The 433,741-nt window shown below is 47.4% G+C and overlaps 2 protein-coding genes across 2 annotated transcripts; both read left to right on the top strand.

Moving 5' to 3' along the window:
- Positions 1-27,968: 27,968 nt before the first annotated feature.
- Positions 27,969-234,674, top strand: LOC137356024 (rap guanine nucleotide exchange factor 2-like). Its single transcript, XM_068021775.1, has 18 exons — positions 27,969-28,128; positions 32,355-32,491; positions 37,571-37,753; positions 40,623-40,775; positions 40,926-41,087; positions 42,059-42,166; positions 42,294-42,497; positions 47,099-47,207; positions 57,569-57,830; positions 66,772-66,920; positions 70,526-70,766; positions 71,153-71,536; positions 75,898-76,109; positions 77,589-77,712; positions 83,352-83,559; positions 105,934-105,949; positions 168,150-168,332; positions 234,626-234,674. Exons 1-18 carry the CDS (start codon positions 27,978-27,980, stop codon positions 234,637-234,639), a joined length of 3,000 nt encoding a protein of 999 aa, XP_067877876.1. The 5' UTR covers positions 27,969-27,977; the 3' UTR covers positions 234,640-234,674.
- A 1,878-nt stretch (positions 234,675-236,552) lies between these two features.
- On the top strand, positions 236,553-387,149 carry LOC137371350 (rap guanine nucleotide exchange factor 2-like). The gene is made up of 19 exons (XM_068033846.1): positions 236,553-236,712; positions 241,042-241,178; positions 246,265-246,423; positions 249,318-249,470; positions 249,621-249,782; positions 250,753-250,860; positions 250,988-251,191; positions 255,793-255,901; positions 266,264-266,525; positions 275,466-275,614; positions 279,220-279,460; positions 279,847-280,230; positions 284,588-284,799; positions 286,279-286,402; positions 292,044-292,251; positions 313,332-313,347; positions 384,149-384,331; positions 385,094-385,156; positions 387,115-387,149. Exons 1-19 carry the CDS (start codon positions 236,562-236,564, stop codon positions 387,147-387,149), a joined length of 3,060 nt encoding a protein of 1,019 aa, XP_067889947.1. The 5' UTR covers positions 236,553-236,561.
- Positions 387,150-433,741: the final 46,592 nt, after the last annotated feature.

Below are 433,741 nucleotides of genomic sequence, written 5' to 3'. Positions count from 1 at the left end.
CTTCCCAATGTTGTGGGCGGCCCTCAGGTGAAACTCCTCTAAGGTTTTCCACAGAGTGTTCTGGAACCTATCCCTGGTCACATCCTCAACCTGCTTGTCCATCAATGTGGGGACCTGTTGATGTGTGGGGATTCACATGGGTCTCCCAGTCACCAACTCATGTGGGGAGTGACCCGTTCCTTTGGACTCTTTACTGCAGATCCCCATAAAGATTTGGGAAGCACCTCATCCCACCTGGTGAGGTTTTCATTCATTCTTTACACTGATCCAGTTTCAAGGTACAGTACATTCTCGCTCCAGTTCCCGATGACTGCAGGTTGTGAGCCATGTGCTATTTTCCCTCAATTTCAGTCAATTTCAGTGTGGCCTGAATTATCTGACTCATGAAGTGACTCCTTGGTCTTCCCCTTGTGGGAGCCCCATCTGGAAACTACTTCCCCAGCTAGGGTCTTGGTCGCCCACAATACTCTGCCAACTCACAAGGGAAACCTTCCACTAATTTGGTGAAATTGTCCACCAGGACTCGACAATACTTATTGACCTTCTTGGTGTATAGTAATGATTTGGACTTAAATGTGGGAGGCATGATCGGGAAATTTGCTGATGACACAAAAATTGGGCGTGTAGTTGATAGCTATCCTCTGCACTGTAGACTCCAGAAAGATATCAATGGTTTGGTTGAGTGACTCAGTGCAAGAGTTACATGTAATCACAGAGTCGGAGAAGATTGTATAATGTGGGTGAATCTCAGTTGGGTGTGTTACCGCATCAGTTATGGCTGCCAATTCTGCCTGTTGAGCACGAAGGATGGTGGGCAGCGAGATCTCCAATGCCACCCCTTTCTGTTGGTCATAGATCCCGAATTCTATTTTACTTTCCCCTTTCTTCACAAAACTGGACCCATCCACATAGATGTCTCGCCCCTCTGGGTGGATCTCAGATTTAAATCTACCTCCCACTTCCCACAGCCCTTCACCAGTACAAGTGTGGGTTCTCCCTGATAATGGAGGTTTGCCACAAACGTTAGGTTCCCTAATGCTCCCACTTTCAATTCCATTCCATCCAGTTGGAGCATCCATCTAGCAATCTGTGTCCTGGAAACCGATCCCTCATGTACTCCATCTTCTAACAGGATTCGGGTCGGTGTGTGATGGGTCAGGAGAGTGATGGACTGTGTTTTATTGAATACCACACAATACTTCACCACCCAGCAAGCAACTCCTGCTCACAGGTAGAATAGCCTTTCTCTACCTCAGATAATATCTTAGAAATGTAAGCCACTATTCTCAGCTGCCCATAGGTTTCCTGCATAAGGACGGCACCAAACTGGTGTCTGACCCCGCCACTTCTAGACTGAAATCCGTGTTAGGGTCCACAGCTCCTAGCACGGGGCTGTCTGTAAATCCCTTTTTAGCTGCACAGACGCCTCTTTACACTTCTTGTCCCATTCCCATTCCACTCCTTTTCTGAACAGTCTCAATAACGAAGCTACTGTGATAACATAATTCTATATGAATTCCATACAGTTGCCTGTCAGAGCCAGAAATGACCTAAGGGCGATTACTGACACTGGATGGTGTAATTCCTGTATCACTCGGCTCTTCACTTTGTCTATCACTTGCTCTCCTAGTCAAAGAGTTTGTCCCAGAAAATTGGACCTCCTTCTGTCTATCTGAGCCTTCTTGGGGTTTACCTTGAAGCCCACCATTCCAACACTTCCTTCAGTAACCCCTCATGCTCTCCCTCACTTTTCGAGAACAGCAAAATGTCGTCCATATACTGAACAAGTATTTGACTGAATTCTGTCAGACACTTGGCTGTGCACTGATATAAAATCGATGGGATATTATGGAAACCCCTGTGGCAGGCAAGCTCATGTATATGGCTCCCTTTGAAAGTAAAAGCAATTAATACTGATTCTCTGGGTGTATGGGATTCAACCAGAATCCATTGGATATGTCTAGTACCACCTCAGTAGCCATTGTTCCACCAAGGACTTTTCAGCCTTTTGCAAATGCCTCTCAGCCAGCTTGGGGGAAAGTGTACTATTTTTGTGGCCTGGACATTGGTTCTCCCCCACATGCACCTCTACCCCTGTCACCAGGCCACAGTCATGTTTGTGGGCGTTGCAAGCTTCCTTTCCATTCTCTAAGTGACACTGAACTTGGCCTTAGTGTCCTCATTGGCCATCTGTGCCCGTTCTGCTCAAGATTTCTGCTTTCTTCTCCTCTGACCAGACATCACACTTATCCTGGTTATTTATATACTGGCTCACAAGGTGCTGTTCCTATTACACAATGGTGGGGGAAATCTTATGCTCTCCCCCACAGTGTATTTGGAAGCGGGGAGAGCATAGAATCGGGTGGGATGGTGGCAGGAGGGTTTCCCGCCACCATCCTGCCTCCGCCAAAATGTAGTCCGGGATGGGAAGGCCTCTGAATGGCCTACCCATCCCGCTGCCAATTGAGACCCTGAATTGGGCAATTAACCCTCAATTAAGGACCTCTTCCTGCCACATTCGCAATTAGTCATGTGGTGGATGGCCCTGTCACCGCCCTATAAGCACTGCATGGAAAACCGTGCGGGCTGCTTCCCGGCTCTGGGTTTGGGTGGGGAGGTGGGGGTGTGTCCTTCATTAAAAGGCACTTAGTGCCTGAATGAGGGACCCAGCAACGGGAGGGTTCCAGGAATTTTTCCTTTTTTGTGTTGTAACCCGAGCAATGACTAAACAAGTTCCATTGTCGGAGGTAAAGTTAGCACCAAAGATAGATAGCCGAATATCTGAAACTTTCTTTGGGGATTTGGATAATACAAAGGAAATGTATAAGTATTAGAGTCATAGAGAGATACAGCACTGAAACAGGCCCTTCAGCCCACGAGTCTGTGCTGACCAACAACCACCCATTTATATTAATCCCATATTCCCTACCACATCCTCACTATTCTCCTACCACCTACCTACAGTAGGGTCAATTTACAATGACCAATTTACCTATCAACCTGCAAGTCTTTGGCTGTGGGAGAAAACCAGGGCACCCGGCAGAAACCCACACGGTCACAGGGAGAACTTGCAAACTCCGCACAGGCAGTACCCAGAACCGAACCCGGGTCGCTGGAGCTGTGAGGCTTTTTCTCTGATCATGGCTCAGCAAGCTGATCCAGAGTTAAATAAAGTGGTACAATCAAATCAAACAAAAGCTGAGGGAAAAGGAGTTCCAGAAGGCTCTTATATTAAAAATGGGATTCTGATGAGGATGTGGAGACCTCCTCACAGACCTGCGAACGAAGACCAGATGGTAGTTCATCAGATCGGTGTACCAGCTAAGTCTTGCCGGGAACTATGAAGGATGGCGCATGAAATTCCTATAGTGGGACGTCGGGGGATCTGGAAGACCAAATAATGTATAAGTTGAAACTTTTCCTGGCCAGGTCTTTCCAAGGACGTGGTGCAGTTGTTGTGTTTTGTTCTGGGAAAAATAGAGTAGACGATTGACCGAATCGGTAAGTGGGAAAATTTAACTATATGTTGTGACCTGTGGAGAAGTGAAACTAGAATAAACAGTGCACTCCTCCCACCTCGGTCATAATGATAGTCTCTGGAATTCAACAAGTCTGACAGAATCTGAAGGTAGACTCTACTTTATTCTCTTATTTTCTTTAAGGGAGCAAGGAAGATGCTCTCGAGATAATACCAAACAGCAGTGCAATGGGAGGGATGCTTTGCAGCCTTAGGACAGTCGACACCCACATTCACATGTACTTGTTATCCTTTATTTTAACAGATAACCACAAGGAATCCGCATTTGAATCTAATATCACAATGCTGAAAAAAATATAAACCATTCCTAGTTCGGAATTGAATGGCTGGGACTACTCCACTAACAAATACTTTGCATTTACATTTCGTACATAACCCGGTATATTAAGCAAAGAAAGAACTTGCATTGACATAGCACTTTATCATTTTCTGAAGACGTCCCAATTTCTTTGCAACCAGTGGATTATTTTTGAATCGCCATTATATAAGCAATTGTGACAGCCAATTTGCGCACAAGATTCTAAAAACAGCCAGTGAATGATCAGATAACTTTTATCCATATTGTTGGCTGAGGGAATCATATTGGTGACAGCACTGCAGGAACTGGCTGGCCTGGATTGTTTGGTACGAATGTTGGTGAAACTGAAAACGTTCACTTCATTACTCCTCTGAAACTGACAGCAACACCTGGAGTCTGCACACGTGCAGATCAGTGCGGAAATCCAGAAGTTGCAGTCAGTGATTCTCGGCTTCCCCAGATGGTGCATTGAGGAAGTTGCCCGCCCTCTACCACTGCGATCAATTAGAAATCACTGAACTGTCAAGAACTTGATCTTTCACACTATTAGTCTCATTGTAAAAACCCTTGAAATGTTACACCTTGTTCAATGAGATGTAACTGGGTGTTGAACAGTGCGTAAGTTCATAATTACAGGAACGGAAGCACGGTGGTTGTGTTACTGGACAACTCATTTAGAGACCTGGATTAATGCTGCAGAGACATGGGGCTAGATTTTACCAGACCCCCCCTCCCCCCAGCATCGGTGGTCACGGCGGGGGAGGGGGTGCTGGAAAATGCCTCCGGGAGAGGCCTGTCAGGCTCCCCAATGCTGGGAAGGCCCCGCCCCATAATACCAACAGCGGCGAGGCCTCGGGGCGGTACCCCCGCCACTCGGCAGCGGAAGCCCAATTTAAATATTCAAAGCAATTCTTACCTTGCCTCATTATGCATCCCGCTGCCTCTTACTGAACAATTCCGCATATTCTGGTGAACGGGTGTCTATAACGTGCTGTCCCGTTCCCTTGACATTCAATGGCATTACCATCGCTGAATCCCCCACTGTCAACATCCGAGGGGCTACCATTGACCAGAAACTGAACTGGAGTAGCCATATAAATACCGTGGCTACAAGAGCAGGACAGAGGCTAGGAATCCTGAGGCATGTAACTCACCTCCTGACTCCCCAAAGCCTGTCCACCATCCACAAGGCACAAGTCAGGAGTGTGATGGAATACTCTCCACTTGCCTGGATGGGTGCAGCTCCAACAACACTCAAGAAGCTCGACACCATCCAGGACAAAGCAGCCCGCTTGATTGGCACCCCATCTACAAACATTCACTCCCTCCACCACCGACGCACAGTGGCAGCAGTGTGTACCATCTACAAGATGCAATGCAGCAATGCACCAAGGCTCCTTAGACAGCACCTTCCAAACCCGCGACCTCTACCAACTAGAAGGACAAGGGCAGCAAATACATGGGAACACCACCACCTGCAAGTTCCCATCCAAGTTACACTTATCGCATTCCTTCACTGTCGCTGGGTCAAAATCCTGGAACTCCCTTCCTAACTGCACTGTGGGTATACCTACCTCAAATGGACTGCAGCGGTTCAAGAAGGCAGCTCACCACCACCTTCTCAAGGGCAATTAGGGATGGGCAATAAATGCTGGCCTGGCCAGCGTCGCCCACATCCCATGAATGAATTTTTTTTAAAAAATCCGGCAGGACAGAAATTGCAGTCATCAGAGCCTGTGAAGATAAATCTTGTGAGACGAGTCTCAGGGAGGGGGGATGGTACTACTGGGGGACAACTCTGCAGGCATCAAGGGAGGTGGGGGTGGGGGATGGTATTACTGGGGGCACAACTCTGCTTACGTGTAGGGAGGTGGGAGGGGCATGGTATTACTGGAGGCACAACTCTGCAGACATTAATGGAGACGGGAGGGCATATGGTATTACTTGGGGCACAACTCTGCATACGTTAATTACCCAGTTAAGGGCCTACATTGGTGGTGGGGTGGGAAGGCCATTCACAGACGTTCCTACCCCAGACTAAATTTTGGCAGAGAATGAAGTATAATGTGGGAAAATGTGAGATTGTCCACTTTGGTGGGAAGAATAGAAAAGCAGAATATTATTTACATGACTGTAGAATGCTGCCCGACAGAGGGATCTGGGTGTCCTTGGACATGAATCATAAAAGTTTAGCCTGGAAGTACAGAAATTAATTAGGAAGGCCAATGGAATGTTGGCACTAATTGCCAAGGGGATGGAGTATGAAAGTAGAGCAGTCTTGCTACATGGGTGGCACAGTGGCGCAGTGGTTAGCACCGCAGCCTCACAGCTCCAGGGACCCGGGTTCAATTCTGGGTACTGCCTGTGCGGAGTTTGCAAGTTCTCCCTGTGACTGTTTGGGTTTTTGCCGGGTGCTCCGGTTTCCTCCCACAGCCAAAGACTTGCAGGTGATAGGTAAATTGGCCATTGTAAATTGCCCCTAGTGTAGCTAGGTGGTAGGGAATATGGGATTACTGCAGGGTTAACATAAATGGGTGGCTGTTGGTCGGCACAGACTCGGTGGGCCGAAGGGCCTGTTTCAGTGCTGTATCTCTAAAACTGTACAGGGAACTGGTGGGACTGCACCTAGAGGTACTGTGTACAGTTTTGGTCTCCTTACTTAAGGAGTGTGTCAAGAAAACCTGCCTAACCAAATGAGGAATTTTAATTCATCGGATGGAAACTTACATTCAACCTTTAATGAAAAGAAATAATGAAAATTAAAAAATAAAAGCTGGTCGCCAATATGGCCACCACATTTTACATCTGAAACACCTTTCACATTCCAAGGCATCAAAGAGGAGACACATATCTGATGATCCTGTACCCAACACAATAGCTCGCTCTATTGATTGAACAACCTGAGATTGCTTTCATTAACAGGACATTCAGAGCCATCCTGGAAGATTAAATTTGAAAGGGCAAACCCCTCCACATGTAAATATTGGCATTCTGAGGCCTGAGAAATTGAAATTCCTAAACTTGAATCTCATTAGGAGGTACCCAAGAATACACTGAGGCAGTCATGTGACCATCTGTCCATCTCTGTGAAAGCTGAGAGTTTCCCTTGGACAAGGCAGTCAAGACAGCAACTCAAACTATGCAGAAGCCAGAAGGCTGTGTCCCTCTCTCTCCCTCTCCAGAAGGCCTGGTGGGGTATGCAAAGCCTTGCTACCAGTTGCTCGATCTAAGACAAAGACACTGCGAAGAAAGCCACCTACAATTCTGCCTCCAAGAAAACCCTGAAACAGGTGGACCAGCTGCAAAGTGCACTTCTACCAACCGAAGACTTCAAGAACACACCTTCAGCCAGAAGACAACTGAATCACCCAACCCCAGAGACTGTGTATTAATTTTTATTTGTTCTGGACTCTAATCCAACCACAAATCTACTCCTCCTCACTCCGTAATCTATTTGTATATGTGATTCTCATGTGAGTGTGTGTGAATGTGTAACATTTTTTATGATTATATTTCAATCAGGTTTCGATTGTTAAGTATAATAAACTCACCTCTTTCTTGTTTAAACACAAGAAAACCTGCCCGATTGGAACTTTTAAGATCACAACAAAGGAAAAAGGTAAAATATTTACTGAAGTGGTATTCACATCCACTTTTTAAAAGGAATAAACCCTATTGCAGACAAATAAGAGGCAGGACAACGGGGCAGCCTGTGACCCCTCCTCACCTGGCCGTAACAGAAATTTGCATGTTTTAGTCCATGATCGTAACCCAACTACAAATGAGAAATTGGAAGTGGGAAACCAAATTGGTCCTGAGTAAAAAAAAATTAAAAACTTCAAGACTGGTTTTCTTGTGGTTTTCACTGCTAGAATATTAACATGTCCACATTCGAGGTCAGTACCTTCCGAAACCAGAATTAAGTAACTTGGAACAGGTTAAATGCCCTATCTATTGAAGAGTTGAGGAACGTATCTGGGCAATTAGGGTTACTATCTATTCAAAAGCGAGGAAATCTGAAATCCTAAGACTTGTGGCCAACCATTTGCACTTGAACCTGAAGACTCAGAGACAGGGTTAGAGTCATAAACGAGCAGAGTAATGTTAGCTAAGATACAATTAGAACAGAGGAGCCACGAATTATAATTCCAGAGAAAGGGAAAAAGAAAGAGCTTTCCAAAGGGAGTGAAGGAAGCTCAAACAAACCAGGGGAAGACCCAGTGAAGGCACGCCTCATGAGGGAGCTACCCCTAGCTCAGGACCGTATGCTGAGCTCTTAAAGTTCACCCAGTTAATTCCAAAGTTCAATGAGGGGGATGTGGAAGCATTTCTCATCTCTTTTAAAAAGCTTGCAAGACAGCTGAAATGACTGGCAGATGCTGGACTCTGTAATTGCAAAGCAAACCAATGGAAAAGCCCATGAGGTTTTTTCACTGTTGTCAGATGAGAGTTCATCAGATTATGAGATGACTAAAATTGCTACTCTGGTTGCATATGAGCTAGTACCGGAAGTGTACCGCCAAAAATTCCAAACCCTCTGAAACCAGCCTGAACAAACTTACCTCGAGTTTGAAAGAGTTAAGCAGGTTGCTTTTGACCAGTGGATATGGCCACTTAAGATACAGCCCACATATGAAAACCTTAGAGAGATGATCCTTCTCGAGGAGTTCAAAAACTCACTCTCCCTTCCCATCCAAAGCCACATCGAGGAATAAAAGGTTCCAAGAGCCAGGCAGGCCACAATCTTGGGTGATGAATTTCTGCTTGTACACAAGCCCTTACCCCAAGGGAAACCCTTACCTCGTCACCTCCACAAACCTGAAAATGATAAAAGGTGGGAGGGTGATAGGAGCCTGACTAGCCATGGGTGAGAAGGGAAAGCTGGACACACAGGGGGCCCTCCTCAGGACAAAAAGGATGGTGCTGAGAGCAGGAGTAACACTCGAAGACCTGTCTGTTTCCATTGTAACAAGGCAGGTCACCGTCAAGCTGACTGCTGGAAGTTACGGGGTAAAGCTGTCGGATTAATCAGGGCACACCAGACTAGGGCAGGAGAAGGGGCTCTGATGGAAAGCACAGCAGAACATGCTGTGACTGTAACTGCAGCAGTAAGACGCAGTAACCCTACCACTGAGAGTGTGGGAAAATTTAACAAAATCCCTGAACGTTACCCAGATTTTGTATCCCAAGGAAAAGTGACCCCACACCCTCAAGTGAGGCAAGCAAGCCCATATTCATACTGAGGAATTCAAGGACCACCCAATCCTTTCTGCTGGGAAAAGGCATGAACTTTCACCCAGAGAGTGCAGTGAATGTTAGTGTTAGTGAATGGTATTGGAGGGCGGTGTAGGCCCAAACCTTTATATTGGGTACACCTAGAGTGCGAGCTAGTTTCAGGACCGGTAACATAGGAATTGTCCCTAGTCTACCAGTAGATAGGGTCTACCTGCTCCTGGGTAATGGTCTGGCGGGGACAAAGGTGGTAGCTTCCCCAGTAGTTTAAGAGAGACCAAAAGAGGTCAGGGTGACAGAACAGTTGCAGGAGAAGGTTCCTGGGATTTTCCCTGACTGTGTGGTGACTCAGTCCATGGGCAGACAAGCTCCATCAGAGGAGGCTGAACTGGCACTGCAGACAGATGACCCTACTGTCTGGTTATCTGAAATCTTTGGGAAGTTAGAGGACCCAAAGGATGGGTTAAACAGATCTTCCCTAGTTGAGACTCAGCAAGCTGACCCAGTATTAAAGAATGGACAGTTGTTCAACAAATAGTGGTGCAGCTGAGGTACTGTAAGGAAATGTTACAAATAGCCCACAAAGTTCCAATGGTTGGATATGTCGGTGTACAAAAAACCCAAACTGGCATAAGACAACATTTTGACTGGTCGAAACTCCGCAAAGATGTGGTGGAGTTCTGTAAAACTTGCCAGACGTGCCAAGTTGTGGGGAAGCATCAACCTGCAATGAAACTTGCATCCCTAATTCCTTTTGGGGAACCTTTCACCTGGTGGATTGTGTTGGACCCTGTCGAAAACAAAAGGGGGCTTCAGTATCTTCTCACCATAATGATGTGGCTGCCTGGTTCCCAGAGGCCATTCTCATGAAAACTATCTCTGTCAAGGTAGTTGTGGAGGGGCTAACTCAATTCTTTACCCAATATGGGCTGCCTCCCAAGTTTCAGACAGATCAGGACATGAATTTCATGTCTGGGATCTTTCAAAAAGTCATGGGTAAGCTGGGCATAACCCAGCTAAAGTCCTCAGCCGACTGCCAACAGTCACAAGGAATTTTAGAATGGTACCACCAGACCCTAAAGACAATGATCATGGCATACTGCTACGAGTACCCCCATGACTAGGACAAAGGGCTGTGATTTCTCCTGGTTGCCACCAGGGACTCATCCAACGAGTCCACTCACTTTAGTTCCTTTGAATTAGTTTATGGACACGAGATGAAAGGTCCTCTTAAACTAATCAAGGAGAGGTTTTTGGGACACAGGGATGAGTCATTCATGTTAGACTACATTTCCATGTTCCGGGAACGGCTCATGAGAGCCTGTGCAGTGGATCAGGAATACCTAAAAGCCTCCCCAACAGCTATGAAAAGGCAGGCAGATAAACATGCCAAGGCCAGAAAATTTCAGCCTGGAGACCATGGGCCGCAATTTAAGAATCCAAAGTAAAAAACTGCGGCCTGTGCACACGGGCGTCACATCATGGTGACACTGCGATTTCAAACACGGCAGTTCATTTGCATGGCTGTGGCACCCGACCCCTGCGATGACCTGGTGAGGCGGGCGAGCCATCGTAGGCAACGGCATTCGGCGCCAATGCGCAGGTGCGATGCCATTTTAAAGGGCTGACAGCCCTCAAAGCACATTTAAAATTTAAAGGGTCAGGTAAGTTTAAGTTTACTAAAACTAAATGAAATAAACTTAACATGCACTCTCCCACCCTCCCTCCCCCAAGCCCCTCCCCATAGCAAATCTCAACATTCCTACCCTTTTCCTTCTCGGAATACAGATATTTAAAATTTGACCTTTCCCCCCCCCTCCCCCTCGCCAAAGTTCGGCACCTTTGCCCTTTACCTCTTCCCAACACCACCGCCACCCCCCACCCAATCCACAGTGTTTTAACCCCAGTACGCCCCTCCCGCAAAGAGAAACAATTCTCCTCCCCCATTCCCAAATGTGTCGCACCACGTGTCCCCGAATGGTGATTTGAAGTTGCAGCATTGTCGGCTGCCCGAATGAAGATCTGTGCGGCGATTTAGGAGGTGACCGGTGCCTCATTAAATCAGATATGTAAATTAGTTTACATACTAAAGTGGGGGTCCTGTCGCTGAGTGGCGGGGCAACTGCCACGAGGCCTTGCCACTGCCGCCAACATCGGCATGGGGTCTGTCTCCATTGGGGTTGGTGACGGGCCTCCGCCGCACTGATCTTCGTTGCCGTCACCCACCCCCCCCCCCCCCCCCTCCCCACCGCCACCATTCCCAACGGCGTAGGGACTTTAAAATCCAGCCCCATGTATTAGTACTACTCCCAATTCAGGGTGAACCCCCGAAAACCCAGTTCAGGGGCCCATACTTAGTGGCAAAAAGGAATAGCCAGGTAAATTATTTCATTGATAACCCAGAAGGAAGGCAAAAACAAAGGCTCTGCCACATTAACATTTTGAAACAGTGTCACAAACGGGAAGAGGACAGGCAAGCACAGGTCTGTCAGACAGGCAGGAAGGAAGGGGGACGAAAAGGGCAGTGAGGACATGTTAGAGGAGGACGTGGAGGATTCCCAAACTGAATCTCCTACTGTCCGGGTAACCAACACTGAAATGTTAAAAATTTGGACACCCCACTCTCCTCTTTAACTGCAGCATTTACAGAAGTCTGCAGTGACAAGGAAAGTTCCCGAAAAGGAAGACAAAAGTGAGTGAGACGCCTCACCTGGTTGACGTGCCACAGGGGAGTGCAGTGAAAGCTGGGTAGACATCCGCGATCAGTAATGTTCCAAAGGACATGGGGCAGATTAGCGAAGAGACCCTCCCCACAGTAAAGGGAAAAGGGAAGGAAAAATGCCCGAAAGTAAACAACACTTGTATAACTCACCATAAAACTAAAAGTGCGGTCAGTGTGGATCTACCCATTGAAGATCCCAATGATCGTGTCCCAAACCCAAAGCTAATCTAACCCAACGATTTAAATTCAGAACTCAACAAACCCAGAGGAAATCTCAGTCAACTCACAGGGGCTAAAAAACAATTTATTGCCCAATGACACTGGAGTGAGAAAAATTATCAAGTTGCTGTAACCATGTATTGCAGAAACAGCAATTGAAGGGTTAAAGCTTGTACATACAGGAAAACTTGCCTTTAGCAGTAATGGATATTTGCATACCCCAAGCTTCACCAACAACCACATGTTTATTGAGATGAACATTCCCAGAGTACCACAATTCAATGCTAGACAAACATTAACCCCATTTAGAGTCACAGAGACGTACAGTATAGAAACAGGCCCTTCGGCCCACCGCGTCCATATCGACCATAATGCCTATCTATACTAATCCCATCTGCCTGCATTAATTCCATACCTCTTTATGCCTTGCTCATTCAAGTACCTGTCCAGATGCCTCTTAAATGTCGCTACTGTTCCTGCTTCCACCACCTCCTCAGGCAGCTCATTCCAGATACCCACTATTCTTTGTGTGAAAAGGTTACCCCTTTGATTCCCCTTTAAACCTCCTCCCTCTCACCTTAATTCTATGCCCTCTAGTTTTAGTCACCCCTACCATGGGAAACAGACTCTGGCTATCTACCCTATCTATACCTCTCATAATTTTATATACCTCTATCATGTCCCCTCTCAGCCTCCTTCGCTCCAGGGAACACAGACCCAGCCTATCCAATCTTTATTTATAACTCAAGCCCTCCAAACCAGGCAACATCCTTGTGAATCTTTTCTGCACCCTCTCTAGCTTAATCACATCTTTCCTGTAGTGCGGTGACCAGAACTGCACACAGTACTCCAAATGTGGCCTAACCAACGTCATGTACAACTGTAACACGACGTCCCAACTCTTGTACTCAATGCCTCGGCCAATGAAGGCAAGCATGCCATACGCCTTCTTCACCACCCTGTCGACCTGTGTTGCCACTTTCAGGGAACTATGTACTTGCACCCCAAGGTCTCTCTGCTCAACAACACTCCCCAGGGCCCTGCCATTCACTGTATATGCCCTGCCCTGATTTAACTTCCCAAAATGCATCACTTCACACTTGTCTGCATTAAATTCCATTTGCCAATCCCTTGCCCACTTTCCCGGTTGATCTATATCCTGTTGTAACCTTCGACAACCTTCTTCACTGTCCACTATACCACCAATTTTGGTGTCATCTGCAAACTTACTAATCATGCCCCTTACATTCACATCCAAGTCATTAATATATATATGACAAACAACAGAGGGCCCAGCACTGATCCCTGCAGCACACCACTGGTCACCGGCCTCCAATCTGAAAAACAACCCTCCACTACCACCCTCTGCCTCCTATCACCAAGCCAATTTTGTATCCAATTTGCTAGCTCACCCTGGATCCCATGTGTTCGAACCTTCTGGACCAGCCTACCATGCGGGACCTTGTCAAAGGCCTTGCTAAAGTCCATGTCGACAATGTCCATCGCCCTGCCCTCGTCGGTCCTCTTGGTTACCTCCTCGAAAAACTCAATCAAATTCGTGAGACATGATTTCCCACGCACAAAGCCATGCTGACTATCCCTAATCAGACCATGCCTTTCCAGATGCATATAAATCCTGTCTCTCAGAATCCCTTCCAGTAACTTTCGCACCACTGATGTAAGGCACATTAGGTATCCTCCAGTCTTCCGGTACCTCACCCGTGGCTAACGTTGATAACAAAAATCTCTGCCAGGGCCAGCAATCTCCTCCCTTGCTTCCCATAGCATCCTAGGATACACCTGGTCAGGACCTGGGGATTTATCCACCTTAATGCACTTCAAAACCTCCAACACCTCCTCCTTTGTAATGTTGATATGCTCCAGGATATCGGTGTTCCCTCCCTTGAACTCACTAGCTTCCATGACCTTCTCCATGGTAAATACGGAGAAATATTCATTTAAGACCTCGCCCATTTCCTGTGGCTCCACACATAGATTGCCACACTGATCCTTAAGGGGACCTACTCTCTCCCTAGCTACCCTTTTACTCTTAATATACTTATAGAATCTTTTAGGATTCTCCTTTATCTTAACTGCCAGGGAAATCTCATGGCCCCTTTTTGCCCTCCTAATTTCCTTCTTAAGTGTAGCCCTACATCCCCTATACTCCTCGAGGGACTCGCTCGATCCCAGCTGCCTATACCTGACATATGCCTCCTTCTTTGTCCTGACCAGACCCTCAATATCCCTCGTCAAACATGGTTCCCTAACCTTGCCAGCCTTGCCCTTCCATCTAACAGGAACATTCTGGTCCTGAACTCTTCCTATCTCACTTTTAAAAGCCACCCACTTGCCAGACATCCCTTTACCTGTAAACAGCCTCTCGCATTCAACTTTTGAGAGTTCCTGTCTGATGCCATCGAAATTAGCCTTCCCCCAATTTAGGACTTCAACCTGAGGACCAGTCCTATCCTTTTCCATAACTATCTTGAAGCTAATAGAGTTATGATCACTGGTCCCAAAGTGCTCCCCCACTGACACATCAACCACCTGCCCATCCTCATTTCCTAAGAGGAGGTCGAGTGTAGCCCCTTCTGTAGTCGGGCTATCCACATACTGCTTCAGAAAACTATCCTGGACACACTTAACAAATTCTTCCCCATCTGATCCCTTAACACTAAGGCATTTGATAACACACAACACAAATTTCTTCATGGTACCTCATCCAAACGAAGGGTGACAACAAAGCTCAAAAAATTAAACCAGAATAATGTTATGCTTCTATTTTGTAATTTTGTTTTTGAGGATTCTTGTGTTAGAATTGTGGAGATGTATTCATTGCAGGACTGAAGTAATTCCATAGACGTTGGACTTTGTTTTTAGAAGAGGTCCCCAGAAGGAAACTTGAGGTCTTGTTTGAAAACAACCTTTACCGGAAGTCACATGCCTTAAGCTCCATAAACAGAAACCTTGGTGACTTGGGGGAAATGCTTCCGGAGAAGTGACATGTCACACTTTATGAGGGTCAGGAGGTTCTGCTTTCTGTTTGGTTATGCTTCTGAGATATTGTTTTGATTCACTTGGGGTGTGGAATGTGTTTGAAAGCAGTTGGAGATCAACCAGCCAAGAAACAGTCAGCTTGCCTCCTTACTTTTGTCTCTGTGCAATGCTGCGTTTTGCCTGAGGAGCTCTTGGAAAGGTTACCAGCTTAATTCTTGCGCTGCCTGAAAAGAACTGCTCCAGAAAAGATCCCTGTGACCCATCTATGTGTTGTCGTGTGCCGGACTATATGTCATTTTGGGACTGGACATATCCATTTTCATCAGGAATTAACAAGTATTTGGCCAAAGTATTCTCTTTTTGTGTTTTTCTTTTGTAAAAGAGCTCTACAGAGAAAATGTATTTTTCGGTTAGAGTGTGTGTGTGTGTGTGTGTGTGTGTGTGGTGTGAGGCTCAGGTAAAAAGGGAACTTTCATATTTCAATCTGTGTCTACATACTTTTCTTCATTACTGAATAAGTGTTGTTTACAATAAACTGATAATTTTGTTGTTTATTAAAGAAAACTGTTGATGTATTTTTTTCGGAGATAAAGAGTACAGTATGTGATTGATTGTGTTGATAACTGGGTGAACATTTAAATATATATTGTGACCCGTGGAGAAATGGAACTCGAAAAGTCAGTGCACTCCTCTGTCCTCAGTCGTAACAGGTAATAGGGAGCTCTGTGCGGGATAACCCAAAGCTGATGACATGCAATTGTAAGTATGGAAATAATAATTGAAAAGGGAAAAGGAAGAAAAACAGTTTCTTGTGCATTGGAGTAAAGTTTACACTACCAAATATCTTTGTCAGTTGCTACGACCTTTCTGGAGACGGAGGACTTATCCCTGAGTGATTTGAGAAACTTAACCATGGTTAAGCTAATAGCATTGGCAGCAAAACTGGAGTTGGAGTTAAAACCAGGAGCGATGAAAGCAGACATAATTGAAGTAATAGCACAGCATTTGAAATTGGAAGAAGAAAAAGGCAATCCAGATGGCAGTTCAGTTGAATTAGCCAGGATTCAGTAGCAATTGGAAATAAAAAAAAAACTAGAGCTTGAAAGAGAATTGACAATGAAGAAACTTGAACTTGAGGAAAAGGGAAGAGAAAGAGAAGGGAGGGAAATTGAATTAAAAATGCTGGAACTAAGAAAAATAGTGATCTTGACTCCAAGGAAAATTCTGGTGAGGAAAGAGCTGACTCCAGCCCAGCACCCAGTGGAGAGCTCTATAAATTTGTGCAAGCCCTCCCGAAGTTTGAGGAAAGGGATGCAGAGGTATTTTTCATTTATTTTGAAAAGGTAGTCAGACAGATGAACTGACTGAAGGAAAGCTGGACACTGCTTAAGCAAAGCAGGTTGGACAGAGCTCATGAAGTTTATGCCATGCTTTCTGAAGAGGCTTCTGCAGATTATGAGAATCCAAAAAGTATATTCTCGCTGCTGATGAGTTAGTCCCTGAAGCTTACCTGCAGAAATTTCGGAACCTCCGGAGACAGCCTGGGCAGACTTATACAGAATTTGAGAGGGTAAAGCAAATTAACTTTGATCGTTGGATGCAGGCTCTAAAGCTAGAGGCAACATAGGGAATGTTAGAAAAATAATTCTCCTGGAAGAATTTAAAAATTCACTTCCTCCATTGGTAAGAACCCATGTAGAGAACCAGAAGGTTTCAACAACCAGACAGGCAGCTGAGGTCACTGATGATTATGAGCTTGTTTACAAACCAAACCCTTTGTCCATCACCCCCACAAACCTGAGAAGGATAGAAGGTGGGAGGGTGAAAGGAAGGCAAGTAGCCGAGGACAAGAAGGGACAGCTGGGAACACCCAGGGTTCTCCTCTTCAGGCCAGAAAGGAAGATGCTGAGCATAGAAGTGAGGTCCGAAAGCCTAAGATTTACCATTACCACAAGGTGGGACATCTTTGTCCAGAAAGCTGAAAGTTGTGGGTTAAATCCATGGGATTCATTGGGGTGCACAAGGCCAATGCAGAGAAAGGGGCCCTGAACGAGAGTACGACAGATCAGGCTGTAGCTCTGACTGCAGCTGTAATGCTAAATACAAAAGCCGCTGTGAGTTCGGGGGACGTGAACAAGGTTCCAATTTTATGTCTAAAATTTTCCAGGAATTTATGAATAATTTGGATATAATGCAGTTAAATTCTTCAGCATACCACCTACAGACACAAGGGGCTTTAGAATGGTAACATCATACCCTGAAAACGATGATAAGGGCAGACTGTCATGAATATCCCCATGTTTGGGACAAAGGGCTAGAATTTCTTTTGTTTGCCACTAGGGATTCACCTAATGAGTCTACCGGTTTTAGTCCTTTTGATTTCGTTTATGGACATGAGGTAAGAGGTCCTCCAAAACTAATTAAAGAAAAATTTTCAGAACAGAGGGAAGAATCTTCTGGGTTAGCTTATGTATCCGTGTTCTGGGAGCAGCTCACGAGAACCTGCAAAGTGCCTCAGGATCACCTGAAAGCTTCTCAAACAACCATGAAGAAATGGGCAGACAAGCATGCCAAGACCCGAACATTTCAACCAGGGGATGAGGTGTTAGTATTACTACCTTTTTCAGGGTGAACTACTGAAACCACAGTGCAGTGGTCCACATAAAGTGGCCAAAAGAATTGGTAAGGTAAATTATTTGATTGACACCCCAGATCGTTTGGGGCGGCACAGTGGCGCAGTGGTTAGCACCGCAGCCTCACAGCTCCAGCGACCCGGGTTCAATTCTGGGTACTGCCTGTGTGGAGTTTGCGTGGGTTTCCTCCGGGTGCTCCGGTTTCCTCCCACAGCCAAAAGACTTGCAGGTTGATAGGTGAATTGGCCATTATAAATTGCCATTAGTGTAGGTAGTAGGGGAATATAGGGACAGGTGAGGATGGGGTAGGAATATGGGATTAGTGTAGGATTAGTATAAATGGGTGGTTAATGGTCGGCACAGACTCGGTGGGGCGAAGGGCCTGTTTCAGTGCTGTATCTCTAAATCTAAAAAATCTAAAATCTAAATCGTGGGTAAAAGAATCAGCTCTGTCATATCAATATGCTGAAATAATATGATCACCGGAAGGAGAATAAGCAAGCACAGGTATACCAGGTAGTTGGGGCAGTGAAGGATGAAAGTGAAAGTGAGGATGAGGCAGAAGGAGGCTTAGACAATTCTCAAATTGAACCTCCTACTGTCCATTTAGCTCATACTGAATTGTTAGGAAGATTGGACACTCTGCTTTCAAATGTAGTTGCAGAACAATGAGAAAACCTAACAAGGCTACTCACAGCATTTAAAGGGTTCTGTAGGGGCAAACCAGGATGTACAACCTTAGCCATACATGATGTGGATGTAGGGGAATCCTTTCCGATTAAACAGCATCCTTATTGCTTAAGTCCAGAGAAACAGGCCCACGTAAAAGCAGAAATCCAATACATGTTGGAAAACCACCTGATTGAACCCATTCAAAGCAGCTGGAGTTCACCAGTAGTATTGTTACTTAAACTTGATGGTTCAACTCGACTCTGCAGAGACTACAGAAAAGTTAATGCAGTAACAAAGAGAGACTCCTACCCAATTCCTCACTTGGAAGACTGTATTGACAGAGTGAGCAGTGCCACATTTCTTACAAAAATAGATCTGTTAAAGGGATACTGGCAGGATCCTTTAACACTCTAAGCTAAAGAAATAGTGACCTTTGTCACATCAGACAGTCTTTCCCAGTGCCGAGTGATGCCATTCAGGATATAAAATGCCCCAGCCACTTTTCCGCAACTAATGAACCATGTGGTAGCCACTGCTCCTAACTGTCTGGTTTACCTTGGTGATATGCTGGTGTACAGTGACACTTGGAAGAACCACTTGGAACAATTAGAAGCTCTATTTAGAAAGTTACAATTGGATGATTTAGAGATAAACCTTGCCAAAAGTGAATTTACAAAAGTGTGGGTAAGCTACCTTGGGTATATAGTAGGGCAAGGACAAGTGTTGCCAAGAACGGCAAAAGTACGAGCATTGGTGGAGTTCCCTACCCCGAAGACTAAGCAAGAAATCATGCGGTTTGGGGGGTTGTGAGGTTTATACTGCATGTTTGTCCCAAATTTTACTGCTATAGCTGCTCCACTGATAGAATTGCTACAATAAAAGAAAACCAAGGTAGTGTGATCAATGAAGTGCCAAATATCTTTTGAGAGGCTGAAAGCCATTTTGATTAATGAAACAGTGTCGGCTGCTCCATATTTCATTAAACCTTTAGGGTAGCAATCGTGACCTGGGGGTCAGTGCAGTCGTGTTACAAGACAATGAATCGGGCATAGAAAGGCCAGTGGGATATTTTTCCAAAATTCTAAATCAACACTGAAAGAAAATATTCAACAGTGGAAAACAAAACTTTGGTCTTATTACTAGCTCTTAAACATTTTGAAATATATGTCCACCATGACTACAGAGGCATTGGTATGTACTAATCATAACCCACTAGCCTTTGTGGAAAAATTCAAAAACCAGAATGCCAGACTATTCCAATGGAGTTTACTATTGCAGCTTTATCACTTAAAGATTATCCATATTGCAGGGAAACATAATGTAATTGCAGATGCTTTGTCTAGGATTTAAAACTTCTTTTGAGTTATCTGAGTGCAAAGATGGTACAAAGCAGAATGGTATTAGCTACAGATAAAGAGTAAACGAGAATGAGTGTGTAAATGTGCTTTTTCATCTTCAATGGCATTTCATTCTTCGAAGGATGCAGTTATGAAGCTGCTTCAATTTTTGTTTAAGGATTCATGTGTTAGAATTATGGAGATGGATTCATATGAGAACTGAAGTAATTCCATAGACGTTGGACTTTGTTTTTTTAAAGAGATGAACAAGGGACACTTGAGGTCTTGTTTAAAAACAACCTTTACTGGAAGTCATTTGCCTTAGCTCAATAAACAACTTGGGTGAGATGTTTACCGAGAAGTGACATGTCATGATTTATGAGGGTGAGGAGGTTCTGACTTGCTGTTCGGTTTCGCTATATGTTATGACCTGTGGAGAAGTGGAACTAGGAAAGACAGTGCACTTCTCCCGCCACGGTCAAAACAATAGCTGTTGCAGACAATGCCATCTCCAGCAATTCTAAGATTAATGTGTGAATTTGAGAAGTAAGACTTTGAGAGTGAATGTGTGTTCTCTTTTATTCCCACAACTTTGTAATGAAATGTTCCTATCATCGCATTTCATTCCATGTGGTGCAGAGGTGTCAAGAAAAGCTGCTATGCCAAATGAGGAATTTTATTTCATTGGTTGGAAACTTACATTAAACTTGAAATAAATAAAAAAATCTGGAAACCTACAGTTAATGATTAAAATAACTGGCAGCCAAGATGGCCACCCCAATTTGCATCAAAGAGGAGACACATTATAATGGCTTGCTCTATTGATTGATCTACCTGAGATTTCTTTCATTCGCAGGACCTTTAAAGCCTTCCTGGAACATTAACATTAAAGGGGAAAACCTCTCCATGGGTAAATATTGGCATCCTGAGGCCTAAGAGATTGAAATTCCTAAACTTGAATCTTGGTAGAAGGTACCCGAGAATGCACTGAGGCAATCATGTGACTGTCTGTCCATTTCTGTGAAAGTTGAGAGTTTCCCGTAAATAAGGCAGACAAGCCAGTGACTCAAACTGTGCAGAAGTCAGAAGGGCGTTCTCTCTCCAGAAGGCCTGGTGGTGTGTGCAAAGCCTAGCTTCCGGTTGCTAGATCCAATTCAAAGACACCAAGAAGAGAACCACCTACAAGTCCGCCTCCAAGAAAACCCTGAGCCAGGTGGGCCAGCCACAAAATGCACATCTACCAGCCGAAGACTTCAAGAACACAACTCCAGCCAGAAAATAATGGAATCACCCAAACCAAAGACTGTGTACTAATTTTTATTTGTTCTGGACTCTAATCCAACCACAAATCTATTCCTCCTCACTCTGTAACCTATTTGTGGGTGTGTGTGTGATTCTCATGTGAGTGCTTGTGTGAATGTGTAGCGTCTTTTTTTTATCATTTTATTTAGATTGTAAAGTATAATAAACTCACCTCTTTCTTGTTTAAACTCAAGAAAACCTGTCCTATCGATTCTTTTGCAATCACAACAAAGGGAAAAGGTAAAACACTCACTGAACTGGTAAGCACAACCATTTTTAATAATGGAATAAACCCTGCTGTGGCAAATAAGAGAAAGGACAAGAGAGGAGCTTGTGACCCATCCTCACCTGGTCATAACAAGTGATATACTTGCATTGGACGCAGTTCAGAGAAGGTTCACTAGGCCGAGTCCTGAGATGAGGGGTTTGTCGTATGAGGAAAGGTTGAGCAGGTTGGTCCAATACTCATTGGAGTTGAGAAGAATGAGAGGTGATCTTATTGAAACTTATAAGATTTTGATGGAGCTTGACAGGGTAGATGCGGAGAGGATGGCTCCCCCTCACCTCGCCCCCCCCCGCCCACCGTGGGGGAATCTAGATCAAGGGGACACAGTTTCAAAGCAAGGGGTCTCCCTATTAAGATGGAGATGAGAAGGAATTTTTTTCGATCAGCAGGTTGTTAATCTTCGGAATTCTCTTCCCCAAAGAGCAGTGGAGGCTGGGAGTTAGCCAGATTTTTGATCTACAAGGGAGTCAAGTATTATAGGGGGTAGGCAGGAAAGTGGAGTAAAGACCACATCACATCAGCCATGATTTTACTGAATGGTGAAGCAGGCTCGAGGGCCCGAATGGCCTACTCCTGCTCCTATTTCTCATGGTCTTATGACCTTATGCTCCAGACATCAGGGCCCAGCAATTCGGAGCACGGAGAGGTACATCAGAACTGGGCTAACAGGGAGAACATTGAGGCTATCAACAGTGGCATCAAAAGGAAATATATTTCCTTCATTCATTCGGTAAGGAACAGCAGCCAATGTATAATAAATAACCAACAGTAACAAGAGAGATCTTTACACCTACTCACTTCAGTGGGTACCTGTAATGCTGGGGTTTAGTGCGTGGTTCAGGTCATATCCTGTGATAATTTGTCTCTGACTTGATGGTGGTAGAAAAAACACAATTGCATCTAATTTCCAGGTATTGAGGAAACGAGGTCGGGCTAAAACATGCTTGAGTTTTGAATCATCTCTGTCATAAATTGATTTAACTACTGCATGTATATCAGAATTAGTTTCTCCCATTCATAGTTGCATCACAAGCATTTTGGGATTTTTTTCACATTCATGACAAAACTTGTTGAATGCCTCAACACTGATGCATTATCTCAAGATTATTTTCTGAATTTCCTATTACCTTACATTGATCAAACCCGAAACAGCAGTACAGTGAAATTCACCAAACTGATTATCTGTAAAGAAGGTCATCTCTTAATTCTGTGACACAAATGTGTCCAATAGTGCATTTTAAGGAGACTTTTTTTAAGCCCGCCTTCACCCTGTTATAGAGTCAAAGAGTTACACAACACAGAAACAGGCCCTTTGGCCCATCGTGTCCGTGCTGGCCATCAAGCACCTATCTATTCTAATCCAATTTTCCAGCACTTTGCCGGTAGCCTTGAATGCTATGGCGTTTCAAGTGCTCATCTAAATACTTCTTAAATGTTGTGAGGGTTCCTGCCTCTACCACCCTTTCAGGCAGTGCGTTCCAGATTTCAACCACCCTCTGGGGGAAAAACTTTTTCCTCAAATCCCCTCTAAACATCCTGCCCCTTACCTTAATTCTATGCCCCCTGGTTATTGACACCTCCACTAAGGGAAAAGATTTCTTCCTATCTACCCTATCTATGCCCCTGATAATTTGTAAACCTCAATCAGGTCCCCTCTCAGCCTTCTCTAGTCTAAGGAAAACAATCCTAGCCTGTCCAGTCTCTCTTCATAGCTGAAATGTTTCAGCCCAGGCAACATTCTGGTGAATCTCCTCTGTTGGCAGGACACTAAAGCTTTCCAACCATTCTCAATGCAGCATTCCTTCAGTAATGCACTGGAGATTATGCAATCAATCTTCCAGTTACATGAAGTTAAAATAAATGTTTAATTGTATAACGAATTTTTATGCTGAAAAAGTACTTGTGTTGTGTTGCAGGGGCTTCGTAGAATTTTTATAACATGGGCAGGGTGACCTCAGAAGCAAAAAGCAATGGAGTTGCTCATTATTGGTTGGCCTTGCTTTCTTCTAATTTGGAGCAGTTATTCAGATTAGTCAAACTGACCACGATGACAGTTCTCCTCTTCATAAAATGCTGCTGGTGTTTCCATGGTGCATGTTACCCTGGTTACATAATATTTTAGCAGATAAACAATAAGTGGTAACTAAGGAAGTCAGTGAGGTCAGAAGATTATCTTTGTGAGGTCAGAAGATTATCTTTGTGATGTCATCAAACTGTTACTTTGATGTCATCAGACTGTCTTTGTGAGGTCAGCAGACTGTCATTGGCGCTGACAGAGTTTTGATGAGACTGCTGCCATTGACGGCCGTACCAGTTGTCTCTCCTCTTCTTGTTTGCTACTATTGAGCTGAGAAAAATGAGTCTGGTGAAAGTGGATGACGTGTACGTGACAACATCCCACACGACCGATAACCAAAAGCCTCGGGAACCAAGTGTCGTTTTCCGGTTCCTCACATGCTGTGCGAGGCCAGAACCGGGGGTTAAACTGAAACCGTGCTGGTGTCAATCGGGAACCTGGGGCTGGAAGGTAATACTCTGTGCCTTGGATACAGTAACCTTTGGGGGTCGGGATTAAATTTACTTTTAATTGTCTGGGCAGTGGAGACAGGGAGCCCTTGAAATCTTTACGCAGGACTGGATTTTACCAGCCCCCGACATCTTGGAAGATACCTTCGGGAGAGGCCGCCACAGGCCTTGACGGCAGGAAGGTCCCGCCCCATATTACCAGTAGAGGCGAGGCCTCGTGACGGCCCCCCCGACACATGGTGACTGGAACCTCATTTCAAAATGGAAATAAATGTTAATGAATGAATTAATACCTCGTCGCGACGGCTGTCCCACTCTGATATTCCGTCCGATTGCCGGAAAACTGCTGGGGAGGGGGGAGGAGTTACGTTTTCAGGACAAGAGCGGGAGCGGGGAAAACTCTTGCGATTGGTGGATGGGATGTTGGGAAGGGGTTGAAGGTGAAAGTGAATAAGGTTCGGGGGGGAAGGTCACGTTCAGAAGTTCAGTTTTTTTGGGGGAGAGGGCAATCAATAAAGTCTTTAATCATTGGTAGGTGGGAGAGGGGCTTGAATCATTTATTACATTTTCTAAATTAATTTTTTAGTGACTGTTACCTTAAACATGTAAATTAACTGTAAGGACTGGAAGCTCTTTAAACATGGCGCCAGTGCCTGTGCAGTGGCACCAGACCCCGTTGCCAGGGACGGAGTGCCCGCCCCCTCCACGTCATTGGGGCGGGCGTTCTGCCCCCTCCATGTAAATGAGAAGCCGCACTAAATATTACGGCGACTCCCTGGAGTGAATCCTGGGCGTGGGCCCCGCCACATTTGAAACTCGCCAGAGACACTTTGGGGACCGTAAACCCCATTTGAAAACTCCTGAATTATTGGAGTTACTCATTATTGGTTGGGCTCGCTTTCTTCTAACTTGGAGCTGTTATTCTGATTGGTCAAACTGATCATGATGACACCTTTCCTCTTCATAAAATGCTGCTGGTGTTTCCATGGTGCGTGTTACCCTGGTTACACAATATTTTAGCAGATGACCAATAAGTGGTAACTAAGGAAATAAGTGAGGTCAGTAGATTGTCTTTGTGAGGTCATCAGACTGTCACTAGTGCTGATAGAGTTCTGATGAGACCAATGCCATTGATGGACGTAACAGCTGTCTCTTCTCTTCTCTTCTTGTCCATTTTTATCAAACTGAGCGCACTGCGCATGCGAGACTGGGCACAGTCTCCTTGATACAATAACACTGGATCCGATGGCTAAGAACCTCTGGAACCAAGTGGCGTTATCCGGTTCCTTACATGCTCTGTGAAGCCAGGACCAGGGGCTAAAGTGATATCATGCTGGTGTCAAGTGGTGACTTGGGGGCTGAACGTAAAGCTCTGTGCCCTGGATACAGTCACCTTCAGGGATCTGCATTAAATTTATTTTAAATTATCTGGGCAGTGGAGATTGGAAGCCATGCAGACTCCTGGGAGGGCGCAGACTCCCGTTTGAGAACGCCTGAACTATATTACCATGGCAATACCGTCTATAATACACCATGTAATAATCCTCATTGAATATCCCTTCCCACTTCCCATGAGCAATGCTGTGACAGATCAACGATAACGCAAACAACTTGATCCTAGTAAAACATCCCAAGTTCAAAGATCCACAAAATATAAAGAAAAATTATATGTTTACATTTTATCCTATTTATACTGTCTACTCCAGCTGTTTTTGCTTGAATGAATGTATCCAGTAATTTGAGTTAAGCATTGCAAATGAAACTGCACAGGACATTTTGTGCCTGGAAAATTTGTATGAAGTAACTTTGAGTTAAGGATAGATGTATTTAATTTTGTGTAATTTCACAGCAGAAGAGTCAGACCAATTTATTCATTTTTCTTCCTTATCAAAGCCTAGTATTAAAAAAAAACACTTATTTTGTCAGAACTGTTCTGTGTTCTGAGGAGAGGCCATCCGCCTGAAATGTTAACTCTGTTTCTCTCACTACAGATGCTGCCTGAGCTGCTGAGTATTTCCAGAATTTTCTGTTTATATTCCAGAAAAATCTCCCCTGAGATGAATTGTCATGATTTTTGGATAATAAATCTTTTGAATCTAATTCTAATCAGATACTTATAAAATGTTGAGTTTTTATGAATTAGGAATTTAACCCAGTGTATGACAATACCTACATGAAGGGAGTACTTATAATGAGAGTCGAAGTATTTCCTGGTGTTGAGCACATTAAAAGTGAGAGACGGCCTCCGAAAAGATCCTATAAATCGAACAGATGAGTACATTAAAAGATCTTGTTTAAAATAATGAAGAGAATCGATAGTTGGATCGGAAATGATTTCCCTTTAGTCGGAGAATCCAGAACAAAGAAAAGGACCTTAAATTTGAGCAAAGATGATATAAGTGAACCGGGGAAAAACATTAACCAGCTGGTCATGAGATTGTGGAAAACATTGCACCATAGATGTAAAATCAATTGAGGAGTTTAAAAGAAGAATAGCTATTTGGAAAGTAATAGCATTAAGGGATATGAAGAAAGGACAAGGAATTGGATTTAAAAAGATAGGCTGCCATACCAATAAAATGATGCAGCAGATTTCTGTCCCTGTGTATCTTATTATTGCTAATCATGGTCATCTTGTGTGTTTGTCTTATTTCGAAGGTCGTCCCGAGTGAAGCTGGGGACATGGGCCCAAGTGGACTGTCAGAGTATGTAGTGGACGCAAAAAACAGTGATGTGGAGGACATTAAGGAACCCTCGGAACCACTAATAATCAGGGACATTGTTAAAGACGGCCTCCGAAAAGATCCTAGAAATAGAACAGATGAGGACATTGGTGAGTTTGTGTGAAATAGAGAATAGGCAACCAGATCTAAATTTGAATGAACAGATAAATTATTTAAAGCATTTTGAGAGTCTCTGTATTGTTATATTGTGGAGGCAATGATCTGTACATAGAATTATAACATCTGGTTCACTAATGTCCTTTAGGGAAGGAGATCTGCTGTCCTTATCTGGTCTGGCCGACATGTGACTCCTCGAAGGTCGCCCCGAGTGAAGCTGGGGACATGGGCCCGAGTGGACTGTCAGAGACTGTAGTGGACACAAAAAATAATGAGGTGGAAGTCATTAAGGGACCCTCGGAACCACTAAGAATCAGGGACATTGTCAGAGATGGCCACCAAAAAGATCCTATAAATCAAACAGATAAGGATATTGGTGAGTTTGTGTGAAATTGAGATTGGAAACCAGATATAAATTTGAAAGAACAGATAAATTATTGAAGGTGTTTTGAGACTGTTTCTATTGTTATATTGTGGAGGCAATGATCTGTACATAGTATTATAACATCTGGTTCACTAATATCCTTTAGGGAAGGAGATCTGCTGTCCTTATCTGGTCTGGCCAACATGTGACTCCTCGAAGGTCGCCCCGAGTGAAGCTGGGGACATGGGCCCGAGTGGACTGTCAGAGACTGTAGTGGACACAAAAAATAATGAGGTGGAAGACATTAAGGGACCCTCGGAACCACTAAGAATCAGGGACATTGTTAGAGATGGCCACCGAAAAGATCCTATAAATCAAACTGATAAGGATATTGGTGAGTTTGTGTGAAATAGAGAATAGGCAACCAGATCTAAATTTGAATGAACAGATAAATTATTTAAAGCATTTTGAGAGTCTCTGTATTGTTATATTGTGGAGGCAATGATCTGTACATTGAATTATAACACCTGGTTCACTAATGTCCTTTAGGGAAGGAGATCTGCTGTCCTTATCTGGTCTGGCCAACATGTGACTCCTCGAAGGTCGCCCCGAGTGAAGCTGGGGACATGGGCCTGAGTGGACTATCAGAGACTGTAGTGGACACAACAAATAATGAGGTGGAAGACATTAAGGGACCCTCGGAACCACTAATAATCAGGGACATTGTCAGAGATGGCCACCAAAAAGATCCTATAAATCAAACAGATAAGGATATTGGTGAGTTTGTGTGAAATGGATATTGACAACCTGGTCTAAATTTGAAAGAATGGATCAATTATTGAAGGTATTTTGAGAGTCTCGCTATTGTTATATTGTGGAGGCAATGATCTGTATATAGAATTGTAACATCTGGTTCACTATTGTCCTTTAGGGATGGAGATCTGCTGTCCTTATCTGGTCTGGCCGACATGTGACTTCTGGAAGGTTGTCTCGAGTGAAGCTGGGGACATGGACCCGAGTGGACTGTCAGAGACTGTAGAGGACACGACAAATAATGATGTGGAGGATATTAAGGGACCTTCGGAACCACTAATAATCAGGGACATTGTCAGAGACTGCCTTCGAAAAGATCCTCGAAATCGAACAGATGAAGATATTGGTGAGTTTGTGTGATACTGCGATAGACAACCAGATCTAAATTTGAAAAAAAGGATACATTCATGAAGGTACTTTGATACTCTGATATTGTGGAGGCAATGATGTGTACATAGAATTATCACATCTGCTTCACTAAAGTCCTTAGGGAAGGAAATCCACAGTCCATACCTGGTCCTGGCCTACATGTGACCCACGGCAATGTGGTTGACTGTTAACTGCCCTCTGAAAGGCCCAGCACACCACTCAATTGTCCAAGGCAATTAGGGATGGGCAACAAATGCTGGCCTTGCCAACAATGCCCACATCTCGTGAAAGAGTGAAAAAACACATGTCCAGTCCCAATACATACTTTGTGAAATGTGTATCTCACATGAGCAATACACAGAAAACAAATGTAAAATGAATTTCCTTAAAATAGTTTTGTGGGTAAATCGATGCCACAGTAAACACAATCTGGTTTTATGTATGGTTTGGGAAGAAAGTTATGAAATTGTGTGTGGTGTGATGTCATGCATTCAGTATATATCAATGTAATGAGTTTCCTGCTATGTAATTTTCTAGTATATTTTTATTTTATCCTGTGTCTGTGTAGTGCATTAATGTCCAGAAAGATTTAATAACTGATGAACATATCAGAAGTATATTCCAGTATTTCTTGACTCTCTTGATTTAATCTAAGAGGAATTATTTACTGCAGGAGAGACAACATTATTTATTATACTGCATTACGACCAAGGTGGGAGGAGTGCATTGTTAATTCAGTCCCACTTCTCCACAGGTCACAACATATATTTAAATTTTCCCACTTACCAAAACAATCAGATACTTTATTTCCCCCCAGAATAAAGCACACCAACCAGGTTTCTTTAATAAGCAACAAAATTATCAGTTTATTATAAACCAAGTTTCAACCAGTAATGAAGCAGAACACAGTGCTTTTATATTTTATTCATGGGATGTGGATGTTGCTGGCAAGGCCAGTATTTATTGCCCATCCCTAATTGCCCTTGAAAAGGTGGTGGCGAGCCACCTTTTTGAACTGCTTAAATCCGTGTGGTACTCCCACAGTGCTGTTAGGGAGGGAGTTCCAGGATTTTGATGTTGAATAAATAGTGAAATATTTTCAAGTCAGGATGGTGTGTGATTTGGAGGGGAATTTGGAGATGATAGTGTTCCCATGCATTTGCTGTCCTTGTATTTCTACATGAAAGAAGTTGCAGATTTGGGAGGTGCCGTCGAAGAAGCCAAGGTGGGTTGCTGCAGTGCATCTTGTAGATGGTACCCACTGCAGGCAGTGTTGGAGGGAGTGGATGTTTACAATGGTGGATGGGGTACCAATCAAGTAGGCTGCTTTGTCCTGGATGGTGTTGAGCTTCTTGAGTGTTGCTGGAACTGCAGTCATCCAGGCCAGTGGAATGTACTGTATCACACTCCTGATTTGTGCCTTGTAGATGGGAGACAGGCACTGGGGAGTCAGGAAGTTAGTCACTCATCACAGAATACCCAGCCTCTGACCTGCCTCTCGTAGCCCAGTATTTATATGGCTGTTAAAGTTCAGTATCTGGTCAGTGATGACCCCATGTTGTTACTGGTGAGGAATTCAATAATGGTAATGTTGTTAAAAGGAGGGTGCAAGAGCAGAGGGTCCTGGGTATATATGTGCATAAGTCACTGAAGGTGGCAGGACAGGTTGAGAGCATACAGTATCCTGGGCTTTATTAATAGGGGCAAAGAGTACAAGAGCAAGGCAGTTATGTTGAACTTGTATAAGACACTAGTTCGGCGTCAGCTGGAGTATTGCAGATGTGGGCACTGCACTTTAGGAAAGATGTGAGGGCAGTGGAGAGCTTACAGAAAAAATTCAGGAGAATGGTTCCAGGGATGAGGAACGTCAGTTCTGAAGATAGATTGGAGAAGTTGGGATTGTTTTCTTTGGAGATGAGAAGGCTGAGAAGAAATTTGATTCAAAATTATGAGGGGTCTAAACAGAGTAGATAGGGAAAAACTGTTCCCACTCATGAAAGGTTTGAGAATGAGAGAACACAGATTTAAAGTGATTGACAAAATAAGCAAAAGTGACATGAGGAAAAACTTCTTCATGCAGCGAGTGGTTAGGATCTGGAATCCACTGTGTGAGTGTATGGTTGAGGCAGGTTCAACTGAGGCATTCAAAAGGGAATTAGACTGTTATCTGAAAAGGACGAATGTGCAGAGTTATGGGGAAAAAGCAGGGGAATGGCATTAGGTGATGTGCTCATTTGGAGAGCTGGTGCAGACACAATGGGCCGAATGGTCTCCTTCTGCGGTGTAACAATTCTGTGATTCTGTGAAAAGCATGGGAATTCTCCCTGGTTTCCTAGCCAATATTTATCTCTCAATCAACATCACTGAAAGAAAATTACCCGGTCATCATCACATTGATGTTTGTGGGAATGTGCAAATTGGCTGTGGTATTTCCTACATAACAATAATGACTAAACTTCAGAAGTACTTCATTGGCTGTAAAGCAGGGGTACTCAATATTGTTGCTTGTGAGCCCCCCTTCCATGTTATAAAATTTCCACGGATGCAGTGCAATGCAAAACAAGTACTTTTATTGTATAAAAATAGTTATATGATTATATATTACTTTGTTTTAATAATGTGAAACTTGTTCCTGGTGCTGAGTCAACAATTCTGTCAAGATTTGGAGGTATCTTAAACAAGCAGACATGCTTCTCATGCTCAATGTTCATCCTGGCTCGATTATGCTTAAGTGAGTGGACTGTCACTCTGAGGTGGGTAGACTGTCACTCGAAGGTCTGTAGACTACCACTTGAGCTAATAGAATGCTGCTGAAACCAGCTTTTTCTTCTCGTCTTGCATGTCACGAACGAGACAAGAGGAACGTGCCTGCTGAGACTAGGTGCTTAGATTAGATTAGAGATACAGCACTGAAACAGGCCCTTCGGCCCACCGAGTCTGTGCCGACCATCAACCACCCATTTATACTAATCCTACACTAATCCCATATTCCTACCAAACATCCCCACCTGTCCCTATATTTCCCTACCACCTACCTATACTAGTGACAATTTATAATGGCCAATTTACCTACCAACCTGCAAGTCTTTTGGCTTGTGGGAGGAAACCGGAGCACCCGGAGAAAACTCACGCAGACACAGGGAGAACTTGCTGTCTCCTTGACCAATGACATACGTGTGGGCTGCATGTTTTTACACCCTATACCCACCCTGACCTCTCTGTCCTCAGCCTCCTACACTGTTCCAATGAAGCTCAGTGAAAGCTTGAGGCACAGCATCTCATCTTTTGATTGGACACTTTACAGCCTGACCTGCTGAGTTATTTCCAGCTTTTTTCAGTTCTTATTTCAGATTTACAGCATCTGCAGTATTTTGTGAAATAAAAAAATATATGATTTGTTAATATGAACATATTAACATCTGTAAGTTCACAATATCTTAGTCCGGGGTGGCACAGTGGCGCAGTGATTAGCACCACAGCCTCACACCTCCAGCAACCCAGGTTCAGTTCGGGGTACTGCCTAAGCAGAGTTTGCAAATTCTCTCTGTAACCACCTGGGTTTCCACTGGGTGCTCTGGCTTCCTCCTATAGCCAAAGACTTGCAGGTTGATAGGTAAATTGGTCATGGTAAATTGCTCCTAGTGTAGGTAGGTGGTAGGAGAATTGTGGGGATGTGGTATGGGATTAATGTAGGATTAGTATAAATGGGTGGTTGATGGTTGGCACAGACTCGGTGGGCCAAAGGGCCTGTTTCAGTGCTCTCTCTCTCTATGACTCCTCTGCACCAGACAATTGGTTTCGTCCTGTGTGGACCTGCATACAGGAACAATGGGCTGAATTTTGCACAGGAGGTGGGGCTCCCTGCTGGTAAGATCCCAGCAGCAGTGGGAGGAGGCCCTTAATTGGCTGTTAATAGGCCACTTAACGACCTCAATTGGCCTCTGGATGGGGAGCCTGTCATTGGCCTATCCCACCCCCGGGAAGGTTGCTTGGCGACGGGGAGGCAGTGGACCCTCCACTCTCCACCACCCATTGCGATTCTCCATGCCATCCCCCGCCTCAGGGGCGCCCATAAAATCCCGGCCAATGTGTGCGCTGATTCCAAAAGGGATTGTGTGAGATGAATGAGATGAGCTGCCCAAATAGTTGCTCAGTCTTTCTGTTTCCACAAGTCTAATTTAATTTTTTTGTTTTTACATGCAGAACAATTGTTGGAATTCATGCAACAGCTCCCAGCTTTTTCCAACCTGCCGATATCAATTAAAAGAGAGCTTTGTACTATGATGGTTTTTCAAGTGGTGAATCGGGCAGGCAATCTAATACTCAATATTGGTGAAGAGGTGCGTATCTTCAAATCAGTTAGCTGAATTTTGATCTCTGTTTTAATGTGCACAGATTTCCTTACACAATATAAATTTGAAACTCCATTTGCTCTGGTTAAACATATCCCACTTGCTTCATCAACTGTAGGAGAAGTGTTATTTGTCACCTCAACAAGATACATGTTGATGATTTTGCTGAATTTGATGTGCAACTTCAGATAACATTCTGAGTTAATTTTGAACATGAGCATTATAGCAAATTAACTGAAGTTTCAAATGATTAGTTGATCCATGTGAATCTATTTCCTTTCTAGTTGCAAAACAAGGCATACATTTTCTTTACACAACTAATAATGAATAAAAAATACTGTAACAAAATGTAGAACTATAGAACATATTCCAGATAAAATAGAAAATGCTAAACTATTTTTGGTACAAAACAACTACTGCAGGCCTCAAATGAACAGTTACTAAATGCATTAACCAGGAACAGGAGCCTTTTAGTGACTATTTTATCTTGTGGTTGCAGTAACCTATGATTTGAAAGCTGTTTTTCTATTCTATGGAAGCAGTAAAATAGTTTTTTTTTTCTGATGTGGTCTACCAGTTATTGTCGTTGAGAAAATAGGTGAAATTCTGAATTGATTGATACTGTGTATTACAAGTATTTTGTAAGCATTGCTGTTATGACAGTATGGGTTCAAAAAATCAAACACAAACTTGAAGTTAAATTGAACGTTATAATAGATTTCATCTTATAAATCTACATGTGTGCCATCTGAGATGTTGGATATCACATTACCCAAAACAGTGTATCAACAAGCAACTCACCAAGGCTCTTTCGACAGCACATTCCAAACCCTCGAACTCTTATCACACAGAATGACAAGGGCAGCAGATGCATGGGAACCCCACCACCTGCAAGCTCACCTCCAAGTCACACACCATCCTGACTTGGAGCTATATCGCCATTCCTTCACTGTTGTGGGGTCAAAATCCTGGAACTCCCTTCCTTCCAGTACTCTGGATGTACCTATACCCCAGGGACTGCAGCAGTTCAGGAAGGCAGCTCACCACCACCTTCTCAAGGGCAATTAGGGATGGGCAATAAATTATTGCTTCCTAACTTTCTGATTTCAATGCTCTGTAATATTGTACGAACAAAGAGGTTCATTATTCAAAAGTCTTTAAAGAGTAAAATGCAGTATTGGAACATGTTTTATGCTAGCCTGTTTAAAGTTGACATTTTTAGTTGTAGGATTGCTAATGCCACTAATAATGGCCAAGTAAGAACATATATATACCTTTTTAAAGTGACTTTTATTTCAAGTGGAGTGGAACTTGTACAATCCACTAGGACTGATATTTTGCTGCAAGATGGTTTGAACAAATTACAACTGTGCAAAGTTCTGCCCTCTTTGCATTTCTTGGACAATTCATGGTAAAGGACACGCATGCTAGATTCAGTTAATGTAGACGTCGGTCTAGCTGGTCAAAGTAAGATGCTGTCTCTGTTAATTATTACATATAATGGAAGAACAAGTGGCCTTTGCAGAGTGATGGTAACCTGCTGCCAAACCTTTGTCACTGTTGCGTGGAACTTGACTGTTTTGATGTTTGCAACAACAGTTTGGAGGCCACAGCTGCGGCCTCTAACTGTCACCGGGAAGGGTTGCCCTACCAGGTTCATGATCAGGCATCTGTGGCTTTTTAAAAAATAAAAATAACTTCCCTCCAATTGTCCCTCACTGTCTCCATGTTCACATTTGCAGCTCCCACCTCGGCCAGTGGGGCTGCCAATCTCTGAGTGCTAGAGGGCCTCCCATTGGCTCTCCAGCAACGGGTGTTTGCCTGCCATCTCTGATTAGATGGCGAGCCTGCTCCCTGCCCTTTAGTTGCCTGGATCATTGAAGATTGCAGTGGGTGTATCTAAAGCACGTTGTGTGGGCCCTGGACTCAGAACGAGTCCCATTTTCCAGTTCGAGAACCCTGTTGAAAATCTAGCCTTAGGGGTGTTCCTCTGTTCTGGTTTATGGTGTGGATGAGTTACAGATATCTCTGTGATCAGGGTCATTTCTCCAGTACTTTACTCACCTGATTTATATCTCTGTCAACATTGGGTGCAATACTGAAAAAGAACTTTTCTACATATTCCACATGTATTCTGATGATACCCAGCTCTAGCTCACTACCACCTCTCTCGAGCTCTCCACTGTCTCTGACTTGTCACACTACTACTGACATCCAGTATTAAATGAGCAGAAATTTCTTCCAACTAGATATTCGAAGACCAAAGCCATTGTCTTCAGTGCCTGCCACAAACTCCGTTCCCTTACCACCTATTCCATCTCCATCTGTTCAAACTGTTCACAACATACGTGTCCTATTAAACTCAGAGCTGAACATCTGACTATGTATCCTGTGCTGTAATTTTCTTTGTTCTTTGTTCATGCTGCAGCTGTACAGGCCTTTAGTTTGGCCACACTTAGAATATTGCATGCAATTCTGATCGCCACACCACCAGAAGGACGTGGAGGCTTTGGAGAGGGTACAGAAGAGGTTTACCAGGATGTTGCCTGGTCTGGAGGGCATTAGCTATGAGGAGAGGTTGGATAAACTGGGATTGTTTTCACTGGAACGACGGAGGTGGAGGGGCGACATGATAGAGGTTTACAAAGTTATGAGTGGCATGGACAGAGTGGATAGTCAGAAGCTTTTTCCCAGGGTGGAAGAGTCAGTGACGAGGGGGATTGGTTTAAGGTGAGAGGGGCAAAGTTTAGAGGGGATTTGCGAGGCAAGTTCTTTACACAGAGGGTGGTGAGTGCCTGGAACTTGCTGCCGGGGGAGGTGGTGGAAGCAGGTACGATGGCGACGTTTAAGAGGCATCTTGACATATACATGAATAGGATGGGAATAGAGGGATACGGTCCCCGGAAGTGCAGAAGGTTTTAGTTTAGGCAGGCATCAAGATCGGCGCAGGCTTGGAGAGCCGAATGGCCTGTTCCTGTGCTGTACTGTTCTTTGTTCTTTGTATCTGCTCCAACACCAAGACTACCTATTTGCACCTTGGTAACAGCACCAGACTACACCCCTGCCTCAGCTCATCTGCTGCTCAAGCCCTCATCCATGCCTTTGTAACCTTCAGACTTGACTATTCCAGTGGTCTCTGGCCCAGCCTCCCATCTTCAACAAAACAAAAACAAATACTGTGGATGTTGGAAATCTGAGAAAAAAATAGTACATTTTGGAAATATTCAGCAGGTCAGGCAGCAACTGTGGAGATAGAAACAGAGTTAACATTTCAGGTCGATGACCTTTCATCTTCAACCTTGTATAAAACTCTGCTGTTCATATCCTAACTTGCACCAAGTCCAGTTCACCAATCCCCGACCTACTTTGGCCCCAGTCCAGCAACACCTCAATTTTAAAATGCTGATCCTTATCTTCAAATCTTTCCATGAACTCATCCTTGCTCTGAAAACTCCTCCAGCCCTCCAACCCTTTGAGGTCTCTGCACTTCTCCAATTCTGCCCTCTTGCACACCCTGCTTTTAATGACTTGCCCTTTGTGGCCGTCTCTTCGGCTGCCTTGATCCAAAGGTCTAGAATTCCTTCCCTAAACATCTCAGCCTCTCTCCCACTCTCTTCTCCTTTAAGATGCTCCTTAAAATCTACCTCTTTTCTGTGCCAGTATCTCCTTATGTGGCTTGGTGGCAAGTTTTGCTTGATAATGCTCCTGTGAAGCCCATTGGGATATTTCACTATATTAAAACAGCTTCATCAGTTCTGATGAAGGGGTCACTGACCTGAAACGTTAACTCTGCTTCTCTCTCCACAGATACTGCCAGACCTGCTGAGTATTTCCCGCATTTCTTGTTTTTATTTCAGATTTCCAGCATCTGCAGTATTTTGCTTTTACATGGTTGCTTCTTGTTATTGAAATGTGTTTCATACCAGCTGCTATTGAGGGTGAACGACTTAAAATATGATAGTGTAACTGTTTATATTTGACTTTACTTCTAATTTCCCCCGACTCACATCATTTTCCAGTGATAAAGGTCAGCATGCAGCCTGCAGCCCACTGTCCGCTTGCTCCAACAATGCTCTTGATCTGACTGTCACGCATTTCTTTGTGTTATCTCAAGCAACACAATGAGGTTCATGGATTCCAGTTTCTTGAAGATCTCTGGAAAGTTTATTAACAGCTAAAACTAACAGACACAATACAGAGCAAACTACAGAATCTTTGTCCAGGGTGCAGCAGTGCATAGTGACTATGGCTTCTAGTCACATGACAACATCCTGGTACTTAGCTCATTAGCTTACTGAGTTCTTAAAGTGGCATCACTCTTAAAAAGATCATGCAACACTGACGACATGAGTAGCCTTTAAATTTTTTACTCCTTTGCTTTTCACTCTCATCTGGGCCTTCTGCCTGTTTCGCTTTGTCTCATTAATGCAGTATCATGAGCTTGAATTCCCCAGCATCCATTTGTATTATGACACAGTACATGCCACATCGTTCAATCAGCATTAGTTTTTTTAGGTGTTATTTTTAATGGGGTCAAAATAAAACATCTCAGAATTAAATAGAAGAAAGTGTTCTCACGTGTTAAAAGGATTTCAAAGCAGTTCACATTCAATAGATAATTTTAAAAGGCATTAACTGTTACATAGGCAAATGAAGCCATCATAAAAAATGATCAGACATTGTTTGAGGGAGATATGTTTGATCGGATCCTGGAAGAGCTGCTGCCGTTCTTGGAATAGTACCATGGAATGTTTAGCAAGCACTGGAACAGGGTAAGCTGATGGCACCTCAGTTTAATGTCTTTTCTGTTGGATGACATCTGTGACAATGCAGAACTCTCTCTGCACACTGGAACATTGGTCTGAGTTAGGAGCACTACCTCCTTTTATAAGGTTTCAAAACACAATCACTGACCAAGGGATGTGATTATGTCCATGTAAGTCAAACTGACACACAACTTCTATATACCACATTTAAATTTTAAAAGAAAAACAAATATTGTGTTTTTTTGAGTAGAATCCATTAGTAATGAAAGTGTTTTTGCTGCTTTAATTTCTTGCGTTGTAGTTTGATTCTTGGGCTGTCATTTTAAATAGTTCTGTAGAAGTCACATATTTTGATGGAAGGCTGGAAATGTTGTGCATGGGCAATAGCTTTGGTGTCTCTCCTACTTTGGAGAGAGGTTACACGAGGAGGGTGATGAAAACTAAGATTGATGACTGTCAGGGAATTACATTTATTTTACAGCAAGTATTATCTGAGCTTTGCATGTGAAAAACAAATGAGAGTTTTATGTTTATCATCTGATATTAAAGGAAAATTTTGAATTAATGATATTTAACGGCAAGGTGTGTTCACAACTGAATAGAAAGTTTTATTCCACTGTTGTCTACAGTAATTTCTATTAACTGTAAGTCCAACAACTTTCTGTCATGACATTTCACCAAGTGTGGTTTCAATAGATTTTGTATTTAGCCACTGAATATGTAATTTATCCTATTTTGGTGGAACAATTAATTCAGTCACTTCAACTGTCTGAATTGTATAAGATATATTTTTTGTGAAACAAATTCAATTTTCAGTAGCTAAGAATGAGTGTTCATAACAGAATTGAAATATTAAAATATATTTTTAAAAATTCATTCATGGGATGTGGGCATCACTGGCTAGGCCAGCATTTATTGCCCATCCCTAATTGCCCTTGTGAAGGTGGTGGTGAGCTGTCTTCTTGAACTGCTGCAGTCCATGTCAGGTAGGTACACCTATAGTGCTGTTAGGGAGGGAGTTCCAGGATTTTGCCCCAGCAACGGTGCAGGAACGGTGATATAGTTCCAAGTCAGGATGATGTGTGGCTTGGAGGGGAACTTGCAGGTGGTGGTGTTCCCATGCATTTACCGCCCTTGTCCTTCTATGTGGTTGCGGTCACAGGTTTGGATGGTGCTGTCGAAAGAGCCTCAGTGCATTGCTGCAGTGCATCTTGTTGATGATATACACTGCTACCACTGTGTGCGGTGGTGGAGGGAGTGAATGTTTGTGAATTAGGGTGCCAGTCAAGCGGGCTGCTTTGTCCTGGATAGTGTTGAGCTTCTTGAGTGTTATTGGAGCTGCACCAATTCAGGAAATTGAAGAGTATTCCAACACACTCCTAACTTGTGCCTTATAGATGGTGGACAAGATTTGGGGAGTCAGGAGGTGAGCTACTCGCCACAGGATTCCTAGCCTCTGACCTGCTCTTGTAGCCATGGTTTTATATGGCTACTCCAGTTAAGTTTCTTGTCAATGATAACCCCCAGCATGTTGATAGTGGGGGATTCAGCGATGGTAATGCCATTGAATGTCAAGGGGAGGTGGTTAGATTTTCTCTTGTTGGAGATGGTCATTGCCTGGTACTTGTGCGGCATGAATGTTACTTGCCACTTGTCAGCCCAAGCCTGGATATTGTCCAGGTCTTGCTGCATTTCTACACAGACTGCTTCAGTATCTGAGGAATGGCGAATGGTGCTGAACATTGTGCAATCATCAGCAAACATCCCCAATTCTGACCTTCTGATTGAAGGAAGGTCATTGATGAAGCAGCTGAAGATGGTTGGGCCCAGGACATATGTAATGAATTATATGAAATGTATTTTGCTTGATTTTAATGAGATTAATAATTATAAGCATGAAGGATCTTCCAATTTATTATCTATTTAATCAAGCCATTTTCTCCTTATAGAAGTGCTGTTACCCATACGAATGCGAAGAACAGGTAGTTAAACTTTTTTTTTTGTCTCTGAACAAATGTCTCTGTTTTTCTAACCACCTCTCCGTAAATAAATTTGTGATTGAATTTTTCCCTCCCTTAAACCCTGATAATAAATGACTGCAACAACAATATGGTTGTTAGAGTTAAATCAAAAAATAGAGTTTGTTTACATACTCTTAAACTTGGGAAGGGATTTAACTTCACCATGAACACCTGCAAATGTACAAGGAAACATTAAAAGGCATAAAAAGGCAAGGACATTTACTAAATATAACTATAACCTGACATGAATTTCAGTTAAAACTAGTGTCCATTTAAGTTATCAAAAAGTCCAAAAATTGGAGGTCACCGACTAGAAATGCTGAATTGGGGGAGAAGCTGTTGGAGATATCTCTTCTCTTACAAATTTCTTCTTCTTTGCACTCTCGAAAGTAAATGGAGGTAGCTTAATTTTGCTGAGGTCGCCTTTTGCTTCGATGGAGAGCGACCAGCAGAAGGCAGGTTTTCTTGCTATTTTTGCAGACTGTGTCTTTAGTCTTCTTCACTGTTTGCAGTCTGGGTCTTCTTTAATTTTCTGTCTTGTTCAGACTTTGTCTTAGAGAGATGTGTGCAGCTGCAGACAGCTGTGCGAATCTCAGCAAAAGGCAGCTGTGGATTGAAAACAGGCTTTACCCTCAAACTGTGACATTTTCAAGTCCAGGCAGGTTGGATATGGGTTTCCTGGGTCCTAAAACTAGATCCTTTCAAGTTGCTGTCCCATGCTCTCCTCCATTTTAACAAGTGGAACCCAGCTAAAACTTAACATGCTGTATAAAATGGTGGTTAAGATCAATATTCAAATGCACAAAACCCAATTTACAGTGGGTTCTCACCTATTTGTGACACTAGTAATTCTATGCCAAATTTAAGGAAACCATATTATTAAAAAAAATGCCTTATTAGTACTTAGTGGGATGAAATGCCTTTACTTGGCTCAGCTATGTACTCAAAAATAAGGAGAACTTGTAACTTTGATTTTTTTTATCTTCACAAATGCTCACTTGAATGATTTAATAATGCTGTATTATCAGTGCCCCCATTTCCCATGAAAATCCCAAAGGATCTCGTGCCATTTTGGGGAAGTCAATCCATGCCTGGTTATAGAGTTGGCAAATTGAAACAAGTTCCTAACATTTACTATAATTGAATATTTTATGACTTGAGCACTGAGTTCGATAGTTGCAAAGCGGGAACAGCAGGAAGTCACGGTTCTCCTAACTGAATAACTTATTGACTAAACTACCTCTCAGTGTGTGTACCTATATACATATAAATAGCATTACTACATGTCGTACATATGCCTAATGCTGTAACATTTTCTGTGCTCCTTGCCAGTCTGTGTGCACAGCCCAACAGGACCCTTGTCCAATCCTGAACCAGGTGGAAAATGATGTGCAGAAGGTGGAGGAGGCGGGAGAGCTTTCAATGACAAGGGAACACCAAGAGTTGGATGGCGATGTAACCAGCAAAGGACACATCATCATAAAAGTAAGTAGGAATGTTTAAACACATCACAAACAAACATTGATCTAAAAAAAACCACTCACGATGTCCATTGTATTTTTTGCATGAAAGTTTATTTTGCCGATCTAGTTAGATGTAACTTTACTAAGGAAATGTTCTATTATACTATGTTAGGGAACAGCCGAGGAGTTGGAAAAACACCTGGTGGAGGAGCATTGTGGGGATCCCACGTACATCGAAGATTTTATTTTAACCTGCAGGACGTTCTTAGCAAGCCCTTTGGAAGTTGGAAAGAAATTGCTGGAGTGGTTTAATGACCCAAATCTCAGGGAGAAGGTTAGCCGAAAGAAAAAAAAATGCATGGCTTGACTTTTAACATTGTAATAATTCAGCACTTAAGTAATTAGTTTCAACTGATAAAGTTTGTGCTGATCTTTTCTCTCACAAACCTTTAATATGTCGAAAATCCAATAGTTACTTTTGAATAACTAAATATAGATATACATAAATTGGAAAAAGAAGGTTCATTTGTAATTATGTTCTTTGATAGTATGCCTTGGATATTGTTCAGTCGGGAAGCAACCTACAATGCTGCATATTTGACTTGAGCCTATTTTCATTTTTTATGACATAGAGTCTGTATATATGTAGCTTTATCACTCCTGTGCAGTATTGGTGTTGATCAGTTAGTTTTATCAGTCACTGGCAGCCATTTTCAGGAATTATGCAAACCTGTTCTTAACTAATTTACATGTTTCTTGTTATTGTTGTAAAAGTTGTAGAGCTATTATTTACTCTGCACAATGATTTTAAAAATCATCAAAAGTAATTGTATCCTTTCTTAAGGCAATGTTGAATTATATCCCATTCACTTGACACAGAGTTGGGAATTTCTAAAAAAAACTGTGTATACACATCATAGGATATTGAAGTACACAGTCTTTTCACAAGTAAACTGAAGTGGATTGAGAATTTTTTGGACCATCTGTAGTTTTAATTCCTGTAATTTGAAGTTAATACAATACTCATTATCCAGGAAAGAATGCACTGTTTTGAATAATCTCATTGTTCTGCCATCTACCTTCTGTTCTAAATTGAACTGCAACTTCCTTCATAAGACCCTAACCTCAAACTAAAAGATTTCAGTAAACTTCAAAAGATAAATTAACGGGGTAAATGCTTCTGTAATTGAAGCTATCAAGCTTCATCTGCACATTCTTAATTGAAGTTAAATCAGCACATTTTGCAAACATCAAACATACAATGTCTTTAACGGTGCAAACTAAATTTCTCTGAATACTTTCCAGGTTACACAGGTAGTATTACGGTGGGTATACAATGATTTCAACGACTTTGAAGGAAATTGTGCCATGGCCACATTCCTGGAAGAATTTAAAAGCAATTTGGAACAAGAGGTGAGTTATCTCACTTTAGGTAATTATCACACTTGATTATTTTTGAAATCTGCTTTCTTCAAAAACTTTTTATCAAAAATCAAGTTGAATTTCAGTTTGTAAATTGTACATTTTTTGTGTTGTGTAGAAAATGGATTGTCACCTTCAACAGTTGAACTTAGCTTGTGCAGCTAAGGCCAAGCGACGGGTAGTAACAGTACTGAAGACATCACAAGAAGCCCCTTTGCCGTTTACCATTTTGGGAGGAACTGAAAAAGGTTTCGGTATTTTCATTAACAACGTAGAGTCTGATAGTAAAGCCACAGAAACTGGATTGAAATGTGGTGATCAGGTTTGTCTTGTTTTAAATAATTTTTATGGAAAAAAATAGTGAAATGCCAACAAATGTATCAAAAGTATATACATATGTTTGCACAGAATGTAAGTAACAAAGCTTCATCCCTCATTTCTGCTGACCATTGAATAGTTCCTCAGACCTTGTTGTCTGGAACGCTCTCTTTTGCAAATGCAGCATGAAATATTTCATTGATGAAGCAGAATTATTGGAATATGAATCAGACTATAATGAATCAGACTATAATAAATCTGTAATAAAAACAGAAAGTGCTGGAAATATTCAGCAGGTCTGGCAGCATCTGTGTAGAGAGAAAGAGAGTTAATGGGCTGGATTTTACCTTAGGTGGACGGGAACCCACTTCTGCCTTGCCCGGGGATCCATCCCATATTTTACGTGTCCTCAGGTTTTAATTGTCCCGAGGCAGGACTTCCACCCACTTGAGGGAGGAGGTCCCGCCTCAGTGAGCTGCCGGCCAATCAGCGGGCTCTTAGTCCCGCTCCCGGTGGCCACTGCTGGGACTGCAGCCCAGCCGACGCCTTTGACCCAGGAGACGAGGTAAGTTGGGCTTGCCTCACCAGGGGGATTGGTCCTTTCCTGGTGAGGCTGGCGTGTCGTTTGGGGGGAGGGGGGCTTCTTGTTCCCGGGGGTGGGTTGGGAGGCGGAGATGGGCCTCAATCGGGCACCCTGTGCCTGACTGTCATGGCCCCACCACCCCCAGGGCGCGGAACGGCCGGCAGCTATCTCTTTTTTTTTAGAGATACAGCACTGAAACAGGCCCTTCGGCCCACCGAGTCTGTGCCGACCATCAACCACCCATTTATACTAATCCTACACTAATCCCATATTCCTACCACAGCCCCACCTGTTCCTATATTTCCCTACCACCTACATATACTAGGGGCAATTTATAATGGCCAATTTACCTACCAACCTGCAAGTCTTTTGGCTTGTGGGAGGAAACCGGAGCACCCGGAGAAAACCCACGCAGACACAGGGAGAACTTGCAAACTCCACACAGGCAGTACCCAGAATCGAACCCGGGTCACTGGAGCTGTGAGGCTGCGGTGCTAACCACTGCGCCACTGTGCCGCCCACTGCCACCACTGTGCCGCTCTGGGCAGCCTTTCACGTCCCTAGCATGCCTGCTTGCCATGGGTAAAATACCTGTGGAGGTGGGCGAGGGCCTTTGTGTGGCCGTTAAGTGGCCACTTAAGGACCTTGATTGGCCTCGGGCAGGCGAGCCATTTCCCACTCTCCGCCCGACGCCATAAACTTGGCCGGAGGCGGAAGCGGGGCGGGTAGGCCTTCCGGAGCCTCCCGCTCAATTTTACTCCACCCCCACGCCACCATCCGACATGCTGGGACGGCGTATAATTCAGCCCAAAGTTTCTGGTCTATGACCTTACACCAGAACTGGCAAAGGTTAGAAATGTAATTGGTTTTGAGCAAGTGAAAAGGGAGATGGGGGAAGAGGAACAAAAGGGGAGGTGTGTGATAGGACAGAAGGCAGGTGAGATTAAATGACAATGATGTTGCAGAATAAAGGCGAAGAGAGTGCTAATAGTTGTATGAAAGTCAAAGCACTTGTCCAGAGACAGAGTGTTATTGGCAGAATAGTGAACGGCTCTGTCCTAAAGCAGAAACCTGAAAATCAAAGACATGTCCATGGTTCGAAGATAAAATAAAATAAAATAAAATAAAATAAAACAAATAAGGCAGTCAAGATCTGAAATTGTTGAACTCACTGTTGAGTCCAGAAGGCTATAGAGTGCCTAATCGGAAGATGAGGTGCTGTTACTCGAGCTTGCGTTGAGGTTCACTCAGACCAAGGACAGAAATGTTGGCATGGGATCAGGGCAGTGAATTCAAATGGCAAACAACTGGAAGCTCGGGGGGTCATGCTTGTGGACTGAGCAGAGGTGTTCCGCAAAGCGGTTACACATCTGTGACAGTCCATTAGTACTCAAACATAATTTTCCTACAACTCTGTGCTCCTACGAAGGATGAGATTTGAAAGATGTTGTTACTTATTATCATTTTCTCCAGTTGCCTTCTGTTGTGCCATCTAAAGTTTCCCAAACTCGGCATTCAGTACCAAGGTGAAGGTGCGGTGTGCTGATCATTTATTTATCAAAATATGTTTCCTTATCAGAAAGGAGTCAACCTCTGACAGTAGGGTCCTGAGCACCATGTCAAGTCTTCATTTTATAGTTCACTTACAAAAGAGGATACAAATGGTTGAAGATCTGGAAAATTTTGGGATTGCTATTTGGTTGCTGGCGTTGAGAAAGATTGGGATACCACTGCTTTGAAAAACAAAATCCTTGCTTCATTTATGAAGAGACTTACTATTTCGTGTGTATCAATTTTCATCTCGTCAACTTCCTCTGTGCAATAGTTCACAGTGTTGTCGCACAGACAAATGATCAGAGATCTGTTTGCTGGGTTTAGTTTAGAGATACAGCACTGAAACAGGTCCTTCGGCCCACCGAGTCTGTGCCGACCATCAACCACCCATTTATACTAATCCTACACTAATCCCATATTCCTACCACATCCCCACCTGTCCCTATATTTCCCTACCACCTACCTATACTAGGGGCAATTTATAATGGCCAATTCACCTATCAACCTGCAAGTCTTTTGGCTGTGGGAGGAAACCGGAGCACCCGGAGGAAACCCACGCAGACACAGGGAGAACTTGCAAACTCCACACAGGCAGTACCCAGAATTGAACCCGGGTCGCTGGAGCTGTGAGGCTGTGGTGCTAACCACTGCGCCACTGTTGCCGCCACTGTCCCTTTTTCACATGGCATAAATTTCCAGGGAGTGGGTGATATGATGGCTGACATATATTCTTATGGGCTTCACACCAGTATAAATAATTATCTCCAGTTCTTAGGAACTGAATTGCAAATGAAAATAAGCGTAAAGAGCAAGTAAATGAATTCATTCAGCAGTTTTTAGATCATTTCTGGCCTATTATGTTTTCCTTTCTGACACTTAGCTTGTCGACAGTCTTTGTACCATACTTATTTTTTTAAACACCCTTCCCCACCCCCATCCCCAGGACCAGGGAGGCGTAGTGATAATGTCACTGAATTAGTAATGCAGAGGCCCAGGCTAATGCCCTGGGCATGTGAGTTCAAATCCCATCATGGTGGCTGGTGGAATTTAAATTCAATGAATTAATTTAAAAAATCAGTTTATTAAGAAAAATCTGGAATTGAAAGTCCAGTGATATCCTCCAAGATGCAGCAAAAGATTGGCACAGCCATTAGTGTCAGTCAGGTACAGGTTCAAACTTACCTGTGCTGTCTTTAAGGCATGCTGCAATATGGATGATAAGGGCTGGTGTTGTGGAGTAGCACAATGGGCAATCCTTCCTTTCAACCATCTTATGAAGTGCCATCTCCAATTAGCAGTAATTAAACAGAGTTGGGTAGTGGCTGCTCTGTCACTTGCCTGCAGATTCCTGTCTGCATATGAGGCTTCCTGTCCCTTCAAATTTCCCTGTCATTTCCCTTGCCAGTTAAGTATTGGCAAAGGCTGTTAATGGGTTGAGATTTTTTGAGCCTTTCTAAAGCCTTTCAGAATTTTGCCACACTATTATGACATTTACCTTTAATTGTCCTGTTCCTTTGAAATTCATTTCCATGCAATTTTCTGCTTTCTATTCCACTCCATACACCGGCCAAAAATCTGTGAATAATTATGCAAATATGGACCTATGAAAGTTGAGTATTATTAGCACAATGCCAATCTGGCAGGATGAAGACCAGCTCTTAAACATTTAGGTGATTTAGACCAGTGGACAAAAGTTGGCCCTATGTCTCTTCATTCATGAAATGAAAGCTTGTAATTGATGATTGATTTTATCTTCCATTTCCAGTGGTAGTAATGTTCAGAGTTATATTCTTGTAAGGACAAACATCGCAATCACAAAGTAACATCATAAATCCAATTTTCTTGGGTGACAAAGGGTGACAAAACTGAAAAGGCATTAATTGAAGCATAGTATTTTTGGAAACATACTATTGTATTATGTAGAGAATATGTCACGTAGCCAGCTATCTGATATAATTATCTCACCACCTTCAAACTGACTTTTTCAATAATCAACTAGGAGAATTTTGTTCCCATGAAGTAACAGTCACAACAAGCTTCACTTATGACATTCTTTATTGTATTGAATGGTTAGCTATGACTGGTCCTCTATGATCAATTTTAAATTAGAGTCAGGCTTTATTACCTTTTTGAGGAGCTGGGTTTGGGGTTTGGGGTTTTTGGGTTCTTTGGCAAGTTCTGATGAAGGGTCACTGACCTGAAACGTTAACTCTGCTTCTCTCTCCACAGTTACTGCCAGACCTGCTGAGTATTTCCAGCACTTCTTGTTTTTATTTCAGATTTCCAGCATCTGTAGTAATTTGCTTTTATTATTATTTATTGGCTTTTGGGGTTTTCTTGCTGATAAATAACAGTTCCAAAAGAGAAAATGGAAGGCAGTAATGGTAACGTTCACTTGTGTGACATTTTTTTGACAATTAATTACACATTTGATGTGAATCAAGAGTAAAGGCTATCTTGTTTTTCAGATAATGGAAGTAAACGGACAAAACTTTCAGAATATTCAGCTCCTTAAAGCCTTGGAAATTCTTCGGGCGAACACGCATTTGTCTATCACCGTGAAAACAAACTTGTTTGGTAGGTTTTTATGTACAGCTATAATTCCATAGATACAATTTACATGATCTGTTTATTTTACATAGTTTTTTTTCCCACAGTAACTGCATTACTTAAGACCGGCAAAGATATCTGGTTAACTGAAATAATTATGCTGTGGTGTGAAGTAACATTCTGGGCCATTGCAGATACAACAAATAAACAATAATGTTTATTTTCTGCCTCTTTTCCTGGTCTCTCTGAGCTGTCCATCATCTGTGGCTGAGTGGATAACCTGTTCCCTTGCTTTCTTTAGCTGTTGCTCCAGAATGTGGCCCATTTGAAATTTTTTGTCCAATATTTCTTCTATTTAGCAACAGTTTATACATCAGTTGTGCCCCGATATCAAAGCTGTTCATAGTAATGTCTTTGGTGCATCGTAAAAGCTTCCACACAGTTGCACTTAATTGCTGTATTTGCAGTGCATTGATAAGGAATGGCTTCAGGATATTTCAGCAACTTTGTGTGGCCCCATGAGACGGGATCGAAGGCAGGGGGAGGGGGCACGGAATGCAGTGATGGGTGGTGGTGGGTGGGGTGGGTGGTGGTGGGGGGTGCGGAGCGGAGGGCTCATCGCTTCCCCGTCACCAAGCAATCTTCCTGGAGGTAGGACAGGCCAACGATGGCCTTCCCACCCAGAGGCCAATCGAGGCCTTTAAGTGGCCTATTAAGGGCCAATTAACGGCCTCTTCCCGCCACCACTGAGATGTTACCAGTGGCGGGGGGTGCCTCCACCACACGGGGAGTTCACCATGTGACAGGAGGCGACCATCCTGTGGGCTTGAGGTGGTGGGAGGGGATGTGGGTGTCCCATTGATGACCACCAATGGGAACCAATTCAATCCCCTGGACCCCCCTGTTTTGGACTGGAAGACCACCCCAGCCCTCCTCACCGGGGTCTTCCGGACTGGCCCCAGTGACTCTGCCTCACCTATCTCTTGTACAGGATTCCAGCACTAGGTCTGGGTCCAAGGCGTCTGCAGTATTGGCAGTGGCCTGCGTTCCCGGTGGCGCTGTCGATACTGCTGAGCTGACAGCCCTCTGATTGGCTGGCAGCTCATGGAGGCATAGTCCCCATCATTAAAGGGATCGGGATCCCGCCTCCTGAAACTTTGATCTAAAAAGACTGGAGGATCGCTCCAGAGGGCATGAAAAAGCAGAGGTGGGGCTCCCCCCGCCTTCTCGGTCCAGTGCCAGGAGCCCTGCCTCCAGCACAAAATCCAGCCCAGGGTCAGGGTCTTTCCCATCATTTTCTATTAATATCTGGACTGGATGCTGCATTAATGTCAAATATAATTCTTTAATTGAGTCATTACGGCACAGAAGGAAGCCATTCGTTCCATCAAGTCCATGCTGTCTCTCTGTAGTGTAATCTAGTGAGTCCCATTCCCCCGATTTATCGCCATAACCCTGTAAGTTTCTTTACTTCAAGTGCCTATCCAATTTCCTTTTGAAATCATTGATTCAGTTCCAGGTCATTACCCACTCGCTACATAAAAAGTTTCCTCCCCGCTTCCCCCTTGTATCTCGTGCCCAAAACCTTATATCTGTATCCCTTTGTCCTTGTATCATCAGCTGATGGGAACAGATTTTCTTTATCTACCGTATCTAAACCTGTCATAATCTTGTACACTTCTATCAGATCTCCCCTCAACCTCCTTTGCTCCAAGGAGAACAACCCCAGCTTCTCCAACATTACCTTGTAGCTAAATTCCTTCATCACTGGAACCAATCTGATGAATCTCCTCTACACTGTCTCATGGACCTTTACATCCTTCCTAAAGTGTGATGACCTGAACTGGATGCAATACGCTAGTTTTGGCCTAACTAGAGCTTTTTGTAAGTTCATCATATCTTTCCTGCTTTTGGACTCAATACCTTTATTTGTGAAGCCCAAGATCCCATATGCTTTGTGAGCTACACTCTCAATATGACCTGTCACCTTCAAAGATCTATGCACATATCCCTATCCCTTCTGCCAAAATGCATCACCTCACACTTCTCTGTATTAAATTCCATCTGCGACTTCTCTACCCATTCTGCTAGCCTATTGTTACAGCCAGTTGAGGAGGGGGTCTCAGGCTCCCCTCACACCCTTCCTCTTATTTGACCGCAAAAGGGTTTATTCCTTTTAAACAGCAGTTGTGCTCACCACCTCTGTGGCTGTTTTCACAGAATCACAGAATAATACAGTGCAGAAGAGGCCCTTGGGCCCATCGAGTCTGCACCGATGCATTAAAACAGCTGACCTGTCTACCTAATCCCATTTGCCAGCACTTGGCCCATAGCCTTGAATGTTATGACGTGCCAAGTGCTCATCCAGGTACTTTTTAAAGGATGTGAGGCAACCTGCATCTACCAACCTCCCAGGCAGGGCATTCCAGACCGTCACCACCCTCTGGGTAAAAAATTTCTTGCTCAAGTCCCCCTTAAACCTCCCACACCTCACCTTAAACTTGTGACCCCTCGTAACTGACCCTTCAACTAAGGGGAACAGCTGCTCCCTATCCACCCTGTCCATGCCCCTCATCATCTTGTACACCTCGATCAGGTCACCCCTCAGTCTTCTCTGCTCCAGCGAAAACAACCCAAGCCTATCCAGCCCCTCTTCATAGCTTAAATGTTCCATCCCAGGCAACATCCTGGTGAATCGCCTCTGCACCCCCTCCAATGCAATCACATCCTTCCTATAATGTGGCGACCAGAATTGCACACTGTACTCCAGCTGTGACCTTATCAAAGTTCTATACAACTCCAACATGACCTCCCTGCTTTTGTAATCTATGCCTCGATTGATAAAGGCAAGTGTCCCATATGCCTTTTTCACCACCCTATTAACCTGCCCTTCTGCCTTCAGAGATCTATGGACAAACACGCCAAGGTCCCTTTGTTCCTCAGAACTTCCCAGTGTCAGGCCATTCATTGAATACTTCCGTGTCACATTACTCCTTCCAAAGTGTATCACCTCACACTTTTCAGCATTAAATTCCATCTGCCACTTTTCTGCCCATTTGACCATCCCGTCCATATCTTCCTGTAACCTAAGACACTCCACCTCACTGTTAACCACTCGGCCAATCTTTGTGTCATCCGCGAACTTACTGATCCTACCCCCACATAGTCATCTATGTCGTTTATATAAATGACAAACAATAGGGGACCCAGCACAGATCCCTGTGGTACGCCACTGGACATTGGCTTCCAGTCACTAAAACAGCTGTCTGTCATCACTCTCTGTCTCCTACAGCTAAGCCAATTTTGAATCCACCTTATCAATTTACCTTGTATCCCATGTGCATTTGCTTTCTTGATAAGTCTCCCATGTGGGAACTTGTCAAAGGCTTTGCCGAAATCCATGTAAACTACATCAACTGCACTACCCTCATCTACTCACCTGGTCACATGCTCAAAAAATTCAATCAAATTTGTTAGGCATGACCTCCCTCTGACAAAGCCATGCTGACTATTCCTAATCAAATTTTGCCTCTCCAAGTGGAGATAGATTCTCTCCTTCAGAATTTTCTCCAATAGTTTCCCTACCACTGACATGAGACTCACTGGTCTGTAGTTCCCTGACTTAATTCTACAAACTTTCTTAAATAGTGGGACCACATTAGCTGTTCTCCAGTCCTCTGGCACCTCCCCCGTGGCCAGAGAGGAATTAAAAATTAGGGTCAGAGCCCCTTCAATGTCCACCCTCACCTCCCACAGCAATCCTGGAACACAAATCGTCCAGACCTGCAGATTAGTCCACTTTTAAGCCTTCCAAAACCTCCAATGCCTTGTCACTCCCTATGACAATTTGCTCAAGAACCTCAGAGTCTCTTTCTCTAAGTTCCATATCTACATCCTCATTCTCTTGGGTGAAGACAGATGTGAGGTATGCACTCAACACCCTACAAATGTCCTCTGGTTGTAACAGTCTGTAGGCTTGGAGGCTCTTCCATTGGCAGACGGTTTTTAGATTTGATGTTTTCTGGGGAGAGAGAAAGAAAGAGAGAAAGGGCAGCACCATAGCTTTCTGCTGCTGCACATTCTGTTACAGCTTGTCTTCTGTCTGTGTATCAACTCCCAGTTTCTTCAGAGATGAATAGTTCTGAATAGTCACATGGTTCTCTCAATTCCCTTTGTTTCTAAGGAGGCTTTCTGGAACTTTCTAATGAAATTCAAGGTTCTACATACCCCAGGATGCCTGTTCACACTTGAAGGGGATTGGTTCTTTCAAAATCCATGGGCTGAATTTTACCGGCCCCTCAACGCTGCGGGTCATGGCGCAGGAGCCGGTAAAAAGCTGCGGGGAGAGGCCCACATGACCTGCAACATCGAGAAGGGCCCATCGCCTATTACCAGTGGCGGCGGGACCTCGGTGTGGCCACTTCGCCGCACGGCGGTGGCACCACAATTAACATATTGTGCTAATTCACCTTTGCTGAATATGCAGCCCGCTGCCTCTCCACTGACACTTCCAGATTTTTCGCTGAACGGGCAGCCGTCACGTGCCGTCCCGTTCACGCTTTGAAAGCCGATGGGTCCTCAGAGACAGAAGTTGTCGCTAGCGAAGGTAAGTTCTGTTATTCAGGGGTCTCACTCTGCATTACGGAAGGGAGGAGGGAGGGAGGATATTCAGAGGTCTCACTCTGCATCCCTGAAGGGAAGAAGGAGGGGGGTTATTCAGGGGTCTCACACTGCATTCTGAAAGGGATGGGTCTGGGATTACTGGAGGGAAAGTTGTGCTCGCATGAAGGGTGGTACCGTGTACCATCCCTCCATGAACAGTGTACCCTCTGTGTTTGTGAGGGGGCTATGGCAAACTAGGCACCCTGTGTGTGGGGAGGGTGCCAGAAAGGGCAGGAGCATTAAGGCTATGTCGATGGTGGGTGCAATCGATTCAGCTGGTAGGATCTTGATGTGGTCATGCTGTGCCACTGAGTGTTGGCGAAGATGAGCAATGCCATAGCACGCCACATAGTTGATCCTGGAAAGCAGCTGATGTACCTGTCAACACCAATCCATGCCATGTTAGGAACCTTCGAATACATGCCGGGTTCAATTTTATTTATTACATGGAAATAGGTATGGCTCATCCTGCATTGTGTGATCCTCTGCACGTGAGGATCAGTATGCGACAGAGGCAAGACCAACAGGCAGGTGCGATCCACGTAGAGGTCATGAGCTGCAACCCCCAAGAGGAGATCGCCATTGCGTTTGCCGTGCATCTGCAGGCCCCACATGACATGCCATCGGATGTCAGAGCACCAGTGTCAGAGACAATTGCACATGTGGAGAGGGTGGTGACACGTCTCTGTGCCCTGCTCATGGATGACCTGCAGCCCATGGGCTCTGGTGGACATCCCATGCCTTTGTTCCTCATAGTGGCAGCGGTTCTCAAGCCTGACGCCTCTGCACCTTTTTAGAGGCCCACCAGAGACCTTCCTGGGGTCACATAGTCAGCAGTGCACCGCTGCATCTGGGAGGTCACCAATGCCCTGCACCGGAGGGCCAGTGAGTATGTCCGCTTCAGAACGGACTCTCACAGCCAGGCTCAGAAGGCTATTGGTTCTGGCACCATTGCCGGAGAACCATAGGTTGTAATGTTCATAGACTGCACTCATGTGGCCATCAGGCCTCCCGCTGGCTACCACCTGCAGACATTACCATTAAAGGAGCCTTCTCAATCTAGGTGAAGCTGGTATGTGAACACCGCAGATGCTTGCTTCCAATGTATGTCAGCTTCTCAGGCAGCTGCCATGACACCTGTGTCTTGCGCCAGTCCAGGCTGCCACAGTTGTTCACTGAACTGGCTCAGATGGAGGGGCGGCTACTTGGAGATAAGGGCTATCCTTTTCAGACATGGCTCCCGACACCAGTGAAAGAACCCACCATTGCTGCAGAGGAGAGATACAACGCCAACCACTGAGCTACATGAGCTACCATTGAGCATGAGATCAGCATGCTGTAAGAGTGCCTCCAATGCCTGGATGGATAGGGTGATGCCCTGTACTACGGGCTGTAAAGGCCAGCTCCTTTCTTTGCTGCTCTGCACAACTACGCACCCAATAGGGGCCAGGCCTGGCATGATGAGGAGAGACGTCAACTGGATTCCCCCTCAGACTATGAGGACGCTGAGGACCTACAATATGAAAGACACATGGGACGGCAGATGGTACCCAGACTCTGCACGCAGAGCAAGCAGTGAGCTAGGGATGTACGGAAGTGGTTTATCAGACAAAGGCTGTCTGCTCCATAGGAACCGACATGAGCTTTGCAAGCCACACATCACCCTCACTCACTTGCTGTGCACCAGTCCACATCTACAGCATCCCTGTGCAAACCATTGGAGGCAGCAGCTGACTGAGCCAATGTCCATGTCACTGAATCCGTGGAGAGGCTCATGAGTAATGGTGGCATGGCAATGATGTTATTGCATACGTTGGCTCTCCTGAAAGGCCAACGGTGCAAAGGTATGTGACATTGGCTCTACATGCTGGCAGACATCATTCACACAGAGAGAAGGACACACATGTTGGTGAGGAACATTTAGTGAAAGATGTATTTACATTTCTGTGACACCCATGCATTGTCATTTGTGACAGTGTGTTCTCTGTAAACCTCTGTAATACCTTTTATGATCTATTTAAGTCTCACATCCTGGAATGTGCAAAATGAAGATTATTCACCCAGGTGCGGCACGCCTACAAAAAAGCATGTTACACTTGATTGGGAGAAGGGGATCGCAACTTCACAGGACACTGGAACACAGCGGGATAAGTATGTGGCAGCAAAATGAAAAGTGATGGGTAACTCAGCAGGTCATGCAGCATTTGTGGAGAGAAGCAGAGTCACCTTTCAGGTCTGTGATCTTGGACAAGTTAACTCTGCTTCTTCTCTTCACAGATACTGCCTAACCTGTTGGATTTCTGCAGCACTTTCTGCGTTGCTGCCAGATTGACAGCAGCCCCACTCTTCAGTAGTCAGGTAAGTATTCTTTGACAGCTGTCAGGAAACAGGTGCTGGGATGCTAAAAATAGGGCCCCAGCACCTGCTGCACAACTGTCAAAAACTCTCTCACTGTGCCGAATGTCCCACCTCTTCCCACGTAATATGGGGGGGACAGCTTGGCGCCATGATTCTAATTAGCCCCCGCGCATGATATTGTGAGGGCTCTGCAGTGGCCACTAAATGCGGGTGGCACGCTGAGTTGAAAGGGCGCCGCCATGCAGCGCCCAAATAAAATGCAGCTCATGTGAGAGGATAGCTTTGACTGTCATGCTAATGAAGCCATTTTAGGTAATTCAATCACTTAAAGCAAGCCATTCTCCTGACTGGGCCTCTTGTTTACTTTATGTCACCAGTTCAATCTCCTGATATTCCAGATGTGAATTGCAGTGGCCATCTTGGTTGTTAGTTTTTTAAAAGTTAACTTGTAGGGTTTTTCCCATTAAAAGTCGAAGGTAAGTTTCCAACTGATGTAATTAATATTTCTCATTTGGCATACTGGGTTTTCTTGACACTATCAATGTCCTGTTACAGTTGATTTATATCATCCTCACTTTGTTCCACCTCCAAGTTTGCTATCATCAGCAAACTTTGAAATGTTACTCTCTATTCCAATTTCCAAGTCATTTATGTAAATCAAAAGCAGCAGTGGTCCTAGCACAACCCTTGGAGGATACCATTGTCTGCCATCCCCCAATCTGAAAAACAAACATTTACCATGACTTTCTCTCCTTAAGCCAAATTTTTATCCAAACTGACACTGACCCTCCTATTCCATGAGCCACAATTTTGTTAATTTTAGTTTAGAGATACAGCACTTTAACAGGCCCTTCGGCCCACCGAGTCTGTGCCGACCATCAACCACCCATTTATACTAATCCTACACTAATCCCGTATTCCTATCACATCCCCACCTGTCCCTATATATTTCCCTACCACCTACCTATATTAGGAGCAATTTATGATGGCCAATTAACCTATCAACCTGCAAGTCTTTGGCATGTGGGAGGAAACCGGAGCACCCGGAGGAAACCCACGCAGACACAGGGAGAACTTGCAAACTCCGCACAGGCAGTACCCAGAATCGAACCCGGCTCCCTGGTGCTGTGAGGCTGCAGTGCTAACCACTGGCCTTTTATTTGGTACTTTTTCAAACACTTTCTAAAAATCCATATCGACAACATCCACCGTATTCCACAATGTGGTTGACTCTTACATGCCCTCGAAATGGCCTAGCAAGCCACTCAGTTCAAGGGCAATTAGGCATGGGCAATAAATGCTGGCCTGGCCTGGGACGCCCACATCCCATGAAAGAATAAAAAAGAATTCCCTTTATCAACCTTCTCTGTTACTTCATCAAAAATTCAATTAGATTAGTCAAACACGATCTGCCTTTTACAAATCTGTTCTTCCTAATTAACTCAAACCTCTCCAAGTGCCTGTTGAGCTTATTCCCACATTATTTCTAAAACCTTACCCATCACTGATGTTAAACTGACCAGCCTGTAGTTGCCAGGACTGAGAGGAGAATGATTCATGGTTGGGCTTGCCCTTGCTCATCTCTTCGGCATGACATACACGTGAACTTATGTGCCCCTAAGTGATACCACTTGTGAATAGTACCCCATATCTGATGGTGGCTGCTGTCTTAGTAATGCGACTATATACTTGATCTGACAATGTTAGGGAGAACTATGGTCATTCTGTCAGATCACCTCACTTGCATTCATGTGCTCAGCGAGTTGGTGTCCAATGAACCAGTGGCGTGGCCACTCACCTTACCAGACCACAATAGGCCATTGAACTTTTCTCTACGCTGGGCCCAGGTCCTTCTTATGAGTCCCTGGCTGCTGGCCTCCATGGCCACCTCCATCCAAGCCCTCTTGGTCTCACTGGGCATATTTCTCATTCCTGAGGCCAGTAAAAACCGCTCTGTCCTCTGCTAGACTGCATCAGTCAGTGCTTCCAGGGAGGCATTGGAGAAATGTGGTGCTGCCCGGGGATGCCTACCCATACCGACACAGGCCTTCTGAACTCCCTGGTGCTGCATTACTGAAGGAAATGGCAAGCCCAGTCATGGCTGCCACTTGCCTTTTAAAATGACCCTCAATGACCTGTTCCCATCTCCAGGACACTTCTGGCATCTCTAATTGGGCGCCGGATTCAGCCCCGGGCCAATTAACTACTTTGAGTTTGCAAACAGCATCGTGTCACTGATGCTGACGCAGTGCAGGGTCAGAACCCAGAAATGTTTCGGGCGTTGGATTCCTAACCCCATAAGAAAAAATTCCAGTCTTTGTATCTGTGAATATTAATTGCCCAGTCCTTACTATTTTTAAGCCATGTTTCTGTTTTTGCTACTACATCATATTCCCAGATGTCTCTTTGTGCTTGTAGCTCACCAATCTTATTCACCACACTTTGGTGATGAATATTGAATCCCCCACCCAGAGTACATTCTGTAAATGCTGAGTACAACATTTTGCAGAATTTGTTTCCCCTGAAGTCTCTGTTGTAGCGGAAGCCTCTGGTCATAGATTCAAAGGCCAGAATTTTTTGATGGGCAGGGGACCCAGTCCACTGGCCGAATGCGGTGGCGAGCCCACCTCCGCCGGGCCCGGGGAGCTCGACCAGGATTTTGCACTCCTCAGGCCCTTAGTTGGTCTTGGGCAGGACTTCCACCTCCTTGAGGCAAGAAGTCCTGCCTAATGGACCTGCCGGCCAATCAGTGAGCCGGCAGCTCTTAGTCCCAAGAGCGCCACCGGGAGCAGTGGCCAGGGCTGGGACTACACCCAACCATCAGAAAGAAGTTGAATAATGGCCCCGGAACAAAGGTAAGTTTTTAGGGCCTCACGGGGAAATTCTATCAGGCCCTGGCAAGGCAAAGAGGGTTGGTTAAGGGGGCAGGAGGAGTGTTGTGCATTGGGGATGTTTTGTGGTTCCGGGGCAACCATCCATTGGGCACCGGGTGCCCGATCGGGATGGCCCCCCACCAGCCCGCAAGAAGGCCGCCTGGTAAAACCAGGCAGGATTTTTGAGGCTTCTGCCACCCGCCAGCCAAGGGTAAAATACCCGCAACGATGGAGGGAAGCCCTTAAGTGCCAGTTAATTGACCACTTAAGGGTCTTGATTGGCCTGGGGCGGGTAGGCCGTTTCTCGCTGCCGCTGCCCCACGTAAATTTGCAACAGGTGCAGCAGGGGATTGGGAACTGCCTCCCACTCAATTTGACCCTCCCCCCTCCCCGCCACCAGCCCATTCGTTTGGGGTGTCGTAAAATTCCAGCCATAGAAAAGATTAGTGATCAAAAAGCTTCCTTGGCTAATTCAATTTTATACCTCTCCCACAGTATTTAAAGAACTTCTATCAAGACTCGCAGGAGACAAGAGAGCTGGTGCTACACAATTCCTGGAAATCGATGACAAGAAAGGCGAATGTTCCTCCATCCCGGATCATGCTGTCGACAACGAACAGAGGGTTGGCTTCGATGCAGCAAGTCCGAAGACAAAGACAAACACAGGGACAGGACGAAGAAAATGGAAGAAGATATGGAACAGGAATCGAATTGGCATCCTTCCAGGACAACAAGAGGAACCGATTGATCCACAAATGTTTTTGTAAGTACATTGTAATTGGCAATAGTTGTGGCTACATAACGGCAATAGTAAAATACTGAGGCAGTTCTGCATGTTTGCAAGACCTGGTAATTGATAATTCACGAATAACTAAAATCTTTCTCTGGTGGAATGGAGTATTGGCAATGTTGAGAAGTTCAAATGGAATTATCGCCAAGGATTGATCTTTCAGAGTTAACAGAATCATAGAATTTGTTTCTGCAGAAAGAAGCCATTTGACCAATCCTGCTAGTTTTGCACTCCAGCTATCTACTGATTTCCCAGCCCTTTCCCTATATTATTCTATACTCTATTCTGAATTCATTCAATTTGCTCTGAAATGACCTCATTAACTCAGTCATAATCATCACTTGTTATGTAAATGATTCAATGTTATAATAAGCCTCTAATGAGGCAAGAATGTCTTCTAATTTCCTCCTTCCTTCTTCTATTGAAATTATCCTATCGTTTCCCTAGAACATAAAAATAGAAGAAATAGGAGCAGGAATAGGCTATTCGGCCCTTCGAACTTACACCACAATTCCATAAGGTCATGGCTGATCTGATTATGGCCTGAAATCTACTTTGCTGCCTCCCCCCATAACTCATGTAGATCAAAAATCTGTCCAACACAACCTTAAATATATTCAATGACGCAGCTTCCCTGCTCTCTGGAGAAGGGAATTCCAAAGACTAACGACCCTCTGAGAGAAGAAATTCTTCCGCATCTTCATCTTAAATGGGAGATCCCTCATTCTGAAACAGTACCCCTAGTTCTAGATTCCCCCATGAGGGGAAACATCCTTTCAGCGTCTACCCTGTCATGCCCCCAAGAATCTTATGTATTTCAAGAAGATCACCTCTCATTCTTCTGTACTCCAATGAGTATAGGTGCAACCTGCTCAACCTTTTCTCATAAGACAACCCCTTCATTCCAGGAATTAAATTAGTGAACCTTCTCTGAACTGCCTCCAATGCAAGAATACCACAATTTAAATAAGGAGACCAAATCTGTACAAAATACTCTAGGTGTGGCCTCACCAGCACCCTGTACAGTTGTTGCAAGACTTCCCTACTTTTATACATACTCCAACCCCTTTGCAATAAAGGCCAACGTTCCACTTGCCTTCCGAATTTCTTGCTGTACCTACATGCTAACTTTTTGTGATTTATGTACAAGGGCACCCAGATGGCTTTGTACCGCTGCATTTGGTAGTCTGTCCATTTAAAAAATACTTCACTTTTTTATTCTTTCTACCAAAGTAGATTACCTCACATTTTCCGACATTTTACTCTGGCCGGAATTTTACGCCGCCCGAGTGATACCTGCCGGCCTTCCAGCGCATGCGGGGGTGTGGGGAGGGGGGCCTGACAATCAGGCACTGGGTGCCCATTTGAGGGCTGTCCCCACTTCCCAACCACCCCCAGGACCCAAGACGCCCCCCTTCTCCCCAGATGATCACCCTTGCCTCGCCGGGCTCGACCGATTTGCCCAGTGAGGAAAACCAAACTTACCTCAGTCCCGGCTCCATGTCCTCAGCTGGACTGCAGTCCCAGCAGTGGCCACCGCACTCGGTGGTGCTGCTGGGACTAAGAGCCACCGGCACGATGATAGGCCGACAGCTCAATGAGGTAGGACTTCCTCCCTCAAGCGGGGTAAAGTCCCGCCTCTGAACAGTGAAAGCCTGAGGACCCGTAAAATGTGGGTCGGATGACCGGGCTGGGCGGATGCGGGTTCACCACCGACTTTTACGTCGGTGGCCAGCTCCCGTCCGCCCATCGTAAAATCCAGCCCTCTGTGTCTAACTTTTGCCACTCACTTAACCTATCTATATCCCTTTGCATTCTGAGTCCTCATAACTTGCTTTACCATTTATCTTTGTATCTCAGCAAATTTGGCTAAAATACACTCTGTCCCTTCATCCAAGTCATTAAGGGTGGCATAGTGGCGCAGTGGTTAGCACCGCAGCCTCGCAGCTCCGGCGACCCGGGTTTAGTTCTGGTACAGCCTGTGCAGAGTTTGCAAGTTCTCCCTGTGACTGTGTGGGTTTCTGCTGGGTGTTCTGGTTTCCTCCCACAGCCAAAGACTTGCAGGTTGATAGGTGAATTGGCCTTTGTAAATTGCCCCTAGTGTAGGTAGGTGGTAGGAGAATTGAGGGAAGGTGGGGATGTGGTAGGGAATATGGGATTAATGTAGGATTGGTATAAATGGGTGGTTGATGGTCAACACAGACTCGGTGGGGTGTAGGGCCTGTTTTGGTGCTGTATCTCTCTATGACTCAGTAATATAGATTTGAAATTGTTGAGACTCAGCATTGCTCCCTGTGCCACCCTGCTAGTTACAGTTTGCCTGAAAATGACCTATTTATCCTGGGTTTCCCGCTAGTTAGCCAATCTCTGTCCATGCGAATATATTGCCCCAACACCATGAGCTCTTATCTTGAGTAGTAACAATTTATGTGGCACCTTATCAAATGCCTTTTGCAAATCCAAACAAACTCTCTACTCATTCCCCTTTCTCTCCACTACTCGTTACATCCTCAAAAACAATTTCCCTTTCATAAAACCATGTTGACTCTGCCTGATCGTATTATGGTTTTCTAAGTGTCCTGCTCTTACTTCCTAACGATGGATTCCAGCATTTTCCCAATGACAGTTGTTAGGCTAACAGGCCTATAGTTTCTTGCTTTCTGTCTCCCTCCTTTCTTGAATAGGAGTGTTAGATTTGTGGTTTTCCAATCCACTGAGACCTTTCTAGAATTTAGGGACTTTGGAAGATGACAACCAATGCATCCACCATCTCTGCAGTTACTTCTTTTAAGACCCTAGGTTAAAGGCCATCAGGTCCAGGGGACTTATCAGCCTTTAGTCCCATTAGTTTTCCTAATATTTTTTCTCTAGTGATAGTGATTGCTTTAAGTTCCTCCCTCCATTTTCCCCCTTGATTTTCTACTATTATTGGAATGCTTTTTTGTGTCTTCTATTGTTAAGACAGATACAAAACATTTGTTCATAGTCTCTGCCATTTCCTTGTTTTCCATTATTAATTCCCCAGTCACATCCTTTCAGGGTCCAATGTTTATTTTAGCTGCTCTCTTCCTTTTTATATTCTTGTCGAAGCTGTTACTGTTTGTTTTTATGTTTCTTGATAGTTTACTCTCATACTCTAATTTCTCCCTCTTTATAATTTATTCAGTCATCTTTTGCTGGTTTCTAAAATTTTCCCCATCTTCTGGCTAATCTTCACAAAATTTTATACCTTTTCTTTCAATTTGATACCATCCTTAACTTCCTTAGAAGGCCACACATGGTTCATCCTTCCTGTAGTCTTTTTTTCTCAATGGAATATTTTTTTGTTGAGTTATGAAATGTCTCCTTAAAATGTCTGCCACTGCTTATCTACCATCTTACTTTTAACCTATTTTCCCAGTCGACTTTTGCCAACTCTGTCTTCATACCTTTGTAATTGCTTTCATTTATGTTGAAGATACTAGTTTCAGACCCAAATTTCTACCTTCAAACTGAATGTGAAATTCTAACATGATCACTCTTCCTGAGAGAATCCCTTACTATCCCCTACATTAATTAATCCTGTCATATTGCACATTACCAAGTCCAAAATAGCCTGTTCCCTGGTTGGTTCTGCAACATATTGTTCTAAGAAACTGACCCAAATACACTCTATGAACTCGTCCTCAAGGCTACCTTTGCCAATTTCATTTGTCCAATCTATCTGAAGATTAAAATTGCCACGATTATTGCAGTATTACCATTATTTCTTGATTTATACTCTATCTATAGGGTAGCTACTGTTCAGGTTCCTATAAACTACTACTCCTACCAGTGACTTCTTTCCCTTCCGATTTCCTATTTTGCCTCATCATGGTGAGGAAAACATTCACATTATCTTCATTCCTTAATTTATTCGCTTGCAGCAAAATGTGTAACCTTTGTTCATAATTACACTAGTCTTCTTTGTTAGAACTGAATTCTCCCATTGTCCCAAAATATGTCTTCAATGCAATTTTTTTCAGTTATATACCATGCTGCAGACATACTCAAAGCAATCTTTCAAATCGCCCAAACATACTCAAAATTGACTTTGGGAGTTTCAAAAGTGTGTCAGAATGCTCTTCAGACTGTCATCTCTCCAATGAATGTCAAAAAATTTTCAATCCCATCTAGTCATCATCTTTCTGTTACGTATTCACTGAGTAAGTCTAACATGAAACTTACTGTACGTTGCCATTGTGGAACTTTTATTTATTTAGGCAGTAATGTCCATGTTTCTCTTTGGCACAGGCTAGACAATTTTCTGTACTCTTACAGAATAACTCCACAGTCTACAATAGGTTGCTCACCTTATGAGTTGTTTTTTAAACATGCTCCTAGGTCAAAATTTAGTTTGCTTTAGCCTGATGCCAATAGCAAAATAAGGAATAAACAAGACAGAGTGAAAACGAGTCATGATACTTGAGGCATGAAATGTAGAGAGCTCAGTGCTTGTTAGAAGATCATGGGGAAAAACCATCAAGGTGACAAGGAGAAGTATGTGTTTGAAGTTATTGCATAATTGCATATTGCATTTACATATCGATTGAGAATTGGAGAGAGACTCTGTCAGTGTCATGTAGATCATTTGCTTGAAAGAGGAAATCTGACAAAGGGAGAGCATGAGAAACCTCCCATAGTCCAAGTTCCTGCAATTCCCAAGTGAAAGCCAGAAAGAAAGTGCAAGTCACAAAGAAACTAAAAGTTTGCCAGTATCACAGAATCCACCAATACAGCAAAGTGAGTCAGCGTCTTTGATTAAGACTAATCAATCAATTCCACAGTACCAACCATTAAGTGGGGTTGGTAGTCAAAGTCAAAGTTCAGGGTCAACACAGTCTGAGATGTTGGGACAGCAGAGTGAAGCTAAGGGAAATGGAAGAAGATACCCGGACAGAAAGAGAAAGAAGGCAGATAGGTTAATTGAAAGTATGTAGGATGGAAGAAGAAATAAGTTGTTCTTTTCATTACTTTTTTGTCAGGGAGTCGTTTCTGTACATGGTATCCCATTCTTTATGTCGACAGTATGACAGGCTGGAAGTGTAGGTTTTCAGCAGGGAAAATTGTGGATGTTTTGAGTGAATCATGCCATATGTTAAATGGGCCTTATACTAATAGTGCCCAGTGCTCATGCTATAATATTTCGTAATATTTCATTTTCATGGATGAGTTGTTGTGATTAACCTGTTGCTTCTGAAAAGTGAGTTTGAGTCAAAAGTGAAAATCTGAAATTCCCATTAATTATTTTTGTCTTTGTTTAGTTTTGAGAATCTAATAGATAAATCTATCGTAAAACTCCAAATGTCAATTGTAGTTTTTTTAAATGGACCTAAACCATTCACTTCTGATCAATATTTACAGTTCAGATATTTTCACAGTTTCTACTATGTTAGCAATTTCATGAAATAATTGCAGACATTTGTGTCAACTGTTAGAACTGCGGTATTCATTCTTAAGCTGTATTTCCTTTAAATCTCCATTGATCTGCATTGGAAACATTTCCAACTGTAGTATTCTTTTCCAAGTTCAAAGTGAATAAAAAATATTTTTATATGAATGTAGTAGAATTTCAAGGCTTGTCTGTGTTTTGTTTTGTTTATTTTCTCTATTTTCTCCTCCATCTCCCTTCCTTCTTTGAAGGTGCCATTGATCTTCACATTGGCTATTCTTCTTGTGTCAGCCTAAAGAGTGTGACAGGTGGTTTATAAACTGGAACATGGTTGTTCTTATTCAATATCCACACATCTGTCCATTTCAGCATTATCACTGAAAAGGAGAGTTATTGACAGTGGAAAGTCTGGCTGATTGTTTTCCATTTGCAAGTCTAGAAGCATGAAGCTAGTTGCCAGTTATTCTGGGAAAACTGAATAAATCTACTTGCATTGAAGTAGAAGTTAAAAAACAATTCAACTTACCTGTAGACACAAAGGGGGAAATAGACAGTGGAACTTAAAGAAAGTGGCCATATGTGCTTTAGATTGCAGATATTGTGGATGTATCAATGTAGGAAAAAGTAATGAATGTAATGCCAGTAATGACTTTGTAAGTATGAATTAAAAGTTTCTGAAAGTTCAAAAGAAGCAGAATCAGACATGCCTGCCATAATAAATAAACAAAGCAATGGGGTTCATATCTGGAGGAAGAAATTTCAAAAGCAGAGAAGTTATTTTAAACTTACATAGAACCTTGGTCAGCCCACACTTCGGGCTGGATTTTGTGCTGGAGACGGGGCTCCCAATGCCGGGCCAAAAAGGCGGGGGGGTCCTTTAAAAATTTAAAGGGATGGGGATCCCATCTCCAAGAGCTGCTGGCCAATCAGAGGTCTGGCAACTCAGCAGTATTGGCAGTGCCACCAGGAGCAGTGGCCACCGTCGGGACTGCAGAGGCCGTGGACCCAGGCCCAGCACTGGAACCCTGGAGAAGAGGGAACTGAGGAGAGGGGTGTCGGGGGGATTGTCTTGCGGTCCAGGGGGAGGGGAGGTGAATTGTTCCTGGTGGGGGTTCTCCATGGGCCACAAATTGACACAAGCCTGCAGGGTAAGATCCCAGTGGTGGTGGTGGGAAGAGGCCCTTAATTGGCTCTTGATAGGCCACTTAAAAGCCTCAATTTGCCTCTGGGCAGGAAAGCCATCGTTGGCCCCGGAGAAGATCACCGGGCGATGGGGAGGCGATGGGCCCTCCGCACCCCTTGCCTCCCTTGTCACCCTCCAGGATTCTCCGTGCCCCCGCGCCTCTGATCCTGCCTCGGTGGGGGCCTGTAACATTCCAGTCTTAGATTTCTTTGCTTAGTTCTTGTGTTCATTTACCAAAAGGATACAGTGGCATTGAAGAAAGTGCAGCAATTATTTACAAGGATGATACCAGAACTGAGAAGTTAAAGCTATCAGGAAATCCTGAAGTAACTGGGGCGCTTTTCTCCAGAAAAGAGAAATCTGAACGGTGACTTGATGACGGTCTTCAAAATTATGAAGAGATTTGATGGGGCAGATGTGGATAATATGTTTCCACTTGTGAGGGATTCCATAACTAGGGTCTATAAATTTAAGATAATCCTGAATAAATTCAATAATGAATTCAGGAGGAACGTTGTTACTCAGAGTGGTTAGAATCTGGAAGTTGCTACCACGTGGAGCAGTTGAGCAAGTAGCAAAGGTGCATTTAAGAGATGAGGAAGAAAGGAATAGTAAGCTATGTTGATGGGTGAGATGAAGTAAATAAGAGGAAGTCTTTGTGGAGCATAAACACCAGCGTCCTGTTTACAACCTTGTTGTCATATTTGACCCGAGGATGAGCTTCCAATCACATATCGCGCCGTCTCCAAGACTGCTTATTTCTACCTCCATAACATCAACCAAACTCTGCCCCACCTCTGCTCATCTATTGCTGAAACATCCTGATCCATGCATTTGTTACATGAAACTTGACTATTCCAATGCAATCTGGTTACACTCCCAAAATTTATCTTTCCTAAACTTGAGGTCATTTAAAACTCTGATGCCCTTGTCCTACCTTGCATCAAGTCCCTTTCACCCTCAGCCTTGTGCTTGCTGACCTACATTGGCTCCCAGTTCAGTAACACCTCGATTTTAAAATTTTCATCCTTGTTTTCACATCCCTTCATGGTCTCATCACCAATCCCCACACCCTGCATCTCTGTAATCTCCTGCAGCCCCACAACCCTCCAAGATATCCGCACTGCTCTATTTCTGACTTCTTGAGCTTCCTCGATATTAATCGCCCAACATTTGTGGCCGTGCCTTCAGCTGTAAAAGCCTCAAGCTCTGGAATTGCCTCCCTCAACCTCTGCACCTCTCTACCTTGCTTTCCTCCTTTAAACCTACCTCTTTGACAAAGTTTTTGTTCATTTAAGCAAAGACCATTTGTGTCAAAATTTGTTTTATAACACTCCTGCAATATTTTATGATGTTAAAAATAATTATAAGCGTCTGTTATGTAGACCTGTAGGGTCAAATGATATGTTTCTGTGCTGTAGATATTGGGGAGAATTTTACAGATCCCAACGTCGGGGGTCGTGGCGGGGAGAGCGGGAAAATGCCTCCGGCAGAGGCCCGCCACAGACCGCAACACTGGAAGGCCTGGCCCGATATTGCCGGTGGCGGCGGGGCCTTGCGGCTGCCCCTGCACCACTCGGCGACAGGAGCCAAATTTAAATATGTTAATTAATTTATATGAATGAATAAATTACCTTCTCATTCCCGCCGTCTGGCCCAGTGTGATATTGGTACCGGTGACTAACACTCCCGTGCGTCTGGATCCCTGTCCTGGGATCTGAGGTGGAACACTGGTGGGGAGAGGGAGCAGATAGGTTTGTCAGTGCAGTGGGGGGGGGAGCGGGGTCAAAGTCGTATCATTGGTGTAGGGGATGATGGGAAGGGGTAAATTGTAAAGTTTATGAACTTTGGCAGGTGCACAAGGTAAGTATTATGGTGGGGGGAGAGGACAGGAAATTAATTCTGTGGTTGTTGCAGGGGTGGGAGAGGATCAGAATCAATTTATTTCATTTTTAAATATCGATATATCTTCAAATATTTAAATGGAAATGTAGGACTCGAGGCCCTTTAAAAATGGCTTCAGTGCTTGCTCAAAGGCAGCTGACGCCACTGCCGGGGACAGACCATCCACCCACTCCACGTCATTGGGGTGGGCGGTCTGCCCCAGCTTCCTAAATGAACCACCGTGCTTAATATAGCGGCGGCTCCGCGACGTGTGGGCCACACCGGTGGTCCGCCATTGTTTTCGTCCACGGCCGATTACGGGTGGTGGAAGTATAAATTGCAGCCCATTATGTGATATGTTCTTTGTACAGCAGGTCTGTGATTTAGAGTTATGGTCTGGTACTTACTTGTGTCTCTTTTGCTTCTAACAGTGATATTAGTATGGGTAAGTCACAGGGCGACAACATAGCCGGATCAAAGGAGTGTCGACCTGCACTGCCTGTAAGTGGCACCTCTTCGACCAGGAATTCGAACCTTATGCAGGCTGGCAATCACCTTGGTGATTTTAACACCACACCAAGTAAGTGTTTGTTTATTCCAAAATACTGTTTGTTGTGTCAGTTGGATAGCTGTTCTCTCATGTTTTATGAAGAGGAAGAAATCTCATTCTTACTAAGTTTATTCTTTGGGATACACAGAAATAGTTATTTTGTGTAAATGTTTATAATCGGGTTCAATGTAGTGTTTGAAAGGGAGATACAACTACAAAGATTCTACATTTAGGAAAGGTTGACTTTAATGCAATGAAACAGAGACTGTTCTCAGTAAACTGGGAAAGTCTGTTCATGAGTAAAAAGATGGAAAATCAGAAAAGAATTTATTACAATACAGAACCAGTTTGTACCCATAAGGGGCAAGAACTCTACTTGCCAAACAAAACAACCATGGATAACAAAAATGATGATATTGTCAATGAACATAAGGAAATGATGGACAAGTTGAGTAATTACATTGCAACAGTATTAACAGTAGAGGAAGAGGTCAGCATGTTAGAAATCCGAAGGAAACTAATATTAAATCAGAGACAGTGGACTGGATTTTACAGACCCCCGACGTCGGGTTGCATGGTGGGTGGGGCAGTGGAAAATGCTTCCGGTGAGGGCCACCACGCACCCCGACACCAGGAGGGTCCAGCCCCATATTGCCAGTGGTGCGGCCTCGTGTCGGCCCCCCTCCTCAGCTCATCGGCGTCGGGACCCCCATTTAATGTACAAATCCATTAAAATGAATGCATTGATTATACTTACGCTGCCGCCTTCCATCCCGTTACAATCTTCCTGCCGCTGGCCGGCATTCCCGCACCTTTGGATCCCCGTCCGAGAAAATGGGGCGGAACATTTGATGGGGAGGGGGGAGGAGGTAAATTTCTCAGTGCAGGAGGAGGGGGGACGGGGTCAAAGTTACATCATTAGTGTAGGGATGGTGGGAAGTGTTTGAGGTTAAATTTATGCAGTTTGTGGGGGAGGAGAAATGTCAGGTGGACAAGTTAAGTGTTTTGGGGAGTGAGAGGGCATGTAATTAATTCTGTGGTTATTGGTGGGGGTGGGAGAGGGCAAAATAAATGTATTTAATTTTTTTAATTCAATGTAGCCTTAAATATTAAAATTTAACGGTAGGGCTCAAAGCCCTTTAAAAATGGCTGAGCGCCCGCGCACAGGCAGCTGCGCCATTACCGGGACAGACAAACGGCCCCCTCCGCTTGATCGGGGTGGGGCGGCCTGCCCCGGCTATTTAAATGAGTCGTATTGCTTAGGATTGCTTTGACACTGCAATGTGCAAAAGAAATGGCGGCCAGCACGCGCAGTCCACGTGCCGTCACGCTGCCGCCATCTTGAGCCCGGTGGTTCATTTAAATATGCAGTGCGATCGCCCCCTCAATCATGTTTGGGCGGGGGGAGGGGTGCTCAGCGACGCCTTGAACAGTGTCCGCTGTCTGTATGCAGGCAGTGGGGCCATTTTTAAAGGGCTGCCACCCCTGCCCTGCCAAGAGAATGCAGTTACCTCCATCTCCTTCCCCCACTTCATTGAAAATAAATATCAAACCCATCTCCCCCCAACCTCCCCACACTGAAAATGCTCTGATCTCCCCTTGCTCCCATTGGTGGCACCAGCTTTCCCTGGATGGGCAAGTGAATGCATGTGAGTGCTGCCCATCACACTGAAGATCCGGAATTGCAGCTAAGATCCCGGCGAATTGTATTTAAATGTATTCATAAAGATCATTTCAATATTTAAAGTCGGCTCCCGTCGTAGAGCAGTGGAGGGGCCATCACAGAGCCTCACCATCACCGGGAATCTCAGGCCCAGCAATCCCAGTGTCGGGCTCTGTGGCGGGCTGCTGTCACTCTGATCTTCCGCCCCCCACCCCGCCCCCCTCCACCCTGCCAACGGAGCCTGACGTCAGGAGTTGAACAATATTCAGCCCATAGTGTGGTGTAAGTTCGAAGCAACTTTAAATGACATCACTGTTGGTATTGATTGATTTTTAATCCTCTAATATAAATATATTCAAGTGTTACTATATGCAAAGTTGATTACCGTATGTTCAATTAAATGTATAGCTTGAATTCCTGACAGCCCATTCCTTGCCAGATCTATAAACATCTCACTCCTGGTAAAAATAAACAATGGTTCACCCTCTCAAATTGTGATGAATGTACTGTATAGAAAGTGCATGTTTTATACTGTTTTATGTTCTTACTTTTCCTCAATTGAATTTCTCCTGTTTTTGCTTTTGGATGGCAGCTGTTCACCATTCTGTCATCCACAGCTGCTCTGGACACATCCTTTTCATCTTTACCACTCCTTTTGGCCATTCAGCACCAATTCTTTTGTCATTTAATCTTTCCTGTCTTCCACACTATTGAAGATCTATCTATTTGTTCTTTTTCTCACCTTCCCCCTTTCACTTGCTTAAAACGTATCACATTTCTAACTTTTCCCAGTTTTGAGGAAAGGTCATTGACCTGAAATGTTCACTCTGTTTCTCTGTCCACACATGCTGAGTATTTCCAGCATCTTCTGTTTTTATTTCACATTTCCAGCATCCGCATTATTTTGCTTTTGTGTAGGTCATAAATAATCATTAATTTTATGAAAAAATAGCTCTGAACTGTGATGATTCAAGTTAATAACTGAATACAGCTAAGCCTCTCTTCACTACGGTGATGGTTGAAGATTTAGTTGAATTGATGCTACTATACATGTATTCATGTCCTTTGTGACAGTAACAGCACAGTTACTGGGGAAAGATGTAATTGAGAGAGAAAGATAAAAGAACCATAAAGATAAAGTAAAAATATTTTTTTTAAACTCTGAAGGAATGAGACTCCACACTTATAATTTTTCAGCGCCGAGCAGGTTGTTTGGCAGTAATGAAGATTTATCATGCTCTTAAAAGTTCACTTATACCTCAATGCTCAGGTCCTAACTTTTACTGGCATATTCTCTAGGCAATTGGTCATTAAGTTCAGAAACTTCATCCCCTTCATGTATTTTAATGCCAAGCCTATCAGTGAGCGACTGCTGTAGTAAAATTTGTGGAGGTGTGGAGAAAATTGGACCGAAAATTCCAGATTTCCATGTTTAACTGCACATCTGCTGACACTGGAAGTCGCTGTTTGATTTATTCCATAATAGTGATGAACGCTGATAGCCTCACCGTTATTCTTAATGGAAAATCCAGGACATTATGTATTGGAAATTGGGTCTTCATGAAAATGAATAGATGTAAAAAAAAAGTTGACAAAATTGCTAACAAAATTGATGTATAACAAAATATATATTTATTTGCAGCAGTGTAGTCAGATATAGAAGCAGTAGCTAAGTGATGCATGATTTATTAAAGGTTATCAGGATCTGAATAGATTTTAAATGGAATATTAAGTCCTATTACCTCACTGTGCCTTTAACTGACAAGCTGATGTAGTCTTTGTCCTGTCTGTAAGTGTTTACTAAGGAACAAGAAAAAATAATATTGTTGTATGATACACAATAGTGTGTGGCAGACTTGATGAGCTACCTAGTCTTTTCCTGCCCATTGATTTCAAATGTTTGTATAATCTTACAAAAGTAGCCTTCCTTTACACTACCCACATGTTCAGTTTACTTTGTTTCTTCGAACAGAATTGCCAGGTCAGCTATTAAAAGTTTGGAAGGCAGACCAAAAACATCGTCAGATAATTATCAACAGGGACACAACAGCGCAGGAGGCGGTAGTTCAAGCACTTGAAAAATTTGCCATTCCTGTTGATCCTGAAGTATACTCTCTGTGTGAAATCTCTGTCTCTGCTGAAGGCGTCATCAAACAACGACGCCTTCCAGATCAGCTGTCAAAACTCGCTGATCGAATCCAGCTGAATGCCAGGTAAGGAAGATTAAATTGCCAAAATGCAAGGGTATGTTGGATAAGAAAATACCAAGTTTGAAGTTACATTTGGAGCATTATCTATAGGTGTAACGTGTACGAGGTTAGTAGCAATGGATCAAATCGGTCACTACTTCAGGTGAATTTCTTTTAAATTATTTTTAACTCATTTTGTAAAGTTTTCTTTTCCCCCTCCAATTGGTTATTATTTTGCTCCCAGTCCTCTGTTCAGTAGCTGGTCACTGGGAGATGCAGAGAAGTCCATGAGGTCATTTAATCCCTGATTTTTTTTTCATGGGCCTGCCTCTCATGGAATTCAAACTCGGTGTTGTTGCTGCGTCCTTTTCCTCAGTTAATGTAACATTGATTATTTTTTCCTCCATAAGATACTATCTGAAGAAAAACAATGTGACAGAGATCCTGTGCTCAGATAAAGACGCTGAACAATTGCTTCATGAGAGTCAGGTGACAGTGCTACAACTGAGCCCGAAGGAAATTGCCATCCAGCTCTCCCTAAGGAATTTAGAATTATTCCACAATATTGCACCCACGGAATATGTTGATGACTTGTTCCAGCTGAAGTCAAAGAGTGAATGTCAAAACCTGGTCAAGTTTGAGAGGATTTTCAATCAAGAAGCATTCTGGGTTGCAACAGAAGTACTGCGAGAGCCAAACAAACGGAAAAGGGCAAAGATAATTAAACATTTCATCAAGGTGGCACTGCACTGTAAAAATTGCAACAACTTTAACTCCATGTTTGCAATTATCAGGTAAAAAATATTTAGCAGTGAAATCAACTTTTACCTCTAAAAATTATATGCATTCACTTTTAATTATTGCAGTCATTGTAGGAACAACTAAACTCTGATCATGGGTATAAGTTTCTAATCACCGTTTGCTGTAAATGGAATGCAAGTACAATAAATGTTCAATTATAGTAGACAATCTAACTTTGTATCACAAAACTTAGCAAACATATATCACTACTCCAACTACCTTTGGGTTTGGGATTGTTAACTCAGTATTGAGCCATGTGGTGTTGAAGCATCTACCATGCAGCAGAGAAGTTTATGATGGTTGAAATATGATGAGGTGTATAGCAGCAGGGACTGTGGAGACAAATTTTACAGCAAAATAACTAACATTAATATTGTGCTTTAATATGGAAAAACATCCCAAGACACTTCATCAAAACGTAATCGGAAGGAAACCTGCCACCCTCATGCAGGCTGGCCATTATGTGACTCCAGACATAGACCAACTGCACTTTCTCATCTACAAATGGGCAATAAATAGTTATCTTGCTGCTTCCCACATCCTGAGGATCAATTAAAAGAATGATGCCAAGCCAAAGAAGGAATTAGGAAGTGTAACTAATAGCTTAATCAAAGAGGCAAGTTTTAAAGAGATTCTAAAAGGATGAGAAGGATGTGGAGAAGTAGAGAGGTTTAGAGAGGGAATTCCGGAACGTAGGGTCTAGATGACTGAAAGCATGGCCACCAATGTTAAAGCAAAAGTAGGGGAGGATTGTACATAGGGTTAATTTCAGAAGAATGCATCGTTCTTGGTGGGGGTGGGGGGATGGGATGAAGGTTTTATATGGCTGGAAGATATTCAGGAGAGGTGAGACTGTGGAGGGTTAATAAACACTAGGATGAGAACTTTCTCCTAGAGTTTTATAGATCAATGTTGAGCTTTAAATAGAAGACAAATAATGAAAAAGGCCAAACACACATGCTTCCAAAAGGATGCTCGGACAGAAGGAAAATCAAATCCCGATTCTTAGAAAACACAAAACACAGTATACACTATGGAAAACTTGGTACACAATATAAAAGTATAAAGGTAGGGAGATGCTTTAAAGCTGAAATATGAGAGGAAACCCTTGTGTGTTTCCATTCAAGCTGGCAAGGGGAATTCAAATTATGTTCAGATGTTTTATCATTACACAGCAATTACTTTATGTACAGGATATAAAACTGAGCAAAGGCTCATGTTGGCTTGAACTGAAATCCATAACAGTCTCAGAGTAGCACTTAATGAGGTGGGTGTTGAACAGGAGCACGAGGCCTCTTATTACTGTATTCAGAGAAGTTGCATTTTTCTCAAAAATCCTCTTTCGTGCTTTACTGGCATCCAGGGATATTTATTTTCAATTTCACTCAGTAGTTTATGTGATCATTTGTAAACCTTGCAAGGCTTTATTGAATTTAACAGGGAGAAGATTCTGAAAGGTGGGAGGAATGGTGCAGTTAGCTCAGTAATGAGTAAGGATAGAAACAAGAGCAGGAGGGGATTAGGGAGAATGTAAAAATGAGGAAGAGGGAGGATGCAAGTGGAAAATGAGTCATGCTTTATTGCTCATTTACTAAACATTTTTAAGATCTACTACATGCTATCTCTACATATTTGTAGAAGAAACCTGCAACAGGAACTGTCATTTTAAAATGCATTCTTAATTATATGTGGAAATAGAAAGTGATTTTTACACTATTTTCTATTAATCTTGTCATGGAAGTGTTTTTTTTTAAAAAAAATAAAGGGCGTCTGTGTGCCTTTAAGACTGAGAATAGCTTTTATATTCTCTGGGAACAGAGTGTGAGTTGCAAGCCAGTTTCCTAAGCAACAGGAAAAGAGAGATCACATGCCATATTGTATCAGTTTGACTGTGTGTAAAGACTTGCTAGAACTGGTTTGAACTGGCAGACCAGCAAAGCATGCTCTCCTGAAGGAAAGGAAGAATTTGTCTCACTCAACATAAAATCTACATAGGCCTACAGGCTGTGTTTCACCTAAAGAGGAAAAGACCCTCAGAAAGGAATATTTGCCTTACTGGGGGTAGCAAATTCCTTTTTACTTCCAGTCCCCAAGAAGTCTCTGCCTCAGGAATGACTTTTTGTTGCCTTTTGTATTTCTGAGAGTTCTGGAAACTCAGTAAAGTTTCTACTGATAGACTGCTAATTCAAAATCAAAAGAGATCTGTTGTTATACTTCTTGTTGAAAGATCTGTGTGATACCTACTGCAGCCAAAGTACCGTGAATGCCTATCCAATACAGACTGTTTATCAAACTCGCCTGGAGAGTTCGAGTGGCATCTGACCATTTGACTCTGGGATACCTCACCAAATCGGGAATGTAACCCTCCAAGACTTACAACCCACTTGTTTTATTATTCCTAAGAAACAGCTCTAATTTTTAAAACAGCATTTTAGAACCGCTTGAGTGTTGGTTTCTGATTGTATGGCCAGAATTTTCCACCACCCCACCTAGCCAGATGGTTGCGGTGTGGGGGAGTGGCGTAAAATTGACCGGGAGGCTCCAGGAGGCCTTCCCAACCCGCTCGCTCCTCTGCCTCACTTTATGTGGCTGGTGGTGGGCGAGAAATGGGCCACCGCCCCAGACCAATTGAGACCCTTCAGTGGCACCTAACGACCACTTTAGGGCCTTTGTCCTCCTCCACAGGGATTTTACCCATGGCAAGCGGGTGTAAGGGAGATGTGAAAGGATGCCCAGTGAAACCTCAGTGCATCGTGGTGGTGGTGGAGGGGGGGTGCGGACAAACAGACACATGGTGCCTGATTGAGGGCTGCCTCCACTTCCCCAACCACCCCCAGGACCTGAGACGCCCACCCCCCTTCCCCCCACATGACTACCCTTGCCTCGCCGGGACGCGACCAATCACACAGGCGAGGGAAACCAAACTTAGCTGTAGTCCTGGCTCCATGTCCTCAGCTGGACTGCAGTTCCAGCAGTGGCCACCGCTCCCAGTGGCGCTAATTGGACGAAGAGCTGCTGGCCCAATGATTGTCCGGCAGCTCAATGAGGCGGGACTTCCTGCCTCAAGTGGGGGGAAGTCCCGCCTCGGAACAATTAAAGCCCGGGGACCCGTAAAATGCGGGTCGGATTCCCGGGCCGGGCGGAAGCGGGTTCGCCACCGACTTTTCTGTCGGTGGCCAGCTCCCTTCCGCCAGACATAAAGTCCAGCCCAGTGTGTGTGTGCATGAGGGTTAGGAAGAATAAGAAGTTATAAAGTCTTTTCAGACATACATTTATCTTATCCGGGCGGCACAGTGGCGCAGTGGTTAGCACCGCAGCCTCACAGTAGTAGGGGCGTGGAACGCCCTGCCTGCAACAGTAGTAGACTCGCCAACTTTAAGGGCATTTAAGTGGTCATTGGATAGACATATGGATGAAAATGGAATAGTGTAGGTCAGATGGTTTCACAGGTCGGCGCAACATCGAGGGCCGAAGGGCCTGTACTGCGCTGTAATGTTCTAAAAAAAAAAAGCTCCAGGGACCCGGGTTCGATTCTGGGTACTGCCTGTGCGGAGTTTGCAAGTTCTCCCTGTGTCTGCGTGGGTTTTCTCTGGGTGCTCCGGTTTCCTCCCACATCCAAAGACTTGCAGGTGATAGGTAAATTGGCTGTTATAAATTGCCCCTAGTGTAGGTAGGGAATATGGGATTACTGTAGGGTTAGCATAAATGGGTGGTTGTTGGTCGGCACAGACTCGGTGGGCCGAAGGGCCTGTTTCAGTGCTGTATCTCTAAATAAATTAGTATTGTTTTGATTTAGTTTATTAATAAATATTTAATTTGTTGTTTGAAGAAACCTGGTTTGGTGTGTTTTATTCTGGGGGTTAAATAAAGTGTTCAATTTGGCTAATTTCTGGTCGGTGATCGGCCGTAATAATTGTTAACAATATTGAAACTAGAGCTGCTTGAAAGAATATATTTCTGCTTTAAACTCAGACCAATGCAACATTTATTGTAATCAATCTTGGAAAATATGAAATTATAACAGTATAAGTTGTGCTGTAGATCTTATTCTCTTATAAAGGTATTCTGCAGGATGTGGTCACAGTCTATATTGCTAAATGTGTGCTACACCTTTTGTTGACTGGTATTGCTCACGGATATTGTGAACTGAATCTTACCCATGATCTTCATTTCAACCTATAATGTCAAACATTCAATAGTTCTTATAAAAAAAGGGAGAAACAAACATTTGCTTAAAAGAATGAAAGATGTCAAAATTTCCAGTTAAGTTGGTGATTACACTTCTTAAAAGACCTCTTTAAATTTTGTTGTAAGTAATATTTATTGTATCTTTTTGTCTTTGCACAAAACCTAGTGGTCTATATCTAGCACCAGTGGCAAGACTGCAGAATACTTGGAAAAAATTATCATTCAAGTATCAGAAGATATTTCAGGATCTTCAGGACCTCTTGGAACCTTCCAGGAATATGGCAAAATACCGCAATCTTTTGAACAATCAGAACCTGCAGTATCCCATTATTCCTGCCTTCCCAGTCATCAAGAAAGATCTGACATTCCTGCATGAAGGTAGGTCTGTGTAAAAAAAATGACTGTGGCTTCATTTTTAGAGTTTGCTCTCCTTAAAGTGTCGCTATTCTTTTCACACCATTCTTATGATTTCTCAATGATTATTACCATTTAAATACATTGGGCTGAATTTTACCAGCCCTTCAACACCATGGGTTGTGGCGACGGGCCTGTAAAGTTCTGTGGAGAGAGGCTGAACCTCAACCCCCGACATCGAGAAGGGCCCGCCGCATATTCCTGGCAGTGGGGAGACTCCGGTCAGCAGCACCACCACCACCTTCATCTAAATATTTAAATTAACAAAAATTAATGTAAATGAACTTACTTTTGGTGGCTGTCCCACACCGATTTTACGGCTGCCGAAGGCAGCTCGCGCGCCTTCGGAACGCCGTACGGAGTTCTGAGGTGAGAACCTGGTGGGAACGGGGGAAGAATAACATTTTCAGGGTGGGAAGGGTGGGGGAATGGGGCACAAATTTTTTATTGGCTGTGGGGATAGTGGGAAGGGGTTGAGGGTCAAAGGGAACACATTTCTGGGGGGAATGTTTAGGATATCAATACAAGTTTATGATAGGGGAGAGGGCATTTCATATATAAATTACCCATTGCGGGGTGGGAGATGGGATTTAGAATTGAAATGAAATTTTATTTTTATTTCCAGAGACCGGAACCTTTAAATATTAAAATGTTACTGAAGGGCTTGAAGCCCTTTAAAAATGACGCCGGTGCCTGTGTGGTGGTGCCAGACGCCATTGCCAGGGACACAGTGGCCACCCCTGATGATGTAGAGGGGGCGACTGCTCCGCCCCCTCTATTTAAATGAGCCGCCGCGTGTAATAAAAAATCTTTTCACATATTGATTTATCTAATTATTGTTTAAGACTTATTATTTCTTTTATAATAAGTAGTTAATGTTGTTGTTGTTTCAAGAAACCTGGTTTTGTGTGCTTTATTCTGGGGGACAAATAGAGTATCTAATTTGGCTATTCTTTTGTAGGTGGAAAACTTTCTTGATATGCTGTGACCTGTGGAGTAGTTGGACTGAATTAATAATGCATTACTCCCGCCTTGGTCATAGCAATTACAATGTTATTGTAGGTTAGCATAGCTGCTAACTATTAATAGTTCTGCCCCAATTTACAGTGAGTGCAGTCTTCCTCCTACCAACATTCCTAGTATTGAAATTAATACTCATTGTGTAGTCTCATAATCTGACTCATCCCTTCTCAGAATTTTAATACTTTGGAATTCTTTGGAATTCTGTATCTTACTCAGTCTTTCCTTCCTGCTGCAATCTTCAGACATTTAAAACAACTCAAGCTTGGTGTCATCAATTCATTACTTCCTGATTTACCTTTACAACCTTAATAGGATCCTGGTCCTTCACCTGGGGTTCTCTAGAAGGTAATTAAACATTTTATTGCAAAATAGCAATATGTTTAGCTGTCCTTGTCAATAGTGTTTTTTAAATCCTCTTAGGTAATGACTCCAAAGTAGACGGCGTGATAAATTATGAAAAGTTGCGGGTGATTGCCAACGAAATTCGTCATATTGGTCGGATGGCTTCAGCGAATGTGGATCCTGATGTTACATTCAGAACAAGGTTAGTGTTATCTATTCACAGAATGATAGAATCCATAGTGGTGTAATCTGAGCTCATTAAATTATTCATTGTAGATAATAAAGTACCTTCTTAGATAGGGATGGCTGTGAACAAGATGCTTTTTGTTAAAAGAATAAGCACAATTCAGATTGTTTCAATCCAGAAAACCCAGCAGCAATGGTACTCTGAGGATACAAAATAACTTGCTTTCCATTGAAATAACCTGCCTGATACCACAGAACGAAGAATTGCATAACCTAGCACAAAAAGCAGTGTTATTGTGTTAGTTATTATCTAATCATAGTTATGTTGCCAGTGTATGTTTTTGGTGTTAAATGTCAGGTATACAATGTTTTACAATCGGTGTTTGGAAATGTCACTTTTTCTTTCTGCAGTGCAATGCTCTTCAAAGGCCTTACACAAGCAGGGTGAAGAAGTCTCATATTTTATAGTAATTTAGAATAAATTAGAATAAGAATAGGAGCAGGAGTAGGCCATTCAGCCCATTGAACCTGCCCCGCCATTCAATATGATCGTGGCTGATAATCCACTTCAATGCCTTTTTCCCACGCTATCCTCATATCCCCTTATGTCATTTGTATTTAGAATAGAAACATAGGGACATAGGAGCAGGAACAAGAGCTAAATAAAAGCATCAAATGGTTACTATTTGTTACTATAAGTGAAGAAGTTCTGTACAGTCATGTATTTCGTACATTCACTGCTTTAGTTTTCCAAAGTCAGAAGCACTGACTCAACTTGAGTTCGTCATCCCATGATGGAGCCAAATTGAAATTAGGAACAAAAAAAAGCTGTAGTAGCTTGAATAAACCAAAACCCTCCCATAGAGTCCCTGCACTCATATTTCCAGTGAAGTGCGTCCTCTTTTAAAATAAAGTATGATAAAGAACATCTATGTGTATCATCAAGGAATTTCATGAAACAAACTAACAGGTGCATTGTTTTCAAAAAAATTAAAATGCATCTGCTGGTTTAAAATGAACAATTAGGCTTGTTATAATTGTGATTTTTCCCTATTGTTCTTTCCATTGTGGTGACCAAATCACTTTGCTAAACAAACCAGACAATTAATAAATAGGAAGATGAAGATGATTGATTTCTAACACTGGTTTTGTAAGCGGATCTGTATACTGTCTATCAGGCATTTCAGTTGCAGACCATTTGATAAAGTAATTTTATTTATCTAGAGATACAGCACTGAAACAGGCCCTTCAGCCCACCAAGTCTATGCTGACCATCAACCAGCCATTTATACTAATCCTACATTAATCCCATATTCCTACTACATCCCCTCAATTCCCCTACCTACACTAGGGGCAATTTATAACAGCCAATTTACCTACCAACCTGCAAGTCTTTGGCTGTGGGAGGAAACCAGAACACCCGGTGGAAACCCACGCGGTCACAAGGAGAACTTGCAAACTCCGCACAGGCAGTACCCGGAATCGAACCCAGGTCACTGGAGCTGTGAGGTTGCACTGCTAACCACTGCGCCACTGTGCCACCCAAGATCAGGTTTTCACAGAAAGCAAGATGTCTGATATTGTGATCACTATTTCATTGTTTCCAACCCAAGTAAATTTTACTTTTTCAGATGAATCTTACTTTTCCCATTACTACCTTTATCAGTAATTACTGCAATAATGTAAATTTTAGATTTCCTGTTGGGCCAATCAGTGGTCCTTGTGCATTTGGTTGCTTTTGATGTAAGACTGCCCATTAGCAGATGACATTTTAAAAGTATTTGGGCTAGAATTAAATCAAAATAAGACACTTTCGACAAGCAGTATTGTCTCAAATATTTTAAGTTGAACAGATATTTTAAGTTGAACAGACTTTGAATTTAGGGGTGGATTTTCAACTTGCTGCTAACAAAAATAAAAATCTACAGTTTCTATACTGGGGAGGCAATCCACTCTGTCAATTTTACTCTGCGTCGTCAAGTTAAAAATCTAACCCATCAGCAGAAGTAATTGAAAATTCAACCTGAACTACTAAAAAAGTACATTATTTTATATTATAAAGAAATATAGCATATTTAACAGAGCTTTAGACTCTCATTCAAATGATATATTGAGATAAGTATCTGGTATGTACCTGTAAGGATCGTAGAAATCCAGGTTTGAGATGGATCTGTGTGTTCTAGTTATTAGAGGTTCTGTTCCCATTGATATATGATTACATCTACAATGGACAGAATGTTTTCTGCATTTACTTGGTCTTTGTGGAGAATAATGGCAAAACAAAACCTCCAAGTACAATAAAAGCAAAATACTGCAGATGCTGGAAATCTGAAATAAAAACAAGAAATGCCACTCAGCAGGTCTGGCAGCATCTGTGGAAAGAGAAGCAGAGTTAACGTTTCGGGTCAGTGACCCTTCTTCGGAACTAGCAAATATTAGAAATGTCAAAGGTTATAAGCAAGTGAGCCGGGGGTGGGGCAAGAGATAACAAAGGAGAAGGTGTAGATTGGACAAGGCCACATAGCTGACCAAGAGGTCATGGAGCAAAGGCAAACAATATGTTAATGGTGTGTTGAAAGACAAAGCATTAGTACAGATAGGGTGTTAACGAACTGAAGATTGAGCAGCAGCAAGTACGAACATGAAAAAAAACAGTGGGTAAGCAAACTGAACAAACTACAATGAAATGAAATAAACTCACTATCCCAGGCCCCAAACACTCCTTTCAGGTGAAGCAGTGATTTACTTGTACTTCTTTCAATGTAGTATACTGTATTCACTGCTCACAATGTGGTCTCCTCTACATTGGGGAGACCAAACGCAGACTGGGTGAGCGCTTTGCGGAACACCTCCGTTCAGTCTGCAAGCAGGACCCTGAGCTTCCGGTTGCTTGCCATTTCAACACTCCCCCCTGCTCTCATGCTCACATCTCTATCGTGGGCTTGCTGCAGTGCTCCACTGAACATGAACGCAAGCTCGAGGAACAGCATCTCATTTTCCGATTAGGCACACTACAGCCTGCCGGACTGAACTTTGAGTTCAAGTAAATCGCTGCTTCACCTGAAAGGAGTGTTTGCGATCAGCGTTAAGTTATGACCGTAGAAAGCAAATGACAGGGTTCGAAAAAGTTATCAGTCATCGATAGGAAAACAGCCATCATTGAAAAGTGAAGGCTCAAAGCCCAATGAGATATGGACACAGGATATTTCTTGAGATGCTTTGCAAGCATCATTGTGTTCCTGCCATAGGCCTCCATAAACTTCTTTCTATCCATCTGTAACCACTCAAAGTATTACTGACAGTGGATCAAAGTTTGCAAGAAATAAAAAGGTTTCAATACATCTTTGCATTCATGAACATTTCAACATCACCCGTGACACCTTTGTGCTCAGAACTGTTTCAATTTTCTTTTCCTGCCACTACGTCCTTGTGTTACTCTGACATTAGCAGCTGAGGTGGAGGCAGTCTGTTCAGTGCACTGTCCCGGTGCTGTGGATGAGTGGGGCAGGTGTCCTCTGAAGGAACGGAGCTTTGATGGCTCCATCCTACTGGGGGTCTGCAGCAATAGTGCTTGAGTCTCCCCCATGTGCTCGTCTGCTGGAGGTGAGGTGGTCAAGTCGGGGGGGGGTTGGGGGGGTGGGGGAGGATGAGACACTGCGTGTGCTGGGGTGTCCTGAGCGGAAGGCCCCGGGGCAGCTGGCATGTGCTCCTCCTCCATCTGGGTGCACAATGGCACCTGTCTGTCTCCCTGAGAGGAAGGAGCACCTGGAGGGAGGTCCAGGTTCCCTGTACCCCTCTCACTTAGACTCTGCTACATGGAGCCCATGGCAACATCGATGGAGTGCAGGTCAGATCGCATATGACTTGAGTGGTCAACCAGACGCACCACAGAGCTCACCAGACTCTCGACTGAGGAAGCGTTATGCTTAAATGCCTGGGACATGGCAGACGTCATGACTTGCATAGGCTCCTCCATGGCATGCACAAAGCCACGCATGATCTTAGGCATCTCCGACATATTTTCCACATGGCTTTGCTGCATATCCAGCAGACTTCTCATAGCAACAAACAGAGGATCATCATAACCATAGGGCTGAGCGGGGGCCTGGTCCCCAGCAGTCCTCCGAGTATCAAGGGATCCGACTGGCACGGATTCCCTCAGATGCTGGGACATGTCTGTGTTGTGACCACCAGCTTGTGACATGGCAAATGTTGCATCACTACCATTGCATATATGCATCAACATCACTCATCCTGCATTGGCTTTCGCACGACATATCCAATCAGATAAACAATGTCAATCTTCATCATTTAGTAGTTGGGACCAAGGCTGCTGATGTATTTGGCTGCATTCCTTGCATACCCTCTACCTTAAAGACACAGAGCCATGGATCAAATCAAAGGAGCAGTCTCGCCAGGACCAGTTATACTTGCTGATCTGAACAAATCATTGATTCACTACACCCATGTTCTTAAGAGTTACCTCACAGTTCGCGATCTCCTCTGCTACCTCCATCCAGGCTGCCTTGGTGAGGCACTTCATCGTTCTCCATCTGCAAGGAAGAGGACCTCCCGCCTTTCCCTGACGGCCTAGAAGAAAACCTGCTGGGAGTCATCACTGAACCGTGGAGCAGGACGCTGCCTGCTGGCTGCCATGTGATTCACTTTGACGGTAGGAAAAATAAATGATATGAAGTTGGTGGTGATTTTGATTTAAGTAGAAGCTTCAACTTAAGTTGGTCTGAAGATACTTACATGAAAAGAAGGCTGTTAATCCTTGAGGCTGCAAGCACAGAATGTTTTATATCTGTGGCGATCATGGTGCTTGGGGCAGTGACGGTGGGTTCCACCAATGAAAGGCCGCCCCCGCCACATGATCCCACGTGTTCTCCGTGCCCATCGTCGCATGGCTAATTTAAATACAAAATCGCCTGGGATTTTTGTCTGTCTTTCTTCCGAAACCCACGCTTCAATATTCAGGGCTATCACTTACAGGAGGAAGAAATGGAAAAGTCTGGGTAAGTGGTGGTTACTGCAGGTGCCAAGGATGTTTTTTGCCATTTTGCATTTTCTCTTTCTGCTGCTTCCTTCTGGCTTTGACATTTTTCAGTTCTTGTGCTCTGGTCTCGTATTGGACGATCTTTATCTACTCATAGGAATCTGACATTCTGACATTGTTTAGGTGATGGGAGTGATTTTTGTTATTTGTTTTTCAATCTTATGTAGAGGAAAACATTCCATTCTTTGGGAGGAGAAGAGAGTCTACCTTCCTGCTGATCATAAAGTGGTGTAGAGAAATATCGAGACAATTTTCTTTTTAATATTGTCAGGATTTATTACAACTGCTGTTTAACATCATGACCTTTGACTCCTGCTCCAACTCTTCTGCTGAGAAGTAACTATTGGGCAGAAATAAGAACATACGTGCTTATAGTGGTGTAAAGGTTGATTGCCAACTTGAAGCAGGAGAGGGTTATCTGCAGAGTAGTTGCTGGTTTTTTATCTTTCTTTCATTCTTCATTCCTTTTCTTTTATTTTTGTCTGTCTGACTTACTGGAATGAAGCATGTGTTATTTTGAGCTTGAACAAGACTGACCTGAACCTGACCTTCCATGCTGAAATCAATGGCATCTCTCTCTCTTTCCCCTGTGGCAGGTTGCTTAGCCATGGCAGTACAAATGCTGCTGTGATGGATGCGATGCAGACAGGCGGACACAGGAAACATTTATGTTGCAGCTCGTTTCTTGATGCAAGGGAACTCTATAAAGATGGACAGATGGCTCGGAGGGTAAAACACTACCTTGAAAACCTCAACCTGGATATGGATGAAGAAAGCCTGCAGGCCTTGTCATTGCAGCGTGAGGCAAGGACTAACAGATAAGGTATGGATCTTTTTTATATTCTTGAACAAAATGTTACTCATTTATATTATATCAACAAGTGGAGAAACCAATATTTCACATTTCATTAGGTTGGGGGTTAAAGGAAACATTTGATTTCCTTCTAGTTGTGAAAAAGAATACATTTTAATTTTGAAATAGTTTATTAAAATACCAGTAATCTTGACTTCAGTGTTACATTTTATTAGAAAAGAGACAATTTATATTCTGGTTCTTTTGCACAATTACAATTAGATAATCCATTCTGAAGGTACAATTTAAAATTCTTTGTGATAGAACAAGTGGAGCAACTTATTCTTTCACAGGCAGTGTTTTAACTAAATATAATGCCTGAATGTTTACTTAAAACACAAAGGTTTAAATATCTATTGAATGAATAAGATTCATGACTAATATGCCAATCCCATTGAGAAGGTTGAAGCTGCTGTCATTGCTGTTCAATTTGCAGGTGCAGGAAAATGACAATCTCCTTGGGCCAATTGGTTTAAGCTTTCCGAACTGATATGTGCATTCATATTACAGTTGAAAGAGTAGAAAGGTTGCAACAAACTAACGCTTAAATATTTAACATAGTTTATTTTTAATTAATTGTTATCTATGGTATTCCCACAGGGACCAAGTTTGAAGTAGAAGACAAAAACATGTTTTTGCACCATTTTAAGGGCTGTGATAGTGCAGTATAGCCCTATGAGAAATATGGGGCTGGATTTTAAGAGCCTGCTGCCGCTCCTGGCGGTGGATGAAAAAATGTTGGGCCGCACATGCGAGCCGCAAGCTGCAGAACCAACTCGATCTGCCGTGCGGCAGCTCATTTAAATAGCTGGTGTCTCCCCTCCCTATCTCTGTGACATCTTCCAGAAATAAACTTCCCTCCATTCCTTACTCTGGCCTTGTGATCCCTCCCCCACTTCCCACCATTGACAGCCATGATTTCAGCATCAAGGCCTGATGCTCTGGAATTTCTTCTTTCAAACATTCCACTCCCTCTCCTCCTAAAAGATGCTCTTCAAAATCTATCTCTTTTACCAAGCTTTTGGTTAAACCCTTCTAATTCCTCATTTGCCTTGGCATCCATTTTGGTTTTATTGTGCCTCTATGAAGTTCCTTGGGCCGTTTTGATGACATTATGAGCAAATATGGTTAGGAAAGGGATTGATAGATGTAAAGATAAGTTTAGACAGAGAAAAGATCTTGGGAGCGGAGCAGCGATTCTAAGTTAAAACTTTTGTGTCCTTAAAAAAAAAGTTAAAGTAATTGGTGTGTAATTATGTTATCCTGTAATTTTAAATTTTTAAAACACACCAGTGGGTACTTCTTATTGCTTAATATGCTGGGACCCCAGTAGTTTCCTCAATTATTACAATATTTCCTTTGCCTTTTCCAGTTGAAATTTTACACTGCCACCCATTTGAAAAGGCGGCATTCATACATCTACTGCAGATGTTTCAGACCATCATTTTTTAAAACAATATCTCTATACTCTACGTTAACATGAAAATGGCAATTATTTGTTAAAGCCCTGCTGAACAGCATGAATTTTTATGTTCAAACCTGAGTCATTTATCTTAGATCCAGAATTAACTTTCTACAACCAGATAGCGTGCTAAACCTGAGTGGCATTGTTTTCCCTTTGTTTTTGTTCTGTGGAGATCCTTTAGTCTGATGGCTACTTCCACTATACGAGCGTACAAGCACAAGAATGCACGAGCAAATATGGTCAGAGCAGGAAAAATGGTAAAAAGACAGAACTAAAAAGGTTCTTTATCTGAAGGCACACAGCATTCGTAACAAGATAGGTGAATTAATGGCACAAATAGAAATCATTGGCATGATATGATAGCAATTACAGAGACTTGGTTGCAAGGTGACCAAGGCTGGGAACTGAATAATCAAGGGTATTTGACATTTCGAAAGGATAGGAAGGAAGGAAAAGAGGTGAGGTAGCTCTAATAATCAAGGATGAGATCAGTACAGTAGTGAGAAATGATCTTGGCTCAAAAGACCTGGGTGGAATTAAGAAATAGCAAGGGAAAGAAATCACTGGTGGGAGTAGTTTATAGGCCTCGAACAGTAGCTACACAGTAGGGCAGAGTATAAATCAAGAAACAATGGGGACTTGTGAGAAATGTACTGCAATATTTGTGGGCAATTTAAATATTCATATAGATTGGACAAATCAACTTGGCAAAGGTAGCCTTGAGGACGAGTTCACAGAGGGTATTCGGGACAGTGGGCTGGATTTTAACAAGCCCTCGATGTCGTGATCCGTGGCGGGGGGGCCTGAAGTTGTATCCGGATGAGGCCCACCATGGACCTCGACTCTGGCAGGGCCCGGCTCAATCCTCCTGGTGGCAGAGAGGCTTTGTGGAGGAACTGAAAACAATCACTCTCACGAGAGGAAAATATACTAGGAAAGCTAATTAAGACTAAAGACTACCTAATCCCCTGGACTTGATAACCTGAATCCTAAGGTCTTATAAGAAGTAACTGCAGAGATAAAGGATGCATTGATTGTAATCTTCCAATATTCCCTAGATTCTGGAAAGGTCCCAGCAGATTGGAAAACTGCAAATGTAACGCCCCTGTTGAAGAAAGGAGGAAGACAGAAAGCAGGAAACTATAGGCCAGTTATCCTAACATCTATCTTTGAGAAGATGTGGAATCCATTATTAAGGAAGTAGTAGCAGGAATTTTGAAAATCATAATGCAATAAAGCAGAGTCAATGTGCTTTTATTAAAGGGAAATTATGTTTAACAAATTTATTTGAGTTCTTTGAGGACGTAATGAGCAAGATGGATAAGGGGAACCAGTAGATGTACTGTATTTGGATTTCTAAAAGGCATGCGATAAGTTGTCACATAGAAGTTTACAACACAAGTTAGAGCTCATGGTGTTGGGGATAATATAATAGTCTTGCTAGAGGATTGGCTAACTAACAGGAAACGGGGAGTCGGATAAAAGGGTCATTTTGATGTTGGCAAACTGTAACTAGTGGCATGCCACAGGGATCAGTGTTAGTGCCTCATCTATTCACAATCTAGATTAATGACTTGGATGAAGAGACCGAATATATTAGAAACAAATTTGCTGACAATACAAAGATAGGTGGGAAAGCAAGTTGTGAGGAGGACATAGAGAGTCTGCAAAGCGATATAGATAGGTTAAGCAAATGGACAAAAATTTGGCAGATGAAGTATAATGTGGGAATATGTGAGGTTTGCCCACTTTGGTAGGAAGAATAGAAAAGCAGAACATTATTTAAATGGAAAGAGATTGCAGAATGCTGCAGTACAGAGGGATCTAGGTACCCTTGTGCATGAATTACAAAAAGTGAGCATGCAGGTACCACAAGTAATTAGGAAGGTAAATGGAGCATTGGCATTTATTGCAAGGGGGATGGAATATAATAGTGGGGAGCTCTTGCTACAACTGTACTGGCCATCAGTGAGACCACACCTAGAGTACTGTGTACAGATTTGGTCTCCTTATTTAAGGAGCGATATACTTGCATTGGAGGCAGTTCAGAGAAGGTTCACCAGGTTGATTCCTGGGATGACGGGGTTAAGCAGATTGAGCAGCTTGGGCACATTGGAGTTTAGAAAAATGAGAGGTAATCTTATCGAAACATATATGATTCAGAGGCGGCTGGATAAGGTAGATGCTGAGAGGGTATTTCCCCTCATGGGGGCATCTAGAATGAGGAGGCACAGTTCAGAGCTCGGGGTCTCCCATTTAAGATGGCGATGTGGACGAATTTCTTTTCTCAGAGGGTCTTTAGTGTTTGGAATTCTCTTCTTCAGCGAGTAGTGGAGGCTCGGTCATTGAATGTATTCGAGGCTGAATTGGATTGATTTTTGATCTAGAGATGTGTCAAGGGTTATGGGGAACGGGCAGGAAAGTGGAGTTAAGGCCATGATCAGATCAGCCATGATCTTATTGAATGGTGGAGCTGGCTTGGTGGGCCTGTTGTGTCTAATCCGCAGTTACCCTTAAAGAATCCATGGAAGCTGATTGGTGAAAGATATATCAATAATTTAATCACACACTAAATCATCAAGTACAAGCTCTCACTAACTTGCACAGTATCAAGAATCATCAAAGTCACTACTTGCACAGTATACTACCCGTCAAGGCACATGGTGATCAGTTTCAGACTTGTGGCTGCTCTTCTGTTCTCTGAGTCCTTGGCTCAGGGGTATCTTCTCGAGTGTTCTTCCCCAGGGTTCTCGTGCTGCCCCAGTTTTAGTTAGGGGTTAAATCTGGTTTCCAAGACCCTCCCCTCTTACTTACTCATAGGGGTCTACTTTAATGGCATGATGATAATTCCTTATTTGGCTCAGTGAGATCATGGTTCATTTCTTTGCAGTTTTCCATTTTCTACTGTGAGTCTAATCGTATCTTGTGTCCATAGTGACTCCTTTATCTGGTATGTGCAAGGACACTGAGTCTGCTAGCATCTTTGCTGTTCCCCTTTCTACCCAACCCCCCTATGCTTTAACACACTGTGTATTGTTGTGTGATTAGCCCCTTGGTTTCAACTAAGTTCTTATATGTTTTTACTGTATGTGTTTTTACTGGGTCTGCAGGCCTTAAGGCCAACTCCTCCAATTTATTATGTTTCTTATGTTTCTAAATCTGTTTTCATTTTATACCAGTCCAGGTTTACTGAATAACAATGGTTATGAAGCAACATATTAATACTAATGAAATTCTAATTATTTTTTTTCCATTTCTTCCATATCTTTCTTTTGGGCCTCCTTATCTCGTGAGACAATGGATATGCGCCTGGAGGTGGTCAGTGGTTTGTGGAGCAGCGCCTGGAGTGGCTATAAAGGCCAATTCTGGAGTGACAGGCTCTTCCACAGGTGCTGCAGAGAAATGTGTTTGTCGGGGCTGTTGCACAGTTGGCTCTCCGCTTGCGCCTCTGTCTTTTTTCCTGCCAACTACTAAGTCTCTTCGACACGCCACAATTTAGCCCTGTCTTTATGGCTGCCCGCTAGCTCTGGCGAATGCTGGCAACTGACTCCCACAACTTGTGATCAATGTCACACGATTTCATGTCGCGTTTGCAGACGTCTTTATAGCGGAGACATGGACGGCCGGTGGGTCTGATACCAGTGGCGAGCTCGCTGTACAATGTGTCTTTGGGGATCCTGCCATCTTCCATGCGGCTCACATGGCCAAGCCATCTCAAGCGCCGCTGACTCAGTAGTGTGTATAAGCTGGGGGTGTTGGCCGCTTCAAGGACTTCTGTGTTGGAGATATAGTCCTGCCACCTGATGCCAAGTATTCTCCGAAGGCAGCGAAGATGGAATGAATTGAGACGTTGCTCTTGGCTGGCATACGTTGTCCAGGCCTCGCTGCCATAGAGCAAGGTACTGAGGACTTTCTTCCATATATGTAACTGGTATTAAAATTTGACTATAGAGTAATTCAAATCTTTTCTATTTTCCAGGTTTTGTTTCAGCCCAAGTGCTACTGCAGATAATGTTACAGATTCTAGTCAGAATGAAAGTTCCTCCCTCTGCAGCACTGTCACCAATTCTTCCACTGATCTTGCATCAGTCAATCACATTGCGGTGGGTCTGGACTCACATATCAACCAGACTGGTTAAGGACAGCAGGTTTCCTTCCCATCTGGTCCTTTGGGGCTTTTACGACAATCTTGTAATTACATGGTCCATTTCTACGGATATTAGCGTTTTATTCCAGATTTATTTATTCACCGAATTTAAATTTCCCAGGTGCTGTGATGAAATTTGAACTCATAGCTCTGAATCATTTGTCCAGGCCTCTGGAATCCTTGTCCAGTAACCACTAAGCTACCAGTCTCTTATAGGTTTACCCTGAGGTAGATGGCACCTCTTCTCCCCATCCTGGCGTGTACCCAAAAATAGGCATGCCTGCACTTCTGGGTCATAGTTTCTGCCTGATAAAACTATTAAAACTTACGTGGTGGGCCAGTGTGGGTGCGGGGGAGGCAGGTCAATTTTGCCACGGTAAGATCATTTCAGGCAGTTGTGGCTTACGCTTATAAACTGTTCCACTTAAATTACTACTTGCTGTTTTTAAGAAGTGATTAGGTCTAAGGAAATCACATTTAAATATTTCACAGGCACACCTAGTTGCTCAGTTTTTACAGGTTTGTATGGCTTTTGCTGCAACCTTTGGTTCTGTAAATCACAACTTTTTGCCACGTTTCTCTGGTTTAATTGGTGGGGTGGAGAGGAAGACTATTTCTCTTCTAATTTTCCTCAGTGATTGCTTATTCTTATACTTGTGATATGTGAAGAATGTTTCCAAAAGAAGAAGGAAGACCTTACAAGGTAGATAATCCAACTCTTCATGTTAGCCTTTAGGAACAGTATTCCAGCTCAGTATTGACTAAAATTTATTGTTACAATCAGAAATATTGGTCAATGTAATATGCAATGGTGGGTTCATCATCTAAAACACAAATGTTAACTTCAAGTTGGTTTTTTTCAGTTGGATTAAGGGTATTATGTTGTCATTCAGTTGTTAGACTAATTTCTCGATTATTCTGTTTTTGAAATATTAGAACAATTCTTGCCAGAAATTACTTAAGATAACCAGATCTTTATGAAAGGCCACTTGTTTCTTCCTACTCTTCCCAACTGCAGATGATCAGAGAGCGAGATTGGAAACTTGTGTCGTGGAAAATCACGGGGACAGATGTGCAGACGAGTACTCTCTAATGCAGCATATTGATGCACTAGTCTATTTGGTACCTTACTCCTTTTTTAGGTTTTACTATTGTTGATGTGTGTACTTTTAACTTTATTTATCAAATTGATTTTTTGATTTAATTTGTCCTTAACAGAAGATGAGCACGTTTCTGCAGTCGGACCAGAGTTCATTTCCTGCTCCTTTTTGGTTTTTGTTGCTTCCCGATGATGCCGGTTACCTTATGGACATCACAACGGATCATCCAGATATCGGAATCTTGGAACCAAAGGAAGTGAAGTTTTTAACAGGATACAAATCATGTTAATGTTTTCAGCTAATTTTGGAACATAGATTCACTTTTGATCACAGATCTTGGGTTTTCCTTTATCGCTGTCTGCTCCTCTTGCTCTTCCTCAGGTCCACTCTTGGGCCTTGTTTTATCCTCATTTGCTCCTCTCGCTCCCTACACAATCTCTGTCGGGACTTCCTCTTAAATCAGTTGCTCCTCTCACTCTCACGCAGATCCACTCTCGGGTCATGTTTTATTTTGGGTGGCAATTTCTCAGGTATTCTTTTAACCCAAGTTTCTCCATTTACTTTCCCACAGGACCGTTCTGGGTCTTGTTTTACTCTGGGTCGCTACTCTCTGTCAGTCACAGGTCCGCTCTTGGATCTTGTTTTATCCTCGGCCGCTCCTCTTGTTCTCCTACAGGTTCTCTCTCAGGCCTTCCCTTTTCCTTGGTTGCTCCTCTCGCTCTCCTACAGATCCACTCTTGGGGATTGATTTATCTTGGGTCAGGCCTGTCGCACTCCCACAGGTCCAGTCTGGGCCATTGATTTATCCTAGGTCGATCCTCTCGCTCTCCTGCAGGTCTGATCTTGGGAATTGTCTTATCCTGGGCTGCTCCTTTTGCCCTTCTGCCGGTCAACTCCCACACTTCCCTTTATCCTCGGCAGCTCCTCTCATTCTCCTGCAGATTCTGTCTCAGGCCTTCTTTTACCCTCGGTTGCTCCTCTCACTCTCCCACAAGTCCACTCTCGGGCCTTGTTTCATCCTTTGCCGATCCTGTCGCTGTCCCACAGGTCCGCTCTTGGGGATTCCATTATCCTGCATTACTCCATTCGCTCTCCTGCATCTCTGATGTTGGTCCTTGTTATAACCTTGTTTGCTCCTCTTGCTATTCCCCCACCCAACACTTGGGCCTTGTTTTCACTGCGGTTGTTCCTCTCATTGTACTGTAAGCCGCTCTCGGGCCCGGTTTTAGTTTGGGTTGCACCTCCCACACTCCCGCAGGTCAGCTCTACGGTCATCCTTTATCCTCAGTTTCTCCTCTCGCTCTCCCACAGATCTGCTCTCAAACATTCCATTATCCTGGATTGCTCCTCTCACTCTCCTGCAGGACCACTCTCAGGCCTTGTTTTATCTTCGGTTGCTCCTCTCACTCTCCTGCAGGGCTTTCTCAGGTCTTGTTTTAATATGAGCCACACCTCTCGCTCTCCCACAAATCTGCTCTGGAGCCTTGTTTTATCCTGGGTCTCTCCTCTTGCTCCTCCATGGACCTGCACTCAGGCTTTGTTTTCTCCTCTTACTCTCTTGCAGATCCGCTCTAGGGCATTCCATTATTCTGGGTTGCCCCTCTCGCTCTCTCTCTCTCACATGTCCGTTCTTTGGCATTTTTTAACCTACAATGCTCTTCGAACTCTCCCACAGGGCCACTCTCGGGCCTTCATTACTCACAGATCCACTCTCGGGCCTTGTTTTATCCACAGTCGCTCCTATTGCTCTCCCTCAGGTCCACTGTCAGACCATGTTTTTTATTGGGTTGTTCCTCTCTCTCTCCTGCAGGTCCACTCCTAGACCTTCCTTTATCTCCAGACTCTCCTCTCGCACTCCCTGAGATCCGTTCTAGGGCCAACCATTATCCTCAGCTCTGCTCTCAGTTCTTATTTTATAGAGGGGTCGCGCCTCTTGCTCTCCCACAAATCCACCATCGGGCTTTTTGTATCCGGAGTCGCATCTCTCATTCTAACACAGGTCCGCTCTTGAGCCTGGTTTTAACCTGGGTTGCTCCCCTCACAATCCCACAGATTCTGTCTCAGGCCTTCATCTTCCCTCAGTTGCACCATTCATTCTTCCACAGGTCCTCTCTCAGGGCTGTGTTTTATCTTCGGTCGTTCCAATCGCTCTTCTGCAGGTCCTTTTCAAGCTTTGTTTTATCCTCAGTGGATCCTCTCGCTCACCCGCAGATCTGCCCTCAGGCATTTCATTATTCTGGGTTGCTGCTCTGGATCTCCCACAGGACCACACACAGGACATTGTTTTATCCTCGGTTGATCCTCTGCCTGTCCAGCAGGTTCTCTCTCAGGACTTGCTTTTCTCTCAGTTGCTCCTCTCGTTCTCCCCCAGTCCGTTCTTGGTCTATTTTCATCCTCGGTCGATCCTCTTCCTCTCCCGCAGTCCACTCTCAGGCATTATTTTATTCTCGGTTATTCCTCTCGTTCTCCCACAGGCCCGTACTTGGGGCATATTTTATCTTTGGCCGTTCTGCTCACACTCCAGATCTGCTCTTGGGCTTTATTTTATCTTCAATCAATCCTCTTGCTCTCCCGCAGATACAATCGAGGACATTCCATTATCCCCATTATCCTGGGATGCACCTCTTGCTCTCTCACAGGTCACAAAATCAAAGAATTGTTACAGTGCAGAGGGAGGCCATTTGGCCCATCGTGTCCGCACTGGAGCCACAAAGAGCAATTCCCTCAGTTCCATTCCCCTGCCTTCTCCCCATAACCCTACACATTCTTCCTTTTCATTTAACTATCTAATTCCCTTTTGAATGTTTCAATTGAACCTCCTTCCACCACATTCTCAAGCAGTGCATTCCAGATCTTAACCACTCGCTGCGTGAAAAAGTTTTTCCTCATGTCACTTTTGCTTCTCTTACCAAATACTTTAAATCTGTGCCCTCTCGTTTTTGATCCTTTCACGAATGGGAACAGTTTCACTCCATCTACTCTGTCCAGGCCCCACACGAATTTGAATACATCCATCAAATCACCTTTCAGCCTTTTCCAAGGAAAACAGCCCTAACTTCTTCAGTCTATCTTCATAACTGAAATTCCTCCTCCGTGGAACCATTCTTGTGAATCTTTTCTGTACTCTCTCCAATGCCCTAACTTCTTTACTAAAGTGCGGTGCCCAGAACTGGACGCAATACTCCAGCTGAGGCCGAACTAGTGTCTTATACAAGTTCAAAATAACTTCCTTGCTCTTGTACTGTATGCCCCTATTAATAAACACTGTATGCTTTATTGACCGCACTCTCAACCTGTCCTGCCACCTTCAATGACTTATGTCCATATACACTCTGCTCCTGCACCCCCATTAGAATTGTACCCTTTATTCTATATTGTCTCTCCATGTCCGCCCGACCAAAACTAATCACTTCATATTTCTCAGCATTGAACTTTATTTGCCACCTGTCTGCCCATTCCACCAACTCATCCATGTCCTTTTGAATTTCTGCACTATATTCCACACAGTTCACAATGCTTCCAAATTTCGTATCATTTGCAAACTTTGAAATTGTGCCCTGTACACCAAGGTCTAGGTCATTAATATTTATTACGAAAAGCAAGGGTCCCAACACTGATCCCTGGGGAACTCCACGACAAACCTTCCTCCAGCCCCAAAAACATCCATTAACCACTACTCTTTGTTTCCTGTCACTCAGCTAATTTCATATCCATGTTGCTACCATTCCTTTTATTCCATGAGCTACAATTTTGCTCACAAGTCTGTTGTGTGGCATTGTGTCAAATGCCTTTTGAAAGTCCATGTACACCACATCAACAGCATTGCCCTCATCAACCTGCTCTGTTACCTCCTTAAAAATCTCCAGCAACTTAGTTAAACATGATTTTCCCTTAAGAAATCCATGCTGGCTTTCCTTCATTAACTCACATTTGTCATGTGACGATTGATTTTGTCCCAAATTGTTTTTGCTAGAAGTTTTTCCATCACTGAAGTTAAACTGACTGGCCTGTAATTGCTGGGCTTATCTTTACACCCTTTATTGAACAAGGGTATAATATTTGCATTGTCAGACTTGGTTTTAACCTGGATGCTGTTCTCACATTCCCGTGGGTTCGCTCTTGGGCCTATTTTAACGTTGGTTGTTCATCTCACTCTCCCATACGACCACACTCGAGCTTTGTTTTATCCTCACTCGATCCTCTTGCTCACCTGCAGACCCACTCTTGAGCTTTGGTTTCTGCTCAGTCGATTCTCTTGTAGATCCACTCTAGAGCATTCCTCTCGCTCTCCCACAGGACTACTCTTAGGCCATTTTTTCTCTTGGGTCACTCCTGTCGTTCTCCCTCAAGTCCGTTCTCAAACAATGTTTTCTCTTGGGTCACTCCTGTCATTCTCCCTCAAGTCCGTTCTCAAACAATGTTTTCTCTTGGGTCACTCCTGTCATTCTCCCTCAGGTCCGCTCTCAGGCCTTCTTTTATCTCCAGACTCTCCTCTCGCACTCCCACAGGTCCTTTCTAGGGCCAACCATTATCCTCAGTCCTGCTCTCAGTCCTTATTTTACAGAGGACTTGCTCCTCTTGCTCTCCCACAAATCCACTATTGTGCTTTTTTGTATCCGGAGTCACATCTCTCATTCTAACACAAGTCCGCTCTCGAGCCGAGTTTTATCCTGGGTCGCTCCTCTCACCTTCCTGAAGGTTCTCCCTCATGCTTTCATCTTCCCGCGGTTTCGCCACTTGCTCTCCCACGGGTTCTCTCTCAGGCTTTGTTTTATGCTCGCTTTCTCCTCTCGCTCTCCTGCTCAGTTTTCGGGCATTCCATTATCCTGGGTCACTGCACTCGCTCTCCCACAAGTCTGTTCTTGGGCCTTGTTTTATCCTCGGTTGATCCGCTTGCACTCCAGCAGATCCTCTCTCGGGGTTTATTTTATCTTATGTCAATCCTTTTGCTGTCCCGCAGATACGATCGAGAGCATTTCATTGTCCTGTATTGCTTCTCTCGCAGGTCCCTTCTCGGACATGGTTTTAACCTGGAGGCTGTTCTTGTATTCCTGCAAGACCACACCTGGGCCTTGTTTTACTCTTGGCTGTTCCTCTTGCCCTCCCTCATGTCTGCTCTCGGGCCTTCCTTTATCTCCAGTCTCCCCTCTCACTCTCCCGTAGCTCCATTCTAGGGCCAACCATTATCCTCAGTTGGTCCTCTCGCTCCACCACAGGCCAACTCTCAGGCCTTATTTTATAGAGGTTTTCTCCTCTCACTCTCCCACAAATCCGCTCTTGGGCTTTGTTTTATCCGGGGTTGCTCCTCATTCTTGGGGCTTGTTTTATCCTCGGCCATTGCACTTGCGTTCCCACAAGTCCACTCTTGGGCTTTCCTTTATCTTCAGTCTCTTGCTCTCCCCCAGATACTGTCTTGAGCCTTCCATTATCCTGGGCTGCTCCTCTCCATTTAGCCCAGATCCTTTGTCGGGTCCTGATTTTTCTTGGGTTGATCCTCTCACGCTCCTGCAGGTCCATTCTGGAGCCTCAGTTACTTTTCTCGCTCCCCTACCGGCCCCGCTTTGAGTCCTTATTTTATAGAGGTCACTCCTTTCACTCTTAAGCAAATCTGCTCTCGGACCTTGTTTTATTCTGGGTCGCTCCTCTCATGCTCCAACAGGTTCTCTCTCAGGCCCTGTTCTTTCTTTGGTCGCTCTTATCACCCTCTCACAGGTTCTTCTCGGGCCTTGTTTTATTCTTGGTTGATCCTCTCGCTCTCCCGCAGGTCCACTCTCAGGAATTCCTTTTCCTTCGGTTGCTCCTCTGGCTCTCCCACCTGGCTGTTCTTGGTCTACTTGTATCCTCGGTTGCTCCTCTTGCTCTCCTACAGTCTACCTCTCGGGTGTTGTTTACTTCTCGGTTGATCCTCTTGATTTCCTGCAGGTCCACTCTCAGGCTTTGTTTTATGTTCGGTTTCTCCTTTCACTTTCCCACAGAGCCATTCTCAGCCATTGTTTCATCTTCAGTCAATCCTCTCACTCTCCCGCAGATAAGGTCCAGGGCATTCCATTACCATAGCTTGCACACGTTGTTCTCCCGCAGGTCCATTCTCAGACATTCTTTTATGCTGGGTCGTTCCTCTTGCTCTTCCATATGTCCATTCTCAGACCTTACATTATCTTCAGTCGCTGCCCTCGCTCTCCTGCAGGTCACCTCTTGTGCCTTCCTTTACCCCTGTCTAGTCCTCTTGCTCTCCCGTTATTAATTTAACTGTATTATGTGTAATTTGCCAGTTTCAGTATACAGTCAATGGACACTGAATGCATATAGGCAGACAAAAATAAATCAAGGTTATATTTAAGGGTTGTACAAATAATATAAACCTAACTGTAATTCTACAACATAGAACTGCTCATCTCATTTCAAGAGATTTGGGATGTTAAGTGCAAAATATATGATTATTGGTGATTTCCTCAAACTTTTGATTCTACTTGTTCCTGTATGTCTTGGAAGGATAATTGATGGAGTTTGTATCCCTTTTGTATTTTTAATACAATTAATTGTAAATAATAGTTATATTTTTGTTGAAAATGATAGAAATGTATTTTGTTTATATCATTACATCCAGTTTAAACAGAGCTGGGAATAAATGGTGTTGTTTCTTTATGGAAGTTTGTAATCATACTCACTGGGATATACAATACGGGGAATATGGTTGTCAACCCTCCAGGATTGTCCTGGAGTCTCCAGGAATTAAGGATTAATCTCAAGGACAATGATGCAGAAAAAAGCATCGATAGAGACATTAAAACATTCAGTTTTTTCCCATTTTCTTTGAAAACTATTGTTTATTCGTTACAAAAATGTTAGAGATGGGGATAAAAGGCTTTTTGACAGTCAAAAGTCATCCAATGGGGTAATGAAGAGTCCTTTTATTTGAAATGATTGAGGGGGTTACTGTCAGTCCCAACAACGAGTATATCTTTTCAAAGTGAAGGCACCTCGCTCGAGCTTGTGTGATTGCACGAAGCATCCACCGAGCAACGTCAGTCAAAGGGAATCGGGAATCTAATGGTGACAGAAGTTGCTGCTGCTCCCACACCCAGACCATGCTATCTCCAGCAGATTAAGGGAAATAACAGATAAGATCTGCTCTGAATTGCAAAACATAGCACATCAGCAAAATTTCCAAACAAGATCCATTCGAGAGAAATGAACAGTTTCAGAACTATTCAAAGTTGGTCAATTCATCAAATGACTTCTATTTACAACTCCACAATTAATGCATTCTCTATCCAATTTAGGAGGAATTTTAGATGGTTTATACAACAGCCTAATGCATTGATTGGATTTTTAACTAGCAGAATTATCTTTTTATTAAATGCAGAACCACAATTCAGCTTTAGTTGCTGTATCAAACCATGACAATAATTAGATATTACAGAATCACAAAACTGTTACAGCACAGAAGGAGACCATTCGGCCCATCCTGTCTGCACTGGCTCTCCAAGCGAGCAATTCACTTTGTGCCATTCCCCTACCTTCTCCCAGAATCATGTATATTCTTAATTTTTGGGTAACTATCTAATTCCCTTTTGAATACCACAATCGAACCTGCCTCCACCACACACTCTGGCAGTGCATTCCAGATCCTAACTACGCACTGCGTGAAAAAGTTAAAAGATATTAATAATGTCCTTAAAATAAAATAGTTTGCTCAGTATACTGGTTAAGTGTAAAACTGAAACCGGGTCTTTGAAGTGATGTATTTCATTCAAACACAATTATTTATGGCATTGCACAATAGCACAAATGCAGGCACTGCTGGAGTGAATGTCAGCTTCTCACCTCTCAGGCTGCAACTGCTCTGCGTGATTGATCTAATCCAGGAAAACTGTAACAAAGGGTCAATGGACACCATCACACAGGAAAATACCAAATTCAGCTCTGCAAATTATGTGTATATGGAATGTTAGTGGCAGATAAATAGAATCATGGAACAGGCAAAAGGGATAGAAATAGAAATGGTGACTTAAATATGACAAATTGGAAACTGAGTTACTTAAGAATGTGTCTCAACACTGATGGAATTAGCAGGAAGGCAGAAGGATGTAAATAATTTGGAGTGATGGGGAGAGGGAAAATTAAAGAGGAGTAGAGAGAGTAACAGATTGACAGATATCCCCATTGTAGTGAGGTGACTGCTAATGTAAGGCATTCAGATACATCCAAATCTAAATGCATTTAGATTTTTTTCTTGAGACTTGATATTGCAGTAAATTAACAACTGTATAAAATATTACTTTGAAAATAATTATTTTGACAGTTGTCTGAACACTGTTCTCATGTGTCCTTGGGTAGAATTTTGCAGCACAGAAATAGGCCATTCGGCCCAACTGGTCTATGCTGGTGTTTATGCTCCAAAAGATCCTCCTCTCATCTTCCTTCATTTTTCCTGATCAACGTATCTTTCTATTCCTTTCTCCTTCATACACTTATCAAGCTTTATACAAATGTTGACTTTCAATATGAATGATCAACACTACAAACTTGAAATACCTGTACATATAAGTTTCAAAATGTTTTTTCGATACACACATTTGTGAATTCTACATTTGTGAAACTCCCAAGATAACTCATGTAACATAATCAGAAATCTGCATGAATTGCATAGCTTTGGTGTTATCCATTTTCTCACCAATTACAATACAAAATGTTGTTTATATTGCAATAACCCTGAATTTCTGTATTCAATACAAGCTTACATTTTTATATATAAAAATAAAATTGCATTATTTTAAGTTTCTTGTAATTACAACCTTTTGTTTGAAAAATAGATTAAAATATAATTAGTTTAAACATAAATCTTGTTTTTGGACTGATCTCGATCTAATTAAAGGGAAATTACAATCTGCAGGTACAGAGAGCCATAACTGTTTACAAAAAAATATTCAGTTATCTAAGAAACCTGTCTGAAGGTGAAACAGGTGTACAGTTTGTACAGAGTAACAGAATGGACAGAAATCAGAGAGTGGGGGTAAAGGGTAGTTATTCAGAGAAGAAGGTGGAAAGTGGGGTCCCACAAGGATCAACGCTGGGAAACAGTTTTACATCATTTATATTAATAATTTAGACTTTGAAATCAAAAACAGTGTTTCTAAATTTGCGGATGACATCAAGTTGTGGGGAAATAGTCAATACTGAGGAGGACGGCAACAAATTACAAGACAATTATAAACTTACTGAATGGGCTTATGATTGAGAAATGACTTTCAACACAGATTAAAATGAAGTATTATATTTTGGTAAGAAAAAATCACCAGGTCAGATATAACTTGGGAAATCAGAATTCAAATGAGGTAGAGAAAAAAAGAGATGTAGGAGTAAAAATACACATCACTAAAAGTAGTGATGCAGGCTAATATGACCACAAAAAACCAAGCTTGAGTGTTTATTTCTTGAGGGATATAATTGAAAAGGTGTGACTTTATGTGGAGCCTTGGCTAGCCCACACTTGGAGTACTGTGTACAATTCTGGTTGTCACAATGTGAGGTTATACCCATCAGGAAAGGATGATAAGGCTGGGTCTGTTTTCTGTTGAAAAGAGAGGCTGAGGGGTGACCTCATAGAGTTCTTTAAAATTTTGATAGAGGAGACACAAAGAGAGTTTGGACTGAGTTTTCCAGGACCTTTAGGGATGGGCTCGGAGGCTTGAGATGGGAGGTGGGTTGTGGTTGGGAGCGGGGAGGATATCGGGACGGAAGACGTTGGGATGGAAGCCCACTTCTTCATGTCATTTCTGGATATTGAGGAATTGAGGAATATAAAGACAGTAGGAAGGAACTTAAGCAAGGAGTCAGGAGGGCTAAAAGGGGTATAGAAAAGTCATTGGCAAACAGGATTAAGGAAAATCCCAATTCTTTTTATACGTATATAAAGAGCAAGAGGGTAACCAGGGAAAGGGTTGGCCCACTCAAGGACAGAGAAGGGAATCTATGTGTGGAGCCAGAGGAAATGGGCGAGGTACTAAATGAGTACTTTCCATCAGTATTCACCAAAGAGAAGGACTTGGTGGATGATGAGCCGAGGGAAGGGGGTGCAGATAGTCTCAGTCATCTCATTATCAAAAAGGAGGAGGTGTTGGGTGTCTTGCAAAGCATTAAGGTAGATAAGTCCCCAGGGCCTGATGGGATCTACCCTGGAATACTGAGGAAGGCAAGGGTGGAAATTGCTGGTGCCTTGACAGAAATCTTTGCATCCTCATTGGCTACGGGTGATGTCTCAGAGGACTGGAGAATGGCCAATGTTGTTCCTTTGTTTAAGAAGGGTAGCAAGGATAATCCAGGAAATTATTGGCCGGTGATCCTTACGTCAGTGGTAGGCAAATTATTAGAGAGGATTCTTCGGGACATGATTTACTCCCATTTGGAAACAAACGAACTTATTAGCGAGAGGCAGCATGGTTTTGTGAAGGGGAGGTCGTGTCTCACTAATTTGATTGAGTTTTTTGAGGAAGTGACAAAGATGATTGATGAAGGAAGAGCAGTGGATGTTATCTATATGGACTTTAGTAAAGCCTTTGACAAGGTCCTTCATGGTAGACTGGTACAAAAGGTGAAGTCACACGGGATCAGAGATGAGCTGGCAAGATGGATACAGAAACAAAAACAAGAAATGCTGGATTCACTCAGCAGGTCTGGCAGCATCTGTGGAAAGAGAAGCAGAGTTAACGTTTTGGGTCAGTGACCCTTCTTCGGAACTGACAAATATTGGAAAAGTCACAGATTATAAACAAGTGAGGTGGGGGTTGGGCAAGAGATAACAAAGGAGAAGGTGCAGATTGGACCAGGCCACATAGCTGACCAAAAGGTCACAGAGCAAAGGCACCCTACCTCCTGTAAGGACTCCATTCCATTCTCCCAGTTTCTCCGTCTCCGACGCATCTGCTCTGATGATGCTACCTTCCATGACGGTGCTTCTGATATGACCTCCTTTTTCCTCAACCGAGGATTTCCCCCCATTGTGGTTGACAGGGCCCTCAACCGTGTCCGACCCATTCCCCGCACCTCTACCCTCACCCCTTCCCCTCCCTCCCAGAACCGTGACAGGGTTCCCCTTGTCCTCACTTTTCATCCCACCAGCCTCCATATCCAAAGGATCATCCTCCGCCATTTTCGCCACCTCCAGCGTGATGCCACTACCAGTCGCATCTTCCCCTCCCTTCCCCTGTCAGCATTCCGAAGGGATCGTTCCCTCCGCGACACCCTGGTCCACTCCTCCATTACCCCCACCACCTCGTCCCCGTCCCAGGGCACCTTCCCTTGCAATCGCAGGAGGTGTAATACCTGCCCATTTACCTCCTCTCTCCTCACTGTCCCAGGCCCCAAACACTCCTTTCAGGTGAAGCAGCGATTTACTTGTACTTCTTTCAATGTAGTATACTGTATTCGCTGCTCACAGTGTGGTCTCCTCTACATTGGGGAGACCAAGCGCAGACTGGGTGACCGCTTTGCGGAACATCTCCGCTCAGTCCGCAAGCAGGACCCTGAGCTTCCGGTTGCTTGCCATTTCAACACTCCCCCCTGCTCTCATGCTCACATCTCTGTCCTGGTATTGCTGCAGTGTTCCAGTGAACATCAACGCAAGCTCGAGGAACAGCATCTCATCTACCGATTAGGCACACTACAGCCTGCCGGACTGAACATTGAGTTCAATAATTTCAGAGCATGACAGCCCCCCACTTTACTTTCATTTTTAGTCATTTTTAGTTATTTTTTCTTCCTTTTATTTTTTTTGCATTCCTTTTTACATTTTTTGCATTTATTTCATTTCATCTTAGTTTGTTCAGTTTGCTTACCCACTGTTTTTTTCAGGTTGTTTTTCTTCAGGTTTGCACTTGCTGATGTTCTATATTCAGTATATTCACACCTAATCTGTACAAATGCTTTGTCTTTCAAAACACCATTAACATATTGTTTGCCTTTGCTCTGTGACCTTTTGGTCAGCTATGTGGCCTGGTCCAATCTGCACCTTCTCCTTTGTTATCTCTTGCCCAACCCCCACCTCACTTGTTTATAATCTGTGACTTTTCTAATATTTGTCAGTTCCGAAGAAGGGTCACTGACCCGAAACGTTAACTCTGCTTCTCTTTCCACAGATGCTGCCAGACCTGCTGAGTGAATCCAGCATTTCTTGTTTTTGTTTCAGATTTCCAGCATCCGCAGTATTTTGCTTTTAAGATGGATACAGAACTGGCTCAGTCATCCAAGAGAGGATAGCAGTGGAAGGGTGCTTTTCTGAATGGAGGGATGTGACTAGTGGTGTTCCGCAGGGATCAGTGCTGGGACCTTTGCACTTTGTAGTATATATAAATGATTTGGAAGAAAATATAGCTGGTCTGATTAGTAAGTTTGCGGACGACACAAAGGTTGGTGGAGTTGCAGATAGTGATGAGGATTGTCAGAGGATACAGCAGGATATAGATCGGTTGGAGACTTGGGCGGAGAAATGACTGATGGAGTTTAATCTGGACAAATGTGAGGTAATGCATTTTGGAAGGTCTAATGCAGGTGGGAGGTATACAGTAAATGGCAGAACCCTTCGGAGTATTGACAGGCAAAGTGATCTGGGCGTGCAGGTCCACATGTCACTGAAAGTGGCAACGCAGTTGGATAAGGTAGTCAAGAAGGCATACGGCATGCTTGCCTTCATCGGTCGGGGCATAGAGTATAAAAATTGGCAAGTCATGCTGCAGAACCTTAGTTAGGCCACACTTAGAATATTGCGTGCAATTCTGGTCGCCACACTACCAGAAGGACGTGGAGGCTTTGGAGAGGGTAAAGGACAGGTTTACCAGGATGTTGCCTGGTCTGGAGGGCATTAGCTATGAGGAGAGGTTGGATAAACGTGGATTGTTTTCACTGGAACGACGGAGGTGGAGGGGCGACTTGATCGAGGTTTACAAAGTTATGAGCGGCATGGACAGAGTGGATAGTCAGAAGCTTTTTCCCAGAGTGGAAGAGTCAGTTACTAGGGGACATAGGTTTAAGGTGAGAGGGGCAAAGTTTAGAGGGGATGTGCGAGGCAAGTTCTTTACACAGAGGGTGGTGAGTGCCTGGAACTTGCTGCCAGGGGAGGTGCTGGAAGCAGCTACGATAGCGACGTTTAAGAGGCGTCTTGACAAATACATGAATAGGATGGGAATAGAGGGATATGGGCCCCGGAAGTGCAGAAGGTTTTAGTTTAGGCAGGCATCAAGATCGGCGCAGGCTTGGAGGGCCGATTGGCCTGTTCCTGTGCTGTACTGTTCTTTGTTCTTATATCCCTTTGTCGTCCCCTTAATGTCCTCTTCACAAATTACTTTCCTAACTATCTTTGTGTCATCAGCAAATTTAACAACCATACTTTCGGTCCCTTCATCTCAGTCATTTATATAAATTGTAAAAATGTTGAGGCCCCAGCACAGCTCCCTGTGGCACACCACTTGTTACATTTTGCCAAGCAGGAAATGACCCATTTATGCCTACTCCCTGTTTCCTGTTAGCTAGCCAATCTTTTATCCATGCCAATATGTTACCCTGTACACCATGAGCTTTTATTTTCTGCAATAAGCTTTGATGTGGCACATTATCAAATGCCTGAGATGTGTGGGATTTCACAGTCTGCAGCACATCAATGCACCAAGGTGGTGACTGATGCCCTGTTCAAGAGGGCCAGCGGATATAGGTGTTTTCACACCAAGCCGGACAATCAAACTGAGAGAGGCATTGGGTTCAGGGCCATTGCTGGATTCCTCTCAGGTGCAGGGTGTGATCGACTGCCACAGGCAGCCATTAAGGCTCCCACAGACCAGCCAGCAGCCTTCATCAACAGAAAGGGCTTCCACTTGCTCATTGTACTGCAACCACCACAGACAGATCCTTCAGGTGTGAGCACAGTTCCCGGGAAGCAGCCATGACACATATATACTTCAGCATTCCCAGGTGCCAAAGCTTTTCACTGCCCTCACACCCCTCACACACCTTCAGGGGTGGACACTGGGAGACATGGGCTACTCACTGAGGACATGGCTACTAATGACTTTGAAGAACCCATGCACGAATGCAGAGGAGAGGTACAACACCTGGCACAGGGCAACCTGAACCATCGAGCAGGCCATAGGGATTCTGAAGATGCGATTTAGGAGTCTTGATCAATCCAGTGGAGCCCTTCAATGTGCCTCAGCAAGGGTCTCACGTGTCATGGTGGTCTGCTGTGCACTGCACAACCTGACACTGCAGAGGGGGAAGCTTTTGACCAATGAGAATCTTGTGGATCGTGATGCCTCCTCCAATGATGAGGATGTGGAAGAGGGTGCTGACCACGCGATGCAACATGAAGGACCCCAGGGACCATGGACAAGGTGCAATGAGATATACACAAGGTAGGTTCAGGAAACACTAAATCACAAATGTTTCAAATCACCCTTACTACCTCTTAGATACCAATAAAGCCTTACCATTCTGCAGCCGTGCTGTCACCCATTTACTATTCCATCGCTGTGCGCCCAGTTGCTCATTGCACAGCGGCAAGACTGAGGTATTGAATTCACGCAGCATTGCCCCTCGCAACCAGCCCCTTGAGGGAGACGGGGTATAACTGAAGTCCAAAAGGGCAGCAAAAAATGAAAGATTTATCAGCAGTAGATTAATCCTTTATTTAATGCAACAGGAAACATGAGGCTCCACAGTTTGATCCTCTATTCACCCGTGTACCCCAGGTGCAGCTAGGTGCTCTTCTTAAATTTCTTACTCATGCTCCTATGTGGTGCTCCCCCTGCACTTTGCAGTTGAGTCGGAGGCAGGCTGTTGACCTTGCTGCCCTGTGGCTTGTGCTGACCTTGGTGGTCATCCTCTGGCTGCCTGAGGCCTCAAGGGCCCTGTCATGCTGAGGGGATCCTGCACAGGTGCAGGACCCTCCTCTGTTGTTGCGGCTACTGGAGGTGCTGGTGTCACTGGCAGAGGGGCTATGGAATTGACTGGGTGGTCATTCCCTCTCCACCAAATGCACCCTCTCATGTTGCCACATGCGAGATCCACAGAGAAAGGAAGTATGGAGTACTCACCTTGGTAGAATGAATAAGGTCATTGATGTGCTTGCAGCACTGGATCCAGGTTCTGGGGCTGACCGCACAGCTGCTGACCTCCTCTGTGATCTCCGTCCAGGCTTGGTTGGTGAGTCGTGCTGGTCTCCTTCTCTCCCTCCTGCGGAAGAGGACCTCTCCCCTTGCCCTTGCAGCCTGGAGAAGAGCCTGTCACCGCGGCATTGCTGAATCATGGGGTCAGCCTTGGTCTTCCTTTTGCCATTCTCGCTGCCGCTTTCCTGCCTTTTTTAAGATTTCCAGGCAGTCCCATTTTATTCAGTGCTGGCAGCCCTTTAAATATGACGCCAGCACCTGCCGCAGTGTGACCTCATGTTACCTCCACCGCCTCTCGGCCCGCCTCTGTTCCCTTATTGATTGGCCCCTGTGCCTCTCAACTGTTAATTGGCCGGCCACTGGAAGATCTCTTGTAGCCAGTCGATCCCCGCCCGAGCAGAAGAGGCTGCAGCTTCTGGTCCCGACGGTGGGACCTGCAGTCGAGCTGCAAAAATCAGCCCAATGCTTCCACTTGTGAAGGAGAAAAACTAGAGGCCATCAAGAAATCAAGTAGGTAACTCTGAAGAAACGTTGTTATCAGAGTGGTGAGAATGTGGAATGTGCGACCACAGGGTGTAGTTGAGGCAAATAGTAGAGATTCATTTAAGGGGAAGCTAGATCAGCATATGAGGGAAAAGGAGGAGGCATAAGTGGAGCAGAAACATCAGCATGGACTGGTTGGGCTGAATGGCCTGATTTTTTCTGTATATTCTATTTAATTCTATGCATTTTCTATTCATGACTGTAAGACCCATGGGCTCAAATTTGAATATTTTTTCTATTTTGCTTCCCCTATTGAGGACACTAACTCTTGCTATGTAGGATTCTGTGGGTGCAAAGACACTCAAATATTGGGGCCCAACTATTATACAGTAAGTACAATAACATTTACAAATTCATCAATTGGCATTGTGATCAAAGATTCAGGAATATGTCCAACCACAGCCATGGACACACCAGACACAACATAGCAAGTTCAATCCTTATTGTCGACTGGAGCTTGTAATGAGTTATAGTCAACGGCCAATCTTTTGACTGTAAATTCAGAACATTTTGCAGAATCAGTATTAGCTGCTAATAGTGTACACATGCTAAATGCACCTAACGTAGCTCCTAACACTTTGGTTATTTCCAAACATTAATTAATGAGATTGGAATAAGCAAGCTCCATTGTATTCATTATAATATCTCTTCTGTATTTGCTAAGCATGCAATAGACCAGGCTATGAATGCTGTACGGATGCTGGCTGGTTCCCATCAAATTGTTATCTGGTCTCACTCTCTTCTGCCAAATCTATCATTACTTCAAGATCATTCTGGAGAACAAAGATAACCCGCAGCTTCTTTTCTCCACTACCAACTCTCCCCTGTTCTTTCCACATCAACCTCTGACAACAGTTCAAGGAGTTCATGGACTTCCTTTCATTAAGCTTGAAGGTATATCACTAAGCTTGAGTCTGTACATTATCCTGTCTCTGCTCCTTCCACCAGTCCTCTTGCCCATCAGGCCTAAGATGGCCCATCTCACTAATTTCTATTCCATCATCCCTCATATCCTTTTCAAGCTCACCTGGTTCACGAGTCCCACATCCAATCTCTTGACTTCATTCTCATTAAACTGCTCATTAAACCCAATTTCCCTTCCTGATTTGAATGTTAGCTGACATTGTAAATGATTCTCTTTCCTCATGTTCTGATCCCTCCCTTTCAAAACCACTGTTATCACTCCCTCCTCAAAAAGCCACTGTTGATCCATCTGTCCCTGCAAACTACCACCCCATCTTTGACCTACCTTCTCTCTCCAACATCCTCGAACGTGTTGCCTCGCAATTCCTTGCCCATTTGTCCTGGAATTCCATGGTTGAATCTCTGCAATCAGGTTTCCACCCTGCCACAGTACCAAAACAACTCTAAAGAAAGTCACTAACAAGATCCTCTATAACTGTGCACTATCCTTCTTCACCTTCCTCGATCTTTCTGTGGTGTTTGACACAGTCGGCAACACCAGCTTCCTGCAATGCCTCTGCTTTGTTGTTCAGTTCAGTGAGGCTGCCATTGCCACCAAAGACAGATCAAATGATCATGCATCTCATCAGTATTTCTGGAAAAGTGTTGTGTGAAAAATGGTGCATTTCAATATAATTTGCAGTGTTTGAAATGCTTTGAGATGTTCAACTTCAGCCTTAAAAATGAGACTGCTCTTCTGTGCTTTGTAAAGTAGCAAAGACATGTCTCAATGAATGAGTCGGATTCCGGAAAGGTGAATAAAAGTAAGTTGTAAAATTGTCAAAAGTCCTTAAACAGATATACTTTTGACTGGAAAACTGCAAATGCTAATATAAAAACAGGAAGTGTGAATGCAAATTAACATTATGTTGTAAAATGTGCCTTCTTTGTGGATCTTAAAGCAGTTGTTAAAGGGTAGCTTTAGTTCAGAAATGTGCACCATTATTCATGCAGGAATGTAGCTTTGCTCTATGAAACTGTGGGGAAATGCCACATAACTCCTGGGAGACACAAGAATCATATTTATGCACATCATAGGCATTGGCTAAAGAGTGACATGACCGGCTCCTCTGAGTCGTGAAGTTAGATCCAAGTCCACGGCACCATGGGTGTCTCAGCTGCATCAGGGGGAGGAAGAAGAGTGGAAAAGCAATCTTGGTAGGGGGTTTTGATAATGAGGGAAACAGACAGGTGCTTCTGTGGCCATAGACGAAACTCCAGGATAGTATACTGCCTTCCCGGTGGCAGGATCAAGCAGTATCATAGAGGAAGAATGCCCAGTAGTCGTACAAATGGGCAGATATTTTCCAAATGCACTGGCATACCTAAGTTGTAAAAGGACACTGTGCATGTCTGCTCTGACTCAGTGTTTACCATGTGTCCCATGAAATGGAGCAAGCAACAAACACCAAGTATGGTGTCAACCCAAGATATCACAGAATCGCGGAATGACAGAATAATACAGTGCAGACGAGGCCCTTTGGCCCATCGAGTCTGCACCGATGCATTATAGACACCTGACCTGTCTACCTAATCCCATTTGCCAGCACTTGGCCCATAGCCTTGAATGTTATGACGTGCCAAGTGCTCATCCAGGTACTTTTTAAAGGATGTGAGGCAACCCGCCTCTACCACCCTCCCAGGCAGTGCATTCCAGACCGTCACCACCCTCTGGGTAAAAAAGTTCTTCCTCAAATTCCCCTTAAACCTCCCGCCCCTCACCTTAAATTTGTGACCCCTCGTAACTGTCCCTTCAACTAACGGGAACAGCTGCTCCCTATCCACCCTGTCCATGCCCCTCATAATCTTGTACACCTCAATCAAGTCACCCCTCAGTATTTTCTGCTCCAGCGAAAATAACCCAAGCCTATCCAACCTCTCTTCATAGCTTAAATGTTCCATCCCAGGCAACATCCTGGTTAATCGCCTCTGCACCCCCTCCAATGCAATCACATCCTTCCTATAATGTGGCGACCAGAATTGCACACAGTACTCCAGCTGTGGCCTTGTCAAAGTTCTGTACTACTCCAACATGACCTCCCTGCTTTTGTAATCTATGCCTCAATTGATAAAGGCAAGTGTCCCATATGCCTTTTTCACCACCCTATTAACCTGCCCTTCTGCCTTCAGAGATCTATGGACAAACACGCCAAGGTCCCTTTGTTCCTCAGAACTTCCCAGTGTCAGGCCATTCATTGAATACTTCCGTGTCACATTACTCCTTCCAAAGAGTATCACCTCACACTTTTCAGCGTTAAATTCCATCTGCCACTTTTCTGCCCATTTGACCATCCCGTCTATATCTTCCTGTAACTCAAGACACTCCACCTCACTGTTAACCACTCGGCCAATCTTTGTGTCATCCGCGAACTTACTGATCCTACCCCCCACATAGTCATATTTGTCGTTTATATAAATGACAAACAATAGGGGACCCAGCACAGATCCCTGTGGAACGCCACTGGACACTGGCTTCCAGTCACTAAAACAGCTGTCTGTCATCACTCTCTGTCTCCTACAGCTAAGCCAATTTTGAATCCACCTTCTCAAGTTACCCTGTATCCCATGTGCATTTGCTTTCTTGATAAGTCTCCCATGTGGGACCTTGTCAAAGGCTTTGCTGAAATCCATGTAAACTACATCAACTGCACTACCCTCATCTACACACCTGGTCACATGCTCAAAAAATTCAATCAAATTTGTTAGGCATGACCTCCCTCTGACAAAGCCGGGTGCTGTTTGTTCACAGACTCACTTAACCTGGCTGCTGCCCTGGGAATTTTGGCAATGCACATCTTCCTTCAGGTGCTTTATTTCAACAGCCATCACTTTTTAATCTACATGCAGAACAGGGCTGCCAATAACCAGTTCCAGTGCTTGCAAACAGGGTGTATTGGGGAGTCAGCTAACATGTGACCCTGATTCTTTATAAGGAGAAAGTTCAGGCCTGGAGATAATAACAGGAGTTGGGAGAGGTAGGTTCTGAGACCTCCCTCAAGTTCATTGCTCGTATCATCCTTTACTTTTCATTCTTTTACCTTATTCACGCCCTCCATCATACAAATACGCACTACAGAATAATATTTTGGGGGATTCTCAAATGTGACTCACAATGTGACCAGGTACATAGACTCTGAGCATCACAGGTGCTCCTGCCTTGCATTGTGATATATTCTATTAGATGCTTAGAAAGTCTGGTTCCCTGCAATGTCCAGCTGTATTACAAGTGCTGGACAGGGCATTAGCAGCCCATTTATAAAAGAAACACAGTTTTGCATTTTTATAGCATCTTGTTCCATCTGTCAGCATCTAATAGACCATTAATTACTTTTTAAATCATTCTTAAGCAGGTAACGTAGCAGCTTCTTTGCTCATATCAAGATCCCACAAACAGCACAGGACAATAGCCGGAATTTTATGTTGGGTGGGAGACCCCACCCACCGGCCGAAAAGTCCGTGGCGAGCCCACCTCCACCTGGCCTGGGGAGCCACACCGGGATTATTCACTCCCAAGACCCTCAATTGGCCTTTTGTGGGACTTCCATCTCTTTGAGGCAGGAGGTCCTGCCTCATGGAGCTGCCGGCCAATCAGCAGGCTGGCAGCTCTTAGACTGAGCGGTGCCACTGGGAGCAGTGGCTGGCACTGCTGGGACTACACCCGGCCAATGGAAGCGAGAGGAAGGATGGCCCCGGAACTAAGGTAGGTTTTTGGGCTCTCTCTGTGGACAACTGCCTGGGCCCTGGCAAGGCAAGGAGGGTCATTTAACAGTGGGGTGGGGTGGGGTGGGGGGGGTGGGTGAAAGTGCTGTTCAGTGGGAGAAGTTGGGCCGTGGGATGCCCTCCAAGCGGCACCGGCAAGAAGGCTGTCAGCAGCGGCAGGAGGCAGCGCTTAAGTGGCAGATAATTGACCTCTTAAGGGCCTTGATTGGCCCGGGGCGGGTAGGCTGTTTCTTGATGCCGCCACCCCGCGTAAAATTGCATCAGGGCTGGGAAGGCGTCGGGAGCGGCCCCCACCCCCGGACTCCCACTGAATTCTACATCCCCCCCACCCCGCCACTGGTCCGTTCGTTGGATGGCTGTAAAATTCCAGCCAATCTATCAGTTAATTCAGTTTTTGGTGTCTTAATGAAAGGAGGAATATTGGGCAGAACCTCCTGCATTTCTTCAAACAACGTTATGAGATCTTTAATATTCTCTTGAAGCAAAGAAAAGGTTCCATTTGGATTCATATAAATTTCTAAAATTGACCATCAGGAAAAGGCCAGCTGGTCCATCAAGCCTGCCCCACATCACATGATGGCTGGAGCATCGTGAGAAAACATGTCCCACCCCCAGCCTCAAATCACCACCTCCCTCCACCATGTAATGTCCTGAGAAAGATGAAAAAGCCAGGACTAAAAAGGGAAAAGTTCTTTTGGAAAATCCCTCTCTGATCCCCTCAGGTGATCAGAGCCAGCCCAGGAGATCACATCGATCAAGTGATATCTAGAAAGACACTTATCTCTGTATGATGTCATTTCTGACTCAGTCCAGAACCAGGCCAGCTCCCTCTTGAAGGTAGACAGAGAGTCAGCATCCAACACATCAACCAGCAATGTATTCCAGAGGCTCATTACTCTCAGGGGAAAGAAGAACTGCCGATCATCCAGTCTATTCCTATTGTTATGACCAGGTGAGAAAGATGTCGAGGGGTCTTTTATTGTCTTCACCTGGTCTGATTGTAACAGGGTTTAATTTTAAACATACTGTGTTTTGAGCTCCCCCTTTGTGAATCCTTGTTCGTCGCTTTCCAATTATAAGGCTAAGAAATGAGAACACCAGGTTTTCTTTAGATTTAAAGTGAAATTTATTAAACCTTAAACTTAAACTCTAATATAGTTAACACCTACGGATATACAACGTGCCTATGCTAGCATGCACACGTGATACACACATGCAGATAGGGACAGAAAAGAGAAGAAAAATAAAATGGAGAGGTATGAGGCAGTCTCTAAAAAGGGATTTCTCGTTACTTTTTTCTGTGTTTCCAGCTCGCCATAAAGTCCTTGATTGTACACAGCTCTTACTTTTTGTTGGGGCCCAGTATTCTTCTTAAACCTTGTTCACTATAGGAGAATCTTCTCTCTTGGGGTTCATACGTCTTCAATGGTTTCCGAAGCTGGTGAGAGCAAGATGAGAGCAGACAGGAGAAAGGTCTTCTCAGTCCAGGAGAAAACAGCCTTCGGATTTCTTTCCCTGTTGGAAGTTCAAATTCAAAAAAACAGTCAGTCATGTGACTAAAACTGATCTGACCACTTCTTCTGTGCATTGGGGAAGCAATGACTGGTTACCCTTGTTCCAACACTGTCTGCTACTATGCAAATGTCTTTCCAGTCAGGGGCTTGCAATTTTAAGTTGTAATGTTCAGGTGGCAAAATAATGTGTGCCTCAGTCTTGGCAGGTTTGAGCCTTGCCTGACACGATATTTACATAGTTTAAAATCATGTCACTCAATGATTCCCAATCTGTTAAACTGGGCTAATCGATCAATCGATATGCTATCCAGTTGTTTAATTAGTTTATAGCGCACAGTCAGGTCACTGCTATGTTTATACTGCCCGAGATGGATGGAGTACTGCATTGAAATATCTGCCTAGATTATGTACTTCGCCCCTGGAACCACAACCTTCTGACTCTGAGGCAAGTAACATGATAGCTTGAAGTTACCTTTTGATATCCTAGCATAATTGGTGAACTGGGAGAACAAGATATTGTTAAGAGAGAGCAAGTATGTGGTTTATGCGGGATAGTCATGTCTGATGAATTAGCTGGATGACTTTGAGGAGGTTCTAGGTCTGGTGGATGAGAATGAGGCAGTGGATTCTGTCTACCTAAAGATGAGGGAGGAATTTGAACCTGTTCCACATAACAGACTGATTCAGTCGGTCTGTGCCCATGGGACAGATGGCAATGTATTGGCTGAATTGATGCACGACTAAGAAGCAGCAAAAGGTGTGGAATCTGGTTGCCAATGTAATTCAACAGTGTTTGGTATTGGGGGGAATCTGTGTTTATATTTTTTATAAATCACTAAGAAAGGGAATTTGTCTTAATTTGCAAATCCAAACTGGATTGGCCAATAGTGCTGACCAATCTACCATCATAAGGATTATGTCCAGGTTTGATCAGTAGGTAGCAAGATGGCAGTGAAATCTGTATTATATTGTTAGTGTGCTTTTAGAATTAAATGAGGATAGTAGACTTTGGGTCAAAGTAACAGGAATTTATTTGTAGGGGTCTTATCTCTAAGTTATCTACATGAACACTGAGCAACAGGAGATTCAGTCTTGTAACATCACATCCTGTGATGATGCTTAATGTCTATATGCATAATCTACCCAGCAACAGCTTATGTACCTTATGCGACAGAATTTGCTGAAAAAATAATGGCATGTGAATGGGGCAAGCTGTTATTAATGTGAAAATCAGCCAGCAAGTTATGGTGAGGAAGGGATACCCCATGAGTTGTGAATTGCCACAAGTTGCTGGATGATTTGTGCATTCTACGGTTGGCTTCATGAAAACGACAGCTCGCTCTTAACCCACCTGACTGTTTTCAAGAAGTTGATGCATTTGCACATTAATTGCAGATTAAACTCACCAGTGAGTAATTACTAATTAAATACCCTTTTAATGATTGTTAATGACTGACAATCAACCACTTTGTTCAGAAAGTGTACAATTAAAACTGTGTAGTCTCATTCATTCAGGTTGTGAATTGTTACTAGAGATCTAAAAAAATGTCATTTTTTTACTTAATTTTCTTTCTATCTCTTTTTGCTCTTACGTAATCCGAGCTTTCTTTCCCTCTCTTTATTCCTCTTTCTGTACCTGATTTGACATTGAATTCACCCACTCTATTTAACCCACTTTCTCAGTCCCTCCTCTGTTTATTTTTCAATCCTTTAATCTCATTGGTTCAGGAAATACACTGTTAGTCCCAGTGTTCACCAAGTTCCCAGATGCCCTGTTACCCTTGCTGCTCATTATCAGCTTGCACCTCCAACAAGGTCATGGTCAAAAATATTTTGAGCTGAAGGGTGCAGGAACAAGTCTCGCTATCAGGGCAGAAGGTGAGATGTCCGTTGCAGTAAATACTGGGCCACAGATTATTAGACAGGAGCAGTATGAGTCTGATTCCTGCACTGAGTTGAAAGGAAATGTTGTCTGTCCTGGAACTTTATTCTTTGGAAAGAAGTAAAAAGAGATGAATCTTGATTAAAAAAATCTTTAAAATTTTCACAAGTATGGAGCATTGAAATTCAGAAAAGGATCCAAGGAAAATAAGAAACTTAGACAACTCTTACTCAGTAAAAGGGTGACAGAATTGTGGAACAGATTACCAGTGTTGCAGGTGGAGCAAAAAAAACCAGGAAGTTTATAAATGGGATGCTGGGCTATCAGTTCCAGAACCACAATAAGAATATAAGAGCAAAAAAAATAGGAGCAGGTGTGGACCATACGGCCCCTCGAGCCTGCTCCGCCATTTAATACTATCATAGCTGATCCTCGGCCTTAACTCCGCTTTCCCACTCACTCCCCATATCCTCGATTCCCTGTGAGACCAAAAATCTGTCTATCTCAGCCTTAAATATATTCAATGATGGAACATGAACAACCCTCTGGGGTAGAGAACTCCAAAGATTCACAACCCTTTGAGTGAAGAAATTTCTCCTCATCTCAGTCCCCTGTGCTCCACTCCCCTGTGCACCTCCCTCCTGTGCACCTCTATCCTGTGCACCTCTATTCTGTGCACCTTAGTCCTGTGCACCTCACTCATGCACAGGTCCCTCATCTGCACCACTCCCCTGTGCACCTCCCTCCTGTGCACCTGCCTCCTGTGCACCTGCCTCCTGTGAACATCCCTCTTGTGCAAATCCCTCCTGTGCACCTCACTCCTGTGCACCTCACTCCCGTGCACCTCACTCCCGTGCACCTCACTCCCGTGCACCACTCTCCTATGGACCACTCTCCTAGGCACCACTCTCCTATGCACCACTCTCCTATGCACCACTCTCCTGTTCACATCCCTCCTGTGCACCTCCCTCCTGCGCAACTGCCTCCTGTGCATGTCTCTCCTGTGCACCTCACTCCTGCACAGGTCCCTCCTCTGCACCACTCCACTGTGCACCTCTCTCCTGTGAACCTCCCTGTGCAACTCAGTCCAATGCAACACAATCCTGTGCACCACTCTCCTGATCATCTCCCTCCTGTGCACCTGCCTCCTATGAACATCCCTCCTGTGCACATCACTTCTGTGCACCTCCCTCCTGTGAACAGCCCTCTTGTGCACATCTCTTCTGTGCACCTCCGACCTGTGCACCTCCCTGTGCATCTTAGTCGTATGCGCCACTATCCTGTGCATCTCCCTGCAGTGCATATCCCTCCTGTGCACCTCTGTGCTGTGCAACTCTCTCCTGTGCAGCTGGCTCCTGTACACCTCCCTCCTGTGCACCTACGTCCTGTGCCCTCCTGTGCATCTCAGTCCTGTGCACCTCACTCCTGCACAGGACCCTCCTCTGCACCACTCCCCTGTGCACATCCCTACTGTTCACCTCCCTGCTATGGACCTCTATTCTGTGCCCCTCCGTCCTCTGCACCTCCCTCCTCTGCACCTCCCTCCTCTGCATCTCCCTCCTCTGCACCTCCCTCCTCTGCACTTCTCTCTTCTGCACTTCTCTCTTCTGCACTTCTCTCTTCTGCACCTCCCTCCTGTGCACGTCTATTCTGTGCAACACCCTGCTGGGAACCTCCCTCCTGTGCACCTCCCTCCTGTGCACCTCTCTCCTGTGACACTCCCTCCTGTGACACTCCCTCCTGTGACACTCCCTCCTGTGCACCTCTCCCCTGTGCACCACCATCCCTTACTCCTCTCCCGTCAGCGCACCTCCCGTCAGCGCACCTCCCGTCTGCGCACCTCCCGTCCGCGCACCTCTCTCCTGCGCACCTCTCTCCTGCGCACCTCTCTGCTGTGCACCTCCCTCCTGTCCACCTCTCTCCTCTGCACGTCTCATCTGTGCACCTGTCTCCTGTGAAGATCCCTCCTGTGCACCTCTATTCCGTGCCACTCCCTCCTGTGCACATCTCTTTTGTGCACCTCCATCCTGTGCACCTCCCTCCTGCGCACCTCCCTCCTGTGCACCTCTCTTCTGTGCAGCTCCCTCCTGTGTACCTGTCTCCTGTATTCCTCCCTCCTGTATTCCTCCCTCCTGTGCAGAACTCTCATGTGCACCTCTCTCCTGTGACATTCCTCCTGTGCACTTTCCTCCTGTGTACATCTATTCTATTCAACTCCCTGCTGGGCACCTCCCTACTATGCACCTATCTCCTGTGCACTACCCTCCCTTACTCCTCTCCCCTGTGCACCTCCCTCCTGTGCACCTCCCTCCTGTGCACCTCCCTCCTGTATACCTCACCCTGTGCACTTCCCTCTTGTGCACCTCCATCCTGTGCAGCGCCCTACTGTGCACCTCCATCCTGTTCACCTCTCTCCTGTGCACCTCCCTCCCTTTCACCTCACTCCTGTGCACCTCACTCCTGTGCACTTCTCTCTTGTTCACCTCCGTCCTGTTCACCTCTCTCCCGTGCACCTCACTCCCGTGCACCTCACTCCCGTGCACCACTCTCCTGTGCACCACTCTCCTGTGAAGATCCCTCCTGTGCACCTCTATTCTGTGCCACTCCCTCCTGTGTACATCTTTTTTGTGCACCTCCCTCCTGTGCACCTCACTCCTGTGCACCTCCCAACTCTTCACCTCTCTTCTGTGCAGCTGCCTCCTGTGTACCTGTCTCCTGTATTCCTCCCTCCTGTGCAGAACTCTCATGTGCACCTCTCTCCTGTGCACCTCTCTGCTGTGACATTCCTCCTGTGCACTTTCCTCCTGTGTACATCTATTCTATTCAACTCCCTGCTGGGCACCTCCCTACTGTGCACCACTCTCCTGTGCACCACCCTCCCTTACTCCTCTCCCCTGTGAACCTCCATCCTGTGCAGCGCCATACTGTGCACCTCCGTCCTGTTCACCACTGTTCTGTGCACATCTCTCCTGTGCACCTCTCTCCTGTGCACCTCTCTCCTGTGCACCTGCATCCTGTGCACCTCTCTCCTGTGCACCTGCATCCTGTGCACCTGCATCCTGTGCACCTACATCTTGTGCACCTCCCTCCTGTGCACCTCCCTCCTGTGCACCTCCCTCCTGTGCACCTCACTCCTGTGCACATCTCTCCTGTGCACATCTCTCCTGTGCACCTGCATCCTGTGCACCTGCATCCTTTGAACCACCCTCCTGTGCACCTCTCCCCTGTGCACCTCTCCCCTGTGCACCTCTCCCCTGTGCACCTCCCCCCTGTAAACTTTCCTCCTGTGCACCTCTCTGCTGTGCACCTCTCTCCTGTGCACCTCTCTTCTGTGCAGCTCCCTCCTGTGTACCTGTCTCCTGTATTCCTCCCTCCTGTATTCCTCCCTCCTGTGCAGAACTCTCATGTGCACCTCTCTCCTGTGACATTCCTCCTGTGCACTTTCCTCCTGTGTACATCTATTCTATTCAACTCCCTGCTGGGCACCTCCCTACTATGCACCTATCTCCTGTGCACTACCCTCCCTTACTCCTCTCCCCTGTGCACCTCCCTCCTGTGCACCTCCCTCCTGTGCACCTCCCTCCTGTATACCTCACCCTGTGCACTTCCCTCTTGTGCACCTCCATCCTGTGCAGCGCCCTACTGTGCACCTCCATCCTGTTCACCTCTCTCCTGTGCACCTCCCTCCCTTTCACCTCACTCCTGTGCACCTCACTCCTGTGCACTTCTCTCTTGTTCACCTCCGTCCTGTTCACCTCTCTCCCGTGCACCTCACTCCCGTGCACCTCACTCCCGTGCACCTCACTCCTGTGCACCACTCTCCTGTGCACCACTCTCCTGTGAAGATCCCTCCTGTGCACCTCTATTCTGTGCCACTCCCTCCTGTGTACATCTTTTTTGTGCACCTCCCTCCTGTGCACCTCACTCCTGTGCACCTCCCAACTCTTCACCTCTCTTCTGTGCAGCTGCCTCCTGTGTACCTGTCTCCTGTATTCCTCCCTCCTGTGCAGAACTCTCATGTGCACCTCTCTCCTGTGCACCTCTCTGCTGTGACATTCCTCCTGTGCACTTTCCTCCTGTGTACATCTATTCTATTCAACTCCCTGCTGGGCACCTCCCTACTGTGCACCACTCTCCTGTGCACCACCCTCCCTTACTCCTCTCCCCTGTGAACCTCCATCCTGTGCAGCGCCATACTGTGCACCTCCGTCCTGTTCACCACTGTTCTGTGCACATCTCTCCTGTGCACCTCTCTCCTGTGCACCTCTCTCCTGTGCACCTGCATCCTGTGCACCTCTCTCCTGTGCACCTGCATCCTGTGCACCTGCATCCTGTGCACCTACATCTTGTGCACCTCCCTCCTGTGCACCTCCCTCCTGTGCACCTCCCTCCTGTGCACCTCACTCCTGTGCACATCTCTCCTGTGCACATCTCTCCTGTGCACCTGCATCCTGTGCACCTGCATCCTGTGCACCTGCATCCTTTGAACCACCCTCCTGTGCACCTCTCCCCTGTGCACCTCTCCCCTGTGCACCTCCCCCCTGTAAACTTTCCTCCTGTGCACCTCTCTGCTGTGCACCTCCCTCCTGTCCACCTCTCTCCTCTGCACCTGTCTCCTGTGTTCCTCTCTCCTGCGCAGAACTCTCCTCTGCAGAACTCTCCTGTGCACCTCTCTGCTGTGCACCTTCCTCCTGTGCACCTTCCTCCTGTGCACCTTCCTCCTGTGTACCTTCCTCCTGTGCCCCTCTCTCCTGTGCCCCTCTCTCCTGTGCCCCTCTCTCCTGTGCCCCTCTCTCCTGTGCCCCTCTCTCCTGTGAACCTCTCTCCTGTGAACCTCTCTCCTGTGAACCTCTCTCCTGTGAACCTCTCTCCTGTGCACCTCCCTCCTGTGCACCTCTCCCCTGTGCACCACCCTCCCTTACTCCTCTCCCCTGTGCACCTCCCTCCTGTGCACATCCCTTCTGTGTACCTCACTCCTGTATACCTCACCCTGTGCACTACTCTCTCCTGTGCACTACTCTCTCGTGTGCACTACTCTCTCGTGTGCACTACTCTCTCGTGTGCCCCTCCATCCTCTGCAGCTCTCTGCTGTGCCCCTCTCTGCTGTGCACCTCTCTGCTGTCCACCTCTCTGCTGTCCACCTCTCTGCTGTCCACCTCTCTGCTCTGCATGTCTCATGTGTGCACCTGTCTCCTGTGAAGATCCCTCCTGTGTACATCTATTCTGTGAACCTCACTCCTGTGAATGTCCCTCCTGTGCACGTCCCAACTCTTCACCTGTCTCCTGTGCTCCTCCCTCCTGTGCTCCTCCTTCCTGTGTTGCTCCCTCCTGTGTTGCTCCCTCTTGTGCAGAACTCTCCTGTGCAGAACTCTCCTGTGCACCTCTCTCCTGTGCACCTCTCTCCTGTGCACCTCTCTCCTGTGCACCTCTCTCCTGTGCACCTCTCTCCTGTGCACCTCTCTCCTGTGCACCTCTCTCCAGTGCCCCTCCCTCCTGTGCCCCTCCCTCCTGTATTCCTCTTACCCTTACTCCTCTCCCCTGTGCACCTCCCTCCTGTGCACATCCCTTCTGTGTACCTCACTCCTGTATCCCTCACCCTGCGCACTACTCTCTCCTGTGCACAACATCTCTCCTGTGCACCTTCCTCCTGTGCCCCTCTCTCCTGTGCCCCTCTCTCCTGTGAACCTCCCTCCTGTGAACCTCTCTCCTGTGAACCTCTCTCCTGTGAACCTCTCTCCTGTGCACCTCTCTCCTGTGCACCTCTCTCCTGTGCACCTCCGTCCTGTGCACCTCCGTCCTGTGCACCTCCCTCCAGTGCGTCTCACTCCTGTGCCCCTCCCTCCTGTGCACCTCCCTCCTGTGCACCGCCCTCCTGTGCACCTCTCCCCTGTGCACCTCTCCCCTGTGCACCACCCTCCCTTACTCCTCTCCCCGGTGCACCTCCCTCCTGTCAAGCTCCCTCCTGTGCACCTCCCTCCTGTATACCTCACCCTGTGCACTTCTCTCTTGTGCACCTCCATCCTGTGCAGCGCCCTACTGTGCACCTCCGTCCTGTTCACCTCTGTTCTGTGCACCTCTCTCCTGTGCACCTCCCTCCCTTACACCTCACCCCTGTGCACATCTCTCCTGTGGACCTCTCTCCTGTGCACCTCTCTCCTGTGCACCTCTCTCCTGTGCACCTCTCTCCTGTGCACCTGCATCCTGTGCACCTCCCTCCTGTGCTCCCTCCTGTGCACCTCCCTACTGTGGACCTCTCTCCTGTGCACCTCTCTCCTGTGCACCTCTCTCCTGTGCACCTACATCCTTTGAACCACTCTCCTGTGCACCTCCCTCCTGTGCACCTCCCACCTGTGCACCTCCCACCTGTGCACCTCCCGCCTGTGCACCTCTCCCCTGTGCTCCTCTCCCCTGTGCTCCTCTCCCCTGTGCTCCTCTCCCCTGTGCACCTCCCCCCTGTACACCTCCCCACTGTAAACTTCCCCCCTGTGCACTTCTCCCCGTGCCCCTCCATCCTCTGCAACTCTCTGCTGTGCCCCTCTCTGCTGTGCCCCTCTCTGCTGTGCCCCCCCTCCTCCTGTGCACCTCTCTGCTGTTCACCTCTCTGCTGTTCACCTCCCTCCTGTCCACCTCCCTCCTGTCCACCTCCCTCCTGTCCGCCTCCCTCCTGTCCGCCTCCCTCCTGTCCGCCTCCCTCCTGTCCGCCTCCCTCCTGTCCGCCTCCCTCCTGTCCACCTGTCTCCAGTGAAAGTCCCTCCTGTGCACCTCCCAATTCTTCACCTGTCTCCTGTGTTACTCTCTCCTGTGCTCCTCTCTCCTGTGCACCACTCTCCTGTGCACCACTCTCCTGTGCACCACTCTCCTGTGCACCACTCTCCTGTGCACCTCCCTCCGTTACACCTCACTCCTGTGCACCTCACTCCTGTGCACCTCACTCCTGTGCACCTCACTCCTGTCCACCTCTCTCCTGTGCAACTACATCCTGTGCACCTACATCCTTTGCACCACTCTCCTGTGCACCACTCTCCTGTGCACCACTCTCCTGTTCACCACTCTCCTGTGAAGATCCCTCCTGTGCACCTCCCTCCTGTGCAACACTCCCCTGTGCATCTTCCTCCTGTGCAACGCACTTCTGTGCACCTCACCCCTGTGGAATTCTCCCCTGTGCATCTCTCAACTCTGCACCTCCCTCCTGTGCATCTCTCTCCTGTGCACCTCTCCGCTTTGCATCTCTCTCTTGTGCACCTCCCTCTGTGCACTTTCCTCCTGTGCACCTCTCAACTGTGCACCTCCCTCCTCGGCACCACTCGCCTGTGCAGCTCCTTCCTGTGCACCTCTCACCTTTGCACATTCCTCCTGTGCACTTCTCTCCTATACACATCCCTCCTGTGCATCACTCTCCTGTGCACCACTGTCCTGTGCACCACCCTCCTGTGCACCACTCTCCTGTGCACCACCCTCCTGTGCACCTCCCTCCTGTGCACCTCTCTCCTGTGCACAATCCTCCTGTGCACTTCTCTCCTATACACATCGCTCCTATACACATCCCTCCTGTGCACCACTCTCCTGTGCACCACTCTCCTGTGCACCTGCCTCCTGTGCACCACTCTCCTGTGCACCACTCCCCTGTGCACCACTCTCCTGTGCACCACCCTCCTGTGCATCATTCTCCTGTGCACCTCCCTCCTGTGCACCTCCCTCCTGTGCACATCCCTCCTGTGCACCACTCTCCTGTGCACCACTCTCCTGTGCACCTGCCTCCTGTGCACCACTCTCCTGTGCACCACTCTCCTGTGCACCACTCTCCTGTGCACCACTCCCCTGTGCACCACTCTCCTGTGCACCACCCTCCTGTGCATCATTCGCCTGTGCACCTCCCTCCTGTGCACCTCCCACCTGTGCACCTCTCTCCTGTGCACCTCTCTCCTGTGCACATTCCTCCTGTTGACTTCTCTCCTTTTCACATCCCTCCTATACACATCCCTCCTGTGCACCACTCGCCTGTGCACCACTCTCCTGTGCACCACTCTCCTGTGCACCACTCTCCTGTGCACCTCCCTCCTGTGCACCACTCTCCTGTGCACCACTCTCCTGTGCACCTCCCTCCTGTGCATCACTCTCCTGTGCATCACTTTCCTGTGCACCACTCTCCTGTGCAGCACTCTCCTGTGCACCTCCCTCCTGTGTACCTTCCTCCTGTGCACCTCTCTCCTGTGCACCTCTCTCCTGTGCACCTTTCTCCTGTGAAGCTCCCTCCTGTGTACCTCTCTCCTGTGCACCTTCCTCCTGTGCACATCCCTCCTGTGCATCTCCCTCCTGTGCACCTCCCTCCTGTGCACCTCCCTCCTGTGCACCTCCTTCCTGTGCACCTCCTTCCTGTGCACCTCTCTCCTGTGCACCTCTCTCCTGTGCACCTCTCTCCTGTGCACCTTTCTCCTGTGAAGCTCCCTCCTGTGCACCTCCCTCCTGTGCACCTCCCTCCTGTGCACCTCCCTCCTGTGCACCTCCCTCATTGTGCACCTTCCTCCTGTGCACCTCTCCTGTGCACCTCTCTCCTGTGCACCTCTCTCCTGTGCACCTTTCTCCTGTGAAGCTCCCTCCTGTGTACCTCTCTCCTGTGCACCTCTCTCCTGTGCACCTTTCTCCTGTGAAGCTCTCTCCTGTGCACCTCTCTCCTGTGCACCTCCTTCCTGTGCACCTTTCTCCTGTGAAGCTCCCTCCTGTGTACCTCTCTCCTGTGCACCTCCCTCCTGTGCACCTCCCTCCTGTGCACCTCCCTCATTGTGCACCTTCCTCCTGTGCACCTCTCCTGTGCACCTCTCTCCTGTGCACCTCTCTCCTGTGCACCTTTCTCCTGTGAAGCTCCCTCCTGTGTACCTCTCTCCTGTGCACCTTCCTCCTGTGCACATCCCTCCTGTGCATCTCCCTCCTGTGCACCTCCCTCCTGTGCACATCCCTCCTGTGCACCTCTCTCCTGTGCAATTTTCTCCTGTGAAGCTCCCTCCTGTGCACCTCTCTCCTGTGCGCCTCCCTCCTGTGCGCCTCCCTCCTGTGCAACTCTCTCCTGTGCAACCCCCTCCTGTGCACCTCCCTCCTGAGCACCTCCCCCTGTGTACCTTCCTCCTGTGCAACGCACTTCTGTGCACCTCACTCCTGTGGAATTCCCCCATTGTGCATCTCTCCACTGTGCACCTCCCTTCTGTGCATCTCTCTCCTGTGCACCTGTCCGCTTTGCATCTCTCTCTTGTGCACCTCCCTCTGTGCACTTGCCTCCTGTGCACCTCTCTTCTGTGCACCTCCCTCCTCGGCACCACTCGCCTGTGCAGCTCCTTCCTGTGCACCTCTCTCCTTTGCACATTCCTGCTGTGCACTTCTCTCCTATACACATCCCTCCTATACACATCCCTCCTGTGCACCACTCTCCTGTGCATCACTCTCCTGTGCAGCACTCTCCTGTGCATCATTCTCCTTGCATCATTCCCCTGTGCACCTCCCTCCCGTGCACCCCCCTCCTGTGCACCCCCCTCCTGTGCACCCCCTCCTGTGCACCTCCCTCCTGTGCAACACTCCCCTGTGCATCTTCCTCCTGTGCAACGCACTTCTGTGCACCTCACCCCTGTGGAATTCTCCCCTGTTCATCTCTCAACTGTGCACCTCCCTCCTGTGCATCTCTCTCCTGTGCACCTCTCCGCTTTGCATCTCTCTCTTGTGCACCTCCCTCTGTGCACTTTCCTCCTGTGCAACTCCGTCCTGTGCACCTCTCTTCTGTGCACCTCCCTCCTCGGCACCACTCGCCTGTGCACCTCTCTCCTTTGCACATTCCTCCTGTGCACTTCTCTGCGATACACATCCCTCCTACATACATCCCTGCTATCCACATCCCTCCTATACACATCCCTCCTGGGCACCACTCTCCTGTGCATCATTCTCCTGTGCTTCATTCTCCTGTGCACCTCCCTCCTGTGCACCTCTCTCCTTTGTACCTCTCTCCTTTGCACCTCTCTCCTGTGCATCACCCTGCTGTGCACCTGAGTCCTATGCACCACGCCCCTGTGTACCTCTCCCCTGCGTACCTCTCCCCTGCGTACCACTCCCCGGCGTACCTCTCCCCTGCGTACCTCTCCCCTGCGTATCTCTCCCCTGCGCACCTCTCCCCTGCGCACCTCGCTCCTGTGGACTTCTCTCCTGTGCACCTCACTCCTGTTCACCTCCCACCTGGGCACTTCTATTTTGTGCACCTCCCTCCTGTGCACCTCAGTCTTGTGCACCACTCTCTTGTGCACCTTTCTCCTGTGCACCTCCCCTGTGTGCACCTCCCTCGTGTGTACCTCTCCCCTGTTCCCCCCTCCCCAGTGCACCTCTCTCCTGTGCACATTCCCCCTGTGCACTTCTCCCCTAAACACATCCCTCCTATACACATCCCTCCTGTGCACCACTCTCCTGTGCACCACTCTCCTGTGCATCACTCTCCTGTGCACCACTCTCCTGTGCACCACTCTCCTGTGCACCACTCTCCTGTGCACCACTCTCCTGTGCACCACTCTCCTGTGCACCGCGCTCCTGTGCACCGCCCTCCTGTGCAACTCCCTCCGGTGCACCTCCCTCCTGTGAACCTCCATCCTGAGCACCTCCCTCCTGTGCACATCTCTCCTGTGCACCTCTCTCCTGTGCACCTCTCTCCTGTGCACCTCTCTCCTGTGCACCTCCCTGCTGTGCACCTCCATCCTGTGTACCTCCCCCCTGTGCACCACTCCCCTGTGCATCGCACTTCTGTGCACCTCGCACCTGTGGAATTCTCCCCTGTGCATCTCTCAACTGTGCACCTCCCTCCTGTGCATCTCTCTCCTGTGCACCTCTCCGCTTTGCATCTCTCTCTTGTGCACCTCCCTCTGTGCACTTTCCTCCTGTGCAACTCCGTCCTGTGCACCTCTCTTCTGTGCACCTCCCTCCTCGGCACCACTCGCCTGTGCAGCTCCTTCCTGTGCACCTCTCTCCTTTGCACATTCCTCCTGTGCACTTCTCTCCTGTGCTCCACTCTCCTGTGCACCACTCTCCTGTGCACCACCCTCCTGTGCATCATTCTGCTGAGCACCTCCCTCCTGTGCACCTCTCTCCTGTGCACATTCCTCCTGTGCACCTCCCTCCTGTGCACCTCCCTCCTGTGCACCACTCCCCTGTGCACCTTCCTCCTGTGCAACGCACTTCTGTGCACCTCACCCCTGTGGAATTCTCCCCTGTGCATCTCTCAACTGTGCACCTCACTCCTGTGCATCCCTCTCCTGTGCACCTCTCCGCTTTGCATCTCTCTCTTGTGCACCTCCCTCTGTGCACTTTCCTCCTGCGCACCTCTCAACTGTGCACCTCTCAACTGTGCACCTCCCTCCTCGGCACCACTCGCCTGTGCAGCTCCTTCCTGTGCACCTCTCTCCTTTGCACATTCCTCCTGTGCACTTCTCTACTATACACATTCCTCCTGTGCACCACTCTCCTGTGCACCACTGTCCTGTGCACCACTCTCCTGTGCACCACTCTCCTGTGCACCACCCTCCTGTGCACCACCCTCCTGTGCACCTCCCTCCTGTGCACCTCCCTCCTGTGCACCTCTCTCCTGTGCACAATCCTCCTATGCACTTCTCTCCTATACACATCGCTCCTATACACATCCCTCCTGTGCACCACTCTCCTGTGCACCACTCTCCTGTGCACCACTCTCCTGTGCACCTGCCTCCTGTGCACCACTCTCCTGTGCACCACTCCCCTGTGCACCACTCTCCTGTGCAACACCCTCCTGTGCATCATTCTCCTGTGCACCTCCCTCCTGTGCACCTCCCTCCTGTGCACATCCCTCCTGTGCACCACTCTCCTGTGCACCACTCTCCTGTGCACCTGCCTCCTGTGCACCACTCTCCTGTGCACCACTCCCCTGTGCACCACCCTCCTGTGCATCATTCGCCTCTGCACCTCCCTCCTGTGCACCTCCCTCCTGTGCACCTCCCACCTGTGCACCTCTCTCCTGTGCACCTCTCTCCTGTGCACATTCCTCCTGTTGACTTCTCTCCTATACACACCCCTCCTATACACATCCCTCCTGTGCACCACTCTCCTGTGCACCACTCTCCTGTGCACCACTCTCCTGTGCACCTCCCTCCTGTGCACCACTCTCCTGTGCACCACTCTCCTGTGCACCACTCTCCTGTGCATCACTCTCCTGTGCACCACTCTCCTGTGCACCACTCTCCTGTGCACCTCCCTCCTGTGTACCTTCCTCCTGTGCACCTCTCTCCTGTGCACCTCTCTCCTGTGCACCTCTCTCCTGTGCACCTTTCTCCTGTGAAGCTCCCTCCTGTGTACCTCTCTCCTGTGCACCTTCCTCCTGTGCACCTCCCTCCTATACACATCCCTCCTGTGCACCACTCTCCTGTGCATCACTCTCCTGTGCAACACTCCCCTGTGCATCTTCCTCTTGTGCAAGCACTTCTGTGCACCTCACCCCTGTGGAATTCTCCCCTGTTCATCTCTCAACTGTGCACCTCCCTCCTGTGCATCTCTCTCCTGTGCACCTCTCCGCTTTGCATCTCTCTCTTGTGCACCTCCCTCTGTGCACTTTCCTCCTGTGCAACTCCATCCTGTGCACCTCTCTTCTGTGCACCTCCCTCCTCGGCACCACTCGCCTGTGCAGCTCCTTCCTGTGCACCTCTCTCCTTTGCACATTCCTCCTGTGCACTTCTCTGCGATACACATCCCTCCTACATACATCCCTGCTATCCACATCCCTCCTATACACAACCCTCCTGGGCACCACTCTCCTGTGCATCATTCTCCTGTGCATCATTCTCCTGTGCACCTCCCTCCTGTGCACCTCTCTCCTGTGCATCACCCTGCTGTGCACCTGAGTCCTATGCGCCACGCCCCTGTGTACCTCTCCCCTGCGTACCACTCCCCTGCGTACCTCTCCCCTGCGTACCTCTCCCCTGCGTACCTCTCCCCTGCGTATCTCTCCCCTGCGCACCTCTCCCCTGCGCCCCTCGCTCCTGTGGACTTCTCTCCTGTGCACGTCACTCCTGTTCACCTCCCACCTGGGCACTTCTATTTTGTGCACCTCCCTCCTGTGCACCTAAGTCTTGTGCACCACTCTCTTGTGCACCTTTCTCCTGTGCACCTCCCCGATGTGAACCTCCCTCGTGTGTACCTCTCCCCTGTTCCCCCCTCCCCAGTGCACCTCTCTCCTGTGCACATTCCCCCTGTGCACTTCTCTCCTCAACACATCCCTCCTATACACATCCCTCCTGTGCACCACTCTCCTGTGCACCACTCTCCTGTGCATCACTCTCCTGTGCATCACTCTCCTGTGCACCACACTCCTGTGCACCACACTCCTGTGCACCGCCCTCCTGTGCACCGCCCTCCTGTGCACCGCCCTCCTGTGCAACTCCCTCCGGTGCACCTCCCTCCTGTGCACCTCCCTCCTGAGCACCTCCCTCCTGTGCACCTCCCTCCTGTGCACCTCTCTCCTGTGCAGCTCTCTCCTGTGCACCTTTCTCTTGTGCACTTCTCTCTTGTGCACCTCTCTCTTGTGCACCTCTCCCTTGCGCACCACTCCCCTGTGCACCTCTCTCCTGTGCACCTCTCTCCTGTGCACCTCCCTCCTGTGCACCTCCCTCCTGTGCACCTCCCTCCTGTGCACCTCCCTCCTGTGCACCTCTCTCCTGTGCTCCTCCAAATCTGGGCACTTCTATTTTGTGCACCTCCCTCCTCTGTACCTCATTCCAATGCTTCACTCTGCTGGTAGACTTTCTCCTGTCCACCTCTCTCCTGTGCACCTCACTCCTGCACACCTCCCTCCTGTGCACCTCACTCCTGTGGAATTCTCTCCTGTGCACCTGCATCCTGTGCACCTCTCTCCTGTGCATCACCGTGCTGTGCACCTCTATTCTGTGTTCCTCCCTCCTGTGCATATCCCTCTTGCGCACCTCTCTCCTATGCACCTCTGTCCTGTGCATGTTCCCTCCTGTGCACCGGAGTCCTATGCACAACGCCCCTGCGCAACTCTCCTCTGCGCGCCTCATCCTGCGCACCTCGCTCCTGTGGACTTCTCTCCTGTGCACCTCACTCCTGTTCACCTCCCACCTGGGCACTTCTATTTTGTGCACCTCCCTCCTGTGCACCTCAGTCCTGTGCACCACTCTCTTGTGCACCTTTCTCCTGTGCACATCCCCTGTGTGCACCTCCCTCGTGTGTACCTCTCCCCTGTTCCCCTCTCTCCTGTGCACCTCACTCCTGTGCAGTTCGTTCCTGTGAACTTCTCTCCTGCGCACCTCCCTTCTCTGCACCTTCCTTCTGTACAACCTTCTCCTGTGCACCACTCTCCTGTGCACCTCCCACCAGTGCACCTCCCACCAGTGCACCTCCCTCCAGCGCACCTCCCTCCAGCGCACCTCCCTCCAGCGCACCTCCCTCCTGCGCACCTCCCTCCTGCGCACCTCCCTCCAGCGCCCCTCCCTCCTGCTCACCACCCTCCTGCGCACCACCCTCCAGCGCACCTCGATTCCGTGCACCTCTATTCTGTGCACCTCACTCCTGGGCATCTCTCTCCTCGGCATCTCTCTCCTCAGCACATCCCTCCTGTGCACCTCCCTCCTGCAGAATTCTCTCCTGTGCACCTCTCTCCTGCGCACCTCTCTCCTGCGCACCTCCCTCCTGCGCACCTCCCTCCTGCGCACCTCCCTCCTGCGCACCTCACTCCTGCGCACCTCACTCCTGCGCACCTCACTCCTGTGGAATTCTCTCTTGTGCACCTACATCCTGTGCATCTCTATTCTGTGCAGCGCCCTCCGGTGCCACTCTGTCCTGTGCACTTCTCTCTTGTGCACTTCTCTCTTGTGCACCTCCCTCCCGTGCACCTCCAAACCTGGGCACTTCTATTTTGTGCACCTCCCTCCTCTGTACCTCATTCCGATGCTTCACTCTCCTGGTAGCCTCTCTCCTGTCCACCACTCTCCTGTGCACCTGACTCTTGCACACCTCCCTCCTGTGCACCTCACTCCTGTGGAATTCTCTCCTGTGCACCGACATCCTGTGCATCTCTATTCTGTGCATCACCCTCCGGTGCCACTCTGTCCTGTGCACTTCTCTCTTGTGCACTTCTCTCTTGTGCACTTCTCTCTTGTGCACTTCTCTCTTGTGCACCTCTCTCCTTTGCACCTCTCTCCTGTGCATCACCCTGCTGTGCACCTGAGTCCTATGCACCACGCCCCTGTGTACCTCTCCCCTGCGTACCTCTCCCCTGCGTACCTCTCCCCTGCGTACCTCTCCCCTGCGTACCTCTCCCCTGCACACCTCTCCCCTGCGCTCCTCTCCCCTGCGCTCCTCTCCTCTGCGCACCTCGCTCCTGTGGACTTCTCTCCTGTGCACCTCACTCCTGTTCACGTCCCACCTGGGCACTTCTATTTTGTGCACCTCCCTCCTGTGCACCTCAGTCCTGTGCACCACTCTCTTGTGCACCTTTCTCCTGTGCACCTCCCCTGTGTGCACCTCCCACGTGTGTACCTCTCCCCTGTTCACCCCTCCCCAGTGGACCTTACTCCTGTGCACCTCACTCCTGTGCAGTTCGTTCCTGTGAACTTCTCTCCTGCGCACCTCCCTCCACTGCACCTTCCTTCTGTACAACACTCTCCTGTGCACCTCCCTCGTGTGCACATCTCCCCTGTGCCCCCGTACAAGGTGGACCACACTCCTGTGCAGTTCGTTCCTGTGAACTTCTCTCCTTTGCACCTCTCTCCTTTGCACCTCTCTCCTGTGCACCTCTCTCCTGTGCATCACCCTGCTGTGCACCTGAGTCCTATGCACCACGCCCCTGTGTACCTCTCCCCTGCGTACCTCTCCCCTGCGTACCTTTCCCCTGCGTACCTCTCTCCTGCGTACCTCTCCCCTGTGTACCTCTCCCCTGCGTACCACTCCCCTGCGTACCTCTCCCCTGTGTACCTCTCCCCTGCGTACCTCTCCCCTGCATACCTCTCCCCTGCGTACCTCTCCCCTGCGCATCCTCTCCCCTGCGCACCTCGCTCCTGTGGACTTCTCTCCTGTGCACCTCACTCCTGTTCACCTCCCACCTGGGCACTTCTATTTTGTGCACCTCCCTCCTGTGCACCTCAGTCTTGTGCACCACTCTCTTGTGCACCTCCCCTGTGTGCACCTCCCTCCGGTGCACCTCCCTCCGGTGCACCTCCCTCCGGTGCACCTCCCTCCGGTGCACCTTTCTCCTGTGAAGCTTCCTCCTGTGCTCCTCCCTCCTGTGCTCCTCCCTCCTGTGCACCTCCCTCATGTGCACCTCCCTCATGTGCACCTCCCTCATGTGCACCTCCCTCCTGTGCACCTCTCTCCTGTGCACCTCTCTCCTGTGCACCTCTCTCCTGTGCACCTCTCTCCTGTGCACCTTTCTCCTGTGAAGCTCCCTCCTGTGCACCTCCCAACTCTGCACCTCTCTCCTGTGCACGGCATCCTGTGCAGCTCACTCCTGTGCAGAACTTTCCTGTGCACCTCTCTCCTGTGCACCTCTCTGCGGTGAAACTCACTCATGTGCACTTCCCTCCTGTGCACCTCCCTGCTTGGCACCTCCCTCCTCTGCACGTGTCACCTGTCCACCTCACTCCTGTCCACCTCCCTCCTGGGCACCTCTCTCCTCTGCACCTGCCTCCCTTACACCTCTCACCTGTGCCCCTCTCCCCTGTTCACCTCCCTGCTGTGAACCTCCCTTCTGTGCACCTCTCTCCTGTGTAACTCAGTCCAATGCAACACAATCCTGTGCACCTCCCTTCTAAGCACCTTTATTCTGTACACCCCCCTTCAGTGCACCTGACACCTGTGCATTTCCCTCCTCTGCATGTCTCTCCTCTGCACCTGCCTCCCTTACACCTCTCCCCTGTGCACCTCTCCCCTGTGCACCTCTCTCCTGTGCACCTCTCTCCTGTGCACCTCTCTCATGTGCACCTCCCTCCTGTGCACCTCCCACCAGTGCAACTCCAAACCTGGGCACTTCTATTTTGTGCACCTCCCTTCTCTGTACCTCATTCCGATGCTTCACTCTCCTGGTAGCCCTTCTCCTGTCCACCTCCCTCCTGTGCACCTCTCTCCTGTGTAACTCAGTCCAATGCAACACAATCCTGTGCACCTCCCTTCTAAGCACCTCTATTCTGTGCACTTCCCTCCTCTGCACCTGCGTCCTGGGCACCTCTCTCCTCTGCACCTGCCTCCCTTACACCTCTCCCCTGTGCACTTCCCTTCTGTGCACGTCACTCCTGTGCACCTCCCTCCCTTACTCCTCTCCCCTGTGCACCTCTCCCTTGTGCACCTCTCTCCTGTGCACCTCTCTCCTGTGCACCTCCCTCCTGTGCACCTCCCTCCTGTGCACCTCCCTCCTGTGTTCCTCCCTCCTGTGCTCCTCCAAATCTGTGCACTTCTATTTTGTGCACCTCCCTCCTCTGTACCTCATTCCGATGCTTCACTCTGCTGGTAGCCTTTCTCCTGTCCACCTCTCTCCTGTGCACCTCACTCCTGTGCACCTCCCTCCTGTGCACCTCACTCCTGTGCACCTCACTCCTGTGGAATTCTCTCCTGTGCACCTACATCCTGTGCACCTCTCTCCTGTGCATCACCGTGCTGTGCACCTCTATTCTGTGTTCCTCCCTCCTGTGCATCTCCCTCTTGCGCACCTCTCTCTTATGCACCTCTGTCCTGTGCATGTTCCCTCCTATGCACCACGCCCCTGCGCAACTCTCCCCTGCGCGCCTCGTCCTGCACACCTCGCTCCTGTGGACTTCTCTCCTGTGCACCTCACTCCTGTTCACCTCCAACCTGGGCACTTCTATTTTGTGCACCTCCCTCCTGTGCACCTCAGTCCTGTGCACCACTCTCTTGTGCACCTTTCTCCTGTGCACATCCCCTGTGTGCACCTCCCTCGTGTGTACCTCTCCCCTGTTCCCCTCTCCCCAGTGGACCTTACTCCTGTGCACCTCACTCCTGTGCAGTTCGTTCCTGTGAACTTCTCTCCTGCGCACCTCCCTTCTCTGCACCTTCCTTCTGTACAACCTTCTCCTGTGCACCACTCGCCTGTGCACCACTCTCCTGTGCACCTCCCTCCTGTGCACCTCCCTCCAGTGCACCTCCCTCCTGCGCACCTCCCTCCTGCGCTCCTCTCTCCTGCGCTCCTCCCTCCTGCGCACCTCCATCCTGCGCACCTCCATCCTGCGCTCCACCCACCTGCGAACCACCCTCCTGCGCGCCTCTATTCCGTGCACCTCTACTCTGTGCACCTCACTCCTGGGCATCTCTCTCCTAAGCACATCTCTCCTGTGCACCTTGCTCCTGTGGATATCTCTCCTATGAACCTGTCTCCTATGCACGTCTCCACTGTGGACTTATCCCCTGTGCACTTCCATCCTGTGCACGTTTCTCCTGTGCACCACCCTCCTGTGCACCACCCTCCTGTGCACCTCCCTCCTGTGCACGTTTCTCCTGTGCACCTCCCTCCTGCGCACCTCCCTCCTGCGCACCTCCCTCCTGTGCACCTCTCTCCTGCGCACCTCTCTCCTGCGCACCTCTCTCCTGCGCCCCTCTCGCCTGCGCACCTCCCTCCTGCGCACCTCCCTCCTGCGCCCCTCCCTCCTGCGCACCTCCCTCCTGTGCACCTCCCTCCTGTGCACCTCTCTCCTGTGCACCTCTCTCCTGTGCACCTATCTCCTGTGAAGCTCCCTCCTGTGCACCTCCCAACTCTGCACCTCTCTCCTGTGCAACTCCCTGCTTGGCACCTCCCTCCTCTGCACGTGTCACCTGTCCACCTCACTCCTGTCCACCACCCTCCTGGGCACCTCTCTCCTCTGCACCTGCCTCCCTTACACCTCTCCCCTGTGCACCTCTCCCCTGTGCCCCTCTTCCCTGTTCACCTCCCTGCCGTGAACCTCCCTTCTGTGCACCTCTCTCCTGTGTAACTCAGTCCAATGCAACACAATCCTGTGCACCTCCCTTCTAAGCACCTTTATTCTGTACACCTCCCCAGTGCAACTGACACCTGTGCACTTCCCTCTTCTGCACCTCTATTCTGTGCACTTCCCTCCTCTGCACCTCTGTCCTGGGCACCTCTCTCCTCTGCACCTGCCTCCCTTACACCTCTCCCCTGTGCACCTCTCCCCTGTGCACTTCCCTTCTGTGCACCTCTCTCCTGTGCACCTCTCTCCTGTGCACCTCTCTCCTGTGCACCTCTCTCCTGTGCACCTCTCTCCTGTGCAACTCTCTCCTGTGCAACTCTCTCCTGTGCACCTCCCTCCTGTGCACCTCCCTCCTGTGCTCCTCCCTCCTGTGCTCCTCCCTCCTGTGCTCCTCCAAACCTGGGAACTTCTATTTTGTGCACCTCCCTCCTCTGTACCTCATTCCGATGCTTCACTCTCCTGGTAGCCCTTCTCCTGTCCACCTCCCTCCTGTGCACCTCTCTCCTGTGTAACTCAGTCCAATGCAACACAATCCTGTGCACCTCCCTTCTAAGCACCTTTATTCTGTACACCTCCCTTCAGTGCACCTGACACCTGTGCACTTCCCTCCTCTGCACCTCTATTCTGTGCACTTCCCTCCTCTGCACCTCCGTCCTGGACACCTCTCTGCTCTGCACCTGCCTCCCTTACACCTCTCCCCTGTGCACTTCCCTTCTGTGCACGTCACTCCTGTGCACCTCCCTCCCTTACTCCTCTCCCCTGTGCACTTCTCTCTTGTGCACTTCTCTCTTGTGCACATTCCTCCTGTGCACTTCTCTCCTATACACATCCCTCCGATACACATCCCTCATATACACATCCCTCCTGTGCACCACTCTCCTGTGCACCACTCTCCTGTGCAACTCCCTCCTGTGCACCTCTCTCCTCTGCACCTCTCTCCTCTGCACCTCCCTCCTCTGCACCTCTCTCCGATGCACCTTTCACCTGTGAAGCTCCCTCCTGTGCACCTCCCAACTCTGCACCTCTCTCCTGTGCACTTCCCTCCTGTGCAGAACTTTCCTGTGCACCTCTCTCCTGTGCACCACCCTTCCTTACTCCTCTCCCCTGTGTCCCTCTCCCCTGTTCACCTCCCTGCTGTGAACCTCCCTTCTGTGCACCTCTCTCCTGTGTAACTCAGTCCAATGCAACACAATCCTGTGCACCTCCCTTCTAAGCACCTTTATTCTGTACACCTCCCTTCAGTGAACCTGACACCTGTGTGCTTCCCTCTTCTGCAGCTCTATTCTGTGCACTTCCCTCCTCTGCACCTCTGTCCTGTGCACCTCTCTGCTCTGCACCAGCCTCCCTTACACCTCTCCCCTGTGCACCTCCCTTCTGTGCACCTCTCTCCTGTGCACCTCTCTCCTGTGCACCTCTCTCCTGTGCACCTCTCTCCTGTGCACCTCTCTCCTGAGCAACTCTCTCCTGTGCACCTCTCTCCTGTGCACCTCTCTCCTGTGCACCTCCCTCCTGTGCACCTCTCTCCTGTGCTCCTCCAAACCTGGGCACTTCTATTTTGTGCACCTCCCTCCTCTGTACCTCATTCCGATGCTTCACTCTCCTGGTCGCCTTTCTCCTGTCCACCTCCCTCCTGTGCACCTCTCTCCTGTGTAACTCAGTCCAATGCAACACAATCCTGTGCACCTCCCTTCTAAGCACCTCTATTCTGTGCACTTCCCTCCTCTGTACCTCCGTCCTGGGCACCTCTCTCCTCTGCACCTGCCTCCCTTACACCTCTCCCCTGTGCAATTCCCTTCTGTGCACGTCATTCCTGTGCACCTCCCTCCCTTACTCCTCTCCCCTGTGTACTTCTCTCTTGTGCACTTCTCTCTTGTGCACCTCTCTCTTGTGCACCTCTCTCCTGTGCACCTCAGTCCTGTGCACCACTCTCTTGTGCACCTTTCTCCTGTGCACATCCCCTGTGTGCACCTCCCTCATGTGTACCTCTCCCCTGTTCCCCTCTCCCCAGTGGAACTTACTCCTGTGCACCTCACTCCTGTGCAGTTCGTTCCTGTGAACTTCTCTCCTGCGCACCTCCCTTCTCTGCACTTTCCTTCTGTACAACCTACTCCTGTGCACCACTCTCCTGTGCATCACTCTCCTGTGCACCTCCCTCCTGTGCACCTCTCTCCTGTGCACCTCCCACAAGTGCGCCTCCCTCCAGTGCGCCTCCCTCCTGCGCGCCACCCTCCTGCGCGCCACCCTCCTGCGCACCTCTATTCCGTGCACCTCTATTCTGTGCACCTCACTCCTGGGCATCTCTCTCCTAAGCACATCTCTCCTGTGGATATCTCTCCTATGAACCTGTCTCCTGTGCACGTCTCCACTGTGGACTTATCCCCTGTGCACTTCCATCCTGTGCACGTTTCTCCTGTGCACTTTTCTCCTGTGCACCACCCTCCTGTGCACCACCCTCCTGTGCACCACCCTCCTGTGCACCTCCCTCCTGTGCACGTTTCTCCTGTGCACCTCCCTCCTGTGCACCTCTCTCCTGTGCACCTCCCTCCTGCGCACCTCCCTCCTGCGCACCTCCCTCCTGCGCACCTCCCTCCTGCGCTCCTCCCTGCTGCGCACCTCACTCCTGCGAAATTCTCTCCTGTGCACCTCTCTCCTGTGCACCTCTCTCCTGTGCACCTCTTATGCGCACCTCTCCTGCGCAACTCCCTCCTGCGCACCTCCCTCCTGCGCACCTCCCTCCTGCGCACCTCACTCCTGTGGAATTCTCTCTTGTGCACCTACATCCTGTGCATCTCTATTCTGTGCAGCGCCCTCCGGTGCCGCTCTGTCCCGTGCACCACTCTCTTGTGCACTTCTCTCTTGTGCACCTCCCTCCCGTGCACCTCCAAACCTGGGCACTTCTATTTTGTGCACCTCCCTCCTCTGTACCTCATTCCGATGCTTCACTCTCCTGGTAGCCTCTCTCCTGTCCACCTCTCTCCTGTGCACCTGACTCTTGCACACCTCCCTCCTGTGCACCTCACTCCTGTGGAATTCTCTCCTGTGCACCGACATCCTGTGCATCTCTATTCTGTGCATCACCCTCCGGTGCCACTCTGTCCTGTGCACTTCTCTCTTGTGCACTTCTCTCTTGTGCACTTCTCTCTTGTGCACTTCTCTCTTGTGCACCTCTCTCCTTTGCACCTCTCTCCTTTGCACCTCTCTCCTGTGCACCTGAGTCCTATGCACCACGCCCCTGTGTACCTCTCCCCTGTGTACCTCTCCCCTGCGTACCTCTCCCCTGCGCACCTCTCCCCTGTGCACCTCTCCTCTGCACACCTCGCTCCTGTGGACTTCTCTCCTGCGCCCCTCCCTCCTGCTCACCACCCTCCTGCGCACCACCCTCCAGCGCACCTCGATTCCGTGCACCTCTATTCTGTGCACCTCACTCCTGGGCATCTCTCTCCTCGGCATCTCTCTCCTCAGCACATCCCTCCTGTGCACCTCCCTCCTGCAGAATTCTCTCCTGTGCACCTCTCTCCTGCGCACCTCTCTCCTGCGCACCTCCCTCCTGCGCACCTCCCTCCTGCGCACCTCACTCCTGTGGAATTCTCTCTTGTGCACCTACATCCTGTGCATCTCTATTCTGTGCAGCGCCCTCCGGTGCCACTCTGTCCTGTGCACTTCTCTCTTGTGCACTTCTCTCTTGTGCACCTCCCTCCCGTGCACCTCCAAACCTGGGCACTTCTATTTTGTGCACCTCCCTCCTCTGTACCTCATTCCGATGCTTCACTCTCCTGGTAGCCTCTCTCCTGTCCACCACTCTCCTGTGCACCTGACTCTTGCACACCTCCCTCCTGTGGAATTCTCTCCTGTGCACCGACATCCTGTGCATCTCTATTCTGTGCATCACCCTCCGGTGCCACTCTGTCCTGTGCACTTCTCTCTTGTGCACTTCTCTCTTGTGCACTTCTCTGTTGTGGTCTTCTCTCTTGTGCACCTCTCTCCTTTGCACCTCTCTCCTGTGCATCACCCTGCTGTGCACCTGAGTCCTATGCACCACGCCCCTGTGTACCTCTCCCCTGCGTACCTCTCCCCTGCGTACCTCTCCCCTGCGTACCTCTCCCCTGCACACCTCTCCCCTGCGCTCCTCTCCCCTGCGCTCCTCTCCTCTGCGCACCTCGCTCCTGTGGACTTCTCTCCTGTGCACCTCACTCCTGTTCACGTCCCACCTGGGCACTTCTATTTTGTGCACCTCCCTCCTGTGCACCTCAGTCCTGTGCACCACTCTCTTGTGCACCTTTCTCCTGTGCACCTCCCCTGTGTGCACCTCCCACGTGTGTACCTCTCCCCTGTTCACCCCTCCCCAGTGGACCTTACTCCTGTGCACCTCACTCCTGTGCAGTTCGTTCCTGTGAACTTCTCTCCTGCGCACCTCCCTCCACTGCACCTTCCTTCTGTACAACACTCTCCTGTGCACCTCCCTCGTGTGCACATCTCCCCTGTGCCCCCGTACAAGGTGGACCACACTCCTGTGCAGTTCGTTCCTGTGAACTTCTCTCCTTTGCACCTCTCTCCTTTGCACCTCTCTCCTGTGCATCACCCTGCTGTGCACCTGAGTCCTATGCACCACGCCCCTGTGTACCTCTCCCCTGCGTACCTCTCCCCTGCGTACCTTTCCCCTGCGTACCTCTCTCCTGCGTACCTCTCCCCTGTGTACCTCTCCCCTGCGTACCACTCCCCTGCGTACCTCTCCCCTGTGTACCTCTCCCCTGCGTACCTCTCCCCTGCATACCTCTCCCCTGCGTACCTCTCCCCTGCGCATCCTCTCCCCTGCGCACCTCGCTCCTGTGGACTTCTCTCCTGTGCACCTCACTCCTGTTCACCTCCCACCTGGGCACTTCTATTTTGTGCACCTCCCTCCTGTGCACCTCAGTCTTGTGCACCACTCTCTTGTGCACCTTTCTCTTGTGCACCTCCCCTGTGTGCACCTCCCTCCGGTGCACCTCCCTCCGGTGCACCTCCCTCCGGTGCACCTCCCTCCGGTGCACCTTTCTCCTGTGAAGCTTCCTCCTGTGCTCCTCCCTCCTGTGCTCCTCCCTCCTGTGCACCTCCCTCATGTGCACCTCCCTCCTGTGCACCTCTCTCCTGTGCACCTCTCTCCTGTGCACCTCTCTCCTGTGCACCTTTCTCCTGTGAAGCTCCCTCCTGTGCACCTCCCAACTCTGCACCTCTCTCCTGTGCACGGCATCCTGTGCAGCTCACTCCTGTGCAGAACTTTCCTGTGCACCTCTCTCCTGTGCACCTCTCTGCGGTGAAACTCACTCATGTGCACTTCCCTCCTGTGCACCTCCCTGCTTGGCACCTCCCTCCTCTGCACGTGTCACCTGTCCACCTCACTCCTGTCCACCTCCCTCCTGGGCACCTCTCTCCTCTGCACCTGCCTCCCTTACACCTCTCACCTGTGCCCCTCTCCCCTGTTCACCTCCCTGCTGTGAACCTCCCTTCTGTGCACCTCTCTCCTGTGTAACTCAGTCCAATGCAACACAATCCTGTGCACCTCCCTTCTAAGCACCTTTATTCTGTACACCCCCCTTCAGTGCACCTGACACCTGTGCATTTCCCTCCTCTGCATGTCTCTCCTCTGCACCTGCCTCCCTTACACCTCTCCCCTGTGCACCTCTCCCCTGTGCACCTCTCTCCTGTGCACCTCTCTCATGTGCACCTCCCTCCTGTGCACCTCCCACCAGTGCAACTCCAAACCTGGGCACTTCTATTTTGTGCACCTCCCTTCTCTGTACCTCATTCCGATGCTTCACTCTCCTGGTAGCCCTTCTCCTGTCCACCTCCCTCCTGTGCACCTCTCTCCTGTGTAACTCAGTCCAATGCAACACAATCCTGTGCACCTCCCTTCTAAGCACCTCTATTCTGTGCACTTCCCTCCTCTGCACCTCCGTCCTGGGCACCTCTCTCCTCTGCACCTGCCTCCCTTACACCTCTCCCCTGTGCACTTCCCTTCTGTGCACGTCACTCCTGTGCACCTCCCTCCCTTACTCCTCTCCCCTGTGCACCTCTCCCTTGTGCACCTCTCTCCTGTGCACCTCTCTCCTGTGCACCTCCCTCCTGTGCACCTCCCTCCTGTGCACCTCCCTCCTGTGTTCCTCCCTCCTGTGCTCCTCCAAATCTGTGCACTTCTATTTTGTGCACCTCCCTCCTCTGTACCTCATTCCGATGCTTCACTCTGCTGGTAGCCTTTCTCCTGTCCACCTCTCTCCTGTGCACCTCACTCCTGTGCACCTCCCTCCTGTGCACCTCACTCCTGTGCACCTCACTCCTGTGGAATTCTCTCCTGTGCACCTACATCCTGTGCACCTCTCTCCTGTGCATCACCGTGCTGTGCACCTCTATTCTGTGTTCCTCCCTCCTGTGCATCTCCCTCTTGCGCACCTCTCTCTTATGCACCTCTGTCCTGTGCATGTTCCCTCCTATGCACCACGCCCCTGCGCAACTCTCCCCTGCGCGCCTCGTCCTGCACACCTCGCTCCTGTGGACTTCTCTCCTGTGCACCTCACTCCTGTTCACCTCCAACCTGGGCACTTCTATTTTGTGCACCTCCCTCCTGTGCACCTCAGTCCTGTGCACCACTCTCTTGTGCACCTTTCTCCTGTGCACATCCCCTGTGTGCACCTCCCTCGTGTGTACCTCTCCCCTGTTCCCCTCTCCCCAGTGGACCTTACTCCTGTGCACCTCACTCCTGTGCAGTTCGTTCCTGTGAACTTCTCTCCTGCGCACCTCCCTTCTCTGCACCTTCCTTCTGTACAACCTTCTCCTGTGCACCACTCGCCTGTGCACCACTCTCCTGTGCACCTCCCTCCTGTGCACCTCCCTCCAGTGCACCTCCCTCCTGCGCACCTCCCTCCTGCGCTCCTCTCTCCTGCGCTCCTCCCTCCTGCGCACCTCCATCCTGCGCTCCACCCACCTGCGAACCACCCTCCTGCGCGCCTCTATTCCGTGCACCTCTACTCTGTGCACCTCACTCCTGGGCATCTCTCTCCTAAGCACATCTCTCCTGTGCACCTTGCTCCTGTGGATATCTCTCCTATGAACCTGTCTCCTATGCACGTCTCCACTGTGGACTTATCCCCTGTGCACTTCCATCCTGTGCACGTTTCTCCTGTGCACCACCCTCCTGTGCACCACCCTCCTGTGCACCACCCTCCTGTGCACCTCCCTCCTGTGCACGTTTCTCCTGTGCACCTCCCTCCTGCGCACCTCCCTCCTGCGCACCTCCCTCCTGTGCACCTCTCTCCTGCGCACCTCTCTCCTGCGCACCTCTCTCCTGCGCCCCTCTCGCCTGCGCACCTCCCTCCTGCGCACCTCCCTCCTGCGCCCCTCCCTCCTGCCCACCTCCCTCCTGTGCACCTCCCTCCTGTGCACCTCTCTCCTGTGCACCTCTCTCCTGTGCACCTATCTCCTGTGAAGCTCCCTCCTGTGCACCTCCCAACTCTGCACCTCTCTCCTGTGCAACTCCCTGCTTGGCACCTCCCTCCTCTGCACGTGTCACCTGTCCACCTCACTCCTGTCCACCACCCTCCTGGGCACCTCTCTCCTCTGCACCTGCCTCCCTTACACCTCTCCCCTGTGCACCTCTCCCCTGTGCCCCTCTTCCCTGTTCACCTCCCTGCCGTGAACCTCCCTTCTGTGCACCTCTCTCCTGTGTAACTCAGTCCAATGCAACACAATCCTGTGCACCTCCCTTCTAAGCACCTTTATTCTGTACACCTCCCCAGTGCAACTGACACCTGTGCACTTCCCTCTTCTGCACCTCTATTCTGTGCACTTCCCTCCTCTGCACCTCTGTCCTGGGCACCTCTCTCCTCTGCACCTGCCTCCCTTACACCTCTCCCCTGTGCACCTCTCCCCTGTGCACTTCCCTTCTGTGCACCTCTCTCCTGTGCACCTCTCTCCTGTGCACCTCTCTCCTGTGCAACTCTCTCCTGTGCAACTCTCTCCTGTGCACCTCCCTCCTGTGCACCTCCCTCCTGTGCTCCTCCCTCCTGTGCTCCTCCAAACCTGGGAACTTCTATTTTGTGCACCTCCCTCCTCTGTACCTCATTCCGATGCTTCACTCTCCTGGTAGCCCTTCTCCTGTCCACCTCCCTCCTGTGCACCTCTCTCCTGTGTAACTCAGTCCAATGCAACACAATCCTGTGCACCTCCCTTCTAAGCACCTTTATTCTGTACACCTCCCTTCAGTGCACCTGACACCTGTGCACTTCCCTCCTCTGCACCTCTATTCTGTGCACTTCCCTCCTCTGCACCTCCGTCCTGGACACCTCTCTGCTCTGCACCTGCCTCCCTTACACCTCTCCCCTGTGCACTTCCCTTCTGTGCACGTCACTCCTGTGCACCTCCCTCCCTTACTCCTCTCCCCTGTGCACTTCTCTCTTGTGCACTTCTCTCTTGTGCACATTCCTCCTGTGCACTTCTCTCCTATACACATCCCTCCGATACACATCCCTCATATACACATCCCTCCTGTGCACCACTCTCCTGTGCACCACTCTCCTGTGCAACTCCCTCCTGTGCACCTCTCTCCTCTGCACCTCCCTCCTCTGCACTTCTCTCCGATGCACCTTTCACCTGTGAAGCTCCCTCCTGTGCACCTCCCAACTCTGCACCTCTCTCCTGTGCACTTCCCTCCTGTGCAGAACTTTCCTGTGCACCTCTCTCCTGTGCACCACCCTTCCTTACTCCTCTCCCCTGTGTCCCTCTCCCCTGTTCACCTCCCTGCTGTGAACCTCCCTTCTGTGCACCTCTCTCCTGTGTAACTCAGTCCAATGCAACACAATCCTGTGCACCTCCCTTCTAAGCACCTTTATTCTGTACACCTCCCTTCAGTGAACCTGACACCTGTGTGCTTCCCTCTTCTGCAGCTCTATTCTGTGCACTTCCCTCCTCTGCACCTCTGTCCTGTGCACCTCTCTGCTCTGCACCAGCCTCCCTTACACCTCTCCCCTGTGCACCTCCCTTCTGTGCACCTCTCTCCTGTGCACCTCTCTCCTGTGCACCTCTCTCCTGTGCACCTCTCTCCTGAGCAACTCTCTCCTGTGCACCTCTCTCCTGTGCACCTCTCTCCTGTGCACCTCCCTCCTGTGCACCTCTCTCCTGTGCTCCTCCAAACCTGGGCACTTCTATTTTGTGCACCTCCCTCCTCTGTACCTCATTCCGATGCTTCACTCTCCTGGTCGCCTTTCTCCTGTCCACCTCCCTCCTGTGCACCTCTCTCCTGTGTAACTCAGTCCAATGCAACACAATCCTGTGCACCTCCCTTCTAAGCACCTCTATTCTGTGCACTTCCCTCCTCTGTACCTCCGTCCTGGGCACCTCTCTCCTCTGCACCTGCCTCCCTTACACCTCTCCCCTGTGCAATTCCCTTCTGTGCACGTCATTCCTGTGCACCTCCCTCCCTTACTCCTCTCCCCTGTGTACTTCTCTCTTGTGCACTTCTCTCTTGTGCACCTCTCTCTTGTGCACCTCTCTCCTGTGCACCTCAGTCCTGTGCACCACTCTCTTGTGCACCTTTCTCCTGTGCACATCCCCTGTGTGCACCTCCCTCATGTGTACCTCTCCCCTGTTCCCCTCTCCCCAGTGGAACTTACTCCTGTGCACCTCACTCCTGTGCAGTTCGTTCCTGTGAACTTCTCTCCTGCGCACCTCCCTTCTCTGCACTTTCCTTCTGTACAACCTACTCCTGTGCACCACTCTCCTGTGCATCACTCTCCTGTGCACCTCCCTCCTGTGCACCTCTCTCCTGTGCACCTCCCACAAGTGCGCCTCCCTCCAGTGCGCCTCCCTCCTGCGCGCCACCCTCCTGCGCGCCACCCTCCTGCGCACCTCTATTCCGTGCACCTCTATTCTGTGCACCTCACTCCTGGGCATCTCTCTCCTAAGCACATCTCTCCTGTGGATATCTCTCCTATGAACCTGTCTCCTGTGCACGTCTCCACTGTGGACTTATCCCCTGTGCACTTCCATCCTGTGCACGTTTCTCCTGTGCACTTTTCTCCTGTGCACCACCCTCCTGTGCACCACCCTCCTGTGCACCACCCTCCTGTGCACCTCCCTCCTGTGCACGTTTCTCCTGTGCACCTCCCTCCTGTGCACCTCTCTCCTGTGCACCTCCCTCCTGCGCACCTCCCTCCTGCGCACCTCCCTCCTGCGCACCTCCCTCCTGCGCTCCTCCCTGCTGCGCACCTCACTCCTGCGAAATTCTCTCCTGTGCACCTCTCTCCTGTGCACCTCTCTCCTGTGCACCTCTTATGCGCACTTCTCTCCTGCGCAACTCCCTCCTGCGCACCTCCCTCCTGCGCACCTCACTCCTGTGGAATTCTCTCTTGTGCACCTACATCCTGTGCATCTCTATTCTGTGCAGCGCCCTCCGGTGCCGCTCTGTCCCGTGCACCACTCTCTTGTGCACTTCTCTCTTGTGCACCTCCCTCCCGTGCACCTCCAAACCTGGGCACTTCTATTTTGTGCACCTCCCTCCTCTGTACCTCATTCCGATGCTTCACTCTCCTGGTAGCCTCTCTCCTGTCCACCTCTCTCCTGTGCACCTGACTCTTGCACACCTCCCTCCTGTGCACCTCACTCCTGTGGAATTCTCTCCTGTGCACCGACATCCTGTGCATCTCTATTCTGTGCATCACCCTCCGGTGCCACTCTGTCCTGTGCACTTCTCTCTTGTGCACTTCTCTCTTGTGCACTTCTCTCTTGTGCACTTCTCTCTTGTGCACCTCTCTCTTGTGCACCTCTCTCCTGTGCACCTCAGTCCTGTGCACCACTCTCTTGTGCACCTTTCTCCTGTGCACATCCCCTGTGTGCACCTCCCTCATGTGTACCTCTCCCCTGTTCCCCTCTCCCCAGTGGAACTTACTCCTGTGCACCTCACTCCTGTGCAGTTCGTTCCTGTGAACTTCTCTCCTGCGCACCTCCCTTCTCTGCACTTTCCTTCTGTACAACCTACTCCTGTGCACCACTCTCCTGTGCATCACTCTCCTGTGCACCTCCCTCCTGTGCACCTCTCTCCTGTGCACCTCCCACAAGTGCGCCTCCCTCCAGTGCGCCTCCCTCCTGCGCGCCACCCTCCTGCGCGCCACCCTCCTGCGCACCTCTATTCCGTGCACCTCTATTCTGTGCACCTCACTCCTGGGCATCTCTCTCCTAAGCACATCTCTCCTGTGGATATCTCTCCTATGAACCTGTCTCCTGTGCACGTCTCCACTGTGGACTTATCCCCTGTGCACTTCCATCCTGTGCACGTTTCTCCTGTGCACTTTTCTCCTGTGCACCACCCTCCTGTGCACCACCCTCCTGTGCACCACCCTCCTGTGCACCTCCCTCCTGTGCACGTTTCTCCTGTGCACCTCCCTCCTGTGCACCTCTCTCCTGTGCACCTCCCTCCTGCGCACCTCCCTCCTGCGCACCTCCCTCCTGCGCACCTCCCTCCTGCGCTCCTCCCTGCTGCGCACCTCACTCCTGCGAAATTCTCTCCTGTGCACCTCTCTCCTGTGCACCTCTCTCCTGTGCACCTCTTATGCGCACTTCTCTCCTGCGCAACTCCCTCCTGCGCACCTCCCTCCTGCGCACCTCACTCCTGTGGAATTCTCTCTTGTGCACCTACATCCTGTGCATCTCTATTCTGTGCAGCGCCCTCCGGTGCCGCTCTGTCCCGTGCACCACTCTCTTGTGCACTTCTCTCTTGTGCACCTCCCTCCCGTGCACCTCCAAACCTGGGCACTTCTATTTTGTGCACCTCCCTCCTCTGTACCTCATTCCGATGCTTCACTCTCCTGGTAGCCTCTCTCCTGTCCACCTCTCTCCTGTGCACCTGACTCTTGCACACCTCCCTCCTGTGCACCTCACTCCTGTGGAATTCTCTCCTGTGCACCGACATCCTGTGCATCTCTATTCTGTGCATCACCCTCCGGTGCCACTCTGTCCTGTGCACTTCTCTCTTGTGCACTTCTCTCTTGTGCACTTCTCTCTTGTGCACTTCTCTCTTGTGCACCTCTCTCCTTTGCACCTCTCTCCTGTGCATCACCCTGCTGTGCACCTGAGTCCTATGCACCACGCCCCTGTGTACCTCTCCCCTGTGTACCTCTCCCCTGCGTACCTATCCCCTGCGTACCTATCCCCTGCGTACCTCTCCCCTGCGTACCTCTCCCCTGCGCACCTCTCCCCTGTGCACCTCTCCTCTGCACACCTCGCTCCTGTGGACTTCTCTCCTGTGCACCTCACTCCTGTTCACGTCCCACCTGGGCACTTCTATTTTGTGCACCTCCCTCCTGTGCACCTCAGTCTTGTGCACCACTCTCCTGTGCTCCTCCAAATCTGGGCACTTCTATTTTGTGCACCTCCCTCCTCTGTACCTCATTCCGATGCTTCACTCTGCTGGTCGCCTTTCTCCTGTCCACCTCCCTCCTGTGCACCTCTCTCCTGTGTAACTCAGTCCAATGCAACACAATCCTGTGCCCCTCCCTTCTAAGCACCTCTATTCTGTGCACTTCCCTCCTCTGTACCTCCGTCCTGGGCACTTCTCTCCTCTGCACCTGCCTCCCTTACACCTCTCCCCTGTGCAATTCCCTTCTGTGCACGTCATTCCTGTGCACCTCCCTCCCTTACTCCTCTCCCCTGTGTACTTCTCTCTTGTGCACTTCTCTCTTGTGCACTTCTCTCTTGTGCACCTCTCTCTTGTGCACCTCTCTCCTGTGCACCTCTCTCCTGTGCACCTCTCTCCTGTGCACCTCCCTCCTGTGCACCTCTCTCCTGTGCTCCTCTCTCCTGTGCTCCTCCAAATCTGGGCACTTCTATTTTGTGCACCTCCCTCCTCTGTACCTCATTCCGATGCTTCACTCTGCTGGTAGACTTTCTCCTGTCCACCTCTCTCCTGTGCACCTCTATTCTGTGTTCCTCCCTCCTGTGCACCTGCATCCTGTGCACCTCTCTCCTGTGCATCACCGTGCTGTGCACCTCTATTCTGTGTTCCTCCCTCCTGTGCATCTCCCTCTTGCGCACCTCTCTCCTATGCACCTCTGTCCTGTGCATGTTCCCTCCTGTGCACCGGAGTCCTATGCACAACGCCCCTGCGCAACTCTCCCCTGCGCGCCTCGTCCTGCGCACCTCGCTCCTGTGGACTTCTCTCCTGTGCACCTCACTCCTGTTCACCTCCCACCTGGGCACTTCTATTTTGTGCACCTCCCTCCTGTGCACCTCAGTCCTGTGCACCACTCTCTTGTGCACCTTTCTCCTGTGCACATCCCCTGTGTGCACCTCCCTCATGTGTACCTCTCCCCTGTTCCCCTCTCCCCAGTGGAACTTACTCCTGTGCACCTCACTCCTGTGCAGTTCGTTCCTGTGAACTTCTCTCCTGCGCACCTCCCTTCTCTGCACCTTCCTTCTGTACAACCTACTCCTGTGCACCACTCTCCTGTGCACCTCCCTCCTGTGCACCTCCCTCCTGTGCACCTCTCTCCTGTGCACCTCCCACCAGTGCGCCTCCCTCCAGTGCGCCTCCCTCCTGCGCGCCACCCTCCTGCGCGCCACCCTCCTGCGCACCTCTATTCCATGCACCTCTATTCTGTGCACCTCACTCCTGGGCATCTCTCTCCTAAGCACATCTCTCCTGTGGATATCTCTCCTATGAACCTGTCTCCTGTGCACGTCTCCACTGTGGACTTATCCCCTGTGCACTTCCATCCTGTGCACGTTTCTCCTGTGCACTTTTCTCCTGTGCACCACCCTCCTGTGCACCACCCTCCTGTGCACCACCCTCCTGTGCACCTCCCTCCTGTGCACGTTTCTCCTGTGCACCTCCCTCCTGTGCACCTCTCTCCTGTGCACCTCTCTCCTGTGCACCTCCCTCCTGCGCACCTCCCTCCTGCGCACCTCCCTCCTGCGCACCTCCCTCCTGCGCTCCTCCCTGCTGCGCACCTCACTCCTGCGGAATTCTCTCCTGTGCACCTCTCTCCTGTGCACCTCTCTCCTGTGCACCTCTTTGCTGCGCACTTCTCTCCTGCGCAACTACCTCCTGCGCACCTCCCTCCTGCGCACCTCCCTCCTGCGCACCTCACTCCTGTGGAATTCTCTCTTGTGCACCTACATCCTGTGCATCTCTATTCTGTGCAGCGCCCTCCGGTGCCGCTCTGTCCTGTGCACTTCTCTCTTGTGCACTTCTCTCTTGTGCACCTCCCTCCCGTGCACCTCCAAACCTGGGCACTTCTATTTTGTGCACCTCCCTCCTCTGTACCTCATTCCGATGCTTCACTCTCCTGGTAGCCTCTCTCCTGTCCACCTCTCTCCTGTGCACCTGACTCTTGCACACCTCCCTCCTGTGCACCTCACTCCTGTGGAATTCTCTCCTGTGCACCGACATCCTGTGCATCTCTATTCTGTGCATCACCCTCCGGTGCCACTCTGTCCTGTGCACTTCTCTCTTGTGCACTTCTCTCTTGTGCACTTCTCTCTTGTGCACTTCTCTCTTGTGCACCTCTCTCCTTTGCACCTCTCTCCTGTGCATCACCCTGCTGTGCACCTGAGTCCTATGCACCACGCCCCTGTGTACCTCTCCCCTGTGTACCTCTCCCCTGCGTACCTATCCCCTGCGTACCTATCCCCTGCGTACCTATCCCCTGCGTACCTCTCCCCTGCGCACCTCTCCCCTGCGCACCTCTCCTCTGCGCACCTCGCTCCTGTGGACTTCTCTCCTGTGCACCTCACTCCTGTTCACGTCCCACCTGGGCACTTCTATTTTGTGCACCTCCCTCCTGTGCACCTCAGTCTTGTGCACCACTCTCCTGTGCTCCTCCAAATCTGGGCACTTCTATTTTGTGCACCTCCCTCCTCTGTACCTCATTCCGATGCTTCACTCTGCTGGTCGCCTTTCTCCTGTCCACCTCCCTCCTGTGCACCTCTCTCCTGTGTAACTCAGTCCAATGCAACACAATCCTGTGCCCCTCCCTTCTAAGCACCTCTATTCTGTGCACTTCCCTCCTCTGTACCTCCGTCCTGGGCACTTCTCTCCTCTGCACCTGCCTCCCTTACACCTCTCCCCCGTGCAATTCCCTTCTGTGCACGTCATTCCTGTGCACCTCCCTCCCTTACTCCTCTCCCCTGTGTACTTCTCTCTTGTGCACTTCTCTCTTGTGCACTTCTCTCTTGTGCACCTCTCTCTTGTGCACCTCTCTCCTGTGCACCTCTCTCCTGTGCACCACTCTACTGTGCACCTCCCTCCTGTGCACCTCTCTCCTGTGCTCCTCCAAATCTGGGCACTTCTATTTTGTGCACCTCCCTCCTCTGTACCTCATTCCGATGCTTCACTCTGCTGGTAGACTTTCTCCTGTCCACCTCTCTCCTGTGCACCTCTATTCTGTGTTCCTCCCTCCTGTGCACCTGCATCCTGTGCACCTCTCTCCTGTGCATCACCGTGCTGTGCACCTCTATTCTGTGTTCCTCCCTCCTGTGCATCTCCCTCTTGCGCACCTCTCTCCTATGCACCTCTGTCCTGTGCATGTTCCCTCCTGTGCACCGGAGTCCTATGCACAACGCCCCTGCGCAACTCTCCCCTGCGCGCCTCGTCCTGCGCACCTCGCTCCTGTGGACTTCTCTCCTGTGCACCTCACTCCTGTTCACCTCCCACCTGGGCACTTCTATTTTGTGCACCTCCCTCCTGTGCACCTCAGTCCTGTGCACCACTCTCTTGTGCACCTTTCTCCTGTGCACATCCCCTGTGTGCACCTCCCTCATGTGTACCTCTCCCCTGTTCCCCTCTCCCCAGTGGAACTTACTCCTGTGCACCTCACTCCTGTGCAGTTCGTTCCTGTGAACTTCTCTCCTGCGCACCTCCCTTCTCTGCACCTTCCTTCTGTACAACCTACTCCTGTGCACCACTCTCCTGTGCACCTCCCTCCTGTGCACCTCCCTCCTGTGCACCTCTCTCCTGTGCACCTCCCACCAGTGCGCCTCCCTCCAGTGCGCCTCCCTCCTGCGCGCCACCCTCCTGCGCGCCACCCTCCTGCGCACCTCTATTCCATGCACCTCTATTCTGTGCACCTCACTCCTGGGCATCTCTCTCCTAAGCACATCTCTCCTGTGGATATCTCTCCTATGAACCTGTCTCCTGTGCACGTCTCCACTGTGGACTTATCCCCTGTGCACTTCCATCCTGTGCACTTCCATCCTGTGCACGTTTCTCCTGTGCACTTTTCTCCTGTGCACCACCCTCCTGTGCACCACCCTCCTGTGCACCACCCTCCTGTGCACCTCCCTCCTGTGCACGTTTCTCCTGTGCACCTCCCTCCTGTGCACCTCTCTCCTGTGCACCTCTCTCCTGTGCACCTCCCTCCTGCGCACCTCCCTCCTGCGCACCTCCCTCCTGCGCACCTCCCTCCTGCGCTCCTCCCTGCTGCGCACCTCACTCCTGCGGAATTCTCTCCTGTGCACCTCTCTCCTGTGCACCTCTCTCCTGTGCACCTCTTTGCTGCGCACTTCTCTCCTGCGCAACTCCCTCCTGCGCACCTCCCTCCTGCGCACCTCCCTCCTGCGCACCTCACTCCTGCGCACCTCACTCCTGTGGAATTCTCTCTTGTGCACCTACATCCTGTGCATCTCTATTCTGTGCAGCGCCCTCCGGTGCCGCTCTGTCCCGTGCACCACTCTCTTGTGCACTTCTCTCTTGTGCACCTCCCTCCCGTGCACCTCCAAACCTGGGCACTTCTATTTTGTGCACCTCCCTCCTCTGTACCTCATTCCGATGCTTCACTCTCCTGGTAGCCTCTCTCCTGTCCACCTCTCTCCTGTGCACCTGACTCTTGCACACCTCCCTCCTGTGCACCTCACTCCTGTGGAATTCTCTCCTGTGCACCGACATCCTGTGCATCTCTATTCTGTGCATCACCCTCCGGTGCCACTCTGTCCTGTGCACTTCTCTCTTGTGCACTTCTCTCTTGTGCACTTCTCTCTTGTGCACTTCTCTCTTGTGCACTTCTCTCTTGTGCACTTCTCTCTTGTGCACCTCTCTCCTTTGCACCTCTCTCCTGTGCATCACCCTGCTGTGCACCTGAGTCCTATGCACCACGCCCCTGTGTACCTCTCCCCTGTGTACCTCTCCCCTGCGTACCTATCCCCTGCGTACCTCTCCCCTGCGTACCTCTCCCCTGCGCACCTCTCCCCTGCGCACCTCTCCTCTGCGCACCTCGCTCCTGTGGACTTCTCTCCTGTGCACCTCACTCCTGTTCACGTCCCACCTGGGCACTTCTATTTTGTGCACCTCCCTCCTGTGCATCTCAGTCTTGTGCACCACTCTCCTGTGCTCCTCCAAATCTGGGCACTTCTATTTTGTGCACCTCCCTCCTCTGTACCTCATTCCGATGCTTCACTCTGCTGGTCGCCTTTCTCCTGTCCACCTCCCTCCTGTGCACCTCTCTCCTGTGTAACTCAGTCCAATGCAACACAATCCTGTGCACCTCCCTTCTAAGCACCTCTATTCTGTGCACTTCCCTCCTCTGTACCTCCGTCCTGGGCACTTCTCTCCTCTGCACCTGCCTCCCTTACACCTCTCCCCTGTGCAATTCCCTTCTGTGCACGTCATTCCTGTGCACCTCCCTCCCTTACTCCTCTCCCCTGTGTACTTCTCTCTTGTGCACTTCTCTCTTGTGCACCTCTCTCTTGTGCACCTCTCTCCTGTGCACCTCTCTCCTGTGCACCACTCTCCTGTGCACCTCCCTCCTGTGCACCTCTCTCCTGTGCTCCTCCAAATCTGGGCACTTCTATTTTGTGCACCTCCCTCCTCTGTACCTCATTCCGATGCTTCACTCTGCTGGTAGACTTTCTCCTGTCCACCTCTCTCCTGTGCACCTCACTCCTGTGGAATTCTCTCCTGTGCACCTGCATCCTGTGCACCTCTCTCCTGTGCATCACCGTGCTGTGCACCTCTATTCTGTGTTCCTCCCTCCTGTGCATCTCCCTCTTGCGCACCTCTCTCCTATGCACCTCTGTCCTGTGCATGTTCCCTCCTGTGCACCGGAGTCCTATGCACAACGCCCCTGCGCAACTCTCCCCTGCGCACCTCTCCCCTGCGCGCCTCGTCCTGCGCACCTCGCTCCTGTGGACTTCTCTCCTGTGCACCTCACTCCTGTTCACCTCCCACCTGGGCACTTCTATTTTGTGCACCTCCCTCCTGTGCACCTCAGTCCTGTGCACCACTCTCTTGTGCACCTTTCTCCTGTGCACATCCCCTGTGTGCACCTCCCTCATGTGTACCTCTCCCCTGTTCCCCTCTCCCCAGTGGAACTTACTCCTGTGCACCTCACTCCTGTGCAGTTCGTTCCTGTGAACTTCTCTCCTGCGCACCTCCCTTCTCTGCACATTCCTTCTGTACAACCTACTCCTGTGCACCACTCTCCTGTGCACCACTCTCCTGTGCACCTCCCTCCTGTGCACCTCTCTCCTGTGCACCTCCCACCAGTGCGCCTCTCTCCAGTGCGCCTCCCTCCTGCGCGCCACCCTCCTGCGCGCCACCCTCCTGCGCACCTCTATTCCGTGCACCTCTATTCTGTGCACCTCACTCCTGGGCATCTCTCTCCTAAGCACATCTCTCCTGTGGATATCTCTCCTATGAACCTGTCTCCTGTGCACGTCTCCACTGTGGACTTATCCCCTGTGCACTTCCATCCTGTGCACTTCCATCCTGTGCACGTTTCTCCTGTGCACTTTTCTCCTGTGCACCACCCTCCTGTGCACCACCCTCCTGTGCACCACCCTCCTGTGCACCTCCCTCCTGTGCACGTTTCTCCTGTGCACCTCCCTCCTGTGCACCTCTCTCCTGTGCACCTCTCTCCTGCGCACCTCCCTCCTGCGCTCCTCCCTGCTGCGCACCTCACTCCTGCGGAATTCTCTCCTGTGCACCTCTCTCCTGTGCACCTCTCTCCTGTGCACCTCTTTGCTGCGCACTTCTCTCCTGCGCAACTCCCTCCTGCGCACCTCCCTCCTGCGCACCTCCCTCCTGCGCACCTCACTCCTGTGGAATTCTCTCTTGTGCACCTACATCCTGTGCATCTCTATTCTGTGCAGCGCCCTCCGGTGCCGCTCTTTCCTGTGCACTTCTCTCTTGTGCACTTCTCTCTTGTGCACCTCCCTCCCGTGCACCTCCAAACCTGGGCACTTCTATTTTGTGCACCTCCCTCCTCTGTACCTCATTCCGATGCTTCACTCTCCTGGTAGCCTCTCTCCTGTCCACCTCTCTCCTGTGCATCTGACTCTTGCACACCTCCCTCCTGTGCACCTCACTCCTGTGGAATTCTCTCCTGTGCACCGACATCCTGTGCATCTCTATTCTGTGCATCACCCTCCGGTGCCACTCTGTCCTGTGCACTTCTCTCTTGTGCACTTCTCTCTTGTGCACTTCTCTGTTGTGGACTTCTCTCTTGTGCACCTCTCTCCTTTGCACCTCTCTCCTGTGCATCACCCTGCTGTGCACCTGAGTCCTATGCACCACGCCCCTGTGTACCTCTCCCCTGTGTACCTCTCCCCTGCGTACCTATCCCCTGCGTACCTATCCCCTGCGTACCTCTCCCCTGCGTACCTCTCCCCTGCGCACCTCTCCCCTGCGCACCTCTCCTCTGCGCACCTCGCTCCTGTGGACTTCTCTCCTGTGCACCTCACTCCTGTTCACGTCCCACCTGGGCACTTCTATTTTGTGCACCTCCCTCCTCTGTACCTCATTCCGATGCTTCACTCTGCTGGTAGACTTTCTCCTGTCCACCTCTCTCCTGTGCACCTCTATTCTGTGTTCCTCCCTCCTGTGCACCTGCATCCTGTGCACCTCTCTCCTGTGCATCACCGTGCTGTGCACCTCTATTCTGTGTTCCTCCCTCCTGTGCATCTCCCTCTTGCGCACCTCTCTCCTATGCACCTCTGTCCTGTGCATGTTCCCTCCTGTGCACCGGAGTCCTATGCACAACGCCCCTGCGCAACTCTCCCCTGCGCGCCTCGTCCTGCGCACCTCGCTCCTGTGGACTTCTCTCCTGTGCACCTCACTCCTGTTCACCTCCCACCTGGGCACTTCTATTTTGTGCACCTCCCTCCTGTGCACCTCAGTCCTGTGCACCACTCTCTTGTGCACCTTTCTCCTGTGCACATCCCCTGTGTGCACCTCCCTCATGTGTACCTCTCCCCTGTTCCCCTCTCCCCAGTGGAACTTACTCCTGTGCACCTCACTCCTGTGCAGTTCGTTCCTGTGAACTTCTCTCCTGCGCACCTCCCTTCTCTGCACCTTCCTTCTGTACAACCTACTCCTGTGCACCACTCTCCTGTGCACCTCCCTCCTGTGCACCTCCCTCCTGTGCACCTCTCTCCTGTGCACCTCCCACCAGTGCGCCTCCCTCCAGTGCGCCTCCCTCCTGCGCGCCACCCTCCTGCGCGCCACCCTCCTGCGCACCTCTATTCCATGCACCTCTATTCTGTGCACCTCACTCCTGGGCATCTCTCTCCTAAGCACATCTCTCCTGTGGATATCTCTCCTATGAACCTGTCTCCTGTGCACGTCTCCACTGTGGACTTATCCCCTGTGCACTTCCATCCTGTGCACTTCCATCCTGTGCACGTTTCTCCTGTGCACTTTTCTCCTGTGAACCACCCTCCTGTGCACCACCCTCCTGTGCACCACCCTCCTGTGCACCTCCCTCCTGTGCACGTTTCTCCTGTGCACCTCCCTCCTGTGCACCTCTCTCCTGTGCACCTCTCTCCTGTGCACCTCCCTCCTGCGCACCTCCCTCCTGCGCACCTCCCTCCTGCGCACCTCCCTCCTGCGCTCCTCCCTGCTGCGCACCTCACTCCTGCGGAATTCTCTCCTGTGCACCTCTCTCCTGTGCACCTCTCTCCTGTGCACCTCTTTGCTGCGCACTTCTCTCCTGCGCAACTCCCTCCTGCGCACCTCCCTCCTGCGCACCTCCCTCCTGCGCACCTCACTCCTGTGGAATTCTCTCTTGTGCACCTACATCCTGTGCATCTCTATTCTGTGCAGCGCCCTCCGGTGCCGCTCTGTCCTGTGCACTTCTCTCTTGTGCACTTCTCTCTTGTGCACCTCCCTCCCGTGCACCTCCAAACCTGGGCACTTCTATTTTGTGCACCTCCCTCCTCTGTACCTCATTCCGATGCTTCACTCTCCTGGTAGCCTCTCTCCTGTCCACCTCTCTCCTGTGCACCTGACTCTTGCACACCTCCCTCCTGTGCACCTCACTCCTGTGGAATTCTCTCCTGTGCACCGACATCCTGTGCATCTCTATTCTGTGCATCACCCTCCGGTGCCACTCTGTCCTGTGCACTTCTCTCTTGTGCACTTCTCTCTTGTGCACTTCTCTCTTGTGCACCTCTCTCCTTTGCACCTCTCTCCTGTGCATCACCCTGCTGTGCACCTGAGTCCTATGCACCACGCCCCTGTGTACCTCTCCCCTGTGTACCTCTCCCCTGCGTACCTATCCCCTGCGTACCTATCCCCTGCGTACCTCTCCCCTGCGTACCTCTCCCCTGCGCACCTCTCCCCTGCGCACCTCTCCTCTGCGCACCTCGCTCCTGTGGACTTCTCTCCTGTGCACCTCACTCCTGTTCACGTCCCACCTGGGCACTTCTATTTTGTGCACCTCCCTCCTGTGCATCTCAGTCTTGTGCACCACTCTCCTGTGCTCCTCCAAATCTGGGCACTTCTATTTTGTGCACCTCCCTCCTCTGTACCTCATTCCGATGCTTCACTCTGCTGGTCGCCTTTCTCCTGTCCACCTCCCTCCTGTGCACCTCTCTCCTGTGTAACTCAGTCCAATGCAACACAATCCTGTGCACCTCCCTTCTAAGCACCTCTATTCTGTGCACTTCCCTCCTCTGTACCTCCGTCCTGGGCACTTCTCTCCTCTGCACCTGCCTCCCTTACACCTCTCCCCTGTGCAATTCCCTTCTGTGCACGTCATTCCTGTGCACCTCCCTCCCTTACTCCTCTCCCCTGTGTACTTCTCTCTTGTGCACTTCTCTCTTGTGCACCTCTCTCTTGTGCACCTCTCTCCTGTGCACCTCTCTCCTGTGCACCACTCTCCTGTGCACCTCCCTCCTGTGCACCTCTCTCCTGTGCTCCTCCAAATCTGGGCACTTCTATTTTGTGCACCTCCCTCCTCTGTACCTCATTCCGATGCTTCACTCTGCTGGTAGACTTTCTCCTGTCCACCTCTCTCCTGTGCACCTCACTCCTGTGGAATTCTCTCCTGTGCACCTGCATCCTGTGCACCTCTCTCCTGTGCATCACCGTGCTGTGCACCTCTATTCTGTGTTCCTCCCTCCTGTGCATCTCCCTCTTGCGCACCTCTCTCCTATGCACCTCTGTCCTGTGCATGTTCCCTCCTGTGCACCGGAGTCCTATGCACAACGCCCCTGCGCAACTCTCCATTGCGCACCTCTCCCCTGCGCGCCTCGCTCCTGTGGACTTCTCTCCTGTGCACCTCACTCCTGTTCACCTCCCACCTGGGCACTTCTATTTTGTGCACCTCCCTCCTGTGCACCTCAGTCCTGTGCACCACTCTCTTGTGCACCTTTCTCCTGTGCACATCCCCTGTGTGCACCTCCCTCATGTGTACCTCTCCCCTGTTCCCCTCTCCCCAGTGGAACTTACTCCTGTGCACCTCACTCCTGTGCAGTTCGTTCCTGTGAACTTCTCTCCTGCGCACCTCCCTTCTCTGCACCTTCCTTCTGTACAACCTACTCCTGTGCACCACTCTCCTGTGCACCACTCTCCTGTGCACCTCCCTCCTGTGCACCTCTCTCCTGTGCACCTCCCACCAGTGCGCCTCCCTCCAGTGCGCCTCCCTCCTGCGCGCCACCCTCCTGCGCGCCACCCTCCTGCGCACCTCTATTCCGTGCACCTCTATTCTGTGCACCTCACTCCTGGGCATCTCTCTCCTAAGCACATCTCTCCTGTGGATATCTCTCCTATGAACCTGTCTCCTGTGCACGTCTCCACTGTGGACTTATCCCCTGTGCACTTCCATCCTGTGCACTTCCATCCTGTGCACGTTTCTCCTGTGCACTTTTCTCCTGTGCACCACCCTCCTGTGCACCACCCTCCTGTGCACCACCCTCCTGTGCACCTCCCTCCTGTGCACGTTTCTCCTGTGCACCTCCCTCCTGTGCACCTCTCTCCTGTGCACCTCTCTCCTGCGCACCTCCCTCCTGCGCACCTCCCTCCTGCGCACCTCCCTCCTGCGCTCCTCCCTGCTGCGCACCTCACTCCTGCGGAATTCTCTCCTGTGCACCTCTCTCCTGTGCACCTCTCTCCTGTGCACCTCTTTGCTGCGCACTTCTCTCCTGCGCAACTCCCTCCTGCGCACCTCCCTCCTGCGCACCTCCCTCCTGCGCACCTCACTCCTGTGGAATTCTCTCTTGTGCACCTACATCCTGTGCATCTCTATTCTGTGCAGCGCCCTCCGGTGCCGCTCTGTCCTGTGCACTTCTCTCTTGTGCACTTCTCTCTTGTGCACCTCCCTCCCGTGCACCTCCAAACCTGGGCACTTCTATTTTGTGCACCTCCCTCCTCTGTACCTCATTCCGATGCTTCACTCTCCTGGTAGCCTCTCTCCTGTCCACCTCTCTCCTGTGCATCTGACTCTTGCACACCTCCCTCCTGTGCACCTCACTCCTGTGGAATTCTCTCCTGTGCACCGACATCCTGTGCATCTCTATTCTGTGCATCACCCTCCGGTGCCACTCTGTCCTGTGCACTTCTCTCTTGTGCACTTCTCTCTTGTGCACTTCTCTGTTGTGGACTTCTCTCTTGTGCACCTCTCTCCTTTGCACCTCTCTCCTGTGCATCACCCTGCTGTGCACCTGAGTCCTATGCACCACGCCCCTGTGTACCTCTCCCCTGTGTACCTCTCCCCTGCGTACCTATCCCCTGCGTACCTATCCCCTGCGTACCTCTCCCCTGCGTACCTCTCCCCTGCGCACCTCTCCCCTGCGCACCTCTCCTCTGCGCACCTCGCTCCTGTGGACTTCTCTCCTGTGCACCTCACTCCTGTTCACGTCCCACCTGGGCACTTCTATTTTGTGCACCTCCCTCTTGTGCACCTCAGTCCTGTGCACCACTCTCTTGTGCACCTTTCTCCTGTGCACCTCCCCTGTGTGCACCTCCCTCGTGTGTACCTCTCCCCTGTTCCCCCCTCCCCAGTTGACCTTACTCCTGTGCACCTCACTCCTGTGCAGTTCGTTCCTGTGAACTTCTCTCCTGCGCACCTCCCTCCACTGCACCTTCCTTCTGTACAACACTCTCCTGTGCACCTCTCTCCTGTGCACCTCCCTCGTGTGCACATCTCCCCTGTGCCCCCGTACAAGGTGGACCACACTCCTGTGCAGTTCATTCCTGTGAACCTCTCTCCTGTGCACCTCCCTCCTGTGCACCTCCCTCCTGTGCACCTCTCTCCTGTGCATCTCTCTCCTGTGCATCTCTCTCCTGTGTACCTCCATTCTGTGAACCTCGCTCCTGGGCACCTCCCTCTTGTGCACCTCCCTCCTGTGCACCTTAGTCCTGCACAGGTCCCCCCCTCTGCACCACTTCCCTCTGCACCACTTCCCTGTGCACCGCTCTCCTGTGTACCTCGCTCCTGTTCACTTCCCTCCTGTTCACTTCCCTCCTTTGCACCTCACTTCTGCGCAAATGCCTCCTCTGCACGTCTCTCCTGTGCAGCTCCCTCCTGTGCACCTCTGTTGTGTACACCTCCCTCCTGTGTACCTCTCCTCTGTGCACCTCCCTCCTGTACACCTCCCTCCTGTGCACCTCCCTCCTGTGCACCTCCCTCCTGTGCACCTTCATCCTGTGCACTATTCTCCTGTTCACCTCTCTCCTGTGCACGTTTCTCCTGTGCACCTCCCTCCTGTGCATCTCCCTCCTGTTAACCTCCCTCGTGTGTACATCTCCCCTGTGCCCCCGTGCAAGGTGGACCTCACTCCTGTGCAGTTCGTTCCTGCGAACTTCTCTCCTGCGCACCTCCCTCTTCTGCACCTCCCTCCTGTGCACCTCTCTGCTGTGAAACTCGCTCCTTTGCACCTCCCTCCTGTGCACCTACCTCCTGTGCACCTCTTTCCTGTGAAAATACCTCTTGTGCACCTCTTTCCTGTGAAAATACCTCATGTGCACCTCCCTCCTGTGAACATCCGTCCTGTGAACATCTCTTCTGTGCACCTCCCTCTTGTGCACCTCTCTCCCCTGCGCCTCGCTCCAGTGCACCTCCCTCCTGGGCACATCTCTCCTGTGCACCACCCTCCTGTGGACATCTCTCCTATGAACCTACCTCCTGTGCACGTCTCCACTGTGCACCACCCTCCTGTTCACCTCACTCCTGTGCACCTCACTCCTGTGCACCTCTCACCTGTGCACCTCTATTTTGTGCACCTCCTTCCTGTGCCTATCTCTTGCGTGCACCTCTCCCCCGTGCACCTCTCTCCCGTGCACCTCTCCCCTGTGCACTTCCCTCCTGTGTACCTAATGATCTCACCACAGTATGCCATCCCAGCCATGGATGATGATTAACCTCATCTGTTGTCGTGTCAAAAATACCCAAGGTGCCTGCCATCCTGTTAGTGTCATTTGAAAGCCTCCTGTCAAGAAAATATGATATGCCAAAGAAGGAATTTTAATTCATGAGCTTCAACCTTAGGTTAAACATTTAATGGGAAAGCCCCTGCAGTTAACTTTAGAAAAACACTGGCAGCCTAGATGGCCACTGCAATTTGCATCTGAAACATCTTTTCATATTCAAAAAGATCCACCAGAGGTTTGAGCAGCATGGACGCAGGACAATCACTTGTTCTAAGTGATTGAATTATCTAAAATACTTCATTGGTATGGCAGTCAAGGCAATCCTAACACCTTTGCTTTGAAAGAGCAAATCCCCTCCAAGTGTAAATTGGCATCCTGGGTCCTATGGAGCCAATTCCCAATTCATAACCTTGAATTTCATTAGAAGGTTCCAGAAAACCTGAAGCAGTCATGTGACAGCCTGTCCATCTTGGTGGAAGCTATTTTCTTTCCCTTGGACAAAGCGACAAGCCAGTAAGTCAGACTGTGCAGCAGGAAAAGACTGTGTGCCTCCCTTTCTCTCTCTCCCCCCAGATAACACAAGTTTGAAAACTGTCTGTGACTTGTTATGACTATGTGCGAAAGAGGTCCAGGGTTCCCTTTCAGCCTTCACCTGGTCTTACTGTAACAGGGTTTAATTTTAAAGACATCATGTTTTAGCTCCCCCTTGGTGAATCCTTGATCACCACTTTCCAATTATAAGGTAAAGAAAGCAGCCCAAACAGGTCTTCATAGGTTTAAAGAAGAAGGATGGAAATGTATTAATCTTAAACTTGAATTTGGTTGACGCCTACGGATACATGACGTGCCCATGCTAGCACGCATACGCAATACACACATGCAGATAGAGACAGAAAGAAAACAGAAGAAATAAAGTGGAAACGTTTGAGGCAAAATCTGAAGAGGTTTTTTGTGTTAAGGTTCTTCAAGCTCACTGCAGAGTCCTTGATTGTAGGTAGATCTTGATTTTCATTGGGGCCCAGTATTCTTCTTAAACCTTGTTCACTGTAGGAGACTTTTCTCTCTTGGGGTTCATGTGTCTTCAGTGGGTTTTGGAGTTCCATGAGAAAGAGATAGGAGCAGACAGGAGAGACAGGAGGTCTTCTTCAGTCCAGGAACGTTCTGCTTTTTTGCAGACTCTCAGGTCAAAACTGTACAATTCAGAAGAAAACCCCGCTGCCAAGTAGGTTAGTCATGTGACTAACTGGTTTGACCACATCTGTTTGTGGATTGTTTTGGAGCAGGGAATAGCTCCTTTGTTCCACGCACTGTCAGTTAATATGCAAAAATGTCTTTCCAGTCAGGGGCCTGGCAACCCCTTGCCACAGGCCTTATCTTCTTCCCAGCAACAATTTGAAATTTAATTTCCATGTGGCGAAATTAATGTGCCTCATTCTTGGCAGGTGGGGGCCTACATGACAGACTGTAAATCCCTTCAAGCCTCCATATTGCTACAGAGAGAGACCAGGGGAAGAGAACCAACTACAAATCTGACTCCACAAAGCCTTGAGCCAAGTGGGCCGTCCACAAAGCACACTTTGACCAGCCAAAGACTTCAAGAATACAGCTTTAGCTGGAAGACTACCAAATCATCCACTCCACAGAGTGTATATTTAAGTTCCATTTATTCTGGACTCTAATTCAACTGCCAAATCTACTTTTCCCTCTGTAATCTATTGTGTGTTTGATTCTTGTGTGAATGTGTAGCATTTTTTGAAATTATTTTTTGGATTGGTTTTAGATTCAGTTACAATAAACTCACCTCTCTCTTCTTTAAACTCAAGAAAACCCGTCCGATTGGTTCTTTCACGATCACATTAAAGGTAAAAAGTAAAACACTCACTGAGATGGGAAACATAACCACTGTTTAAAAACCCTGTTGCGGTCAAAAGAGGAAGGACAAGAGGGGAGCCTGAGACATCTCTGCACTTGGCCATAACCCCCCCAAACTGCTCCAATACCTGTACGCTGACTTGCCGATGGAAACTTAACCTGGAAGGGAGGGGTGGCTGTTAGTGTATGTGGGGGATGAAAGCAGCGAAAAATTTCGGTGTGTCGTGAAACCGACAGGAACCCGCCGACTTCCACATTTAACTGGTGCTCATTTGGAGGCATGTGGGAACCGCCACCTCCCCCCACACCCCGCCCCACCCCCCCACCCCCTGGACAGTCAGGCAGGGATTGAAATGTGTAACAATCCAGTTGACTGAATGTTTAACCCTGCTTTCTGGCTCCAACTGTCAGCACATGGGTTTCCCCGGCTGTGTGAAACTCACCAGGGTCAACAAGGTCCAGTGGGGATTAACAGGGCTGTGAAATTGACAGGCGAGAAAGCCTTTAAATAAGGATCTAGGACAGCTGCTTCTTTGTCCAAGTGCTCACAGTTCTTGTTCTGAGAGTGCGCTGTCTATGATTTAGAGCTGATTACGAACACTTTGCAGGTAATTTATGCTACCTTGAACTTTTTGCCTTTGATCTGCGTTTCCCAGCTGCTACACAGCAGCATGAACGTAGCTTATGCAGCTCCACCTTGAACCTCTGATGAAGAAGTGGTGAGCCACCATCTTGAACCATTGCAGCCCATGTGGCATGTGCTGTATGTACACTCACAGTGTGTTTGGGAAGGAGATCCAGGATTTTGATCCAGCAGCAGTGAAGGAATGGCAATACGGTTCCAAAACAGGATGGTGGTGTGACTTGGAGGGGTGCTTGCAGGTGGTGTTGTTCCCATACATCTGCTACCCTTGTCCTCTGGTTGGTAGAGGTCACGAGTTTGCAAGGTGCCGTCGAATGAGCCTTTGGGAGTTGTTGCAATGCATCTTGTAGCTGGTACACACTGCAGCCATTGTGCACTGATGGTGGAGGAAGTGAATGTTTAAGGTGGTTGATGGGGTGCTGATCGAGTGAGCTGCTTTGTTCTGGATGGTGTCAGTCTTCTTGAGAGTTGTTGGAACTGCACTCATCCAGGCAAGTACAGAGTATTCCATCACATTCCTGACTTGTGCCTTGTAGATGAAGGACAGGCTTTGGGGAGTCAGGAGTTGAGCTACACACTGTAAAATTCCTGGTTTCTGACCTGCTCCTGTAGCCACAGCATTTATGTGGCTGATCCAGTTAAGTTTCTGGTCAATTGTTACCCCCAGGATTTTGATGGTGGGGGCTTCAGCGATGGTAATACCAGTGAACATCAAGGGGAGATGGTCAGATTCTCTCTTGATGGAGATGGTCATTGCCTGGCACTTGTGTTGCATGAATATTACTTGCCACTTATCAGCCCAAGCCTGAATGTTGTCCAGGTCTTGCTGCACCTGGACAGGGACTGCTTTTTCAGCTAAGGTGTTGTGAATGGTACTGAAGAACCCCTGTAGCAATGTCCCAGAGCTAAGATGATTGGCATCATCAGGATCTGTGGCGATCTAAATCATTTGTTTCCAGAATTCAGTTTCTAAATTGTCCGAAAGCTGTTCAGAATAAAAACTGTTTGTTTATGGAATTCACTTCTTAAATTCATCAGATTAGAACTGGACTGATAATTCTTCACAATATCAGGGCAAAGTCATGTAGGATTGAGTTAATTTTATTCTAGGACTGTTAGAACTTAGTTCTCATACCCTTAAGTACAATGGTTAAAATTGTATTCCGTGTGTAACAGAACCACAAAGCATGATGGTAGCTAAAGTTCTGTATAAGTCATGACATGTCGAGAAGCGATGGAAAGGGTTAGTTCAGACTATGTAAAGACCCTTTATTTAAAAAAAAAACAGTAGACTGTGATTGCCCCAGGGAGACTGGTAAAAAAATTGTAAACATGTCGAGCCAAATAGCTGTGAAACGGGACAAACGCATATCAGTCTCATTAAGTGGTCATTGTTGATGAATAAACAGCAAGGAAGCATGAATGTGGAGCCCCCCCCACCCCCCCTCCCCACCCCACTGCCGAATGACAATGACCTAAACCAGGCTCAAGAAGGTACCATCATGGAAGGGCAGTTTGGTAATGACTGACCAATCAGATGGACAGAAACGAGGTGTTACCTAATATGACACTGAATTAAACTGGGAACAGTGTATAAAATAAGGATTTGTAAGATACTAAGCACGCATCATCATCAAGAAGAAGATAGAAGATAGACTTCAATCAAGAGACAAGCGCCCAGTTAACCGGAGATAGAGGACCAGTGTTCCATTGTGATCACAACTGCTGACCACTGTCCTTTGCTAAGTATCACAATTTTCTGCTTATTGTGGAAAACTTAATAAAGTCTGTGAAGCTTGTGAAAACACTCTTGTACCCATGTGGTTTTGTAGCTGGTCTGAGCAGGAAGTCCCTTTTCGATCTGCTCTCCCAGCTTAGTCTGTAATTTTAATTGACCTAAGTCTCACAATTAAAGCATTAAAGCAAACGCCAGATCTTGCAGTCATCGAGGAGACAAAGAGTGACTTAAGACTGTGAGTAAACAAAAGAAGGAATTTTTGTTTGAGCATTACCACAAGAATTGAAATGGTTTAACAATGAGATTTCTCTTCAGATTGAACAGGAATAAATACAGCAAAAATGCAGTGAAATGGACCAAGTAATCCTGCAGAGAGATACAGCACTGAAACAGGCCCTTCAGCCCACTGAGTCTGTGCTGACCATCAACCATCCATTTATACTAATCCTACATTAACCCCATATTCCCTACCACATCCCTTCCTACATTATTCCTATATTCCCTACCACCTACCTACACTGGGGGCAATTTACAATGGCCAATTTACCTATCAACCTGCAACTCTTTGACAGTGGGAGAAAACCACAGCACCTGGCAGAAACCCACACGGTCACAGGGAGAACTTGCAAACTCTGCACAGGCAGCACCCAGAACCAAACCCAGGTCACTGGAGCTGTGATGCTAACCACTGCACCACTGTGCCCCCTGTAAATGGGTCATTGGCCCAATGTTAAACCTTATTTCCTGTCAATAGCAGCCGGGGAGAATCAGCCTTTAATCTCCATATATCAGAAAGCATTTATAAAAGACTGTTGAAAGAAACTAGAGAGAAGGAATAGAGGAACATGGGTATAGTAATGGAAGGTTCATATATAATCAGCATCAATGAAAGAAATATTCCGTGGCATTTAGAGTAGAAAGTGGGACGAAGAAACAAACATTATTTTTGAGATGTGTGGGGGTCAGTTTGGGAGGTTCCAGGCTTCACATATACCAGTGGAACAAAGCACTGGCATCAGGCATTCAGGGACATTGGGAGGCAATGTGATTAGAGAGACAAGTGGGGTTGACAAGTATGCAGTTTCTGCAGACAGATGGATGGGTGAGTAGGTGGGGCAGAAAGGAACTCTGCACAGGCAGGCGGACAAGCTGGCAAATACTTGGGACGGATGAGCAATTGGGGCAGGAAGCACTAACATGGGTGGGGAGACCAGGAAACATTTGATGTAAGTGATGGGTGCAAAAGCATTCAGAATGGCTGAGTTGGTTGGACAATTCACAGAATTATGAAGTCAAAGAATACAGAAGGAGGGAATTTGGCCCATCGTGCATGTGCTGGCTCTTTGAAAGGGCTATCCCATTACTCCTACTCCCCTGCTCTTTCTCCATAGCCTTCTTCATTTTTCCTCTTCAGGTACTTATCTAGTTCCTTTGTAAAATGTCTTATTGAAACGGCTTTCACTACACTTACAGACAGTGCATGTCAGATCACAACCACTGGATGAGCAAAAAAATAATCACATGTGACCATTGGTGCTTTTGCCAATTACTATAAATCTGGAAATCACAGAGAGGGTGTAGCATATTCTGCAGGGGGAAGGGAGTGAGCCAGATGCTGTGTATACGTTGGTACCAATGACATAGAGAGGGCAGGTATTGAGGTCATATGGTCAGACTTCCAGTACCAACAGGGGAAGTTAAAGAGTGGGACCTTGAAGGTAGTAATCTCTAGATTTCTCCAGTGTCATGCGAGAGTAGAAATAGGAAGATAAGGAATATCAATGTGTGGCTTGAGGCATGTGCAGGAGGTAGGCTTCAGATTCATGGGGCATTGGGACCAGTTCTGGGGCAGGAGGCATCTATTCAAAAGGGACAAGTTGCACCTCAACAGGTCTGGGACCAATTTCCTCATGGGAAGGTTCGGTAGGGTGGTTGGGGAGTGTTTAAACTAAATTGGTAGGGGAATGGGCACCAGCGTACATAAGTAGAAAAGAGGAGTAAGGTGCATAAAGGAGTCAGAGTGTTGAGCAGTTCTAGAGAAGGAAGTGGTACCATATTGGTTAGGGGCAAACTAAGAAGGACCACGAGGAATACAAAGACAGGTTTAGAATGTGGTGAATAAGGTTGGTGAGCGACAAGCGTAAATAGCCATGTGGGAATATGATGTAATGCAATCAAGGAAATGTGGCTTCAAATTGGTGAGGACCGAGTGCGTAATATTCAAGGATCCAAACTGTTCAGAAAAGATGGGGAAGGACAAAATGGAGGTGGAGTGACAGTACCGATTAGGGAAGAGATTGTTGTTTTGAAAAGAGCAGATGTCCTTGAGAGGGCAAGGACAGAATCCATTTCTTTCCTGTTGAGAAGCAAAAGAGGTATGATGACGCTACTGGGGATATTCTATAGACCTCCAAATAGTGTGAGAGAGATGGTGGAGCAAATCTGCAGGAAAATCACAGAGATGTGCAAGAATAAAAGTGTGGTGATATTGGTTGACTTTAATTACCCAAATATTGATTGGAATAATGATAGAGTAAAGGGAAAGGAGGGGGAAGAATTTCTGAAATGTGTTCAGGAGAATTTCCTTGACCAGTATATTCGCAGTCCAACTAGGGCATTGCTGGATTTGATGCTGGGGAATGAGGTGGGCCAAGTGAATGCAGTGTCTTTGGAAGAGCGCTTGGGTAAGAATGATTATTGTATCATAAGGTTTAGATTAGTACTGGAGATGAAAAAAGAACAATCTAAGCAGAACTTCTAAATTGGTAGAGGGCTAATTTCAATCAGATGGAGGATAAAATGGAACCAAATTTTGACAGGAAAACCTGTAATGGATGAATAGGTGATCTTTAAAGGAGGTTTCAGGTACAGACTAGATACATTCCAACAAGAGGGAAAGGCAAGGGAAGCAAAGTCAGTGCTCATTGGTGATGAGGGAAATAGTGAATATGATGAAACAATAAAAAAAGAGAGTACATGTTGCATGTCAGGCGAGTTCTTCAAGCAAGAACCAGGCCAAATACTATAAAGTTGAGAGGGAAGGTGAAGAGGAAAATAACTGGCAAAGGAAGAATATGAGAATAAAATGGCAGTTAACATAAAAGGGAACACAAAAATCTTCCACCTGCATGTAAATAGTAAGTGGCTAGTAAGAGGCAGGGTGCAGCCTATTAGGAACAAAATGGTGATATATGTTTAGTGGCACAGGGCAAGGCTACAATACTTATGAGTATTTTGTATCAGTCTTTAGAAGGAAGAGGGGAAGAGGATGCTGACAAAATATCAGTCGATGTGAAGACGGTAGAGGTAATGGATGGGGTGAGAATTGATTGGCAGGATGTACTGGTAACGCTTGCTATGTTTAGAGTGGTTAAGTTGCCTGGTCTGGAGGCCATTCATTCCAGGTTGCCAAGGGAAGAAGGGATGGAGATAGTGGAAGGGCTTGCCATAATCTTCCAGTCTTCCCTAGATATGGGCTGGTGTCAGAGGATTGGCAAGTGGAATATGTGACACCCTTGTTCAAGACAGGGTGTAAGGACATTCCTAGTGACTACAGGCTGGTCTGTTTAACATCAGTGGTGGGTCATGTTTTAAAAATTCTAATGAAGGAAAAAAATGACAGGCACTTGGAGAAGTTTGAGTTAATTAAGGAGAACCAGCATGGATTTATAAAAGGCAGATCATGTTTGACTAATCTAATTGAAATTTTTGGATGAAGTAAGAAAGAAGGTTAATGAAGGGATTGCAGTGGATGTTGTCTCTATGGGTTATCAGAAAGCATTTGAAAAAGAAGAACATAAAAGGCTGGTTAGCAAAATTGGGTCTCATGGAATAGCACTTCACTCACCTTCAGCTGCAATTCCCTTCTGCCAGCTTTCACCATGGCATGGGAGCAGCTTTTGCAGAGGCCACACCACCACCAACAGCTCCAGCAGCAGCAGGAGCAATACCAGCAGCACCAGCTGCCTTCTGCTCAACCGCATACCTCTTCACAGGGCAGACGGGATAGACACCAAGATCTAGCTGGAAGGAGGAGAGACTCCAAGACAGGGACGACAGGCAGAGGATCAGCTTTCCCAACATGTCTGAACACTGGTGCCTCAGCAGGCTCAGGCTGTCACTGCAGGTTGTTGCTGACATCTGCAGCCTCCTAGATCAAGACCTCCTTCCCAGTGGACCAGGTGGGACGAATGTCAATGGCCGACAAGGTGTCTGTCACTGGAGGGCTATTGAACCCTCACCCCACACATCTCCCCACCCCGCACCATCCAGCAGGGCCTCTGCACTTATTGTTGTTGTGATAGTTTATTTGTTAGTATGTTAAATATAATAATTTAAATATATGCTTATGCTAATCTGTATGTCATCACAGGAAGTGATGCAATATCACATGATTCAGTCCCCTTGCACAGTTAGCAGGTGTAAGCTGAAGCAGTAGCAAGTCTCCTTTAAAGCTCTGAGTTCAACCTCGATATTTTCTCTTCAGCTTTGTTTGTATTCATCTAGAGAGAGATAATACAACAATTGTGTGCTGTCTTCTGCTGCAAGGAGAGAAAGCAGAGAGGTGTGAGTGTTTGGAATGGCTGAGGAGAGAAGGACACCATTTGTGAGGCCTGGTTATGGGAGGGCAATAGGCTGAGGGTGAGTGTGAGTTTTGGTTGTTCAGATGGGGGTTTGAGGTGCTTGCAGGAAGAGGAATGAGTGCAGCTGCAAGGTGTGTTGGCCTGAGCTGTGTTGTGTAAGAGAATGCTGGGCAACTCAGTATGTTGCACTGGTGCTGCAGTTCATTGTATCGCTCTCAATAGTATTTCAAAGAGTGAAACTGTGAATTAAATTTGTTTTTATTCTACCTCCGGTGGAAGGAAAGGTTTTTTTCCATCTTTTTTGTGTTTATTCCTTCTCTATAACTTGTAAAACTGCAGGCTTGTGTTTTAAATCTGTTCTTTGCAGCTGTGGGTCTTGTGACCTGCAGCATGGTGACATTGTTACACGATAGTTTACAATTCTGAAACAAAAAAGCAAGGACCAAAAATAAAAATAAAATCAAACAATATCAAAGTGTTTGAAAATGAACTGAATTGCAGCATGTTTCATTCCCCCATTCCAAGAAATACATATCTTTCTTTCTAAGTGCCAGCAAGTTCAGTCGTTTAAAAATGTTAAGTTGGAATCTTGCATTTTCAATGTAATCTGTTTTTTTTTTCTTCATTGGTATCTAGTACCCAAGAGCACAGGGGAAAAGAAAGCAGGGAAACGTTCAGATACATCTCCAGTTGCTACAAGATCAGGGACAGAGTCTCAGAAGCAGCAACAGCAGAAAGTAAATCAGGCCCTTCGGGTCCCAGCTGTATCACTGAATCCATCATGCAAGAAAGTGCACGTCATAGACCTCCTTCCATTTGGTAATTTTAAAAAAATAATTTGCTGCTCTGCTTTTGAACTAAGTCTTTGCTATTTCCAATCCACAAAGTGTGCATGAAAAATAATCCGTCTGAAAACTGATGTTCAGTTTTTGGATGATGTCGCCGAAGGGCATCATGTAGATGAGAAATAGGAGGGGGCCAAGGAGAGATCCTTGGGGGACACCAGAGGTAACTGTACCAGAGTGGGTAGAGAAACCATTGCAGGTGATACTCTGGCTAAGATTAGCTCGATAGGCATTATAAGACTCGTAACTACTTTTACCTCAGTCTAACATTACTTAGAGTTCAGACCAATGGTGGAAGAATCAACTCCGGTTAAAGACTTCAGGGTAACGGTTGTTTTTTATTGATAGCGTTTAAGATGCTCGGTTGATCTTCGTCTACAGAATTCTCGGAGTCTTTGTAAGTCTAAATAATAACTTGTAGATTGTATTTACACTCTTAAGCATGTCTTTTTAGCACCTCTCATGATGCTTCTTGCTTCTTCCAAATCTCTTATCGATGTGACTATTGCATCATCACCAATACAGTGGGAGGGGTTACTCTCACTGACTCTAGACATTAACCCTATCAGACCCTTATACTACATCTGTTCCCATGTTTTTGTCCATATATATTTTTAATATATATGCATTCATTGTTTTTGACTTTACATACTACCCCATCTTCCCCCAAGTGTCTGACATCATAGATTCAATCTATCAGGAGGCTTCACAACTCTCCCTATTCATGTTCTTGTCAGACTCGGAAGATCAGTACTCTTTCTCGAAAGTGTTGGTCAACGAATCGGATGGCTTTGACTCAGGTTTGTAGTATCTTGTTGCCTCGGGGTCTCATGATCACCATAAGGTTCATCCAAATATATAACTGTTGTTTCTGAGGGGTGAAGAGGGGGCATGATAAAGCACTGGCAGGCAAGATAAAGGAAAATCACAAGGCGTTTTATAAGTATATTAAGGGCAAGAGGCTAACCAGGGAAAGAGTAGGGCTCATTAAGGACTAAAGTGGCAATCTGTGTGTGGAGCCGGAGGGCCTAGGTGAGATTTTGAATGATTACTTTTCATCTGTGTTCACGATGGTGAAGGATGATGTAGGTGTAGAGATCAGGGAGGGGGATTGTGATATACTTGAACAAATTAGCATTGAAAGGGAGGAGGTATGAGCTGTTTTAGTGGGCTTAAAAGTGGATAAATCCCCAGGCCCAGATGAGATGTATCCCAGGCTGCTTTATGAGGCAAGGGAGGAGATTGCTGGGACTCTGACACACATTTTCAAATTGTCTCTGACCACAGGAGATATGCCAGAGGACTGAAGGACAGTGAATGTGGTACCATTATTCAAGAAGGGTAGTAGGGATAAACCAGGCAATTACAGGCCAGTGAGACTAACATCAGTGGTAGGAAAATTATTGAAAAAAATTCTGAGGGACAGGATTAATCTCCACTTGAAGAGGCAGGGATTGATCAAGGATAGTCAGCATAGCTTTGTCATGTCTAATAAATTTGATTGAATTTTTTGAGGAGGTGACTAGATGTGTAGATGAGGATAAAGCAGTTGATGTAGTCTGCATGGATTTCAGTAAGGCTTTTGATAAGGTCTCGCATGGGAGATTGGACAAGAAGGTAGGAGCCCATGGGATCCAGGGAAAATTGGATCCAAAATTGGTTTAGTGGCAGGAGGCAGAGGGTGATAGTCGAGGGTTGTTTTTGCGATTGGAAGCATGTGACCAGTTGTGTACGGCAGAGATCGGTGTTGGGACCGTTGCTGTTTGTAGTGTACATTAATGATTTAGACTTGAATATAGGAGGTATGATCAGTAAGTTCACAGATGACACAAAACTTGGTGCCGTAAATAGTGAGGAGGAAAGCCTTAGATTACAGGATGATCTAGTTGGGCTGGTAAGATGGGCAGAGCAGTGGCAAATGGAATTTAATCCTGAGAAGTGTCAGGTGATGCATTTTGGGAGGACTAACAAGGCAAGGGAATTTACAATGGATGGTAGGACCCAAGGAAGTACAGAGGGACCTTGGTGTACTTGTCTATAGATCACTGAAGGAAGCAGCACAGGGAGATAAGGTAGTTAGGAAGGCATATGGGATACTTGCCTTTATTAACCAAGGCAAAGAATATAAGAGTAGGGAGGTTATGATGGAGCTATATAAAATGCTGGTTAGGCCACAGCTGGAGTAATGTGTACAGTTCTGGTCACCACACTATAGGAAGGATGTGATTGCACTGGAGAGGGTGCAGAGGAGATTCACCAGGATGTTGCCTGGGCTGGGTCATTTCAGCTATAAAGAGAGACTGGACAGGCTAGGGTTGTTTTCCTTAGAGCAGAGAAGGTTGAGGGGGGACCTGACTGAGGTGCACAAAATTATGAGGGGCATAGATCGGGTAGATATGAAGAATCTTTTCCCCTTAGCAGAGGTGACAATAACCAGGAGGCATAGATTTAAGCTGAGGGGCAGGAGGTTTAGATGGGATTTGAGGAAATGTTTTTTCACCCAGAGTGTGGTTGGAATCTGGAACACACTGCCTGAAGGGGTGGTAGAGGCAGGAACCCTCTCAACATTTAAGAAGTATTTAAATGAGCACTTAAAACACCATAGCATACAAGGCTACAGTCCAAGTGCTGGAAAATTGGATTAGAATAGATAGGCTTCATGGCCGGCGCGGACACGGTGGGCCGAAGGGCCTGTTTCTGTGCTGCATAACTCTATGACTCTCTGAATAGGGATAAGGTTTCTTCTATTTTGTCTTGGAGTACCTTCTGACGTAGTTACGAAATATGATCTCTGATGATTTTCATCTCTCTGGATTGCTGCACCTTCTCTTCCAAGTCTCGTATTCATACCTTTTCTCCTTTCAACTTTGGTATGTTTCTGGTATGAAATATCTTATTGTAATTGCGAGCTTGTTTCCTGTAAGCCTTCTCTTTGTCTTGAACTCTTTGATAATCCTGGACATCTCGTCCTGAAAGTAATTTCTTGGGTAGAATAGGAAGTTGAGTTTTCAGCTTCCGCCCCACAAACTGCTCTGAAGGTGATAGTCCACATAACAATGGAGTAGATTGATAATTCAAGAGTGCAGTTGGAAAATCTTCATTTTTCTTCCACAATGACTTAATAGTTCTGACTCCTCTTTCAGCTTCTCCATTAGATTGAAGACATCTTGGGGAACTTGTAAGTTGTTCAAATCCCCACTTTCTCACAAATTGTGTCAAGTATTTGTTTGCAAACTGTGGTCCGTTGTCTGACACAACCTCATCAGGAATATCATGCGTTGCAAAGATCTCCTGTAAAACTCGAATGGCAGATTCTGTAGATGTTGATTACAACCTTTTCACTTCCATCCATCTTGAAAAATAATTGATCACTAACATGTAGGATTTTCCATTTATACATAAATAAATCCAGACCTAGAAGTTCCCATGGTCTGGTTGGAAATGGTGTCGATATAAGAGGTACTTTCTGGTCTGGTCTATACCGTGCATAGCAGGCAATTTGAGGTCATGTGTTCAATGTCCCTGGATATTCCTGGCCACCAAACAGATGATTGAACCCATGCTCTGCATTCCATGATACCCATGCAGCCCTGATGTATTCTTTTCAAGATTTCTGACCTAAGTGAGATTGGAATGACCAATCTGTCGTTCTGCACCAGTAAATCATCCATAATCGTGAAGTGGTTTCTGAATTCAAAGAAGATTTTCATGATCTTATCTCTGGGATGTTGTTGTGGTCAACCCTATGTGTAATATTGGTGTATACAAATGCATTCCTCATCGTACTTTTGAGTGTGACAAATTTCTTGGAGCTATTATTAACTTGCCGGTCATTGCGACGCTGTGTACAGTGAATACAAATCTATCTCGTCCACTGAGTTGACATCTTGTGTAGGATGGTCAACAGTTGCTCTTGATAATACATCAGCGGAAGTTTGTATCTTTCCTTGTACACATACCATCTTGTACGTATATCTCATCAACCTCAACCGGAATCTGAATACTCTGAGGCACGCTCACGATTTCCTTCTCATCCAAAAAGGAAACTAAGCATTTGTGGTCAGTCTCAATGATAAATTTCAAACCAATAATCTAATCTGAGACCTTCCCGCAAGCCCACGTGACTGCAAGTGCTTCTTTCTCAATGGCAGCATATCTATTCTCAGCCTCGGACAACGCTCTAGAAACATAATAGATCGGTCTTCAACATCCATCTGGCTGTCCTTAAGAAAGGATTGCCCCTAACCCTGTAGATGAGGTGGTTGGTAGTGAAAGATTATAGTCCACTAAGACATTTGGCAATATGAGCATTTCTTTGATCCTTCAGAATGCCTGCACTTGATGTGCATTCCAACACCACACTTGATCATTCTTCAAGAGTTGGTTTAATGGATCAGTAACATGTACTAAATTGGGTAAAAATTTTTCCAATTGATTCACCATTCCAAAGAATCGTTGGAGATGTTGGACAGAGGCAGGAATTGTGAATTGCCTCATGGCTCTCGTCTTTTGTGAGTCTGCCATTATGCCTTTGCTACTTACAATGTGTCCTAAGAAATGAATAGATGTTTTCGAGAATTCACACTTTTCATTCCGTGTCAGCCCTTCTTCTTGAAGATGGTTAGAACTGCTCTTACCCTCTGGTCATGTTCTTCGACGGATGTCGTTCATATGGCATATTACTCCTTTAAGACCTTGTAGAATGTTCGACATAGTTCTGTGGAAAATTTCAGGTGTGGATGTTATACCGAATGGTAAACGATTAAAACAAAATCTTCCAAATAAATGTTGTCAGTAATTTTGGCTTCTCGTCCAAAGGACCCTGCCAATAGCCACTATTCATGCCAGGTTTAGCGAACATAATGCTCTTGGATAACTTTGTTAAGCTTTCGTCTACCGAAGACATCGAATGAGTTTCCCTTGCCACAGCTTTGTTCAGTGGCGTTACTGTAATGTGTTTAGATTGTCTGCTTCCATACTTAGTTAGACTAGCTCAGAGAGATTATTGAGTCTTCTGTACTTTGAACATTAACCTTTTATTACATTCTAAATATGTACAGCTTCACACCAGTCTGTGTGACTCCTCTGCAGCCACACTTCATCTCCCTCCAGTCTCTCTCACATGTAATCTCTCACATCATTATGGTGGGAGGCATTCTTTACACTTTCTCACTTTCAGATCCTTGTACTACTGCACCCCCAAGTCTTTATCCATGTATATATATCTACATCTTACCCCATCTCCACCTAAGTCTCTGAGATCGAAGATTCAATTTGTCAGGAGGCTTCACAACTCTCCCTAATTGTGTCGTTGTCCAAAACGGAAGATTGGTCTTCTCTCTCTGAACTCTTGTTTCTTGACTTGGACGGCCTTCCTTGAGGTTTGTAGTATCTGGTGCTTTGTGAATTTTAGGTTCAACATCTGGGTCGTCCAAATGTATGACTGATTAACATCTGTGATGAATAGGAATAAAATTCCTCCTGTTTCTTATAATATCTGCTGAAATATGATCGCCATTGATTCTCCTCTCTCTGGCTGATTACTCCTTCTATGCTTTGGTCTCGTACCCATACATTTTGTCCTTCTGTCAATTTTGATAGGTTACTGTTACAGTATTTCCTATTATGTTACGACCAAGTGAGAAAGAGGTCTGGGTTCTCTTTCAGCCTTCACCTGGTCTTACTGTAACACACTGTGTTTGTAGCTTCCCCCTTGGTGTATCCTTGATCACCTCTTTCCAATTATAAGGTAAAGAAACCAGCACAAACAGGTTTTCTTAGGTTTAAAGAAGAAAAGTTGAAATTTATTAAACTTAAACTCAGTAGGGGAGCATTTCGGGAACAGTAACCATAATTCCATAAGTTTTAAGGTACTTGTGGATAAGGATAAGAGTAGTCCTCGGGTGAAGGCGCTAAATTGGGGGAAGGCTAATTATAACAATATTAGACAGGAACTGAAGAATTTAGATTAGGGGCGGCTATTTGAGGGTAAATCAACATCTGACATGTGGGAGTCTTTCAAACATCAGTTGATTAGAATCCAGGACCAGCATGTTCCTGTGAGGATGAAGAATAAGTTTGGCAAGTTTCGGGAACCTCGGATAACGAGGGATATTGTGAGCCTAGTCAAAAAGAAAAAAGAAGCATTCGTAAGGGCTAGAAGGCTGGGAACGGACAAAGCCCTTGAGGAATATAAAGGAAGTAGGAAGGAACTTAAGCAAGGAGTCAGGAGGGCGAAAAGGGGTCATGAAAAGTCATTGACAAACAGGACTAAGGAGAATCCCAAGGCTTTTTATATGTATATAAAGAGCAAGAGGGTAACTAGGGAAAGGGTTGGCCCACTCAAGGGCAGAGGAGGGAATCTATGCGTGGAGCCAGAGGAAATGGGCGAGATACTAAATGAGTACTTTGCATCAGTATTCACCCAAGAGAAGGACTTGGTGGATAATGAGTCTAGGGAAGGGAGTGTAGATAGTCTGGGTCATGTCGATATCAAAAAGAAGGAGGTGTTGGGCGTCTTGAAAAACATTAAGGTAGATAAGTCCCCAGGGCCTGATGGGATTTACCCCAGAATACTGAGGGAGGCAAGGGAGGAAATTGCTGGGGCCTTGACAGAAATCTTTGTATCCTCGTTGGCTACAGGTGAGGTCCCAGAGGACTGGAGAATGGCCAATGTTGTTCCTTTGTTTAAGAAGGGTAGCAAGGATAATCCAGGAAATTACAGGCCGGTGAGCCTTATGTCAGTGGTAGGGAAATTATTGGAGAGGATTCTTTGGGACAGGATTTACTCCCATTTGGAAACAAATGGACTTATTAGTGAGAGGCAGCATGGTTTTGTGAAGGGGAAGTTGTGTCTCACTAACTTGATCGAGTTTTTTGAGGAAGTGACGAAGATGATTGATGAAGGAAGGGCAGTGGATGTTATCTGTATGGACTTCAGTAAAGCCTTTGACAAGGTCTCTCACGGCAGACTATTAAAAAGGTGAAGTCACACAGGATCAGAAGTGAGCTGGCAAGAACTGGCTCGGTCATAGAAGACAGAGGGTAGCAGTGGGAGGGTGCTTTTCTGAATGGAGGGATGTGACGAGTGGTGTTCCACAGGGATCAGTGCTGGGTCCTTTGTTTGTAGTATATAATGATTTGGAGGAAAATGTAGCTGGTCTGATCAGTACGTTTGCGGACGACACAAAGGTTGGTGGAGTTGCGGATAGTGATGAGGATTGTCGGAGGATACAGCAGGATATAGATCGGTTGGAGATTTGGGCGGAGAAATGGCAGATGGAGTTTAATCCGCACAAATGTGAGGTAATGCATTTTGGAAGATCTAATACAGGTGGGAAGTATACAGTAAATGGCAGAACCCTTAGGAGTATTGATGGGCAGAGAGATCTGGGCGTACGAGTCCACCCATCATTGAAAGTGGCAATGCAGGTGGATAAGGTAGTCAAGAAGGCATACGGCATGCTTGCCTTCATCGGTCGGGGCATAGAGTATAAAAATTGGCAAGTCATGCTGCAGTTGTACAGAACCTTAGTTAGGCCACACTTGGAATATTGTGTATAATTCTGGTCGCCACACTACCAGAAGGATGTGGAGGCTTTGGAGAGCGGCTGCCAGGACTAAAGATGGGGCTGCTCAAAGAATCACACACAGGCAACCTAACAAACACATGGCAGCACACAATGGCCGGAGTGAGAGATCGGAGCGGGCTTACCGGCCAGTCCCCGCACCCGGCGACACCAAGGTCTTCGGCCGCTCGCTCCCCACGGCTCTCTACGGCCTCTCGCTTCCGGCCCCCTCCATCCAGCCGTTCCCTCCAGCTGCGGATCCCCAATCCAGTTGCTTTCCTCCCCTACTTCTCAACAGTACTTCAGGCATTGCAACTGTCTGGTCCCTGCTTTTTGCATGCTCCCTCTCCCCACCCCTCCCCACCTCTCCCCCTCCCCCCTCTCCCCACCCCTCCCCCTCTTCACCCACCCCTCCCTCTTCTCCCCCCACCCCCCTACCTCCACCCCTCCACCACAGTTGAATATCTGAAGTGCAGTTGCAAAGTCGGGGAAATAGAATCCAAAACAAAACCTCAACAACTCTGGGTTTAATTATTGAGAAGTTTTATTAAGTTCATTAAGCATCCGAGGAACAGCTGTGCATGAATACATGAGTGTTGTGTCGCCAGCATTCCCGTGAGACAGACAGGCCAAGTCTCTGCTGTGCACAGCTGAAGAGATTGTTCCTGGAGAGCCTTGTGGTGAATGAATGCTTGACTCTCTATTCCACTACTGTATTGTCCATGTGAAGAAGGCAAAGTCACAAGAGTCTGAGCTCAGTCTATTCTTGGTGAATGTTCCCCAAGCGCATCCCAATGTGCACTCCCACTTCATCCATAAATGCAATGTTCCTTTCCACATCGTGACAAGCTCCGCAGCATGATCCAGTTGCCTTTGTTGCTTGAATGCTGACTTTAAGTCTTAAGGATTGTTTTCTCGACGGCATGTTTTACATGAAAAGAAATAAAGCAAATCAGTGTCAGAGCTTGCCTCCCTCCATCCACTGAAATTACTATTGTGCACACCTTTTTAAGTTCTGCAGTGAAGGCACCAATTGATAACATCGCCAATGAAGCACTTATTAGCCACCTCAGATGCAGGAATCAGCACATCCTTGCGTCCTCTCCTGCACTGCCTCCTTTGCGTGAATGCCATCCTTAAGTCTCAAGGATTGTTTTCCCAAGGGCATGTTTTACATGAAAAGAAGTAAGGAAAGAACGTGAGTGTCAGAGTCTCTCCCTCCAATGAAATTACCGTTGAGCATGTTTTATGTTCTGCAGTATAGGCATGTACTGATACCACCGCCAATGAATCACTTAGTACCCACCTCAGCTGTAGGAGTCAGGATGATGTAACTGCCCCTATCTCGTGATGGTTCAATGCTGCTCTCAGGGAAAACATGAATGATGTGAGGGTGCTGGAAAAAGATGCACATTTCTTTTGGACTATGAACATAAAGCAGGCCATTTAGCCCAGCTGTTCCCTGCTCGTGGTTATGCTACTCCTGCGCCTTCCCATACGCTCCCATTTAATCCTGCCTACTACTATCAGCATCACTTTCCATTTCTTTCACTCTTACCTACCTTTCCCTTAAAGCAACATTGAGGATGGAGAACGGTGTGGCTGCACTCCCAACTCACCAGTTGTGTACGCAGCAAGAGCATTCACATTCGTGCTACCATTGGACACGGCATGCTTGTTTCGTTTAGTGCTCAGTCTCTTCTTGCTGAATGTTCTCCAAGCGCTTGACCCCTTTGGACGCCTTCTCTGCTTGACCGGCAGCAGCTGGCAATTGCGGAGTCTCACAAGGCTCTGCATGGTTGTTTCAAGGGCGGATGGGGAAACAGGTGGCTGTGTGTCCATGTGCACAGCTCTGATGGGTGCAGGAACAGGTGGCTGTGTGTCCATGTGCACGGCTCTGATGGGTGCAGGAACAGGTGGCTGTGTGTCCATGTGCACTGCTCTGATGGGTGCAGGAACAGGTGGCTGTGTGTCCATGTGCACGGCTCTGATGGGTGCAGGAACAGGTGGCTGTGTGTCCATGTGCACAGCTCTGATGGGTGCAGGAACAGGTGGCTGTGTGTCCATGTGCACGGCTCTGATGGGTGCAGGAACAGGTGGCTGTGTGTCCATGTGCACTGCTCTGATGGGTGCAGCTGGGAGATGCTTCCTGATCACATTGATCTCATTGATGTCTTTATCCACAATGGCTGATCTCACGTGGCAGGTGCTGGATCCCATGAAATCGACAAAAACACCCACAATCTCGTCCAGCATCTGAGCCGTCTCATTCCTCACCATGGCATAGAACACAGCCCTGCCCCTACCAACATTGTCCTGCACCATCACCTGGTACAGACGGTAGCCGCATTTGTTCACTTTGTACGTTCCATCCATGAAAAGCAGTTCAGGAAAGGCCTGCATGTGGTCCTTCATGGCTGGTGTCATGAAGGCAATATAGAGGATGTTGCTTCCCTGCAGGCCAACACGCACTGCAGCCCTGACCTGCTGAATCTTCTCCAGCGTATCACACAGCGCATCCATGCTGTCATCCCCTGTTTTGAGCCGGGATTTTACATTTCTAATGTCACTAAGGGTCACGGTCTTATTGAATGAACGCTCGATATAATCCTTCAGCTGTTTGTTCCCAGCCTGCAGCTTGACCAACTCTTCTGCCTTCTGCCTTTCATCGTGGTTCAGTGGTTCAGCCATTGCTCCATCCAGGAAATCACAAAAAAGGCAGACACGGGGGTGGTATGCGCGTGGCTTTGTGGGCACAGGATCTCACTGACGAGATGTATTGATACTGCAAATCTAATCTTGGTTCAATGCGCATCAAGGAACAGCTTTACAGGACTGACAAGCTACACAAGTGGAAATGTAATGACCGCAGCACCTACCTCTGATTCGGTCTCACCCCAGAAGAACGGATGCGTGGCTGCCCATAGTGTACACAGCACAGCCTCACCGAAATGTTTTCAGAGCAACTTCCAACAGGGACTGGAGCACATGTACTGCCTGCACACAGTCCCAGACAATGGAAAGGATTTTAGTGCAGTGCAGTGGACTGCAGCACATGCAGTGCCCCAGACAATGGAAATGTTTTCAGAGCAGCTTACAACAGGGACTGGAGCACATGCAGTGCCCCAGACAATGGAAATGTTTTCAGAGCAACTTCCAACAGGGACTGGAGCACATGCAGTGCCCCAGACAATGGAAATGTTTTCAGAGCAACTTCCAACAGGGACTGGAGCACATGCAGTGCCCCAGACAATGGAAATGTTTTCAGAGCAACTTCCAACAGGGACTGGAGCACATGCAGTGCCCCAGACAATGGAAATGTTTTCAGAGCAGCTTACAACAGGGACTGGAGCACATGCAGTGCCCCAGACAATGGAAATGTTTTCAGAGCAGCTTACAACAGGGACTGCAGCACATGCAGTGCCCCAGACAATGGAAATGTTTTCAGAGCAACTTCCAACAGGGACTGGAGCACATGTACTGCCTGCACACAGTCCCAGACAATGGAAAGGATTTTAGTGCAGTGCAGTGCAGTGGACTGCAGCACATGCAGTGCCCCAGACAATGGAAATGTTTTCAGAGCAACTTACAACAGCAGAGCAACTTACCTTGGAGCCTCTGTCTAATAAAAATGAAGCAGACTGAAATCTCCAAAACGACTAAATAATTGCGAGAAAATGCCCGACGAAACCTCTCCTCCTTCCACTTTCAGAAACTTGCGCCGAAGCTTTGATGCATGCGTAAATGTCGGAAGATTGACGCATGCGTGAATGTCGGAAGATTGACGCATGCGTGAATACCCGTTGGCGTTGCATAAAGCGCATGCGCAGAGGCCGACCAGGCGTGTTGCCCGAGGAAGTCCACGTAACGCGATGACGTCATCGGTGCATGCGCCAACCAGTCCTGGCAAGCCGGAACACAGCGCATGCGCAGAGAGCAGGAGACCGTCTGCGCATGTGCGCTCCGCAGCGCAGCCTGATGACGTCAGTGGGGAGCTGCGTTGTCAGGAATCATTTTGAATTTTTTTCTTTGAAAAAAGTCAGTAGTGGGCGGGTCTATCCTGAACTCTCTTTCAGTGCTTTGCTGAGTCATACAAAGGCTTTTGACTTCAGGGGATGTTTGGTTTGCTTTTTTTCTGACTGTGGGGGAGGATCTTTTGCTAATCTCCCTTTTGTCCCACTGAGCACCCCTGCCTGCAGGTATTTGTGCAGACTCCACTGCACGCCCCTGTGGCACTTCGACCAGGTGAGGCATCACCTTCACGGTTTCTCTGCCCCCTAGAGGTCTTCCTTTGTCTCTGTAGGTTCCTGTAAATGCTGTTAGCAACTCTGGTGGTGTTCTTCTAGTGTCTGCATTTACGTAGGGGGATGTGAGGTCTAACTTTTCACATTTCTCAGGGTTGGCTGACCAGACAGTAGGGGTTTTCATCCAGGATTCCTCTCGGACTTCCTTTAACCTACCCACTTGGTCACTTTTTCCCTTTCTCTGTCTAACCTTTTGCCAGCCTTGTGCCTGCCTGTCCCTTTTTGTTCTCGGCGAGGGTCCCTTACAATTCATCAGCCTTCTGCTGGAGGATCCTCTTTACACTGGTACAAGACTTAGGGGAGCAGGTTTCACTGTAGTTTGGGGTTTCCCCACAACCTGGCACATGTGGAAACTCCTGCAGCACTCCACCGCATCTTTGTGGAGTTTTGGCCAGTCAAACTGCTGTCTTATGCGGGCTTTGGTCTTTCACACACCGGCGTGTACAGCCACTGTAGTCTCGTGGGCCATTCTTAATATTTCTCCCCGGTACTTCTGCGGCACCACTAAATTGGTGAACTATTCCTACTCCTTGCTCTCAGGTCTGTGAGGAGGACTCCATTTCCTGATCAGTAGTTCATTCTTTAAATATTAGCAATCAAGGACTCCCTCTGCTTCACTTTCAGACCGGACAGCCTGTACTAACTCTCGCAATACTGGGTCGGTTTGCTGAGCCTCAGCTAGGGAAAATCCATTTAGTTCATTCTCTGGGTCACCTAACTTTCCAAAGCAAGTCTTGGACAGGCAGATCTCATGGTCATCTGCCTGCAGTGCCAATGCAGTCTCCTCTAGGGGAGCTGGTTTGATCATGGCCTGATCCACGACACATTCAGGGAAGTTGCAGGGGTCCATCTCCCGCCACTGCCTTGTTCTCTGACCTCCTGCGGTCTTTCTTTCACTATTGGGGGGGGCTACCACCTTCACCCCCGCCAGATCATTACCTAGGCAAACTAGGGACAATCCCTATGATCACCGGTCCCAAAACTAGGTCACACTCCAGGTGCACCCGGTTTACAGGTACAGGCATACGCTGCCGTCTAATACCATTCACCACCATTCTGGTGTTCACTGCACTCCCTGGGGGAAAGGTCAGGCCTTCTCCCAGTCAAAGGGATCTAGTGGCCCCTGTGTCCCTGAGAATTACTATGGGCTTGCTTGCCCCACTCAAGGGATATGGGGTTACTTTCCCTTCAGACACAAAACCCTGATAACCGTCAGGAATCCCATTAGATTTTCCTGTCCTTGCAGCCGTAAGCTTCCTGGGTCTCACTCTTACTGCAGTTAAAGCCACAGATTGTTCTGCTGTGCTTTCCATCAGGTTCTTTTCACTGAGCGGGTGTGCCCTGATTAATGCTGCCGGTTTTCCCATTAGTTTCCAGCTCTTAAATGCCCTACCTTATTACAATGGAAGCACACAGGTTTCCGTGTCTCACTCTTGCTCACAGTACCTTCCTTTTTGGCTAGAGGAGAGCCCCCTGTGTCTCCTGCTTTCCTTTCTCTCCCAGGACTGCTTAGGCTCCTGTTACCTTCTCATCCTTTCTCCTTTTCGGATTTGTGGGGGTGACTAGGAAAGGGTCTCCCCTGGGAAATCGACTTATAAATTAAAGCAAACTCATGGGCCAGAAAAGCCACTTGCTGGGCTCCCTGGACCTGCTGCTCCTCTACATGGGTCTTTATGGAGAGTGGGAGAGAGCGTTTAAATTCCTCTAACAGAATTACTTCTCTGAGATTCTCAAAGCTGAGCTGTACTTTGAGACCTCAGCCACTGGTCAAAAGCTAGCTGCTTACTTCTTTCAAACTCCGGATAAGTTTGATTAGCTTGCTTCTTGAGGGTTCTAAACTTTTGACGATAGGCTTCGGGTACTAATTCATATGCCCCGAGGATAGCATTTTTGGTCAATTCATAATTTGATGAACTCTCATCTGGCAACAGGGAATAAACCTCATGAGCTTTTCCAGTTAGCTTGCTTTGTAGTAGAAGAGGCCAGGTCTCAGCTGGCCATTTTAACTAAAATAAAAGCAAAATATTGCAGATGCTGGAAATCTGAAATAAAAACAAGAAATGCTGGAAATACTCAGCAGGTCTGGCAACATCTGTGGAGAGAGAAGCAGAGTTAACGTTTCAGGTCAGTGACCTTTCATCAGAACTGGCAGATATTAGAAATGTAATAGGTTTTAAGCAAGTAAAGCGGGGGCTGGGGCAAGAGATAACAAAAGAGAAGGTGTTGATAGGACAGAGGGTCACAGAGAATAACTGACCAGTATCGGTGCCGTTTCCTGGTCCCGCCCGGAACTAGAAAACTTTATCAACTTTGCTTCTAATTTCCACCCTTCTCTCACCTTCACATGGTCCATCTCCGACACATCACTTCCCTTCCTCAAATTCTCTGTCTCCATCTCTGGGGATAAGCTGTCTACTAATATTCATTATAAGCTCATCGACTCCTACAGCTACCTTACCTACACTTCTTCACACCCTGCCTCCTGTAAGGACTCCATTCCATTCTCCCAGTTTCTCTGTCTCCGATGCATCTGCTCTGATGATGCTACCTTCAACGACAGTGTTTCTGATTTGTCTTCCTTTTTCCTCAACCGAGGATCCCCCCCCCCCCTCCCCCCGCTTCTCCACTGTGGTTGACAGGGCCCTCAACCGTGTCCGGCCCATTTCCCGCACCTCTACCTTCACCCCTTCCCCTCCCTCCCAGAACCGCGACAGGGTTCCCCTTGTCCTCACTTTCCACCCCACCAACCTCCACATCCAAAGGATCATCCTCCGCCACTTCTGTGTGCTGCCACTACCAAACGCATCTTCCCTTCCCTTGCCAGCATTCCAAAGGGATCGTTCCCTCCGCGACACCCTCGTCCACTTCTCCTTTACCCCCGCCACCTCGTCCCCTTCCCACGGCACCTTCTCCTGCAATTGCAGGAGGTGTAATACCTGCCCATTTACCTCCTCACTCCTCACTATCCCATGCCACAAACAATCCTTTCAGATGAAGCAGCGATTTACTTGTACTTCTTTCAATTTAGTATACTTTATTCGCTGCTCACAATGTGGTCTCCTCTACATTGGGAGACCAAACACAGATTGGGTGACTGCTTTGCGGAACACCTCCACTCAGTCTGTAAGCATGACCCCGAGCTTCCGGTTGCTGGCCATTTCAACAACTCCCCCTCCCCACCACTGCTCTCGTGCTCACATCTCTGTCCTGAGATTGCTGCAGTGTTCCAGTGAACGTCGACAAAGCTCGAGGAACAGCATCTCATTTACCATTTAGGCACGCTACAGCCTAGGACTGAACATTGAGTTCAATAATGTCAGAGCATGACGAACCCCCTTTTTATGTTTAGTTATTTTTTCTTTTTTCTTTTTTTCTTTTATCCTTTTTATTTGATTATTTTATTTTAGTTTCTTTTAGTTTGTTTCTACTGTGCCTACCCACTGTTTGTTTCTGTTTTTTTAATGTTTATGCTTGGAGTGCTTTGTGCTTTCCAGTCCATTCGCACCCTCTCTGTACTAATGCTTTGTCTTTCAGCATCCCATTAACATACCGTTTGCCTTTGTTCTATGACCTTCTGGTCAGTTATTCTCTATGACCCTCTGTCCTATCAACACCTTCTCTTTTGTTATCTCTTGCCCCACCCCCCGCTTTACTTGCTGAAAACCTTTTACATTTCTAATATTTGTCAGTTCTGATGAAGGGTTGCTGACCTGAAACGTTAACTCTGCTTCTCTCTCCACAGATGCTGCCAGACCTGCTGAGTATTTCCAGCATTTCTTGTTTTTATTATTGGCCATTTTAATTGCCTTGCCAGTTTCCCAAAGGACACAAAAATCCTTGTACATCCTCCTCGTTGAATTTTCGAATTAGTTGAGCTAGTTTTAACAATTTTGTACCCAGCCCTGAATTATGCTCCTCCATATTGGCCATGCTTTCACTGTGTCGCCCCCTAGTTAACTCAAGCCACTTCAACTCTCTCTCTCTTTGCATTCCTTCTGGAATATTCTTTCTCTCCCTCTCCTCAAATTGACGTTTCCTCTGTTCCTGTTGTATCTTTGTTAACAATACCCTGTCAGAGTCTGCTTTTAACCCTGTTTCTGCTTCTTCAGATTCAAGGGAAAAATGGTTGGCCACTTGCCTTAGGAGTTCAGACTTCCTAGCCTTACCACATACGGTGATCCCACACTGCTCAGACATTTTCATCAACTCCTGCAAAGACAGTGCTTTTAACTTATCCCAAGGTACTTCACCATGGCTTGGAGAGCTACTAGCTTCAGTTGCAGACATGTTAATATTCAAGCACACACAGCCACAAGAAAACATGTACTGAAATCTTGCTTTTTCTTTGCTTGGGAACAATTTGGCTTCCCATTTCTAATTTATCTTGTTTGTCTGTGGGTCAATTCTGGACGCTAGCACCAAAATTTCTGTTACGACCGGGTGAGAAAGAGGTCTCGGGTTCCCTTTCACCCTTCACCTGGTCTTACTGTAACAGGGTTTAATTTTAAACACACCGTGTTTTTAGCTCCCCCTTGGCGAATCCTTGTTCACCGCTTTCCAATTATAAGGCAAAGAGACCAGCGCAAACAGGCTTTCTTAGGTTTAAAGATGAAAAGTTGAAATTTATTAAACTTAAACTGAAACTCTAATTCGGTTAACGCCTACGGATACATGACGTGCCTACACTTGCATGCACATGCGATACACACATGCAAATAGAGACAGAAAAGAGCAGAAGAAAAATAAAATGGAAAGTTTTGAGGCAATATCTGAAGAGTTGTTGTTGCTCACTGTAGAGTCCTTGATTGTAGGTAGATCTTGCTTTTCATTGTGGCTCAGTATTATTCTTAAACCTTGTTCATTGTAGGAGACTTTTCTCACTTGGCGTTCATGTATCTTCAGTGGATTCAGAGGCTTGTGAGAAAGAGATGGGAGACGACAGGAGAGAGATCTTCTCAGTCCAGGAGCAAACAGACTTTCTGCCCAAACTGTGAGTACAAATTCAAAAAACTCAGTTTGCCCAGCAGGTTCGTCATGTGACTAGATGGTTTGCCCATGTCCGTTGTGTATTCGGCCATCTTGGCAGTCAAACTGGAGTGCGATCTCCCCCACTCTCAAAGTCTGGTGATCAAAAGTCCATTGTGGGTTGAATGTCAGGGAATGGCTGGTTTGTCCTTCCAAACACTGTCTGTTAATGTGAAAATGTCTTTTCCAGCCATGGCTGATCTGTTTAACAAGTCTTTTCTTAACTCCAGTAGCAGCTGAAAATCAATGTTCATGATAAAATTCATGTGCCTTGTTCTTGGCAGGTGGGGGCCTAGCATAACAATAATGATAGGCTTGTTACTTCCGGTATCACTTTTCCCTGTTTGAACTTCTCTGATAACCTCGACATCTCGCCCTGGAAGTAATTTTTTTGGGGAGGATTGGAAGTTGTGCTCTAGCTTCTTTCCCATCAACAGTTCTGATGGTGCTAATCCGCAAAGCAAAGGAGTAGTTCTATAGTTTAGGAATGCTGTTTGAAAATCTTGATTTTTCTTTAACAGTGATTTGATAGTCCTAACTCCTTTCTCAGCTTCTCTGTTAGTTTGTGGATATCTCGGGAGCTTGTAAGATGTACAAATCCACAGTTTTCCGCAAAATGTGTCAAGTCATTTGCAAATTGTGGTCCTTTTGCCAACACTATCTGGTCAGGTACATCACGTGTTGCAAAGATTGTTTTGTAACACTCGAATGACTGTCTCTGTTGTCATTGTGTACAAACATTTGACCTCGATCCACCTTGAGAAGTAGTCCATGACAATTGGGTAGGATTTTCCATTAAACATGAATAGATCCATCGCCAGACGTTCCCATGGTCTGGTTGGGAACTGAGTCGAGTTGAGGGGTTCCCTCTGTTTCTGTCTGTGCACTGCGCATACCTGGTAATTTGAAATCACTTCTATATGTTTTGATATTCCCGGCCAGCACACGTCCTGCTTTCCATTTCGTTATATCCAAGTGACCCTGGTGTATTTTCTCCAAGATGTCTACCCAGAGTGACTCTGGAATGACCAGTCCCTCGAAATATACCAGCAAATCATCCACAATCGTAAAATGTCTTCTGTTTTCAAGAAGATTTTCATCCTGTTATCACTGGGATGCTGCTGCAGCCAACCTTGTGTGCAATACTGGTGGATATAGATGCATTCTTCATCTTGCATCTGAGCATGATGAATTTCTTGGACCTTTTTGAACTTACTGACCATTGTGATGTAGTGAATTGAGAATAGGACTCAATTTCATTAATAAAGTTAACATCCTGTTCCGTTCTGTACGTGAACCTCATTAGCCTCAACCAGAATCTCTCGATTCGCAGAGGCATCGTAACGAGTTTCTTTTCATCAAGTAAGGAAACTAGGGGTTTGTGGTCTGTCTCTATGCCAGCCTTTAAGCCGATAATATTGGCTGAGAACTTCTCGCAAGCCCACGTGACTGTGAGAGTTTCTTTCTCTATGATAGTGTTCCTTGTCTCAGGCGCAGACAGTGACACATAATAAACCCGTCTTTGACTTCCATCTGGCTGTTGGAAAAGGAATGCCCCTATCCCTTTCTGCTGTAATTATGGTTGACAGAGAGGGGTTATAATGTGCTAAGATATCTGACGAGATCTGAATCTCCTTGATCCTTTGAACGGCCTGCTCCTGATGTGCATTCCAGTACCATGCTTGAGCTTTCCTTAATAGTTGTCGTAAAGGCTCAGTCACTTGTGCTAGATTGGTTAAGAATGTTTCAAACTGATTCAGCATGCCAAGAAGTCGTTGAAGACTGAAATAGGAAGGAGGAATTCACTGATGGCTTTCGCTTTTGTGGGTCTGCCAATATGCCGTTGCTACTGACAATGTGTCCGAAAAAATGAATAGATGTCTTAGAAAACTCTCGTTTCATTGAGTGTTAGGTCTTCATCTTGTAGATGATTCAAAACCACTCTAATCGGCAAGTCATGTAGGGCGGCACAGTGGTTAGCACCGCAGCTCCAGCGACCTGGGTTCGGTTCTAGGTACTGCCTGTGCGCAGTTTGCAAGTTCTCCGTGACTGCGTGGGTTTCCGGCACATGCTCCAGTTTTCTCCCACAACCAAAGACTTGCAGGTTGATAGGTAAATTGGCCATTGTAAATTGCCCCTATTGTAGGTAGGAGAATTGAGGGAAGGTGGGGATGTGGTAAGAAATATGGGATTAATGTAGGATTAGTATAAATGGGTGGTTGATGGTCAGCACAGACTCGGTGGGCTGAATGGCCTGTTTCAGTGCTGTATCACTTTATGTTCTTCAACAAATTCACCGTAGACTAAAATGTCGTCCATATGGCGTATTACTCCTTTAGGGCCTTGCAGAATGTTCAGCATAGTTCTTTGGAATATTTCCAGTGCTGATGTTATACCAAATCGTAGACGATTACTCCGTTTGGAAGATTTTGTTTTAATGAAGGTTGTCGATAACCTTGATTTCTTATCCAACAGAACTTGCCAGAAGCCATTATTCGCATCAAGCTTTGTGAACACTGTACATTTGGATAATGTTGCCAAGCTTTCATCCACTGAGGACATCTGGTGAACTTCTCTTGCCACAGACTTATTAAGTTGAGTCTACACAAATGCGAAGATTACCATTAGTATTCGGAACTGGAACCATTTCCGAACGCCACTCTGTAGGTTCAGTGACAGGAGAAATGACTCCCATCCAGGTCATCTCTTCGAACTGATGTTGGACTCGCTTCATTAGCGGGTGTGCTATCTTCCTAGGCCTAAAGATACATATCGATCTTGCATCTTCTCTTAACATTATACTACACTCATAGAGTCATAGAGTTATACAGCATAGAACCAGCCCTTCGGCCCGTTGCATCTGCACCGACCAGCAAGCACCCATCCAGTCTAATCCCATTTTCCTGCACTTGGCACGTAGCTTGTATGCTATGGCATTTCAAGTGCTCATCTAAATACTTTTTAAATGTTGTGAGGGTTCCTGCCACCCCTTCAGGCAGTGTGTTCCAGATTTCAACCACCCTCTGGGTGAAAAAACATTTCCTCAAATCCCCACTAAACCTCCTGCTCCTTACCTTAAATCTATGTCTCCTGGTTATTGACCCCTCCGCTCAGGGGAAAATGTTTCTTCCTATCTATCCTATCAATGCCCCTCATAATTTTGTATACCGCAATCAGGTCCCCTCCCCTCAGCCTTCTCTGCTCCAAGGAGAACAACCCTAGCCTATCCAGTCTCTCTTCATAGCTGAAATGCTCCAGCCCAGGCTACATCCTGGTGAATCTCCTCTGCTCCCTCTCCAGTGCAATCACATCCTTCCCATAATGTGGTGACCAGAACTGTACACAGTACTCTAGGTGGGACCCAAAGTAGTCATCTCTCAGATGAGATAGTTGAGGCAAATGTAGAGGTTAAAGCAAGCAAGTCCAGTAGGCAGGCCAGGCAGGGTCAGGACAGGGAGTGTGGAAGGTCTGGTAGGGTAAACTGCATTTACTTTAATGCAAGAAGCCTCACAGGTAAGGCAGATGAACTCAGAGCATGGATCGGTACATGGGATTGTGATATTATTGCTGTTACGGAAACGTGGTTGAGGGATGGGCAGGACTGCCAGCTCAATGTTCTGGGGGACCGATCTTTCCAGCGTGACAGAGGTGGAGGTAAGAGAGGAGGGGGAGTTGCACTATTGATTAGGGAGGACATCACGGCAGTACTTAGAGAGGATATCCCGGGGGGAATGTCCAGCGAGGCCATCTGGATAGAACTTAGAAATAAGAAAGGGGTGATCACTTTGATGGGATTATACTATAGGCCCCCCAATAGTTAGAGGGAAGTGGAGGAGCATATATGTAGGGAAATCACAGATGGGTGTAGGAATTATAGGGTTGGAATAGTAGGTGATTTTAACTTCCCTAATATTGACTGGAACTGCCTTAGTGCTAAGGGATCAGATGGGGAAGAATTTGTTAAGTGTGTCCAGGATAGTTTTCTGAAGCAGAATGTGGATAGCCCGACTACAGAAGGGGCGACACGCGACCTCCTCTTAGGAAATGAGGATGGGCAGGTGGTTGATGTGTCAGTGGGGGAGCACTTTGGGACCAGTGACCATAACTCTATTATCTTCAAGATAGTTTTGGAAAAGGATAGGACTGGTCCTCAGGTTGAAGTCCTAAATTGGGGGAAGGCTAATTTCGATGGCATCAGACGGGACCTCTCAAATGTTGAATGGGAGAGTTTATTTACAGGTAAAGGGACGTCTGACAAGTGGGAGGATTTTAAAAGTGAGATAGGAAGAGTTCAGGGCCGGAATGTTCCTGTTAGATGGAAGGGCAAGGCTGGCAAGTTTAGGGAACCTTGGTTGACGAGGGATATTGAGGGTCTCGTCAGGACAAAGAAGGAGGCATATGTCAGGTATAGGCAGCTGGGATCGAGCGTGTCCCTCGAGGAGTATAGGGGATGTAGGGCTACACTTAAGAAGGAAATTTGGAGGGCAAAAAGGGGCCATGAGATTTCCCTGACAGATAAGATAAGGGAGATTCCTAAAAGATTCTATGCGTATATTAAGAGTAAAAGGGTAGCTAGGGAGAGAGTAGGTCCCCTTAAGGGTCAGTGTGACAATCTATGAGTGGAGCCACAGGAAATGGGCGAGGTCTTAAATGAATATTTCTCATCCGTATTTACCGTGGAGAAGGGGGCCTGACACCATGAAGACCGAGCGGGGGCGGGGACAGTCATGGAAGCTAGTGAGTTCAAGGGAGGAAGCACTGATATCATGGAGCATATCAACATGACAAAGGAGGAGGTGTAGGAGGTTTTGAAGCGCATTAAGGTGGATAAATCCCCAGGGCCTGACCAGGTGTATCCAAGGATGCTATGGAAAGCAAGGGAGGAGATTGCTGGGACACTGGAAGAGATTTTTGTATCATCGTTAGCCAAAGGGTGAGGTTTTTTAAAAATTCATTCATGGGATGTGGGCGTCGCTGGCCAGGCCAGCATTTATTGCCCTTGAGAAGGCGGTAGTGAGCTGCCTTCTTGAACCGCTGCAGTCCATGTGGGGTAGGTACACCCACAGTGCTGTTAGGAAGGGAGTTCCAGGATTTTGACCCAGCGACAGTGAAGCAACGGCGATCTCGTTCCAAGTCAGGATGGTGTGTGACTTGGAGAGGAACTTGCAGGTGGTGGTCTTCCCATGTATGTGCTGCCCTTGTCCTTCTAGGTGGTAGAGGTCGCAGGTGTGGAAGGTGCTGTCTAAGGAGCCTTGGTGCAGTGCTGCAGTGCTGCAGGGGGGGATGGCCTATCAGGGGAAAACAGCAGCAGCGAGAGCAGTGGCACCACGGCTGGCACTGTTCAGCAGGGAGGGACAAAGCGCAGAAGAGCAATAGTTATTGGGGACCCTATACTCAGGGGCACAGATGGGCGCTTCTGTGGACGTGAAAGAGACTCCAGGAAGGTATGTTACCTCCCTGGTGCCAGGGTCAAGGATGCCTCTGAACAGACAGGGGGCCTTCTGAAGGGGGAGGGTGAACAGCCAGAGGTTGTGGTACACATCGGTACCAACGACATAGGCAGGAAGAGTGATGAGGTCCTGCAGGGGGAGTTTAGGGAGTTAGGTAGTAAGATAAAAAGCAGGACCTCTAGGGTTGTAATCTCTGGATTACTCCCTGTGCCACGTGCCAGTGAGGCTAGAAATAGGAAGATAGTGCAGCTAAACACGTGGCTGAGCAGCTGGTGTAGAAGGGAGGGTTTCAGATATCTGGACCATTGGGCTCTCTTCAGGGACAGTTGGGACCTGTACAAGAAGAATGGGTTGCATCTAAACTGGAGGGGCACTAATATCCTGGCTGCAAGGTTTGCTAGCGTCACTCGGGAGGGTTTAAACTAGTGTGGCAGGGGGGTGGGAACCAGAGCAGTAGGACAGCTAGTGAAATAAATGAGGAGGACATAGTAAATAAGGCCAGTAGGACTAAACGGAAGAGCAGGCATGGAGATGTTGCTGAGCACAGAAGGACTGGTGGTCTGAAGTGCATTCGTTTCAATGCGAGAAGTATAACAGGTAAGGCAGATGAACTTAGAGCTTGGATTAGTACTTGGAAATATGATGTTGTTACTATTACAGAGACTTAGTTGAGGGAAGGGTAGGATTGGCAGCTAAATGTTCCAGGCTTTATAAGCTTCAGGCGGGACAGAGGGGGATGTAAAAGGGGTGGGGGAGTTGCATTACTGGTTAAGGAGAATATCACAGCTGTACTGCGGGAGGACACCTCAGAGGGGTCATGCAGCGAGGCAATATGGGTGGAGCTCAGGAATAGGAAGGGTGCAGTCACGATGTTGGGGGTTTACTACAGGCCTCCCAACAGCCAGCGGGAGGTAGAGGAGCAGATATGTATTCAGATTTTGGAAAGATGTAAAGGTAATAGGGTTGTGGTGGTGGGTGATTTTAACTTCCCCTATATTGACTGGGACTCACTTCGTGCTAGGGGCTTGGATGGGGCAGAATTTGTGAGGAGCATCCAGGAGGGCTTCTTGAAACAGTATGTAGATAGTCCAACTAGGGATGGGGCCATTCTGGACCTGGTATTGGGGAATGAGCCCGGCCAGGTGGTCGAAGTTTCAGTAGGGGAGCATTTCGGGAGCAGTGACCATAATTCCATAAGTTTTAAGGTACTTGTGGATAAGGATAAGAATAGTCCTCGGGTGAAGGTGCTAAATTGGGGGAATGCTAATTATAACAATATTGGGCAGGAACTGAAGAATTTCAGTTGGGGGCGGCTGTTTGAGGGTAAATCAACATCTGACGTGTGGGAGTCTTTCAAAGGTCAGCTGATTAGAATCCAGGACCAGCATGTTCCTGTGAGGAAGAAAGACAAGTTTGGCAAGTTTCGGGAAGCTTGGATAACGCGGGATATTGTGAGCCTCGTCAAAAAGAAAAAGGATGCATTTGTAAGGGCTGGAAGGCTAGGAACAGACTAAGCACTTGAGGAATATAAAGACAGTAGGAAGGAACTTAAGCAAGGAGTTAGGAGGGCTAAAAGGGCTCATGAAAAGTCATTGGCAAACAGGATTAAGGAAAATCCCAAGGCTTTTTATACATATATAAAGAGCAAGAGGGTAACCAGGGAAAGGGTTGGCCCACTCAAGGACAGAGATGGGAATCTATGTGTGAAGCCAGAGGAAATGGGCGAGGTGCTAAATGAGTACTTTGCATCAGTATTCACCAAAGAGAAGGACTTGGTGGGTGATGAGCCTCTGGAAGGAAGTGCAGATAGTCTCAGTCATCTCATTATCAAAAAGGAGGAGGTGTTGGGTGTCTTGCAAAGCATTAAAGTAGATAAGTCCCCAGGGCCTGATGGGATCTACCCTAGAATACTGAGGGACGCAAGGGTGGAAATGGCTGGGGCCTTGACAGAAATCTTTGCATCCTCATTGGCTACAGGTGAGGTCCCAGAGGACTGGAGAATAGCCAATGTTGTTCCTTTGTTTAAGAAGGGTGGTAAGGATAATCCAGGAAATTATAGGCCGGTGAGCCTTACGTCAGTGGTAGGGAAACTATTAGAGAGGATTACTCGGGACAGGATTTACTCCCATTTGGAAACAAACGAACTTATTATCGAGACAGCATGGTTTTGTGAAGGGGAGGTCGTGTCTTACTAATTTGATTGAGTTTTTTGAGGAAGTGACGAAGATGATTAATGAAGGAAGGGCAGTGGATGTTATCTATTTGGACTTTAGTAAAGCCTTTGACAAGGTCCCGCGTGGCAGACTGGTACAAAAGGTGAAGTCACACGGGATCAGAGGTGAGCTGGCAAGATGGATACAGAAGTGGCTCAGTCATGGAAGACAGAGGGTATCAGTGGATGGATGTTTTTCTGAATGGAGGGATGTGACTCGTGGAGTTCCGCAGGGATCAGTGCTGGGACCTTTGCTCTTTGTAGTATATATAAATGATTTGGAAGAAAATGTAGCTGGTCTGATTATTAAGTTTGCAGACGACACAAAGGTTGGTGGAGTTGCGGATACTGATGAGGATTGTCAGAGGAGACAGCAGGATATAGATCGGTTGGAGACTTGGGCGGAGAAATGGCAGATGGAGTTTAATCTGGACAAATGTGAGGTAATGCATTTTGGAAGGTCAAATGCAGGTAGGAAGTATACAGTCAATGGCAGAAGCCTTGGGAGTATTGACGGGCAGAGAGATCTGGGCGTGCAGGTCCACAGGTCACTGAAAGTGGCAACGCAGGTGGATAAGGTAGTCAAGAAGGCATACGGCATGCTTGCCTTCATCGGTCAGAGCCTAGAGTATAAAAATTGGCAAGGTATGTTGCAGCTGTACAGAACCTTAGTTAGGCCACACTTAGAATATTGCGTGCAATTCTGGTCGCCACACTACCAGAAGGACGTGGAGGCTTTGGAGAGGGTACAGAAGAGTTTTACCAGGATGTTGCCTGCTCTGGAGGGCATTAACTATGAGGAGAGGTTGGATAAACTCGGATTGTTTTCACTGGAACGACGGAGGTGGAGGGGCGACATGATAGAGGTTTACAAAGTTATGAGCGGCATGGACAGAGTGGATAGTCAGAAGCTTTATCCCAGGGTGGAAGAGTCAGTTGCTAAGGGACATAGGTTTAAGGTGCGAGGGGCAAAGTTTAGAGGGGATGTGCGAGGCAAGTTTTTTACACAGAGCATGGTGAGTGCTTGGAGCTTGCTGCCAGGGGAGGTGGTGGAAGCAGATACGATAGCGATGTTTAAGAGACATCTTGACAAATACATGAATAGGAAGGGAATAGAGGGATATGGGCTCCGGAAGTGCAGAAGGTTTTAGTTTAGGCAGGCATCAAGATCGGCGCAGGCTTGGATGGCCAAATGGCCTGTTCCTGTGCTGTACTGTTCTTTGTTTGTTTGCATCTTGTAGATTGTACAAACTGCTGCCACTGTGCGTCGGTGATGGAAGGAGTGAATGTTTGCAGATGGGGTGCCAATCAAGCAGGCTGCTTTGTTCTGGATGGTGTCGTGCTTCTTGAGTGTTGTTGGAGCTGCGCCCATCCAGGCAAGTGGAGAGTTTTCCATCACACTCCTGACTTGTGCCTTGTAGATGGTGGACAGGCTTTGGGGAGTCAGGAGGTGAGTTACTCGCCTCAGGATTCCTAGCCTTTGACCTGCTCATGTCGCCACGGTATTTATATGGCTACTGCAGTTCAGTTTCTGGTCAATGGTAGCCCCTGGGAAGTTGCTCGTGGGGGATTCAGCGATGGTAATGCCGTTGAATGTCAAGGGGAGATGGTTAGATTCTCTCTTGTTGGAGATGGTCATTGCCTGGCACTTGTTACTTGCCACTGATCAGCCCAAGCCTGGATATTGTCCAGGTCTTGCTGCATTTCGACACGGACTGCTTCAGTATCTGAGGAGTCACGAATGGTGCTGAACATTGTGCAATCATAAGCGAACATACCCACTTCAGACCTTATGATTGAAGGAAGGTCACTGATGAAGCAGCTGAAGATGGTTGGGCCTAGGACACTACCCTGAGGAACTCCTGCAGTGATGTCCTGGAGCTCAGATGATTGACCTCGAACAACCATCTTCCTTTGTGCTAGGTATGACTCCAGCCAGCAGAGGGTTTTCCTCCTGATTCCCATTGACCTCAGTTTTGCTAGGGCTCCTTGATGCCATACTCGGTCAAATGCTGCCTTGATGTCAAGGGCAGTCACTCTCACCTCACCTCTTGAGTTCAGCTCTTTTGTCCATGTTTGAACCAAGGCTGTAATGAGGTCAGGAGCTGAGTGACCCTGGCAGAAACCAAATTGAGCGTCACTGAGCAGGTTGTTGCTAAGCATGTGCCGCTTGATGGCACTGTTGACGACAACTTCCATCACTTCACTGATGATTGAGAGTAGGCTGATGGGGCGGTAATTGGCCGGGTTGGACTTGTCCTGCTTTTTGTGTACAGGACATACCTGAGCAATTTTCCACATTGCAGGGTAGATGCCAGTGTTGTAGCTGTACTGGAACAGCTTGGCTAGGGGCGCAGCAAGTTCTGGAGCACAGGTCTTCAGTACTATTGCCGGAATATTGTCGGGCCCATAGCTTTTGCAGTATCCAGTGCCTTCATTCGTTTCTTGATATCACGTGGAGTGAATAGAATTGGCTGAAGTCTGGCATCTGTGATGCTGGGGACTTCAGGAGGAGGCCGAGATGGATTATCAACTCGGCACTTCTGGCTGAAGATTGTTGCAAATGCTTCAGCCTTATCTTTCGCACTGATGTGCTGCGCTCCCCCATCATTGAGGATGGGGATATTTGTGGAGCCACCTCCTCCAGCTAGTTGTTGAATTGTCCACCACCATTCTCGGCTGGATGTGGCAGGACTGCAGAGCTTAGATCTGATCCGTTGGTTATGGGATCGCTTAGCTCTGTCTATCGCATGCTGCTTACGCTGTTTGGCATGCAAGTAGTCCTGGGTTGTAGCTTCACTGGGTTGACACCTCATTTTGAGGTTTGAATGGTGCTCCTGGCATGCCCTCCTGCACTCTTCATTGAACCAGGGTTGGTCTCTTGGCTTGATGGTAATGGTAGAGTGGGGGATATGCCGGGCCATGAGGTTACAGATTGCGGTTGAGTACAATTCTGCTGCTGCTGATGGCCCACAGCGCCTCATGGATGCCCAGTTTTGCATTGCTAGATCTGTTCAAAATCTATCCCATTCAGCACGGTGATAGTGCCACACAACATGATGGACGGTATCCTCAATGTGAAGGCGGGACTTCGTCTCCACAAGGACTGTGCGGTGGTCACTCCTACCAATAATGTCATGGACAGAGGTATCTGCGGCAGGTAGATTGGTGAGAACGAGGTCGAGTATGTTCTTCCCTCGTGTTGGTTCCCCCACCACCTGCCGCAGACCCAGTCTAGCAGCTATATCCTCTAGGACTCGGCCAGCTCGTTCAGTAGTGGTGCTACCGAGCCACTCTTGGTGATGGACATTGAAGTCCCCCACCCAGAGTTCATTTTGTGCCCTTGCCACCCTCGGTGCTTCCTCCGAGTGGTGTTCAACATGGAGGAGTACTGAGTCATCAGCCGAGGGAGGGCGATAGGTGGTAATCAGTAGGAGGTGACCTTGCCCGTGTTTGACCTGATGCCATGAGACTTCATGGGGTCCGGAGTTGATGTTGAGGACTCCCAGGGCAACTCCCTCCCTGCTGTATACCACTGTGCCACCACCTCTGCTGGGTCTGTCCTGCCGGTGGGACAGGACGTACCCGGGGATGGTGATAGCAGTGTCTGGGACATTGCCTGTAAGGTATGATTCCGTGAGTATGACTATGTCAGGCTGTTGCTTGACTAGTCCTGGGACAGCTCTCCCAACTTTGGCACAAGCTCCCAGATGTTAGTAAGGAGGACTTTGCAGGGTTGACAGGGCTGGTTTTGCCGTTGTCGTTTCCGGTGCCTAGGTCGATGCCGGGTGGTCCGTCTGGTTTCATTCCTTTTTATAGACTTTGTAGCGGTTCGGTACAACTAAGTGGCTTGTTAGGCCATTTCAGAGGGCATGTAAGAGTTAACTACATTGCTACAACACCGGAAGACTGGAGTATAGCTCATGTTGTGCCTCCTTTATTTAAGAAGGGCAGCAGGGATAAGCCAGGGAACTACAGGCCAGTGAGCCTTACATCAGTGGTGCGAAAGTTACTGGAAGGGATTCTGAGAGACAGGATTTATATGCATCTGGAAAGGCATGGTCTGATTAGGGATAGTCAGCATGGCTTTGTGCGTGGGAAATCATGTCTCACGAATTTGATTGAGTTTTTCGAGGAGGTAACCAAGAGGATTGGTGAGGGCAGGGCGATGGACATTGTCTACATGGACTTTAGCAAGGCCTTTGACAAGGTCCCGCATGGTAGGCTGGTCCCGAAGGTACGAACACATGGGATCCAGGGTGAGCTAGCAAATTGGATACAAAATTGGCTTGGTGATAGGAGGCAGAGGGTGGTAGTGGAGGGTTGTTTTTCAGATTGGAGGCCGGTGACCAGTGGTGTGTTGCAGGGATCAGTGCTGGGCCCTCTGTTTGTCATATATATTAATGACTTGGATGTGAATGTAAGGGGCATGATTAGTAAGTTTGCAGATGACACCAAAATTGGTGGTAGAGTGGACAGTGAAGAAGGTTGTCGAAGGTTACAACAAGATCTCGATCAACTGGGAAAGTGGGCAAGGGATTGGCAAGTGGAATTTAAAGCAGACAAGTGTCAAGTGATGCATTTTGGGAAGTTAAACCAGGGCAGGACATATACAGTGAATGGTAGGGCCCTGGGGATTGTTGTTGAGCAGAGAGACCTTGGGTGCAAGTACATAGTTCCCTGAAAGTGGCAACACAGGTAGACAGGGTGGTGAAGAAGGCGTATGGCATGCTTGCCTTCATTGGCCGAGGCATTGAGGACAAGAGTTGGGACGTCATATTACAGTTGTACATGACGTTGGTTAGGCCGCATTTGGAGTACTGTGTGCAGTTCTGGTTGCTGCACTGCAGGAAAGATGTGATTAAGCTAGAGAGGGTGCAGAAAAGATTCACAAGGATGTTGCCTGGTTTGGAGGGCTTGAGTAATAAAGAGAGATTGGGTAGGCTGGGTCTGTTTTCCCTGGAGCGAAGGAGGCTGAGAGGGGACATGATAGAGGTATATAAAATTATGAGAGGCATAGATTGGGTAGATAGCCAGAGTCTGTTTCCCATGGTAGGGGTGACTAAAACTAGAGGGCATAGATTTAAGGTGAGAGGGAGGAGGTTTAACGGGGATCAAAGGGGTAAATTTTTCACACAAAGAATAGTGGGTATCTGGAATGAGCTGCCTGAGGAGGTGGTGGAGGCAGGAACAGTAGCAACATTTAAGAGGCATCTGGACAGGTACTTGAATGAGCAAGGCATAGAGGGATATGGAATTAATGCAGGCAGATGGGATTAGTATAGATAGGCATGATTGTCGGTATGGACGCGGTGGACCGAAGGGCCTGTTTCTATGCTGTACGACTCTAATGACTCTAACTAGCGTTTTATACTGCTTCATGATAACCTCCCTGCTCTTATATTCTATGCCTCGGCTAATAAAGGCAAGTATCCCATATGCCTTCCTAAGCACCTTATCTACCTGTGCTGCTGCCTCCAGTGATTTATGGACAAGTACATCAAGGTCCCTCTGACCCTCTGTACATCCTAAGGTCCGACCATCCATTGTATACTCCCTTGACTTGTTAGTCCTCCCAAATGCTCCCAAGTCCTCACACTTCTCAGGATTAAATTTCATTTGCCACTCTTCCGCCCGTCTTACCAGCCCAACTATATTGTCCTGTAATGTAAGGCTTTCCTCCTCACTATTTACGACACCACCAATTTTTGTGTCATCTGCAAACTTACTGATCATACCTCCTATATTCACATCTAAATCATTAATGCACACTACAAACAGTAAGAGTCCCAGCCCCGATCCCTGCGGTACACCACTGGTAACAGGCTTCCAATCGCAAAAGCAAACCTCGACCATCACCCTCTGCCTCCTTCCACTAAGCCAATTTTGGATCCAATTTGCCAAATTGCTCTGGATCCCATGGGCTCTTACCTTCTTAACCAATCTCCCATCCGGAATCTTGTCAAACGTCTTACTGAAGTCCATGTAGATTACATCAACTGCTTCATCCTCATCTATGCATCTAGTCACCTCCTCGAAAAATTCCATCAGGTTTGTTAGACACAATCTCCACCTGACAAAGCCATGCTGACCATCCCTGATTAATCCCTGCCTCTCCAAGTGGAGTTTAATCCTGCCTCAGAATTTTTTCCAATGTTCCCTACCACTGATGTTAGACTCACTGGCCTGTAATTACCTGGTTTATCCCTGCTACCCTTCTTGAATAATGCTATCACATTCGCTGACCTCCAGTCCTCTGGTACCTCTCCTGTGGCCAGAGAGGATTTGAAAATTTATGTCAGAGATCCAGCAATATCTTCCTTGCCTGATAAAGCAGCCTGGGATACATCTCATCTAGGCCTGGGAATTTATCCTCCTTTAAGCCTGCTGAAACAGCTAATACTTCCTTCCTTTCAATGCTAATTTGTCAAGTATATCTCAATCCCCTCCCTGATCTCTACAGCTACATCGTCCTTCTCCATAGTGAACACAGATGAAAAGTAATCATTTGAAACCTCACCTATGTCCTCTGGCTCCACACACAGATTGCCACTTTGGTCCTGAATGGGCCCTATTCTTTCCCTGATTATCCTCTTGCCCTTAATATACTTATAAAATGCCTTGTGATTTTCCTTTATCTTGCCTGCCAGTGTTTTTTCATGCCCCCTCTGCTCTCCTAATTACTTTTTGAAATACCCCCCTACACTTTCTATACTCCTCTAGGGCCTCCAGTGTTTTCAGCACTCTGAATCTGCCACAAGCCTCCTTTTTATTTCTTTATCCAATCCTCTGTATCCCTTGACATCCTGGGTTCCCTGGACTTGCTGAACCTACTCTTCACCTTTACGGGAACATGTTGGATCTGAACTCTCACTATTTCCTTTCTGAATGACTCCCACTGGTCTGATGTAGAGTTTCCTACAAGAAGCTGTTCCCAGTCCACTTTGGCCAGATCCTATTTTATCATATTGAAATCTGCCTTCCCCCAATTCAGTACTTTTATTTCCAGTCCCTCTTTGTCCTTTTCCATAACTACCTTAAATCTTACAGTTATGGTCACTATCCCTGAAATGCTCCCCCACTGACACTTTTATCACTTGTCCGGCTTCATTCCCTAGGATTAGGTCCAGTACTTCCCCTCCTCTTGTCGGACTTTCTACGTACTGGCTCAAAAAGCTCTCTTGAATGCACTTTAAGAATTCTGCCCCCTTTAAGCCTTTTGCACTAATACTATCTCCTTTCATATTGGGGATGTTCAAATCCCCTAATATTATTACCCTATTATTTTTACACCTCTCTGAGATTTGCCTACATATCTGCTCCTCTATCTCTCCCTGACTGTTTGGAGGCCTGTAGTACACTCCCAGCCAAGTGATTTACCCCTTTTTGTTTTTAACTTCTACCCATATAGCCTCATTTGAGGAACCTTCCAAGATATCATCCCTCCTTACTGCAGTAATTGACTCCTTGATCAACAGTGCAATGCCACCTCCTCTTTTACACCCTCCCCTCTCAATATAGAAGATTCTATACCCAGGGATATTGAGCTGTCAGTCCTGCCCCTCCCTCAACCATGTCTCTGTGATAGCAATAATATCATATTCCCATGTGTTAATCAACACCCTCAATTCATCTGCCTTACTTGTAAGACTCCTTGCGTTAAAATAGATGCAATCCAGCCTTGCATTGTTCGGTTGTGCCTTAACAGGTCTAGATTTGCTCTGCCTTCCAGACTGACTTAGTTTCTCTTCTATATTTGATTGTGCATCACCCCCTACTGTACCTCCAGTCTGTATGCCATCCCCCTGCCAAATTAGTTTAAACCTCCCCCCCGCCACCCCACCCACCACCCCCAACAGCACTAGCAAACCTCCCAGCAGGGATGTTGGTCCCGTTCCGGTTCAGGTGCAACCTGTCCAACTTGCACAGGTCCCACCTTCGTCAGAAACAGACCCAGTGATCCAGGACACTAAAGCCCTCCCTCCTGTACCATCTCTTCAGCCACGCATTCATCTGTTTTATCCTCCTATTCCTATACTCACCAGCATGCGGCACCGGGAGTAATCCAGAATCCAGAGATTACAACCTTTTGAGGTCCTGCTTTTTAATCTGTGACCTAGCTCCCTAAATTCTTGTTGCAGGATCTCATCCCTCTTTCTACCTATGTCATTGGTACCAATGTGGACCATGACCTCTGGCTGTGCACCCTCATCCTCCAGACTACTCTGTAGCCACTCAGTGATGTCCATGACCCTTGCACCAGGGAGGCAACAAACTATCCTGGAATCACGTCTACGATCACAAAAACGCCTATCTGTTCCTCTAACCATAGAATCCCTACCACTATTGCTCGCTTGTCCCTTTTTCTCCATCCCAGCACAGCTGAGTCACCCATGATGTTCCAGTTATGACTCTCGATGCACTCTCCAGAGGAACCCTCTTTCCCATCGGTACTCAGAACTGAATTCCGGTTAAAAAGCGGGGTGTCCTCTGGGAACTCCTGTACTACCTGCCCTGACCTCTTTTCCTGTCCTCCCCCCCTCCCCCCCCTGACTGTGCTTGCCGAGGCACCGGGTTGACCACCTCCTGAAATGTGCCATCCACGTAGTCCTCCACCTCGTGGATGCGCCACAGTGACTCCAGCCGCTGTTTGAGCTCCGAAACCCGAAGCTCATGCTTCTGCAACCTGACACTTTCTGCAAACATGTTCACTTCGGTCACAAGGCATGTCCACAACTTTCCACATTGCACAGGAGGCACATCCCACCTGGCTGAGCTGCCCTGCCATTACTTAACTTTACAATGAAATTTTGCGAGTGTAATAACTGACCAGCTATTTACAATCAGCTTTATCCCCTGTACCTTTGAGGCTGAGAAGGCAGAAAAGAAAGAGACCAAAGAACATCTTCCACCACCCCCGTCCCCAGCCAGCGAAAATACCCACACTCCACTTACAGCCTCACTCTCTGTGCAAACAGCACTAGTACAGCTAGTAATCACTAATAAATTACTCGTTCTTCAGTCTTCCGAGACCTGAAAATAGTTTGGAAAGTCTGTTGGACTCTGGCTGTTTGATTTCATCCACTTTTTCAGTTAGATGTAGGTCTAAGCACCCTTTTCTGCTAGACAGAGGAAATGTTTTTTCAGACTGCACAGTGTTTCCATTATCTGCCTTCCCCTGTATTGAAGCGTCACTTGTAGCTTCCCCTTGACCCTCAGTTCAATCCCTCCTGGATCGTGTAACTGAGTGATTGCAAGCAATGTATCAACAACCACAGCTCTTGTTCTGACAACACTGTGACACATGCACCTGTGTCCAATTTGAAATTAGTTATATGTCCACTGACATAAACGTCTGCCATCCAGAATGCCTGATTGGGATTATTAATTCCCCCCTCGGAAGCCTCCTGGTTTATCTTCCAATGGAAGTTGTTCCACTTCATTCACAGCTCTAGATGTGAAGACTGTTTGTTTGCAGGCTCTTGATCAAGCACATCTTTCAAAATGCTTGTCTTTTTGCAATTAAAGCACTCTGCTTCACTGCTCGTGCCTGTGGGTATTTCTGGCTCCGCAGTGCTGGCAGGGTTTCATGGTGTCATGCATCTTCCTACCTGAGTGTACCTTGTTATCTGGAGATTGATTTTCTGTCCTGGGCTTCAGGAACTGTCATCGGATTCTTTCCGATCCAAGGCTTCTCTTCAGCCCGCAGGATGGCTCTATTTTGTTTTCGGACCTCTGCCTGTCGCACCGTCTGAATTGCTTTCTCGAGGATGAGGTCATCTTTTGACTGTAAAAGATCTGGTAAAGACTCATCAGTCTCATACTCACATCCCTTAGCCAATGTGTTCAAATCATTAATGAAAGCGTCCATTGGTTTGTCCAGCTTCTGGATCCTTTTATTAAAGCTCATCAAAGTATTTGTCGAAAGCTTATAAAACATCATCAAACTTGTCTGAAGCCTCATTGATGCCTTGTCTTATGATCACGTTAACAACAATTACACCCATGGAGTATAATAGAGTCTTTACTTGCTCTGATTCAGATTTGGTGTGTAGCTGATTGAGGTGTACAAAATCATGAGAGGAATAGACAGAGTGGATAGCAAGAAGCTTTTTCCCAGAGTGGGGGATTCAATTACAAGGGGACACGATTTCAAAGTGAAAGGGGAAAAGTTTAGGGGGCATATGCGTGGAAATGTCTTTACGCAGAGGGTGGTGGGTGCATGGAACGCATTGCCAGTGGAGGTGGCAGACGCGGGCACGATAGCGTCTTTTAAGATGTATCTAGACAGATACATGAATGGGCAGGAAGTAAAGAGATACAGACCCTTAGAAAATAGGCGACAGGTTTAGATGGAGGATTTGGATCGGCGTAGGCTTGGAGGGCCGAAGGGCCTGTTCCTGTGCTGTAATTTTCTTTGTTCTTTGTTCTTTATTCTAAGTCATAGAAATCTTTTTCTGCACATAGACTAATTCTGTATCTGATTGGGCCCTTCCCAATTCTGAAAGCTTGCAGACATCATGTATTTTGAATCCGTCCTTTGTTAAATGCTTTAGGGAGTTTCCTTAATTTTTAGAAATTTTTGTTGCTTTAATTGAGGTGTTCCCGCTCTTTTGAGAGGTTCCCTGCTCTTTTCGGGAGTTCCCGCATTTTTCGGGAACTAAAAATTAATAAACTAACTCTTTTTATTGTATTTATACAACTATATAAACTGTCCTTAAACATGTTTTGCGAGCATCTCTCATGATACATCTTGCTTCTTCCAAGCCGATGTGACCCATGTGACCATTACATCTTCATCACGACAGTGGGAGGGGTTACTCTTGCTGACTAAAACATTAACCCTTTAAGACCCTTATACTGCAGTTTAATTTTATTTAAAATGAATAATAATTACAAACAAACATCAACACACATACATACGTACTCACACCAGCAAGTGATCAGTTTGGCAGTGACTACTAGGTTCTTCTTTCTTTGTGACCAATCAAGTTGCCTGACTCACTACAGCAGCAGTGAGTGCCCTCGGACTGCTATTTTTAGACCACAATCTTGACCAGCCGCCCAATATGTACACGTCCCAGATCTCATTCCCGATTGTCAGTCGTTGTTGTCTCTTCTCCTTATCTGTAACCAATGGGCTTCGATGCCATCTCTGCAGGGGTTACTGAAGTTGCTCATTTTGCAATGGCCTAAAGGTTTGTCCTGCAGAATTCTCCAAGTTCACTCCCTTATCCGAGATGTAAATGTCCCAACCGTAGCCTTATGGTTTTCTAGTCTGATACCATTGCCAATTGTTATCAGCTTGACTTCGGAGCTTGCCACAGATAATGCCGATTTCTCACACAGCTGGAAAATCTAGATCACTCAAATAACAGTGTTTCGGACAGTATGAATAGCTTCAAACTGCAGCAATTCCTTTTTACAGAAGTTTGCCCGGTAACCCAACACTCAGCCTCTCAAAGCACGCTGGTGCATTAAATTCAGTCAAGTTACAGCATAGATTTGTCAAATCAAAGATATTGACACCTTCTTACATTCCACCCTCAAGTGGTTTTGTGATGGAACAATCAGGTCAGAGGTACTCATTCTGACTTCTCGTAGTCTTCCTCCCATGTTTCCCATAGCAACCTGACTAACTTTTACTGTTTGTATTGTCGACAGAGGTCGCAAGTCATTACCAGCAGGTAAACCACAATTTCCGGCTGGACAATGATCAAGACGTGGGAGATAATCCTTATCCATGGATGGGCTTCGATATTCATACCAATATCCCACCAGGATGAGTCTCCCCAACCCTGGGCATCTCTTTCCTTATTTCATGATTCTTCTGAGCTAAGGTGTCATACTGCTTCTGCGACTGGTGGACGCATTTCATTAACTGTACCAAGTGTTCCTGTAGCAGTGGGATGTCGTAGCTGAACTGAGTCACATACTGGTGCATTGCTCTTTTAACTAATCCTTTATAGTAATATTTATCTGCTCATGCCAACAAATGCTTAACAACACCCGCACTGCAAGTCCCATAGATCTGATTGGGGTAAAACAAAATGTTACTGTTGCAATAGGACATTGTACTAGTGGTCATTGGACGAGTATTCCCGGAGCACAGTAGTAACAGAATATTCACCCTTTCCTCGATATGCACACCGTAGCGGGGGATTGCCACCTGGAAGTCACTTTCATGGTAAAATTCTATTTCACCATATCCCAAGTGTTCCACTGCATCGTAGGGGCAGATGAACATATCTCGAGCTCGAGCGCACCTGGTGAGATCTGGGGCCACCCGTGTGGTCCCATCCACTCAGGTCATGTATTTTAGGTGTTCACCATATTCTACTAAGTGGTCTTCCCGATGCGCCCTTTGTACTCCTCGGGGAACAGTGGACTTGGGGTCACATTTTCAGGCAGGACGTGGTAATACAGCACCATTCCCAACAGGGTAATGTTTCTCTGTCTCTTTCAATCACACTTGTGCTTCATCAGGATCACCTGCACCAACCTTTTGACTTGGCACATAGTAAGGGTAAGTTGGTAAGTGGACATTGCTGTCAAGTGTCGATCAGTCATCCATGAGGCGAGTTTCCCTTCAGCAATGCATTGATGGTTTTCCAAGGCTTGTTCCACCAACTAAGACCCATATTATACATACATTGTTCCATGTGGTCTCATCAGAGGTGCTCCGGTCCTCTTTTAAAATCTGATTTATTGTCTTAGCATGGAATTCTAGATATTTGCTACATCTTGCAGATAGATGGTTATAATTTGGTTCTCCTCCAATTCCTCTTGTTCCTCATCATTCATTTCATACAGAATTTTCCTTAAACTATCTCTGACCGCCTTTATGGATTGGTCTATGCTGTTCAAATCATGGCTATTGGTGAGGGAGTTGCAGCGTCATTCACCACCTCCACTACCTCCTGATATGATTTGCTTGGATCCCATTTCCCCCATGATTTTCTCAATAATCTTGGTACCATTTTCTCCAGAAGTACCATTGGACCCACAACCATCCTCAAGGTCAATGTGGTACCTCATAAGAAGTCACCCGCACTTTAGCTCCCGTACAACTTGTTTTACGAAGACCACTAATGGATTGAAGGGGACCCTTCCGGGCGGTGCTTTGAAATGAGGCCATTTGGCCAATGGCAATCTGACTTTCGTACTCAGAACCATAGCTACATGCTATCATCATTGTCTCTATTGTTACTTCAGAGTAGAGCCACACAGTGGGCCACACAGCAGCAGCCACAATAATCTGCCCATCTTCCCTCACCTTGTCTTCACCCACGGGGGAAGGGAATAAAAGCAGAGTGTTATTTCTGTTACTTTTCACCTTCTCTGAGGGGCAGTCCTGACAGTGACCCCGTTCCAGCTTTGGTTTAATCCTGTGCTATTCCCTCAACTTATTGAAACATATAAGATCTTGAGGGGACTTGACAGAGTGGATACTGAGAGGATGTTTCCCCTTATGAGAGACACTAGAACCAGGGGACACAGTTTAAAAATAAGGGGTCTCCCACTTAAGGCAGAGATGAGAAGAAACTTTTTCTCTCAAAGGGTCATTAGTCTGTGGAATTCTCTTCCCCAGAGAGCAGTGGAGGCAGGTCATTGAATATTTATAAGGCTGAGTTAGATAAATTCTTGATTGACAAGAGAGTCGAAGGGTATAAGGGGTAGACAGGAAAGTAGAGTTGAGGTCACCATCAGATCAGGTATGATCTTATCAAATGGTGGAGCAGGCTCAAGGGGCCGAATGACCTACTCCTGCTCCTAATTTCTATGTTGGTATAACAATACTGTACTTGTGGAGGAGCCACATTAGGAACCCCTTCTACCTCATCCCACTGGATAGGATGAGTCAACCTCACTGTGCACATGATCATGGCTTGTTGTCTTCTTGACTGTTGGGCTGGAAAAGCTTCATTTGGTTAAAGTGGAACCATTTAATTTGCTTAGGTAATTGCCAGCGTACACCATGGGACCAGCTTCGTCAACGATGCTATATGGTCCCTTGTAGAGGCTTTCAAAGACTCCCACCGTTGCATAGTTCCATACCATCATCTGACTCCCAACTTCCCACTCCTGGCATTTACTGGGAGCCAAGAACAATCAATTATGTAGATGTGCCTTCCCAATGTTGTGGGCGGCCCTCAGGTGAAACTCCTCTAAGGTTTTCCACAGAGTGTTCTGGAACCTATCCCTGGTCACATCCTCAACCTGCTTGTCCATCAATGTGGGGACCTGTTGATGTGTGGGGATTCACATGGGTCTCCCAGTCACCAACTCGTGGGGAGTGACCCGTTCCTTTGGACTCTTTACTGCAGATCCCCATAAAGATTTGGGAAGCACCTCATCCCACCTGGTGAGGTTTTCATTCATTCTTTACACTGATCCAGTTTCAAGGTACAGTACATTCTCGCTCCAGTTCCCGATGACTGCAGGTTGTGAGCCACGTGCTATTTTCCCTCAATTTCAGTCAATTTCAGTGTGGCCTGAATTATCTGACTCATGAAGTGACTCCTTGGTCTTCCCCTTGTGGGAGCCCCATCTGGAAACTACTTCCCCAGCTAGGGTCTTGGTCGCCCACAATACTGTGACAATTCACAAGGGAAACCTTCCACCAATTTGGTGAAATTGTCCACCAGGACTCGACAATACTTATTGACCTTCTTGGTGTATAGTAATGATTTGGACTTAAATGTGGGAGGCATGATCGGGAAATTTGCTGATGACACAAAAATTGGGCGTGTAGTTGATAGCTATCCTCTGCACTGTAGACTCCAGAAAGATATCAATGGTTTGGTTGAGTGACTCAGTGCAAGAGTTACATGTAATCACAGAGTCGGAGAAGATTGTATAATGTGGGTGAATCTCAGTTGGGTGTGTTACCGCATCAGTTATGGCTGCCAATTCTGCCTGTTGAGCACGAAGGATGGTGGGCAGCGAGATCTCCAATGCCACCCCCTTCTGTTGGTCATAGATCCCGAATTCTATTTTACTTTCCCCTTTCTTCACAAAACTGGACCCATCCACATAGATGTCTCGCCCCTCTGGGTGGATCTCAGATTTAAATCTACCTCCCACTTCCCACAGCCCTTCGCCAGTACAAGTGTGGGTTCTCCCTGATAATGGAGGTTTGCCACAAACGTTAGGTTCCCTAATGCTCCCACTTTCAATTCCATTCCATCCAATTGGAGCATCCATCTAGCAATCTGTGTCCTAGAAACCGATCCCTCATGTACTCCATCTTCTAACAGGATTCGGGTCGGTGTGTGATGGGTAAGGAGAGTGATGGACTGTGTTTTGGTGAATACCACACAATACTTCACCACCCAGCAAGCAACTCCAGCTCACAGGTAGAATAGCCTTTCTCTACCTCAGATAATATCTTAGAAATGTAAGCCACTATTCTCAGCTGCCCATAGGTTTCCTGCATAAGGACGGCACCAAACTGGTGTCTGACCCCGCCACTTCTAGACTGAAATCCGTGTTAGGGTCCACAGCTCCTAGCGCTGGGGCTGTCTGTAAATCCCTTTTTAGCTGCACAGACGCCTCTTTACACTTCTTGTCCCATTCCCATTCCACTCCTTTTCTGAACAGTCTCAATAACGAAGCTACTGTGATAACATAATTCTATATGAATTCCATACAGTTGCCTGTCAGAGCCAGAAATGACCTAAGGGCGATTACTGACACTGGATGGTGTAATTCCTGTATCACTCGGCTCTTCACTTTGTCTATCACTTGCTCTCCCAGTCAAAGAGTTTGTCCCAGAAAATTGGACCTCCTTCTGTCTATCTGAGCCTTCTTGGGGTTTACCTTGAAGCCCACCATTCCAACACTTCCTTCAGTAACCCCTCATGCTCTCCCTCACTTTTCGAGAACAGCAAAATGTCGTCCATATACTGAACAAGTATTTGACTGAATTCTATCAGACACTTGGCTGTGCACTGATGAAAAATCAATGGGATATTATGGAACCCCTGTGGCAGGCAATCTCATGTATATGGCTCCCTTTGAAAGTAAAAGCAATTAATACTGATTCTCTGGGTGTATGGGATTCAACCAGAATCCATTGGATATGTCTAGTACCACCTCAGTACCCATTGTTCCACCAAGGACTTAACAGCCTTTTGCAAATGCCTCTCAGCCAGCTTGGGGGAAAGTGTACTATTTTTGTGGCCTGGACATTGGTTCTCCCCCACATGCACCTCTACCCCTGTCACCAGGCCACAGTCATGTTTGTGGGTGTTGCAAGCTTCCTTTCCATTCTCTGAGTGACACTGAACATGGCCTTAGTGTCCTCATTGGCCATCTGTGCCCGTTCTGCTCAAGATTTCTGCTTTCTTCTCCTCTGACCAGACATCACACTTATCCTGGTTATTTATATATTGGCTCACAAGGTGCTGTTCCTATTACACAATGGTGGGGGAAATCTTATGCTCTCCCCCACAGTGTATTTGGAGGCGGGGAGAGCATAAAATCGGGTGGGATGGTGGCAGGAGGGTTTCCCGCCACCATCCTGCCTCCGCCAAAATGTAGTCCGGGATGGGAAGGCCTCTGAATGGCCTACCCATCCCGCCGCCAATTGAGACCCTGAATTGGGCAATGAACCCTCAATTAAGGACCTCTTCCTGCCACAGTCGCAATTAGTCATGCGGTGGATGGCCCTGTCACCGCCCTGTAAGCACTGCATGGAAAACCGTGCGGGCTGCTTCCCAGCTCCGGGTTTGGGTGGGGAGGTGGGAGTGTGTCCTTCATTAAAAGGCACTTAGTGCCTGAATGAGGGACCCAGCAACGGGAGGGTTCCAGGAATTTTTCCTTTTTTGTGTTGTAACCCGAGCAATGGCTAAACAAGTTCCATTGTCGGAGGTAAAGTTAGCACCAAAGATAGATAGCTGAATATCTGAAACTTTCTTTGGGGATTTGGATAATACAAAGGAAATGTATAAGTATTAGAGTCATAGAGAGATACAGCACTGAAACAGGCCCTTCAGCCCACGAGTCTGTGCTGACCAACAACCACCCATTTATATTAATCCTACATTAATCCCATATTCCCTACCACATCCTCACCATTCTCCTACCACCTACCTACAGTAGGGTCAATTTGCAATGACTAATTTACCTATCAACCTGCAAGTCTTTGGCTGTGGGAGAAAACCAGGGCACCCGGCAGAAACCCACACGGTCACAGGGAGAACTTGCAAACTCTGCACAGGCAGTACCCAGAACCGAACCCGGGTCGCTGGAGCTGTGTGGCTTTTTCTCTGATCATGGCTCAGCAAGCTGATCCAGAGTTAAATAAAGTGGTACAATCAAATCAAACAAAAGCTGAGGGAAAAGGAGTTCCAGAAGGCTCTTATATTAAAAATGGGATGAGGATGTGGAGACCTCCTCCCAGACTTGCGAGCGAAGACTGGATGGTAGTTCATCAGATAGGTGTACCAGCTAAGTCTTGCCGATAACTATGAAGGATGGCGCATGAAATTCCTATAGTGGGACGTCGGGGGATCTGGAAGACCAAATAATGTATAAGTTGAAACTTTTCCTGGCCAGGTCTTTCCAAGGACGTGGTGCAGTTGTTGTGTTTTGTTCTGGGAAAAATAGAGTATACGATTGACCGAATCGGTAAGTGGGAAAATTTAAATATATGTTGTGACCTGTGGAGAAGTGAAACTAGAATAAACAGTGCACTCCTCCCACCTCGGTCATAATGATAGTCTCTGGAATTCAACAAGTCTGACAGAATCTGAAGGTAGACTCTACTTTATTCTCTTATTTTCTTTAAGGGAGCAAGGAAGTTGCTCTCGAGATAATACCAAACAGCAGTGCAATGGGAGGGATGCTTTGCAGCCTTAGGACAGTCGACACCCACATTCACATGTACTTGTTATCCTTTAGTTTAACAGATAACCACAAGGAATCCGCATTTGAATCTAATATCACAATGCTGAAAAAAATATAAACCATTCCTAGTTCGGAATTGAATGGCTGGGACTACTCCACTAACAAATACTTTGCATTTACATTTCGTACATAACCCGGTATATTAAGCAAAGAAAGAACTTGCATTAACATAGCACTTTATCATTTTCTGAAGACGTCCCAATTTCTTTGCAACTAGTGGATTATTTTTGAATCGCCATTATATAAGCAATTGTGACAGCCAATTTGCGCACAAGATTCTAAAAACAGCCAATGAATGATCAGATAACTTTTATCCATATTGTTGGCTGAGGGAATCATATTGGTGACAACACTGCAGGAACTGGCTGGCCTGGATTGTTTGGTACGAATGTTGGTGAAACTGTCAACGTTCACTTCATTACTCCTCTGAAACTGACAGCAACATCTGGAGTCTGCACACGTGCAGATCAGTGCGGAAATCCAGAAGTTGCAGTCAGTGATTCTCGGCTTCCCCAGATGGTGCATTGAGGAAGTTGCCCGCCCTCTACCACTGCGATCAATTAGAAATCACTGAACTGTGAAGAACTTGATCTTTCACACTATTAGTCTCATTGTAAAAACCCTTGAAATGTTACACCTTGTTCAATGAGACGTAACTGGGTGTTGAACAGTGCGTAAGTTCATAATTACAGGAACGGAAGCACGGTGGTGATGTTACTGGACAACTCATTTAGAGACCTGGATTAATGCTGCAGAGGTACTGTGTACAGTTTTGGTCTCCTTACTTAAGGAGTGTGTCAAGAAAACCTGCCTAACCAAATGAGGAATTTTAATTCATCGGATGGAAACTTACATTCAACCTTTAATGAAAAAAAATAATGAAAATTAAAAAATAAAAGCTGGTCGCCAATATGGCCACCACATTTTACATCTGAAACACCTTTCACATTCCAAGGCATCAAAGAGGAGACACATATCTGATGATCCTGTACCCAACACAATAGCTCGCTCTATTGATTGAACAACCTGAGATTGCTTTCATTAACAGGACATTCAGAGCCATCCTGGAAGATTAAATTTGAAAGGGCAAACCCCTCCACATGTAAATATTGGCATTCTGAGGCCTGAGAAATTGAAATTCCTAAACTTGAATCTCATCAGGAGGTACCCAAGAATACACTGAGGCAGTCATGTGACCATCTGTCTATCTCTGTGAAAGCTGAGAGTTTCCCTTGGACAAGGCAGTCAAGACAGCAACTCAAACTATGCAGAAGCCAGAAAGCTGTGTCCCTCTCTCTCCCTCTCCAGAAGGCCTGGTGGGGTATGCAAAGCCTTGCTACCAGTTGCTCGATCTAAGACAAAGACACTGCGAAGAAAGCCACCTACAATTCTGCCTCCAAGAAAACCCTGAAACAGGTGGACCAGCTGCAAAGTGCACTTCTACCAACCGAAGACTTCAAGAACACACCTTTAGCCAGAAGACAACTGAATCACCCAACCCCAGAAACTGTGTATTAATTTTTATTTGTTCTGGACTCTAATCCAACCACAAATCTACTCCTCCTCACTCCGTAATCTATTTGTATATGTGATTCTCATGTGAGTGTGTGTGAATGTGTAACATTTTTTATGATTATATTTCAATCAGGTTTCGATTGTTAAGTATAATAAACTCACCTCTTTCTTGTTTAAACACAAGAAAACCTGCCCGATTGGAACTTTTAAGATCACAACAAAGGAAAAAGGTAAAATATTTACTGAAGTGGTATTCACATCCACTGTTTAAAAGGAATAAACCCTATTGCAGACAAATAAGAGGCAGGACAACGGGGCAGCCTGTGACCCCTCCTCACCTGGCCGTAACAGAAATTTGCATGTTTTAGGCCATGATCGTAACCCAACTACAAATGAGAAATTGGAAGTGGGAAACCAAATTGGTCCTGAGTAAAAAAAAATTAAAAACTTCAAGACTGGTTTTCTTGTGGTTTTCACTGCTAGAATATTAACATGTCCACATTCGAGGTCAGTACCTTCCGAAACCAGAATTAAGTAACTTGGAACAGGTTAAATGCCCTATCTATTGAAGAGTTGAGGAATGTATCTGGGCAATTAGGGTTACTATCTATTCAAAAGCGAGGAAATCTGAAATCCTAAGACTTGTGGCCAACCATTTGCACTTGAACCTGAAGACTCAGAGACAGGATTAGAGTCATAGACGAGCAGGGTAATGTTAGCTAAGATACAATTAGAACAGAGGAGCCACGAATTATAATTCCAGAGAAAGGGAAAAAGAAAGAGCTTTCCAAAGGGAGTGAAGGCAGCTCAAACAAACCAGGGGAAGACCCAGTGAAGGCACGCCTCATGAGGGAGCTACCCCTAGCTCAGGACCGTATGCTGAGCTCTTAAAGTTCACCCAGTTAATTCCAAAGTTCAATGAGGGGGATGTGGAAGCATTTCTCATCTCTTTTAAAAAGCTTGCAAGACAGCTGAAATGACTGGCAGACGCTGGACTCTGTAATTGCAAAGCAAACCAATGGAAAAGCCCATGAGGTTTTTTCACTGTTGCCAGATGAGAGTTCATCAGATTATGAGATGACTAAAATTGCTACTCTGGGTGCATGTGAGCTAGTACCGGAAGTGTACCGCCAAAAATTCCAAACCCTCTGAAACTAGCCTGAACAAACTTACCTCGAGTTTGAAAGAGTTAAGCAGGTTGCTTTTGACCAGTGGATATGGGCACTTAAGATACAGCCCACATATGAAAACCTTAGAGAGATGATCCTTCTCGAGGAGTTCAAAAACTCACTCTCCCTTCCCATCCAAAGCCACATCGAGGAATAAAAGGTTCCAAGAGCCAAGCAGGCCACAATCTTGGGTGATGAATTTCTGCTTGTACACAAGCCCTTACCCCAAGGGAAACCCTTACCTAGTCACCCCCACAAACCTGAAAATGATAAAAGGTGGGAGGGTGATAGGAGCCTGACTAGCCATGGGTGAGAAGGGAAAGCTGGACACACAGGGGGCCCTCCTCAGGACAAAAAGGATGGTGCTGATAGCAGGAGTGAGACTCGTTTCCATTGTAACAAGGCAGATCACCGTCAAGCTGACTGCTGGAAGTTACGGGGAAAAGCTGTCGGATTAATCAGGGCACACCAGAGTAGGGCAGGAGAAGGGGCTCTGATGGAAAGCACAGCAGAACATGCTGTGACTTTAACTGCAGCAGTAAGACGCAGTAACCCTACCGCTGAGAGTGTGGGAAAATTTAACAAAATCCCTGAACGTTACCCAGATTTTGTATCCCAAGGAAAAGTGACCCCACACCCTCAAGTGAGGCAAGGAAGCCCATATTCATACTGAGGAATTCAAGGACCACCCAATCCTTTCTGCTGGGAAAAGGCATGAACTTTCATCCAGAGAGTGCAGTGAATGTTAAAGTGTTAGTGAATGGTATTGGAGGGCGGTGTAGGCCCACACCTTTATATTGGGTACACCTAGAGTGTGAGCTAGTTTCAGGACCGGTAACATAGGAATTGTCCCTAGTCTACCAGTGGATAGGGTCTACCTGCTCCTGGGTAATGGTCTGGCGGGGACAAAGGTGGTAGCTTCCCCAGTAGTTTAAGAGAGACCAAAAGAGGTCAGGGCGACAGAACAGTTGCAGGAGAAGGTTCCTGGGATTTTCCCTGACTGTGTGGTGACTCAGTCCATGGGCAGACAAGCTCCATCAGAGGAGGCTGAACTGGCACTGCAGACAGATGACCCTACTGTCTGGTTATCTGAAACCTTTGGGAAGTGAGAGGACCCAAAGGATGGGTTAAACAGATCTTCCCTAGTTGAGACTCAGCAAGCTGACCCAGTATTAAAGAAGTTAGCACAGACTGGCCAGACCGAAGCTGAAGCAGAGGGAGTCCCAGAGTGCTACTACTTAAAGAATGAGGTACTGATGAGAAAGTAGAGACCTCCTCACAGACCTGTGGATGAAGAATGGACAGTTGTTCAACAAATAGTGGTGCAGCTGAGGTACTGTAAGGAAATGTTACAAATAGCCCATAAAGTTCCAATGGTTGGATATGTCGGTGTACAAAAAAAGCAAACTGGCATAAGACAACATTTTGACTGGTCGAAACTCCACAAAGATGTGGTGGAGTTCTGTAAAACTTGCCAGACGTGCCAAGTTGTGGGGAAGCATCAACCTGCAATGAAACTTGCATCCCTAATTCCTTTTGGGGAACCTTTCACCTGGTGGATTGTGTTGGACCCTGCCGAAAACAAAAGGGGGCTTCAGTATCTTCTCACCATAATGATGTGGCTGCCTGGTTCCCAGAGGCCATTCCCCTGAAAACTATCTCTGTCAAGGTAGTTGTGGAGGGGCTAACTCAATTCTTTACCCAATATGGGCTGCCTGCCAAGTTTCAGACTGATCAGGACATGAATTTCACGTCTGGGATCTTTCAAAAAGTCATGGGTAAGCTGGGCATAACCCAGCTAAAGTCCTCAGCCGACTGCCAACAGTCACAAGAAATTTTAGAATGGTACCACCAGACCCTAAAGACAATGATCATGGCATACTGCTACGAGTACCCCCATGACTAGGACAAAGGGCTGTGATTTCTCCTGGTTGCCACCAACTCATCCAACGAGTCCACTCACTTTAGTTCCTTTGAATTAGTTTATGGACACGAGATGAAAGGTCCTCTTAAACTGATCAAGGAGAGGTTTTTGGGACACAGGGATGAGTCATTCATGTTAGACTACATTTCCATGTTCCGGGAACGGCTCATGAGAGCCTGTGCAGTGGATCAGGAATACCTAAAAGCCTCCCCAACAGCTATGAAAAGGCAGGCAGATAAACATGCCAAGGCCAGAAAATTTCAGCCTGGAGACCATGGGCCGCAATTTAAGAATCCAAAGTAAAAAAATGCGGCCCGTGCACACGGGCGTCACATCATGGTGACACTGCGATTTCAAACACGGCAGTTCATTTGCATGGCTGTGGCACCCGACCCCTGCGATGACCTGGTGAGGTGGGCGAGCCATCGTAGGCAACGGCATTCGGCGCCAATGCGCAGGTGCGATGCCATTTTAAAGGGCTGACAGCCCTCAAAGCACATTTAAAATTTAAAGGGTCAGGTAAGTTTAAATTTACTAAAACTAAATGAAATAAACTTAACATGCACTCTCCCACCCTCCCTCCCCCAAGCCCCTCCCCATAGCAAATCTCAACATTCCTACCCTTTTCCTTCTCGGAATACAGATATTTAAAATTTGACCTTTCCCCCCACCTCCCCCTCGCCAAAGTTCGGCACCTTTGCCCTTTACCTCTTCCCAACACCACCGCCACCCCCCACCCAATCCACAGTGTTTTAACCCCAGTACCCCCCTCCCGCAAAGAGAAACAATTCTCCTCCCCCATTCCCAAATGTGTCGTACCACGTGTCCCCGAATGGTGATTTGAAGTTGCAGCATTGTCGGCCGCCCGAATGAAGATCTGTGCGGCGATTTAGGAGGTGACCGGTGCCTCATTAAATCAGATATGTAAATTAGTTTACATACTAAAGTGGGGGTCCTGTCGCTGAGTGGCGGGGCAGCTGCCACGAGGCCTTGCCACTGCCGCCAACATCGGCATGGGGTCAGTCTCCATTGGGGTTGGTGACGGGCCTCCGCCGCACTGATCTTCGTTGCCGTCACCCACACCCCCCCCACCCCCCCCACCCACCGCCACCATTCCCAACGGCGCAGGGACTTTAAAATCCAGCCCTATGTATTAGTACTACTCCCAATTCAGGGTGAACCCCCGAAAACCCAGTTCAGGGGCCCATACTTTTTTTTTACAGATACAGCACTGAAACAGGCCCTTCGGCCCACCAAGTCTGGGCCGACCAGCAACCACCCATTTATACTAACCCTACAGTAATCCCATATTCCCTATCACCTCCCTACACCAGGGGCAATTTACAACAGCCAATTTACCTACCACCTGCAAGTCTTTGGATGTGGGAGGAAACCGGAGCACCCGGCGAAAACCCACACAGACACAGGGAGAACTTGCAAACTCCGCAAGAGTTTGTTCCAGTGAACATCAATGCAAGCTCGAGGAACAGCATCTCATTTACCAATTAAGCACACGACAGCCTGCCGGACTGAACACTGAGTTACTTTTTTCATTTTTCTTTTCTATTGGTTTATTTTATTTTGGTCTGTTTAGTTTGGTTCTACTGTGCCTACCCACTGTTTTTTTTCATGTTTGTGCTTGGGACCAGGGCTGTTCATTTTTCTGTCCATTAACACCCTCTCTGTACAAACGCTTTGTCTTTCAGCACATCATTAACACATCGTTTGCCTTTGTTCCATGACCTTCTGGTCAGTTATTCTCTGTGACCTTGTCCTATCAACACCTCTTTTGTTATCTCTTGCCCCACCCCCGCTTTATTTGCTGAAAACCTTTTACATTTCTAATGTCAGTTTTGCCAGTTCTGACGAGCAACCATAATATGATAGAATTCTTTGTCAAGATGGAGAGTGACGTAGTTGATTCTGAGACAAGGGTCCTGAATCTTAGAAAAGGAAACTACGAAGGTATGAGGCGTGAGTTGGCAATGACGGTTTGGAAAATGTTACTCAAATGGATGACAGTGGATAGGCAATGGCAAACATTTAAAGAGCGCATGGATGAACTGCAACAGTTGTTTATTCCTGTCCGGCGCAAAAGTAAAACGGGAAAGGTAGCCAAACCATGGCTTACAAGGGAAATTAGAGATAGCATTAGATCCAAGGAAGAGGCAGATAAATTTTCCAGGAAAAACAACAGACCTGAGGATTGGGAGCAGTTTAGAATTCAGCAAAGGAGGGCAAAGGGATTGATTAAGAAGGGGAAAATAGAGTACAAGAGGAAGCTTGCGGGGAACAGAAAAACTGACTGGAAAAGTTTCTATAGGTATGTGAAGAGAAAAAGATTGGTGAAGACAAATGTAGGCCTTCATAGCAAGAGGATTCGAGTACAGGGGCTGGGATGTCTTGCTGCAATTATACAGGGCCTTGGTGAGGCCACACCTGGAATATTGTGTGCAGTTTTGGTCTCCTTATCTGAGGAAGGATGTTCTTGCTATAGAGGGAGTGCAGCGAAGGTTTACCAGACTGATTCCTGGGATGGCGGGACTGACGTATGAGGAGTGATTGAGTCGGTTGGGATCATATTCGCTGGAGTTCAGAAGAGTGAGGGGGGATCTCATAGAAACATATAAAATTCTAACAGGACTTGACAGGGTAGATGCAGGAAGGATGTTCCCGATGGTGGGGTCATAGTCTAAGGATACGGGGTAAACCTTTCAGCACTGAGATGAGGAGATTTCTTCACCCAGAGAGTGGTGAACCTGTGGAATTCGCTACCACAGAAAGCAGCTGAGGCCAAAACATTGTATGTTTTCAAGAAGGAGTTAGATCTCGCTCTTGGGTCGAAAGGGATCAAAGGGTATGTGACGAAAGCGGGAACAGGTTACTGAGTTGGATGATCAGCCATGATCGTATTGAATGACGGAGCAGGCTCGAAGGGCTGAATGGCCTACTCCTGCTCCTATTGTCTATGTTTCTATGATGAAGGGTCACTGACCTGAAACGTTGACTCTGTTTCTCTCTCCACAGATGCTGCCTGACCTGCTGAGTATTTCCAGCATTTCTTGTTTTTATTACCCACAGAGAGACTGTTTTCCTTCCTCTCTCAGAAGAGACAGTGAAGCAGTTCCTCACACCAGGGTCATCACTGGTGTAAACAAGATAGGGGGAGAAGAGCATGACATTCCCAAGGGGGGTCATACAGAAGCCTCTAGACACCAAAGTGGATAACCTCACATTTATCCACATTATACTGTATCTTCCATGCATTTACCCACTCACTCAACTTGTCCAAATCACCCTGAAGCCTCTCTGCATCCTCCTCACAACTCACCCTCCCACCCAGTTTTGTGTCATCTGCAAATTTGGAGATATTACATTTAGTTCCCTCATCTAAATCATTAATATATATTGTGAATAGCTGGGGTCCGAGCACTGATCCCTGCGGTACCCCACTAGTCACTGCCTGCCATTCGGAAAACGACTCATTTATTCCTACTCTTTGTTTCCTGTCTGCCAACCAATTTTCTATCCATCGCAATACACTGCCCCCAATCCCATGCGCTTTAATTTTACATGCTAATCTCTTATGTGGGACTTTGTCGAAAGCCTTCTGAAAGTCCAAATAAACCACATCCACTGGCTCCCCCTCATCAACTCTACGAGTTACATCCTCGAAGAATTCTAGTAGATTTGTGAAGCATGATTTCCTTTTCGTAAATCCATACTGACTCTGTCCGATTCTACCACTGTTCTCTAAGTGCTCTGCTATAAAATCTTTGATAATGGGCTGTAGAATTTTCCCCACTGCCGATGTCAGGCTGACTGGTCTATAATTCCCTGCTTTCTCTCCACCTCCCTTTTTAAATAGTGGGGTTACATGAGCTACCCTCCAATCTGTAGGAACTGTTCCAGAGTCTATAGAATCTTGGAAGATGACCACCAATGCATCCACTATTTCTTGGGCCACTTCCTTAAGTATTCTGGGATGTAGATTATCAGGACCTGGGGATTTATCAGCTTTCAGTCCCATCAATTTCCCCAGCACCATTTCTCTACTAATACTGATTTCTTTCAGTTCCTCTCTCTCACTAAACCCTGTGCTCCCCAACATTTCTGGTATGATATTTGTGTCCTCCTTTGTGAGGACAGAACCAAAGTATGCATTTAGTTGGTCAGCCATTTCTTTGGTCCCCAAAGTGGCAAAAAGGAATAGCCAGGTAAATTATTTAATTGATAACCCAGACGGAAGGCAAAAACAAAGGCTCTGCCACATTAACATTTTGAAACAGTGTCACAAACGGGAAGAGGACAGGCAAGCACAGGTCTGTCAGACAGGCAGGAAGGAAGGGGGATGAAAAGGGCAGTGAGGACATGTTAGAGGAGGACGTGGAGGATTCCCAAATTGAATCCCCTACTGTCCGGGTAACCAACACTGAAATGTTAAAAATTTGGACACCCCACTCTCCTCTTTAACTGCAGCATTTACAGAAGTTTGCAGTGACAAGGAAAGTTCCCAAAAAGGAAGACAAAAGTGAGTGAGACGCCTCACCTGGTTGACGTGCCACAGGGGAGTGCAGTGAAAGCTGGGTAGACATCCGCGATCAGTAATGTTCCAAAGGACATGGGGCAGATTAGCGAAGAGACCCTCCCCACAGTGAAGGGAAAAGGGAAGGAAAAATGCCCTAAAGTAAACAACACTTGTATAACTCACCATAAAACTAAAAGTGCGGTCAGTGTGGATCTACCCATTGAAGATCCCAATGATTGTGTCCCAAACCCAAAGCTAATCTAACCCAACAATTTAAATTCAGAACTCAACAAACCCAGAGGAAATCTCAGTCAACTCACAGGGGCTAAAAAACAATTTATTGCCCAATGACACTGGAGTGAGAAAAATTATCAAGTTGCTGTAACCATGTATTGCAGAAACAGCAATTGAAGGGTTAAAGCTTGTACATACAGGAAAACTTGCCTTTAGCAGTAATGGATATTTGCATACCCCAAGCTTCACCAACAACCACATGTTTATTGAGATGAACATTCCCAGAGTACCACAAATCAATGCTAGACAAACATTAACCCCATTTAGAGTCACAGAGACGTACAGCATAGAAACAGGCCCTTCGGCCCACCGTGTCCATACCGACCATAATGCCTATCTATACTAATCCCATCTGCCTGCATTAATTCCATATCTCTTTATGCCTTGCTCATTCAAGTACCTGTCCAGATGCCTCTTAAATGTTGCTACTGTTCCTGCTTCCACCACTTCCTCAGGCAGCTCATTCCAGATACCCACTATTCTTTGTGTGAAAAGGTTACCCCTTTGATTCCCCTTTAAACCTCCTCCCTCTCACCTTAATTCTATGCCCTCTAGTTTTAGTCACCCCTACCATGGGAAACAGACTCTGGCTATCTACCCTATCTATACCTCTCATAATTTTATATACCTCTATCATGTCCCCTCTCAGCCTCCTTCGCTCCAGGGAAAACAGACCCAGCCTATCCAATCTTTATTTATAACTCAAGCCCTCCAAACCAGGCAACATCCTTGTGAATCTTTTCTGCACCCACTCTAGCTTAATCACATCTTTCTTGTAGTGCGGTGACCAGAACTGCACACAGTACTCCAAATGTGGCCTAACCAACGTCATGTACAACTGTAACACGACGTCCCAACTCTTGTACTCAATGCCTCGGCCAATGAAGGCAAGCATGCCATACGCCTTCTTCACCACCCTGTCTACCTGTGTTGCCACTTTCAGGGAACTATGTACTTGCACCCCAAGGTCTCTCTGCTCAACAACAATCCCCAGGGCCCTGCCATTCACTGTATATGCCCTGCCCTGATTTAACTTCCCAAAATGCATCACTTCACACTTGTCTGCATTAAATTCCATTTGCCAATCCCTTGCCCACTTTCCCGGTTGATCTATATCCTGTTGTAACCTTCGACAACCTTCTTCACTGTCCACTATACCACCAATTTTGGTGTCATCTGCAAACTTACTAATCATGCCCCTTACATTCACATCCAAGTCATTAATATATATGACAAACAACAGAGGGCCCAGCACTGATCCCTGTGGCACACCACTGGTCACCGGCCTCCAATCTGAAAAACAACCCTCCACTACCACCCTCTGCCTCCTATCACCAAGCCAATTTTGTATCCAATTTGCTAGCTCACCCTGGATCCCATGTGTTCCAACCTTCTGGACCAGCCTACCATGCGGGACCTTGTCAAAGGCCTTGCTAAAGTCCATGTAGACAATGTCCATCGCCCTGCCCTCGTCGGTCCTCTTGGTTACCTCCTCAAAAAACTCAATCAAATTCGTGAGACATGATTTCCCACGCACAAAGCCATGCTGACTATCCCTAATCAGACCATGCCTTTCCAGATGCATATAAATCCTGTCTCTCAGAATCCCTTCCAGTAACTTTCGCACCACTGATGTAAGGCACATTAGGTATCCTCCAGTCTTCCGGTACCTCACCCGTGGCTAACGTTGATAACAAAAATCTCTGCCAGGGCCCCAGCAATCTCCTCCCTTGCTTCCCATAGCATCCTAGGATACACCTGGTCAGGACCTGGGGATTTATCCACCTTAATGCACTTCAAAACCTCCAACACCTCCTCCTTTGTAATGTTGATATGCTCCAGGATTTCGGTGTTCCCTCCCTTGAACTCACTAGCTTCCATGACCTTCTCCATGGTAAATACGGAGAAATATTCATTTAAGACCTCGCCCATTTCCTGTGGCTCCACACATAGATTGCCACACTGATCCTTAAGGGGACCTACTCTCTCCCTAGCTACCCTTTTACTCTTAATATACTTATAGAATCTTTTAGGATTCTCCTTTATCTTATCTGCCAGGGAAATCTCATGGCCCCTTTTTGCCCTCCTAATTTCCTTCTTAAGTGTAGCCCTACATCCCCTATACTCCTCGAGGGACTCGCTCGATCCCAGCTGCCTATACCTGACATATGCCTCCTTCTTTGTCCTGACCAGACCCTCAATATCCCTCGTCAAACATGGTTCCCTAACCTTGCCAGCCTTGCCCTTCCATCTAACAGGAACATTCTGGTCCTGAACTCTTCCTATCTCACTTTTAAAAGCCGCCCACTTGCCAGACATCCCTTTATCTGTAAACAGCCTCTCGCATTCAACTTTTGAGAGTTCCTGTCTGATGCAATCGAAATTAGCCTTCCCCCAATTTAGGACTTCAACCTGAGGACCAGTCCTATCCTTTTCCATAACTATCTTGAAGCTAATAGAGTTATGATCACTGGTCCCAAAGTGCTCCCCCACTGACACATCAACCACCTGCCCATCCTCATTTCCTAAGAGGAGGTCGAGTGTAGCCCCTTCTGTAGTCGGGCTATCCACATACTGCTTCAGAAAACTATCCTGGACACACTTAACAAATTCTTCCCCATCTGATCCCTTAACACTAAGGCATTTGATAACACACAACACAAATTTCTTCATGGTACCTCATCCAAACGAAGGGTGACAACAAAGCTCAAAAAATTAAACCAGAATAATGTTATGCTTCTATTTTGTAATTTTGTTTTTGAGGATTCTTGTGTTAGAATTGTGGAGATGTATTCATTGCAGGACTGAAGTAATTCCATAGATGTTGGACTTTGTTTTTAGAAGAGGTCACCGGAAGGAAACTTGAGGTCTTGTTTGAAAACAACCTTTACCGGAAGTCACATGCCTTAAGCTCCATAAACAGAAACCTTGGTGACTTGGGGGAAATGCTTACGGAGAAGTGACATGTCACACTTTATGAGGGTCAGGAGGTTCTGCTTTCTGTTTGGTTATGCTTCTGAGATATTGTTTTGATTCACTTGGGGTGTGGAATGTGTTTGAAAGCAGTTGGAGATCAACCAGCCAAGAAACAGTCAGCTTGCCTCCTTACTTTTGTCTCTGTGCAATGCTGCGTTTTGCCTGAGGAGCTCTTGGAAAGGTTACCAGCTTAATTCTTGCGCTGCCTGAAAATAACTGCTCCAGAAAAGATCCCTGTGACCCATCTATGTGTTGTCGTGTGCCGGACTATATGTCATTTTGGGACTGGACATATCCATTTTCATCAAGAATTAACAAGTATTTGGCCAAAGTATTCTCTTTTTGTGTTTTTCTTTTGTAAAAGAGCTCTACAGAGAAAATGTATTTTTCGGTTAGAGTGTGTGTGTGTGTGTGTGTGTGTGTGTGTGGCGTGAGGCTAAGGTAAAAAGGGAACTTTCATATTTCAATCTGTGTCTACATACTTTTCTTCATTACTGAATAAGTGTTGTTTACAATAAACTGATAATTTTGTTGTTTATTAAAGAAAACTGGTTGATGTATTTTTTTCGGAGATAAAGAGTACAGTATGTGATTGATTGTGTTGATAACTGGGTGAACATTTAAATATATATAGTGACCCGTGGAGAAATGGAACTCGAAAAGTCAGTGCACTCCTCTGTCCTCAGTCGTAACAGGTAATAGGGAGCTCTGTGCGGGATAACCCAAAGCTGATGACATGCAATTGTAAGTATAGAAATAATAATTGAAAAGGGAAAAGGAAGAAAAACAGTTTCTTGTGCATTGGAGTAAAGTTTACACTACCAAATATCTTTGTCAGTTGCTACGACCTTTCTGGAGACGGAGGACTTATCCCTGAGTGATTTGAGAAACTTAACCATGGTTAAGCTAATAGCATTGGCAGCAAAACTGGAGTTGGAGTTAAAACCAAGAGCGATGAAAGCAGACATAATTGAAGTAATAGCACAGCATTTGAAATTGGAAGAAGAAAAAGGCAATCCAGATGGCAGTTCAGTTGAATTAGCCAGGATTCAGTAGCAATTGGAAATGAAAAAAAACCTAGAGCTTGAAAGAGAATTGACAATGAAGAAACTTGAACTTGAGGAAAAGGGAAGAGAGAGAAGGGAGGGAAATTGAATTAAAAATGCTGGAACTAAGAAAAATAGTGATCTTGACTCCAAGGAAAATTCTGGTGAGGAAAGAGCTGACTCCAGCCCAGCACCCAGTGGAGAGCTCTATAAATTTGGGCAAGCCCTCCTGAAGTTTGAGGAAAGGGATGTAGAGGTATTTTTCATTTCTTTTGAAAAGGTAGTCAGACAGATGAACTGACTGAAGGAAAGCTGGACACTGCTTAAGCAAAGCAGGTTGGACAGAGCTCATGAAGTTTATGCCATGCTTTCTGAAGAGGCTTCTGCAGATTATGAGAATCCAAAAAGTATATTCTCGCTGCTGATGAGTTAGTCCCTGAAGCTTACCGGCAGAAATTTCGGAACCTCCGGAGACAGCCTGGGCAGACCTATACAGAATTTGAGAGGGTAAAGCAAATTAACTTTGATCGTTGGATGCAGGCTCTAAAGCTAGAGGCAACATAGGGAATGTTAGAAAAATAATTCTCCTGGAAGAATTTAAAAATTCACTTCCTCCATTGGTAAGAACCCATGTAGAGAACCAGAAGGTTTCAACAACCAGACAGGCAGCTGAGGTCACTGATGATTATGAGCTTGTTTACAAACCAAACCCTTTGTCCATCACCCCCACAAACCTGAGAAGGATAGAAGGTGGGAGGGTGAAAGGAAGGCAAGTAGCCGAGGACAAGAAGGGACAGCTGGGAACACCCAGGGTTCTCCTCTTCAGGCCAGAAAGGAAGATGCTGAGCATAGAAGTGAGGTCCGAAAGCCTAAGATTTACCATTACCACAAGGTGGGACATCTTTGTCCAGAAAGCTGAAAGTTGTGGGTTAAATCCATGGGATTCATTGGGGTGCACAAGGCCAATGCAGAGAAAGGAGCCCTGAACGAGAGTACGACAGATCAGGCTGTAGCTCTGACTGCAGCTGTAATGCTAAATACAAAAGCTGCTGTGAGTTCGGGGGACGTGAACAAGGTTCCAATTTTATGTCTAAAATTTTCCAGGAATTTATGAATAATTTGGATATAATGCAGTTAAATTCTTCAGCATACCACCTACAGACACAAGGGGCTTTAGAATGGTAACATCATACCCTGAAAACGATGATAAGGGCAGACTGTCATGAATATCCCCATGTTTGGGACAAAGGGCTAGAATTTCTTTTGTTTGCCACTAGGGATTCACCTAATGAGTCTACCGGTTTTAGTCCTTTTGATTTCGTTTATGGACATGAGGTAAGAGGTCCTCCAAAACTAATTAAAGAAAAATTTTCAGAACAGAGGGAAGAATCTTCTGGGTTAGCTTATGTATCCGTGTTCTGGGAGCAGCTCACGAGAGCCTGCAAAGTGCCTCAGGATCACCTGAAAGCTTCTCAAACAACCATGAAGAAATGGGCAGACAAGCATGCCAAGACCCGAACATTTCAACCAGGGGATGAGGTGTTAGTATTACTACCTTTTTCAGGGTGAACTACTGAAACCACAGTGCAGTGGTCCACATAAAGTGGCCAAAAGAATTGGTAAGGTAAATTATTTGATTGACACCCCAGATCGTTTGGGGCGGCACAGTGGCGCAGTGGTTAGCACCGCAGCCTCACAGCTCCAGCGACCCGGGTTCAATTCTGGGTACTGCCTGTGTGGAGTTTGCGTGGGTTTCCTCCGGGTGCTCCGGTTTCCTCCCACAGCCAAAAGACTTGCAGGTTGATAGGTGAATTGGCCATTATAAATTGCCATTAGTGTAGGTAGTAGGGGAATATAGGGACAGGTGAGGATGGGGTAGGAATATGGGATTAGTGTAGGATTAGTATAAATGGGTGGTTAATGGTCGGCACAGACTCGGTGGGGCGAAGGGCCTGTTTCAGTGCTGTATCTCTAAATCTAAAAAATCTAAAATCTAAATCGTGGGTAAAAGAATCAGCTCTGTCATATCAATATGCTGAAATAATATGATCACCGGAAGGAGAATAAGCAAGCACAGGTATACCAGGTAGTTGGGGCAGTGAAGGATGAAAGTGAAAGTGAGGATGAGGCAGAAGGAGGCTTAGACAATTCTCAAATTGAACCTCCTACTGTCCATTTAGCTCATACTGAATTGTTAGGAAGATTGGACACTCTGCTTTCAAATGTAGTTGCAGAACAATGAGAAAACCTAACAAGGCTACTCACAGCATTTAAAGGGTTCTGTAGGGGCAAACCAGGATGTACAACCTTAGCCATACATGATGTGGATGTAGGGGAATCCTTTCCGATTAAACAGCATCCTTATTGCTTAAGTCCAGAGAAACAGGCCCACGTAAAAGCAGAAATCCAATACATGCTGGAAAACCACCTGATTGAACCCATTCAAAGCAGCTGGAGTTCACCAGTAGTATTGTTACTTAAACTTGATGGTTCAACTCGACTCTGCAGAGACTACAGAAAAGTTAATGCAGTAACAAAGAGAGACTCCTACCCAATTCCTCACTTGGAAGACTGTATTGACAGAGTGAGCAGTGCCACATTTCTTACAAAAATAGATCTGTTAAAGGGATACTGGCAGGATCCTTTAACACTCTAAGCTAAAGAAATAGTGACCTTTGTCACATCAGACAGTCTTTCCCAGTGCCGAGTGATGCCATTCAGGATATAAAATGCCCCAGCCACTTTTCCGCAACTAATGAACCATGTGGTAGCCACTGCTCCTAACTGTCTGGTTTACCTTGGTGATATGCTGGTGTACAGTGACACTTGGAAGAACCACTTGGAACAATTAGAAGCTCTATTTAGAAAGTTACAATTGGATGATTTAGAGATAAACCTTGCCAAAAGTGAATTTACAAAAGTGTGGGTAAGCTACCTTGGGTATATAGTAGGGCAAGGACAAGTGTTGCCAAGAACGGCAAAAGTACGAGCATTGGTGGAGTTCCCTACCCCGAAGACTGAGCAAGAAATATGCGGTTTGGGGGGTTGTGAGGTTTATACTGCATGTTTGTCCCAAATTTTACTGCTATAGCTGCTCCACTGATAGAATTGCTACAATAAAAGAAAACCAAGGTAGTGTGATCAATGAAGTGCCAAATATCTTTTGAGAGGCTGAAAGCCATTTTGATTAATGAAACAGTGTCGGCTGCTCCATATTTCATTAAACCTTTAGGGTAGCAATCGTGACCTGGGGGTCAGTGCAGTCGTGTTACAAGACAATGAATCGGGCATAGAAAGGCCAGTGGGATATTTTTCCAAAATTCGAAATCAACACTGAAAGAAAATATTCAACAGTGGAAAACAAAACTTTGGTCTTATTACTAGCTCTTAAACATTTTGAAATATATGTCCACCATGACTACAGAGGCATTGGTATGTACTAATCATAACCCACTAGCCTTTGTGGAAAAATTCAAAAACCAGAATGCCAGACTATTCCAATGGAGTTTACTATTGCAGCTTTATCACTTAAAGATTATCCATATTGCAGGGAAACATAATGTAATTGCAGGTGCTTTGTCTAGGATTTAAAACTTCTTTTGAGTTATCTGAGTGCAAAGATGGTACAAAGCAGAATGGTATTAGCTACAGATAAAGAGTAAACGAGAATGAGTGTGTAAATGTGCTTTTTCATCTTCAATGGCATTTCATTCTTCGAAGGATGCAGTTATGAAGCTGCTTCAATTTTTGTTTAAGGATTCATGTGTTAGAATTATGGAGATGGATTCATATGAGAACTGAAGTAATTCCATAGACGTTGGACTTTGTTTTTTTAAAGAGATGAACAAGGGACACTTGAGGTCTTGTTTAAAAACAACCTTTACTGGAAGTCATTTGCCTTAGCTCAATAAACAACTTGGGTGAGATGTTTACCGAGAAGTGACATGTCATGATTTATGAGGGTGAGGAGGTTCTGACTTGCTGTTCGGTTTCGCTATATGTTATGACCTGTGGAGAAGTGGAACTAGGAAAGACAGTGCACTTCTCCCGCCACGGTCAAAACAATAGCTGTTGCAGACAATGCCATCTCCAGCAATTCTAAGATTAATGTGTGAATTTGAGAAGTAAGACTTTGAGAGTGAATGTGTGTTCTCTTTTATTCCCACAACTTTGTAATGAAATGTTCCTATCATCGCATTTCATTCCATGTGGTGCAGAGGTGTCAAGAAAAGCTGCTATGCCAAATGAGGAATTTTATTTCATTGGTTGGAAACTTACATTAAACTTGAAATAAATAAAAAAATCTGGAAACCTACAGTTAATGATTAAAATAACTGGCAGCCAAGATGGCCACCCCAATTTGCATCAAAGAGGAGACACATTATAATGGCTTGCTCTATTGATTGATCTACCTGAGATTTCTTTCATTCGCAGGACCTTTAAAGCCTTCCTGGAACATTAACATTAAAGGGGAAAACCTCTCCATGGGTAAATATTGGCATCCTGAGGCCTAAGAGATTGAAATTCCTAAACTTGAATCTTGGTAGAAGGTACCCGAGAATGCACTGAGGCAATCATGTGACTGTCTGTCCATTTCTGTGAAAGTTGAGAGTTTCCCGTAAATAAGGCAGACAAGCCAGTGACTCAAACTGTGCAGAAGTCAGAAGGGCGTTCTCTCTCCAGAAGGCCTGGTGGTGTGTGCAAAGCCTAGCTTCCGGTTGCTAGATCCAATTCAAAGACACCAAGAAGAGAACCACCTACAAGTCCGCCTCCAAGAAAACCCTGAGCCAGGTGGGCCAGCCACAAAATGCACATCTACCAGCCGAAGACTTCAAGAACACAACTCCAGCCAGAAAATAATGGAATCACCCAAACCAAAGACTGTGTACTAATTTTTATTTGTTCTGGACTCTAATCCAACCACAAATCTATTCCTCCTCACTCTGTAACCTATTTGTGGGTGTGTGTGTGATTCTCATGTGAGTGCTTGTGTGAATGTGTAGCGTCTTTTTTTAATCATTTTATTTAGATTGTAAAGTATAATAAACTCACCTCTTTCTTGTTTAAACTCAAGAAAACCTGTCCTATCGATTCTTTTGCAATCACAACAAAGGGAAAAGGTAAAACACTCACTGAACTGGTAAGCACAACCATTTTTAATAATGGAATAAACCCTGCTGTGGCAAATAAGAGAAAGGACAAGAGAGGAGCTTGTGACCCATCCTCACCTGGTCATAACAAGTGATATACTTGCATTGGACGCAGTTCAGAGAAGGTTCACTAGGCCGAGTCCTGAGATGAGGGGTTTGTCGTATGAGGAAAGGTTGAGCAGGTTGGTCCAATACTCATTGGAGTTGAGAAGAATGAGAGGTGATCTTATTGAAACTTATAAGATTTTGATGGAGCTTGACAGGGTAGATGCGGAGAGGATGGCTCCCCCTCACCTCGCCGCCCACCGTGGGGGAATCTAGATCAAGGGGACACAGTTTCAAAGCAAGGGGTCTCCCTATTAAGATGGAGATGAGAAGGAATTTTTTTCGATCAGCAGGTTGTTAATCTTCGGAATTCTCTTCCCCAAAGAGCAGTGGAGGCTGGGAGTTAGCCAGATTTTTGATCTACAAGGGAGTCAAGTATTATAGGGGGTAGGCAGGAAAGTGGAGTAAAGACCACATCACATCAGCCATGATTTTACTGAATGGTGAAGCAGGCTCGAGGGCCCGAATGGCCTACTCCTGCTCCTATTTCTCATGGTCTTATGACCTTATGCTCCAGACATCAGGGCCCAGCAATTCGGAGCACGGAGAGGTACATCAGAACTGGGCTAACAGGGAGAACATTGAGGCTATCAACAGTGGCATCAAAAGGAAATATATTTCCTTCATTCATTCGGTAAGGAACAGCAGCCAATGTATAATAAATAACCAACAGTAACAAGAGAGATCTTTACACCTACTCACTTCAGTGGGTACCTGTAATGCTGGGGTTTAGTGCGTGGTTCAGGTCATATCCTGTGATAATTTGTCTCTGACTTGATGGTGGTAGAAAAAACACAATTGCATCTAATTTCCAGGTATTGAGGAAACGAGGTCGGGCTAAAACATGCTTGAGTTTTGAATCATCTCTGTCATAAATTGATTTAACTACTGCATGTATATCAGAATTAGTTTCTCCCATTCATAGTTGCATCACAAGCATTTTGGGATTTTTTTCACATTCATGACAAAACTTGTTGAATGCCTCAACACTGATGCATTATCTCAAGATTATTTTCTGAATTTCCTATTACCTTACATTGATCAAACCCGAAACAGCAGTACAGTGAAATTCACCAAACTGATTATCTGTAAAGAAGGTCATCTCTTAATTCTGTGACACAAATGTGTCCAATAGTGCATTTTAAGGAGACTTTTTTTAAGCCCGCCTTCACCCTGTTATAGAGTCAAAGAGTTACACAACACAGAAACAGGCCCTTTGGCCCATCGTGTCCGTGCTGGCCATCAAGCACCTATCTATTCTAATCCAATTTTCCAGCACTTTGCCGGTAGCCTTGAATGCTATGGCGTTTCAAGTGCTCATCTAAATACTTCTTAAATGTTGTGAGGGTTCCTGCCTCTACCACCCTTTCAGGCAGTGCGTTCCAGATTTCAACCACCCTCTGGGGGAAAAACTTTTTCCTCAAATCCCCTCTAAACATCCTGCCCCTTACCTTAATTCTATGCCCCCTGGTTATTGACACCTCCACTAAGGGAAAAGATTTCTTCCTATCTACCCTATCTATGCCCCTGATAATTTGTAAACCTCAATCAGGTCCCCTCTCAGCCTTCTCTAGTCTAAGGAAAACAATCCTAGCCTGTCCAGTCTCTCTTCATAGCTGAAATGTTTCAGCCCAGGCAACATTCTGGTGAATCTCCTCTGTTGGCAGGACACTAAAGCTTTCCAACCATTCTCAATGCAGCATTCCTTCAGTAATGCACTGGAGATTATGCAATCAATCTTCCAGTTACATGAAGTTAAAATAAATGTTTAATTGTATAACGAATTTTTATGCTGAAAAAGTACTTGTGTTGTGTTGCAGGGGCTTCGTAGAATTTTTATAACATGGGCAGGGTGACCTCAGAAGCAAAAAGCAATGGAGTTGCTCATTATTGGTTGGCCTTGCTTTCTTCTAATTTGGAGCAGTTATTCAGATTAGTCAAACTGACCACGATGACAGTTCTCCTCTTCATAAAATGCTGCTGGTGTTTCCATGGTGCATGTTACCCTGGTTACATAATATTTTAGCAGATAAACAATAAGTGGTAACTAAGGAAGTCAGTGAGGTCAGAAGATTATCTTTGTGAGGTCAGAAGATTATCTTTGTGATGTCATCAAACTGTTACTTTGATGTCATCAGACTGTCTTTGTGAGGTCAGCAGACTGTCATTGGCGCTGACAGAGTTTTGATGAGACTGCTGCCATTGACGGCCGTACCAGTTGTCTCTCCTCTTCTTGTTTGCTACTATTGAGCTGAGAAAAATGAGTCTGGTGAAAGTGGATGACGTGTACGTGACAACATCCCACACGACCGATAACCAAAAGCCTCGGGAACCAAGTGTCGTTTTCCGGTTCCTCACATGCTGTGCGAGGCCAGAACCGGGGGTTAAACTGAAACCGTGCTGGTGTCAATCGGGAACCTGGGGCTGGAAGGTAATACTCTGTGCCTTGGATACAGTAACCTTTGGGGGTCGGGATTAAATTTACTTTTAATTGTCTGGGCAGTGGAGACAGGGAGCCCTTGAAATCTTTACACAGGACTGGATTTTACCAGCCCCCGACATCTTGGAAGATACCTTCGGGAGAGGCCGCCACAGGCCTTGACGGCAGGAAGGTCCCGCCCCATATTACCAGTAGAGGCGAGGCCTCGTGACGGCCCCCCCGACACATGGTGACTGGAACCTCATTTCAAAATGGAAATAAATGTTAATGAATGAATTAATACCTCGTCGCGACGGCTGTCCCACTCTGATATTCCGTCCGATTGCCGGAAAACTGCTGGGGAGGGGGGAGGAGTTACGTTTTCAGGACAAGAGCGGGAGCGGGGAAAACTCTTGCGATTGGTGGATGGGATGTTGGGAAGGGGTTGAAGGTGAAAGTGAATAAGGTTCGGGGGGGAAGGTCACGTTCAGAAGTTCAGTTTTTTTGGGGGAGAGGGCAATCAATAAAGTCTTTAATCATTGGTAGGTGGGAGAGGGGCTTGAATCATTTATTACATTTTCTAAATTAATTTTTTAGTGACTGTTACCTTAAACATGTAAATTAACTGTAAGGACTGGAAGCTCTTTAAACATGGCGCCAGTGCCTGTGCAGTGGCACCAGACCCCGTTGCCAGGGACGGAGTGCCCGCCCCCTCCACGTCATTGGGGCGGGCGTTCTGCCCCCTCCATGTAAATGAGAAGCCGCACTAAATATTACGGCGACTCCCTGGAGTGAATCCCGGGCGTGGGCCCCGCCACTTTTGAAACTCGCCAGAGACACTTTGGGGACCGTAAACCCCATTTGAAAACTCCTGAATTATTGGAGTTACTCATTATTGGTTGGGCTCGCTTTCTTCTAACTTGGAGCTGTTATTCTGATTGGTCAAACTGATCATGATGACACCTTTCCTCTTCATAAAATGCTGCTGGTGTTTCCATGGTGCGTGTTACCCTGGTTACACAATATTTTAGCAGATGACCAATAAGTGGTAACTAAGGAAATAAGTGAGGTCAGTAGATTGTCTTTGTGAGGTCATCAGACTGTCACTAGTGCTGATAGAGTTCTGATGAGACCAATGCCATTGATGGACGTAACAGCTGTCTCTTCTCTTCTCTTCTTGTCCATTTTAATCTAACTGAGCGCACTGCGCATGCGAGACTGGGCACAGTCTCCTTGATACAATAACACTGGATCCGATGGCTAAGAACCTCTGGAACCAAGTGGCGTTATCCGGTTCCTTACATGCTCTGTGAAGCCAGGACCAGGGGCTAAAGTGATATCATGCTGGTGTCAAGTGGTGACTTGGGGGCTGAACGTAAAGCTCTGTGCCCTGGATACAGTCACCTTCAGGGATCTGCATTAAATTTATTTTAAATTATCTGGGCAGTGGAGATTGGAAGCCATGCAGACTCCTGGGAGGGCGCAGACTCCCGTTTGAGAACGCCTGAACTATATTACCATGGCAATACCGTCTATAATACACCATGTAATACTCCTCATTGAATATCCCTTCCCACTTCCCATGAGCAATGCTGTGACAGATCAACGATAACGCAAACAACTTGATCCTAGTAAAACATCCCAAGTTCAAAGATCCACAAAATATAAAGAAAAATTATATGTTTACATTTTATCCTATTTATACTGTCTACTCCAGCTGTTTTTGCTTGAATTAATGTATCCAGTAATTTGAGTTAAGCATTGCAAATGAAACTGCACAGGACATTTTGTGCCTGGAAAATTTGTATGAAGTAACTTTGAGTTAAGGATAGATGTATTTAATTTTGTGTAATTTCACAGCAGAAGAGTCAGACCAATTTATTCATTTTTCTTCCTTATCAAAGCCTAGTATTAAAAAAAAACACTTATTTTGTCAGAACTGTTCTGTGTTCTGAGGAGAGGCCATCCGCCTGAAATGTTAACTCTGTTTCTCTCACTACAGATGCTGCCTGAGCTGCTGAGTATTTCCAGAATTTTCTGTTTATATTCCAGAAAAATCTCCCCTGAGATGAATTGTCATGATTTTTGGATAATAAATCTTTTTAATCTAATTCTAATCAGATACTTATAAAATGTTGAGTTTTTATGAATTAGGAATTTAACCCAGTGTATGACAATACCTACATGAAGGGAGTACTTATAATGAGAGTCGAAGTATTTCCTGGTGTTGAGCACATTAAAAGTGAGAGACAGCCTCCGAAAAGATCCTATAAATCGAACAGATGAGTACATTAAAAGATCTTGTTTAAAATAATGAAGAGAATCGATAGTTGGATCGGAAATGATTTCCCTTTAGTAGGAGAATCCAGAACAAAGAAAAGGACCTTAAATTTGAGCAAAGATGATATAAGTGAACCGGGGAAAAACATTAACCAGCTGGTCATGAGATTGTGGAAAACATTGCACCATAGATGCAAAATCAATTGAGGAGTTTAAAAGAAGAATAGCTATTTGGAAAGTAATAGCATTAAGGGATATGAAGAAAGGACAAGGAATTGGATTTAAAAAGATAGGCTGCCATACCAATAAAATGATGCAGCAGATTTCTGTCCCTGTGTATCTTATTATTGCTAATCATGGTCATCTTGTGTGTTTGTCTTATTTCGAAGGTCGTCCCGAGTGAAGCTGGGGACATGGGCCCAAGTGGACTGTCAGAGTATGTAGTGGACGCAAAAAACAGTGATGTGGAGGACATTAAGGAACCCTCGGAACCACTAATAATCAGGGACATTGTTAAAGACGGCCTCCGAAAAGATCCTAGAAATAGAACAGATGAGGACATTGGTGAGTTTGTGTGAAATAGAGAATAGGCAACCAGATCTAAATTTGAATGAACAGATAAATTATTTAAAGCATTTTGAGAGTCTCTGTATTGTTATATTGTGGAGGCAATGATCTGTACATAGAATTATAACATCTGGTTCACTAATATCCTTTAGGGAAGGAGATCTGCTGTCCTTATCTGGTCTGGCCAACATGTGACTCCTCGAAGGTCGCCCCGAGTGAAGCTGGGGACATGGGCCCGAGTGGACTGTCAGAGACTGTAGTGGACACAACAAATAATGAGGTGGAAGACATTAAGGGACCCTCGGAACCACTAATAATCAGGGACATTGTCAGAGATGGCCACCAAAAAGATCCTATAAATCAAACAGATAAGGATATTGGTGAGTTTGTGTGAAATTGAGATTGGAAACCAGATATAAATTTGAAAGAACAGATAAATTATTGAAGGTGTTTTGAGACTGTTTCTATTGTTATATTGTGGAGGCAATGATCTGTACATAGTATTATAACATCTGGTTCACTAATATCCTTTAGGGAAGGAGATCTGCTGTCCTTATCTGGTCTGGCCAACATGTGACTCCTCGAAGGTCGCCCCGAGTGAAGCTGGGGACATGGGCCCGAGTGGACTGTCAGAGACTGTAGTGGACACAACAAATAATGAGGTGGAAGACATTAAGGGACCCTCGGAACCACTAAGAATCAGGGACATTGTCAGAGATGGCCACGGAAAAGATCCTATAAATCAAACAGATAAGGATATTGGTGAGTTTGTGTGAAATTGAGAATAGGCAACCAGATCTAAATTTGAATGAACAGATAAATTATTTAAAGCATTTTGAGAGTCTCTGTATTGTTATATTGTGGAGGCAATGATCTGTACATTGAATTATAACACCTGGTTCACTAATGTCCTTTAGGGAAGGCGTTCTGCTGTCCTTATCTGGTCTGGCCAACATGTGACTCCTCGAAGGTCGCCCCGAGTGAAGCTGGGGACATGGGCCCGAGTGGACTGTCAGAGACTGTAGTGGACACAACAAATAATGAGGTGGAAGACATTAAGGGACCCTCGGAACCACTAAGAATCAGGGACATTGTCAGAGATGGCCACCAAAAAGATCCTATAAATCAAACAGATAAGGATATTGGTGAGTTTGTGTGAAATGGAGATTGGAAACCAGATATAAATTTGAAAGAACAGATAAATTATTGAAGGTGTTTTGAGACTCTCTCTATTGTTGTATTGTGGAGGCAATGATCTGCACATAGAATTATAACATCTGGTTCACTAATGTCCTTTAGGGAAGGAGATCTGCTGTCCTTATCTGGTCTGGCCGACATGTGACTCCTCGAAGGTCGCCCCGAGTGAAGCTGGGGACATGGGCCTGAGTGGACTGTCAGAGACTGTAGTGGACACAACAAATAATGAGGTGGAAGACATTAAGGGACCCTCGGAACCACTAATAATCAGGGACATTGTCAGAGATGGCCACCAAAAAGATCCTATAAATCAAACAGATAAGGATATTGGTGAGTTTGTGTGAAATGGATATTGACAACCTGGTCTAAATTTGAAAGAATGGATCAATTATTGAAGGTATTTTGAGAGTCTCGCTATTGTTATATTGTGGAGGCAATGATCTGTATATAGAATTGTAACATTTGGTTCACTATTGTCCTTTAGGGATGGAGATCTGCTGTCCTTATCTGGTCTGGCCGACATGTGACTTCTGGAAGGTTGTCTCGAGTGAAGCTGGGGACATGGACCCGAGTGGACTGTCAGAGACTGTTGAGGACACGACAAATAATGATGTGGAGGATATTAAGGGACCTTCGGAACCACTAATAATCAGGGACATTGTCAGAGACTGCCTTCGAAAAGATCCTCGAAATCGAACAGATGAAGATATTGGTGAGTTTGTGTGATACTGCGATAGACAACCAGATCTAAATTTGAAAAAAAGGATACATTCATGAAGGTACTTTGATACTCTTATATTGTGGAGGCAATGATGTGTACATAGAATTATAACATCTGCTTCACTAAAGTCCTTAGGGAAGGAAATCCACAGTCCATACCTGGTCCTGGCCTACATGTGACCCACGGCAATGTGGTTGACTGTTAACTGCCCTCTGAAAGGCCCAGCACACCACTCAATAGTCCAAGGCAATTAGGGATGGGCAACAAATGCTGGCCTTGCCAACAATGCCCACATCTCGTGAAAGAGTGAAAAAACACATGTCCAGTCCCAATACATACTTTGTGAAATGTGTATCTCACATGAGCAATACACAGAAAACAAATGTAAAATGAATTTCCTTAAAATAGTTTTGTGGGTAAATCGATGCCACAGTAAACACAATCTGGTTTTATGTATGGTTTGGGAAGAAAGTTATGAAATTGTGTGTGGTGTGATGTCATGCATTCAGTATATATCAATGTAATGAGTTTCCTGCTATGTAATTTTCTAGTATATTTTTATTTTATCCTGTGTCTGTGTAGTGCATTAATGTCCAGAAAGATTTAATAACTGATGAACATATCAGAAGTATATTCCAGTATTTCTTGACTCTCTTGATTTAATCTAAGAGGAATTATTTACTGCAGGAGAGACAACATTATTTATTATACTGCATTACGACCAAGGTGGGAGGAGTGCATTGTTAATTCAGTCCCACTTCTCCACAGGTCACAACATATATTTAAATTTTCCCACTTACCAAAACAATCAGATACTTTATTTCCCCCCAGAATAAAGCACACCAACCAGGTTTCTTTAATAAGCAACAAAATTATCAGTTTATTATAAACCAAGTTTCAACCAGTAATGAAGCAGAACACAGTGCTTTTATATTTTATTCATGGGATGTGGATGTTGCTGGCAAGGCCAGTATTTATTGCCCATCCCTAATTGCCCTTGAAAAGGTGGTGGCGAGCCACCTTTTTGAACTGCTTAAATCCGTGTGGTACTCCCACAGTGCTGTTAGGGAGGGAGTTCCAGGATTTTGATGTTGAATAAATAGTGAAATATTTTCAAGTCAGGATGGTGTGTGATTTGGAGGGGAATTTGGAGATGATAGTGTTCCCATGCATTTGCTGTCCTTGTATTTCTACATGAAAGAAGTTGCAGATTTGGGAGGTGCCGTCGAAGAAGCCAAGGTGGGTTGCTGCAGTGCATCTTGTAGATGGTACCCACTGCAGGCAGTGTTGGAGGGAGTGGATGTTTACAATGGTGGATGGGGTACCAATCAAGTAGGCTGCTTTGTCCTGGATGGTGTTGAGCTTCTTGAGTGTTGCTGGAACTGCAGTCATCCAGGCCAGTGGAATGTACTGTATCACACTCCTGATTTGTGCCTTGTAGATGGGAGACAGGCACTGGGGAGTCAGGAAGTTAGTCACTCATCACAGAATACCCAGCCTCTGACCTGTCTCTCGTAGCCCAGTATTTATATGGCTGTTAAAGTTCAGTATCTGGTCAGTGATGACCCCATGTTGTTACTGGTGAGGAATTCAATAATGGTAATGTTGTTAAAAGGAGGGTGCAAGAGCAGTGGGTCCTGGGTATATATGTGCATAAGTCACTGAAGGTGGCAGGACAGGTTGAGAGCATACAGTATCCTGGGCTTTATTAATAGGGGCAAAGAGTACAAGAGCAAGGCAGTTATGTTGAACTTGTATAAGACACTAGTTCGGCGTCAGCTGGAGTATTGCAGATGTGGGCACTGCACTTTAGGAAAGATGTGAGGGCAGTGGAGAGCTTACAGAAAAAATTCAGGAGAATGGTTCCAGGGATGAGGAACGTCAGTTCTGAAGATAGATTGGAGAAGTTGGGATTGTTTTCTTTGGAGATGAGAAGGCTGAGAAGAAATTTGATTCAGAATTATGAGGGGTCTAAACAGAGTAGATAGGGAAAAACTGTTCCCACTCATGAAAGGTTTGAGAATGAGAGAACACAGATTTAAAGTGATTGACAAAATAAGCAAAAGTGACATGAGGAAAAACTTCTTCATGCAGCGAGTGGTTAGGATCTGGAATCCACTGTGTGAGAGTATGGTTGAGGCAGGTTCAATTGAGGCATTCAAAAGGGAATTAGACTGTTATCTGAAAAGGACGAATGTGCAGAGTTATGGGGAAAAAGCAGGGGAATGGCATTAGGTGATGTGCTCATTTGGAGAGCTGGTGCAGACACAATGGGCCGAATGGTCTCCTTCTGCGGTGTAACAATTCTGTGATTCTGTGAAAAGCATGGGAATTCTCCCTGGTTTCCTAGCCAATATTTATCCCTCAATCAACATCACTGAAAGAAAATTACCCGGTCATCATCACATTGATGTTTGTGGGAATGTGCAAATTGGCTGTGGTATTTCCTACATAACAATAATGACTAAACTTCAGAAGTACTTCATTGGCTGTAAAGCAGGGGTACTCAATATTGTTGCTTGTGAGCCCCCCTTCCATGTTATAAAATTTCCACGGATGCAGTGCAATGCAAAACAAGTACTTTTATTGTATAAAAATAGTTATATGATTATATATTACTTTGTTTTAATAATGTGAAACTTGTTCCTGGTGCTGAGTCAACAATTCTGTCAAGATTTGGAGGTATCTTAAACAAGCAGACATGCTTGTCATGCTCAATGTTCATCCTGGCTCGATTATGCTTAAGTGAGTGGACTGTCACTCTGAGGTGGGTAGACTGTCACTCTAAGGTCTGTACACTAACACTGGAGCTAATAGAATGCTGCTGAAACCAGCTTTTTCTTCTCGTCTTGCATGTCACGAACGAGACAAGAGGAACGTGCCTGCTGAGACTAGGTGCTTAGATTAGATTAGAGATACTGAAACAGGCCCTTCGGCCCACCGAGTCTGTGCCGACCATCAACCACCCATTTATACTAATCCTACACTAATCCCATATTCCTACCAAACATCCCCACCTGTCCCTATATTTCCCGACCACCTACCTATACTAGTGACAATTTATAATGGCCAATTTACCTACCAACCTGCAAGTCTTTTGGCTTGTGGGAGGAAACCGGAGCACCCGGAGAAAACCCACGCAGACACAGGGAGAACTTGCTGTCTCCTTGACCAATGACATACGTGTGGGCTGCATTTTGTTACACCCTATACCCACCCTGACCTCTCTGTCCTCAGCCTCCTACACTGTTCCAATGAAGCTCAGTGAAAGCTTGAGGCACAGCATCTCATCTTTTGATTGGACACTTTACAGCCTGACCTGCTGAGTTATTTCCAGCTTTTTTCAGTTCTTATTTCAGATTTACAGCATCTGCAGTATTTTGTGAAATAAAAAAATATATGATTTGTTAATATGAACATATTAACATCTGTAAGTTCACAATATCTTAGTCTGGGGTGGCACAGTGGCGCAGTGATTAGCACCACAGCCTCACACCTCCAGCAACCCAGGTTCAGTTCGGGGTACTGCCTAAGCAGAGTTTGCAAATTCTCTCTGTAACCACCTGGGTTTCCACTGGGTGCTCTGGCTTCCTCCTATAGCCAAAGACTTGCAGGTTGATAGGTAAATTGGTCATGGTAAATTGCTCCTAGTGTAGGTAGGTGGTAGGAGAATTGTGGGGATGTGGTATGGGATTAATGTAGGATTAGTATAAATGGGTGGTTGATGGTTGGCACAGACTCGGTGGGCCGAAGGGCCTGTTTCAGTGCTCTCTCTCTCTATGACTCCTCTGCACCAGACAATTGGTTTCGTCCTGTGTGGACCTGCATACAGGAACAATGGGCTGAATTTTGCACAGGAGGTGGGGCTCCCTGCGCCAGGCCAAAAAGGTGGGGGGATCTCCAGCTCGGCCTTTTCCTGCCCCCCCACCCCACCTCCTGGAGCGCTCCTCTGTGCATGGTGGTTGCTCCCCTCCCCTGCTGCTGGTAAGATCCCAGCAGCAGTGGGAGGAGGCCCTTAATTGGCTGTTAATAGGCCACTTAACGACCTCAATTGGCCTCTGGATGGGGAGCCTGTCATTGGCCTATCCCACCCCCGGGGAGGTTGCTTGGCGACGGGGAGGCAGTGGGCCCTCCACTCTCCACCACCCATTGCGATTCTCCATGCCATCCCCCGCCTCAGGGGCGCCCATAAAATCCCGGCCAATGTGTGCGCTGATTCCAAAAGGGATTGTGTGAGATGATTGAGATGAGCTGCCCAAATAGTTGCTCAGTCTTTCTGTTTCCACAAGTCTAGTTTAATTTTTTTGTTTTTACATGCAGAACAATTGTTGGAATTCATGCAACAGCTCCCAGCTTTTTCCAACCTGCCGATATCAATTAAAAGAGAGCTTTGTACTATGATGGTTTTTCAAGTGGTGAATCGGGCAGGCAATCTAATACTCAATATTGGTGAAGAGGTGCGTATCTTCAAATCAGTTAGCTGAATTTTGATCTCTGTTTTAATGTGCACAGATTTCCTTACACAATATAAATTTGAAACTCCATTTGCTCTGGTTAAACATATCCCACTTGCTTCATCAACTGTAGGAGAAGTGTTATTTGTCACCTCAACAAGATACATGTTGATGATTTTGCTGAATTTGATGTGCAACTTCAGATAACATTCTGAGTTAATTTTGAACATGAGCATTATAGCAAATTAACTGAAGTTTCAAATGATTAGTTGATCCATGTGAATCTATTTCCTTTCTAGTTGCAAAACAAGGCATACATTTTCTTTACACAACGAATAATGAATAAAAAATACTGTAACAAAATGTAGAACTATAGAACATATTCCAGATAAAATAGAAAATGCTAAACTATTTTTGGTACAAAACAACTACTGCAGGCCTCAAATGAACAGTTTCTAAATGCATTAACCAGGAACAGGAGCCTTTTAGTGACTATTTTATCTTGTGGTTGCAGTAACCTATGATTTGAAAGCTGTTTTTCTATTCTATGGAAGCAGTAAAATAGTTTTTTTTTTCTGATGTGGTCTACCAGTTATTGTCGTTGAGAAAATAGGTGAAATTCTGAATTGATTGATACTGTGTATTACAAGTATTTTGTAAGCATTGCTGTTATGACAGTATGGGTTCAAAAAATCAAACACAAACTTGAAGTTAAATTGAACGTTATAATAGATTTCATCTTATAAATCTACATGTGTGCCATCTGAGATGTTGGATATCACATTACCCAAAACAGTGTATCAACAAGCAACTCACCAAGGCTCTTTCGACAGCACATTCCAAACCCTCGAACTCTTATCACACAGAATGACAAGGGCAGCAGATGCATGGGAACCCCACCACCTGCAAGCTCACCTCCAAGTCACACACCATCCTGACTTGGAGCTATATCGCCATTCCTTCACTGTTGTGGGGTCAAAATCCTGGAACTCCCTTCCTTCCAGTACTCTGGATGTACCTATAATCCAGGGACTGCAGCAGTTCAGGAAGGCAGCTCACCACCACCTTCTCAAGGGCAATTAGGGATGGGCAATAAATTATTGCTTCCTAACTTTCTGATTTCAATGCTCTGTAATATTGTACGAACAAAGAGGTTCATTATTCAAAAGTCTTTAAAGAGTAAAATGCAGTATTGGAACATGCTTTATGCTAGCCTGTTTAAAGTTGACATTTTTAGTTGTAGGATTGCTAATGCCACTAATAATGGCCAAGTAAGAACATATATATACCTTTTTAAAGTGACTTTTATTTCAAGTGGAGTGGAACTTGTACAATCCACTAGGACTGATATTTTGCTGCAAGATGGGTTGAACAAATTACAACTGTGCAAAGTTCTGCCCTCTTTGCATTTCTTGGACAATTCATGATAAAGGACACGCATGCCAGATTCAGTTAATGTATACGTCGGTCTAGCTGGTCAAAGTAAGATGCTGTCTCTGTTAATTATTACATATAATGGAAGAACAAGTGGCCTTTGCAGAGTGATGGACAACCTGCTGCCAAACCTTTGTCACTGTTGCGTGGAACTTGACTGTTTTGATGTATGCAACAACAGTTTGGAGGCCACAGCTGCGGCCTCTAACTATCACCGGGAAGGGTTGCCCTACCAGGTTCATGATCAGGCATCTGTGACTTTTTAAAAAATAAAAATAACTTCCCTCCAATTGTGCCTCACTGTCTCCATGTTCACATTTGCAGCTCCCACCTCAGCCAGTGGGGCTGCCAATCTCTGAGTGCTAGAGGGCCTCCCATTGGCTGTCCAGCAACGGGTGTTTGCCCGCCATCTCTGATTAGATGGCGAGCCTGCTCCCTGCCCCTTAGTTGCCTGGATCATTGAAGATTGCAGTGGGTGTATCTAAAGCACGTTGTGTGGGCCCTGGACTCAGAACGAGTCCCATTTTCCAGTTCGAGAACCCTGTTGAAAATCTAGCCTTAGGGGTGTTCCTCTGTTCTGGTTTATGGTGTGGATGAGTTACAGATATCTCTGTGATCAGGGTCATTTCTCCAGTACTTTACTCACCTGATTTATATCTCAGTCAACATTGGGTGCAATACTGAAAAAGAACTTTTCTACATATTCCACATGTATTCTGATGATACCCAGCTCTAGCTCACTACCACCTCTCTCGAGCTCTCCACTGTCTCTGACTTGTCACACTACTACTGACATCCAGTATTAAATGAGCAGAAATTTCTTCCAACTAGATATTCGAAGACCAAAGCCATTGGCTTCAGTGCCTGCCACAAACTCCGTTCCCTTACCACCTATTCCATCTCCATCTGTTCAAACTGTTCACAACATATGTGTCCTATTAAACTCAGAGCTGAACATCTTACTATGTATCCTGTGCTGTAATTTTCTTTGTTCATGCTGCAGCTGTACAGGCCTTTAGTTTGGCCACACTTAGAATATTGCATGCAATTCTGATCGCCACACCACCAGAAGGACGTGGAGGCTTTGGAGAGGGTACAGAAGAGGTTTACCAGGATGTTGCCTGGTCTGGAGGGCATTAGCTATGAGGAGAGGTTGGATAAACTCGGATTGTTTTCACTGGAACGACAGAGGTGGAGGGGCGACATGATAGAGGTTTACAAAGTTATGAGTGGCATGGACAGAGTGGATAGTCAGAAGCTTTTTCCCAGGGTGGAAGAGTCAGTGACGAGGGGGATTGGTTTAAGGTGAGAGGGGCAAAGTTTAGAGGGGATTTGCGAGGCAAGTTCTTTACACAGAGGGTGGTGAGTGCCTGGAACTTGCTGCCGGGGGAGGTGGTGGAAGCAGGTACGATGGCGACGTTTAAGAGGCATCTTGACATATACATGAATAGGATGGGAATAGAGGGATATGGTCCCCGGAAGTGCAGAAGGTTTTAGTTTAGGCAGGCATCAAGATCGGCGCAGGCTTGGAGGGCCGAATGGCCTGTTCCTGTGCTGTACTGTTCTTTGTTCTTTGTATCTGCTCCAACACCAAGACTACCTATTTGCACCTTGGTAACAGCACCAGACTCCACCCCTGCCTCAGCTCATCTGCTGCTCAAGCCCTCATCCATGCCTTTGCAACCTTCAGACTTGACTATTCCAGTGGTCTCTGGCCCAGCCTCCCATCTTCAACAAAACAAAAACAAATACTGTGGATGTTGGAAATCTGAGAAAAAAATAGTAAATTTTGGAAATACTCAGCAGGTCAGGCAGCAACTCTGGAGATAGAAACAGAGTTAACATTTCAGGTCGATGACCTTTCATCTTCAACCTTGTATAAAACTCTGCTGTTTATATCCTAACTTGCACCAAGTCCTGTTCACCAATCCCCGACCTACTTTGGCCCCAGTCCAGCAACACCTCAATTTTAAAATGCTGATCCTTATCTTCAAATCTTTCCATGAGCTCATCCTTGCTCTGAAAACCCATCCAGCCCTCCAACCCTTTGAGGTCTCTGCACATCTCCAATTCTGCTCTCTTGCACACCCTGCTTTTAATGACTTGCCCTTTGTGGCCGTCTCTTCGGCTGCCTTGATCCAAAGGTCTAGAATTCCTTCCCTAAACATCTCTGCCTCTCTACCACTCTCTTCTCCTTTAAGATGCTCCTTAAAATCTACCTCTTTTCTGTGCCAGTATCTCCTTATGTGGCTTGGTGGCAAGTTTTGCTTGATAATGCTCCTGTGAAGCCCATTGGGATATTTCTCTATATTAAAACAGCTATATAGTTGCTTCATCAGTTCTGATGAAGGGGTCACTGACCTGAAACGTTAACTCTGCTTCTCTCTCCACAGATACTGCCAGACCTGCTGAGTATTTCCCGCATTTCTTGTTTTTATTTCAGATTTCCAGCATCTGCAGTATTTTGCTTTTACATGGTTGCTTCTTGTTATTGAAATGTGTTTCATACCAGCTGCTATTGAGGGTGAACGACTTAAAATATGATAGTGTAACTGTTTATATTTGACTTTACTTCTAATTTCCCCCGACTCACATCATTTTCCAGTGATAAAGGTCAGCATGCAGCCTGCAGCCCACTGTCCGCTTGCTCCAACAATGCTCTTGATCTGACTGTCACGCATTTCTTTGTGTTATCTCAAGCAACACAATGAGGTTCATGGATTCCAGTTTCTTGAAGATCTCTGGAAAGTTTATTAACAGCTAAAACTAACAGACACAATACAGAACAAACTACAGAATCTTTGTCCAGAGTGCAGCAGTGCATAGTGACTATGGCTTCTAGTCACATGACTACATCCTGGTACTTAGCTCATTAGCTTACTGAGTTCTTAAAGTGGCATCACTCTTAAAAAGATCATACAACACTGACTACATGAGTAGCCTTTAAATTTTTTACTCCTTTGCTTTTCACTCTCATCTGGGCCTTCTGCCTGTTTCGCTTTGTCTCATTAATGCAGTATCATGAGCTTGAATTCCCCAGCATCCATTTGTATTATGACACAGTACATGCCGCATCGTTCAATCAGCATTAGTTTTTTTAGGTGTTATTTTTAATGGGGTCAAAATAAAACATCTCAGAATTAAATAGAAGAAAGTGTTCTCACATGTGTTAAAAGGATTTCAAAGCAGTTCACATTCAATAGATAATTTTAAAAGGCATTAACTGTTACATAGGCAAATGAAGCCATCATAAAAAATGATCAGACATTGTTTGAGGGAGATATGTTTGATCGGATCCTGGAAGAGCTGCTGCCGTTCTTGGAATAGTACCATGGAATGTTTAGCAAGCACTGGAACGGGGTAAGCTGATGGCACCTCAGTTTAATGTCTTTTCTGTTGGATGACATCTGTGACAATGCAGAACTCTCTCTACACACTGGAACATTGGTCTGAGTTAGGAGCACTACCTCCTTTTATAAGGTTTCAAAACACAATCACTGACCAAGGGATGTGATTATGTCCATGTAAGTCAAGCTGACACACAACTTCTATATACCACATTTAAATTTTAAAAGAAAAACAAATATTGTGTTTTTTTGAGTAGAATCCATTAGTAATGAAAGTGTTTTTGCTGCTTTAATTTCTTGCGTTGTAGTTTGATTCTTGGGCTGTCATTTTAAATAGTTCTGTAGAAGTCACATATTTTGATGGAAGGCTGGAAATGTTGTGCATGGGCAATAGCTTTGGTGTCTCTCCTACTTTGGAGAGAGGTTACACGAGGAGGGTGATGAAAACTAAGATTGATGACTGTCAGGTAATTACATTTATTTTACAGCAAGTATTATCTGAGCTTTGCATGTGAAAAACAAATGAGAGTTTTATGTTTATCATCTGATATTAAAGGAAAATTTTGAATTAATGATATTTAACGGCAAGGTGTGTTCACAACTGAATAGAAAGTTTTATTCCACTGTTGTCTACAGTAATTTCTATTAACTGTAAGTCCAACAACTTTCTGTCATGACATTTCACCAAGTGTGGTTTCAATAGATTTTGTATTTAGCCACTGAATATGTAATTAATCCTATTTTGGTGGAACAATTAATTCAGTCACTTCAACTGTCTGAATTGTATAAGATATCTTTTTTGTGAAACAAATTCAATTTTCAGTAGCGAAGAATGAGTGTTCATAACAGAATTGAAATATTAAAATATATTTTTAAAAATTCATTCATGGGATGTGGGCATCACTGGCTAGGCCAGCATTTATTGCCCATCCCTAATTGCCCTTGTGAAGGTGGTGGTGAGCTGTCTTCTTGAACTGCTGCAGTCCATGTCAGGTAGGTACACCCATAGTGCTGTTAGGGAGGGAGTTCCAGGATTTTGCCCCAGCAACGGTGCAGGAACGGTGATATAGTTCCAAGTCAGGATGATGTGTGGCTTGGAGGGGAACTTGCAGGTGGTGGTGTTCCCATGCATTTACCTCCCTTGTCCTTCTATGTGGTAGCGGTCACAGGTTTGGATGGTGCTGTCGAAAGAGCCTCAGTGCATTGCTGCAGTGCATCTTGTTGATGATATACACTGCTACCACTGTGTGCGGTGGTGGAGGGAGTGAATGTTTGTGAATTAGGGTGCCAATCAAGCGGGCTGCTTTGTCCTGGATAATGTTGAGCTTCTTGAGTGTTATTGGAGCTGCACCAATTCAGGAAATTGAAGAGTATTCCAACACACTCCTAACTTGTGCCTTATAGATGGTGGACAAGATTTGGGGAGTCAGGAGGTGAGCTACTCGCCACAGGATTCCTAGCCTCTGACCTGCTCTTGTAGCCATGGTTTTATATGGCTACTCCAGTTAAGTTTCTTGTCAATGATAACCCCCAGCATGTTGATAGTGGGGGATTCAGCGATGGTAATGCCATTGAATGTCAAGGGGAGGTGGTTAGATTTTCTCTTGTTGGAGATGGTCATTGCCTGGTACTTGTGCGGCATGAATGTTACTTGCCACTTGTCAGCCCAAGCCTGGATATTGTCCAGGTCTTGCTGCATTTCTACACAGACTGCTTCAGTATCTGAGGAATGGTGAATGGTGCTGAACATTGTGCAATCATCAGCAAACATCCCCAATTCTGACCTTCTGATTGAAGGAAGATCATTGATGAAGCAGCTGAAGATGGTTGGGCCCAGGACATATGTAATGAATTATATGAAATGTATTTTGCTTGATTTTAATGAGATTAATAATTATAAGCATGAAGGATCTTCCAATTTATTATCTATTTAATCAAGCCATTTTCTCCTTATAGAAGTGCTGTTACCCATACGAATGCGAAGAACAGGTAGTTAAACTTTTTTTTTTTGTCTCTGAACAAATGTCTCTGTTTTTCTAACCACCTCTCCGTAAATAAATTTGTGATTGAATTTTTCCCTCCCTTAAACCCTGATAATAAATGACTGCAACAACAATATGGTTGTTAGAGTTAAATCAAAAAATAGAGTTTGTTTACATACTCTTAAACTTGGGAAGGGATTTAACTTCACCATGAACACCTGCAAATGTACAAGGAAACATTAAAAGGCATAAAAAGGCAAGGACATTTACTAAATATAACTATAACCTGACATGAATTTCAGTTAAAACTAGTGTCCATTTAAGTTATCAAAAAGTCCAAAAATTGGAGGTCACCGACTAGAAATGCTGAATTGGGGGAGAAGCTGTTGGAGATATCTCTTCTCTTACAAATTTCTTCTTCTTTGCACTCTCGAAAGTAAATGGAGGTAGCTTAATTTTGCTGAGGTCGCCTTTTGCTTAGATGGAGAGCGACCAGCAGAAGGCAGGTTTTCTTGCTATTTTTGCAGACTGTGTCTTTAGTCTTCTTCACTGTTTGCAGTCTGGGTCTTCTTTAATTTTCTGTCTTGTTCAGACTTTGTCTTAGAGAGATGTGTGCAGCTGCAGACAGCTGTGCGAATCTCAGCAAAAGGCAGCTGTGGATTGAAAACAGGCTTTACCCTCAAACTGTGACATTTTCAAGTCCAGGCAGGTTGGATATGGGTTTCCTGGGTCCTAAAACTAGATCCTTTCAAGTTGCTGTCCCATGCTCTCCTCCATTTTAACAAGTGGAACCCAGCTAAAACTTAACATGCTGTATAAAATGGTGGTTAAGATCAATATTCAAATGCACAAAACCCAATTTACAGTGGGTTCTCACCTATTTGTGACACTAGTAATTCTATGCCAAATTTAAGGAAACCATATTATTTAAAAAAGTGCCTTATTAGAACTTAGTGGGATGAAATGCCTTTACTTGGCTCAGTTATGTACTCAAAAATAAGGAGAACTTGTAACTTTGATTTTTTTTATCTTCACAAATGCTCACTTGAATGATTCAATAATGCTGTATTATCAGTGCCCCCATTTCCCATGAAAATCCCAAAGGATCTCGTGCCATTTTGGGGAAGTCAATCCATGCCTGGTTATAGAGTTGGCAAATTGAAACAAGTTCCTAACATTTACTAAAATTGAATATTTTATGACTTGAGCACTGAGTGCGATAGTTGCAAAGCGGGAATAGCAGGAAGTCACGGTTCTCCTAACTGAATAACTTATTGACTAAACTACCTCTCAGTGTGTGTACCTATATACATATAAATAGCATTACTACATGTCGTACATATGCCTAATGCTGTAACATTTTCTGTGCTCCTTGCCAGTCTGTGTGCACAGCCCAACAGGACCCTTGTCCAATCCTGAACCAGGTGGAAAATGATGTGCAGAAGGTGGAGGAGGCGGGAGAGCTTTCAATGACAAGGGAACACCAAGAGTTGGATGGCGATGTAACCAGCAAAGGACACATCATCATAAAAGTAAGTAGGAATGTTTAAGCACATCACAAACAAACATTGATCTAAAAAAAAACACTCATGATGTCCATTGTATTTTTTGCATGAAAGTTTATTTTGCCGATCTAGTTAGATGTAACTTTACTAAGGAAATGTTCTATTATACTATGTTAGGGAACAGCCGAGGAGTTGGAAAAACACCTGGTGGAGGAGCATTGTGGGGATCCCACGTACATCGAAGATTTTATTTTAACCTGCCGGACGTTCTTAGCAAGCCCTTTGGAAGTTGGAAAGAAATTGCTGGAGTGGTTTAATGACCCAAATCTCAGGGAGAAGGTTAGCCGAAAGAAAAAAAAATGCATGGCTTGACTTTTAACATTGTAATAATTCAGCACTTAAGTAATTAGTTTCAACTGATAAAGTTTGTGCTGATCTTTTCTCTCACAAACCTTTAATATGTCGAAAATCCAATAGTTACTTTTGAATAACTAAATATAGATATACATAAATTGGAAAAAGAAGGTTCATTTGTAATTATGTTCTTTGATAGTATGCCTTGGATATTGTTCAGTCGGGAAGCAACCTACAATGCTGCATATTTGACTTGAGCCTATTTTCATTTTTTATGACATAGAGTCTGTATATATGTAGCTTTATCACTCCTGTGCAGTATTGGTGTTGATCAGTTAGTTTTATCAGTCACTGGCAGCCATTTTCAGGAATTATGCAAACCTGTTCTTAACTAATTTACATGTTTCTTGTTATTGTTGTAAAAGTTGTAGAGCTATTATTTACTCTGCACAATGATCTTAAAAATCATCAAAAGTAATTGTATCCTTTCTTAAGGCAATGTTGAATTATATCCCATTCACTTGACACAGAGTTGGGAATTTCTAAAAAAACTGTGTATACACATCATAGGATATTGAAGTACACAGTCTTTTCACAAGTAAACTGAAGTGGATTGAGAATTTTTTGGACCATCTGTAGTTTTAATTCCTGTAATTTGAAGTTAATACAATACTCATTATCCAGGAAAGAATGCACTGTTTTGAATAATCTCATTGTTCTGCCATCTGCCTTCTGTTCTAAATTGAACTGCAACTTCCTTCGTAAGGCCATAACCTCAAACTAAAAGATTTCAGTAAACTTCAAAAGATAAATTAACGGGGTAAATGCTTCTGTAATTGAAGCTATCAAGCTTCATCTGCACATTCTTAATTGAAGTTAAATCAGCACATTTTGCAAACATCAAACATACAATGTCTTTAACGGTGCAAGCTAAATTTCTCTGAATACTTTCCAGGTTACACAGGTAGTATTACGGTGGGTATACAATGATTTCAACGAGTTTGAAGGAAATTGTGCCATGGCCACATTCCTGGATGAATTTAAAAGCAATTTGGAACAAGAGGTGAGTTATCTCACTTAAGGTAATTATCACACTTGATTATTTTTGAAATCTGCTTTCTTCAAAAACTTTTTATCAAAAATCAAGTTGAATTTCAGTTTGTAAATTGTACATTTTTTGTATTGTGTAGAAAATGGATTGTCACCTTCAACAGTTGAACTTAGCTTGTGCAGCTAAGGCCAAGCGACGGGTAGTAACACTACTGAAGACATCACAAGAAGCCCCTTTGCCGTTTACCATTTTGGGAGGAACTGAAAAAGGTTTCGGTATTTTCATTGACAACGTAGAGTCTGATAGTAAAGCCACAGAAACTGGGTTGAAATGTGGTGATCAGGTTTGTCTTGTTTTAAATAATTTTTATGGAAAAAAATAATGAATTGCCAACAAATGTATCAAAAGTATATACATATGTTTGCACAGAATGTAAGTAACAAAGCTTCATCCCTCATTTCTGCTGACCATTGAATAGTTCCTCAGACCTTGTTGTCTGGAACGCTCTCTTTTGCAAATGCAGCATGAAATATTTCATTGATGAAGCAGAATTATTGGAATATGAATCAGACTATAATGAATCAGACTATAATAAATCTGTAATAAAAACAGAAAGTGCTGGAAATATTCAGCAGGTCTGGCAGCATCTGTGTAGAGAGAAAGAGAGTTAATGGGCTGGATTTTACCTTAGGTGGACGGGAACCCACTTCTGCCTTGCCCGGGGATCCATCCCATATTTTACGTGTCCTCAGGTTTTAATTGTCCCGAGGCAGGACTTCCACCCACTTGAGGGAGGAGGTCCCGCCTCAGTGAGCTGCCGGCCAATCAGCGGGCTCTTAGTCCCGCTCCCGGTGGCCACTGCTGGGACTGCAGCCCAGCCGACGCCTTGGACCCAGGAGACGAGGTAAGTTGGGCTTGCCTCACCAGGGGGATTGGTCCTTTCCTGGTGAGGCTGGCGTGTCGTTTGCGGGGAGGGGGGCTTCTTGTTCCCGGGGGTGGGTTGGGAGGCGGAGATGGGCCTCAATCGGGCACCCTGTGCCTGACTGTCATGGCCCCACCACCCCCAGGGCGCGGAACGGCCGGCAGCTATCTCTTTTTTTTTAGAGATACAGCACTGAAACAGGCCCTTCGGCCCACCGAGTCTGTGCCGACCATCAACCACCCATTTATACTAATCCTACACTAATCCCATATTCCAACCACAGCCCCACCTGTTCCTATATTTCCCTACCACCTACCTATACTAGGGGCAATTTATAATGGCCAATTTACCTACCAACCTGCAAGTCTTTTGGCTTGTGGGAGGAAACCGGAGCACCCGGAGAAAACCCACGCAGACACAGGGAGAACTTGCAAACTCCACACAGGCAGTACCCATAATTGAACCCGGGTCACTGGAGCTGTGAGGCTGTGGTGCTAACCACTGCGCCACTGTGCCGCCCACTGCCACCACTGTGCCGCTCTGGGCAGCCTTTCACGTCCCCAGCACGCCTGCTTGCCATGGGTAAAATACCTGTGGAGGTGGGCGAGGGCCTTTGTGTGGCCGTTAAGTGGCCACTTAAGGACCTTGATTGGCCTCGGGCAGGCGAGCCATTTCCCACTCTCCGCCCGACGCCATAAACTTGGCCGGAGGCGGAAGCGGGGCGGGTAGGCCTTCCGGAGCCTCCCGCTCAATTTTACTCCACCCCCACGCCACCATCCGACCCGCTGGGACGGCGTAAAATTCAGCCCAAAGTTTCTGGTCTATGACCTTACACCAGAACTGGCAAAGGTTAGAAATGTAATTGGTTTTGAGCAAGTGAAAAGGGAGATGGGGGAAGAGGAACAAAAGGGGAGGTGTGTGATAGGACAGAAGGCAGGTGAGATTAAATGACAATGATGTTGCAGAATAAAGGCGAAGTGAGTGCTAATAGTTGTATGAAAGTCAAAGCACTTGTCCAGAGACAGAGTGTTATTGGCAGAATAGTGAACGGCTCTGTCCTAAAGCAGAAACCTGAAAATCAAAGACATGTCCATGGTTCGAAGATAAAATAAAATAAAATGAAATAAAATAAAACAAATAAGGCAGTCAAGATCTGAAATTGTTGAACTCACTGTTGAGTCCAGAAGGCTATAGAGTGCCTAATCGGAAGATGAGGTGCTGTTACTTGAGCTTGCGTTGAGGTTCACTCAGACCAAGGACAGAAATGTTGGCATGGGATCAGGGCAGTGAATTCAAATGGCAAACAACTGGAAGCTCGGGGGGTCATGCTTGTGGACTGAGCAGAGGTGTTCCGCAAAGCGGTTACACATCTGTGACAGTCCATTAGTACTCAAACATAATTTTCCTACAACTCTGTGCTCCTACGAAGGATGAGATTTGAAAGATGTTGTTACTTATTATCATTTTCTCCAGTTGCCTTCTGTTGTGCCATCTAAAGTTTCCCAAACTCGGCATTCAGTACCAAGGTGAAGGTGCGGTGTGCTGATCATTTATTTATCAAAATATGTTTCCTTATCAGAAAGGAGTCAACCTCTGACAGTAGGGTCCTGAGCACCATGTCAAGTCTTCATTTTATAGTTCACTTACAAAAGAGGATACAAATGGTTGAAGATCTGGAAAATTTTGGGATTGCTATTTGGTTGCTGGCGTTGAGAAAGATTGGGATACCACTGCTTTGAAAAACAAAATCCTTGCTTCATTTATGAAGAGACTTACTATTTCGTGTGTATCAATTTTCATCTCGTCAACTTCCTCTGTGCAATAGTTCACAGTGTTGTCGCACAGACAAATGATCAGAGATCTGTTTGCTGGGTTTAGTTTAGAGATACAGCACTGAAACAGGTCCTTCGGCCCACCGAGTCTGTGCCGACCATCAACCACCCATTTATACTAATCCTACACTAATCCCATATTCCTACCACATCCCCACCTGTCCCTATATTTCCCTACCACCTACCTATACTAGGGGCAATTTATAATGGCCAATTCACCTATCAACCTGCAAGTCTTTTGGCTGTGGGAGGAAACCGGAGCACCCGGAGGAAACCCACGCAGACACAGGGAGAACTTGCAAACTCCACACAGGCAGTACCCAGAATTGAACCCGGGTCGCTGGAGCTGTGAGGCTGTGGTGCTAACCACTGCGCCACTGTTGCCGCCACTGTCCCTTTTTCACATGGCATAAATTTCCAGGGAGTGGGTGATATGATGGCTGACATATATTCTTATGGGCTTCACACCAGTATAAATAATTATCTCCAGTTCTTAGGAACTGAATTGCAAATGAAAATAAGCGTAAAGAGCAAGTAAATGAATTCATTCAGCAGTTTTTAGATCATTTCTGGCCTATTATGTTTTCCTTTCTGACACTTAGCTTGTCGACAGTCTTTGTACCATACTTATTTTTTTAAACACCCTTCCCCACCCCCATCCCCAGGACCAGGGAGGCGTAGTGATAATGTCACTGAATTAGTAATGCAGAGGCCCAGGCTAATGCCCTGGGCATGTGAGTTCAAATCCCATCATGGTGGCTGGTGGAATTTAAATTCAATTAATTAATTTAAAAAATCAGTTTATTAAGAAAAATCTGGAATTGAAAGTCCAGTGATATCCTCCAAGATGCAGCAAAAGATTGGCACAGCCATTAGTGTCAGTCAGGTACAGGTTCAAACTTACCTGTGCTGTCTTTAAGGCATGCTGCAATATGGATGATAAGGGCTGGTGTTGTGGAGTAGCACAATGGGCAATCCTTCCTTTCAACCATCTTATGAAGTGCCATCTCCAATTAGCAGTAATTAAACAGAGTTGGGTAGTGGCTGCTCTGTCACTTGCCTGCAGATTCCTGTCTGCATATGAGGCTTCCTGTCCCTTCAAATTTCCCTGTCATTTCCCTTGCCAGTTAAGTATTGGCAAAGGCTGTTAATGGGTTGAGATTTTTTGAGCCTTTCTAAAGCCTTTCAGAATTTTGCCACACTATTATGACATTTACCTTTAATTGTCCTGTTCCTTTGAAATTCATTTCCATGCAATTTTCTGCTTTCTATTCCACTCCATACACCGGCCAAAAATCTGTGAATAATTATGCAAATATGGACCTATGAAAGTTGAGTATTATTAGCACAATGCCAATCTGGCAGGATGAAGACCAGCTCTTAAACATTTAGGTGATTTAGACCAGTGGACAAAAGTTGGCCCTATGTCTCTTCATTCATGAAATGAAAGCTTGTAATTGATGATTGATTTTATCTTCCATTTCCAGTGGTAGTAATGTTCAGAGTTATATTCTTGTAAGGACAAACATCGCAATCACAAAGTAACATCATAAATCCAATTTTCTTGGGTGACAAAGGGTGACAAAACTGAAAAGGCATTAATTGAAGCATAGTATTTTTGGAAACATACTATTGTATTATGTAGAGAATATGTCACGTAGCCAGCTATCTGATATAATTATCTCACCACCTTCAAACTGACTTTTTCAATAATCAACTAGGAGAATTTTGTTCCCATGAAGTAACAGTCACAACAAGCTTCACTTATGACATTCTTTATTGTATTGAATGGTTAGCTATGACTGGTCCTCTATGATCAATTTTAAATTAGAGTCAGGCTTTATTACCTTTTTGAGGAGCTGGGTTTGGGGTTTGGGGTTTTTGGGTTCTTTGGCAAGTTCTGATGAAGGGTCACTGACCTGAAACGTTAACTCTGCTTCTCTCTCCACAGTTACTGCCAGACCTGCTGAGTATTTCCAGCACTTCTTGTTTTTATTTCAGATTTCCAGCATCTGTAGTAATTTGCTTTTATTATTATTTATTGGCTTTTGGGGTTTTCTTGCTGATAAATAACAGTTCCAAAAGAGAAAATGGAAGGCAGTAATGGTAACGTTCACTTGTGTGACATTTTTTTGACAATTAATTACACATTTGATGTGAATCAAGAGTAAAGGCTATCTTGTTTTTCAGATAATGGAAGTAAACGGACAAAACTTTCAGAATATTCAGCTCCTTAAAGCCTTGGAAATTCTTCGGGCGAACACGCATTTGTCTATCACCGTGAAAACAAACTTGTTTGGTAGGTTTTTATGTACAGCTATAATTCCATAGATACAATTTACATGATCTGTTTATTTTAAATAGTTTTTTTTCCCACAGTAACTGCATTACTTAAGACCGGCAAAGATATCTGGTTAACTGAAATAATTATGCTGTGGTGTGAAGTAACATTCTGGGCCATTGCAGATACAACAAATAAACAATAATGTTTATTTTCTGCCTCTTTTCCTGGTCTCTCTGAGCTGTCCATCATCTGTGGCTGAGTGGATAACCTGTTCCCTTGCTTTCTTTAGCTGTTGCTCCAGAATGTGGCCCATTTGAAATTTTTTGTCCAATATTTCTTCTATTTAGCAACAGTTTATACATCAGTTGTGCCCCGATATCAAAGCTGTTCATAGTAATGTCTTTGGTGCATCGTAAAAGCTTCCACACAGTTGCACTTAATTGCTGTATTTGCAGTGCATTGATAAGGAATGGCTTCAGGATATTTCAGCAACTTTGTGTGGCCCCATGAGACGGGATCGAAGGCAGGGGGAGGGGGCACGGAATGCAGTGATGGGTGGTGGTGGGTGGGGTGGGTGGTGGTGGGGGGTGCGGAGCGGAGGGCTCATCGCTTCCCCGTCACCAAGCAATCTTCCTGGAGGTAGGACAGGCCAACGATGGCCTTCCCACCCAGAGGCCAATCGAGGCCTTTAAGTGGCCTATTAAGGGCCAATTAACGGCCTCTTCCCGCCACCACTGAGATGTTACCAGTGGCGGGGGGTGCCTCCACCACACGGGGAGTTCACCATGTGACAGGAAGCGACCATCCTGTGGGCTTGAGGTGGTGGGAGGGGATGTGGGTGTCCCATTGATGACCACCAATGGGAACCAATTCAATCCCCTGGACCCCCCTGTTTTGGACTGGAAGACCACCCCAGCCCTCCTCACCGGGGTCTTCCGGACTGGCCCCAGTGACTCTGCCTCACCTATCTCTTGTACAGGATTCCAGCACTAGGCCTGGGTCCAAGGCGTCTGCAGTATTGGCAGTGGCCTGCGTTCCCGGTGGCGCTGTCGATACTGCTGAGCTGACAGCCCTCTGATTGGCTGGCAGCTCATGGAGGCATAGTCCCCATCATTAAAGGGATCGGGATCCCGCCTCCTGAAACTTTGATCTAAAAAGACTGGAGGATCGCTCCAGAGGGCATGAAAAAGCAGAGGTGGGGCTCCCCCCGCCTTCTCGGTCCAGTGCCAGGAGCCCTGCCTCCAGCACAAAATCCAGCCCAGGGTCAGGGTCTTTCCCATCATTTTCTATTAATATCTGGACTGGATGCTGCATTAATGTCAAATAGAATTCTTTAATTGAGTCATTACGGCACAGAAGGAAGCCATTCGTTCCATCAAGTCCATGCTGTCTCTCTGTAGTGTAATCTAGTGAGTCCCATTCCCCCGATTTATCGCCATAACCCTGTAAGTTTCTTTACTTCAAGTGCCTATCCAATTTCCTTTTGAAATCATTGATTCAGTTCCAGGTCATTACCCACTCACTACATAAAAAGTTTCCTCCCCGCTTCCCCCTTGTATCTCGTGCCCAAAACCTTATATCTGTATCCCTTTGTCCTTGTATCATCAGCTGATGGGAACAGATTTTCTTTATCTACCGTATCTAAACCTGTCATAATCTTGTACACTTCTATCAGATCTCCCCTCAACCTCCTTTGCTCCAAGGAGAACAACCCCAGCTTCTCCAACATTACCTTGTAGCTAAATTCCTTCATCACTGGAACCAATCTGATGAATCTCCTCTACACTGTCTCATGGACCTTTACATCCTTCCTAAAGTGTGATGACCTGAACTGGATGCAATACGCTAGTTGTGGCCTAACTAGAGCTTTTTGTAAGTTCATCATATCTTTCCTGCTTTTGGACTCAATACCTTTATTTGTGAAGCCCAAGATCCCATATGCTTTGTGAGCTACACTCTCAATATGACCTGTCACCTTCAAAGATCTATGCACATATCCCTATCCCTTCTGCCAAAATGCATCACCTCACACTTCTCTGTATTAAATTCCATCTGCGACTTCTCTACCCATTCTGCTAGCCTATTGTTACAGCCAGTTGAGGAGGGGGTCTCAGGCTCCCCTCACACCCTTCCTCTTATTTGACCGCAAAAGGGTTTATTCCTTTTAAACAGCAGTTGTGCTCACCACCTCTGTGGCTGTTTTCACAGAATCACAGAATAATACAGTGCAGAAGAGGCCCTTGGGCCCATCGAGTCTGCACCGATGCATTAAAACAGCTGACCTGTCTACCTAATCCCATTTGCCAGCACTTGGCCCATAGCCTTGAATGTTATGACGTGCCAAGTGCTCATCCAGGTACTTTTTAAAGGATGTGAGGCAACCTGCATCTACCAACCTCCCAGGCAGGGCATTCCAGACCGTCACCACCCTCTGGGTAAAAAATTTCTTGCTCAAGTCCCCCTTAAACCTCCCACACCTCACCTTAAACTTGTGACCCCTCGTAACTGACCCTTCAACTAAGGGGAACAGCTGCTCCCTATCCACCCTGTCCATGCCCCTCATCATCTTGTACACCTCGATCAGGTCACCCCTCAGTCTTCTCTGCTCCAGCGAAAACAACCCAAGCCTATCCAGCCCCTCTTCATAGCTTAAATGTTCCATCCCAGGCAACATCCTGGTGAATCGCCTCTGCACCCCCTCCAATGCAATCACATCCTTCCTATAATGTGGCGACCAGAATTGCACACTGTACTCCAGCTGTGACCTTATCAAAGTTCTATACAACTCCAACATGACCTCCCTGCTTTTGTAATCTATGCCTCGATTGATAAAGGCAAGTGTCCCATATGCCTTTTTCACCACCCTATTAACCTGCCCTTCTGCCTTCAGAGATCTATGGACAAACACGCCAAGGTCCCTTTGTTCCTCAGAACTTTCCAGTGTCAGGCCATTCATTGAATACTTCCGTGTCACATTACTCCTTCCAAAGTGTATCACCTCACACTTTTCAGCGTTAAATTCCATCTGCCACTTTTCTGCCCATTTGACCATCCCGTCCATATCTTCCTGTAACCTAAGACACTCCACCTCACTGTTGACCACTCGGCCAATCTTTGTGTCATCCGCGAACTTACTGATCCTACCCCCACATAGTCATCTATGTCATTTATATAAATGACAAACAATAGGGGACCCAGCACAGATCCCTGTGGTACGCCACTGGACATTGGCTTCCAGTCACTAAAACAGCTGTCTGTCATCACTCTCTGTCTCCTACAGCTAAGCCAATTTTGAATCCACCTTATCAATTTACCTTGTATCCTATGTGCATTTGCTTTCTTGATAAGTCTCCCATGTGGGAACTTGTCAAAGGCTTTGCCGAAATCCATGTAAACTACATCAACTGCACTACCCTCATCTACTCACCTGGTCACATGCTCAAAAAATTCAATCAAATTTGTTAGGCATGACCTCCCTCTGACAAAGCCATGCTGACTATTCCTAATCAAATTTTGCCTCTCCAAGTGGAGATAGATTCTCTCCTTCAGAATTTTCTCCAATAGTTTCCCTACCACTGACATGAGACTCACTGGTCTGTAGTTCCCTGACTTAATTCTACAAACTTTCTTAAATAGTGGGACCACATTAGCTGTTCTCCAGTCCTCTGGCACCTCCCCCGTGGCCAGAGAGGAATTAAAAATTAGGGTCAGAGCCCCTTCAATGTCCACCCTCACCTCCCACAGCAATCCTGGAACACAAATCGTCCGGACCTGCAGATTAGTCCACTTTTAAGCCTTCCAAAACCTCCAATGCCTTGTCACTCCCTATGACAATTTGCTCAAGAACCTCAGAGTCTCTTTCTCTAAGTTCCATATCTACATCCTCATTCTCTTGGGTGAAGACAGATGTGAGGTATGCACTCAACACCCTACAAATGTCCTCTGGTTGTAACAGTCTGTAGGCTTGGAGGCTCTTCCATTGGCAGACGGTTTTTAGATTTGATGTTTTCTGGGGAGAGAGAAAGAAAGAGAGAAAGGGCAGCACCATAGCTTTCTGCTGCTGCACATTCTGTTACAGCTTGTCTTCTGTCTGTGTATCAACTCCCAGTTTCTTCAGAGATGAATAGTTCTGAATAGTCACATGGTTCTCTCAATTCCCTTTGTTTCTAAGGAGGCTTTCTGGAACTTTCTAATGAAATTCAAGGTTCTACATACCCCAGGATGCCTGTTCACACTTGAAGGGGATTGGTTCTTTCAAAATCCATGGGCTGAATTTTACCGGCCCCTCAACGCTGCGGGTCATGGCGCAGGAGCCGGTAAAAAGCTGCGGGGAGAGGCCCACATGACCTGCAACATCGAGAAGGGCCCATCGCCTATTACCAGTGGCGGCGGGACCTCGGTGCGGCCACCTCGCCGCACGGCGGTGGCACCACAATTAACATATTGTGCTAATTCACCTTTGCTGAATATGCAGCCCGCTGCCTCTCCACTGACACTTCCAGATTTTTCGCTGAACGGGCAGCCGTCACGTGCCGTCCCGTTCACGCTTTGAAAGCCGATGGGTCCTCAGAGACAGAAGTTGTCGCTAGCGAAGGTAAGTTCTGTTATTCAGGGGTCTCACTCTGCATTACGGAAGGGAGGAGGGAGGGAGGATATTCAGAGGTCTCACTCTGCATCCCTGAAGGGAAGAAGGAGGGGGGTTATTCAGGGGTCTCACACTGCATTCTGAAAGGGATGGGTCTGGGATTACTGGAGGGAAAGTTGTGCTCGCATGAAGGGTGGTACCGTGTACCATCCCTCCATGAACAGTGTACCCTCTGTGTTTGTGAGGGGGCTATGGCAAACTAGGCACCCTGTGTGTGGGGAGGGTGCCAGAAAGGGCAGGAGCATTAAGGCTATGTCGATGGTGGGTGCAATCGATTCAGCTGGTAGGATCTTGATGTGGTCATGCTGTGCCACTGAGTGTTGGCGAAGATGAGCAATGCCATAGCACGCCACATAGTTGATCCTGGAAAGCAGCTGATGTACCTGTCAACACCAATCCATGCCATGTTAGGAACCTTCGAATACATGCCGGGTTCAATTTTATTTATTACATGGAAATAGGTATGGCTCATCCTGCATTGTGTGATCCTCTGCACGTGAGGATCAGTATGCGACAGAGGCAAGACCAACAGGCAGGTGCGATCCACGTAGAGGTCATGAGCTGCAACCCCCAAGAGGAGATCGCCATTGCGTTTGCCGTGCATCTGCAGGCCCCACATGACATGCCATCGGATGTCAGAGCACCAGTGTCAGAGACAATTGCACATGTGGAGAGGGTGGTGACACGTCTCTGTGCCCTGCTCATGGATGACCTGCAGCCCATGGGCTCTGGTGGACATCCCATGCCTTTGTTCCTCATAGTGGCAGCGGTTCTCAAGCCTGACGCCTCTGCACCTTTTTAGAGGCCCACCAGAGACCTTCCTGGGGTCACCTAGTCAGCAGTGCACCGCTGCATCTGGGAGGTCACCAATGCCCTGCACCGGAGGGCCAGTGAGTATGTCCGCTTCAGAACGGACTCTCACAGCCAGGCTCAGAAGGCTATTGGTTCTGGCACCATTGCCGGAGAACCATAGGTTGTAATGTTCATAGACTGCACTCATGTGGCCATCAGGCCTCCCGCTGGCTACCACCTGCAGACATTACCATTAAAGGAGCCTTCTCAATCTAGGTGAAGCTGGTATGTGAACACCGCAGATGCTTGCTTCCAATGTATGTCAGCTTCTCAGGCAGCTGCCATGACACCTGTGTCTTGCGCCAGTCCAGGCTGCCACAGTTGTTCACTGAACTGGCTCAGATGGAGGGGCGGCTACTTGGAGATAAGGGCTATCCTTTTCAGACATGGCTCCCGACACCAGTGAAAGAACCCACCATTGCTGCAGAGGAGAGATACAACGCCAACCACTGAGCTACATGAGCTACCATTGAGCATGAGATCAGCATGCTGTAAGAGTGCCTCCAATGCCTGGATGGATAGGGTGATGCCCTGTACTACGGGCTGTAAAGGCCAGCTCCTTTCTTTGCTGCTCTGCACAACTACGCACCCAATAGGGGCCAGGCCTGGCATGATGAGGAGAGACGTCAACTGGATTCCCCCTCGGACTATGAGGACGCTGAGGACCTACAATATGAAAGACACATGGGACGGCAGATGGTACCCAGACTCTGCACGCAGAGCAAGCAGTGAGCTAGGGATGTACGGAAGTGGTTTATCAGACAAAGGCTGTCTGCTCCATAGGAACCGACATGAGCTTTGCAAGCCACACATCACCCTCACTCACTTGCTGTGCACCAGTCCACATCTACAGCATCCCTGTGCAAACCATTAGAGGCAGCAGCTGACTGAGCCAATGTCCATGTCACTGAATCCGTGGAGAGGCTCATGAGTAATGGTGGCATGGCAATGATGTTATTGCATACGTTGGCTCTCCTGAAAGGCCAACGGTGCAAAGGTATGTGACATTGGCTCTACATGCTGGCAGACATCATTCACACAGAGAGAAGGACACACATGTTGGTGAGGAACATTTAGTGAAAGATGTATTTACATTTCTGTGACACCCATGCATTGCCATTTGTGACAGTGTGTTCTCTGTAAACCTCTGTAATACCTTTTATGATCTATTTAAGTCTCACATCCTGGAATGTGCAAAATGAAGATTATTCACCCAGGTGCGGCACGCCTACAAAAAAGCATGTTACACTTGATTGGGAGAAGGGGATCGCAACTTCACAGGACACTGGAACACAGCGGGATAAGTATGTGGCAGCAAAATGAAAAGTGATGGGGTAACTCAGCAGGTCATGCAGCATTTGTGGAGAGAAGCAGAGTCACCTTTCAGGTCTGTGATCTTGGACAAGTTAACTCTGCTTCTTCTCTTCACAGATACTGCCTAACCTGTTGGATTTCTGCAGCACTTTCTGCGTTGCTGCCAGATTGACAGCAGCCCCACTCTTCAGTAGTCAGGTAAGTATTCTTTGACAGCTGTCAGGAAACAGGTGCTGGGATGCTAAAAATAGGGCCCCAGCACCTGCTGCACAACTGTCAAAAACTCTCTCACTGTGCCGAATGTCCCACCTCTTCCCACGTAATATGGGGGGGACAGCTTGGCGCCATGATTCTAATTAGCCCCCGCGCATGATATCGTGAGGGCTCTGCAGTGGCCACTAAATGCGGGTGGCACGCTGAGTTGAAAGGGCGCCGCCATGCAGCGCCCAAATAAAATGCAGCTCATGTGAGAGGATAGCTTTGACTGTCATGCTAATGAAGCCATTTTAGGTAATTCAATCACTTAAAGCAAGCCATTCTCCTGACTGGGCCTCTTGTTTACTTTATGTCACCAGTTCAATCTCCTGATATTCCAGATGTGAATTGCAGTGGCCATCTTGGTTGTTAGTTTTTTAAAAGTTAACTTGTAGGGTTTTTCCCATTAAAAGTCGAAGGTAAGTTTCCAACTGATGTAATTAATATTTCTCATTTGGCATACTGGGTTTTCTTGACACTATCAATGTCCTGTTACAGTTGATTTATATCATCCTCACTTTGTTCCACCTCCAAGTTTGCTATCATCAGCAAACTTTGAAATGTTACTCTCTATTCCAATTTCCAAGTCATTTATGTAAATCAAAAGCAGCAGTGGTCCTAGCACAACCCTTGGAGGATACCATTGTCTGCCATCCCCCAATCTGAAAAACAAACATTTACCATGACTTTCTCTCCTTAAGCCAAATTTTTATCCAAACTGACACTGACCCTCCTATTCCATGAGCCACAATTTTGTTAATTTTAGTTTAGAGATACAGCACTTTAACAGGCCCTTCGGCCCACCGAGTCTGTGCCGACCATCAACCACCCATTTATACTAATCCTACACTAATCCCGTATTCCTATCACATCCCCACCTGTCCCTATATATTTCCCTACCACCTACCTATATTAGGAGCAATTTATGATGGCCAATTAACCTATCAACCTGCAAGTCTTTGGCATGTGGGAGGAAACCGGAGCACCCGGAGGAAACCCACGCAGACACAGGGAGAACTTGCAAACTCCGCACAGGCAGTACCCAGAATCGAACCCGGCTCCCTGGTGCTGTGAGGCTGCAGTGCTAACCACTGGCCTTTTATTTGGTACTTTTTCAAACACTTTCTAAAAATCCATATCGACAACATCCACCGTATTCCACAATGTGGTTGACTCTTACATGCCCTCGAAATGGCCTAGCAAGCCACTCAGTTCAAGGGCAATTAGGCATGGGCAATAAATGCTGGCCTGGCCTGGGACGCCCACATCCCATGAAAGAATAAAAAAGAATTCCCTTTATCAACCTTCTCTGTTACTTCATCAAAAATTCAATTAGATTAGTCAAACACGATCTGCCTTTTACAAATCTGTTCTTCCTAATTAACTCAAACCTCTCCAAGTGCCTGTTGAGCTTATTCCCACATTATTTCTAAAACCTTACCCATCACTGATGTTAAACTGACCAGCCTGTAGTTGCCAGGACTGAGAGGAGAATGATTCATGGTTGGGCTTGCCCTTGCTCATCTCTTCGGCATGACATACACGTGAACTTATGTGCCCCTAAGTGATACCACTTGTGAATAGTACCCCATATCTGATGGTGGCTGCTGTCTTAGTAATGCGACTATATACTTGATCTGACAATGTTAGGGAGAACTATGGTCATTCTGTCAGATCACCTCACTTGCATTCATGTGCTCAGCGAGTTGGTGTCCAATGAACCAGTGGCGTGGCCACTCACCTTACCAGACCACAATAGGCCATTGAACTTTTCTCTACGCTGGGCCCAGGTCCTTCTTATGAGTCCCTGGCTGCTGGCCTCCATGGCCACCTCCATCCAAGCCCTCTTGGTCTCACTGGGCATATTTCTCATTCCTGAGGCCAGTAAAAACCGCTCTGTCCTCTGCTAGACTGCATCAGTCAGTGCTTCCAGGGAGGCATTGGAGAAATGTGGTGCTGCCCGGGGATGCCTACCCATACCGACACAGGCCTTCTGAACTCCCTGGTGCTGCATTACTGAAGGAAATGGCAAGCCCAGTCATGGCTGCCACTTGCCTTTTAAAATGACCCTCAATGACCTGTTCCCATCTCCAGGACACTTCTGGCATCTCTAATTGGGCGCCGGATTCAGCCCCGGGCCAATTAACTACTTTGAGTTTGCAAACAGCATCGTGTCACTGATGCTGACGCAGTGCAGGGTCAGAACCCAGAAATGTTTCGGGCGTTGGATTCCTAACCCCATAAGAAAAAATTCCAGTCTTTGTATCTGTGAATATTAATTGCCCAGTCCTTACTATTTTTAAGCCATGTTTCTGTTTTTGCTACTACATCATATTCCCAGATGTCTCTTTGTGCTTGTAGCTCACCAATCTTATTCACCACACTTTGGTGATGAATATTGAATCCCCCACCCAGAGTACATTCTGTAAATGCTGAGTACAACATTTTGCAGAATTCGTTTCCCCTGAAGTCTCTGTTGTAGCGGAAGCCTCTGGTCATAGATTCAAAGGCCAGAATTTTTTGATGGGCAGGGGACCCAGTCCACCAGCCGAAGTCGGTGGCGAGCCCACCTCCGCCGGGCCCGGGGAGCTCGACCAGGATTTTGCACTCCTCAGGCCCTTAGTTGGTCTTGGGCAGGACTTCCACCTCCTTGAGGCAAGAAGTCCTGCCTAATGGACCTGCCGGCCAATCAGTGAGCCGGCAGCTCTTAGTCCCAAGAGCGCCACCGGGAGCAGTGGCCAGGGCTGGGACTACACCCAACCATCAGAAAGAAGTTGAATAATGGCCCCGGAACAAAGGTAAGTTTTTAGGGCCTCACGGGGAAATTCTATCAGGCCCTGGCAAGGCAAAGAGGGTTGGTTAAGGGGGCAGGAGGAGTGTTGTGCATTGGGGATGTTTTGTGGTTCCGGGGCAACCATCCATTGGGCACCGGGTGCCCGATCGGGATGGCCCCCCACCAGCCCGCAAGAAGGCCGCCTGGTAAAACCAGGCAGGAATTTTGAGGCTTCTGCCACCCGCCAGCCAAGGGTAAAATACCCGCAACGATGGAGGGAAGCCCTTAAGTGCCAGTTAATTGACCACTTAAGGGTCTTGATTGGCCTGGGGCGGGTAGGCCGTTTCTCGCTGCCGCTGCCCCACGTAAATTTGCAACAGGTGCAGCAGGGGATTGGGAACTGCCTCCCACTCAATTTGACCCTTCCCCCTCCCCGCCACCAGCCCATTCGTTTGGGGTGTCGTAAAATTCCAGCCATAGAAAAGATTAGTGATCAAAAAGCTTCCTTGGCTAATTCAATTTTATACCTCTCCCACAGTATTTAAAGAACTTCTATCAAGACTCGCAGGAGACAAGAGAGCTGGTGCTACACAATTCCTGGAAATCGATGACAAGAAAGGCGAATGTTCCTCCATCCCGGATCATGCTGTCGACAACGAACAGAGGGTTGGCTTCGATGCAGCAAGTCCGAAGACAAAGACAAACACAGGGACAGGACGAAGAAAATGGAAGAAGATATGGAACAGGAATCGAATTGGCATCCTTCCAGGACAACAAGAGGAACCGATTGATCCACAAATGTTTTTGTAAGTACATTGTAATTGGCAATAGTTGTGGCTACATAACGGCAATAGTAAAATACTGAGGCAGTTCTGCATGTTTGCAAGACCTGGTAATTGATAATTCACGAATAACTAAAATCTTTCTCTGGTGGAATGGAGTATTGGCAATGTTGAGAAGTTCAAATGGAATTATCGCCAAGGATTGATCTTTCAGAGTTAACAGAATCATAGAATTTGTTTCTGCAGAAAGAAGCCATTTGACCAATCCTGCTAGTTTTGCACTCCAGCTATCTACTGATTTCCCAGCCCTTTCCCTATATTATTCTATACTCTATTCTGAATTCATTCAATTTGCTCTGAAATGACCTCATTAACTCAGTCATAATCATCACTTGTTATGTAAATGATTCAATGTTATAATAAGCCTCTAATGAGGCAAGAATGTCTTCTAATTTCCTCCTTCCTTCTTCTATTGAAATTATCCTATCGTTTCCCTAGAACATAAAAATAGAAGAAATAGGAGCAGGAATAGGCTATTCGGCCCTTCGAACCTACCCCACAATTCCATAAGGTCATGGCTGATCTGATTATGGCCTGAAATCTACTTTGCTGCCTCCCCCCATAACCCATGTAGATCAAAAATCTGTCCAACACAACCTTAAATATATTCAATGACGCAGCTTCCCTGCTCTCTGGAGAAGGGAATTCCAAAGACTAACGACCCTCTGAGAGAAGAAATTCTTCCGCATCTTCATCTTAAATGGGAGATCCCTCATTCTGAAACAGTACCCCTAGTTCTAGATTCCCCCATGAGGGGAAACATCCTTTCAGCGTCTACCCTGTCATGCCCCCAAGAATCTTATGTATTTCAAGAAGATCACCTCTCATTCTTCTGTACTCCAATGAGTATAGGTGCAACCTGCTCAACCTTTTCTCATAAGACAACCCCTTCATTCCAGGAATTAAATTAGTGAACCTTCTCTGAACTGCCTCCAATGCAAGAATACCACAATTTAAATAAGGAGACCAAATCTGTACAAAATACTCTAGGTGTGGCCTCACCAGCACCCTGGACAGTTGTTGCAAGACTTCCCTACTTTTATACATACTCCAACCCCTTTGCAATAAAGGCCAACGTTCCACTTGCCTTCCGAATTTCTTGCTGTACCTACATGCTAACTTTTTGTGATTTATGTACAAGGGCACCCAGATGGCTTTGTACCGCTGCATTTGGTAGTCTGTCCATTTAAAAAATACTTCACTTTTTTATTCTTTCTACCAAAGTAGATTACCTCACATTTTCCGACATTTTACACTGGCCGGAATTTTACGCCGCCCCAGTGATACCTGCCGGCCTTCCAGTGCATGCGGGGGTGTGGGGAGGGGGGCCTGACAATCAGGCACTGGGTGCCCATTTGAGGGCTGTCCCCACTTCCCAACCACCCCCAGGACCCAAGACGCCCCCCTTCTCCCCAGATGATCACCCTTGCCTCGCCGGGCTCGACCGATTTGCCCAGTGAGGAAAACCAAACTTACCTCAGTCCCGGCTCCATGTCCTCAGCTGGACTGCAGTCCCAGCAGTGGCCACCGCACTCGGTGGTGCTGCTGGGACTAAGAGCCACCGGCACGATGATAGGCCGACAGCTCAATGAGGTAGGACTTCCTCCCTCAAGCGGGGTAAAGTCCCGCCTCTGAACAGTGAAAGCCTGAGGACCCGTAAAATGTGGGTCGGATGACCGGGCTGGGCGGATGCGGGTTCACCACCGACTTTTACGTCGGTGGCCAGCTCCCGTCCGCCCATCGTAAAATCCAGCCCTCTGTGTCTAACTTTTGCCACTCACTTAACCTATCTATATCCCTTTGCATTCTGAGTCCTCATAACTTGCTTTACCATTTATCTTTGTATCTCAGCAAATTTGGCTAAAATACACTCTGTCCCTTCATCCAAGTCATTAAGGGTGGCATAGTGGCGCAGTGGTTAGCACCGCAGCCTCGCAGCTCCGGCGACCCGGGTTTAGTTCTGGTACAGCCTGTGCAGAGTTTGCAAGTTCTCCCTGTGACTGTGTGGGTTTCTGCTGGGTGTTCTGGTTTCCTCCCACAGCCAAAGACTTGCAGGTTGATAGGTGAATTGGCCTTTGTAAATTGCCCCTAGTGTAGGTAGGTGGTAGGAGAATTGAGGGAAGGTGGGGATGTGGTAGGGAATATGGGATTAATGTAGGATTGGTATAAATGGGTGGTTGATGGTCAACACAGACTCGGTGGGGTGTAGGGCCTGTTTTGGTGCTGTATCTCTCTATGACTCAGTAATATAGATTTGAAATAGTTGAGACTCAGCATTGCTCCCTGTGCCACCCTGCTAGTTACAGTTTGCCTGAAAATGACCTATTTATCCTGGGTTTCCCGCTAGTTAGCCAATCTCTGTCCATGCTAATATATTGCCCCAACACCATGAGCTCTTATCTTGAGTAGTAACAATTTATGTGGCACCTTATCAAATGCCTTTTGCAAATCCAAACAAACTCTCTACTCATTCCCCTTTCTCTCCACTACTCGTTACATCCTCAAAAACAATTTCCCTTTCATAAAACCATGTTGACTCTGCCTGATCGTATTATGGTTTTCTAAGTGTCCTGCTCTTACTTCCTAACGATGGATTCCAGCATTTTCCCAATGACAGTTGTTAGGCTAACAGGCCTATAGTTTCTTGCTTTCTGTCTCCCTCCTTTCTTGAATAGGAGTGTTAGATTTGTGGTTTTCCAATCCACTGAGACCTTTCTAGAATTTAGGGACTTTGGAAGATGACAACCAATGCATCCACCATCTCTGCAGTTACTTCTTTTAAGACCCTAGGTTAAAGGCCATCAGGTCCAGGGGACTTATCAGCCTTTAGTCACATTAGTTTTCCTAATATTTTTTCTCTAGTGATAGTGATTGCTTTAAGTTCCTCCCTCCATTTTCCCCCTTGATTTTCTACTATTATTGGAATGCTTTTTTGTGTCTTCTATTGTTAAGACAGATACAAAACATTTGTTCATAGTCTCTGCCATTTCCTTGTTTTCCATTATTAATTCCCCAGTCACATCCTTTCAGGGTCCAATGTTTATTTTAGCTGCTCTCTTCCTTTTTATATTCTTGTCGAAGCTGTTACTGTTTGTTTTTATGTTTCTTGATAGTTTACTCTCATACTCTAATTTCTCCCTCTTTATAATTTATTCAGTCATCTTTTGCTGGTTTCTAAAATTTTCCCCATCTTCTGGCTAATCTTCACAAAATTTTATACCTTTTCTTTCAATTTGATACCATCCTTAACTTCCTTAGAAGGCCACACATGGTTCATCCTTCCTGTAGTCTTTTTTTCTCAATGGAATATTTTTTTGTTGAGTTATGAAATGTCTCCTTAAAATGTCTGCCACTGCTTATCTACCATCTTACTTTTAACCTATTTTCCCAGTCGACTTTTGCCAACTCTGTCTTCATACCTTTGTAATTGCTTTCATTTATGTTGAAGATACTAGTTTCAGACCCAAATTTCTACCTTCAAACTGAATGTGAAATTCTAACATGATCACTCTTCCTGAGAGAATCCCTTACTATCCCCTACATTAATTAATCCTGTCATATTGCACATTACCAAGTCCAAAATAGCCTGTTCCCTGGTTGGTTCTGCAACATATTGTTCTAAGAAACTGACCCAAATACGCTCTATGAACTCGTCCTCAAGGCTACCTTTGCCAATTTCATTTGTCCAATCTATCTGAAGATTAAAATTGCCACGATTATTGCAGTATTACCATTATTTCTTGATTTATACTCTATCTATAGGGTAGCTACTGTTCAGGTTCCTATAAACTACTACTCCTACCAGTGACTTCTTTCCCTTCCGATTTCCTATTTTGCCTCATCATGGTGAGGAAAACATTCACATTATCTTCATTCCTTAATTTATTCGCTTGCAGCAAAATGTGTAACCTTTGTTCATAATTACACTAGTCTTCTTTGTTAGAACTGAATTCTCCCATTGTCCCAAAATATGTCTTCAATGCAATTTTTTTCAGTTATATACCATGCTGCAGACATACTCAAAGCAATCTTTCAAATCGCCCAAACATACTCAAAATTGACTTTGGGAGTTTCAAAAGTGTGTCAGAATGCTCTTCAGACTGTCATCTCTCCAATGAATGTCAAAAAATTTTCAATCCCATCTAGTCATCATCTTTCTGTTACGTATTCACTGAGTAAGTCTAACATGAAACTTACTGTACGTTGCCATTGTGGAACTTTTATTTATTTAGGCAGTAATGTCCATGTTTCTCTTTGGCACAGGCTAGACAATTTTCTGTACTCTTACAGAATAACTCCACAGTCTACAATAGGTTGCTCACCTTATGAGTTGTTTTTTAAACATGCTCCTAGGTCAAAATTTAGTTTGCTTTAGCCTGATGCCAATAGCAAAATAAGGAATAAACAAGACAGAGTGAAGACGAGTCATGATACTTGAGGCATGAAATGTAGAGAGCTCAGTGCTTGTTAGAAGATCATGGGGAAAAACCATCAAGGTGACAAGGAGAAGTATGTGTTTGAAGTTATTGCATAATTGCATATTGCATTTACATATCGATTGAGAATTGGAGAGAGACTCTGTCAGTGTCATGTAGATCATTTGCTTGAAAGAGGAAATCTGACAAAGGGAGAGCATGAGAAACCTCCCATAGTCCAAGTTCCTGCAATTCCCAAGTGAAAGCCAGAAAGAAAGTGCAAGTCACAAAGAAACTAAAAGTTTGCCAGTATCACAGAATCCACCAATACAGCAAAGTGAGTCAGCGTCTTTGATTAAGACTAATCAATCAATTCCACAGTACCAACCATTAAGGGGGGTTGGTAGTCAAAGTCAAAGTTCAGGGTCAACACAGTCTGAGATGTTGGGACAGCAGAGTGAAGCTAAGGGAAATGGAAGAAGATACCCGGACAGAAAGAGAAAGAAGGCAGATAGGTTAATTGAAAGTATGTAGGATGGAAGAAGAAATAAGTTGTTCTTTTCATTACTTTTTTGTCAGGGAGTCGTTTCTGTACATGGTATCCCATTCTTTATGTCTACAGTATGACAGGCTGGAAGTGTAGGTTTTCAGCAGGGAAAATTGTGGATGTTTTGAGTGAATCATGCCATATGTTAAATGGGCCTTATACTAATAGTGCCCAGTGCTCATGCTATAATATTTCGTAATATTTCATTTTCATGGATGAGTTGTTGTGATTAACCTGTTGCTTCTGAAAAGTGAGTTTGAGTCAAAAGTGAAAATCTGAAATTCCCATTAATTATTTTTGTCTTTGTTTAGTTTTGAGAATCTAATAGATAAATCTATCGTAAAACTCCAAATGTCAATTGTAGTTTTTTTAAATGGACCTAAACCATTCACTTCTGATCAATATTTACAGTTCAGATATTTTCACAGTTTCTACTATGTTAGCAATTTCATGAAATAATTGCAGACATTTGTGTCAACTGTTAGAACTGCGGTATTCATTCTTAAGCTGTATTTCCTTTAAATCTCCATTGATCTGCATTGGAAACATTTCCAACTGTAGTATTCTTTTCCAAGTTCAAAGTGAATAAAAAATATTTTTATATGAATGTAGTAGAATTTCAAGGCTTGTCTGTGTTTTGTTTTGTTTATTTTCTCAATTTTCTCCTCCATCTCCCTTCCTTCTTTGAAGGTGCCATTGATCTTCACATTGGCTATTCTTCTTGTGTCAGCCTAAAGAGTGTGACAGGTGGTTTATAAACTGGAACATGGTTGTTCTTATTCAATATCCACACATCTGTCCATTTCAGCATTATCACTGAAAAGGAGAGTTATTGACAGTGGAAAGTCTGGCTGATTGTTTTCCATTTGCAAGTCTAGAAGCATGAAGCTAGTTGCCAGTTATTCTGGGAAAACTGAATAAATCTACTTGCATTGAAGTAGAAGTTAAAAAACAATTCAACTTACCTGTAGACACAAAGGGGGAAATAGACAGTGGAACTTAAAGAAAGTGGCCATATGTGCTTTAGATTGCAGATATTGTGGATGTATCAATGTAGGAAAAAGTAATGAATGTAATGCCAGTAATGACTTTGTAAGTATGAATTAAAAGTTTCTGAAAGTTCAAAAGAAGCAGAATCAGACATGCCTGCCATAATAAATAAACAAAGCAATGGGGTTCATATCTGGAGGAAGAAATTTCAAAAGCAGAGAAGTTATTTTAAACTTACATAGAACCTTGGTCAGCCCACACTTCGGGCTGGATTTTGTGCTGGAGACGGGGCTCCCAATGCCGGGCCAAAAAGGCGGGGGGGTCCTTTAAAAATTTAAAGGGATGGGGATCCCATCTCCAAGAGCTGCTGGCCAATCAGAGGTCTGGCAACTCAGCAGTATTGGCAGTGCCACCAGGAGCAGTGGCCACCGTCGGGACTGCAGAGGCCGTGGACCCAGGCCCAGCACTGGAACCCTGGAGAAGAGGGAACTGAGGAGAGGGGTGTCGGGGGGATTGTCTTGCGGTCCAGGGGGAGGGGAGGTGAATTGTTCCTGGTGGGGGTTCTCCATGGGCCACAAATTGACACAAGCCTGCAGGGTAAGATCCCAGTGGTGGCGGTGGGAAGAGGCCCTTAATTGGCTCTTGATAGGCCACTTAAAAGCCTCAATTTGCCTCTGGGCAGGAAAGCCATCGTTGGCCCCGGAGAAGATCACCGGGCGATGGGGAGGCGATGGGCCCTCCGCACCCCTTGCCTCCCTTGTCACCCTCCAGGATTCTCCGTGCCCCCGCGCCTCTGATCCTGCCTCGGTGGGGGCCTGTAACATTCCAGTCTTAGATTTCTTTGCTTAGTTCTTGTGTTCATTTACCAAAAGGATACAGTGGCATTGAAGAAAGTGCAGCAATTATTTACAAGGATTATACCAGAACTGAGAAGTTAAAGCTATCAGGAAATCCTGAAGTAACTGGGGCGCTTTTCTCCAGAAAAGAGAAATCTGAACGGTGACTTGATGACGGTCTTCAAAATTATGAAGAGATTTGATGGGGCAGATGTGGATAATATGTTTCCACTTGTGAGGGATTCCATAACTAGGGTCTATAAATTTAAGATAATCCTGAATAAATTCAATAATGAATTCAGGAGGAACGTTGTTACTCAGAGTGGTTAGAATCTGGAAGTTGCTACCACGTGGAGCAGTTGAGCAAGTAGCAAAGGTGCATTTAAGAGATGAGGAAGAAAGGAATAGTAAGCTATGTTGATGGGTGAGATGAAGTAAATAAGAGGAAGTCTTTGTGGAGCATAAACACCAGCGTCCTGTTTACAACCTTGTTGTCATATTTGACCCGAGGATGAGCTTTCAATCACATATCGCGCCGTCTCCAAGACTGCTTATTTCTACCTCCATAACATCAACCAAACTCTGCCCCACCTCTGCTCATCTATTGCTGAAACATCCTGATCCATGCATTTGTTACATGAAACTTGACTATTCCAATGCAATCTGGTTACACTCCCAAAATTTATCTTTCCTAAACTTGAGGTCATTTAAAACTCTGATGCCCTTGTCCTACCTTGCATCAAGTCCCTTTCACCCTCAGCCTTGTGCTTGCTGACCTACATTGGCTCCCAGTTCAGTAACACCTCGATTTTAAAATTTTCATCCTTGTTTTCACATCCCTTCATGGTCTCATCACCAATCCCCACACCCTGCATCTCTGTAATCTCCTGCAGCCCCACAACCCTCCAAGATATCCGCACTGCTCTATTTCTGACTTCTTGAGCTTCCTCGATATTAATCGCCCAACATTTGTGGCCGTGCCTTCAGCTGTAAAAGCCTCAAGCTCTGGAATTGCCTCCCTCAACCTCTGCACCTCTCTACCTTGCTTTCCTCCTTTAAACCTACCTCTTTGACAAAGTTTTTGTTCATTTAAGCAAAGACCATTTGTGTCAAAATTTGTTTTATAACACTCCTGCAATATTTTATGATGTTAAAAATAATTATAAGCGTCTGTTATGTAGACCTGTAGGGTCAAATGATATGTTTCTGTGCTGTAGATATTGGGGAGAATTTTACAGATCCCAACGTCGGGGGTCGTGGCGGGGAGAGCGGGAAAATGCCTCCGGCAGAGGCCCGCCACAGACCGCAACACTGGAAGGCCTGGCCCGATATTGCCGGTGGCGGCGGGGCCTTGCGGCTGCCCCTGCACCACTCGGCGACAGGAGCCAAATTTAAATATGTTAATTAATTTATATGAATGAATAAATTACCTTCTCATTCCCGCCGTCTGGCCCAGTGTGATATTGGTACCGGTGACTAACACTCCCGTGCGTCTGGATCCCTGTCCTGGGATCTGAGGTGGAACACTGGTGGGGAGAGGGAGCAGATAGGTTTGTCAGTGCAGTGGGGGGGGAGCGGGGTCAAAGTCGTATCATTGGTGTAGGGGATGATGGGAAGGGGTAAATTGTAAAGTTTATGAACTTTGGCAGGTGCACAAGGTAAGTTTTATGGTGGGGGGAGAGGACAGGAAATTAATTCTGTGGTTGTTGCAGGGGTGGGAGAGGATCAGAATCAATTTATTTCATTTTTAAATATCGATATATCTTCAAATATTTAAATGGAAATGTAGGACTCGAGGCCCTTTAAAAATGGCTTCAGTGCTTGCTCAAAGGCAGCTGACGCCACTGCCGGGGACAGACCATCCACCCACTCCACGTCATTGGGGTGGGCGGTCTGCCCCAGCTACCTAAATGAACCACCGTGCTTAATATAGCGGCGGCTCCGCGACGTGTGGGCCACACCGGTGGTCCGCCATTGTTTTCGTCCACTGCCGATTACGGGTGGTGGAAGTATAAATTGCAGCCCATTATGTGATATGTTCTTTGTACAGCAGGTCTGTGATTTAGAGTTATGGTCTGGTACTTACTTGTGTCTCTTTTGCTTCTAACAGTGATATTAGTATGGGTAAGTCACAGGGCGACAACATAGCCGGATCAAAGGAGTGTCGACCTGCACTGCCTGTAAGTGGCACCTCTTCGACCAGGAATTCGAACCTTATGCAGGCTGGCAATCACCTTGGTGATTTTAACACCACACCAAGTAAGTGTTTGTTTATTCCAAAATACTGTTTGTTGTGTCAGTTGGATAGCTGTTCTCTCATGTTTTATGAAGAGGAAGAAATCTCATTCTTACTAAGTTTATTCTTTGGGATACACAGAAATAGTTATTTTGTGTAAATGTTTATAATCGGGTTCAATGTAGTGTTTGAAAGGGAGATACAACTACAAAGATTCTACATTTAGGAAAGGTTGACTTTAATGCAATGAAACAGAGACTGTTCTCAGTAAACTGGGAAAGTCTGTTCATGAGTAAAAAGATGGAAAATCAGAAAAGAATTTATTACAATACAGAACCAGTTTGTACCCATAAGGGGCAAGAACTCTACTTGCCAAACAAAACAACCATGGATAACAAAAATGATGATATTGTCAATGAACATAAGGAAATGATGGACAAGTTGAGTAATTACATTGCAACAGTATTAACAGTAGAGGAAGAGGTCAGCATGTTATAAATCCGAAGGAAACTAATATTAAATCAGAGACAGTGGACTGGATTTTACAGACCCCCGACGTCGGGTTGCATGGTGGGTGGGGCAGTGGAAAATGCTTCCGGTGAGGGCCACCACGCACCCCGACACCAGGAGGGTCCAGCCCCATATTGCCAGTGGTGCGGCCTCGTGTCGGCCCCCCTCCTCAGCTCATCGGCGTCGGGACCCCCATTTAATGTACAAATCCATTAAAATGAATGCATTGATTATACTTACGCTGCCGCCTTCCATCCCGTTACAATCTTCCTGCCGCTGGACGGCATTCCCGCACCTTTGGATCCCCGTCCGAGAAAATGGGGCGGAACATTTGATGGGGAGGGGGGAGGAGGTAAATTTCTCAGTGCAGGAGGAGGGGGGACGGGGTCAAAGTTACATCATTAGTGTAGGGATGGTGGGAAGTGTTTGAGGTTAAATTTATGCAGTTTGTGGGGGAGGAGAAATGTCAGGTGGACAAGTTAAGTGTTTTGGGGAGTGAGAGGGCATGTAATTAATTCTGTGGTTATTGGTGGGGGTGGGAGAGGGCAAAATAAATGTATTTAATTTTTTTAATTCAATGTAGCCTTAAATATTAAAATTTAACGGTAGGGCTCAAAGCCCTTTAAAAATGGCTGAGCGCCCGCGCACAGGCAGCTGCGCCATTACCGGGACAGACAAACGGCCCCCTCCGCTTGATCGGGGTGGGGCGGCCTGCCCCGGCTATTTAAATGAGTCGTATCGTTTAGGATTGCTTTGACACTGCAATGTGCAAAAGAAATGGCGGCCAGCACGCGCAGTCCACGTGCCGTCACGCTGCCGCCATCTTGAGCCCGGTGGTTCATTTAAATATGCAGTGCGATCGCCCCCTCAATCATGTTTGGGCGGGGGGAGGGGTGCTCAGCGACGCCTTGAACAGTGTCCGCTGTCTGTATGCAGGCAGTGGGGCCATTTTTAAAGGGCTGCCACCCCTGCCCTGCCAAGAGAATGCAGTTACCTCCATCTCCTTCCCCCCACTTCATTGAAAATAAATATCAAACCCATCTCCCCCCAACCTCCCCACACTGAAAATGCTCTGATCTCCCCTTGCTCCCATTGGTGGCACCAGCTTTCCCTGGATGGGCAAGTGAATGCATGTGAGTGCTGCCCATCACACTGAAGATCCGGAATTGCAGCTAAGATCCCGGCGAATTGTATTTAAATGTATTCATAAAGATCATTTCAATATTTAAAGTCGGCTCCCGTCGTAGAGCAGTGGAGGGGCCATCACAGAGCCTCACCGCCACCGGGAATCTCAGGCCCAGCAATCCCAGTGTCGGGCTCTGTGGCGGGCTGCTGTCACTCTGATCTTCCGCCCCCCACCCCGCCCCCCTCCACCCTGCCACGGAGCCTGACGTCAGGAGTTGAACAATATTCAGCCCATAGTGTGGTGTAAGTTCGAAGCAACTTTAAATGACATCACTGTTGGTATTGATTGATTTTTAATCCTCTAATATAAATATATTCAAGTGTTACTATATGCAAAGTTGATTACCGTATGTTCAATTAAATGTATAGCTTGAATTCCTGACAGCCCATTCCTTGCCAGATCTATAAACATCTCACTCCTGGTAAAAATAAACAATGGCTCACCCTCTCAAATTGTGATGAATGTACTGTATAGAAAGTGCATGTTTTATACTGTTTTATGTTCTTACTTTTCCTCAATTGAATTTCTCCTGTTTTTGCTTTTGGATGGCAGCTGTTCACCATTCTGTCATCCACAGCTGCTCTGGACACATCCTTTTCATCTTTACCACTCCTTTTGGCCATTCAGCACCAATTCTTTTGTCATTTAATCTTTCCTGTCTTCCACACTATTGAAGATCTATCTATTTGTTCTTTTTCTCACCTTCCCCCTTTCACTTGCTTAAAACGTATCACATTTCTAACTTTTCCCAGTTTTGAGGAAAGGTCATTGACCTGAAATGTTCACTCTGTTTCTCTGTCCACACATGCTGAGTATTTCCAGCATCTTCTGTTTTTATTTCACATTTCCAGCATCCGCATTATTTTGCTTTTGTGTAGGTCATAAATAATCATTAATTTTATGAAAAAATAGCTCTGAACTGTGATGATTCAAGTTAATAACTGAATACAGCTAAGCCTCTCTTCACTACGGTGATGGTTGAAGATTTAGTTGAATTGATGCTACTATACATGTATTCATGTCCTTTGTGACAGTAACAGCACAGTTACTGGGGAAAGATGTAATTGAGAGAGAAAGATAAAAGAACCATAAAGATAAAGTAAAAATATTTTTTTTTAACTCTGAAGGAATGAGACTCCACACTTATAATTTTTCAGCGCCGAGCAGGTTGTTTGGCAGTAATGAAGATTTATCATGCTCTTAAAAGTTCACTTATACCTCAATGCTCAGGTCCTAACTTTTACTGGCATATTCTCTAGGCAATTGGTCATTAAGTTCAGAAACTTCATCCCCTTCATGTATTTTAATGCCAAGCCTATCAGTGAGCGACTGCTGTAGTAAAATTTGTGGAGGTGTGGAGAAAATTGGACCGAAAATTCCAGATTTCCATGTTTAACTGCACATCTGCTGACACTGGAAGTCGCTGTTTGATTTATTCCATAATAGTGATGAACGCTGATAACCTCACCGTTATTCTTAATGGAAAATCCAGGACATTATGTATTGGAAATTGGGTCTTCATGAAAATGAATAGATGTAAAAAAAAAGTTGACAAAATTGCTAACAAAATTGATGTATAACAAAATATATATTTATTTGCAGCAGTGTAGTCAGATATAGAAGCAGTAGCTAAGTGATGCATGATTTATTAAAGGTTATCAGGATCTGAATAGATTTTAAATGGAATATTAAGTCCTATTACCTCACTGTGCCTTTAACTGACAAGCTGATGTAGTCTTTGTCCTATCTGTAAGTGTTTACTAAGGAACAAGAAAAAATAATATTGTTGTATGATACACAATAGTGTGTGGCAGACTTGATGAACTACCTAGTCTTTTCCTGCCCATTGATTTCAAATGTTTGTATAATCTTACTAAAGTAGCCTTCCTTTACACTACCCACATGTTCAGTTTACTTTGTTTCTTCGAACAGAATTGCCAGGTCAGCTATTAAAAGTTTGGAAGGCAGACCAAAAACATCGTCAGATAATTATCAACAGGGACACAACAGCGCAGGAGGCGGTAGTTCAAGCACTTGAAAAATTTGCCATTCCTGTTGATCCTGAAGTATACTCTCTGTGTGAAATCTCTGTCTCTGCTGAAGGCGTCATCAAACAACGACGCCTTCCAGATCAGCTGTCAAAACTCGCTGATCGAATCCAGCTGAATGCCAGGTAAGGAAGATTAAATTGCCAAAATGCAAGGGTATGTTGGATAAGAAAATACCAAGTTTGAAGTTACATTTGGAGCATTATCTATAGGTGTAACGTGTACGAGGTTAGTAGCAATGGATCAAATCGGTCACTACTTCAGGTGAATTTCTTTTAAATTATTTTTAACTCATTTTGTAAAGTTTTCTTTTCCCCCTCCAATTGGTTATTATTTTGCTCCCAGTCCTCTGTTCAGTAGCTGGTCACTGGGAGATGCAGAGAAGTCCATGAGGTCATTTAATCCCTGATTTTTTTTTCATGGGCCTGCCTCTCATGGAATTCAAACTCGGTGTTGTTGCTGCGTCCTTTTCCTCAGTTAATGTAACATTGATTATTTTTTCCTTCATAAGATACTATCTGAAGAAAAACAATGTGACAGAGATCCTGTGCTCAGATAAAGACGCTGAACAATTGCTTCATGAGAGTCAGGTGACAGTGCTACAACTGAGCCCGAAGGAAATTGCCATCCAGCTCTCCCTAAGGAATTTAGAATTATTCCACAATATTGCACCCACGGAATATGTTGATGACTTGTTCCAGCTGAAGTCAAAGAGTGAATGTCAAAACCTGGTCAAGTTTGAGAGGATTTTCAATCAAGAAGCATTCTGGGTTGCAACAGAAGTACTGCGAGAGCCAAACAAACGGAAAAGGGCAAAGATAATTAAACATTTCATCAAGGTGGCACTGCACTGTAAAAATTGCAACAACTTTAACTCCATGTTTGCAATTATCAGGTAAAAAATATTTAGCAGTGAAATCAACTTTTACCTCTAAAAATTATATGCATTCACTTTTAATTATTGCAGTCATTGTAGGAACAACTAAACTCTGATCATGGGTATAAGTTTCTAATCACCGTTTGCTGTAAATGGAATGCAAGTACAATAAATGTTCAATTATAGTAGACAATCTAACTTTATATCACAAAATTTAGCAAACATATATCACTACTCCAACTACCTTTGGGTTTGGGATTGTTAACTCAGTATTGAGCCATGTGGTGTTGAAGCATCTACCATGCAGCAGAGAAGTTTATGATGGTTGAGATATGATGAGGTGTATAGCAGCAGGGACTGTGGAGACAAATTTTACAGCAAAATAACTAACATTAATATTGTGCTTTAATATGGAAAAACATCCCAAGACACTTCACCAAAACGTAATCGGAAGGAAACCTGCCACCCTCATGCAGGCTGGCCATTATGTCACTCCAGACATAGACCAACTGCATTTTCTCATCTACAAATGGGCAATAAATAGTTATCTTGCTGCTTCCCACATCCTGAGGATCAATTAAAAGAATGATGCCAAGCCAAAGAAGGAATTAGGAAGTGTAACTAATAGCTTAATCAAAGAGGCAAGTTTTAAAGAGATTCTAAAAGGATGAGAAGGATGTGGAGAAGTAGAGAGGTTTAGAGAGGGAATTCCGGAACGTAGGGCCTCGATGACTGAAAGCATGGCCACCAATGTTAAAGCAAAAGTAGGGGAGGATTGTACATAGGGTTAATTTCAGAAGAATGCATCGTTCTTGGTGGGGGTGGGGGGATGGGATGAAGGTTTTATATGGCTGGAAGATATTCAGGAGAGGTGAGACTGTGGAGGGTTAATAAACACTAGGATGAGAACTTTCTCCTAGAGTTTTACAGATCACTGTTGAGCTTTAAATAAAAGACAAATAATGAAAAAGGCCAAACACACATGCTTCCAAAAGGATGCTCGGACAGAAGGAAAATCAAATCCCGATTCTTAGAAAACACAAAACACAGTATACACTATGGAAAACTTGGTACACAATATAAAAGTATAAAGGTAGGGAGATGCTTTAAAGCTGAAATATGAGAGGAAACCCTTGTGTGTTTCCATTCAAGCTGGCAAGGGGAATTCAAATTATGTTCAGATGTTTTATCATTACACAGCAATTACTTTATGTACAGGATATAAAACTGAGCAAAGGCTCATGTTGGCTTGAACTGAAATCCATAACAGTCTCAGAGTAGTACTTAATGAGGTGGGTGTTGAACAGGAGCACGAGGCCTCTTATTACTGTATTCAGAGAAGTTGCATTTTTCTCAAAAATCCTCTTTCGTGCTTTACTGGCATCCAGGGATATTTATTTTCAATTTCACTCAGTAGTTTATGTGATCATTTGTAAACCTTGCAAGGCTTTATTGAATTTAACAGGGAGAAGATTCTGAAAGGTGGGAGGAATGGTGCAGTTAGCTCAGTAATGAGTAAGGATAGAAACAAGAGCAGGAGGGGATTAGGGAGAATGTAAAAATGAGGAAAAGGGAGGACGCAAGTGGAAAATGAGTCATGCTTTATTGCTCATTTACTAAACATTTTTAAGATCTACTACATGCTATCTCTACATATTTGTAGAAGAAACCTGCAACAGGAACTGTCATTTTAAAATGCATTCTTAATTATATGTGGAAATAGAAAGTGATTTTTACACTATTTTCTATTAATCTTGTCATGGAAGTGTTTTTTTTTAAAAATAAAGGGCGTCTGTGTGCCTTTAAGACTGAGAATAGTTTTTATATTCTCTGGGAACAGAGTGTGAGTTGCAAGCCAGTTTCCTAAGCAACAGGAAAAGAGAGATCACATGCCATATTGTATCAGTTTGACTGTGTGTAAAGACTTGCTAGAACTGGTTTGAACTGGCAGACCAGCAAAGCATGCTCTCCTGAAGGAAAGGAAGAATTTGTCTCACTCAACATAAAATCTACATAGGCCTACAGGCTGTGTTTCACCTAAAGAGGAAAAGACCCTCAGAAAGGAATATTTGCCTTACTGGGGGTAGCAAATTCCTTTTTACTTCCAGTCTCCAAGAAGTCTCTGCCTCAGGAATGACTTTTTGTTGCCTTTTGTATTTCTGAGAGTTCTGGAAACTCAGTAAAGTTTCTACTGATAGACTGCTAATTCAAAATCTAAAGAGATCTGTTGTTATACTTCTTGTTGAAAGATCTGTGTGACACCTACTGCAGCCAAAGTACCGTGAATGCCTATCCAATACAGACTGTTTATCAAACTCGCCTGGAGAGTTCGAGTGGCATCTGACCATTTGACTCTGGGATACCTCACCGAATCGGGAATGTAACCCACCAAGACTTACAACCCACTTGTTTTATTATTCCTAAGAAACAGCTCTAATTTTTAAAACAGCATTTTAGAACCGCTTGAGTGTTGGTTTCTGATTGTATGGCCAGAATTTTCCACCACCCCACCTAGCCAGATGGTTGCGGTGTGGGGGAGTGGCGTAAAATTGACCGGGAGGCTCCAGGAGGCCTTCCCAACCTGCTCGCTCCTCTGCCTCACTTTATGTGGCCGATGGTGGGCGGGAAATGGGCCACCGCCCCAGACCAATTGAGACCCTTCAGTGGCACCTAACGACCACTTTAGGGCCTTTGTCCTCCTCCACAGGGATTTTACCCATGGCAAGCGGGTGTAAGGGAGATGTGAAAGGATGCCCAGTGAAACCTCAGTGCATCGTGGTGGTGGTGGAGGGGGGGTGCGGACAAACAGACACATGGTGCCTGATTGAGGGCTGCCTCCACTTCCCCAACCACCCCCAGGAACTGAGACGCCCACCCCCCTTCCCCCCACATGACTACCCTTGCCTCGCCGGGACGCGACCAATCACACAGGCGAGGGAAACCAAACTTAGCTGTAGTCCTGGCTCCATGTCCTCAGCTGGACTGCAGTTCCAGCAGTGGTCACCGCTCCCAGTGACGCTAATTGGACGAAGAGCTGCTGGCCCGATGATTGTCCGGCAGCTCAATGAGGCGGGACTTCCTGCCTCAAGTGGGGGGAAGTCCCGCCTCGGAACAATTAAAGCCCGGGGACCCGTAAAATGCGGGTCGGATTCCCGGGCCGGGCGGAAGCAGGTTTGCCACCGACTTTTCTGTCGGTGGCCAGCTCCCTTCCGCCAGACGTAAAGTCCAGCCCAGTGTGTGTGTGCATGAGGGTTAGGAAGAATAAGAAGTTATAAAGTCTTTTCAGACATACATTTGTCTTATCCGGGCGGCACAGTGGCGCAGTGGTTAGCACCGCAGCCTCACAGTAGTAGGGGCGTGGAACGCCCTGCCTGCAGCAGTAGTAGACTCGCCAACTTTAAGGGCATTTAAGTGGTCATTGGATAGACATATGGATGAAAATGGAATAGTGTAGGTCAGATGGTTTCACAGGTCGGCGCAACATCGAGAGCCGAAGGGCCTGTACTGCGCTGTAATGTTCTAAAAAAAAAAGCTCCAGGGACCCGGGTTCGATTCTGGGTACTGCCTGTGCGGAGTTTGCAAGTTCTCCCTGTGTCTGCGTGGGTTTTCTCTGGGTGCTCCGGTTTCCTCCCACATCCAAAGACTTGCAGGTGATAGGTAAATTGGCTGTTATAAATTGCCCCTAGTGTAGGTAGGGAATATGGGATTACTGTAGGGTTAGCATAAATGGGTGGTTGTTGGTCGGCACAGACTCGGTGGGCCGAAGGGCCTGTTTCAGTGCTGTATCTCTAAATAAATTAGTATTGTTTTGATTTAGTTTATTAATAAATATTTAATTTGTTGTTTGAAGAAACCTGGTTTGGTGTGTTTTATTCTGGGGGTTAAATAAAGTGTTCAATTTGGCTAATTTCTGGTCGGTGATCGGCCGTAATAATTGTTAACAATATTGAAACTAGAGCTGCTTGAAAGAATATATTTCTGCCTTAAACTCAGAACAATGCAACATTTATTGTAATCAATCTTGGAAAATATGAAATTATAACAGTATAAGTTGTGCTGTAGATCTTATTCTCTTATAAAGGTATTCTGCAGGATGTGGTCACAGTCTATATTGCTAAATGTGTGCTACACCTTTTGTTGACTGGTATTGCTCACGGATATTGTGAACTGAATCTTACCCATGATCTTCATTTCAACCTATAATGTCAAACATTCAATAGTTCTTATAAAAAAAGGGAGAAACAAACATTTGCTTAAAAGAATGAAAGATGTCAAAATTTCCAGTTAAGTTGGTGATTACACCTCTTAAAAGACCTCTTTAAATTTTGTTGTAAGTAATATTTATTGTATCTTTTTGTCTTTGCACAAAACCTAGTGGTCTATATCTAGCACCAGTGGCAAGACTGCAGAATACTTGGAAAAAATTATCATTCAAGTATCAGAAGATATTTCAGGATCTTCAGGACCTCTTGGAACCTTCCAGGAATATGGCAAAATACCGCAATCTTTTGAACAATCAGAACCTGCAGTATCCCATTATTCCTGCCTTCCCAGTCATCAAGAAAGATCTGACATTCCTGCATGAAGGTAGGTCTGTGTAAAAAAAATGACTGTGGCTTCATTTTTAGAGTTTGCTCTCCTTAAAGTGTCGCTATTCTTTTCACACCATTCTTATGATTTCTCAATGATCATTACCATTTAAATACATTGGGCTGAATTTTACCAGCCCTTCAACACCATGGGTTGTGGCGACGGGCCTGTAAAATTCTGTGGAGAGAGGCTGAACCTCGACCCCCGACATCGAGAAGGGCCCGCCGCATATTTCTGGCAGTGGGGAGACTCCGGTCAGCAGCACCACCACCACCTTCATCTAAATATTTAAATTAACAAAAATTAATGTAAATGAACTTACTTTTGGTGGCTGTCCCACGCCGATTTTACGGCTGCTGAAGGCAGCTCGCGCGCCTTCGGAACGCTGTACGGAGTTCTGAGGTGAGAACCTGGTGGGAACGGGGGAAGAATAACATTTTCAGGGTGGGAAGGGTGGGGGAATGGGGCACAAATTTTTTATTGGCTTTGGGGATAGTGGGAAGGGGTTGAGGGTCAAAGGGAACACATTTCTGGGGGGAATGTTTAGGATATCAATACAAGTTTATGATAGGGGAGAGGGCATTTCATATATAAATTACCCATTGGGGGGTGGGAGATGGGATTTAGAATTGAAATGAAATTTTATTTTCATTTCCAGAGACCGGAACCTTTAAATATTAAAATGTTACTGAAGGGCTTGAAGCCCTTTAAAGATGACGCCAGTGCCTGTGTGGTGGTGCCAGACGCCGTTGCCAGGGACACAGTGGCCACCCCTGATGATGCAGAGGGGGCGACTGCTCCGCCCCCTCTATTTAAATGAGCCGCCGCGTGTAATAAAAAATCTTTTCACATATTGATTTATCTCATTATTGTTTAAGACTTATTATTTCTTTTATAATAAGTAGTTAATGTTGTTGTTGTTTCAAGAAACCTGGTTTTGTGTGCTTTATTCTGGGGGACAAATAGAGTATCTAATTTGGCTATTCTTTTGTAGGTGGAAAACTTTCTTGATATGCTGTGACCTGTGGAGTAGTTGGACTGAATTAATAATGCATTACTCCCGCCTTGGTCATAACAATTACAATGTTATTGTAGGTTAGCATAGCTGCTAACTATTAATAGTTCTGCCCCAATTTACAGTGAGTGCAGTCTTCCTCCTACCAACATTCCTACTATTGAAATTAATACTCATTGTGTAGTCTCATAATCTGACTCATCCCTTCTCAGAATTTTAATACTTTGGAATTCTTTGGAATTCTGTATCTTACTCAGTCTTTCCTTCCTGCTGCAATCTTCAGACATTTAAAACAACTCAAGCTTGGTGTCATCAATTCATTACTTCCTGATTTACCTTTACAACCTTAATGGGATCTTGGTCCTTCACCTGGGGTTCTCTAGAAGGTAATTAAACATTTTATTGCAAAATAGCAATATGTTTAGCTGTCCTTGTCAATAGTGTTTTTTAAATCCTCTTAGGTAATGACTCCAAAGTGGACGGCGTGATAAATTACGAAAAGTTGCGGGTGATTGCCAACGAAATTCGTCATATTGGTCGGATGGCTTCAGCGAATGTGGATCCTGATGTTACATTCAGAACAAGGTTAGTGTTATCTATTCACAGAATGATAGAATCCATAGTGGTGTAATCTGAGCTCATTAAATTATTCATTGTAGATAATAAAGTACCTTCTTAGATAGGGATGGCTGTGAACAAGATGCTTTTTGTTAAAAGAATAAGCACAATTCAGATTGTTTCAATCCAGAAAACCCAGCAGCAATGGTACTCTGAGGATACAAAATAACTTGCTTTCCATTGAAATAACCTGCCTGATACCACAGAACGAAGAATTGCATAACCTAGCACAAAAAGCAGTGTTATTGTGTTAGTTATTATCTAATCATAGTTATGTTGCCAGTGTATGTTTTTGGTGTTAAATGTCAGGTATACAATGTTTTACAATCGGTGTTTGGAAATGTCTCTTTTTCTTTCTGCAGTGCAATGCTCTTCAAAGGCCTTACACAAGCAGGGTGAAGAAGTCTCATATTTTATAGTAATTTAGAATAAATTAGAATAAGAATAGGAGCAGGAGTAGGCCATTCAGCCCATTGAACCTGCCCCGCCATTCAATATGATCGTGGCTGATAATCCACTTCAATGCCTTTTTCCCACGCTATCCTCATATCCCCTTATGTCATTTGTATTTAGAATAGAAACATAGGGACATAGGAGCAGGAACAAGAGCTAAATAAAAGCATCAAATGGTTACTATTTGTTACTATAAGTGAAGAAGTTCTGTACAGTCATGTATTTCGTACATTCACTGCTTTAGTTTTCCAAAGTCAGAAGCACTGACTCAACTTGAGTTCGTCATCCCATGATGGAGCCAAATTGAAATTAGGAACAAAAAAAAGCTGTAGTAGCTTGAATAAACCAAAACCCTCCCATAGAGTCCCTGCACTCATATTTCCAGTGAAGTGCGTCCTCTTTTAAAATAAAGTATGATAAAGAACATCTATGTGTATCATCAAGGAATTTCATGAAACAAACTAACAGGTGCATTGTTTTCAAAAAAATTAAAATGCATCTGCTGGTTTAAAATGAACAATTAGGCTTGTTATAATTGTGATTTTTCCCTATTGTTCTTTCCATTGTGGTGACCAAATCACTTTGCTAAACAAACCAGACAATTAATAAATAGGAAGATGAAGATTATTGATTTCTAACACTGGTTTTGTAAGCGGCTCTGTATACTGTCTATCAGGTATTTCAGTTGCAGACCATTTGATAAAGTAATTTTATTTATCTAGAGATACAGCACTGAAACAGGCCCTTCAGCCCACCAAGTCTATGCTGACCATCAACCAGCCATTTATACTAATCCTACATTAATCCCATATTCCTACTACATCCCCTCAATTCCCCTACCTACACTAGGGGCAATTTATAACAGCCAATTTACCTACCAACCTGCAAGTCTTTGGCTGTGGGAGGAAACCAGAACACCCGGTGGAAACCCACGCGGTCACAAGGAGAACTTGCAAACTCCGCACAGGCAGTACGCGGAATCGAACCCGGGTCACTGGAGCTGTGAGGTTGCACTGCTAACCACTGCGCCACTGTGCCACCCAAGATCAGGTTTTCACAGAAAGCAAGATGTCTGATATTGTGATCACTATTTCATTGTTTCCAACCCAAGTAAATTTTACTTTTTCAGATGAATCTTACTTTTCCCATTACTACCTTTATCAGTAATTACTGCAATAATGTAAATTTTAGATTTCCTGTTGGGCCAATCAGTGGTCCTTGTGCATTTGGTTGCTTTTGATGTAAGACTGCCCATTAGCAGATGACATTTTAAAAGTATTTGGGCTAGAATTAAATCAAAATAAGACACTTTCGACAAGCAGTATTGTCTCAAATATTTTAAGTTGAACAGATATTTTAAGTTGAACAGACTTTGAATTTAGGGGTGGATTTTCAACTTGCTGCTAACAAAAATAAAAATCTACAGTTTCTATACTGGGGAGGCAATCCACTCTGTCAATTTTACTCTGCGTCGTCAAGTTAAAAATCTAACCCATCAGCAGAAGTAATTGAAAATTCAACCTGAACTACTAAAAAAGTACATTATTTTATATTATAAAGAAATATAGCATATTTAACAGAGCTTTAGACTCTCATTCAAATGATATATTGAGATAAGTATCTGGTATGTACCTGTAAGGATCGTAGAAATCCAGGTTTGAGATGGATCTGTGTGTTCTAGTTATTAGAGGTTCTGTTCCATTGATATATGATTGCATCTACAATGGACAGAATGTTTTCTGCATTTACTTGGTCTTTGTGGAGAATAATGGCAAAACAAAACCTCCAAGTACAATAAAAGCAAAATACTGCAGATGCTGGAAATCTGAAATAAAAACAAGAAATGCCACTCAGCAGGTCTGGCAGCATCTGTGGAAAGAGAAGCAGAGTTAACGTTTCGGGTCAGTGACCCTTCTTCGGAACTAGCAAATATTAGAAATGTCAAAGGTTATAAGCAAGTGAGCCGGGGGTGGGGCAAGAGATAACAAAGGAGAAGGTGTAGATTGGACAAGGCCACATAGCTGACCAAGAGGTCATGGAGCAAAGGCAAACAATATGTTAATGGTGTGTTGAAAGACAAAGCATTAGTACAGATAGGGTGTTAATGAACTGAAGATTGAGCAGCAGCAAGTACGAACATGAAAAAAAACAGTGGGTAAGCAAACTGAACAAACTACAATGAAATGAAATAAACTCACTATTCCAGGCCCCAAACACTCCTTTCAGGTGAAGCAGTGATTTACTTGTACTTCTTTCAATGTAGTATACTGTATTCACTGCTCACAATGTGGTCTCCTCTACATTGGGGAGACCAAACGCAGACTGGGTGAGCGCTTTGCGGAACACCTCCGTTCAGTCTGCAAGCAGGACCCTGAGCTTCCGGTTGCTTGCCATTTCAACACTCCCCCCTGCTCTCATGCTCACATCTCTATCGTGGGCTTGCTGCAGTGCTCCACTGAACATCAACGCAAGCTCGAGGAACAGCATCTCATTTTCCGATTAGGCACACTACAGCCTGCCGGACTGAACTTTGAGTTCAAGTAAATCGCTGCTTCACCTGAAAGGAGTGTTTGCGATCAGCGTTAAGTTATGACCGTAGAAAGCAAATGACAGGGTTCGAAAAAGTTATCAGTCATCGATAGGAAAACAGCCATCATTGAAAAGTGAAGGCTCAAAGCCCAATGAGATATGGACACAGGATATTTCTTGAGATGCTTTGCAAGCATCATTGTGTTCCTGCCATAGGCCTCCATAAACTTCTTTCTATCCATCTGTAACCACTCAAAGTATTACTGACAGTGGATCAAAGTTTGCAAGAAATAAAAAGGTTTCAATACATCTTTGCATTCATGAACATTTCAACATCACCCGTGACACCTTTGTGCTCAGAACTGTTTCAATTTTCTTTTCCTGCCACTACGTCCTTGTGCTACTCTGACATTAGCAGCTGAGGTGGAGGCAGTCTGTTCAGTGCACTGTCCCGGTGCTGTGGATGAGTGGGGCAGGTGTCCTCTGAAGGAACGGAGCTTTGATGGCTCCATCCTACTGGGGGTCTGCAGCAATAGTGCTTGAGTCTCCCCCATGTGCTCGTCTGCTGGAGGTGAGGTGGTCAAGTCGGGGGGGGGGGGTTGGGGGGGTGGGGGAGGATGAGACACTGCGTGTGCTGGGGTGTCCTGAGCGGAAGGCCCCGGGGCAGCTGGCATGTGCTCCTCCTCCATCTGGGTGCACAATGGCACCTGTCTGTCTCCCTGAGAGGAAGGAGCACCTGGAGGGAGGTCCAGGTTCCCTGTACCCCTCTCACTTAGACTCTGCTACATGGAGCCCATGGCAACATCGATGGAGTGCAGGTCAGATCGCATATGACTTGAGTGGTCAACCAGACGCACCACAGAGCTCACCAGACTCTCGACTGAGGAAGCGTTATGCTTAAATGCCTGGGACATGGCAGACGTCATGACTTGCATAGGCTCCTCCATGGCATGCACAAAGCCACGCATGATCTTAGGCATCTCCGACATATTTTCCACATGGCTTTGCTGCATATCCAGCAGACCTCTCATAGCAACAAACAGAGGATCATCATAACCATAGGGCTGAGCGGGGGCCTGGTCCCCAGCAGTCCTCCGAGTATCAAGGGATCCGACTGGCACGTATTCCCTCAGATGCTGGGACATGTTTGTGTTGTGACCACCAGCTTGTGACATGGCAAATGTTGCATCACTACCATTGCATATATGCATCAACATCACTCATCCTGCATTGGCTTTCGCACGACATATCCAATCAGATAAACAATGTCAATCTTCATCATTTAGTAGTTAGGACCAAGGCTGCTGATGTATTTGGCTGCATTCCTTGCATACCCTCTACCTTAAAGACACAGAGCCATGGATCAAATCAAAGGAGCAGTCTCGCCAGGACCAGTTATACTTGCTGATCTGAACAAATCATTGATTCACTACACCCATGTTCTTAAGAGTTACCTCACAGTTCGCGATCTCCTCTGCTACCTCCATCCAGGCTGCCTTGGTGAGGCACTTCATCGGACTCCATCTGCAAGGAAGAGGACCTCCCGCCTTTCCCTGACGGCCTAGAAGAAAACCTGCTGGGAGTCATCACTGAACCGTGGAGCAGGACGCTGCCTGCTGGCTGCCATGTGATTCACTTTGACGGTAGGAAAAATAAATGATATGAAGTTGGTGGTGATTTTGATTTAAGTAGAAGCTTCAATTTAAGTTGGTCTGAAGATACTTACATGAAAAGAAGGCTGTTAATCCTTGAGGCTGCAAGCACAGAATGTTTTATATCTGTGGCGATCATGGTGCTTGGGGCAGTGACGGTGGGTTCCACCAATGAAAGGCCGCCCCCGCCACATGATCCCACGTGTTCTCCGTGCCCATCGTCGCATGGCTAATTTAAATACAAAATCGCCTGGGATTTTTGTCTGTCTTTCTTCCGAAACCCACGCTTCAATATTCAGGGCTATCACTTACAGGAGGAAGAAATGGAAAAGTCTGGGTAAGTGGTGGTTACTGCAGGTGCCAAGGATGTTTTTTGCCATTTTGCATTTTCTCTTTCTGCTGCTTCCTTCTGGCTTTGACATTTTTCAGTTCTTGTGCTCTGGTCTCATATTGGACGATCTTTATCTACTCATAGGAATCTGACATTCTGACATTGTTTAGGTGATGGGAGTGATTTTTGTTATTTGTTTTTCAATCTTATGTAGAGGAAAACATTCCATTCTTTGGGAGGAGAAGAGAGTCTACCTTCCTGCTGATCATAAAGTGGTGTAGAGAAATATCGAGACAATTTTCTTTTTAATATTGTCAGGATTTATTACAACTACTGTTTAACATCATAACCTTTGACTCCTGCTCCAACTCTTCTGCTGAGAAGTAACTATTGGGCAGAAATAAGAACATACGTGCTTATAGTGGTGTAAAGGTTGATTGCCAACTTGAAGCAGGAGAGGGTTATCTGCAGAGTAGTTGCTGGTTTTTTATCTTTCTTTCATTCTTCATTCCTTTTCTTTTATTTTAGTCTGTCTGACTTACTGGAATGAAGCATGTGTTATTTTGAGCTTGAACAAGACTGACCTGAACCTGACCTTCCATGCTGAAATCAATGGCATCTCTCTCTCTTTCCCCTGTGGCAGGTTGCTTAGCCATGGCAGTACAAATGCTGCTGTGATGGATGCGATGCAGACAGGCGGACACAGGAAACATTTATGTTGCAGCTCGTTTCTTGATGCAAGGGAACTCTATGAAGATGGACAGATGGCTCGGAGGGTAAAACACTACCTTGAAAACCTCAACCTGGATATGGATGAAGAAAGCCTGCAGGCCTTGTCATTGCAGCGTGAGGCAAGGACTAACAGATAAGGTATGGATCTTTTTTATATTCTTGAACAAAATGTTACTCATTTATATTATATCAACAAGTGGAGAAACCAATATTTCACATTTCATTAGGTTGGGGGTTAAAGGAAACATTTGATTTCCTTCTAGTTGTGAAAAAGAATAAATTTTAATTTTGAAATAGTTTATTAAAATACCAGTAATCTTGACTTCAATGTTACATTTTATTAGAAAAGAGACAATTTATATTCTGGTTCTTTTGCACAATTACAATTAGATAATCCATTCTGAAGGTACAATTTAAAATTCTTTGTGATAGAACAAGTGGAGCAACTTATTCTTTCACAGGCAGTGTTTTAACTAAATATAATGCCTGAATGTTTACTTAAAACACAAAGGTTTAAATATCTATTGAGTGAATAAGATTCATGACTAATATGCCAATCCCATCGAGAAGGTTGAAGCTGCTGTCATTGCTGTTCAATTTGCAGGTGCAGGAAAATGACAATCTCCTTGGGCCAATTGGTTTAAGCTTTCTGAACTGATATGTGCATTCATATTACAGTTGAAAGAGTAGAAAGGTTGCAACAAACTAACGCTTAAATATTTAACATAGTTTATTTTTAATTAATTGTTATCTATGGTATTCCCACAGGGACCAAGTTTGAAGTAGAAGACAAAAACATGTTTTTGCACCATTTTAAGGGCTGTGATAGTGCAGTATAGCCCTATGAGAAATATGGGGCTGGATTTTAAGAGCCTGCTGCCGCTCCTGGCGGTGGATGAAAAAATGTTGGGCCGCACATGCGAGCCGCAAGCTGCAGAACCAACTCGATCTGCCGTGCGGCAGCTCATTTAAATAGCTGGTGTCTCCCCTCCCTATCTCTGTGACATCTTCCAGAACTAAACTTCCCTCCATTCCTTACTCTGGCCTTGTGATCCCTCCCCCACTTCCCACCATTGACAGCCATGATTTCAGCATCAAGGCCTGATGCTCTGGAATTTCTTCTTTCAAACATTCCACTCCCTCTCCTCCTAAAAGATGCTCTTCAAAATCTATCTCTTTAACCAAGCTTTTGGTTAAACCCTTCTAATTCCTCATTTGCCTTGGCATCCATTTTGGTTTTATTGTGCCTCTATGAAGTTCCTTGGGCCGTTTTGATGACATTATGAGCAAATATGGTTAGGAAAGGGATTGATAGATGTAAAGATAAGTTTAGACAGAGAAAAGATCTTGGGAGCGGAGCAGCGATTCTAAGTTAAAACTTTTGTGTCCTTAAAAAAAAAGTTAAAGTAATTGGTGTGTAATTATGTTATCCTGTAATTTTAAATTTTTAAAACACACCAGTGGGTACTTCTTATTGCTTAATATGCTGGGACCCCAGTAGTTTCCTCAATTATTACAATATTTCCTTTGCCTTTTCCAGTTGAAATTTTACACTGCCACCCATTTGAAAAGGCGGCATTCATACATCTACTGCAGATGTTTCAGACCATCATTTTTTAAAACAATATCTCTATACTCTACGTTAACATGAAAATGGCAATTATTTGTTAAAGCCCTGCTGAACAGCATGAATTTTTATGTTCAAACCTGAGTCATTTATCTTAGATCCAGAATTAGCTTTCTACAACCAGATAGCGTGCTAAACCTGAGTGGCATTGTTTTCCCTTTGTTTTTGTTCTGTGGAGATCCTTTAGTCTGATGGCTACTTCCACTATACGAGCGTACAAGCACAAGAATGCACGAGCAAATATGGTCAGAGCAGGAAAAATGGTAAAAAGACAGAACTAAAAAGGTTCTTTATCTGAAGGCACACAGCATTCGTAACAAGATAGGTGAATTAATGGCACAAATAGAAATCATTGGTATGATATGATAGCAATTACAGAGACTTGGTTGCAAGGTGACCAAGGCTGGGAACTGAATAATCAAGGGTATTTGACATTTCGAAAGGATAGGAAGGAAGGAAAAGAGGTGAGGTAGCTCTAATAATCAAGGATGAGATCAGTACAGTAGTGAGAAATGATCTTGGCTCAAAAGACCTGGGTGGAATTAAGAAATAGCAAGGGAAAGAAACCACTGGTGGGAGTAGTTTATAGGCCTCGAACAGTAGCTACACAGTAGGGCAGAGTATAAATCAAGAAACAATGGGGACTTGTGAGAAATGTACTGCAATATTTGTGGGCAATTTAAATATTCATATAGATTGGACAAATCAACTTGGCAAAGGTAGCCTTGAGGACGAGTTCACAGAGGGTATTCGGGACAGTGGGCTGGATTTTAACAAGCCCTCGATGTCGTGATCCGTGGCGGGGGGGCCTGAAGTTGTATCCAGATGAGGCCCACCATGGACCTCGACTCTGGCAGGGCCCGGCTCAATCCTCCTGGTGGCAGAGAGGCTTTGTGGAGGAACTGAAAACAATCACTATCACGAGAGGAAAATATACTAGGAAAGCTAATTAAGACTAAAGACTACCTAATCCCCTGGACTTGATAACCTGAATCCTAAGGTCTTATAAGAAGTAACTGCAGAGATAAAGGATGCATTGATTGTAATCTTCCAATATTCCCTAGATTCTGGAAAGGTCCCAGCAGATTGGAAAACTGCAAATGTAACGCCCCTGTTGAAGAAAGGAGGAAGACAGAAAGCAGGAAACTATAGGCCAGTTATCCTAACATCTATCTTTGAGAAGATGTGGAATCCATTATTAAGGAAGTAGTAGCAGGAATTTTGAAAATCATAATGCAATAAAGCAGAGTCAATGTGCTTTTATTAAAGGGAAATTATGTTTAACAAATTTATTTGAGTTCTTTGAGGACGTAATGAGCAAGATGGATAAGGGGAACCAGTAGATGTACTGTATTTGGATTTCTAAAAGGCATGCGATAAGGTGTCACATAGAAGTTTACAACACAAGTTAGAGCTCGTGGTGTTGGGGATAATATAATAGTCTTGCTAGAGGATTGGCTAACTAACAGGAAACGGGGAGTCGGATAAAAGGGTCATTTTGATGTTGGCAAACTGTAACTAGTGGCATGCCACAGGGATCAGTGTTAGTGCCTCATCTATTCACAATCTAGATTAATGACTTGGATGAAGAGACCGAATATATTAGAAACAAATTTGCTGACAATACAAAGATAGGTGGGAAAGCAAGTTGTGAGGAGGACATAGAGAGTCTGCAAAGCGATATAGATAGGTTAAGCAAATGGACAAAAATTTGGCAGATGAAGTATAATGTGGGAATATGTGAGGTTTGCCCACTTTGGTAGGAAGAATAGAAAAGCAGAACATTATTTAAATGGAAAGAGATTGCAGAATGCTGCAGTACAGAGGGATCTAGGTACCCTTGTGCATGAATTACAAAAAGTGAGCATGCAGGTACCACAAGTAATTAGGAAGGTAAATGAAGCATTGGCATTTATTGCAAGGGGGATGGAATATAATAGTGGGGAGCTCTTGCTACAACTGTACTGGCCATCAGTGAGACCACACCTAGAGTACTGTGTACAGATTTGGCCTGCTTATTTAAGGAGCGATATACTTGCATTGGAGGCAGTTCAGAGAAGGTTCACCAGGTTGATTCCTGGGATGACGGGGTTAAGCAGATTGAGCAGCTTGGGCACATTGGAGTTTAGAAAAATGAGAGGTAATCTTATCGAAACATATATGATTCAGAGGCGGCTGGATAAGGTAGATGCTGAGAGGGTATTTCCCCTCATGGGGGCATCTAGAATGAGGAGGCACAGTTCAGAGCTCGGGGTCTCCCATTTAAGATGGCGATGTGGACGAATTTCTTTTCTCAGAGGGTCTTTAGTGTTTGGAATTCTCTTCTTCAGCGAGTAGTGGAGGCTCGGTCATTGAATGTATTCGAGGCTGAATTGGATTGATTTTTGATCTAGAGATGTGTCAAGGGTTATGGGGAACGGGCAGGAAAGTGGAGTTAAGGCCATGATCAGATCAGCCATGATCTTATTGAATGGTGGAGCTGGCTTGGTGGGCCTGTTGTGTCTAATCCGCAGTTACCCTTAAAGAATCCATGGAAGCTGATTGGTGAAAGATATATCAATAATTTAATCACACACTAAATCATCAAGTACAAGCTCTCACTAACTTGCACAGTATCAAGAATCATCAAAGTCACTACTTGCACAGTATACTACCCGTCAAGGCACAAGGTGATCAGTTTCAGACTTGCGGCTGCTCTTCTGTTCTCTGAGTCCTTGGCTCAGGGGTATCTTCTCGAGTGTTCTTCCCCAGGGTTCTCGTGCTGCCCCAGTTTTAGTTAGGGGTTAAATCTGGTTTCCAAGACCCTCCCCTCTTACTTACTCATAGGGGTCTACTTTAATGGCATGATGATAATTCCTTATTTGGCTCAGTGAGATCATGGTTCATTTCTTTGCAGTTTTCCATTTTCTACTGTGAGTCTAATCGTATCTTGTGTCCATAGTGACTCCTTTATCTGGTATGTGCAAGGACACTGAGTCTGCTAGCATCTTTGCTGTTCCCCTTTCTACCCAACCCCCCTATGCTTTAACACACTGTGTATTGTTGTGTGATTAGCCCCTTGGTTTCAACTAAGTTCTTATATGTTTTTACTGTATGTGTTTTTACTGGGTCTGCAGGCCTTAAGGCCAACTCCTCCAATTTATTATGTTTCTTATGTTTCTAAATCTGTTTTCATTTTATACCAGTCCAGGTTTACTGAATAACAATGGTTATGAAGCAACATATTAATACTAATGAAATTCTAATTATTTTTTTTCCATTTCTTCCATATCTTTCTTTTGGGCCTCCTTATCTCGAGAGACAATGGATATGCGCCTGGAGGTGGTCAGTGGTTTGTGGAGCAGCGCCTGGAGTGGCTATAAAGGCCAATTCTGGAGTGACAGGCTCTTCCACAGGTGCTGCAGAGAAATGTGTTTGTCGGGGCTGTTGCACAGTTGGCTCTCCGCTTGCGCCTCTGTCTTTTTTCCTGCCAACTACTAAGTCTCTTCGACTCGCCACAATTTAGCCCTGTCTTTATGGCTGCCCGCTAGCTCTGGCGAATGCTGGCAACTGACTCCCACAACTTGTGATCAATGTCACACGATTTCATGTCGCGTTTGCAGACGTCTTTATAGCGGAGACATGGACGGCCGGTGGGTCTGATACCAGTGGCGAGCTCGCTGTACAATGTGTCTTTGGGGATCCTGCCATCTTCCATGCGGCTCACATGGCCAAGCCATCTCAAGCGCCGCTGACTCAGTAGTGTGTATAAGCTGGGGGTATTGGCCGCTTCAAGGACTTCTGTGTTGGAGATATAGTCCTGCCACCTGATGCCAAGTATTCTCCGAAGGCAGCGAAGATGGAATGAATTGAGACGTTGCTCTTGGCTGGCATACGTTGTCCAGGCCTCGCTGCCATAGAGCAAGGTACTGAGGACTTTCTTCCATATATGTAACTGGTATTAAAATTTGACTATAGAGTAATTCAAATCTTTTCTATTTTCCAGGTTTTGTTTCAGCCCAAGTGCTACTGCAGATAATGTTACAGATTCTAGTCAGAATGAAAGTTCCTCCCTCTGCAGCACTGTCACCAATTCTTCCACTGATCTTGCATCAGTCAATCACATTGCGGTGGGTCTGGACTCACATATCAACCAGACTGGTTAAGGACAGCAGGTTTCCTTCCCATCTGGTCCTTTGGGGCTTTTACGACAATCTTGTAATTACATGGTCCATTTCTACGGATATTAGCGTTTTATTCCAGATTTATTTATTCACCGAATTTAAATTTCCCAGGTGCTGTGATGAAATTTGAACTCATAGCTCTGAATCATTTGTCCAGGCCTCTGGAATCCTTGTCCAGTAACCACTAAGCTACCAGTCTCTTATAGGTTTACCCTGAGGTAGATGGCACCTCTTCTCCCCATCCTGGCGTGTACCCAAAAATAGGCATGCCTGCACTTCTGGGTCATAGTTTCTGCCTGATAAAACTATTAAAACTTACGTGGTGGGCCAGTGTGGGTGCGGGGGAGGCAGGTCAATTTTGCCACGGTAAGATCATTTCAGGCAGTTGTGGCTTACGCTTATAAACTGTTCCACTTAAATTACTACTTGCTGTTTTTAAGAAGTGATTAGGTCTAAGGAAATCACATTTAAATATTTCACAGGCACACCTAGTTGCTCAGTTTTTACAGGTTTGTATGGCTTTTGCTGCAACCTTTGGTTCTGTAAATCACAACTTTTTGCCACGTTTCTCTGGTTTAATTGGTGGGGTGGAGAGGAAGACTATTTCCCTTCTAATTTTCCTCAGTGATTGCTTATTCTTATACTTGTGATATGTGAAGAATGTTTCCAAAAGAAGAAGGAAGACCTTACAAGGTAGATAATCCAACTCTTCATGTTAGCCTTTAGGAACAGTATTCCAGCTCAGTATTGACTAAAATTTATTGTTACAATCAGAAATATTGGTCAATGTAATATGCAATGGTGGGTTCATCATCTAAAACACAAATGTTAACTTCAAGTTGTTTTTTTTCAGTTGGATTAAAGGTATTATGTTGTCATTCAGTTGTTAGACTAATTTCTCGATTATTCTGTTTTTGAAATATTAGAACAATTCTTGCCAGAAATTACTTAAGATAACCAGATCTTTATGAAAGGCCACTTGTTTCTTCCTACTCTTCCCAACTGCAGATGATCAGAGAGCGAGATTGGAAACTTGTGTCGTGGAAAATCACGGGGACAGATGTGCAGACGAGTACTCTCTAATGCAGCATATTGATGCACTAGTCTATTTGGTACCTTACTCCTTTTTTAGGTTTTACTTTTGTTGATGTTTGTACTTTTAATTTTATTTATCAATTTGATTTTTTAAATTTAATTTGTCCTTAACAGAAGATGAGAACGTTTCTGCAGTCGGACCAGAGTTCATTTCCTGCTCCTTTTTGGTTTTTGTTGCTTCCCGATGATGCCGGTTACCTTATGGACATCACAACGGATCATCCAGATGTCGGAATCTTGGAACCAAAGGAAGTGAAGTTTTTAACAGGATACAAATCATGTTAATGTTTTCAGCTAATTTTGGAACATATATTCACTTTTGATCACAGATCTTGGGTTTTCCTTTATCGCTGTCTGCTCCTCTTGCTCTTCCTCAGGTCCACTCTTGGGCCTTGTTTTATCCTCATTTGCTCCTCTCGCTCCCTACACAATCTCTGTCGGGACTTCCTCTTAAATCAGTTGCTCCTCTCACTCTCACGCAGATCCACTCTCGGGTCATGTTTTATTTTGGGTGGCAATTTCTCAGGTATTCTTTTAACCCAAGTTTCTCCATTTACTTTCCCACAGGACCGTTCTGGGTCTTGTTTTACTCTGGGTCGCTACTCTCTGTCAGTCACAGGTCCGCTCTTGGGTCTTGTTTTATCCTCGGCCGCTCCTCTTGTTCTCCTACAGGTTCTCTCTCAGGCCTTCCCTTTTCCTTGGTTGCTCCTCTCGCTCTCCTACAGATCCACTCTTGGGGATTGATTTATCTTGGGTCAGGCCTGTCGCACTCCCACAGGTCCAGTCTGGGCCATTGATTTATCCTAGGTCGATCCTCTCGCTCTCCTGCAGGTCTGATCTTGGGAATTGTCTTATCCTGGGCTGCTCCTTTTGCCCTTCTGCCGGTCAACTCCCACACTTCCCTTTATCCTCGGCAGCTCCTCTCATTCTCCTGCAGATTCTGTCTCAGGCCTTCTTTTACCCTCGGTTGCTCCTCTCACTCTCCCACAAGTCCACTCTCGGGCCTTGTTTCATCCTTTGCCGATCCTGTCGCTGTCCCACAGGTCCGCTCTTGGGGATTCCATTATCCTGCATTACTCCATTCGCTCTCCTGCATCTCTGATGTTGGTCCTTGTTATAACCTTGTTTGCTCCTCTTGCTATTCCCCCACCCAACACTTGGGCCTTGTTTTCACTGCGGTTGTTCCTCTCATTGTACTGTAAGCCGCTCTCGGGCCCGGTTTTAGTTTGGGTTGCACCTCCCACACTCCCGCAGGTCAGCTCTACGGTCATCCTTTATCCTCAGTTTCTCCTCTCGCTCTCCCACAGATCTGCTCTCAAACATTCCATTATCCTGGATTGCTCCTCTCACTCTCCTGCAGGACCACTCTCAGGCCTTGTTTTATCTTCGGTTGCTCCTCTCACTCTCCTGCAGGGCTTTCTCAGGTCTTGTTTTAATATGAGCCACACCTCTCGCTCTCCCACAAATCTGCTCTGGAGCCTTGTTTTATCCTGGGTCTCTCCTCTTGCTCCTCCATGGACCTGCACTCAGGCTTTGTTTTCTCCTCACTCTCTTGCAGATCCGCTCTAGGGCATTCCATTATTCTGGGTTGCCCCTCTCGCTCTCTCTCTCTCACATGTCCGTTCTTTGGCATTTTTTAACCTACAATGCTCTTCGAACTCTCCCACGGGGCCACTCTCGGGCCTTCATTACTCACAGATCCACTCTCGGGCCTTGTTTTATCCTCAGTCGCTCCTATTGCTCTCCCTCAGGTCCACTGTCAGACCATGTTTTTTATTGGGTTGTTCCTCTCTCTCTCCTGCAGGTCCACTCCTAGACCTTCCTTTATCTCCAGACTCTCCTCTCGCACTCCCTGAGATCCGTTCTAGGGCCAACCATTATCCTCAGCTCTGCTCTCAGTTCTTATTTTATAGAGGGGTCGCGCCTCTTGCTCTCCCACAAATCCACCATCGGGCTTTTTGTATCCGGAGTCGCATCTCTCATTCTAACACAGGTCCGCTCTTGAGCCTGGTTTTAACCTGGGTTGCTCCCCTCACAATCCCACAGATTCTGTCTCAGGCCTTCATCTTCCCTCAGTTGCACCATTCATTCTTCCACAGGTCCTCTCTCAGGGCCGTGTTTTACCTTCGGTCGTTCCAATCGCTCTTCTGCAGGTCCTTCTCAAGCTTTGTTTTATCCTCAATGGATCCTCTTGCTCACCCGCAGATCTGCCCTCAGGCATTTCATTATTCTGGGTTGCTGCTCTGGATCTCCCACAGGACCACACACAGGACATTGTTTTATCCTCGGTTGATCCTCTGCCTGTCCAGCAGGTTCTCTCTCAGGACTTGCTTTTCTCTCAGTTGCTCCTCTCATTCTCCCCCAGTCCGTTCTTGGTCTATTTTCATCCTCGGTCGATCCTCTTCCTCTCCCGCAGTCCACTCTCAGGCATTATTTTATTCTCGGTTATTCCTCTCGTTCTCCCACAGGCCCGTACTTGGGGCATATTTTATCTTTGGCCGTTCTGCTCACACTCCAGATCTGCTCTTGGGCTTTATTTTATCTTCAGTCAATCCTCTTGCTCTCCCGCAGATACAATCGAGGACATTCCATTATCCCCATTATCCTGGGATGCACCTCTTGCTCTCTCACAGGTCACAGAATCAAAGAATTGTTACAGTGCAGAGGGAGGCCATTTGGCCCATCGTGTCCGCACTGGAGCCACAAAGAGCAATTCCCTCAGTTCCATTCCCCTGCCTTCTCCCCATAACCCTACACATTCTTCCTTTTCATTTAACTATCTAATTCCCTTTTGAATGTTTCAATTGAACCTCCTTCCACCACATTCTGAAGAAGTGCATTCCAGATCTTAACCACTCGCTGCGTGAAAAAGTTTTTCCTCATGTCACTTTTGCTTCTCTTACCAAATACTTTAAATCTGTGCCCTCTCGTTTTTGATCCTTTCACGAATGGGAACAGTTTCACTCTATCTACTCTGTCCAGACCCCACACGAATTTGAATACATCCATCAAATCACCTTTCAGCCTTTTCCAAGGAAAACAGCCCTAACTTCTTCAGTCTATCTTCATAACTGAAATTCCTCCTCCGTGGAACCATTCTCGTGAATCTTTTCTGTACTCTCTCCAATGCCCTAACTTCTTTACTAAAGTGCGGTGCCCAGAACTGGACGCAATACTCCAGCTGAGGCCGAACTAGTGTCTTATACAAGTTCAACATAACTTCCTTGCTCTTGTACTGTATGCCCCTATTAATAAAGCCCCGGACACCGTATGCTTTATTGACCGCACTCTCAACCTGTCCTGCCACCTTCAATGACTTATGTACATATATACTCTGCTCCTGCACCCCCATTAGAATTGTACCCTTTATTCTAGATTGTCTCTCCATGTCCGCCCTACCAAAACTAATCACTTCATATTTCTCAGCATTGAACTTTATTTGCCACCTGTCTGCCCATTCCACCAACTCATCCATGTCCTTTTGAAGTTCTGCACTATCTTAATTTAGTTTTAGTTTAGAGATACAGCACTGAAACAGGCCCTTCGGCCCACCGAGTCTGTGCCGACCATCAACCACCCATTTGTACTAATCCCATATTCCTACCACATCCCCACCTGTCCCTATATTTTCCCTACCACCTACCTATACTAGGGGCAATTTATAATGGCCAATTAACCTATCAACCTGCAAGTCTTTGGCATGTGGGAGGAAATCGGAGCACCCGGAGGAAACCCACGCAGACACAGGGAGAACTTGCAAACTCCACACAGGCAGTACCTGGAATTGAACCCGGGTCGCTGGAGCTGTGAGGCTGCGGTGCTAACCACTGCGCCACTATTCCACACAGTTCACAATGCTTCCAAATTTCGTATCATTTGCAAACTTTGAAATTGTGCCCTTAACACCAAGGTCTAGGTCATTAATATTTATTACGAAAAGCAAGGGTCCCAACACTGATCCCTGGGGAACTCCACTACAAACCTTCCTCCAGCCCCAAAAACATCCATTAACCACTACTCTTTGTTTCCTGTCACTCAGCCAATTTCATATCCATGTTGCTACCATCCCTTTTATTCCATGAGCTACAAGTTTTCTCACAAGTCTGTTGTGTGGCATTGTGTCAAATGCCTTTTGAAAGTCCATGTACACCACATCAACAGCATTGCCCTCATCAACCCGCTCTGTTACCTCCTTAAAAATCTCCAGCAACTTAGTTAAACATGATTTTCCCTTAAGAAATCCATGCTGGCTTTCCTTCATTAAATCACATTTGTCATGTGAAGATTGATTTTGTCCCAAATTGTTTTTGCTAGAAGTTTTTCCATCACTGAAGTTAAACTGACTGGCCTGTAATTGCTGGGCTTATCTTTACACCCTTTATTGAACAAGGGTATAATATTTGCATTGTCGGACTTGGTTTTAACCTGGATGCTGTTCTCACATTCCCGTGGGTTCGCTCTTGGGCCTGTTTTAACGTTGGTTGTTCATCTCACTCTCCCATACGACCACACTCGAGCTTTGTTTTATCCTCACTCGATCCTCTTGCTCACCTGCAGATCCACTCTTGAACTTTGGTTTCTGCTCAGTCGATTCTCTTGTAGATCCACTCTAGAGCATTCCATTATCTTGGTTTGCTCCTCTCGCTCTCCCACTGGACCACTCTTCGGCCATTTTTTCTCTTGGGTCACTCCTGTCATTCTCCCTCAAGTCCGTTCTCAAACAATGTTTTCTCTTGGGTCACTCCTGTCATTCTCCCTCAGGTCCGCTCTCAGGCCTTCTTTTATCTCCAGACTCTCCTCTCGCACTCCCGCAGGTCCTTTCTAGGGCCAACCATTATCCTCAGTCCTGCTCTCAGTCCTTATTTTACAGAGGGGTTGCTCCTCTTGCTCTCCCACAAATCCACTATCGGGCTTTTTTGTATCCGGAGTCGCATCTCTCATTCTAACACAGAATGAGAGTCCGCTCTCGAGCCTAGTTTTATCCTGGGTCGCTCCTCTCACCTTCCTGAAGGTTCACCCTCAGGCTTTCATCTTCCCGCGGTTTCGCCAATTGCTCTCCCACGGGTTCTCTCTCAGGCTTTGTTTTATGCTCACTTTCTCCTCTCGCTCTCCTGCTCAGTTTTCGGGCATTCCATTATCCTGGGTCACTGCACTCGCTCTCCCACAAGTCTGTTCTTGGGCCTTGTTTTATCCTCGGTTGATCCGCTTGCACCCCGGCAGATCCTCTCTCGGGGTTCTTATGTCAATCCTTTTGCTGTCCCGCAGATACGATCGAGAGCATTTCATTGTCCTGTATTGCTCCTCTCGCAGGTCCCTTCTCGGACATGGTTTTAACCTGGAGGCTGTTCTTGTATTCCTGCAAGACCACACCTGGGCCTTGTTTTACTCTTGGCTGTTCCTCTTGCCCTCCCTCATGTCTGCTCTCAGGCCTTCCTTTATCTCCAGTCTCCCCTCTCACTCTCCCGTAGCTCCATTCTAGGGCCAACCATTATCCTCAGTTGGTCCTCTCGCTCCACCACAGGCCAACTCTCAGGCCTTATTTTATAGAGGTTTTCTCCTCTCACTCTCCCACAAATCCGCTCTTGGGCTTTGTTTTATCCGGGGTTGCTCCTCATTCTTGGGGCTTGTTTTATCCTCGGCCATTGCACTCGCGTTCCCACAAGTCCACTCTTGGGCTTTCCTTTATCTTCAGTCTCTTGCTCTCCCGCAGATACTGTCTTAAACCTTCCATTATCCTGGGCTGCTCCTCTCCATTTAGCCCAGATCCTTTGTCGGGTCCTGTTTTTTCTTGGGTTGATCCTCTCACGCTCCTGCAGGTCCATTCTAGGGCCTCAGTTACTTTTCTCGCTCCCCTACTGGCCCCGCTTTGAGTCCTTATTTTATAGAGGTCACTCCTTTCACTCTTAAGCAAATCTGCTCTCGGACCTTGTTTTATTCTGGGTCGCTCCTCTCATGCTCCAACAGGTTCTCTCTCAGGCCCTATTATTTCTTTGGTCGCTCTTATTACCCTCTCACAGGTTCTTCTCGGGCCTTGTTTTATTCTTGGTTGATCCTCTCGCTCTCCCGCAGGTCCACTCTCAGGAATTCCTTTTCCTTCGGTTGCTCCTCTGGCTCTCCCACCTGGCTGTTCTTGGTCTATTTGTATCCTCGGTTGCTCCTCTTGCTCGCTCACAGTCTACCTCTCGGGTGTTGTTTACTTCTCGGTTGATCTTCTTGATTTCCTGCAGATCCACTCTCAGGCTTTGTTTTATGTTCGGTTTCTCCTTTCACTTTCCCACAGAGCCATTCTCAGCCATTGTTTCATCTTCAGTCAATCCTCTCACTCTGCCGCAGATAAGGTCCAGGGCATTCCATTACCATAGCTTGCTCACATTGTTCTCCCGCAGGTCCAGTCTCAGACATTCTTTTATGCTGGGTCGTTCCTCTTGCTCTTCCATATGTCCATTCTCAGACCTTACATTATCTTCAGTCGCTGCCCTCGCTCTCCTGCAGGTCGCCTCTTGTGCCTTCCTTTACCTCTGTCTGGTCCTCTTGCTCTCCCGTTATTAATTTAACTGTATTATGTGTAATTTGCCAGTTTCAGTATACAGTCAATGGACACTGAATGGATATAGGCAGACAAAAATAAATCAAGGTTATATTTAAGGGTTGTACAAATAATATAAACCTAACTGTAATTCTACAACATCGAACTGCTCATCTCATTTCAAGAAATTTGGGATGTTAAGTGCAAAATATATGATTATTGGTGATTTCCTCAAACTTTTGATTCTACTTGTTCCTGTATGTCTTGGAAGGATAATTGATGGAGTTTGTATCCCTTTTGTATTTTTAATACAATTAATTGTAAATAATAGTTATATTTTTGTTGAAAATTATAGAAATGTATTTTGTTTATATCGTTACATCCAGTTTAAACAGAGCTGGGAATAAATGTTGTTGTTTCTTTATGGAAGTTTGTAATCATACACACTGGGATATACAATACGGGGAATATGGTTGTCAACCCCCCAGGATTGTCCTGGAGTCTCCAGGAATTAAGGATTAATCTCAAGGACAATGATGCAGAAAAAAGCATCGATAGAGACATTAAAACATTCAGTTTTTTCCCATTTTCTTTGAAAACTATTGTTTATTCATTACAAAAATGTTAGAGATGGGGATAAAAGGCTTTTTGACAGTCAAAAGTCATCCAATGGGGTAATGAAGAGTCCTTTTATTTGAAATGATTGAGGGGGTTACTGTCAGTCCCAACAACGAGTATATCTTTTCAAAGTGAAGGCACCTCGCTTGAGCTTGTGTGATTGCACGAAGCATCCACCGAGCAACGTCAGTCAAAGGGAATCAGGAATCTAATGGTGACAGAAGCTGCTGCTGCTCCCACACCCAGACCATGCTATCTCCAGCAGATTAAGGGAAATAACAGATAAGATCTGCTCTGAATTGCAAAACATAGCACATCAGCAAAATTTCCAAACAAGATCCATTCGAGAGAAATGAACAGTTTCAGAACTATTCAAAGTTGGTCAATTCATCAAATGACTTCTATTTACAACTCCACAATTAATGCATTCTCTATCCAATTTAGGAGGAATTTTCGATGGTTTATACAACAGCCTAATGCATTGATTGGATTTTTAACTCGCAGAATTATCTTTTTATTAAATGCAGAACCACAATTCAGCTTTAGTTGCTGTATCAAACCATGACAATAATTAGATATCACAGAATCACAAAATTGTTACAGCACAGAAGGAGACCATTCGGCCCATCCTGTCTGCACTGGCTCTCCAAGCGAGCAATTCACTTTGTGCCATTCCCCTACCTTCTCCCAGAATCATGTATATTCTTAATTTTTGGGTAACTATCTAATTCCCTTTTGAATACCACAATTGAACCTGCCTCCACCACACACTCTGGCAGTGCATTCCAGATCCTAACTACGCACTGCGTGAAAAAGTTAAAAGATATTAATAATGCCCTTAAAATAAAATAGTTTACTCAGTATACTGGTTAAGTGTAAAACTGAAACCGGGTCTTTGAAGTGATGTATTTCATTCAAACACAATTATTTATGGCATCGCACAATAGCACAAATGCAGGCACTGCTGGAGTGAATGTCAGCTTCTCACCTCTCAGGCTGCAACTGCTCTGCGTGATTGATCTAATCCAGGAAAACTGTAACAATGGGTCAATGGACACCATCACACAGGAAAATACCAAATTCAGCTCTGCAAATTATGTGTGTATGGAATGTTAGTGGCAGATAAATAGAATCATGGAACAGGCAAAAGGGATAGAAATAGAAATGGTGACTTAAATATGACAAATTGGAAACTGAGTTACTTAAGAATGTGTCTCAACACTGATGGAATTAGCAGGAAGGCAGAAGGATGTAAATAATTTGGAGTGATGGGGAGAGGGAAAATTAAAGAGGAGTAGCGAGAGTAACAGATTGACAGATATCCCCATTGTAGTGAGCTGACTGCTAATGTAAGGCATTCAGATACATCCAAATCTAAATGCATTTAGATTTTTTTCTTGAGACTTGATATTGCAGTAAATTAACAACTGTATAAAATATTACTTTGAAAATAATTATTTTGACAGTTGTCTGAACACTGTTCTCATGTGTCCTTGGGTAGAATTTTGCAGCACAGAAATAGGCCATTCGGCCCAACTGGTCTATGCTGGTGTTTATGCTCCAAAAGATCCTCCTCTCATCTTACTTCATTTTTCCTGATCAACGTATCTTTCTATTCCTTTCTCCTTCATACACTTATCAAGCTTTATACAAATGTTGACTTTCAATATGAATGATCAACACTACAAACTTGAAATACCTGTACATATAAGTTTCAAAATGTTTTTTCTATACACACATTTGTGAATTCTACATTTGTGAAACTCCCAAGATAACTCATGTAACATAATCAGAAATCTGCATGAATTGCATAGCTTTGGTGTATTCCATTTTCTCACCAATTACAATACAAAATGTTGTTTATATTGCAATAACCCTGAATTTCTGTATTCAATACAAGCTTACATTTTTATATATAAAGATAAAATTGCATTATTTTAAGTTTCATGTAATTACAACCTTTTGTTTGAAAAATAGATTAAAATATAATTAAACATAAATCTTGTTTTTGGACTGATCTCGATCTAATTAAATGGAAATTACAATCTGCAGGTACAGAGAGCCATAACTGTTTTCAAAAAAATATTCAGTTATCTAAGAAACCTGTCTGAAGGTGAAACAGGTGTACAGTTTGTACAGAGTAACAGAATGGACAGAAATCAGAGAGCTAGGGATAAAGGGTAGTTATTCAGAGAATAAGGTGGAAAGTGGGGTCCCACAAGGATCAATGCAGGGAAACAGTTTTACATCATTTATATTAATAATTTAGACTTTGAAATCAAAAACAGTGTTTCTAAATTTGCGGATGACATCAAGTTGTGGGGAAATAGTCAATACTGAGGAGGACGGCAACAAATTACAAGACAATTATAAACTTACTGAATGGGCTTATGATTGAGAAATGACTTTCAACACAGATTAAAATGAAGTATTATATTTTGGTAAGAAAAAATCACCAGGTCAGATATAACTTGGGAAATCAGAATTCAAATGAGGTAGAGAAAAAAAGAGATGTAGGAGTAAAAATACACATCACTAAAAGTAGTGATGCAGGCTAATATGACCACAAAAAACCAAGCTTGAGTGTTTATTTCTTGAGGGATATAATTGAAAAGGTGTGACTTTATGTGGAGCCTTGGCTAGCCCACACTTGGAGTACTGTGTGCAATTCTGGTTGTCACAATGTGAGGTTATACCCATCAGGAAAGGATGATAAGGCTGGGTCTGTTTTCACTTGAAAAGAGAGGCTGAGGGGTGACCTCATAGAGTTCTTTAAAATTTTGATAGAGGAGACACAAAGAGAGTTTGGACTGAGTTTTCCAGGACCTTTAGGGATGGGCTCGGAGGCTTGAGATGGGAGGTGGGTTGTGGTTGGGAGCGGGGAGGATATCGGGACGGAAGACGTTGGGATGGAAGCCCGCTTCTTCATGTCATTTCTGGATATTGAGGAATTGAGGAATATAAAGACAGTAGGAAGGAACTTAAGCAAGGAGTCAGGAGGGCTAAAAGGGGTATAGAAAAGTCATTGGCAAACAGGATTAAGGAAAATCCCAATTCTTTTTATACGTATATAAAGAGCAAGAGGGTAACCAGGGAAAGGGTTGGCCCACTCAAGGACAGAGAAGGGAATCTATGTGTGGAGCCAGAGGAAATGGGCGAGGTACTAAATGAGTACTTTCCATCACTATTCACCAAAGTGAAGGACTTGGTGGATGATGAGCCCAGGGAAGGGAGTGCAGATAGTCTCAGTCATCTCATTATCAAAAAGGAGGAGGTGTTGGGTGTCTTGCAAAGCATTAAGGTAGATAAGTCCCCACGGCCTGATGGGATCTACCCCAGAATACTGAGGGAGGCAAGGGAAGAAATTGCTGGGGCCTTGACAGAAATCCTTGCATCCTCATTGGCTACAGATGACGTCCCAGAGGACTGGAGAATGGCCAATGTTGTTCCTTTGTTTAAGAAGGGTAGTAAGGATAATCCAGGAAATTATTGGCCGGTGATCCTTACGTCAGTGGTAGGCAAATTATTAGAGAGGATTCTTCGGGACAGGATTTACTCCCATTTGGAAACAAACGAACTTATTAGCGAGAGGCAGCATGGTTTTGTGAAGGGGAGGTCATGTCTCACTAATTTGATTGAGTTTTTTGAGGAAGTGACAAAGATGATTGATGAAGGAAGAGCAGTGGATGTTATCTATATGGACTTTAGTAAAGCCTTTGACAAGGTCCTTCATGGTAGACTGGTACAAAAGGTCAAGTCACACGGGATCAGAGGTGAGCTGGCAAGATGGATACAGAACTGGCTCAGTCATAGAAGAGAGGATAGCAGTGGAAGGGTGCTTTGCTGAATGGAGGGATGTGACTAGTGGTGTTCCGCAGGGATCAGTGCTGGGACCTTTGCTCTTTGTAGTATATATAAATGATTTGGAAGAAAATGTAGCTGGTCTGATTAGTAAGTTTGCGGACGACACAAAGGTTGGTGGAGTTGCAGATAGTGATGAGGATTGTCAGAGGATACAGCAGGATATAGATCGGTTGGAGACTTGTGCGGAGAAATGGCTGATGGAGTTTAATCTGGACAAATGTGAGGTAATGCATTTTGGAAGGTCTAATGCAGGTGGGAGGTATACAGTAAATGGCAGAACCCTTCGGAGTATTGACAGGCAGAGTGATCTGGGCGTGCAGGTCCACAGGTCACTGAAAGTGGCAACGCAGTTGGATAAGGTAGTCAAGAAGGCATACGGCATGCTTGCCTTCATCGGTCGGGGCATAGAGTATAAAAATTGGCAAGTCATGCTGCAGAACTTTAGTTAGGCCACACTTAGAATATTGCGTGCAATTCTGGTCGCCACACTACCAGAAGGACGTGGAGGCTTTGGAGAGGGTAAAGGAGAGGTTTACTAGGATGTTGCCTGGTCTGGAGGGCATTAGCTATGAGGAGAGGTTGGATAAACGCGGATTGTTTTCACCGGAACGACGGAGGTGGAGGGGCGACTTGATAGAGGTTTACAAATTTATGAGTGGCATGGACAGAGTGGATAGTCAGAAGCTTTTTCCCAGGGTGGAAGAGTCAGTTACTGGGGGACATAGGTTTAAGGTGAGAGGGGCAAAGTTTAGAGGGGATGTGCGAGGCAAGTTCTTTACACAGAGGGTGGTGAGTGCCTGGAACTTGCTGCCAGGGGAGGTGCTGGAAGCAGGTACGATAGCGACGTTTAAGAGGCGTCTTGACAAATACATGAATAGGATGGGAATAGAGGGATACGGACCCCGGAAGTACAGAAGGTTTTAGTTTAGGCAGGCATCAAGATCGGCACAGGCTTGGAGGGCCGAATGGCCTGTTCCTGTGCTGTACTGTTCTTTGTTCTTCTATCCCTTTGTCGTCCCCTTAATGTCCTCTTCACAAATTACTTTCCTAACTATCTTTGTGTCATCAGCAAATTTAACAACCATACTTTCGGTCCTTTCATCTCAGTCATTTATATAAATTGTAAAAATGTTGAGGCCCCAGCACAGCTCCCTGTGGCACACCACTTGTTACATTTTGCCAAGCAGGAAATGACCCATTTATGCCTACTCCCTGTTTCCTGTTAGCTAGCCAATCTTTTATCCATGCCAATATGTTACCCTGTACACCATGAGCTTTTATTTTCTACAATAACCTTTGATGTGGCACATTATCAAATGCCTGAGATGTGTGGGATTTCACAGTCTGCAGCACATTAATGCACCAAGGTGGTGACTGATGCCCTGTTCAAGAGGGCCAGCGCATATATGTGTTTTCACACCAAGCCGGAGAATCAAACTGAGAGAGGCATTGGGTTCAGGGCCATTGCTGGATTCCCCTCAGGTGCAGGGTGTGATCGACTGCCACAGGCAGCCATTAAGGCTCCCACAGACCAGCCAGCAGCCTTCATCAACAGAAAGGGCTTCCACTTGCTCATTGTACTGCAACCACCACAGACAGATCCTTCAGGTGTGAGCACAGTTCCCGGGAAGCAGCCATGACACATATATACTTCAGCATTCCCAGGTGCCACAGCTTTTCACTGCCCTCACACCCCTCACATACCTTCAGGGGTGGACACTGGGAGACATGGGCTACTCACTGAGGACATGGCTACGAATGACTTTGAAGAACCCATGCACGAATGCAGAGGAGAGGTACAACACCTGGCACAGGGCAACCTGAACCATCGAGCAGGCCATAGGGATTCTGAAGATGCGATTTAGGAGTCTTGATCAATCCAGTGGAGCCCTTCAATGTGCCTCAGCAAGGGTCTCACGTGTCATGGTGGTCTGCTGTGCACTGCACAACCTGACACTGCAGAGGGGGAAGCTTTTGACCAATGAGAATCTTGTGGATTGTGATGCCTCCTCCAATGATGAGGATGTAGAAGAGGGTGCTGACCAGGCGATGCAACATGAGGGACCCCAGGAACCATGGACAAGGTGCAATGAGATATACACAAGGTAGGTTCAGGAAACACTAATACACAAATGTTTCAAATCACCCTTACTACCTCTTAGATACCAATAAAGCCTTACCATTCTGCAGCCCTGCTGTCACCCATTTACTATTCCATCGCTGTGCGCCCAGTTGCTCATTGCACAGCGGCAAGGCTGAGGTATTGAATTCACGCAGCATTGCCCCTCGCAACCAGCCCCTTGAGGGAGACGGGGTATAACTGAAGTCCAAAAGGGCAGCACAAAATGAAAGATTTATCAGCAGTAGATTAATCCTTTATTTAATGCAACAGGAAACATGAGGCTTCACAGTTTGATCCTCTATTCACCCGTGTACCCCAGGTGCAGCTAGGTGCTCTTCTTAAATTTCTTACTCATGCTCCTATGTGGTGCTCCCCCTGCACTTTGCAGTTGAGTTGGAGGCAAGCTGTTGACCTTGCTGCCCTGTGGCTTGTGCTGACCTTGGTGGTCATCCTCTGGCTGCCTGAGGCCTCAAGGGCCCTGTCATGCTGAGGGGATCCTGCACAGGTGCAGGACCCTCCTCTGTTATTGTGGCTACTGGAGGTGCTGGTGTCACTGGCAGAGGGGCTATGGAATTGACTGGGTGGTCATTCCCTCTCCACCAAACGCACCCTCTCATGTTGCCACATGCGAGATCCACAGGGAAAGGAAGTATGGAGTACTCACCTTGGTAGAATGAATAAGGTCATTGATGTGCTTGCAGCACTGGATCCAGGTTCTGGGTCTGACCGCACAGCTGCTGACCTCCTCTGTGATCTCCGTCCAGGCTTGGTTGGTGAGTCGTGCTGGTCTCCTTCTCTCCCTCCTGCGGAAGAGGACCTCTCCCCTTGCCCTTGCAGCCTGGAGAAGAGCCTGTCACCGCAGCATTGCTGAATCATGGGGTCAGCCTTGGTCTTCCTTTTGCCATTCTCGCTGCCGCTTTCCTGCCTTTTTTAAGATTTCCAGGCAGTCCCCATTTTATTCAGTGCTGGCAGCCCTTTAAATATGACGCCAGCACCTGCCGCAGCATGACCTCATGTCGCTTCCATCGTCTGTCTGCCCCTCATTGATTGGCCCCTGTGCCTCTCAACTGTTAATTGGCCGGCCACTGGAAGATCTCTTGTAGCCAGTCGATCCCCGCCCGAGCAGAAGAGGCTGCAGCTTCTGGTCCCGACGGTGGGACCTGCAGTCGAGCTGCAAAAATCAGCCCAATGTTTCCACTTGTGAAGGAGAAAAACTAGAGGCCATCAAGAAATCAAGTAGGTAACTCTGAAGAAACGTTGTTATCAGAGTGGTGAGAATGTGGAATGTGCGACCACAGGGTGTAGTTGAGGCAAATAGTAGAGATTCATTTAAGGGGAAGCTAGATAAGCATATGAGGGAAAAGGAGGAGACTTAAGTGGAGCAGAAACATCAGCATGGACTGGTTGGGCTGAATGGCCTGATTTTTTCTGTATATTCTATTTAATTCTATGCATTTTCTATTCATGACTGTAAGACCCATGGGCTCAAATTTGAATATTTTTCCTATTTTGTTTTCCCTATTGAGGACACTAACACTTGCTATGTAGGATTCTGTGGGTGCAAAGACACTCAAATATTGGGGCCCAACTATTATACAGTAAGTACAATAACATTTACAAATTCATCAATTGGCATTGTGATCAAAGATTCAGGAATATGTCCAACCACAGCCATGGACACACCAGACACAATATAGCAAGTTCAGTCCTTATTGTCGACTGGAGCTTGTAATGAGTTATAGTCAACGGCCAATCTTTTGACTGTGAATTCAGAACATTTTGCAGAGTCAGTATTAGCTGCTAATAATGTACACATGCTAAATGCACCTAACGTAGCTCCTAACACTTTGGTTATTTCCAAACATTAATTAATGAGATTGGAATAAGCAAGCTCCATTGTATTCATTATAATATCTCTTCTGTATTTGCTAAGAATGCGATAGACCAGGCTATGAATGCTGTACGGATGCTGGCTGGTTCCCATCAAATTGTTATCTGGTCTCACTCTCTTCTGCCAAATCTATCACTACTTCAAGATCATTCTGGAGAACAAAGATAACCCCCAGCTTCTTTTCTCCACGACCAACTCTCCCCTGCTCTTTCCACATCAACCTCTGACAACAGTTCAAGGAGTTCATGGACTTCCTTTCATTAAGCTTGAAGATATATCACTAAGCTTGAGTCTGTACATTATCCTGTCTCTGCTCCTTCCACCATTCCTCTTGCCCATCAGGCCTAAGATGGCCCATCTCACTAATTTCTATTTCATCATTGTTCATATCCTTTTCAAGCTCACCTGGTTCACGAGTCCCACATCCAATCTCTTGACTTCATTCTCATTAAACTGCTCATTAAACCCAATTTCCCTTCCTGATTTGAATGTTAGCTGACATTGTAAATGATTCTCTTTCCTCATGTTCTGATCCCTCCCTTTCAAAACCACTGTTATCACTCCCTCCTCAAAAAGCCACTGTTGATCCATCTGTCCCTGCAAACTACCACCCCATCTTTGACCTACCTTCACTCTCCAACATCCTCGAACGCGTTGCCTCGCAATTCCTTGCCCATTTGTCCTGGAATTCCATGGTTGAATCTCTGCAATCTCTGTACTCTGCCACAGTACCAAAACAACTTTAATGAAAGTCACTAACAAGATCCTCTATAACTGTGCACTATCCCTCTTCACCTTCCTCGATCTTTCTGTGGTGTTTGACACAGTCGGCAACACCAGCTTCCTGCAATGCCTCTGCTTTGTTGTTCAGTTCAGTGAGGCTGCCATTGCCACCAAAGACAGATCAAATGATCATGCATCTCATCAGTATTTCTGGAAAAGTGTTGTGTGAAAAATGGTGCATTTCAATATAATTTGCAGTGTTTGAAATGCTTTGAGATGTTCAACTTCAGCCTTAAAAATGAGACTGCTCTTCTGTGCTTTGTAAAGTAGCGAAGACATGTCTCAATGAGTGAGTCGGATTCCGGAAAGGTGAATAAAAGTAAGTTGTAAAATTGTGTCAAAAGTCCTTAAACAGATATATTTTTGACTGGAAAACTGCAAAAGCTAATATAAAAACAGGAAGTGTGAATGCAAATTAACATTATGTTGTAAAATGTGCCTTCTTTGTGGATCTTAAAGCAGTTGTTAAAGGGTAGCTTTAGTTCAGAAATGTGCACCATTATTCATGCAGGAATGTAGCTTTGCTCTATGAAACTGTGGGGAAATGCCACATAACTCCTGGGAGACACAAGAATCATACTTATGCACATCATAGGCATTGGCTAAAGAGTGACATGACCGGCTCCTCTGAGTTGTGAAGTTAGATCCAAGTCCACGGCACCATGGGTGTCTCAGCTGCATCAGGGGGAGGAAGAAGAGTGGAAAAGCAATCTTGGTAGGGGGTTTTGATAATGAGGAAAACAGACAGGTGCTTCTGTGGCCATAGACAAAACTCCAGGATAGTATGCTGCCTTCCCGGTGGCAGGATCAAGCAGTATCATAGAGGAAGAATGCCCAGTAGTCGTACAAATGGGCAGATATTTTCCAAATGCACTGGCATACCTAAGTTGTAAAAGGACACTGTGCATGTCTGCTCTGACTCAGTGTTTACCATGTGTCCCATGAAATGGACCAAGCAACAAACACCAAGTATGGTGTCAACCCAAGATATCACAGAATCACACAATGACAGAATAATACAGTGCAGAAGAGGCCCTTTGGCCCATCGAGTCTGCACCGATGCATTTTAGACACCTGACCTGTCTACCTAATCCCATTTGCCAGCACTTGGCCCATAGCCTTGAATGTTATGACGTGCCAAGTGCTCATCCAGGCACTTTTTAAAGGATGTGAGGCAACCCGCCTCTACCGCCCTCCCAGGCAGGGCATTCCAGATTGTCACCACCCTCTGGGTAAAAAAGTTCTTCCTCAAATCCCCCTTAAACCTCCCGCCCCTCACCTTAAATTTGTGACCCCTCGTAACTGACCCTTCAACTAACGGGAACAGCTGCTCCCTATCCACCCTGTCCATGCCCCTCATAATCTTGTACACCTCAATCAGGTCACCCCTCAGTATTTTCTGCTCCAGCGAAAATAACCCAAGCCTATCCAACCTCTCTTCATAGCTTAAATGTTCCATCCCAGGCAACATCCTGGTTAATCGCCTCTGCACCCCCTCCGATGCAATCACATCCTTCCTATAATGTGGCGACCAGAATTGCACACAGTACTCCAGCTGTGGCCTTACCAAAGTTCTGTACTACTCCAACATGACCTCCCTGCTTTTGTAATCTATGCCTCGATTGATAAAGGCAAGTGTCCCATATGCCTTTTTCACCACCCTATTAACCTGCCCTTCTGCCTTCAGAGATCTATGGACAAACACGCCAAGGTCCCTTTGTTCCTCAGAACTTCCCAGTGTCAGGCCATTCATTGAATACTTCCGTGTCACATTACTCCTTCCAAAGTGTATCACCTCACACTTTTCAGCGTTAAATTCCATCTGCCACTTTTCTGCCCATTTGACCATCCCGTCTATATCTTCCTGTAACTCAAGACACTCCACCTCACTGTTGACCACTCGGCCAATCTTTGTGTCATCCGCGAACTTACTGATCCTACCCCCCACATAGTCATATTTGTCGAGACCCCACCCACCGGCCGAAAAGTCCGTGGCGAGCCCACCTCCACCTGGCCTGGGGAGCCACACCGGGATTATTCACTCCCAAGACCCTCAATTTGCCTTTTGTGGGACTTCCATCTCTTTGAGGCAGGAGGTCCTGCCTCATGGAGCTGCCGGCCAATCAGCAGGCTGGCAGCTCTTAGACTGAGCGGTGCCACTGGGAGCAGTGGCTGGCACTGCTGGGACTACACCCGGCCAATGGAAGCGAGAGGAAGGATGGCCCCGGAACTAAGGTAGGTTTTTGGGCTCTCTCTGGGGACAACTGCCTGGGCCCTGGCAAGGCAAGGAGGGTCATTTAACAGCAGGGTGGGGGGGGAGGGTGAAAGTGCTGTTCAGTGGGAGAAGTTGGGCCATGGGAGGCCCTCCAAGCGGCACAGGCAAGAAGGCTGCCAGCAGCGGCAGGAGGCAGCGCTTAAGTGGCAGATAATTGACCTCTTAAGGGCCTTGATTGGCCCGGGGCGGGTAGGCCGTTTCTTGATGCCGCCGCCCCGCGTAAAATTGCATCAGGGCTGGGAAGGCGTCGGGAACGGCCCCCACCCCCACCCCCACCCCCGGACTCCCACTGAATTCTACATCCCCCCCACCACCCCGCCACTGGTCCGTTCGTTGGATGGCTGTAAAATTCCAGCCAATCTATCAGTTAATTCAGTTTTTGGTGTCTTAATGAAAGGAGGAATATTGGGCAGAACCTCCTGCATTTCTTCAAACAACGTTATGAGATCTTTAATATTCTCTTGAAGCAAAGAAAAGGTTCCATTTGGATTCATATAAATTTCTAAAATTGACCATCAGGAAAAGGCCAGCTGGTCCATCAAGCCTGCCCCACATCACATGATGGCTGGAGCATCGTGAGAAAACATGTCCCACCCCCACCCTCAAATCACCACCTCCCTCCACCATGTAATGTCTTGAGAAAGATGAAAAAGCCAGGACTAAAAAGGGAAAAATTCCTTTGGAAAATCCCTCTCTGATCCCCTCAGCTGATCAGAGCCAGCTCAGGAGATCACATGGATCAAGTGATATCTAGAAAGACACTTATCTCTGTATGGTGTCATTTCTGACTCAGTCCAGAACCAGGCCAGCTCCCTCTTGAAGGTAGACAGAGAGTCAGCATCCAACACATCAACCAGCAATGTATTCCAGAGGCTCATTACTCTCAGGGGAAAGAAGAACTGCCGATCATCCAGTCTATTCCTATTGTTATGACCAGGTGAGAAAGATGTCGAGGGGTCTTTTATTGTCTTCACCTGGTCTGATTGTAACAGGGTTTAATTTTAAACATACTGTGTTTTGAGCTCCCCCTTTGTGAATCCTTGTTCGTCGCTTTCCAATTATAAGGCTAAGAAATGAGAACACTAGGTTTTCTTTAGATTTAGAGTGAAATTTATTAAACCTTAAACTTAAACTCTAATATAGTTAACACCTACGGATATACAACGTGCCTATGCTAGCATGCACACGTGATACACACATGCAGATAGGGACAGAAAAGAGAAGAAAAATAAAATGGAGAGGTATGAGGCAGTCTCTAAAAAGGGATTTCTCGTTACTTTTTTCTGTGTTTCCAGCTCGCCATAAAGTCCTTGATTGTACACAGCTCTTACTTTTTGTTGGGGCCCAGTATTCTTCTTAAACCTTGTTCACTATAGGAGAATCTTCTCTCTTGGGGTTCATACGTCTTCAATGGTTTCCGAAGCTGGTGAGAGCAAGATGAGAGCAGACAGGAGAAAGGTCTTCTCAGTCCAGGAGAAAACAGCCTTTGGATTTCTTTCCCTGTTGGAAGTTCAAATTCAGAAAAACAGTCAGTCATGTGACTAAAACTGATCTGACCACTTCTTCTGTGCATTGGGGAAGCAATGACTGGTTACCCTTGTTCCAACACTGTCTGCTACTATGCAAATGTCTTTCCAGTCAGGGGCTTGCAATTTTAAGTTGTAATGTTCAGGTGGCAAAATAATGTGTGCCTCAGTCTTGGCAGGTTTGAGCCTTGCCTGACACGATATTTACATAGTTTAAGATCATGTCACTCAATGATTCCCAATCTGTTAAACTGGGCTAATCGATCAATCGATATGCTATCCAGTTGTTTAATTAGTTTATAGCGCACAGTCAGGTCACCGCTATGTTTATGCTGCCCCAGATGGATGGAGTACTGCATTGAAATATCTGCCTAGATTATGTACTTCGCCCCTGGAACCACAACCTTCTGACTCTGAGGCAAGTAACATGATAGCTTGAAGTTACCTTTTGATATCCTAGCATAATTGGTGAACTGGGAGAACAAGATATTGTTAAGAGAGAGCAAGTATGTGGTTTATGCGGGATAGTCATGTCTGATGAATTAGCTGGATGTCTTTGAGGAGGTTCTAGGTCTGGTGGATGAGAATGAGGCAGTGGATTCTGTCTACCTAGAGATGAGGGAGGAATTTGAACCTGTTCCACATAACAGACTGATTCAGTCGGTCTGTGCCCATGGGACAGATGGCAATGTATTGGCTGAATTGATGCACGACTAAGAAGCAGCAAAAGGTGTGGAATCTGGTTGCCAATGTAATTCAACAGTGTTTGGTATTGGGGGGAATCAGTGTTTATATTTTTTATAAATCACTAAGAAAGGGAATTTGTCTTAATTTGCAAATCCAAACTGGATTGGTCAATAGTGCTGACCAATCTACCATCATAAGGATTATGTCCAGGTTTGATCAGTAGGTAGCAAGATGGCAGTGAAATCTGTATTATATTGTTAGTGTGCTTTTAGAATTAAATGAGGATAGTAGACTTTGGGTCAAAGTAACAGGAATTTATTTGTAGGGGTCTTATCTCTAAGTTATCTACATGAATACTGAGCAACAGGAGATTCAGGCTTGTAACATCACATCCTGTGATGATGCTTAATGTCTAAATGCATAATCTACCCAGCAACAGCTTATGTACCTTATGCGACAGAATTTGCTGAAAAAATAATGGCATGTGAATGGGGCAAGCTGTTATTAATGTGAAAATCAGCCAGCAAGTTATGGTGAGGAAGGGATACCCCATGAGTTGTGAATTGCCACAAGTTGCTGGATGATTTGTGCACTCTACGGTTGGCTTCATGAAAACGACAGCTCGCTCTTAACCCACCTGACTGTTTTCAAGAAGTTGATGCATTTGCACATTAATTGCAGATTAAACTCACCAGTGAGTAATTACTAATTACTAATTAAATACCCTTTTAATGATTGTTAATGACTGACAATCAACCACTTTGTTCAGAAAGTGTACAATTAAAACTGTGTAGTCTCATTCATTCAGGTTGTGAATTGTTACTCGAGATCTAAAAAAATGTCACTTTTTTAACTTAATTTTCTTTCTATCTCTTTTTTCTCTCACGTAATCCGAGCTTTCTTTCCCTCTCTTTATTCCTCTTTCTGTACCTGATTTGACATTGAATTCACCCACTCTATTTAACCCACTTTCTCAGTCCCTCCTCTGTTTATTTTTCAATCCTTTAATCTCATTGGTTCAGGAAATACACTGTTAGTCCCAGTGTTCAGCAAGTTCCCAGATGCCCTGTTACCCTTGCTGCACATTATCAGTTTGCACTTCCAACAAGGTCATGGTCAAAAATATTTTGAGCTGAAGGGTGCAGGAACAAGTCTCGCTATCAGGGCAGAAGGTGAGATGTCCCTTACAGTAAATACTGGGCCACAGATTATTAGACAGGAGCAGTATGAGTCTGATTCCTGCACTGAGTTGCAAGGAAATGTTGTCTGTCCTGGAACTTTATTCTTTGGAAAGAAGTAAAAAGAGATGAATCTTGATTAAAAAAATCTTTAAAATTTTCACAAGTATGGAGCATTGAAATTCAGAAAAGGATCCAAGGAAAATAAGAAACTTAGACAACTCTTGCTCAGTAAAAGGGTGACAGAATTGTGGAACAGAATACCAGTGTTGCAGGTGGAGCAAAAAAAACCAGGAAGTTTATAAATGGGATGCTGGGCTATCAGTTCTAGAACCACAATAAGAATATAAGAGCAAATAAAATAGGAGCAGGTGTGGACCATACGGCCCCTCGAGCCTGCTCCTCCATTTAATACTATCATAGCTGATCCTCGGCCTTAACTCTGCTTTCCCACTCACTCCCCATATCCTCGATTCCCTGTGAGAACAAAAATCTGTATATCTCAGCCTTAAATATATTCAATGATGGAACATGAACAACCCTCTGGGGTAGAGAACTCCAAAGATTCAGAACCCTTTGAGTGAAGAAATTTCTCCTCATCTCAGTCCCCTGTGCACCACTCCCCTGTGCACCTCCCTCCTGTGCACCTCCCTCCTGTGCACCTCTATTCTGTGCATCTCTCTTATGCACAGGTCCCTCCTGTGCAAATCCCTCCTGTGCACATCCCTACTGTGCACCTCCCTCCTGTGCACCTCACTCCTGCACAGGTCCCTCATCTGCACCACTCCACTGTGCACCACTCTCCTGTGCACCTCCCTGTGCAACTCTGTCCGATGCAACACAATCCTGATCACCTCCCTCCTGATCACCTCCCTCCTGTGCACCTCCCTCCTGTGCACCTGCCTCCTGTTCAGCTCTCTCCTGTAAACATCCCTCTTGTGCAAATCCCTCCTGTGCACCTCCCTCCTGTGCACCACTCCTCTGTGCACCTCCCTCCTGTGCACCTTTTTTCTGTGCACCTCACTCCTGTGCACCTCACTCCTGTGCACAACTCTCCTGTGCACAACTCTCCTGTTCACTTCCCTCCTGTGCACCTCCCTCCTGCGCAACTGCCTCCTGTGCACCACTCTCCTGTGCACCTCCCTCCTGTGCACCTCCCTCCTGTGCACCTCACTCCTGCACAGGTCCCTCCTCTGCACCACTCCACTGTGCACCTCTGTCCTGTGAACCTCCCTGTGCAACTCAGTCCAATGCAACACAATCCTGTGCACCACTCTCCTGATCATCTCCCTCCTGTGCACCTGCCTCCGGTAAACATCCCTCCTGTGCACATCACTTCTGTGCACCTCCCTCCTGTGAACAGCCCTCTTGTGCACATCTCTTCTGTGCACCTCCGACCTGTGCACCTCCCTGTGCATCTTAGTCCTATGCGCCACAATCCTGTGCATCTCCCTGCAGTGCATATCCCTCCTGTGCACCTCTGTGCTGTGCAACTCTCTCCTGTGCAGCTGGCTACTGTACACCTCCCTCCTGTGCACCTACGTCCTGTGCACTTCCCTCCTGTGCACCTCACTCCTGCACAGGACCCTCCTCTGCACCACTCCCCTGTGCACCTCCCTTCTGTTCACCTCCCTGCTATGGACCTCTATTGTGTGCCCCTCCCTCCTGTGCCCCTCCCTCCTGTGCCCCACCCTCCTGTGCCCCTCCCTCCTGTGCCCCTCCCTCCTCTGCACCTCTCTCCTCTGCACCTCCCTCTTCTGCACCTCCCTCTTCTGCACCTCCCTCTTCTGCACTTCTCTCTTCTGCACTTCTCTCTTCTGCTCCTCCCTCCTGTGCACCTCCCTCCTGTGTACCTCTATTCTGTGCGACCCCCTCCTGTGCACCTCTCTCCTGTGCACATCCCTCCTGTGCACATCCCTCCTGTGCACATCCCTCCTGTGCACCACCCTCCTCTGCACCACCCTCCTCTGCACCTCTATTCTGTGCTCTTCCCTCCTCTATCTCTCTCCTGTACACCTTCCTACTGTGCACCTCTATTCTGAGCAAATAACTCCTGTGCACCTCTCTCCTGTTCACTTGCCTCCTGTGCACCTCCCTCCTGCACAACTGACTCCTCTGCACGTCTCTCCTGTGCACCTCCCTCCTGTGCACATCTGTTGTGTGCACTTCCCTCCTGTGTACCTCTCTCATGTGCACCTTAGTCCTCTGCACCTCACTCCTGCACAGGTCCCTCCTCTGCACCACTCCCCTCTGCACCCCCCTCCTGTGCACATCCGTCTGTGCACCTCACGCTGCGCACTTCGCTCTTCTGCACTTCCACCCTGTGCACCGCTTTCCTGTGAAGCTCCCTCCTTTGCACCTCCCAACTCTGCACCTCCCAACGCTGCACCTCCCAACTCTGCACCTCCCAACTCTGCAGCTCTCTCCTGTGCAGCTCTCTCCTGTGCAGCTCTCTCCTGTGCACCTCCCATCTGTGCACCTCCCATCTGTGGACCTCTCTCCTGTGCACCTCTCTCCTGTGCACCTCTCTCCTGTGCACCTCTCTCCTGTGCACCTTTCATCTGTGCACCTTTCATCTGTGCACCTCTATTCTGCGCCTGTACCTCCTGTGCAGCACTCTCCTGTGCACCTCCCTCCTGTGAAACTCCGTCCTGTACACATCCCTCCTAAGCACCCACCTCCTGTGCACCTCTATTCTGTGAATCTGTCTCCTGGGCACCTCTCTGGTGTGCATCACCCTCCTGCGCACTTCTCTCCTGCGCACTTCTCTCCTGTGCACCTCCCTCCTGTGCACCTCCCTCCTGTGCACCTCCCTCCTGTGCACCTCTCTCCTGTGCAGCTCATTCCTGTGCACCTCTGTTGTGGCACCTCCCTCCAGTGTACCTCTCTTCTGTGCACCTCCCTCCTGTGCACCTCTCTCCTGTGCAGCTCATTCCTGTGCACCTCTGTTGTGGCACCTCCCTCCAGTGTACCTCTCTTCTGTGCATATCCCTCCTGTGCACGTCCCTGCTGTGCACATCAGTCCTGCACAGGTCCCTCCTGTGCACCACTCCCCTGTGCACCACTCCCCTGTGCACCACTCCCTCCTGTGCACCTCCCTCCTGTGCATCTCACTTATGCACAGGTCCCTCCTGTGCAAATCCCTCCTGTGCACTTCTCTCCTGTGCACTTCTCTCCTGTGCACTTCTCTCCTGTGTCCCTCCCTCCTGTGTCCCTCCCTCCTGTGTCCCTCCCTCCTGTGCACTTCTCCCCTGTGCACCCCTCCCCTGTGCACTTCTCCCCTGTGCCCCTCCATCCTCTGCACCTCCATCCTCTGCACCTCCATCCTGTGCCCCTCTCTCCTGTGCCCCTCTCTCCTGTGCCCCTCTCTCCTGTGCACCTCCCTCCTGTGCACCTCTCTGCTGTTCACCTCCCTCCTGTCCACCTCCCTCCTCTGCACGTCTCATCTGTGCACCTGTCTCCTGTGAAGATCCCTCTTGTGCACCTCTATTCTGTGCCACTCCCTCCTGTGTACATCTATTCTGTGCACCTCCCTCCTGTGAAAGTCCCTCCTGTGCACCTCCTAACTCTTCACCTGTCTCCTGTGTTCCTCCCTCTTGTGCAGAACTCCCCTGTGCAGAACTCTCCTGTGCACCTCCCTCCTGTATTCCTCCCTCCTGTGCAGCTCCCTCCTGTGCACCACCATCCCTTACTCCTCTCCCGTCTGTGCACCTCCCATCTGTGCACCACTCTCCTGTGCACCACTCTCCTGTGCACCACTCTCCTGTGCACCACTCTCCTGTGCACCTCTATCCTGTGCACCTCTATCCTGTGCACCTCTCTGCTGTGCACCTCTCTGCTGTTCACCTCCCTCCTGTCCACCTCCCTACTGTCCACCTCCCTCCTGTCCACCTCCCTCCTCTGCACGTCTCATCTGTGCACCTATCTCCTGTGAAGATCCCTCCTGTGCACCTCTATTCTGTGCCACTCCCTCCTGTGCACATCTCTTTTGTGCACCTCCCTCCTGTGCAACTCCCTCCTGTGCAACTCCCTCCTGTGTACCTCTCTCCTGTGCACCACTCTCCTGTGCACCACTCTCCTGTGCACCTCCCTCTTGTGCTCCTCCCTGCTGAGCAGCACTCTCCTGTGCACATCTTTCCTGTGCACATCTCCCCTGTGAAACTTCGTCCTGTTCACATCCCTCCTGTGGACCTCTCTCACGTGCACCTCCATTCTGTGCACCTTTCTCCTGTGCACCTTTCTCCTGTGCACCTCCCACCTGTGCACCTCTATTCTGTGCACCTCCCTCCTGTGAAAGTCCCTCCTGTGCACCTCCCAACTCTTCACCTGTCTCCTGTGTTCCTACCTCCAGTGCAGAACAGTCCTGTGCAGAACTCTCCTGTGCCCCTCCCTCCTGTGCACCTCCCTCCTGTGCACCACCCTCCTGTGCACCACCCTCCTGTGTACCTCACTCCTGTATACCTCACCCTCTGCACTACTCTCTCCTGTGCACCTCCCTCCTGTGCCCCTCCCTCCTGTGCCCTTCCATGCTGCGCCCCTCCTTCCTGAATTCCTCTCTCCTGTGCACCTCTCGCCTGCGCACGTCCCTCCTGTGCACCTCTCCGCTGTGCACCACCCTCCCTTTCTCCTCTCCCGTCTGTGCACCTCCCTCCTGTGCACCTCCCTCCTGTGTACCTCCCTCCTGTGCACCTCCCTCCTGTGTACCTCCCTCCTGTGCACATCCCTCCTGTGTACCTTCCTCCTGTTTACATCACCCTGTGCACTTCTCTCTTGTGCACCTCCATCCTGTGCAGTGCCCTACTGTGCACCTCTCTCCCGCGCACCTCTCCCCCGCGCACCTCTCCCCCGCGCACCTCCCTCCCGCGCACCTCCCTCCCGCGCACCTACATCCCGTGCACCACTCTCCTGTGCACCTCCCTCCTGTGCACCTCTCTCCTGTGCACCACCCACCTGTGCATCTTCTCCTGTGCACCTCTCTCCTATGCACCTCCCTCCTGTGCACCTCTCTCCTGTGCACCACCCACCTGTGCATCTTCTCCTGTGCACCTCTCTCGTGTGCACCTCCCTCCTGTCCACCTGCCTCCTGTCCACCTCTCTCCTCTGCACGTCTCATCTGTGCACCTGTATCCTGTGAAGATCCCTCCTGTGCACCTCTATTCTGTGCCACTCCCTCCTGTGCACATCTCTTTTGTGCACCTCCCACCTGTGCACCTTCCTCCTGTGCAGCTCCCTCCTGTGTACTTGTCTCATGTATTCCTCCCTCCTGTGCACCACCCTCCTGTGCACCTCCCTCCTGTGCACCTCTCTTCTGTGCAGCTCCCTCCTGTGCACCTCTCTGCTGTGACACTCCCTACTGTGCACCTCCCCCCTTTGCCCCTCCCTCCTGTATTCCTCCCTCCTGTGCAGAACTCTCCTGTGCACCTTTCTCCTGTGCACCTCTCTGCTGTGACATTCCTCCTGTGCACTTTCCTCCTGTGTACGTCTATTCTGTTCAACTCCCTGCTGGGCACCTCCCTACTGTGCACCTATCTCCTGTGCACCACCCTCCCTTACTCCTCTCCCCTGTGCACCTCCCTCCTGTGAACCTCCCTCCTGTGCACCTCCCTTCTGTGTACCTTACTCCTGTATACCTCACCCTGTGCACTTCTCTCTTGTGCACCTCCATCCTGTGCAGAGCCCAACTGTGCACCTCCGTCCTGTTCACCTCTGTTCTGTGTACCTCTCTCCTGTGCACCTGCCTCCCTTACACCTCACTCCTGTGCACCTCACTCCTGTGCACCACTCTCCTGTGCACCACTCTCCTGTGCACCTCCCTCCTGTGCACCTCCCTCCTGTGCACCTCCCGCCTGTGCACTTCCCGCCTGTGCACCTCTCCCCTGTGCACCTCTCCCCTGTGCACATCTCCCCTGTGCACATCTCCCCTGTGCACATCTCCCCTGTGCACTTCTCCCCTGTGCCCCTCCATCCTCTGCACCTCTCTGCTGTGCCCCTCTCTGCTGTGCCCCTCTCTGCTGTGCCCCTCCCTCCTGTGCACCTCTCTGCTGTTCACCTCCCTCCTGTCCACCTCTCTCCTCTGCACGTCTCATCTGTGCACCTATCTCCTGTGAAAGTCCCTCCTGTGCACATCCCAACTCTTCACCTGTCTCCTGTGTTCCTCTCTCCTGTGTTCCTCTCTCCTGTGCAGAAATCTCCTGTGCAGAACTCTCTTGTGCACCTCTCTCCTGTGCCCCTCCCTCCTGTGCCCCTCCTTCCTGTATTCCTCTCTCCTGTGCACCTCTCTCCTGTGCACCTCTCTCCTGTGCATCTCCCTCCTGTGCACCACCCTCCCTTACTCCTCTCCCCTGTGCACCTCCCTCCTGTGCACATCCCTTCTGTGTACCTCACTCCTGTATACCTCACCCTGTGCACTACTCTCTCCTGTGCACTATTCTATCCTGTGCACTATTCTATCCTGTGCACCTCCATTCTGTGCCACTCCCACCTGTGCACATCTCTTCTGTGCACCTCCCTCTTGTGCTCCTCCCTGCTGAGCAGCACTCTCCTGTACACATCCCTCATGTGCACCTCTCTCACGTGCACATCCATTCTGTGCACCTTTCTCCTGTGCACCTCCCACCTGTGCACCTCTATTCTGTGCACCTCCCTCCTGTGAAAGTCCCTCCTGTGCACCTCCCAACTCTTCACCTGTCTCCTGTGTTCCTATCTCCAGTGCAGAACTGTCCTGTGCAGAACTCTCCTGTGCCCCTCCCTCCTGTGCACCTCTCTCCTGTGCACCTCCGTCCTGTGCACCACCCTCCCTTACTCCTCTCCCCTGTGCACCTCCCTCCTGTGCACCTCCCTCCTGTGCCCCTCCCTCCTGTGCCCCTCCCTCCTGTGCCCTTCCCTGCTGTGCCCCTCCTTCCTGTATTCCTCTCTCCTGTGCACCTCTCTCCTGCGCACATCCCTCCTGTGCAACTCTCTCCCGTGCACCTCTCTCCCATGCACCTCTCTCCCGTGCACCTCCCTCCCGCGCACCTCCCTCCCGCGCACCTCACACCTGTGCACCTCACACCTGTGCACCACTCTCCTGTGCACCTCCCTCCTGTGCACCTCCCTCCTGTGCAACTCCCTCCTGTGCAACTCCCTCCTGTGCACCTCTCTCATGTGCACCTCCCACCTGTGCACCTCCCACCTGTCCACCTCTCTCCTGTCCACCTCTCTCCTGTCCACCTCCCTCCTGTCCACCTCCCTCCTGTCCACCTCTCTCCTCTGCACGTCTCATCTGTGCACCTGTATCCTTTGAAGATCCCTCCTGTGCACCTCTATTCTGTGCCACTCCCTCCTGTGCACATCTCTTTTGTGCACCTCCCTCCTGTGCACCTTCCTCCTGTGCAGCTCCCTCCTGTGTACTTGTCTCCTGTATTCCTCCCTCCTGTGCAGAACTCTCCTGTGCACCTCTCTGCTGTGCACCTCTCTGCTGTGACACTCCCTCCTATGCACCTCACCCCTTTGCCCCTCTCTCCTGTATTTCTCCCTCCTGTGCAGAACTCTCATGTGCACCTCTCTGCTGTGACATTCCTCCTGTGCACTTTCCTCCTGTGTCCATCTATTCTGTTCAACTCCCTGCTGGGCACCTCCCTACTGTGCACCTATCTCCTGTGCACCACCCTCCCTTACTCCTCTCCCCTGTGCACCTCCCTCCTGTGCACCTCCCTCCTGTGCACCTCCGTCCTGTTCACCTCTGTTCTGTGCACCTCCCTCCCTTACACCTCACTCCTGTGCACCACTCTCCTGTGCACCACTCTCCAGTGCACCACTATCATGTGCACCTCCCTCCTGTGCACCTCCCTCCAGTGCACCTCCCTCCAGTGCACCTCCCTCCTGTGCACCTCTCCCCTGTGCACCTCTCCCCTGTGCACCTCTCCCCTGTGCACCTACATCCTGTGCACCTACATCCTGTGCACCTACATCCTGTGCACCACTCTCCTGTGCTCCATTCTCCTGTGCTCCACTCTCCTGTCCTCTACTCTCCTGTGCTCCACTCTCCTGTGCTCCACTCTCCTGTGCTCAACTCACCTGTGCTCCACTCTCCTGTGCGCCTCCCTCCTGTGCGCCTCCCTCCTGAGCGCCTCTCTCCTGTGCGCCTGTCCCCTGTGCGCCTCTCCCCTGTGTGCCTCTCCCCTGTGCGCCTCTCCCCTGTGCGCTTCTCCCCTGTGCACTTCTCCCCTGTGCACTTCTCTCCTGTGTCCCTCCATCCTCTGCACCTCCGTGCTCTGCACCTCCATCCTCTGCACCTCCCTACTGCGCACATATCTCCTGTGTACCACCCTCCCTTACTCCTCTCCCCTCTGCACCTCCCTCCTGTGCACCTCCCTCCTGTGCACCTCCCACCTGTGCACCTCCCTCCTGTGCACCTCCCTCCTGTATACCTCACCCTGTGCACTTCTCTCTTGTGCACCTCCATCCCTTGCACCTCACTCCTGTGCACCTAACTCCTGTGCACCTCTCTCATGTGCACCTCTCTCATGTGCACTTTAGTCCTGTGCACCTCACTCCTGCACAGGTCCCTCCTCTGCACCAGTCCCCTGTGCACCTCCCTCCTGTGCACATCCGTCTGTGCACCTCACGCTGCGCACTTCGCTCTTCTGCACCTCCATCCTGTGCACCGCTTTCCTGTGAAGCTCCCTCCTTTGCACCTCCCAACTCTGTACCTCCCAACTCTGCACCTCCCAACTCTGCACCTCTCTCCTGTGCAGCTCTCTCCTGTGCACCTCCCTCCTGTGCACCTCCCTCCTGTGCACTTCTCTCCTGTGCACCTCTCTCCTGTGCACCTCTCTCCTGTGCACCTTTCATCTGTGCACTTCTATTCTGCACCTGTACCTCCTGTGCAGCACTCTCCTGTGCAACTCCCTCCTGTGCAACTCCCTCCTGTGCAACTCCGTCCTGTACACATCCCTCCCATGCACCCACCTCCTGTGCACCTCTCTCCTGTGCTCTTCTCTCCTGTGCTCTTCTCTCCAGTGCACCTCTCTCCTGTGCAACTCTCTCCTGTGCACCACTCTGCTGTTCACCTCCCTCCTATCCACCGCTCTCCTCTGCACGTCTCATCTGTGCAGCTGTATCCTTTGAAGATCCCTCCTGTGCACCTCTATTCAGTGCCACTCCCTACTGTGCATATATCTTTTGTGCACCTCCCTCCTGTGTACCTCCCTCCTGTGCACCTCCCAAATCTTCACCTCTCTTCTGTGCAGCTCCCTCCTGTGTACCTGTCTCCTGTGTTCCTCCCTCCTGTGCAGAACTCTCATGTGCACCTCTCTCCTGCGCACTTCTCTCCTGCGCACTTCTCTCCTGCGCACCTCTCTCCTGCGCACCTCTCTCCTGCTCACTTCTCTCCTGTGCACCTCTCTCCTGTGCACCTCTATTCTGTGCACCTCTATTCTGTGCACCTATATTCTGTGAACCTCCCTCCTGTGCACCTTCCTCCTGTGCACCTCCCTCCTCTGCACCTCCCTCCTGTGCACCTCCCTCCTGTGCACCTCCCTCCTGTGCACCTCCCTCCTGTGCACCTCCCTCCTCTGCACCTCCCTCCTGTGCACTTCTCTCCTGTGCACCTCTCTCCTGTGCACCTCTCTCCTGTGCACCTCTCTCCTGTGCACTTCTCTCCTGTGCACCTCTCTCCTGTGCACCTCTCTCCTGTGCACCTCTCTCCTGTGCACTTCTCTCCTGTGCACTTCTCTCCTGTGCAATTCCCTCCTGTGCACTTCCCTCCTGTGCACTTCCCTCCTGTGCACTTCCCTCCTGTGCACCTCTCTCCTCTGCACGTCTCTCCTGTGCACTTCTCTCCTGTGCACCTGTCTCCTGTGCACCTCCATTCTGTGCCACTCCCACCTGTGCACATCTCTTCTGTACACCTACCTCCTGTGCTCCTCCCTGCTGAGCAGCACTCTCCTGTGCACATCTTTCCTGTGCACATCTCCCCTGTGAAACTTCGTCCTGTACACATCCCTCCTGTGCACCTCTCTCATGTGCACCTCCATTCTGTGCACCTTTCTCCTGTGCACCTCCCACCTGTGCACCTCTATTCTGTGAACCTTGCTCCTGTGCAGCTCTTTCCTGTGCACGTCTCTCCCGTCCACCTCCAACCTGTGCACCTCTCTCCTGTGCACCTGCTCCTGTGCACCTCCCTTCTGTGCACCTGTCTTCTGTGCACCTCCCTTCTGTGAACCTCGCTCCTGTGCAGCTCCCTCCTGTACAGCTCCGTCCTGTGCAGCTCCCTCCTGTGCACCTTCTTCCTGTGCACCTTCATCCTGAGCACCTTCCTCCTGTCCACCTTCCTCCTAAGCACTTTCGTCCTGAGCACTTTCCTCCTGTGCACCTTCCTCCTGTGCACCTCTCTCCTGTGCACCTCTCTCCTGTGCACCTCTCTCCTGTGCACATCCGTCTTGTGCACCTCTATTCTGTGCCACTCCCACCTGTGCACCTCTCTTCTGCGCACCTCTCTCCCGTGCACCTCTCTCCCGTGCAACTCTCTCCTGTGCACCACTCTGCTGTTCACCTCCCTCCTATCCACCGCTCTCCTCTGCACGTCTCATCTGTGCAGCTGTATCCTTTGAAGATCCCTCCTGTGCACCTCTATTCAGTGCCACTCCCTACTGTGCATATATCTTTTGTGCACCTCCCTCCTGTGTACCTCCCTCCTGTGCACCTCCCAAATCTTCACCTCTCTTCTGTGCAGCTCCCTCCTGTGTACCTGTCTCCTGTGTTCCTCCCTCCTGTGCAGAACTCTCATGTGCACCTCTCTCCTGCGCACTTCTCTCCTGCGCACTTCTCTCCTGCGCACCTCTCTCCTGCGCACCTCTCTCCTGCTCACTTCTCTCCTGTGCACCTCTCTCCTGTGCACCTCTCTCCTGTGCACCTCTATTCTGTGCACCTCTATTCTGTGCACCTCTATTCTGTGCACCTATATTCTGTGAACCTCCCTCCTGTGCACCTTACTCCTGTGCACCTCCCTCCTCAGCACCTCCCTCCTGTGCACCTCCCTCCTGTGCACCTCCCTCCTCTGCACCTCCCTCCTGTGCACTTCTCTCCTGTGCACCTCTCTCCTGTGCACCTCTCTCCTGTGCACCTCTCTCCTGTGCACCTCTCTCCTGTGCACCTCTCTCCTGTGCACCTCTCTCCTGTGCACTTCTCTCCTGTGCACTTCTCTCCTGTGCAATTCCCTCCTGTGCACTTCCCTCCTGTGCACTTCCCTCCTGTGCACCTCTCTCCTGTGCACGTCTCTCCTGTGCACTTCTCTCCTGTGCACCTGTCTCCTGTGCACCTCCATTCTGTGCCACTCCCACCTGTGCACTTCTCTCCTGTGCAATTCCCTCCTGTGCACTTCCCTCCTGTGCACTTCCCTCCTGTGCACATCTTTCCTGTGCACATCTCCCCTGTGAAACTTCGTCCTGTACACATCCCTCCTGTGCACCTCTCTCATGTGCACCTCCATTCTGTGCACCTTTCTCCTGTGCACCTCCCACCTGTGCACCTCTATTCTGTGAACCTTGCTCCTGTGCAGCTCTTTCCTGTGCACGTCTCTCCCGTCCACCTCCAACCTGTGCACCTCTCTCCTGTGCACCTGCTCCTGTGCACCTCCCTTCTGTGCACCTGTCTTCTGTGCACCTCCCTTCTGTGAACCTCGCTCCTGTGCAGCTCCCTCCTGTGCAGCTCCGTCCTGTGCAGCTCCGTCCTGTGCAGCTCCCTCCTGTGCACCTTCATCCTGAGCACCTTCCTCCTGTCCACCTTCCTCCTAAGCACTTTCGTCCTGAGCACTTTCCTCCTGTGCACCTTCCTCCTGTGCACCTTCCTCCTGTGCACCTCTCTCCTGTGCACCTCTCTCCTGTGCACATCCGTCTTGTGCACCTCTATTCTGTGCCACTCCCACCTGTGCACCTCTCTTCAGCGCACCTCTCTCCCGTGCACCTCTCTCCCGTGCACCTCTCTCTCGTGCACCTCTCTCCCGTGCACCTCTCTCCCGTGCAACTCTCTCCCGTGCAACTCTCTCCCGTGCAACTCTCTCCCGTGCAACTCTCTGCTGTGCCCCTCTCTGCTGTTCACCTCTCTCCTCTGCACGTCTCATCTGTGCACCTGTCTCCTGTGAAGATCCCTCTTGTGCACCTCTTTCTGTGCCACTCTCTCCTTTGTACATCTATTCTGTGCACCTCCCTCCTGTGAAAGTCCCTCCTGTGCACCTCCCTCCTGTGCACCTCCCTCCTCTGCAGAACTCTCCTTTGCACCTCTCTCCTGTGCACCTCTCTCCTGTGCACCTCTCTCCTGTGCACCTCCCTCCTTTGCCCCTCCCTCCTTTGCCCCTCCTTCCTGTATACCTCTCTCCTGTGCACCTCTCCTTTGTACACCACCTTCCCTTACTCCTCTCCCCGTGCACCTCCCTCCTGTGCACATCCCTTCTGTGTACCTCACTCCCGTATACCTCACCCTGTGCACTAATCTCTCATTTGCACTACTCTCTCCTGTGCACCTCAGTCCTGTGCACCTCAGTCCTCTGCCCCTCTCTGCTGTGCACCTCCCTCCTGTGCACCTCCCTCCTGTGAACCTCCCAACTCTTCACCTCTCTTCTGTGCAGCTCCCTCCTGTGTACCTGTCTCCTGTGTTCCTCCCTCCTGTGCAGAACTCTCCTGTGCAGCTCTCTCCTGTGCACCTCTCTGCTGTGACATTCCTCCTGTGCACCTTCCTCCTGTGTACATCTATTCTGTTCAACTCCCTGCTGGGCACCTCCCTACTGTGCACCTATCTCCTGTGCACCACCCTCCCTTACTCCTCTCCCCTGGGCAACTCCCTCCTGTGCACCTCCCTCCTGTGTACCTCACTCCTGTATACCTCACCCGGTCCACTTCTCTGTTGTGCACCTCCATCCTGTTCACCTCTGTTCTGTGCACCTCCCTCCTGTGCACCTCCCTCCCTTACATATCCCTCCCTTACACCTCCCTCCCTTACACCTCACTCCTGTGCACCTCACTCCTGTGCAACTCTCTCCTGTGCTCCTCTTTCCTGTGCACATCTCCCCTGTGAAACCTCGTCCTGTACACATCCCTCCTGTGCACCTCTCTCACGTGCAACTCCATTCTGTGCACCTTTCTCCTGTGCACCTCCCACCTGTGCACCTCTATTCTGTGAACCTTGCTCCTGTGCAGCTCTTTCCTGTGCACATCTCTCCCGTCCACCTCCAACCTGTGCACCTCTCTCCTGTGCACCTCTCTCCTGTGCAACTCTCTCCTGTGCACCTCCCTCCTGTGCACCTCTATTCTGCGAACCTCGCTCCTGTGCAGCTCCCTCCTGTGCAGCTCCCTGCTGTGCACCTTCCTCCTGTGCAACTTCCTCCTGAGCACCTTCCTCCTGTGCACCTCTCTCCTCTGCACCTCTCTCCTGTGCACCTCTCTCCTGTGCACATCCCTCCTGTGCACATCCCTCCTGTGAAGATCCCTCTTGTGCACCTCTATTCTGTGCCACTCCCTCCTGTGTACATCTATTCTGTGCACCTCCTCCTGTGAAAGTCCCTCCTGTGCACCTCCCAACTCTTCACCTGTCTCCTGTGTTCCTCCCTCCTGTGCAGAACTCTCCTGTGCAGAACTCTCCTCTGCACCTCTCTCCTGTGCACCTCTCTCCTGTGCAGCTCTCTCCTGTGCATCTCCCTCCTTTGCCCCTCCCTCCTTTGCCCCTCCTTCCTGTATACCTCTCTCCTGTGCAACTCCCTCCTGTGCACATCCCTTCTGTGTACCTCACTCCTGTATACCTCACCCTGTGCACTAATCTCTCCTCTGCACGACTCTCTCCTGTGCACCTCAGTCCTGTGCACCTCAGTCCTGTGCACCTCTCTGCCGAGCCCCTCTCTCCTGTGCCCCTCTCTCCTGTGCCCCTCTCTCCTGTGCACATCTCTCCTGTGCACCTCCCTCCTGTGCACCTCCCTCCTGTGCACCACCCTCCCTTACTCCTCTCCCGTCTGTGCACCTCCCGTCTGTGCACCTCCAGTCTGTGCACCTCTCTGCTGTTCACCTCCCTCCTGTCCACCTCTCTCCTCTGCACGTCTCATCTGTGCACCTGTCTCCTGTGAAGATCCCTCCTGTGCACCTCTATTTTGTGCCACTCCCTCCTGTGCACATCTCTTTTGTGCACCTCCCTCCTGTGCACCTCCCAACTCTTCACCTCTCTTCTGTGCAGCTCCCTCCTGTGTACCTGTCTCCTGTGTTCCTCCCTCCTGTGCACATCTCTTTTGTGCACCTCCCTCCTGTGCACCTCCCAACTCTTCACCTCTCTTCTGTGCACCTCCCTCCTGTGCACCTCCCTCCTGTGCACCTACCAACTCTTCACCTCTCTTCTGTGCAGCTCCCTCCTGTGCACCTCCCTCCTGTGCACCTCCCTCCTGTGTACCTCACTCCTGTATACCTCACCCAGTGCACTTCTCTGTTGTGCACCTCCATCCTGTGCAGCGCCCTACTGTGCACCTCCATCCTGTTCACCTCTGTTCTGTGCACCTCTCTCCTGTGCACCTCCCTCCCTTACACCTCCCTCCCTTACACCTCCCTCCCTTGCACCTCACTCCTGTGCACCTCACTCCTGTGCACCACCCTCCTGCGCACGTCTCTCCTGCGCACGTCTCTCCTGCGCCCTTCTCTCCTGCGCCCTTCTCTCCTGCGCACTTCCCTCCTGTGCACCTCTCTCCTGTTCACTTCACTCCAGTGCACTTCTCTCCTGTGCACTTCTCTCCTGTGCACCTCTCTCCTGTGCACCTCCATTCTGTGCCACTCCCACCTGTGCACATCTTGTCTGTTCACCTGCCTCCTGTGCACCTCCCTCCTGCGCACTTCTCTCCTGCGCACTTCTCTCCTGCGCCCTTCTCTCCTGCGCCCTTCTCTCCTGCTCACCTCTCTCCTGCGCACTTCCCTCCTGTGCACCTCTCTCCTGTGCACCTCTCTCCTGTTCACTTCTCTCCTGTGCACCTCTCTTCTGTGCCCCTCTCTCCTGTGCACCTCCATTCTGTGCCACTCCCACCTGTGCACATCTCTTCTGTGCACCTACCTCCTGTGCTCCTCCCTGCTGAGCAGCACTCTCCTGTGCACACCTTTCCTGTGCACATCTCCCCTGTGAAACTTCGTCCTGTACACATCCCTCTTGTGCACCTCTCTGATGTGCACTTCCATTCTGTGCACCTTTCTCCTGTGCACCTCCCACCTGTGCACCTCTATTCTGTGAACCTTACTCCTGTGCAGCTCTCTCCTGTGCACATCTCTCCCGTCCACCTCCAACCTGTGCACCTCCAACCTGTGCACCTCCAACCTGTGCACCTCCAACCTGTGCACCTCTCTCCTGTGCACCTCTCTCCTGTGCACCTCCCACCTGTGCACCTCCCACCTGTGCACCTCTATTCTGTGAACCTCCCTCCTGTGCAGCTCCCTCCTGTGCAGCTCCCTCCTGTGCAGCTCCCTCCTGTGCACCTTCCTCCTGAGCACCTTCCTCCTGTGCACCTTCCTCCTGTGCACCTTCCTCCTGTGCACCTCTCTCCTGTGCACCTCTCTCCTGTGCACCTTTCTGCTGTGCACCTCTCTGCTCTGCACCTCTCTGCTGTGCACCTCTCTCCTGTGCACATCCCTCCTGTGCACATCCCTCTTGTGCACCTCTATTCTGTGCCACTCCCACCTGCGCACATCTCTTCTGTGCACCTACCTCCTGTGCTCCTCCCTGCTGAGCAGCACTCTCCTGTGCACATCTTTCCTGTGCACATCTTTCCTGTGCACATCTCCCCTGTGAAACTTCGTCCTGTACACATCCCTCCTGTGCACCTCTCTCACGTGCACCTCCATTCTGTGCACCTTTCTCCTGTGCACCTCCCACCTGTGCAACTCTATTCTGTGAACCTTACTCCTGTGCAGCTCTCTCTTATGCACATCTCTCCCGTCAACCTCCAACCTGTGCACCTCTCCCCTGTGCACCTCTCTCCTGTGCACCTCTATTCTGTGCACCTCTATTCTGTGAACCTCGCTCCTGTGCAGCTCCCTCCTGTGCAGCTCCCTCCTGTGCACCTTCCTGCTGTGCACCTTCCTCCTGTGCACCTTCCTCCTGAGCACCTTCCTCCTGTGCACCTCCCTCCTGTGCACCTCCCTCCTGTGCAACTCCCTCCTGTGCACCTCTCTCCTGTGCACCTCTCTCCTGAGCACCTCCCTCCTCTGCACCTTAGTCCTGTGCACCTCACTCCTGCACAGGTCCCTCCTCTGCACCACTCCACTGTGCACCTCTCTCCTGTGCACCTCCCTGTGCAACTCTGTCCAATGCAACACAATCCTCAGCACTTCTCTCCCGTGCACCTCCATCCTGTGCACCTCCCTCCTGTGCACCTTGGTCCTGTGCACCTCACTCCTGCATAGGTCCCTCCTCTGCACCACTCCACTGTGCACCTCTCTCCTGTGCACCTCCCTGTGCAACTCAGTCCAATGCAACACAATCCTGTGCACTTCACTCCTGATCACCTCCCTCCTGATCACCTCCCTCCTGTGCAACTCCCTCCTGTGCACTTCCCTGCTGTGCAGCCCTCACCTGTGCACCACTCTCCTGTGAAACTCCCTCCTTTACACCTCCCTCCTGTGTACCTCTCTTGTGTGCACATCCAAACCTGGGCACTTCTATATTGTGCACCGCCCTTCTGTGTACCACAGTCCTAAGCATCACTCACCTGTGCACCTCCCTCCTGTGTACCTCCCTGATGTGCACCTCCATTCTGTGCCACTCCCACCTGTGCACATCTCTTCTGTGCACCTACCTCCTGTGCTCCTCCCTGCTGAGCAGCACTCTCCTGTGCACACCTTTCCTGTGCACATCTCCCCTGTGAAACTTCGTCATGTACAGATCCCTCCTGTGCACCTCTCTCATGTGCACTTCCATTCTGTACAACTTTCTCCTGTGCACCTCCCACCTGTGCACCTCTATTCTGTGAACCTTACTCCTGTGCAGGTCTCTCCTGTGCACATCTCTCACGTCCACCTCCAACCTGTGCACCTCCAACCTCTGCACCTCCAACCTATGCACCTCTCTCCTGTGCACCTCTCTCCTGTGCACCTCTCTCCTGTGCACCTCCCACCTGTGCACCTCTATTCTGTGAACCTCGCTCCTGTGCAGCTCCCTCCTGTGCACCTTCCTCCTGTGCACCTTCCTCCTGTGCACCTTCCTCCCGTGCACCTTCCTCCCGTGCACCTTCCTCCTGTGCACCTTCCTCCTGTGCACCTCTCTCCCGTGCACCTCTCTCCCGTGCACCTCTCTCCCGTGCATGTCTCTACTGTGCATGTCTCTACTGTGCCACACTCTCCTGAGCACCTCCTTCCTGAGCACCTTCCTCCTGAGCACCTTCCTCCTGAGCACCTCCCTTCTGTGCAGATCTCTGCTGTTCACCTCTCTGCTGTTCACCTCTCTGCTGTTCACCTCCCGCCTGTGCATCTCTCTCCTGTGCACCTCTCCACTATGCATCTCTCTCTTGTGCACCTCCCTCAGTGCACCTTCCTCCTGTGCACCTCTCACCTGTACACCTCTCACCTGTGCATCTGTCTCCTGTGCAGCTCTCCACTTTGCATCTCTCTCTTGTGCACCTCCCTCTGTGCACTTTACTCCTGTGCACCTCCGTCCCGTGCACGTCCCTCCTGTGCAACTCCCTGCTGTGCAGCCCTCACCTGTGCAGCACTCTCCTGTGAAACTCCCTCCTTTACACCTCCCTTCTGTGTACCTCTCTTGTGAGCACATCCAAACCTGGGCACTTCTATATTGTGCACCGCCCTTCTGTGTACCACAGTCCTCAGCATCACTCTCCTGTGAACCTTTCTCCTGTGCACCTCCGTCCTGTGCACTCTCACCTGTGCACCTCCCTCCTGTGTACCTCCCTGATGTGCACCTCTATTCTGTGCTCCTCCCTCCTGTGCATCTCTCTCATGCGCACCTCTCTCCTATGTACCTCCCTCCTGTGCTCCTTCCTCCTGTGCAACTCACTTCTGTGCGCCTGACTCCTGTGCAGCTCCTTCCTGTGCACCGCCCTCCAGTGCACTTCCCTCCTGTTCACCTCCCTCCTGTACACAATTGCCCTGTTCACCTGACACCTGTGCACCTCTCTCCTGGACACCTCTATTCTGTGCACATCTCTCCTGTGCACATCTCTCCTGTGCACATCCCTCCTGTGGACATCTCTCTTGTACACATCTCCCATGTGCACGTCTCCACTGTGCGCCTCCCTCCTGTGCGCCTCCCTCCTGTGCACCTCCCTCCTGTGCAACTCACTTCTGTGCACCTCACTCCTCTGGACATATCCCCTGTGGAACTCTCTCCTGTGCACTGCCCTCCAGTACAACTCTCTCCTGTGCACCACCCTCCTGTGCACCTCCCTCCTGTGCACCTCTATTCTGTGCACCTCCTTCCTGTGCCCCTCTCACCTGTGCACCACTCTCCCGTGCACCTCCCTCCCGTGCATTTCTCTCCTGTGCACCTCGCTCCTGAACACCGCCCTCTTGTGCACATCCCTCTTGTGCCATTCTCCCCTGTGCCATTCTCCCCTGTGCCACTCTCCCCTGTGCCACTCTCCCCTGTGCACCTCTCCCCTGTGCACCTCTCCCCTGTGCACCTCACCCCTGTGCACCTCTCCCCTGTGCACCTCTCCCCTGTGCACCACCCTCCTCTGCACCTCTATACTGTGCACTTCCCTCCTCTATCTCTCTCCTGTACGCCTCCCTACTGTGCACCTCTATTCTCTGCTCGTCAGTCCTATGCACCACTCTCCTGTTCACTTCCCTCCTGTGCACCTCCGTCCTGCGCAACTGCCTCCTCTGCATGTCTCTCCTGTGCAGCTCCCTCCTGTGCACCTTAGTCCTGTGCACCTCACTCCTGCACAGGTCCCTCCTCTGCACCACTCCACTGTGCACCTCTCTCCTCTGCACCTCCCCGTGCAACTCTGTCCAATGCAACACAATCCTGTGCACTTCTCTCCCGTGCACCTCCATCCTGTGCACCTCCCTGTGCAACTCTGTCCAATGCAACACAATCCTGTGCACTTCTCTCCCGTGCACCTCCATTCTGTGCACCTCCCTCCTGTGCACCTTGGTCCTGTGCACCTCACTCCTGCATAGGTCCCTCCTCTGCACCACTCCACTGTGCACCTCTCTCCAGTGCACGTCCCTGTGCAACTCAGTCCAATGCAACACAATCCTGTGCACTTCTCTCCTGATCACCTCCCTCCTGATCACCTCCCTCCTGATCACCTGCCTCCTGTTCAGCTCTCTCTTGTGCACCTCTCATCTGTGCACCTCCCTCCTGTGAACATCCTTCTTGTGCACATCTCTTCCGTGAACATCCCTCCTGTGAACATCTCTTCGGTGCATCTCCGTCCTGTGCAACTCTAGTCTCTCTGCCTCACTTCTGTTCCCCCGTATTCTGAGCATTTCTCCCGTGTGCATCTCTCTCCTGTGCACCTCCCTGTGCATCTTAGTCCTATGCGCCACAATCCTGTGCATCTCCCTCCTGTGCACCTCCCTCCTGTGCACCTCCCTCCTGTGCAACTCCCTCCTGTGCACCTCTCTCCTGTGCACCTCTCTCCTGTGCACCTCTCTCCTGTGCATCTCCCTCCTGTGCACCTCCCTCCTGTGCACCTCCCTCCTGTGCAACTCCCTCCTGTGCACCTCTCTCCTGTGCACCTCTCTCCTGTGCACCTTTTCCCTGTGCACCTCTCTCCTGTGCACCTCTCTCCTGTGCACCTCTCTCCTGTGCACCTTTCCCCTGTGCACCTCTCTCCTGTGCACCTCTCTCCTGTGCACCTCTCTCCTGTGCACCACCCTCCTCTGCACCTCTATTCTGTGCACTTACCTCCTCTATCTCTCTCCTGTGCACCTCTATTCTCTGCTCGTCAGTCCTATGCACCACTCTCCTGTTCACTTCCCTCCTGTGCACCTCCCTCCTGTGCACCTCTGTTCTGTGCACATCTCTCCTGTGCACCTCCCTCCTGTGCACCTCCCTCCTGTGCACCTCCCTCCTGCACAGGTCCCTCCTCTGCACAACTCCACTGTGCACCTCCGACCTGTGTACCTTCCTGTGCATCTTAGTCCTCTGCGCAACAATCCTGTGCATCTCCCTGCAGTGCATATCCCTACTGTGCACCTCTGTGCTGTGCAACTCTCTCCTGTGCAGCTACGTCCTGTGCACTTCCCTCCTGTGCACTTCCCTCCTGTGCACCTCAGTCCTGTGCACCTCACTCCTGCACAGGACCCTCCTCTGCACCACTCCCCTGTGCACATCCCTACTGTTCACCTCCCTTCTATGGACCTCTATTCTGTGCACCTCCCTCGTGTGCACCTCCCTCCTGTGCACATCTCTTTTGTGCACCTCTCTTCTGTGCAGCTCCCTCCTGTGTACCTGTCTCCTGTGTTCCTCCCTCCTGTGCAGAACTCTCATGTGCACCTCTCTCCTGTGCACCTCTCTGCTGTGACATTCCTCCTGTGCACCTTCCTCCTGTGTACATCTATTCTGTTCAACTCCCTGCTGGGCACCTCCCTACTGTGCACCTATCTCCTGTGCAGCACCCTCCCTTACTCTTCTCCCCTGGGCAACTCCCTCCTGTGCACCCCCCTCCTGTGCACCCCCTCCTGTGCGCCTCACTCCTGTATACCTCACCCGGTGCACTTCTCTGTTGTGCACCTCCATCCTGTGCAGCGCCCGACTGTGCACCTCCATCCTGTTCACCTCTGTTCTGTGCACCTCTCTCCTGTGCACCTCCCTCCCTTACACCTCACTCCCGTGCACCTCTCTCCCGTGCACCTACATCCTGTGCACCACCCTCCTGTGCACCACCCTCCTGTGCACCTCCCTCCTGCGCACGTCTCTCCTGCGCACTTCTCTCCTGCGCCCTTCTCTCCTGCGCACTTCCCTCCTGTGCACCTCTCTCCTGTTCACTTCACTCCTGTGCACTTCTCTCCTGTGCACCTCCATTCTGTGCCACTCCCACCTGTGCACATCTCGTCTGTTCACCTACCTCCTGTGCACCTCCCTCCTGCGCACCTCTCTCCTGCGCACTTCTCTCCTGCGCCCTTCTCTCCTGCGCCCTTCTCTCCTGCGCCCTTCTCTCCTGCTCACCTCTCTCCTGCGCACTTCCCTTCTGTGCACCTCTCTCCTGTGCACTTCTCTCCTGTTCACTTCTCTCCTGTTCACCTCTCTCCTGTGCACCTCCATTCTGTGCCACTCCCACCTGTGCACATCTCTTCTGTGCACCTACCTCCTGTGCTCCTCCCTGCTGAGCAGCACTCTCCTGTGCACATCTTTCCTGTGCACATCTCCCCTGTGAAACTTCGTCCTGTACACATCCCTCCTGTGCACCTCTCTCACGTGCACCTCCATTCTGTGCACCTTTCTCCTGTGCACCTCCCACCTGTGCAACTCTATTCTATGAACATTACTCCTGTGCAGCTCTCTCCTATGCACATCTCTCCCGTCAACCTCCAACCTGTGCACCTCTCTCCTGTGCACCTCTCTCCTGTGCACCTCTATTCTGTGCACCTCTATTCTGTGAACCTCGCTCCTGTGCAGCTCCCTCCTGTGCAGCTCCCTCCTGTGCACCTTCCTCCCGTGCACCTTCCTCCCGTGCACCTTCCTCCTGTGCACCTTCCTCCTGTGCACCTCTCTCCCGTGCACCTCTCTCCCGTGCACCTCTCTCCCGTGCATGTCTCTGCTGTGCATGTCTCTACTGTGCCACACTCTCCTGAGCACCTCCCTCCTGAGCACCTTCCTCCTGAGCACCTTCCTCCTGAGCACCTCCCTTCTGTGCAGATCTCTGCTGTTCACCTCTCTGCTGTTCACCTCTCTGCTGTTCACCTCCCGCCTGTGCATCTCTCTCCTGTGCACCTCTCCACTATGCATCTCTCTCTTGTGCACCTCCCTCAGTGCACCTTCCTCCTGTGCACCTCTCACCTGTACACCTCTCACCTGTGCATCTGTCTCCTGTGCAGCTCTCCACTTTGCATCTCTCTCTTGTGCACCTCCCTCTGTGCACTTTACTCCTGTGCACCTCCGTCCCGTGCACGTCCCTCCTGTGCAACTCCCTGCTGTGCAGCCCTCACCTGTGCAGCACTCTCCTGTGAAACTCCCTCCTTTACACCTCCCTTCTGTGTACCTCTCTTGTGAGCACATCCAAACCTGGGCACTTCTATATTGTGCACCGCCCTTCTGTGTACCACAGTCCTCAGCATCACTCTCCTGTGAACCTTTCTCCTGTGCACCTCCGTCCTGTGCACTCTCACCTGTGCACCTCCCTCCTGTGTACCTCCCTGATGTGCACCTCTATTCTGTGCTCCTCCCTCCTGTGCATCTCTCTCATGCGCACCTCTCTCCTATGTACCTCCCTCCTGTGCTCCTTCCTCCTGTGCAACTCACTTCTGTGCGCCTGACTCCTGTGCAGCTCCTTCCTGTGCACCGCCCTCCAGTGCACTTCCCTCCTGTTCACCTCCCTCCTGTACACAATTGCCCTGTTCACCTGACACCTGTGCACCTCTCTCCTGGACACCTCTATTCTGTGCACATCTCTCCTGTGCACATCTCTCCTGTGCACATCCCTCCTGTGGACATCTCTCTTGTACACATCTCCCATGTGCACGTCTCCACTGTGCGCCTCCCTCCTGTGCGCCTCCCTCCTGTGCACCTCCCTCCTGTGCAACTCACTTCTGTGCACCTCACTCCTCTGGACATATCCCCTGTGGAACTCTCTCCTGTGCACTGCCCTCCAGTACAACTCTCTCCTGTGCACCACCCTCCTGTGCACCTCCCTCCTGTGCACCTCTATTCTGTGCACCTCCTTCCTGTGCCCCTCTCACCTGTGCACCACTCTCCCGTGCACCTCCCTCCCGTGCATTTCTCTCCTGTGCACCTCGCTCCTGAACACCGCCCTCTTGTGCACATCCCTCTTGTGCCATTCTCCCCTGTGCCATTCTCCCCTGTGCCACTCTCCCCTGTGCCACTCTCCCCTGTGCACCTCTCCCCTGTGCACCTCTCCCCTGTGCACCTCTCCCCTGTGCACCTCACCCCTGTGCACCTCTCCCCTGTGCACCACCCTCCTCTGCACCTCTATACTGTGCACTTCCCTCCTCTATCTCTCTCCTGTACGCCTCCCTACTGTGCACCTCTATTCTCTGCTCGTCAGTCCTATGCACCACTCTCCTGTTCACTTCCCTCCTGTGCACCTCCGTCCTGCGCAACTGCCTCCTCTGCATGTCTCTCCTGTGCAGCTCCCTCCTGTGCACCTTAGTCCTGTGCACCTCACTCCTGCACAGGTCCCTCCTCTGCACCACTCCACTGTGCACCTCTCTCCTCTGCACCTCCCCGTGCAACTCTGTCCAATGCAACACAATCCTGTGCACTTCTCTCCCGTGCACCTCCATCCTGTGCACCTCCCTGTGCAACTCTGTCCAATGCAACACAATCCTGTGCACTTCTCTCCCGTGCACCTCCATTCTGTGCACCTCCCTCCTGTGCACCTTGGTCCTGTGCACCTCACTCCTGCATAGGTCCCTCCTCTGCACCACTCCACTGTGCACCTCTCTCCAGTGCACGTCCCTGTGCAACTCAGTCCAATGCAACACAATCCTGTGCACTTCTCTCCTGATCACCTCCCTCCTGATCACCTCCCTCCTGATCACCTGCCTCCTGTTCAGCTCTCTCTTGTGCACCTCTCATCTGTGCACCTCCCTCCTGTGAACATCCTTCTTGTGCACATCTCTTCCGTGAACATCCCTCCTGTGAACATCTCTTCGGTGCACCTCCGTCCTGTGCAACTCTAGTCTCTCTGCCTCACTTCTGTTCCCCCGTATTCTGAGCATTTCTCCCGTGTGCATCTCTCTCCTGTGCACCTCCCTGTGCATCTTAGTCCTATGCGCCACAATCCTGTGCACCTCCCTCCTGTGCACCTCCCTCCTGTGCACCTCCCTCCTGTGCAACTCCCTCCTGTGCACCTCTCTCCTGTGCACCTCTCTCCTGTGCACCTCTCTCCTGTGCATCTCCCTCCTGTGCACCTCCCTCCTGTGCACCTCCCTCCTGTGCAACTCCCTCCTGTGCACCTCTCTCCTGTGCACCTCTCTCCTGTGCACCTTTTCCCTGTGCACCTCTCTCCTGTGCACCTCTCTCCTGTGCACCTCTCTCCTGTGCACCTTTCCCCTGTGCACCTCTCTCCTGTGCACCTCTCTCCTGTGCACCTCTCTCCTGTGCACCACCCTCCTCTGCACCTCTATTCTGTGCACTTACCTCCTCTATCTCTCTCCTGTGCACCTCTATTCTCTGCTCGTCAGTCCTATGCACCACTCTCCTGTTCACTTCCCTCCTGTGCACCTCCCTCCTGTGCACCTCTGTTCTGTGCACATCTCTCCTGTGCACCTCCCTCCTGTGCACCTCCCTCCTGTGCACCTCCCTCCTGCACAGGTCCCTCCTCTGCACAACTCCACTGTGCACCTCCGACCTGTGTACCTTCCTGTGCATCTTAGTCCTCTGCGCAACAATCCTGTGCATCTCCCTGCAGTGCATATCCCTACTGTGCACCTCTGTGCTGTGCAACTCTCTCCTGTGCAGCTACGTCCTGTGCACTTCCCTCCTGTGCACTTCCCTCCTGTGCACCTCAGTCCTGTGCACCTCACTCCTGCACAGGACCCTCCTCTGCACCACTCCCCTGTGCACATCCCTACTGTTCACCTCCCTTCTATGGACCTCTATTCTGTGCACCTCCCTCGTGTGCACCTCCCTCCTGTGCACATCTCTTTTGTGCACCTCTCTTCTGTGCAGCTCCCTCCTGTGTACCTGTCTCCTGTGTTCCTCCCTCCTGTGCAGAACTCTCATGTGCACCTCTCTCCTGTGCACCTCTCTGCTGTGACATTCCTCCTGTGCACCTTCCTCCTGTGTACATCTATTCTGTTCAACTCCCTGCTGGGCACCTCCCTACTGTGCACCTATCTCCTGTGCAGCACCCTCCCTTACTCTTCTCCCCTGGGCAACTCCCTCCTGTGCACCCCCCTCCTGTGCACCCCCCTCCTGTGCACCTCACTCCTGTATACCTCACCCGGTGCACTTCTCTGTTGTGCACCTCCATCCTGTGCAGCGCCCGACTGTGCACCTCCATCCTGTTCACCTCTGTTCTGTGCACCTCTCTCCTGTGCACCTCCCTCCCTTACACCTCACTCCCGTGCACCTCTCTCCCGTGCACCTACATCCTGTGCACCACCCTCCTGTGCACCACCCTCCTGTGCACCTCCCTCCTGCGCACGTCTCTCCTGCGCACTTCTCTCCTGCGCCCTTCTCTCCTGCGCACTTCCCTCCTGTGCACCTCTCTCCTGTTCACTTCACTCCTGTGCACTTCTCTCCTGTGCACCTCCATTCTGTGCCACTCCCACCTGTGCACATCTCGTCTGTTCACCTACCTCCTGTGCACCTCCCTCCTGCGCACCTCTCTCCTGCGCACTTCTCTCCTGCGCCCTTCTCTCCTGCGCCCTTCTCTCCTGCGCCCTTCTCTCCTGCTCACCTCTCTCCTGCGCACTTCCCTTCTGTGCACCTCTCTCCTGTGCACTTCTCTCCTGTTCACTTCTCTCCTGTTCACCTCTCTCCTGTGCACCTCCATTCTGTGCCACTCCCACCTGTGCACATCTCTTCTGTGCACCTACCTCCTGTGCTCCTCCCTGCTGAGCAGCACTCTCCTGTGCACATCTTTCCTGTGCACATCTCCCCTGTGAAACTTCGTCCTGTACACATCCCTCCTGTGCACCTCTCTCACGTGCACCTCCATTCTGTGCACCTTTCTCCTGTGCACCTCCCACCTGTGCAACTCTATTCTATGAACATTACTCCTGTGCAGCTCTCTCCTATGCACATCTCTCCCGTCAACCTCCAACCTGTGCACCTCTCTCCTGTGCACCTCTCTCCTGTGCACCTCTATTCTGTGCACCTCTATTCTGTGAACCTCGCTCCTGTGCAGCTCCCTCCTGTGCAGCTCCCTCCTGTGCACCTTCCTCCCGTGCACCTTCCTCCCGTGCACCTTCCTCCTGTGCACCTTCCTCCCGTGCACCTCTCTCCCGTGCACCTCTCTCCCGTGCACCTCTCTCCCGTGCACCTCTCTCCCGTGCACCTCTCTCCCGTGCATGTCTCTACTGTGCCACACTCTCCTGAGCACCTCCCTCCTGAGCACCTTCCTCCTGAGCACCTTCCTCCTGAGCACCTCCCTTCTGTGCAGATCTCTGCTGTTCACCTCTCTGCTGTTCACCTCTCTGCTGTTCACCTCCCGCCTGTGCATCTCTCTCCTGTGCACCTCTCCGCTATGCATCTCTCTCTTGTGCACCTCCCTCAGTGCACTTTCCTCCTGTGCACCTCTCACCTGTACACCTCTCACCTGTGCATCTGTCTCCTGTGCAGCTCTCCACTTTGCATCTCTCTCTTGTGCACCTCCCTCTGTGCACTTTACTCCTGTGCACCTCCGTCCCGTGCACGTCCCTCCTGTGCAACTCCCTGCTGTGCAGCCCTCACCTGTGCAGCACTCTCCTGTGAAACTCCCTCCTTTGCACCTCCCTTCTGTGTACCTCTCTTGTGAGCACATCCAAACCTGGGCACTTCTATATTGTGCACCGCCCTTCTGTGTACCACAGTCCTCAGCATCACTCTCCTGTGAACCTTTCTCCTGTGCACCTCCGTCCTGTGCACTCTCACCTGTGCACCTCCCTCCTGTGTACCTCCCTGATGTGCACCTCTATTCTGTGCTCCTCCCTCCTGTGCATCTCTCTCATGCGCACCTCTCTCCTATGTACCTCCCTCCTGTGCTCCTTCCTCCTGTGCAACTCACTTCTGTGCGCCTGACTCCTGTGCAGCTCCTTCCTGTGCACCGCCCTCCAGTGCACTTCCCTCCTGTTCACCTCCCTCCTGTACACAATTGCCCTGTTCACCTGACACCTGTGCACCTCTCTCCTGGACACCTCTATTCTGTGCACATCTCTCCTGTGCACATCTCTCCTGTGCACATCCCTCCTGTGGACATCTCTCTTGTACACATCTCCCATGTGCACGTCTCCACTGTGCGCCTCCCTCCTGTGCGCCTCCCTCCTGTGCACCTCCCTCCTGTGCAACTCACTTCTGTGCACCTCACTCCTCTGGACATATCCCCTGTGGAACTCTCTCCTGTGCACTGCCCTCCAGTACAACTCTCTCCTGTGCACCACCCTCCTGTGCACCTCCCTCCTGTGCACCTCTATTCTGTGCACCTCCTTCCTGTGCCCCTCTCACCTGTGCACCACTCTCCCGTGCACCTCCCTCCCGTGCATTTCTCTCCTGTGCACCTTGCTCCTGAACACCGCCCTCTTGTGCACATCCCTCTTGTGCCATTCTCCCCTGTGCCATTCTCCCCTGTGCCACTCTCCCCTGTGCCACTCTCCCCTGTGCACCTCTCCCCTGTGCACCTCTCGCCTGTGCACCTCTCCCCTGTGCACCTCTCCCCTGTGCACCTCACCCCTGTGCACCTCTCCCCTGTGCACCTCTCCCCTGTGCACCACCCTCCTCTGCACCTCTATACTGTGCACTTCCCTCCTCTATCTCTCTCCTGTACGCCTCCCTACTGTGCACCTCTATTCTCTGCTCGTCAGTCCTATGCACCACTCTCCTGTTCACTTCCCTCCTGTGCACCTCCGTCCTGCGCAACTGCCTCCTCTGCATGTCTCTCCTGTGCAGCTCCCTCCTGTGCACCTTAGTCCTGTGCACCTCACTCCTGCACAGGTCCCTCCTCTGCACCACTCCACTGTGCACCTCTCTCCTCTGCACCTCCCCGTGCAACTCTGTCCAATGCAACACAATCCTGTGCACTTCTCTCCCGTGCACCTCCATCCTGTGCACCTCCCTGTGCAACTCTGTCTAATGCAACACAATCCTGTGCACTTCTCTCCCGTGCACCTCCATTCTGTGCACCTCCCTCCTGTGCACCTTGGTCCTGTGCACCTCACTCCTGCATAGGTCCCTCCTCTGCACCACTCCACTGTGCACCTCTCTCCAGTGCACGTCCCTGTGCAACTCAGTCCAATGCAACACAATCCTGTGCACTTCTCTCCTGATCACCTCCCTCCTGATCACCTGCCTCCTGTTCAGCTCTCTCTTGTGCACCTCTCATCTGTGCACCTCCCTCCTGTGAACATCCTTCTTGTGCACATCCCTTCTGTGAACATCCCTCCTGTGAACATCTCTTCGGTGCACCTCCGTCCTGTGCAACTCTAGTCTCTCTGCCTCACTTCTGTTCCCCCGTATTCTGAGCATTTCTCCCGTGTGCACCTCCCTGTGCATCTTAGTCCTATGCGCCACAATCCTGTGCATCTCCCTCCTGTGCACCTCCCTCCTGTGCACCTCCCTCCTGTGCACCTCCCTCCTGTGCAACTCCCTCCTGTGCACCTCCCTCCTGTGCAACTCCCTCCTGTGCACCTCTCTCCTGTGCACCTCTCTCCTGTGCACCTCTCTCCTGTGCACCTTTCCCCTGTGCACCTCTCTCCTGTGCACCTCTCTCCTGTGCACCTCTCTCCTGTGCACCACCCTCCTCTGCACCTCTATTCTGTGCACTTACCTCCTCTATCTCTCTCCTGTGCACCTCTATTCTCTGCTCGTCAGTCCTATGCACCACTCTCCTGTTCACTTCCCTCCTGTGCACCTCCCTCCTGTGCACCTCTGTTCTGTGCACATCTCTCCTGTGCACCTCCCTCCTGTGCACCTCCCTCCTGTGCACCTCCCTCCTGCACAGGTCCCTCCTCTGCACCACTCCACTGTGCACCTCCGACCTGTGTACCTTCCTGTGCATCTTAGTCCTATCCGCAACAATCCTGTGCATCTCCCTGCAGTGCATATCCCTACTGTGCACCTCTGTGCTGTGCAACTCTCTCCTGTGCAGCTACGTCCTGTGCACTTCCCTCCTGTGCACTTCCCTCCTGTGCACCTCAGTCCTGTGCACCTCACTCCTGCACAGGACCCTCCTCTGCACCACTCCCCTGTGCACATCCCTACTGTTCACCTCCCTTCTATGGACCTCTATTCTGTGCACCTCCCTCGTGTGCACCTCCCTCCTGTGCACATCTCTTTTGTGCACCTCTCTTCTGTGCAGCTCCCTCCTGTGTACCTGTCTCCTGTGTTCCTCCCTCCTGTGCAGAACTCTCATGTGCACCTCTCTCCTGTGCACCTCTCTGCTGTGACATTCCTCCTGTGCACCTTCCTCCTGTGTACATCTATTCTGTTCAACTCCCTGCTGGGCACCTCCCTACTGTGCACCTATCTCCTGTGCAGCACCCTCCCTTACTCCTCTCCCCTGGGCAACTCCCTCCTGTGCACCCCCCTCCTGTGCACCCCCCTCCTGTGCGCCTCACTCCTGTATACCTCACCCGGTGCACTTCTCTGTTGTGCACCTCCATCCTGTGCAGCGCCCGACTGTGCACCTCCATCCTGTTCACCTCTGTTCTGTGCACCTCTCTCCTGTGCACCTCCCTCCCTTACACCTCACTCCCGTGCACCTCTCTCCCGTGCACCTACATCCTGTGCACCACCCTCCTGTGCACCACCCTCCTGTGCACCTCCCTCCTGCGCACGTCTCTCCTGCGCACTTCTCTCCTGCGCACTTCTCTCCTGCGCCCTTCTCTCCTGCGCACTTCCCTCCTGTGCACCTCTCTCCTGTTCACTTCACTCCTGTGCACTTCTCTCCTGTGCACCTCCATTCTGTGCCACTCCCACCTGTGCACATCTCGTCTGTTCACCTACCTCCTGTGCACCTCCCTCCTGCGCACCTCTCTCCTGCGCACTTCTCTCCTGCGCCCTTCTCTCCTGCGCCCTTCTCTCCTGCGCCCTTCTCTCCTGCTCACCTCTCTCCTGCGCACTTCCCTTCTGTGCACCTCTCTCCTGTGCACTTCTCTCCTGTTCACTTCTCTCCTGTTCACTTCTCTCCTGTGCACGTCTCTCCTGTGCACCTCTCTCCTGTGCACCTCTCTCCTGTGCACCTCCATTCTGTGCCACTCCCACCTGTGCACATCTCTTCTGTGCACCTACCTTCTGTGCTCCTCCCTGCTGAGCAGCACTCTCCTGTGCACATCTTTCCTGTGCACATCTCCCCCGTCAACCTCCAACCTGTGCACCTCTCTCCTGTGCACCTCTCTCCTGTGCACCTCTATTCTGTGAACCTCGCTCCTGTGCAGCTCCCTCCTGTGCAGCTCCCTCCTGTGCACCTTCCTGCTGTGCACCTTCCTCCTGTGCACCTTCCTCCTGAGCACCTTCCTCCTGTGCACCTCTCTCCTGTGCACCTCCCTCCTGTGCACCTCCCTCCTGTGCACCTCTCTCCTGTGCACCTCTCTCCTGTGCACATCCCTCCTGTGCACATCCCTCTTGTGCACCTCTATTCTGCGCCACTCCCACCTGCGCACCTCTCTCACGTGCACCTCTCTCCCGTGCACATCTCTCCCGTGCACCTCTCTCCTCTGCACCTCTCTCCTCTGCACCTCTCTCCTCTGCACCTCTCTCCTGTGCATGTCTCTACTGTGCAACTCCCTCCTCAGCACCTCCCTCCTCAGCACCTCCCTCCTCAGCACCTCCCTCCTGAGCACCTTCCTCCTGAGCACCTTCCTCCTGAGCACCTCCCTCCTGAGCACCTCCCTCCTGGGCACCTCTCTGCTGTGCACCTTGCTCCTGTACATCACCCTCCTGTACATCACCCTCCTGTGCACCTCCCACCTGTGCACCTCACTCCTGCACAGGTCCCTCCTGTGCACCACTCCTCTGTGCACCTCCCTCCTGTGCACCTCCCTCCTGTGCACCTTTTTTCTTTGCCCCTCACTCCTGTGCACTTCGCTCTTCTGCACCTCAATCCTGTTCACCTTCCTCCTGTGAAACTCCCAACTATGCACCTCTCTCCTGTGCACAACCTCCCGTGCAGCTCCCACCTGTGCACATCCCTGCTGTGCACATCCCTTTTGTGCACTGCTCTCCTGTGCACCTCCATCCTGTACACCTATAGTCTGTGCACCTCCATCCTGTGCACCTTCCTCCTGTGAAGCTCCCTCCTGTGCACCTCTCTCCTGTGCACCTCTCTGCTGTGAAATTGCCTCCTGTGCATTTGCCTCCTGTGCACATCTATTCTGTGCAACTCCCTGCTGGGAACCTCCCTCCTCTGCACGTGTCACCTGTTCACCTCCCTCCTGGGCACCTCTCTCCTGTGCACGTCCCAACACTGCCCCTCTCTCCTGTGCACAACCTCCCGTGCAGCTCCCACCTGTGCTCCTCCCTGCTGTGCACATCCCTTTTGTGCACTGCTCTCCTGTGCACCTCCATCCTGTACACCGAAAGTCTGTGCACCTCCATCCTGTGCACCTTCCTCCTGTGAAGCTCCCTCCTGTGCACCTCCCTCCTGTGCACCTCTATGCTGTGAAATTGCCTCCTGTGCATTTGCCTCCTGTGCACATCTATTCTGTGCAACTCCCTGCTGGGAACCTCCCTCCTCTGCACGTGTCACCTGTTCACCTCACTCCTGTCCACCTCTCTCCTGTCCACCTCTCTCCTGTCCACCTCTCTCCTGTCCACCTCTCTCCTGTGCACTTCTCGCTTGTGCACCTCTCTCCTGTGCACCTCTCTCCTGTTCACTTCTCTCCTGTGCACCTCTCTCCTGTTCACTTCCCTCCTGTGCATCTCCATCCTGTGTGCATCTCTAATTTTCACCTCCCTCCTGCGCACCTCTATTCTGTGCATTTCCCCCCTGTGCATCTCTCTCCTTTGCACCTCTGTGCTGTGCAACTCTCTCCTGTGCAGCTGGCTCCTGTGCACCACCCTCCTGTGCACCTCACTCCCGTGCAGCTGTCTGTTGTGCACCACTCTCCTCTGCACCTCTATTCTGTGCACTTCCATCCTCTATCTCTCTCCTGTACACCTCCCTACTGTGCACCTCTATTCTCTGCTCGTCAGTCCTATGCACCTCTCTCCTGTGCACCAGTCTCCTGTTCACTTCCCTCCTGTGCACCTCCCTCCTGTGCACCTCTCTCCTGTGCACCTCCCAACACTGCACCTCTCTCCTGTGCACAACCTCCCGTGCAGCTCCCACCTGTGCTCGTCCCTGCTGTGCACATCCTTTTTGTGCACTGCTCTCCTGTGCACCTCCATCCTGTACACCTATAGTCTGTGCACCTCCATCCTGTGCACCTTCCTCCTGTGAAGCTCCCTCCTGTGCACCTCTCTGCTGTGAAATTGCCTCCTGTGCATTTGCCTCCTGTGCACATCTATTCTGTGCAACTCCCTGCTGGGAACCTCCCTCCTCTGCACGTGTCACCTGTTCACCTCACTCCTGTCCACCTCTCTCCTGTCCACCTCTCTCCTGTCCACCTCTCTCCTGTCCACCTCTCTCCTGTGCACCTCTCCCCTGTGCACTTCTCGCTTGTGCACCTCTCTCCTGTGCACCTCTCTCCTGTTCACTTCTCTCCTGTGCACCTCTCTCCTGTTCACTTCCCTCCTGCGCATCTCCATCCTGTGTGCATCTCTAATTTTCTCCTCCCTCCTGCGCACCTCTATTCTGTGCATTTCCCCCCTGTGCATCTCTCTCCTTTGCACCTCTGTGCTGTGCAACTCTCTCCTGTGCAGCTGGCTCCTGTGCACCTCCCTCCCGTGCAGCTGTCTGTTGTGCACCACTCTCCTCTGCACCTCTATTCTGTGCACTTCCCTCCTCTATCTCTCTCCTGTACACCTCCCTACTGTGCACCTCTATTCTCTGCTCGTCAGTCCTATGCACCTCTCTCCTGTGCACCAGTCTCCTGTTCACTTCCCTCCTGTGCACCTCCCTCCTGTGCACCTCTGTTGTGTGCACCTCCCTCAATGTGCACATCTATTCTATGCAACTCCCTGCTGGGCACCTCCCTCCCATGCAAGTGTCACCTGTTCACCTCACACCTGTCCACCTCCCTCCTGTGCACTCTCTCCTGTGCACCTGTCTCCTGGTTAATCGCCTCTGCACCCCCTGCAATGCAATCACATCCTTCCTATAATGTGGCGACCAGAATTGCACACAGTACTCCAGCTGTGGCCTTGTCAAAGTTCTGCACTACTCCAACATGACCTCCCTGCTTTAGTAATCTATGCCTCGATTGATAAAGGCAAGTGTCCCATATGCCTTTTTCACCACCCTATTAACCTGCCCTTCTGCCTTCAGGGATCTATGGACAAACACGCCAAGGTCCCTTTGTTCCTCGGAACTTCCCAGTGTCAGGCCATTCATTGAATACTTCCGTGTCACATTACTCCTTCCAAAGTGTATCACCTCATACTTTTCAGGGTTAAATTCCATCTGCCACTTTTCTGCCCATTTGACCATCCCGTCTATATCTTCCTGTAACCCAAGACACTCCACCTCACTGTTAACCACTCGGCCAATCTTTGTGTCATCCGCAAACGTACTGATCCTACCCCCCACATAGTCATCTCTGTCCTTTATATAAATGACAAACAATCGGGGACCCAGCACAGATCCCTGTGGTATGCCACTGGACACTGGCTTCCAGTCACTAAAACAGCTGTCTGTCATCACTCTCAGTCTCCTACAGCTAAGCCAATTTTGAATCCACCGAATCAAGTTACCTTGTATCCCATGTGCATCTCCCACGTGTGCACCTCCCTCGTGTGCACCTCTCCCCTGTGCCCCCATCCCCAGTGGACCTCACTCATGTGCACCTCCCTCCGGTGCGCCTCCCTCCTGTGCGCCTCCCTCCTGTGCAACTCACTTCTGTGCACCTCACTCCTATGGACTTATCCCCTGTGCAACTCTCTCCTGTGCACTGCCCTCCAGTACAACTCTCTCCTGTCCACCTCCCTCCTGTGCACCTCCCTCCTGTGCACCACTCTCCCGTGCACCTCCCTCCCGTGCATTTCCCTCCTGTGCACCTCGCTCCTGAACACCGCCCTCTTGTACACATCCCTCTTGTGCCAATCTCCCCTGTGCCACTCTCCCCTGTGCACCTCTCGCCTGTGCACCTCTGCCCTGTGCACCTCTATTCTGTGAATTTCCCTCCTCTATCTCTATCCTGTACACCTCCCTACTGTGCATCTCTATTGTCTGCTCGTCAGTCCTTTGCACCACTCTCCTGTTCACTTCCCTCCTGTGCACCTCCGTCCTGCGCAACTGCCTCCTCTGCATGTCTCTCCTGTGCACCTCCCTCCTGTGCACCTTAGCCCTGTGCACCTCACTCCTGCACAGGTCCCTCCTCTGCACCACTCCACTGTGCACCTCTCTCCTCTGCACCTCCCTGTGCAACTCTGTCCAATGCAACACAATCCTGTGCACTTCTCTCCCGTGCACCTCCATCCTGTGCAACTCCCTCCTGTGCACCTTGGTCCTGTGCACCTCACTCCTGCATAGGTCCCTCCTCTGCACCACTCCACTGTGCACCTCTCTCCTGTGCACGTCCCTGTGCAACTCAGTCCAATGCAACACAATCCTGTGCACTTCACTCCTGATCACCTCCCTCCTGATCACCTCCCTCCTGTGCAACTCCCTCCTGTGCAATTCCCTGCTGTGCAGCCCTCACCTGTGCACCACTCTCCTGTGAAACTCCCTCCTTTACACCTCCCTCCTGTGTACCTCTCTTGTGTGCACATCCAAACCTGGGCACTTCTATATTGTGCACCGCCCTTCTGTGTACCACAGTCCTAAGCATCACTCACCTGTGCACCCCCCTCCTGTGTACCTCCCTGATGTGCACCTCCATTCTGTGCCACTCCCACCTGTGCACATCTCTTCTGTGCACCTACCTCCTGTGCTCCTCCCTGCTGAGCAGCACTCTCCTGTGCACACCTTTCCTGTGCACATCTCCCCTGTGAAACTTCGTCCTGTACACATCCCTCTTGTGCACCTCTCTCATGTGCACTTCCATTCTGTGCACCTTTCTCCTGTGCACCTCCCACCTGTGCACCTCTATTCTGTGAACCTTACTCCTGTGCAGCTCTCTCCTGTGCACATCTCTCCCGTCCACCTCCAACCTGTGCACCTCCAACCTGTGCACCTCCAACCTGTGCACCTCTCTCCTGTGCACCTCTCTCCTGTGCACCTCCCACCTGTGCACCTCCCACCTGTGCACCTCTATTCTGTGAACCTCGCTCCTGTGCAGCTCCCTCCTGTGCAGCTCCCTCCTGTGCAGCTCCCTCCTGTGCACCTTCCTCCTGTGCACCTTCCTCCTGAGCACCTTCCTCCTGTGCACCATCCTCCTGTGCACCTTCCTCCTGTGCACCTCTCTCCTGTGCACCTTCCTCCTGTGCACCTTCCTCCTGAGCACCTTCCTCCTGTGCACCTTCCTCCTGTGCACCTTCCTCCTGTGCACCTCTCTCCTGTGCACCTCTCTCCTGTGCACCTTTCTGCTGTGCACCTCTCTGCTGTGCACCTCTCTCCTGTGCACCTTTCTGCTGTGCACCTCTCTGCTGTGCACCTCTCTCCTGTGCACATCCCTCCTGTGCACATCCCTCTTGTGCACCTCTATTCTGTGCCACTCCCACCTGCGCACATCTCTTCTGTGCACCTACCTCCTGTGCTCCTCCCTGCTGAGCAGCACTCTCCTGTGCACATCTTTCCTGTGCACATCTTTCCTGTGCACATCTCCCCTGTGCACCTTCCTCCTGTGCACCTTCCTCCTGTGCACCTTCCTCCCGTGCACCTTCCTCCTGTGCACCTTCCTCCTGTGCACCTCTCTCCCGTGCACCTCTCTCCCGTGCATGTCTCAACTGTGCATGTCTCTACTGTGCCACACTCTCCTGAGCACCTCCCTCCTGAGCACCTTCCTCCTGAGCACCTTCCTCCTGAGCACCTCCCGCCTGTGCATCTCTCTCCTGTGCACCTCTCCGCTATGCATCTCTCTCTTGTGCACCTCCCTCAGTGCACTTTCCTCCTGTGCACCTCTCACCTGTGCACCTCTCACCTGTGCATCTGTCTCCTGTGCAGCTCTCCACTTTGCATCTCTCTCTTGTGCACCTCCCTCTGTGCACTTTACTCCTGTGCACCTCCGTCCCGTGCACGTCCCTCCTGTGCAACTCCCTGCTGTGCAGCCCTCACCTGTGCACCACTCTCCTGTGAAACTCCCTCCTTTACACCTCCCTTCTGTGTACCTCTCTTGTGAGCACATCCAAACCTGGGCACTTCTATATTGTGCACCGCCCTTCTGTGTACCACAGTCCTAAGCATCACTCTCCTGTGAACCTTTCTCCTGTGCACCTCCGTCCTGTGCACTCTCACCTGTGCACCTCCCTCCTGTGTACCTCCCTGATGTGCACCTCTATTCTGTGCTCCTCCCTCCTGTGCATCTCTCTCATGCGCACCTCTCTCCTATGTACCTCTCTCCTGTGCACCTCCCTCCTGTGCATCTCAGTCCAATGCAACACTCTCCTGTGCTCCTCCCTCCTGTGCATCTCTCTCATGCGCACCTCTCTCCTATGTACCTCTCTCCTGTGCACCTCCCTCCTGTGTACCTCCCTGATGTGCACCTCCATTCTGTGCCACTCCCACCTGTGCACACCTCTTCTGTGCACCTACCTCCTGTGCTCCTCCCTGCTGAGCAGCACTCTCCTGTGCACACCTTTCCTGTGCACATCTCCCCTGTGAAACTTCGTCCTGTACACATCCCTCTTGTGCACCTCTCTCATGTGCACTTCCATTCTGTGCACCTTTCTCCTGTGCACCTCCCACCTGTGCACCTCTATTCTGTGAACCTTACTCCTGTGCAGCTCTCTCCTGTGCACATCTCTCCCGTCCACCTCCAACCTGTGCACCTCCAACCTGTGCACCTCCAACCTGTGCACCTCCAACCTGTGCACCTCTCTCCTGTGCACCTCCCACCTGTGCACCTCCCACCTGTGCACCTCTATTCTGTGAACCTCGCTCCTGTGCAGCTCCCTCCTGTGCAGCTCCCTCCTGTGCAGCTCCCTCCTGTGCACCTTCCTCCTGAGCACATTCCTCCTGTGCACCTTCCTCCTGTGCACCTTCCTCCTGTGCACCTCTCTCCTGTGCACCTCTCTCCTGTGCACCTCTCTCCTGTGCACCTCTCTCCTGTGCACCTCTCTGCTGTGCACCTCTCTGCTGTGCACCTCTCTCCTGTGCATATCCCTCCTGTGCACATCCCTCTTGTGCACCTCTATTCTGTGCCACTCCCACCTGCGCACATCTCTTCTGTGCACCTACCTCCTGTGCTCCTCCCTGCTGAGCAGCACTCTCCTGTGCACATCTTTCCTGTGCACATCTTTCCTGTGCACATCTTTCCTGTGCACATCTCCCCTGTGCACCTTCCTCCTGTGCACCTTCCTCCTGTGCACCTTCCTCCCGTGCACCTTCCTCCCGTGCACCTTCCTCCCGTGCACCTTCCTCCTGTGCACCTCTCTCCCGTGCACCTCTCTCCCGTGCATGTCTCAACTGTGCATGTCTCTACTGTGCCACACTCTCCTGAGCACCTCATTCCTGAGCACCTTCCTCCTGAGCACCTTCCTCCTGAGCACCTCCCTCCTGTGCAGATCTCTGCTGTTCACCTCTCTGCTGTTCACCTCTCTGCTGTTCACCTCCCGCCTGTGCATCTCTCTCCTGTGCACCTCTCCGCTATGCATCTCTCTCTTGTGCACCTCCCTCAGTGCACTTTCCTCCTGTGCACCTCTCACCTGTGCACCTCTCACCTGTGCATCTGTCTCCTGTGCAGCTCTCCACTTTGCATCTCTCTCTTGTGCACCTCCCTCTGTGCACTTTACTCCTGTGCACCTCCGTCCCGTGCACGTCCCTCCTGTGCAACTCCCTGCTGTGCAGCCCTCACCTGTGCACCACTCTCCTGTGAAAGTCCCTCCTTTACACCTCCCTTCTGTGTACCTCTCTTGTGAGCACATCCAAACCTGGGCACTTCTATATTGTGCACCGCCCTTCTGTGTACCACAGTCCTAAGCATCACTCTCCTGTGAACCTTTCTCCAGTGCACCTCCCTCCTGTTCACCTCTCTCCTGTATACAATTGCCCTGTTCACCTCACACCTGTGCACCTCTCTCCTGGACACCTCTATTCTGTGCACATCTCTCCTGTGCACATCTCTCCTGTGCACATCCCTCCTGTGGACATCTCTCTTGTACACATCTCTCATGTGCACGTCTCCACTGTGCGCCTCCCTCCCGTGCGCCTCCCTCCCGTGCGCCTCCCTCCTGTGCGCCTCCCTCCTATGCGCCTCCCTCCTGTGCAACTCACTTCTGTGCACCTCACTCCTATGGACTTATCCCCTGTGCAACTCTCTCCTGTGCACTGCCCTCCAGTACAACTCTCTCCTGTCCACCTCCCTCCTGTGCACCTCCCTCCTGTGCACCTCCATTCTGTGCACCTCCTTCCTGTGCCCCTCTCTCCTCTGCACCACTCTCCCGTGCACCTCCATCCCGTGCATTTCCCTCCTGTGCACCTCGCTCCTGAACACCGCCCTCTTGTGCACATCCCTCTTGTGCCAATCTCCCCTGTGCCACTCTCCCCTGTGCCACTCTCCCCTGTGCACCTCTCGCCTGTGCACCTCTCGCCTGTGCACCTCTGCCCTGTGCACCTCTATTCTGTGCATTTCCCTCCTCTATCTCTCTCCTGTACACCTCCCTACTGTGCATCTCTATTGTCTGCTCGTCAGTCCTTTGCACCACTCTCCTGTTCACTTCCCTCCTGTGCACCTCCGTCCTGCGCAACTGCCTCCTCTGCATGTCTCTCCTGTGCACCTCCCTCCTGTGCACCTTAGCCCTGTGCACCTCACTCCTGCACAGGTCCCTCCTCTGCACCACTCCACTGTGCACCTCTCTCCTCTGCACCTCCCTGTGCAACTCTGTCCAATGCAACACAATCCTGTGCACTTCTCTCCCGTGCACCTCCATCCTGTGCAACTCCCTCCTGTGCACCTTGGTCCTGTGCACCTCACTCCTGCATAGGTCCCTCCTCTGCACCACTCCACTGTGCACCTCTCTCCTGTGCACGTCCCTGTGCAACTCAGTCCAATGCAACACAATCCTGTGCACTTCACTCCTGATCACCTCCCTCCTGATCACCTCCCTCCTGTGCAACTCCCTCCTGTGCACTTCCCTGCTGTGCAGCCCTCACCTGTGCACCACTCTCCTGTGAAACTCCCTCCTTTACATCTCCCTCCTGTGTACCTCTCTTGTGTGCACATCCAAACCTGGGCACTTCTATATTGTGCACCGCCCTTCTGTGCACCACAGTCCTAAGCATCACTCACCTGTGCACCTCCCTCCTGTGTACCTCCCTGATGTGCACCTCCATTCTGTGTCACTCCCACCTGTGCACATCTCTTCTGTGCACCTACCTCCTGTGCTCCTCCCTGCTGAGCAGCACTCTCCTGTGCACACCTTTCCTGTGCACATCTCCCCTGTGAAACTTCGTCCTGTACACATCCCTCTTGTGCACCTCTCTGATGTGCACTTCCATTCTGTGCACCTTTCTCCTGTGCACCTCCCACCTGTGCACCTCTATTCTGTGAACCTTACTCCTGTGCAGCTCTCTCCTGTGCACATCTCTCCCGTCCACCTCCAACCTGTGCACCTCCAACCTGTGCACCTCCAACCTGTGCACCTCTCTCCTGTGCACCTCTCTCCTGTGCACCTCCCACCTGTGCACCTCCCACCTGTGCACCTCTATTCTGTGAACCTCCCTCCTGTGCAGCTCCCTCCTGTGCAGCTCCCTCCTGTGCAGCTCCCTCCTGTGCAGCTCCCTCCTGTGCACCTTCCTCCTGAGCACCTTCCTCCTGTGCACCTTCCTCCTGTGCACCTTCCTCCTGTGCACCTCTCTCCTGTGCACCTCTCTCCTGTGCACCTTTCTGCTGTGCACCTCTCTGCTCTGCACCTCTCTGCTGTGCACCTCTCTCCTGTGCACATCCCTCCTGTGCACATCCCTCTTGTGCACCTCTATTCTGTGCCACTCCCACCTGCGCACATCTCTTCTGTGCACCTACCTCCTGTGCTCCTCCCTGCTGAGCAGCACTCTCCTGTGCACATCTTTCCTGTGCACATCTTTCCTGTGCACATCTCCCCTGTGCACCTTCCTCCTGTGCACCTTCCTCCTGTGTACCTTCCTCCTGTGCACCTCTCTCCCGTGCACATCTCTCCCGTGCATGTCTCTACTGTGCATGTCTCTACTGTGCCACACTCTCCTGAGCACCTCCCTCCTGAGCACCTTCCTCCTGAGCACCTTCCTCCTGAGTACCTCCCTCCTGTGCAGATCTCTGCTGTTCACCTCTCTGCTGTTCACCTCTCTGCTGTTCACCTCCCGCCTGTGCATCTCTCTCCTGTGCACCTCTCCGCTATGCATCTCTCTCTTGTGCACCTCCCTCAGTGCACTTTCCTCCTGTGCACCTCTCACCTGTGCACCTCTCACCTGTGCATCTGTCTCCTGTGCAGCTCTCCACTTTGCATCTCTCTCTTGTGCACCTCCCTCTGTGCACTTTACTCCTGTGCACCTCCGTCCCGTGCACGTCCCTCCTGTGCAACTCCCTGCTGTGCAGCCCTCACCTGTGCACCACTCTCCTGTGAAACTCCCTCCTTTACACCTCCCTTCTGTGTACCTCTCTTGTGAGCACATCCAAACCTGGGCACTTCTATATTGTGCACCGCCCTTCTGTGTACCACAGTCCTAAGTATCACTCTCCTGTGAAACTTTCTCCTGTGCACCTCCGTCCTGTGCACTCTCACCTGTGCTCCTCCCTCCTGAGCTTCTCTCTCATGCGCACCTCTCTCCTATGTACCTCTCTCCTGTGCACCTCCCTCCTGTGCATCTCAGTCCAATGCAACACTCTCCTGTGCTCCTCCCTCCTGTGCATCTCTCTCATGCGCACCTCTCTCCTATGTACCTCTCTCCTGTGCACCTCCCTCCTGTGTACCTCAGTCCTGTGCATCACTCTCCTGTCAACCTCCCTCCTGTGCTCCTTCCTCCTGTGCAACTCACTTCTGTGCGCCTGACTCCTGTGCAGCTCCTTCCTGTGCACAATTGCCCTGTTCACCTCACACCTGTGCACCTCTCTCCTGGACACCTCTATTCTGTGCACATCTCTCCTGTGCACATCCCTCCTGTGGACATCTCTCTTATATACATCTCTCATGTGCACGTCTCCACTGTGCACCTCCCTCCTGTGCGCCTCCCTCCTGTGCACCTCCCTCCTGTGCAACTCACTTCTGTGCACCTCACTCCTCTGGACTTATCCCCTGTGGAACTCTCTCCTGTGCACCACCCTCCTGTGCACCTCCCTCCTGTGCACCTCCCTCCTGTGCACCTCCCTCCTGTGCACCTCTATTCTGTGCACCTCCTTCCTGTGCACCACTCTCCTGTGCACCACTCTCCCGTGCACCTCCCTCCCGTGCATTTCTCTCCTGTGCACCTTGCTCCTGAACACCGCCCTCTTGCGCACATCCCTCGTGCCACTCTCCCCTGTGCCATTCTCCCCTGTGCCACTCTCCCCTGTGCCACTCTCCCCTGTGCACCTCTCCCCTGTGCACCTCTCCCCTGTGCACCTCACCCCTATGCACCTCTCCCCTGTGCACCTCTCCCCTGTGCACCACCCTCCTCTGCACCTCTATTCTGTGCACCTCCCTCCTCTATCTCTCTCCTGTACGCCTCCCTACTGTGCACCTCTATTCTCTGCTTGTCAGTCCTATGCACCACTCTCCTGTTCACTTCCCTCCTGTGCACCTCCGTCTTGCGCAACTGCCTCCTCTGCATGTCTCTCCTGTGCACCTCCCTCCTGTGCACCTTAGTCCTGTGCACCTCACTCCTGCACAGGTCCCTCCTCTGCACCACTCCACTGTGCACCTCTCTCCTCTGCACCTCCCTGTGCAACTCTGTCCAATGCAACACAATCCTGTGCACTTCTCACCCGTGCACCTCCATCCTGTGCACCGCCCTCCTGTGCACCTTGGTCCTGTGCACCTCACTCCTGCATAGGTCCCTCCTCTGCACCACTCCACTGTGCACCTCTCTCCAGTGCACGTCCCTGTGCAACTCAGTCCAATGCAACACAATCCTGTGCACTTCTCTCCTGATCACCTCCCTCCTGATCACCTCCCTCCTGATCACCTCCCTCCTGATCACCTCCCTCCTGTTCAGCTCTCTCTTGTGCACCTCTCATCTGTGCACCTCCCTCCTGTGAACATCCTTCTTGTGCACATCCCTTCTGTGAACATCCCTCCTGTGAACATCTCCTCGGTGCACCTCCGTCCTGTGCACCTCTAGTCTCTCTGCCTCACTTCTGTTCCCCCGTATTCTGAGCATTTCTCCCGTGTGCATCTCTCTCCTGTGCACCTCCCTGTGCATCTTAGTCCTATGCGCCACAATCCTGTGCACCTCCCTCCTGTGCACCTCCCTCCTGTGCACCTCCCTCCTGTGCAACTCCCTCCTGTGCACCTTTCCCCTGTGCACCTCTCTCCTGTGCACCTCTCTTCTGTGCACCACCCTCCTCTGCACCTCTATTCTGTGCACTTCCCTCCTCTATCTCTCTCCTGTACACCTCCCTGCTGTGCACCTCTATTCTCTGCTCGTCAGTCCTTTGCACCACTCTCCTGTTCACTTCCCTCCTGTTCACCTCCCTCCTGTGCACCTCCCTCCTGTGCACCTCCCTCCTGTGCACCTCTGTTCTGTGCACATCTCTCCTGTGCACCTCCCTCCTGTGCACCTTAGTCCTGTGCACCTCACTCCTGCACAGGTCCCTCCTCTGCACCACTCCACTGTGCACCTCCGACCTGTGTACCTCCCTGTGCATCTTAGTCCTATGCGCCACAATCCTGTGCATCTCCCTGCAGTGCATATCCCTCCTGTGCACCTCTGTGCTGTGCAACTCTCTCCTGTGCAGCTGGCTCCTGTGCACTTCCCTCCTGTGCACCTCAGTCCTGTGCACCTCACCCCTGCACAGGACCCTCCTCTGCACCACTCCCCTGTGCACATCCCTACTGTTCACCTCCCTTCTATGGACCTCTATTCTGTGCACCTCCCTCGTGTGCACCTCCCTCGTGTGCACCTCCCTCGTTTGCACCTCCCTCGTTTGCACCTCCCTCCTGTGCACCTCCCTCCTGTGCACCTCAGTCCTGTGCACCTCCCTCCTGTGCACCTCCCCCCTGTGCACCTCCCCCCTGTGCACCTCCCTCCTGTGCACCTCCCTCCTGTGCACCTCCCACCTGTGCTGCTCCCTACTGTGCACTTGCCTCCTGTGCACGTCTATTCTGTGCAACACCCTGCTGGGAACCTCCCTCCTCTTCACCTCCCTCCTGTGCACCTCCCTCCTGTGCACCTCTACTCTGTCCGCCTCCCTCATGGGCACCACTCGACTGTGCATTTCCCCCCTGTACATCTCACTCCTCTGCACCTCAATCCTGTACACCTCCCTCCTGTGCACCTCTATGCTGTGCAACTCTCTCCTGTGTACATCTCTTCACTGCACATCCCTGCTGTGCAACACCCTCCTCTGCACCTCTATTCTGTGCTCTTCCCTCCTCTATCTTTCTCCTGTACACCTTCCTACTGTGCACCTCTATTCTGTGCAAATAACTCCTGTGCACCTCTCTCCTGTTCACTTCCCTCCTGTGCACCTCCCTCCTGCACAACTGACTCCTCTGCACGTCTCTCGTGTGCACCTCCCTCCTGTGTACCTCTCTCATGTGCACCTTAGTCCTGTGCACCTCACTTGTGCACAGGTGCCTCCTCTGCACCACTCCCCTGTGCACCTCCCTCCTGTGCACATCCGTATGTGCACCTCACGCTGCGCACTTCGCTCTTCTGCACCTCGATCCTGTGAAGCTCCCTCCTTTGCACCTCCCAACTCTGCAGCTCCCTCCTGTGCACATCCCTCCTGTGCACATCCCTCCTGTGCACATCCCTCCTGTGCACATCCCTCCTGTGCACTTCTCTCCTGTGCACTTCTCTCCTGTGCACTTCTCTCCTGTGCACTTCTCTCCTGTGCACTTCTCTCCTGTGTCCCTCTCTCCTGTGTCCCTCTCTCCTGTGCCCCTCTCTCCTGTGCCCCTCTCTCCTGTGCCCCTCCCTCCTGTGCACATCTCTGCTGTTCACCTCCCTCCTCTGCACCTCCCTCCTCTGCACCTCCCTCCTGTGCACCTCTCTCCTGTGCACTTCTCTCCTGTGCCCCTCCCTCCTGTGCCCCTCCTTCCTGTGCCCCTCCCTCCTGTGCCCCTCTCTGCTGTTCACCTCTCTGCTGTTCACCTCTCTGCTGTTCACCTCCCTCCCGTGCCCCTCTCTCCCATGCCCCTCTCTCCTGTGCCCCTCTCTCCTGTGCACCGCTCTGCTGTTCACCTCCCTCCCGTGCCCCTCTCTCCTGTGCCCCTCTCTCCTGTGCCCCTCTCTGCTGTTCACCTCCCTCCTGTCCACCTCTCTCCTCTGCACGTCTCATCTGTGCACCTGTCTCCTGTGAAGATCCCTCTTGTGCAGCTCTATTCTGTGCCACTCCCTCCTGTGCACCTCTCTGCTGTTCACCTCCCTCCCGTGCCCCTCTCTCCCGTGCCCCTCTCTCCTGTGCCCCTCTCTCCTGTGCACATCTCTTTTGTGCACCACCCCCCTGTGCACCTCCCTGCTATGTACATCTATTCTGTGCACTTCCCTCCTGTGAAAGTCCCTCCTGTGCACCTCCCAACTCTTCACCTGTCTCCTGTGTTCCTCCCTCCTGTGCAGAACTCTCCTGTGCACCTCCCTCCTTTGCCACTCCCTCCTTTGCCCCTCCTTCCTGTATTCCTCCCTCCTGTGCACCTCTCTCGCGTGCACCTCTCTGCTGTTCACCTCTCTCCTCTGCACGTCTCATCTGTGCACCTGTCTCCTGTGAAGATCCCTCCTGTGCACCTCTATTCTGTGCCACTCCCTCCTGTGCACATCTCTTTTGTGCACCTCCCTCCTGTGCATCTCCCTCCTGTGCACCTCCCAACTCTTCACCTCTCTTCTGTGCAGCTCCCTCCTGTGTACCTGTCTCCTGTGTTCCTCCCTCCTGTGCAGGACTCTCCTGTGCACCTCCCTCCTTTGCCACTCCCTCCTTTGCCACTCCCTCCTTTGCCCCTCCTTCCTGTTTTCCTCCCTCCTGTGCACCTCTCTCCTGTGCACCTCCCTCCTGTGCACCTCTCCCCTGTGCACCACCCTCCATTACTCCTCTCCCCTGTGCACCTCCCTCCTGTGAACTTCCCTTCTGTGTACCTCACTCCTGTATACCTCACCCTGTTCACTACTCTCTCCTGTGCACCTCCCTCCCTTATACCTCCCTCCCGTGCACCTCCCTCCCGTGCAAGTCCCTCCCGTGCACCTCTCTCGTGTGCACCTCTCTGCTGTTCACCTCCCTCCTGTCCACCTCTCTCCTCTGCACGTCTCATCTGTGCACCTGTCTCCTGTGAAGATCCCTCCTGTGCACCTCTATTCTGTGCCACTCCCTCCTGTGCACATCTCTTTTGTGCACCTCCCTCCTGTGCACCTCCCAACTCTTCACCTCTCTTCTGTGCAGCTCTCTCCTGTGTACCTGTCTCCTGTGTTCCTCCCTCCTGTGCAGGACTCTCCTGTGCACCTCTCTGCTGTGACACTCCCTCCTGTGTGCGGCACAGTGGCGCAGTGGTTAGCACTGCAGCCTCACAGCTCCAGGGACCCGGGTTCGATTCCGGGTACTGCCTGTGTGGAGTTTGCAAGTTCTCCCTGTGTCTGCGTGGGTTTTCTCCGGGTGCTCCGGTTTCCTCCCACAAGCCAAAAGACTTGCAGGTTGATAGGTAAATTGGCCATTATAAGTTGTCACTAGTATAGGTAGGTGGTAGGGAAATATAGGGACAGGTGGGGATGTTTGGTAGGAATATGGGATTAGTGTAGGATTAGTATAAATGGGTGGTTGATGTTCGGCACAGACTCGGTGGGCCGAAGGGCCTGTTTCAGTGCTGTACCTCTAATCTAATCTGTGCATCTCCCCCCTTTGCCCCTCCCTCCTGTGCACGGCCTCCTGTGCAGCTCACTCCTGTGCACCTCCCAACTCTGCACCTCTCTCCTGTGCACGGCCTCCTGTGCAGCTCACTCCTGTGCACCTGTCTCCTGTGCACTTCCCTCCTGTGCAGAACTTTCCTGTGCACCTCTCTGCTGTGACATTCCTCCTGTGCACTTTCCTCCTGTGTACATCTATTCTGTTCAACTCCCTGCTGGGCACCTCCCAACTGTGTACCTCACTCCTGTATACCTCATCCTGTGCACTTCTCTCTTGTGCACCTCCATCCTGTGCAGCGCCCTACTGTTCACCTCTGTTCTGTGCACCTCCCTCCTGTGCACCTCTCTCCTGTGCACTTCATTCTTGTGCACCTACATCCTGTGCACCACTCTCCTGTGCACCACTCTCCTGTGCACCTCCCTCCTGTGCACGTCTCCCCTGTGCACCTCTCCCCTGTGCACCTAACTCCTGTGCACCTCTCCCCTGCGCAACTCCCTCCTCTGCACGTGTCACCTGTGTACCTCCCTCCTGTGTACCTCTCTCCTGTGTACCTCCCTTCTGTGCACATCCCATCTGTGCACATCCCTTCTGTGCACATCCCTCCTGCGCACCTCTGTACTGCGCACCTCTCTCCTGTGCACCTCTCTCCTGTGCACCTCTCCCCTGTGCACCTCTCCCCTGTGCACCTCCCTCCCATGCACCTCCCTCCCATGCACCTCCCTCCCATGCATCTCCCCCCGTGCACCTCCCTCTTGTGCACCTCCCTCTTGTGCACTTACATCCTGTGCACCACTCTCCTGTGCACCTCTCTGCTGTGACACTCCTCCTGTGCACCTTCCTCCTATGTACATCTATTCTGTGCAACTCCCTGCTGGGCACCTCCCTCCTCTGCACGTGTCACCTGTTCACCTCTCTCCTGTGCACCTCCCTACTGTCCACCTCACTCCTGTCCACCTCCCTCCTGTGCAACTCCATCCTGTGCACCTCTATTCTGTGCACCTAACTCCTGTGCACCTCTCTCCTATTCACCTCACTCCTGTCCACCTCCCCGCTGCGCAACTCCCTCCTCTGCATGTGTCACCTGTCCACCTCACTCCTGTCCACCTCACTCCTGTCCACCTCACTCCTGTGCACCTCCCTCCTGTGCACCTCCCTCCTGTGCACATCCCTCCTGTGCGCCTTACTCCTGTGCACCACTCCCCTGTGCACCTTCCTCCTGTGGAATTCTCCCCTGTGCATCTCTCACCTGTGCACCTCCCTCCTGTGCAACTCCCTCTGTGCACTTTCCTCCTGTGCAACTCCGTCCTGTGCACCTCTCTTCTGTGCACGGCCCTCCTCGGCACCACTCGCCTGTGCATCTCCTTCCTGTGCACCTCTCTCCTTTGCACATTCCTCCTGTGCACTTCTCTCCTTTACACATCCCTCCTATACACATCCCTCCTATACACTTCCCTCCTGTGCACCACTCTCCTGTGCACCACTCTCCTGTGCATCATTCTCCTGTGCACCTCCCTCCTGTGCACCTCCCTCCTGTGCACCTCCCTCCTGTGCACCACTCTCCTGTGCACCACTCTCCTGTGCACCTCCCTCCTGTGCACGTCGCCCCTGTGCACCTCTCCCCTGTGCACCTAACTCCTGTGCACCTCTCCCCTGCGCAACTCCCTCCTCTGCACGTGTCACCTGTGTACCTCCCTCCTGTGTACCTCCCTCCTGTGTACCTCCCTTCTGTGCACATCCCATCTGTGCACATCCCTTCTGTGCACATCCCTCCTGCGCACCTCTGTACTGCGCACCTCTCTCCTGTGCACCTCTCTCCTGTGCACCTCTCCCCTGTGCACCTCTCCCCTGTGCACCTCTCCCCTGTGCACCTCCCTCCCGTGCACCTCCCTCCCATGCATCTCCCCCCGTGCACCTCCCTCTTGTGCACCTCCCTCTTGTGCACCTCCCTCTTGTGCACTTACATCCTGTGCACCACTCTCCTGTGCACCTTTCTCCTGTGAAGCTCCCTCCCGTGCACCTCCCAACTCTGCACCTCTCTCCTGTGCACCTGTCTCCTGTGCACTTCCCTCCTGTGCAGAACTTTCCTGTGCACCTCTCTCCTGTGCACCTCTCTGCTGTGAAACTCACTCATGTGCACTTCCCTCCTGTGCACATCTATTCTGTGCAACTCCCTGCTGGGCACCTCCCTCCTCTGCACCTGTCACCTGTCCACATCACTCCTGTCCACCTCCCTCCTGGGCACCTCTCTCCTCTGCACATGCCTCCCTTACACCTCTCCCCTGTGCACCCCTTCTGTGCACGTCACTCCTGTGCACCACTCTCCCTTACACCTCTCCCCTGTGCACTTCTCTCTTGTGCACTTCTCTCTTGTGCACATTCCTCCTGTGCACTTCTCTCCTATACACATCCCTCCTATGCACATCCGTCCTATACACATCCCTCCTGTGCACCACTCTCCTGTGCACCACTCTCCTGTGCACCACTCTCCTGTGCACCACTCTCCTGTGCATCATTCTCCTGTGCACCTCTCTCCTGTGCACCTCCCTCCTGTGCACCTCCCTCCTGTGCACCTCTCTCCTGCGCAAATGCCTCCTCTGCACGTCTCTCCTGTGCAGCTCCCTCCTGTGCACCTCTGTTGTGTGCACCTCCCTCCTGTGTACCTCTCCTCTGTGCACCTCCCTCCTGTGCACCTCCCTCCTGTGCAACTCCCTCCTGTGCAACTCCCTCCTGTGCAACTCCCTCCTGTGCAACTCTCTCCTGTGCAACTCCCTCCTGTGCACCTCCCTCCTGTGCATCTCCCTCCTGTGCACCTCCCAACTCTTCACCTCTCTTCTGTGCAGCTCCCTCCTCTGTACCTGTCTCCTGTGTTCCTCCCTCCTGTGCAGGACTCTCCTGTGCACCTCCCTCCTTTGCCACTCCCTCCTTTGCCACTCCCTCCTTTGCCCCTCCTTCCTGTATTCCTCCCTCCTGTGCACCTCTCTCCTGTGCACCTCCCTCCTGTGCACCTCTCCCCTGTGCACCACCCTCCATTACTCCTCTCCCCTGTGCACCTCCCTCCTGTGCACTTCCCTTCTGTGTACCTCACTCCTGTATACCTCACCCTGTTCACTACTCTCTCCTGTGCACCTCCCTCCCTTACACCTCCCTCCCTTACACCTCCCTCCCGTGCACCTCCCTCCCTTGCAAGTCCCTCCCGTGCACCTCTCTCGTGTGCACCTCTCTGCTGTTCACCTCCCTCCTGTCCACCTCTCTCCTCTGCACGTCTCATCTGTGCACCTGTCTCCTGTGAAGATCCCTCCTGTGCACCTCTATTCTGTGCCACTCCCTCCTGTGCACATCTCTTTTGTGCACCTCCCTCCTGTGCACCTCCCAACTCTTCACCTCTCTTCTGTGCAGCTCTCTCATGTGTATCTGTCTCCTGTGTTCCTCCCTCCTGTGCAGGACTCTCCTGTGCACATCTCTGCTGTGACACTCCCTCCTGTGCGCGGCACAGTGGCGCAGTGGTTAGCACCGCAGCCTCACAGCTCCAGGGACCCGGGTTCGATTCCGGGTACTGCCTGTGTGGAGTTTGCAAGTTCTCCCTGTGTCTGCGTGGGTTTTCTCCGGGTGCTCCGGTTTCCTCCCACAAGCCAAAAGACTTGCAGGTTGATAGGTAAATTGGCCATTATAAATTGTCACTAGTATAGGTAGGTGGTAGGGAAATATAGGGACAGGTGGGGATGTTTGGTAGGAATATGGGATTAGTGTAGGATTAGTATAAATGGGTGGTTGATGTTCGGCACAGACTCGGTGGGCCGAAGGGCCTGTTTCAGTGCTGTATCTCTAATCTAATCTGTGCATCTCCCCCCTTTGCCCCTCCCTCCTGTGCACGGCCTCCTGTGCAGCTCACTCCTGTGCACCTCCCAACTCTGCACCTCTCTCCTGTGCACGGCCTCCTGTGCAGCTCACTCCTGTGCACCTGTCTCCTGTGCACTTCCCTCCTGTGCAGAACTTTCCTGTGCACCTCTCTGCTGTGACATTCCTCCTGTGCACTTTCCTCCTGTGTACATCTATTCTGTTCAACTCCCTGCTGGGCACCTCCCAACTGTGTACCTCACTCCTGTATACCTCACCCTGTGCACTTCTCTCTTGTGCACCTCCATCCTGTGCAGCGCCCTACTGTTCACCTCTGTTCTGTGCACCTCCCTCCTGTGCACCTCTCTCCTGTGCACTTCATTCTTGTGCACCTACATCCTGTGCACCACTCTCCTGTGCACCTTTCTCCTGTGAAGCTCCCTCCTGTGCACCTCCCAACTCTGCACCTCTCTCCTGTGCACCTGTCTCCTGTGCACTTCCCTCCTGTGCAGAACTTTCCTGTGCACCTCTCTCCTGTGCACCTCTCTGCTGTGAAACTCACTCATGTGCACTTCCCTCCTGTGCACATCTATTCTGTGCAACTCCCTGCTGGGTACCTCCCTCCTCTGCACCTGTCACCTGTCCACATCACTCCTGTCCACCTCCCTCCTGGGCACCTCTCTCCTCTGCACATGCCTCCCTTACACCTCTCCCCTGTGCACCCCTTCTGTGCACGTCACTCCTGTGCACCACCCTCCCTTACACCTCTCCCCTGTGCACTTCTCTCTTGTGCACTTCTCTCTTGTGCACATTCCTCCTGTGCACTTCTCTCCTATACACATCCCTCCTATGCACATCCGTCCTATACACATCCCTCCTGTGCACCACTCTCCTGTGCACCACTCTCCTGTGCACCACTCTCCTGTGCATCATTCTCCTGTGCACCTCTCTCCTGTGCACCTCCCTCCTGTGCACCTCCCTCCTGTGCACCTCTCTCCTGCGCAAATGCCTCCTCTGCACGTCTCTCCTGTGCAGCTCCCTCCTGTGCACCTCTGTTGTGTGCACCTCCCTCCTGTGTACCTCTCCTCTGTGCACCTCCCTCCTGTGCACCTCCCTCCTGTGCAACTCCCTCCTGTGCAACTCCCTCCTGTGCAACTCCCTCCTGTGCAACTCTCTCCTGTGCAACTCCCTCCTGTGCACCTACCTCCTGTGCACCTTCATCCTGTGCACCTTCATCCTGTGCACAATTCTCCTGTTCACCTCTCTCCTGTGCACGTTTCTCCTGTGCACTTCGCTCCTATACACATCCCTCCTATACACATCCCTCCTGTGCACCACTCTCCTGTGCATCATTCTCCTGTGCACCTCTCTCCTGTGCACCTCTCTCCTGTGCACCTCTCTCCTGTGCACCTCTCTCCTGTGCACCTCCCTCCTGTGCACCTCCCTCCTGTGCACCTCTCTCCTGTACACCTCTCTCCTGTGCACCTCTCTCCTGTGCACCTCCCTCCTGTGCACCTCCCTCCTGTGCACCTCTCTCCTGTGCACCTCCCTCCTGTGCACCTCCCTCCTGTGCACCTCCCTCCTGTGTACCTCTCTCCTGTGCACCTTTCTCCTGTGAAGCTCCCTCCTGTGCACCTCCCAACTCTGCACCTCTCTCCTGTGCACCTGTCTCCTGTGCACTTCCCTCCTGTGCACTTCCCTCCTGTGCAGAACTTTCCTGTGCACCTCTCTCCTGTGCACCTCTCTGCTGTAAAACTCACTCATGTGCACTTCCCTCCTGTGCACATCTATTCTGTGCAACTCCCTGCTGGGCACCTCCCTCCTCTGCACGTGTCACCTGTCCACCTCACTCCTGTCCACCTCCCTCCTGGGCACCTCTCTCCTCTGCACATGCCTCCCTTCCACCTCTCCCCTGTGCACTTCCCTTCTGTGCACGTCACTCCTGTGCACCACCCTCCCTTACACCTCTCCCCTGTGCACTTCTCTCTTGTGCACTTCTCTCTTGTGCACATTCCTCCTGTGCACTTCTCTCCTATACACATCCCTCCTATACACACCCGTCCTATACACATCCCTCCTGTGCACCACTCTCCTGTGCACCACTCTCCTGTGCATCATTCTCCTGTGCACCTCTCTCCTGTGCACCTCTCTCCTGTGCACCTCCCTCCTGTGCACCTCCCTCCTGTGCACCTCTCTCCTGTGCACCTCTCTCCTGTGCACCTCCCTCCTGTGCACCTCCCTCCTGTTCACCTCCCTCCTGTGCACGGCCTCCTGTGCAGCTCACTCCTGTGCACCTTAGTCCTGCAGAGGTCCCCCCCTCTGCACCACTTCCCTCTGCACCACTTCCCTCTGCACCACTTCCCTCTGCACCGCTCTCCTGTGTACCTTGCTGCTGTTCACTTCCCTTCTGTTCACTTCCCTCCTGTGCACCTCTCTCCTGCGCAAATGCCTCCTCTGCACGTCTCTCCTGTGCAGCTCCCTCCTGTGCACCTCTGTTGTGTGCACCTCCCTCCTGTGCACCTCTCCTCTGTGCACCTCCCTCCTGTGCAACTCCCTCCTGTGCAACTCCCTCCTGTGCAACTCTCTCCTGTGCAACTCTCTCCTGTGCACCTCCCTCCTGTGCACAATTCTCCTGTTCACCTCTCTCCTGTGCACGTTTCTCCTGTGCACCTCCCTCCTGTGCATCTCCCTCCTGTTAACCTCCCTCGTGTGCACATTTCCCCTGTGCCCCCGTGCAAGGTGGACCTCACTCCTGTGCAGTTCATTCCTGTGAACTTCTCTCCTGCGCACCTCCCTCTTCTGCACCTCCCTCCTGTGCACCTCTCTGCTGTGAAACTCGCTCCTTTGCACCTCCCTCCTGTGCACCTACCTCCTGTGCACCTCTTTCCTGTGAAAATACCTCTTGTGCACCTCTTTCCTGTGAAAATACCTCTTGTGCACCTCCCTCCTGTGAACATCCGTCCTGTGAACATCTCTTCTGTGCACCTCCCTCTTGTGCACCTCTAGTCTGTCTGCCTCACTCCTGTTCCCCCGTATTCTGAGCATTTCTCCCCTGTGCATCTCTCTCCTCTGCACCTCAAACCTGTGCACCTCTCTCCTGTGCACCTCCCTGTGCATCTTAGTCCTATGCACCACAATCCTGTGCATCTCCCTGCATTGCACATCCCTCCTGTGCACCTCTGTTGTGTGCACCTCCCTCCTGTTCACCTCCCTCCTGTGCACCTCACTCCTGCACAGGACCCTCCTCTGCATCACTCCCCTGTGCACATTCCTCCTGTGCACCTCCCTGCTATGGACCTCTATTCTGTGCACCTCCCTCGTGTGCATCTCTCTCCTGCACACCTATTCCCTATGCACGTCCCTCCTGTGTACCTCAGTCCTATGCACCACTCTCTTGGGCACCTTTCTCCTGTGCACATCCCCCGTGTGCACCACTCCCCTGTTCCCCCCTCCCCAGTGGGCCTCACTCCTGTGCAGTTCGTTCCTGTGAACTTCTCTCCTGCGCACTTCCCTTCTCTGCACCTCCCTTCTCTGCACCTTCCTCCTGTGCACCTCCCTCCTGTGCACCTCCCTCCTGTGCTCCTCCCTCCTGTGCTCCTCCCTCCTGTGCACCTCACGACTGTGCACCTCACTACTGTGCACCTCCCTCCTGTACACTTCCCTCCTGTGCATCTCTATTCTGTGCACCTCCTTCCTGTGCATCTCCATCTCCTGCACACCTCTCCCCTATGCACCTTCCTCCTTTGCACCTTCCTCCTTTGCACCTTCCTCCTGTGCACTTCTCTCCTGTGCACCTCTCCTGTGCACTTCTCTCCTGTGCACCCCTCTTCTCTGCACCCCTCTCCTCTGCACGCCTCTCCTCTGCACGCCTCTCCTCTGCACCCCTCTCCTCTGCACCTCTCTCCTCTGCACCTCCCTCCTGAGCACCTCTCTCCCCTGCGCCTCTCTCCAGTGCGCCTCCATCCTGGGCACCTCTCTCCTCGACACCTCGCTCATGTGCACATCTCTCCTGTGCACCTCCCTCCTGTGGACATCCCTCCTATGAACCTATCTCCTGTGCACGTCTCCACTGTGCACCACCCTCCTGTGCACCTCACTCCTGTGGTCTTATCCCCTGTGCACCTCCATCTTGTGCAACTCTCTCCTGTGCACGGCCCTCCTGTGCACAATTCTCCTGTTCACCTCACTCCTGTGCACCTCACTCCTGTGCACCTCTCACCTGTGCACCTCTCACCTGTGCACCTCCTTCCTGTGCCTATCTCTCCCATGCACCTCTCTCCCGTGCACCTCTCTCCCGTGCACCTCTCCCCTGTGCACTTCCCTCCTGTGTACCTAATGATCTCACCACAGTATGCCATCCCAGCCATGGATGATGATTAACCTCATCTGTTGTCGTGTCAAAAATACCCAAGGTGCCTGCCATCCTGTTAGTGTCCTTTGAAAGCCTCCTGTCAAGAAAACATGATATGCCAAAGAAGGAATTTTAATTCATCAGCTTCAACCTTAGGTTAAACATTTAATGGGAAAGCCCCTGCAGTTAACTTTAGAAAAACACTGGCAGCCTAGATGGCCACTGCAATTTGCATCTGAAACATCTTTTCATATTCAAAAAGATCCACCAGAGGTTTGAGCAGCATGGACGCAGGACAATCACTTGTTCTAAGTGATTGAATTATCTAAAATACTTCATTGGTATGGCAGTCAAGGCAATCCTAACGCTTTTGCTTTGAAAGAGCAAATCCCCTCCAAGTGTAAATTGGCATCCTGGGTCCTGTGGAGCCAATTCCCAATTCATAACCTTGAATTTCATTAGAAGGTTCCAGAAAACCTGAAGCAGTCATGTGACAGTCTGTCCATCTTGGTGGAAGCTATTTTCTTTCCCTTGGACAAAGCGACAAGCCAGTAAGTCAGACTGTGCAGCAGGGAAAGACTGTGTGCCTCCCTTTCTCTCTCTCCCCCCAGATAACACAAGTTTGAAAACTGTCTGTGACTTGTTATGACTATGTGCGAAAGAGGTCTAGGGTTCCCTTTCAGCCTTCACCTGGTCTTACTGTAACAGGGTTTAATTTTAAAGACATCATGTTTTAGCTCCCCCTTGGTGAATCCTTGATCACCACTTTCCAATTATAAGGTAAAGAAAGCAGCCCAAACAGGTCTTCATAGGTTTAAAGAAGAAGGATGGACATTTATTAATCTTAAACTTGAATTTGGTTGACGCCTACGGATACATGACGTGCCCATGCTAGCACGCATACGCAATACACACATGCAGATAGAGACAGAAAGAAAACAGAAGAAATAGAGTGGAAACATTTGAGGCAAAATCTGAAGAGGTTTTTTGTGTTAAGGTTCTTCAAGCTCACTGCAGAGTCCTTGATTGTAGGTAGATCTTGATTTTCATTGGGGCCCAGTATTCTTCTTAAACCTTGTTCACTGCAGGAGACTTTTCTCTCTTGGGGTTCATGTGTCTTCAGTGGGTTTTGGAGTTCCATGAGAAAGAGATAGGAGCAGACAGGAGAGACAGGAGGTCTTCTTCAGTCCAGGAAAGTTCTGCTTTTTTGCAGACTCTCAGGTCAAAACTGTACAATTCAGAAGAAAACCCCGCTGCCAAGTAGGTTAGTCATGTGACTAACTGGTTTGACCACATCTGTTTGTGGATTGTTTTGGAGCAGGGAATAGCTCCTTTGTTCCACGCACTGTCAGTTAATATGCAAAAATGTCTTTCCAGTCAGGGGCCTGGCAACCCCTTGCCACAGGCCTTATCTTCTTCCCAGCAACAATTTGAAATTTAATTTCCATGTGGCGAAATTAATGTGCCTCATTCTTGGCAGGTGGGGGCCTACATGACATCCCTTCAAGCCTCCATATTGCTACAGAGAGAGACCAGGGGAAGAGAACCAACTACAAATCTGACTCCACAAAGCCTTGAGCCAAGTGGGCCGTCCACAAAGCACACTTTGACCAGCCAAAGACTTCAAGAATACAGCTTTAGCTGGAAGACCACCAAATCATCCACTCCACAGAGTGTATATTTAAGTTCCATTTATTCTGGACTCTAATTCAACTGCCAAATCTACTTTTCCCTCTGTAATCTATTGTGTGTTTGATTCTTGTGTGAATGTGTAGCATTTTCTGAAATTATTTTTTGGATTGGTTTTAGATTCAGTTACAATAAACTCACCTCTCTCTTGTTTAAACTCAAGAAAACCCGTCCGATTGGTTCTTTCACGATCACATTAGAGGTAAAAAGTAAAACACTCACTGAGATGGGAAACATAACCACTGTTTAAAAACCCTGTTGCGGTCAAAAGAAGAAGGACAAGAGGGGAGCCTGAGACATCTCTGCACTTGGCCATAACCCCCCCAAACTGCTCCAATACCTGGACGCTGACTTGATGATGGAAACTTAACCTGGAAGGGAGGGGTGGCTGTTAGTGTATGTGGGGGATGAAAGCAGCGAAAAATTTCGGTGTGTCGTGAAACCGGCAGGAACCCGCCGACTTCCACATTTAATTGGTGGTCATTTGGAGGCATGTGGGAACCGCCACCTCCCCCCACACCCCGCCCCACCCCCCCCCCCCCCACCCCCTGGACAGTCAGGCAGGGATTGAAATGTGTAACAATCCCGTTGACTGAATGTTTAACCCTGCTCTCTGGCTCCAACTGCCAGCACATGGGTTTCCCCGGCTGTGTGAAACTCACCAGGGTCAACAAGGTCCAGTGGGGATTAACAGGGCTGTGAAATTGACAGGCGAGAAAGCCTTTAAATAAGGTTCTAGGACAGCTGCTTCTTTGTCTAAGTGCTCACAGGTCTTGTTCTGAGAGTGCGCTGTCTATGATTTAGAGCTGATTACGAACACTTTGCAGGTAATTTATGCTACCTTGAACTTTTTGCCTTTGATCTGCGTTTCCCAGCTGCCACACAGCAGCATGAAAGTAGCTTATGCAGCTCCACCTTGAACCTCTGATGAAGAAGTGGTGAGCCACCTTCTTGAACCATTGCAGCCCATGTGACATGTGGTGTATGTACACTCACAGTGTGTTTGGGAGGGAGATCCAGGATTTTGATCCAGCAGCAGTGAAGGAATGGCAATACGGTTCCAAAACAGGATGGTGGTGTGACTTGGAGGGGTGCTTGCAGGTGGTGGTGTTCCCATACATCTGCTACCCTTGTCCTCTGGTTGGTAGAGGTCACGAGTTTGCAAGGTGCTGTCGAAGGAGCCTTTGGGAGTTGTTGCAATGCATCTTGTAGCTGGTACACACTGCAGCCATTGTGCACTGATGGTGGAGGAAGTGAATGTTTAAGGTGGTCAATGGGGTGCTGATCGAGTGAGCTGCTTTGTTCTGGATGGTGTCAATCTTCTTGAGAGTTGTTGGAACTGCACTCATCCAGGCAAGTACAGAGTATTCCATCACATTCCTGACTTGTGCCTTGTAGATAGATGAAGGACAGGCTTTGGGGAGTCAGGAGTTGAGCTACACACTGTAAAATTCCTGGTTTCTGACCTGCTCCTGTAGCCACAGCATTTATGTGGCTGATCCAGTTAAGTTTCTGGTCAATTGTTACCCCCAGGATTTTGATGTTGGGGGCTTCAGTGATGGTAATACCAGTGAACATCAAGGGGAGATGGTCAGATTCTCCCTTGATGGAGATGGTCATTGCCTGGCACTTGTGTTGCATGAATATTACTTGCCATTTATCAGCCCAAGCCTGAATGTTGTCCAGGTCTTGCTGCACCTGGACAGGGACTGCTTTTTCAGCTCAGGTATTGTGAATGGTACTGAAGAACCCCTGTAGCAATGTCCCAGAGCTAAGATGATTGGCATCATCAGGATCTGTGGAGATCTAAACCATTTGTTTCCAGAATTCAGTTTTTAAATTGTCCTAAAGCTGTTCAGAATAAAAACTGTTTGTTTATGGAATTCACTTCTTAAATTCATCAGATTAGAACTGGACAGATAATTCTTCAGAATATCAGGGCAAAGTCATGTAGGATTGAGTTAATTTTATTCTAGGACTGTTAGAACTTAGTTCTCATACCCTTAAGTACAATGGTTAAAATTGTATTCCGTGTGTAACATAACCACAAAGCATGATGGTAGCTAAAGTTCTGTATAAGTCATGACATGTCGAGAAGCGATGGAAAGGGTTAGTTCAGACTATGTAAAGACCCTTTATTTAAAAAAAACATTAGACTGTGATTGCCCCAGGGAGACTGGTAAAAAAATTGTAAACATGTCGAGCCAAATAGCTGTGAAACGGGACAAACGCATATCAGTCTCATTAAGTGGTCATTGTTGATGAATAAACAGCAAGGAAGCATGAATGTGGAGCCCCCCCCCCCCCCCACCCCACTGCCGAATGACAATGACCTAAAGCAGGCTCAAGAAGGTACCATCATGGAAGGGCAGTTTGGTAATGACTGACCAATCAGATGGACAGAAACGAGGTGTTACCTAATATGACACTGAATTAAACTGGGAACAGTGTATAAAATAAGGATTTGTAAGATACTAAGCACGCATCATCATCAAGAAGAAGATAGAAGATAGACTTCAATCAAGAGACAAGCGCCCAGTTAACCGGAGATAGAGGACCAGTGTTCCATTGTGATCACAACTGCTGACCACTGTCCTTTGCTAAGTATCACAATTTTCTGCTTATTGTGGAAAACTTAATAAAGTCTGTGAAGCTTGTGAAAACACTCTTGTACCCATGTGGTTTTGTAGCTGGTCTGAGCAGGAAGTCCCTTTTAGATCTTCTCTCCCAGCTTAGTCTGTAATTTTAATTGACCTAAGTCTCACAATTAAAGCATGAAAGCAAACGCCAGATCTTACAGTCATCGAGGAGACAAAGAGTTACTTAAGGCTGTGAGTAAACAAAAGAAGGAATTTTTGTCTGAGCATTACCACAAGAATTGAAATGGTTTCACAGTGAGATTTCTCTTCAGATTGAACAGGAATAAATACAGCAAAAATGCAGTGAAATGGACCAAGTAATCCTGCAGAGAGATACAGCACTGAAACAGGCCCTTCAGCCCACTGAGTCTGTGCTGACCATCAACCACCCATTTATACTAATCCTACATTAACCCCATATTCCCTACCACATCCCCTCCTACATTATTCCCATATTCCCTACCACCTACCTACACCAGGGGCAATTTACAATGGCCAATTTACCTATCAACCTGCAACTCTTTGACAGTGGGAGAAAACCACAGCACCTGGCAGAAACCCACACGGTCACAGGGAGAACTTGCAAACTCTACACAGGCAGCACCCAGAACCAAACCCAGGTCACTGGAGCTGTGATGCTAACCACTGCACCACTGTGCCCCCTGTAAATGGGTCATTGGCCCAATGTTAAACATGTTAAACCTTATTTCCTGTCAATAGCAGCCGGGGAGAATCAGCCTTTAATCTCCATATATCAGAAAGCATTTATAAAAGACTGTTGAAAGAAACTAGAGAGAAGGAACAGAGGAACATGGGTATAGTAATGGAAGGTTCATATATAATCAGCATCAATGAAAGAAATATTCCGTGGCATTTAGAGTAGAAAGTGGGACGAAGAAACAAACATTATTTTTGAGATGTGTGGGGGTCAGTTTGGGAGGCTCCAGGCTTCACATATACCAGTGGAACAAAGCACTGGCATCAGGCATTCAGGGACATTGGGAGGCAATGTGATTAGAGAGACAAGTGGGGTTGACAAGTATGCAGTTTCTGCAGACAGATGGATGGGTGAGTAGGTGGGGCAGAAAGGAACTCTGCACAGGCAGGCGGACAAGCTGGCAAATACTTGGGACGGATGAGCAATTGGGGCAGGAAGCACTAACATGGGTGGGGAGACCAGGAAACATTTGATGTTAGTGATGGGTGCAGAAGCATTCAGAATGGCTGAGTTGGTTGGACAATTCACAGAATTATGAAGTCAAAGAATACAGAAGGAGGGAATTTGGCCCATCGTGCATGTGCTGGCTCTTTGAAAGGGCTATCCCATTACTCCTACTCCCCTGATCTTTCTCCATAGCCTTCTTCATTTTTCCTCTTCAGGTACTTATCTAGTTCCTTTGTAAAATGTATTATTGAAACTGCTTCCACTACACTTACAGACAGTGCATGTCAGATCACAACCACTGGATGAGCAAAAAAATAATCACATGTGACCATTGGTGCTTTTGCCAATTACTTTAAATCTGGAAATCACAGAGAGGGTGTAGCATATTCTGCAGGGGGAAGGGAGTGAGCCAGATGCTGTGTATACGTTGGTACCAATGACATAGAGAGGGCAGGTATTGAGGTCATATGGTCAGACTTCCAGTACCAACAGGGGAAGTTAAAGAGTGGGACCTTGAAGGTAGTAATCTCTAGATTTCTCCAGTGTCATGCGAGAGTAGAAATTGGAAGATAAGGAATATCAATGTGTGGCTTGAGGCATGTGCAGGAGGTAGGCTTCAGATTCATGGGGCATTGGGACCAGTTCTGGGGCAGGAGGCATCTATTCAAAAGGGACAAGTTGCACCTCAACAGGTCTGGGACCAATTTCCTCATGGGAAGGTTCACTAGTGTGGTTGGGGAGTGTTTAAACTAAATTGGTAGGGGAATGGGCACCAGCGTACATAAGTAGAAAAGAGGAGTAAGGTGCATAAAGGAGTCAGAGTGTTGAGCAGTTCTAGAGAAGGAAGTGGTACCATATTGGTTAGGGGCAAACTAAGAAGGACCACGAGGAATACAAAGACAGGTTTAGAATGTGGTGAATAAGGTTGGTGAGCGACAAGCGTAAATAGCCATGTGGGAATATGATGTAATGCAATCAAGGAAATGTGGCTTCAAATTGGTGAGGACCGAGTGCGTAATATTCAAGGATACAAACTGTTCAGAAAAGATGGGGAAGGACAAAATGGAGGTGAAGTGACAGTACTGATTAGGGAAGAGATTGTTGTTTTGGAAAGAGCAGAAGTCCTTGAGAGGGCAAGGACAGAATCCATTTCTTTCCTGTTGAGAAGCAAAAGAGGTATGATGACGCTACTGGGGATATTCTATAGACCTCCAAATAGTGTGAGAGAGATGGTGGAGCAAATCTGCAGGAAAATCACAGAGATGTGCAAGAATAAAAGTGTGGTGATATTGGTTGACTTTAATTACCCAAATATTGATTGGAATAATGATAGAGTAAAGGGAAAGGAGGGGGAAGAATTTCTGAAATGTGTTCAGGAGAATTTCCTTGACCAGTATATTCGCAGTCCAACTAGGGCATTGCTGGATTTGATGCTGGGGAATGAGATGGGACAAGTGAATGCAGTGTCTTTGGAAGAGCACTTGGGTAAGAATGATTATTGTATCATAAGGTTTAGATTAGTACTGGAGAAGAAAAAAGAACAATCTAAGTAGAACTTCTAAATTGGAAGAGGGCTAATTTCAATCAGATGGAGGATAAAATGGAACCAAATTTTGACAGGAAAACCTGTAATGGATGAATAGGTGATCGTTAAAGGAGGTTTCAGGTACAGACTAGATACATTCCAACAAGAGGGAAAGGCAAGGGAAGCAAAGTCAGTGCTCATTGGTGATGAGGGAAATAGTGAATATGATGAAACAATAAAAAAAGAGAGTACATGTTGCATGTCAGGCGAGTTCTTCAAGCAAGAACCAGGCCAAATACTATAAAGTTGAGAGGGAAGGTGATGAGGAAAATAACTGGCAAAGGAAGAATATGAGAATAAAATGGCAGTTAACATAAAAGGGAACACAAAAATCTTCCACCGGCATGTAAATAGTAAGTGGCTAGTAAGAGGCAGGGTGCAGCCTATTAGGAACAAAATGGTGATATATGTTTAGTGGCACAGGGCAAGGCTACAATACTTATGAGTATTTTGTATCAGTCTTTAGAAGGAAGAGGGGAAGAGGATGCTGACAAAATATCAGTCGATGTGAAGACGGTAGAGGTAATGGATGGGGTGAGAATTGATTGGCAGGATGTACTGGTAACGCTTGCTATGTTTAGAGTGGATAAGTTGCCTGGTCTGGATGCCATTCATTCCAGGTTGCCAAGGGAAGAGGGGATGGAGATAGTGGAAGGGCTTGCCATAATCTTCCAACCTTCCCTAGATATGGGCTGGTGCCAGAGGATTGGCAAGTGGAATATGTGACACCCTTGTTCAAGACAGGGTGTAAGGACATTCCTAGTGACTACAGGCTGGTCTGTTTAACATCAGTGGTGGGTCATGTTTTAAAAATTCTAATGAAGGAAAAAAATGACAGGCACTTGGAGAAGTTTGAGTTAATTAAGGAGAACCAGCATGGATTTATACAAGGCAGATCATGTTTGACTAATCTAATTGAAATTTTTGGATGAAGTAAGAAAGAAGGTGAATGAAGGGATTGCAGTGGATGTTGTCTCTATGGGTTATCAGAAAGCATTTGAAAAAGAACCACATAAAAGGCTGGTTAGCAAAATTGGGTCTCATGGAATAGCACTTCACTCACCTTCAGCTGCAATTCCCTTCTGCCAGCTTTCACCACGGCATGGGAGCAGCTTTTGCAGAGGCCACACCACCACCAACAGCTCCAGCAGCAACAGGAGCAACACCAGCAGCACCAGCTGCCTTCTGCTCAACCACATACCTCTCCACAGGGCAGATGGGATAGACACCAAGATCTAGCTGGAAGGAGGAGAGACTCCAAGACAGGGACGACAGGCAGAGGATCAGCTTTCCCAACATGTCTGAACACTGGTTCCTCAGCAGGCTCAGGCTGTCACTGCAGGTTGTTGCTGACATCTGCAGCCTCCTAGATCAAGACCTCCTTCCCAGTGGACCAGGTGGGACGAATGTCAATGGCCGACAAGGTGTCTGTCACTGGAGGGCTATTGAACCCTCACCCCACACATCTCCCCACCCCCCACCAGGGCCTCTGCACTTATTGTTGTTGTGATAGTTTATTTGTTAGTATGTTAAACATAATAATTTAAATATATGCTTATGCTAATCTGTATGTCATCACAGGAAGTGATGCAATATCATGATTCAGTTCCCTTGTACAGTTAGCACGTGTGAGCTGAATTAGTAACAAGTCTCCATTAAAGCTCTGAGTTCAACCTCGATTTCTTCTCTTCAGCTCTGTTTGTATTCATCTAGAGAGAGATAATACAACAATTTTGTGCTGTCTTCTGCTGCAAGGAGAGAAAGCAGAGAGGTGTGAGTGTTTGGAATGGCTGAGGAGAGAAGGACACCATTTGTGAGGCCTGGTTCTGAGAGGGCAATAGGCTGAGGGTGAGTGTTGGCTGTTCAGATGGGGGTTTGAGGTGCTTGTCGGAAGAGGAATGAGTGCAGCTGCAAGGTGTGTTGGCCTGAGGTGTGCTGTGTAAGAGAATGCTGGGCAACTCAGTATGTTGCACTGGTGCTGCAGTTCATTGTATCGCTCTCAATAGTATTTCAAAGAGTGAAACTGTGAATTAAATTTGTTTTTATTCTACCTCCGGTGGAAGGAAAGGTTTTTTTCCATCTTTTTTGTGTTTATTCCTTCTCTATAACTTGTAAAACTGCAGGCTTGTGTTTTAAATCTGTTCTTTGCAGCTGTGGGTCTTGTGACCTGCAGCATGGTGACATTGTTACACGATAGTTTACAATTCTGAAACAAAAAAGCAAGGACCAAAAATAAAAATAAAATCAAACAATATCAAAGTGTTTGAAAATGAACTGAATTGCAGCATGTTTCATTCCCCCATTCCAAGAAATACATATCTTTCTTTCTAAGTGCCAGCAAGTTCAGTGGTTTAAAAATGTTAAGTTGGAATCTTGCATTTTCAATGTAATCTGTTTTTTTTTTCTTCATTTAGTATCTAGTACCCAAGAGCACAGGGGAAAAGAAAGCAGGGAAACGTTCAGATACATCTCCAGTTGCTACAAGATCAGGGACAGAGTCTCAGAAGCAGCAACTTCAGAAAGTAAATCAGGCCCTTTGGGTCCCAGCTGTATCACTGAATCCATCATGCAAGAAAGTGCACGTCATAGACCTCCTTCCATTTGGTAATTTTAAAAAAATAATTTGCTGCTCTGCTTTTGAACTAAGTCTTTGCTATTTCCAATCCACAAAGTGTGCATGAAAAATAATCCGTCTGAAAACTGATGTTCAGTTTTTGGATGATGTCGCCGAAGGGCATCATGTAGATGAGAAATAGGAGGGGGCCAAGGAGAGATCCTTGGGGTCACCAGAGGTAACTGTACCAGAATGGGTAGAGAAACCATTGCAGGTGATACTCTGGCTAAGATTAGCTCGATAGGCATTATAAGACTCGTAACTACTTTTACCTCAGTCTAACATTACTTAGAGTTCAGACCAATGGTGGAAGAATCAACTCCGGTTAAAGACTTCAGGGTAACGGTTGTTTTTTATTGATAGCGTTTAAGATGCTCGGTTGATCTTCGTCTACAGAATTCTCGGAGTCTTTGTAAGTCTAAATAATAACTTGTAGATTGTATTTACACTCTTAAGCATGTCTTTTTAGCACCTCTCATGATGCTTCTTGCTTCTTCCAAATCTCTTATCGATGTGACTATTGCATCATCACCAATACAGTGGGAGGGGTTACTCTCACTGACTCTAGACATTAACCCTATCAGACCCTTATACTACATCTGTTCCCATGTTTTTGTCCATATATATTTTTAATATATATGCATTCATTGTTTTTGACTTTACATACTACCCCATCTTCCCCCAAGTGTCTGACATCATAGATTCAATCTATCAGGAGGCTTCACAACTCTCCCTATTCATGTTCTTGTCAGACTCGGAAGATCAGTACTCTTTCTCGAAAGTGTTGGTCAACGAATCGGATGGCTTTGACTCAGGTTTGTAGTATCTTGTTGCCTCGGGGTCTCATGATCACCATAAGATTCATCCAAATATATAACTGTTGTTTCTGAGGGGTGAAGAGGGGGCATGATAAAGCACTGGCAGGCAAGATAAAGGAAAATCACAAGGCGTTTTATAAGTATATTAAGGGCAAGAGGCTAACCAGGGAAAGAGTAGGGCTCATTAAGGACTAAAGTGGCAATCTGTGTGTGGAGCCGGAGGGCCTAGGTGAGATTTTGAATGATTACTTTTCATCTGTGTTCACGATGGTGAAGGATGATGTAGGTGTAGAGATCAGGGAGGGGGATTGTGATATACTTGAACAAATTAGCATTGAAAGGGAGGAGGTATGAGCTGTTTTAGTGGGCTTAAAAGTGGATAAATCCCCAGGCCCAGATGAGATGTATCCCAGGCTGCTTTATGAGGCAAGGGAGGAGATTGCTGGGGCTCTGACATACATTTTCAAATTGTCTCTGACCACAGGAGATGTGCCAGAGGACTGAAGGACAGTGAATGTGGTACCATTATTCAAGAAGGGTAGTAGGGATAAACCAGGCAATTACAGGCCAGTGAGACTAACATCAGTGGTAGGAAAATTATTGAAAAAAATTCTGAGGGACAGGATTAATCTCCACTTGAAGAGGCAGGGATTGATCAAGGATAGTCAGCATAGCTTTGTCATGTCTAATAAATTTGATTGAATTTTTTGAGGAGGTGACTAGATGTGTAGATGAGGATAAAGCAGTTGATGTAGTCTGCATGGATTTCAGTAAGGCTTTTGATAAGGTCTCGCATGGGAGATTGGACAAGAAGGTAGGAGCCCATGGGATCCAGGGAAAATTGGATCCAAAATTGGTTTAGTGGCAGGAGGCAGAGGGTGATAGTCGAGGGTTGTTTTTGCGATTGGAAGCATGTGACCAGTTGTGTACGGCAGAGATCGGTGTTGGGACTGTTGCTGTTTGTAGTGTACATTAATGATTTAGACTTGAATATAGGAGGTATGATCAGTAAGTTCACAGATGACACAAAACTTGGTGCCGTAAATAGTGAGGAGGAAAGCCTTAGATTACAGGATGATCTAGTTGGGCTGGTAAGATGGGCAGAGCAGTGGCAAATGGAATTTAATCCTGAGAAGTGTCAGGTGATGCATTTTGGGAGGACTAACAAGGCAAGGGAATTTACAATGGATGGTAGGACCCAAGGAAGTACAGAGGGACCTTGGTGTACTTGTCTATAGATCACTGAAGGAAGCAGCACAGGGAGATAAGGTAGTTAGGAAGGCATATGGGATACTTGCCTTTATTAAGCAAGGCAAAGAATATAAGAGTAGGGAGGTTATGATGGAGCTATATAAAATGCTGGTTAGGCCACAGCTGGAGTAATGTGTACAGTTCTGGTCACCACACTATAGGAAGGATGTGATTGCACTGGAGAGGGTGCAGAGGAGATTCACCAGGATGTTGCCTGGGCTGGGTCATTTCAGCTATAAAGAGAGACTGGATAGGCTAGGGTTGTTTTCCTTAGAGCAGAGAAGGTTGAGGGGGGACCTGACTGAGGTGTACAAAATTATGAGGGGTGTAGATCGGGTAGATATGAAGAATCTTTTCCCCTTAGCAGAGGTGTCAATAACCAGGAGGTATAGATTTAAGCTGAGGGGCAGGAGGTTTAGATGGGATTTGAGGAAATGTTTTTTCACCCAGAGAGTGGTTGGAATCTGGAACACACTGCCTGAAGGGGTGGTAGAGGCAGGAACCCTCTCAACATTTAAGAAGTATTTAAATGAGCACTTAAAACACCACAGCATACAAGGCTACAGGCCAAGTGCTGGAAAATTGGATTAGAATAGATAGGCTTCATGGCCGGCGCGGACACGGTGGGCCGAAGGGCCTGTTTCTGTGCTGCATAACTCTATGACTCTGAATAGGGATAAGGTTTCTTCTATTTCGTCTTGTAGTACCTTCTGACGTAGTTACGAAATATGATCTCTGATGATTTTCATCTCTCTGGATTGCTGCACCTTCTCTTCCAAGTCTCGTATTCATACCTTTTCTCCTTTCAACTTTGGTATGTTTCTGGTATGAAATATCTTATTTTAATTGCGAGCTTGTTTCCTGTAAGCCTTCTCTTTGTCTTGAACTCTTTGATAATCCTGGACATCTAGTCCTGAAAGTAATTTCTTGGGTAGAATAGGAAGTTGAGTTTTCAGCTTCCTCCCCACGAACTGCTCTGAAGGTGATAGTCCACATAACAATGGAGCAGATTGATAATTCAAGAGTGCAGTTGGAAAATCTTCATTTTTCTTCCACAATGACTTAATAGTTCTGACTCCTCTTTCAGCTTCTCCATTAGATTGAAGACATCTTGGGGAACTTGTAAGATGTTCAAATCCCCACTTTCTCACAAATTGTGTCAAGTATTTGTTTGCAAACTGTGGTCCGTTGTCTGACACAACCTCATCAGGAATATCATGCGTTGCAAAGATCTCCTGTAAAACTCGAATGGCAGATTCTGTAGATGTTGATTACAACCTTTTCACTTCCATCCATCTTGAAAAATAATTGATCACAAACATGTAGGATTTTCCATTTATACATAAATAAATCCAGACCTAGAAGTTCCCATGGTCTGGTTGGAAATGGTGTCGATAGAAGAGGTACTTTCTGGTCTGGTCTATACTGCGCATAGCAGGCAATTTGAGGTCATGTGTTCAATGTCCCTGGATATTCCTGGCCACCAAACAGATGACTGAACCCATGCTCTGCATTCCATGATACCCATGCAGCCCTGATGTATTCTTTTCAAGATTTCTGACCTAAGTGAGATTGGAATGACCAATCTGTCGTTCTGCACCAGTAAATCATCCATAATCGTGAAGTGGTTTCTGAATTCAAAGAAGATTTTCATGATCTTATCTCTGGGATGTTGTTGTGGTCAACCCTATGTGTAATATTGGTGTATACAAATGCATTCCTCATCGTACTTTTGAGTGTGACAAATTTCTTGGAGCTATTATTAACCTGCCGGTCATTGCGACGCTGTGTACTGTGAATACAAATCTATCTCGTCCACGAAGTTAACATCCTGTTGTGTAGGATGGTCAACAGTTGCTCTTGATAATACATCAGCGGAAGTTTGTATCTTTCCTTGTACATATACCATCTTGTACGTATATCTCATCAACCTCAATCGGAATCTATGAATACTTGGAGGCACGCTCACGATTTCCTTCTCATCCACTAAGGAAACTAAGCATTTGTGATCTGTCTCAATGATAAATTTCAAACCAATAATCTAATCTGAGACCTTCCCGCAAGCCCACGTGACTGCAAGTGCTTCTTTCTCAATGGCAGCATATCTATTCTCAGCCTCGGACAACGCTCTAGAAACATAATAGATCGGTCTTCAACATCCATCTGGCTGTCCTTAAGAAAGGACTGCCCCTAACCCTGTAGATGAGGTGGTTGGTAGTGAAAGATTATAGTCCGCTAAGACATTTGGCAATATGAGCATTTCTTTGATCCTTCAGAATGCCTGCACTTGATGTGCATTCCAACACCACACTTGATCATTCTTCAAGAGTTGGTTTAATGGATCAGTAACATGTACTAAATTGGGTAAAAATTTTGCCAACTGACTCACCATTCCAAAGAATCGTTGGAGATGTTGGACAGAGGCAGGAATTGTGAATTGCCCAATGGCTCTCGTCTTTTGTGAGTCTGCCATTATGCCATTGCTACTTACAATGTGTCCTAAGAAATGAATAGATATTTTCGAGAATTCACACTTTTCATTCCGTGTCAGCCCTTCTTCTTGAAGATGGTTAGAACTGCTCTTACCCTCTGGTCATCTTCTTCGACGGATGTCGTTCATATGACATATTACTCCTTTAAGACCTTGTAGAATGTTCGACATAGTTCTGTGGAAAATTTCAGGTGTGGATGTTATACCGAATGGTAAACGATTAAAACAAAATCTTCCAAATAAATGTTGTCAGTAATTTTGGCTTCTCGTCCAAAGGACCCTGCCAATAGCCACTATTCATGCCAGGTTTAGCGAACATAATGCTCTTGGATAACTTTGTTAAGCTTTCGTCTACCGAAGACATCGAATGAGTTTCCCTTGCCACAGCTTTGTTCAGTGGCGTTACTGTAATGTGTTTAGATTGTCTGCTTCCATACTTAGTTAGACTAGCTCAGAGAGATTATTGAGTCTTCTGTACTTTGATCATGAACCTTTTATTACATTCTGAATATGTACAGCTTCACACCACTCTGTGTGACTCCTCTGCAGCCACGCTTCATCTCCCTCCAGTCTCTCTCACATGTAATCTCTCACATCATTATGGTGGGAGGCATTCTTTACACTTTCTCACTTTCAGATCCTTGTACTACTGCACCCCCAAGTCTTTATCCATGTATATATATCTACATCTTACCCCATCTCCACCTAAGTCTCTGAGATCAAAGATTCAATTTGTCAGGAGGCTTCACAACTCTCCCTAATTGTGTCGTTGTCCAAAACGGAAGATTGGTCTTCTCTCTCTGAACTCTTGTTTCTTGACTTGGACGGCCTTCCTTGAGGTTTGTAGTATCTGGTGCTTTGTGAATTTTAGGTTCAACATCTGGGTCGTCCAAATGTTTGACTGATTAACATCTGTGATGAATAGGAATAAAATTCCTCCTGTTTCTTATAATATCTGCTGAAATATGATCGCCATTGATTCTCCTCTCTGGCTGATTACTCCTTCTATGCTTTGGTCTCGTACCCATACATTTTGTCCTTCTGTCAATTTTGATAGGTTACTGTTACAGTATTTCCTATTATGTTACGACCAAGTGAGAAAGAGGTCTGGGTTCTCTTTCAGCCTTCACCTGGTCTTACTGTAACACACTGTTTGTAGCTTCCCCCTTGGTGTATCCTTGATCACCTCTTTCCAATTATAAGGTAAAGAAACCAGCACAAACAGGTTTTCTTAGGTTTAAAGAAGAAAAGTTGAAATGTATTAAACTTAAACTCAGTAGGGGAGCATTTCGGGAACAGTAACCATAATTCCATAAGTTTTAAGGTACTTGTGGATAAGGATAAGAGTAGTCCTCGGGTGAAGGCGCTAAATTGGGGGAAGGCTAATTATAACAATATTAGACAGGAACTGAAGAATTTAGATTGGGGGCGGCTATTTGAGGGTAAATCAACATCTGACGTGTGGGAGTCTTTCAAACATCAGTTGATTAGAATCCAGGACCAGCATGTTCCTTTGAGGATGAAGAATAAGTTTGGCAAGTTTCGGGAACCTCGGATAACGAGGGATATTGTGAGCCTAGTCAAAAAGAAAAAAGAAGCATTCGTAAGGGCTAGAAGGCTGGGAACGGACAAAGCCCTTGAGGAATATAAAGGAAGTAGGAAGGAACTTAAGCAAGGAGTCAGGAGGGCTAAAAGGGGTCATGAAAAGTCATTGACAAACAGGACTAAGGAGAATCCCAAGGCTTTTTATACGTATATAAAGAGCAAGAGGGTAACCAGGGAAAGGGTTGGCCCACTCAAGGACAGAGGAGGGAATCTATGCGTGGAGCCAGAAGAAATGGGCAAGATACTAAATGAGTACTTTGCATCAGTATTCACCCAAGAGAAGGACTTGGTGGATAATGAGTCTAGGGAAGGGAGTGTAGATAGTCTGGGTCATGTCGATATCAAAAAGAAGGAGGTGTTGGGCGTCTTGAAAAACATTAAGGTAGATAAGTCCCCAGGGCCTGATGGGATTTACCCCAGAATACTGAGGGAGGCAAGGGAGGAAATTGCTGGGGCCTTGACAGAACTCTTTGTATCCTTGTTGGCTACAGGTGAGGTCCCAGAGGACTGGAGAATAGCCAATGTTGTTCCTTTGTTTAAGAAGGGTAGCAAGGATAATCCAGGAAATTACAGGCCGGTGAGCCTTATGTCAGTGGTAGGGAAATTATTGGAGAGGATTCTTTGGGACAGGATTTACTCCCATTTGGAAACAAATGGACTTATTAGTGAGAGGCAGCATGGTTTTGTGAAGGGGAAGTTGTGTCTCACTAAGTTGATCGAGTTTTTTGAGGAAGTGACGAAGATGATTGATGAAGGAAGGGCAGTGGATGTTATCTATATGGACTTCAGTAAAGCCTTTGACAAGGTCTGTCACGGCAGACTGTTAAAAAGGTGAAGTCACACAGGATCAGAAGTGAGCTGGCAAGAACTGGCTCGGTCATAGAAGACAGAGGGTAGCAGTGGAAGGGTGCTTTTCTGAATGGAGGGATGTGACGAGTGGCGTTCCACAGGGATCAGTGCTGGGTCCTTTGTTTGTAGTATATAATGATTTGGAGGAAAATGTAGCTGGTCTGATTATTAAGTTTGCAGACGACACAAAGGTTGGTGGAGTTGCGGATAGTGATGAGGATTGTCGGAGGATACAGCAGGATATAGATCGGTTGGAGATTTGGGCGGAGAAATGGCAGATGGAGTTTAATCCGCACAAATGTGAGGTAATGCATTTTGGAAGATCTAATACAGGTGGGAAGTATACAGTAAATGGCAGAACCCTTAGGAGTATTGACGGGCAGAGAGATCTGGGCGTACGAGTCCACCCATCACTGAAAGTGGCAATGCAAGTGGATAAGGTAGTCAAGAAGGCATACGGTATGCTTGCCTTCATCGGTCGGGGCATAGAGTATAAAAATTGGCAAGTCATGCTGCAGTTGTACAGAACCTTAGTTAGGCCACACTTGGAATATTGTGTATAATTCTGGTCGCCACACTACCAGAAGGATGTGGAGGCTTTGGAGAGGGTACAGAAGAGGTTTACCAGGATGTTGCCTGGTCTAGAGGGTATTGGCTATGAGGAGAGGTTGGATAAACTCATTGTTTTCACTGAAACGACGGAGGTGGAGGGGCGACATGATAGAGGTTTACAAATTTATGAGTGGCATGGACAGAGTGGATAGTCAGAAGCTTTTTCCCAGGGTGGAAGAGTCAGTTACTAGGGGACATAGGATTAAGGTGCGAGGGGCAAAGTTTAGAGGGGATGGGTGAGGTAAGTTCTTTACACAGAGGGTGGTGAGTGCCTGGAACTTGCTGCCGGGGGAGGTGGTGGAAGCAGGTACGATAGCGACGTTTAAGAGGCATCTTGACAAATACATGAATAGGATGGGAATAGAGGGATACGGACCCTGGAAGTGAAGAAGGTTTTAGTTTAGACAGGCATCAAGATTGGTGCAGGCTTGGAGGACCGAATGGCCTGTTCCTGTGCTGTACTGTTCTTTGTTCTTGTTTTAAACTTGAATTTGGTTAACGCCTACGGATACACAACGTGCCCACGCTAGCATGCATACACGATACACACATGCAAATAGAGACAGAAAAGAGCAGAAGAAAAATTAAGTGGAAAGATTTGAGGCAATATTTGAAGCGTTGTTACGGTTCTTCGTGCTCACTGTAGCGTCCTTGATTGTAGATCTTGCTTTTCATTGTGGCTCAGTATTGTTCTTAAACCTTGTTCGTTGGAGGAGACTTTGGTCTCTTGGGGTTCATGTGTCTTCATTGGATTCAGAGGCTTGTGAGAAAAAGGGAGCAGACAGGAGAGAGATCTTCTCAGTCCAGGAGCAAAGAGACTTTCTGCTGAAACTGTTTGTACAAATTCAAAAAACTCAGTTTGCCCAGCAGGTTAGTCATGTGACTAGCTGATTTGATCATGTCTGTTTGCGTATTCTGCCATCTTGGCAGTCAACCTGGAAGGCGATCTCCCGTACTTTCAACGTCTGGTGATCAAAAGTCCATTGTGGATTGAATGTCATGGAATGGCTGCTTTGTCCTTCCAAACAGTCTGTTAATATGCAAATGTCTTTTCCAGCCACGGCTGATCTGTTTAACAAGTCCTTTCTTAACTCCAGTAACAATTTTAAATGTTCATGACAAAATTAATGTCCCTCGTTCTTGGCAGGTGGGGGCCTAGTTTGATACCTTCACACCCAGCGGAATGAAATGCAATTTGAGAAAAGCGCATTTCATGAGAACGGTCGAGAGAAAAATGCAAGATACTGAAAAACACATACATTCCTCTCATTCTTTCCCATTCATTCATAAATCCTAAAATTTATTACAGCCTGTCTTCTCTTGGTGCCAGTGCTGCTTTAATTGCCTCCTTTTGGCATCCCAATAAACATGTTCTTATTTCTGGGAAGTTTCTCTTCCGTTTGCCCATTTCCATGGCTGCCTAGGGTCTTTGTTTCTGTTGAAGTAATTTTTTTGTCTGCACTGGTTGACAACGCTATCGGTAGGTGGTGCTGTTGTGGCACGTGCGCAAATACAGCATGTGTCACTAAAACGTCACAGCTTGCAACTGTAGCAGCTGCCAGGCCTAAAGATGGGGCTGCTCAAAGAATCACACACAGGCAACCTAACAAACACATGGCAGCACACAATGGCTGGAGTGAGAGCAGAGCGGGCTGGGGAGAGCAGCGCGGGGGGGGCGCCGAGCAGCTGGGGGGGGGGGGGCGAAGAGCAGCGGGGGGGAGAGTGCGTTTTTCTGTGCATGCAAAAGACTTACCAGCCAGTCCCCGCACCCGGCCACACCAAGGTCTTCGGCCGCTCGCTCCCCACGGCTCTCTACGGCCTCTCGCTTCCGGCCCCCTCCATCCAGCCGTTCCCTCCAGCTGCGGATCCCCAATCCAGTTGCTTTCCTCCCCTACTTCTCAACAGTACTTCAGGCATTGCAACTGTCTGGTCCCTGCCTTTTGCATGCTCCCCCTCCCTCTCTTCACCCACACCTCCCTCTTCTCCCCCCACCCCCCTACCTCCACCCCTCCACCACAGTTGAATATCTGAGGTGCAGTTGCAAAGTCGGGGAAATAGCATTCAAAACAAAACCTCAACAACTCTGGGTTTAATTATTGAGAAGTTTTATTAAGTTCATTAAGCATCCGAGGAACAGCTGTGCATGAATACATGAGTGTTGTGTCGCCAGCATTCCCGTGAGACAGACAGGCCGAGTCTCTGCTGTGCACAGCTAAAGAGATTGTTCCTGGAGAGCCTTGTGGTGAATGAACGCTTGACTCTCTATTCCACTACTGTATTGTCCATGTGAAGAAGGCAAAGTCACAAGAGTCTGAGCTCAGTCTATTCTTGGTGAATGTTCCCCAGGCGCATCCCAATGTGCATTCCCAATTCATCCATAAATGCAATGTTCCTTTCCACATCGTGACAAGCTCCGCAGCATGATCCAGTTGCCTTTGTTGCTTGAATGCTGACTTTAAGTCTTAAGGATTGTTTTCTCGACGGCATGTTTTACATGAAAAGAAATAAAGCAAATCAGTGTCAGAGCTTGCCTCCCTCCATCCACTGAAATTACTGTTGTGCACACCTTTTTAAGTTCTGCAGTGAAGGCACCAATTGATAACATCGCCAATGAAGCACTTATTAGCCACCTCGGATGCAGGAATCAGCACATCCTTGCGTCCTCTCCTGCACTGCCTCCTTTGCGTGAATGCCATCCTTAAGTCTCAAGGATTGTTTTCCCAAGGGCATGTTTTACATGAAAAGAAGTAAGGAAAGAACATGAGTGTCAGAGTCTCTCCCTCCAATGAAATTACCGTTGAGCATGTTTTATGTTCTGCAGTATAGGCATGTACTGATAACACCGCCAATGAATCACTTAGTACCCACCTCAGCTGTAGGAGTCAGGATGATGTAACTGCCCCTATCTCGTGATGGTTCAATGCTGCTCTCAGGGAAAACATGAATGATGTGAGGGTGCTGGAAAAAGATGCACATTTCTTTTGGACTATGAACATAAAGCAGGCCATTTAGCCCAGCTGTTCCCTGCTCATGGTTATGCTACTCCTGCGCCTTCCCATACGCTCCCATTTAATCCTGCCTACTACTATCAGCATCACTTTCCATTTCTTTCACTCTTACCTACCATTCCCTTAAAGCAACATTGAGGATGGAGAACGGTGTGGCTGCACTCCCACCTCACCAGTTGTGTACGCAGCAAGAGCATTCACATTTGTGCTACCACTGGACATGGCATGCTTGTTTCGTTTAGTGCTCAGTCTCTTCTTGCTGAATGTTCCCCAAGTGCTTGACCCCTTTGGACGCCTTCTCTGCTTGACCGGCAGCAGCTGGCAATTGCGGAGTCTCACAAGGCTCTGCATGGTTGTTTCAAGGGCGGATGGGGAAACAGGTGGCTGTGTGTCCATGTGCACAGCTCTGATGGGTGCAGGAACAGGTGGCTGTGTGTCCATGTGCACGGCTCTGATGGGTGCAGGAACAGGTGGCTGTGTGTCCATGTGCACGGCTCTGATGGGTGCAGGAACAGGTGGCTGTGTGTCCATGTGCACTGCTCTGATGGGTGCAGGAACAGGTGGCTGTGTGTCCATGTGCACTGCTCTGATGGGTGCAGCTGGGAGATGCTTCCTGATCACATTGATCTCATTGATGTCTTTATCCACAATGGCTGATCTCACGCGGCAGGTGCTGGATCCCATGAAATCGACAAAAACACCCACAATCTCGTCCAGCATCTGAGCCGTCTCATTCCTCACCATGGCATAGAACACAGCCCTGCCCCTGCCAACATTGTCCTGCACCATCACCTGGTACAGAGGGTAGCCGCATTTGTTCACTTTGTACGTTCCATCCATGAAAAGCAGTTCAGGAAAGGCCTGCATGTGGGCCTTCATGGCTGGTGTCGTGAAGGCAATATAGAGGATGTTGCTTCCCTGCAGGCCAACCCGCACTGCAGCCCTGACCTGCTGAATCTTCTCCAGCGTATCACACAGCGCATCCATGCTGTCATCCCCTGTTTTGAGCCGAGATTTTACATTTCTAATGTCACTAAGGGTCACGGTCTTATTGAATGAACGCTCGATATAATCCTTCAGCTGTTTGTTCCCAGCCTGCAGCTTGACCAACTCTTCTGCTTTCTGCCTTTCATCGTGGTTCAGTTGTCGTCTCCTTGCATAGAAGCGTAAACATTCTGGATGCAAAACATGACCGGTATGTACATGATGGTAGGAGCTGACACAGTTTGTTCTTGCTCGTATTGAATTTCACACTGATGAACACCTCACAGCCCAGGGCGAGATACCTGAAAAGTTACACAGACATTCAATGAGCACGCCCCAAGTTCCTCGTGCCCTCACCAAAACGTCAGCCATCCCCAGATGTGTTGTTGGCAGCAGTTTACATGTGCACCATGACAAGGTCCCAAAATCTGGTGCGCACCTGTTTCGCAGTGCAGAGGAGGTTGCGCAGAGATGGTTGACCAGCCATTGCTCCATCCAGGAAATCACAAAAAAGGCAGACACGGGGGTGGTATGCGCGTGGCTTTGTGGGCACAGGATCTCACTGACGAGATGTATTGATACTGCAAATCTAATCTTGGTTCAATGCGCATCAAGGAACAGCTTTACAGGACTGACAAGCTACACAAGTGGAAATGTAGTGACCGCAGCACCTACCTCTGATTCGGTCTCACCCCAGAAGAACGGATGCGTGGCTGCCCATAGTGTACACAGCACAGCCTCACCGAAATGTTTTCAGAGCAACTTACAACAGAGACTGGAGCACATGTACTGCCTGCACACAGTCCCAGACAATAGAAAGGATTTTAGTGCAGTGCAGTGGACTGCAGCACATGCAGTGCCCCAGACAATGGAAATGTTTTCAGAGCAGCTTACAACAGGGACTGGAGCACATGCAGTGCCCCAGACAATGGAAATGTTTTCAGAGCAACTTACAACAGCAGAGCAACTTACCTTGGAGCCTCTGTCTAATAAAAATGAAGCAGACTGAAATCTCCAAAACGACTAAATAATTGCGAGAAAATGCCCGACGAAACCTCTCCTCCTTCCACTTTCAGAAACTTGCGCCGAAGCTTTGACGCATGCGTGAATGTCGGAAGATTGACGTATGTGTGAATACCCGTTGGCGTTGCATAAAGCGCATGCGCAGAGGCCGACCAAGCGCGTTGCCCGAGGAAGTCCACGTAACGCGATGACGTCATCGGCGCATGCGCTAACCAGTCCTGGCAAGCCGGAACACAGCGCATGCGCAGAGAGCAGGAGACCGTCTGCGCATGTGCGCTCCGCGGCACAGCCTGATGATGTCAGAGGGGAGCTGCGTTGTCAGGAATCACTTTGAATTTTTTTCTTTGAAAAAAGTCAGTAGTGGGCGGGTCTATCCTGAACTCTCTTTCAGTGCTTTGCTGAGTCAGACAAAGGCTTTTGACTTCAGGGGATGTTTGGTTTGCTTTTTTTCTGACTGTGGGGGAGGATCATTTGCTAATCTCCCTTTTGTCCCAGTGAGCACCCCTGCCTGCAGGTATTTGTGCAGACTCCACTGCACGCCCCTGTGGCACTTCGACTAGGTGAGGCATCACCTTCACAGTTTCTCTGCCCCCTAGAGGTCTTTCTTTGTCTCTGTAGGTTCCTGTAAATGCTGTTAGCAACTCTGGTGGCGTTCTTCTAGTGTCTGCATTTACGTAGGGGGATGTGAGGTCTAACTTTTCACATTTCTCAGGGTTGGCTGACCAGACAGTAGGGGTTTTCATCCAGGATTCCTCTCGGACTTCCTTTAACCTACCCACTTGGTCACTTTTTCCCTTTCTCTGTCTAACCTTTTGCCAGCCTTGTGCCTGCCTGTCCCTTTTTGTTCTCGGCGAGGGTCCCTGACAATTCATCAGCCTTCTGCTGGAGGATCCTCTTTACACTGGTACAGGACTTAGGGGTGCAGGTTTCACTGTAGTTTGGGGTTTCCCCTCAACCTGGCACATGTGGAAACTCCTGCAGCACTCCACCACATCTTTGTGGAGTTTTGGCCAGTCAAACTGCTGTCTTATGCGGGCTTTGGTCTTTCACACACCGGCGTGTACAGCCACTGTAGTCTCGTGGGCCATTCTTAATATTTCTCCCCGGTACTTCTGCGGCACCACTAAATTGGTGAACTATTCCTACTCCTTGCTCTCAGGTCTGTGAAGAGGACTCCATTTCCTGATCAGTAGTTCATTCTTTAAATATTAGCAATCAAGGACTCCCTCTGCTTCACTTTCAGACCGGACAGCCTGTACTAACTCTCGCAATACTGGGTCGGTTTGCTGAGCCTCAGCTAGGGAAAATCCATTTAGTTCATCCCCTGGGTCACCTAACTTTCCAAAGCAAGTCTTGGACAGGCAGATCTCATGGTCATCTGCCTGCAGTGCCAATGCAGTCTCCTCTAGGGGAGCTGGTTTGATCATGGCCTGATCCACGACACATTCAGGGAAGTTGCAGGGGTCCATCTCCCACCACTGCCTTGTCTCTCTGACCTCCTGCGGTCTTTCTTTCACTATTGGGGGGCTACCACCTTCACCCCCGCCAGATCATTACCTAGGCAAACTAGGGACAATCCCTATGATCACCGGTCCCAGAACTAGGTCGCACTCCAGGTGCACCTGGTTTACAGGTACAGGCATACGCTGCCGTCTAATACCATTCACCACCATTCTGGTGTTCACTGCACTCTCTGGGGGAAAGGTCAGGCCTTCTCCCAGTCAAAGGGATCTAGTGGCCCCTGTGTCCCTGAGAATTACTATGGGCTTGCTTGCCCCACTCAAGGTGTATGGGGTTACTTTCCCTTCAGACACAAAACCCTGATAACCGTCAGGAATCCCATTAGATTTTCCTGTACTTGCAGCCATACGCTTCCTGCGTCTCACTCTTACTGCAGTTAAAGCCACAGATTGTTCTGCTGTGCTTTCCATCAGGTTCTTTTCACTGAGCGGGTGTGCCCTGATTCATGCTACCGGTTTTCCCTTTAGTTTCCAGTAGTCAGCTCTTAAATGCCCTACCTTATTACAATGGAAGCACACAGGTTTCCGTGTCTCACTCTTGCTCACAGTAGCTTCCTTTTTGGCTAGAGGAGGGCCCCCTGTGTCTCCTGCTTTCCTTTCTCTCCCAGGACTGCTTAGGCTCCTGTTACCTTCTCATCCTTTCTCCTTTTCGGATTTGTGGGGGTGACTAGGAAAGGGTCTCCCCTGGGAAATCGACTTATAAATTAAAGCAAACTCATGGGCCAGAAAAGCCACTTGCTGGGCTCCCTGGACCTGCTGCTCCTCTACATGGGTCTTTATTGAGAGTGGGAGAGAGTGTTTAAATTCCTCTAACAGAATTACTTCTCCAAGATTCTCAAAAGCTGAGCTGTACTTTGAGACCTCAGCCACTGGTCAAAAGCTAGCTGCTTACTTCTTTCAAACTCCGGATAAGTTTGATTAGCTTGCTTCTTGAGGGTTCTAAACTTTTGACGATAGGCTTCGGGTACTAATTCATATGCCCCGAGGATAGCATTTTTGGTCAATTCATAATTTGATGAACTCTCATCTGCCAACAGGGAATAAACCTCATGAGCTTTTCCAGTTAGCTTGCTTTGTAGTAGAAGAGGCCAGGTCTCAGCTGGCCATTTTAACTAAAATAAAAGCAAAATATTGCAGATGCTGGAAATCTGAAATAAAAACAAGAAATGCTGGAAATACTCAGCAGGTCTGGCAACATCTGTGGAGAGAGAAGCAGAGTTAACGTTTCAGGTCAGTGACCTTTCATCAGAACTGGCAGATATTAGAAATGTAATAGGTTTTAAGCAAGTAAAGCGGGGGCTGGGGCAAGAGATAACAAAAGAGAAGGTGTTGATAGGACAGAGGGTCACAGAGAATAACTGACCAGTATCGGTGCCGTTTCCTGGTCCCGCCCGGAACTAGAAAACTTTATCAACTTTGCTTCTAATTTCCACCCTTCTCTCACCTTCACATGGTCCATCTCCGACACATCCCTTCCCTTCCTCAAATTCTCTGTCTCCATCTCTGGGGATAAGCTGTCTACTAATATTCATTATAAGCTCATCGACTCCTACAGCTACCTTACCTACACTTCTTCACACCCTGCCTCCTGTAAGGACTCCATTCCATTCTCCCAGTTTCTCTGTCTCCGATGCATCTGCTCTGATGATGCTACCTTCAACGACAGTGTTTCTGATTTGTCTTCCTTTTTCCTCAACCGAGGATCCCCCCCCCCCCCTCCCCCCGCTTCTCCACTGTGGTTGACAGGGCCCTCAACCGTGTCCGGCCCATTTCCCGCACCTCTACCTTCACCCCTTCCCCTCCCTCCCAGAACCGCGACAGGGTTCCCCTTGTCCTCACTTTCCACCCCACCAACCTCCACATCCAAAGGATCATCCACCGCCACTTCTGTGTGCTGCCACTACCAAACGCATCTTCCCTTCCCTTGTCAGCATTCCAAAGGGATCGTTCCCTCCGCGACACCCTCGTCCACTTCTCCTTTACCCCCGCCACCTCGTCCCCTTCCCACGGCACCTTCTCCTGCAATTGCAGGAGGTGTAATACCTGCCCATTTACCTCCTCACTCCTCACTATCCCATGCCCCAAACAATCCTTTCAGATGAAGCAGCGATTTACTTGTACTTCTTTCAATTTAGTATACTTTATTCGCTGCTCACAATGTGGTCTCCTCTACATTGGGAGACCAAACACAGATTGGGTGACTGCTTTGCGGAACACCTCCACTCAGTCTGTAAGCATGACCCCGAGCTTCCGGTTGCTGGCCATTTCAACAACTCCCCCTCCCCACCACTGCTCTCGTGCTCACATCTCTGTCCTGAGATTGCTGCAGTGTTCCAGTGAACGTCGACAAAGCTCGAGGAACAGCATCTCATTTACCATTTAGGCACGCTACAGCCTAGGACTGAACATTGAGTTCAATAATGTCAGAGCATGACGAACCCCCTTTTTATGTTTAGTTATTTTTTCTTTTTTCTTTTTTTCTTTTATCCTTTTTATTTGATTATTTTATTTTAGTTTCTTTTAGTTTGTTTCTACTGTGCCTACCCACTGTTTGTTTCTGTTTTTTTAATGTTTATGCTTGGAGTGCTTTGTGCTTTACAGTCTATTCGCACCCTCTCTGTACTAATGCTTTGTCTTTCAGCATGCCATTAACATACTGTTTGCCTTTGTTCTCTGACCTTCTGGTCAGTTATTCTCTATGACCCTCTGTCCTATCAACACCTCTTTTGTTATCTCTTGCCCCACCCCCTGCTTTACTTGCTGAAAACCTTTTACATTTCTAATATTTGTCAGTTCTGATGAAGGGTTGCTGATCTGAAACGTTAACTCTGCTTCTCTCTCCACAGATGCTGCCAGACCTGCTGAGTATTTCCAGCATTTCTTGTTTTTATTATTGGCCATTTTAATTGCCTTGCCAGTTTCCCAAAGGACACAAAAATCCTTGTACATCCTCCTCGTTGAATTTTTGAATTAGTTGAGCTAGTTTTAACAATTTTGTACCCAGCCCTGAATTATGCTGCTCCATATTGGCCATGCTTTCACTGGGGTTACTGTGTCGCCCCCTAGTTAACTCAAGCCACTTCAACTCTCTCTCTCTTTGCATTCCTTCTGGAATATTCTTTCTCTCCCTCTCCTCAAATTGACGTTTCCTCTGTTCCTGTTGTATCTTTGTTAACAATACCCTGTCAGAGTCTGCTTTTAACCCTGTTTCTGCTTCTTCAGATTCAAGGGAAAAATGGTTGGCCACTTGCCTTAGGAGTTCAGACTTCCTAGCCTTACCACATACGGTGATCCCACACTGCTCAGACATTTTCCTCAACTCCTGCAAAGACAGTGCTTTTAACTTATCCCAAGGTACTTCACCATGGCTTGGAGAGCTACTAGCTTCAGTTGCAGACATGTTAATATTCAAGCACACACAGCCACAAGAAAACATGTACTGAAATCTTGCTTTTTCTTTGCTTGGGAACAATTTGGCTTCCCATTTCTAATTTATCTTGTTTGTCTGTGGGTCAATTCTGAACGCTAGCACCAAAATTTCTGTTACGACCGGGTGAGAAAGAGGTCTCTGGTTCCCTTTCACCCTTCACCTGGTCTTACTGTAACAGGGTTTAATTTTAAACACACCGTGTTTTTAGCTCCCCCTTGGCGAATCCTTGTTCACCGCTTTCCAATTATAAGGCAGAGACCAGCGCAAACAGGCTTTCTTAGGTTTAAAGATGAAAAGTTGAAATTTATTAAACTTAAACTCTAATTCGGTTAACGCCTACGGATACATGACGTGCCTACACTTGCATGCACATGCGATACACACATGCAAATAGAGACAGAAAAGAGCAGAAGAAAAATAAAATGGAAAGTTTTGAGGCAATATCTGAAGAGTTGTTGTTGCTCACTGTAGAGTCCTTGATTGTAGGTAGATCTTGCTTTTCATTGTGGCTCAGTATTATTCTTAAACCTTGTTCGTTGTAGGAGACTTTTCTCACTTGGCGTTCATGTATCTTCAGTGGATTCAGAGGCTTGTGAGAAAGAGATGGGAGTAGACAGGAGAGAGATCTTCTCAGTCCAGGAGCAAACAGACTTTCTGCCCAAACTGTGAGTATAAATTCAAAAAACTCAGTTTGCCCAGCAGGTTCGTCATGTGACTAGATGGTTTGCCCATGTCCGTTGTGTATTCGGCCATCTTGACAGTCAAACTGGAGTGCGATCTCCCCCACTCTCAAAGTCTGGTGATCGAAAGTCCATTGTGGGTTGAATGTCAGGGAATGGCTGGTTTGTCCTTCCAAACACTGTCTGTTAATGTGCAAATGTCTTTTCCAGCCATGGCTGATCTGTTTAAGAAGTCTTTTCTTAACTCCAGTAACAGCTTAAAATCAATGTTCATGACAAAATTAATGTGCCTTGTTCTTGGCAGGTGGGGGCCTAGCATAACAATAATGATAGGCTTGTTACTTCCGGTATCACTTTTCTCTGTTTGAACTTCTCTGATAACCTCGACATCTCGCCCTGGAAGTAATTTTTTTGGGGAGGATTGGAAGTTGTGCTCTAGCTTCCTTCCCATCAACAGTTCTGATGGTGCTAATCCGCAAAGCAAAGGAGTAGTTCTATAGTTTAGGAATGCCGTTTGAAAATCTTGATTTTTCTTTAACAGTGATTTGATAGTCCTTTCTCAGCTTCTCTGTTAGTTTGTGGATATCTCGGGAGCTTGTAAGATGTACAAATCCACAGTTTTCCGCAAAATGTGTCAAGTCATTTGCAAATTGTGGTCCTTTTGCCAACACTATCTGGTCAGGTACATCACGTGTTGCAAAGATTTTTTTGTAACACTCGAATGACTGTCTCTGTTGTCATTGTGTACAAACATTTGACCTCGATCCACCTTGAAAAGTAGTCGATGACAATTGGGTAGGATTTTCCATTAAACATGAATAGATCCATCGCCAGACGTTCCCATGGTCTGGTTGGGAACTGAGTCGAGTTGAGGGGTTCCCTCTGTTTCTGTCTGTGCACTGCGCATACCTGGTAATTTGAAATCACTTTTGTATGTTTTGATATTCCCGGCCAGCACACGTCCTGCTTTCCATTTCGTTATATCCAAGTGACACTGGTGTATTTTCTCCAAGATGTCTACCCAGAGTGACTCTGGAATGACCAGTCTCTCGAAATATACCAGCAAATCATCCACAATAGTAAAATGTCTTCTGTTTTCAAAGAAGATTTTCATCCTGTTATCACTGGGATGCTGCTGCAGCCAACCTTGTGTGCAATACTGGTGGATATAGATGCATTCTTCATCTTGCATCTGAGCATGATGAATTTCTTGGACCTTTTTGAACTTGCTGACCATTGTGATGTAGTGAATTGAGAATAGGACTCAATTTCATTAATAAAGTTAACATCCTGTTCCGTTCTGTACGTGAACCTCATTAGCCTCAACCAGAATCTCTCGATTCGCAGAGGCATCGTAACGAGTTTCATTTCATCAAGTAAGGAAACTAGGGGTTTGTGGTCTGTCTCTATGCCAGCCTTTAAGCCGATAATATTGGCTGAGAACTTCTCGCAAGCCCACGTGACTGTGAGAGTTTCTTTCTCTATGATAGTGTTCCTTGTCTCAGGCGCAGACAGTGACACATAATAAACCCGTCTTTGACTTCCATCTGGCTGTTGGAAAAGGAATGCCCCTATCCCTTTCTGCTGTAATTATGGTTGACAGAGAGGGGTTATAATGTGCTAAGATATCTGACGAGATCTGAATCTCCTTGATCCTTTGAACGGCCTGCTCCTGATGTGCATTCCAGTACCATGCTTGAGCTTTCCTTAACAGTTGTCGTAAAGGCTCAGTAACTTGTGCTAGATTGGTTAAGAATGTTTCAAACTGATTCAGCATGCCAAGAAGTCGTTGAAGACTGAAATAGGAAGGAGGAATTCACTGATGGCTTTCGCTTTTGTGGGTCTGCCAATATGCCGTTGCTACTGACAATGTGTCCGAAAAAATGAATAGATGTCTTAGAAAACTCTCGTTTCATTGAGTGTTAGGTCTTCGTCTTGTAGATGATTCAAAACCACTCTAATCGGCAAGTCATGTAGGGCGGCACAGTGGTTAGCACCGCAGCTCCAGCGACCTGGGTTCGGTTCTGGGTACTGCCTGTGCGCAGTTTGCAAGTTCTCCCTGTGACTGCGTGGGTTTCCGGCACATGCTCCAGTTTTCTCCCACAACCAAAGACTTGCAGGTTGATAGGTAAATTGGCCATTGTAAATTGCCCCTATTGTAGGTAGGAGAATTGAGGGAAGGTGGGGATGTGGTAAGAAATATGGGATTAATGTAGGATTAGTATAAATGGGTGGTTGATGGTCAGCACAGACTCGGTGGGCTGAATGGCCTGTTTCAGTGCTGTATCACTTTATGTTCTTCAACAAATTCACCGTAGACTAAAATGTCGTCCATATGGCGTATTACTCCTTTAGGGCCTTGCAGAATGTTCAGCATAGTTCTTTGGAATATTTCCAGTGCTGATGTTATACCAAATCGTAGACGATTACTCCGTTTGGAAGATTTTGTTTTAATGAAGGTTGTCGATAACCTTGATTTCTTATCCAACGGAACTTGCCAGAAGCCATTATTCGCATCAAGCTTTGTGAACACTGTACATTTGGATAATGTTGCCAAGCTTTCATCCACTGAGGACATCTGGTGAACTTCTCTTGCCACAGACTTATTAAGTTGAGTCTACACAAATGCGAAGATTACCATTAGTATTCGGAACTGGAACCATTTCCGAACGCCACTCTGTAGGTTCAGTGACAGGAGAAATGACTCCCATCCAGGTCATCTCTTCGAACTGATGTTGGACTCGCTTCATTAGCGGGTGTGCTATCTTCCTAGGCCTAAAGATACATATCGATCTTGCATCTTCTCTTAACATTATACTACACTCATAGAGTCATAGAGTTATACAGCATAGAACCAGCCCTTCGGCCCATTGCATCTGCACCGACCAGCAAGCACCCATCCAGTCTAATCCCATTTTCCTGCACTTGGCACGTAGCTTGTATGCTATGGCATTTCAAGTGCTCATCTAAATACTTTTTAAATGTTGTGAGGGTTCCTGCCACCCCTTCAGGCAGTGTGTTCCAGATTTCAACCACCCTCTGGGTGAAAAAACATTTCCTCAAATCCCCACTAAACCTCCTGCTCCTTACCTTAATTCTATGCCTCCTGGTTATTGACCCCTCCGCTCAGGGGAAAATGTTTCTTCCTATCTATCCTATCAATGCCCCTCATAATTTTGTATACCGCAATCAGGTCCCCTCCCCTCAGCCTTCTCTGCTCCAAGGAGAACAACCCTAGCCTATCCAGTCTCTCATAGCTGAAATGCTCCAGCCCAGGCAACATCCTGGTGAATCTCCTCTGCTCCCTCTCCAGTGCAATCACATCCTTCCCATAATGTGGTGACCAGAACTGTACACAGTACTCTAGGTGGGACCCAAAGTAGTCATCTCTCAGATGAGATAGTTGAGGCAAATGTAGAGGTTAAAGCAAGCAAGTCCAGTAGGCAGGCCAGGCAGGGGCGGGACAGGGAGTGTGGAAGGTCTGGTCGGCTAAACTGCATTTACTTTAATGCAAGAAGCCTTACAGGTAAGGCAGATGAACTCAGAGCATGGATCGGTACATGGGATTGTGATATTATTGCTGTTACGGAAACGTGGTTGAGGGATGGGCAGGATTGGCAGCTCAATGTTCTGGGGGACCGATCTTTCCAGCGTGACAGAGGTGGAGGTAAGAGAGGAGGGAGAGTTGCACTATTGATTAGGGAGGACATCACGGCAGTACTTAGAGAGGATATCCCGGGGGGAATGTGCAGCGAGGCCATCTGGATAGAACTTAGAAATAAGAAAGGGGTGATCACTTTGATGGGATTATACTAGAGGCCCCCCAATAGTTAGAGGGAAGTGGAGGAGCATATATTTAGGGAAATCACAGATAGGTGTAGGAATTATAGGGTTGTAATAGTAGGTGATTTTAACTTCCCTAATATTGACTAGAACTGCCTTAGTGCTAAGGGATCAGATGGGGAAGAATTTAAGTGTGTCCAGGATAGTTTTCTGAAGCAGAATGTGGATAGCCCTACTACAGAAGGGGCGACACGCGACCTCCTCTTAGGAAATGAGGATGGGCAGGTGGTTGATGTGTCAGTGGGGGAGCACTTTGGGACCAGTGACCATAACTCTATTATCTTCAAGATAGTTATGGAAAAGGATAGGACTGGTCCTCAGGTTGAAGTCCAAATTGGAGGAAGGCTAATTTCGATGGCATCAGACGGGACCTCTCAAAAGTTGAATGGGAGAGTTTATTTACAGGTAAAGGGACGTCTGACAAGTGGGAAGATTTTAAAAGTGAGATAGGAAGAGTTCAGGGCCGGAATGTTCCTGTTAGATGGAAGGGCAAGGCTGGCAAGTTAAGGGAACCTTGGTTGACGAGGGATATTGAGGGTCTCGTCAGGACAAAGAAGGAGGCATATGTCAGTATCGGCAGCTGGGATCGAGCGTGTCCCTCGAGGAGTATAGGGGATGTAGGGCTACACATAAGAAGGAAATTAGGAGGGCAAAAAGGGGCCATGAGATTTCCCTGACATAAGATAAGGGAGATTCCTAAAAGATTCTATGCATATATTAAGAGTCAAAGGGTAGCTAGGGAGAGAGTAGGTCCCCTTAAGGATCAGTGTGACAATCTATGAGTGGAGCCACAGGAAATGGGCGAGGTCTTAAATGAATATTTCTCATCTGTATTTACCGTGGAGAAGGTCATGGAAGCTAGTGAGTTCAAGGGAGGAAACACTGATATCCTGGAGCATATCAACATTACAAAGGAGGAGGTGTAGGAGGTTTTGAAGCGCATTAAGGTGGATAAATCCCCAGGGCCTGACCAGGTGTATCCTAGGATGCTATGGGAAGCAAGGGAGGAGATTGCTGGGACCCTGGCAGAGATTTTTGTATCATCGTTGGCCAAAGGGTGAGATTTTTAAAAAATTCATTCATGGGATGTGGGCGTTGCTGGCCAGGCCGGCATTTATTGCCCATCCCTAATTGCCCTTGAGAAGGTGGTGGTGAGCTGCCTTCTTGAACCGCTGCAGTCCATGTGGGGTAGGTACACCCACAGTGCTGTTAGGAAGGGAGTTCCAGGATTTTGACCCAGCGACAGTGAAGCAACGGCGATCTCGTTCCAAGTCAGGATGGTGTGTGACTTGGAGAGAAACTTGCAGGTGGTGGTGTTCCCGTGTATGTGCTGCCCTTGTCCTTCTAGTTAGTAGAGGTCGCAGGTGTGGAAAGTGCTGTCTAAGGAGCCTTGGTGCATTGCTGCAGTGCTGCAGGAGGGGATGGCCTATCAGGGGAAAACAGCAGCAACCAGAGCAGTGGCACCACGGCTGGCACTGTTGTTCAGCAGAGAGGGACAAAGCGCAGAAGAGCAATAGTTATTGGGGACTCTATAGTCAGGGGCACAGATGGGTGCTTCTGTGGACGTGAAAGAGACTCCAGGATGGTATGTTGCCTCCCTGGTGCCAGGGTCAAGGATGCCTCTGAAAGGACAGGGGGCATTCTGAAGGGGGACGGTGAACAGCCAGAGGTTGTGGTACACATCGGTACCAACGACATAGGCAGGAAGAGTGATGAGGTCCTGCAGGGGGAGTTTAGGGAGTTAGGTAGTAAGTTAAAAAGCAGGACCTCTAGGGTTGTAATCTCTGGATTACTCCCTGTGCCACGTGCCAGTGAGGCTAGAAATAGGAAGATAGTGCAGCTAAACACGTGGCTGAGCAGCTGGTGTAGAAGGGAGGGTTTCAGATATCTGGACCATTGGGCTCTCTTCAGGGACAGATGGGACCTGGACAAGAAAAATGGGTTGCATCTAAACTGGAGGGGCACAAATATCCTGGCTGCAAGGTTCACTAGCGTCACTCGGGAGGGTTTAAACTAGTGTGGCAGGAGGGTGGGAACCAGAGCAGTAGGACAGCTAGTGAAATAAATGAGGAGGACATAGTAAATAAGGGCGGCACAGTGGCGCAGTGGTTAGCACCGCAGCCTCACAGCTCCAGGGACCCGGGTTCGATTCCAGGTACTGCCTGTGTGGAGTTTGCAAGTTCTCCCTGTGTCTGCGTGGGTTTTCTCCGGGTGCTCCGGTTTCCTCCCACAAGCCAAAAGACTTGCAGGTTGATAGGTAAATTGGCCATTATAAATTGTCACTAGTGTAGGTAGGTGGTAGGGAAATATTGGGACAGGTGGGGATGTTTGGTAGGAATATGGGATTAGCGTAGGGTTAGTATAAATGGGTGGTTGATGTGCGGCACAGACTCGGTGGGCCGAAGGGCCTGTTTCAGTGCTGTATCTCTAATCTAATCTAAAGGCCAGTAGGACTAAGAGGAAGGAGCAGGCAGGGAGATGTTGCTGAGCACAGCGGGACTGGTGGTCTGAAGTGCATTTGTTTCAATGCAAGAAGTATAACCGGTAAGGCAGATGAACTTAGAGCTTGGATTAGTACTCGGAAATATGATGTTGTTGCTATTACAGAGACTTGGTTGAGGGAAGGGTAGGATTGGCAGCTAAATGTTCCAGGCTCTATAAGCTTCAGGCGGGATAGAGGGGGATGTAAAAGGGGTGGGGGAGTTGCATTACTGGTTAAGGAGAATATCACAGCTGTACTGCGGGAGGACACCTCAGAGGAGTCATGCAGCGAGGCAATATGGGTGGAGCTCAGGAATAGGAAGGGTGCAGTCACGATGTTGGGGGTTTACTACAGGCCTCCCAACAGCCAGCGGGAGGTGGAGGAGCAGATATGTAGACAGATTTTGGAAAGATGTAAAGGTAACAGGGTTGTGGTGGTGGGTGATTTTAACTTCCCCTATATTGACTGGGACTCATTTAGTGCTAGGGGCTTGGATGGGGCAGAATTTGTGAGGAGCATCCAGGAGGGCTTCTTGAAACAGTATGTAGATAGTCCAACTAGGGATGGGACTGGAACTGGTATTGGGGAATGAGCCCGGCCAGGTGGTCGAAATTTCAGTGGGGGATCATTTCGGGAGCAGTGACCATAATTCCATAAGTTTTAAGGTACTTGTGGATAAGGATAAGAGTCGTCCTCGGGTGAAGGTGCTAAATTGGGGGAATGCTAATTATAACAATATTCGGCAGGAACTGAAGAATTTAGATTGGGGGCGGCTGTTTGAGGGTAAATCAACATCTGACATTCTTTCAAAGGTCAGCTGATTAGAATCCAGGACCAGCATGTTCCTGTGAGGAAGAAAGACAAGTTTGGCAAGTTTCGGGAAGCTTGGATAACGCGGGATATTGTGAGCCTAGTCAAAAAGAAAAAGGATGCATTTGTAAGGGCTGGAAGGCTAGGAACAGATGAAGCACTTGAGGAATATAAAGACAGTAGGAAGGAACTTAAGCAAGGAGTTAGGAGGGCTAAAAGGGGGTCATGAAAAGTCATTGGCAAACAGGATTAAGGAAAATCCCAAGGCTTTTTATACATATATAAAGAGCAAGAGGGTAACCAGGGAAAGGGTTGGCCCACTCAAGGACAGAGATGGGAATCTATGTGTGAAGCCAGAGGAAATGGGCGAGGTGCGAAATGAGTACTTTGCATCAGTATTCACCAAAGAGAAGGACTTGGTGGATGATGAGCCCAGGGAAGGGAGTGCAGATAGTCTCAGTCATCTCATTATCAAAAAGGAGAAGGTGTTGGGTGTCTTGCAAAGCATTAAGGTAGATAAGTCCCCAGGGCCTGATGGGATCTACCCTAGAATACTGAGGGAGGCAAGGGTGGAAATTGCTGGTGCCTTGAGAGAAATCTTTGCATCCTCATTGGCTATAGGTGAGGTCCCAGAGGACTGGAGAATAGCTAATGTTGTGCCTTTGTTTAAGAAGGGTGGCAAGGATAATCCAGGAAATTATAGGCCGGTGAGCCTTACGTCAGTGGTAGGGAAACTATTGGAGAGGATTATTCGGGACAGGATTTACTCCCATTTGGAAACAAACGAACTTATTATCGAGAGACAGCATGGTTTTGTGAAGGGGAGGTCGTGTCTTACTAATTTGATTGAGTTTTTTGAGGAAGTGACGAAGATGATTAATGAAGGAAGGGCAGTGGATGTTATCGAAATGGACTTTAGTAAAGCCTTTGACAAGGTCCCGCATGGCAGACTGGTACAAAAGGTGAAGTCACACGGGATCAGAGGTGAACTGGCAAGATGGATACAGAAGTGGCTCGGTCATAGAAGACAGAGGGTATCAGTGGATGGGTGTTTTTCTGAATGGAGGGATGTGACTGGTGGTCCGCAGGGATCAGTGCTGGGACCTTTGCTCTTTGTAGTATATATAAATGATTTGGAGGAAAATGTAGCTGGTCTGATTATTAAGTTTGCGGACGACACAAAGGTTGGTGGAGTTGCGGATACTGATGAGGATTGTCAGAGGATACAGCGGGATATAGATCGGTTGGAGACTTGGGCGGAGAAATGGCAGATGGAGTTTAATCCGGACAAATGTGAGGTAATGCATTTTGGAAGGTCAAATGCAGGTGGGAAGTATACAGTAAATGGCAGAACCCTTAGGAGTATTGACGGGCAGAGAGATCTGGGCGTGCAGGTCCACAGGTCACTGAAAGTGGCAACGCAGGTGGATAAGGTAGTCAAGAAGGCATACGGCATGCTTGCCTTCATCGGTCGGAGCCTAGAGTATACAAATTGGCAAGGTATGTTGCAGCTGTACAGAACCTTAGTTAGGCCACACTTAGAATATTGCGTGCAATTCTGGTCGCCACACTACCAGAAGGACGCGGAGGCTTTGGAGAGGGTACAGAAGAGTTTTACCAGGATGTTGCCTGGTCTAGAGGGCATTAGCTATGAGGAGAGGTTGGATAAACTCGGATTGTTTTCACTGGAACGACGGAGGTGGAGGGGCGACATGATAGAGGTTTACAAAGTTATGAGTGGCATGGACAGAGTGGATAGTCAGAAGCTTTTTCCCAGGGTGGAAGAGTCAGTGACGAGGGGGATTGGTTTAAGGTGAGAGGGGCAAAGTTTAGAGGGGATGTGCGAGGCAAGTTCTTTACACAGAGGGTGCTGAGTGCCTGGAGCTTGCTGCCAGGGGAGGTGGTGGAAGCAGATACGACAGCGACGTTTAAGAGACATCTTGACAAATACATGAATAGGAAGGGAATAGAGGGGTATGGGCCCCGGAAGTGCAGAAGGTTTTAGTTTAGGCAGGCATCAAGATCGGCGCATGCTTGGAGGGCCAAATGGCCTGTTCCTGTGCTGTATTGTTCTTTGTTTGTTTGCATCTTGTAGATGGTAAGCACTGCTGCCACTGTGTGTCGGTGATGGAGGGAGTGAATGTTTGTAGATGGGGTGCCAATCAAGTGGGCTGCTTTGTCCTGGATGGTGTCGAGCTTCTTGAGTGTTGTTGGAGCTGCACCCATCCAGGCAAGTAGAGAGTATTCCATCACACTCCTGACTTGTGCCTTGTAGATGGTGGACTGGCTTTGGTGAGTCAGGAGGTGAGTTACTCGCCTCAGGATTCCTAGCCTTTGACCTGCTCTTGTAGCCACGGTATTTATATGGCTACTCCAGTTCAGTTTCTGGTCAATGGTAGCCCCCAGGATGTTGCTAGTGGGGGATTTAGCGATGGTAATGCCGTTGAATGTCAAGGAGAGATGGTTAGATTCTCTCTTGTTGGAGATGGTCATTGCCTGGCACTTGTTACTTGCCACTTATCAGCCCAAGCCTGGATATTGTCCAGGTCTTGCTGCATTTCGACACGGACTGCTTCAGTATCTGAGGAGTCACGAATGGTGCTGAACATTGTGCAATCATCAGCGAACATCCCCACTTCTGACCTTATGATTGAAGGAAGGTCACTGATGAAGCAGCTGAAGATGGTTGGGCCGAGGACACTACCCTGAGGAACTCCTGCAGTGATGTCCTGGAGCTCAGATGATTGACCTCCAACAACCATCTTCCTCTGTGCTAGGTATGACTCCAGCCAGCAGAGGGTTTTCCCCCTGATTCCCATTGACCTCAGTTTTGCTTGGGCTCCTTGATGCCATACTCGGTCAAATGCTGCCTTGATGTCAAGGGCAGTCACTCTCACCTCACCTCTTGAGTTCAGCTCTTTTGCCCATGTTTGAACCAAGGCTGGAATGAGGTCAGGAGCTGAGTGGCCCTGGCGGAACCCAAATTGAGCGTCACTGAGCAGGTTGTTGCTAAGCAAGTGCCGCTTGATGGCACTGTTGATGACACCTTCCATCACTTCACTGATGATTGAGAGTAGGCTGATGGGGCAGTAATTGGCCGGGTTGGACTTGTCCTGCTTTTTGTGTACAGGACATACCTGGGCAATTTTCCACATTGCAGGGTAGATGCCAGTGTTGTAGCTGTACTGGAACAGCTTGGCTAGGGGCGCAGCAAGTTCTGGAGCACAGGTCTTCAGTACTATTGCTGGAATATTGTCAGGGCCCATAGCTTTTGCAGTATCCAGTGCCTTCATTCGTTTCTTGATATCACGTGGAGTGAATAGAATTGGCTGAAGTCTGGCATCTGTGATGCTGGGGACTTCAGGAGGAGGCCGAGATGGATCATCAACTCGGCACTTCTGGCTGAAGATTGTTGCAAATGCTTCAGCCTTATCTTTCGCACTGATGTGCTGGGCTCCCCCATCATTGAGGATGGGGATATTTGTGGAGCCACCTCCTCCAGTTAGTTGTTGAATTGTCCACCACCATTCTCGGCTGGATGTGGCAGGATTGCAGAGCTTGGATCTTATCCGTTGGTTATGGGATCGCTTAGCTCTGTCTATCGCATGCTGCTTACGCTGTTTGGCATGCAAGTAGTCCTGGGTTGTAGCTTCACTAGGTTGACACCTCATTTTGAGGTATGAATGGTGCTCCTGGCATGCCCTCCTGCACTCTTCATTGAACCAGGGTTGGTCTCTTGGCTTGATGGTAATGGTAGAGTGGGGGATATGCCGGGCCATGAGGTTACAGATTGTGATTGAGTACAATTCTGCTGCTGCTGATGGCCCACAGCGCCTCATGGATGCCCAGTTTTGCATTGCTAGATCTGTTCGAAATCTATCCCATTCAGCACGGTGATAGTGCCACACAACACGATGGATGGTATCCTCAATGTGAAGGCGGGACTTCGTCTCCACAAGGACTGTGCGGTGGTCACTCCTACCAATACTGTCATGGACAGAAGCATCTGCGGCAGGTAGATTGGTGAGAACGAGGTCGAGTATGTTCTTCCCTCGTGTTGGTTCCCCCACCACCTGCCGCAGACCCAGTCCAGCAGCTATGTCCTTTAGGACTCGGCCAGCTCGTTCAGTAGTGGTGCTACAGAGCCACTCTTGGTGATGGACATTGAAGTCCCCCACCCAGAGTTCATTTTGTGCCCTTGCCACCCTCAGTGCTTCCTCCAAGTGGTGTTCAACATGGAGGAGTACTGAGTCATCAGCCGAGGGAGGGCGGTAGGTGGTAATCAGTAGGAGGTTACCTTGCCTGTGTTTGACCTGATGCCATGAGACTTCATGGGGTCCGGAGTTGATGTTGAGGACTCCCAGGGCAACTCCCTCCCTGCTGTATACCACTGTGCCACCACCTCTGCTGGGTCTGTCCTGCCGGTGGGACAGGACGTACCCGGGGATGGTGATTGCGGTGTCTGGGACATTGCCTGTAAGGTATGATTCCGTGAGTACGACTATGTCAGGCTGTTGCTTGACTAGTCCTGGGACAGCTCTCCCAACTTTGGCACAAGCCCCCAGATGTTAGTAAGGAGGACTTTGCAGGGTTGACAGGGCTGGTTTTGCCGTTGTCGTTTCCGGTGCCTAGGTCGATGCCGGGTGGTCCGTCCGGTTTCATTCCTTTTTATAGACTTTGTAGCGGTTAGGTACAACTGAGTGGCTTGTTAGGCCATTTCAGAGGGCATGTAAGAGTTAACTACATTGCTACAACACTGGAAGACTGGAGGATAGCTCATGTGCTTCCTTTATTTCAGAAGGGCAGCAGGGATAAGCCAGGGAACTACAGGCCAGTGAGCCTTACATCAGTGGTGTGAAAGTTATTGGAAGGGATTCTGAGAGACAGGATTTATATGCATCTGGAAAGACATGGTCTGATTAGGGATAGTCAGCATGGCTTTGTGCGTGGGAAATCATGTCTCACGAATTTGATTGAGTTTTTCGAGGAGGTAACCAAGAGGATTGGTGAGGGCAGGGCGATGGACATTGTCTACATGGACTTTAGCAAGGCCTTTGAAAAGGTCCCGCATGGTAGGCTGGTCCCGAAGGTTCGAACACATGGGATCCAGGGTGAGCTAGCAAATTGGATACAAAATTGGCTTGGTGATAGGAGGCAGAGGGTGGTAGTGGAGGGTTGTTTTTCAGATTGGAGGCCGGTGCCCAGTGGTGTGCTGCAGGGATCAGTGCTGGGCCCTCTGTTTGTCATATATATTAATGACTTGGATGTGAATGTAAGGGGCATGATTAGTAAGTTTGCAGATGACACCAATATTGGTGGTATAGTGGTCAGTGAAGAAGGTTGTCTAAGGTTACAACAGGATATAGATCAACTGGGAAAGTGGGCAAGGGATTGGCAAGTGGAATTTAACGCAGACAAGTGTGAAGTGATGCATTTTGGGAAGTTAAACCAGGGCAGGACATATACAGTGAATGGCAGGGCCCTGGGGATTGTTGTTGAGCAGAGACACCTTGGGGTGCAAGTACATAGTTCCCTGAAAGTGGCAACACAGGTAGACAGGGTGGTGAAGAAGGCGTATGGCATGCTTGCCTTCATTGGCCGAGGCATTGAGGACAAGAGTTGGGACGTCATATTACAATTGTACATGACGTTGGTTAGGCCGCATTTGGAGTACTGTGTGCAGTTCTGGTTGCTGCACTACAGGAAAGATGTGATTAAGCTAGAGAGGGTGCAGAAAAGATTCACAAGGATGTTGCCTGGTTTGGAGGGCTTGAGTTATAAAGAGAGATTGGATAGGCTGGGTCTGTTTTCCCTGGAGCGAAGGAGGCTGAGAGGGGACATGATAGAGGTATGTAAAATTATGAGAGGCATAGATTGGGTAGATAGCCAGAGTCTGTTTCCCATGGTAGGGGTGACTAAAACTAGAGGGCATAGATTTAAGGTGAGAGGGAGGAGGTTTAACGGGGATCAAAGGGGTAAATTTTTCACACAAAGAATAGTGGGTATCTGGAATGAGCTGCCTGAGGAGGTGGTGGAAGCAGGAACAGTAGCGACATTTAAGAGGCATCTGGACAGGTACTTGAATGAGCAAGGCATAGAGGGATATGGAATTAATGCAGGCAGATGGGATTAGTATAGATAGGCATGATTGTCGGTATGGACGCGGTGGACCGAAGGGCCTGTTTCTATGCTGTACGACTCTAATGACTCTAACTGGCGTTTTATACTGCTTCATGATAACCTCCCTGCTCTTATATTCTATGCCTCGGCTAATAAAGGCAAGTATCCCATATGCCTTCCTAAGCACCTTATCTACCTGTGCTGCTGCCTCCAGTGATCTATGGACAAGTACATCAAGGTCCCTCTGACCCTCTGTACATCCTAAGGTCCGATCATCCATTGTATATTCCCTTGACTTGTTAGTCCTCCCAAATGCATCACCTCACACTTCTCAGGATTAAATTTCATTTGCCACTCTTCCGCCCGTCTTACCAGCCCAACTATATTGTCCTGTAATGTAAGGCTTTCCTCCTCACTATTTACGACACCACCAATTTTTGTGTCATCTGCAAACTTACTGATCATACCTCCTATATTCACATCTAAATCATTAATGCACACTACAAACAGTAAGGGTCCCAGCCCCGATCCCTGCGGTGCACCACTGGTAACAGGCTTCCAATCGCAAAAGCAAACCTCGACCATCACCCTCTGCCTCCTTCCACTAAGCCAATTTTGGATCCAATTTGCCAAATTGCTCGGGATCCCATGGGCTCTTACCTTCTTAACCAATCTCCCATCCGGAATCTTGTCAAACGTCTTACTGAAGTCCATGTAGATTACATCAACTGCTTCATCCTCATCTATGCATCCAGTCATCTCCTCGAAATATTCCATCAGGTTTGTTAGACACAACCTCCACCTGACAAAGCCATGCTGACCATCCCTGATTAATCCCTGCCTCTCCAAGTGGAGTTTAATCCTGCCTCAGAATTTTTTCCAATAGTTTCCCTACCACTGATGTTAGACTCACTGGCCTGTAATTACCTGGTTTATCCCTGCTACCCTTCTTGAATAATGCTATCACATTCGCTGACCTCCAGTCCTCTGGTACCTCTCCTGTGGCCAGAGAGGATTTGAAAATTTATGTCAGAGATCCAGCAATATCTTCCTTGCCTCATAAAGCAGCCTGGGATAAATCTCATCTGGGCCTGGGAATTTATCCTCCTTTAAGCCCCCTGAAACAGCTAATACTTCCTTCCTTTCAATGCTAATTTGTCAAGTATATCTCAATCCCCCTCCCTGATCTCTACAGCTACATCGTCCTTCTCCATAGTGAACACAGATGAAAAGTAATCATTTGAAACCTCACCTATGTCCTCTGGCTCCACACACAGATTGCCACTTTGGTCCTGAATGGGCCCTATTCTTTCCCTGATTATCCTCTTGCCCTTAATATACTTATAAAATGCCTTGTGATTTTCCTTTATCTTGCCTGCCAGTGTTTTTTCATGCCCCCTCTTTGCTCTCCTAATTACTTTTTTGAATACCCCCCTACACTTTCTATACTCCTCAAGGGCCTCCAGTGTTTTCAGCACTCTGAATCTGCCATAAGCCTCCTTTTTATTTCTTTATCCAATCCTCTGTATTCTTTGACATCCTGGGTTCCCTGGACTTGCTGAACCTACTCTTCACCTTTACGGGAACATGTTGGATCTGAACTCACTATTTCCTTTCTGAATGACTCCCACTGGTCTGATGTAGAGTTTCCTACAAGAAGCTGTTCCCAGTCCACTTTGGCCAGATCCTATTTTATCATATTGAAATCTGCCTTCCCCCAATTCAGTACTTTTATTTCCAGTCCCTCTTTGTCCTTTTCCATAACTACCTTAAATCTTACAGTTATGGTCACTATCCCTGAAATGCTCCCCCACTGACACTTTTATCACTTGTCCGGCTTCATTCCCTAGGATTAGGTCCAGTACTTCCCCTCCTCTTGTCGGACTTTCTACGTACTGGCTCAAAAAGCTCTCTTGAATGCACTTTAAGAATTCTGCCCCCTTTAAGCCTTTTGCACTAATACTATCTCCTTTCATATTGGGGATGTTCAAATCCCCTAATATTATTACCCTATTATTTTTACACCTCTCTGAGATTTGCCTACATATCTGCTCCTCTATCTCTCCCTGACTGTTTGGAGGCCTGTAGTACACTCCCAGCCAAGTGATTTACCCCTTTTTGTTTTTAACTTCTACCCATATGGCCTCATTTGAGGAACCTTCCAAGATATCATCCCTCCTTACTGCAGTAATTGACTCCTTGATCAACAGTGCAATGCCACCTCCTCTTTTACACCCTCCCCTATCAATATAGAAGATTCGAGACCCAGGGATATTGAGCTGCCAGTCCTGCCCCTCCCTCAACCATGTCTCTGTGATAGCAATAATATCATATTCCCATGTGTTAATCAACACCCTCAATTCATCTGCTTTACTTGTAAGACTCCTTGCGTTAAAATAGATGCAATCCAGCCTTGCATTGTTCGGTTGTGCCTTAACAGGTCTAGATTTGCTCTGCCTTCCAGACTGACTTATTTTCTCTTCTATATTTGATTGTGCATCACCCCCTACTGTACCTCCAGTCTGTATGCCATCCCCCTGCCAAATTAGTTTAAACCTCCCCCCCGCCACCCCACCCATCACCCCCAACAGCACTAGCAAACCTCCCAGCAGGGATGTTGGTCCCGTTCCGGTTCAGGTGCAACCTGTCCAACTTGCACAGGTCCCACCTTCATCAGAAACAGACCCAGTGATCCAGGACACTAAAGCCCTCCCTCCTGTACCATCTCTTCAGCCACGCATTCATCTGTTTTATCCTCCTATTCCTATACTCACGAGCATGCGGCACCGGGAGTAATCCAGAATCCAGAGATTACAACCTTTTGAGGTCCTGCTTTTTAATCTGTGACCTAGCTCCCTAAATTCTTGTTGCAGGATCTCATCCCTCTTTCTACCTATGTCATTGGTACCAATGTGGACCATGACCTCTGGCTGTGCACCCTCATCCTCCAGACTACTCTGTCGCCACTCAGTGATGTCCAGGACCCTTGCACCAGGGAGGCAACAAACTATCCTGGAATCACGTCTACGATCACAAAAACGCCTATCTGTTCCTCTAACCATAGAATCCCTACCACTATTGCTCGCTTGTCCCTTTTTCTCCATCCCAGCACAGCTGAGTCACCCATGATGTTCCAGTTATGACTCTCGATGCACTCTCCAGAGGAACCCTCTTTCCCATCGGTACTCAGAACTGAATACTGGTTAAAAAGCGGGGTGTCCTCTGGGAACTCCTTTACTACCTGCCCTGACCTCTTTTCCTGTCCTCCCCCCCTCCCCCCCCTGACTGTGCTTGCCTAGGCACCGGGTTGATCACCTCCTGAAATGTGCCATCCACGTAGTCCTCCACCTCGTGGATGCGCCACAGTGACTCCAGCCGCTGTTCGAGCTCCAAATCCCGAAGCTCATGCTTCTGCAACCTGACACTTTCTGCAAACATGTTCGCTAAGGTCACAAGACATGTCCACAACTTTCCACATTGCACAGGAGGCACATCTCACCTGGCTGAGCTGCCCTGCCATTACTTAACTTTACAATGAAATTTTGCTAGTGTAATAACTTACCAGCTATTTACAATCAGCTTTATCCCCTGTACCTTTGAGGCTGAGAAGGCAGAAAAGAAAGAGACCAAAGAACATCTTCCACCACCCCCGTCCCCAGCCAGCGAAAATACCCACACTCAACTTACAGCCTCACTCTCTGTGCAAACAGCACTAGTACAGCTAGTAATCACTAATAAATTACTCGTTCTTCAGTCTTCCTAGACCTGAAAATAGTTTGGAAAGTCTGTTGGACTCTGGTTGTTTGATTTCATCCACTTTTTCAGTTAGATGTAGGTCTAACTTCACAAACCACTGACCACCTCCAGGCGCGTATCCATTGTCTCTCGAGATAAGGAGGCCCAAAAGAGATGTAGGTCTAAGCACCCTTTTCTGCTTGGCAGAGGAAATGTTTTTTCAGACTGTACAGTGTTTCCATTATCTGCCTTTCCCTGTATTGAAGCGTCACTTGTAGCTTCCCCTTGACCCTCAGTTCAATCCCTCCTGGATCGTGTAACTGAGTGATTGCAAGCAATGTATCAACAACCACAGCTCTTGTTCTGACAACACTGTGACACATGCACCTGTGTCCAATTTGAAATTAGTTATATGTCCACTGACATAAATGTCTGCCATCCAGAATGCCTGATTGGGATTATTAATCCCCCCCTCGGAAGCCTCCTGGTTTATCTTCCAATGGAAGTTGTTCCACTTCATTCACAGCTCTAGATGTGAAGACTGTTTGTTTGCAGGCTCTTGATCAAGCACATCTTTCAAAATGCTTGTCTTTTGGCAATTAAAGCACTCTGCTTCACTGCTCGTGCCTGTGGGTATTTCTGGCTCCGCAGTGCTGGCAGGGTTTCATGGTGTCATGCATCTTCCTATCTGAGTGTACCTTGTTATCTGGAGATTGATTTTCTGTCCTGGGCTTCAGGAACTGTACTGTCATCGGATTCTTTCCGATCCAAGGCTTCTCTTCAGCCCACAGGATGGCTCTATTTTGTTTTCGGACCTCTGCCTGTCGCACCGTCTGAATTGCTTTCTCGAGGATGAGGTCATCTTTTGACTGTAAAAGATCTGGTAAAGACTCATCAGTCTCATACTCACATCCCTTAGCCAATGTGTTCAAATCATTAATGAAAGCGTCCATTGGTTTGTCCACCTTCTGGATCCTTTTATTAAAGCTCATCAAAGTATTTGTCGAAAGCTTATAAAACATCATCAAACTTGTCTGAAGCCTCATTGATGCCTTGTCTTATGATCACGTTAACAACAATTACACCCATGGAGTATAATAGAGTCTTTACTTGCTCTGATTCAGATTTGGTGTGTAGCTGATTGAGGTGTACAAAATCATGAGAGGAATAGACAGAGTGGATAGCAAGAAGCTTTTTCCCAGAGTGGGGGATTCAATTACAAGGGGACACGATTTCAAAGTGAAAGGGGAAAAGTTTAGGGGGCATATGCGTGGAAATGTCTTTACGCAGAGGGTGGTGGGTGCATGGAACGCATTGCCAGTGGAGGTGGTAGACGCGGGCACGATAGCGTCTTTTAAGATGTATCTAGACAGATACATGAATGGGCAGGAAGTAAAGAGATACAGACCCTTAGAAAATAGGCGACAGGTTTAGATGGAGGATTTGGATCGGCGTAGGCTTGGAGGGCCGAAGGGCCTGTTCCTGTGCTGTAATTTTCTTTGTTCTTTGTTCTTTATTCTAAGTCATAGAAATCTTTTTCTGCACATAGACTAATTCTGTATCTGATTGGGCCCTTCCCAATTCTGAAAGCTTGCAGACATCATGTATTTTGAATCCGTCCTTTGTTAAATGCTTTAGGGTGTTTCCTTAATTTTTAGAAATTTTTGTTGCTTTAATTGAGGTGTTCCCGCTCTTTTGAGAGGTTCCCTGCTCTTTTCGGGAGTTCCCGCATTTTTCGGGAACTAAAAATTAATAAACTAACTCTTTTTATTGTATTTATACAACTATATAAACTGTCCTTAAACATGTTTTGCGAGCATCTCTCATGATACATCTTGCTTCTTCCAAGCCGATGTGACCCATGTGACCATTACATCTTCATCACTACAGTGGGAGGGGTTACTCTTGCTGACTAAAACATTAACCCTTTAAGACCCTTATACTGCAGTTTAATTTTATTTAAAATGAATAATAATTACAAACAAACATCAACACACATACATACGTACTCACACCAGCAAGTGATCAGTTTGGCAGTGACTACCAGGTTCTTCTTTCTTTGTGACCAATCAAGTTGCCTGACTCACTACAGCAGCAGTGAGTGCCCTCGGACTGCTATTTTTAGACCACAATCTTGACCAGCCGCCCAATATGTACACGTCCCAGATCTCATTCCCGATTGTCAGTCGTTGTTGTCTCTTCTCCTTATCTGTAACCAATGGGCTTCGATGCCATCTCTGCAGGGGTTACTGAAGTTGCTCATTTTGCAATGGCCTAAAGGTTTGTCCTGCAGAATTCTCCAAGTTCACTCCCTTATCCGAGATGTAAATGTCCCAACCGTAGCCTTATGGTTTTCTAGTCTGATACCATTGCCAATTGTTATCAGCTTGACTTCGGAGCTTGCCACAGATAATGCCGATTTCTCACACAGCTGGAAAATCTAGATCACTCAAATAACAGTGTTTCGGACAGTATGAATAGCTTCAAACTGCAGCAATTCCTTTTTACAGAAGTTTGCCCGGTAACCCAACACTCAGCCTCTCACAGCACGCTGGTGCATTAAATTCAGTCAAGTTACAGCATAGATTTGTCAAATCAAAGATATTGACACCTTCTTACATTCCACCCTCAAGTGGTTTTGTGATGGAACAATCAGGTCAGAGGTACTCATTCTGACTTCTCGTAGTCTTCCTCCCATGTTTCCCATAGCAACCTGACTAACTTTTACTGTTTGTATTGTCGACAGAGGTCGCAAGTCATTACCAGCAGGTAAACCACAATTTCCGGCTGGACAATGATCAAGACGTGGGAGATAATCCTTATCCATGGATGGGCTTCGATATTCATACCAATATCCCACCAGGATGAGTCTCCCCAACCCTGGGCATCTCTTTCCTTATTTCATGATTCTTCTGAGCTAAGGTGTCATACTGCTTCTGCGACTGGTGGACGCATTTCATTAACTGTACCAAGTGTTCCTGTAGCAGTGGGATGTCGTAGCTGAACTGAGTCACATACTGGTGCATTGCTCTTTTAACTAATCCTTTATAGTAATATTTATCTGCTCATGCCAACAAATGCTTAACAACACCCGCACCGCAAGTCCCATAGATCTGATTGGGGTAAAACAAAATGTTACTGTTGCAATAGGACATTGTACTAGTGGTCATTGGACGAGTATTCCCGGAGCACAGTAGTAACAGAATATTCACCCTTTCCTCGATATGCACACTGTAGCGGGGGGATTGCCACCTGGAAGTCACTTTCATGGTAAAATTCTATTTCACCCTATCCCAAGTGTTCCACTGCATCGTAGGGGCAGATGAACATATCTCGAGCTCGAGCGCACCTGGTGAGATCTGGGGCCACCCGTGTGGTCCCATCCACTCAGGTCATGTATTTTAGGTGTTCACCATATTCTACTAAGTGGTCTTCCCGATGCGCCCTTTGTACTCCTCGGGGAACAGTGGACTTGGGGTCACATTTTCAGGCAGGACGTGGTAATACAGCACCATTCCCAACAGGGTAATGTTTCTCTGTCTCTTTCAATCACACTTGTGCTTCATCAGGATCACCTGCACCAACCTTTTGACTTGGCACATAGTAAGGGTAAGTTGGTAAGTGGACATTGCTGTCAAGTGTCGATCAGTCATCCATGAGGCGAGTTTCCCTTCAGCAATGCATTGATGGTTTTCCAAGGCTTGTTCCACCAACTAAGACCCAGATTATACATACATTGTTCCATGTGGTCTCATCAGAGGTGCTCCGGTCCTCTTTTAAAATCTGATTTATTGTCTTAGCATGGAATTCTAGATATTTGCTACATCTTGCAGATAGATGGTTATAATTTGGTTCTCCTCCAATTCCTCTTGTTCCTCATCATTCATTTCATACAGAATTTTCCTTAAACTATCTCTGACCGCCTTTATGGATTGGTCTATGCTGTTCAAATCATAGCTATTGGTGAGGGAGTTGCAGCGTCATTCACCACCTCCACTACCTCCTGATATGATTTGCTTGGATCCCATTTCCCCCATGATTTTCTCAATAATCTTGGTACCATTTTCTCCAGAAGTACCATTGGACCCACAACCATCCTCAAGGTCAATGTGGTACCTCATAAGAAGTCACCCGCACTTTAGCTCCCGTACAACTTGTTTTACGAAGACCACTAATGGATTGAAGGGGACCCTTCCGGGCGGTGCTTTGAAATGAGGCCATTTGGCCAATGGCAATCTGACTTTCGTACTCAGAACCATAGCTACATGCTATCATCATTGTCTCTATTGTTACTTCAGAGTAGAGCCACACAGTGGGCCACACAGCAGCAGCCACAATAATCTGCCCATCTTCCCTCACCTTGTCTTCACCCACGGGGGAAGGGAATAAAAGCAGAGTGTTATTTCTGTTACTTTTCACCTTCTCTGAGGGGCAGTCCTGACAGTGACCCCGTTCCAGCTTTGGTTTAATCCTGTGCTATTCCCTCAACTTATTGAAACATATAAGATCTTGAGGGGACTTGACAGAGTGGATACTGAGAGGATGTTTCCCCTTATGAGAGACACTAGAACCAGGGGACACAGTTTAAAAATAAGGGGTCTCCCACTTAAGGCAGAGATGAGAAGAAACTTTTTCTCTCAAAGGGTCATTAGTCTGTGGAATTCTCTTCCCCAGAGAGCAGTGGAGGCAGGTCATTGAATATTTATAAGGCTGAGTTAGATAAATTCTTGATTGACAAGAGAGTCGAAGGGTATAAGGGGTAGACAGGAAAGTAGAGTTGAGGTCACCATCAGATCAGGTATGATCTTATCAAATGGTGGAGCAGGCTCAAGGGGCCGAATAACCTACTCCTGCTCCTAATTCCTATGTTGGTATAACAATACTGTACTTGTGGAGGAGCCACATTAGGAACCCCTTCTACCTCATCCCACTGGATAGGATGAGTCAACCTCACTGTGCACATGATCATGGCTTGTTGTCTTCTTGACTGTTGGGCTGGAAAAGCTTCATTTGGTTAAAGTGGAACCATTTAATTTGCTTAGGTAATTGCCAGCGTACACCATGGGACCAGCTTCGTCAACGATGCTATATGGTCCCTTGTAGAGGCTGTCAAAGACTCCCACCGTTGCATAGTTCCATACCATCATCTGACTCCCAACTTCCCACTCCTGGCATTTACTGGGAGCCAAGAACAATCAATTATGTAGATGTGCCTTCCCAATGTTGTGGGCGGCCCTCAGGTGAAACTCCTCTAAGGTTTTCCACAGAGTGTTCTGGAACCTATCCCTGGTCACATCCTCAACCTGCTTGTCCATCAATGTGGGGACCTGTTGATGTGTGGGGATTCACATGGGTCTCCCAGTCACCAACTCGTGGGGAGTGACCCGTTCCTTTGGACTCTTTACTGCAGATCCCCATAAAGATTTGGGAAGCACCTCATCCCACCTGGTGAGGTTTTCATTCATTCTTTACACTGATCCAGTTTCAAGGTACAGTACATTCTCGCTCCAGTTCCCGATGACTGCAGGTTGTGAGCCACGTGCTATTTTCCCTCAATTTCAGTCAATTTCAGTGTGGCCTGAATTATCTGACTCATGAAGTGACTCCTTGGTCTTCCCCTTGTGGGAGCCCCATCTGGAAACTACTTCCCCAGCTAGGGTCTTGGTCGCCCACAATACTGTGACAATTCACAAGGGAAACCTTCCACCAATTTGGTGAAATTGTCCACCAGGACTCGACAATACTTATTGACCTTCTTGGTGTATAGTAATGATTTGGACTTAAATGTGGGAGGCATGATCGGGAAATTTGCTGATGACACAAAAATTGGGCGTGTAGTTGATAGCTATCCTCTGCACTGTAGACTCCAGAAAGATATCAATGGTTTGGTTGAGTGACTCAGTGCAAGAGTTACATGTAATCACAGAGTCGGAGAAGATTGTATAATGTGGGTGAATCTCAGTTGGGTGTGTTACCGCATCAGTTATGGCTGCCAATTCTGCCTGTTGAGCACGAAGGATGGTGGGCAGCGAGATCTCCAATGCCACCCCCTTCTGTTGGTCATAGATCCCGAATTCTATTTTACTTTCCCCTTTCTTCACAAAACTGGACCCATCCACATAGATGGGTGGATCTCAGATTTAAATCTACCTCCCACTTCCCACAGCCCTTCGCCAGTACAAGTGTGGGTTCTCCCTGATAATGGAGGTTTGCCACAAACGTTAGGTTCCCTAATGCTCCCACTTTCAATTCCATTCCATCCAATTGGAGCATCCATCTAGCAATCTGTGTCCTAGAAACCGATCCCTCATGTACTCCATCTTCTAACAGGATTCGGGTCGGTGTGTGATGGGTAAGGAGAGTGATGGACTGTGTTTTGGTGAATACCACACAATACTTCACCACCCAGCAAGCAACTCCAGCTCACAGGTAGAATAGCCTTTCTCTACCTCAGATAATATCTTAGAAATGTAAGCCACTATTCTCAGCTGCCCATAGGTTTCCTGCATAAGGACGGCACCAAACTGGTGTCTGACCCCGCCACTTCTAGACTGAAATCCGTGTTAGGGTCCACAGCTCCTAGCGCTGGGGCTGTCTGTAAATCCCTTTTTAGCTGCACAGACGCCTCTTTACACTTCTTGTCCCATTCCCATTCCACTCCTTTTCTGAACAGTCTCAATAACGAAGCTACTGTGATAACATAATTCTATATGAATTCCATACAGTTGCCTGTCAGAGCCAGAAATGACCTAAGGGCGATTACTGACACTGGATGGTGTAATTCCTGTATCACTCGGCTCTTCACTTTGTCTATCACTTGCTCTCCTAGTCAAAGAGTTTGTCCCAGAAAATTGGACCTCCTTCTGTCTATCTGAGCCTTCTTGGGGTTTACCTTGAAGCCCACCATTCCAACACTTCCTTCAGTAACCCCTCATGCTCTCCCTCACTTTTCGAGAACAGCAAAATGTCGTCCATATACTGAACAAGTATTTGACTGAATTCTATCAGACACTTGGCTGTGCACTGATGAAAAATCAATGGGATATTATGGAACCCCTGTGGCAGGCAATCTCATGTATATGGCTCCCTTTGAAAGTAAAAGCAATTAATACTGATTCTCTGGGTGTATGGGATTCAACCAGAATCCATTGGATATGTCTAGGTACCACCTCAGTACCCATTGTTCCACCAAGGACTTAACAGCCTTTTGCAAATGCCTCTCAGCCAGCTTGGGGGAAAGTGTACTATTTTTGTGGCCTGGACATTGGTTCTCCCCCACATGCACCTCTACCCCTGTCACCAGGCCACAGTCATGTTTGTGGGTGTTGCAAGCTTCCTTTCCATTCTCTGAGTGACACTGAACATGGCCTTAGTGTCCTCATTGGCCATCTGTGCCCGTTCTGCTCAAGATTTCTGCTTTCTTCTCCTCTGACCAGACATCACACTTATCCTGGTTATTTATATATTGGCTCACAAGGTGCTGTTCCTATTACACAATGGTGGGGGAAATCTTATGCTCTCCCCCACAGTGTATTTGGAGGCGGGGAGAGCATAAAATCGGGTGGGATGGTGGCAGGAGGGTTTCCCGCCACCATCCTGCCTCCGCCAAAATGTAGTCCGGGATGGGCAGGCCTCTGAATGGCCTACCCATCCCGCCGCCAATTGAGACCCTGAATTGGGCAATGAACCCTCAATTAAGGACCTCTTCCTGCCACAGTCGCAATTAGTCATGCAGTGGATGGCCCTGTCACCGCCCTGTAAGCACTGCATGGAAAACCGTGCGGGCTGCTTCCCAGCTCCGGGTTTGGGTGGGGAGGTGGGAGTGTGTCCTTCATTAAAAGGCACTTAGTGCCTGAATGAGGGACCCAGCAACGGGAGGGTTCCAGGAATTTTTCCTTTTTTGTGTTGTAACCCGAGCAATGGCTAAACAAGTTCCATTGTCGGAGGTAAAGTTAGCACCAAAGATAGATAGCTGAATATCTGAAACTTTCTTTGGGGATTTGGATAATACAAAGGAAATGTATAAGTATTAGAGTCATAGAGAGATACAGCACTGAAACAGGCCCTTCAGCCCACGAGTCTGTGCTGACCAACAACCACCCATTTATATTAATCCTACATTAATCCCATATTCCCTACCACATCCTCACCATTCTCCTACCACCTACCTACAGTAGGGTCAATTTGCAATGACTAATTTACCTATCAACCTGCAAGTCTTTGGCTGTGGGAGAAAACCAGGGCACCCGGCAGAAACCCACACGGTCACAGGGAGAACTTGCAAACTCTGCACAGGCAGTACCCAGAACCGAACCCGGGTCGCTGGAGCTGTGTGGCTTTTTCTCTGATCATGGCTCAGCAAGCTGATCCAGAGTTAAATAAAGTGGTACAATCAAATCAAACAAAAGCTGAGGGAAAAGGAGTTCCAGAAGGCTCTTATATTAAAAATGGGATTCTTATGAGGATGTGGAGACCTCCTCCCAGACTTGCGAACGAAGACTGGATGGTAGTTCATCAGATAGGTGTACCAGCTAAGTCTTGCCGATAACTATGAAGGATGGCGCATGAAATTCCTATAGTGGGACGTCGGGGGATCTGGAAGACCAAATAATGTATAAGTTGAAACTTTTCCTGGCCAGGTCTTTCCAAGGACGTGGTGCAGTTGTTGTGTTTTGTTCTGGGAAAAATAGAGTATACGATTGACCGAATCGGTAAGTGGGAAAATTTAAATATATGTTGTGACCTGTGGAGAAGTGAAACTAGAATAAACAGTGCACTCCTCCCACCTCGGTCATAATGATAGTCTCTGGAATTCAACAAGTCTGACAGAATCTGAAGGTAGACTCTACTTTATTCTCTTATTTTCTTTAAGGGAGCAAGGAAGATGCTCTCGAGATAATACCAAACAGCAGTGCAATGGGAGGGATGCTTTGCAGCCTTAGGACAGTCGACACCCACATTCACATGTACTTGTTATCCTTTAGTTTAACAGATAACCACAAGGAATCCGCATTTGAATCTAATATCACAATGCTGAAAAAAATATAAACCATTCCTAGTTCGGAATTGAATGGCTGGGACTACTCCACTAACAAATACTTTGCATTTACATTTCGTACATAACCCGGTATATTAAGCAAAGAAAGAACTTGCATTAACATAGCACTTTATCATTTTCTGAAGACGTCCCAATTTCTTTGCAACTAGTGGATTATTTTTGAATCGCCATTATATAAGCAATTGTGACAGCCAATTTGCGCACAAGATTCTAAAAACAGCCAATGAATGATCAGATAACTTTTATCCATATTGTTGGCTGAGGGAATCATATTGGTGACAACACTGCAGGAACTGGCTGGCCTGGATTGTTTGGTACGAATGTTGGTGAAACTGTCAACGTTCACTTCATTACTCCTCTGAAACTGACAGCAACATCTGGAGTCTGCACACGTGCAGATCAGTGCGGAAATCCAGAAGTTGCAGTCAGTGATTCTCGGCTTCCCCAGATGGTGCATTGAGGAAGTTGCCCGCCCTCTACCACTGCGATCAATTAGAAATCACTGAACTGTGAAGAACTTGATCTTTCACACTATTAGTCTCATTGTAAAAACCCTTGAAATGTTACACCTTGTTCAATGAGATGTAACTGGGTGTTGAACAGTGCGTAAGTTCATAATTACAGGAACGGAAGCACGGTGGTTATGTTACTGGACAACTCATTTAGAGACCTGGATTAATGCTGCAGAGGTACTGTGTACAGTTTTGGTCTCCTTACTTAAGGAGTGTGTCAAGAAAACCTGCCTAACCAAATGAGGAATTTTAATTCATCGGATGGAAACTTACATTCAACCTTTAATGAAAAAAAATAATGAAAATTAAAAAATAAAAGCTGGTCGCCAATATGGCCACCACATTTTACATCTGAAACACCTTTCACATTCCAAGGCATCAAAGAGGAGACACATATCTGATGATCCTGTACCCAACACAATAGCTCGCTCTATTGATTGAACAACCTGAGATTGCTTTCATTAACAGGACATTCAGAGCCATCCTGGAAGATTAAATTTGAAAGGGCAAACCCCTCCACATGTAAATATTGGCATTCTGAGGCCTGAGAAATTGAAATTCCTAAACTTGAATCTCATTAGGAGGTACCCAAGAATACACTGAGGCAGTCATGTGACCATCTGTCTATCTCTGTGAAAGCTGAGAGTTTCCCTTGGACAAGGCAGTCAAGACAGCAACTCAAACTATGCAGAAGCCAGAAAGCTGTGTCCCTCTCTCTCCCTCTCCAGAAGGCCTGGTGGGGTATGCAAAGCCTTGCTACCAGTTGCTCGATCTAAGACAAAGACACTGTGAAGAAAGCCACCTACAATTCTGCCTCCAAGAAAACCCTGAAACAGGTGGACCAGCTGCAAAGTGCACTTCTACCAACCGAAGACTTCAAGAACACACCTTTAGCCAGAAGACAACTGAATCACCCAACCCCAGAAACTGTGTATTAATTTTTATTTGTTCTGGACTCTAATCCAACCACAAATCTACTCCTCCTCACTCCGTAATCTATTTGTATATGTGATTCTCATGTGAGTGTGTGTGAATGTGTAACATTTTTTATGATTATATTTCAATCAGGTTTCGATTGTTAAGTATAATAAACTCACCTCTTTCTTGTTTAAACACAAGAAAACCTGCCCGATTGGAACTTTTAAGATCACAACAAAGGAAAAAGGTAAAATATTTACTGAAGTGGTATTCACATCCACTGTTTAAAAGGAATAAACCCTATTGCAGACAAATAAGAGGCAGGACAACGGGGCAGCCTGTGACCCCTCCTCACCTGGCCGTAACAGAAATTTGCATGTTTTAGTCCATGATCGTAACCCAACTACAAATGAGAAATTGGAAGTGGGAAACCAAATTGGTCCTGAGTAAAAAAAAATTAAAAACTTCAAGACTGGTTTTCTTGTGGTTTTCACTGCTAGAATATTAACATGTCCACATTCGAGGTCAGTACCTTCCGAAACCGGAATTAAGTAACTTGGAACAGGTTAAATGCCCTATCTATTGAAGAGTTGAGGAATGTATCTGGGCAATTAGGGTTACTATCTATTCAAAAGCGAGGAAATCTGAAATCCTAAGACTTGTGGCCAACCATTTGCACTTGAACCTGAAGACTCAGAGACAGGATTAGAGTCATAGACGAGCAGGGTAATGTTAGCTAAGATACAATTAGAACAGAGGAGCCACGAATTATAATTCCAGAGAAAGGGAAAAAGAAAGAGCTTTCCAAAGGGAGTGAAGGCAGCTCAAACAAACCAGGGGAAGACCCAGTGAAGGCACGCCTCATGAGGGAGCTACCCCTAGCTCAGGACCGTATGCTGAGCTCTTAAAGTTCACCCAGTTAATTCCAAAGTTCAATGAGGGGGATGTGGAAGCATTTCTCATCTCTTTTAAAAAGCTTGCAAGACAGCTGAAATGACTGGCAGACGCTGGACTCTGTAATTGCAAAGCAAACCAATGGAAAAGCCCATGAGGTTTTTTCACTGTTGCCAGATGAGAGTTCATCAGATTATGAGATGACTAAAATTGCTACTCTGGGTGCATGTGAGCTAGTACCGGAAGTGTACCGCCAAAAATTCCAAACCCTCTGAAGCCAGCCTGAACAAACTTACCTCGAGTTTGAAAGAGTTAAGCAGGTTGCTTTTGACCAGTGGATATGGGCACTTAAGATACAGCCCACATATGAAAACCTTAGAGAGATGATCCTTCTCGAGGAGTTCAAAAACTCATTCTCCCTTCCCATCCAAAGCCACATCGAGGAATAAAAGGTTCCAAGAGCCAAGCAGGCCACAATCTTGGGTGATGAATTTCTGCTTGTACACAAGCCCTTACCCCAAGGGAAACCCTTACCTAGTCACCCCCACAAACCTGAAAATGATAAAAGGTGGGAGGGTGATAGGAGCCTGACTAGCCATGGGTGAGAAGGGAAAGCTGGACACACAGGGGGCCCTCCTCAGGACAAAAAGGATGGTGCTGATAGCAGGAGTGAGACTCGTTTCCATTGTAACAAGGCAGATCACCGTCAAGCTGACTGCTGGAAGTTACGGGGAAAAGCTGTCGGATTAATCAGGGCACACCAGAGTAGGGCAGGAGAAGGGGCTCTGATGGAAAGCACAGCAGAACATGCTGTGACTTTAACTGCAGCAGTAAGACGCAGTAACCCTACCGCTGAGAGTGTGGGAAAATTTAACAAAATCCCTGAACGTTACCCAGATTTTGTATCCCAAGGAAAAGTGACCCCACACCCTCAAGTGAGGCAAGGAAGCCCATATTCATACTGAGGAATTCAAGGACCACCCAATCCTTTCTGCTGGGAAAAGGCATGAACTTTCATCCAGAGAGTGCAGTGAATGTTAAAGTGTTAGTGAATGGTATTGGAGGGCGGTGTAGGCCCACACCTTTATATTGGGTACACCTAGAGTGTGAGCTAGTTTCAGGACCGGTAACATAGGAATTGTCCCTAGTCTCCCAGTGGATAGGGTCTACCTGCTCCTGGGTAATGGTCTGGCGGGGACAAAGGTGGTAGCTTCCCCAGTAGTTTAAGAGAGACCAAAAGAGGTCAGGGCGACAGAACAGTTGCAGGAGAAGGTTCCTGGGTTTTTCCCTGACTGTGTGGTGACTCAGTCCATGGGCAGACAAGCTCCATCAGAGGAGGCTGAACTGGCACTGCAGACAGATGACCCTACTGTCTGGTTATCTGAAACCTTTGGGAAGTGAGAGGACCCAAAGGATGGGTTAAACAGATCTTCCCTAGTTGAGACTCAGCAAGCTGACCCAGTATTAAAGAAGTTAGCACAGACTGGCCAGACCGAAGCTGAAGCAGAGGGAGTCCCAGAGTGCTACTACTTAAAGAATGAGGTACTGATGAGAAAGTAGAGACCTCCTCACAGACCTGTGGATGAAGAATGGACAGTTGTTCAACAAATAGTGGTGCAGCTGAGGTACTGTAAGGAAATGTTACAAATAGCCCATAAAGTTCCAATGGTTGGATATGTCGGTGTACAAAAAAAGCAAACTGGCATAAGACAACATTTTGACTGGTCGAAACTCCACAAAGATGTGGTGGAGTTCTGTAAAACTTGCCAGACGTGCCAAGTTGTGGGGAAGCATCAACCTGCAATGAAACTTGCATCCCTAATTCCTTTTGGGGAACCTTTCACCTGGTGGATTGTGTTGGACCCTGCCGAAAACAAAAGGGGGCTTCAGTATCTTCTCACCATAATGATGTGGCTGCCTGGTTCCCAGAGGCCATTCCCCTGAAAACTATCTCTGTCAAGGTAGTTGTGGAGGGGCTAACTCAATTCTTTACCCAATATGGGCTGCCTGCCAAGTTTCAGACTGATCAGGACATGAATTTCACATCTGGGATCTTTCAAAAAGTCATGGGTAAGCTGGGCATAACCCAGCTAAAGTCCTCAGCCTACCGCCAACAGTCACAAGGAACTTTAGAATGGTACCACCAGACCCTAAAGACAATGATCATGGCATACTGCTACGAGTACCCCCATGACTAGGACAAAGGGCTGTGATTTCTCCTGGTTGCCACCAACTCATCCAACGAGTCCACTCACTTTAGTTCCTTTGAATTAGTTTATGGACACGAGATGAAAGGTCCTCTTAAACTGATCAAGGAGAGGTTTTTGGGACACAGGGATGAGTCATTCATGTTAGACTACATTTCCATGTTCCGGGAACGGCTCATGAGAGCCTGTGCAGTGGATCAGGAATACCTAAAAGCCTCCCCAACAGCTATGAAAAGGCAGGCAGATAAACATGCGAAGGCCAGAAAATTTCAGCCTGGAGACCATGGGCCGCAATTTAAGAATCCAAAGTAAAAAAATGCGGCCCGTGCACACGGGCGTCACATCATGGTGACACTGCGATTTCAAACACGGCAGTTCATTTGCATGGCTGTGGCACCCGACCCCTGCGATGACCTGGTGAGGTGGGCGAGCCATCGTAGGCAACGGCATTCGGCGCCAATGCGCAGGTGCGATGCCATTTTAAAGGGCTGACAGCCCTCAAAGCACATTTAAAATTTAAAGGGTCAGGTAAGTTTAAATTTACTAAAAC

The sequence above is a fragment of the Heterodontus francisci genome, chromosome 1 (assembly GCF_036365525.1).
Source record: "Heterodontus francisci isolate sHetFra1 chromosome 1, sHetFra1.hap1, whole genome shotgun sequence".
Classification (NCBI taxonomy): Eukaryota; Metazoa; Chordata; class Chondrichthyes; order Heterodontiformes; family Heterodontidae; genus Heterodontus; species Heterodontus francisci.
The sequence above is the reverse complement of the archived record's forward strand: the minus strand, read 5'-3'. Positions and strand labels throughout refer to the sequence as shown.

What these genes read in the sequence shown, in the direction of transcription:
- LOC137356024 (XM_068021775.1), top strand. Translation starts at nt 27,978, where the DNA reads ATGGACCCGAGTGGACTGTCAGAGACTGTAGAGGACACGACAAATAAT. An exon ending in TACTCAATATTGGTGAAGAG is followed by an intron (nt 32,492 to 37,570) that starts GTGCGTATCTTC and finishes CTTGCGTTGTAG; the next exon opens with TTTGATTCTTGGGCTGTCAT. An exon ending in GATGTTACATTCAGAACAAG is followed by an intron (nt 77,713 to 83,351) that starts GTTAGTGTTATC and finishes CCCCTGTGGCAG; the next exon opens with GTTGCTTAGCCATGGCAGTA.
- LOC137371350 (XM_068033846.1), top strand. Translation starts at nt 236,562, where the DNA reads ATGGACCCGAGTGGACTGTCAGAGACTGTTGAGGACACGACAAATAAT. An exon ending in TCTGACATTCCTGCATGAAG is followed by an intron (nt 284,800 to 286,278) that starts GTAGGTCTGTGT and finishes AAATCCTCTTAG; the next exon opens with GTAATGACTCCAAAGTGGAC. An exon ending in GATGTTACATTCAGAACAAG is followed by an intron (nt 286,403 to 292,043) that starts GTTAGTGTTATC and finishes CCCCTGTGGCAG; the next exon opens with GTTGCTTAGCCATGGCAGTA.